This window comes from Sarcophilus harrisii, chromosome 2 (assembly GCF_902635505.1).
Source record: "Sarcophilus harrisii chromosome 2, mSarHar1.11, whole genome shotgun sequence".
Taxonomy (NCBI): Eukaryota; Metazoa; Chordata; class Mammalia; order Dasyuromorphia; family Dasyuridae; genus Sarcophilus; species Sarcophilus harrisii.
In genome coordinates, this window is record NC_045427.1 from 186,027,526 (window position 1) to 186,604,241 (window position 576,716).

Below are 576,716 nucleotides of genomic sequence, written 5' to 3' on the forward strand. Positions count from 1 at the left end.
CACTAACATTGTTTTAGACATTATATATGTTGCTTTTCTGGCAATACTTTACTTTGCTTCAGTTCATTTTAAAGGTTTTTTTGATTTGTTATTGTGATATTGAATTTTTGTTTAAGCAACAAAGATTATGGGAATATATTGCATTATATATAAATACATATATAAATTTTGAATTGATTTAGGGTCTGAAAAAGGGGCCCATTCAGTATATATTGAAGTGTTAAAGGGTCACCTGTCGGTGTCTTTAATTTTGTGGAAGAGCATTAGACCTGGAAACAAAATATAGACTGAAGTCACAGCTTTTAGCTGTGTTCCCTTAGATAAGTGTCTCTCTGAGCCTCAGTTTCCCTATATGTAAAGTGGGATTAATGAATTCAGTGCCCATCTGTTGCAAGGATTGTTGTTATCCTTAAAATGCTAAGAAAATGTGAGTATTTTTATTCTTATTATTTTTGCTATATCTTTACTGAGAAAGTACTGCAAAAAATGACAATCATCTCACCTGATAAGATTAAAGCAAATAGTAGATGGTTATTTCCCCACAAGCAAAATATTAGTTACATGCATATGGCTATGAATGTGAAAATTCTCATAGTGACAAACTCAGTGTGTGAATCTGGCTCCTGGTACCCAAGTTTCTCGTCTATCTCTGTAAAAAGTAAATAATAGCTGGGATATATTCCAGGTTTTAGCCTGACCTCACTGGAAGGGGCCAGAATGCTAAACTGAGCACATCAGAGGTCATGAGGGAAAAGGCTATTCCAAATGTTAACTGTGACAATGCCATTGACATTTTGAGACATGGAACTTTGGAGGTAAATAAAAAGGAAAGACAAGAATCTGTACTTTTTCATTTGATGAATATGGGTTGGCAACTTTTCCTTATGAATCTACATATTTCTTAAGCTAACATGGAAGCTCCCATTTTAGCTGATACAACACTAGACAATATAACATTTCTTATAAATGTACTTCTGTTTATATAAGTAAAGATTACCCTAAGCTAACATGGAAGCTCCTATTTTATCTGATACAATACTAAGCAATATAAGATTTCTTAAAAATGTACTTCTCTTTTTATAAAGATTGCCCTTGGGTTAAAGAAGTATTTTGTGGGTTAAGTTCTTAGGGCAAACAAGACCTTATAGGAAAAAAAAAAAGTCATGCTGCTGAAGAGCTAGGAACAGAAGGAGGAAGCAAAAGTAATGGGAAGAGAAAAATTAGTTCAGTCCCTTCAACTTGCCCAAGGTTATACTGGTACAAAGTGACAGAACCAAAAATGGAACCCTTATTCTCTGATTCCAAATCAAATGTTTGTCCCATGATACCATCCTGCCTTCTTAAAAGAGTTTTTCCTCTTGGGAGCTCCCTGGTTACCAAGAGTGGTACACAGAAATGACAACATTGTGTCCTAGGCAGGCTCTCTATATAGGGCCTGACCTCACCACAGGGATAAGCCCCTTTGAGATGTGATTTGTGGAGAATGGATGACCTTCCATAAAATATTTATTTTCTAAACAAAAAGGTACATGGCTTGCTGAGTTCTCACCACTAATTTGACTTTTGGGGGATTTTTTTCCCTCTTTCTTTTATTTATTTTTTTGCTGAGGCAATTGGGGTTAAGTGACTTGCCCAGGGTCACACAGCTAGGAAGTGTTAAGTGTCTGAGATCAGATTTGAACTCGGGTTCTCCTGACTTCAGGGCTGGTGCTCTATCCACCGCACAACCTAGCTGCCCCTTGGGGATGGTTTTTTGATATACTGTAATTAGTGAAAGGCATTCTGTGACCTAGGGAAACATAACTCATCTGCTGGTGAACATCTAAAAGAAGTTTTGTTTTTTTAATCAATCCATTATCCTCCACTGTCATTTTGGGAGAATAAAGAACTAAAAGCATAGGATCATCAGTCTTCCAGTAATCCAGCCTTGAAATTGGTGTTATCTTAGTTTCTCTCTGCTCCCTGCAGTCCAATCAGTTACCAACTCTCTGATCTCTTGTATTATGATAGGGATTCTTCTTTCACTCTTGTAGCCAAATATAGAAAAATTGCCAGTCTATATTTTGCAATGTATCATTTTGCTTTGCAAATTTTAAAGTATTATATAAATGCTAATTATTATTGTTATTATCTCTCTATTCGGTGTGCTTTTCATATAGTATATGCTTAATAGATTATGTTACCTACTATGGGAGGAGTAGAAGAATTCCAGTGGCTTGATAGTAGAGTATCTGGAGGGAAGGGATATGAAATAAAGCAGGAAAAGTAGGAAAATGATGGGTTATTTTTTAATTTCAAAACATATGCATAGATAATTTTCAACATTTACTCTTGCAAAACCTTGTGTTCCAAATTCTTTCCCCCCACTTTCTTCCACCCCTTCCCCTAGATGGCAAGTAATCCAACATATGTTAAACATGTACAATGCTTCTATACATATTTCCACAGTTATCATGCTGGAAGGTGTCAAATTATAAAAAGCTTTAAATGGCAAACAGAAAATTTATATTTTGATACTAGAGGGTCATCCTTGACTCCTTTTATCCCTGCCCCCTCATATTTAATCAGTTTTTACTGTTGTCACATCTCTCCTATACTGTCCCCCTTCTCTCCTCTGACACTGAATCCTAGTGTAACCCCCCATTTCCTCACCCCTGGATTATTAGAATAATTGGAAAATATTGGAATTGCTGCAGATTGGTCTTCCTTCTTTAAATTTTGCCCACTTTAAGGTACTTGTCAATGAACTGGTTAAGTGGTTTTCTTCAAACACAAGTCTATGTCACCCCTCACAATCCCAATTGACCCCTTATTCAACAAACTCCAATGGATCTCTATTACCATCAAGATCAGGACCAAAACCTTTGGTTTGATTTTTGAAATCCTTTACATCTTGACCTTACCATTCCAAGTTTTTTACACCTTATTCCCCTAAAATATTCTCTGGGAATCTGGTGACACTGGCCTCTTGTTTTTCCTGGTACAGGAAACCCTGTCACCTGAATCCAAATGTTTTTATGGTTTTCCCCCATGCCTGAAATTCTCTCTTTTTCATCATTGTCTCTTGGATTTCTAGCTTCTTTCAAATCCCAGTTAATATTCTACTTTTTATAAGAAGCTCTTCCCATCCCTCCTTATTCTTGGTGCTTTCTTTTAAAGTTATTTTCAATTAATATTTTTTCTATCGTGTTTGTACCCAATTCTTTGCATATTGTCTCACTCATTAAACTCAACTACTTGAGAGTTGGGACTGTTTTCACCTTTCTTTTAATCTTCATCATAGTGCCTGGCACAGGCTTAATGCTACTTGACTGACTGATCTTAGAAATCATATTGCTGAATAGAATTGGTTGCAGAATAGCTTCATACCTGAATTATAATCACCAATAAAGGTTCCCTACTCTTAGTCTTGTAACTTTTAGTAAAGTCCTACACTGAAAATCAGTTTCGTCATGTGTAACATGAAAGAAGTAGTGTATATGCTAGATGACCTTTGAGATCCTTTCCTGAAATAAAATTCTGTGATTTTAGTCTTATATCCTATCTCTTGAGATTTCCAATTCAGAGATTTTTGCTCTACTAAGGTCCGAGTTCAACTTGCTGCTCTACTGTTGATCAGTGGGAAGTCTTAGGTGGCAAAAGATTTATAACAGGGTACCAGATTTAGGGCTTGAGAGATCTCAAAGACAAAATTCACATATCCTAGGACCCTTCCCCTTACTATGTTTAAATGCAGGTTTTGTGTGTGTGTGTGTGTGTGTTATGGACTGGATTTGAAACCATTAAAATTAAATTTTCAGTTTGAGAATTTATACCTCAAAGCCTGGCAAATGCTACAAAACAGCTTTGGAATAGATTTATTTTGTTGATTATCTAAACTAACGAAGTTTAAACCTAAAAGTGAATCATGGATACTTTTCTCCAGTATGTCTTATTTGGGGCCAAACGTGTTCTCTCTCATTTTTTGCAACATTTATTTTGCCTTGTTTTGTGATTGTTCTTTCCATTGACATAGTATATTGATGTAGACATTGTACATGTTTTCTTGGTTCTGCTTACTTTGCTTTGCATGAGTTTGCATCTGTGCTTAGTTGCACGCCGTTTCCCCTATTAGACTGCAAACTAGAGAATCAGGATTGTCTTTTGCCTTTGTATCCACTCGTACTTAATATGGTTCTTTCTTATACTAGACACGAATGCTTATTGATTTACTGAGAACACTTTCCTTGGTCCTCTATATTTATTATTTTAGTCATTTCTTATACTAAAATAATAATCCATTACATTAATGGATCATAATTTGTTTAGCCATCCCCTAGTTGATGAGCATCTTTGTATCCAATTCTCTGCTATCACAAAAAGTGTTATTATAAACATGTTGTACCTTTTTTTTTTCTTTCTTATTTTTTTTAAATCAACAACCTCCTTGAGGAGTAGAATCCGAGTTAAAATAACTTACTATTTACTCTCAATTTACTACTTATCTGATCTTAACAGTCACTTAACTGAGGAGTTTGGCCCTCAGATTCCATTTAATTCTTGATCTATGATCTTCTGATATGGGGAAAGTTTTTTATGATCACCATTCCTGCTAAAGGGTTAAAAAAGGGATTCTCCAGCAGGGCCATCTACATGGCTGTAATGAGAACCCTGACATCATGTTTTCAACTTTCCCACACTTTTTCCTCCTAATTATTATCCGGGCTGGACAGCTGATCTATTTCAAACAGGAAGCTGTTTACAGATAACACTTGCAACTGATCTGCCTGGTTTGCTGAACTGTCTGAAAGCAGAAGGCACCAGTGCTCCCAATTTAAGACCGCCAGGCTTCTGTAAACAGCAGCGATGAGGTTCCCTGGTGCAGTGTCCCCGCAGGCAGGCGATGGTCAGGAGGCCCCCTTCTTCACCCAGCGAGCCTAAGGTAGGAAAGACTGAAACTTTATACTTTTTAAACCAAAAAGGAGCAAACCACCCAGCCAACATTTCAAACATAAATGAGGCACTGAGAATGATAATCCAAATTCAGATAATGGCAAGCAGGGGAGAAGTTATGGCTGGACATGGGGTAGAACCAATGAAAACAGGAGACAGAAATATTTTTCCATTATAGCATAAGAACTAAATATCTCAAAAAATTAAGGGATTTTTTTTTTTCCTGGGACTTTTAGTGAACTTGGAATAAGCAACCTGGTGGGTGAAACTTTCAGAGTATCCTTTGGGAAAAGAACAAGAGCAATTGTAACTCACATTTTAAAAAAATAATATTTTAAGGTTTTTTTTTTTTTAATTGCTTAGAAGGAGTGACTAATTCATTTAAAAATATTCCTACCAAAGTTAAGAAAGTATTGTTCAAAGAACAGAACTTTGTATCTAAGATATTAGAGTAGAAAGGGATCTTAGAAGTCATTTAATAATAATAATTTACATTTGTACAGTCCTCTCAGGTATGCAAGGCACTTGATATACAATACCTCATTTAAGCCTCAATCTTTATTAATCTTTTATGGACAAACAATATCCTGAAGGTTCAGAGATTAAGTTATTTGCCTTCATTTTACAGATTAGGAAACTGAGACTCAGAGAAGGAGAGTGATCTGCCTAAGGTCATGGAAAGTAATAGAATTATATCAAGTGGTTTTAGAACCTGATTGAAAATTTCTGATTATATTTGTGTACATATATACATACATGTATATGTGTATGTCCTAATATATGTGTACACACACATATAATATCCCAATGTAAATATATGTTCTAATTTGATTTGTTCATTAAGTGAAAGTCAAGTGAGACTGACAAAGTAACCCCTGGTAAATAATAATGCTTTTCAAAAATAGTTGAGAGAGAGAGGTAGCTAGATGATACAGTAGTAGAGCACAGGGCTTGAAGTAAGGAGGATCTGAATTCAAATCTACCCTCAAATACTTAATACTTAATAGCTGTGTTACCCTGGGTAAATTACTGAATCCCAATTCCCCTCCCCCCCCCCCCCCCCCCACCCCCTACACACACAAATTAGAGAGATCTGTATGATGTAATGAAGAGAACTTTGGATCAAGAGTCAAGAGACACTTAAGTGGTTTATAGTCTTGACTCTACCAGGGATTATTTGTATGTCACTGGGTGTATTATTAGACTACTCTGGGTTTAGTAATCCTCATTTGTGAAATGAAAGTTTTGGAACCTTTCTAGCACTAACATTCCTTCTAGTACTAATATTCTCTGACTCATCTATAGAAATGCAAATTGTGGTGGAAGGATGGGATACAGGGTACCAAGGAGGGGACTTTATCCTTCCCTGTGGGATTATTTTATATAATCTCTAAAACTGGAATGAGGGGAGGAAAAATCATCCTGTTCTAATTTCATGCTGAAGTTGAGCTATACTCAGATAAAATACAATCAGGGAAGGACTATGTCATTGAAACTGAAGTGAAGTATGATTCATAGAGGGGCTCCCGATTTGTAGGGCAAAAGCATAAACAAGACCATTGATATGTAATGATGAGTTATGGGTTGGTTGGGGAACCTGGGGAAGCAAAGTAGTTTTCTGGAATTAAATTGAGATTAAGGGAATAAAACTTCTCAAAGAGAGCACACCATAGACTTAAAATGAAAACTGAGAGAATAAATTGATAGTTGTTTAAAGCTTGGGAAAAATTGGAAAAGCATGGCTACTCCTTTTATCTTGGTCGATGTTTTCAGGGCTTTAAGATGAGGAAAAGGTACTTGCTCCCGAATTGGTTCTGAGATCTGTGATGCTTTGGCTTCTGAACAAAGGCATACAAATGCCATAGGAAGGAAAATTATGAGCTGAGAATTCACCATCTGAGTTCCCAAATCCACCTTCTGAAATGACCACTGACAAAATATTTATGGCATATATAAAAATGCCGAGTCCTGTGGTAGAAATTCAATAATAATATAGTGCCTCTTTTCTGGAACTAAAGGAGATCTTTTATTCAGGGTCTCATTCATTCTTACAACATCTCCTGGCCAAACTGTTCAGAAATTAGAATTTCTTTCTCTCAAAACTCCCTCAAGAAGTTTTTTATGTTTTTTTTTATTTTTTAAGACCTCCCCCAATTGAAAGGTAGGGATTAAACTTTGTTAACCCCTACTGAGAGAGATAATGTTTTCGGTCTTAGAAGTGTTGGAGTGTGTGTGTGTGTGTGTGTGTGTGTGTGTGTGTGTGTGTGTATGTGTGATAGAATTAATTTAGATTCTCTATAACACCAAATTCTTTTGTCTTAGCAAGTTGGTAGTAAAAACTGAGGTAATGAGTTCAGTTAGCTTTCTCCTTTACTTTACCTGGGTTCCCTCAGGCCACAGCCTTAATTAAACCATTCTATGCTGTCTTCTCCTAGGCAAAGCTTCTTAAACCCTGGGTTGAGACCACATATGGAATCACAGAACTGAATGAGATGGTCTTGATAAATTTGGCATCTGTAAAAAGTATCAAATACTCCAACAAGATTTAACTCTATGTAAAAATGAACATCTATCTCATTAGTATGCAAATTTGCTTTCATCTTTAATAAATGGTAAAATATGTATAGCAAAGAATTTTTAAAAATTTATTATTAATAAATGTTCCATCTGTTTACCTGTTTTATGTACCTATCTATATATCTGGGTCCAGTAAAAATTTCTCAGGCAAAAAAAGTGTCATGAGTGAAAAAAGTTTAAAAAGTTTTTCTACTACCCCAAGTATATAGGTATACAAATCACACATTTACTGTAATAAATCACAATTTTGCTATCATCACATTCAGTTATGAGATTGAAGTTGCAAACCACATTTTAAGAAGCTGGACTCTAAGGGACCTCTTTCTTTTCAGCAAAGGTGACAGTTTTCACTAAGCTTCTTCTTGTGAACAGGGAGAGAGTTTGGAAGTCTAGCTGCCTTACCATCTATGGTTACTTCATCTGCTAGAATTTTTAGTCCTAAAAGGAAGGGAATTTTCAAGTAAGATTTAGGAATGCCATAAAAAATTATGTTTAATTGCAGTCTGTGGTGAATAAATGAATGAAAAAGCAACTTACTAGTTGCTAAGCATTATACTAAGTTTTAAGAATACAAATTCAGAAGCAAAAATAGTCCCTGCGCTTAAGGAAATTACATTCTAATGATCAATAATACTGAGTGATTACTCAAAATAAAGGTCTTTGAACATAGATGGAAAAGGTATCTGCCTATATTTGTGACTTGGGGCTCACCAGGACTAAAAATACTAAAAAATAACATCTTAACTCATTTCTATAGCACTTCATGGTTTAGGAAGCACTTTCTTCATACCAGCTTTGTGAGATAGGTGGTACATGTTTTATTCTAGTTCTGAAACTTAACTGTATCTTTGGGCAAATTACTTTTTTTAAGTCTCAGTTTCCTCATTTGTAAAACAAGGGAAATAGTATTTGCATTACCTTTCTCACTGGGTTGATTTGAAGAATGTGCTTTGGAAATCTTAGATTACTATGTAAATGATGCTATAAATATAAGCAGTTATCTCTATTTTACTGTTGAGGAAAGTAAAGTTCAGAGAAATTAAATGATTTGATCACTGTGGTATGACTAGAAACTCAAACCTAGAGTTTCTAAGTTCAGTACTTTTTGTAATATATCATGTTCCAGTCCTTCTTGTCCTTAGTGCCCCTCTTCTACCTTTACCTATTCTCTAAAAAAAATTTCTAGTGACCTCAGGCCTGAAGTTCTGATGTAATTATTACTGAGTCATTTTTGCTATTTTAAGTTCCTTTATTAATATGCAATTCCATGGGGTATCTAGATGGTGCAATGGATAAAGCACTAACCCTGAGTTCAAATGTGGTCTAAGACACTTAATACTAGTTGTGTGACTCTGGGCAAGTTTTGATGTAATTGGGGGTTAAGTGACTTGCTCAGGGTCACATAACTAAAAGAATGAAATGTCTGAGGCTGGTTTTGAACTCAGGTCCTCCTTAATTTAGAGTTAGCCTCTATCCACTGTGTCATCTAGCTGCCCCCAGAGGGATATTATTTTAAACCAGAATATATTTAAAACTGTAAGGAACCATAAAAGTCATTAAGTTCAAATTCCTAGTTTTACACATGAGGAAACTGAGGCACAGATTAGTAATTTGCTCGAGGTTATACAAATAGTACAAATAAACAAAATACACAAAAATTGGAGAGGTGGGATTCAAACTCAGGTCTTCTGACCCCAAAATCAAGAGCTCTTTCCACTGTGCTACACTGACTCCAAATATTTTATTGAAGGCTATCTACTTAAAACCAAGAAACCCTAGATAAAGGAGAATAGAGTACATAGATTATTGGGCATCATGGAGGAGGAAGGGTCTCAGAATGCCGAAATAAAGATTTCAAGTCTTCACAGTTTCCCTAAGGCCTTGTGGGACAGTGAATAAGTCATATAAGTTTTCTGCTCTCTTCCTCCTCCTTCTCCTCTTCTTCCTCCTGTCCCTTCTTTTCCCCCTCCTCCAGCTAAAGATGTATTCTGTGTGACACTTTGGTGTGTTTTCTATTTCTAAGATATGTATAGAATATATCCTACCTCTCCTAGTTCTTTGGGAAAAAACTGAATTAATTGAAAATTATCATGAAAACCAAAATAATTGACATTAATTACTAGTTTGTGGGATGGTCAGTTTCAAAGATTTTAATTACTGCCTATCCTGTTCATAAGAAGTCATAAACTATTTCTTTAAAAAAATTATACTTTTACTAATGTCTTTTTTCCTTGAAATACAATCTTTTTTTTGGAAATTACCTACTACCCAGTATCTACCTTCCTCGAGGCTTTAACTTGCATCAAAGAAAAAGAATTAAACAAAGTCAACTGATCAAGTTATTCTCTTGGCAAGTCATAGGCAGCTGTAAAACAGGGACTTTACAGACCATCTTGATATAAAATCGAAGATTTAGAGCTTAAAAGGGACCTTAGAGATCATCTAGTTTCATCTTCTTATTTTAATTAATTTCCCTCCAATAATGAGCACTTATTTTCTTACCTGCCTCCCCTCCATTGGACAAAACCAAACCTTATTTGACAAGTGAACATAATAAGCAAAATTCCCACATTGACCATATCTCAAAATGTCTTGTCTCATTTTGTATCTTGAGTTTATTTATTCTCTTTCATGGGCTAGACAGCATGTTTCTGGAATCATCAGCCCATTTTATAGATGGAAAAGATGAGTTCCAGAGAGAACAAGTTAACTGTGTAGAGTCTCACATTAAGACCATGACAGAGCCAGGACAGGCTTCCCAATTTGTAGATTGGTCAGGATGTCTTCTACCATAACATGCTGTCTTTTGAAGTCTCTGCTAGAAAAAGAATTCTATATTCTTTCACTGTTTATATATGTAAAGTAGGAACACATGAATGTGTAGTTCTGTGAGTAATCTTCAGTTGTTTCTTCCTGTGTTTACCATACAGCTTAAAAGGAGTAAGTAACTTGAAGGGACATGTCACCTTTCCTCCAACACTAGTCTCTTTTCTCGATTTCCCTACTTTTGAGAACACCATCATCTTCCCAGGCAGATGAGTTTGAACAAAATCATCTTTCATTCTTTTTCAATTGTTTATATCAGTCTTCCAAGTCCTGTTGATACTATTTCCCTCTATTTCTTACATTTTTTTTATCTCCTTTCCATTCCCACTGCAGTCACCCTACTTCAAGTAAGAAGACCTACCTATTAGGATATACTCCTGAGTATACTCTCAGCCTTCTGTCTCTTCTCACTCTTCAATCTATTTTTCTTACTCTCAAGGTAGTCTTCCTAATGCACAGCTCCGATGATGTCATTCTTCATTTCAAAACTTATCATTATCTCCCCAATGCCTATTGAATGAAATTCATGTTGTATAGCTTGCTATGCAAGACCTGCAACAATCCCAATTCACTTCTCCAGCCTTCTCTCACACTCTTTTCATCACACATTTTATGTGAAGCCGATTGGTGCCTTACTCTCTTATACTTCCACCTATTTTATATTTATTTTACATGTATCAATTTATGTATATATTGTCTTCCTTATTTGAATGTAAGTTCCTTGAGACTTTGACTTGTTTTTGTATTTTTTTTTTTTTTTCATTCCTAGCACAGTGTCAGGAACATACTAAAAGTTTAATAAGCATTTGTTGATTACTTATGCTTCAAACAAAGAAGTCTTGTTCCACTGTCTTTGATTCATCCCTTGTGTCCTTGTCTTAAAATATTTGCCCACAAATGGGAGGGCCATTTTGCCCATCTCTACCTATTGAAATTTCACCTAACCTTCAAGGTCAAATACTACCTAGTTTTTCATTGTGCTCAATAAGTATTTATTGATGTTTAAAATTTTACATGTTATTTATTTTTGTTAATTAAAATTTTTTTTGAAGTACCTCTTCCCTTTTCTGGGATACAAATTCCTCCTCTGATAATTTCAGGAGTTGGACTCGATGGATTCTGATATAGCTGCTGGCTCTAGAGCTATGAGTCTGATCTTATGAGCTTTTCTCAGACTATCAGAGTGCTAGGCACATAATAGAATGTTGAAAAACTTGTGAGTTGATCTTCTGGTGCAGGATTGAGAAAATCACCATGAAATGTTCTGCATTTTTCATCAGCAGAATAGAGTTTGGCCTTGTTGAGCCATAATATGAAAATTACACCTTCATCCATCTGGTTTTATTTCCTGAGGTTTTCTTCATACTGACACTTGAGATTGCTTTGGCTAAATTTTATCTTATTAAACAAATCTAAATCTACTCTTTGACCTTACTTTAACAAAATGCTTTTAACCCCATTTTTTTTTCCAGCCTTGTATCCACTTTTAAAATGACTGATGTTTCTGATTTTTTAAAGCTTTTGATGTTAGAATAATTTGACTAAGCTTCTGATCATATCCATTTAGACATCTTGTTTATTTATCTGCAGCTCATGGATCTGTGCTTCTATCTACTGCTAATCTTCCCACTTTAATCAAGCGAGTTCCCTTGTATGTGAGAGGGAAGGACATCTGCATACCCCAAAGGCACCCCCTCCTCCTTAGCCCAAGCATTCCCTGCCAGGAGAAGAAATCTGGGCTTTGTGAACAGAGTGCACAAGCTCTTAGCAAAGAAAATCCTGGGTACATCTGCTTGTTATTCAAATATGGAGACTCCCAAATCTTCATTTAACCTTAGCTTACCCCCAGCTTCTTTATTCTAGGTTCTGAATATAGAGGTTCACAACACCAGTGGTGAAAAGTAGCTTTATTTTTCTTTGAGCATCCTTTTTTACTTCATTTTTGCAAAGTTAAGTCAAAAATCACTTCAAATTTAGATTCCTCTCTAAACTAAGTCTTTTGTAACACCATGGTTTTCACTTTTCCTTTGCTTTAACTTCTGAAGCACCTATTCATAGGGGCTCATTCAATATCTTTGTTTCTCTCATCCTCTCTTTCCTTCTCAGTCATCATTCCTTTAACCTTTGTCAACAGTTAATATTTAACTTTCAAGGTTGACAATATTAAAAGAGTAATCTTTGCTTGGTCCCTTAGGTATTTTTTCATTAGTAGGTAAATCTCTTTTTCAGACTCTGAGAAATGATGTCAAATTACCATACACTTTGGAAAATAGGACCTGTTTCATGGACAGAAGATACTCCTGACTAAATACTTATTTTCTGAGGCAGTGTGGTTTAATGGACCTGGAATCTGGAGACAAGGGTTCAAGTTGACCCTGCCCTTTTGTAGGCCTGCAATCATGGACTAGATCTTATTAGATCTCACTAAGTCTTAGTTTTCCTATCTTTAAAATGGAAACAATAAACTTTGCAATATCCAACTCAAGAGTTGTGAGCAAGGTGCATTATTGACCATGGGCAAATTACTCACTTTTTAAAGCCTCTGTTTCTTCATCTGTAAAATGGGGCAAATAATACTAGTATGTTACCGGATTGTGAGGATAAAGTATTTTGTACATCTTAAAGATAAATACATCACTGTAATAAATAACAAAATGTTACATTAAAAACAAACTATTACTGATTCCAAGGCCACGAGATTTTTGGTTGGATACATGTATTGAGGCATCTTTTCAGTCACAAGAGAATCTGAGTGGTATTGTTGGCAAGAGATTGAGTGGTGAGTGATTAAAACAGATATTTGGGAATCAGAAATTACATATTTTCCCAGTGACTGGAATTCTTTGAGCTAGACAGAAGGTCCCAAGACAGGAGGCCTGGGGACTCTGTCAAAACTCTGTGACCTTGTTTAGCAGAGAATAAAAGAGGGAGGGAGAAAGGAAAAGAATGAAAGGAAGAGGAGAGGGAGAGGAGGGAGATACAGATAAAAACAGACAGAGGCAGAGATTGAGAAAGAGAGGGAGAACAATGATAATTCCAATGTCTCTGCTGAAAGTCCCACACATCAGCCTGTGACTCTACAGATTGGGTCTGAAAGGAACATTGCCTGCCAGTAGATTGGTGAGGAAAAGGGTAAGCAAAACTACAACATTTTAACCCAGTTTTTAAGGGACTGAAGCTATTGGGAGCTATTGGTCAAGTTAGCTTTATAAGGAGTATTATCAGGCTAGCAAAGTATTTCAATGCATACTCTTAGTGCTATTTGCTAGAAAAATTACATTGATAACATAGGGGTATTTGCAACAGAGAATGTTTGGGAGTTTGCAGTTGTCAAGTTTATATTATGAGGGCAGTGTATTTTCTGTCACCTGAAGATTTCTTTGAGCTCTTAATTCACCTTGGAGAGATTTAGACAATATCCTTTCATGGGGTAGGAGGTTGACCTGTTCCACATTATAATTCCTTTCCACTCTAAGATTCTGTGATAAGTTGAATCTTCAGTTTTACTTCGTACAGAAACATTAAAGTGACTTGGATAACCTATAGTGGATACTTGCTGCATTTTTTTATGTTATTTTATTTTTTGTGTCCCTGAGTATTAGGAAGGGAGGAATACCAAAGAAAGGAAAGTGAGACACTGTCCTTTTTCTTTAGGAGCTTACTGTTTAATTAAAGAGACAAGAATGTCAACAAACAACTTGTATTGTGTTGTACAACAGTACAAAACATTTTCCTCACAATCACCTTGTAACTTTGGTAGTAAAAGTATCATTATTCCCTTTTTACAGATGAAAAAACTGATGGTTAGAGAAGTAAAGTGAATTGTCCATGATTATAGAACTAACAAATGTTAGAGATGGAATTTAAATCCCTTTTTCCTGCTAACTGTACCCCCCTCCCCTTCCTTATCCCCCTTTCACTCCCAAGTATAGTAGACTGATAGTACATCTGAACCACCCAGAGCTAAATTAAGTGATAAGGGGCAATAAGAACCATTATAGATAGTAACAGACATCCACTACCAATTATAATGACTTTCATCTGAAGAATTTCTGGCCAAAAGTATAAGCAGGGTAAAGAGTTGTTTAGTTTTTTTCTTTTTCTTTCTTTCTTTCTTTCTTTTTAAAGACTTCCCATAACTGTTTATCCATTTTTTTTTATTTAGGAGTCAATGACCAGCAAATTCTCATTATGAAGAGAGATCTGGTTTTCCTGGGTACTCTAATTAGCCTGGTCTTCCTGTCTTTGCTAAGATCTGGATCGCCTCAACATCTTGCAGAAGAGGCCTGCTCTTTCCAGATTCTTGTCCCAGGCCTTAAAGGTAACATAGCAGTCTCTCCCTTCTCTTTGATTCACCCTTTGTTGGGGCACTTGGCTTGGAGATTTCTTTTCAAGTGAGCCTCAAGCAACCACCAATCTCTGAAGCCAGACACCTGGTGTCTGCAGGGCTCTGGGAACTGGGCAGATAAGGTGAGCATACCCAGGTTCTGGGTTGGTCTCTGTGAGTAGGGCTATCGCTGAATGAATTGGCGGGAGAGGTCATCCCTGGCAAAGCTACAGCACTAGAATAAATCATACCTATTCATCCCTTTCTCCCTCAACAGTTTTATTCAAATGAAAACAGATTCTTTCATTTGATGCTTCTTCAGGGAATAGAAGCGACTCTGCATGCCAGAAAAAGCATAAGCACTCTAACAGATTCAACTCAGACAGAAATGTTCCAAGTATGTACCCTAATTTCAGAGTCTCTCATCCAAGGACAAGTCCAGCTAACCAGGGACAAATGTAACTTCAGGAGAGCAACTTCTCTTTCTTTTGTATTTGCATTCCCGATACCTGACACATAGTAAACATTTAATAAATGATTTTTTTCATTCATTTAACTAAATTTGAAGAGATTCATTACAAGAGAGTGGCTAGAAAATAAATGAATTTTTAGCCATACAACTCTTGGAGAACATCTACTAACCAACATTTATGAAATGTCCATCTTAGGGAGATTGAGTATGTTGTGGTATAAATAACCCAAGATTTGGGGTTTGAATCCTTACTGTTCCTAACTAGCTCTGCAGCCTTTAGAAAATCACTTTATCAGTTTTTTCATTTATAAAATGAAGGCATTAGACTAAAATTCAGGAGTTTTTAACTTGGGGTCTGTGAACTTGTTTTTTTAAAAATGTTTTGATAATGATTTCAGTATAATTAACTTTCTTTTTAACTCTCTCTGTGTATACACACACACACACACACACACACACACACACACACACACACGCTTAGGCAATTGGGGTTAAGTGACTTGCCCAGGAGCACATAGCTAGGAAGTGTTAAGTGTCTGAGGTCAAATTTGAACTCGGGTCCTCCTGACTTCAGGGTTAGTGTGCTGTCCACTACACCAATTAGCTACCCCAAATTAGGTAATCTTTAATGGGCTTTCCAGTTCTTAAATCTGTGAATACTACTAGTACTGTAGAGTTACATTTTCAAAGGAGATCTGCTTGTAGTCTTTTGTTTTAGGTCCAACACCATTTCTTTTTGATGTTGGGCTTGTGGATCAGTGCTAATCTTTAATTTTAAGCTACTAATGGAATCGATGACATGTCACCATAGTGTATAAATAGCATGTGCTCCTTTGGCTTTCCGGATTTTCCATTGCCCTTTCAACATAACCTCAGAGATTAACAGGGGGCTCTCATTTTCTGTCATTCATGGTTTCTTTAGTGAGACTAATATATAATGGAGATCATGAAATGACTTTCTGCAGGGTCGTGTGAACAAATCTCAAACTCTTAGCTCATCTTTTCCATTACTTTTCTTCCTTATCCTCCTTGACCTCTCTATAGCATTCAATGCTATTAACTTCTCTATGCTTGAAACTATCTCCCTGCCTGGAATTTTTGACATTACACAATCAAGGATGGGAGAAGAGAACCAGAGCACTTTGGTTCCTTTCTTTACTTTCCACTTTCATCTAGGAAACTAGAGTATTTCCTAATGCTCTTGGTGTTATGGTTACTCATTTCTTCCCCCTCATTTTTCTGTCTCTTGACATCCTATTCTAGGTCCTGTACAAATGCTTTTCACCCCTCCCTCCCCCACATAGCCTTCCATGGCCACCTCACAGCACTTATTTTTACTGCCTACATAGTACATAGGATCAGAGATTCATAGTTTTGGAACTGGAAGGGATCTTTAGAGGCCACTTTGCTTTTTAAAAACACTAAATAGCTTTTTATTTTTTAGTTTTAAATTAAATTAAATTATTATATGTTTAATATAATAATTTAATTAAATTTAAAACTATTTTAATATTTTTATTTACATGCAAAGATCATTTTCAGCAAAACTGTGTTCCGATTTTTTTTTTCTTCCCTTCTCACCTCTCCCATCTCCTAGACAGCAAGCAATTCAATATTGATTAAGCATGTGCAATTCTTCTAAATATAGTTCCATATCTGTCATGGTGTGCAAGAAAAATCAGATCAAAAAGGAAAAAACAAATAAACAACAACAAAAGGTGAAAATACTATGCTTTGATCTACATTCTGTCTCCATAGTTCTCTCTCTAGATGTGGATGGTTCTCTCTACAACAAGTTTACTAGAATTGCTAGTTTACTTTCCTAAAATGACACAGGTAGTAACTGGCAAAGTCAACATGTGAACTCAGGTCCTCTGACTTTATATTCAGGGCTTTTTTCTCTTAGCCATTCTGCTTTCCACTTATCACATGTCACCTTCTATTAGGGACAAGGCCCCTAATGACGTTAAATATTTTGTATATTTATCTAGTTTCTTAATACTAGATTAGAAATCTTTGAAGGCAAGAATTATGTTTTCTTTTTCTTTACATCTATATTAGCACCCAGAACCAGTATTTTAGGCATAGCAGGGCCTTAAATGTTTGAGTGAATTACATGAGGTAAGGATTCATCCATAATTTAGACTATTTCACATTGGCTCTATTATTCAATTTTCTCATGTTCAATAGTCCTATGAAACCACAGAGACTTTGCTCTCATTTATTGCAATTTACTCTACGCCAGATTTTTGATTCAGACAGTTCAGCAGTTCACCAACATTTGAAGAGTTGGGAAGATTATTAACTTTTGGTGTTGCTTTTTCACTTAAGAAAAACAGTGCCATGGTTTCTACTAACCCAGAAATGAAAGAGAAAAAGACTATCAATCTTTGTGATTCTCAGGTGAAAGGAAAAAAAAAAAAAGACAGACCTTTGGCAAAACTGGGATGTGGAATCTTGGGTCTCTTAAGAGAGTAAAAATTGATGGTTTAAGATTGTGCCCCGAGATAAACTCAGGTTCCCAAACATAAAGTAGCAAGCAGCCCATCATTAATTTACTGGATTAAGAATGGCCTTTAAAAGAGAACATCCCAGAGTCTTATCCTTATGTCCTCCCTCCTGTTACCCCAGGGGTTTCTTGGGCAGTCATTCTTCTGAAGCTCAAGGTTTTGCTTTAATACTTATATGGGGTTATCAGAAACATTTTATCCTTGCCAGTGAGAAGTTCTCAGAATTTGAGAATGAGCTGGAAAATAAACAAACTCCAAATCTGGGATCAGTTGCAGAAAAATAATAGATTAGGTCTTAGTAAGTGAATACCATAAATGATTGCTTTTTGAGAGCAAAGAATGGAAAAGTTTAATATTCAGCTACTTTCAGACCTCTGACCAGTAGAATATACAGTACAATGTTGCCTAGTCAAGCATTTTGCCAATCGGAAAGGTCCTTCAGATCTTCCTGAAAATGACTTCATTTGGTTAGGATAGATAGCATTTGGGGGATTCAGGAAAATGAATAATATGGCAAGGGAAGAAAATGCTTCCAGGATGTAAGCATCTGCAAGTGGACAATTTTATTGCTAGTTATGTCAGCTTGATGTGTCTTATAGAAGGGTCCCATCGCTTTTCTTTCTGACATGGCACAGGCACATATAAAAGAATTAGGAAACCTTTAAAGGTGTCATGTCAAGAGCTTGTTTCTGACTTTATGACACTGAACGGTCTTTTCCAAGCCATTTGGTGTATCCCGTGGCTGAAATTTTTGAAAGCTTGCAGTATAGCCCAATACATGAGACCCATCACAAAAAGAAATAATTTCTGACATTTCTATAGCACATAAGGTTTGTGAAAGTGCTTTCTATATATTACTTCTTTCAATTGTTACAACAAATATTGAAGATATTTCATTTTACTCATGAGGAAACTGAGACTCAGAGTTAAATGACTGGTTCAGGTTCACATGAGTAGTGGGAGTTAGAGGCAAGACAAGGAACTGATTTGTTTTTGTCTTTGTCTACCTATTGTGTAGAACAATGACTAACACATAGTAGATACTTGACAAATAAATTATTGAATTGGCCAATAAAAAGCATTTTGGAATGATTCAACTTTTCATGTAGACTATGTAGCTCTTTAGAGCTGTATAAATATTCAGAGGTCCTAAAATACCTACCTGTAATGTTCTTAGTTCAGTTTTCTGGTGGTCTCTGGGAGCAGCTTTCTTTTCAGTTCAGTAATCACCACAAGAGTAGCCAGGGGTTAAAGCCCAAATCCTCTTTATTATCTCTTTCAAAGTCTTGTCTCCTTTCCTGGGGCCCGGTTAGCTTTCTGATAGTCCAGATTCTTTATTATATCCTTCCTGGGGTTGGTCAGCTTTCTGGAGAGCCTTTCAGTCCGGCCTAGATCTCAGTGGAGAGGAGAGCCTGCACCAGTGTCCTGACTGAAGATGGAATGAATGTCTGTCCTTGGTTCTGAGAGCTTGAGCTCAGCCTGTCTTCTTTGTCCTCTGAAAGTTTCTCCTCTTAGGCTCTCAGTCCCTGCTTATATGCTCCACACTGAGTATAAACCAATCATTATATCACTAGGAAACTAGGAAACCATTATTTGTTGTAGGATTAAATCAATCATACTGAACCATGCTAAACTAGATAACCATTGTCTTTATCAATTCCACTGACTTACTTAATACCTTGTTTCAAGTTCAGAGTTTTGGCCCATACCACCTATCCTTCATCCAAATTACTTTCTGCATTGAATTGGCTCTATCTGCATCTAATTCTTATTCTTTACTTATACAGAATGACTTAACAGTATTGTTTCTCTAGGTAAACCTAACTGTCACAACCAATAGGGAAAAATCTCACAGTTAAATTCATTAATATATTTATAGGACCCTTTAAAATTTTCATATCTTAGTTGCCAGGAAGAACAGGTGGAGCCCAGGTGGAGTCAATATTAGTTAATTTCCCTGATAATCATTACCTCGATTACAAACCTGATCCTGTTCTCATTTCAACTCAGAGGCATGTACTGGTGAATGTAAAGGGGGCTACTGGGAAGCCAGTGGCAGATAAAATGGCACTACACTGGGAACATGAAATACTTTGATATTAAAATTGGATCAAGGGAAAGAAAACATGCTAAATGGTAGTAAAATTGTAAATTATGGTATTCCTAACTCCTTCCACATGAGCAAAGCCTCAATATCTAGCCTTTTCCCAACTCTTGACACAGAATAGCAGAGTTGCCTTTGTGCAATATTTATAATTAAGCTGCAGAGTAGAGAGGAATTACAGAGTCTCAAATTCCTTCATCTGGAGGATGAATCCTACAGCTTTCCATTAAATTGCCTTCTTTGGCTCACAAATAGTCAATGTGTTATTCTATACTTCATATGGGATTTTTTATTTCATCAGAGTGGGTACTGCCTTCACTTGATACAACTGAAAAACCTTTCACTCTTGGGTTAAAAATCTTCATGCATTATGATGGCTGATGAGATTCATCTCCCTGTGCATAACCTGGCCATGAGCTTCTCCAAACTTAATAAAGTTGGTCTTTGGAACAGCAGGCAATCAGGTGCTAGGCCTATTCCTAAAGCCTGTCTAACTTGGGAGGTTCCCAAAGTCAGAGCTTATGGCTTAGCTCTTAAGAGCGCAAGGTTAACTTTGTGCCACATTGAGTTACTGGAGTAGAGTTTTAATGCTACCACAAAAGCAATTTACATTTTTTGACGTTCAAGGCTCTTTGCAGTCTGGCTCCAATTTACTTTTTCCAGGTGGCTTTCATTATCTTGTATCTAATGTTAAATTCAGATATTCATTTGATCTCAAATGTATTTTGTAATTTGTGCTTCAATGTTTTTCTTCAAGCCAAGATAATCACCTTCTGCCCCAAATTTTTATTTCATAAAGTTCTACTTATCCTTATATAAACTGTACTACAAATGCTTCCTCCTCCTGGGAGGCTTCCCTGATCTTGATCTTTCTCTTTTCTGAGCTCATAGAACTGTTTTTCTCTTTTCTCTTTTGTGTAGTTATATTCTGATTTGCATTATATACTTTTATGTGACTCTGGGCAAATAGGTAAATTCTCTCAGTGTTCTAGTGATTCTCTAAGACTACAAATTGTAGAGAACATATTGATCTAAATTGGTAGGACTTTCATCATCTGGGAGTTTTCCTATACTAAAGAAATCACAGGAACAATTCCTATCCCCTATTTAATTGTAGCAGTGATGGTGGTGGTGATTAAGTTACACTACTTCTATTTGTCTCTTATCCTGTAGTTTATTTCCAGCTCATATGGGCTTTCTTGTTAGTCAAGTAGATTATCCCTTCCTTTTCTCCCTTTCAACTAGTTTCATTCATTAGTTCTTTAAATTTCCTTTTTACACATCTTTCCAGAGAAGAATCATTCTCTTTATTATTCATTCTCTCCCTCCAATCTAGATCTTCATTCTTTGGTTCTTGACATTACAATTATGTAATCTTTATTCACTATATATATCTCACAGAATCAAAACTGCTGAGATATTTATTTTGGGCTTTCCTCTTAGAAATTTTATGCTGTTGTTCGGAAGAGCTCTCATGGAGAATTCTCTTTTTCCATTGTGCCCTACTCCCAGAACAGTTATTTATTGAGTGTGTCAGAGAAAACACCGCTCCATTTCCCTGATTATGTAGCCCACCCTTGATCTGTTTACTTCTGGTTACCTTCTTTTTCCCATTTATCTAAAAAGTCTTCTCTCTATGTCCAAGCCCTCCTCTAAGTTCTAAGTTCCAGTTGTCTTCCCCAGGTAGATAGTGTGAGTATCTTTTAAAGCATCAAATCCTCTATACCCATCAAAAAGTCCCCATCTCTCTTCACAAAAAATCTTTTGTATACATAGCATTCATCAATGAATCCCGTTCCAGTACCAAAGCAAAGCTTCCTTACTTCCCTTCCCATTTTAAATTCTTTGCCCCTTCTTTTTACCCATTTCACTGCAGCCTCTTCTCTTCCTGAGATCACAGGAGTCTCCTTCCCTTTATTGCTAGCCCTTGAATGGCTCAGGCACATCACACATTCCTTTTTATTCCCTTGCTTCCATTCCCACCAATATTCCCATTTTATACTGTAGTCCTACAAAAACATTGATTTGCCTGTAGACAAGATGTTGCTAGGTTCTGTCCATAATGCCTCAGGCCCTCTCCATTCCTGTTACACAGGATTTCTAATCTTCACCTCTGTCTTGTGTACATTTAGAAAGAAGTCTCTTACTAGTCTCTCTGCTATCACTCTATTGTTTTTTCTGTCTTTGACTGATGCATCTGTTTACTTCTCCTTCATTCTGACATACAAGTGTTCAAAAAGCAGTCTCTTTAGGTCTGGTTTTCTTTCTAAAAACATTTCCAATACCTCTTTAATATTGAATGTCTATTTTTTTTTTCATTTTGGATGAAGCTAAATTTTGCAAGGTAGGTCACCCTGTGCTACATTTCTGAGCTCCATTGTTCTTTCAAACACATTATTTCATTATCTCCTCCATTTTCTTGTGAGTACAAAATAGTTTTGTATTATTCACATTTCCTTTCCTTTTTATTTAAAGGTCTTTCTTCTGGTAGCTAACAGAACTTGTTTTTGAGTTGAACTGAATGATTAAATTGAACCCTCTTGAAATTTGCAATCTTGTTTTTTTTTTTTTTTCTGGAGGAAATGTTTGAATTCTTCCAATTATATTTCATTTTCTATGTTCAAAAGTTCTGTCTAGTTATATTTTATTGTTTCTTGCATTGTGAGGTGTGGGTTTTGTCAATTTTTTTGGGAGCCCTAATATGCTTAGGTTGTTTCTATTCATCTTGTCTTTGAGATAACTAAATTTTTCTTGGGCAGTGAACATATTTTCTTTTAATGTTATTGTTTTTTGCTTTTTTAAATCTAGATTGTCTTTCACTTTTGTATATCTGCATTTCCAATCTATTGTCCTGTCTTTTGTTGCTTGGTGAAGCTGGCTATCATAGATTCAAGTTTTTCTATTTGGCCCATTTTTTGCTGTGTGAGACATAAATTCTTCTCTTTTAATTCTCATTTCTCTTATAAACTATTTAGGAAAGTATATTGTGGTTCCACATTGTCTTCAGATTCCAAAGAATCTTGTGTCATTAAATCTTGTATTGTTTTCCTTTTTTTTTTCCCCCAGTACTTATTCTTAGATGCTTGAACTTTATAAGATTTACTAGATCTGGAAGACAGATTTGCTTCTGTCATTAATATTTTCCCTGTTCATTTATCTATTTCTGTTTAAGACTTTTGGGTTTTCTTCTTCCTGAGATTTTTTATAATTTCAGTCTCTCCTCTTTCCCTGTTATTTTCTCTTATTACTCTTTTTTTTTTGACTCCCTGCCCTCTAATGGTGGTTTCCCTTAAAGGCTGACTCTCAAAGCATCTCAGTCTCCTCTTAAGCTGGGCTTGATTTTTTTTTATTTTTCTGCACCAATAACATATTTGGAATTTATTTATTTTTCAGGTCACATGTATATTGAGAACTTCATTTGCTTTGTATAAAACATTTCTGATAATTCCATATAAGAGATATTTCTGATACCTCAATTCAACCCTCGATGCAAAGACCTGAAATTAAGAACAAAGATCACCCAAGTGGACAAAGATCACCCAAGCATTCTCTTAGTGGGAGATGTGGGGAGAGTAAATGAAGATATGATTCTGGGCTATTCCCTTTTAAAGTCCATTTCTCAATGCAATAGCTGATGATGAGTTGCTTGCCACATTTTATTTAATAACCTAAGTTTATTTAAGGGCACAGTCTTAAGCCATCAATTTTTATTCTAAGTGGAAGACCCAGTATTCCACATTTCAGTTTTGTCAAAGGTCTCTGTCAGTTTTTTCCTTTCACCTAGGGATCACAAATATTGATAGTCTCTTTCTCATTCATTGCTGGGTTGCTAGAAACCACAGTACAACCAGTCTATCCACTGTTCTCTTTGGGTCTATCTTTCATGTGCCAAGTTTTAATCTTCATTACTTCCAACCTCAAGCTGAGCAAAGTGCTCCTTCGCTTTTTTATCTGGGGTACTATTGTGTTCTTTAAGAAAGAGCAGGGAGCCTTAGCCTGGGTTTGGCAAGAAACTCTACAGTTTTTTTTCAGAACCTTGACACTGAGGCTTTGACCTGCCTGGCAGGAAGTAAGAAAGATATAGTATCACCTTTTCAAAAGCTCTTTCTAGTTCAGGGCTAAATTCCCTTGGTGAGGGATCTCACCTTAATTTTTGGTGATCATCCAATAAATTTCCCATATCTTTTCTACAGCCAAGGCTGAAACTAGAAAGGGAGCATCTATTAAATAATCACCAAACAATTCTGGGTTTCCTAGACAAAACAACAACAAAAAATATGCTTTAGCCTTTCTTTATGCAAATGAATATCTGGAGTAAAGAATGTGCTGAGGCAGTCTTTGCATTGTGGGAAGATTCATTGCCTTTTCTGGCCTTTTCATTCACAACTGAGCTTCTGAACACTCCTATTTCCTATAAGGTGTGAAATGCTTTATATACCTGAAAAAGTCTCATCCTGTATCCCATATTTTCTAAATTTGCCCCTTATGACCTTCAGGTTTTGATGAAATCTAGGGCGGAGGCATCAAACACATCCACAGCACTCCTGAATGAGGCCTAAATAAGATTACGATATAATTGAGAAATATTTAATAAAGTAAATAAGAATACAAAAGAACACAGATAATGTTAATCTGTGATTTTTTAAAGTCAGTACATGATCTGTAGGAATCCTTATGTATGGGTTAGTGTTCTTATTTTTTGCTGGGGTGTAAAATTGAATATTTTCAAGGATGCCAAATCTTGAGGATGCCAAATAACATTAGGACTATCACCTTTCTTGTTCTGAACACAGTTTCTCTCTTAATGCAATTGGAGATTGCATTAACTTTTTTTTGTTGTTGGTTTGTCATATTCTTGGCTCATACTGAGTTTGTGGTTGGACACTCAGGTCTTTTGGATATAAACTTAACAATGCCTCTCCTATGCTGCACTTGTACAATTGGTTTTTTTGAACCCAAGTTCAAGTTAGTGATAATATGCCCTTTGCACCTTCTTAGGCACATATATCTATCCTTTTAGGAGTCCCTGTGTCAGAGGATTGTTGGATGCTAGCAATCAGTGATTGTAGGATTCTTACTATGCTTGCTAGAGTTATTCCTTAAATGTTTGTGAATTCCTTCCACAGGGGATGCCGGAGAAAAGGGAGAGAAAGGCTCACCTGGCCGGCCTGGGAGAGTTGGTCCTTCCGGAGAAAAAGGTAAAATCCAGATATTTAGACACCAAAAGGTCTAGTATCAGTACTAAAGGTAGTAGGAAGAGGATGAGGAGAGAGTGGGAGAAATCAAAGTGGGAAGGCAAAAGAAAGGGAATGGAAGATAGGTTCTCACAGACTTGGATAACTGGACCATATATTGTTGTTTATACAGTCAATACAGTAACATCTGATTCTTTGTGACCTCAGTTGGGATTTTCTTGGCAGAGACACTGAAGTGATTTACCATTTTCTTCTCTAGCTCATTTTCAGATGAGGAACTGAGGTAAATAGGGTTAAATTACTTGCCCAATGTCACACAGCTAGAAAGGGTCTAAGGCTGGATTTGAACTCAGGCTTTTCTGACTCCAGGTCCAGCATTCTATCCACTGTGCCACTTAGATGTCTAGAAGGGGATACAGGGAAGAGTCTGATCTATGTATGTCCCTCATTTTGCAGAGGAAGAAAATGAAGAGACAACACTGCCTTTGCTATGACTTAAATGTCTGGTGATAACAGAACTGAAACTCAGAGCCCCTAACTCCTCATCTAGGAGTATACCAAGCCGATACTTTCCTTCAAATTCTCCTTCAATATAAACTTCCTCTATGAAGTGGTAATATCTTGGAAGATAATTAAAACAAGTGCAGAAAACTAGGTGGTATGGTGGATAGAGTGCCAGCCCTAGAGTTAGGAGACTCTGAGTTCAAATATGGACTCAAACATTTACTAGGTATGTGATCCTGGGCAAATTTGCTTCCAGGCAAACCTATTTGCCTAAGTTTCCTCATCCATAAAATGTGTGGAGAAGGAAAGAGCTAACAACTTCATTATCTTTACCAAGAAAACTCCAAATGGGTTCATGAAGAGTCAGAAATAATTGAAATGATTGAATAACAATAAGAAAGACTATATTTCTAGCCTGAAACCTTCTTTGACTAAATTTATCTTACCTATTCCATTTTGCTTCTGTCTCCAGTCCATTTTCCATCTTATCAACTATTTTTCTTTTCTTTTTTTTTTTTTTACATTAAAATATTTATAATAGTATAGTTTTCTCATAGAAAAGAACTGGAGACAAAGTTGATTTTCATAAATAAAAGAATGATTAAACAATTTAAAAATTTTTTTTTAAATTTATTTTTATTTTATTTAATAGCCTTTTATTTACAGGTTATATGTATGGGTAATTTTACAGCATTAACAATTGCCAAACCTCTTGTTACAATTTTTCACCTCTTACCCCCCCACCCCCTCCCCCAGATGGCAGGATGACCAGTAGATGTTAAATATATTAAAATATAAATTAGATACACAATAAGTATACATGACCAAACTGTTATTTTGCTGTACAAAAAGAATCAGACTCTGAAATATTGTACAATTAGCTTGTGAAGGAAATAAAAAATGCAGGTGGGCATAAATATAGGGATTGGGAATTCAATGTAATGGTTTTTAGTCATCTCCCAGAGTTCTTTCTCTGGGCGTAGCTGGTTCAGTTCATTACTGCTCCACTGGAAATGATTTGGTTGATTTCTTTGCTGAGGATGGCCAGGGCCATCAGAACTGGTCATCATCTAGTATTGTTGTTGAAGTATATAATGATCTCCTGGTCCTGCTCATTTCACTCAGCATCAGTTCGTGTAAGTCTCTCCAGGCCTTTCTGAAATCATCCTGTTGGTCATTTCTTACAGAACAATAATATTCCATAATATTCATATACCACAATTTATTCAGCTATTCTCCAACTGATGGGCATCCACTCACTTATCAGTTTCTAGCCACTACAAAGAGGGTTGCCATAAACATTCGTGCACATACAGGTCCCTTTCCCTTCTTTATGATCTCTTTGGGATATAAGCCCAGTAGTAACACTGCTGGATCAAAGGGTGTGCACAGTTTGATAACTTTTTGAGAATAGTTCCAAACTGCTCTCCAGAATGATCAACTATTTTTCAATGGTTAATAATGACAATCAGTTAGTAATTTATTCAGGGTTTAGTATGTTATATGGTATCTCACTGATGCTTTGAAAATATAAAGTAATTTTTAAAAAAATACTTTCCCTTATATGGAAATGTAAGAAACGGCACTTTGCAAATGCTTTTATGTTTGTATAGCAGTGTTTATTCAATACTTCAAAGTTCTGTGATTTCATTGTTAAGGGTATTGCTAAGGGCAATCTCTAATTGCCCAGATCACAGTATTTTGAAACATTAATAATTTTTTATGGCCAAAAAATTCCTTGCCTAATGGTCAACCCTGCATAGGTAGGCTTTATAAAATCCATTGGGATTAGTGCAGATATCCACAGTAGGAAAGAGATTAAGATTTGACTGGCCCTGGTGCAGGTTCTATGGAAAGATGATTTTGTGGGAAGGGTAGCATTATGCATAGGTGGAATAGGATAATAATGTCACAGATATAAAGCTGGAAGGCATTTGAGAGGATATATAGATTTGTTTATTTTCCAGGTCACTTGTATAATGAGAACTTCTCATTTGCTCTGTATAAAACATTTCTGATAACTCCATATAAGAGAGATTTCTGGTACTTCAATTCAACCCTTGACGCAAAGACTTGAGCTTAAGAACAAAGATCACCCAAGTGGACAAAGATCATCCAAGCATTCTCTTAATGAGAGGCATGGGGAGAGTACATGAAGATATGACTCTGGGCTGTACTCTCTCTCTTTTTTTAAATAAAGCTTTTTATTTACAAGTTATATGCATGGGTAATTTTACAGCATTGACTGGGCTATTCCCTTTTAAAGGCCATTTCTCAATGCAATAGCTGATGATGGGTTGCTTGCCACATTTTATTTAATAACCTAAGTTTATTTAAGGGCACAGTCCTATGCCATCAATTTTTATTCTAAGTGGAAGACCTAGTATTCCACATATCAGTTTTGTCAAAGGTCTCTCTCAGTTTTTTCCTTTCACCTGGGGATCACAAATATTGATAGTCTCCCTTCATTTTGTAGGTAAAGAAAATGAAGGAGCTTAAGGAAATGGTCCAATATCAGACAGTTGCTTTGGTGATATTATCTGAAAGCTCCAAAAAGCCTCCATACTCACAGAATCTCAGATTTGGAAAGTACTTCAGAAGTTGTACATCTGAATAGGAATCTATTTTTTAGTATAAGATTTCTAGTAAGTGGTTATCCAGTTTCCACTTGAAGGTAACATGGTACAGTGGGAAGACCATTGGCTGTAGAGTCAGAAGAGACGGGCTCAGATCTTGCCTTTGATTCTTGAGACCTATGTGATTTTGCACAAGATGCAACTTCTTTGTGCTTCAGTTTTCTTAACTGTAAAATGGGAGAATTGAACTCAGTGGCCTTTGATATCCTTCTTGTTCTAGAGCTTGATCCTATGATCTTTAGTGAAGGGAAATCTATTATTTCTGGAGAAAGCCCAGTTAAACTTTGACTAGATCTGGGTATTAACAACAAAGTCCATATTTACCTTCTTAAAACTTTTAATAATTCATTCATGCATTCTTTTTTTCATTTTTTCTTTCATTCATTCATTCAGTAACCCTTTATGGAATAACAGTTATGTCTAGGATATTACTCTAGAAAATGGGAAGGTAAGAATTTTACCTAAAACATGGTTGTTACTCCCATGGATATTGCATTTATTAGGGAGATAAAATACAAATAGATAACTATAATATACTATGGTGATTGGTCAGAGTATTGATAATAATTAATAATGATGACAGTTAATATCTATATAATACTTACTATGTGTCAGATGGATAACCAATGGTACAGTGGACACAATCCTGGGTCTGGAGTCAGGAAGATTCCAGTTCTGAATTCAAATCTAGCCTCAAACCATTACTAGCTGCATGATGCTAGGCAAGCCACTGGATCCTAATTTGTCTCAATTTCCTTATTTGTAAAATGAGCTGGACAAGGAAATGGCAAACCGTTCCTCTATCTTTGCCAAAAAACCCAAATAGGGTCACAGAGAGTTGGACATGATGGAACTACAAAACCGTATCTGGCACTGTTGTTGAGCCCATTATACTTACTATTATTATTACAATTGATCCTTACAACAATCTGAAGAAATAGGTATTATTATTATTATCCTTATGTTAGAAAAGAGGAAACTGAGGCAAACAGAGGTTAAGTGACTTGCTCAGAGTCACACAGCTAGTAAATGTCTGGGGTTAGATTTGAATTCAGGTCTTTCTGACATCAAGCCTAGTATGCTACCTGCTATATCACTTAGCTATTCCAGAACCTCTACCTGCATTAAGAGAACTGACAAGGTGTTATGTGAGATCACCAGGGTGGGTCAGGAAAGAGCTCCTGGAGAAAGTACAAAGAGGGAAGGAGAGAGCATTTATACCAAAGAATAGGAAATGGGAGAAGACTTAGTGTTAGGAGGGAAGGGAGGTGGCAAAGTTATTGAATTTTGACTGTAGCATAGAGTATACAGGAGAAAATAATGAGACAAAACTGGGTAAAATAGGGTGACATCAGATTTTGGAAGGTCATGACTATTGGTTTTATACAGGCTTTATATTCAGGAGGCATTAGGGAAAGCCTAAAGATTTTTAGGTAAAGGAATAACAAAAGCAGAAAGACTAATCTAGTAGTAATATATAGGAGAAGAAAATAGAAAAAGTGAAATCAATAAGGAAGCTATTACAATAATCTAGGAAAGACTTAAAATACTGGCAGGATGAATGCCAAGGATGTGACAGATACATAGGAAACTTGCAGGGAGATTATTTGGAAAAAAGGAGAGGGAGAAGCTATAAATGATTGTGGTTTGAAGTGTGCATACTATTTATTACCTAAAATAGGGAAGTCAGCTTGTTTTGGGAAGAGGAACAGGGAAGATTGAGTTCAGGTTTGGTGGTGCATTTAAAGAACTGGGGACATAGCAAATGGAGAAATTCAACAGAAGGATAAGCACTAAGAAAATGCCATTGGATTACGAGGTTAATGGTGATGTTTGAGAGTAGTTTCTATTAAATGGGACTTGAGAGAGAAATCAGTTTTTAATGGGTGAAGGAGTAAATAGAAGATGAGGAAGCAAGAATAAAGTTAGAGACCATTTTCAAGGAGTTTGGCAGGGAAAGGAAGAAAAGAATGATAGTTCAAGTTTTTTTATTTGCTTATTTTTAGGTTAGGGGAAACCAAAACATCTTTGCGTCTGAAAATAAAGGAGCCAGTGGAAAAGGAAAGACTGAAGATTCAAGAGAAGTGGAAATACTTGATAGAGCAAGATCCTAGGGAAAGAAATTAGCCTAGAAAGAAGGTTCAGACTTGATGATGGAAGGCACATATCTTCAAAGATAAAAGAAAAGGGCAAGAAAGATGATAAAACATTGTGAGGTAGAAGATAGGGAAACAGCAAGTTTGATGGAATTTATAACCTATGAAAAGCCCTAGAAAGGTGACAGTAATAATAATAAAAGTTAATATTTATAGAAGCCCCTTTAAAGCTTACAAAATATAATATTGTCTTACTTGATCCTCATAGCAACTCTGTGCTGTAGTTTCTATTTTTATTGATATTTTACAAATGAAGAAACTGAGGTAGATAAAAGTTAAATCACTTGCTTATTGTTACACAGTTGGTGAGACTAAATTTGATTTCATGTCTTCATGACTGACGTTCCAGCACTACATCCATTAGGCCACCTAGCTAGAATGTGAAATTAAGAGACTGGAAGCAGGGAGAACAATTAGGAAGTCATTCTGATTATTTAAAGGCCTAAATTGGAGATGGAAGCAGCACAAGTGGAGAGGAAGGAGCAGATGTGAGCAAATTTGTGGAGGTGAAGTTGAAAATACTTGGCAATTGACTAGATGTGGAGGGTGGGGTTTCAAATCTGGGTAACTGAGGAAAGATGCTGGTTGCTATCTATCAATACAAGGAAATAGAGAGGAGGGGCAGATTTTGGGCAGGAAGATGAGGAGTACCATCTTGGACATATTGAGTTAGAGGTGCCGGCAGGATTTCCAGATGGAGATGTCTAGCAGGCAGCTGGAGATGCAGATAATACTTGTCTGATCTTCTTCACAGGTTTTTTTTAAAGATTAAAATAAGATAATAGAGACAGAGATGGAAAAACATTGAAAAGTTAAAAGTGTTATAGAGATACAAGGTGGTGTTATTCTATTTATTATAAAAAACCCTCACATTGGTGTGCTTTGCCTAATATACAGGTTGTTTCTCCATTTCCCCTGAAGAGCTATATCACAGGATAACTTTGGGAAGCTATTTTTCTTCTATTCCAGACGATTCTTGGATCATTTTCTTAATTTCATTTTGCTGAAAGTGGTTACAAAGCTGTGATCATAGAAGAACATAAAGTGAATCACAGACTATTAGAACTCACTAGAACCTTGGAGATTATCTAATGTAATCTCCTCATTTTATAAATGGGGAAACTAAAATCTAAGTATATTAAGTGACTTGCCTGAGTAGATAGCAGAGTCAAAATCTGAACCCATTTTCTTAGACACCAAATCCAAAATGCTTTCTATTAAATTATCCTGATTTGACCTTGATACTCTTGTTCTTTTTTTAAGTACTTATGTATTATTAGATATTCTATACATAGTACTTATATATTATTTTAAAATATTTTGGTTTTTTTGTTACATGTAAAAATTTTTAACATTAGCTATAAAAATTTTTTTGAGTTCCAAATTCACTCCTTCCTTCCCTGCCCTTTCTCTCTTCCATTTCCAGTTTTTCCAGCAGTTTTTGTCAAATACTGGATACTCTTGTTCTTGCTCTCTGAGTTATCTTAGCTGACAAGGAATAGCTTTGATAAATAAAATAACATTCTGTAAACAATAAGGAACTATTAAATGTTTCTGGGCAAAATAGTGACATGCATATTAGGAAGACAGCAACTGAGCTTTAAATACTTTTTATTTTGATCTGACACTCTCATTTAAGCTGCTTTGAACTCTATGCTCCAGGCACATTGTAATAGATGATAACTAGAGTAAAAAGGGGACAGGATGTCAGGGTTATCCTGATTGTGAAACAATAGAGTCAGGTTATTGGTTAAAGATTTTTTCCCCAAAAGTCTTTATTATCACAAATAATCACACCTGTCATTTTTTGGTGCTTTAAGATTTCTAGAGTATTCTTTGTATTATCCCTATTTCACAGATTATAAAATTGAGGCTCAGAGAAGTTGAGATATGCCTAAGGTCAGGTCCCATAGTCTATATGGATCAGAGCAAGAGAATAGATCTTTTGATCTCTGCACTTCTTTTTTCACATCTCTAGTTTTAAGAACATCTGATCAAAGATGACTAACTTACTGTCATATATGCCCCTTCTGGTTATATAGACTCTTAGCATACTATGAAGTAGAGTTAAAAATTCATATCCTGGCTATCTCAAAGTAATTTTGAGAGTCCAGTCAGATAATATATATATATATATATATATATATATATATATATATATATATATATATATATAAAAGTCCTTTGTAAATCAAATAATGCTATACAAATGCAGGGGTGATATTCCTTATTTCCTTATCCAACCTTGTTCAGAACTTTTGGGTAATTTAGTGAGAAGCCTAAATCCATTTCTGATTTGGTGACTGATCAAAATAGGAATGATCGGGACAAATTTTTATTAAGAAAAAAAAAGAAAACAAAAAAAAAAAAGAAAAAAAAGAACTTTATCCCTCTGCACTATATACAATATTGGTTCATTAAAACTTTTCTTGAGTCAGTCTGTAACAAGCATTTATTAAGCACTTTCTGTGTTCCAGGGATTGTGCTAAGTGTTAAGGATATAAAGAAACACTGGTACAAATAGTCATCCCCGTTTCCCTTGCTTTACTTAGCCATGGTGCTGACTGAATTTGCTACACACTACTTAGCCATTCTGCCTTGCCTTCTACAGCTGGCCATGGTGCTGAAAAAAAAATGGCCTAACAAAATCAGGTGCCCTGAATCTTAAGCCACTTTTTCTACCAGCATACATAAAGTTTCTTTATATCAGATTGCACTGTGACATTGTCCTAATTAGCCTATAGTTTCATCTTTCCTGTTAACCAAGATTTTCAATGATTTTCTCTCTTGCTTTTTGAATAAATGAATAGTCTACAGCAGGGCAGCCCCACAAGTACAAAAGAGGAGTCACTCTTTCCTTCCCCACCCCCTTCCAACACTCATTTCTAAAGTATCATCTGCAGCTGGAGACTAAGTCCTGTCTCCTGAGTGAAGGATGCAAGCTCATAGGAAATGACTGTGAATTACTGTGAGTGCTGCTTTTCCAGGTTTCTAAGCCTCAGTATTTTCAGCAAAACCCCTGCTGGGTCCTCCACTTCATTTATGAAAGGGTAGCCAGCTGCATCGCCTTATTTCCTTCTCATAGCAAAACACCTGAGAGAGAAGTTCAGAAAGAAAAAAAAATGCAAAACACAAAACAAAATGCTTCCTCATCTGCCTCCTCTCTTCTTTTTGTCTGTCAGTGTCTTTGCAAGGGAGAAAGATAGACAACATATCAGTTCTACTTCAGCAAAGCACCTGCTGAGTTCCAGGCCTTGCAGTTGAGCTAATTTAATTCTCTTCTTATTTTCTACAACACATCTCTAGGCAGATGGAAGTTTTTATATGGCATAAGTCCAGTCCTCCACTAAACCCACTCAGATAGAGGTGACCCTGGGTTCTTGAAGGCTATGCCAGCAATTCAAGCTCTAGAAAGTCCTGCCAAGTTGGAAAGGCTTCAAGTGTGGGCTTGTTGACAGTGAGCATCTATGGTCGGAGGGACTAGCCTACCTAAATAAGAGAGAATCATTACCAGACTGACTGCAAAATTATGAATTTTTTTTTGTCTGATGAACCCTCTTGAAGACTGCCTACCAAATTAGAAATGGATTATCTATGTCAGAGGAAGGAGTAATATTGAAATGAATTAAAATATCCTGTGGGATCATAAAGTAATATTACTTTCCTTATTTTCCCCGCATGAAAACAAACAAACCCTGGCTCTGAGAAAAGGTACACTTGGTTAAAAATTAAAACAAAAGAAATCAAATCTGATTTCCTTCATTCAGTCAATCTGCATTGATTAGGTGCTTACTCTGTGTCAGCATTATATAACTGGGATAGGGGGAAAGGAACAGAATTTTAGAGGCATTAATGGTTGTGCAATCCTTCTGAAATGGAGAGACAATAGAGCTAGCACCCAGTTCACAACAATTTGGGGAAGAGGAGGTTGGGGGCCAAATCTGTAGATAACTCTGGTAGAGAAATCTAAGTACTTATGTATATCCTAACTACGCTTTAACCCTTAAAGACCTGGAGGCACTGAGAGATTAATAGTCAAGTCCAAAGTGAGATTTAAACTTAGATCTTATGACTCTAGCTACTGTGCCATGATTGTCTCTCTAGTAAAGCAAGAATGATTATTCAGGATAGGAAATTACTCAATGGTAGTTTGGGGTAAAACATCTTCCTCCATTCTCACTTGCCTTTCCTCTACTACTCTGTGGGGATTCCTCTGACACATCACTCTGTTGTCCAGGAGTTTATCACGAGTTGATAACCCACCTCCAGTTTTTCCTGCATAATAAAGGGCCCTTGTCACAATTTGTGATACTTGGAGTGGGAACAAAATTACCTAGTTACATTTTTATATTTATTTCAATTGAGCAAACATTTTCTTTAGGCATTTTGGGCATTTCAAGTTTTATAAAAGAAGTGTCCAGTATAAGGTTGCATTGAATAAACCTTACAAAGCCCTAGTTTAGAGTGGAAAAGGAACTCTTATGGAACCAAGGAGGAAAAGGGAATCTTTGAAATTCTTATTTTGCAATAAGAGTGAAATCTGTAGTGGTAGTGAGGGTGATATTGTGTTAACTTGACATAAAGGAACATAAGGCACTTTGGGGAGGAAAAAGTTCTATATTCACTAGTACGAGTCTGAGTTTTCCCCACTGTCTCCTTTGTCCTCCATTTTTTTGAACTTCAGCCATTTTGCATCTTTGTCTTAATCTTTCTTTACTAAACTAGCTAAGGGCTTTTCTTTTGGGGGGGTTTCTTGGAAGTATTACTTTTCCTCAAAGCTCCAAGTGACCTCACTTTCAGAACTACATTAAGAGGCCTCTAAATCCTGGTGCTCTCTCTCAAGGATTTCTTAAGTCTTCTTTACTTCCCATCTCCCAATAATTAACCTCTCATCTTTCAAGTTTAGAGGCAAAAATAATTATAGTTTATGAAAGGTTTTCTCCCTTCTTTCCTCTCCTTTCCCTGAAGGTATGATTCCAGTACTTAAAATGATTTTAGGAGTGATCCATCTTTATTGTTTTATAGAGAAGGAAACTTTGGTCCTGACAGTAGAAACAACTTGCTTAAGGCCATGTAGTTAGTTAATGGCAGAGACAGTTAACATTTTTTTTTTCTAGGATAGAAGGCTTTTTAAGGATAGGCCCTTTATCAGACTCTAAGTGTTAGAGATGTCCTCTTCCATAGCTTATAGAACTACTATTGAAAGAGACCTTAAGAAGTAAGGTTCAATGCCTTCCACTTTATAGACAAACAAATTTAGATTCAGAGAAGTTAAGTAATTTATACAAGATCACACATATGACTCTAAAACCCGTACTCTTTCCACTACATTGAATTTTTATTCATACTAATTCTCTAACACAGGAACAATCTATATTATTTTGAAAATACGAAGTTCTGGGAAGCAGTTGTCATAGTTGCTATTTAAAAAATGAAAAGAAAAACTACTATATTCTTATTATTCAAGTTGTATAGGCCCAATTTTTATATCATTCATTTGGAAATTAAACACATAATACCATGAATTGTTAGTATGGACAGTATAGAGGAAGGCAGTTGAAGGAATACCAGAAATGGAATCAGAAGACCTAAATTCAAAGTCTGATTTATTACTTACTATCTATGACCTTGGGAAAGACCCTATCCCTCTCAGGGCCTTATTTTTCCCTTCTTTAAAATAAAGGTATGAGATTAAATGATCTAATGTCCTGTTAGCTCTAAATCTTATGACCATAGGCATTTAAAACATGTGAGTATTGCATCAAAGAATTAAAAATTTAGAGCCAGAAGGAATCTTAGAGGTTCTTCAGTTCAATCTTATCATTTTACAAATAAAGAACTGAAATTTAGAGAACTTAAGAGTATTCCCAAGATCACATAGCTCTTAAGTGTCAGAGATAGATTTGAATACAAGCCTTACTGATGCCATGTGCAGAACACCTGTCTCCCAGGGTTATTATGAGGATCAAATGATCAAATTGTCCTTTTTACAATGCCAGGAATATAGTAAGTATTATATAAATGATAGCTCTCATCATTATCATTTTGACCTTTCTTTTCTTTCATTTTTGCTATCTTTTACAAGGTTATATGTCCTGTGTGTTATAAATGTGTAAAGTCACTGAAAAAGGAGATACTAGATGCAGGGTGGGAGCCTTGAGTCACAGATTTCCCATTTGTTATATTTTGAATAATATCATCCTCTAGATATTCTGAACCAGGTCAGTATGAGTTTTAAACTTCTTAGCACTACTACTGGGCAGCATAGAAATGTGAGATGCTTTCTTGTATATACTACAGAGACTCTCAGGACCCCTAGTTTGTGATTTGAATAGATGGCCATCCTTGGACTGATCATATATTATTCCCTTCCTGGATAACTAATAAAATGATAAATTGTCCTGCTATAAATAAAAGGAAGGCATTCTCCAAGCTAAATTTGGGCTGCTTATACTACAAAGTCAATACTCAGTCCTCCAAATGTCACAGTTTGTACACAAAGGATTAAATACAAAACAGATACAGAAATGAGAAGTTAATTGCCAAAAGTCAAATTGCTTAGTAGTAGAACTAAGGCTTGAATCTGAATTTTCTCAGACTCTGAGACCTTCAAAGTTGTCTTTACCTATAATCTTAGTGTTTTAATTTGCATTTCATTTTTTTAAAATTATTTGGAGAAAATTATATTTTCATATAAGAGCATAGATTATTCCTTTGAGAATACTTTATATCTTTTAACCATTTTGAGAAAACGACTTATATTTATGTATTTGAATCAGGTCCTTAATAGTTTGGATAAGAGATGTTTATCAAATAAACGATGCAAATATTTTCCCCCTAAGTTAACTGTTTTCTTTTCATTTTAGCTGTGTTAGTTTTTGGGTATAAGCTATACAATTTTATATAATCAACATTGTCCATATATCACCTATAATCCTTTCTACTTCTTGTCTAACATAAATACTTCCTATTTATAAATAATATTATTTATAATTTCAGAAAGTATTGTCTCATTTCTTTAATTTACCTACGATATGAAATTTTATATCTAGATCATATATTCAAACTAAAGCTTATTTTAATGTATGGTATGAAATCTTGGTCTATACTCAATTTCTGTCAAACTGCTTTTCCAGAGGATCCTGGGAGGTTTTGTCAAACCCTGAGTCCTTACTTCAGTGGTTATGATGTTTGAGTTTATTAAGTACTATTATTTGTTTGCTTCCATATATTGTTTTTCTAATCTGCTCCACCATCAAATTTTATATATTTTTAGATAATACCAAATTGTTTCGATAATTATTGCTTTGTAGTATAGTTTGAGATTTGATACTGCTAGGAAAAAAGGGGTATTTTAAAAATAGCAACCTCTGTTATTTAATTTGATTCATCCACTTTGGTTTTTCCTTCTGTTGAGTTTCTGGAAAAATCTGAGACTTGATGAAAGCCCGGAGAAAGATTGTTTCATTTCAATGATGTCCAATCCTAACATAATTGTTTATATAACAACTACTACCAAAACACCAACCCTTCAATCAATCCTTAGGGAGCAAAACAAAGCTTACTTCTCTAAAAATAGATTCCTTTCTGTACCAAATGAAGTTTTCTCCCACTACTTTGGTATGGGATTGACAATTCTATCTATATTTCAGATTTGGGCAAATTATAACATATTTAGAAGGCATTTCTTCTCTTCTTCCAGCTAGGGGAATTGATACAAATATCACAATGGTGGCCTGCTTGTTTATGACAAATCCACAGATTCTAGAAACACTATTTTCTTCATATTCTCATGAAATCTAGTGGATACAGATTGCATTATTTTCAATTAAAGACAGGAAAACTATCATAAGGGAATCAAATGATTTGCTCAAAGGTCACACAATTAGTACTATGACATCAGAACAAGAATCTAACTGGCCTGTCTCTTGGTTCAGAGCATGAATATTATATCTGGAAGGACCCTTAGGGATAGCTCTGCTCAGGTTTTTAATTTTATGCTCAGAGGAAACTGAGGCCCAGAGACTAGAAGTGACTTGCTTATAATTACCTGGCTCCAAAATGGTAGAAGGGAAACCAGAACTTTGACTCTTACATTCCCCCACAAAACTATACTGAGTCTTTTGCCATCTAATTATCATATAATATGGGATTCCGAATGAGCAGAATTAAACCTATATAGAGAAGTTATGATTCAGTATAAGGAACCTTAGCTTTACAGTCAGAGGGTCCTGGTTAAAATTCTATCTTGGATTCTTATGGCTTGTGGGAGTGGGCAAATTATAGGAGTTCCCTGATCCTTGGTTTCTTCATCTGTAGAACAGGGATTAGAAGGTTTTTGAGGCCCTTTCCCACTTTTGATTTATAATCCCATTAGGGCAGATTACTGAAATGGATCTTCATATAAATACCATTGTTGATTTTAGAGTTGGAATTATAAGAGATAAGTGCCTTACAAAGAATCTTTATTTTAAATTTTTCAAGTGTAAGTGTATAAACTAGTAGACACACCCTTGAAGAGAAAAAGCAGTCTTTTATTTCCTGTTTCAAAATGCAATTCCCTCTCCTGGTCTTCATTAACTCGGGACTTCAGAGGTTACAACCTATCCAGAATGCCAAATTCCCCTTGAGTCCCCACCCCTAATTACTTCTCCCCTTGGCATTCAACTTATTTAGACATAGTTCAGTTCCTCTCCTGATTCCCATGGATTGGGTACTACAGAGGTTACAGCCTATCTGGAACACCTAATTCTTTTACTTGAGTTCCTACCCCTGATTATGTCTCATAGTGTGTTTCTTATTCTGATTTATGGCATCCCTCTTTAGGTTTCATTTCTTAGGTTTCAGTTTCATTTCTCTAATTAAACTTCATTACTCTGAAAACTAAACCCTCATACAATTTTCACAGAATGGGAATGGGGAAATCAATTAAGACCCAAACCTTCATTTTGCTTATAAAGATTAATCAATCTGAGGTCCTACAGTTGAGTTGCAGAGCTAGGACACAGGTGTCCTAGTCTCAGTCTAGTGATGAGAAGAAATAGGCACTAGCTGAGCGTTACTCCTCTGTAAGTAAACTCAGTCAGAATCATGAAGATGGCAGTGGCAAACAAAAATGCTAAAAGGCTAATTCAGGGTTAGGCTTACTTAAACTTAGTGTTCAAAGTGATAGAAATGATAGTCATTGGTTCTCCCCTGCTATGCCTTGGTTGGACCACTTCAAGAAGTATTATGTCCAATTCTGGAGGCTATTTATTAGGAAGGATAAAGACAAGTTGGAAAGTATCCATAAAAGATTAACTTTGATATTGATGGTGCTACAGGCCAAGCTAGGAAAGGACTGATTGAAGGAACTAGAGAGGCTTAGTATGAATAGGAAAAGATTTAAAGGGAATATGATATTTTATTTAAAAAAAAATAATAGTATTTTATTTTTTTCCAATTACCACATAAAGAGAATTTTTTTTTTTAATAGCCTTTTATATACAGGATATATACATGGGTAACTATAAAGAGAATTTTCAACTTTTTTTTTTTTTTTGGTGAGGCAATCAGGGTTAAGTGACTTGCTCAAAGTCATACAATTAGTAAGTGTCAAGTGTCTGATACCAGATTTGCTAGATTTGAGGTTCTGCTGACTCCAAGGCTGGTGCTCTTTCTACTCTGCCACCTAGCTGCCCTCATTCATTTTCTGAAAAAATTTGAGTTCCAAATTTTTCTCTCTCCCTCACTTTTCCTCTCCCCAACATGGTAAGAAATCTGATATAGGTTATACATATTCAATCTTAAAAATATATTTATACCTTAAGTCATGTTGTTAAAGAAGAAACAGAACAAAATAGTATGCTTCAATCTCCATTCAGATTCCATCATTTCTTTCTCTGGAAGTGGATTGTGTTTTTCCACATGAGTCTTTTGGAATTGTCTTGAATCATTGTATTTCTGAGAAAAGCAAAGCCTTTCACAGTTGATCATTGTATAATATTGTTGTATTGTGTTCTGGTTCTGCTGATTTCATTCAGTATCAGTTCAGTAAGTATGACAGCTTAAGATATTTTAAGGGGTATGTCAAAGAGGAATTATGGAGTCACAGTCAGACATGATTGAAGTGGCTGAATCTCATCATTAGAAGTGGAATTATTAGACCTGTTCTGTTTGGTTCTGGAGGGAAGAACAAGAATAATAAGTGGAAGCTGTAAATAGTCAAATTTAGGTTTAATATAAGGTCTGGAGTCGGCAAAACCTGAGTTCAAATACAGTCTCAGATGTTTACTAACTGTGTGACCTTAAACAAGTCACTTAATTCCTGTTTGCCTCAGTTTCTCTACATGTAAAGTGAGGATAATAATAGCACCTACCTCCCAGAGTTGTGGTGAGGATCAAATGAGGTAAGAATTGGAAATTGCTTAGCCCAGGGCCTGGCATGTGGAAAACACACTATATAAATTCGTGCTGTTATTGTTATAGTATTATTATTATTATTATACAAAAGATGATAGACAATGGGATCTCTTATGAGGTTTCCAGGGCAAGATATGCCTGAGAAGAGCAGCATCTGAATAGGGTCCAATTCACAGGAGCATAGGATTTAGAGCTTAGAAGAAAATGTAGGTACTATTTGTCATCATCTCATTTTACAGATTAGGAAACTAAGAATTGTTTTGGACTTTGAGATCACTGAAACTCATTCTCTGCAATAATTAATGCTAGCTTTAGTTTGTTGGCATTCCTGAGAAGCCCTTTCTGGACCCATTTTATCCCAGAGGACACTAGGTCACAAGCTAGTTATTTACATTTTAAGCTATTAAAAAATTATAGGCTATTTCATTTAAAAAAGAATTCCTTGAAAGAATTCCTTGAATTCTTTCTTGAAAGAATTCCTTGAAAGGAATTCCTAAGAACTAAAAAAAATCTCAGATGGGAGGTTAAGACTTCTCATGTTATCCCCAGAAATCACTTGATAGCTCTGAGTTCCAATGCTACTATTATGTAATTATGTAATCATAATGATATGTTTCCATGGTGCTACAAGTTTACACTTACTGGCTGTGTGACTAGGCATTTCATCCAAACCTCTGTTTACCTCAGCTTTCCCAACTGTAAAACAGAGATATTGGGGGCAGCTAGTTCTTGTAGTGGATAGAGCACCAGCCCTGAAGTCGGGAGGACCAGAGTTCAAATATGGCCTCAGATACTTAAAACTTACTAGCTATGTGAACTTGGACAAGTCACTCAATCCCAATTGCCTCAGCAAAACAACAACAACAACAACAACAACAACAACAACACACATACACACACAAAACAAACACCAAAAAAACCCAAACCTAGAGATATTACTATCTTCCTCACAAGGCTGTTGTGAGGATTGATGACATAATAATCATAAAATGTTTATTTAGTACAATGGCTGACAGGTGGTAGGTGCTAAGTCCCTATTACCTTCCTCTTCCCTTTGTAGTCTTACATTTTACTTTGTTTCATGCAATCCTTTCTGTTCCTTGTATAAAATACTCTCTTTCAAATTTGTTCATTTTCACTAACTGTTCCTCATGCCTAGAATACTTTCCCTCTCCATCTCTGTCTCCTGGCTTCAAGTTTTAGCTAAAATTGTATCTTCTGCAAGAAACCTTTTCCAGGTTCCCCTTGCTTTCTTTCTGAGATTCTTATTATATGCAGCTTGTTTGTACATAGTTGTTTGCATGCTGCCTCCTTGATTAAATTGTGAATTTCCAATGCTTAGCATAGTATCTAGCACCAGATAGTTAACACTTAAAGCCTTCTCCTCCTCCTCTTTCTTCTTCCCCTCTTCCTCATTTTCTCCTTCTTTCTCTCTTTCTCTCTCTCTCTCTCTCTCTCTCTCTCTCTCTCTCTCTCTCTCTCTCTTTTTTTTGGCTTTTTTCCTCTACCCCTTTTCTTTCTCTTTCTCCAATTTCTTTTTTTTCCTCTTTTTTCTTCCTCCTTCCCCCTTTTCTTCACTTCCCCTTCTTCCTCCTCCTTTTCCTTAGCAAACCATAAACTTAAAATTCAGATGTTCTGACCCCAAGACCAACCATTATTTTACCCCAACACTGAAACTCTATTCTCTTTTTATTTCAATGTAAAAAATAATCTCAAGTGCATATTGTTTTAAAAGGGGCTTTTGTAAACATTTTCTCAGTTGAAGTTCATAATAACTTGGTGAGGTCATCGGTATAGTCACTCTTATTACTGTTTTAAATGTGAAGAAACAGGCTCAGAGAATTAAGGTGACTTGCCTAGGAATATACAGTTAAAAAAGCATAGGACTGGGATGTGGAAGGTATACTGCAGACTTATTGTGTTTGAAACACTTGTTTTTTGCAGAAAAATTTGTCCCCGACTTGACAGATTCACCAGTGTGTGGATAGATGTGTTTTCAGACAGTTGTGGACAATCACATGCATCTGTTTTCTAATGGGATTAGACATAATCACAGATATCTGATGCTTAGCAAATAATTCTCTCTCCTAATAGCAACTGCCCACAGTAGGGAATGATTATTATTCCAGTTGATGATGTGCAAAATACATCCAAGATGAAACCAAGGAGCTTATTTCCACTGGGAAAGGCCAAATTGGGATTTGGGGTTGGATTCAGAAGCAGAGCCAACTGTTTCTGAAGAGTATGTTTTCTAGTTAGAGCTCTTCAAGAAGGCCACTTGAGACAAGGCAGCTCTCTACCTTAGTCTCTCAGAAGAAAATGGCTTCATTTCAGAGATCTCCACTTATTTTGTGACAACTCCTACTAGTAACTCCAATTTCTATAGTGCTTAAAGGTTTATTAACCTGTCTTCCTCCAACAGTGCTACCCAGATAGGGAGTACAAATATGTAGTAGTAATAATTAGTAATAATAATACCAAATGCTAACATTTATTTAGTACTTTAGGGTTTGCAAACCTCATTACATGTATTACCTCATTTGATCTTCTTAGCATCCCTGTGAGGAGGATGAGTTATTATTAGTTTCACACTGATGAGACTGAAATAGGTTATGTTATTTTCTCAGGGTCACACAGCCAGTAAGTGTCTGAGGAAAGATTTGAACTTGAGTCTTCTGGCTCCAAATCCAGCGTTCCATCTCATATACCAATTATTCTTTTCATTTTACTTTTTAGTAAAATTTAGTTTCCTAAATTAGGAAACTGAGAAACTCCTTTTAATTTCTTAACAATACCTTCCCTACTTATTTCACAGAGTTATGACAGTCAAATGGTAGAGATAATGTATGTAAAGGACAATGTAAATCAGTGTTTTGCCATTTCCTTCTCTAGTTGGTGGTAAGATGAGCAAACTGAGGCAAATAGGGTAAAATAACTTCCCTGGGGTCACATACCTAGTAAGGGTCTGAAACCAAATTTGAACTCTAGAAGACTCGAGTCATCACTCTATTCACTATGCCACCTGCTCTTATAAACCTGAAAGCACTGTATAAATATTGACTGTGATTATTATGGAATCATGTATAAAGCTACTCTAGCTTGCTCATTTCTCAAATAAGGAATCCAGAGCTCAGAGAAATTAACTGAGTCTTCCATAGCTATTATGTTTCAGGGGTAAGATTTGAATTGAGGTCTTCCTGCGTTTAGGCCCCGCACTCTATTCACTGTGTCACCTAGTTGCCCTTGTAAACTATATAGAACTGTGTAAATGTTAGCTATAATTATTATAGTATTATAGATTTAAAGCTGGAAGAGACCAGAGGTCGTCTAGTTTAGCTTGCTCATTTCTCAAATAAGAAATCTGAGGAGTAGAGAAATAAATTAAAAGATCCCGGGTTATTTTTTAATAAAGCTTTTCATTTTTAAAACACACGTTTTGATAGCTTTCAACATTTGCAACATTCACCCTTGCAAACTTGTGTTCCAAAATTTTTTTCTCTTTCTTTCCCCGCTTCCTCCCCTAGATGGCAAGTAATCCAACATATGTTAAACATGTGCAATTCTTCTGTACATATTTCTACAACTATCAAGCTGCACAAAATTAAAAAAGAAAAAAAATGAAAAAGAAAACAAAACACAAGCAAACAATGACAAAAAAATTGAAAATACTATGGTGTGATCCATACTTAGTCCTCATAGTCTTCTCTTGGTGCAGATAGCTCTCTCCAGCATAAGACCACTAGAACTGGCCTGAATCACATCGCTGTTGAAAAGAGCTAAGGTCAAGGTCCAGAGTTTTTACATTTCAGGAGTAAGATTTGAATCTAGATTTTACTGGCTCTAAGCCAGCATTCTATTCACTATGGTTTGCAGCCTCTCCTTAGTCTTTTGCAAGTGATGCTTTCCTACTACTAGCTGATCAGAGCAACATTATTACATCCTTATCCTTTCTGACTTTATGACTCCTGGAAATAATATTATCCCTCACGGGCCAGACTGAAGCTATGGAGGATATCTGTGATAGTAGAAAAGCTTGAGAGAGGCAGTGTAGTATAGTGACTGGGTTCAGAATCAAGATCTGAGTTCAAGTTCCACTTCTGGAATTTAGCAGCCAGTCACTAAACCTCCTGGGAAGCTCTATAAGACTAGAAATTGCAGAACAGATGCTAACACATACTGATAAAGGGAATTTCCTCATCAAGAACTCGTAGGTCTTGTTTTCTTTCTTTCTTTTTTTTTTTTTAATGGCCTTGGAAATAATTGGTTCAACCAGGCTTGCAGGAATTTTCTAGGGGGAAAAATTGCTCTTTGGGTAGAAATATTCATGTGGTTTTGAAGCCAAAGATTCTAAGGAAGAGGACTGAGAATGTACATTTTCTTTCTCTTATTTAACAGGTCCTCTTTCTCCTCCCAACTCCAAATGGGACAAAGCAACCAAAGGGAGCACATAATATGTCCTCATTGCATATTTCTACAAGGAGATTTGAAAATTCACTAGACACAATTACTTCCATCCTGGCCCTTTAAGTTTTAAAGCACTGTGGCTCCGACACCCTAGAGTGCAGTGAGCTAATCTAATATCACCATTCTCACATTCCATTACATTAATGAGAAGTGGAGAAAGCCTTACATTTGTCCTCTAGACACACACAAGGAGCTTGAGTAACTCACAGCAGGAATGTAATTCTTATTAATTTTAATGAAGATATCATACAGCCCTTTAAAGTGGAGATGGGGCAAAAAGAGGCACTTGGAAATCAGCTTCCTCAGCAATTTTTAATGAAGATTTATCATGTGCCCATTATAAACCCCAGAAATCCTGCCACTAAGTTCCCAATGACCTGTCAGCTTCCAGGTTCAGGGATGTCCCAGGTTTCCTGTACTATAAGAATATGGGGGTGGTTCCCCCTTTCATCTCTATTGCATTTCACAGGACAATGAGTCTAGAAAGTCAGTAAGGCACACTTTTAGAAAGCCCCTTTTAAGCCTAGTTCTTTATTCCTCAGGCAGTGCTGGCTGAAAACAGTCAGCTTCTTATTCTAATAAAGGCTGCAGAGCAGCAGGAAGGAGTTGGGTGCTCATTTGTTTGTCTCATTATTTCCAAAAAGCAATCCATCCTCAATCGGATTCTTACCTCTTCTTACCAGTCATTTGAACTTTACCCTGTGCAGTCAGAGATCTGCTCAATTTGCCAGCTAGAGGCCACAAGACCAGAATGAATGGATACACCATCAGTAGAGAATCCTAAGTACTACGCCTGCTTTTTTCCCTACTGAGAATCAAACCTGAGAAACTGAGGCCCCCACTGCTTGATCAATGCCTGGAGGAAGGAAGCTAAACTTGGCTTGGCTGAAAATACTGGACCTTCAGGACCAGTTTCTGAACTCAGCCTGATCGCATATCATGCCTTGTCAGACTAGATCTCTTAGTTTATGGAGGGAATTCATGAACTCAGGGTAAAGTGGATATGACAGATCTCCAAGTTATTGTCACCACCCATTGGATCCTACTTTGCTAAATATGTCAAAATTGCCAATGTCCCCATCCATAATAACATCCACTGGAAGTCTTTATTGTTAGCAGAGTTCGTCATCCCATTCACTGCTATATTTTAGCAATCTGAAGCATTCAGAGATTAAAATAAAGGGATTGTTACTCTGTTTTGGCAGAGGAGAATACTGAGAGAAGGTACATGACTTACTCATATGTGTCTGAAATGGGATTTGAACTTGTTTCTTCCAAAATTCAAGCCTAGCACTCCAAACTGACTGTTGGCTATGCATGGCCTATATCCAGCTGTCCATGGTCTTCATTATCCTTGTATCAAAATCTCCTTTTGAGATGGGTCAGGGAAAGAAAGCTATGACTGTAAAATATATCAGGAAGAGCTTTCCATTGGAAATCAGAAGAGACATGAATTCAAATTTCACTTCTGATACTAGCTCTGTATCTGTGGGTCAGTAATTTAACTTCTCTGAGAATCCTCTATAGTATTTAGTAATAACTAGAGTATGTGTTATTGTAAAGATAGTATATAAGAAAGAAAAGGAATTATGTGAAATAAAGTTAAAAGGCATATTGCAACTGGATTATAGAGAGCCTTAAATGCCAGACTAAGGAGCATGTATCTCCTAAACCTTTAATCATTATATAAATGTCAATAAGATTCAAAATGATCTGGAAAAGGAAATGGCAAATCACTCCATTATCACATATGATCTGACATTCAGTACTTCAGTCCTTTTTCAGAAAGATAGCTGAGGAAACTGATGTAACAAAAAGTCACAAGATTATAAGATCAAAGTTTTAAAGCTGGCAAACACTTCAGAATTATCTAGTCCAACCTCCTCATTTTATAGATGAGAAAACTGAGGTCCAGAGAGTGTCAAAGGTTACATAGGTGGAAAGTAACAGATTTGCACCCTGGTACTCTGATTCCTGTTTTAGCACTTAGATTACTTTGATTCTTCAACATTTTTTCATAGACCAATAATTTTGTCTTACAAGTAACTAGTTTATAGTGAAAGAATTTTGGTATTAAAAATGGACACCGTCTGTAACATGTTGAAATAATACCATGGATATTGTGGTTTCTAAAAAAGAATAAATCCATTTTCAATTTATGATGTATCTCTGATTCTAGACCAGTAAAGTAAGGCATAATATGCTTTGTGTTAAAGCCATTTTGGGGTGTTTCTGTACAAAAGCATACACAAAGTCTATGATAAATTCTTGGATTAGTCTATGATAAATTTATAGCATTTATTGTTTATGCCATCCCCTTGGTGATGAAACATGTTCTGCCTTTTTTGACATCTTTTGTATTGACTTGACTCGTTATTTACTTACTTATTTTTGGTCTTTTTTGGTCTGCTTGAGGCAGTGCTTTTTTGTTATTTAGTTGTTTTTCAATCATGTCTGACTCTTCATGATCTCTTCTGGAATTTTCTTGGCAAAGATAATGGTTTGCTTTCCTTTTCCAGATTATTTTATAGATGAGGAAATAGAAGTAAGTGACTTGCCCAAAGTCACACAGCTAGTAACCTGAGTCTAGCTTTAAACTCTGAGTATGAGAGAGGCAGTGCAGTGTAGGGTAAATTTGAATTGAAGTTAAGAATTTCCAGTACTCATTTGGTTACTAGTTTCTTGTGGGCTGTTGAGCTCATAAGTCCCTGATCTTTTCTAGGTCTTAAACTCCTCACCTAAAAATGAGAGGGATAGATTAGATCAGGGATTTTTAAATCTGGAGTTAAGACTAAACAAAGGATATGAACAGACAATTTTCAGATGAAGAAGTTGAAACCATTTCTAGTTATATGAAAAGGTGCTCTAAATCACTAATGATCAGAGAAATGCAAATTAAGACAACTCTGAGGTATCACTACATACTTTTCAGATTGGCTGAGATGACAGGAAAAGATAATGACAAATGATGGAGATAATGTAGAGAAATTGGGACACTAATACATTGTTGATGAATTTGTAAACTGATTTAACCATTCTGGAGAGCAATTTGGAACTATGCCCAAAGGGCTATCAAATTGCATACCCTTTGATTCAGCAATATCTCTTCTGGGCCTGTATCCCAAAGAGATTATAAAAAGGGAAAAGAACCCATATGTGCAAAAATGTTTGTGGCAGCCCTTTTTGTAGTGGCAAGAAACTGGAAACTGAGTGGATGCCCATCAGTTGGAGAATGGCTGAATAAGTTATGATATACGAATATTATGAAATATTATTGTTCTCTAAGAAATGATGAACAGGATCATTTTAGGGAGGTCTGGAGAGACTTACATGAACTGATGCTAAGTGAAGTGAGTAGAACCAGGAGATCATTGTATTGCTACAGCAAAATTATAAAATGATCATTTCTGATGGATGTATGGGCTTGTGGTGAAGAGAGTCATTTGGATCCAGAGAGAGGACTGTGGGGATTGAATGTGGATCACAACATAGTATTTTCACTCTTTTTGTTGTTGTTTGCTTACATTTTGTTTTCTTTCTCATTCGTTTTTCTTTTTAGTCTGATTTTTCTTGTACAGCATGAAATTGTGAAAATATATATAGAAGAATTACACATATTTAACATATATTGGATTACTTGCTGTCTAGGGGAGAGATAGGGAGAATGGAGAGAAAAAATTTGGAACACAAGGTTTTGCAAGGGTGAATGTTGAAAATTATCTATGTACATATTTTGAAAATAAAAAGCTTTAATTAAAAAAAGACCTAAAGATATATAGATGGATATTAAATGGATTTGGATGGGAGGATGATCAAATCTTTATTTTCACTTACCTTTAACTAAAATTTAGCATTTCCTTCAATTATTTAAAAGCAATATTTTGAGGTGACTGTCCATGACACAAAAATGTTAAAGACATTGAACTAAATGCCCAGATTCTTATACTGTAGGGTCTTGTAACTGAATGTGGGGATCATGAAATCATGGTTTATTATTAATAACTGTTTGATTTTCATAACTATTTTATATACCTATATTTTTGAGGTCATGCAAAAATTTCACAGGTGAAAAGGAGTCACGAGTGGGAAACATTTAAGAAACTGGTCACAAGAGGATCTTTAAGCTCTTTGTTAGTTCTAAATCCTATGCTCATTGCCTTCTCCAGCTTTTCTCTCCCCAGGCACCTTGTGAAAAACTCTCAATAAATATTTCTTGATTGATTGGCAAATAATCAAGGAGAAGAAATAAACACACAAATATGAGCAACTTCCCCAAATTAGTACTAGTGTTTATTTCATGGTGAAATCTCTGAGATGGGCTAACAGCCAAAAGCTTTCAACTCCTTTTCAGGTTATAACTTATTTACAACAGCAGGATGTGTCCTAGACTCTCACTGAATCCTTCAGCTGATGAAATGAATCATTAATTAATCTCTCAGCTAAGGTGGGAAAATTTATGTGGAAAAAAAGCCCAATTATATTCATCATCCCAGGTGTTTCTTCTGGAGTGAATCCCCTCCAGGGTCTAATTATCCCTCTGTCTACTTGTCTGTCTTTGCTCTCAGGCCCCTTCTTTCAAAGAGGAAGAGGGAGCTGAGAGCTGGGGAGCTGCTTTTCTCCACTAGATGCAGCTAGTTGTGAATCCCTCTCTGCAAGGGTCATTGCAGCTTCTCTTCCCCTCTCTAGGTCAAATTTCTGGAAATGGTTCAGCCTTTCTACAGGCCAAATCCTCCCTAAAGATTACATGCTTTGGGGAAAGGCTGAGTTTGCACTTTATCATCTTTTTCAGCTGGAATTTTCCTAGCAAGTAGCAAATTCTCCTTCCAAATAGAGAGTTCTTTATCAGGACTGAATTGTATGGAAGGTTATCAATTCCTTCACTGAGGAGGGGGTTGGACTATAAGATTTCTAAAATCCATCCTAACTCTAATGTTTTGTCATTCTACTCTAAATAAGTGAAAAGTAAAATCCTGAGGGTGTGTACATATATTCACATCAGTGGGACTGCCACCATAACATGACCCTTTTGAAAGCAGAGTACAGTTCAGTGTAGGTGGATCTTGGACACGATCCTGAGAGCTTTATCACTGAATGTTCCAGAGGGATTTCATTATGACAGATTCTCCTCCTACATGGATCTACTGCTAGGCCTCTGATGTGGCATGGGATTATAGACCAATAGTCACTTGTATTCGTGTTCCAACTGGACTTCTCACTAGCTGTGTGTCACCAAATCTCTTATTTTCTGTGAAAATGAGAGTGGTTGGACTAGATAATTGCTGGGGAGCTTTCCCAGTTCAATGAATTCTGTGATTACATAATATGATATAGTGATATTCTTGTGTATTAATCAAAATAATCCATTGTTAATTTTGTAGGGATTCCTCCAAACTTCCTTCTGGTGGAAGCCTTCTTAGCTGTAGTGAATCATAACCTGAATGATAGAGTAACTCATGATGTTAGGAAGGATGTCAGTATGTAGAATAGTAGGAGATTTAAAAAATGAAAGTAAAATTTAAACCTTAAAAGATAGGTTATTTTCCCTTCAAGTCCTCTCTTCAGGAATCCTCAGTGACTCCCTATTGCTAAAGAGATAAAAATACATGCTTATTAGTCTGGCATTTAAGGCTCTCTATAATCCAGTTGCAATATGCCTTTTTAACTTTATTTCACGTAATTCCTTTTCTTTCTTATATACTACCTTTCATCCAAGCTGAAATGCTAGCAATTCTCTCTTAGACAATTGTATTCACAAAGTTGTCTCCTGTGACTGGAATGCACTCCTCTTTTCTCTATCTACTAAAATCTTTCAAGGACCAGGTCAGTTGTCATATGCTCGCTGAAGTTTTCCCCAGTCCATCCTGGATAAACTGCTCTCCCCCTCGTCAAAAAATTTCAGAACATGTGTTATTTCATGCCATATTGTGTAGCATATTGCTTATTTGTGTATATTTTCTAAGCTTTCCCTGTTAAACTGTGAACTTTTAAAAAATTTTGTTGCTTTGCTTTTTAAATTTTTGTATCCCCTAGTCCCTAGTCCACAGGACTTCCTCACACATAGTACTAGATATAGTGTTTATTAGACTATAGACTTCAGAGAAGATGCTGATCTACATTAGTAACAGGGTTTCTTTACTTGGGAAAATACTAAATTTAAGAAATCACAAGTCTGGTCTTTATCCCTTTCCCTCCTAAGGAGAAATAATGCTTGTTGAATTCAATCTCAGTATTGTGGTTCTAGTTTTAGATTCTAGCTTTTCAGGATGGAGAGAACTTAAGAAAGTTTCAGACAAGAACCACAAAGATCATCAGAAGGCAGGGGATGGAAATGGGGGAGAGAAATCAACCCTTTCAGAAATGGCTAAAGGAATACATTATCTTTCAGTCCTTTGTCACAAGTGAGCCAGCCTTGCTGCATGGTTGTATTATATAAGCTACACCCCAGGTAGAATTAATTTCCATGCAGAAGGCTGGTCAAGCAGCCAGAGTCTTTGAGCAAAATACTATAATCAAGCCTTCTCTTCAACTCCCACTCTTACCCCTTTGCAGCTAACAAAATCATTTTCCTTTTAATCACGCTTTACGAAATAGGTGCCATCCTCTTAAGGGTTTGCTCCATAAAAGCTAATTTCTGTCATCTTTCACTGTGACACGGTGCTTCGCAGTGATGTCGGCCCCATTATTTCTTTACCCATGTAGCATTACTAATTCAGTCTGTGCACTTTGCTTTATTTTGGTAACCATCTCTCCCAACCCTCCTTTCCCCTTTTTTTTATCTTCTCCATTGTTGCCAGGATGTTTTTTTCTTAGAGGAACTAAATATAATGAGACACTGTGTCATAGCAAAAAGTAGATAAAAGTAGCCTCTTTATTAGAGCCTATTTAGACTGAGCCATGCTTTAGGTATGGCATACAGGAAGATGACTTTGATCAGGGGTTTTCACTGCTGTAGTGATTCAAAGTAGCAGCTAGTAGGAGCAAAAAAAGAGGTTTGGGGTTGCCAGTGGAGCCTAGATATAGATTATTCACTTATTTGTGTATTTCTGACAAAATATAAAACTTCTTGAGGGCAGGGACTGTTTCAATTTTGTCTTTGTTTCCTCTAAAGCATATAATTTGGGCTTAAATATTAATAATAACTAATTTGTAGCACTTGAAGGTTGGTTTATAAGTCACTTTGTATATATCATTTCACTTGATTCTCATAACCTGTGAGGGAGAGGTTCTAATTATCCCTACGTTACCAGAGGAAACTTAATTTTGTAAGCTTCTGAGGCAGGTTTTAAATTCTTCTTTGATTCCAATTCCAGAGTTCTATTTATGTCCACTACAATACTATATACACAAATGAAAAAGTATCCCTATGGGCGACATATTGATTTAGAAAGCCACAAGTTAACATTGTTTATGTTGTATTGTATTTTTATTTATTTTAATTAAAACTTTACCAGTTATATTTTATCTGGTATCATAGCACTCATTCTGCCATCTAGAAATCTCATATTACCTAGCTTATTAAATTGAACTGAACTGAATTAGGTTGTTCCTTGTTCACTGTTATGTGGCTGTGAGGGCAAGAGCTTTTGGAGCTGTGTTTTGCCTGTTTCTGACATGACTTTCTCTTTGGCTACTTTGTACAGTCCTTCTTTCATCTCCCCTATAGATGGCCCTATATCTGAGTTAATAGTCATAATTTAAAAGTCATACTTTTTTTTTTTTATTATTTTGAGAGTTTTAAACTAAAGAATAAAATGACATTTGGAAGTTAAAATTGTGTACCAAGAATTGTGCTAAGCACTGGAATATACAAATACTGGAGCAACGTGGTCTAACTCTTAAGGAGTTTACATTCTCATAGAGAACATCTGGGAAGATTCAACTATAGGGTGGATGGAAGCTTGTAAAGATTTTCCTCACATATTTCCCTGTGGTTGGGGAGGATCATAGTATTGATAACTAGAAGAGAATAGAGATCTAACCCCTTTATGTTTTAAAGATGTAGAAGGGCCCAGAGATTTGTCCAATGTCCCATAAGTGGTAAGTAGCAGATCTAGGATGTAAGTCTACTAACCTCTCATTTTAAGGGACTTGATGTCTTAACACCAAAGAGTTTGAAACTTTTGGTTGGTAGGAGCCTTAGTTCTTAATGTTCTTCCTACTCCAAGGCATTGTGATATCATGGTAAGAATGCTGGACTGGGAATTGGAGGATCTGAATTAAATGCTAACTAACACCAGTTATCTGTGTTACCTTAGTTAATTTATGTAAACTCTCTTTGTTTCATACATTTTCTTTCTGTAAAAATGGAGATAATCATATTTTCCTGACTTATCTTATAGGATTATTGTGAGAAAAGTGCTTGGTAAACCTTAAAATATTCTAGTAATATGATTTATTGCTGATGATTATGGTTACAGACTATAAAAGATACCTCATGGTAGCATGGAGGGAACTTGGATTATTGAAGACCTTGCCAGCATAGTTTAATTTCTGGCTAGAGCTTAAAAAGCAAGAATACTTCAAGCATGGGTCTATCCATTAGTGTGCATCTTTTGTCAAAGGACCAGCCAGTTATGGAGAACTAGTTATCACTAGCTTGATCATAGAATAAAATATTTTTCAGCCCCTATTAACTACTAAAGGTCATCTCAGAAATCATAGAAGAGCTGTGTTGGAGGGAGTACCCTTGCCAACTAAATGAGATATTCTTTAAATATTATTATTTATAAATATCAGTAATATAAATTATGTTAATATCCTGGTGGGGGTCATATTTTGAGGAACTCCAAATCCTTTCTTGTTTCACATGGACTACTATAGGATAGTGATAGAAAGTGAAGGATTATGAAGCCTCTTAATGAAGGTGAAAGAGGAAAGCGACAAATTCGGCTTGAAGCTTAACATTAAAAAAAAAACACTTAAGATCTTGCCAACTGGTTCTATCATTTCCTAGCAAATAGAGAATAAATGGAAGTTTATACTCTTGTATGCAAAGATCATTGCAGATGGTGATTGTAATCATGAAATTAAAAGATACTTGCTTCTTGGAAGGAAAGCTATGGCAAATCTGGACAGGATACTAAAAAGCAGAGCTATTACCATGCTGACAAAGTTATGTATAATTAGCTATGGTCTTTCCCGAAGCAATGTATGGTTATGAGAGTTGGAGTATAAAGAAAGCTGAACATTATAGAATTGATGTTTTCGAATTATGCTGGAGAAAACTTTTGAGAGTTTCTTGAATGGCACAAAGATCAAATCAGTCAATTTTTAAAGAAATTAATTCAGGATGTCCGGTGGAAGGTCAAATACTGAAACTAAAGCTTAAATATTTGGACTATATAATGAGAATATAGGACTCATTGGAAAAGGTCTTGATATTAGGACATATTGAAAGCAAAAAGAAAAGAGCATGAGAGGGATAGATAGTGTCATGGACATGAACTTGGATAGACTTTTAAAGATAGTGGAGGATAGAAGGCCTGGTGTACTATGGTTCATGGGGATCACAAGGAGTTGGACATGACTGAATAATTGAACAACAACAACCATGGAGAGATAATAGAGTTAGGCTAAGATTTCTGATAAATAAATGCAATCTTGTGGAGCTAGAGCACAATTGTATTTCTTTGATTTAGTATTGCTATTCTTCATATGAATATAAAATTGAGAGGCAGTGTGGTATAGTGGATGGAGATAGTTTCAGAATCAGAAAGACTTGATTTCAAGCTCTTTCTCTGACACACATTGCCCAAGGTTGTACAGTACTAGTCAAGTCATAACCTTTGAGAATTCTAGGCATCTCTTTTCAATTCTCTTAGTTGCAGAGAATGTACCACCCTCTATTATTAGAGGAGACTCTTTCCTGGGAGGTCTTTATATAAAAGAAATCATATATGTCCATACTCCCTATCCCTAAAATTTTCTGGACATATCTATTTTTACATAACTAACATTGTCCAATGTATTTCTTCCCCTACTTTGCATAAAAGAGTGAGCCTTTATAACAAATAATAGAGGACAAAAAAAAATTGTTCAGTAAAACTAATCAACATACTGAAAAAGCTTGATATTATATGTTATCTTCCACACCCATAGTCCCCCACTTCCACAAAGAAGTGGGGTTAACTGCCAAAATAGCTATTTGTTGGGCCCAAGATTGGTCATAATAATACTTTAACATTCAGTTTAGATTGTTTTGCTGTGATTCTTTCCACTTACATTGTTATATTCATCATATGTATTATTTTCTTGGTTCTATTTAATTTACAAAGTAAAATTATTTAATTCTGACTTTCACCTTTTTTTAGGCTGGCCAGCTGTCATGAATGTGCATGACTGCTTAGGCTTATGAATTTGTTCGAATTTATATGGATGTATGAGAATATGGACATATGCATCTGCATATATGTCTGATATGGAAGTGAAAGAACGGTTCATAGTTGCCAAAACACTTTCCTCAGAGCAGTTTAGTTTAAGTATCATTATCCCCTATTTACAAATTTGGAAATTGAGACCCAGTTATATTATATTGTCCACAGACATATACCTAGTATTATATAACATACAGACATATAGTTAAGTATCAGGGTAAGATTTAGACCCAGGTCTTCCAATTCTAAATCTAGCATTCCTGATTGTGCAAGAATAAAAGCAGATGTTAAGTAGCAAATGACTAGCTACTTTTTTTAGTCAGTGTTCTATGGAGAAAGAGAGGAAGAAGGAAGCAAGGATAGATAGCTATTTGGACAGGAAACTGAGTCGACAGAACTGGTATCTAATATTCCTTTCCTCTCCTGAAAACAAAAAGAGCCTTTAGACAATGAAGACCCCCAAAATCTGAAGAACAAAAGATTCTCATTTAGATAGATCTGTAAATTCATTAATATGTATAATCCCTACATTTGAATACAGATTACAACTCTCTGCATCTTCTCATCCTGTGCCTTATCTGTAAAGAGTCCACCCAACACACTCAAGAACTTTTTCTTTTCTTTTTAAAAATTTTTATTTTTCTCAGTTTCATGTAAAACACAACATTTTTGGTTACACATGTAAATTCATTTTTAACATATTTCCTTATGAATTATGTTGGGAAAGAAAAATTAGAACAAAAGGGGAAAACGAGAGAAAAAAACAACAACAAAAAAAAGAAAAGAACAATGAAATAGCATATGTTGGTTTACATTCTATCTCCATAGTTCTCTCTCTGGAGGTGGATGGCATTTTCCATTTAAAGTTTATCGGGATTGCCTTGGATCACTGAAAAGAAGCAAGTCTGTCATAGTTGATCATTATACAATCTTGCTGCTGCTATGTTTTCCTGGTTCCGCTTGTTTCACTTAGCAGCAATTCATATAAATCTTTCCAGGTGAAGACCTTTTTCTAAATACACTAATGTTAAGCTTTTTTCCTATATTTGTTTCTAAGTAAAGTCTTAATTTTTAGGCTATTCAGCATTAGACCATTAGCAGAGAAGTCTCTTTTGGTCCATCTTACATTAATTCCCAAACAGTCATCAGTAAAATATTTGTTTCCTGCTTCTAACAGAAAGGATGTGATAAGTCTTCCTTTGCAATTAGAAATGAGAATCACTTGATTGTGTCATGTGTCATAAAGTTATCACAAATGGAGGAAAAAAAACTCATTCATAGGAAAAGTTAAAAGTTTCTCTGATTTCTTGACCTGAGTAGTTTTGTAAGGATTCAGGAAAAAGAGATTTTTGGTTGGTATGGAGCAAATGGTATCTTTCTTCTTGTTATAAAATCACATGATAAATTATAGATTTCTTGGGTTTAGAACCAGAAAGATACCATTTGACCCTCTTGAGCTTTATAATGGACACAACCTTTGAAGCTGTTGGTTTCAAGGGGATTACTTCTTTCTGTGGATAGAATATGTGTAGTCCATGTGAGCTGTACAGAACTTCCAAAATATTAGAATGTAAATCATAAGTCTCTTAGATTTTTCCATTTATTCAGGAAATCTATAAAAACATAATATTTTAAATAATGCGTTCAAAACATCTTTCATTTTCTTTCATTTTCTTTCTTTTTTTTTTTTTGTACAGGAGACATGGGAGACAAAGGACAGAAAGGGAGTGTGGGTCGTCATGGAAAAATTGGTCCCATTGGTTCTAAAGGTATCTTTTGACTCAGTCTTATCCCATACCTATGTTAACTGGCAATTCATACTGCCATTTATCCTTAGGATGAGTCCAATAATTGCAATCTTTGCCAGAGAACTCTTTATGTTTTTTGTTTTTGGTCTTTTGTGAATGGCAGACCTTGTCTTGTTTTAATTACTCATCAAAATGTTTGAAAGCTCTCAGAAGGAGTTTCAAGAGATATCAGCGATAATTACTCACTTTAGGAAGTTTTCTCTCTCCAATTTATTAATTTTTAATGTTTTTTTTTTTAATTTTAAGTTCTAAATTCTCTCCCTCTCTCTAGCTACTCCCCAACCTATTGAGAAGGCAAGTAACATGACATCAATTATACATGTGCAATCATGTAAAATATATTTCCATATTAGCCATGTCACAAAAGAAAGCAATAAAAATAAAGTGAAAATTATACTTCAATTTCCACTGAGAATTCATCAGTTTCCCTTTTGGAGATAGGTAGTATTTTTCATCACTTTTGAAGCTTTAAAGTAAACTAAACTCTCTTCCTTCTCTTGAGCATCATCCATTAGCACAACAGTTGGAAGATTAGGTTAAGATAGCCAGGTGATTTGATGGATAAAGCAGCAGGCTGTGGAGTCAGGAAGACTTGAGTTGTGGTCCCAGATATTTACTAGCTGTGTGATCCTGAACAAATCACTTCTCTCTTCCTCAGTTTGCTCAATGGAAAAATGCAGATGATAATAGCACCTCCCTCCCAGGATTGTTATAAGAATCAAATGAGATGTTTGTAAAACATTTGGCACAGTGATTGGCACATAGTAGATGTTATATGTTAACTATTTTTATTATCTATGATCTTCCAAAAATTCACTATTGTTCTTGAGGACATTTCTAATTATTAATATCACATTCATTTCTCTTCTTCCTCCTTCTTCTCTACCCTCCTCTCCCCCTGCACTGTGTAATTTAATCTATATTGAGGAGTTCCTGCTGCAGACCCGATTCAGCCTGGAAACTTCTTATAATGTAGTTCTAGAGAGTTTGGGGGTGTGGAGGGGGTGAGTATAAGTGATTTACTCATTATGCTAAGCCATATTTATCTGTTTTCAGTCAACATTTTTTAAGTGGCACTGCATTGCACTAAACACTGGGCATGTAAAGAAAGACAAAAGACAGTCCCTGTTTTTATGGAACTCATAGTCTTTTAACTGAGACTTGAAGGAAGCCTGGAGGTAGAAATGAGGAGGGGAAGTTCCAGGTAAGAGGAACAGTAAATGAAAGCCACCCAATTAGCATATGGATTATCCTGGGATGAGGAAAATCTAGGGAGCTACTGTCATTAGGATCATAGAATTTGTATATGTAAGTAGTAAGAAGACTGGAAAGGTAAGAACAGATTGTGGAAAGCTTTAGAAACAAAACGAGAATTTTATGGCTGATTCTGAAGGCAATAGGGAGCCAGGTTTTTCTTATTATAAAGTTAATTCTCTGCCTACTATGCTAAGCTTCTTCAAATGTCATAATACTTAAAAAGTATATATAAAAAGAAAGTATAATTTAGATAATCAATGGATTGTGCTCATAAAGCAACCCATTTATTAATCTTTACCTCCTATTTTTAAGTATTTCTAAGATTATAAATTGATGTTTAGATACACCAAGCAGGACATGGTGATATTAATAAATATTCCATATTTTTATAGAACTTTACAATCCTCAAAATGCTTTCAAGTACTTTTTTTTTCTTATTTTTCTTCCACAAACAAGCTTGGGAGGAAAGCAAAGCAGGTATTGCTATCTCTTTTTACTGATGGGAAAACTGAAGTTCAAAGTCTGTAAGTGACCTAACCTCATATTGCTTTTATGTTCCTTCCAGCGTATCTTTAGTTTTATCATGATTTGTTATATTCTTGAGAAGCAGTTTGGCATTGGATACATTAAGCTTTGGGATCAGGAAAGCTTGACTTTTAATTTTAAATTTTATAGGTTTCACTCTGATAATTATTTTCTATTTATACTGTAAATATTTGGCTGTATACATATTTGTTTATATGTTGTCTTCTCTATCAGATTGTAAGCTCGTTGAAAACAGAGACTATCTTTAGCTTCTTTCTGTGTCCCCAGAAGCTTAGGATAGTGCCTAATACGTGATAGATATTTAATAAATATTGATGATTGATTTAAGTTTTGGTATGACATTTATCAGCTATAGGATCATAGGCTTAATTGACCTCCTTTCCTTAGGTAATTCATTAAGACTCAAAGTTATTAAGGAGATGACAACCTGTATTAATAGGTAGAGTTTCCATATCAGACATTCTCCACACTGATGAAACCACAATTCAAACTGTCTTCCCTGTTCCCTCTCCCATTGACATTACATTTTTGGTGACTGACAAAGAGATAACTATTAAAACGAATGGGATGAAAACATTAGATTTTTATCATGTTTCACATGATTTACTAAAGTATTATGGTCCTTAACAGATTCATAATTCCCTTTGTTCTTTTTTCATTATACTTCTAGTGTGTAGCTGGTTAGCTCTGAGGTTTAGAGTAGTTTTTCAGCATTATTTCAACCAATGAACTTTCAAGCTGTTGCTTTTAATTCTATTCAGTTCCGTTTAGTTTCCATCGATTTTCAACAAATGCATTTTACATTCCTGTTATGTGTAAGGCATTTTGTGGAACACAATAGAGATATGAGGAAGAATAAAATTGGATCCTAACCCTCAAGCAGTTTATACTTTACTTTAGTAGGAAAGATGAGATATTTACACAAATAATTATAATGTAAATTAATTTTTTAAGTCCATGAGAGGGGTATAAAGTATAATGAGAATTTTGAGGGGATTACTTTTGGCAGCAGGGCTCACAGAACCTCCCCTTTGACCAAGTAGTCTAGTCTTCTTATCCAACCATACCATAGTAAGTGACAAAAGGAAATGAGGAAACATAGGATATCTTTGGGACATACTAAATTATCTTAGTGAGAATAGGAACTAAACCTATGATTTCATTGGTACAGGAAACTTGCAAGGGAGGAAACTCCCTCTAATAACTTAAATTCCTAGAGAATTACCTATAATACTGAGAAGTTAATTAGATTACCCAGAATCATACAATCATTATGTGCCAGAGCCAATACTTGAACTCAGGTCTTCCTGGCTCTGAGACCGGATCTTTAGTTTTTAACTCCTTGCTATTTCTGCCAGTATGCTGGTTAGAAAATGGTGGGTAAGAATCCTGGATTAATAAGGACAAAAGCATGATTCTATTTCATGATTACCTCTGTTTTAGGCAGCCATTTTGCAAATATGATGGGAGGAACTCATAAAGAGTGGGAGTGCATTAGGGAGAACCCATCCCCACATCTGGGGAAGCAGTTTAAAGTGCTTTCTGTATTATTGGTGAATCAATAGTACCTTTTATGTTTTATTATAGTGAAAATATGGTTTATACTTTGGATAAATTCTTCACTCCCTTATTCATTCAACAGACATTTTCGAAGCACTCATTCTGCTAACATGAGAAGACAAAGGATATGATTCCTGCCTTTATTGAGCTCACAATCTAGAAGGGGAAAGCTCACAAACACAGATAATTCCAATGCATTTTAATACATACTTTGTGTGTTAGAGAGATATGCAAAAGAATACTGCAATATTACATGAAGTTAGAGAGTAATTGTTCTTACCAACCAAGAGTGTCAGACAAGTTCCTGAAGGAGGGGGTATTTGAGCTGGACTTTAAAGGATAGGGAAGAATGCAAAAAGGGGAAGAATAGGAGGGAGAACAATCCCAGCAGAGGACACAGTCAGAGCAAAGGCACTGAGATATGAAAATGGATCATGTTTTGTGGTGCAAAGAGCAATGCAGTTTTATTGAAACAGGGTGTTGGATAGGACAAACCTAGGAGTAGAGTATTGCCAGATCACTGTAGGGCTTGGAAAGACAGGAAAAGGAGAATGAACTTCACTCATCAACCAGTAGCAATTTACAAAAGATTTTTGAGCAATACAATGAAATGATTAAGTCTCTGTGAAAAAAAAAAAATATATATATATATGTATACAAACAATGATATAAGGGATGTATCAGAGAAGGATGAAACTGAGCTTCCATATCCACCTCCTGGATCTGAATGAGGCCAGACAGACCCTCATTTGGCTTCTCACAAAGCTCTTTTCAGACTAGAATTTGGCTCATTTTGATTTGCCTTGGATTCATCATTATCTTGGATCTTTGACAAAATGAAATTTTCAATCACTTTTTTATGAATTAACAAAAGACCACAAAGGAGAAAAGGGCTTCTATATCCCTTTTGTTCTTATGCTATATCTACGAAAGCTGCACTTTCTCCTTTGCCCATCTAGATTGAAGTTGCCTTTTTAGGATCCAAACTTGTGATTTTGTTGATGTAAGGAACTTCTAATGAGGAAACTTTAATGATTGATGAAATCTGTAACTTCTTTTTGGCAGTTTATTATCTTAGAGAGTTGCTTAGATCACTGAGGTTAGGTCACTTGCCCAGGATTATATATGTAGGCAGTGAGGTGGCTCAGTGGGGTTGGAGACAGAAAGACTGAGTTCAAATCTAAGTTCAGACACTTTCTAGTTGTATGACCCTAATAGAGTCTGTTTACCTTAATCCAGTGGAGGAGGAAATGCAAACCACTCCAGTATCTTTGCCAGTGGACAATACGGTGTCTTATGATCCATGGGGTCACAAAGAGTTGGACACAACTCAACAAGAATAGGGTTACACAGACTTTTTGTCTCTGTAAAAGGCATTATGCTGCCTTTTAATATTGGGGGAAATAAATGTTTTGGTGTTGTTCAACAATTTGATATAAACATTTAGAATCATTGAGTTTTAAATTTAGAAGTGTTTCATTAATGATTCAGATTTGGAAGATCATAGATTTAGATAGCTCAGAGGCCATCTAGTCCAACTTTCTTATTTATAGATAAGGAAATTGAGTCACTGAATGACTTACCCAAAAACACACTGGCAGTAAGTGGAGAGTCTGAATTTGAATTCAAGACATGTGACTCCAAGTTCAGTCTCTTTCCACTATACCTACAGTCACAGATACTTATTAGCTGTATGAGACTGAGTCCCTCTTTTGCCTGTATTCCACCCCCCCCCTTTTTTTTTGAGGGAGAGCAATTTAATCATTTTATTAACAGGACAAGTAGGTTATTAAAAAGGATGGTCATTTGGCCATCTCTTGGACTAAGGACAAACACTTCATCAAAAGTTTCTTGGGACTTATAAGGAAAGACAATGTGAAAAGAAAAATGGAAAAATTGACAAAATCAAACAGGCCAGTCTCCTCTGAAAGTAGATCTTATAGATAAAAGATGCAAGGGGAAAAAGTAGATGTCTCCCTTCCTTTAGGTCATCTGATATGGTCCTGTGATTCTGGTCTGTTCTTCTCCAGCTCAGGTCACTTGTAGAAGTTTCCTATCAAACTGATCTCAAAAACACTTAAAAAAATTTTTTTTTAATTTTTTACTTAGATAATAAACAGTTCAGATAATGAAAATTAGCTTAAACCTTATGGAATCTTTTATTAGATCTGAGAATTCACAACTTTACCTAACACCTGTATTCATCACCTATACCACTTTTATATCTACAAACAGAAATCAGAAGTCAATATTATAAGATGTATTCCAGTACAAAAACAAACTCATTTAAAGTGGCCTGTATTTTCTCAACTGCAAAACAAAGGCATGGGTCTCTTAAATTTTTTCTGCCTTGAAATCTATGATCATATAACCTGAAGAAGCCCAGAGAGTGGGGTAGCCTAAGCTGGGTTAGTAGCTTCATAATAATGAGGGAGTCTGTTCTGAACTCAGCAGGAGGGGATAAACTACTGTATGATAACTTTCACCAAAATATTCCAATGTTTTTGAAATTCATAGATTTCCTATAGAGCTGGTATTCTCCATACTCATTTGAAGAGAGTGATGAAAATTTGTATATTGGAAAAAGTTGCATTATTAATAAGAATATTATCTATTCAGTCCAAGAGGCAACTCTATGAAGTGGGCTCCTTGGTGTTAAGAAACTCCATCTTTTACATTCATGAAAGTAAATATATCAGTTCACATTGTTCCTGGATTTACTTTGTCAGGCTGGAGCTAAGCATTTTCCTGGAAGTCCTCTTGTTCTTTGTTTATAAGATTAGGGGATCACAGATTTAGAGTTGGAATCTAGTCTAATCCCTTCATTTTAGAGATGAAATTTAGCCAAGATAACAACACATTCCCACCAAGAATTCAATTTTTTTTAAAAGATCACGGTTCAATGTGTTTTATTTTAAGCTGCTGTCTTTGACTTTGTTTTTTTGTTTGTTTATTCCCTAGAGGAGTGAGAGTCACTTTGAATCATATCATGTATATGATGCATAATGTAATTTGGGTGATGCAATATATGGCACAAGGTGTAGGGTGTTAGGAAGTGCTGGTTCTAGTCCAGATCTGCCACTAACTAGGTGTGATCAAGTGATTGGGCCTCTGTTGTTTCTTTTTTAAATTTGAAATAACATCATGATCACCAACTAATAGCAGTGATCAATCAACCAATAAACTAATATTTACTAGGCACTGTGTTAGGTTCATAAATAATCTCTCTATACTCTCATTATAATGACATTTATAATCTTTAAAGCTCTACCAATTTTAACATCCCAATTCTAAATCCATCCTGATAGTGAATTGTTTAGAATAATTTCTCTAAGCATTAAATTTAATTGAAAATCAGGCTATTTCTGGATGTAGTCACATGTATGTGCTGTCATTAAAAAAAAATGAAAGCCAGTGTAGATTTTTAAGCTAAAAACAGGCTTTTATCTGTTTCACATTAAGATCTATGGAATATCTCAAGTGAAAGATGAGTATTATAAGTAAAAGATTAAAAAAAAAAGAATATGAGTATTTTTTTAGATGTTCAGTTGTATCTGACTCTTTATGACTCCATTTGGGGTTTTCTTGTTGGAAATTGAGGCATTTCCTTCTTCAGCTCATTGAGACTTTACTGAGGCAAACAGTTAAGTGAGTTTTCCAGGGTCATACAACTAGTAAGGGTCTGAGTTCAGATTTGAGTCTTCTTGACTCCAGGCCCTGCAATAGTTCCATTTCACCATCTGACTGCTGCCAAAGGGAGTATAATTATATGTAAAAGATTAAGAAGTCGAGGAGAGAGTTTTGGGCTAGAGTTTGGTATCCTAGCAGGTTCTATTCCCAGCTAGCTAAATGACTTTGGGACTTAGTAATACATTTACTCTGGTTCAGTTTCCTCCTCTGGAAGATGGTCCTTCTTACCTCTGACATTCTGAAATTCTGAAATTGTTGCTACTTGGTTTAAGGAACTAAGAAAATAGAGATGGGAGCAGGAGAGGGTACCAGTAAGGCTATCTGAACTTTCTCAGAAGAAAAGAAGGTGTGAAGAGTAGTAAAAGTCTGCAGAATTGTCTCCTTTTGGGGAAAAGGGATTGAACTAAATCACCTGGCAACCTGGGTTCTAGCTAACTATCCGTGTAACAATGTAGAAATCACTTAAACTTTCTTGACCTACTAATAGGTCTCTTCTAAGTTTTAAAAGTCTTAGGACCATAGATTCAGAGTGAGAAGGAACTCTAGATATTATTTGGATTAATCATTTTACAGAAAGGGAAGCTGAGGTTCAGAGAAGTATATGAGATGACCAGATTGTTTAAAGCACTGGGCTTGGAGTCAGGAAAACCTGAATTCAAATTGGTCTAACTCATTTGCTAGCTGTGTGACCCTGGGAGAATCACTTAGCCACTGCTGACCTCGGTTTTCTTAACTATAAAATGGAAGTGATAATAGCACCAGTCTTCCATGATTGTTATGAGGATTTAATGAGATAATAATTTAAAAGTACCCAGTGCCTGGAATATGGTAAGAGTTATATAAATGATAGCAATGATGATGATGATGAAGATGACGACAACGTGACCAAGATTATTCTGGTAATAAGAGAGGCAGAGCTAGAATTTGAAATAAAATCTATTGTTCTTTCTACTGTCTCACACTGCCTACCCATGTTACCATTTTTGAATTTACTTTCGATAAAGGAGGGAGTTCAGAATCACTCATGATGTTAAGGATTCAGGAGGTAATGTCTGTGAAGTGTTAGATGAAATGCACTTAATTTTACAGAACTAGTTTAAGGAATGATCATTCACTATTGCCTAAAATCCCAAAATGTGCATTACTTCAAATATACTGTTAATAAAGCCCAAAGCAAGAGCAATTTACAGAATGTAGCGACTCCCTGTTGTTATATGGCAGACAGAGATGGGGTCTTGGGAGAAACTCTGGGGCATTAAACATGAAAGATTCAATAACGATTCCAACCATGAAGTTTCTTAACTAATGAAACGTGTGACCCGTTTGTTATGCTGACAGAGCTCTTTCTTTTTCTTTCATAGGTGAAAAGGGAGAGATGGGAGATGTAGGACCACCAGGTCCTAATGGAGAACCAGGTAAAGTATTCAGGAACTGAGAACAATTCACTTAAAAAATGCCATCTTTGAAAAAAAAAAAAGCAGCTCCCTTATTTTTTAAAAGATTGAAAACAGGAAGCATACACTTTCCTGGTTACACAGGGAAGTACAGTAATTGATCCCATCAAATTATATTTAACATGATAGAGCATCAGTGGTCATTGTAAATGTTCTATCTTTCTTTGTAATTACTACCTTATTTTGATTATGACAAGTGAGAAGATGAATGAATGCCTTTCATTTGGATCAAGGACTTTAGAAGGATTTCATTAGGGCTATTTTAACAAGTATTTTTGAGTGAGTGCTCTCTTTTCCATAGAGGCTTTTTCTCATTTCCACCTGAGATTCCTTTCTTCACTTGCTATCTTCCTGAGAAATGAAAGTGAACCCTCCCTTCTCAGAATCTCCTACATCACTTTTTTTTTTAGGGGGGGGAATAGGGGTATTTCTCTTTTATCCCCATTATTTGCTGCTTTGTAAATGTTGTAGCTCTCAGTTCTTTTTAGTAGTATGTTAGCTGGGGGATGGAGGGAGGGTGAGGTACAGCAACTAGGCAATTTTTATTCTTTAATATATTCTACCATAGCATAATAACTGGCATAGTATTTAGATAAATACATAGATTGACAAAACATCTATTAATCAGTTGTCAAATGCTGTGTTAAGTAGTGGGAATAAAAATACAAGCAAGTAAAACAGTTCTTGCCTTCGAAAAGATTACATTCTGACTGGAAAAGGCATCATTTAAAAGGGTGCTGGAAATGAGAAGGTAAATGATGGAGCTTTAGAGGGCAAGGAGAAGACAGTGAAATATTAGCAAGAGGCCCAGAGGTAGAATAAAAGGTTCTAATGCAAAGGAGATGAAGATGATGGCATGGTGTCCTGTGGCTTGGTCCCCAACAAATTAATAAGAATTTCTTTCATTGAACATCTGGAGGCCTCTTTTCCTTTTCAGTGACCATTTTTAAAGGCTTGATTATGAGATATAATGATAAAATAATGAAATTCAGCCTTGAATGTATCTCAGGATTGTTGTTAAAGATTTCTAATTTTTTGGACCCTCCTTTTTGGGAATTGCCTTCAGATCCAGCTTCTCTCTCTCTCACATACACACACACTCTTTCTCCCTCTCTCTTTCTCTCACCCTCTTTCTTCCTCTTTTTTCCCCTCTGCCTCCTTTTATTCCCCCCCCTTCTCTTTTTTCCACTCTTCTCTTTCCCTCTTCTCCTCTCTTTCTCTCTTCTCCTCTCTTTCTCTCTTCTTTCTTTCTTCCCTCTATTTTTCTTCTCCCTCCTTCCCTCCCTCCCTCCTTCTCTCCCTCCTTCCCTCCTCCTCTCCCTGCTTCCTTCCTCCTTCTCTCCCTCTCTCTCTTCCTTCCTTCCTTCCTTCCTTCCTTTTTCTCTTTCTTTTCCTCTCTTTTTCTCCCTTTCTTTCTTTTCTCCTCTTTTTTCTCTCTGCCTTTCTCTTCTCTCCTCTCCTTTCTTCTTTTCTTTTCCCCCCTCCTCCTCTTCTCTGCTCTCCCAATCCATTGTGTAGTCATAGGATTTTTTTCTCCTGACTACTTTCCTATTCCCCCTTGATCCTTCAACCCATAATCCCTAGTTGTGATCTCTTCTTTTCAATTTTTCCTTGGTTACTCTGACTTTTCCAGAGGTATAGTGTATTTAACTGTGAGGCTGTGAGGCTAGATACAAAGTTGGGAATCTGGAGGGAATCTTAGTATAGCACCCTGAAGAAAGTAGACTAACTTTGTGACATGAAGATAATCCTATGCTGTTGATGGGTTGTAAGTAAAAACATAGGTTTTAAGAGTGAATTGTTAGTACTAACTGATAACTGATAAATTGAGTACTGTCTTTTTGTTACAATTTTGTAAAATATAGTTGCAAGGCACTATCTCATTGGATTTTGCCAACACTGCGAACATCCCTGTGAGGTAGGTAAATGGGAAGTGTTTTTACTCCCATTTTATACACGAGGAAACTGAAGCTTTAAGAAGGGACTTGTTCAAGATCTTTTTAGCAAGTGGAAGAACTAGCTTCAAGACCCATGTCAATGCTCTTTCAGCTAGGAGATGCTGCCAGACATTATTCTTCGTGTGCATAACATGCTGCATGTAACAATTTGTTGCATTTGCACTGGACTTAATGAAAGTACTTCATATCCACTGTCTCACTTGGATCTCACAATGCTATTGTAAAGTATGAAGCACAGGTGACATTAGCTCCATTTGGTATATGAAGAACCTGAATTATGAAAATCAGGAAGACAGTCATAGAGATGGAATAAAAAGCCAGGCTTTTTTTTTTTGGCATTGTCTTACTATCTTTTGTTTTCACTAAATAATTATCAAGTGCTTATTGTTTTGTGAGCCCTATGCATACCAGGCATTGGGGGGGAGGAAGGGAGAAGATCCAAAGTTTAAGTAAATATGATCCATGCTCTCATAAAGTTCAGATCCTACTAGAGGAATAAGATCCAAACACAGAAAACTATAGTTCACAAAATTCCATACGTGCATTAGAAAGATACAAATTAGTGTCATCTGAGGTCAGAAAGGGAAAGCTCCTTAAGAGGGAGAAAGCTTCCTGAAGGAGTTGGTATTTGCATTTGGTCTTAAATGATAGATAGAAATTTGACAGGCTAAGAATGAGATAAAGTGCTATGAATAGGGAGCAGAATGAGCAAAATCTTGAAATCTGGAAAGCATAAAGCATAATTATTTAGTTGTGTCTGACTCTTGGTGATACCCTTGGGGTTTTCTTGACAGAAATACTAAAGTGATTTGCCTTTTCATTCTCCAGCTCATTTTACAGATGAGGAAACAGAGGCAAACAGGATTAAGTGACTTGCCCTGGGTCATTCAGTTAGTAAGTGTCTGAGACCTCATGAAGATGAGTTTTTCTGATTCCATGCTCAATGCTCTGTTCTCTAGGGAATAGGGAGTCACTGAAGATTGTTGTGCAAGGAAATGATATCATCATATCCTTGGGCAAGAAAAATTATTCTGATAGTAAATTGAGGAAGGATTGGACCAGGATAAGAGCAGAAGGAAATTATTGAAATAACATGGGTGAATGATCAAGAGAGCTTGATTGCTGTGGAAATAAATGGGAGGCCATGGGTATCAGAAATGATTAGTAACAAAGATTAAATTAGTGATAGTTTGGATATAAAATGAAGGAGAGGGAAGAGTTAAATTTAACTTTAGTGTTCTGAAAGTTTAAGATGGTGAAAGATGGTACAACTGAAAAATAGTGAAACTGTGACAAGAGTAGGTTTTAGGGAAACATAATTAGTATATTTTTGGAGTTTAAAATGCCAGTGGAATACTAAGCAGGCAACATCTTGTGGTAATGGAGACATGGGCAGGTAACTCAGTAGAGAGGTAAAGGCTACAGATATAGATTTGGAAGTCATTAGCATAGATGAAGTAGTTGAAGCCATGGGAACCTATGAGGCTATTAAGGGAAAAATGAGTAGAAACAGAAGAAAGAGGGCCCTGGGACAGATCCTTGGGAGACATTCATTCATTCTAAGGTGCTAGAAAGAAGAGTGAGCAATAGAGATAGTGATGGAGTTGTTTGAGAGATAGGAGAAAAACCAGCAGAATGTATGAGTACCCTATAGGAGAGTGTAGATAATACTGTCAAATGCTACAGAGATGTCAAGGATGCTCAGAGAAGGGCATTGGATTTAATAGTTGGGAGATGAGAGAACTTGGAGCGAAATGTTTAGTAGAGTGGTATGAGCTGACACCATAGTGGTAGGAGCTGTGGAGAACAAGTAGAAGCATTGTGTACAGACATTTTTTTTCTTCAGAAATAAAGAAAAGAGAAATGAGATTTTAGGTAGGTGAATTTAGAATATTTCTATCTATCTATCTATCTATCTATTTATCTATCTAATTACTGATTTACACACACACACACACACACACACACACACACACACACACACATCTTCCTAGTCCAATACTACATTAAACTAACTTTATTATAATAGAATAACAACATCATATTCCAAGAGAGGATATGGAAAGAGGAAGACTATGGAGATTTACATTCCAAGAGCATCCAAGTGATATTTCTGAATATTCTTTGAAGATGCTTTGGCTTACATGCCACTTATTTTTCATATGCTGTCCAGATATTTATATTCTCCAGAATACTGACTTCTGGTTCCACGTAACAGTATGATTAGAACATTATTGCAGACAAATCTTCTTGGTCTACTCCCTCCCATATAGAGAGTTTAGAAAGCTTCTTCTTCCAGCCAGGAATTAAGTAGATAATCAATTTGACCCATTTCTCTTGCTATTGGCCAGGCTTATGATATATTGGAATGCTAAAATGCCAGTGGATCATACAGATCACTAACCAGACTTATGATAAATTGCACCACCAAAGTGTTAGTAGATCATTCACCAATTTCCAATTTTAAGATGTTTTTACTTGTGACTCTGTCTCAAATGTTTTGTTGATTGAGAGAGTTGACCTTAGATTGCTAAGAGATAGATTATCTTACCTAGAGTCAAATAGCCAAAGTATGTCAGAAGCAAGACCTCTGTACTTGTTTCCCTGACTCAAAGGGCAGTTCTCTATCCATGATCCTATACTTCTTTCACAACTATTTAAATGCAAATAAATCAATTGCATCAACATGTCCTACTGTTTCTTGAAGTTAAAAACAAAACAAAGCAAAACAAAAGCCTACATTGTTATAGTTGGGTTTTCCCCCCCACTCTGGTTAATTTTCCCTTTAATATAGCCATAGGTGAGAGGCAAGATGGATTAGTGTATAGAGAGCTGGTGTCAGAGTTAGGAAATCTTGGATTTCCATCCTGCCCCTGAAACATCCTGGCTATGTAATCTTTAATAAATTCATAACCTCTTAGTGTCCTTAGCAACACTCTTAAGACTATAGATTGCAGTGTAGGAGCCAATCTGCATTATTAGAAGAAATGTCTTCATTGACAGTTCCTTACACTGATGAAATCTCAATCTAGTTTAAAAAAAAAAAAAGTAGTTCTTGGTTCTTCTGGTTCTGCTTTTTCCACTCACAATATTTCATTCACAGGTCTTTGCAGGTTTCTTTTTTTTTTCTTTCCAGAATCATCAATCATAATTGCATTATGATATTCTATTATATTGCTCTGCCTCAGTTTATTCAGCCATGTACTCATTGATGGACATTTGATTGTTTCTTGTGTGTGTGTGTGTGTGTGTGTGTGTGTGTATGTGCGTGTATATAGTTGATTAAAAATTTAAAATAAATCAATAATGTGATACAAGGACCATGACAGTTAATGAGGGCAGGGACTGTCTTTCACTTCTTTTCATATTCTCAGCATTTAACATAGTGTCTTGACCAAATGAGGCCTAAAAAAATCCCTTCCAATTTGGACATCCTATGAATGGGCAGCTATCTTTAAATAAATCAAAGGCTTTGGTCACAGAGCTTGACTAGTTAATTTTTATTAACATTGTCTACTCCTTCTGGGAAAAAATAAAAACCTAGTAGGAAGGTGTAAGATTAAGTGCAAGGAAAACATTTCCTCCTTCCCATTCCAAATGTATAGAATAGGTTACCAAAGATTATTCTTTTCTCAGAGACAATTTTTTAAAAATGATGTAATTGATATCTTTTATTTTTATTTCATTTTCGTTTTTTACTATTACTATTAATAGTATAGTCCATAGTGGACTCCATAGTCCACTTGGAGAGACATTCCTTATAAAAAGATTAAAAAGAAAGAGGAAAAAAATTCAGTAAAACTACCCAACACATCAATTGAGGCTAACAGTAAATATGTTGTTCCATGCCTGTAGTCCACCATCTCCCTCAGAGACTTTAAAATGCATCTTGGTATAGTCCAGGGGCAGCTAGGTGATGTAGTGAATCAACCTGAATTCAAATCCAGCCTCAGATACTTCCCAGTTATATGACCCTGGGAAATTCCCTTAAACTTTTGCCTAAACTCTGTAAAAGAGGAATACTAGAATCTATTTCCTAGGGTTGTAGTAAAGATCAAATAATTCTAAAGTGCTTAGCATAGTTGCTGGCACATGGTAAGAGATACCTAAATGTTAGTTGTTCTTATTTTTATTATTATTATTATTGTTGGCTATATGAATCTGAGCAATTCAGTTAACCTTTTCAGTCCTCAGTTTCCTCTTTTATAAAATGAGGGGTCAGAGTTGATGACTTTTAAGTTTTCTCTTCCAGCTTTAACACTATAACTACTACATGAACACTAGACTAGGATTGAGGAGGTTTGCATTCTGTGATTTCTGGTACCGTCTTTAGCTTCTGAAGTTCTCTGTTTCCTCTTTTATAAAATGAGGGGTCAGAGTTAATGACTTTCAAGGTTTCTCTTCTAGCTTTAACACTATAATTGCTATGTGAACATTAGTCTAGGATTAAGGAGCCTTGCTTTCTGTGATTTCTGGTACCTTCTTTAGTTCTGAAGTCCTCAGTTTCCTCATCTGTAAAATAATGCTGTTAGATTTTATGGTGGTTCAGTTTCCATCCCGTTAAGTAGGGAATATTTGCCTTCTTAGCTTGTTGCCACGTTTAACCTCATGATGAATGAACCCTGGTCTTCACAGGCATACCTTGTGAATGTAGCCAGCTCCGAAAGGCCATCGGCGAGATGGATAACCAGGTGGCTCAACTGACAACTGAGTTAAAATTCATTAAAAATGGTATGTTCATGTTCATGTTTCCCCCCCTCCCTTCTGCATTTTTCCTCCCCCCAAAGATAAAATTGCTCTTAAGTAATGTTGCTATGTTATCCTCTTTGCTGTCTGTGTCTATTTTCTTTTTGTGGTGTGCATTAAGTTTGTTTATAGAAATGCGAGTGCTCACTTTTCAGCACTGCCCTCCCCCGCAGCTGTCGCTGGTGTGCGCGAGACAGATAATAAGATATATCTGCTGGTGAAGGAAGAGAAAAGATACGTGGACGCCCAGCTGTACTGCCACGGCAGAGGAGGGAACCTGGGCATGCCCAAGGACGAGGCTGCCAACGGCCTGCTCGCATCCTACGTCAGCCAAGCCGGCCTCACCCGAGTTTTCATTGGGATTAATGACCTGGAAAGAGAGGGCACTTTCGTGTATTCTGACCGATCCCCAATGCAGACCTTTAACAAATGGCGCAATGGAGAACCCAACAATGCTTATGATGAGGAGGACTGTGTGGAGATGGTAGCCTCTGGGGGCTGGAATGATGTGGCCTGTCATATCACCATGTATTTCATCTGTGAATTTGACAAGGAGAATGTGTGAGGTTGAGGCCCCCTATTTAATCTCAAGCAGGGTCTGGCTAAGTCACTACTTGTTTATAAAATAAAATTATTAATGCTACAGTCTCCAAGTATCCGATAACATCAGATAACACGTACAGCTGTAAATATGAGAAGTATTTCCAATATCAGTGTTTACTCTTCAGAAGGGAAGGGTTTTAGCCCATCAGGGCATCATTCATCTTAGCCTAAGAGAATGTTCTGGGTTTAGAAGGAAAAGAAAAATGTTTCTCAGGTTGTGATTTCTGAAGTAAAGTTTTAATATCTTTTTTACTTTAGTCAAAATGTTAATTGTGTGGATGTCGCTCAGAATTGTTCCCACTACAGAAAAAAAAAAAGCCCTTGGCGGTCTCTAAGCTGTAAAATGGAATTTTAAAATGTTACAATAGTTACTCACAGATATTGGCAGTGGGGGCTACAGTCGCCTAGTTTCCTTCTGGTTACTGTGGAGGGGGAGAAAGAACCCTTTCTTCCTTTTGCAGAAATTACTGTGGATGGTTTGAAAATATCACTTTTTATTTCTGTATGCCTGCTGGGCTTGAATTGCCCCAAAAGGAAACAACTTTGCTGTGCTTCAAACTTGGATTTCAGGAAGAAAAAAAAAAATTACTCCCAAAACAAATCCCTTTGAGTGAGTGTCTCTTTGTGCCTGTATGATCCGTGTTCTTGCCTTTATTGTCACACCACTCCATTGGCCCATTTTTCCTTCCTATCACATTCTCTAGTCACAAATCAACTAACAAAACCCTTCATTTCTCTAAGAAGAAAATGAAAAAAGGAGAGAGTTCTTTTCAAGGTTGGTATTTCAGGCAACTAATTTATTCACTTCACCAGAAGGCCTTGCTAAATTATGTGATCAGGTGGTTTACCTCTGACATGAGCACTCAAAGGACAAAGGATGTTATGATTTAAAGCTGGAAAGGGCCTTGGAGATCATCTTTCTGGTTCTATCCTTTCATTTTACAGCTTCCTAAAATGAGTCTCAGAGAGGTGAAGGTCATTTGTTCAAGGTCACACAAACGCTACAGCTAGGCCAAGATTTGGACGTGGTCCTTTGACTCAAGATTGATTCCATGTTCATTCCATTACATCAACCAATATCCCTTTACTGTTTACTACTTTTTACAGGCAACTATCATGATATAAAAACATTTCCCTCATCAACCACTGTACTAATTCCTAAATTAATCATACCTTTGAGGTAAGGTGTGAAAGGTGACTTTTAGAAAGCAAATAAGTTACCTGGGAGAAGTAACATATTTAGTGGGCTCCCCTAATGTATAATATCCCCATTCCCTCCACGCTGCCACGGGTTTGAAATACTTTATAGGTTAGCATCTTCACAGAATCACAGCTTATGAACTGCCCTCCCCTCCAAAGTGTTAATTTTTACAAAGCTAAAGGACAAAGCATCTCAAAGAAAAGGATATTTAGAGAGCATAGCCAAATTAAATAACAAGATTTTTTTTTCTTAATAGCATTTTATTTTTCCAAATACATTTAAAAATATTTTTCAACATTCATTTTTGTAAGACTTTTTGTTCCAAAATATTCTCCCTCCCTTATTTCCCTCTCCCCAAGACATCAAGGAATCTGATATAGGTTAAATATGTGCAATTCTTTTAAACATATTTCCATATTTGTCATATAGTACAAGAAAAATTAGGCCAAAAAGGGAAAAAAGAAACATGAGAAAGAAAAAGCAAGCAAACAAATAAAAAAGTGAAAATACTATGCTTCCTTCCATATTTAGTTTCCATAGTTCTCTCCCTGGATGTGAATGACATTTTCCCAAATGACAGGATTTTTCTTCTCCATGTTGGGGCATTTAAACAATAACCAGAGCACAAAAAAGTAACACAATTATCATATCATGAGCATTAAAGGATGCCTGTGTAGAAAACATGTGACTAGTGAATAAACATGAAGGACATAGATGGGGAGTGTATATGTGTGGGAACATGTGTGGCCAGAGCACATGCATGTAGGGATGGGGGTGACCAGGGTGAATACTTGACTGAGACAATTCACTCCTCACTTGGCAGAGCCTTCAGTGTTCCCTTGACTTGACATTTGCTGTGCTGCTTTGTTGGGGAGCCTATCTCTCTTCTCTGCTAGGTACTGCATAGTATCTTTCCGGTCTCGCATCCTCCCAGCTTTAAATCTATGAGCCTGTAATGCTCTGGGTGGCCACATAAATAAATTTAGAGAGGAGAACAAAAGGACTAGGGTTAGGCTTGGATCCTTTGTTCTAAATTTCTGACATTATTATGCATACCTGCTAGCAATGAAATCCCTTGTTGTTGCCTAGAACAAAATTGATGGTCTCTCTATATTCATTTAGGCACTGTCTTGAAATGGGATACTGAGTGTTTGGAACATGATTCAATGGAATAAATGTTGACTTTGAAATTATAGGGGCTCAGTGGATGGTATACAAGACCTGGAGTTTGGCTCATTTTTCTGAGTTCAAATTTGACCTCAGACCCTTACTAGCTGTGTGATCCTGTTAACCTATTTGCCTCATTTGCCTCCGTATCATCATCTGTAAAATGATCTGGAGAAGGAAATGGCAAACTCCTGAATCTTCACCAACAAAACCCTAAATGTGTCATGATAAAAATGACTGAAAAGCAGCAGCACCTTGGAATTGTAGAGCTTGGGTTCAAATTTCATCTGAGCTATTTTCTACCTATGTGACCTTGAGGAAATAATTTTTAATTCTTTGGGTCTTGCTTTCCTGATTGATAAAATGAAGAAGTTGGACTAGTGATCTTTAAGTTTCCTTTCAGTTCTGTTGTGATCTCAAGTACTTGCCCTTTGAGTGAATCTCTGAGATTCTATGAGTTTAGTCCACCTAGGCTTAAATTCTTTTAATATAGTTTTCCCTTCAGGAGAAAATTTAATTGCTTTGTGGGTGAGCCTGATAGCCTAGCCATGAAAGGCTGCTCTATATTTATTATCTGTCAAGTTGGAAAGGGGAGTGGTGGTCATATTTGCTCTTAATTAAGTTTCTACATTGGTAAAGCCAGCTCTGCTTAGTTTCAGAGAGCAGATAGCCTCAGCTTTTGGTACCTTGTTCAGCCTCTTTCCTAAATCCATACTCTATTGGTTTCCTTCATATAATGGAACTTTAATCTATTAAAGAGAAAGAGTGTGCTTTCTCTTCATAAAGCTTAATTATGAATAGAGGACCAAGTATTTTTCATGACCTACTATTTACCTGTCTTTCCCTCCTTCCTTTATTATGGGGGAAAGAGCAGGATGTTAAGTAGACATCAAATTCTATTCCAGAAAGAGGATTTATAGCTGACAGAATCCTTAGAGATGGTTTGCTTTGAACCACTCATTTTATAGATAGGAAGCTGAGGCCTAAGATCCAAAAAATGTAAGTGTCTTGCTAAAGTCAGACAGAAATGTCATAATCAGAATTCTGACTCACGTCTTCAGATAATGAATCTAGTACTCTTTCTAGTCTAAGTATTGAGGAAGGATAAATACACATTTATTAAACACCTATTATGTGTCACTTTTCCAATATTTTGCAGTCCCCATAATAGTTCTGTGAGGTAGGTGCTATTATTATTACCACTTTCAAGTTGAGGAAACTGAGTTAAGTGACTTAGACAAGGTCACATAGATTGTAAATACCTGAGGCTGGATTTGAACTCAGGTTTTCCTGACTCCAAATTAAGGGTTCTTTATGGTGCCTCTCAATATTGCCTCTCACCTCTTGGCTGGGCATGAATGCTATACAATAATCTTGAACCTGTTGGTAAAGATTTTTGTAATGAAGAGAATCTGGTTTCTAGGATGTGTTTGGGGCAGGAAATCCCATGGGAACCCTGTTTCTAGCTCCAATTAACTTTTAGTCTGTCAGATTTTTACTACAGGGAAAAAGAGCAAGGCTAGGGTCTGGGCAGCCCTGCAGCGAGGGATATTGGAGAGCTTAGTGGTTCTGGAGTCAGAGGACCTGGGTCCACATTCCTTCTCTGACAGTCTGTACCTATGTCCATCACCACATCACTTTACCTGTCTAGCCCTTGGTTTTCTTATCCATAAAATGTGGGGTTAGATTAGATGGTATGTGAAGTTCTTTCTAGGATTATGATTCAGATTGATCTGTCCTGGATTTAAAAATTTTTATATTTAGCTATTCAATTTTGACTCCTAGGGAAATGGCAATGAAGCTATGGGGTTTCAGTGCTATACAGTTTAAAAGGGAGCTAGGAATAGAATAGACCATCAAGCTTTAGAACTTGTTCAACTTTAGAACAGTATCCTGTTCTGAGGAAACTGAAGCAGACTGTGGTTAAATGACTCACATACAGCTATTGAGTCTAAGACCCGATCTGAACTTAGGTATTCCTCCAAGACCTGTCCTCTCTCCATTGCCTCATCTAAGGACCATTTTCTATCTTGCCATACAGTAGATTCAATGAGATGTAGCAAAGCTCCTTGGAAAGAATATTGGACTTGAAGTTGGAGGAACTGTATCCAGATTTTATCCCAACTACTTACCTCACTGCCTGTGTGATTTTGAGCAAGTCATTTTAGTTACTGAGCAAGTCATTTTAATTTTATTTAATATTTCCCCCCAGTTATGGTCAAAACAATTATTTTTTATTTGTTTTTAAGATTTTTGAATTCTAGGTTCTTTCTGTTATCTCCACTCACAATTAAGAAACCACATGTAAAGTTAGATTACACATTTCCATAAAAGTCAAGTTCAATAATTATTTATTAAGCACTTACCATGTGTCAGATACTAGCTGTATCTACTAGTTGTAGACTAGCTGTATGACCCTGAGCAAGTCACTTAACCCTGTTTTCCTCAGTTGCTTCATCTGTAGAATGAGTGGAGAAGGAAATAGCAAAGGACTCCAAAATCTTTGTCAGGAAAAACCCAAATGGGGTCAAGAAGATAAGATGTAACTGAATCACAACAAATGTGTCAGGCACTGCTAAGTGCTGAGGATACAAAGGTGAGAAAACAGTTCCTGCTCTCAGGAATCTTAGAGGTTAAATAAAATAAAGATGGTAAATGGTTTCCTTTCAAAATTCACAAATCCCCTGAAAGCTATCCATGGATGCTTGTAGATTTGTGGACACTGGATTAAATGAACAGATTAGACATATTTTTTGGAAGTTAAATAACAAAATCAGGCAAGATAATATATAAATAATGATATACAAATAAAATATTAAATAGGATCTGCAAAATGAGGAGTTTGTTAGGATGCCTTTATGGTCTGTTCTAACTCAAAATATATTCTCCTAAAATGTAAGATTTCTCTGTCCATATCATTGTTAGTATTGTGTTGCTTTCACTTCTTTGTTTTCTTCCACTTGCCTACCATAGAATCTGGCACACAGTAAGGTTTTAATATATGCTTATTTAATTAATGTAGAAATGACTTACATTATTACAAATTCTCAAAAAAGAAATCTTCATTTTACAGAATATTGTTTGAAACCAGCCACTCAATTCTTTATTCTGAGACACAGAAAAAGTCTCTCGATGCAGAAGCACGCTGTCACTGTGATCCGGTGACAGGGCTCCTGCCTGAGATCAACATTTTCTTTCCGCTTTTTACCTCTAACCCTCAGTTTCCTGATCTATAAAACAAGGAGATGATTGATTAGATGATTTTCAAGACCCTTTTAGCTTTAATCAATCAATCGACAAGATTTTATTAAGCTCCTACTGTGTGCCAGGCACCGGGGCATGGGAGTCCAAAAAGAGAAGGAAAAAATCCGCTTATGCAACGTGAAGCCCGAGATTTTTCTCCTGCACACAAAGGATTTTCTGGTTTACAAAGTGATTAGCACGAGGCTGCTTTAAATACTCAGCTTTTCTAATGCATTTAAAAGAGGATTCATTGACCCAAATTTGGTGTCCTCCCAATCTAAGAACAAAAGACATCTCTGGTGTAAAGAGAGGCACACCCCCAGCAGAATTCTGTTCTCTAATGGAGAGGGAAGTAAGTCTAGTGAGCATTTTGGAAAGCCAGGATTTATTAGGTACTTCACTGGGGCATGACCAAAAGGCTGGCATACAAATTCTTCCAGGGCCTCACAAGGAGACGCGTGGGCAATGATGGATCTGGGAGAGATAAATGCTGTCACGGAGCCGGCCTCTGGACATCTGCATTTCGATACTGCCATCTTGTGGACAAGTGTGGGATTTAGGGGAGAAATCCAAGTCCCGATCCTCGGCTTTTCAGAAATGTCCGCCGGGAGGACGCGAGGTCTGTGTCGAGGGAAGCTTCTCAGGTACGCTTCTCTTTGTGGTTCAGATGGGCAGTCCTTTAAAAGACGGGGATGTCCCACAGAGAGGGCAAGGAAGGAGACACTAAAAAACTGGCGAGACAGGAGACATAGATGTTCTAATGGAGTCACTCTCCTCTGATTCCATTGTCTCTGCTCCGGTGGTCTTTGTCCCTGCTACCACTGCCTGTGGAGGGCTGGAGAAGTCACTTAATTTCTCCTCAGATCTTTTAAGTAGGATCTGCAAAATGAGGAGTTTGTTCTAGGAAACCTTTATGGTCTGTTCCAATTCAAAATATATTCTATAATGTAAGACTTCCTTGCCTGGTTAAGCTCTCCTGCCCAGAGCAGATCTCTATTTTTTTATTTTCTAAACATATTTCCACATTTATCTGCTGCACAAGAAAAATCAGATCAAAAGGGAAAAAAATTAGAAAAAAACCTCAAGCAAACAGTAACAACAAAAAAGGTGAAAATAATATGTTGTGATCCATCCACATTCATTCTCCATAGTCCTCTCTCTGGTTGCAATGGCTCTCTCTGTCACAAGTCTGTTGGAATTGCCCTGAATTAACTCATCCTTGAATAGAGTCACTTCCATCACAGTTGATCAGATCTTTATTTATAAAACAAGGATATTAGATTAAATAGCCTCTAAGTCCCCTCCCTGCTGAAATCTGTGATCCTAAAGCTTCTTGTTAGTCTGGTTCCTTTCCAGCTTTTAACTAGCCATTGTGTACATTTGGTACTCATTTTGTCTTTGTCTCAGGATCTGCAATAGTCTCCTAACTGGTGCATACATTTTCATTTTGTACCCATTTTGTCTTTATCTCAGGATCTGTACTAGTCTCCTAACTGCCTTTCCACCTTCACACTATAACCAGTTGTATTTTTTCTATTTGGACATCTTGTCATGTGTCTCCTCTGCTTGAAAAGTTATTTAGTCATTTAGATCCTATTTGGAGTTTTCTTGGCAAACTTACTATAATAGCTTGTCATTTTCTTCCCTAGTTCATTTTACAAATGAATAACTGAGGCGAACAGGATTAAGTGATATGCCCAGGATCACACAGATAATAAATGTCTGAGGTCACATTTGAACTCAAGTCTTCCTGACTCCAGATCTGGGACTCTAACCACTATACCACCTAACTGCCAATAAATCTTTGGTGGTCCCCATTGTCTAATGATTAAAGTTCACACTTTGACCTGACATTTAGAGTCCTTAATAATCTGGTGTTGTCCTACCCTTTATTCTTTATTATTATTTTTTTTATTAAAGCTTTTTATTTTCAAAACATATGCATGGATAATTTTTCAATTAACCCTTGCAAAACCTCGTGTTCCAATTTTTCCTCCTCTTCCCCCCAAACCCCTCCCTAGATGACAAGTAATCCAATATATGTTAAACATAGTAGAAATATATATTAAATCCAAAATATACATACATATTTACATAATTATTTTGCTACACAAGAAAAATCGTATCAAAAAGGAAAAAATGAGAAAGAAAATAAAATGCAAGCAAACAACCACAAAAAGAGTGAAAATACTATGTTATGATCCATCCTCAGTTCCCACAGTCCTCTCTGGGTAAAGATGGCTCTCTTCATCACAAGATCATTGGAACTGGCCTCAATCCTCTCATTGTTGAAAAGAGACACATGCTGAATGGCTATTTGGCACAGTAGATAGAGCACCATCTCTGAAGTCAGGAGGACCTGAGTTCAAATCTGATGGCAGACAATTAACACTTCCTAGCTGTGTGACCCTGGGCAAGCCACTTAACCTGATGGTTTATGTAATTTTGTTGTTGCAGTATACAATGATCTCCTAGTTGTTTTTTTATAGAACAATAATATTCCATAACATTCATGTACCTTAACTTAATCAGCCATTCTCCAGTTGATGCCTCCCTTTTAGTCTTCTCATGCAATATAGGCTAACACTAAATTGGACTTCTCCCTTTCTCTTGAGTAAGGCTTTTGTTCTCCTGTCTTTATGCTTTGTTCCTTACATTCCCTTTATTATTAGAAATATTTTCCCTATATGTTTTTGTCTGTTGAATTCCTAATCATACTTTTAAGTCCAGTTTGACTGCTACTGCCTCCACGAAGCCTGCCTTGATTCTCATTGTCTCAATAGTACCTTCTACTTCCACTAGCTCTCCCCCAGTGCTTTGTTTTAAGCTCTCAAATATACTACCCATGTTTTATTCTATATTATAGTGCATATGTCATAAACACTATAATATAGTTCTAAATCATGGTAGACAGTGTTTGCAACACAGATTCTGTTCAGAAAGAACTTGGGACATCTATACTTGGCAAAAGTGTGTGTGTATATTGGAGTCATTTCTTCATAGGAAAATGAAATATTCTGGACACGTAATAAAAGACTTTCATCAAGATTCTCTGAATCTAATATCACAGTAGGACAGGGCTGCCAATGATCCAGCAGTGGAAGGGGGTTTGTTTCTAAAGAGCAAGGGGCAAGAGGAGGTAAGACCAACAGATAGATCCTGGATGATGAATTCAATTCAGTTAAGCTAGGTTGACATTTATTGAACACCAGCTTTATTCTTAGCACTATGCTAGTATTATGTGGGAGATAAAAAGATATCTAAGGCTACTTTTCTTCCCAAAGGAACTTGTTAGGAATGGCTAATAATCTCTAACTCCATCTATCCTTGTTTCCCTTGGTTTTGATTTTCCAAATTAAATTTTATTTTATTTTAATTTCTGAATTTTCCCTTTCCCATTTTTTCCCTTCCCTACCTATTAGAAAGGAAAGAAAAACAAAAACCATTATAATTATGTATAGTCAAGGATACCAAATTCCCACATTAATCATATTCACACATACAAATCCCAGGATGCTTCAAATTGAACTCTCAGTCCATTATCTTTCTATCTGGCAGCAGATGGCATGTTTATTATGAGTCCTTTGAAACTGTGGTTGGTCATTGTGTTGATCAGAGTTAAATCTTTCAAAGTTATTTGTCTTTACAATATTGTTATTATTGTATAAATCTTTCAAAGTTATTTGTCTTTACAATATTGTTATTATTGTATAACTTGTTCTCCTGGTTCTGTTCACTTTACTTTGCCTCAGTTCATACAATTCTTCTCAGGCTTTTTGGAAGCCACCCCCTTCATAATTTCTTACAGCACAAAAGTATTCCATCACATATATACACTTTAACTTACTCAGTCATTCCTCAATCAATGGGCACTCCCTCAGTTTCCAGTTACTCTTGTCTTCCTTTGAATAGCCTTGCCTCCCAGGTCTTCCACTTCTATTCTCATGACTTCTGTTTCCAGTCTACTTTGACTAAGTGAAAGAGTGAAAGATCCCTTTCTGTACTCTATTCCCACTTAGCTAAATTTTAACCAAATGCTGAAGCTCTTATTTACAACTCTGATGGAAAGAACACTAGATTTATAGTCATAAAATCCAAGTCCATCTCCTATCTCTGCCACTTCATATCTGATCTTGGGCAAGGATGTTTCTCTTTCTGATTTCAGTTTTCTTGCTTGTAAAATGAGGAATTTGTCCAATGGCATTCCTCAGGTCCCTTAAAGTTTTAAATTAAGCCATTGTATCCAGGGCCATCTCTAGCCATCCTGAATCTAGATGGCTTTGGAGGTGAAAGTGAGGCAGGTGACCTTGCACAGGTCACTTAAAACCAATTCACTTATATGTCGTGGAAGCATCTCTAAAGCTCTTTGAGAGCAAAGGACAAACAACAATAATAATGCCAATGATAACATAAGGGTTTTTTTTTTTTTTGACATACCTTGCTTTATGAATTATGTTGGGAGAGAAAAACCAGAGCAAAAGGGAAAACCCATGGGAGATAACAAAACAGAAAAAAGAAATCAACATAGCATGTGTTGATTTACATTCAATTTCCATAGTTCTTTTTCTGGGTGCAGATGGCATTTTCTATTCAAAGTCTATTGGGATTGCTTCATATTACTGAACTACTGAGAAAAACCAAGCCTTTTATAGCTTATCATCATACATTCTTGCTGTTATTGTGTACAATGTATTCCTGGTCCTACTTGTTTCACTCAGCATTAGTTCATGTAAATCTTTCCAGGCCTTTCTAAATGAGTTCACCATTTTTTATAGAACAATAATATTCCATTACCTTCATATACCACAACTTGTTCAGCTATTCCTCAATGATGAGCATCTACTCATTTTCCAATTTTTTGCTACCACAAAAAGAGCTACTACAAATATTTTTGCACATGTGGGTCCCTTTTCCTACTTTATAATATAAGGTTTTTAACAAATGAGGAACTCAATTTTATCAGTTTGCTATGGGGGTGATCAAATATGAGGGAGGGAAAGTGGGAACTGAATGACAAAAGACTTTTCAGGAGCCCTGAAATCAGTTTATTAATTTATAATGGAGAATAAGCCATTCTAATCCAATGGCGGAATTTATTAAAGATCTGCCAGGTGTTAGACTGGAAAGAATTTGCCTCTATTTTCAAGGAATTTATATTCTAGCTAGTTAAAAAAAGAGCCTAAATTACATTGGATACAGGGAACTTAGGTGGTGCAGTGGATAAAACACCAGACCTGAGTTCAAATTCTGCCTCAGACATTTGCTAGCTGTGTATCACTATTTGCCTCAGTTTACTAATCTGTAAAATGAGCTGAAGAGAAAAATGGCAAACCATTCCAGTATCTTTGCTAAGAAAACTTCAAATGGGGGTCACAAAGAATCAGACGTGACTGAATAACAGTAAGAAGAAATGGTAGAGTATGAAGAAACCATTAGAGGGTTGTGTTTTGGGCACAAAGTAGGCACTCTTCATGCTCCCTCACCAACTTTCTGCTACAATAAGTTCATAGATTTAAAGCCAGAAAAGATCTTGAATCCCTCCAGACAAAACCTTTCATTTTTATAGATAAGGGAACTGGTGATCTAGGGAAATTGAGTGACTTGCTTAGACCCTCATGGCTAACAATGTCTGAGGGAGGTTTTAAATTTTTGCTTTCCTGTCTTTAAGTCCAGAGCCCTGTTCCTCTGTCCTATGCTGTCCTAATCACTCTCCGAGTGCTTAGGAAATAGAAAGATCCTGATGAGTATTGAAAAGCAAAAGAAAGCTGACTGATTTTTCTGGTATAATTCATATAGGCTGAGGTTGAGTCTGCAGAATGAAGTCTGCCCCTCTGTAGAAAACCCAGAATACTTATGTTCACTAGATTACTATGTCTCTCTCCTTTGGATGGGGCGATAATCACTGATAAAATCTGGCTTTTCTTTTTGAAGACTGCATGCAGAGCCCAACTCTTCTGTTATGACAACATTATCTTAGATGAGTTACAGTTAATTAGATCATAGCTCATCTTAAACTAGTTACATTTTAGTCTCTGATGAGATTTGGGAGAAGGCTCAGTCTCTTGATGAGATTTGGGAAAGGCCCCAATGTAAGAGAGTGCAGCAGTTTGGTGTGGTGGAGAGAGTATTGAATTAAGAATCAAGAGTTCCCAGATTAAAACCCCAGCTCTGCTATTTACAGCCCATGTGACCTCCAACAAATCATGTCAACTCTCTGGCCATTAGCTTCCTCATCTGCAAAATGAAGGTGTTGGGCTAGAATGATTGTCCAAGTCCATTGAAGCTCTAAATTCTGTGATCCTTAGTAAGGAAGGTAGTGCAGCTGAGCAGGGGTAAGGAGACGGTAGCCACAGCCAATAGCCCCAAGGAGTGCACCTGTGCCTCCCCCTTGCTAGGGCTGCTTGCAGCCAGCACGTTATAAGCAGAGGAAAGTGGAGTTCCCACTGTGTATGTTTGGAAACAATCCCCCCACCACCTTGCCCGTGGAGAACCTTATAGGTGCTTGGAGGAAGAAACGAGAAAGAGACAGTTGTAACTTTGCTGCAGAAGAGCAGGGCAGACAGATGGTCAAGTGTTCATGTGCTAATCTCTTTCTATGTCTCTTGGTGTGGTTCCTCTGGGTAGTGAGTGTTTCCCTTGGTGGTAGTTGGTCATGAGACTTTGCCAAGCCATTCTGTGCTGAACCTTCCCAAGGTAGTTGTGGAGAACAACAGAGACCACAAAAAGATTCCTGTAATGTTGAAATACAAATTCAGTGGAAGCTATGTACTTTCTCAGCTGTTCCCTTTTGTGTCAAATGTCAAGGAAATCTGATACCTAGTTCTCTCAGCAACCCACTGATTTTCTATCTCTTAGATGGGTTACCCGTGCTGATAGCAACAACCTCAATCCCATTTTTGTTTTGATAGTATATAGTTAGAGGGAAACATATTTGTATCTCACACATGTGTTAAGTAACTTATAACATAAAGACATTATGATATCAGTATGCACAGTGGAGAGGCCTTCCTCTGACACATACTGACCATGTAACCCTGGGAAAATCACTTAAACTTTCATTACTCCCAGGCATTCCTCTATGAATATAAATTGAAGAGAAAGAGCTGATCTGCATTGGGGAATGAAGCTTCCCCACTGGGAATTCTCTATACCACTGAAATTACAGATCTATTTCCCTTATCATTTTATGTACAAGTTACTATGCTAGGCCATGGACATACAAAGCCAAAATGAAACAGTTCCTGTCTTCTAAGTTTATTGGTCTGGATTTTAGGGGTTCTGTCCATTAGTTTGGCTATTCATTAGTTGAAATAAGATGTAAAATAGCCAAGCATTTGTTAACTTAATTCAGTTCAACAAGCATTTATCAGGGTTGTGCTATAAGCAAGGCATTATACCAGGTCCTGTAGATGGAAGGACAAAGAAATAGTCCTTGTTCTCAAAGAGCTTATATTTTACTGGGCATCTGTAAAAAGAAGTCAACTCAGATTGGAGAGGGGAAGGGGATCCAAAAAGATATCTGGTAGCAAGTGGCAGATGAGATGAATTTTAAAAGAAGCCAAAGGTTTGAAGAGGTGGAAGTGAGGGGTATGTGTGTGTGTGTGTGTGTGTGTGTGTGTGTGTGTGTGTTACCTATTTGAATCTTTGCAAAAGAATTGATTCCCAAGTTTGGCAAAGAGCTAATAACCCATTTCCTGAGTGCATGAATGAGGGATAGGAACTAGACCTCTGATTTTCATTGCTGAGGAAATGAGATAATTCCCTCTACTAATTCAAACTGGCACCTTCTCTGCCACTTATAGTCACAGAGAGTTGCCTAGAGCATTGAGAAGTGAAATGACTTGCAGGATCAAATGACCAGTAAATATCAGAAGCAGGTGGTAATGTTCTATTTCCCTGTTTCCAAGGTAGGCTTTTTGCCCACTTTTTGGTAACCTTTCTCCTGTCTCCAAATAATGAAATCCCACATATTCTTAGGGGAACATTGTGAAATAAGTCTGGAAAGGTAGGTTGGACACCTTCCCTCCCGCACAAAGGGGTTTGTATATTATGCTAGAGACAATAAAAAGTCAGAGAATATTCTTCAGGAGGGAATGAAATTTACACCTATGCTTTGTGGAGATGATTTTGACAGTTGTGTATAGGATAGAATAGAGAAAGTAGAGAAAGGGACTCTAATTAGGAGGATATTATCCAGACAAGATATGATGAGTTCTGAAATTGGGTTGACAAAGCTTGATAATTAGCAACTGGATATTGGGGTGAGGGGCATTGAGGAAGGGAAGAAAGCCAACTTTGTGTCACAGGCATTTATTAACTCTAAACTTCTTTGGATCCTTCTCCCCTCTGTCAACTGTACCTTGATCTGTGTCCCGTCTAGTCTAGATTCTATGCTAGGAAACAGCTAGCTAATCTCTTCATTAAATACAAAGTAATGTGTAAATGATTGTTAAAGTGTTACAATGTGAATCCATTTGTGTGTGTGTAAGGACTTACTAGAGATTTTAACTCCAAGAACTGATTTTGATTGGAAGAGTTGGAAATTTACACACTATAGCAAATGATAGGAAGAGATAAATAATGGTTTGGGGTTTCTAGAAGTGCTATATAATTGAACACCATAGACCACAGTCTATTCCGCCTTTTAGTAGGGTTGGTTTGGGATATTCTAATAGACTTTGTATTAATTGTTTGTAAATTATAAATTGGTTTGAGACCTTTCAATAAACTTTGTATAAGTTGTTTGTGAATTATGTGAAAAGAGCAGTGAACTATGAGGTTTTAAAGTGTGTGTGTGTATTTGTGTGTATATATATGTCTCATTTTCCTTATCTGTAAAATGTTGGTGTTGAATTAAATGTCCTCAGAAGTTTCTTCCAACTTTATTTTTATTTTTTTTTTTTAAGCTTTAATTTTTTTTTTTAATTTAATAGCCTTTTATTTACAGGATATATACATGGGTAACTTTACAGCATTAACAATTGCCAAACCTCTTGTTCCAATTTTTCACCTCTTACCCCCCCCCCCCCCCCCCCTCCCCTAGATGGCAGGATGACCAGTAGATGTTAAATATATTAAAATATAACTTAGATACACAATAAGTATACATGACCAAAACATTATTTTGCTGTACAAAAAGAATCAGGCTCTGAATTATTGTACAATTAGCTTGTGAAGGAAATCAAAAATGCATGTGTGCATAAATATAGGGATTGGGAATTTAATGTAATGGTTTTTAGTCATCTCCCAGAGTTCTTTTTCTGGGCATAGCTAGTTCAGTTCATTACTGCTCCATTAGAAATGATTTGGTTGATCTCGTTGCTGAGGATGACCTGATCCATCAGAACTGGTCATCATCTAGTATTGTTGTTGAAGTATATAATGATCTCCTGGTCCTGCTCATTTCACTCAGCATCAGTTCGTGTAAGTCTCTCCAGGCCTTTCTGAAATCATCCTGTTGGTCATTTCTTACAGAACAGTAATATTCCATAATTTTCATATACCACAATTTATTCAGCCATTCTCCAACTGATGGACATCCATTCAGTTTCCAGTTTCTAGCCACTACAAAAAGGGCTGCCACAAACATTCGTGCACATACAGGTCCCTTTCCCTTCTTTATAATCTCTTTGGGATATAATCCCAGTAGTAACACTGCTGGATCAAAGGGTATGCACAGTTTGATAACTTTTTGAGCATAGTTCCAAACTACTCTCCAAAATGGTTGGATTCGTTCACAACTCCACCAACAATGAATCAATGTCCCAGTTTTCCCACATCCCCTCCAACAATCATCATTATTTTTTCCTGTCATCTTAGCCAATCTGACAGGTGTGTAGTGGTATCTTAGAGTTGTCTTAATTTGCATTTCTCTGATTAATAATGACTTGGAGCATCTTTTCATATGACTAGAAATAGTTTCAATTTCTTCATCTGAGAATTGTCTGTTCATATCCTTTGACCATTTTTCAATTGGAGAATGGCTTGATTTTTTATAAATTAGAGTTAATTCTCTATATATTTTGGAAATGAGGCCTTTATCAGAACCTTTGACTGTAAAAATATTTTCCCAGTTTATTGCTTCCCTTCTAATCTTGTCTGCATTAGTTTTGTTTGTACAAAAACTTTTCAGTTTGGTATAATCGAAATTTTCTATTTTGTGATCAGTAATGATCTCTAGTTCTGCTTTGGTCATAAAGACCTTCCCCTTCCACAGGTCTGAGAGGTAAACTATCCTATGCTCCTCTAATTTATTAATAATTTCATTCTTTATGCCTAGGTCATGAACCCATTTTGACCTTATCTTGGTGTACGGCGTTAAGTATGGATCAATGCCTAGTTTCTGCCATATTAGTTTCCAATTTTCCCAGCAATTTTTATCAAACAGTAAGTTCTTATCCCAAAAGCTGGGATCTTCCAACTTTAGAGATACACTCCTGTGGTGACATGGCCTTTAAAGTTCCTTTTAGTTTTAAATCTATAGTCTCTTATTGGGGGTCAAGGAGCTCTGAATCTGAATCCTAGTTTTGTCTGAATCCAAGATGTGGTCTTGGATTAAGTTACTTCTACTTTCCAGACTTAAATTATTCCATCTATAAAATGAAATAGTTGAATTATATAATTTCTGAGGGTCCTTCTAGTTCCAATATTTGGTTACTCTGTAAGTTACCTGAGGGTTATTTGGGCAACTAACTTGGTAGCTTTCAGGATGGCCCCATGCTTCTCTGGGAATGGTTGGCATTCAGTTGCCAATCTCCATCCTCACTCCAACCCCCTTGTGACATCACTCAGGACATCATTAACCATCAGAAAGCCTTGGCCTCTGCAGTCAGACTCCTATAAGTTCTGTCCCAGCTGGCACCCTGACATCATGGGAACTTGCCTGGCCCTTTGGGGAAAAGTTGATCAACCCTGAATTTATGATTCTTTACTCTTGTGCCAGGTTGGATTGCCGCCTGAGTCAGCCTCACATATCACTTTATTTTTTTAGTAACCGTTGCCAGCATACTAAGGCCACAACTGGAAAAGTAATTCAACTAAGCAATGAGTATTTTGCTGTTTGAAAGGTATGTGTGAACACCCTGGTTATCTTCTACTCAGATAACAATTCCTGTAGATGGCTCTGGGTTAAATTGAAAAAAAAAGATGTATATTTGTATATATGTGTGTGTATATGTATACACACATATATACATATATATATACATATTTAGACACAGGGAAATAGGTATGATATATGAAAAGTTTAAAAGATATAATTTTGGGGTAATTTATCATTTTATTAATTATGATAATGAATGAGTAAAAAGATGGTCATTTGGCTGTTTCTCCTAAAGATGGATCATGGAGGCTTATATATCCTTGGAAGAGTGGGTGTTCCCACTAGCAATCAACTTTGATTGGTTAACTACTAATGAGAGAATGAATATTATGAGAGGTGGATCAATTTTAATGAGGGTTGGAGTATATGACTGATTACATTTCTCTTAATTCCAAATCATCCCCAGCCTTGGGCAATCTAGACAAAGGATTTCTACCACTCCCACCCCAATAACACAAGCCAGAATTCACCCCACTAAATTCTTTGTAAAGTTTTTCTAGCTGTTTCAGGCAACAGCTCTACAATGGTCTAAGTGGAGTAAATTTTTGGGTAAGGTCAGAGATCTCATTGAAAGACTGGATTTTGAGGAATAGAAAAATAAAAAGGAAAAAAAAACTCTGTATCTTCCTAATAATTGGTTATTCAATAATCATTTCTCTTATGACACATGATACATGAGGTCATCCAACCATTGTTATCCCCAGCTTACAATTTACCTGTGCTTTCCCTTGGCTATGAATAATTTTAGTGATGGTCTCATTTCAGAGATAATTTGTTTCTGGAAAAACTTGGTAACTTTCCCACTAGAAATTCTATTTTTAGAATTTTGAAAGGGAATATAATGAATTTATTCATTTATTCATCATCTTCCATGAGGTTCTCTTATAGTGATTTTGAATTTTTAAAAACTAGAGTAGAAGCTCTTAAAAAATTGGAAAGGCTAGAAATGTGACCCAGTTGAAAGACTGTGTAAGGGATTATAGTAGTTTACCAAATCTAGAGAGCTTAATTTATTGTATAGCAGAAAGAAAAAGAAATGGTTCTGGAGCCAGAGGACCTGGGTTCAAATCTCATCTCTGATGTTTATGAATTATACTTATAAGCGGTATAATTTGGGATAATTCACTTAACCTACATTAGCATCAGCTTCTTTATTTGTAAAAGGAATACATCTAAAGTTCCTTCTAGATTTAGCTCTGTGATACCCATATAGGTCCATAAGGTAATAAATTTTTTTAGTTGCAGAAATTCATGAAGAAAATTTGCCAAATTAAGGGTTACTAAGAGGGTACGTTATTTGGGGGAGAAACCCATACTTTATATTGAATGCTTGAAATATTGAAGTACTTAATTTTTATTGAGCAACTATTATGTATGAAGCTCTATTCCATGTGTAAAAAGGGAATGAATAAAATTCAGTCCCTGCTCTGAAGTAGCTTAAAGTCTAGAGGAGATTACCTATACAATTGACTACTATTCAACCTAAAATAGAATATGGTACCTTCATAAAAAGATACAAAGACTGCTATAGAATTCAGAGGTAGGGAGAAATATTTTCTTGGTTGGGAGGTTTCATCGGAAGCGGGTGGTATTTTTTTTGGAGGGGGGGACCCTGAAGGACAGGGAGTTGAGGGGGAAGGGAAGAAACTAGCTGAAAAAAATATATACATCATGGCTTTATTATATATTTAAAAGGAATAGCAAGTTATACATAATAGATTTGCAGTTTCATTTGCAATCATCTTTTTTATTATACTATCTTATGGAAATGCTTGTTTTATTTCATAAATTAAAAACAAAATAAATAAATGTGAGAAAAAAGAATGAGATGGGAAGGATAGGGATGAATAAAGATGTGTAAGTAAGAAAGTGTCAAGGAAAGACAAATTATGTTTGGTTGCAGTGTTAGGAAAAATGCACAAAAAAGGATGAAAAGGTAGGTAGAAGCCAGATTGTATGGAGAGCCTTACATAAGTTGTCTAATTATAAAATAAAAAATTTTAACTTTTAGCTCAGTTTCTTTGTCTAACAATTAAATCTCATTAGAACAATCTCCAGAGGGTATTGATTACTAAAAAATGATAGTGGTAATTTATTGGGAAAAAAAGTACAGTTTTATACTTCAAAATAAAAGTCCACAGGAGCTACAGGAAAAAAGAAGAGAGCTCTGAACCTAGTGAAAAAACAGCAGGGATCATACTCATATCTCCATTCCTATGCCCCTCTGGGGCTACTTCTCAATCTCCTCTTAGACTGATAGGCTGGGGTCTCAGTGTGGGTGGCTGACTACTTGCCCATTCAGGTGCTAGGGATCATCCTGAGGGGTTATTATTTCTAATGTTATCATTCATGAGTCCCCACTCAGTGTGAGGATTCTCCATTCTATATCAATTAATCGGCCAGAGTAATTAGATTTACAAAAGGATATCTACTGAAATAGTAGAGTAAGAACAGAATATTCTCACTAAACATCTTCCCATATACAATGTCCCTAAAAAGAATAGGATCAACTTTGAAAGCACATGTGAAGGATTATTCAAAATTTGAGATTAATTAGTCATTTTCTCCCTTGTGAAGTTTTCCTTTAAGTGTTTTGTTTTTGTTTTTTTTTTTTTCTTCCTGAACTCCAAGAGTTTGATTTCTTTGGAGTCCCAAAGCTGCCTTAACTGCAAACACGGTTTTGGCATGTTGTTCAACTCTTAATGCTATTGCCATCAGTCATTGTTGCTCCAGGGACAATGCTACCTATACCAATGGAAGGGAATATCTTTGAACTCCTGTTCTCTGATGGAGGGAATGGAGAATCTCATCAGTGCCCCTCAGCTCAATCCTCTCCATCCTGCCAAGAGTAATTCTTTTACCACTAGGCTTCCTTGGTGCTAGAATCCCTTACTAATTCTTATGGATCTTTTTAGCAGTCTGTAATGTTCCTTGGGCATGGTACAGAATGTTAAATGCAAACAGGAACATCTGGAAGATCTCACCTGGTGAGACCAGGGACACCTGGTCCATCAGGATCCTGTGTAGGACATGGCTCCATAGATATGAATGCCTTTTTTTTCCCTCCTTCCTCACTTGCACTTCCTGGTCTCCCTGGCTTCCTTCAAGTTCCAGTAAAATCTTGCCTTCTCTAAAAACGCTTTCCCTATCTTCTTCAATATTAACTAGTATTTTCCCCCTGAGGTTATCATTATTTTATCTTGTACATAGCTTATTTATATTTGCACATTACCTACTCCATTAGACTGTGAACTCCTTAAGGGTAGGAATTGTTTCTATATCTTTTGTTTTTCCATCATTTAGCACAGTTTAGGCACTTAAATGCTTGTTGACTTGGCAATAATAAATGCCTTAAAATCTTCCAGTTTTTTTAAGCTTTGCTTAATAATAATTATTGGAGGCTTGCCAAATAAAATTATCTCTATTGTATTTTTCAAGGGCTTTTGTGTGATTTTGACATGCATATGAGAGATATTCTTTTAGATGAGAGCCTTTGAACTGACATTTTGTAGAGTTAAATAAAGTGCCTTTTTATAATCAACAAATCATCATAGTGGGATCTTGTATGCTCTATACTCTTCAGTCAATTGTGTATCTATAAAAATGTAGCCTGCTATAAAATAAAATTTGTGGAAGTTTGTTACTTTTCTTCTTATAACTTCATCAAAGATGTTTTTAATATGTATATAGATTTTTATGTGGACCATGTGGATTGGTAGTAATACAGGCTACTATGATTCTCACTGCCTAGGACTACAAGGTAAATTAACTTTTCATTCTTTCTCCAGATTCTCTGGATAGCTTAAGAAGAATGGAAGTTGTTTAGGCTCTATGCAAATAATTCCAGCCCCAACCCATGGTGTTCTCAATTGTAGGTGTGGCTCCCTATACCTTAATTCCATTTAGCCCCTAACAATCAGATTAGCTTTTTACACAGAAATATTTTCTTTAGAAGATATAATCATTACCTGCCATCTAGGGGAGGAGAGGTGGGGGAAAAGAGGGGGAGGGGAATTGGACTGCAAGCTTTTGCAAGGGTCAGTGTTGAAAAATTATCCATGCATTTGTTTTGAAAATAAAAAACTTTAATAAAAAAAGGGTGTAATCACAAATATTCACACTCTCTCACATTATATGGGATATATAGACTCTTCCTCCTCCTCTTTCCCTTTGCATCACTGCAATCTCTTGGGAAGAGAAGGGGATTAGGTTCATAGTTTAGCTCAGTTACCACTGATCAGCCCCAGTTCCAAGGTTAAGCCATGGCTCTCCCCACCCCTTGGACCCAGGGATCCTGGTTTCCTAAGGCTTCCATGCCCAGCTGGATGGCTACACCACCTCTCCTTTAGTTTTGGCTCCAAGGTCATATGGACAATGGAAAATCGCCACAGGTTGAAATGGGGGAGATCAAACACCATCAACTAGAAATAAACACCTTTATGCCCATTTCTTTGAGCCAGCTGAAAAAGGAAGAGTAGGGAAAGAACTTCTCCTAATTGGTCATTTAGATGGAGCAGTAGTTAGAAGCAAAACTTAAATTAAAATTCTACCTTAGACATCTACTTACTGTGTACCCATGAGCAAGTCACTTGAGTGGTTGCTACAGTCTCTTGAATTATGAAATTGGAATAATAAAAGTACTTGTCTATCGGGGTTGTTGTGAAGATCAAATGAGATATTTACAAAATGCTAAGTGTACAATGCCTAGCATATAGTAGATGCTATATAAATGCTAACTATTATTATTATTGTTATTCAGTTCATGGCTCTCGAGCTATAGGTGAGAGGTGATCTTTACCGGCTGGACACAGCAGATAAGAGTAATGAAGAGAAAAAAGAACAGCAGAAAAAAAAATTGTGGTGGAAAAAAAAGACAAATAGCAGAAAAGTAGAGAAAAAGAAAGCCACTGGCTTTGACCCAACAGTTTTAAGGATGTGGCAGCCAATCAAAGGAAGCTATTCCACCTTCATGGTAGGGGATGCAAAGGCCTCCATGTTAATCAAACTAGACATGCTCCAAAGGCTTTTCAAGGTGTCTCCATGGAGGAAAGCTGGATATGTCCAGACAAGTCCAGACTATAGATATTTTCTTAATAACCTTCCCCCCTATAATGATATCCTTGATTTTAAAAAATTCTTTATTTTCTCCTCTTTTTAAATATTTCAACAGGATGGGGACAGAGATCTATAATTTCATTGGTATCGGAAATGCTCTTTGGAACTCTTCAACTAGATAAGAACTTGGTAGGGTACTAAAAATTGAGTGACTAATTCAAGCTGACATAGCTAGTTTGTGTCAAAGTTAAAACTTGAACATGGTGGTCTTTGAGTCTCTAGCTACTGTGCCCCATTGCTCCATCACCTTCACAATGATATTACTTTGGGCCACAGATGAATTCTCTATACACATTTGGTCTAATTTACTGTTCCTTATTTTTTTAAAGAGTCATTTCAACTTCCTCCTGCAGTGATACAAATAGCAACAGGATAACTCCTAGATAGAAACTTAATGGATAAATCCTATGCTATTGCCTGAGGTACAGAGCGGTTAAGTGATTTGCCCTGGTGAAGCAACTAACCCATAAATTCAAGGTCCTCATGGCCTATGGGATGCTTCTCTAATGTCGACAATCTCCTCTTAAATCCAATGACCTTTTTGTTTTTCCAGTCCTCATCCTTCTTGATTTCTTTGTCCCATTTGATCTCCTCTCAAGTCTAAGCTCTTTCCCACTGAACAGCCCTTCAAAATACTTGAAGAATTGCTACCATGGGTACCCTAAATCTTTTCTTCTCCAGGTAAATACTTCCAGTTCCTTCAACCAAACCTCATATGGCAAGATTTCAGGGACTTTCATCATTCTGTTCATCGTCCCTTGGATGCTCTCCAGCTAAAATGTGGTACCTGGAACTAAATTCACAATATTCCCATATGTTGCTTAAGCAATGTAGAATACATTGGGAACAATGTATTCGCCGTCCTACTGGGGCTATGACTTTTCTTGTTCTAGAAACTATAATTTTCCCACTTTGACATAAAACAGGATATCATGGAGTGACTAAGGGATTCTGGGTGCCTGTAGAACAGTAGCTACAGATCAAAATCTATTGGATATCACTCTTCTAAGAAAGAGAATTGTTGCTATTTTCCTTTACAGTAAATGGAAAGAATTATTGGAAGAAATAATTCATTAAAAATTTTTTTTTTGATATATTCAGCACTGAGTAGATATTTTGAAGGTGAATGGGACACAAAAAAGTATCTTTAATGGTGTGCCATTTACATTATATCTCACCTGGACTGTTGTATTGGTTAGTCATCTTCCTCTAGCCTTTCCCTTTTTAAACCATCCTCTACCTAGCTTCCAAGATGATATTTCTAAAGTACCATTCTAATTGTGTCCTTCCCTTACACAGTAAGCTCCATTGACTCCCTACTATTCCAAGATCAAATACAAACTTTTCTGGAATTTAGAGCACACTACAATTGGCAACAGCTTATATTTCCATACCATACATATTCTCCTTCATGCATTCTATAGTCTAGCCAAACTATCTTCCTTGTCTTTCGCACAGTATATTCCCTTTACCATTTCTGGGTCTTTTTAAAGGCTCCCCCTATATTGGAATGTATACTCTCTTCATCTTTGATTCTTAGAATCCCCAGTTTCCTACAAAGTTTGACTCAGATGTCATTGCTCTCATCAGATCTGTCCTGGTTCCTAGAGCTGCTAGTTCTTCCCACTTTCCCCTTAAACTACCTTACATGTTCTTTGTATTTACTTTCAGGTTATATTCCCCAATCAAAGGTAAGATTCTTGAGGGTAGTTTTTTTTTTTTTTTTTTTTTTTTTTTTTTACCTTGTCTTTGTATCTGCAGTGTTTAGCATAGTGTTGACACATTGTCATCAGCATCTAATGAACACTTACTGATTATCAGACATAAGAATCATAGCATATTAGAGCTGCAAAAGATGCTGCAAGTCATTTATTTAGAAATGAATGTGAAGCCTTAATCTCTTCTCTAATATCCCTGACAAAAGGAGCCTAGCATTCACTTGAAGACTTCTGGGGACAAGAAAGTCACTATGGTTTTAGGCTGACCATTCTATTTATGGACAGTTCTAGTTGTTTGGAAGGTTTTCCTAATACAGGGAGCCAAATTTGCTTCCTTATTACTTACTTCTATTTGTTCTTATTTCGCAAGCTGAATCTCAACTGCTTCTAAGTAGCAGCCCACAAAATATTATGATTTTAGTTGGGGAGATATAAAAAACAAGAAGTAAATTACTAAACATCATTTTTCAATCACCCTTCCTTCTTCCTTTCACTCTAATTTGACCAAGCTAGATGTTATTAAGAGAAAAAGATTGATCAGTGAAGTTAGAATGCAAGTAAGTGGGAAAAGCTGCTCGGCAAAGGGAGATTTTTGAGCAGGGGTTTAGACAGGAGCTAAAAATCTGATGGAAAGATATTATCTGCCCAATTGTTCTAATACTTAATGACTTATTTATAATTGAGTAGTAGATGGCTGCTGCCACCTAGTGGATTAAAGAAAGCGAGTTACTTTCCATTCAGCATCTTCATTAGTTCTGCTTTCTTTGGATATTTGTAGTTAACACTTTTGTTTTATTTTTAATGTATGAAATAAAACAAGCATTTTCATAACATAGTAGAATAAAAAAGACGACAGTACATGAAACTGCAAACCTATTGTATTCAACTTCCTATTCCTTTTAAATATATCACAAAGTTAATATGTAAATTTCTTCCCTCCCCTTTTTTTCTTCCCTTCCCATGGTTACCATATACAGATTTGCATGTGTGAGATCATCCTATATATACTTATATTTATCAATTCGTTAGATGTAGATAGTCTTTCTTCATATATCCTTTGTAGTTAATATGGATATTTACAAGTCAAAATGACTTAGTTGTTCAAAGTTGTTCTGTATACAATGTTCTCTTGGTTCTGCTCATTTTGCTTTTCATTATTTCATTCAAGTTTCTATCCATGTTTTTCTAAGATCAACGAACTCATCATTTCTTATAACATAGACGTATTCCATCATGAAGATATGACACAAAATTTGTTCAGTCATTCCCCAATTGATGGGCATCCCCACAATTTCCAGTTCTTTCCCACTATAAAGAGAGCTACTATAAATATTTAAGAACATGTAGATTATTTTACTTTTTCTCCTAATGATCTTTGGAAATAGACTTTATAATGGTATTGTTGGATCAAAGGATATAGGCAGTTTTATAACTCTGGTCACAATTCCAGATTGCTCATCAAAAAGGTTTGACCAGTTCATAGTTTCACCAACAGTGAATTAGTTTTTCCACATCCCTTCCAACATTTGTTGCTTTCTCTTTCAATCATTTTAGCCAATCTGGTAAATGTAGACTTAGTTGATGCCAGATGCTTCTTGGTCCTGGATACCATGGGTTTATTTTTTTGATTTATTCAATCTCAGGTCATGGCTGCTTGGGCCCAGCTTAGGACCCTTGGTATGTCCAGATGCTAATAGCATGATATTGATATTAGATTGAGATATTTTCCTCTCTTTCTAGTAACTTGCTCATAGAAAGATGTTGTAATGCCCTTAAAGTTTTTGACTGATATTATTTACAGGCCATACAAGGCATTGTTGCCACAGTAGTCTTGGGAGGTAGATAGGTAGGGAGTATCAATATTATGGTCCTCACTTTTGAGAGAAAAAAACTGAGGTTTAGAGAATCTGATAATCCTGAGTTCAAACCTGGTTTTGAATCCTTACTAGCTATGTGACCTTGGGCAAACCATTTAACCCTGTTTGTCTCAGTTTCTCATCTATAAAATGAGCTGGAGAAGGAAATGGCAAACCACTTCAGTATCTATCTCTGCTAAGAAAACCCCAAATTGTATGAGAATGAGTTGGACACAACTGAAATGATTGAACAACAAAGGTAGAAGGGTAAGAGTTAGAACTGAAACATGAGTTCTCTTGATTCCAACTGCTTTAAGATACTACCAATTATATTAATAAGAAAACTGAGAAACGTCAGAATCTCTAAAGAACAAATGACTAATTATACAATTTTAAGTTTTCTGAATGGGTTGAATTTAGAGGAAACATTAGGAGATGGATAAGGGCTCCTTAGCTGCCTTATGAGGTATGTCCTGGTCTAAAGATCTTTAAAAGATCTTTTCATTTTATAGAAAACAAAGGCCCCAAAGTGAGAAGTGATTTTTCTTGGAGTAACAGATAGCAAGTAGCAGAGAGATGAACTTTCATTCTCTAGACTCCAAATCACTTTTTCTCCCACATCAAACTGATTCTCCATAAGAGGCTGCTATCCTGTGCCTGCAATGAGGTAACTGGTAAAATTCAGTATTATCATCAGTGGCTAAGTTCAGAGAAGTTTGCCACCACACAGATGGCTACAGGGTAGATTTTTTCCAGTCACAGCAACACATGAAGACTACTCAAGTATAGACAGGCTTTGATGGTACAGGCAGCACACTCAGTTTTGATTCTTTAATTAAGCAACACAGATGAACATAAATAATTGCAATAAATAATTACAAACAGTAATAATAGTAATAATATCTATTATATAGTGTTTTTAGGTTTATATAGGAGAGGGCATCAAATTTTATGGGAGCTGCAGTATTTTAGAATACAAGTTTTCACAAGGGGGCCACTTTGGAGTCATTTTCAGAGAAGTATTATACATACATACATATATATATATACATACATATATATATAGTCTTTTAATCCTTTGTGTGTCTAGCACAATAAAGGTGATTGAGAAATATTTTCTGAATAAACAGATTTTCTAAGCAGTAAATAAGTCTCAGGGTGCTAGCTTAAACAGAACTGTTCCTCTGGATTATCCAAACTTTTTTAGCCCCAGATTGGTCCTGGGTCAGATGAAGTTTGATCACAGTAATTCAAAAAAGCTTTTACTGTGTACCTACTATGCAAAGCACTGTGCTAAGAGGATGTAGTAGTATGAAAAATTGCTTTGGGTGCTTAGAGTAGGGAAATAATACTTTTAGGTGAAAGGAGCCATAGAGGTTTCATGGAGGAAATAGCATTTGAACTAAGCCTTGAAAGAGAGCTAGGAAGTTCTTTTTTTTTTTTCTAGTAAATTTATTTTTAATACTCATTGCTTTATGAATCATGTTGGAAGAGAAAAATCAGAGCAAAAGGGAAAAACCAGGGGAAAGATTAAAAAACAGAAAAAAGAAATCAACATAGCATATGTTGATTTACATTCAGTCTCCTTAGTTTTTTTTCTGGATGCAGATGGCATTTTCTGTCCAAAGTCTATTGGGATTGCTTCAAATTACTGAACCACTGAGAAGAACCAAGCCTTTCATAGTTGATCATTATATATTCTTGCTGTTACTTGCTGTTATTCTTGGTCCTGCTTATTTCACTCAGCATCAGTTCATGTAAATCTTTTTAGGCCTTTCTAAATCAGTTCACCATTTTTTATAGAACAATAATATTCCATTACCTTCATATACCACAACTTGTTCAGCCATTCCTCAATGATGGGCATCTACTCATTTTCCAATTTTTTGCTACTACAAAAGGGCTGTTATAAACATTTTGGTACATGTGGGTCCTTTTCCCTCTTGTGATTTCCTTGGGATACAAACCTAGAACTGGCACTGCTGGGTCAAAGGGTATGCACAGTTTGTTAGCTTTTTGGGCATAGTTCTAAATTGCTTTCCAGAATGATTGGATCATTTCACAACTCCACAACAATGCATTAGAATCCTAGTTTTTCCACATCCTCTCCAACATTTAGCATTATCTTTTCCTGTCTTAGCCAATCTGAGAGGTGTGAGAATGGTACCTTAGAGTTGTTTTAATTTGCATTTCTCTAATCAATATTGATTTAGAGCATTTTTTCATATAACCATAGATGACTTTACTTTTGTCATCTGAAAATTGTCTTCATATTCTTTGACCATTTGTCAAATCTGGAATGACTTGTATTCTTATAAATTTGACACAGTTCTTTATATATTTTTGAAATGAGATCTTTATCAGAAATACTGGCTGTAAAGGAGAGACAGGAATTTCAACAGATAAAGATGGAGGAGGAGAAGTCATTCTATGAAGATAGAAGTACATGAGAAAAAGGTACTGGGGCAGGAAATCATGGAATGTCTTTGGGAAAAGAGCCAATAATTCAGTTCATTTGGAAAGTAGGGTAAGTACTTGGGGAAGGGGGATAATAGTATATAATAAGGCTGAAAAGTATGTTAGAGCCAGATGGTAGTGGGATCTTGAATTCTAGGCTAAGGAGTTTGGATTTGACTCAGTGTTAGTGAATCCAGTGAAGGTTTTTGAGCCAGGAAATGATGCAATCAGAATTGTGCAAGAGCTCTGATTCTCGAGCCAGAAGATCTGAGTTTGAATATCAGATGCTCTGTCACTCCCTACTTGTGTAATTCCGAGAAAATTGTTTCCATTTCTGGGTCGGCATTTTTTAAAATCTTTTGAATGATGTTGTTGAACCAGGATAATATCTAAGATCTTTTTCTAAATAAGTGATCCCATGATCTGACAGCTGTGTAGAGGATGGATATTAGAGCAGAAAGAGAATGGAGGTGGATAGATAAATTAAGAGGCTCTTTCAATAGTCCAAATAAGAGGGCCTAGGCTAGGGTGGTGATATTGGGAATAGAAAGGAGCATATAGATGTGAATGACATCTCATCTTGTTGGACAGAAAAGGATAAGTATTTCTAGGATTGACAACGAAAGTGAAAGTAATCAAATTGATTTGGGACTAAAAGTCAGCCCTCTGATTTCTGCCCCCCCCCCTTTTCCAAGGCCACAGGCAAAAGGTTCTCAGATACCATCTATTAGCTCAGTAATAAGATTTAAAAGGATGGCATTAGAGAATTTTGAATGAACCCTGGGTGCATGATTCTGTTTACAAGCACTTAGATTATTGCTAAGAACTTAATGAAAATGTGATGAAATTGAATGAGGGGCATGCAGCCTGCAATAATATTAGTGAGGGGTAACTGCAGTACCACAGGAGAGAAGAAATTAAGAAAGGGAAAGAATCCAATACCTTAAGGTGAAAGGTGTTTGCAGAAAGTAATGAATTGGTTTGTTTACTAAGGGAAAGCAGTCCCTTCTGCCACCCTAGGCAGGAATAGAATTATGATGTGGGATAAAGAGCAGTGCATTCAAACCTCTTTCCTGGGTCTGATCTCTGTCCTGGTCCTATCACAGCCTCACAGCCTCTCTGAAATTATTGAGGATTCAACTGAGTGAGACAATTCATTGTCATCCGACTCAAAGATGTACTTGAAATCCTGAGCCTTTTTCAGAAATTCTTAGCTTTGCAGAATTTTGTGGAAATGGAATGGGTTATTTGAGGCCAGAGGTGTTAATTTTGTATTCTGGTTGGAGCTGGCTATCACCAGAAATCATCCCCCTGACTAACAAAAGCTCCTTGACCTCTTCTTTCCTTTTCTCTTCTCTGAGGCCTAAAATTTTTACCATTCGAGAAGTTTTCACAGAATTGTAGATTGTTGACACTGAGTCACTTAATCCAACACTCTTGTTTTACAGATGAGGCAAACAGGGCTGGAGAGAAGTAATTTGCCTGAGATCTTGCAAATAGAGATATTCAACACAAAATTTAGGACTTATACCCTAATCTTTTGATTCTAAATTCAATACTTTATTACATTATGATAGATTAAGACCCTGACTTCACTCTTTTTGAAATAATTTTTAAAATGGGATAGACTTTTAAATAAATAGCATTTATTTAATACTTAATTCAATAAGGATTAATTCAATAATCCTGTTGCCCAAAAGATTTCCAGAAGACAAAATCACAGAATCACATTCATGGAAAATACTTTGGTGATCATCCAGTGTAATCATAGTGTGTGTTAGAGCATTGGGTTTGAAATCCAGTTCTACTTAAGTGTTACATGTGTTGGGCAAATCTCTACCTCTCTATCTCTCTATTTTTTCTTCTGGAAAATGAAGGGGCTAGATCCTTATCTGAAATCCTAAGGGATCTTCTAACTTTAGATTCTATGAACTCTGCCATTTTAATTTGATTTATCTACCTGTCTTTCAACTATACCTCAATGCTACTTAAAGTTATTAAACTGAATTAATCTATACCTGTAGGGACATAAGGACAAGTGAGCTTCAAAGATTGAATTTAGGGACATGTATAGGTAAATTTAGAGACTGGGTTTCCCAAAGAAGGGTAAGACTGTGTAAGGTGTTATGACTGATATTTTTCAGCATGACACTCTTGGCCTCCTAGGGTGCTATTGTTAAATAGCTGGGGGTACAAAGTGGGCAAAAGACAGTGTGTTCGCAAGGACCTCATTGTCTAATGGAGGAAACCACCTGCAAATAATAATGAACAAACAGGATAGATTGGAAATAATTAACAGAGGGAAGGTAAAAGGTTTCTTCTAGAATGGCAGGCATTGAAGGAAGCCAGAGTAGAGATGAGGAAGGAATACATTTGAGCATGGGTCAAAGATAGTGAAAATATTCAGAGTTGGAGAATATTTCATCTGAGGAGCAGCAGAAACTTCAGTGTCACTGGATCACTGATTTCTTGTAGGTGACTAAGATCTTCAAACTAAAGGCTGGTTGACTACTTGTCAGTTATATTGTGTTGGAAGCTTAGTTTTGGAATCAATTGGACTAACTAACCACTCAGGTCTTTTCCAGATCTGAAATTGTGTGATTCTGTGATGCCTGTTTATATATAGAGAGAGTGGATTCTAGTTAATGCCAGCTTCTCGATCTCTCTGAGAAAAGCCTTATATATGGGAGTCCTAGAAGGATCAGATTTTTCATCTAAGAGTTGAAGTCTAATTTTATTTTCATTTTTCTTTGCTGTTATTATCTCTGGGAAGGTTTTTCCAAGTATCAAGAGAAAAGAAGTAACATATGAAAACTTTGTAAAATTATATATCTGTTTAGGTTGTACCACTTTTTATTTGGAAGCATGAAAAAATATTAATTTCTGACTGTGTGTATGTGCATCTATGTATATGTGAAATATGTCATAGTCTAAGGCTCTTTTGTACAATATAATATCACAGCCAGGACTGGGACGTCGTCCTTATGATTTAAGGAAATTTTGTTTTTTTTTTTGAAAGAAATCTTTATTAATTACTTACTTTTAACCAATTTGAGGCAGCTAATAAATTAGTAAATCTCCCTATGCATGATGATATTAGGGGTGATGGAGGATCGATCCTATCAGTACCCACCAGCTTTCCTCACCTGTGTATCATGGCCTCAAGTGCTCACCTTGTTTTGAAATTACAACCATCAAATAGGAGAATGGTCATACCACTAGTTTTAGAAGATCTTATTTTAGTCCAGTCTCTGCCCTTAGCTTTATGACCTCCGACTGCTCACATACATTTGCACTTCTCCTTTTTGGGGGTTATCGATCTCAATTTATTAAACAAACAAGTTAGACTAGGTAATTTTAAGGTCCTTTCAAGCTTTGACATTCTTTGAATCCATAAAGTCTCTTCTCCGAGAGAAGCAATGAAAAAGGATCACTCAATAAAAAGGGAAGGAAGCCTGAATTTTCCGTCAGTATATTGTTACGTTAAATGATTTATTTTCCATTCGTTCTGGAAGTGTCTTGCCTTGTCCTTCATAATTTGTTTTGGCCACAGTCATAGCCATATCAGAAAGTATAAGAGGTGACTAGTGACAAAATGGATAGAACTCTGGGACTAGAGTTAGGAAGAATTGAGTTCAAATCCAGCCTAAAATATTTACTAGCTATGTGACTTAATCTCAGTTTTCTATATTGTAAAATGGTGATAATAGCACTTACCTTTTAGGAATGTTGAGAGGATCAAATGAAGTGGTATTTGTAAAAAAGAAATTCCTTAACATAGTATCTGACACATGGTGTCATAAAGCTTATTTCCTTCCCTTCCCACTGAGTTCTATCTAATTACTGCTTGATTTGGCAGATTGGGTCCTGAGAGGGACTGACTATTGTTTCAGATCTGGGATAATGCCTGAAGGTTAGGGTTTCTAAAACATATGTAGAGCTCCTGAGCCCCACCTAGAATGCTTCCCAATATCAGCCATTTGAACACCGTTTTTTAAAAATGAGCCCAGAAGATGGTGACTTTCTAGAATTTTTGAAATTGCCATTGTCCTAAGATAACTATTCACATATACCTGCCAAAACAAGTAGGTGTATGTGCTAACATAAGTTAGCATGTGTTAAACATTTAATATGTATCAACTGTTGTGCTAAGTCCTGGGGAAATAATGGCATAAAACAGTTCCTGACCTCAAAGAGTTCATTGTCTAATGGGATGGATACCATGCAAACATCTATGTTCAAATAACGTATAAATTATAGATAGAACAAATTGGAGATGGTGTCAGAGGGAAAGCACCAAGATTAGGGAAAACCAAAAAAAGTTTCTTACAGAAGATAGGATTTCAACTGAGTTTTGAAAGAAACTAGGAAAGTCAGGAGGGGGAGATGAGGAAGGAGGCAGTTTCGAGGTATGGAGGACAGCCTGGTTATGGAGTTGGAGATGGAGAGTGGAGAGTTTTATGTGAGGAACAGCAGGGAGGTCAGTTTCACTGCCTTGGGTACTTGAAAGTTTCCAGACAAATTGAGCATGGGTGGGGAATTGTTCCTGAAAAGGGTAGGATTGATATGGGGAAGGAGAAGGGGAACAGGTGAATGAGGATATGTGTGTCCAGAATAAGAGATAACTTGTAAGAAAGGTTAGGACCAGAAAACCAAAATACTATTTGTATTAACATAGAGATGATCATTTTTCACGGATAATAAAATTGAGGCTCAGAATTTGAGAATACAGACTCTCCTATGAGACTGTTTCATTTTTAATTTTTATATCTTTAGCTCTTAACTCAGTACCTGACATAATAGGTGCTCAATAAATGCTTACTAAACTTAATTGAATTTACACATAATCCTTAAAGGGTACTTATAGCTATTATGAACTGCATTTTCTAAATTAAGAAAGTCCATTTCTTTAATTTCACAGATGATAAAACTGAGGCTCAGAGAGAGGTTAAGAGAACACAGACTCCTGTAAAAGACTGCTTCATTTTAATTTTTATATCCTCAGCACCTAACTCAGTGTTTGGTACATAATAGGTGCTCAATAAATGCTTGCTAAATTTAATTGAATGTATATATATTTCTTGAGGGTACTTACAACTGTTATGACCTGCATTTTTAAATTAAGCAAAGGGAGGCTAAATGACTTGCTCATGATAACAAAGCTAGTTAATTGCAAAGCCAGAATCCAAATGGAAGTTAATTCCAACTTTATCACTCCATTGTACTATATTAAGGAACATAATTTTCTGGTCAAGTACTTATGCCCTTCAAAATGTTTAAAAAATCCAAGGAAAAAAAAATAAAGATACAGTAAATATTTATCCTTTTGTAGAAGGCAGACCTGGGAGAACTTAGCCTCCTGTAGGTCATAATGTAATATTTCCAAACATTTTCTTATGTTAAAACTTAAGCTCACTTATTGTGCCAAATCTAAGCACACATTTTGTGCCAAACCACAATATTGCTTTTCCTGTTAATGTTTAAACCAAACTTTATATAAGGCTCATAGAATATTAAAACTAGACAGAACCTTAGCTATTCTCTAGTAAAAATCCTATCATTTTACTGATGAAAACATTGAGGTCTAGAGTGGAAAATCACTTACTCAAGGTCACATTTTTCTTTTTGTATTTTTCTTATTAAAAAAAAAAAGAAAATTAAGGCTCCCTACTTCAAAAAAGAAAATATAAATGAGTGGGCACTTCTGCCATTTCTTTGTAATCAGAGGAAGATTCACTGTGTATAACTTGGCCATTGTCTATCCAGGCTTCAGGCAATCTCCCTTTCACCTCTGTGATTTTCTGTATGGACTGAGATGTGGAGGGTGAGATCTTATCCACCCACTCACTGACTGGTATGGCAAGAGCAAGTAGTTCCTGCTATTTATTATGGCTTTTTGTTGATTTTGTAGGAAGAATGGCTGATTATCCTAAGGAAGGCAAAACTGATGAAATTCCAAACTTTATCCAGCTGACTGATTTGGCATCTGAGAATGTAGGAGGAAAGGTAAGTGGAATTTGCAGTCCTATTAGCACCATCAAGTATTGAATGTGCTCACCCTAAAGTCAGAAATGAGCTGATGCAAAGGCATAATTAGGGCCATAAGAATCAGGCTGCAAGAAATGCCTGCCTATTATTTTCCTTGAACAAACCTGTTATCTCTAAGGATGTCAAAAAAAGGCCCCCCCTCTTTCTAAAATAAGCGACAATACTGAGCACTCATGTCACATTTTTATAAGTTTTACAAACATTAAGTTTCTGTAAAGATAATGTTCTGCCTCCCCTTTTCCTTCCATCCCCAATTATGTTTATTTCCAACTCATATCAGTTGGCTGGGCATAGCCCAGCATAAATCAAATGTGTATCAGTCATAGAGGGAAAGATTATGTAGAATATACAAAAGAAAATAAAAGTTTTTGGATGCCTATTCTATGCATGGGTGCTACTAATATAGATTTAACAGGGCACATAGTTTTATTTATTAATTTGAATTTAATTAATTTATTTTTGTTTGTTTGTTTGTTTTTTGGCTGTGGACCTGTAATTACCCTGCTAAAGGAAGGGGAAACTTTTATCAACACAGATTAGCAATTGCTGTGCAAATTACAATCTTAGAGAGTTGTAAGTAGATGGCCAATGACTTGCTTAGGGTGTTACAGCTAATGGGTGTCAGAGATAGGATTCTAACTCTCATCTTCCTGGCTCTCACTATTCATTTACATCAAAGCTTCTTAAACTATGGGTTGTGATACCTTTTAGGTGTCAAATATATGGGTCATATGGACATGAGGGTTGCAAAATTATGATTTATTATTGAAGTAGGAGGGAAACTGTTCTCTTTATAAGGAAGCTGTGTTCCCTTTAAGATTATCACTCTGAAACTGTGTTCCTTTTATTGAAACTGTGTTCCCTTTAAGATTTATCACTCTGAAACTGTATTCCCTTTTGATCTGTGATCCCTTTTGGAGTCTCAGCCCCTCTTGGAGAAGGCATATCCCCCCGGATAAGTTAACTTTTGGGAATGCCAGGGCCTTTGATTCAATCAGAAATCCTGGTCAAAAAGCATCCCTTTGAAGTGAAGATCTGGGCTGGATACTGATAAGCATCTAAGCCTGGGAACCTGAGTCCTGAAGTCTCAAGATCCCTTTTAACGGGCAGTTTCTGGACTTACTTCTTGCAGCGGGCCAAAAAACTTGCTAGGATCCTGCCTGCTGAGAAGGCGATCTCTTCTCAGTGCCAGATAGAAGTCAGTCTCTTAGCAAACTGGTTTCTATCCAGCAATAAACTTTCATTTTTGCCATTAATAATTCAGGATAAGTGAATTCTTTCACTTTGAACTTGCAGGCTGACCAGAGGGAGATTTTAACAACTCTCTTATTGTCACTAACCTCATCACTATTTGGAATTGAGGGGATACAAACCTCATCATTTTCAGTAAATGTTTGATTTGTATATTTATTTTATATGCTTATAATGACTGAGTTGCTAAAAAAAATTTCTTGTGTAAAAAGGGGCTGTGAGTGGAAAAATTTTAAGGAATCCTGTATTATTACACCACCACTGCTTACTTTGGAATATAATCTTATATAATAAATCATTAATAATGGTTAGTATTTCTATTGTGGTTCAAGTGTTAGAAATTTTCTTCCAACAATGACCCTATGAGGTGTTATTAGCTTTTTCTTACAGATGAGGAAACTGAGACTTGAAAGGACACTAGGATCATGATCAGATAGCTAGTTCTTATGACTATAAGTTCATTGTATCTATACTGCACTCTAGCTAGATGTATTGTAACATTTTATCAGTATGTTGTGAAGCAAACTGGATTAGTCTTCATTCTCAAAATGAATGTACATTCCTACTTTTTCCAGCTTTGTTAATTAAATTCTCTAATCTCTGCTTAAATTTTTATCAGTTTTTCCCAGTTTAACTCAAAAGCCACCTCCTCCATGAAATGTTCTTTGATTGACTAGTAAGAAAATGGTCTTTATTGCCTTTAAATTCTCATAGTACCTTATCTGTACATTTGTCATGTACTCAAAATTTTTCATTTTGTATCATAGTTATTTGTGTGTTTTGTCTCCCCTTCTAGACTCCAAGCTCTCTGAAAGCAGGAACAAGTTCTCATTTACCACCTTTGTATCATCTTAAGTGCCTGGCACTTAACATTGACATTTAACATTGTTTACCTGAAAGCATGTACTTATATGCTTTTTAAATTTATGTGATCATAGGATTTAGAAGAGAAAGAGACTTGAGAGATTATTTAGTACAGGTGTTCTTAGCCTCTTTTGATTCATAGACCTCTTTGGCAGTCTGCTGAAGTTTATGGCTCCTTTCTCAAAAAAATTATAGATTTTTAAAATTCATACATTGTATATAGTAACAGCAATATTTATTTAAGAATAACTTTAAGTGAATAAGTTATTTTGTGTATTATAAATATCCAAATTAAATATAAACAACAGGAAGAAAGCTGCTATTTGCATCCGAGGAAGAACTGATGAATACATGTATAGAATAATTTTATTATATATATATATGTACATATATATGCCTATTTATGTCTAGTGATAGTCATCTCTAGGGCAGAGGAAGTGAGAGGAGAGAAAAAAAGAAGAAACAAATTTACTTGATAATTTTGTTGTATATTTGAAAGGAAGAGCAAATTGTGCATAGTAGATTTATAGTTTTGTGTACAGTCATCTTTTTATTGTACAATGTTATGGAATTTGTTTTATTCCATAAATTAAAAATAAAATAAAATAAATTTTATAATTTAAAGCAATGCTAAATTTTAGTTAGAGGTTAGTGAAAATAAAGATGTAATTTTTGTTCTTCCAAGTTCAGTGATCCCCTGAAATCCATCCAAGGAGCTTATGTGGGTTTTTGGACTTCTGGTTAAGAAACCCTGATATAGTTTAATTCACTTATTTTGCAGATGAGGAAATGAGGTCCATGGATGAGAAAGGCTTTCCCTGAAGTCATAAATCTTTTTAAAGTTTTAAAAATATGTTTTACTGAGACATTGATTTAACAATAATAATTCTATAATAGTTCATTGAATCTATGATTTCATTAATATGGGTAAACCCTCCAATAGGCAGACTGTAACTCATTGATACCTTCTCATTCTATATTACTCTTTCCCATATCCCTCATAAATGTCTCAGGAGTCTGCATAATGTCTTAGAGACCTTGCTTTGGGAAGGCTTGTTATCTTTTAACATAAGGCAACTACAAATCCAACAACATTTATTGAGTAACTGCTGTGTTTGAGGTATTGCATGGATGTGGCAAGAACAAAGGAGAATTTTGTCTTTGGGACAATTCCTTAATCAGTATTTGTTTCCAACACCCTTAACTGTCCAGTAGTATATCATCTCCACCCTGTTTCCTCAGGAACCCTTAAAAAAAGTCTCAGTGTTTGGGTTGACTTCAGATAAGCATTTCAAGATTCAAATAATTCTCCAAGTTCATCTATACTCTGAAGGTTATGAAATTTGTTTGGATAGTCTAGCAAACAAATAACCTTGTTAGGTCACTTTTCTCCATTTCTTTTAATATTATTATTTTTCATTTTTGCCCAGGGTCACAACAGCTAAGGAAGTGTTAAGTGTCTGAGATCAGATTTGAACTCAGGCCCTCCTGATTTCAGGGCTGGTGTTCTAACCACTGTACCACTTAACTTCCCTTTGCCTTTTCTTTTAATCTCCTGTCCCCTTTTCTTTTACAGTTTCTTCCGTTTCCTCCATTTCTTCAGCAGCAATGATATTGGGGGAAGAGCCCTGGGCTTGGTAGTGATGGTAAGCTGAGTGATCATCAGAATCTTGGCTCTGCTTCTTACTACATGAGCTGGGACAAATCATTTTACCCCTCTTATCTCACTCGGTTTTACCATCAGGAAAATGGGAATAATAATTTTACTACCTCCCCCATAGGCTCATTGTGAAGAAGCTCTTCATAAATCCTTAGAGCACAAGAGAGATGAGAGCTATTATCATCATTCCTTTCTTATGCTATATCAGTTCTTTGACTCTAATTTGGGGGGAAAATATGGAAGTTTTCCCTTCTTCTCATCAGGTTTCTCTGATTATTAGTAGTTCTAACAACTTGACCAAGAAATAAAAGAAAATGGAATTGGATTTAGGATTGAAAGGGATTGAGATGATTTGGTTCCACTCCTACTATTCCCCCATTTTACAGATGAAGAAGTTTTAGAGAGGTTAAAAATTTAACCCAAAATAACATGGACAAAGAAATAACATAGCCAGTATTTAACCAGAGATCCTTTCTGATTTTAATATTGCTGTTACTTTCAGCTTTATCATGCTTGATGGACTCTAGTAGAGAAAGACCCTAGGTATAAATTCCTCTAGCATCTCTGTTACCAAACCTTCAGTCTATGTAGGTAATAGATGCATTGAGTTTTATCAAGAGCAAAGGACAGAAATCTATCACCACAATTATCTCTAAAATGAGGTTAATTTCTATTCATATAAAAAGGTGCTCTAAATCACTATTGATCAGAGAAATGCAAATTAAGACAACTTTGAGGTACCACTACACACCTATGATTGACTAATATGACAGGAAAAGATAATGATAAATGTTGGAGGGGCTTGTGGGAAAACTGGGAAAACTAGGACACTAATACATTGTTGGTGAAGTTATGAACTGATCCAACCATTCTGGAGAGCAATTTGGAACTATGGCCAAAGGGGTATCAAACTGTGCATACCTTTGATCCAGCAGTGTCTCTATTGGGCCTGTATCCCAAAGAGATAGTAAAAAAAGGAAAATGACTCACATATTAAAAAATGTTTGTATAAGCAGCCCTTTTTATGCTGGCAAGGAACTGAAAACTGAGTTGGTTGTTTATCAGTTAGGGAATGGCTGAATAAGTTGTGGTATATTGAATGTTATAGAATATTATTGTTCTGCAAGAAATGAGCAGCAGGATGATTTTACAGAGACTTGGAGAGACTTACACGAACTGATTCTAAGTGAATTGAGTAGAATCAGGAGAACATTGTATACAGTAAATAACAAGATGATTATATGATGATCAACTGTGATGGACTTGGCTCTTTTCAACATTGAGGTGATTCAGGCCAATTCCAATAGACTTGTGGATGATGGAGAGATGGAGAGCTATCTGAATCCATAAAGAGGACTATGGGATCTGAATATGGATCACAACATAGTATTTTCACTTTTTTTTGTTTGCTTGATTTTTGTTTTCTTTCCCATTTTTTTCTCTTTTTGATCTGATTTTTCTTATGCAGCATGATAATTGTGGAAATATGTATTGAAGAATTGCACATATTTAACATATATTGAATTACTTGCTGTCTGGGGAGGGGAAAAGAAAGGAGAAAAATTTGGAACGCAAGGTTTTGCAAGGATGAATGTTAAAAGTTATCTTTGCATATATTTTGAAATAAAAAGCAATTATTTAAAAAATAGAATAGAATAGAAAAAATAGAAAAATAGAATAAAAGTGATCTCTAATTCTTTTAAGTTAAGTATCTAGGGTAGTGTAACTGGAGATTTGCCTTATGTTGCTGAAATTCAGAGAAGATAAAAAGAGAGGGGGGTAGCTAGGTAGTGTAGTGGTTAGAAAACCAGCCCTAAAAGTCAGGAGGATTAGAGTTCCAATATGGTTTCAGACACTTAACACTTCCTAGCTGTGTGACCCTGGGCAACTCATTTAACTCCAGCTGCCAATTGCATCAGGGGAAAAAAAAGAGGAAGGGGAGGTATAAATAATTCCTACAGGTATCTAGAATTGTGTAGTCTAATGTTCTCTTCTCTAAAATGCAATGTTCTCTGGGAGCAGATTTCTTGCTCTTCTGGAGGTAGCCTTCATTTCAGTTCAGAGTAATAATCAGCTCAAATGCAGCCAGCTGTTGTTAAAGTCCAGTCCTTTATTGTCTCTTCCAAAATAGCCCGCTTAGTTTTCTTAGAGGCCTATATCTCTTCTTGGTTCCTAGAGCTTTTGTTGCTAGTCCTTTAGCTCTTCCAGCTTCTGCCTCTAGTTCAACTCTGACTTCCAAGCCTCCAGCCAGCACAAAGTTGGAATATGGAATGAAATTGGCTCTGCCTCTGAGAGTGGGATTGTGGATTCTCTCTGGGCTTGTGGGAACTCCTGGACTGAATCCTGACTTGTGAATCTCCCAGAGTCTCTAGTGACTTGAACTGTCTTAAATGTGTGAACTCTAATGTGTGAACCAATGTGTGAACTCTCTCAAAGGTGTGAACTCCAAAAGTGTGAACCAAGTACATAATATTGTTTCTATCAACTCCAGTGACTTAGCACCTTGTAAGAATCATAACAGTGTAGATTCTGGAATCAAATCAGAAATGGGTTCATAAGGGTTCATCTAATCTAGTCATCTGAACAAGGATTCCCCCCCCCCCCCCCCATAGCTTCCCTGACAACTGACATCTACGCCTAAGCAGTAGTATTGCTACCCAATAGCATTTACTTAGTGAGAATTATTATTTAAAAGCGGGAGCTATCAGATGGATTGCTTCTTTCATGTTAGTAAACTACTCTTTCTGTCTACTTGCCCTGAGCACATATTATAGTTCTTGCTCTAAGTAAGAGAATTTTATCATGGTTTTGTCTCATTCTATTTTATTGTCCTGACCTCTACTTTTATCAGTAAAATAGCTGCTAAAAAATGTAGGTGATAGAGGGCTTCTTATTAAAGACAGTTTAGTTGGCTTATTCTCCTGTGCCATTCTGCCTTTGACAGCTGCACATGGAATTAGAAAGTCAGAAATGCACCAAGTGACAGGCATGAGGCACTTTCCAGTTGTAGAATTCTTTGCCTCCCGTGGTTCTCTTTGTTGAATATTCTAATCCTTAAATTATGGTACAAATTTATTTCTGTCTTCATAGTTGGAGTGAGGCATGTTCTACTTTCTTTTTCAAGAATATTTGCCATATTTTGTAATGTTTATATAATTTTACAGTTAATCAAACCCCCTTCTGCCCCTTAAGAAAGAAGTCTTGACATGCTGAACCACAGGCCCTTCTCTCTTGGGGGCAGAAAAGGGGGCTTCTGTTTGCAAACATCATTTTCCTCACTCTGAAATTAATTAAACTTATGTTTGTTTGCTAATTCTTCTGTCTCTAGCCTGTTTTGTTTGTTTAGCTCCAGGTGTTTATAGGTTAGAGGCCAGTTTCCAGTCCAGTTGACAGCTTAGATATGACATGCTATTACTCCCATCAAGTTCAAATTCCAAATTCCAGTGGGCAACCATCCTAGATTCTTGGCCTTTAGGACTTTGTTCCTGGTCAAGTTCCTGGTCAAGCCTGTATTTTTAAAAAATAGTATTTTATTTTTCCAAATACATGCAAAGATAGTTTTCAACATTCACTTTGTAAAACCTTGTGTTCCAAATTTTTCTCCCTTTCCTCCTCATAAATAAAAATAAACTTTTATTTATTGTTTGATAGAATTTGATAAAATTTGATAAAATTTAAGTTCCCTCCTTCTACCTCATGCGAAGTTAAAAAAAAAAAATCAAAAGAGGAAAAATCAAGAGAATAAGTAAAAAAAACCCCAAGCAAGCAAATAATAACAAAGTGAAAATACTATGCTTTGATCCATGATTCAGTCTCCATAGTTTTCTCTCTGAATGTGGATGGCATTTTCCATCATAAGTCTATTGAAGTTGCCTTGAATCACCTCATTGTTGAAAAGCGCCAAGTCCATCAAAGCAGATCATCACATAATCTTGTTACTGTATATAATGTTCTCTTGGTTCTCTGCTCACTTCATTAAGCACATCAGGTCATGTAAGTTTTTCCAACAAGCCTGGATTCTTAGATTCCTAGGTTTCCCTGTCTCATTGTAAATCTTTAAATACTTTACAAATGTAAGTTGTTATTATCCTGAGACACTTAATAAGCTAGTGTAGATTTGTAACTTTCAGAGACTGGAAGTCTCTGAAGAAGGTTCAACCTTTGATTCTGCATCCATTTCATTTTAGAATTTAGATTTCAGTGCCACAAAGGCAGAAAATCCACTTTCACAAACATATGTTGTGGGAAAAGGCATAAAGTACTTCACATTTTAGTAGGTAGTTTTGAAAACTCAAAAAGAATGTGGAAACTGAAATCAGACTGAGTCTCTAAACTGAAATACGCCTGATGCTCTTGAGTGAAAATTGGTTTTAAAGACTTGTCACCTGAAAATTCTTGTAAGCCATACTGATGTTTTGATGCCAGATTTGGGACTATGAGATTATGGACATTGTTAAAAGGGTTTCTAAACTAGCCCTATCTTAACTCAGAATTGGGGCTAAGTCCTCTTTAAAGTAGGGGTTGGGGACTTTACAAAGCTTCATTCATGTTACTTTTTGTCTAATAGTAGCAGCATTTCAGATATGATGAACAAATCTTGATACATACATGGATTTTTTTAGGTTCTTCCAATAGCTCTTAGAGGCCCTCGAGGAATTGGGAATTCTTGGTTCCAGATCTTTAAGATAAAAATTTATTTTATAAAACCTGTGATTCTATGGTCTTGTACAGCTAAAAAAGTAAGAAGAGAAAACAGATATACAGCATGATATAAGACTTACAGCTTAGGAACACTTAAGCCAGTTTAGGAAAAAGTTGTATATCAAGGAGAAATTCTGGATCATTAAGTGGTTTGTGGTGTGTTTTTGATGGAAGCCACATTCCCCATTGGGAAATTCTACAGCTCTTTCAATGATTCCAAGCTGCTCACTACCACAAAAGCCCATTTCTTTAACAATGATATTCTCCTGATGATACTTTGTGGCTGTGAAACTTGGCCACTATGATGTCAGAAGAATCACAAATGCAGGTGAGCTGGAGGGTGGTAGAGAAAGTGCATAGAAGGCAGTAACATTTTTCTAATGATAGTTTGAGCAAGTTAAATGGTCTCAAAGATGGCATCGAGGCTGTGATTCAACAAGGAAGTGGGCTATTCTGGTAGAAAAATGCAAGGAGAATAAACAGACATAAGCAGACTTACTATGGTATCTATGGCATATCAAAGGCATCAGAGGAAAACTTCCACAGCTTTCTATTGATCCTGTATAATTTATGGAATGACACAGATTAAGAATTGTATGTGATACGAAAGCAAGGAAAAAATGCAATTAGTGCTGGGGGAGGGATTATAGGCATAATAATTATGGAGAGAAGCACAGAGAAAAGGGGAGAGGTGGGATAGAATCCAGTCAGACAAACAATTGGAAAACCTCACTTGTTTACAAGAAAATAGTTGCCTCATTTCTTCTGATTGATCACTCCATCTATGAACCTAGTATTTATTAAAAAACTTAATCTGAGATTTTGATAATAGGCACTGAGAATAGAAAGATAGTAGTGAAACAATCCATGCCCTCATGGAGCTTACATAGGAGAGCATGGGTATGGTCATTGGGTAGGATACCTGTTGTCCTGGGGGAATCATCCTATATGCAATAGTAATAAGAACCTTCAGTTAGATACCATTATATATACACTATCTTATTTATTATCTTATTCAGAGACAGAGGTACAATGGTTAGAATGTTGAACCTAGAATTAGGAAGACATGAGTTCAAATACAGCTTCAGAAACGTAATAGCTATATAACCCTAGGCAAGTCACTTAATCTGCCTAACAACTGTAAAAATGGGAATAAGAACATTATCTAGTTCCCAGTGTTATAATGAGGATCAAATAAATGCAAAGTATTTAGTACAGTTGCCTAATACTATATAGTTTATATAAATGCTTGCTATTATTATTGCTATTCAATTTGACATAATTTTTTTATTATTAAAGCTTTTTATTTTCAAAACATATGCATGGATAATTTTTCAACATTGACCCTTAAAAACCTTTTGTTCCAAATTTTCCTCTCCTTTCTCTCACTGCCTCCCTTAGATGGCAAGTAATCCAATATATGTTAAACATGTTAAATCCAATATATGTATACATATTTATACAATAATCTTGCTGCACAAGAAAAATCAGATCAAAAATTGAAAAAAAAAGAAAACAAAATGCAAGTAAACAACAAAAAAAGTGAAAATGCTATATTGTAATGCACACTTAGTTCCTATATGACATATTTATAAAGTGCTTACCACAGTATCTAGCACACAGTAGGAACTAAATAAATGCTATCTATTATTATTATTATAAGGATCTCATAACAACCCTTTGAAGTTAGGTGCTTATAAATATTCACCATTTTATAGATGAGGAAACTGAGACAGAAAGATCCAGTAACTTGAGCATGGTCATACAATATCAAAAGATGAGATTTAATCCTAAATCTTCTTAACTCCAAGTCACAGATAGTTCTATGACATGTGAAAATAATACTGGGTATAGGATTAGATAATTTGGGTTCAAAATCCCTGATTTTCAGTTACTAACTCTGTGATCTTGGGCAAATCAATTCACCTGGGATTTTGTTTTCTCATCTATGAAATGAGGATAATCTATTGTGAAGGTCATTGGAGATAATGAGTCAGCAATCTGAGTTAAATGAGATAATGGAAATTTACTGGGCATCGAATTAGAGAATTTGGGTTCAAAATCCATGTTTTTCAGTTACTGTGTGATCTTTAGCAAATCAATTCATCTGGAATTTTGTTTTCTCACCTATGAAATGGGGATAATCTGTTATGAAGGTCAATGGAGATAGTCAGTAGTATGAATCAAATGAAGTCATTTAAACTTTAAAGCTTTGGATAGATGTCTTCAAAGTCATCTGAGGTTTGAGGACAAGTGAGATAAAATTACTATCTGTTCTCAACTTGTCTAAAATCATTAAAGCCTTAGTGATACATGACGTAAAACAACTTGTTGGCAAACAATTATTGATGCTTCATTGTTAGGACATGTAGGATAAACTAGAGGTGGGTTGGCAGCCTTTTGCAAGTGACTGGCAGTTTTCACTGTTCCTCTCCTGTAAATATTTGTGTGCCAATGACACATTTGCAGGTGGTAAAGATGTGGAGGCTCAGGTTGGCAATAGACTGAAGGCCATTCACCTATGACTTTTTTTTTTTCAATTCAACACTCATTTTATTAACATTTTCACTATATGCTACATGATGCATATTCTGCATGCAACAGGTTTCATGGACAACAGTTAGAAACAACATTTTCTTATGACCTATTGAAGAATAGACTTGAGAGAGACCCTGGGAATGAGTTGAGGCAGGGAGGCTATCCCTTTTAGGATGACAGAGGCATGGACAGGACAACTTGGGCCACTTGAGGACAGCTTTGAACCTCAAGCTTTTAGGAACATCCCAGGAGAAATCTAAGCCTTGGTTTCTAGGACCAGGAATGTGGGAAAGGACAAAACGAAGAATAGGGAAGTGGGTTGATATATCCCTATTACATGTACTGATACAGTCATGAGCTTCTGTCCATAGCCCCTAGTAGCTGTCAATTTATTTTTTAGCAGTCTGGAATGCAGTTTAAAATCATTTCACTTGAGAGTCAGCATGGTATAAATGGTTAGAGTGCTGGAACTAAGTTGGGTTCAAATCTGCCTCAAAATACTTACTAGCTGTGGAGAAAGTTATTTAATCTCCTTGGGCCCCAGTTTCCTTATTTGCAAACTTCTGGCTCTAAATTTATGACCACATAAGGAGGGAGAGTGTTGTAAGAAACCTAAGGTAAAGCCTTACTTTATCAATTAAGGCAAACTGAGGAAATGAGACAAAAGGAACTTTCTAACACACCAAGGCAGCAGGACTTGGTGGACCAGCCAGAATCAATCTGTGCTCTGTTTTTTATAGACAGCAGTAAGCAATTTCCATATAATGCAAAGAAAATCTTGTTCCACAAATGGGCAGATGGAATTAGTGCTGTTTCAATTATTGATTGGGCTATGTAATTTATAAAGAGATGGAATTAAGATTACCTAGCATGTGGGAGGTCTTGGGATGCAAGTGGAGGACTTGGCCTTTAGGTCATCTGAAAGTGAAAGAAATATTTTATTAATTGTAATACATAAAATGACCAATTAGGAAAGCAATGTGAAAAGATAAAAAGCTGTAAGATCCCAGAAATCAGACATCTAGAGGTAGAAGAGACCATAAAAGTAATGGAATCCAACCAAGAAACTGAGGGCCCAGCAAAGCCCTTGTCCAAGGTCACATTAATGGTAAATGGAAGAGGGAGGAACAAAGGAATCAAACAAGCATTTATTAAATTACTGTGTGCCTCAAGCTCTGTGCTAAGAAATTTACAAGTATTGTCTCTCTTGAGCCTCACAATAGTCTCAGGAGGAAACTGGATTTTAACCCAGCTGTTCTAACTCTAGGGCTGCTAGGTGATATCATAAAGTGCTGGGTTAGGAGTCAGGAAAACTTGAGTTCAAATCCAGTCTCAGATGCTTAGTGAATGTGTGACTTTAAACAAGTCATAATCCTTTTTTTTTGCCACAGTTTCCTCATCTGTAAAATGAGCTTGAGAAGTAAATAACATACAAATCATTGCTGTACCTTTGTCAAGAAAACCCCAAATGGTATCATGAAGAGTCAAACTGACTGAACAGCAACAACTCTAGAGAGAGCTAATATTATTGCTCAGTCATGTCTGACTCTTCATGACACCATGTGGAATTTTTTGATAAAAGATATAGGAATGGTTTGTTTGCTATTTCCTTCTCCAGATCATTTTATAGATGAGGAGCTAGGCAAACAGGATTAAGTGACTTGCTCAGGGTCACAGGTTAAGTTTCTCAGGCTTGCTTTTGAACTCGGGAAGATGAGTCTTCCTAGGCCCAGCATTTTTATCTACTATGGTACCACTTAACTGTATCTACTATACCACACTATTAAAACTCGGACATGATAATTGAGTAAAAATATATAGTGTGATTTATTTTGCATCATATTTGATGCATAATTACATTTTTTGATTGATACATGATTGATTGAAACATTGATACATATTTGATGAAATATGTAATAATACTGGTGAAAATTTTATGTTGGGTCTTTTAAATTAAAAGAAAAAAAAACCTTTTAAAGAAGGTATTATTATTTCTTGTAGAATATTCTGGGTGCCCTGGATTTAAATCTGGGTTGAAGATCTAACTACTAGCTGTACTGTGAATCTTGCTTCCTCACTTATTAAATGGGTATAAATAATATGTATCCCTCTTATCTCAAAGGGCTAAGAGGACATTTTAGTATATGGTAAAACCCCTGTAAAAAAAAAAAAGTAAGCTCACTTTCTCATGACTCAAATTTAGTGCCTGCTATTAGAAGTGTAATTGGGCCTGGCTAGCAGTGGGTTTGACCCAGGGACACATTTACCTCTTTTCTGCAAAGCCTTTGCTTCTTAAAAAGAAGAACTTTGCTTTTCCTCCACTGTGCTTTTCTTGTTCTTTTTGCAAAGGGTAAGAAATTATCGCCTCTGCATCCAGATGGTTAAAGGGAATTGTGAACAAAGGGTGGGAGAGGAGAGATTAGGATGTGTCTGTCTGCTGGCAAAGCAATCTCAACATTTAAAAAAGCACCATCTCTTAACTGCAGATTGTTTCTCTCCCCTAGGGCAATTTCACATCTTCTTTTTACTGCGGTTCCTAATGTTTCACTGGGGAGTGAAATAAAATGGTTTTTAATTTATGGTTATTTTATCTTTACTTCTTTTTTTATTTGTCTAGGTTTTATTTGCAACAGATGACTTTTTTGCTCCTGCGGAAAACCTTTTAAAGGTATAGTAAATTGACATCCTGCAATTTGGAGGGTTGGCATGGAAGTGATCTATGGAGACATGTTAATTAAAATCTACTAGAACATTGGTGATAGAAAGTATGTATGCCAATGAATGAGACTATCAGAATATTAAAAGAAGATATGAAAATTAGCATTTTTTCCTGCTAAAAGATGGAAATTTTCTTGACTTATTTACATGGATACTCTGATTTCTCAACACAATTTTTGTTGTGGATAAATCACTTGTTGGGGAAAAATATTAAAAGTCATACATTTTCCTGCCTTATCAATGGGCTACCGAAATTTTTTTTTACTTATATATTCACATTCATATTATATCTTATATTATGAAAGAATTCTTGATTTGAAAACTAATAATAATAAAATTGTCAAATGAAAATCAAGAATACAGAAAAGCTTTAAGAAATCTATATTTAATTTCTAAGGACAGTTATAGTGAATTAGAAAGAAACTGGGCTTGATAAGTGACCTGAGTTTCAAATTCAGTTCTGTTACTTACTTGTTGAGGGACCATGAGAATATTATTTAACCTTTCTGATCTATAGCTTCATAGTCTTTCAAAATGGGGATAATAATACTTACTCTAACTTCTTCTCAAGGTTATAAGGAACAACTAAAATGGCAGCTGGGGACTGACAATAAAGTAATTTGAAAATTCTGTGGAATGAATTATAAAGGAATTTTATTTCTATTAACAAGGACCAATAGGAGTTAAAACCTAGAGGCTATGCTTTTATAAGAGCTAGAATTTTCTTCTCTAAATATTTAAAAAATTTGGCAGACTTTAATCCATCTGAGACACTATAGTATAAAGTAGTAGATTTAATTTAATCCCTTCATTATATAAAGAGAACACTGTAACCTATAAGGATCAAAGGACATAGTCAAGATCACTCAGCTGCCTAGTGATAAAGTTGGAACAAAGACTCTGGTCTCCTGAGTCTCAAAAGTTATTGGTTCTTTCTTCAGGGCCATCTTACTTCCCCATCACTAGAAACTCATGAATACTAATTATCAAAATTGTTTTAAACATTTACTTTAGAAACATAGACCAAGCTATAAACCAAAAGAATATACAGAGTTTGGAAAATGGATGGATGGATGGGAGACCAGGAGGAGGAGAACTCCAGGTAATAAAATAATTTTTAGGTTAATTAAGATTCTTAGAAAATGGAAGGCTGTCATACATTTGAGAGAGAAATAGTAATGAAAAATGGCTTTTTAAAAGTCTATAGCTTTAAAAGTAAGGTCTTGGTGTATTTCAAGTAAATTTGAACCAGTCTCAATGGTCCATTTTGACTGCTATTTTCCACAGTTGTTATTGTTTGTTTACTTGACATTTGAGTTGAAATATGAGAAAGCTAATGTGAAAGTAGAGTGTATCACCTTTGAATAATACTTAGACCTGTGACTAGACACAATTTCAAATTGAATCTGATTTTATATTTTGTTATTCTGTTGAATTTTGGTGTATTTGTGCTTTAAATAAAGTCCTTCTATATCTTACTGTGGCACAAAGGTGACCATGTTCATAAACTATATGCCATTTATGCTTATTTTATTTATACAAATCTCTGGATTCATCATAATTCTCATCTATAGAACAATAATATTCCATTCACTCTTGTTCCACATCAGATTTTAAAGTGATTTTATTTAAAATGACTATTTACATTATGTTATAGAAATACACATTTACTTATAATCTAGTCCCTCTGTATTATATGAACTATTGAATATCTTCTTTTAAAATGCATTTGCACTGGATGATTCCAACTAATATGGACTACTTTAAAATGTGTTTTTACATGAGAGGAATAAGTTAAATATTACATTGTGATGTGTCCCCAAAGCACAACATGTGCTGGAGTAGTCAGGAAGAGAAACCCAAAGAGAGAGCTTTTCAAGGATGAGTAGGATTTAGACAGGTAGAAGGCAAAGACGGAGAAACACGACAGCCATCTATGTTCAGGGACAGACTCAACATCACAGAGAACCTCCGTAACAGGGAAAGGAGTCTTTGCAGAGGGGAGAATTCCTGGGCATTAGTCAGGCCATAGGAAGCTTTTATTGGAACTGGTTCTTTAATTACTGAGACCAATTCACAGGATCCTTTTGTTGATAAGTGATTTTTATGTGAAGAAGTGATAAAGGACAGAATCAGGTAAGATTTTTATGCACAATTCAGCAGTATTCATCCTATTAGTCTTTGGGTGCTGGGTATCTTTGCTTGTTGGCTGGCCCTCTTGGGAAAATGACCAACAGAATGAAAGGTGTGTGCCTTTCCATGTGTTTTATATTTGTTCTGTGCCAGAGTCTTAATACAGACTGTATGTGTGTGTGTTGGTGATGAGTGCAATGTGTTTCTGTTAGGGTCAAAGGAAGCTGTGCATTTGACTCATCTGGGATCTCTTCCCCACTATTTAAAAGATATTCTGGGTCAAAGTTAGGGACACGACACAGAGATTATAACAAGTACAATTACAATAAGCACACACATAGTATCAATCTGTCTTGTATATGTGTACTCTGTGCGTGTGTGTTATCTGTCTGTTGGTCTTGTATATGTATTTGGGAAAGGAGGGAGGAAAAAATCAGGACAGTTGAGCTGTGGGACTAGAAAGGCAGCAACTTTTGCTAATATTCTCAAACAGCACTGTAGTATGTCAGCATTTTTTTGATGTCATAAATATGGATAGATAAAAGCAGGTAGTACCCAGGAATCTGCATTAGTATTTCTTAATACTTTAATTAATTTTGGGGTTTTTGTAATCTCACTCATGTTGTTATTTCCTATATTGGTTCAAATTCCTTCTCATCTTGTGAGATCCCATTTTCTTTGATGGGTGCTTCATGGAGGGTCTACATGTCCACATAGACTCCTCTTCCTAGGCCTTCTTACCTTTTATATGGATATCACAAAATGTAACATTTGGGCTACCCATCTATTGCCTTTCTTTCTTGCTGTATGATTGTTACATATTCTTTTCCAATCATACATATTTTTGATACCCTCCTGTGCTATTTCTTGCCTAGAGATCATTGGAAATATGCTATAACTTTAGTAGGTTAAAAAAGAGGGGTTTTTGTATCAAGGAACAACTTGGGATTGTTGAAAGCACCATGTGATTTCTCAAAAGTGATCCAGGCTTTTTCTTCAATTCACTTTAGGGTGTTCAACTCATCCATGAGAAAATAAATTCATTGAGGATAAGGAATTTTTTTTTTTTTTTTTTTTTTTTGGTCTTTGTTTTCACTATCACCTAGCACAGTGCCTGGAATATATTCAATATTTAATTAACCAATCACTTGATAATGTTTATCAGATATAGATAAGCATTATGAAGTGCTTACTAGGAAATCTGTTAAATGTTGGAGTCATTAAAAAATAACACCCTAATATTCTGATGGAGAAAGACAATAAATACATGGAAGGGAGCTAGAAAGAATGGAGATGGAAGTGATATCCTGCTATCATGATGAATAGGCAATGGCATAAATGGCTGGTTCTGGGTAGTGCTGCTCATAATCAGTGGTCACACAAGTTTTACTTATACTCTGGAAGTGGAGCTTCCTGTGTTTGCAGGAGAAGAAAAGAACTAAGACCCTTTATTAAAATGGCAGGAGGTCTAACTTTTCTGGGTGGCTTATCCTATAGTTTGGAGTTTGTGTCCTCATTGAATTGTATGTATCTCTAGGAAGACTCAGATTTGGGGATTTTTTTTTTTTTTGACATAGACAAGATTTTAGGTACTGCAAAGGACTAAGCAGTGATGATTTTGTTCTAAAGTCAGCAGCATGAGGACCTGTGTCAGAAGTCCTGAAACCCTCATTAGTCAGTATTTTCAGGGCCCTGATCAATGTCAGGATAACGACTTCAAATCCTGTCTTTAACATTTTGTCTGTGTGACTCTGGGCAAATCACTTAATCTGTTGGTGCCCCTGCAGTTCTCTAGACAGTAAGTTGTAGAACCATTGTCAATCTGAAGTGGCAGAGGGAGTTTCCTAATAGTAATGAAATCATAGGTCTAGATTTTTAAAAAATGAATGAGAGGCTATTATACCAGATTATGGATAGTCACAAAATCTGGGGAAAATATTATAATAAATTTCTATAAAACTTACTATAGCTGTGTGAACCTTGAGCAAGTCATTTAACCCTGTCTGCCTCAATTTCCACTATAAAATGACCTGGAGAACATGGCAAACCACCCCCAGTATCCCTGCCTCGAAAATGGGATCATCAAGTATTAGACATGACTGAAACAGCTGGACAACACCAACAATAATAACAAAAATAGGAGCAGGAGAGAATTCTAGTCATTAAAACTTTTGGAACTAAATGCTTGCTTTCTTTTTGTATCAGAACAATATTCAACATGTCCAAAAACAAAATCATCCTCTTTCTTCATGGAATCTTTCCGTCTTCAAAACTTTTTTATTTCTATTGAGGAGGGGGGGAACTACCATTTTTCATAACCTTGCAATCATTCTTGCTTTCTGGTTTTCTTTCATCCCACTGATCCCATTAGTTGCCAAGCTCTGTTGATCCTACCACAACATCTCTTTCATCCATTTTCTTCTCTTGCTCAAAAATCCTTAATTGAGTCTTCATTGCTTTTGGGAGAGAGAGTGTGAACTTTCCAAACTAGCCTGAAATGCTCTTTATAGACTCATTTCAAACTTTTTTTTCAATTTTAATTCATCACCATTATTTTCTTTTATCACTTCATATCCTGTTGGAAAAGTCTTTATTCCTTGAACTAGACATTTCTTCTCCTGTCTCTGTGCATCCACTAAAATTGTATCTCATACCTACTAAGCACTCTTCAAATCTTCCTCTCTGAATCTTTATCTTCCTTGAAGGTGCCACCTCCTATATGAAGTCTCTCAGATTTCTGTCTGAAACTAGTATTCTCCCTCTACATATTCCCTTTTATTATATTTACCTGGGTACATGTTGTATCCCCTTGTAAAAACAGCTAGAGAGTAGAGGATGCATTGTTTTTGTCTTCTGGAACTTAACACAGTAGGCTTAATAAATATTTGATGATTTGGATGGAATTGAAAATCTTACATTTTTAGACAGGGTTAACGTGAGAAATTGATTAATTACACACATTTATTTTAAAGGTTTTGTTGTTTTGCTCCCCATGGTGGGGAGGTGGGAGGGAAAGAAAATAAATGCTTGTTAATTGAAATAATTATTGTTGGAGGAAAAAATTTGGAGAAAAAAAATCTTTTATTTCTTGTACTGGATGTAAATAACATGTTTTTGCTGTTTTTTTCCCCATAGGTCATGACTGGTGTATTATCCAACTAGGAATACAAGGGATTATTCGTGGCTTTGATGCAGACACTGCTTTCTTTACTGGAAACCATGCTCCCAGAATATCAATACAGGCAGCATGCTTACAAAATGGTATGCAATAGGAAATTTTGTCTCTTAGAAATGAAGATATGGAAAGGTCCATAGACTCTTTAGGCCAACTTTCTCATTTTACAAATGAGGAAAATGAGGTGAAATGACTGATTTATACAGGTCACAAAGTTAATTGCATATCTAGAACTATGATTTTTCTGGCGTTGGCTCAATTTCCTAGTTTTAACCCTTGAGGAAACTGAGGTGAAATGATTTGTTCTCATGCTGAAACATCCAGGTTTCCTTGCCCCTCTTTAGAACTTTTAGCTGAAGGATTTTCTACTTAACACAAATTTTGTATTCCTTGTATTCCTTAGGTTTCTTTTGATAATAAGACTTTTTTGGGGGGGACTAATCATGGAGTGAAGAATAGTGGTTGAGGAAGTAAGCTGGCTAAAGGTGATAGCAATTAAAGACAGGGAATGTATTATTAAGTGCTTTATTTAGGAAAGTTTTGAAGCTTGGAAATTGGTCCCAGTTGCTGGCTCATAAAATTTAGAATTAGAAAAGATTTTAGCTACCATCTAGCCCACCCTTTTTATATTATGAATAAAGAAACTGAAACCTGAAGAAATGAAATATCTCATCTAAGATTGTACAATGATTGTGACCACACTGGTATTTAAATTCAAAGTTTCTAACAACAAATCCCAGGGCTCTTTTTGTTCTGCTTTATAGTTTCTTGATATAAAGTATTCCAATTATGGAATTTGAAACAGGAACAGACTTATATGGGGACTCAGTGATAGTGTCTTGCAACCTTCCCTTTATTTTATATGTGGGGAAATCATTACCAGAGAGGTGAACTTGTCTTAAGACCACACCAATCATAAGTATATATTTGTATGTGTTGCCTCTACCTTCTGGTGGAGTCATAAGTTACATCTGTGATTTCACTATATCCATAAACTTCAGATATTTAGAGAAGGATGCTTCGAGACCATCTAGTCCAAACTTTTCAATGTATATTTGAAGAAACCAAGATCCAGTCAATTTAAGTGACTTCCATAAGTAATGTCACATGCCTTTAGGTAACAATATCTAATGTTATATTACTAGAAATACTTTTCTTCTCTTCCCTCCCACTCCTATTATATTTAAGAACAGGTATTTCCTTTATTGCACATATACTAAATGTGCATTTTGTGACAGTATCTTGGGGAAGAGGGCTAGATCCAGAAAAGTATAGTATATAATTTCTGCCCTCTATGCAGGGCCTTGTACTCTATTAGATATATGAGACATATGCATAAAATTAAGTGATGGCATCAGACACAACTGCGAGAATGTGATATGTTGAAGATTCAAACAAATGGTCTATGTAGAAAAATCCATCTATGAATGCTGACAGGTATTCTAGAAATATTGTATTGCGAAACTTTAGTTTCTGTAAGTCATCTGCCAATGTACAAAATCTTTGATTATCAAAACCTGAAGAATGCTGTCTGTGTGCAGATTTATTTTATCTGAGACACAGCTAAGAAATAATACTAAACATATTTGACAAGCAATGCTCTGCAAAATAACTTTTATTAATTCATTTTTTCATAAATGTACATCTTAACAATGAAGAAAGGCTATAGGATTTAGATCTAGGAGGAATCTTAGATATCAATTTATCTAATCTCCTTTTAAAGATGAGGAAGCTGAGTTTCATGGAGGGTGACAAGTCTTGCTCAGGGATCACCCAGGTAGTTAATGTCAGAGGCAGGAATCAAACCAAGACCAAATAGGACATTCCACCATACCATGGCTATCCCAAGTATTTAAACAGTGCATATTCCCTTATAATAGGGAGCATGGCACAGTAGAGAAAACCCCTCCACTGCATATGGAGTTAAAGGAATTGGATTTGAACTCTGGCTTAGCTGTTAACTAGCTGTGCAATGTGAGGTAGGGTAAGTTATGCCCCATCTCTGGGTGTCAGTTTCATCTGCGAAACTGAAATAGATGAAAATCTGAGGAATTCCCTTTTACATTAAAACTGTGATTCTGGAGTTGATCAGTTATTTGAGGTTGTATATTGAAAACTTTTTTTTTTTTAAATCACTGTCATTTGGTGATCAGATAAAGATCATTATTGCCTTTTGGGTTCTATTTCTTTCAGAGGAGATACCAGAGATACCAACAAGAGGGACAAAAATGGGATGTGCAGCTACTGCAGAAGAATTGGAAGCTATTGAGAAGGTATATTACCAAAGAACTGAAGAGGTTCTGGGATATTTTATAGATTCATCATTATTTCATTTAATCCTCTTGATACAATTTCATGATCCTCTTTATAAAATAAGATGAAAATATTACAAAGAGACATCAGATGCCCTGCTTTGGATTTTATAAGCAGGCTCACAGAAATAGCCACAAAAGATGTTATTACAAAATAAATGTATTAAGGAGACACTAAGCTTTAGTGGTATGTGGTCAGTGTAAAAGAATTAGGTCTTTGCCTATTTTCTTTTTTTAAATCTCCAGAGTGGTAATTATGGTAGAAAGAACTGGAATTTTGTCCCAGAATTTAGATGGTATAAAAATTTACCCTAGATGAATTTCTGGACCTTCCTGCTCCTCCCTTAATTGTTGGACTCTATCACAATGGTATCATATTATGTATTCCAATGTTATCAGTCTTCTGTGCCATGTTGACTTGGGATTTCCTCCTCTCATTCACCCTCTTTCTACAAGGCTTGTTATGAAGGCATATTTAATACTGCTTCCCCAGATGCAAATGTTGCCAATTAAAGCTTCGTTTTGTCCCATTTTAGAGGCAGCATGATGTAGTGAATAGGATGCTGGCCTTGAAGCTTGGAAGGCCTGAGTTCAAGTCCTGCCTCTGACACATGCTGACATGTATAACCTTGGGCAAGATTCATTGCTTCAGGAAATTTCTCTGACTCTTTAAGTTGAAGAGAAAATGCTGATCTACTTTGGTAGAGGAAATTTCTCACTGGGAACTCTCTGCAGTGATATCAGAAGTCCAGTAATTATACCCTCTCCCATTTATTAGTAATAAGCCCTTGGAATCTTGATTACTAATTTCTACTTAACTATTCCATTAGGTATCTGAATTTTAATTTTTATAACTAAATATTCCTTTTCCTTAAGTCCCAGAAGTTGGTAAGATGGAGAAACTTGTCTTTATCAAGAACTTGGTTTTTAACATATTGATTTTTCTCTCTAGTTGAAGTCAGAGAATTGGCATTGTCTGGTTCCTATGGAAGAAATCAAACCGGGATATTCAGGCAGCAATCATAATTATTTTTCTATATCTTCTCCTCAAAGATGGACTCATTTAAGGCTTAACATCTTTCCAGGTAACATTGGTACTCATTTCTGTTTCTATGATTTCTTTATGTTTGAAAGAAAAAAAGAGAATTCGCTTTTAAAAAATATCTTTTCTTTAGATTTTGAGACTTTCACCTCTTTTTAGGTCAATGTAATATTTATTAATTGGTTTGCAATAAATATATATTGGACCTACCTGACTTAACTGTAGCAGGTTCTTAATTGTTGCATTGAACTACTACCATGAACCAGGACTTCCAATTTAGTTTTTTCATCCTTCATGGCAATGTCTGTGTAATAACAACCAAACTGCACTTTGGGTCCAAAGTGAATGGAGTGTTTATCCTCTCCTTGAGTCCTCTTACAGGACTTTTTACAGTTCTCAATCTATGTATGCTTGGGCTGGATTCAGTCCTGAATGATTCTGGCCTTTAAAAAGAAGGAACAGTATCTTTTCCCCAACCTGTTTGCTCTTTATATGCTCTCCCTGAAGAGATGCTATAGGAGGGGAGCAAAAAAGTATTCACTACACAGTTCAAATTAGGCACAAATTAGACAACTATTTCTTTTGACCAAAAGAAATGATAAATACTCATATAAACTCCACTGATAAACATTACAAGAAAAATTTAAACAAGAAATAGTAATAATATAACTACTATTAATACTTTCTTAGGAGGTTGAGGCTCAATTATCACAATGTGAAAAAGTTTGTAGGATCATTGAACTGGCATTTCATATGTTATGTTATTATTACTTTTCATTCACTCTGTTACAGCCAAATTAGGGGTGGCAAACTAATTTGGTTGTAACACAGGGAGCAGCTAGGGGGAACAATAAGTTGGCAGAGTTTTGGGTCTGGAAGTAGGAACATTTGATCTTAAAATATAGCCTCAGTCTCTATTTAGCTGGATCTGGGCAAGTCCCTTAATCCCTGAGTGCCTCAGTTTCCTTATCTATAAAATGAGCTGGAGAGGGAAAGTGGCAAATCACTCTGCTATTTTTGCCTGGAGAATCCTAAACAAGGTCAAGAAATGGTGTGCATGATTGAAATGACTGAACAACAATAGTAACAATGGGAAGGACAAATTTGCCAATAGTTGCAAGAGAAGGCAATAAAATTAGCTACAAGAAAAGTTTCAGGGAACTTTCTGTGAGAAATTTGAGCAGGTAGTAATCTCATCTGGAGAGATCAGAGAAAACTTTCATGGAGGAAGTGGCATCTGATTTGGGCCAGAAGGGAAGAAGTAAAATGGTAGTAATTTGTAGGGAAAGTGTGAATAAAGTGTGAAGATGGAAAAGGACTGGGGACTGATTATAACAATAGCATAGTACTGAATCTGGTGAATGGAATGATATCCAAGAGTTATTTGGGGGTTCTTGATGATTTTGATTAAAAAATGAGAGTATATTAACTTGATAAAGTTACATGATAACATCTCTACATTTAAGAAAGGAATCTCTTCTCTAACATTAGGATCAGTCATATTGTTCAGTGATCCAGAACACTGATATTACTTTATTGTCTCTTTCTGATTTACTATTTACACCATATCTTCATGTGCTTTACACTTATACTGCTTAGTTTCATACATTGCAAATAGGAGGGCTTCCATAATTTTACTTGCAAATAATCAGGTTCAGTTTAATTAATTTTTTCTTTTTTCATATATTTAGTATCTAGTATCTAGAAAAGAATTGGACTTTGTGAGGGAATTTCATAATTTTTTTTAGGACCTAATATTTTAGTTGCTTTTAGTTTTTATGGATGTGTGGGTAGTCTCAGCAGTTATATATATTCCACCAGCTGTGCCTATCCTGTGCAATTCATGTCCATGTCCCCTCAACAATCTTCTATAAGGATGTATGAGTACAAGAAATTATATTCATGAATGGTCATCTTTTTTTTTTTTTTTTTTTTTTTTTGCTTCCTTGTAGGTTATTCTTTTGTTCTCTGCTGCACTTTTTTTAAACTTTATTTTTTTTTTCCCTCCATTCATTTCCCACCTCACACTTTTCCCAAGTAGGCTATAGTTAAGCACAGATATATATTATATACATGTATAGAAGGGAGCTTAAATTTTAAAGGAGGAGACAATACATATAAGGGAGTAGTGACCGAGGTGAGTTTCTTTTGGAAAGTCAGTGATAGAGTCAGAGGGAAGTAAATTCTAGACACATTCTTTCTCATAACAATGATAATTATTTTGTTGATTTTGTTATGGTTCCAGAGCAGGAAAGGGGTGATGGGGGAAGGTTATGCCTCTGACAATAGGCAAGAGCATGAGTGTGTGTGGGGTATTAAAGTATGAATAAATATAGTGGGGCATGCTTGGTTAGCACACTGTACAATTAGGTTAGCATAATCCCTATGGCAGAAATTCTAGAGCTGAAAGGGCTAAAAGTTCCGCTGGGATGATCTTCAGAGAGCACAGAAGATCATTGATAGGCAAAGAAGATGGTAACAGTAGGTATATAAAATTCAACTGGAATAAAATGTGGCTAAGGAATTTATCAACATATGATTACATGTATGGGTTCAAATCTCGGCTCTGCTACTAATTACCTGTATGGACATCAAATGTCATTATTTCACATTGTAGGGTTCTGGGCCTGAGGGTCCTGAGATCTTAAAAATCTGTGTAAAATTTGTTGGCCCTTACTTTGTACTGGAGAGGTTTGAATTTTTTTTTTTCTTTTTCCTTTATGGGTGTTTATAGTACCTTCCTGTAAAATTTGGTTTATTTAGTCATAGGCTATGTTATATACTACAACACATATATTTTATGCAGTTCTGCATTTCTAAACTTTTCTGCATTGTCTGCAGGCCTTTTACCTGTTTTCTATAGTTTCCACAAAACTACTCCCAAAATTCCCATTAAATTTCTTTTGTTTTTGTTTTGTAAGGCAATAGGGTTAAGTGATTTGCCCAGAATCACACAACTAGTAAGTTTCTGAGGCCATATTTGAATTCAGATCTGTCTTACTCCAAGGCTGGTACTCTATAGATTGTATCACTTGTCTGTCCATATTTAATTTCTTATGTCATAAAATTGAACCCATGATGGAGAAAATTGTGATATGGAAGGGATAATCGTAGTTAGTGTTCTTCTCTGGCCCTCAGTTTTTTCATCTAGGACTAGATCGTTTTTAAGCTGTCCTCTACTGCTAATTCGATGAACTGATTCACTATAAACTAGATTTGGCCATAGTTTTGCTACAAATTTCTAATAGTCTTGTGGATAGTAGTGTTTTATGTAATAAGAGAGTGAACTCTTGAGAATATCATATGTATTTTTTCAAATGATATCAATACTTTATGTAGAGGTAATTTATGTGGAAAACTGGATTAGGAGGAGGAGATTTAGAGTATACACCTAGCTTTGCTAGTAATAATGCCCTGTATATCCATGGGCAAGTGATTTTTTCCTTCTAGATTTATATTTACTCATCTGTAAAGTGAAGTTATTAATCTCTAAGATCTCTTTTAGCTTGCATAATCTATGAATAATCTATGGTCAAATCTATTAAATCAAGGGAATATTTCCCCCTCACACAATGAAAACTTGTAATTAATTTAGAAAGTTGCAAAATGGAAAAATTGGCATTGGTTAAGGAAGTTAAATTTGGAATTGCAAAAAATTCCAAGGATTTGCTTTTCTTTCTCTTCTTTTTTAGATGGTGGACTTGCACGTCTGCGGGTCTATGGTACTGGACAAAAAGATTGGTCTGCGGCTGATCCTAAGGAATTGATTGACCTTGTGTCAATGGTGCATGGAGGGGTTTGTGTGGGTTTTAGCAATGCCCATTTTGGTCATCCAAAAAATATTATAGGTAAATATTTCTGGAGGTATGTTTTTTTTTTAATTTAAAAAATGTAGAATCCAGAAAAAAATCACAGTGGCAAGTTTGGAGGTCCTAGAAGCTGGTTTTTCCCTCCTAGTTCTGCTCTTTCTTAACTTTGTTAAAATTAATTGCAAAATCTTTAATAAAATATACAATAAAATCTAGATTACATTTAAAACTAAGTTAATATATGACCTTTAAGGATCCTTATGTATGGTTTAGTTTCTCTTCATTCCCCCCAAAATCCTCTTTCTATTTGAACTTGATATCTTTGGACTAGATAATTAGAAAATCCTTTTCTCCTTTAAATCCTTTAATTTCATAACAATTAATATAAATATAGTTATTAGTGGCTCAGAGATTAACAGCTATTTGTAGTTCTGATCCCAGGGATCAGGGACACAGAACTGGCACAGTTTGATACTGCCTCCCACAAATCTAGAACTCAAACTAACAATTTTAGCATTGAAGGAAAGAATATGTACCATTCCTCCAATATACTTTTTATTTTTTATTTTTCATAATTACAACTTTAATTTTTTACAACCCTTGCACTCATTTCTGTTCTGACTTTTCCCCTCCCTCCCTTCACCCTCTTCCCCAGATGGCAAGCAGCCTTATACATGTTAAATATGTCACAGTATATCCTAGATATAATATATGTGTGTAGAACCGAACAGTTCTCTTGTTGCACAGGAAGAATTGGATTCAGAAGGTAAAAATAACCCGGGAAGAAAAACAAAACTGCAAACAGTTTACACTCATTTCTCAGTGTTCCTTCTCTGGGTGTAGTGTAGCTGCTTCTGTCTATCATTGATCACCTCCAATATACTTTTAAAGACAAATTCAACTTGTGGTGGGCAGAGATTCCAGGGAACTACCTCATAGATTGAAAACAAAGATCCCTTAGATATTACAAGACCATTTTGAAAGAGTTCTCTCACATCTTAGAAGGGGGGGTATATAGAGCATTATTCTATTGTAAGGGTATTGCTGCTAGAGAGAGGTCATCTGGTAGCTTTATATTTTAACTTAATGTTGAGAGTTAGCTGCAAATTCAATTATTTTTGGATGCTTAAGGAATGTAAGTGCTGTCAGTGCTTTCTGAATTTCAGTACCCTAGGGCAAAGGTACCAGTCAGCCTTCCTTAGTTGTATAAATCAAAATTCTGGCTATAACCACAGATGAGGTCCTGGTCCCACTTGGAATCAGTAAGACTGACTTTACTATAAATTGGCTTCTCATCCTGGCTGTTAATAACTTTAGCTGTGTGATATTGAGTAAGTTGCTTCAATTGTGTGTGTATGTGTGTGTGTGTGTGTGTGTGTGTGTGTGTGCTTGCTGTGCGGACCTTTAGGAAAGAACCAAAATAAGACATGTTTTGGGGTATATGTGTAAAAAGGGTATATGTAAGAAAGGAAATAATCCCATCTCTTAATGAGGTAATAATAGGGGGATGTGTTTACTGCATTGTATATCTGGGCTGCAGGTGGTCTTTCAACACCAATCAGTTGCTTTTTCTTCCCAAAACCTGCCTTTTTGGCAGCCTACTTGAGTCACCAATTTCTATAGCCACTCAATCAATAAATCAACCAAATAATAAAATTTTTCAGATGTTTCCTATGTGCCAGGGACTTTGGTTTGTACTGAAAATCCAAAAACATAATTGAGGTATTTTCTGTCTTCAAGGAAATTCCATTCTGTTAGTTGGAGGGCCCACAGAACTCATATGTAATTGCTCTACTCTGGCAATTTCTGTGGCCCCTGACATTGAATGGGATATTTCAAACTAGCGAAGACTCAGACTTTGGTGGATGCTTGTCCCTAGTTGAAATGGACTCTGATGACCACCATCTGAAGGTGGAGGGATGGACTAGAATGGAACCCTTTTGTATTTATAATCTTTCACATTAACTTTCCCATTCATTCAATAAATATTTATTAAACACCTTGGGTGCACAAATGTTATAGTAGGTAGTGAAGGAGTTATAAAGTTTAGAAGAGACAAGGCCTCTGAAATCATGGAACTAGCAGAGGTTATAACACCTAATACAGGTAACTTGAATATACAATATTATGTGAAAAGCTCTTTAGAGAGGTTCAAAGTCCCATGTGAGGTCTGAGAGAATAGGTGGTTATTGAACTAGGGAACTAACCAGATGATTTCATGATAGGAAGCAGATCAATAGTAATAGCACTCTTTCCTAATTTTTGGCATAGGTCTTTGAACTAAAAGATAGAATAATTTCCTTAGTCTTATGCTTAAGCCTGAATTTACAGGTTCATTAAATATAAATCAAATAATATGTGTCAGAATGTAGAGCTTATAATTGTAGAGTTTGTAATTTGTAAATTGTAGAACTTGTAATTGAATTACACTTTGTTGTTATCTTTGAAAGAATATCATATAACATATTGTTGCATATTATTTTTCAATAAGGTATAGGAAAGCCAAAGTGCATGGGTGATGGCTGGGAAACTTCAAGAAGATTGGACAGGCCACCAATTATAGAAGTAAGGAAATGAAATGTGATTCTGGCTTATAAATGTGCTTCAATTCAACAAAAATGTTAAGTACCTATAGTATGTGAGACCTTGGACTAGATTCTAGGAAGATAGAGAAACAAAGGGAATCATCTCCTACTCTTCAGAGCTTAATTTGGAAAGCTTAGGAGAGTATTTAACATTTGCACAAATATATAAATGCTTTATAAAAAGCAAATATAATATATTTTGAGAAAGCAGAAATCACTATTAACTAATCAGAAAAGATTTATTGTAAAAGGTAGGTGAACTAAACCTGAACTGAACTAAGCCTTGAAGGGAAATAAGATTCTGGAGAGGTAACAGTAATGAAGGAATGAAGTCCAGGAGTAGGGGCCAGCCTATGAAAAGACTGGAGAGTGTGAGATAGAATATCAAATTTAGGGGAATAGCAAGTAGGCCATTTTTGTTGGAGTTTAATCTGTGTGAAGAGAGGAGTAGTATACAAAAAATTGAAAAATTCTTAAGCTTTTTCTAAAAAAGTCAAATTCTTTAGTTCTGTCCAAAATTGTTATAAATGCTGTTTGTAGAAATTTTTAGGGATTGCAAAACACTTAGGGATTTTGAATAACATTTGGAAGAACTCTGAATTAGATATGTTGGTTACTATTGATAGTACAGTGGATAGTCTTGAGCTTGGAATCAGGAAGGCTCTACTCTTTGAGAGTTCAAATCTGGCCACATACTCTCACTAGCTATGTCCCATTGAGCAAGTTGCTCCTGTTTGCCTTAGTTTCCTCATCTTTAAAATGAGCTGGTGTATGGAATGGCAAACCACTTAAGCATATGCCAATGACTCTTATAGTTCATTATAGTGCAGAACAGTAGTGTTAAAAAGACAAAAAAGAATTTTTGTCCTCAGAAGCTTACTTTCCTACTCTATAGTTCTAGCTTCTTGATATGAACTTTTAAACAAAGTTAGCAATTTAATAGTAACAAAATTTACTTGCCAGATTTGGGGAGAAGCTCCTTCAAGTTGATATTACTTTAATATTTGCAGATACATAAATGATACACCTGAGAGTGTAGTATAGAGAGTAGGGCTTGGATTCATCTTTTCTGTGACACATGCTAACTCTGTGTGATGTCAGGCAAGTCACTGAACTCAGTGAGAAGAGATGATTCTAAGGCTACAAATTGTTATATTTTTGGGGGGGGTTAATTTGCATTGGTGAGGGAGTTTCCAAACTATGTGTTCCTTATGCCCATGAAATCAGATGTCTGGACAGACTGGGGAAATGATACATAGTATGAGCATTTACAACTGAAAAAAGGGGTAGGTGGTGTTGGTAGTGGCTAGAATTCTGCTTTTTTTTTTTTTTCCTTTAAAGAAATCAATGGATAAAGAAAGATTTTTAGAGTTGGATTGTGTTTCTTTATGGAAAGATATGAACAAGGATATTGAGCTGCTCTATGGAAAAGGTGGAACATTAGCCATTTTTATTTTTGGAGGCAATTCCCACATTGATGAGATCCCAGATACAATTGAAATACAGAATATCAGTGAATTTAATTTTTTTTTTTGGCTATTTCCAGGGAACAGTGATATCATTTTTTTGTGGCTCTGATATTCTTTCCACTAATAAAGATTACAATGCCTCTATATCTATGTTACAACTGAATTTGAAACCCTAAACATTCCACATTCCTTGGTGATCCATTCTATGTGATTGAGCTTGTTTAAGTTGGTCCTCAGATTGGACTTTATGCCAGTAAATCTTTTGGCTTCTAACTGAAGACTTTTCAGCTTGGGTAGGATCTGCTAGATATTATACTTTTCTGGGAAAGCTCTCAGTATCACTTCCTTACTGTTATGAGGTTCTAGAAGAGAATTGTCACAGAGATCCAAAAAACTTAGAAAAATAAATATATAATATGTAATACTAAAACAAATTTTCTATTTTTTGGGATACTTGCTCTTCCCTACACTCTTCTAGAATAGATTTTAATTGTTCCATATAGTTAGGATTATGATATAGAATATTTGCCTCCTCTATATGGGGATAAATCAGCTGGAGGATAGACACTTTAAGCGTATAAATTTAAATAGGAAAAAAATGATGTGAGAAGAGTTTTATATAGTACTCAGAAGGAATTCATAATTAATACTTAATGTATTCATGGCTCAGTCATGATTACGAATTGGAGGTTGGGGTGAGCAGGATATATCAAAGAAATATCCCTCTCTTCCAAGTAATTTCCAATCAAGTTCAAAGCAAAATTTCTCAGATATATTTTAGTTTTAAAATTGGATTTATCACTTTATGAAAAGATATGAATAAGAATGCTGAATGGTATAGAATTTCTATCTAAATTGTGGAAGCAATGCTCATATTGATCATATTATAGATACATTAAAATAAAGAAAATCACTGGAATGGAAATATTCTTTGATACTTTTAAGATTTCCATGATTTAAAACTAAGAGAACATCACAGGAAAATACTCAAGATTTGGAACTGAATCCTAATTTTTTCCTGCTTATTTTTATGATTAATTTCTTAAAGTTTCAAGTGTGTTTGTCTTTTCAAATTATAGACTGATGAAGAAGGAGTTCTCCTAGTACCTGGTGGTGAATGGGCAATTTTCAGACTGGCACATCCTGGTGTAATCACTCAAATAGAGATAGATACACATCATTTTAAAGGTAAACCAAGTTTTATTAGTATATGCAATGAAAGAATTGAGGAGAGTAGGGACAGCAAATGGTTAATAGTGGGAAATGAGTGAACCACATGGATTCCATCTTGCGACTTAATTCTGGAGCTAGCTCAGTTCCTTTTTCTATTCAGTTTTGGGTCTGATCCAATTCTGTCTGTGAAAAGCTTTATTTAATTATAGAAACCATGAGAAAACTATTGCATTGTTTAAATACGGCCCTCACTGGGAAGTTGGATCACCACTACCTGTTGCTTTAGAGGCTCTTAACCAGGGACTTATTTTATGTTGACCAGAAACTCAAATAGATACAAAAATTGATGCAAGGAGTATTCTCACAATTGTATTTCTCAAGTAACCCATATATCTTATCTGAAAACTGATCACATACTGATTAGTTATTGTTTTTATGTTCCTTTGTTTACAGACACTTGGAGATGGGGAATGGGACCCTTCCTTTTTTGAATTCAGGAAATTGTACCTATTTGCTTCTCCCCCTTGTAATGCTGGAGAAACTGAGGCAAGAAAGAGATTGGTTTTTAATATTTTGATTGTGGAGAGTTTAGACTAGCTAAGGTCAACTGGTTGCAAGAGATTCTTGTTTCAAAGTATTCAGCAGTGACCAATTAATTCAGGAGACTTTTATAGTTAGAGGAAACAAAGGCAGATAAGGGGTGGTGGTGAGGATACTGGGTGGGGGACAAGCCATAATTCCAGGAAAGGATCATAACTTAGTCCTGACAGGATGGGACTTTCAGATAAGAAGGTCAGAGGACAGGAGACAGTGAGGTGAGGGACAATACTCAAAGGAAGGGGAATTATCCCAGCAAGCATTTGAAATAAGGTACCTGGAGTTTTATGACTCAATGATACTTCAGGGCTTCTTTTCTAACTTAATTTTCCCATTCCTAAGGAAAAAAGGAGTGGTGCTATAATAATTTTATTCAGCATATTATTATATTCAGGGAAACTGAAGCATTACACTCTCAACTTGAAAAGTCCTCAATCTTTTCTCAAATTAGAAATCAGATTATCCATGTTATAGTGTGTTTTTTTTTTTTAATTGGTCTTAGTACCACCATTCTAGTTTCTCAGATTTCAACCCCAGCATTAACCCAATATCTCAGCATTATTATTTGGGCTTTCTGAGGTTGGAGGGCAAATTAAGAAATGGTGGGACTTCCTATTACTTTTCTTTGTGTCTCTGAAAGCTTACCAGCTCTGTTTTATAAGAAATTGGATTTCTTATAGGCAGTTATAATAGGCAATAATGAAAAAAGCATTGGTTTTAGTATAAGACTTGGACTTGGATCTATTATTTATTGCACAGGTACAGTAACTTTTCTGAGCCTTAATTTCATCTGTAAAGTGGGGGAATTGTATTGGATGATTTTGAAAGAGCCTTCCAGGTCTAAATCCTGTGATTTCATACTGCTACCTATGGACTTAGATTTGTATCCCAGTTTTCTTACTTTTTACAATGCATTTTATAATTTGTAATGCACAAGTTTCAGGTTGAAGAGGGACCACAGAGGCCAAACAGATTTATCAATATGAAAAATATAACCAGCCTCTGTTTGAAGTCTTCCAATGAGGGGGAACCTATGACTTCTCAAGATAGCTAATTTCATTTTTTGTATAACCCTAATTGTTAGGAAGTTTTTTTAAAAGTCAAAATCTACAACTCTGCACCTTCTATGTTGCTCAGATTATACCCTTGGGAGTAAGCAAGACAAGTCTAATTGTATTACTATTTTACAACCCTGAAGTACTTGAAGACAGTTATCATGGCTTTCTTGAGTCTCCTCTCTCCAGTATAAACATAATTACTTCCAAAAGGGTTGTCATAGGTCATGTTCTTCAGGCCTTTTACCATCCTGATTTTTTTCTGAACAACAATGAGCCCATAGATCCTTGTCATGATATAACGAAGAAATTGTTATATCTGGAATTGGAGACCCTTAGCTCAAATCCCAGCTTTGCCACTTACTACCTATATGATAGTGGGCAAATCAGATAACTTTTCTGGGCCTCTGTTTCTTCATCTGCAAAAATGAGAAGGCCTTATGAATTCCCATTATTCATCCTGGAGACAGTAGGGATACATTAAAGCTTATTAAGCAGAGGAGAGTGACTCTTAGATCCATACTTCAGGAAAATCATTTTGGCAACTAAGTAGAGGATAGTTTGGCATAAGAAGAGACTTGCGACTGCAGATCAATTTGGAGACTGTTGAAATTTTCCAATTAAGAGGTTATGAGCTCTTGAACTAAAGTGGTAGCTATGTTGAGTGGAAAAAATGAAACATTTACAAGAGATGTGATGAAGGAAGAAATTTGGCAATGATTTCGTCATGTGCATTGAAGAACTGAGGATAACACTGGTTGTGAGCCTGGGTAACTAAGGAAAATAGTGCCCTAGACAAAATTGGCAAGTTTAGTAGAGGAGAGGTTTTGTTTATTTGTTTTTATGTAAAGATAATGAGTTTTGACATGGCCATACTGAGTTTTGAGATGTCTCTGAAACAACCATTTTGAAATGAAAAATATTGGATTCTCTATACTGTATTCCTTTTTCCTTTTCTTTTTATATTTGGATTTATTGGGATAGTAGAAATATATGATCTAACATTTCTCTTCTCTCAACATCACTAGAATCCCACCATCATTACAACCCTTTTTATCCTTAGTTCTCCTTTCCACAAAGGCATTGGAGGGTAATTAAAGGATAGTGCTTCCTACAAAAATATTGGGGTCCTCTTTCCTAGGTTCTCTTTTACATGCACACTCCCACAAAAAGCCCTAAAAATGGAGAGAGATTCTGGACAAATGTAAAACATAGGAGAACACTGTAAAATCTTTGACTACAGGGTGCTTTGTTTATGCAGAATATTCATTATCACAACCCTATATATCTTATTTTATTGTCACATTGGAAAATATGATACCACCATGAAAATATTTTCCCAGCTTCATGATAATTCCAGATGTGCCAAATAGCAGCATGCGAGTGATTAAATTTGTAGGTTAGGAAGTTTATCAAACACATTCCACCTTCAAGGGTAGAATATTATTCATTTAGACTTAATGTGCCCGACAATTAGCATATGTCAGGCCATTCCTCATGCCTTAGAAAAACATATCCTAATTTATTCTTTGAGGCAATGTTAGCCTGAGCATATATTGGGCGACCCACTTTGACAATTATCTGTGTACTTTCTCTCATTCTTTAGCTCAAATTCAAACCTTGACAAGATAGATTGCCCCCTACCTTGCCGTGCAGCAAAAAGTTTTGTTTCTGACATCAGCAAGATATCTTTGCTTTTATGACTAAGTAGGATATGGCCTATATCTCCATTCTCTTCTACTAGGTAATTATCCAGATACCTGCAAACTTGATGGTTGTGTTCTAACGACTACAGAGGAAGAAGAAGGTATTTTGCAAAAATGGCATTTACCAAATGTCAAATGGAAACCACTGCTTTCTGTCACAAAGGTAAGTGACTACCCTAGATATCATTTGTTCATCAAATGGAGAGCATAAGTGAGTAGTTGGCCAAATTCTTGTTCTGGGAGAAATTATGACTTTACCAGATATCTCTGCTCTGGAATGAAGTTAAACATCAATCAATCAACAAGCAACATATTAAAGATCCAAGTATTATATCAGGGAAGAATTATATACAAAGAATAAAACAATTCCTAATTTTAAAAATCTTACTCTCTAATGAGAGACAGCAAAAGCTGTTATAAATCTACACAGAATAAATATAAGAAAAGAATGGAAGAAGTATTTACTAAGCATCTACCATGTGCCAAGCACTGTGTTAAGCAATTTACAGATATTATTTCATTTGATCCTCACAACAACCCTGGCAAAGCAGATGCTATTATTATTACAGTAGAGGAAACTGAGGCAAATAGAGGTTAAGTTATTTGCCCAAGGTCACGTTCTCATTGGTTCCTAGATTTAGGAGGCTCAAGTTTAAAGCTTTGCTCTACCACTGGGTATGTGACCTTGGACATGTGACCTTACTTATAAACTAGGGATTCTAATAAATTATCTCAGAGAACTAGTTCAAGGAAACTAATTAGTAAATCTTGGAGCATTATAGAAATGTTAGTTGTTATTATTATGGAACATCAGAGCATATATATATGTGTGTGTAGTACATTTGTATGTACATTATGTGTGGGCATGCATATACATATGTGCAACATAACACTTCTATTACACACATGTGCCTATATGTAGATTTCTATTATACATATACATGGGTGTATATATGTATATACATAATGTATACTTCTATTATACACATATGTATGTGTATACACATAAACACATCAAGCATCTGTCTCTAGATGAAGCAATTGGGCTTAAGTGACTTGCCCAGGATCCCAAAGGTAGTAAGTGTCTGAAGCTTATTTGAACTCAGGTCCTCTTGTCTCCAGGGCCAGTGCTCAAAATACTGCTCCACTTAGCTGCCCCTCCCCAAATAGATCTGCAGATCCTTTTAGGGTAAATGCCATATCTCCTAGTTTTTAAAATGCCCATCCAATCCTCTTTCTCCAAAGTTATATGACAGATATATGGCCATGGAGAAGTTGCCTATTTGAGCCTTTGTTTCCTTCTCTATAAAATGAGAAGTCAAGGCAATCTGGCATATAGTAGGTTTTTAAAAAATGTTTGTTGACTTCACTAGGTCATCTGTAAGGTACCTTTTCATGACATAATTGTCAGTCAGTTAACATTTCATTGAGCACTTATTATGTGCCAAACACTACTAAAAACTGGGGATATAAAAAGAGGCAAAAGACAATTCTTGCCCTCAAAAAGCTCACAACCTAAAAAATGCTGGACTTGGGAATAAAGCGAGGACTAGGTTTGGATCCATCTGTGTGGGACGGGTGCTAGATCCCTTATTCAAATTGACTACTCAGAGACATCTTCAGACACAAAGAGGAAAAATTTATTCAGTCCTTGCAAGGATAGGCCCAAACACTCCAGCTGAGCAGACATAGAGCCTCTCAGGTCCCATCTCCCAGTATTGTGCCTGGCCTAGCCAATCAGAAATAGTGAATTTGGGGAAATAGCAAATTTGGGTAAATAGCAAAAGACCCAAGTCTTTTCATTGGGTGGATTGAAAAGGAAGTAACCATTGACCAGTGGTCAGCAATGTAATCTACTTCCTGTGGGTCACATAACTTCTTAGAGTTTTAGACCTAGGGTCTGACCTTTCCTGCCCTACAGTCCTCTGGAAAATAGGGATCATGTAACTTCCTGAAACTTAGGCCTGACTTAATTCATCTCATAGACTTTTTAAGAAATCTTTACCTGCTCCCATTCACTTCCTCTTGCATGGTAGCCATGTGATCATGAGTAAATGTCTGAGTTTTGATTTCCTTATCTATTTCCTCTCCCCGAGTGTTATGTAGTTCAAATGAGACAATGTACTAAAAGGATATTCCATACCGAAAGTCCCTCTCCCCACTTTTAAACTTCACCTTTACTAGTTCCAGATTCTGGAAACAGTGACATATGAAAAGTTCAAGAAACATAGTTTCTGAATATTTAATAATGAATTTTTACTAATTATAGCTAGAGATAACTAATAAAATAATCATTTGGCTTTCTCTCATAAACCAAAAATGAATCATGAAGATCCACCAGCACTTATTATAAAGCCTTGTTCCACCAGCACTTATTATAAAGCCTTGGAAGAGTAGATGTTCCCAATAGACAGAATCAACTCCAATTGGTTAACAACAAGAGAATGAATGTTTTAATGAAAGGTTATAATGAAAGGGCCTATTCTAATAAGGGGTTGGTCATATGACTGATCAAATCAATTATGGACAAAAGCATCTCAAGCCAAACTAGTCCCACCTCAGGCAAACTATACATAAGGATCTATCTTCCACCCAGTTAGTGAACAATAAACCATGGCAAGTGGGGGGTGGGGGGTGGAGATAAAGAATTCTATCTAGATAAGATGGGCTACATGGGGTAAATTTTTGAACAAGGTTAGAAATGTCCTTGAGAGATTGGCCTTTGAATGAGGAGGTAGAAAAGGGAAAAATCTCTGGATAACCTCCCCTTCCCCTTGGATATTAATTGGTTATTAATAAAAGAAATAATTATTTCTCACAAAATCACTAGCTATGTTCTTACCAGGGTTTCTGTTGTCCTTGATTTTCTTCCTCAGCTGTCGTCTAACAAGAAGCATTTCTTTGATAGTATAAGTCTCCAGTTGCAGAACGTCATCACTCATGTGAAAATTACCATTGCTCCAGATGGGGGATTGAGCCGGCTTCGTTTGCGGGGTTTCCCCAGCTCTATCTGCCTTCTACGGCCCAGTGAAAGAGTGTTGTCCTCCAGACGATTCCCTGTGATTGTGCCTTTGAGAGCAATGAATTCTACCTTCAAAATCACTTGAAATTGGGATACTAGTTAAATGATAAGTGTCGCAGTAACATTCATGGAACATTTTGAACATCTAGACTTTTAGAAACATTTGTGCTTTTATCTCTTGGAGATCGAGATGATTCCTGGTGACATAATAAAACATTTTCCCTATTTCTAAGAGATTCATATATTCTGAATGGATGAGTAAACTTTGGCTGTTTTGGACTGAAGCTGTTTTCTTGCAACTAGAAATGTATTATAAGGCTTTGTGAGGGAGTTTTCTTTTACTACTTAAAAAGTTGGTGTTCAGTTGTATCCAACTCTTTGTGACTCCATACACCACAGCACAGCAGGATTGTCTATGGGGTTTTCTTGGCAATGATCCTCACTTCATATCTTGCGCTATATCCACTGATCCACTCAGTTGCCTAGAAGGCAAGGTAACCTAGGTCTTTTCCTTCAAGCAGCTTGGTGACAAAAATAGTTTGCAACAAAACCAGTGAAAATTTCACAGCTTGGTACACCTCAGAAGACAAAAATCCCAGCTTTGATGTTGAATAGCTGGTGTAGCTGTATAATTTTGGGCGCAAGGCATTCTTTGAGCCTCAATTTACTCATCTGTAAAGTGGGGGCAATAATTCTTATTAGTTGTGCTTCAGAGTTATAATTCATTCACTCTTTTACTCACCATATATTAAGAGCCTACACTATGTATCAGTAACTACAAAGACAAAAAAAAAATAATCTCTGCCATGGAGATGCTTATATTTTGATGGGGGAGCTTCCATTCAACTGATGATAGTGTTCCTAAAATTTTAACATGAATATAAAATTTGAGTAAGGTATCTTTTAAGTTTTGTGACATCTCAGGTGACTCAAGTAGAGTATTTAAACTACTACTGCTCAGGAACTATGAAGTATGGAATCAAGATGTCTGTTCTTGGTATTTATTTCCTCCCTTGGAACAGAACACAACCCTTTCACTTTATCTTGGGTGATTCTTGTATAAATTTTCCCATGCAGCCTCCACAAAGCATTTATCCAATGTGCTGGAAGAAATGCTTACAGGTAAAATTTAATAATTGGCACTCATGAACTGGTTGGAGATCTGGCTTCAGTAATATCCCTAACTGAAAATTACTTCCCATTAAGATGTTTCTACATTATGTTGACCTTCCAACATCACTCTCTAGCTACTTATCTGTTACCTCTATCTTTCAATATTCAAAGAGCTTTGTCCTGTTCTGATAAGCCATTTTCTAGATGTATTGCTCTGGTTACTCAAATGGGAAGGTTATAAATGACAACATCCTGAAATTTACTCAATCCCATTACAGCCTCTCCCTTGCCCTCTGCTGCATGCATGATTCAATTTTAGAACTCAGTTCTAAAGAATCTGTTCTTTGAATTTAGTGTATGAAAAACATTTGTTTAAAACAAATATCACGAATCACAAGTCATAGTCTGAGGTGCTAGATATATAAACAAACACACCCAAACATTTTCTGTTATAAGTTTGTATTCTATTTTAAACTGTAAAATTAGAATGACCATAGTCCATTCCAAAAGATAGGTTTTCTCTGGGCAGAGGTGAAAAGGACTTGAATTCTTGCTCTGGTACTATGTGTCAATAGGCAATCAAAACTTCTCAAAAGTTAATGTGAAAACTAAGCTTATTACAAGGGAAATGAACATGTATGTGGAAGTTCACAATCCTTCCTGAAGTTTGCATATTTATAACTCTGGGACAGAGGGAGGAAAACACAAATTTCCATTTAAAAGGGGCATGGCAGGGAAGGGAGAAAAGTGCTGTAAAGGTGGGAAAAGGACAAAATCTCGGAGGGGGGGGAAGTGTGTGTGGGGGTGGGGGATGGGGGAGGAGGTAGGAGAGGAGGTAGAGGATGGCAAAAGCTACATTCTTTTCCCTTGAGAAGTGCTAGACTATGAAGATTTAGGATGGTCTGTTTATAAGGATCCTAGCTATACTAGCAGTTTCTCAGCCTAGTGAAATTGACTGGCTCCTGTCTTGACTTCCAAAGACACAGAAAGAATCCAACTTGAAGTGCAAACACCACATTTTTTTTTTTTTTTTGGGGGGGGGGGACACTTTGTCACTTTGTCCTTGGCACATTCAAGGCTTCCTGCATACTCTGGGTCCAGTGTTTTTGGAAAATATGAAACCTCAGAAGGACAAGTTCAGGGGAACCCTCAATATATGCAAGAGGTTCTAAGAAAGTGATTTTTTCTTTCTGGGCTTCAGATGAAGATTAGATGAGCTTTTTGACCTCTTCCAAGTTTAAATCTTCATAAATTCATAAGGGGCTTTATCCGTTATTTAGTCTGGACACTTCATTCTACAGAAAAGGAAACAAGCCTAGAAAGAGCATATGACTTGTTCAAAGTCACTGAAACAAATGAATGGCAGAATCAGAAACAGACTTCAATAAGTGATTTTAGAAGATCAGACCATATTTCTGGCTCAGAAAAGTTACTACCCCCACACCTCTGGTTTGCTGGAACAGTAGTGATCCTGGCTGAAGTCTAAAAGAAAAGGAAGTTTAAAACATAAACTGCATCGACTTTGGTCATTGTGAAAACAGCTCAGGAGCTCTGCTCTCTTAATCAGGATTTATTGCAGCTCTTGACATTTTGCTGATTTCCCAGTAGCCCCTGATTTCCTTTTTTTTGCAGCATTGTTCTTCCAGGCAATACAAGAAAAGGGGCACTAGTCTGAGGGGGCAGAAAAACTCGGAATTCTTAATACTGATGTGAGGGCAATTTATTAAATTTCTCTCTGCCTCACATTCCTCTTTTGAAAAACAGAAAAATTGGATTAACTATCTGATTTTAAAAATTTCTTCCACAGGGAATATAGACTTGCCCTAAGTCTTAAGTATCAGATTTCCAAACAAGCCATCATTTAATTCCAAATTGAGTTTGACTCCCTGCTTTTGCCAGCATTGTCTGGTTCAGAGAATCACTGATGTAGAGAAATGGAAGGGACCTTAGAAATCAATCCTGATTTCTCTCTATGGTAGTAGTTGTGGTGGTGTAGGACTGTTCCTAATCCTATTGAATTTTTCTTGGCAAATATACTGGAATGTTTTGCCATATCTTTTTCCAGTTCATTTTGAGATGAAGAAACTGGAGCAAAAAGGGAGAAGTGACATGCTCAAGGTTACAGAGCTAATACTAAGTGACTGAGGTAAAATTTGAAGTAGAGTTGTTCGACTCCAGGCCAGATACTCTATCCACTGTGTCACTTAGCTGCCTCTCCTTTTATAGATTAAGGAACTGAGGTTTAGAGAGGATGACTGATCTGCTCAGTCAAGTTGGTATTAGGTGGAAGTCGAGATTTAAACAAAGGTTCAGGATTTCTAAGTTTATATGGTACTTTCCTGTCTCCCTCTAGTTGGAATCTTGGCTCCGTCACCATCCGGCGGCGTGATCAGGAGCAAGCCACATCTCCATTTCGGGCCTCAATCTCCCCACCTAGTGGAACTGTAGGGAACTGGATCAGAGGACCGGTGAAAACTCCTTTCGTGGGCTAACTCCAACCATCTGCGCCTTTCATCCTGCCCTCTTTTTTCCTCAACTCTCTCTGCCCCCTCGCAGGGTGCCTCTCCTTTCTCTTTTTCTACCCAGGCTGTCTCACCCGAGTGAGCGGTCACAATTGCCCCTGGCCCGCGTCAATGCCCAGCCCCCAGGGCGGGTACAGGTGAGAGTCTAGGTGGAGCGGCCTCCAATCCTAGCCTGACCGCCAGACCTGTCACCACCCGAGATCTCCGCTGGCGGCGGCATCCTGAGCAGCTGCTGCGGCCGGAGGTCGGATTTGCAGGCAAGAGAGAAATCCTCCCCAGCCCAGTCCTGGGGGCTCACCCCACGGCCGCAGGCATGAAGTGATGCTCCAGGGACCAGAGTCTCAGGCGCTGCTCCCACTCCCGCTCCAGCTACTAGATAGTTTAGTCTCCTGTTCTCTGACTCCCCGTCCATCTAGAGAGGGAAGGGAAGGAAAGGCAAGGAAAAATCGAAGCCCAAACCAAGCCCTCCAAACCGCTTCTTCCGGAGAGCTGCCTCCACTGCTGCCCCTCACTCAAAACCTCCCCCCTCCCTGCTCTTCTGCCCTCACAGGGGTTGGAACTTTGGAGGGCTGGGAAGTGCAAGGCAGGAGAAGGGGCCCCTCCCGAGGTACATGTCTCTTAGTTGATTGGATAGTTGGTCTCCCCTTTCTAAGCAACCATGGGCACCCAAGGACCCTACCGCTCTCACAGCCTGTTGGACGTCACTCCAGCCAGGACCATCCTGGTGTACCGTAATGGAGACCAATTCTACGTGGGTAAGAAGTTTGTGATCAATCGCAGGCGGGTCTCCAGCCTTGAATCCCTGATGACTCAGTTGAATGAGAAGGTGGCAGTGCCCTTCGGAGTGAGGCGGCTCTACACACCCTATAATGGACACCTGGTCCGGGAGCTGGAGGAGCTGCAACAAGGGGGCAGATTTGTAGCAGCTGGGAGAGAAAAGTTCAGGAAACTGGAGTAAGTCGGGTCTGGGGCGGGGGAGGGGTAGGAAAGTAGAGAAGAGAGTGAATGAATCAAAAATCGATCAACTAAGTTCTGGGAATCCAAGGAGAGAGTAGAATCATTACTGGCTTCACTTTTGTTCCTCAGTTAAGGGAACTGCTTAGGAAAAATATATTTAAGGACCTGGATTGACTCAAATATACTGATCAAAGATTAAGAGCTGGAAGAGGGCTTTATTTTTTAATTAAAAAAATTTTTTTTTGGTATTCTATAGTATTTTATTTTTCTAAATACACATATAGTTTTCAACATACATACATTTTTGTAAAACTTTTTGTATTCTAAATTTTTTCCTTCTCTGCCTTAACTTCCTCTTCTCCAAGTTAGCAAACATCTGGCAAAGGTTTTATATATATATATATATTTTTAAACATGACAAATATGGAAATATTGTCATGTTGTGCAAGAAAAATCAGACCAAATGGGAAAAAAAAATCCCACAAGAAAACAAACAAAAAGGTGAAAATGCTGTACTTCAGTACATATTCAGTCTCTATAGTTCTCTCTGGATGCTGACGACATTTTCCATCTTAAGTCTATTGGAATTGAAACGAACCATCACATTGTTGAGAAGGGCCAAGTCCATCACAGTTGATCAGCACATAATCTTATTACTGTATATAATATTCTCTTGGTTCTGCTCATGGAAGAGATTTTGGAAGACATCTAGTTCAATTCTTTCATTGAACACATCAGAAAAATGAGACTGGGGTAAAGAAAGTGACAATGTGAAAGAAACAGGGCTGAAATTTGACCCATTTAACAGATAAAGCAAATGAGGTGGAGAAAGGAGAAGTGACCTAGAAGTAGAAACTCAAGCAAGGATTTGAGCTCAGGTTTTACTCTCCTAAATCCAATGATCTTTTTCTTAATATCTTATACTAATTATTGCTTTTATTCAGTTCCCCAATAATAGTGAGAATTGTAGTCTCATTGGTCAACTTATTTTGTTATTGTTGTTCAGTTGTGGTCTCCCTTGGGATTTTCTTGATAAAGTTATTGGAGTTGTTTACGATTTCCTTCTCCAGTTTGTTTTAAAGATGAGGAAACTGAGGCAAACAGGGTTAAGCGACTTGCCTAGAGTCATGCAGCCAGTGAGTATCTGAGGTGGGATTTGAACTCTGGAAGATGAGTCTTTCTGATTCCAAGGCCTGGCATTCCATGGTAACACCTGTTAAATTTGAAATTAGTATTTTTATTGTTCCTTTGCATCTTTAAGTGGTAGGGATATCCTTGGTATTGAAGGGGATTTTTAACTTCAAATCTTTTCCTCTCTATTTTCTTTATGTCTCCTTTCTCATAATAATAGTTTTAACTTATATAATTTTTCACAAAGTTCTTTCCTCATCACAGTCCTTCAAAATATTGCTCAAAACTGATCCAGAACCTCTGCTCCTTATCCTGGCTCCCCTCTAATATCTGTTCAGCACATTGACAAACAGACTGCAGTATAATGGTGCCATGTTTTATCTCTTTCATTGGACTACAAAGCCAGGAATCATTTCACTTCCTTCTAAAGTGTTCTATAAATTCTGACCTTTTCTGGTCATCAAGAATCCTCAATTTCCTCATCTATAAAATATGAGGTTGGACTAGATAATCCCTAGGGTCCCTCCTAGTTCTATTTTCTAAGGTCTCTTACATATTTGACTTTGAATATTCTATATTCCATTTACCTTTAATATTTCATGGGTTTAACTAGTGAGCATTGTCTAAGGAAAGTGGATTGGACTTGAAACAAACCTAAGTTAGAGGCTTGGTTCTGCTATTTATAATTCAAGTGATCTTGGGGTAAATTACTTTTCCATTCTGGGCTTCCTTTTCCTTATCTGTAAATTGAATATAATTCTTGCTACTCTCCACTTCATAGGATTGGTGAGTGTGTATGTGTGTGTGTATATGATGTGTGTGTTTTTAGAAAAGTATAAAGAAGTTCAATATAAAAGTACATAAACATGTCATCTATCAGCAAGAATTAAGTTGACACTTAATATTTTTTTTTTTGCTATATTAATACAGTAGTTCCCACTAAATCTTGTGCTGTTCCAACTGATCAACTGATTTTTTACTACCTTACCTCTTACCTCCTGACAGTTTTTTCATAGTTCCTTTTTTTTTTTTTTTTTTTTTTTTTTTTTTTTTTTTTTTTTTTTGGTCCTCTGTTTGAGATGAAATGAGCATAGAGAATTTATTTTTTTATCCTTCAAAAAAAAGTTTTCCCAGTAAGGAGAAAATGGGATCTAAATGGTAATGCTTCCTGCTTAAACCTTCTTCCTTATCCTAATCATTTATTCAGTTGTAAGTGAAATTTTATTAAACATTTCTTTGAACCATTTAAATCAGTACAATTCATATATATTTATTGTGAGATTCATTATAGCATGGTGTGAAAGAATGAAGGATTTGAAGTCAGAGGACTTCAGTTCAAAACCTCATTCTACTACTTATTATCTGTATAAACCTGAAGAAATTACTTAATTACTTTTTGGGCCTCAATTTTCTTATATGTAAAAGGAGCAGAGTTGGATTTAGATGACCTCTAAGAACTCTTCCAGCACTAAATCTGGAATCCTAGGTGCAAAGCACTATGCTAGGTGCTGGGAGTCAAAAAGACAAAATGAAAAAGTTTCTGCCCTCAAGGAGTTTACATTCTACTGAGATAATACAACACACAATTTAATAAATATATACATGATAATCTGAGGAGGTGGGAGAGATCCTAAACCATTAGGGAATGGGGAAAAGCTCCTTATTGAGCCTTAAGGGAATCTACATTTGAAGAGAAAGTGATGAGGACTGCATTTCAGGCATTGGAGATGGTTTGCCCTGAAGTGGTATTGGAATGGAAAATTTAAGCTAGAGAAATTGCTAATGGGAAACAAAGATGCTATTAATAGTGCAACTAGACGGATGCCACAAATTTTTAACAAAGTAGCAATTTGAGATTTGAGTGGAGATATGTATTATTAATAGAAAGCTAAGAGTATTCTAACAAGCAAGTCAAATTGATGTGAATGGAGTTGTGTGTTGAAATGGAAAGCAAAAAGGGCTGAGTATAGCAAGCAAATCAAATTGATCTCTCTGTGCCTCAGTTTTCCTCATCTGTCAATATGTTGCACCAAATGATTTCAAAAGTGTCTTCTAGGTCTGACATTCTGTATTTCCATGGAAAAGGAAACAGAACTTTGTCTCTAGATTAGATGTCCTTAGAGCCAACTTCATATTTGCTGGAGTTTGAGCCCATGTCTCTTAATTACTCCTCCAGAGCTCTTAAACCATAGTTTGCTTCCATTCTTTATGAGCAAACAATCCTGACCTTGAGGAAGATCTCCAACATTCATAGTAATTTGTTTTTCAATGTTTTTTTTTCTTATGTTAATAATGTATGAAATTATATATATATATATGTATATATATATATATATATATATATATATATATATTTATTGTGAAGAAAGCCTGCTCTTTTGGCTTGACTTTCACTTGTATTAGTTAGGCACAATTAGTTGGAAATATATGTTTTGTAATTAGTAAGCAATTTAAATAACTTCTCACTTCTCAGAAAATTTCATCGCAATAGCAAGGTTAACAAGTGGACTTAGAAGTGATGCTGTGTAATAAGCTACATCTCAAAATAATTATCTGAAGAGATAAAATCTATAAAAATTATTCAATACCCAGCCATTGTTCAAATCCTCTCTAGACTAAGTTAATTATTGATGACTTCTTTGAAAATTATTGGTAAATAATGGTGAAAAAAAGCTTTTTCATCCTTCCAAAAAAATTTCTAGGTTCATGGTTATTATTGCTTTTTGTAGCAGTTTTATTTCCCAAGAATCCTAGACTTTTTTCTTTAAGCAAAAATGCTGTAATCTTAAAACCCAGATCAAAGTTTGAAATGATTTAAATACTGAAAAAAGCTACATACAATTGAATATATGTATGCATAGTGATAAACCCTTTATTCAGCACTTCCTTCATGCCCGGTACTGTACTAAAGAAGTGATGGGGTTATTTAGGCAATTTATCCTGCTCCCAAAGAATTTATAAAAGGAGGAAAGATAATACACAAAGGGGAACTAGAAAAGGATATTTGTGCACATACTTAGCTAATAGCTTGGTTTGATTATGTTTGAGAGACCTTCTTCTGGACTTGATATAGTGAAAACTCACTTCTTAGTGCCCAGCATCCAGAGGCAGGGTCCAAGGTTTTGTTGGGAGAAACAGGACAATGAGGAGACCTAAGGTAGGTGATATGCTTTGAAAATAATTGGAATATGGAAGGACTTGGTATAGTGGAAAGAAAAATGAGCTAAAAATCAGAACACTTGGGTTTGAGTTTAATTTTGTCCTTAATTTGCTGTTTAATTTGGGGAAAATGACAACTTTTCAGAATTTCCCTTTTCTCATCTACAGAATTTGAATGCTTTGTACTGGTTACTTCACAGGGTTGTTCTTAGTGAGTGAAATAGATGAAGCTTTCGCAAGCAGTCTGTGAGACTAGGCCTAAGATGCATGATCCCTATTCCCAGAGGCCTTTAGAGCCAGAATATCAGAACTTGGTCCCCAGGTTGCAGAAAGTCACATGACCTCTAGGCCTAGAGGTCTTTAAATTGTTAAGGCCCTAGGTCAGCGACAGGGAGTGACTGACAGGAAGCAGGCAACATTGATGATCATTGGTCAATGATGGTTATTTCCTTTTAGTCTATCCATTGAAAAGGCTTGGGTCTTTTACTATTTAATCAGCTACTCCTTCCTGCTGAGCAGGTTGAGGAGCACATTTTGGGAGCTGAGATCTCAGGTGTGCTAGGCCTCTCCCTGCAGAGACTAAATAAATGCTTTCTTTTTGTACCTAAAGATATCTCTGATTAGTTAATTTGGGGAAGGGGGGGGTCTAGCTCCCATCCCACACGTTAGGAAAACATATAAAACTTGCAATTATAAGCTAAACATTTCCTAAACATTAGAGACATGAGTTATTGATATTTAAAATGCTGTTTATTTCACTATTAAAACTATCATATCAAGCCAGACATGGTGGCAGTTATTTATAATCCTTAAAACTAGCGGAGGTTGAAACTGGTGGATTGCTTGAACTGGGGAATTCTGAACTTCAGTGGGATAAAGCTAGTGAAGTATCTGTCCCAAGGCCAGCACCAATATAGTGAGTTCTCTGGGAAAAGGGGATTAAAGTTTTTGTACCCATTGAGTCTAGGAGTGACTGTTGCATTTCCTACTCAGTCAAGATAAGGAGAATGGCCTCAATTCAAACAAACAAAAATCTAATTGTTTTCATGTTAGGAAGAATACTTAGTCTGTATTTCATGTTCCCTATGCTAAAACAATATTTCCTAATTATACTTATTTCTATTTGCAGTTATTTCCACATAGCTCCTCAAAAACCTACAAGGATGAAAAAGGTCAAGGAAGTAAGTGTCTTTCTGCTAACTAGTAAGTGTAGAATTGGGCTATCATTATGTAAAATTATATCATTAAAAAATTAAAAATCATATAAAATATCATTGACTTTTTCATAGGGAGTTATTTGCAAAAGTTTGAAGTTCAAGATCAGAATTAGCTTTGTAATCTTGTCATACTTTTAAAAGTTACTATGATGATAGGGGGTTAATAACTCCTGCCTTATCATGGCTACTAAAACTTCCTCTAGCAGGCACTGTATATCAGTATTTATAAAAATTTGGTTTTTAAAATTTAATGTTTAAGATGCAGAAGGATGGATGTTAGGAAAAGTTAAACTGATGAATAAGGTGCTGAATCATAGTCACATAAGATTTAGATCTAAAGAGGTCCTAAAGGTCATCCTAATCCTTTTTTTAACTCCCTCAGACAAGGGGTCACTTGACTGAGTATACTTCCAAGGGGGGAAAAAAATCACTTAAAGCTCAACTTTGGATCATGATTAAATTAAGTTCTTATCAATTTATAACGTATAATCAATTTTCAATGTATAATGAAGATTAGTTATTTTTTTCTTCAAGACAAAAGAAATGTTTAAAACACATAAGCCCACATTGACAAAGACGTACAATAAACTACAATACCTCATAACTCTTATATTCTTCTAAAATGCTGACATTTAAAACATGGAATATTTAGTAGGAGAGTTGAAAGATCTTTTACCTTTACTTTAGTTCTGCAGCATTCAAACAAGTCCTTTCCTCAAAGTTTATCCCTCTTGGTGTGCCAGTACTTGGGTGATCTTTCTATTAGTAGGCATCTTTTTCTTTGATAAGTGTTGTGGTAGTTACAGAGGGCTCTTCCTTCAGTGTAGCTGGCACTGCCCAGAAGAGCCAGGAATTTCCAGCCTCTCAGATTTGTTACCTCCTAGACTGGAAATATCTTCTCAGATTGTCCAAAGCATGTCTATCATGTTAAGAAACTGAGGCTAAATGACTTGCCCAGAATCACATAGCTAGTAAATGTCTGAGGCTGAATTTAGGTCTTCCTGACACTAGGTCAGGATACAAGGTACTAGGCAGTTTTTAAACTGCCACTAATCAGCCAATAAATCATTCATTAAACATTTGATGTATTTGAAGCTGTGTCCTAGGCCTTTAGGGATATTAAAGACCTTTAAAGGGAAATAGGTCCTACCTTCTCAGATGTTTGCATTTTAGCATCCAATGAATGTTTTCTAATTGTGTTCCATCAACCTTTTGCTAAAACCAAACAATTAACATTCTAGGGGTTTATTGAAAGGAGGAGTTCATTTGTACTTCAGGAAACCTAGTAGGAATGTAAGTCATTCAATTTCATTGGCTTTCTGTTTGGGCAAAAATGTATTAGTGGAAAAATTGAAGACAAAGCTCCAGAGACCTTAACTGAGCATAGAAATTCACTTACAATTAATTAGAAAGCCATTTTATACACTTAATGAAGCCCATAGACATGATTTGTAAAATACTGTAGTATAATGCATTGGCAATCACATTTCATTTAATTGGGGACTAGGGTGGGTGGGTAGAGGAAGACTTTAGGTAAACACCCTCGGGGGCCTTAGATTATTGCTGGCTTTTCACATTTGTTTTAATGAGAAAAGTCTCATTTGAACTCCAGAGGCTTCCTACAATTCAATATGTTCTAACTTATCATCTGTAAAGATTTGTTTAGACCTAGACCCCCAGTCTAGTCTCTTCAAAAACTTGCCCAGGAATCTATGAATTAAAATGGTTTCCCATGAGCCCCTGAATGAGACAGAGGTTCTAATAGATCTGAGCAGGGTTCACCACCATGGACCATCCCAAGAAACAACACAAAGCCTGGTAATGCAGGCTTTTTTTGACTATTTGTAGAGGATATTTATGCTTATGAATGTTGAAGAGATTCTATTTTAACAGTTCTCTGTTCTTTTTGGCATGGTGACTCCCTGGTGATACATTTACTCCTGATCTTGTGCAGTTTGTATATATGACTTTACAAATCCTCTATGGAAGATTTACCAGTGTTCCAGAGATCTTTCCTTTGGTTTCTTTAATATTTTGTGGATACCAGTGCAGTGATTCTTGGGGGATTATTATCCTTCATTTTTACTTTTGTGGCACTTTTACACATTGCTGTGAGTATATCTATAGGAAATCACAACTTCATGAAACTTAAGTGAATAGTAGATTTATTACAGGAGAAATGATATGTATGTGAAATCCAAAGCCAGGGCAAAGAGTTCACAATTCATAAAGAAGTTTGTGTTTTCATTATAGCAGGACAAAGGAAGGAGGAATGCAGGACAGAATGTGGCATGGGAGGGGGAAAAGTGCAGGTAAAGTAGAGAAATGGACAAAACACTTTCCAAAGGGGAGGAGCAAGGTGATGGCAAGAGACACATTCTTTTCTTGAATATGAAGATAGGAGGGTTCATTTATTTGCAAAGAACCCCAGCTGCACAAGCATTTTCCCAGGGTGATATAACCTGACTGGTATTTGTCTTGCCTCCCAAGGATACACAGGAGGTACAAACAACAAATTGTCAAAAGAGTGGGAGTAGAGAGGTGGAGGGGGGAGGACTTTTGTCCTTGGCATATTCAGGGCTTCCAATATTTTTGGGTCCAATATCTCTGGAAAATATGACTCCTCAAAAACACAAGTTAATTAATATCTGTTAATAATGAAAACATGGGGATACTTATATGAACTAATGTAACAGTAGGAGGGAATAGGAGGGAAAAAAAATAAATTTCTGCTACTTTTTGACCAGGAAGAGAGCTCACATCGAGTGGGGATAATCTGGAAATGTTTGAAATGTAAAAAAAAATCACACTAACAAAATGTAAAGTGTCATCATGTGATGTATTATGCTGTATAGCATTATCAAATGACGCAGTATGTCATATGATGCAGGAAGCCTATCACACAACATAGTGTCTATCACATGACGTGTCTCCCACATGATGTACTATAGCTGTCACATTTTGTGGTGATCCATCACCTGCTTGTGTGATCAGAAGCACGTTTGTGGGATCAGGAATGTGTATGTGGAAGATTTGGATCAGAAGTGTATGTGTGTGTGCTTGTAATTATGTGATCATTACTAGGTATTGTGGGATCGTTAGTCTGTGAATGCCAGATCAGACGTGCGTGGTGTACCTATGAGGTAGTATGCCAGTCACAGGACCTAGCATGTCAGACAGTATAACTAGCATCTGAGAGGTTGTGTGATTATATGGCATGACAGTTCAAAACATGGCACAGCACCAAGATAGCAGGATTGTCACATGATATAGTTCACCACATGTTACAAACAAAAAATCGCATAATACACTGTGGCAACATGTTACATAGCATGCTATACACCATGCTTGTCACATGACATGATCATTATATGATACAGCACACTATGAGCCATGTTTATTATAAGATATGGCATATTTATTACATGACTGGCAGTTCCATCAGTGACATGGTATGTTATATGGTACAATGCTTTATCTATCATGGTCATCAGAGTGCATAGCATATCTGTCAGATATGTCTCACATGATGCGACATGCCTGTCACATATGACCAGAAATGTGTTTGTGGGTTCAGAAGTGTGTTATGTGACAGATCAGAAATGCATGTGCATGATGTGGGATCAAGTGATACAAATGTGTGCATGTGATTGTGCCTTCAGAAGTCTGAGGGATGATTGAATAAGAAGAGTGTGTGATCAGAAGTGTGTACGAAATGTGAGAATATTGTAGACAGTAACACCAGTATTGTTTTTAAGAAGAACTCCTTTGAGTGAATAAATCATTTTGACTTAACTACAAAGGCTAAAATGAAGAAAGATGTTATTTGCATCTAGAGAAAGAACTGATAAATAGATGTATATAATATATAGATATAGATAGATATAGATATATAGAATGATTATATACACACCTATTTTTTCTAATGGGATGAGGAGGAGGGAAGAAAATAAGAAATTTACATAATTTGTTATATATTTGAAAGGAATAGCAAATTGTACATAACAGAATTGCAATTTCATGTGCAATCAAATGGTTGTTTTATTTAATAAATTAGATATGTGTGAATGTAAGGTCAAAAGTATGTGAAGTTCATCTTTCACAGCATGTGGCAGGTCATCATATATGATGTATGCCGTACAAAATCATGTCATGTGAGGCAGCATGTTTGTCACATGATGCAATGCCTGTCATATGACAGTAGTAAACCCCAAGAAGCAGAATGTTTGCTACTTGTTGCAACATGTCTGTCAATAATACAACATGTACACAGCGTGGTCACCATGTGACATGTCCTGTCTCATGACATGGCATACCCACCACACCACACACTATGCTCATATGAGCGGTTAACAAAGGGACATGTCAACCAATGTAACATGTCAATCTCATGAAGCTTCATGTTACATGTGTTACAAGATATGCTTGTCAATGTGGGATCCTCATCAATTATGAGCTGTGTCCATCACATGACATAGCATTGGGATGTGTTTGTCACATGAAAGGGCATTTATCACACGAGTCATTTCTATCACATGGTGCTGCAGGTCTCAACATGTCATGTCCATTACATGAAAAGGCATGCACATCTCATGAGGTAATGTGCTGTATAAAGCAGTCTTATCAATGATTCTTGTTGATCAAGGGATGTAAAATATTTGCCACATGGTGTGTTATGTTTGTCCCATGATGCAATGTGTGTCATACTACATACATGTTCATCATGTGGCTTGGTGATTTGCACATTCACTACATAATTGGCATGTTTATCACATGATATAGTTTATTAACACATGATGTAGCATGGGCATGTGGCTTTATGCCTTTTTAAATTGGTTTTTGACAGCTAGATTATTAATTCTTTGAAGCTTGTAGCCTTTTATAGTTTCCAGCCATATTCTGTAGCATTATTAGATGAATATTTACATTACAAAAAATCTCATCTTGCATCAAGAAATTTGGCATCATTGAAATCATTATTTCCTCAAATGTTATCTCATAACTTTCATCCTTTTATTAAATTTGATGCAACATTAAATAGAATATACCTAGATTGACAACGGAAACATACCACATAAAATGAGATTAACAGGCCCCCCCAAAACATATAACAAAAATATATTGGTATGAAATTAAATACAACTTAAAACCCAGTAGTTGACATAATGGTTTAATTGATCATTTTTACTGTAATCTTATTCCTCTTTTTTTGGGAAGGTGCTTGCCTTGGATTAAACGTTGTTTAGAGAAGCAGAGACACCTTTTGGGTTTTTTATAATTATAGGTTAGGAGGCAGAAAAATATTTCTCTTCCACATGAAAAATATTTTCACTCAGCAGAAAGGTGAGCAACAAGAGGTGCGAAAAGCTATCTACAGTATTAGATATAGTTTCTGTGTTGGATGATTCGATTTAAGCATTTTCTTTGTTAGGAAGGGAGTAGGAGGAGGTCTGGGAGTGGGGAGTATATTGGGAAATGATTGTGACATAAAAAACAAAGGACATATAACTGACAGTATAGAATATAAGATCATTGTGGGTCTTTAGTGAAGTGGAAAATCGGGCAAGGCCTTGAAATATGAGGCAATCCTTGCATATATATATGGTCAGCCTGGCTTTAGTCACAAAATGTGCTCTTAAAACGTTGAAAATCTAGGGTCAAAATTTTCCAGTTCTTCCCTTCTAGTTGATTGATGACATCAGAAGATTGGCTTTATACTCTGGACTTGCCAGGATAGCCACAAGGCCCCTATAAATCTCTCTTAGCAGCTTGTTCCTACTGATGGTTTCTCTACCTGGCTACCTTTTGACAAGCTGATTCAGCACTTGTGGACGTATTAAAAATGTTGATTCTAAGCTGTAAATTTCTTTCTCCATGCTCTCCTCACCCTTTGTGCAGTGGAAAGTGCTTTTATAATATGAGATGCAGGACTTAGGGGCATTATTATTATTATTATTTTTTTGACATGCATAGATACAATTAGCTGAATATCCAGCCTAGTCCAGAAACTTGAACCACTTTTGAACACTGCTGTAGAGAAGCAGTTTTCAATTTTGGGTTCCACAAATAACCATGGAGTTCATGGATAGATTTCAAAAGAGACTGTGAAATCGGATGAGAAAAAGTATTGCTTCTTTATTTTTACCAATCACCAGCTGAATTTAGCATTTCCTTTAATTATGAATGAAGGCAAAAAATTAATCTGAGAAGGGGTCTCTGGGTTTCAGGAGACCACTAAGGATGTTACAAAACACTACAGAGTTGAACAACTACTCTCCTAGAGAGTTCTCAGCTCTTTTGAGGGACAGATTTCATTCTGCTTATGTTATATTTAGATCTTGCTTTGATTTTTGGTTCCAGTACTTACTAAAAATTTGTCCCTCCTCCAAAACTTATCCTCCCTCCAAATCTCAAGTTGCCCCCAATTCTTATCTCAATGCCCACATTCCTCAAGGAAGTGTCTCTTAATCTAAACATGATTTCTTTGGAGGGAACTGTGTGGTCTAAACTTTTGCATCTCCTTCCTCACATCTTTCAATTAAAATGTACCATTCCCATGCTTCATTCCACATGGATTTGGTGCTAGAGGATCTGGATTCAAAGACTGACAAATAACTTCTTGGAAATTCAGTGTTCTTACCTGCAAAATAGATAGAGGTCCTAGGTTATGGATTTAGATCAAAAAAAGACTTTAGAATGGAATCCAAATTTTCCAACCTTCTCATTTTACAGTTTAGAAAAATGAGGCAAGGGCAACTAGGTGGTGCAGTGGATAGAGCACTAGCTCTGAAGTCAGGAAGACCTAAATTCAAATCTGGCCTCAGACACTTAACAGGTCATATCTGTGTGCCCCCTGGGCAAGTCACTTAACTCCAATTGCCTCAGCAAAAAAAAAAAAAAAAAAAAAGAAAAATGAGGCCAAAAAAATGAGGTGATTGTGCCCGAAGTCACACAGATAGGAATAAAGTAGGATTTAAATTTTGTTCTTACCCAAAATCCAGTGCTTTTGTGACTCTACTAACCTACTGCTTTATATCACCTATTTCTGTGGGTTATTGGAGAGAAGCACTTTGTAAACTTTAAAGTACAATATACAGTTAGTTATCCCTTGTAGTTTTGATATGTTGTGAATTGGCTTAAGAAACTAAATGGGAAGTTTTTGGTAGTTTTGTGGAAGTTGTAGATAACACGCAAAGGTAAGCAGACAACACAAAAAGTTCTTTTTTCATATAATATTTTAACTTAACAATGACCAACATATGTAGCCTGTGACCAAATAATTAACTCAAATTTTATAATAATGTATTGTCAGCACCTATAAAAGAAGAAAAAAAATAAGACTTCTGTAGTATGAGGGAAGGGCCAAAAATTTTTACATGATTTTCCAGTTCATGGGAGCATCACACCCTGTACCCCTGCAAGTGTGGAAGGAATAATTGTAAACATTAGCTATGCTTATTCTACTATGAAGGAGACATGAGTCACCATCTGAAAACAGTTAACCTCATTCTCTCTGTCTCTCTCTCTCTGTCTCTCTGTCTCTGTCTGTCTATCTCTTTCTCTGTCTCTGTCTCTCTCTGTCTCTGTCTGTCTGTCTCGGTCTCTCTCTCTCTCTCTCTCTCTCTCTCTCTCTCGCTTTGATTCTGCCTCCTCACTTCTGAATGGATACAAACCTGGTTCAAAAGCCCTTTCTGATCATTTCATCTCATATTCTCTTCCATTTACATTAGTAATGGGAGTAGGGATCATTGATAAAATTACTGGAATGCTCATAAGATTGGTAATCATTTGAGTTCTTGTTTTGTTCCTCCTCCAAGCCTGTTGTCAGAAAAGTTTAATTAAAGAAAGATTGAATTCATGTGAAGGGAGAAGAGGAGGGGAAAATGTTAGCAAAGAAGTAAGAAAGGTAGTTGAGTTGCCGGTATAATAAAGGAGTAAGTAGTTATGGTCAATAATCCTGAAGAGGGAGGGCAACAATCTCCCTCTCATCATATACCAAAAGATAGAATTTTCATCCCTAAGGTTGAAGTTACTTCTAATAAGTCAATATTCAAAGACAACACAAGTAAGGGATTCATGAATCCTATGGGTATTTTTCTCTGTTTTTCCTGAGTGTTTTGTCCTTCTGTGAAGTGTGTATGCCTTAAGGGGATACTCTAGTGTGCCACGTTGCCTGAAGGCTGAGATATAAGTAACACAAAGCAATTCGATCAGTGGTGAGGATTCTGTGTCAGGTCAGCTACAATTGAATCTCTGACAACACTTATTTTAAATATATATATATATATATATATATATATATATATATATATATATATAATATTTTAATTTCCCCCAGTTACATGTAAAACAATTTTTAAAATTTGTTTTTAAAACTTTGATTTCGAGGTTCTTTCCTTCCCCCCCCACTCCATTTCCCTTTAAGAAAGCACATGTGAAGTTATGCAAAACATATCCATGTCATATTGTGAAAGAAAACATAGATCCTTTCCCCCTCAAAAAAAAAAAAAAAACCCTCAAGAAAAAAAAAGTAAAAAAAAAAATAGTATGCTTCATTCTATATTCAGTTACAATTGACTTCTTTTTCTGCATATGGAGAGCATCTTCCATCCTGAGTCCTTGTATTTCTTTCTTTTTTTAAAATTATTATTATTATTTTTATTTAATAGTCTTTTATTTAAAGGTTATATGCATGGGTAACTTTACAGCATTAACAATTGTCAAACCTCTTGTTCCAATTTTTCATCTCTTACCCCCCACCCCCTCCCCCAGATGGCAGGATGACCAGTAGATGTTAAATATATTAAAATATAAATTAGATACACAATAAGTATACATGATCAAACCGTTATTTTGCTGTACAAAAAGAATCAGACTCTGAAATATTGTACAATTAGCTTGTGAAGGAAATAAAAAATGCAGGTGGGCATAAATATAGGGATTGGGAGTTCAATGTAATGGTTTTTAGTCATCACCCAGAGTTCTTTCTCTGGGCGTAGCTGGTTCAGTTCATTACTACTCCATTGGAAATGCTTTGGTTGATCTTGCTGAGGATGGCCAGGTCCATCAGAACTGGTCATCATATGGTATTGTTGTTGAAGTATATAATGATCTCCTGATCCTGCTCATTTCACTCAGCATCACTTCGTGTAAGTCTCTCCAGGCCTTTCTGAAATCATCTTGTTGGAGTCCTTGTATTTCTGAGAATAGCAGAGTTTCACAGCTGACCATCCCACAATATTGCTATTACTTTGTACACAATATATTTAAATCTGCTTGAGTTTATGGAGTTCTTTCCAAGTTTTTCTGAGAGCATTATCCTCATATTTTCCTATAGAACAATAATATTCCATCATAATCATATAATACTTACCTTCTCAATTTTTGCCCCTGTAAGAGTGTCATAGCTCTAGCTTCCAATAAACTTGAGCAAAATTGTTAGGGGGGAAAGCTTGTCTTTGGTGAGATTCCTTTTGTTCCAGTTTTTTCTGTATCATTTGGACTAGCTCTCTGGAGGATCTCAGTACCAGCCTGAGTCCTTAATCTTAGAAGAGGAGTGAAGAGGCAGGAACCCATGTGGATGGTCAAGCATGGAGTCCATTTATTTCAAGTTCTCTCAGGCTTAAATACCCTAGTACAATTACATTATTGCAGCACACTGCACTTATATTAACTATACTAGGCATGCAGTAACTATAGGATGCTGAGCATATAGGGACCACTATAAGCACCTTGCTATTATTATGTAGATGTATGTTTGCTGCAAATATTTCTGCTTCAAGTAGAACACAGGATGTCATGCCCCCTGATTTCTCAGGAAGGCTGAGAATGCCCCCAAGGAGAGATGAGAGAGCAGAACCAGATATTGTCTGCAGGTTCCCTCTGGGCTAAAGGGTTTCATACCTCACTCAGAGTTCCCTCACTGTCTGTGGCCTTTGATATTTTTCCTCTTTCCCCTTTCACTCCTCTCTCCCTTTTTTCCTTGCCTTCCTCCATGGGGCAGCTACATGCACAGTGGATAGAGCACTAAGCTTGGAATCAGGAAGACTTTATGAATTTCAGTATGTCCTCAGAACTTACTTAGGTATATGACTATGCAAGTTATTTAAACTCGTCTTTGTCAGATTCTTTGAGTTAGAGAAGGAAATGGCCAACTACTCAAGTATCTTTGCCAAGAAAATTCCAGATGGAATCCCAAAGAAGTAGACATGACTGAACAATGACAACAAAATATAATAACATTTTTTTAAGATGTCTTCTGGAGATCAAGCAGGTATAATAACAAAATCTCAGACTTGGGACCTATAGAGGAAAAGTTACTTCTCCAAGATCACAAAGCAGATTAGTAGCAAGGATAGAATTGTAACTCAAGTTTCAGGTCAAAATTCTGTGCTGTTTTCTGGGAGATGCAAAGTATTGAGAAAAAAATGAAGAAGCACACTTTTTCTTGTTTTTTGATTTTGTTTTTGTTTTGTTTGTTTGTTTCTTGTTATTTTGTTATGTTCAGGACTCCTGGTTAGGAAACTTCCTTTATCTATGCAGATCAGAAATTGTTCTGCAGTTTATAGTGTTAGAAAATTGCCCAAGTATTTGCCCAGGATAAGTGTCAGAAGCGGAAAGTGAACTAGGCCATCCTGACTATAAGATAACCTCTCTCTCCATTACTTTATCATACTGCCTCTCCACAGCATCATCTATTTTTGAAGCAGAAGGGGTCTTAGAGATTACATAGTCCAGGCAACACCACTACCTTCCTGATGAGGAAATGGAGGCACAAAAGATTAAATCTTAGCTCTATTGCGAGATCATTAGGTGGCACAATGGATAGGAGGAAGACTTCTCCCCGAGTTCAAATTTGGCTGCAGACACTTGCTAATTCGACCTGGGCAAATACTTTGTCTCAGTTTTCTCATCTGTAAAAAAGTTGGTTATGGAGCCAGAGGACCCAAGTATATGATCTTAGACAAATTATTTAAACTCTCTGAATCTCAGTTCCTTTACTGCTAATGTAGGGATATTTGCAATGGGCTACCTAACAGTGGTGTTCTTTTGATGCCTAGTAAGTGAGAACAAGGCTCAAACTTCTGTCTTCCTGATTCTAGGACTAGTACTCTATTCAAGTATCATGTAGGTGTCTCTTGTTTTTTCTATTATGGACAGTCTTTTTAATACTTGATATCACCAATAATACTTTATGTCATTTTGATAATATAGGTGCTTAATATAAGATAGATCATTCAAGTGTGATCACATTTTAATTGTAAATATAACCTTTTTTTTTTTAAATAGGTGATTAACTGAAGCACATCTTGAGATATTGTGTTACCAAGAATTGTGTGGCTTATAATATAGTGGAGGAACATTAGTCTGGAGGTCAGAAAACCTAAGTTCTTGTTCTAGCTTTTGTCCATGAATTAAAAAGGTGAAATTTGGGCAATTTACTTATTTAATTTTTTAGAAATTTATTTCTTCACCAAGATTTTGCAAAGGTAAATGTTAAAAGCTATCTTTGCATGTATTTGGAAGAATAAAATGCTATTTTATAATGCCTCAGTTTCCCTGAATTATTAACTATGCCCTGAATAAAATTATTATGGCCATCTCCCCCTTCATGGCCATTAGGACCGAGAGAATTAAAACCTCGAAGCTCTGGCCACTTTACATTCCATCTTATCATAAATCTCCAGTTGCCTTATCTCAAATCCTTGCTGAGATAATTTCTCCCTCTGTTTGAGTATTGCCCTCCTCTTCCTCTGTCTCCTGCCCTTGACCTTCTTATCTTGTCTGCTCACCCAGTGTCCTTGTCCCACCCTTTATCCTTATCCTGTCAGGACTAAGTTATGATCCTTTCCTAGATTTCTTCCCGCCTCCCTCCTTGTCTGCCTTTGTTTCCCCTACCTATAAAATCTCCTGAATTAATCACTAGCTGCTGAATGCTTTGAGACGAGTCCCATGCAGCTGGCTGGCCTTGGCTAGTGTAAATTCTCCACAATTAAAATATTAAAAACCAATCTCTGTCTTGCCTCAGTTTCTCCAGCAATACAATTTTAAAAAAGAAAAGGGTAATCCCTTTTCTAAATGTAATCTAAATTCTAAATCTAAATCTAAAACAATGACTTGTTTTATTTAGCAGTAGGGGGAAGAATTAGGAGCAATGGATGGAAATTGCAAAGAAGTAAAATAAGACAGAAGTATGATTGTATAATCTATATTCCCTTTTTGGGAAATGGGGAAGGAAGGGAAGGAATTCAAAATTTTGCAGAAATAATTGTTGAAAACTATTTTTACCTGTAATTGGAAAAAATAAAGTACTTTTGACTGAAAAAAATTTATGAAAGGAATTTATTTCTTCACTTGTAGAACTTCAGGGTAAAATTAAGTCTTTAAAGTCCCCTTCTTGCTCTAATAGTCTGCTTTCTCTAAGGTTCCTTCCAGCATCAACATTCTATGTTCTAAGGGTTCTTCCAGTTCCATTCTTTAAGTTTCTTTTTTTCTTCTAGTTCTGCAATTCTATCTTCTAAGACTTCTTTCAGCTCAAGGTTTTAGGCCAAGGCTCCTTTTACTTCAGATTTTCAAAGGTTTATTTATGTGTATTGTCTTTGATTTTTTTTTTTAAACAAAGATGTCTGGAGGGACAGAAAATCTTAAATCAAAAGTGGCACTCTCATTTAAAAAATTATATAAAGATTAAAGCACCTTCATATTTATAATTCCAGTCAGAGAGAAAATAATTTGATTTAAAATGAATTGGTTTACATGTTCTTCAAGGAATATAGCATCATAGACTTGGAAGACTTGGGTTCTATGCAGTTTTGCTGCCAAATGACAGGGTTGGTTTCTCTGAGTCTAAGTTATCTATAAAGTAGGATTCCTTGCAATTTTAAAATTCAGCAGTGTTATATTTGTTGAATAAAAATCCAGTAACATTTGGGAAGGATTGTAGTCATAGAAAAATTTTTGTTCCTGTCTCCTTCCATGACCTGGAACCTAGTTTACCAATCACAGTTTTAAGTTTGGGCTTCAATGACTTGTCAATAGTCAATTTGGTAATGAATGAAGGAAGTAATTATTGAACCCAGTTCTTCTGATTCCAAGATTTTTTTTTTTTTCATCATACCTTCAATAGAATGGAGCTTACCAGAAACTGGAATACTCATAAATAATTTGGTCAGTGCCTAGACAACTTTTAAGTTTCTTAAATCTATACTAGTTTCCCCCTAGTCTATATTATGCATATTGGCCTAAAGTACCCATGATATCACCTTTGCTTTGCTTAGGACTTTGGAACTCTCTCGTAAAGTTTCTCTCCATGTATTCCATTCAGAATGTGATCTCTGTATTTCCAGTCCTTCAGATTAGCTAGAATTTACTTTTTAATAACTTCCATAAGTGATTCCTAGTTTTGTCCTTTGAGTCAAGGCAGAACAAGTCTTAATTCCTCATGCAGATGACAAACCTTTAAATATATGAAGACAAAAATCATGTCTTCCTTAAATATAGGCTTTAAATTTATTCCTATTAAATGTCATTTTAATAGATTCATTTCATTATTCTAGGCTATGAAGACCTTTTTGAATTCTAATTCTATCATCCAATGTGTTAGTTCCTTTTTCCAGCCTCAAGGCATGAGCAGGTATGAGCAGGCATGAGCAGGTTTGATGTGCTAGGAAGCTAAGTGGGATCAAGGACAGTGAGGATTCTTGTAGCTTCCACGATGAAGATGTCCCTCCACAGAAACAATGACTCACTGATTCACTAATCACCATTCTTTGAGACTAGTTATTCAGGCAGTTCGAAAGTCACCTAACTACTCTTTTTTAGCCCATCAGGATATAGCAAAAGATAATTTTCCAAATGCTTTGCTGAAATCTAGGCATATTTGTCAATGCACCTCTCTGTACTAGTTTAACAATTCTGCCATAAAAGGAAATGATGTTAGCCTGGTATGATTTGTTATTAAGGAACCAATTCTGGTTCACCCTTATTTTAAGGACTGGAATGCTTTGTCCATTTGCAGTCTTACATCACACTACCCATTCTGTATGAATTTATTTTTTAACAATTTTTTTTACTAATGCTTTTTTATATCCCCTTCCTTTCTGTGATTTTGGTTGAGTTTCTCCTTTTAAATATAACAGCAGCAGTAGCAATAAAGAAAGAAAAAAAGTATTTCAGGAAAACTTTCTAATACATCATTGGAGAGAGACATGTATCAAATGTTTCCCTCTCACAGTTCTTCACCATTCCAATGATGGGAGCAATGTGCATTTTCTCATCTCTTCTTTGGGGAACAAGCATGGTCATTATAATTAAACAGCATTCAATTTTTGTTTTTAAATTTTTTGTTCTTTTTGTTAGGTGTACTATTTGTTTATTTTCTGCTTACTTTAGTTTATAGTTGCTTGTATGTTCCTATAAGACTGCATACTTCTCTGACGTCTTCATATTCATCATTTTAATGGTAATATTTGTGGTAATATCCAAAACATTTATATCTGGGAGACAGTTTATCTGAGTCTGATTGCTCGAACATTTATTTTCTTATTTGTTCTGTTTTTCCTTTTTGAGTATATTTCTTCTATCCCTTTCAATATGAAGATCATTTTTCTTTGTAGAGGAAATAGAAACAAAGTAGCATGTCAACAATACTAAATTTGTCTTTAGTTATTGGCTTTCCATCCACTTTAAAGCATTAGTATTTATATGCAGTATGAGAAAGGAATGCAAAAATATTCCTGAATCCAAGTCTTCTGTGTAGAGGCAATGGGATGATAACTTCCTAGTCATCATGATTCTGGAATCTAGACTTCTAGTAGAGAAAAGAAATTTTCATGGCAGTACCAACTTTGTACCAACAATTTTGCCTCATGAGAAGTTGTCTCATGAGAAGCTCCATATTCAAGAGTTCCTGAGTGTGAGAGTTTCAGATACTTGGATCTTCTAGAGATAGATTTTCTTACGCATCTTGTAGAGAAAGAAGATAGTCTATATCTCTTCTGCATTTCAGTCTTTGGATGTTTAGCGTTCTATTTGGAGTATAAAACCACTAATGATATAATTGAGTTAGAAATTGAAGATGGAAAAAGCTGTAGTCAAACAGTATCCAGAAGGAACTGGTGAAATAGTGCCAGGCAGAGACTCTGAAATCCAGGTCATTGGGAACTATGTTCAGGTCATTGGGAACTATGCAAGGACATCAGTAACTCTGTAATCTTGCAGCATCACACTGCTAAGTGTTTGAGATGGATTTGAACTCAGTTGTTCCTGAACCCCAGATCTGGCACATTGCTGTGCTACCTAACTGATTCATGGTTAGAGAACATGAATGGTCAGGACTCTTGTATAGAGGGGCAACGCATACTTTTTGCACTTCTAGGCTGCTCTTTTGGTGGACCTGTTTCCTGCTGGATTTGCCCGACATAGTTCTGGATGTGTATTCTGTGCTGTACCTATGGATGTAATTTTAAGCCTCTTTGGGCATGGCTGGTTCATTCCTTCCAAGAAATAGTCTTTTTTGTCATTTGTGGTTGTTCAGAAATTTTTAATTAGATCTGACTTTTCATGAAACTGTTGGGGTTTTTATTGTCAAAGATACTGGAATGATTTGCCATTTCCTTCTCCAGCTCATTTTACAGATAAGGAAACTGAGGCAAATAGGCTTAAATGGCTTGCCTGGGATCACATAGCTACTAAGTATCTGAAGCTAAATTCAGGAAGATGACTCTAGGTCCAGCACTCTATAAAAGGCCAGGGCAATAATCTATCATATCATTAGACTAGGAAGAAAATGTCTTACTGATTTTTCCTTTTATAAAAGAGGCTATTTTTCAAGTGCTGGCAATAATGTACATTTCCTTTCCAAAAGAAGAGAGACCTTATGCCAGAAACTAAACTCTCTGAAATGTAGAATAGCTAACTAGTGACCACAGGCTTTAGACTTTTTTTTTTTTTTAAATGTTGACTTTCTGCTCATTTAGAACAGGATTTTTGTTAGAGGCATCATTCTGATTTAGGGTTAAAAATTTCTTTTACCTCTCTGATTAATTACTTCCTGGAGATCAATTTACTACTCTCCTAACCAATTCTCTGATGACTTTTCCAAAAATCCCTACATAGCTATGTCTGACCAATTTCAATTTTTTTATTTTTTTTAAAAGAAGGCTTGTGGACCTACAATCAAAATGAATCATATCATTATGTTCTTTCAATCTAGGCACATTTTTATCTTTAATGTGTGTGTTTTTGGTCCCACATAAGCTGCTCTACCATAATAATGGCACTGACCTTACATGGTTTTTGTGAGGATAAAGTGAGAATATATAAAAAATGCTCTGAAGATTTAAAGTACATATATCTGGTAGTTATTATTATTATTATTATAGTTTATGTGGTAGATACTGAGAGTATCAATTAGAGTAGGGGGCAGTAGGATTGAGAGGGAGGGTACTAATACTTAGACATTTATGGGAGGACTTTTTACTATTGGCATGGAGGAATTGGGGGAGGGGAGGAGAAGTCATTAAGGGAGTGGAATGAATCAAAGGTAACTTACAGCATCATAGTATTTACAACTGAAAGGGACATTAAATGTTATTTAATCACAGTTTCTTTCCACTTCCATTATTTTCTAAATGAGAAAACTGAGACTCGGAGAAATTAAGCACAAGGTTTGTAGCAGAATCTGAAATTGTGCTTTTTGGTCCTGGTAGGTTGGCAGAAGTCAGTAGTAGAGGAGTAAGATGGTCATTATTTGTTAACAATGTTTCCCAGGTATGTGATGTAGTTTGGGAAAACTGTGGAGTTTGTTGTGTTCACTAAGGATACCCAATCTTTGTTTTTTAAGGGGAGAGATGAGGATAAATGGCAACTTGAGAGCACTGTCTGTCTCTGGGAAAGTACCACTATTACTGATTCGGCCCAGGTTAGTAATCACCTCTGGTTATTAGTGCAAGTGGCCTAAGTCCTATTGAATCACTCAGTCTCATGGAAGACCAATGATATAAGTCGTTTGCTTTGACAGGTGTGAAATGAAACCCTTATCCTCATCAGGAAGTTGTTGGCAAAGTGCATTGCCTTGATATTTCCCAATAGCTTGCTGTAAAGAAATAGGAGGGAAAACAGCACCCGAAGAATCTCATGTCTAATTACTGGAGGTATTAATTACACAGATAATTTTGAGGTTAATGACTCATTAGCACATCAAAAGAGCAATTAGTTTATTGTTTCCATATTTTTGTGCAATCAGGCAGAAAACTGCTTCTTAATGTTTTGGTGCCTTAATCAGATCATAAATAATATAGGCATCGCATTTCTTTTAGGCTAAGGCTGTGAAAATTTTAATGGCATTGATTTTCATTGCATGAGCACATTTTAAACATACTAATATCTCTGTTTGAGGTTAATGATACTGTTTGAAATTCCGGATTGAGTCATAGGTAGCAGAGAAAAAATATGAGATTTGGATTTAGAAAGCCTAGGTTAAAATAGAAACTCTACTAATTATTCCCTGTGTTATCTTATTTTAGTCACATTTCCTCTTGGACTTCAGTCTCTTCATTTTTAAAATAAGAAGTTTGGATTAGATGGTTTATGAGGTCCTTTCCAAATCCTAATGCTTGTTGTGATCCTAAATAATTTCTCCTCTTTGAGCTTCAGTTTCCTCATCTGTGAAATAAAGTATTTGGATTAGAAGACCTCTAAATCCTATGTGTGATCCTTATCTAAAGATGCTGCTATTATACAATTTATTGGGTATGCTCTTCAAATCATACACACACACACACACACACACACACACACACACTCTTACATATTATGTACATGTATAGATAAATATTTTCCTGGTAATAGTGATGGCTTTTTATTTTTCATTCATAGTTTCTCACCTAGGAGACTAATGGCTCCTGAAACATTAGAGGGCTCTCTAAGCAAAATTGTGTAATCTCAGAATACTTCAAAGATCTAGTCTTGCCTTTTAGAGGTGCTCTACCCCTACCCTTGGGCCCTTTCCCCTTATAGCACTTTCTGCTTTCTTCTCTCAGAATTTGCTCTCAGAAAAAATTCTAATGTCTCCAAATATCAACAATGAAAGAAATCTCATATGTTGCTTAGTCTTGCCTTCCTTATAAACAAAGACCTCTGAAAAGAGAACCATCATTTATTTATACTTTTGGAAAATTTAAGTTATTTAATTAATTTTTATTTGATTATTTAAACACAAATACAACTATATTAAAAGGGATATAAATTCAACAAAAGATTTTCATTATAGAATATATATTTTTGGTCAGGTGTGGTAATTCTGCCAGGCTAGATGAGGCTGGTAGATTAGGTTCAAGTCAAAGAAAAAATCCTTACCCTAAAGGAGCTTAAAAGACAAAATAGTCAATAACCATAGCAATCTAGTGTTTGACAAACCCAAAGATCCCAACTTCTGGGATAAGAATTCATTATTTGACAAAAACTGGGGGAAAACTGGAAGTTAGTATGGCAGAAATTAGGCATGGACCCACACTTAATACCATATACCAAGATAAGCTCAAAATGGGTCCATGATTTAGGTGCAAAAACTAGATGATAAATAAATTAGAGAAACTTAGGATAATTCAACTCTCAGACATGTGGAGGAGGAAGGAATTTGTGACCAAAGAAGAACTAGAGATCATTATTGATGATAAATAATAGAAAATTTTGATTACAGCGAATTAAAAAGCCTTTGTACAAAGAAAACTAATGTAAACAAGATTAGAAGGGAAGCAAGAAATTGGAAAAAAAAACATTTTTGCAGTTAAAAGTTTTGATAAAGGCCTCATTTCCAAAATATATAGAGAATAGACTCTAATTTATAAGCAATCAAGCCATTCTCCAATTGATAAGTGGTCAAAGGATATGAACAGACAATTTTCAGATGATGAAATTGAAACTATTTCCACTCATATGAAAGAGTGTTCCAAATCACTATTGATCATAGAAATGCAAATTAAGACAACTCTGAGATACCACTACACACCTGTCAGATTGGCTAAGATGACAGGAAAAATAATGATGAATGTTGGAGGGCATGTGAGAAAACTGGGACATTGATGCATTGTTGGTAGAGTTGTGAATGAATCCAACCATTGTGGAGAACAATCTAGAATTATCTCTAAAAAGTTATTAAACTGTGCATATCCTTTGATCCAGCAGTGCTACTACTGGGTTTATATCCAAAAGAAATATTAACAATGGGAAAGGAACTTGTATGTGCCAAAATGTTTGTGGCAGTCCCTTTTGTAGTGGCTAGAAACTGGAAAATGAATGGTTGGCCCCTCACTTGGCGAATGGTTGGGTAAATTGTGGTATATGAATGTTATGGAATATTATTTTTCTGTAAGAAATGATCAGCAGGATAAATACAGAGAGGCTTGGAGAGACTTTCATGAACTTGAACTCAGTGAAATGAGGGGAACCAGGAGATCATTATATACTTCAACAATGATACTGTATGAGGATGTATTCTCATGGAAGTGGATATCTTCAACAAAAAGATCTAACTCAGTTCCAATTAATCAATGATGGACAGAAGTAGCTATACCCAGAGAAGGAACACTGGGAAATGAATGTAAACTGTTTACATTTTTGTTTTTCTTCCCAGGTTATTTTTACCTTCTGAATCAAATTCTCCCTGTATAAGAGAACTGTTTGGTTCTCCACACATATATTGTATCTAGGATATACTATAACATATGTACCATGTATAAGACCTCTTGCCCTGGGGGAGAGGGTAGAAGGAGGGAAGGGAAACGTCACAATAAAAGTGAGTGCAAGGGATAATGTTGTAAAAAATTACCCATGCATATGTTCTGTCAATAAAAAAATCATAATATAAAATTACTAATTCTGTATTATTTGCTATCTTATTAACCATTCTTTATGCTTTTCTCCTTTCCTTTGCCCTTATCCCCCTCCCCAGTATTGAACTTGTGAGCACCACTTGCTTCTCACAGCCCTCCCTTTTTAGCATCCCTCCTCCCAGTTTAAAGTTCCTTCTCTTTTCTTACACCTTTTCCTCACAATTTCTGTATTCCCTTCCACTTAACTTACTTCTTCCCTTTTCATTTTTCACCTCCTAATTTTCAGTATAGTGGGAGAAGTTTCACCATAAATCGAATATATCTAATATTTTTCTCTTTAAGCGAATTCTGATGAGAGTACGATACACACTCTGTTCTTTCCTCTCCCTTCTTTCTCTCAGATATAATAGGTTTCCTTTGCCTCTTCATGATATGTGGTACTCCCACTTTACCCTTTTTCTGGAACAATTTCCTTTCCACCTGTAGTTTCTAGAACAAATTATACATGTGTCCTTTATATATCTTTATAACAGAATTGTAGTTCCTAAGATTTCTTTTTACTTTTTCTGCTTCTCTTGAGTCCTATATTTGGAGATCAAATGGTTTGTTTATTTCCAGTTTTTTCATCAGAAACAGATGAAATTCACCTATGTTATTGAATGTCCATCTTCTTACCTGGGAAAAATGCTCATTTTGGCTGGGTAAGTTATTCTGGGCTGCATGCCAACCTCCTTAGTTTTTTAGAATATCATATTCCAGGCCCTTCGATCCTGAGTAATCCTTATTGTAGCTCCTCTGTATTTGAATTGTTTATTTCTAGCTGCTTGTAGTAATTTTTCCTTGGTCTGATAGTTATGGAATTTAGCCACTATATTCCTTGGAGTTTTGATTTTAAGGTCCCTTTCAGGTGATCGATTTATTCTGTCATTTTCTATTTTACCCTCTATTTCTATAACATCTGGGCAGTCCTCTTTGATAATTTCCTGGAAAATAGTGTCCAGGCGTTTTTTTTTAATCATATTTTTCAGGACGTCCAATAATTCTCAGATTATCTCTTTTAGATCTGTTTTCCAGGTCTGTTGTTTTCCCAAGAAGGTATTTGACATTTTTTCCATTGTTTTAATTTTTTTTTTTTTTTTTTTTGGTTTTATTTGACTGATTCTTGGTTTCTCCTCGAGTCATTCAATTCCATTTGTTCAATTTTGATTTTAATGAAATATTTTCTTCAATCACTTTTTTATATCTTTTTATAATTGTCCAATTGAGTTTTTAAGTGAGTTGTTTGTTTTTTGTTCTATGGAATTTTTTTTTCCTTCTCGCCAATTTTATTTTTTAGGAAGCTATTTTCTTTTTCCAATTCACTGATTCTGTTTTCCTTGGAATAGTTTACTTTTTCCAATTCACTATTCTTGTTTTTCAAGGATTTGGTTTCTTTATACACTCTATCTTTAAATGAATGGGAAGACTTATCCAGACCCTCTTGCCAAGCTTCCTTTTCCTTTTCCCATTTTTCTTCTAGCTCTCTTGTGAGAGCCCTTTTAATTTCTTCTATGAGAGTCTTGTGTGTTAAGGACCAGATCGTATCACTCTTTGGGTATTCACCTGTAGACAGTCTGTGTTTAGTCTCCTTGGGCTTTAAAGTCTGCTCTCTGTCCATATAGAAGCTATCAATATTTAGAGTCCATTTTACTTTTTTGCTAATTTTGTCAAAGAAGAATCAAAGAAAACAAACTAACACCACCAAAAAAAACCCCCCAAAATAAATAAACTTTTAGTTAATTTGATTAGAAAAAAGAAAGAAGAAAATCAAATTGTTAGTCTCAAAAATGAAAAGGGAAAATTTTCCACCAATGAAGAGGAAATGAGAGAAATAATTAGGAGTTATTTTTTGCAACTATAAATTTGATCATCTAAATGAAATGGAGGAATATCTACAAAAATATAGATTGCCCAGGTTAACAGAATAGGAATTAATTATTTAAATAGCCCTTTTTAGAAAAAGAACTAGAACAAGCTATTAATTAACTCCCTAAGAAAAAAATCTCCAGGGCCAGATAGAATTACATGTGAATTCTACCAAACATTCAAAGAACAATTAATTCCAATACTATATAAATTATTTGAAAAATAGGGAAAGAAGGAGTTCTCCCAAATTCCTTTTATGACACAGATATGGTGGTGATTGCTAAACTAGGTAGGGTGAAAACAGAGAAAGAAAAATTATAGACCAATTTCCCTAATGAATATTGATGCAAAAATCTTAAATTAAATATTATCAATGAGATTCCAGAAAGTCATCACCAAGATAATACACTATGATCAAGTAGGATTTATACCATGAATGCAGGGTTGGTTCAATATTAGAAAAAAACTATTAATATAATCAATTGTATCAATAACCAAACTAATAAACATTATATGATTATCTCAATAGATGCACAAAAAGCTTTTGATAAAATCCAAGCCCATTATTAGTAAAAATACTAGAGAGTATAGGAATAAATGGGCTTTTCCTTGAAATGATGAGCATCTATTTAAAACCATCAGCAAGCATCATATGTAATGGGGACAAAATAGAACGATTACCAATAAGATCAAGAGTAAAGCAAGGATGCCCATTGTCACCATTACTATTCAATATTATATTATAAATGTTGGCTTTGGCAATAAAAGAAGAAAAAGAGATTAAAGAAAATAGAAGAAGTCATGAGGAAACCAAATTATCACTCTTTGCAGATGATATGACAGTATACTTAGAGAACCCTAGAGAATCAACTAAAAAACTACTAGAAACAATTCACAACTTTACCAAAGTTGCAGGATAGAAAACAAATCCACATAAATTATAAGCACTTTTTATATATTACCAACAAAATCCAGCAGCAAGAGATACAAAAAGAAATTCCATTCAAAATAACTGTCAATGGTATAAAATATTTGGGAATCTATCTGTCAACGGAAAGTCAGGAACTTTATGAACACAACTACAAAACACTTTCCACACAAATAAAGTCAGATCTAACCAATTGGAAAAATATCAAGTGCTCATGGATAGGCCAAGCAAATATAATAAAAATGGCAATGCTATCTGAATTTATCTACTTATTTAGTGTCATACCAATTAAATTCTCAAGAAATCATTTTACAGATTTAGAAAAAATAGTAACAAAATACATCTGGAAGAATAGAAGGTGAAGAATTTTCAAGGGTATTTGTTATGATCGTATATTTTAAGATCAGCACGAGACAGGAATTCAGGTTAGGGGAAAATCGTCAGTCTTTATTCTCAGTGAAGAAGGATCGGAGGTGGAAGAGAATCGGCGATAGCAATGTGTGCAGCTGAGTCAAGAAGCTAGCTCGACCAGCAGCCACACAACCAGCAACTCAGTCTCGAACTCAGCCCAATCTCTCCCCACTTGTCTTGCTCCCTCTCTCTCTGCCTCCACCCACCAAAATCGTCATTTCCTATACAACACATCAGGACTTGCAAGGAGAGTGGGCAGGGACCATTCTTAATCCAATCATGTATATTAATAGAGTATAGCCCAATTACTATCTAGCCTCATGTACTTGGGACCTCAGTGCATCAGCTCAAACCTCAGCCCATTACAGAAAACAAAATCTATTTAGACAAACTGTATACTACATCACACTAATTTATAAATAAATTATACGTATATGTATGCATATTTGCACATATATGTATACACATATTATGTATATACACATGCATCAAATAATTTCTTGGGAGGGAGCTACTAGTTTTTGCTGCTTTATGAAATAAGACCTGATTTGAGCCTTGAATCATCTGGGCATTCTAAAAGATAGGTAAGGAAGAAGAGAGTTTCCTGTGCAGGTGATGGACGGTAACAAAATATCATAGTGAGAGAATGGGGTATTTTCTTTGGAGAGCAGCAGAGAAGTTAAGAAAATAATTTCAGAAGATGAGTTGGAATCAGATTGTAAAAAAAATTAAATGCCCATCAGAAGAATTTATTTTATCTCAGTGGCAGTGGAGACTTGCTAAATTTTCTTGAGCTTTAGTGACATGATCAAGAGTGTCATGGTCTAAAGAGTATTTCTACCCTTTAGAAGTATTATGTTGGCAGCTATATGAGGAATGAATGGGAGAGGGGAGAGACTAGAGATACTAAAGGTCAGTAATTTGTTATTGAAGAGTTTTACCTTTCAGTTCTTTACCCTCTGTTGGTTGAGGGTGACAGTCTCCATCACCCCATATGATTATTTATATAGGGAAAGTGAGCTGGTTTTGGAATTAGAGGACTTGGGTTCAAACATCAGTTCTTTTCCTTTTACTACCAAGTGTGACCATGGACAAGTCATGTAACATATCTTGGCTTCAGTTTGTCATCTACAAAATAAGGTGTTAAGTAATATGGACTGCAAAATCCCTTTTGTTTTTTAATCTAAGATCCTATGATTTTCTTTCTTAGATCCCAGAAGTATGCTAGACCTAGCTTGAACTGGCTTGTAAAAAATGATTGTTAAATTTTCAATATGAACATTTTATCTTTCAGAAATTGACAAACACTATATATCAGGACTTGATTGTTTTGTTGTTTATCTAGAATTAATGAAGAGATGGAAAAATATTTATAATGCAAATAAAACTTAAAAGAATGTTGTATATACATTTTTCCTTGGAGAACTGGTTGTTAAACATTTAAGAGAATCTGTCTTCAAAAGAAGTTAAGCAATACAGGAAAGTAGATTACTGGATATAGACATAGGAGAAGACTTGTAAGAGAGATTTTTAGTCCCCACTTTTAAAAATTTTTAAAAATGTATTTTGATTCCTATCTTTTGTGTATTACTTAAATTTCTCTGTATTCTATAACAAATAATTTTTTTTTGGAGGAAAAAAAAAGCAAAGGAAGACAGGGAACAATCAGCAAAACTGATCAAAACTTTGTAAAGATATAACAATATACTCAATGTTCCACATATAAGAACTTCCCACCTCTGCAAACAAGTAAGGGGAGTATCTCAGTAAGGGGAGATAAACTCTTATTTTGTTTGGAACCTTTCTTGTTCTTTGTCATTCTGTAACATTCACTCTCAATTGTTTTATTTGTTTTGCTGTTCTTTTCATTAACACTTGTTGGTGATCCTTGTATATATTGTTTTCTTGCCCTGCTTTACTCATTCTGCATGTAGCATGTATTCATGTATTATAATTTACTTAGTCATTCCCTCTTGGAAAGATATCTACTTTACTTCCAGTTCTTTGCTATCACAAAAAGGGCTATTACAAGTATTTTAGTGTGCATATAGGGACTTCTTATCAATGATCTCCTTAGGATATGTATCTAGTATTGGAAGTTCTATTTCAAAGAACATTTTAGTGACTTAATTTGTATAATTTCAAATTGTCTTCCAAAATAACCATACTGATTCACAGGTTTTTCAACAATGCAGTAGTGTGCTTATTAATCCACAGCTTCCCTATCTTTTCTCATTAATAATTTGCTGGCTAATGAGATAAAAACCTCAGGATTTGGCCTTTGATTTACATTTATCTTATTATTACTGACTTGGTACATTCTTTCATCTGATTATTAATGGTTTACAGTTATTTCGTTGAGAACTGTTCATATACTGTGACTACTTATCTACTGGGGAATGAATTTATGATACATATATGTTCACCACACACACACATATGCATTTGTAGATGTATGAACACACAATATGGTATAAAACCCTTATCTGAGGATTTTTATGTAAAATTTTTTCCTGCGTTGGAATTCCTTCCTTTCTTTTTTTTCTTTGCTGAGGCAATTGGGGTTAAGTGACATGCCCAGGGTCACTCAGCTAGGACGTATTAAGTGTCTGAGGCCAGATTTGAACTCAGGTCCTTCTGTGCTCTACCCACTGCACCACCTAGCTGCCCCTAATTCCTTACTTTCTTAACAAATGAATTAATTTTGTTTTTGTAGAAGCTTTTCAATTTCATGTAATCAAAATTATTCCTTTCCTTTTATAATTTTAAAAATTTCATGTTTGGTTAAAATATATACATCTCTTACCCATAGTTGTGAAAACTATATAATCTACTTCTCTGATTTATTTAATGCTATGATCTTTTAATATTGAGGCTACATATCCATTTATAATTTATTGTGGAATGTGGTATGGAATGTTATCAATAGAGTCCTCTCTCTCCACCCCTACCATGGAACTTAATTATATTTTTGAGTTTATTAAACATTAGGATAGTCAATTTCATTATTTTTGATTTTCCCTTGTTTAGTCTATTCTACTTCTCTACTTCTTTGTTTTTTAACCAATACCAAATGGTTTGATGATTGATGCTTTATAAAGAAATACTATTTATCCCTTCATCTCTACTTTTTTTCATTATTTTCTCCTGATCATCTAGATTTTTGTTCCTCTAAAAGATTTGGTTATTTTTTATTAAGTTCTATAAAGTATGCTTTTGACAGCTCGGTATTGCATTAAAACTATAATGTTCATTAAACACTCCCTCCCCCCCCCTATATATATATATATATATATATATATATATATTTTTTTTTTTTTTTTTTTTGGCATGGCCCAGTCATGAATACTGAATATTCTTCCTGCTATTTATATTATTTATTTATTTAAATAAAATATCTAAGAAAAATATAAGGAAAAAATAATAAGAAATTTATACAAGTATTTTGTGTGCTTTGGTAGATTGATTTTAAAATATTTTATGCATTTTTTAGTTATTTTGAATCACATATCCCTTTATATTATTTTTGTTTCTTGGATTTTGTTATTATCATATAGAAAGGCTGTAGATTTTCAAGGGTTTATTTTGTAGCCTACAGTTTTGCTAAAGCTATTAATTATCTCAATATGTTTGCTGATTCCCTTGGATTTTCTAGATAAATTCTGTCATAATATATCAGTATAGGGCCAGTTTTATTTTATTTTTCTCATTTTATACCATTATTTTTTTCTATTACTCTTGTTAGCATTTCTAGAATTATACAAAATAATACTAGTGAGAATATATGTCTTTGCTTTATTTCTGTATTTATTGGGAAAGCTGCTAGTATATTTCCATTGTATATGATGCTTATGTCTATACTTTGAGTGGAGCTTTCTTTTTTTTTTTTTAATAGTTTAAATGAGTGTTGTGCTTTGTTAAAGGCCTTTTCTGTGTGTATTGAGATAATCATGTAGTTTTGAATGTTTTTGTCTTTAAAATGATTGTCTGTTGATTTGTTTCCTTAATGTTGAACTATCCTTGTATCTCTGGCATAAATCCAACTTAGTCATAATGAATGATTTTTTTGGATGATTTACTAAAGTCTGAGAGAATTTTATTTAATTTTTTGAATTGATATTTACTAATGATATTATATTTTCCTTCTTTGCTTTATCTTTATCTAGCTTATATATTTGCACTATCTTTGTCTAATAAATAGAATCTGGTAGAATGTTTTCTTTCTCAATTTATGGGAATAATTTGTGTAGTATAAGTACTAATTATTCTTTAAATAGAATTCTGTGAATTGATTCATCAGGAACATTTTTCTTTGGTAGTCCCTTACAGTTTTAGTTTCTTTTCTGATAGTTGATTATTTAAGATCTCTATTTGGCCTTCTGTTAGTTTGAGTATTTTACATTTGTTGGATATTCTTCTATTTCTTTTAGGTTCTCAGTTTTGTGCATACAACTATGCATGACAGATTCTGATCATTCTTTTTAAATTTTTTTGCCTAGTTTATTCATTATTTTGTTGATTAGATTTTTTTTGCCCTCTTTTAAGTCATATTGATTAAAGAGTTAGTTATCAATTTTGTTAGTCTTTTCAAAGACCCAGCTTTTAGTTTTGTTTATAGTTCTACAGTCTTTCAGCTTCCAGTTTATTTCTCCTCGAATTTGCAATTTCCTTTAGTGTTTATTTTGTATATATGAATTTTGGTTGGCTTTTGAATTTTAAAAAATAAATATTCAGTTCATCAGTCTTTATCTTTTGTATTTTCCCCCTCAGTATATCTGATTTCAACTCCTACTTTTTGGATTCACATGATGCATGGTAAATCTTGTTCTGCACTCATTTTTATTCTAAATATGTTTTGTTTTGTAGATTTGTTTCTTGTAAGCAAGAGATGGTGGGGTTTTATTTCCTTATTCTGTCAGTTTTTTGGGTCTCATTGATTATTTAATTCTTTTAAGTTATGAGTCAAGTTTATATTTTTCTTCTTTTCACTCTAATATTGCTATTCTCCTTTCTTCAATTTAGAATTTATTTTCATTCCTCTTTTTCTTTAAAGATTATTGTTTCTTCAGTTATTTTTGCTTATTTAATTTTAAGCCGAGTGAATTTTTTTTTTTCTGGTTCTTTCACCTTGAACCTGAGCTCAAGGCTTCTATATCCCAATCTCAAATCCCTTTCCATTTGTCACCCCTTTTCCTAGTTTTGGAGTTTTATTAACATATTTGCTTCATTTTCTTTTTCTATTTTATCTAGTCATATGATCTCTCCACTCTTTTTTCTCTCAAACTATTAATTAAAATTCTGCTTTTTCTCTTTCCCTTCAACTTCATTTTTTTTTTCATTTTCACCACCTTTTTCTGAAAATGATCTTATTCTCTTTCTTTTCTGTTTATTCTGAATTTTCGATCTTTTCATGGTCCTTATTAAGGTGTCTGTTTTTTCTTTAGTATTTATGTTCTTCATGAAATTAAAGATGCCAAGGTACATATTTTGGGTTCCCTCTAAACAATTTTTATGTTATTGCTTTATAGATTTTTCTATTTTCTGCCTTTTTTCCTATTGTGCCTTACTTTTGCAAGTATCAATACTTGTAGATGAGAAGTATTATCCTACTAGAGAAATTTTCCTGTGTCTCTAATATTTCTTCCATTTCTATCCCTTCTTCTTCTCCATGACCATTTTCTTTCTTTCTTTCTTTTTATTTTTTATTTTGTCATGAAATATCCATTGTGGATGGATGCACTCTCATATTTCTGAATGCTATTTCCCCTTGGGATGTCTGATTCTCCTTAGGTGGATGGTGTCCATAGAAGCATAATACTCTCTGAAATAGGGGTTACTTTGAGCACCAACTCCCTGAAGATTATATCTACTCTACCACACCTATATTTTATTATTAGACTCTCTATTCCTATCATGGGAATGCTTATCAGTGGGATTCCCTTCCTGTACTGAATTGAGATTTCCCCTATTCTTTTTTTCTTTTTCAACCCCTCTCTTTTTACCACTTCACTTATTCTTCTGAGGTGCCTCTTTTTTTTTTTTTTTTTTTTTTTTTTTTTGGAGAAACTACAGGAGTAATTTTTTCTTGCCTTATTATCATTAAATTGATAAGGGTTTAGGTAATAATATGCATTGTTTTCTACCTCTTTTTTTTTTAATCTTTTTATGCTTCCATTCTTCAGTTTTATTCCCACTAAAATAATTGTTCACCAGTTTTGCTATTATCATTTCTATGTCAGTTTGTTTTTTATCTTTATCTCTTAACATATATTTTTATTGGAATCTCTTAAAGGGGTAGTTATGTGGTACAACAGATAGAATGCTGGGCCAGTAATCAAGAAGACCTGAGTTTAAATTTGGCCTCAAATACTTACTAGCTATGTGTCCCTGGGCATGTCACTTAAACTGTTTGTTTGAGTTTCCTCATCTATAAAATAATGACACTTATTTCTCAGTTTTTTGGGAAGATCTAATGAGATAATCATTCGAAAGCAACTTAGTACAGTGTCTGATACATAGTAAGTTCTATTTATCATCATCATCATAAATAACATCAATTCTTCCTCTATTATTTTGTTGCTGTGTTTTTTTTTTTTTTTTAATCTCACAAGGATCTTTCTCATTCTGATTGGTAAGGTATTTATAGGTAGGGTATTTTCCTTGGTATGTATTTGCCTTACTTGGGTTTCTACTGTCTCAGATTTTTGCAAAGTGAATAATCTTCTCCTCTTTCTCTATCTGCCTGTCTGTCTCTCTCTGCTTCTCTTTTTATTGAACATTTATCATTTTGAAAATTGATAATTAGGCTCAGATTTGTAGGATATGTCAAGTTGAGTTACATTTTGAGATCCTTTGCTCTTCTAAATATAATATTCTACTTTTTTCTCTGGTTTCTAGTCATAGAATTGTCTTAACAATCTAGTGCTGTTTGCACTCCCTAGCATGCAGAAACTTACTGACCATGCTGTGGGGGAAAAACAATCACGTTTAAAACAAAAACCGGGGAATTGTTAAGGACCATGTCTGGGTGAAAGGGCAGGTCAATTCTCTGAGAGCCTCCACAGCTGTGCATTGTGAAGTTGAGGAAGTTGGGGGTAGCCTTTACTGACCGAGGTGTTGCTTGTGAACTGGAAATGAAATAAATTGGAGACAGAGGGAAGAGGAGAGAGGTCAGACAATGCAATAGCCTCTCAGTGGGGAAGTCAGAGAACAATTCCCTGTTTTTTGTTTTAAGCATGATTGTTTTTCCCCCACAGCATGGTCAGTAAGTATGTGCATGCTAGAGAGTGCAAATGGAACTATAGCAGGTCTTGAATCTTGTGAAATGTCATGGAGGCAAACTTTCAAATGGAGAAGAGGATTATAGTCAGAACAAACATCTAAGTCTCTCATCAGTCTCCTGGCACAGCCCTTTGATATGTTGGCCCATTTAATTACCCCGACTCTTATCAGGTCTCTTCTCTCTTTCCTTCCCCGTAGGTTACTGAAGGAACTCTGGGTGGATACTACTCATGAACAGCTCTCACTGGTTCTTATCCCTCTTTGGGCACCATGCATTCTTCTCTAGTTTTCTTTATTAGTTAGTTCTTTTGCCACAGTGGCTGTTCCAGCATGCTGCTTTCTTCCCTCCTATCTTTCTCTCCCCAAGCAGAACTTAAAAAGTCCATTTTCCTGTATGTGCTGTCCTCTGGAATAGGTAAGTAGTTGTATTCTGTTGCTTGTTGACACAGAATGGTGATGGGAGAGTATAAGTAAGGCTGAGACTATAATGGCAACAAAGAACTTGCTAAATGAATCCTCAAGCACAAGCACACTTTACAGTTGTGTGAAAGTGTATCAGGGAACTTATGGGGGAGAGGGTGCTTTATGAATCATTGGGGATTAGCCTTCTCTGCTGATAATATATCAGTTTATTACCTTGTTAGGGTTCTTGGAACCTCAGCCTGTGGGGACAGTTTAGTGAATATCACTAAAGAGAAAACTGACCCTCGGAAATATAATTTCAGTTGACTTTTTTTTTTTTATCATCAGTATTAGAATAGATGATTATGTAGGAGGATGTCCTTAGCTGTAGATTCTCTTCTGGGTGACAGATTCCTTATTCTTTTATGATTGCCTTGGGTCATTTTCTCTTTAGCTTCTAGTGTTTCTTATTAGTGTTCTAATAAGTATCTTTTATTAGAAACATTTCTGTCCTTATTCATGTACTCAGAGGAATGAGAAAATTTCCCCCTATGGTTGAATATCCTACATAACAACAAAACAACATTTTGTTGTTGTTGTACAGTGTGATCAAGACCTCTGGTTTTTAATCAGTGGAAAGAACTCCTTAATGGGGAAGAACTCTCCACAGATGTAGGTTATCAATACATCTAAGACTTATACTCTTAGCTGCTTAAGAAAGTCAGAAGTTAATTGAATTGATCAAGGTCATATAGGCTAGTATATATGAGAGCCAAGACAGGAACCAAAGCTTTGCAGAATCCCAGGCAAAGTGCTCTATCCATTATATCATGTTCATTATTCAAATAGATCTGCTATCTCAAGGATTAGGAAGTGATGTTCAACAATGCTGATCATGATATTCCTTATTCTGCATTACTTTGATATTCATAACTTCATTTTGGGTTCAGCTTCATATTTTTACTGCTTCTTCCAAATATATCCACAAATAGGCAAGCTTTATCATTTGTCCCTCCATATACAGGTTGTGATCTGGATGACATCTATTCTTCATCTATTAATCCTGTTCTATGTGGATAATCAGGTTAAACTCTTTGGAGTTGTTATAGATCTCTGGAAACCCAGGAATTAAAAAGGAATACATGTTCTCAATAGCATTAAATGTTAAATTCCAGGAAAGGTAACATTTTAAACTCAGTAGCTTAATTCCTATTCCAGATGATGTGTTGGGGTTTATCACCAAATAATGAGATTGATGTTTAGGCACCAAATGTTGAGGTTTGGGCATGTGAAGAATTCATAATGGCCATTCTCTTTGGCAAAAAATATGTTTTAATTTAGGAGAAGAGGTTACAGACAAAATGAAGAAAGAGGTACATTAGATACCAGGTATGGTAAATATGAAATAGAAATGAGAGAACAATTAGCAATGGAAGAGACAAATTCCCTAGTTGAACACAATTAACCAAGAGAATATCCATGAGGTTGGAGTATGCTCTTAGCTGGCAGGCTAAATCTGTAGAGGAGTTTAGCACTCTAAAACAGTTAGTTTAGTTATAAGGAGAAAAATACCACGAGAAAAGACATCATGTGACATGGGGGAAAAGTGAAGAGAAAGATGCTATGAGGGAATATGCTGTGATGGCTTTAACCCTAAAAGGGATTCAGCAAAAATGGCATGGGCCATAGACAGTTTTTTAGGGGAAATCTAACTTCAGGATTTTGACATAACTCGGATTTCTGACTGGGCATAGAAAGATGGGATTACCATCTTTCAATACAGAGAGTGGGACTATAAAGTTAAACTGATCTCCATCAGTCCCCTTCCCTGCTTGTTTTAGGAAGTAATTTTATCAGTACTTCAGACACTGTCTGCCAGCCCCACCTAGTAATCCAGGCGGAGCATGGATGAAGTTTGAGGACTGAGAATAGAATCCTGACTTCATTTTGCTAACTAGCAATCTGAATTTTGAAAAGCTTTGATATCTGGGCTTCAGTTTCCTTGTCTGAAAAATGAGCAGATTGGAACAGTTCTTTAAGATACCTTTCTGGGATACCTTTCTGCTTTAAATTTATGATACTACAATTTCCTCAGGCATATAAAATTTTTCTCTTTTTCTTGTGGAATTACTTTAGCTATTGAATTTTTGTAGATGTCATGAACTTTTGAGAAAAATGAACAATTGAAATATTCCTTGATTATGTGATTTCCTATCCTTTCAGATTAGACCAGTTGTGCACAGCGACTTGATTGTGCCTTCTAGGTGGCAAACATTCCATCCAAAGCCACGTCATATAAAGTAAGTATATGATTCTTTGTGATTGTGAGAAGTTGTAGTTCTCATTCGGTAAAACCTGACATATTTTTTCCTCATTTTTCTCAATAGACAAGGCTTCTTAAACTTTTTTCACTCATGATCTCGTTTTTGTCCCAGAAATTTTTAATGTGTCTCTGGGTATTTAGGTATGTAAAATAAGTATACAAACCAAACATTTACTGATAATAAATCATAATTTTGCAACCCCCATATTCAGTTATGAGATCCCACATGTAGTCATGAACCACAGTTGAAGCAGCTTTTTTCTATAATACCATCATAATAGTATATCCTTCCAATACAACATAAACCAGTGCCTAGCTAATTATAGATAATAAATGTTTGTTAAATAGTATTTGTATAGAGAAGAAAAGATGAGGATAACAGCAAATAGAACTGTGTTTCCAGTAGGTATTTAATAAATATTTGGGGGCTTTGTTGGTTCCTTTGAAATTCACATCTATTGGCTGCATATATTGATGTCCAAAAGAAAGTTTATAATGCTGGAGAAATTGAGGCAAGATAGAGATTAGAGAGTATTTAATAATTTATTAAATGGGACAGATTTACTGGTACCATATGGATCCATGGTTTGGTCCCAGGGTTGAATGAGACTATAGTCTCCAAGAATCCAGCAAACAATATGATTTCTCAATGACTTTTAGGCTTAGACTAGGGGCCTAGATTGAAGCAGGGGCGGAGTCAGGGTGCTGAGAGCAGGAACAGGACTCTGACAATGTGGTTATCACAGGGTAAGGGGAGGGATAGGAGATGGGATGACCTAATGGGGGTAGGAACCCTGGAGATGGGGAGAGGCATCTTGATAAGACAGTATATGACATTCCGGCAGCTTGGGATGGGGAGAAGCATTCTGATATTCTAAAACATAAGATCTTTTATCCTTATTAAATATTCTAATAAAGAGGGAGAGGAGGTTTTGCAGGACTGAGCTTTGAGTGATTATTATAAACTGAAGCAGAGAAACTGAGTCAGGACTGGGTCAGGATAATTAGGGAGACCGAGTCAGGACAATAAAAGAGAACTGTGGCATAACAGGTTTAAAATGTATATTTATTAATGTATACTTATGTGTAATTATTATATTATACATTAACTAATAAATTATTAATTAATATATTATAATCAATATATATTTCAGTATCAAGAAATGTCTTATTATGAATGATGGTTTTTTTTTTTGACAATATTGCCTCATTAAGGCAATAATATATGGTAGAAGGAATGGTGGTAGGAGCCTGAGTTTAAATTCTATATCTGTTACTTTATGTAGCATGTACTTTTGAGCTTGTCTTATTCCTACTAGTGAATCAGGTCCTTACAGCATGACCGCTATAACTCCTTTAAGGTTCTAGGGTAACCCTAAGGAATTCAAGATTATTTTTTTCTAGAAATATAACTCCCAAACTCCCAGCAGTGTATTTCTTACCATGATCATTAGTTGATATTAATTAGCTAGACAGATTTTTTTTTAGGATAGAATAATAATTGAGGTGTAAGAGTAATTGATACAAACATTTAAATATGTCTATGACAACTTTTCCCATAAGTACATAGAGTCCAAGGAAAGTGGTTTTCAGACTTGAATTGTGCATGTGGCAAAGGAGTAACTTAACAGTTTGTGGGAATCCCTCTGCTGTAGTCGTCAAAATGTTTACCTTAGGTATATGGTAGTGTTTTTTTTTTTTCCTGGGCTCTTTGTGGAATAAGGTTAGATTCTTGGTTCTCAGAACAAATTCACAGGAGTTCAAATACCATCTCTCTTCAGATATCTCCCAGTTTGTTTTATCCAACATTGTTATTTTTTCCTTAGTTTGAGCCCTATATCAACAAATGCCAACCCTATATCAGCAAATGCCAATTGAAAATATCCATCTGGATATTTCATAGGCCTCTAAAACTAAGTGGATCCCAAACAGAACTCATTATCTTTCCCCTAAATCTACAATTCTTATGAACTTTTCTTTTCCTGTCAAGGACAACACCATCTTTCTGGACATTTCAGGCCTTTGCATCATTCTTTGCTTGAATTAAGGTGGTATAGCCTTGTGAGTAGAAAGACTAAGACAGATATGAGAAGTAATTATAGAAAATGCATTCTTTTCTTGAAATACCAAGTTCAAAGTTTAGTGAAATCAGATTTTTGAAAAGATTTATATAAGACTGAAAATATTGATCTGTTCTGTGAACCAATCAATTGTATAGCAGAAAGATTTTATTGTCAAATATCACTAGTTAGTTATGCTAAATAAAAGAAATGTTTCCTTAATGTGTAAAAGATATGATATAGAACCCTTGAATGTGCAAAAACACCGTCATTCTAAAACAAATTGAAACTAGTCTAACTATTGTTAAGTGCTTATTATGTGCAAAGCACTCTGGTATGTTCTGGTGGTTCTAAAATAACAGCCAACAAACTCAAAATATAGTCCTTACCCTCAAGAGATTAATATCCTGCTGGAGAATACAGAAAATTTTCTTAATGAACTAAAAAAAGATCCTTTTCTTATTGAGAATAAACACTGAAACTTTTGAGACAAACTGTGGGGTTTTGTTCACAAGTTAACATGTTTATGATGCCTCATTTTTATGCATAAAATTTGAAGACATTGATAATTTAAAAATATCGCATGATTGGGGTTCTTTCCCTCATAACATATTCCCAACATATAAATTATGAACTGTTATATTGTGTGGGCCTTGCTTTATAAAAGTGCCCTGAAAATTCCACTAGATGGACCCAAATAGCCATAAAAATACAATTTCTTTCATTTTCAAGAGTTAACATCTTAAGTATACCACCCCAAACTGGTTACAATAAACTAAGACATTAAGAGGGATGCAGAATTATTGTTTCTACTTTATACACAGAAAACTTCACTAACAGAAATGGGTTGACTTAGGTCATGTGTTAAGGCAGGAGTATAGGCAAAAGTGGAACCTAATGGTGAGGTAATTGTCAAAATGACAACACTGGCTTGTTTTGGGTTGTAAATTGTCATAATTTAGCTTGTCTGAACTATGTCTACAAGACTGAAAAAAATGATTTGCATGCCCTCAGGCAATTAATTCATTTACCCTCTAGACCCCATTTTTTCCCCACCTGTCAAATGGGTAATTCCTATCCAAAGTTGTTAAAAAAGATAAAATAATAGTTTAAAAAAAATTTTTTTTTCTTATAAGATATCTCAATCAGTGGTGACACTGGTGTGGGTAAATTCCCTAGGTAGAAATTCTTCTGCTGATGCTGATCAACATCTCTTTTTTAACTTATAGTCTTAGAGAGCTATTTAAGGAAATGTACATCAAATTAATTTTGGTTAGCTGTTTTAAAGGTGGAATTTGAACACAGGTCTTTTAAATTCTAAGACTAGCTGTCTACACTGACTATACGACACTGGCTGTAGCATGATGCTATAAAAGGAATACAAAGTGAAGTGGAGAGAGAGCTAGTCTGAGTCAGAAAGACCTGTGTTCAGGTCTTGCTTATAATACATACTAATTATGTAACCTTACACAATTTTTCTCAATCCCTTAGTTTCCTAGAAAGCTATTGATGAAAATTTGTTAAAAAAGGTACAGACCTTTGTTAGTAGAAAAAGTTCTTCCTTAGGAGTTTTATACACTGCTGAAATCATAGGTGTGTTTTAAAAAATAAAGATACATAACATGATTATATATTTTGGGATATAAACTATTTTGGCTATTTAAATCTCCAGAAGTAGTCACTTGTCCTTTCCTTTAGACTGCATATGTCACAGTAGGTAGTTTGGCCTGGGCTTTTTCACTTTCTCATCAGTCATTTTCTTAAACAAATAGTTATTGAGGGACGACTATGCATCAGACACTATGCCAAGTTCTGGGGATACAAAGTAAAGCAAAAAACAATTCCTATTCTCAAGGAAGCTTATAATCTAATGGAGGAGACAGCATGAAAACAACTCTGAATACACAAGATTTACACAGGATAAATTGGAATAATCAATAGAGGGAAGGCAACTGAAGTTGTCTATATTAGGGATGGAAAAAGATATCTAAAGTTCTGCTTGCTGCCAGAATTTCTTTTTAAAAAATGTTTTTATTTTCAAAATATATGCATAGTTAGTTTTCGACATTCATCCTTGCAAAACCTTGCGTTTCAATTTTTTTCTCCTTCCCTTCCCCCCATGATCTCTCCTAGATGGCATGTGATAATCCAATATATGTTAAAGATATGCAATTTTCTCTATATATTTCCACAATTATCATGCTGCACAAGAAAAATTATATAACAAAGGAAAAAATTAAGAAAACAAAATGCAAGGAAATAATATCAAAAAAAAAAAAAAAAAAAAAAAAAAGAAAATATGTTGTGATCCACACTCAATCCCCATAGTCTTCTCTTCAGGTGCAGATGGCTCTCTCCATCACAAGACCATTGGAATTCTGCCAGAATTTCTTAAAATAGATACTGGTTCAAATTATAAAAGGACCTTGATAAACATTTAAAACATGATTTTTCATCCATCCATTCATTCATTCACTCATTCATTCTCATTTTAAAAATGAATAATGATCAAGACCAAAATGAAATGTCAGCTTAAATTGCTTCCAGCTTTGATCTACATTACTTGAAAATCACAGCTCAGAGGAAGCTTTCCCTCAACCTATATTTTTATTTTAATATAACTAGCATTTTAATATAATACATTTATAACAACTTTCATTTTGATTAACATTTAAATATAAAATTTTCTTTAAACATTCTAGCTTTTGTTTATGTAATTAGTTTTATCCTCAAAATATTTTGGTTAAATAAAGAATGTAAATATTGGATATTTGCCATTTTATAGATGTGAAATAGGGACCAGAATGTCAATTTTGTGACTGATTTTTCATGACCCTCTTTGGGGTTTTCTTGGCAAAGTTACTGAAGAGGTTTACCATTTTCTTTCCAGTTCATTTTACAGGTCTGGAAGTTGAGGCAAATAGGGTTAAGTGACATAGTAAGTGTTTAGTCCAGGGGTCCTCAAACTACAGCCTGCAGGCCAGATGCAGCAGCTGAGGATGATTATCCCCCTCACCCAAGGCTATGAAGTTTCTTTATTTAAGGCCCACAAAACAAAGGTTTTGTTTTTACTATAGTCGGGCCCTCCAAAAGTCTGAGGGACAGTGAACTGGGCTCCTATTTTAAAAGTTTGAGGACCCCTGGTAGGCCATATTTGAATTCAGGAAGATAAGTCTTTCTGACTACTGCCCAAGCACTGTATCTACTTTGCCACCCAGGTGCTGACAGAACCAAAATCTCCTGAATCTCTAACAGATACTTTTTTTATTTTTAAAGCATAGCTTGGTATTTAATAACTAAAGCCATTATTTCTTGGTGGCACTGAACCCTCATACAAGCTAGTTCTTGAAAGTTGAGTAAACTCAAAGAGAGACAGTGATGGATCATTCAAGGTAAGTAGTCATAACCAAATTCTCTTCTCCACTTTCCTGCGCCACTTTAGTCAAGAGCCAGGTCCTGGTGAGGGGTGTGAATGGATAGATATAGAGCAACCATGCTGATTTAACATCTTTAATTTGTAATCTGCCTCTTCTGTTTTGATAGCAACAGAACACTGACTTCTCTCACCTTCTGTTTTTCAATCAATAGTCATCTGTGACACAGAACAGCTAGAAGTGGCTGCCCTATTTCCATATGTGCTTGCTCATTTTGGGTCTCATATACCATTTTCCCCCCACCAAATTTGTTGGATAAGAAGTCTTCTGTTAGGATAAGAAACTTGAGGTAGTCCTAACCCTGTAAATCATTCAGAATCATCTTTTTGACATTGCACTAGGGCAAAATACAGTTTCCATAAAGTGAATTGACTTGTTCTTTCTGTAGCATTTGACAGTGTTGACTTTCTTTTCTTTCTTGGATATTCTCTCTTACTGTTTCTCTTCTCCATGGCATTGTGCTTGCTCTCTTTATTTTCCTGTTTCACTGACAGTGCCTCCTCCATTTTTTTTCAATTAAAATTTATTTTTTCCTATATTTTAGATATAGCAGTATATTATGGTTTTGCCCATGGTTCTTTTTTGTCTCTTCATTTGTCGTCTTTTACTTTCACTTATTTACTCCTGTAGCTTTGATACATTGATTATTACATCTTAGGATGATAGGATTTAGAAATGGAATAGGCCAACTAGTCCAACTTCATTTATTTTACAGGTGAGCAAACTGAGCCTCAGGTGAGATGACTAATTCCAACCCAAGTTATCACATTTAGTAAATGCCAAAGCTGAGATTCAAGGCCAGAACCTCTGACTTCAAAACCAATGCTTTTTTCTATACTATGCTACTTTCTGAAATCACCAGGTCTGTATTTTTAACTGCTAATTCTTTCCATTAGGTGACTCACTAGCACGTCAAGGTCATAATACTCAAAACTGAACTCATTACCTTTCTCCCTAAAGTCTGACCCTCCCCCTAATTTCTTTCTATTGATGGTACCACTATCCATCTTTATAGTCTTCCAGGCTCACAAGCCTCAGAGTCATTTCTCAGTTCTCACATCTAATCAATTGAAATGTCTTACTGATTCTGCCTAGGCAGTGTGTTTCAAATCCATTTTCTCTTTCCCACTCCTGATATATTTACCCTAGTTGAGACCCTCATTACTTTTTGCTTAGATTCTTAATCGCTTCTTAATTGGTCTTCTTGCTTCTAGGACAATCCCATTCCAATCCATCTTTCAAATTACTGCATGAGTAAACTTCCTAACAGTGCTCTCATTTTGTAATACGACTATGCAAAAAACTTAATGGTACCACAATGGGAATAAGATAAGATGCATAGTCACAATCCTAGCATTCAAAGCTTTCCACATTCTGTTCTCTAGCCTGGTTTACACATTTACCTTTTTCTCTTGAACTAGATGTTTCAAAGGCATCTCAAATTCAACATATCCCAAAGCAAAATTAATTATTTTTTCCCCCCAAATTTTTTTCTTTGTCTGAACTTCCCTATTTCTGTTTAGGGTACCATCATTCTCTTAGTCTATCTAGGATTTCAAGTTAAGTGTCATCTTGTCTTTCTCATTCACATTTGGCCCATATATCCAATCTACTGCCATATCTTGTCATTTCTACCTTCACATCATCTATGATATATGCATTCTTTCAACTTATATAGCTGCTGTTTTGGCTTAGGTCCTCATCTCTTGTTTGAACTATTACAATAGCATCCTAATTGGTCTCTGTATAAACTCTTTCCCCTCTCAGATTCATTCTTTATTCAGCTATCAAAATATTTTCTTTAAGTGTAGGTTTGCCCATGTCCCTCCCCATCTCCTTTCACTCAGTACATTTCTAGTCCTTTTTCTTACTTTTTGGATCAAATAGAAAGTGCCCTATTTGTCTTTTAAAAATCTGTATAATCTAGTACCTTCTTATTTTCGTGCTTTTCTTATTCTTATTCCTTATTTCTTATTCTACATGAGCTCTGTGAATGTTAAATATAGATTAATTGTTGTTTCTTATACATGATACTCAATATACTCAATACTCTAACCTCTTGTACTGGCTGTCCCCTAGTCCTAATGCAGTTGGCTATTTGATTTTTGTCTCTTTAAGTCTCAGCTCAAATTCCATTATCTGCAGGAATATGTGTTTTCATTTATAAATTCTATCTGTAATAGCAAAAGAAAGGCTAAAATACCAGAAAACAATTTGGAATTATGCCGACTAAACATATTCATATCTTTTGACCCAAAGATGTCATTACTGAAAAAGATCATCCAAAGGAGGTCATCAATAAAAAGAAAGTCACCATAAATGCTAAAATACTTGGTGAATCACTTTTTGTGTTAGCAAAGAATATAAAAATAGATGCCCATCAAGTCAGAAATAAATTGCAATATATGAATGTTATGGAAGCTTTCTGTATGGTAAGACTTGACACATGATGAACACAAAGATGCATGAAAAGACTTGAATAGATACAAAAGAAAGTAACCAGAGTCAGAAAAACAATGTACACAATGTCTATAACAATGTAAATGGAAAGAGAATCAATCACAAAACAATTGAAACTGAATGCTGGAAAATTGTAAAGTAGAAGATTGACTTCCAACAAGAGACATGAAAAGATTATTCTGCTGCTTTGCAGGGATTGGAGTCCATGAATATGGAACATTACATGAAACATCATTTTTTTTTCACTATATTGATCCACTTTACTGAATTTTTTTCCTGCTTCCTTTTTTTTCCCTTTAAAAAACAAATTTATTTATTATGAGATGATTCTCAGGGGAGCAGTTAAGGGACAGAAAAATTAGGGAAAATCTAGATTACAAAAGAACAAAAGATGTCAATAATATTTATTTTAAAATATTTTAAAAAGAAACAGGAACTGATGTCCTTTTGCTCATATATTAATTTTTATTGTCTCCACTTAGATGTAAAAACGTTTTTTTGGGTGAGCTTATACATATACATTAATTTTTTTTTTTACATATTTTCTTATGAATCACATTGGGAGAGAAAAATCAGAACAAAAGGGGAAAAGCATGAGAGGAAAAAAAAGTGGAAGAAAAAGAAAAACAAAAGTGAACATAGCATGTGTTGATTTATATTCAATTCTCTTTCTGGATGTGGGTGGTGTTTTTCTATTCGAAGTTTATTAGAATTACCTTGGATGATTGAATTGCTGAGAAGAACCAAGTCTTGTCCCAGTTGATCATCGCCCAGCTGTTGCTGGGTACAATGTTTTCCTGGTTTTGCTTGTTTTGCTCAGCATCATGTAAATTTTTCCATTTTTAAAAAATCAGTCAGTTCATCATTTTTTAATAGAACAATAATATTCTATTACTTTCATATACTATAACTTATCCAATCATTTCCTAATTGATGGGTATCTATTCATTCTTTGCTACCACAAAAAGAGCTTCTACAAACATTTTGCACATGTGGATTGGATATAAATCTGAGACACAGGGTTCAACTTTTGCAGTTAAGTTATTTGATATAGATATGGTTTTGACCAGGCTATTTTGGTTTCCTCCCCTTTAAAGTGAAGGGGTAAGACACTAAGATTCCTTCTATCTCTGGTGATTCTAGGGTGGAGAGTGGGGATAAGTAAGGAATAAGTAATTTGATTTAGTGGCAATAACTGTTTAAATGAAAGTTTTGGTATTTTTTTTTATTTCAAATCTGAATTTACCATAGTTATGCTATAGTTAGGATGGATGTTGGAGTTAGAATGAATTGCGTATTGAACTTAGCATAAGGAATACTTGGCCTCAAATTCTACTGAAGATATTTACTAACTGTGTGTGACCCTGGGAAGGTCACTAAACCTCTCAATAACTGACATGACTTTCTATGTCTTACCTATTAAGTCATAGATAGATTGGAATCTGTCATTGGAATCTATGTTGAAAGGAATTCCCACAAGAGATGTTTCCTGTTGTGACAAATTATAGACTCTTCTTATATATTAATATTGGACAGAGAAAAGAATTAATTTGTGATTGCCAGAAGCTATATTTTCAGGATCCCAAGTTAGAAAGTTTAGATTCAAATAAAGGATGAGTAGGTGCAAAAATGATAAATGGATATTAGAAAGCCCTGAGAAGCCAAATTATTGAAGCCAAATTTATGAACTCAGTAGGCATTTAAGAATTATGCAAATCTCCTTTTATGTCATTTGTTGGAAGAGGCAGAGTAGTACTTTGGACAGTATACTGAACCTAGAGGTCAGAAGATCTAGTTTGGAATCCTGGATTTGCCATTGACTATCTGTGTAATTCTTGAACAAATTACTTCATTTCCTTCGTACCTCAATTTCTTCAATAAAATGAAGGTATTGGATTACATGACCTCTAACATCTCTTCTTGCTTTAAATCTAGGATCTCTTAATGATACTGTGAGAAGGCAGAAATGGCATGTCTTTTTCAGGTGGTGTTGAGTACTGGGACATGATATAGCAGGTAGAGAGAACAGTGTTATTACTTCGAATTTGTACAAAAGTAAAACCTATCAATTCAAGTACCCAAGAAAAGGAAGGAATAATTAAACAGACCTGGAATAAGTAAATAGACCTATCAAGGTCAAGCAGAAACTGCTTTCAAAAATGTCAGGGAAGCCAATCAATTCCATTATTATTTTTTTAAGAATGGCACATTATTTCCTTAGGGAGTATGAGGGTATCTTGGTACCATAGTGATGTTAAGGAACTGCTTTTTCAAGGACTGAATTTTTCTTGCGCTCTTCAAATAGACAAAATTTACTTCTGACTTATTCATCATGCCAGATGAAAATGTCTTTGTGTGTATAGACATTTTATATTTTATGGAAAATTAGGTTAAAAGTTTAGATTTAAAAATCATAGTATTGAAAAAATCTCTTTGAGAGGTTCCATGGCAGAATATTACCAATTGGTACAACACAATAACTTCATATAGTTCTATAATTGGAGTATTTAATTTTTTCTTCTCAGAGCCACAATTTTCTCCTTTTCTTTAAAGTATGCCCTCTTGATACATGTGAATATTTTTGTCTTTTGACAGTGTTTTCACAAATGGGAATCTATTCATTCCACCTGCAAAATTAGTTATACCCAGATTCACTCTATATGATTGGGATAATGTCCTGGCCATGATTGGAGAAAAAGTTCAACCCACCTCAGGGGGTGTGCAAAGGTAAGGAAAGTACTAATCCTACAGGGCAACTCAAAGGTCAGAGGAATTGTCTTCATGTTCCAAGAAAGACTCTCTTACATAGATTAAAATATTTTCACCACCTAATTTTGGAGATTGGTCAATTAGTCAATAAACATTTATTGTCTACTATATTCCAGCATTGCCCTAAGTGCTGGGGTTACAAAGAAAGGTAAAAGACAATCCCTACTCTCAAGGAACTCATAGTCTAAAGAGAGAGAGATAACACACAAATAAACTATAATACAGGATAAATTGGGGTTTATCTCAAAGTGAGGACATTAGAACTAAAGAAAGGCATTTGGAAAAGCTTCCTATATAAAGTGAGATTTTTATTTGGAACTTTTTCAAAGTTCTTTCTTGTTATGTAGAATAAATACAAATATATTCTTGACTACTTCTCTATATATGTGTATACACACACACACACACACACATATATATAAATTATATCTATAAACTATTTTTCTTGAATTTCTTGAATCAGCTTTTCTTTCAAATCAGTCTCAAAAGCAGTTAGTGCTATTTATCTTTGGTTTTGTCTTGTAAGATCCTAAGGATAAAAAGGAAAAAGGCAAAATTGATTTACAATCAAGATTTTCATCAATTCAACATGTATATATTGAACTTTCATGAATAATTCCTAAGACACAAAGAAAAATGAAATGTAGTAGTGATCATACATCTAGATTTGAATTTGGGTTTTATCTCTTGTCTAGGGATTTCCTCCAAAAAATGAAATCACAGGTCTTGAATTTTTTGGAAAAAAGTTGTCTAGGTCAGCATCCCCACTTTAGAGGTAAGGAAACTAAGACACAGGGAAATAAAGTAATTTGTTCATAATCACTTAGCTAGTGTCAGTACCAGGATCTAAAGCTTGGTCTCCTGACCCTAAGGCTAGCACTCTTAGAAGAGAATGTCAAAGAACCTGAGAGTTTCCAAGGACAGTGATGCTGCTAGTAATAGACATTTGAAATCTGGGAGAAGGAACTTTAGGCATAGGTAAATGAGGAAATAAGTTAATTGAAAAAAACAGGAAAGGTATTAAGATTAAGAAACTAAACTTCCTGAATTGATATTTTTTCATGGTATTATGGTATCCTTTTTCTGATTATTATAACAATCTCTCCTGACTCCAATCTTGTTCCTCTCCATCCTTTACATAATTGTCACATTAATCTTCCTTTTTTTTTTTTTTTTTTTTTTTGATGGGACAATTGGGATTAAGTGACTTGTCTAGGGTAACACAGTTAGGAAGTATTAATCTTAGGAAATTTCCTAAGAAACAGTTTGGTTCATATCATTCTTCTTCCCCTCACACTAAAAAAAATCTTCAGTGGCTCCCCATTGCCTCCCAAATAAAATATAAGCTCCTTTTCTTGGCTTTCAAAGATTTCCATATTCTGACACCAGAATCACAGAATTATAGAATAATAAAATTTGATGGAAAGCACTTCAGCAGTTATTTACCTGGCAAATGGCCATCCAATGGTCTTGAGGGTGCTGCTGCTGCTCCCAGGTATTTTGTGCTTTCACCTGTCCAACTATCCAAGCAGTTTGTTGGTGCTTTGTCCATAAAAATTTCTCCACTTGATGATGGCCATAAGAACTAAACTGGAAGCAGGGCTAAGTTGGAAGTGACCTTGCTATTCCAGGGATTTTTAGTTTGGGATATTACTCAGACTCTTGAACTTTCTCTACCAGGGATTGAGAGAAGTTGGAATTAATGATGTTTTGCATATCTTAAGGCAATGTGTAAATGCTGGTAATAAGAATAATAATAAGAGTTATTATTTTGATCCATCCATAGTTATCTGATTCTCTTATTCAGGGAATCTTGCTATTTCAACTAGACTGACTTGCTTTCCCTCTAGTTACTTTGAAAAGAATTCTCAGGAGATTTTGGGTAGCAAACCATTATTATTAGTATTTTTAAGAAGGTTGATTTAAAGTGACTTGTCCAGTGTCACACAGCTAGTAAGTGTCAAGTGTCCAAAGCCAGATTTGAACTGGTGCTCTATCGATTGCCTTATCTAATTGTCCTACAATCTATTACTTTTTGAAGCATCCCATTACACTTTTGGACAGCTCTAGATGATGATTCATCTGAAAATGTTCAGTTCCTTAAATTAGGTCAACACCCTCATTTTAGAGGTAAGGAAACTAAGACATAAAGAAGCAAAGTAACTCATTCATAATTAGTTAGTTGGTGTCAGTGCAAAAACCCCAAAATTCCCATTTACAACCTTTGGGTCTTTGTAAAGACTATCCCCAAAGTCTGAAACCACAGGTATATATAGGATATATCATTACAACATGCATCCATGTTATCTTATTTTTAAACATTTGAAATATTTTTATTCACATATCTAAAAAAATAAAACAGCTAACATCAACCCCCCCCCACACAATTTACTTACTTAAAAATAAAACTTTATAAAAGGATATTGTTAAGCAAATTCTTCCCTTTCCCCTAAAATATAGAAAATTTTTTTTAGTTGTATCTTACTGTCTCAATTTTTTCAACTGCAAACTTAGCTAAACAATTAAAAATGAATAATTAAGATACTTTCAAAACTTTACAAAGGGCTTCTGTCAATCAAGACATTCCTCTTTCCCTAAAATACAGAACAACCTAATTAGCTCTTCAAATCCCCTCCTCCCAGCTATGTTCTGCACTCTAACCTTGCATTTTGACATATGAAGCATGAGTAGTAGAGTTTAAGGAATAGTGACATGCAGCTTTTTAAAATGTAAAATTTAATCTTTTTGCTTTTTTCGTACATACCAACCAGAGGTTCAGAGTCATTTAGCATGATCTGCATCCTGGAAAACAAAAGTGATCAGAGGAGTCAAAGGAGAACAATATGTTTTTATTTTTCCCTACCTGGGAAGGAGTAGACTTAAGTTCTCCTGGGAATGGAAAGACGAATAGAAAGCAATCCATATGATTATAACAGAAATGGTTTTACCAAAAAGATATTTTCATCACTTAACTGGAGAAGATAAGGCAGTACCATGGCGAGCATCTGAAAGAGAATTATAAAGGTGTTCTGGACTGCAGGGGATAGCCAAGTTACTTGAGTAGTGCCTCCTTTTGACTATTGCACCATTGTCTTTTGGAAGCAAAAGAAGGGAAAAGAATGGAAAACTGAGGAATGAAGTTGTCGTTTTTGAAGCAATTGATAGTCTACAGAGACTGGGAAAACCTTTCCCCAATCTGCATGGTTTCCCTGCAGTTTTCCTCCCAACTCAAGATTATAGGTAGTTCCATCATCTTGAGTGAGCTGCAATTTGGACATGTGTAAATAGTACATCCTATGTTATCCCTCTGTCTGGAATATAAAATTTTTTCTTCTCTATCTCCTGAAATCCTTAATTTCAGAGTTTACCTCAGGCATTATTTTCCTCGAGGAGTCCTTTCCTAATCTCTTCTCCAATTGTTAGTGCATCATCTTTTGTTAAATTGTATTTATTTACTTATATGTATCTGTAAAAGGTCCATGAGTTAGGGAATTTCTCCTATAATTTCATTTGTGCAGGAAACTTCCAGTGTGGATACTATCTTCATCAGTGCTGATAGGTAACATATCTATAACTTATAATTTTAGAGCGTTGTCTAAGGTTGTGAATTGTATTTAATTATATAACCATTATGTGCTAGAAGCAGGACTCATACTTTAGATGTTTATTGAATTAAATTGATGTGTTTCTTCTTTCTTCTTCTGCCATGTTACCTATTGAAATCTTATTCATTCTTTAAGATTTAGATCACATACTACTCTTTCCCTGATTATCCCCCAAATAGATGTGAGTCCTCATCCTTTGATTCCTAGCAATATTTTGTAGCGTTTATGGCACTTCATGTTCTATAATTACTTGTGTTTTCAGTTTTGTTTTCCTAAAAAAAGGGTATATTCCTTGACAAAGGTACATGTTACAAAGGTAATATTCATTTTTCTATTTCACTCAGCAGTGAGTACAAGTCGTTTTACAATGATTGTGTAAATAAATGAACAATATATTGGAAATATTTTTGAGTGAAATTGAAGATGTGATTTCACCAGATTTTATGAAAAGTACATCACTGGTTAGTAGAAATTAGTTGTCACAAATATTTTAAAAGTTGAACAACTTTTTGGAATTCTAATTTCAATTTAATTTTTCTCAATTATATAAACAAAATTTTAACATTTGAAAAAATTTGAGTTTCAAATTCTCCTTCCACTTCCTCTCCTTGAAAAGACAAGCAATTTGATAGAGATTAGAAATGTACAGTCATGCAAAATATTTCCATATTAGCCATGTTGCAAAAGAAAACACAGACCAACCCCCCACCTCCAAGAACAATAAAATAAAAAAAAAAGCATGCTTCAATATGCAATCAAACTCTATCACTTCTTTCTCTGGAGGTAGCTAGCATTTTCATCACAATTCCTCTAAAATTGTTTTGGATCATTGTATTTATATTGTATTGCTGAGAACAGCCAAGTCATTCACAATTGATCATTGTTTCAGTATTGCTATTATTGTGTACAATGTTCTTCTCGTTATTTTCACTTCATTTTGCCTTAGTTTCAGGTTCCTAGGTTTTTTGAATCCCCGCTCCTAATTTCTTATGAGCAATAGTATTCTATCACAGTCATATCCAATTATTCAGTCATTCCCCAAATATCCTCTCAATTTCCATTTCTTTGCCATCACAAAAAAAGAGCTGCTTTAAATATTTTTTTTTTTTTTTTGGTATGTGTAGGTCCTTTTCCTTTTTCTTTGAACTCTTAGGGGATACAGATTTGTAGTGTTATTGCTGAGTCATAGGGTATGCAGAGTCTTATAGCCTTTTGAGTATTCTTCCAAATTGATCTCCAGAATGATTAGGTGAGATCACAATCTACTGACAATGCATTAATGTTTCAATTTTCCCACATTCCCCTCAACATTTGTCATTTTCCTTTGCTGTCATATTAACCAGTCTGATAGGTGTGAGGTGGTACCTCAAAGTTATTTTAATTTGTTTTACTTTATCAAACAAGCATTAATAATATAAGATAATTTATATGAATTTTAGCTATTATTATTTAACATTTACTGAGTACTGATAGTGAGCTTAAAAAATGTTCTCAAAAGCCTTTTGTTCTTTGTAGGGGGTTTTAAAAATAATTAAAAATTGGGAGGTGGTAACATTGGGCAGAGGAGGGAATCCTTATTATACAATAACAGTCACTATAACATACAATTGCTTCCATTTCAAATCTGCTTGTATGAGAACATATAATTTTCTTTATATAAATTGTAGTTGCATTAAATACTAGAATATTAAAAGTATGTTACTCTGAATATCATAGCATGAGATCTGGCTTTTTTCTTCTTTCTTTGCTCATAGACTGTATACAATGGATGGATTTCTAGTGGATGGCTCGAGTGACTTGATTGACCACCATTATTATGTTGCATCAGGACTGGAGACCTTTAAACCTTTGCCCTATTGGGAAACACAAAAGGTTCCTGAGGACATCAAAATGTAAGCAAATTTTATTCTTCTGTTTTTCAGTGTCTTGGAAAAAGTTGTTTTCAGAATTATTTGAAATTCTTTAGACTGGAATAATATAATCTTTTCTGGTAAATAAATGGTCGTTTCAATTTCTTAAATTTTAAGGAAGAGGCATGGAGTGACTCTATTGGCAGGAGTTTGAGGGACTTTTTTTTTGTATTTTCAAAAGCGCGGTAGGAAGGGGTTGAATGTGTTGTCTTTAGTCTCCTTTATTGACTTGCTAAGTGTCTGTGAACATTAAGATCCAGAATCTAGAGATAAGTTTCCAGGATAAAATGAAATCAGATGCTCTCTTGATTTATTTTTTATTGTAGTATTAGATAAAAATCAAAACAGGAACTGACTTAGAATTCATGGTTCCCTATTTTAGGGAGGTAGGATAATTCAATGAAAAAGAACACTAATTTTGGAGTCTGAAGATCTTGGTTCAAAACTTGGCTTTGTTATTTGTTGTTTGGTTGATAAGTCACTTAATCTCTCTGGGTCCCAGTTCCTCATTTGTAAAATGAGGAGAGTGGACTAGATGAACTCTGAAGCCTTTCCCAGCATAAAATCTATGATGCTATGACCATTTTCACCTGCTCTTAGACTAATTCAGTGATTACCATGACAATGGAAAAAGCCCTTTACAGGTATTACCATTATTAATTAATGTTCATATTCCTTTAAATATTTTTTTTTGGGTTTGATAGTTATGATTTCATCAGTAGAAAACTTCTCTTCTGAAAATTTTCTCTACTTATTTAGTTCTAGAGACCCACTTAAAGGTCAAATTATTTGCCTATGGCCATACAACTAGAATGTGCTTGAAGAGGGGACTGGACCCATATTTTTTTGACCTCAAAAGGTTGGTCTCCAGCCACTATATTCCACAAAGTTTCTCTTTGTTTTGGCAGTTCTTAAATCTGAGAGGAAGAACTTGCAAGGTAGAAATGAGAAAAAACAATCCTTCCATTCAGCGTCAGCTATGGAACTTTTTTCTAACATTCTGGTTCATTTGACTTCATTGGAATTTCAATGTGATTATTTCTTGGGGTCTTGATATCTTTTATTCCCCTGCTATTTGAGAAATATTTAGGAAAATGCATTCAAAAGTAGTTTCTGAACCTTTAAAAAATTCTGTTTTTCTTATTGTCCAAAATATTTGTGGATTAAATATTTAGTATGCATCTATTAGTTAGGCATTTGGCTAGATGTCCTCTGAGGTCTCTTCCAATTCTGAGATTCTGTGATTTCCCATAGCTTTTGGATTATTTGTGTATAGTGTGGGAAGAATGAATTTGCATTCAAACTGAACATGTTTTATGAATAAGGAATATTGAACTTCAAATCTCTGCTCTGCTTTTCTGTTTTCATTATTTCCCTTTTAATGTAATACAAAGTGATAAAATCCAACGTGGTGAGTATAAAAGACATTTTTTTTTTTTTTGGATAAGTCATTCTGATCTTGGATTAGTGTTCATTGAGAACAATAAAAACATCTTTTTAAGTGTTAGCATTATACTAGCTTTATTAGTGCTTGTCTAAAGTCATAATTGAAAATTATATACCCTTTGACCTAGGGATATATTGTTAGATTTGCAAGGAGTCTCAATAGTATTAATTCCAATTGCCTTACTTGAAAGAGCAGAGAGCTAAAATTTCATAGAGGAAGTGACTTTCCTAAGGTCATACAATATTAAATAGGAGAACTAGGACTAGAACTTCACAAAGGCCTAGGAGCAATTTGGGGAAAAAAAAAACTGAGAAAAAAATCCATTTTTACCTCCAAAGATTATTTCTGTTCTTTGCTCCCACTTTTGGAGAGGGAAGGGATAGGGTAGGCAAAATAATTTCTCAAATATTCCTCCTTTTTTCTGTTATTTTGTGACTTTAAATATATTAAACACAATAATTTTATGACTAAAAATATATTTTATATTTTTTCATTTCTAAGCCAACAAGGTGAATTTAGATCTTCAAAAGGTGCTAAAAACACTGCATAGTACTCATATGGGTTTATGAAGTTCCTGTTTTGAGGTTATACGCCACTAGTACAGATTACACTCCATCTATATTTCAACTTGAGCCATTCTCTCCCTTATCCACATATAAAATCTTTGGCAGGTTCCACTTAGCACATGTGATGACTTCTCTTCTTTCTAACATTTTGAACGGAAGATTGCTGCACTGGAGGCATAGATTTAGAGCTGGAAGGAACTAAAAGGCCAAACCTCTCATTTTTGAGCGAGGACCCTGAAGACCAGGGAGGTTATTACTCATCCAATAATTCCCAAGTTGCCCTAGTGAGCATTTTAATAGGGAATCTCTTGACTCCAAAGCCAGCATTTCCCCCATTGTATCACACTATCTGTTATCCTTTGCTTTCCATACATGCTTGGTTTGCCTTTTTCGAGGCATAATAATGACAACAATAATAAAAGCTAACATTCATGTAGCATTTTAAAGTTTGTGAGGTGCTTTATAACTATTATTGCCTTATATCCTCACATCATCCTTTGGAGAGGTAAATGCTATTATTATCTTCATCTATAAAGTGTAGTTAGACTGTTGTCAATTAAGGGATCTGTCTAATTTCACGCAGCTAATAAGTATCTGAGTCAGAATTTGAATTAAAATCTTTCTGACTCCATTTCAGCCTTCTATCTACTGCATCTTCTCAGCTGCCTCCATGTTTCAGCCGTAGCAATAGCAGCAGCAGTAACAGCAACAACAAAAACCAAAAACCAGCACTACAATAGCCACAGATACCACATAAGTGTTTACCATATGACAGGATTTTGCTAAGCTTTGAGGCTAGCTAAATGTAGTTCCTGTCTTCAAGAGAGCTTAAAATTGATTGGAGGAGACAACTTACAAATAAGTATGTTTATACAAGATATGTTCAGAGTAGATGGAAGGTGATCTGAGAAAGAAGGTACTATCAGTGAAGTGTAGGGGTGGGTGGGAAAAGAAAGGAGGGAACTGAAAAAAGCTCTTTACAAAGCAGGGAGATTTGAGCTGAGTCTTACAGGAAATCAGAGAAATTAAGAAAGAAAGGAAGGAAGGAAATAAGCATTTATTAAGCACTTACCATGTGCCAGGTACTGTGGCACTTTCCAAAGATCTCATTTGAGATCTTCACAGCTTTGGGTTATTATTAATACTATTATGAGATCCCCATTTTTATTTTATCCTTATTATTATGATCCCCATTTTACTGTTGAGGAAACTGAAGCAGACAGATTCTAGTCTGTCTAGATTAGTAAATTGCTGAGAATACATTTGAATTTAGGTCTTCCCAAATCCCTGACCTAATCCCAAGTATGTAAGTTTTGCTTTTTTTGCTAATTTGCTAAAAGGAGGAAGAAGAAACATAAGCAGAGGAGACCAATTAAGAAGCTATTGGAACAATATAGGCTTTTATACCACTTTTAAAATATACCTTAACATTGGTAACATGTTACTTTATCCACTGTTCATCACTATCACTCCACTTACTTTGTAGTACAACCAAATAGTATTCAATGATTCTCAATTTAATTAATTAAATTAATTTTTTATTGATTCCTTTTTGATTTCATATTATATTGATTTCTAAATATATTCTCTTATCCCTTAAACTGCTTGATCCCTAGATCAACTAATTTTTTGTAATAAAGAATAGAAAAGAAAGAAGTAAAGCATCTCAGAAAAAGTAAGCAACATAACAGAATCTGGTAGTGTGTCTAGTATACCATATTTGTAATTCTTCATCCCTGCAAGGAAGGGGGGAGGGAGCTATAGCTTTCCATTTCTTTAAGGCCAAATTTGATAATTTATAATTAAATAGCATTAAGTTTTTTTTCTTAAAAACATATTTGGGATGAATGTTTTAAATGTCAAAAATTTCTGATTTGAACATCACCTTCCCCTGATAGATATAGAAATTTTATATCTTTATACTTGTTTAAGGTAATATTTGGGCAGAACTCCAGAATCCAGGTGAGAACTTTTCTTTTTGAGTTTCTGCAGGAACCCAAATGCCTGATTTGGATAATTCAGAATAGCATTAAGACACCACCAACTTTGGGATTTAATCTAAGTGAAAATTGCTTAAAGTCAAACAGTTCGTGAATATTGCATAGTTCACATAGTGATTACAGACCCACTCATCTTTGATATCCTTTTGAACATTCACATTCATCCTAGATGCAGTGGGAGCCCTGAAGTCTTTTATACAGAGCAATGACATGGTCAATTAAAAAAATTTGGGTTTTAGGATTATTGCTTTGGCTATAGTGCTTCTACTTTAATTTCTTTTTTGGATCCTGACTTTGTCATTCAGTATTCTAGTTGTCTCTTCAAGCTTTGTGCCATCTGCAAATTTGAAAGCATACCTTCATCTAAGTCATTGATAAAAATATTATATAGTATAGTGTGGTGGTCTTTTTTTCTAGAATATGATCGTTCTCTGGGAGCAGGTTTCTTGGGGAGGTTTTTGGAGGCAGCCTTTGTTTCAGTTCAGATCAATAATCACCTCAAACGCAGCCAGCTGATAAAAGGTCAAATCTTTTATTGTCTCTTCCAAAATAGCCCAATTAGTTTTCTTAGAGGCCTATTTCCCTCCTTGGTTCCAAGAGCTCTTGCAGCTTGTCTTTTAGCTCTTCCAGCTTCTGCCTTTAGCTCAACTCTGACTCCTGGCTTCTTAATCTCCAACTGACCCTTGCTGAGACTGAGAGCTTCTTGTATATGATCTCTTAAAGGTATGAACCCAAAGGTTGACTCCTTTTCTGAGAGAGTGTGATTGTGGGAGGTGTAAACTTGGATATCTCCCAACTTGTGAACTCCAAGGTGTGAGCCAATGTGTGAACTCTCAAAGGTGTAAACAAGCATTGTTTCTATCAATTCCATTGAGTTAACACCATGTTTCAAGTTCTGGCTCATAACAGTATAGGGCCAGGCTTAGATCCCTGGGATATCCCACTGGAGACTGCCTTCCAAGTTGTCATTGATCCATTAATAATTGAGTTTAACATTCTAGTTCAGAATCCATCTAATTCATCCTTATGTGGTCCATGTTTTTCCATCTTATCCATAATAATAGATGAAATTCTTTATCAAGTTCATCACTACAATCTGGGTAAATTATATCTGTATCATTTCCTTTATGTACTAATCAAATAATTAGTCAAAAAGGAGAAATATATCTATAATGATTTGTTTGGATGAAGCAATACAAGTTCTCTCAAATTGTTTAAATTTTTTTTTTTTACATGTTCATTACTTGTTTCTTTAGTAAACTGGTCAAAAAAAAAATCTTTCCAAGATTTTGATGTCAATCTTATTGCTTATAGTTTGCAGGACTCTTCCTTTTTAGAAAATTAAGACACATTGTGTGCCCTTTTCCATTCTTGTGCCATGTCTCTTATTTATTGGACTTATATTTTTACACCATCACTGTTTCCAGGTATTCTTCTTCCTCCCTCCCAATAGAATTGGCCTTAAGAAAAAAGCAAAATATAGTTAATAAAAATGACCCAAAAATGACTTTGATGATGTTTACAACATTCTGTACCTGTAGCCTCACTCTGTATGACAAGTGAGAATTATATTTTTGTCTTCTGTTCTTGGAACCAAAATTGTTTTATGCCACTTCTTACACACCTCATTGATAGCAGTATGTCACAGTTTATTAACATTCAACATGCATGAGAGCAATGAAGACAGGCTGCTAACTAAATAAGTCCATCCTCTAACATCAGTATTTCTTTAGCGTGGCTATGTAGTTCAGAATCTTGGAACACCACAATCTCAGAAGAATCACAATTGCAGGTGGTCCAAATGATAACAGAAATGCCACTTACATAGTCAACAATATAATTTTAGACCTGGCAGAATGCTTAGGGATCATCTAGTCCTGACTTGTTTCTTTACTTGTTTTACTTCATTTTATGGATAAGGAAATTGAAGGCTAGGGGGATGATAAACTTTAAGGTTACTTAACTAGTATGTAACAGAGTTAGGATAAGAATCCAGGACTGCTTTTCTATATCTCATGCTCCTTCTACTTTAAAAATTCTGCCTTCTTTAGTTGATTTGATTGCTTTGTCTAAAATTCTGAGCTTACAGTGGTTGACAATGCTCATACTGAATAAAGCTTTGATTTATTGTAGTTTCTAGACTTTGCTAAATGGTTTCATTGGATGGAGGTTTATGAGAATCTTTATGGAAATGAAAGTACTGGAAGTATGGGACACATGACAAGGAATTACAATTCCATTGTTTGTAAAAAAAGGCAACTGTCTTTTCTTCCTTTTGATAACTCAGTCATTCTAAGGTTTGGGTTACAGACTAGGTCAAATAGGAACTTATAATTAAATATGAGTAATGGTCAGTGTTCCTCTTGTAAAGTCATGCATGAGGTATGCCTAATGGTTTTACCTTGAGGCAGAAAAGCTTATCCAGTTGAGCTTAGATTTGCTTCCCCAATGTCATGCACTAACAGTTTTGTAACCCAAGAGCCTGTTTCCTCATCTCTCTCCTGAGAGCCTTACTTGAAAGTAACTGTCCTTTAAAAGCAATGTAATGAAGCGGTTTGATTTATGGAGTGAGGACAGAATCACAGATGAAACATCTGTAAGGAAATTTCACTGTAGTTAAGCAGATAGATTCTTAGAGAGTGTGCTTTTTAATTTAGAATACATTTTCTGCCCAGTTTGGCCACTCTTTCTTTCTATGATATAGGTTTTTGAGCAGAGAGCAAACTTCAATCTTCTTAATCTCATCTATCAAAGCAGAAGGAAATGAACTCAGAAAGCCCCCTTTCTGATTTTTATTTTGGGATTTTAACTGGTTAGGAAAACATAGAGAAAAACCTCTATCTGTGTTAATTTAAGAACTTTAGTACTGTTGAGTAGAGGAATAATCAGGTCAGGACAATAGTTACTTTCTCCCCGGGGAATCCAAAATTTAGAGGGCAGTGAATGTATTATCTTGGGGAATATTTTCTACCTCTGGAGGCTGCACCCTGAGTGAATTCATCTTGCTTTATTTTATTTTTTCTCTACCCAGACTTGTTCTAGGTACAAAAAGTCTAGCTATGGCCCTGCTAATGAGAATATAGTTGAAGTTACTATCACGATTTTTTTTCATCACTTGTTATCTGGACTATTGTAATATTTTTTGTTTTTTAAATTTGTAAAATTTTTAAAAATTAATTTTTATTTTTAAATTCTGATTTTTTTCTCCTATTTCTCACATCCATTGATAAATCAAGAAAAATAAAACTTGTTACAAATATGTATGCAAAATGAATTCCTGAGTTAATCAAGATAAAAAAATATGCTTCAATATGAGTATATCTCCTGTCTATCAGGAGATGTATGGTGTGTTTAATCATGAGCCCTTGGGAATAGTGATGGGTTATATTGTGTTGATTTCAGTTATTAAATCTTTCAAAGTGTTTTGTAATAACTTTTGACTAGTTTCTGCCTCCAGTGAGAAAGCTCTATGGTAAAGTGAATAGAGAGCTAGTCTTGGATATAGGAAGATGTTCATGTCCTACTTTCTATACACATTGGTTATATGCTTCTGAGGAATTCACTTAAACTCTTAAAGCCTCATGTTGCAGAGATGATGTCAATGTCTTGGTAGAAGGCATTTCCTCATTAGTTCCATGTACAAATGTGATCAAAGAACTTGGCTTTTATCCCTATTTCTTTCCTAACTCCATTTTCTTTCTTATCTAGTCATTTCTATGGAGCTATTTCTATAGTTTTCCTAAAACACAGAACTGATAATGCTGCTTCTCTACTAAAAAAAAAAAATATGGGATAAAATGTAGATTCCTTAGCTTGACATTTAAGGCCTTCTACAATTTGGCTCTAACCTGCTCTTCAATCTGTATTTCATTCCACCACTCTTTCACTACCCTATTGCAGTCAAAACTGATGGCTTATCTTCCATTCAGTGTCTTGAATTCATGATCCTGTGTTCCCTATGCCCATAGTACACTCCCTTCTCATCTTGAAATGTCAAGGTTGACCTCTTCATGGACCATCTTCTCCAAGAGGCTTTTCTTCTTGAAGTCTCAATTGAATGTGTTATTTCTTTTTGATTTTTCCTAGAGCACTTTGCCTGGCTCTTTTATTTTATTCCACTGTGCTTTTGCTGTTAATGTCTGAAAGTCATTTCTGAAGAAGTCATACTAGATTGCAAGTTCCTTGGGAGAAGAACTGGACTATTTGTAATGCCTTCATCCGCTAGCACAATGCCAAGTACATGATAGGGGAATAATACATTTTGGCTAAATTGAATTGAATTTCATGTGAGAATATGTTTAGTGATCAACAACTATACCATTGATTGATTTACTTTTAAATGAGGTCAGTTTTCAGCACAAAACTCTTAGCTTTGAAAATCCCAAAGTAAACCCTGAAGAGCCTCTTGAATTGCTCATAATCCCAGACTGGCCATATGGCTCCTCATCTCAGCTGACTTGTTGATCCACCTCAAGGAGAGAAGATTTTATTTTTTTAAATTTAATTGGGAGTAAAACTCACATCAAAATCTTGAATTTTACATATAGTACACAAGCTAGGCTACTTAGACCATGCATTTTGGTCAAATAACTTTAAATATACTGTACTAGGAAGGATATATGTTTGGAAGTCAGAAGACCTGGATTTGAATCCTGGCTTCTTGTTATCCTGTATGATCTAACAAATAATTTAATCTTCATGGGTTTTAATATCTCATCTCTAAAATAATGGGCTTGGACTAGCTAAATGACTTCTAAGCCTCCTTCTAGCTTGAAATGTATGATTCTATTGCTATATTAGTTTAAATATAAAGTATCCTTTCTTCCTAAATCTGGCATGTATAAAGCTATGTGGCCTTTTATTCAGTGCTCTCTTTCTCCTGTACAGCTAGGTCATATTAGTGTGAATAATGAAATTTTAAACTTTAAACTTTTTAACTTTAGTTAAAATTATGTAACATGGTAATTATTTTTATCCAAATGGAACTATATAATGATAATTCATACAACCTATTCAGAGAAATTATTATTTATACTAATTGGGACTAATTGTACATGCTTTTTCCTTTTCAAGAGTCCTCACATCAGGGTTGTAGCCTACATTTGGGACTGCCTCAATTTTTGCCAGTAGAATTTTGAAGAAATCAAATTTAACACACACTGAGATGCTGGAATATGATTTTAGTGGAATAATATCTTTACATAATGGAAGGGGGCCTGTCTTGAGAATCTTAACATTTCATGTATTTTGGAATGGCAAGACTTTTTTTTTTTTTTTTTTGAGAGGTAAGTCAGACAAATAGTGAATAGAAAAGTTGGCCTCAGAGGAAATTCTTGATTGATTTTGTGACCTTAAGCAAATGACAATATGTCATAATGCCTCTGGCATCTCTCAAGCAAGTGCTGATCTGTTTTGGCAAAGGGAATTTCCTTCCTGGGAGTTCCTTATATCAATAAAATCATAGATCTGGTTAAAGAAATCACATACTACTTTACAAAGTGTTTTCCTTACAGCAAATTTAGAAATTGACTTTAGAAATATATTTATCTCCATTTTGCAAATAAGGGAACTAAGATTTAGGGAGAGGAAGTGATTTAATTTTCAAGAATAAAGGTAACTACTGGATAGCTACATGTGATGACTGCATTTAGCACCCAGGGTATTTTAAAATCAGCCAGAGTCAGGATAAGCCAAAGTCCTTGATCTTTATTTCTTGTGGAGATGAAGGGGAATGGCAATACGAATCTGGCCAGCAGTCCTCTGGCTCTCACACTCCACCCACCAAATCCTCTACAACAGATCAAACTTGCACAGAGAGTGGGCGGGGCCATTCTTTCTCCAAGCATATGTTAATAGAATATTGTCCAATTGCTAATTAGCCTTAAGTGCTCCGACCTGACCTTAGTGCATCTGCTCAGCTTCAGCCCATTACAACTACAAGCAACCTACTAAGTGCCAACCACTGTCCTAAGTGGTGAGATACCACTGGTATATCTATGAAATATCAAGAAGAAGGGCTCCAGCACACTTTGGTGGTTTGAAGCCCTCTGCAAGATTTAGGGGAGAACAAGGATAAGAGTCAGCAATGGGTTGTGAGCAGCATTGTTGAAGGAAGTACTTGCATAGAGATGATTGGAGATATATCAAAGTGATAACAATGGAACCAGCACTTGACTCTATTGATGTGAAAGCCAGTCCTCTCCCACTCCCACCACCCTGCCTTTATGACTCTATCTTGTGATTCCTTTACAACTCCATACTAGAATCACTTCCTAGCTCTCTGCCTCACGCTGCCCAGAGAGGCCTAGCCTGAAGGCTCCTGACTTTAGCCTTTATCTCATGTAATTTAGAACAAATAGGCATTGACTCCCCATTTTCACCCTGTGATGGGTTTTCCTGTCTTTCAGGCTCTGCTGAGTTAAGCAGTTCCTGTAAAGTCTCTCTGTGGAATTGTGGGCTGCAGATTGCTTGGCCTTGATTGGTGTGTTTGAAATATAGTGGAAAGCATTAGTGGGTTTGCTGGTGACTTTTCCTATGGCTATTTTTTCTGTCAAGTTTCTTAATGGTCATTCTATCAAAGAAAGAAAAATATCTGTCATTTTTCCATCTGATTGTGGCAATGGATGGATGATTTTTGGTTGGTCAGCCTATTTGTAGCATAGTCAGAGTGTGTGGGTGATTGGCTTATATATTTATTTAGTTCAGTTGTGTTCAGAAAGGGCCTTCTCTGCAGTCGAAAATACATTTAGAAAATGTGAAACACCACTGTAGGCATAGTACCTAGGGTTGGTTTCTCCATGGGAGATCCTGTCCTCATGTTGGCCTATGTTATTTTATGTTATCTACTTTAGGCTAGGAAATATTTTTGCAATGAAATCTCTTTAAGGTAGCCTAGTGTTGTATGTCTCTTGATGGTTAGTCCTCTGGCAATTTGATTTCCAGCCAGGTGGCTGGGGCCCTTGCCAGCCTACCTGACAAGCTCAGATATGTCTTCTCATCCACTAATTACACTGATTGACTTAGTTGATTGCGGACTGTCTCTTTTCCTGTCATAGGATAATATGCAAATACTGTCCTTGCAGGATTAGCTAAGACTGTAGAATTAAGTCGAGCAGTCCTTTCTTTGTGTACTCTTGTCCCCTCCTTTCTCACTCATTTGCTGGAATCTGAGTTGCTTATAAACAGAAATGGTTTTTTACATTTTTTTATATTTATGTCACTTAGCACAATGTTTCACCCAGTAGATACGTGGTAAATGCTAATTGATTTCTAAAAAAAACTTATCTTGTTGTTTTTGGTTACTCTATTTTGAGGTCACATCTATTCTTGAATACTAGGATGGCAGAAGACCAGAATTGGAGTCTGAAGTCTTTAGATCAAATCATGGCTCTCATATTTATTATTTGTGTGATCTTGGGCAAGTTACTTAACTTTTTGGGGACTCAGTTTCCTTATTTGTAAAATAAAGGAGATGGATTTAATGAGTTTTAAGATTCTTTCCAGCTCCAAATTTATGACTATGACATATTTCTCCAAGTGATGATGTGGTATAGTGCTGACCCTTAAGTAAGATTTAAACAATATAAATTCTAATCTCAGTTTTGTTAATACCTACATAATCTTGGTTCACTTGGTTCACAGGGAGGTATGATCTCCTCCCTGAATTTCAGTGTAAAAAGGGTAAAAAACTATAAAAACCCTAAAAAATAAACTGCAAAAGCCTCACAACAAAACAAGTGAAAATAATATGTAGCCTGCCTATATGGCAAGGATTAGATAATATATATGCGTGTGCATGTCTGTACATGCACACAGACATATATGCACACACTTATGTGACATTCCATCACTCTTTGTACAGTTTTTCATGCTTGATGAGGGTATTCTGTCACTTCTCTCTCTTATTCATCATTTCTGGTTTCCTTCAAAATTCAGTCCATGTGCTACTTCTGCTGTGAGGTCTTTCCTGAGTTTTCTCTTTCTACCTCTTGAAATTACTTTGTATTTATATTTCTCTGAAATATTCCTTGTCCCTTTAGGACAGGGATTATTTAATTTTTGCCTTTTTATCCTGTTAGGCCAGCATGATGCACTGTGCATATAGGAGGTGCTTATTAAATATTTATCATATTGAATTGATCAGATAAACATAAAGTTTTGATGATAAAACAGCTGAATTTCAAGCACATGTTCTTTAGTAGAAAAGTGACTGTCAAGGATGGAAGGATCTGGGAGTACTCATCTTCCATTTATCTTGAAACATTTTGTACCATGTAAGTAATACTACTTTATATACTTGCTATATGTGTGTGTGCACTTATGTGTGTGTGTGTATATATATATAATACAAAAATTGTCTCTGAAAAATATTTTGTCAAATGCATATATGTAAATATATATGTGCATCTTTTACATATATACACACACCTATCTTTTAAATGTCTAGATAAACACAAATATGCACATATATCTCTAACAAGTTATACTTCAGAGACGATTACATTTGTGTATATATCTTATTAAAAGCTATATACACATATGCATCTAAAAGATATGTATATATATATAAAATATATATGATATGTAAAATATCATATACATGGCATGTCATATATCGTGTCTTATATTTTAAATCTCACATATAAAATGTGTATATAATATCTTAAAATATCAAGACAAGATAATATCTTAAGATATACATACAAATACATCTGACAAGCTATACTACAAAGAGACAATCACATTTTACTATGTTAGTTCATAGGGAAGATTATAAATGCTAGTCAATTGGGAATCAAATTTAACCTTAAGATAAGGTGAACAAAATTATTTCTGTAATATGAATATGCTTATTGCATCCTAAAAGGGTAGCACAGGGTTTAGTATAGTACAAATCTTTAGACTACTTTGCATGCTCTAGTATTAAGATTATATTGGTATAGACCATGTAAATGGCATTCATGTAGTTATTGCATATTTGTACATGCATCAAATCTCTATCTCCACTAATGGATTGTAAATATGAGCATAGGAGGAAGTCATATCTTAATTATTTTTATTATTTCTCTTGCTCTTAAAGTGTTTTGCCTATAGTAGGTACTTAGTAAATGATCATTGAGTGAAAGAATGAATAAAAAGTCAAGCTCTCTAGCTTTACAAAGTTGATATTTCAAAGGAGACAATACAGATATCCACACAAGTTGAGATGACTTTTTTTGGTGTTCAAACATTGTAATTAAGAGATTAAGATGATTTAACATTCAAGGAGGAAAAAAAGGACAAAAGAATTGCTCTTCTATCTGGGTATCACAGGACAGAAAGTGTTTTATGTGTAATATACAGGAGTTAATAAATGACTTAATTATCTAACCATTAAAATAAAGGGATTACATTGGATGGTTTCTGAGGTCCATTCTAGAACTAAAGAGATAATTATTCCATTTGGTACAGTGTAAATTTTTTTTTTTTTTTGGGAAGAGTTTATAGCTAAATTTTTAGAAATTATAGACTTAGGAATCATATATATACATATTATAGGATGATCATCTTTGCATCTCTTCTAGCTAAAGAATATATTTGTGGAACTTTGATAAGGGAAAATGAGAGAACTTTAGAATTGAAAGAGATCTTGAGATAGCCATGTTCTTGTCTTTAGGTCACATAATATTTAAATTATTCCAAGGTTTTTATTAAATAGGATTTGGATATGGGAAGGCTCCAGGAGATTTATTTAGTTCACTCATTTTATAAATGAAAAAGCCTTTGGTCATAAGAATCTATCTTTTTGGATAAATCTCCAAAAAGATGGTTCTGTAAACGACTTCAACAGCTTCCTCAGGCTCTATCAGTTTCTGTAAGTAATGACCATAATTTCCATCTTAAATCCTTTATGTCACAGGTAAGCCCCACCTTTTTGGTCTCACTGCCCTTAATAGTGCTTACTGCAAAGATTGAGAATAGTGGTCAAGCATTTTTGCTTTCTGTGTTGTTAAGTCCTTGGCTCTTGGTATTGATGGTCAAAAATACTAAGACACTGAAACACCAGCATCATTTAGTTTTAATTGTGACCATTGTGTTAGTGTTCCAGGGAGAAGTTTTGTGAATATTTTAATAAAATATATATTTAAGATATTTTGAACTTCTATCTGACACATAAACTTTGTTTTTTAGAAGGTATACTGAATTTAAAAAGATCATGCGAAGAAACAGAAAAGTAAGTATTATTTAAAAAAAAACATAATTCTTAGAAGCACTTATTTCTACCATCATTGTAATTATCTGTCTATCTTATCTATGTGGCTACTTCAGGAGAATTACTAAACATTTTGGTTAAACAGATGGACAATAGCCATCTTTTTGCTTTTAATCTAATTAGAAACTCTGAACAAGTTATTAACTTCATTCTAAGATTCAGTAGTCTGAATTCTACTCCATGTTCATCATTGTCCCTGAAAACAGGCTCCCATCACTAGAGTTTTCCTAGTTCCATCTAATATGACCTTGAGGAATAGTGCCTGTTTGGAAAGAAGTAGATTTTCATAGTCAAGGCTGTGCTATTATATCAGAGTGAGAAACAAATATATTGCAGTCACCTAAATCATACTTTAAGATTCCAAAGAGCCATGATTTCCATGCTTAGGTACTTCTGTCGATAAGATTGTAACCTTTTTTATGTTTTAACATGAACACATAGTTTTATGAATTGTTCTGGCCAAAATAATTCTTCAGTCAATAAACATCCCCCAAATTAGCGAGACTGATCCTTGTATAGCAGATATATAGTACATAGTCATACATACACTTTAGCTTTTCTAGCACATTAGGATCTTTCAGACCTTGGGCTTACTTAACCTTTGAATGTCCAGGGTCACTCTTGCACCAAGCAATGGAAGCAGAAGGGAACATTAATAAAATTTGAGTTACATTATAGATATTTTATGAAGAGGAATAATGTTTTGGAGATATCCAATATAGGTATGTGCATGGTTATGTTCTAAGATATCTAGTTCAGGTGCTGTATCTTCCATGAAGCTGACTAACAATGTTAGGCTAAACTTAAGCATTATGGGTATTTGAGCTCTGGGATAGTGGAAATCCAATAGTTTATTATACTTTGATATATGGCTTAACAAATCCAGTCTGTTAGGTCTCCATTATATTTAAAAATTTCATCATGGCTAGTATTTTTGGCATGTTCTTATCTGAATCTTCAGAGGAATATACCACTCTTTTTTTTATGGAAGATAAATTCACAGACAGACTTTCAGAGGTGGTGAAAGCCTCAGATTTCATCTTATTCAACCCATACTTGAACAGGAATCCTTTTGATAACATCTTTAATAGGTAGTCATCTGGCTGTGTGAAAGACCTCCAGTGATGGAAAATCCATATCTCCTGAGGAAGCTCATTCTACTTTTAACAGCTCTAGTCATTAGCAAATTTTTCTACATATTGAATATGAGAATTTGGGAAATAAGATAGTCATGATAGCTAACATTTATATGTTAGAATTATTGTATGTTACATGTTAAAGCTTTAAGGTTAGCTAGCTACTTTATTAATTTATGAGGAAACTGAGGCTGAGAAGATGTTATGTGACTTGCCAATAGTCATAATGATAGCAAATATCTAAAATAAGATTAAAAGTTAATTCTTTTCCCCACAAGTTCAAGGGATCCTATCAATCATCTAGTTTAATCCTTTAAATGAACTTAACAGATGAGGAAACTGAGAGGTAAGTTGGTTAAGGTAACAGGTAACAATGACTTACTTAAAGTTATACAGTTAGTAATTGGTAGTTATACAGTATCTTGATTTCAAATCCACTCTTCTTTTCATCAAACTATTATCTTTTATCCATAACTTTCAGCTTTATTCTCAGCAAGACTTTGAACTTTTGGAAAAACTTAGATACTAACTTAGGAGACTTTTGGGAAGATTGGATGCCATCATGACTCTCTTAGACTGTATTCTGCTCCCTGGATGGAGAGAAGAAAATGGATGGAGGGTTCCCACTGGCTATATCTATAGTTCAGGAAACATCTACTTTAGAAATTCTTAGCTCCCTCTTTGAAATTTTACAGAACAAACTTTACAGAAACTCCTTTTTGAACCTTTTGTTAGATTTAGATTCTCTGTTTCTTTAATCTGAGTCTTGGTTCAGGATTGGGAAGCAGTACAATATAGCAACTTGCTCTCATTATCACCCTTCTATTTTTAATTTTCTCTTTCCTGAAGAATTCATTTGCTTCCAAGATCCAAAGCAAATATATCAAACCCTACACTATGATCAAGATTGCTTCTGCCAATTTTCAAGTATCTTTGCAGAATATTTCACACATGATCTGATGAAAAATGTAAAAAATCCATATAGAGCAAGGGTTCTTAATCTTTTTTTTTTGAGAGGGAGGTTCAGACTTCATTGGTTGTCTGATAATATCTTTAGACTGTTTAGAATAATATTTGTAAATAATTGAAAGAAATTATAAATTTCAGTTAGAGATTTAGTGAAAATAAAGATGTATTTTTTTCCCTTCCAAGTTTATAGATCTTCCAAAATCTCGAGTAATCATAATGGGCTCCATGGATCACAGGTTAAAAATCTCTGCTCTAAGGAATGGAGATGTTTGTAATTCTAAGCCAATATGATCTCTGAATGGGCTTTTCTTTCTGGGAAGTCTTATATGTGCCCAAAACAGGTATCCAGCAACAGATATCATCTGAGGTTTTTATGGCTCTATATGTCCTGAAAACTCTCTGTGAAAACATAGACATTTTGGGATTTTAAATTGCAACAACATAAAAAAATGTTTTCAATTCCCATTCAAAGTCCCCAGATGAAAATGTTTGGTTAAAACCAACTTTGGCCTTTCTTTGCAAAAATCACAAATGTAACATTTGCTAAATCTAGATGGCTTTTCTATACATTTTTTGCTTTTAGCAAAATATAGATTTTATGGGAAGATATAGCCCAATGCGGTCCTATTATAGAATGAGTCTTACATCATCATCAAATATTCTTTTATGAATAAAACAATAAGATATCACTGAGGGCTAATGCGTGGATGTACTTGAACTGGATAAAATTTTGCCTGGAAGTGAATGATGATGCCTGTTCCTTATAACTAATTTTCCTGCTGTCATGGTAATTAAGTGAAGAGAATTGGAAGGAGATGATCAAGAATCAGATTTCTGAAGTATAAGATCATGGGAAAGAGCTTAAGATGTACAATTAATTAGAAGTAGAAGAATTTGATGAGAAAGAGAAAGAAGTGAGGAGTGAGTCATCTTATGGAGAAAATAAGATGTAAGATTTGTAAGAGCCAATATGTCATAATCCATAGATAATTGTCCTCTGAAGCAAGATAAGACCTGAATTCAAATGTTATTTCCTACACTTAATGGCTTGGCTAGTTACTTAACTTTTCAGTAACCAGGTCAATTCTCTAAGATTACATATTTTAGAATAGTTGCCTACCATGCATTTGTATAAAAACAAAATCAAACAAAAACCCTGAAGAGATAAACTCTTAAGTGCCTAAGATGTACTAAAGCATCGTGTGTGGGGGGATGCAAAGATAAATATAAAAATTTTTCTACCCTCAAGGAGTTTACAATCTATTAGGAGAAATAAGAAATGCATAGAGAAATAATTTTGGGAATGAGATTGTGCTTTATGGCTTATACTTGCACTGAAATACACACACACACACACACACACACACACACACACACACATACACACACACACACACACACACACATACACACATTTAGTTAACCCAGATGCTTTTATTAAGGTAATAGGTTGGATTTAAACTTTTAGTTAACCCAGATGCTTTTATTAAGGTAATAGGTTGGGTTTAAACTTTTTAATCTAAATTTTTTTTTTTTTTTACATTTTCATTGACTACCAGATTTGTTGAAATATACATTTATTGATTTTTTAAAAAATTTGCTATTTTAAAACTCAGTAAAAATATTTTGAATTAATTTTGTTTCTTTTTATTAACTTCATTATTCTTTTTTCTCCCCTCTCTTTTTTATTAAAGCTTTTTATTTACAAAACATATGCATTGGTAATTTTTCAACATTGACCCTTGCAAAACTTGTGTTCCAAATTTTCCCCTCCTTCCCCCCAGCCCCTCATCTAGAGGGCAAGTAATCCAAAACATGTTAAATATGTTAAAATATATGTTAAATCCAATATATGTATACATATTTATACAGTTATTTTGCTGCACAAGAAAAATCGGATCAAGAAAAAAAAACTGAGAAAGAAAACAAAATTGCACTGAAATCTCAGCATAGTCAGGTGAATAGTGTATTGCACCTTGACTTGGGAAAACTCAAATGTGTCCTAGATACTTCTTAGAGGATGAGTGACTGCTCAGGATCACCCACCTGTCTGTGTCAGTTTTCTCATCTGTAAAATTGGGGATAAAACTCCATTTACCTCATAGATTTTTGTGAGGATCAAATGAGATAATATTTGTAAAGGACTTAGCATAGTGTCTGGCACATAGCAAATGCTTAATATATACTTATTTTCTTCCTCTTTCCTTTCCCCCCCCGCATCTTAAACTTAATTGCCAGAGGATTATTTACTTTGATGTTTTCAAAGATATAGTCTCTCATGAGATCATACATGTAGAGAAGGAAGGGACCTCAGAAGTCATCTAGTCTACCCTCATTTTTTTTAAAGTGAGAATACTAAGCCCTACATAGTTTGCCTGAAGTCACACACTTCAAGATTTGTATGGGAAGATTTGAATTGTACTATATTCTAATGATGTTGTCAGTGTGGCTTCTCCACTTCAGATCTACCATTTCAGATTATAACTTCATGCCTTGGTAGAGAATATTCATAAGTTGTGGCAAAACATCATAATATTAGATCAATCATGGAATCATATATAAATCTAACATTTAAGACTATGTGCTGATGGGTGGGTGGAGTTTGTTAAAGAAAGTTTGTTACTGTAATCATAGACTCGGAACACCAGAGGAAGCTGGGTGATAATAGCCTTTGAGTAATGAAGTAGTTGACATCAGGCAATCCTTTTAGGCTAAAGATAACAAAGTCATCCTTAAAGTAGGATTTAATAGATGAAATTGATTTTGAGAATGAATTTGAATGAAGCAGTTAGACTTTAAGAAGAATAAGAAAGCCTCACTGTTGCTAAGTGGTTTGTTTTCTTTTAAAGAACCAGTACCATTTTTTGTGACTGCACTAGGATAGATGGGAGTTTGGTAGAAGAAGTAATGAGGTGGGTTAGCAGCCATTTAGCTTTTTTTCCTAGCTTACCTCCACATCAAACTTAATGACATAGCGGTGTGCCAGATAATAGCAGGTTGTTTTTCTGATCATGAATGAGTGGAAGTAAGGGGAAGAGGCGAGATTCAACTAGGGCTGGGCACTGATGGAACTTGGTCTGAGGCTAGAACATTGTAGCTTAGACTTGGTAATCTTATCCCTTGGTAGGGATGTTGAAATTGAAGCATTCCTATTGGCAGAGAAACAAGTAGCTGCTGCCATAGTGCTCTTATGAAGTATGCTTTAGGAGTTAGACTAATCCCTGGACCCTTGTCTAATATTTTCCAGAAAAACTAAAGCTATTTGCTATGAGGCTCCGCTTTTTCCCTCTTCCCCATCTCAAATCTCTCAGATGTCTTCTGCCACTATCTCCTCCTTTTCTCTGGCTCACATGATAAGATGGCTTTACTTTTTACCAAGGCAGAAACTCCTTGAAAAGGTCATTTACACTAGAGGCCTCCACTTTGTCTCCTCTTCTTAACTTCTTATAATACAGCTTCTGACCTTATCATTCCACTAAAACTTTTCTCTCCAATGAGTTCATAGCACTAATGAAAAAAAATTGAATTTCATTCTTTTTTGTATCTCTGTAGCTTTTGATACTGTTAATCATTCTTTCCTTGATTCTCTCTTTTTTAGGTGGGGCATTATTCTCTTCTGGTTCTCCTACCTCTCTGATTGCTCTTCCTCAGTCTCCTTTGAATGGATCCTCATCGTAAGTTCTTCTCCCTGCAGATATTACACAAGGTTCTGTCTTGAACCCTCTTATTTTCTCCCTCTGTACTTCTTCAGTTGATGATATCATTAGCTCCCATGGATTTAATGAACATCTATTCTGAAGATTCTCAAATCTACTTACCCGACCCTGTTGACCTCCAGTTTTGCAGTTCCAATTGCCTTTCAGATGTCTTGAACTGGATGTGTTCAGTAAGCTCAGCATATTAAAAATGGAACTCATTACCTTTCCTCCTAAATCCTTCCCTCACTTACCTTTTCTTTTACTGAAAAGATAACACCATCTTCCCAGTCCCGCGAAGCTTACAAACTAGGAATTCTCACTATTTCATATCCCTCCTATATTCAATATGTTACCAAAGCCAATCAATTTCACTTTTGTATCATCTCTCAAATTTGCTACTTTTTCTCCTGACAAAACCACTTCTCTAGTAGAGATCCTATCATCTCATGTCTAAATTATTTCAACATCTTGCTGGTTCTTCCTGACTTAAATCTCTCTTTACTCTAATCCATCTTCCTTTCAACCAAAACAAAATGAATTTCTTAAAAAAAACAAATCTAATTCAACAAACTCCAGTGCCTTCCTGTTGTGTCTCAGATGCAGTATCAGATGCAAAATTCTCTTTATTTTTCAATACCTGTTAGCCCCTCCCCCTGCCTTTCCTGTCGTCTTATACCCTACTCCCTATCAAACACACTTTGATCCAGTATTACTGTCATATCCTGGCTGTTCTATGAACAAGGCCCTCTATTACGAGCTCCAGGAATTTTTTCAGGCTCTGCCTCATGTCTTCAATGCTTTCCCTCTTCAAAGCCACCTACTGGATTCCTTGGCTTTCCTTATATTTTACACATAATACATTTATAAGTATATGTGAAAAAAACAACTAACTTTAATAAAGGACACTACAATGTATAAAAAATTCAGGGTAAAATAAATGCTTTGGAATTGACATTTTTAGGCTAAGAATTCCTAGGCTGAAGCATTACTTTACAATAGGAGTTCCTTGTTATATTCCAGCAGCATAAAGATGAATGCCTAAGTTCAAATATTAGCAAAGCTTCCATTTTAGTAAATGTTCAGATCTTGCATTGGAATCTCACAAATCCCTTTGGAATCAACAGATTCACTTGGGAGAAAAGTGAAATGCCATTTGCCTGCAGCTCATGTCATTTTATACATGAGGATGGATTGACTCCATGATAGGTTGTTACTATTCTTCAATTAGACAAATGATCTAATTCAACCCAAATTATCTTGGGAAACTGATTTTCATGTGCCCAAGAAAGATAATCCATTACAATAGCATTAAACTATAACAAGATTGATTGAAATAGGTTCAGGATCGAAATTAATAATATGTCTTAGAATGCTACAGCAAGCAAAACACAGAATTCCTTGGATTTCTTTTCTGCATATGGTAGGTTTTAAATAGAGAATGGAAGGTTATGAAGTTAAAAGACTACACCATAAGAACAAATTTTCTGCCTTTATAAGTAAAATTTATATTTATTTTCATGGGCAATGATAAAGATACAAACAGGGTAATGAGAAACAGAATGGAATAGTGGAAAAAGAGCCAGATTTGGAATCAGAGAATCAGAGATCAAATTATTTAACTTCTCTGGACTTCAGTTTCCACATATATAAATTAAGGGGGTTGGATTAGAGAGTATTTAAGGTCTCTTCCAGCTTTAACATTATGTAATTTAAGGTAGAGGTGTCAAACTCATGAGGCAACTACATAGTGCTTCCTGAATCAGATTAAAATGCAATCAGTAAATGTTTTAACAAAGTAGATAAAAACATAGCACAACATAATGTTAATTTGTAACTGTAATTTTCTAAGTCAATATGTAGTCAACAGAGATGTTTCTATTTGAGTATGATGCTACTGTTATAAGGTTCCTTTCAGCCCTCACACACTATGTTCTAAGGTCTCTTCTGACATTGATATTCTATGTTCTATAATTTCAACCTTAAAGAATTTGTAAACAGAAGTATAGTGACAAATGAGGGACAGCATGGTACAGTGAATAAAAAGAGATAACCTTGGAGTCTGAGAGACATATTTAGGTCCTACCTCTAACACATACTACTTATATGGTTATGGGAAAGTAACTGAATTCAGGCAATGTTCTAATATAAAATGCAGATGAGTTTCTAGTCTGTATAATTGGAGAGAATTATCACACTTAGAGTTCTCAATATAAAAAAAATCATAGTTCTCCTCAACATATTCTAAAGCATCAACTTTGAGTTTGAGTCACTAATATAAAATTTCACTTTATCAGCAATAAAATTTTCCTGTTTCCTGCTCGATTGTCACTTACTAAGCACTATAAAAAATTTGGTACTTGTGTCCTGCTTAACTCAAGTCTGAACAGAATCTCTGGGGGTGAGAAGACAGGTCAACTTTTCATGTGTCTTTTCTGAAACAAAATAAGGACAAAAGGGATGTTAGCCACATTTTTATTTAAATAGGAAATGAAGGTTATATGTTTTAGAATTTAAAGTCGAATGATATCTACCTGGATTCCCAGTTTCTTTATCTGAACTAAATAAATATTATTTAAGGAATAGTAAGGAAATAAAATCAGTAAATTATGTCCCCAAAAGGAATAGGGGAAAAGGCATTCTTTCCCTTCTGAAATTTTGTATTGCTTCTTTGCTTCCACTATACTTGGCCTCTTATTTTTTAATTTGGGTATGTGAAACATGGTTTCACACTTTATACAAGGTAAGCTCTATATAACCTTTTAGATGATGTCATTTTCATCTTTATATCATAGAGCACAGTATAATGCTTTGATGTAAGGCTTAGTAATCATTTGGGGGAAATGATTTGATTTGAATTGTGATATTTTAGACCTTGAGAGATTATGGTATATTAAAGAACCATTGTTTTTTTTTTTCCTCTGAAATATAGGCTATGAAAGTTAAGGATTCCAAAGGTGAATATATTTTTTGGTCTGTGGATTTCTCCTTCTAAGAGTGTTAGAACTTTTCTTTCTTTATTTTGTTTATTCCAAGTATCAACTTCATAGTACATATCAGTTATGATACCTGGGAGCATATATATAGAGTGCTTCTAGGATGATGAATTAACCATGATTCTAGATAATTGTGTGCTCTCTCTGTATACACACACACATGCACATGTATAAATACATATATGCATATGTGCATGTATATATGTGAATATATGTACATATATATGTATGTGTGTATATACATATATACACACGTATATAAAAGCAATAAGCAAAAACTCAGTTGGATTAAATCATTACATAGAATTAGAGACATGTGTCAGGAAATGATTCAATTGATGGAGATACTGTTTAGTGCTGTCTTTTTACAGATGTGAAAACTGAAGACCAAAGACATTAACTGAATTGCCCAATAAAACTAAGAATAAACTTCAGGTTTCTTTGTTCCCAGTCTGGTGCCCTTTCTGCTGTGACATACTGCCTTTCCTGACTATTCTCTCTGTAAAGATAGTGTCTCAAGAGTTTGCTATTTCAGAATAAAATTCTTAAATTGGTAATTGTAATTATCCACAAACCATTTAAAATGTTTATTATAAACCAATCAATTTCTACTCTTAAAATTTTGAATAGAATGAGTCCTCAAACTAAATTTCTATGGAATATGTCCAACTAAGGTTAATATCAAGTCACAATTATTCATTGGGCATGGCTATCATCAGTTATTCACTGAACATTGTCAGGGGCTATATACTCTGTTGGAACTTGGTCTGAGATTAAGGCATTCTAGCATGAGGTGGGTGGGAGTGCTGGAACTGAAACATTTATGATAGCAGGGAACTTAAGTAGCTAAGGCCAAACTGCTGTTATGAAGTAGGATAGAGGAGTTGCAGTATTAACGGAAAGGATGTTGAAAGAATTTCTTGTGTCTGTATGGGGAAAAGCACATTTTAAAGAAAACTTTGAAGTAGAGAACTCAGATTTGGTTCCAGGATGTTTCTGTGCTATGTATCTTGATTCATTTATGCATACTCTGGCTAAGCTAGATTTAAAATTATCTGAATTCCCCAGTGATTGCTTGCTTGGAGACCAAGAAAATTAATAGGAAATTTGAATCCTGTTCTTAAAGATATCCCTGGAGCTTTTTAGTCTACAAGAGTATATAAAATTCATTTACCTTTGGGGAAAGCAAATTGTAATTATAATTAATATCTTCAAAGAAGACTTGCAATTGATCCATGTTCATCAAATCTTTCTATCTTGTTATTTACAACTAAATGAATTGAGTTTTTAAATTTGATTGGAAAATATAGGGATATTATTCCTTGCTAGTTGTTCAAATATATGTGAAGTTGTTTGTGATGTCAAATTTGAACCTACAGGCATTTCACACTGAAAAGAGTGGGAAATAAAATATTATTACCAGCATCTGTGAACATTGAATTCCTGATTACAAATGTCTTAATATAAAATTTGGAAGCTGCACCAAATTTAACACTTTTGTGTCTGATTTCTACTCTTATACCAAGGTTGAGGTAATTGATGTTTTTTCCTGACAGAAGCTTCAGTAACTTTATATATGAGAATGGATCAATGCCCAATAGTCTGCTTGGTAATTAGACAAATTATCTAATTTATTTCAAGTTATCTTGAAAAAGCATGTTAGCACTGTTTTGATCAAAGAAGTTTCAGCATCACAGCTAACAATTGTAGCAATACAGAAAAAAACCCAGCTGTTTCAGCACTGAATCTGTGGACAGCACTAAGCTGTTTGGGTGGTAGCTAGAAAGGGAGGCTGTTATTAGAGTTGGTTGGTTAAGCTGACCCACTTTGGGGCATTTTGGAAGTCTGAATTTTTTTTTTTTTTGGTAGAGCAATAAGACCTAGTTAAGTGTCTAAAGTAGGAGTAGGAAACCTTTTATCTGCCAAGGATCATTTGGATGTTTATAACAACATTTAGGGACCATATAAGATTATCTATTTATAGAACTTGAGCAGTGGACCTAACTTTCAGTTTATCATTGCCTGCAGTTGCCTTAGCAAATGATTTCACTGGCCTTATACAAGCCATATGCCGTATATTTTCCATCCTCATTCTGAAGTATAGGAAGAACTACCCTGCATTGTCTGGAGTTTTTTTTCTTCTAAAAAAACTACGTCTTTTCAGCAACTTCTAATCTTTGCTCCTGATTCATCCTTTCTCCCACCTCTCTTTCCATGAAAAATGCCTCTGATATTTCCTTCTCATTACAGACTTTATATTTTAAGATTTTTGTGTTTTTCACTCCAAAGTTACCTTTTTAAAATAATAGCTTTTTATTAATCTCAAAATATATGAAAAATAGTTTTTAACATTCACCCTTGCAAAACTTTGTGTTTCATATTTTTCTCCCTCTCCATCTCCCTTCTCCCCTAAACAACAAGTAATCCAAGTTAAACATGTACAATTCTTCTAAATATATTTCCACATTTATTATTCTGCACAAGAAAAATCAGATCAAAAAAGAAAAAAAAGACAAAATAAGCAAGCAAGCAAAGAACAACAACAAAGGTGAAAATACTATGTTATGATCAACATTCACTATCCATAGCCTTCTCTTTGTATGCATATCTTCTTCACATAAGTCTATTGGAATTGGCTTGAATCATCTCATTATTGAAAAGAGCTAAGTCCATCACAATTGATCATTACATAATTTTGTTGCTGTGTATAATTTTTTTTAGTTCTATTCACTTTACTTAGCATCAGTTCATGTAAGTCTCTCCAGGTTTTTCCAAAATCATCCTGATGATCATTTCTTAAAGAACAATAATATTCCATTACATTGATATGTCATAATTTATTCAGCCATTCCACAACTGATAGGCATCTACTCACTTTCTAGTTTCTTGCCACTATTAAAAAGGGCTGCTAAAGCATTTTTGCAATGCAGGTCTTTTTCCCTTTTTTATGATCATTTTGGAATACAGACTCAGTAGATACACTGGTGGGTCAAAGGGTATGCACAGTTTGAGAGCCCTTTGGCTATAGTTCCAAATTGCTTTCCAGAATGATTGGATCAGTTCACAGCTCTACTAACAATGTATTAGGGTCCTAGTTTTCCTACAGCTCTTCCAGCATTTATCATTATCTTTTCCTGTCATCTTAGCCATTCTGAATGGTGTGAAGTAGTACCTCAGAGTTCTTAATTTGCATTTCTCTAATCAGTAGTTATTTAGAGCATTTTTCATTTGACTAGAAATGGCTTTAATTTCTTCATCTGAAGATTGTCTGTTCATCCTTTGACCATTTATCAGTAGGAGAATGGCTTATATTATTATAAATTTGAGTCAATTCCTCTATATATTTTAGAAATGAGGCCTTTATCAGAACCCTTGAATATAAATTCCCCCCTCCCTCCCCAGTTTTCTGCTTTCCTTATAATCTTGGTTTCATTGGTTTTGTTTGCACAAAGCTTTTTTAAATTTAATATAATCAGAATTGTACATTTTGTATTTCATGATGTTCTCTGGTTCTTTTTTGGCCATAAATCATTCCTTCTCCACAGATTTGAGAAGCAAACTATCTCTTGTTCGCCTAATTTGCTTATAGTAACACTCTTTATGTCTAAATGAACCCATTATTTGATCCTATCTTGGTATAGGATGTTGTGTTGTTCAATGTCTATTTTTTGCTATACTGTTCAAGGCCTGGCACTATATTGACCATACTATCTTGCTGCCCTGTAGAAAAGCATACCTAGACAAAAATTCCAGAAGAAAAACCTAAAGGAATTTTGGTGGATTGTAAGACCAATATGAGTCAATAATGTCCTATGGCAGCCAAAAAAGTCTATGCTATTTTAGACTACATTGTCAGACAGGCAGCAAACCTTTATAAGTATCTATTATGTATCAGGCTCTGTGTTAAGTGCTGGCAATAAAAATATAATCAAAATCAAATACTGTTCCTGACCTCGAGGACTTTACATTCTAATGGGGTAAGACAAAACATAAAGGGGAGCTGAGCATTAGGGGTAAGAGAAGAGAAAGTTTACATGGGAGTATAATTTGGGGGAGAGTAGTCTAAAGAATCAGAAACAGAGCTGGATAGAAATGAATTATGGCCAGCCTGAGCCTTTCTTCAAAATGATGGCTCCCAGAAAGAACTCACCAATGAGAGAAAGGGGGTGTCATTGTGGAATATGTTCCAAAGTAAAAATTTCCAAGGAGCAGACAGAAGTTTTGGGGTGAGAGAGCAGTTATGAGTCATAGTAGTATACAGTGGGGAAAATATTGGACTGGGAGTCAGGAAACCTGGTTTGAAAACCCAGCTCTGACAGTAAAAGGAAGACTCATTTTTCTGAGTTCAAATCTGGCCTTCAACACTTATTTGCTATGTGACCCTTAGCAACCCTGTTTGCCTCAGTTTCTTCATCTCTGTAAAATGAGCTAGAGAAGGAAATGATGAATCATTCTAGTTTCTGCTACAGTGCCTTTGGGTATCCATTGGGCCTCTATGTTCACCTGCTAAAGTCACCTATTAATATAGTAAATGATGTACACCTAAACTTTCTCCCAGATATCTTTTCTTCTGTGTTACAGTAATCATTAGAAAAGAGAAGACTCAAGGAATGATGTGATAGTTATTTTAAAATATTTGAATATCTGTCACTTGGAAGAGGGATTAGAATGGAGGTATTGTAGTTACCCCCATTTAGGTGAATTCATTTTGGTTCTGGTCAACCTCTCTTAGACCTGGTCAGTTAGGGTGACCTTATTTCATTGTTGATTCTGCTAAGACTAGACTCAGTCACTGATAGTTTGCTGTTGCCACAATTTTCACATATTTGTTGAAATATGCAGATGGAATGTTTAAAGTTGGTCAACAGGTCTATCTATACTCTGCAATTTTGAACACCAATACACCAGTAAAAACTCACATTTCTATACTACTTTAAAGTTTACAAAGCACCACTCATTGTGTCAGAAAGGAAATGATTCAGTGATTATCTTGACAAGTTTCCCCCAATATCTGGATTTCTCCTTTCTTTTGATCCCTTTTGCTTTATCTTCTGATATAATCATTTTTTAATTTTATTTTATCTTGTCTTGTCTTGGGGGTTTGAAGGATAGACTCAGGGGCAGGGAACCTGTACTGTTGCTGTGTCAGCTGTATTATATAATAAGCTCAAGTCTAAATAGCAGAGTTAATTGGAAATGCAAATGAGATTGGTAACCCTGTAAATATGTTGTTACCTCACTTTATGTTTTTCCATAGCCTACCAACTGCTAAGAAGTGAACTAGGGGAGTAGTATGTGAATTTATATATTATATTTTCACCCTCAATCAATCAACAGGTATCTATTAAACATCTGCTATAGTATGTGTCAGCCACTGTATAGGCACTGGGGACATAGATGCAAAAATGAAGCAGTCCTTGCTGCTAAGGAGCTTATATTTTTCTATTGAGGCTCTCAATATATCCCTTGACAGATGTCTTCTATATTATGGATATAGTTGTTACTTCCTAATTGACTTGCTGATGAGGACAGGAATCAATCTTTTGGCATTAGGCAAGCCTATAATGATTAAGTAGCTCCCTTAAACAACCTGAGATACCTTGTCTGATTACAGCACCTGTCTGTTAATGGAACCTGTCTTGGTGCCCCATTTACCATTTGAATAGTTTGAAAACCTACTGGTCAATAAATAAAAACAGCAGAAAAAACAAGCTTGTAGACTATAAGAAATCACTCAGAAGCAAAGTTGAAGAGTTCTTGGGAGACTGTGAAAATCAAATTAAAGAATTCCAGAGTTGTGAAGACTTCAACGATCATTTAGTCCATCCCTTACTATCAGGTTCATTAGAAAACTGATTGGGAGGGAAAAAATATTGCATGATTACTTTGAGAATGGTTTGTGTTTGCTGGAATGAGTTGGATGATAGACATAGGGTGAGAGGAGATCTGTCCTCAGTTCTTGACTGTGACACTAGCTAAGGGACATTGGGCAAGTAACTTTACCCACTGTAAGCCTGTTTTGTTTATCATTTTACTGTTTATTTCTGTACTAGATTTGGGGCTCTTGGACAAGTCACTTTTCTTTTAAGTGTCCTCAGACAACTGCCTAATAAAATTTGCAGAGCAGATGCTGATTTATATTAATTGAGAGAATTCCTCATTGGGGCTCTTAGAACTGATGAAATCACAGATTTAGTAAAAAACAAAAGCATATTGATCCCAATACAATGTAATTTATTGCTTGGAGGTAGGGAAGGTTTTTGTTTCATCTTTGTATACACTATTCTTTGCTCTTAATTGGATTGTTAGATTGTTTCATTTTATTAGATTCAATTCCCCATTGTTCTTGTCTGTTGAAATTCTTTTGGATTTTACATTATTAGGTGGGTAGATGTACTTAGGTGGGTAGATGTACTTCTTAGTCTTGTACTATCACAAGTTTGTTAGGAAATTCTGAATCATCTATATTTTATGTCTTCTCCTGTGGGACCATCATTACTACCTCCCACCACAATCTTGAATTCATTCCCTTGGAACCACTCTGGATTCTTGTTGGCTAGCTTTTACTTTAGTTTGCCTAGACTCAGATCTTTGCTGAGCATATAGGACTTATTTTTTTCCAGTTCTACTTTATGGATATCTTTCTTCATTAGAATATAAATTATTTTATTTTATTTTTGTAACTTTTTATTTTTTAATTTTATGGGAGAGTTCATTCCATTCACATTTGCAGTTATGATTGCTATCTCTGTATTTTCTTCCATTCTGTTTTTTCTCCTGTATAGATTTTTGTTCTCTTTTCATCTTGTCCTTCCTTAGTAGTGTTTTGTTTCTAACTCACCTCACTCTCTACCTGCCCTACCTTTGATTACACCTCCTCCCTTCTCTTACCCCTCCTTCCTTCTCTTATCCTTTTCTCCTAGTGTTTCTGTTCTCCTTTTTATCCAGCATCTTCCTTTTCTTTCATCTTTCTGCTTTTCTACTCCTTCTGTCCTCCTTTTTATCCAGCATCTCCCTTTTCTTTCATCTTTCTGCTTTTCTACTCCTATTTTTATAGAGTAAGATAAATTTCTCTACCCAAATGAATGATTGTTATTTCCTCTCTGAGCCAAAATTGATGGATTAAGCTTCAGACAATGCTCATCTCCCTCCCTTCCCCCCTTCTATTGTAATAGGTCTTTTGTGCCTCTTCAAGTAATCTAATTTATTCCATAATATATCCCCTTTCTTCTACCAGTAGAAGTCTTTTTTTTTCCTACCCCTTAATGTCTTTTTTTTTTTTTTTGATATCAACACATCAGAATTCATTCACAACCACACCCTCTGTCCATGTATGCTTTCTCTAACTGTCCCAATAACAGAAACAATTCTCAAAAGTTACAGATATCATTTTGCCATCTAGGGATGTAAACAGCTTAACCTTTAAATAGTATATATTATTGTCCACGTTTACCTTTCTATGCTTGAGGTCCTGTTTTTGAAAATCAAATTTTCTTATTAGTTCTGTTTTTTCAGTAGAAATGAGTGAAGGTTTCTTACTTCATTGAAGATCCATCTCCTCCCTTAAAAGATGATGCTGATGAGAAGAATTATTTCCTCAATCTCACTGGGTAATTGATTCTTGGTTGTAACCCCATGTTCTTTGCCTTCCAGAATATGGTATTCTATGTCCTCTGATCCTTTAGCACAGAAGCTGCCAGATCTTGGGTAATCCTGACTGTGGCTCCTCAATACTTGAATTGTTTTTGTCTGGAAGCATGCAGTATTTTTTCTTTGAGATTATGGTTCTGGAGTTTTGCAACAATGTTTCATGTTCATTGTGGGATCTATATATGGATCGATGGATTCTTTCAATGACTATTTCCCCCTCTGTTTCTAGTATATCAGGGCAGTTTTCCTTGATATATGGTCTCTTTCAGAATGCTATCCAAGTTCTTTTTTTTGGTCATGACCTTCAGGTAGACAAAATAATTTTTAAATTGTCTTTCCTGGATCTATTTTCTAGGTCAGCTGTTTTTCCAATGAGTTATTTTATTTTTTCTTCCATTTCTTCATTTTTTAGTTTGTTTGACTGATTCTTGATGTCTCATAGAGTCATTAGCTTCCATTTTCCAAGTTTTAGTTTTAATATGTGATTTTTTTCAGTTAGCTTTTGTATTTCTTTTTCCATTTGAATAATTCTTCTTTTCAAGGTGTTGCTTTCTTCAGTGGAATTTTTTTTTTTTTGCATTTGGCCTATTGTGTTTTTTAAGGAATTAATTTCTTAGTCAATTTTTGTCCTTCCTTTTTCAAGTTGTTGATTCTCTCTTGCATATCTCTTGTTTCTTTTCTCATTTTTCCCCTATATCTCTTATTTGCTTCTTGAAATCTTTTATGAGCATTTCCAAGAAACCTTTTTGACATTTTGTCTTCATCTGAGTTGTTGTTTTAGTCTTCCCTGTTACCATAGTAGCTTTCTCTGGTTAAGGTTCTTTTCTGTTTCTTGCTCATTTTTCTTTTTTTCTCCTTTTTATTTCCTATTTTGTGTTTTTAATAGTTGAACTTTGCTCCCTGGATAAAGGGGCACTGTTCTAAACTTCCCATGCAGCTCTGAGTCTTGGCTTTGAGCACAGGGACTCCTTGTGTTTGATGTCTTGCTCACAGCATGGGATAGCCCTTTTTATTCTTTTCAGGAAACAGCGTGGTTTTTCAGAATTTGCTTTCTGAGGTGGGTGTGGAGACTATCTCACTGGTCTTATCATTATTGAGCCAGAATTGAGGGTGTTAGTTGCTAATCAGCTGTGATTAAGACCCTCTCATTGGCTTTTCCAGAGTCTGTCTGACCCCTTTCATCCTAGTGAGACTGAACTTTATTGAAATCCTTTAATCTACTTTGAGCTGGAAAATGATTTCATTCTTTCAGATTCTGTTCAAAGGCTTGGTTTCATGTGGTGTTTGAGGGAAACTGGGAGAGCTTGAGAAGCTTCCTGGCTTCAATCCGACAACTTGGCTCCTCTCCTGGAACTCCTAGGCAACTTTTAAGGATACATATTGCAAAGAAGGCTCATATCCTCATTTGAGGATATGAACTCTCACATTCTGAGAGTTCACTATACCTCCTCAATTTTTAGCCAATAGCCTGTTTAATTTAAATGAGACTTTTATCATATTCTTTCTTCTACTTTGGTGTTAATGTTGACTTTTATTCTAACAATCCAAGATCTGACAGCTGATCTAGAATGAGTTTCAAATCTACAACCTGTCAGTCTATCTTTCAGATTCAGTTTCATTTTGTGTGTGTGCCATTGTTTGGTGCTTGTCATGAACCTGAGTATTTGGGTTATCAGTTCTAAATGCAAGCCAAGAATTTGGGGCAAAAATTATAAGGCCTTTATTTCCTTCCATGGACAGAATTCAGAGAATACAAAGAATTTACAGTAGCTCAGATACCACCAAGTATTCACATTCTCTCTGGTAAGTCTTCCTTTCTATGTTAGGGAAATATTGACTTCCAACCAAAAGTATCATTACCCTAACAGGGATCCTCAAACTACGGCCCACGGGCCAGATGTGGCAGCTGAGGATGATTATCCCCCTCACCCAGGGCTATGAAGTTTCTTTATTTAAAAGCCCACAAAACAAAGTTTTTATTTTTATTATAGTCCGGCCCTCCAACAGTCTGAGGACAGTGAACTGGCCCCCTATTTAAAAAGTTTGAGGACCCCTGCAAGGATTTGGAATCTTCCAGAAGAAAAATGAAATTAGAGTAATGGATGTAAGACCTTTCACATTTAAGATAAGTCCTTTCTCTGATGAATCTTTAAAGACTTCTGGCTTTATGCTATCACCATTGCTTTTTGGACTTTCATGGAATGAAATAAACTAAAGATTGCTATAAAGATGCTTCCTGTCCAACATAGCATTGATATTTTGTGTTGTGTTATTGACACTGGCAACTCATTTTATAGATGAGGGACTGAGGCAAACAAGGTTAAATGACTTGCCCAGGATCATAGAGCTAGTACTTACTAGACTAGATTTGAACTCAGGAAGAATAGTCTTTCTGACTCCAGTCCTAGCATTATTATCTACTATGCTACTTAATTGCTTACTCCCTAAGAATAGAGAGCTTACAGTAATAGCGGAAAGTTAAATTTCAAGTGTTTGGTGTATATCATGTTTCAGTCCCTGACTGCTCTTCTAACTCTGGGATCACATATACTATTCTCTTCTCTCCATGAGACACTTTCCATAAATACTCCCTTCTCTCCCTAGAAGATAATATTCCTGGATCATCTTTTCTTCAAGACTCTGGCATTCTCCACAAATAGCTCCTCCCTTTTTTATGGAGAAAGCTTCATTTCTGGATCCATTTTCCCCACTGTGTTACAAGAATTGTCTAGGAAATGCCCCAACCCCTTCTTTCTAAAAGGTGGTGTCATGTGGCTCCCAACCTATTCTGGATCCACAATGTAGAGAGGCTGTGCCATTGTCTATTATTGACATCTCTTATTAAATAAAATGTATTCCTTTTAAAAAATTCAGATTCTTGAAAGTATATACACTTGCATGTACCTCTGCCTCTCTCCTCTCTCTGGTAGCCATTTGTGGTTCCTAGGAGGGAGGCCGTGTTTTAACAATCCTGACTTTTCTTTATTAATTATAATTTCTTTCCAATTAAAATTTGATACCCCCATGTCTCTTTATTATTGGAAAAACAGAAAAATGAAGCCTTTATAGTAAATATGCAGAGTCAAGCAAAATAAATTCTCTCATTAGCCAACTACAAATGTTTGTCTCATTTTATACTGAGTCCATTATCTCTCTGCTTAATAGTATTCTTATGGGCTCATGTCATGCTTCTGAACTCATGCTGGCTTTAACCTTTCCTTGCTTCCATCCTCTATACTTATTTAAAAAATTCAATTTGGTGGGTAGGTTTTTTGTGAATTCACTTGGACAACTCCTCTTTATATTTCTTTTGAAAAGGAAATCAAATGTTTGCTGGTATAGGACCTTTTGAGGTTCTTTGGCCACCTGTGGTGACTCTAAGAAATGGCAATCATTAGAGTCAATGTCTTTCCTTTGACAACATTTCTTACTTTTCAGCCAACAGTTAGTTTTATTTGGTGTGTTGGAGAGTTTTGTCATATTTATTCTTTCTTATACTTTGATGTTAACATTGATTTTTATTCTAACTAGTCAATGATCTGACAGCTGATGAGTCTCATATCTCCAACCTGTCTTTGTCTATCTTTTAAATTCATTTTAATTTTGTGAGTATGTCATTGCTTGTCATGTAAATTTGATTATGGTTCTATAAAAAAATTCTTGATAAATATGAAGTTTATGAACTCCTAATTTCTTTATCTCAAATGGCTTTTTTCTGTACTCATCTAATACTGAAGTGGCCCATTATCAAGGCACCAGGTTGACTTGGTTTGGAGGATCTTGTCATGTTCTTCATAAAATTTCTTTGCATTGTTTACCTTATTCAGCAGGAAATTGGTACATAAAAAGTAATTATCTTGTAGGTGATTTTTTTTGTGTATATATATATATATATATATATATATATATATAAATATGAAGTTTATGAACTCTATATATACACACACACACACATACATACACACACGCACACACACACACACACATATATATCTATATTTATAGCATGAAATGCCATATATAGGATTATCATGTGTCATTAAGAGATATTTCTTGTTCCTTTGGGCATGTGAAAAAACCAAGTCTACCAACATCTTTATTCACTTTGCATGTGATAGATAATCTGTGAGCCTTCTTTCCATCTAGGAGCAAATTCTTAAGAGTATCAATATTGATTTAATTCGATTCTTCCAGGAGAAAAACCAGTGTAAGGAGTTCACATTTAGAGTATTAAAAGAATTAAATTTATATTCATAGATTATTAGACTGCAGAATACACAATCAACCAACAGTATTATGTACTTATACTATATTAAGCTACTGGGTATGCTGAGAACAAATTTTCTGTCCTCAAGGCTCTTGAATTCTAATAGGGGAAACTATATATATGTGTGTTGTTTGTGTGTGTGTGTCTATATGTATATCTATATATGTGTGTGTCTCTATATGTATGTCTACATATCTATATGCACATATAATATGTTTATGCATAATGTATATGCATAATGAATATATGCCCAGGCAATGGAAGGCTGAGAATAGGGATAAAGACAGGTTTCATGTGGAAGGTGATGCTTGAACTGAGTCTTTTCTTTTCTTTTTTTTTTTTTTTTTGAGAGGTAATTGAGGTTAAGTAACTTGCCCAGAACCACATAGTTAATAAATGTTAAGTGTCTCAGGCTAAATTTGAACTTAGGTCATCCTGACTCTAGGGCCAGTGTCCTATACACTATGCCATTTAGCTGCCCCTTGAATTGAGTCTTGAAACCAGGGATTCTCAGAAGCAGAGGTAAGGAAAGAGTATATTCCAAGCATGGGGGACAATCAGTACAATGGCATGGAAATGAAAGATGGAGAGCCATGCATGTGCAACAGCAAGATCATACATAGCACCTTTTATTGCCTTTTGCACTAATTGGTCACAAGACTGCAAAAGTGCAAAGGATTAAAGGCCATTTAAAATTTTTGTTTGTGTTATGTTGCCAAGGTCAAAAACTTAATCATTTAAGGAGTGATCAGTCTCTCAGTTCTTAGCTATACTAATCCTTGGAGAGCAGGTACAATAAGAAAAGGGATTAAAAAGGAATGGGAGGATGGAAGAAGGAAAAGACAAAAACGGAGGGAGAAAAATGGACAAGGCCTTGAGACAAAGAAGATGGGAAAGAGGAGAGATAAATTAAATTTTAGAGCTAAAGGTGAGAAAGAATTAGAAAGATAAAGGAAAAGAAGAGGAAAATGAGATGGAAGAAGGGAGGAAGGAAGGGAAAGGAGAGGAAGAATGGAAATGAGAGTAATTATGAGAGTGGGGAGAGAACAAGAGAAAAAGATTTGAAAGAGATTTCTGAGGCACTTCATATATCCATAGTAAGTTATGCACTGGATAAAATATCTGAAGCAGCAGTAGCATAACTGATCTTCATTTGTGTCTGGACTTATTTACTCCCCAAAGACTATGCACTGCACACAAAGATAAATTAGGCTGTCATGGTTTCCCCTTCTTAATGAGAGTCAATGTCCTTTCAATTTTATTTTATAGGCAAGGAGTTAAATATTTGATGTCTTTAGACTTTGTTTTTGAAATACAGAATAGAAAAAAATTTGCATGACCACAGACAAAATTTGGCAAGGTTCAGATTAATTATACATAGCCAAACTGCTGTCTCTCTTCTCAACACCCACCCCCAACCCAACAAACACAAACTCCTACCTACATCCCATTTCCTGTTTGTTAAAAAAAAGGATCTGTTAAAATCTTGTTTCCTGGATGTGTGAAAATTTCCCAAATGTTACAGTAAAAATCTGAGCATAGATAGATTTGTTTGGACTTGGTTTTATGAGGGTGAAGGGCTGTTTTCACACATTACTTTTGCAAGGGAAAAAAAGCTAGGTGGTTTTTCGTAGTGTATGTATCTATTAATACTACAAGGTAGGAGATTGTTAGATGTTTAAGTGACAAGGACAGTTTGAGAGAGAAATATACAAACATATATACATATACAAACAATATTTGGTATTTCTAAAAATATCTTTGTTGGTGCTCTAATAAAAAGAAAAAATAAGAAAAAAATGAACATATGGGTTTGAATATTTTATAATAATTTTCATCTTCTGTAGGAATTAAGAAGAAAAATGAGGCATTTTATGGCTCATAACGATTAATTATGTAATATTAAGTGAAATGTAAGATTGAACTAACCTTCATAGTCTCATCACTGACTATTCTTTTGGTTCTGGTCACTGATGAAAGAAATTTTGGAGAGACTTCTAATAATGAAGTGGGGAGGACAAGTGCCTGTCAGAAATTGTTACATTATGGAATCCTTATCCTTTCACATATAGGTTTGTCCTCATCCTAAGGTGAAAGCATACAATGAACTTGTAGATATGACTTTTTATGTTTTGTTATATGTATTCCAACTGAAAAAAAGTAGCCACAAACTGCTCCATTCTACTTCAAGCACCCACAGGGACGATCTACTCTTGATCTTGAAGTCAGCCACAAAGTGTTCTATTTCCATTATCAAACATTCTGAAATTCATTTATATGATCACAATCTTTTAGCATTTTCTCTTTATCGCATTCTCCCTAAATCAATTATTCCTTTTTATTGTACCTGCAACTCAATTTTTCTGGAGTCTTCTAGGTCACTGCTCTTACACTAGCTTTATTTTCTTACCTTATCCCTCCTGATTCTTTCATTAATCAATTCAGTATTACACCTGATCTGGAATCCCCTCTCCACTTGTCTACTCATGCTTTGCCAATTCTCAACCCAGGATTCCTCCTCCAACCAGTATTTTCTGATCCTACTTGTGAGCTCCTGAATGATGCTGGAGGAAGTTATGCCATATTGATTATTCACTTCAGATTTTTGCTATCCAGTCTCAAATGGATCCTTACTGAAGCAAAGTAACCTTTTTACTCCTTCCTAAATGATTTCCTGTGATAATTCCCACAGTGGTCATTCTATACCTTCTCTTTTCACTTAAATCTTTTGCTCTATCCCATATTGTACCTCAACAGAAGACCTTGGCTCATATTTTCTAAGTAGAAAGGTCATTCACTATGAACTCTTCTTAACTACTCTATTAATTTTTCCCCCCATATCGTCTGTTCTCTCTTACTTTGATCAAAGAGAAGGCCCTTTTCCTTTCATGATCTTCTAGGTGTATACTTGATCTCATTTCATCTACTCACCTCTAGCAGATTGTCTGCTCTCTCCTAGTCATCCCCTTCTATCTAGGCTTTGATTTCTCCCTATATACTGGCTCACTTCATGCTGCCTACAAATATCTAGATTTGCCCAACCTTAAGAGACCCTCCTTGATCCTATCATCCTTTCAAGCTTATCCCTCCTCCCTTTTATAGGCAAACTCCTGGAAAAAGCCGTGTTTATTTATTGATTCAACATTTCTCACTCACTTCTCAATCCTTTGGACTCTGTCTTCTGATTTATTTATTTATTCAACTAAAATTGCTTTCTTCGAAGTAACTAATGGTTTCTTAATAGTCTAATTGACTTATTCTTAATCCTTATGCTTCCCAACTTGTCTGCAACACTTACCATTGTGAATTATCCTTTCCTTCTGGATACTTTCTCCTTTAAATTTTCATTACATTTTTCTCTTGTTCCTCATTCCACTTGTTTGATAACTTCTTTTAAGTTTCCTGTAATGGATCATCTTCCAAATACTATTGCTCATTGTGGGTGTAATCCTGGAACTTTGTCTTTTTTTCTCTCTTCACTGTCTTTGGTGACTTCATCAATTTGTACGGACTTAATTATCATCTGTCTACAGAAAGCTCCCAGACCTTTATAGTCTCTCTTCTCATTTATAGTCTTGTAATAGCAAAAGCTTATTAGACATTTAGATTGGATGTCTCCTTGACTTTTCAAATATGATATAGCCAACTTTTGTTGTTCAGTTGGCTTTCATTTGGGCTTTTCTTGATAAAGATACAGGAGTGATTTGCCATTTTATTTTCCAGGTAATTTTTACAGATGATGAAACTGAGGCAAACAGGTTAAATGATTTGCCCCAGGTCACACAGCTGGTAAGTGTCAGGGGCTGAATTTGAACTCAGAAAGATAAGTCTTTCTGGTTCCAGACTTAGCACTCCATCCACTGAACCACTTGGCTGCCTAAAATGTCAAATGGACATATTAGCTTCCAAATTCATATCCTTTTTGAAATTTTCAGTTTCTGTACAAAGTACCACCATACTTCTAGTCACATAGGTTCACAATTTTCTGTCATCCTCAACTCTTTACATTTACTTTCTTCACATACCTAATTAGTTTCCAAGTCTTACTAATTCTACCTCATTACATCTCTCACAATTAATAATCCCTTTCTCTTCCTTGAAATGGCCACTACTTGAATTTAAGTTTTCTTATATCTTGATTATACTGTTATAAGAGCCTTGTAATTGTTTGCCCACAGTCTGTCTTCTTTTTAGTCTATCCTCTACATAGCTGCTTTAATAATATTCATAAAACATTGGTCTGACTTAGTTCCTGCTTAATAAGCTTCAGTGGCTCCTTATTACCTCTAAGATCAAATATAAACTCTTTTATTTGGTGTTTAAAAACCTTTACAATCTGAATCCAGCCTACCTTTTCAGTCATATTACATATCGTGCCTTTTTCTACTGGCCTTCTTGCTATTTCTTAATTTAAGGTATTCTATTGCTTGTTTTTATCTTTTTGGATAATTTGTTCACCATGTACTTTCTTTTAAATTTCCTAGTTTCCTTCAGATTTCATTTCTGCTTGTATCTGCTACTACCCTTAATCTGCTTTCCCTTCTATCAACCTCCTTCCTTATCCCATTCTCTTTCCCCCTCTTAATTCCTTGCATATGCGTATCTATTCTCTTATTTCCTCTTTGAGCCAATTCTGATGAGAGTAAGGTTTAAGTATTACCAAACTCCCATCTTCCCCACCAATGTAAAAGCTCTTCCTTTTGAACTTTTTTGTGAGATAATTTCCCCTATTCTACCTCTCCCTTCCCCCTTTTCTAAGTGCTTCTTCCTTTTGACTTTATTTTTTTTGAAATCATCACATCTTAGTCAATTCACATCCATGCCCTCTGTCTAAGTATTTATCTTCTAACAGCCTGAAAATTGAAGAAGTTCTTAGGAGTTACAAGCATCATCTTCTCATAAAGAATATAAACAGTTTAACCTTCTTGATCTGGAAATTCTGGAATTCAGATATAATATTCTTGGGAGTTTCATTTTGAGAGCTCTACTAGGAAGTAATTGATGGATTCTTTAAATTTCTATTTTATCCTCTAAGATATCAGGGCAATTTTTCTTGATACTTTCTTGATACATGATGTTTAGACTCTTCTTTTTGATCATGGTTTTCAAGTAGTCTTCTTAATTCTTAAGTTATCTCTCTTCATTCTATTTTCCAAGTCAGTTGTTTTTCCAATGAAATATTTAGCATGTTCTATTTTTCCATTCTTTTTTATTTTGTTTTGTTACTTCTTGGTGTCTCTTGGGGTCATTTGCTTCCATTTGCCCAATTCTAATTTTTAAGGAATCATTTTCTTCAGTGACTTTTTATACCTTTTGGCCATTTCTATTTCCATTTGGCCAATTCTATTTTTTTTAGGGAGTTGTTCTCCTCCCCCACAGTGAATTTTTACACTCCCCCCCCCCCCCCACTTGACCAATTAAACTTAAGTTCATTTCTTTAGTGGATTTTTGTACCTCTTTTACTATTTGGTCAATTCTTTTTTTTTTTTTTTTCAAGGTGTTATTTTATTCAGCATTTTTGTATCTTTTTACTAAGCTATTGACTCTTTTTTCATAATTTTCTTTTAGCACTCACTTATTTTCCCAGTCTTCCCTTTACATCTCTTATTTCATTTTGAAAATCCTTTTTGAGTTTTTCCAGGAGGTTTTTTTTTTGGGGGTGGGGGTGTGGGGGGGATTGTATCCAAGTTACATTATTTTTGACGCTTTGCATATAGCTGTTTTTTATTTTATTGTCTTCTGAATTTGGGTCTTGATCTTTGCTATCACACATAGTAACAATCTATGGTCAAGCTTTTATTATTGTTGTTTTCTCATTTTTTTTTTTTTTTTTTTACAGCTCATTTCTTGACTGTACGTTAAAGTTTAATTTTATATTTAAAAATTGGGGGGGGGGGTGGTCTGTTTGAAGAAGGACTGTCCCAAGTTTCAGGTTTTTAATGCTGCTGTTTTCAGAGCTAGTTCTGAAAGTCTAAGTTTTTTTAGTTCTTCTAAGATAGTATGATTTTAGAAGAGGTGGAAGGAACACTGTCCCAAGTTTCAAGTTTTTAATGCTGCTGTTTTCAGAGCTAGTTCTGAAAGTCTGTAAGTTTTTAGTTCTTCTAAGAAAGTATGATTTAAGAAGAGGTGTGGTCTGTAAGTGACCATAAACACTCCTCTCTGAAATTGTGACCAGGGCCGCCTTTCCCCTATGGCTACAAGGTCTAATTCTCCTCTTTGCCCTTGGGACTTTTACTCAGATAAAATTTTTTTTCTAAAAGATTTATAAGATTGAAAATCTTTCAAAAATGAGATTTCATGATTACATTTTTGTCTTTTTACAGTTAAAGAAATAAATTTCAGAGAGGGGAAAGACCTGCTCATAGTCTTATAAGTGGAAAACTTCAGACAAGGCAGGATTTGAACTCAGGTCATTATGATTTCAAATATAACTCTCTACCCTCTATGCCAGAGGTATCAAATATAAAAAAAATAATAAAAATAGTCTTTGTTGCTGATGCAGTCACCTCCAAGGTCTGCTGCTGGTTTGTTGGAGCCTATGCTATATTGTATTCTAGTGTGACCATCACTCTGGAGAGACAACTTTTCTTTTGACTTGGAAATTGTCTTACAATGGAAAATAGTTTCACCCCAACCTTTTGTTGGTTCTGCCACTCCAGAATTTGATTTGAAGTATTACTTTAAAGTTGTTTAGAAGGGAATTTGGGAGAATTCACATAAATTCCTGTCTTTACTCTTCATCTTGGCTCTCCTTCCTCCAAATCTCAGTTGAAATACTTCTTTGCTTGTGGGGACTCTCCTGATGGCTTCAGCTACTAACAGTGCCTCTATCAATTAATTGATATTCATTGTTACCTATTTTGTATATTCTTATATTTATATATATTAATATGCATAAATACATGTCTAATATGTATGTTAGACACATACATTTTGTATCATTTGAATGTAAGCTATTTGAGAGTAAGATTTATTTTATTTGTTTTTAACTCCTTATCAGTTACCACATATATGGCATATAGGAAGTGTATAATAATTAGGGGTCCTCACTAGGGCCCATGGGCCAGATGCTAAGTATGTTTATCCCCCTCACCCAGGGCTATGAAGTTTCTTTATTTAAAGACCCACAAAGCAAAGTTTTTGTTTTTACTATAGTCCGGCCCTCCAACAGTCTGAGGGACAGTGAACTGGCCCCCTATTTAAAAAGTTTGAACGACCCCTGTAATACTTGTAGACATAAATGTGGGATTCATCACATGTATGGACAGATGTACACACATACTTTTGTACACATGTGTAATACCTATAAATAGATTTTGTGTATATGTGTACATGTATATGAGAAATGTGCGTATATATGCATAAGTATATATACATATGTATGTGTATGTTATCTGCCTGTCCATTTGTCATACATTAGATAGATAGGTAGATACATAGGTAGATTAGATAAATCTGCATTTAAACTCTGCTTCCGACATTAATTGTGACCTGGACCCAAGTAAGTCACTTGTCTCAGCTTCAGTTTCTTTATTTATAAAATGGAGAATAATAGACCTGGATTTAATAAGATAATAGATGTAAAAAGTTTTGCAGACCTTAAAGCACTACATACAGTCTAGTTGTGATTGTTGTCATTTTTATCATCATTATCTAGGTGTATATATTCATAATTTCATAACAGACAGAATACCAAATTTGGATTTAGGAAGATCTGAGTTCATGTCCTCTCTCTAAATCACTCAGCCTTTCAGCGATCCAGACAACTCTTTTAAGAATGAAACATTGTGGAGCAGTTACTGATTAGCATGGACAGAGGTCATTTTGTTACTGGACTTCCCTGGTTTGACCACAGATCTAAGAAACAAATGTATACCTTATATTTAGGTACACACAAAATTATCATGTCATGTATCTAAATGTATTAGTACGGAGCACAATAAAAATAATCAACAAATATTTGTTAAGTATGTCAAGTAGGTACCAAGCTTTGAAATTGTGTTGAGAATACAAAGATAGATACAGAATAATCTTTGTCCTCAAAGATATTATATTAAATGGGACAGTTTTAGATACCCTTTATAGAGTATAATATGGTAAAATATTATATTAGCTCTATTAATGTTATCTGATTAGTAGTATATTTTATTATGTACTATACATTAATATATTTAGCAAAGTTATGCTTTTAAAATAAATATCTAGAAGAATATTAATATCTATTAATATCTCTAATTTTTAAAAATTCTTTGTTTTATTTCTGTACCATAGATCCTTGTTGTACTCGGGTGTTTGGACAGAAGTTACTTTTGATGAGTTATTTCTAAACAGTTTTGTTATTTTGATTTGAAGAGAGGCTTAGAAAAATGAGAGAAGTCTTTCACTTACCTTGTTTATTCTTATAGAGAAATCTTCTTATCCAAGATATGTTAAGATCGTGTATTTTAAGATCAAGAGGAGTCAGGAATTCAGGTTAGGGGAAAATTGTCAGTCTTTATTCTCAGTGAAGAAGGATCGGAGGTGGAAGAGAACCCAATTAGAATGTGCAGCTGACAAGAAGCTAGCCGACCAGCAACCACAAAACCAGCAGCCAGAGTTCGAACCCAGTCCAACCTCTCCCAGCTTGTCTTCCTCCCTCTCTCTCTGCCTCCACCCAAAAAATCGTCATTTCCTATACAAACATCAGGACTTGCACAGAGAGTGGGAGGGACCATTTTTATCCAATCATGTATATTAATAATATAGCCCATACTATCAGCCTCATGTCTTGGGACCCCAGTGCATCAGCTCAAACCTCAGCCCATTACATTTCCGTTTTTTTTTTTAGAACACCGGTGGTCATGCCATCCCGACCTCAGGGAGGCCGAGCCCCCAAGGGAGGGATCACAGCCTCCCCTAACTTCAGGGAAGGAGGTGAAAGCACGAAAGGGGGGGATCACAGCCCCTGACTTCTCAGAAAAGGGGTGAAAGACAAAAAGGAGAGACCGCCTACCGACATCTCAGGAAGGGAGATGAAAAGACCAAAGGGAAATGGGGTTGCTAGGGGTTTTGGGCTGAAGGGTCTTATTATGCAAAACCCATCACATGGGAGGTATTAACAACACATGCAATAACGAGAGGTTAAGGGATGACCCTCCCTCAGTCATGCAGGCTCATGGGTGTAACAAACATGAATTGTACACACAAGTAGCGGAATAGCAAACAATATAAATCAACATGGTGTTGGAAAAGATCACCAGAAGTCCGAAGGGGGTAAAAAACAGTCACACATACATTCTTCAGCAGCCAAGAGATAGTCCAAAAACCAATCTATTGTCCACCCAAAATTTCCAATGATCCCCTGAGTTTTTGAAGTCCTGAAAAGTCTTTTTATGTGTTAGGGAACCAATGATTCCAGCAGATTTTGAAGTGTTGTAACAGTTTATCATTTCGAGAATCCAAGATTCCTGAGAGTTTTCAAGTCCTATGTCCAGAGAATCCAATGATTCCTGAGGGTTTTAAGTCCATGTCCAGAGAATCCAATATTCCAGAGTTTTCGTCCATGGCCAGAGAATCCAATGATTCCTGAGGGTTTTGAGTCCCATGGCCGAGAATGGAATGATTCCTGAGGGTTTTGAAGTCCACAATCTTGATGTCCATGAGTCAAACGCCATAACTGCCACGCTCTTCAAGGGAGCACAATCAGCAACAGCACCACCCGATATTTCTGTTTCCTTTTTTAAAGGTTGTCCGTCTTCTGCGATGGACAAGGGAAAGGCTGTTCACCATCTGATTCCTTCTCCACCTGTAGAGAACAAGCAAACCCTCTCCCCCAAAGCAGTTAGCCTATCTGGTCCTTTCCATTCACCACTTTCTGGGTCTCTCCACTCAGGGATTATCTAAAGATAGGGAGCTGGCACTGAACAGACCTTGGTGGGTTATAAACCTGTCAGCCGGCCAGTGCATCTTTTGTCAAAAATCGAAGTTAATAGTAAAAGAGTAGATTTAAAGTTTCTAGGGTTACCGGGTCCCCTTTTTTTTTTTTGAGAGTTCTTAATATCTCTGTTTCTCCTCTCCACTATTGCCTGTCCTTGAGGATTAAAAAGGTATGCCTATGGTTTAAAATTATACTGTGCACAAAAGTGTAAAATGTTTCATAAGAAATTGTCTGTTTTATTGCTTGCACACCCATAATGGCAAATGCTTGTAGAAATTAGGACCATGGGCTGTCTCTTTTGGCTGGCAAAAAAAAGTGAATCCCGAAAAGGTGTCACCACAACATGGATGAAAACAGACGACCAAAAAGATTTATAGGGTCACATCCATTTGCCAGATTTCATTGGGTCTCAAACCACGAGGGTTCTTCCCTTGGAGGGTGTAGGAGCGGAAAGGAAGGCAAGCCGACAGGCTTACTATGCTCCTAGCTTCCCTTTTTTATTCCAAATTGTAAACAAAGCCCCAGCAGCCTGATGATATTTAAATGAGATGCCTGAGCTTCTTGGAACAAAGGGTATTGACCAACATAGTTAGAAGGTATTGCCTTTTGAATTCAACAAATATGGGACCGAAGTCCACTATGAGAATGGAATTTTATAGATCTTACCTGGATGTTTTCACTTGCTTTGAAGTTTCAAAGAGCTGATATATATTAGAGGCTGCAAATTTTATTTGGGCGGGCCTTTTTGTACCAACCTACCGAATAGGCCGAATCAGATATTATATTTATGTCTCCTGGATAATGAAGAGCTAGAATGATCCAAGCAACTTCTCTGAGTGGACGAAAAGGAGTTCTTAACTCTTTTATGTTAGACATGAGAGTACAAGCACAAATATTATGTTTGGATGACCGTGAAGATTGTTGGTCCTTGAAGAGGAACTTTAGAAACTTTTTCTTCAAGAGTCCATCGCCAATTATGTAATAGTTATTATCTTTAATGGAGACCCATGTAAAAAATTTGGGGCCATGGCTAAAAAATTTGCCACCTGGGATGGTCTCAAACACACATTAATTTGTGTATTGGATAAAAGGTTATATCTTATCAGGTCTTGTCCCAGATAATTGTACTGCTCGCTTAGTGGCCTTTAATAAAAATTCAGCCACAAGCACTGGGTAGGGTGTGGTTTTGATCTGGTTTGGCGGGAGGTTCACCCACTTATCACACTGTGTCCTTGATGAAGGACTGCTGTGGGTGCTCTTGTGGGCAAAAAACTGATATCTCCAAGGGTTTTGAGGACTTTTCAACCAATTGATAAAGCCAGTTCAACTTCCCAAAGCCTCTTGAGCTTTTTGTAAGCTGGCGTGGGAATTTAAGCACGTCTCCCCTTAAAATGGCATAAAACGGTTGTAACTGTAGGTAGTCAAGCTTAACACTGGTCCATCCATTGGATATTCCTATCAATTTTGAAAATCATTCAATGTGTTTAGCTTTCTGTTTTAAGGAGAGTTTTTGAAGGTAAGCACCTTAGGTATTATATCCAAATATTGAAAAGGAGCATGTCTTTGAATTTTTCTGGTGCTATGTATAATTTGTAATTTTAGTGTTTCTATGGTCTTTGTAGACATGCCTCAACATTTGTTCCTCAGGGCACATCCCAAAATGTCATCCATGTAATGTAATACATAACTTTTGGGAATGCTTTTTTACTGGAGCAAGAGCAGCAGCAACAACATTTGAACATAGTAGGGGCTGTTTTTCATTCCCTGTAAAACTGTCCATTCATATCTTTTTATAAGGCTCAGCTGGCTGGGCACAGAAAAGGCAAACTTTTCATATCCTCCTTATCCAGAGGGATAGAAAAAACAATCCTTAATATCTATGACCCAAAGAGGCCATTCTTAGGAACTGAGTGGGATGGAAGTCCAGGCTGAAGAGTTTAAGTTTCCATCTGTTCATTCACTTTTCTTAAATCCGTTAAATTTCCATTTTCCAGATTTTTTTTCACAACAAACACTGGGGAATTCCAAGGGCTTTAGAGAAGGGTTTTGGTCCTTGGTCAAGCTGTTCCTTACTATATCTAATAAGGCCTGAATTTTATTCTTTTAAAGGGCCATGCCCATCCACACTGGTGTATCAGTTTTCCATTGATAGAACAGGTAAAGTGTTCAGGCCTTCAAACAGCCCTGCTTAAAACCGAAGTACTATTTTTAACCCTAACTGTAAAACGTTTCTTCCCCACAGATTGATGGGGATTTTTTTCAACTATAAAAGGAGTAAAAACTCCGGCCTTCAAAAGTCCATCTCATAGGGGCACTAACTTCAGCTGCTATTGATCCTCCACGCCAGACATGTGTCTGCTTTTTAATCTTTTAGTGACTGGGAGTTGGAATCAAGACCGTCTGATCTGCACAGTGTCCCAACCTTCCAATGGAAGGCCATTTATATAGATTGTAATAGGTCGGTCAGTTGTTCGCCGTCCAGTAAATTGCTGGATTTTGTGATCTGGAATCAGAATCGGGGACATCACCAGGCTGTTATTAGATTTGAGAGCCCTGATGCTACTATTTTCCTGGGTGATAAGTCACATTGTCTGCCTGTATTGGTGACTGAATTATCTAAATTCCCCGTTTCCCACATCAGTATTGGATGGACATGTTTTGTACTATTCAGGAGGTAAAATGGTCAAGTACGGGTGCCTGGAGGCAAGGATCCATAGGCTGGAGAGGAACAGATTTCAACCTCCAGGGGGGTATCTCAGTTGTCTCAGCTGCAACAACTCATTCTCCCTAATTGTAATCCCTTTTTCCATCAGGTTGTTCCATTATTGTGTAATCCCTTTCTGCCATCATATGGCCCTGGCTGATTGGTCATATTGGGGTATTGGCCCCAGGCACCCTCTGCACCATTCGCCATCACCCCGTTTTTTTGCCTGGGGCCCTGGGGGTTGGGCCCTCATCCGTTTCCAACCTGTTCATTCTGGGCCCTGGAAGTCTGTTGCATTTTGGACATGGGATACTGGGTCTTGTTCCCCCCGTTTCACCTGCCTCTATACCAACATTGAGCTTAGATGCCCCATTTACCACATGAAAGCATTGCTGTTTCTTCAAAGTCCCTTGCTGAAGGGACCCACCCATGTTGGGATCTTTGGGAAGTCTGCCATAGTCTGGCTAAAAGGCATTTGTGCCCACTGTGGCACAGGTTATGAACCCCTCTAAAGGAGCATCCTTCAGTCCTAGTATAATCCTGCACACCTCATTAGCATTTTCCTTGCAAGTTGCCTTTATTAAAACATCTGTTGTTGGATTTTCCCCATTAGTTCTTGTGATAGAGTTCAAAGTCCCAAAAGTCAAAAACTACTTGGCCTTTCAATTTTTTGGAATCACCTTTATATTTTTTTGAAGAACCCAACTTTATAAATTAGGCAATTTGCCATATGTTATGAAACAATTGTACTTCCTTTGGACCTACCCTTGTGGGCTGGGATCGACATGAACGATTTGACATTTTTTTGGGCTTTATTAAAGCCCCACCCCAGGCCCCATGTATTTTTCCATTCAGGATTCTTGGGCAATAATTTCCTCTGGGTCGCTGAAAGAAATTTCAAAGCACTTAAAAAGCTGATGTGGCCCTTAATTTCAGGCCTTTTAAATCAATGATTTTAAAGGGGAAAAGGTTTTTTTCTTCAATTTTGGACCTGACATTAGGACGGGAAATTAAGGAAACTAATGTTGACCCCTGTCCACACCTTTCTTTGGCCTTCATTAAGCCCTTTTTAACCCCCTGGTTTGGTCCCCCATGCCCCCAGCTCCTCCTCCTCCACCCCGGGGTGGGGGGGGGAGAGAGTCAACATTGCCCTTGGGCCAAAAAGGTCCTGAGGGGAAATAACCCCTTGCTATTAACTCCACCCGGGGGTTTGGTCAAATTCTTCATTGTTCCTCCCAAATTTAATGGTAATTTGAGGAGGGAGGAAGGGAAATGGTTTTCTTTCTTCTAGGGATTTTAGTGAATGAATACATTGTATAAATAAAAGCCTTGGAAAAAAACCATTTCCCTTGAAAGTTGAAACCCGCCAACTTCCCATTTCTCCCCCTTGCCCTCTACACCAAAATGCATTTAATATACCCACAAATCCCAAATTCTTTCCCAATTATAATAACCCATGTACACACTTAATCATTCTTTCCATAGCACCACCTTGGGTGTTTGGGGGGAGAAATTTCTTTACTAATTTGGTCCTTTTTAGAAAAAAAAATTCTGGGTTTATTTTTAAGGAAAATAATTTTTTTGTCTTTAAAAAAATACCACCCGCCTGGCAGGGAGATTCTTCAGTTTGGTTCCCCAACTTTTGGGCGCCGTTAAGACGTGATTTTAAATAACAGGACAAATTCATTGGGAAAATGTTCCTTTACTAGGTTGAAGAAGGATCGGAGGTGGAAGAGAATGGGCAATAGCAATGTGTGCAGCTGAGTCAAGAAGCTAGCTCGACCAGCAGCCACACAACCAGCAGCTCGGAGTCTCGAACCCAGGCCCAATCTCTCCCAGCTTGTCTTCCTCCCTCCCTCTCTGCCTCTACCCACCAAAATCGTCATTTCCTATACAACACATCAGGACTTGCACAGAGAGTGGGCAGGGACCATTCTTTATCCAATCATGTATATTAATAGAGTATAGCCCAATTACTATCTAGCCTCATGTACTTGGGACCTCAGTGCATCAGCTCAAACCTCAGCCCATTACAAAGATAGATATTAGATACTAGAGAAACTCATGACTTGACTAGAGGTAGAGTACCTTCTAGTAATTAGATAACTCTTGTATTATCTTTGGAAGAGAAGGGATGACAAAATTATTATTATTGTCATTTTACAGATGAGAAATACAAGGCCCTCAGAGACCGAGCCAGTGGAGGAGGTGAGATTTCTTCAGAGGTGAATGACAATCCCACCCCAACCCCCAACTTCTGTGGCTTACTCACACAAATCTTGTACTCCAAATCAGACCAGTAAGAAAGATTGTTAGACTTATTAAACATGACACTTAATGTCATTTTGTTTACAATGTATACTTTAACCAGGAATTAAAAGAAGTAGTAGATCGTTCCTTATATGAAGAAATTCTAAAAAATAGTGAGAGCTCAGTGTACCATGCAAAAACAGAGAAGAAGCCAAGTTATACAGATCCATTAACTCTAGGTGGTGCAGGTAAGAAGAAATCTTATATTTGCTTTATGTAGTCAAATATGCTTGAATTTGTTGTTGTTTTTTATTAGAGAAAAATTTTAAAAGTGTTGATACAACTTGTAGTAGTGTATTTCTAATATTATTTGGGGAAAAGTTCCAATATCCAGAATCAGACCATCATGGGTAACAGAAAGTCACATGATAAGCACTGAAAAATGTGGTCAGGCCTTCTAAATAGGAGACTGAAAAGGGTGATGAAGCCTTCAACAGCCCAAAGGAGAATAAAAAGTAATACATAAAAGAAAATAAAAATATCTGGTAGAGGGCTGGAACAATGCAGAGGGCTGGAATTCTGAAAAGGTGTACTTGAATCCAGAACAACAGAGTACTTAAGGTTAAGTACCTACTCAACGAGACATAATGGTTCTATAAATATATACTTAGATGATATGGTGATGTGGTGGCTCTCCTCATGATTGGTACCTGCTGAATGTGTTGCCATGAGGTAATTGTAGGGAAGGACTTGGAGGGCTGAGGGAGAGAGTCAGAGTCTCTCTGCTGCATCATGCTCAGCAGGGAAGACTCCAGAGTCCATGATCCATCTTTGACAAGCCACGTGGCCGCTTGCCTGTCTCCTTCACTTTTCCTCCTAAAGAGTAAGGACTTTGACTGATCCTGACTCTGACTGATCCTGAAAAGCTAGTTAGATGATGCTAAAAGGTTGGGAACTCCCTTCTTTTCTTATATCCAGAATCCCCTCCCTTTCTCAGCATGAAAATCATCCTCTTGACTCTTATGTAAAATACCACATGAAACTTGAAATAGTTTTTCAGTAGCATTTAAGTTTTCTATGGGCCATTAATAATGTGCAAAAAGAGGTGTTTGTTAGAGCTATATGTGGCTGAAATTGAAATTAATATTTTCATAATTTAGATTTATAACAAGTGATGTACAATTATTATTTATAATAACAGCTAGGATTTATATAGAGTTTTAAAATTTTGCAAAGCAATTTACTTATATTATCCAAGTTAATTCTCACAACAACATTGGAAATGGGTACTATTATTATCCCCATTTTACAGGTGAGGAAACTAATGCTGATCAGAGAATAAGTGACTTACCTAGAATCATCTGGTTTGTAAATGCCTGAGGCAGAATTTAGGTTTTCTCTTTTTGACTTTAAATCAAGTACTCTATTATACTATTCAGTAACCAAAAAAAAAAAAAAAAAAAAAAAAAAAAAAAAAGGGGGTTACCTAAATATATATATTTAATGAAATATATATACACAAATACACACATATACAGCACACACACACACATTTGTAGGGTGTTAGATCTTTTGAGCTTTAAAGCTGTACATGTCCTGTGAATTCTTGCATATGTATGTGCACACACACACACTGATCCAAGAGGAAAAATCAATTAATGAAAATGAATTTCATTGTTTGATTAAAAAAAAACAACTATAAAGCTAAATTTATCTGCCTTTTAAATTAAGAATAGAAATATAAGTGACATTTTTGATGAGGTATTGTCATTATGACTATTTTTAGCTTCTTCATAGTGAAAAAACTATTTCAGAGAGGTTAAGAGCCTTGTTCAGTCTCATAGCTAGGAAAATATCAGAGGGAGAATTTGAACTCAGGTTGTTATAAGTTCAATTATAACCTCTATTCTCTATGACAGAGGTATCAAACACTCCCAAATGTAGTCTGACTCAGAAGAAAATATAATTGGGGAATATTTAATAAATTAAATAAAAATATAATAGAATACGGATAATATCAATATGTGTTTTTCTTAGTCGATATGCACCTGCAGGGACCTTACATAGGTCTTAATGGCCCTTATTTCTATTTGATTTCACTGTCTAATTGAAAACAATTCCTTAAATACAAAGAGTATAACTAAAATTCTTTGATTTCATATTATAACATATCAAGAGAGAAGCAGTATGATGGAGAAGGAAAAATAAAATATCGTATTTGGTTTCAGAATATCTAGGTTTTGATCCTTGCTCTGCTGCTCACAAGCCATGTAAATTCTTTCAGTTTTTTAAAAAAATTCTATTTGACCTTGAATGTTGTTCAGTTATATCTAACTCTTCATGATCCCATTTGGGGTTTTCTTGGCAGAGATACTAGAGTGGTTGTCCATTTCCTTCTCCAGTTCAGCTTATTAATGAAGAAACTGAGGCAAACTGGTTTAAGTGACTTGTCCAGGGTCATTCAACTTATAAGTGTCTGAGATCAGATTTGAATTTAGGGAGATGAGTTTTCCTGACTCCAGGCTCAGGCTGTGCACTACAATGCCACCTAACTGCCTACAGAAGATATTGGGTTAAGTGATCTCAAAGATCTCTCTCCTCACTAAATCCTATGACTTATGATCCATAAGGTAGTGGGGGGTGGGAATTGGAAAAAGCAGACAACAAGAAAAACCATTTCTTAAGCTATGAACACTATAGGAGCCAGCTATGACTATGGCTCAAAAAAAAATTGTGATAATCTGTGATATCCTGGAAGCAGGAAGACCCGAGTGAAAATTTTGATTTGAATTCTTACTAGGTGTGTCACTTTGAGCAGGTTAACGTTATTCTTTTAATCTTAGTTTCCTCATCTGTAAAATGGCAATAATAATAATAATAATAATAATGGCATAATATAATAACAATGGTACTTAATCTCCCAGGGTTGTGATGAGCCCTTTGCAAACCTTAAGATGCTTTAGAGGTGCTAGTTGTTATTATTGCACCAGCTATTATAGTAGGTACTAGGGATACAAAAACAAAAAGAAATCTATTACTGTCCCCAATAAGCTTACATTCTACAGGGGAGAAACAACATGTACACAGATAAGTAAATTAGAACATTACTTTGAGGGGTTGTTAAATTTTTGGGAAAACAGGGAAGTCCAAGAAAGTAGAGGTGGAGAGGAAAAAATCTCAAGAAGTGAATAGTCTCTGTAAAGACAAAAAAAAGGGAGATGGAATGTTAAGTGTAGAGAAGAGAAAGTATACTGATTTGCCTGGAATGTAGAGTTTTTGAGAAGACATCATGGAAAATCAAAATGACAAGAAATGTTGGAGTCAAATTATGTAGGGCTCTAAACATCCCATAGAGAAATTTATCATTTCTTCTTGAGTTAATATGGTACTGCTGAAGTTTCTTGGATAAGTGATTGACTTGGTCAAATCTGTATTTAAGAATTATCAGTTTTATAGGTACATGGAAGATAGATTTCAGAGGGAACAGATCTGAGGCAGGAAGACCAAGCAGGAGTTTGTAGCAATAATGTGAATAAATGTGAATAAGTGAAAGATGATGAAGACCTGACCCATGGTGATGACCATACAATTACAGAGTGAAGATAATTACAGTTGAATGGTCCTCAGAGACCATCTAGTACTTTTGACTCATTTTTCTGATGAAGTGATTTGTCAGAGGTAGCACAGGTTTTAGGATTTAGAGCATAAACTGGGCTTTAGACCCACAAATGCAAAAGGAGATTTTGCATTTGATTGACTGTCAAGTGAGGAAAATGAAGAGTCAAGTAAGTTGTCACCTTTGGTGAATGAAAAGAGGAGAGAGCTCTTAACAGAAAGAGGCAAATTAAGAGGAAGTGGCAAATTTAGGGAGAAAGAGTAATTAAAGAGAGATAGAGAGAAAAGAGGGAGAGATAGGGGAAAAGAGAGTAAGAGAAGGAATTTTATGGTTGTTTAGTCATGTCCAATTTTTTGTGATCTCAGGGATTTTTTTTTTTTTTTTGGCAAAGATACTAAAGTGGTTTGATATTTTCTTCTCCAGATCATTTTTCGGATGAGGAAATTGAGACAGAAGGAGTTATGATTTGCCCATGGTCACATAGCCAATAAGTGACTGAGGCTAGATTTGAATTTACAAAGATGAGTCTTTTTTACTCAGAAACAAAAGAACTAGTGAAGAGAAGAGTGGCTTAGCAGATTCTGAAATTATAGGAAACTATGTTTTTTACACTCAGCTGTTTACTTCAGTAGTGATGCTGTTCAGAGTATTGACATTGCCCTCAGACATGTTAATTAGCTGATTAACTACTGCTTCTGTTTCATCAATTATTGTTGTTTTAAATCTTTTACCCTGCGGGGGCTCAGTTCTGGGTAGCATCTCTGAATTAGGTCATTGTTAAAGAAATGACCTTATTAAAGCAACCATATGATACCTCTGATTTTTGGACACATCCCTCAAATGAGAACTCTCCAAAAGGAAAAAATTATAGGGAGACACTGGTTGATGGGGCATAACTTTGACAACAAAGTTTTGTTTTATTACTCTATAATGGGAATTACTGAGCTTTCTGGAAGCTCGGTGTTTGCTAAACAGAACAGGATTAGGCAAGATGAGAAGCTGCCTGTACAACGCAGCAGGAAGGACCAGAGAAGAACTCTTTTCCTAATTGTTCAACGCTGTACCTATTTTTGATGTTAGGGAATCCATATTTCCCAGCATGTAGGAGTTTATTTGTGTTTGTTTATTTGAGTTTATTTGAGTTTATTTGTGTTTGTTTATTTGTTTGCTTGCTTATTCTGAGTTCAACAAACTCTCAGAAAAGGACATTTCCATATAAAAAGTAGAATAGAAAATGAGTATGAACCCTTATGCTATATAGCTTGCTTTAAAAAAGCATACAATAAATTCAGCATGTTATTTTCAAAGCTGTCCTGCTTGTCTGTGTTCCTCTTTGAACTACATTCTTTTCCCTTCTGTGCACCCTAATTTACTTCAATGATCCATTTTTTTTTTAGTCTTTTTTTTTGGCAGCACTATTGATAGCTTCCTTTTCCCCAAGCCTTCCTCTCCCAGTAAATATAATAAGTATGGTCAAACAGAACAAATTCACACATCTGCCATGTCTAAAAATGTATATCTCATTCTGGACTTTGGGTCCATTACTGCTCTGTGAGTGTGAGCATGTTTCATCATTAGTCCTATGGGGTTGTGCTTGGTCACTGGAGTCGTCTATTTTTAAGTAGAACTTTATAGAATTGAAGATTTCAAGCTGCAAGGATGTCATAGGCCATCCAGTTTATTTCCTTCATTCGCTGGAAATGAAAGTCCAGAGTGATTAATTTGTCCATTGTCACACAGGTAAAATAAGTGGGCAAAGCTGGGATTCAAACTTAAGTCCTCTGCCTCTAAACCCTGTCACTCTTTCCATTGTACCAAGTATTTTAAAAAGTCTTACAGATTCATAGGGACAGGAATATTCCACCACCTTACTTTTCTTAACTTTTCCTGGGGGTGTGCAGATATCTTATTCTACCTCTGCTAGTAGCAAAAACAAGGTCCCTGTGGGGCAGCTCAGGACCAAGACTTGAGGTCTCAGTGCTTAACAATTACATATTATTGATAAACCTGTTCATTAACCAAGGTAACCCCTTCTTAAACCTCTTTGAGTTTCTGCACATACCTGGAACTAATAAAATGGCATTTCTTTTGAAATAATCTATAAATGAGATTTTGATCTATTGTAATGGTTTTATTGTTCAATTATTTTGAATTACTGAGATTATACTATAATTTAGATTATCTGTTTCATAGGAAAAGGAAGGCACATCTTGCTATTCTGAATTGTGACTAATTAGCAATAGTTATAGGGCTGGAAGGGATTTCACAGACCAGCTTAAATAGGTCAGGTGACTTGTTTCAGGTCACACAGGTAATAATTCTTTGAAGTGGGATTTGAACCCCAGGGTAAGTGTTTTTTCCTATTGTACTACAATATAAAGGAGTAAAATGGTAACTTCATATGTCATGAAAATTTAAATTTGAGCAAAGTGCTTTCCTCATAACAGTCTTGTGAAGTAGGTACTGAAAGTATGACCATATTTTGCAAATGAAGAATGTTAAGATTAGAATAATTAAGTGATTTGTTGAAGATCCCATGTGTCATGATTCCAGGGCCAGCTTGCTTTACATTAATATCAATCTGCCTCTTAAGACAAATGTAAATTTAGCTCACTGACTTAATGTAGTTTCCTAAATGTATTTTTTTTTAACCCCAGAAGGTGATGTGTTTCAAGCACGCAGCCCTAGAAAAGAATTTCAAGGAGCACTGTATGTGAAAGATGATCAGAATGTGCAAATAGAATTGCCTATTGATCAGGTAACAAATGTGGAAACAGCTGGGTGGGGAGATGGAGAGGAAATGTCTTATTGCATATTTCTTTCTTCTTTTTCTTCTAACATTCATTTGGTAAAATTTTGAGATACAAATTCTCTCCCTCTAGTCCTTTCCATACCCATTATACATGGGAAGTCATTGTCTTTGTTGTTTTGAATCTTCCTGACTCTATCTGGTGTTTAGTTGTCAAAGATACTGGATTTGATACTTCCTTCTCCAGTTCATTTTACAGATGAGAAAACTGAGGCAAACAGGATTATATGATATGCCCAGGGTCACCCAGCTAGTAAGTGTCTGAGTCTGGATATGAACTCAGATCTTCCTGACTGTAGGTCTGGCACTCTTTCTTCTGTGCACCTAGCTACCCAAAAGTTATTTCCATATTAGCCATTTACTAAAACAAACAAAAAAGCAAGAAAAATAAAGATAGTGATAAAATATGCTTCAATCTATAATGAGTCCATTATTTCTCTCCCTGAAGATGGTGGATAACATTTTTTATCATGAGGCCTTGGGACTTGCTATGGATCATTGTATTTATCAGAGTAGCTAAGTCTTTCACAGTTGATTATTATGATATTACTATGTCTCTGTACAATGTTCTTGTTTCATTTCTTTAATTTTGTATCGGTTAGCATATGTCTTTCCAGTTCCAGTCAGAAACTGTACATACCCACCATTGGAAGAGCTACTTCCCTGACCATCCTTTCCAATTCTAGATGCACCTTTATTTGGTGCTCTGGTCAAGGTGGAGGAGTTGGAATACGCTTTGCTCTCCCTATTGTTACTTCCAGATTTTCCTTCTTCCTCCATCCTCCATCAGTGTTTTCTCCTCCTTTGAGGTTCATATCTACCATCCAATCAAAACCCTGGTAGCTATTGTCTTCAGGTTTATACATATATACATACACACATATATACATACATACATGTATACACACATACATATTATATGCATGTATATATACCCATATGTACATATATCCATCTATCCATTTATCTATCTATCTATACCTATACTTCTAACTATTGTCATTCTCTTTCCTCAATGAGTTCAGTACATGGCTCACCATTTTCCTTTCCTGTCTTCATTATGAGAGACTTCAACATAAATATTGACACTTCCTCATGGTCCTTAATCACCTATATTATTGCTACAGCTTGCCTTAGGTCTCTTTCAAGTCTTATCTTGCATGTACTTGTAAAACTGAATCCTTATGTAATCCTTATCCCAGAAACTTTAACAGTGCCATATTAGCTCTAGAAAAAATGACAAAGTTCTATTTTTTGGCATATAGAACCCTACATAATCTGACTCCAACCTTTATTGTCATTTTGATTTCCCATAACTCCTCCTTAAAAACTTCTATTCCAGTCAAATTGGCATACTTTCTCTTAAAACAAAACATAGATGTGACTTGAATCTAGAGATTTTCTAAATATGATTAATTGGGTCTCTTTTCACAAAGGTAATCAATATAGTATATAGATATGTTATATGATAGCTTTTAATTTTCTCTACCACAGAAACTACATAAAATGCAACTGACTTATAGGAGGGCATGGCTAAATATGGGAAAAATAAAACACCCAAATTGTCCATGACATTCATTATATTGCCCCAGAAGGTAAAAACTTTCTGGGATTATTGATCAGATATTTTCAAATTCTCGTTGTTTAAGCAACCCAGAGAACTTATCATGGAAGGTTGGCAAAATATAGATTATTTGTCCAAAGAGGCCATGTCATAAGTTATTAAACTGCAGAATCTCTCTGCTAAAATGTTCTTTTAAGGAAATACACCTCTGGGAGGTGGATGCCTGACACAAATTTAGAAGCAATAAGATTGAGGATTATACCCAAGATAATTCGAAAAATAGAAAATTTAGGATTTTACCCAAAATAATCCCCAAGAATAGAAATGCCCATTTCTTGAGACTGCTTAATTACTTAGTCTCAGAAAAGGAAACAGAAAGGTTGGTAAAGGAATCTTAGGACTGAGAAGTCTAGAGACTTCATTCTCAAGCCTTTCATACTTTTATTGTAGCTTATCTTAACTCCTGGGCAGGAAGAGAGGGTTGGTGACAAGAAAGGTTCCCCCTCCTCTTTGTTTCATTCCTGTCTTGAAACCCAAGTAAGAGAGAGATTTAAAAATCGTTCAAAAAGGGTTGAACAGTTTTAACAGCTCACTGTTATAAATCACAGTGGGAAGCAGTTCCTCCAACAATAGTCCAACTTCCCTGACCATCACCAATTATCACGAGGCAGCCTCAATCTCAGGAGACACCAGTCAAGATTAACCATGTCATACCATGAAGGAGTTGGTGTCCTTATTGATACCAAAATAATCTTTCCAAAGCACAAATACCACCATGCTCCAAACCGTGGTTTCTGAATCCATGTGTGACTGTGTTGCTAGTCTAGTTCAATAAGTCATACCCATAAGCTGTAATCTCATCAAATTGTTTGAGCTATTGACCAAACTTTTTATTTTTATTTTTAACACTTTTGAGTTTTTTTGAGGGTCGTTTTTAAAAATATTACAAACATTTTCATATTACTCCTACTTCATGAAGTCTCTTGTAAACAATTTAACAGTCAATTAAAAATATATTGATTGCATCCAAAAATTGTTGTAATATTTCATATCTGTAGACATTTCCCTCCTACTTTTTCAAAATATTTTCCCCATTTACTTGCTATTTTATTTCCCCAGTTATATTCCCCTTGCTTTAAAAAAAATAAACAACTTCAAAACTTTTTAAGAAAAGTTTTGAGTTCCAAATTCTATCCCTTTCTCCCTGTCTTCTTCTCTTTCTCCCTCCCTTAGACAGTAAGCAATCAGATATAGGTTGTATTATGTATAATCATGTAAAACATTTCCTTATTAGTCATTTTGTATACGAAGATTGGAATAAAAGAAAAAAAATGAAAGAAAGTGTAAAATGGCAGGCTTCCATTTTTATTGAAACAGTATTAATTCTTTTTCTGGAAGTAGATAGTATGCTGCCTCATTAGACTTTTGGGATTGAATTAGATCATTATTTTGCAGAGAATAGCTAAGTAAGTCACAGTTCTTCATTGTATAATATTGCTGTTACTGTATGCAGTGTTCTTTTGGTTCTGCTTATTTCACTTTGCATTAGTTCATAGAAGTCTTTCCAGGTTTTTCCAAAATCATCCTGCTTTGTTATTTCTTAGAATATAATAATATTCCATCATATTCACATATAATACCTTGTTTTGGTATTTCCCAATTGATGGCCATCCCTTCATGACTAATTCTTTGCTACTACAAAAAGAGCTGTTATAAGTATTTTTACACAAATAGGTCTTTTTCCCTGTGTGTGTGTGTGTGTGTGAGATATTTTTAGGATATAGACCTGACACAGTGGTATTTCTAGATCAAAGGGTATATACATTTTTACAGCCCTTTGGTCTTGGGTGAACAAGCTTAATAGAGGATCTTTTGATTGACCATTGCAATCCCCAAGTAGAATGTAAGGACTATTTGTTTATTATTTGTATTCCCAGAGGTAGGTAGTACAATTATCCATACACAGTAGATACTAAATAATTGCTTTCTATATCTCATGAACTGACTTTTCTTTTAGAGCCTCAGGCCATTGGATCCTATCATTTCTGTAAACTCACTGAAATTTGTTTTCCTGAAGTCTTGAAGTCTATATTATATCTGGAGATATGTTGATCATGAATTTTAAGCTGTCAAGTTCTTTTTATTTCTAGTATACCACCCATTTCCTCCTTACTAGATCATTAGGCCTAGAGTAGCCTTCCTCTGATTGCTTCCCTACTTTATGAAAGGCAAAATAATCAGAAAGACAAGCCAGGAATTTGTTATTTGAAGTTAAGACAATCAGGTAACATAAAATTTTATAACATTGTTCTACCATTTAGAAAGACAATGGGCATGGAAGGGAGAGGGCATTTTTTTTTAGCTTTGCTTGTTTTGATTTTTTATTATGAATATACTATAAAAGGAATAGTCAAATAGGGGAGAAAAAACATGGAACTTGTAGTTAAAGGATCCAAGTTTGAATCCTGGTTATGCTATGAATTACCTATGTAACCTTGAACAGATAGAACCTTGATTTCCATTTGTACATTTGTACAAATGTACATTTGTTCATGATAGGGTGGGACTAAGTCCAATGTCTCTTATAGCTCTGGAGACTACAGCATTTTTTCAAGTGTAGCTCTGTGACTCTTCTTCTTAATGCAATATTATAGATTTTTAATATTCAAAGAATACATTTATGAAGCCAGTAGTAGAGTTTTTTTTAGATACAAAAGAATTCAGATAGCAAATATTTATTGAATGCCTCCTATATGCAAGCATTGTAAGAAAGAAACTTAAGAAGGCAGAATCTCTCTAAATCCAATATGCCAGTGTAAGCTGACATTACATTATAAATATGTATAACATACCAAAACCCAGAGGACTGCAGTACTCAGTAGGGAGCATACGTAAGTTAGAGTACACTTATACTTTTCCATCACAGCATAAATCAGAATGATTTAACACCGTTTTAGAAGTGTACAAAAATAAGAGCCAAAGCTAAGGTTTTTCTAAACAAAAAAGAACAGATTGTATTTCCTTAGCTAGGCTCAGTTGCATCCTTTAATCTCATGTTTAATCTGAGATGGCAAATAGCTCTATTTTGAAGCATTAAACCTCTAGCCATTAATTTTGCTTCTCCTTTACCCCCTCCCCAACTCCCTTCAACTTCAGGGCCTTAATAGTTTTCCTCCTGACACCTTCAAGTCATTTCCAGAAATTCTTGTAGCCTTATAGAGAAAAGGGGAGCAGATCCCATTGGTATTTGTTTACTTACCCTCATGGGGGCAGAGGGTGTCAGAAACTCTGCCTTTACAGATTGCTCATCAGTAGCTGGAGGAATTCGTTGCCCTGACATTCCAGGATGCCTATTAATCATAAATTCTGACCTTGCACTTCTGAGTCTGAAAATTACTCAATTTTTCTGGTTCTAGTATAAAATTGCTTTCCCCCATCGACTCACAATATGGGAGGTCTTCATATATCTATATGATAACCACACATACATACATATATATTTATGTATATATAATATCTCACATTTACAAATGTATATATGAAAAGACTGAAATAGTTAATATATATAATTTCTTATGGCAGTAATATTATATATACAATATATTTGTCTTTCATAGATGCATACATATATATGGAAGAAAGGAAAGACTGAAATATTTCATGTATACATCATTTATAAGGTGGTAGTGATATGTATTTACATATATATATGTATGTGTGTATATATAACATTTTATCTTCTTTCCATTTCCCTCAAGCTTCAGTCCCTTAGCTTTCTCTCAACAGATCTCTTACAACTGATAGTTGAATTCTACAATACCTTTTGTTTTCCTCAGTTTTTAGAAGATTCACTCTAATGTTTAAGAGTTTCCCAGTATTCCATTCATACTCTTGACCCAGAATGAATGAATAACTTTATTAGAGAATTTATTAATTTTACTCTGTGTAACAAGCACTGTATTAATCAATGGTGATATAAATAGAAAAATAGACAGTTTTTGCTGTCAGGGAGCTCACAGTGTAATGGGGGTTAACTATATATATATGATTTCAGCTATAAGCCAGATAGAAAAGTCCTATGGTCCTTAGGGTGAAGTGGTAAAGCAGATAGGAATGTCTCTTTAAATGTCAGTTAAATCCCACTGCTAGGCATAAGGAAGTCAAAGAAAAATGCCCCATCTACAACAAAATATATTTTTTTCTAGTTATCAAGAAGCAGGAACAAAATGATGCCTTTTGTTTGGGAAATGACTAAATGAATAATAATACACGAATTGGGGTTATGATAAAATATTGCTATCCTAAGAAAGGATGGTTGTATAAAAAGTACAGAGAAGTATGAGAAGAAATGCAAACTGATGCGAAGTCAATGAATTAAGCATAACTAAGAAAACAATGTCCATGACTGCACTAATATCAATGGAGGAAGCAAAAACCTTTAAAACTGAGTGCTGTGTAATCATACTCACCAAACTTTGCACTGAAAAGAGACCTACTTTTTATTTGTTATTACAAGGAATGGCTCTTTAGGTAGGGAAGGAGAAAAGAATTTGTTTTGAAATAAAGGTTATATTAAAAAAAAAGCTATGAACAAATTAAAAAAATCCTAAAATATAATTCTCTGAAATTCTATAAATCCCTTCTCACTCAAACCTCCTAAATAAATCAGGGGTGCCTTTTAGAATCCCATAACTTTTAGACTCATAATATATATGCACACACACACATTTTTCTTTTGGTTGAGGCATTTGGGGTTAAGTGACTTGCCCAGGGTCACACAGCTAGGTAGTATTAAGTGTCTGAGGTCAGATTTGAACTCGGATCCTTCTGACTTCAGGGCTGGTGTTCTATCCACTGTGTCACCTAGCTGCCCCTAGGCTCATAATATATTAAGGAAGAAGGCACCATGATGGAGAGGAGCTGAGCAATCTTGGTGGCTCATCTAACAAATAATAAATGCAGTAGTAAGACTTCAGAGGTACTAACATCCTTTTGTCCCTGTTCAGTGGATAAAGTTCAGACTTTGTTTTCCAAGAAAATATAAAGAAAGTAAAATGGAGAAGTTGTTAGGGATTGGAACCATAGGCTCTAAAATCAGGATGGAATGACTTTTTTTTGTTGCTATATGATGGAAATATTTTTTTCCACAGTCATCTCCTTTGATTTTGATTATACTTGGCCTTTAATTCCATCTGTTTCTGAGACAGTTTATTTTTAGCTTTTCATCTGTCTTTGATCTTGATATGGGATTCCTTACCTTCTTTGCTTCCCCTTCAAGTTGTAATTATTACCATTTGATGTATAGAATGTCATAGACTTATATAGGCAGATTATGTTATCAGTCACTATTTCTGGTGTTATTCTTTCCAAGCATGACATTTAGTTTTAGTTTAAAAATATTATTTTGAGGGGCAACTAGATGGTGCAGTGGATAGAGGAAGTGGTCCTGGAAAATCAGGAGGACTTGAATTCAAATATGTCCTCAGACACTTAACCCTCACTAGCTGTGTGACCCTAGGCAAGTCACTTAATCCCAAATACCCCCCCCCCCCCAATACTATCCTATAGAAGAAGAATAGGATACTTAGAATTAGAAGAATTAGGTTCAAATTGTGACCCTGTCTTTCATTAGCTGTATGATACTGGGCAAGTCACTTAACCTTCTGAGGTCTCATTTTCCTTCCTTATCAGCAAATTGAGGGAAATCAGATTGATAGTCCTTAAGGCTATGATCTTATTATATATGCTTAATTTCCTCTAATATTATTAAACTTCCACTAAAACTGGACTTTAATATCTTCTGGCTACATAGGATCATAAATGTAGAACTTAAAAAGACCATGGGAATCATCTAGTCCAACTTTTCATTTTACTGATTAGGAAACTATGGCACAAGCAGATAGATATAACCCTGGGTTGAAGACTATACAAGAGGAACATAAGTGCTAGTAGGTCCTACTAAGATCGAAAAATCTTGTGTCAGCTTAGTAATGGTACCTTATGTCTACAAACAAGTTCAGGGAGTCTCATAATCAACAGGTTAGCTTCAGAGCAGTGAATGTCATACAGGTTAAATAACTTGCTAGTGATCCCCCAACTAATGAGTATTAGAAGAGGGATTTAGAAACGGGTGTCTTCTGACAGCAGGTTCAAGACTTGTTCCAAATCACATTCTGCTTCCCCTAGTCAAAGGAGTGAAATCTAGAAAGTTTTCTATAAATTGAGGTCAACTCCTTTTTCTTGGGGGGGGGGGAGGGGGGAGACCCACCTGGATGGGGGCGGACCATTAAGTCACATGCTCAATATCACATAGGCATTAAATAACAGATTTCCCTTCTCACAGAAGTTATGTATTGGTCTGCCTTTCAAACTGAAGGTCTCTAGAGCAGTTGTGCTGAGCTCACTGATGGATACCTGTGAATCCTGGATAGGAGACAAGAGCCATGCCAGGAAACTGAATCACCTTAATTTGAATTGTCATAGGGAGATTCTGAAGATTACTTGGCCAGATAAAGTATAGAATACTGAGGTTTTTCTCCAACTAAACTGTCAAGCATTCAAACTCTACCACAGAGAGCACTACCCCAGTATGCTAGCCATGTTGGTTAAATCTCAAATGTATATTTCCCTAAAAGATTATTTTATATACCACTCACAAGAGGCAAATACTCACATGGAAATCAGAAGTAATATAGGACATTCTCAAGGGGTCTCTGAAGAACTTTGGAACTGATTGCATGACATGGGAGATACTAGCATTGGACTATCCAACATGATGTGCCCTCATCAGAGAGGGTGCTGTGCTCTATGAACAAAGTAGAATTGAAGAAGCTCAAAAAGAATGAAAGATATGCAGATTTAGAGAATCCACTCTAAATATTCACATGGACTATTTGTGTGTGACCTGTGATAGAGCATTCCATATTGGTCTGCTCAGTCACAGTTGGATACATTATTCTTGATTATAACCTTGATTCTAACATAGTGATGTAATTTTGATCTTCTTTGAAAATGAAGGTCTACAACCAATCAATGTACTACAAGTATATTTTTATTTGGTTCCATATGAATCACCAGATGTCCAGAATGTATAAGTTATGGATGTGTTGTTCCTTTTATTTTTAAATGTAAAATTAATTACTTTTTAGAAAACATTTAGGTTGTTCAGTAGGTAGCAGTAGCTCTGTCTAATGGATACACCAGGCTTATTCCAATAGAGAAAGTGAGCTCTACTTCTCCAATTAAGAGGTTATATTGTGCTGCACCAGAAAAGTGTATCATCATTCTCCCATCATCCAACACCTGACAGAGATATGAATGATGGGAAGAAATTAATGAGGAGAGAATTGAACAACTCATATGAAGACGAATTCATTCAGCTAAGTTCCATCACTAAGATGGAACTCAACAAATGCCATCTACAGGAGGAGGAAAAGGAAGCTACTTAGTTGGGTTCCTAAGCAAAAACCAAGTGAAATAACTAAGTTATAACTTGCTGACCAAAGTGAGTGACCTGGTCAGAAGTGATATAGAATAATAAATTCGTAAACCTCTAGAGTTGTGAGGTATCTTAGAAGCCATTTGGTTCCATTTGTTCATTTTGTAGAGAAGGGACCTGGGGCTAGAGGAGGGATGTAGCTTGGCTATTTAATAGTCATGTGACCTTAGGTAAATCTTATATTTGAATCTGGATCATTTGATTCCTAGGTTTGTATATTTTCCTTCAGCATACTGTTTATTTTTTAAATTAAATTTTAATAAAAAATTGGGGAAAAAACAAATTTCATGTAATAAATAGGCATAGTGAATTAATCATGTTAAAAAATAGGTCTCATTCTGCACCTTGAATCCATCACTGTTCTGTCAGAAGGTAAATAGCAATCTTCATCATTAATCATCTGGAATCATGGAAGGTCACCACAATGATGAGAGTTCTTACGGCCTTTCTATATCATACCCTTTGAATTACTGAGACTCTGTACTGCTATTCTGCTTGCTCTGTGTGGTATCTGGCTTGGCAACTGTGTCTGGAGCTTGTTCTTCTTTACTGTTCTCTGCCTATCCCATTTCATTTTACTATCTTCTAAATTACATCAATCTTCATGCAGATACTTTCTTTTTAGTCCCCCTTAGATAAACTCCAACCTATCATCTTTATCATTTTATCATTGGACCATGATTCAAGGAAAATGAAGTAGTTCTCTTAAGACATCATTTTTTTAGTCATTTATTTACATTCTAAACTACCTTCACCAAGCCTTTGACATGCTCCTCCTTTTTAAGCTTTTCTCAGACCTTCATGTCAGATAGAATCAGATGGAGAATGAACTCTGGATGCTAAATCCAAGGACCTAAATTCAAATCCTGGCACTATCGCTTTCTATGTGATTTTGGTCAAGCTACTTAATCTCCCTAGTTTTGTTTTCAGTTTCTATTAAATTAAAAGGGGGAGGGATCAGATGATCTTTAGGGTCTCTTTTAGTTCTACATCCTATAATTCTAATGTGTAGTAGAGGTGGTAACTTCAGTTGAAAAGTTCTATATTCTATAATCCTAATGTATAGTAGAGGGGTTTACTTCAATTTTAAAAAACCCTTAAAAAACTCTTAAGTATATTATTTCTTTATACCTAAGGCATTATGTAAAAAGTCATACTAGATCATCAATTCTATTGCATTTTTTTTGGAAATTTAAACAGATACACACACACACAGACATATATATGTATTTACCTTATGACAATTTTTTTTCCCTGTAGAGACCAGCTGAAGAGATTAAAGATGAAGATATTTTTGACATAACCAGTAATCATGATAACAAAGTAAGTTTGTTATTTTTCTTTGTTTTTTTCCTTTTTTTTTTTGAATTACCCATGTATATGTTTTGCAATACTTTTTCTTAACATCCTATGGAAATATCTTATCAATGATTAGTTATCAGATGTACTTATCTCCTATAGCAGGAGGATAAAGGTGGGAAAAAATAGAAATCAAATTAGAAATTTGAGAATTAAAGTTAGCAGAGGACTAGAAATGAAATATCTAATTTCCACATGTATTTTTGCCTTTGGCAATTATCTAGGGCATAAATCCTTTAGTATGTAAAATATCTATGCAGAAGTAATCTTTAGTGACATAGGGAATCTATATTAACTCCTATAGCAATAACTCACACTTATTATATAGCCTTTTAAAGTTAACAAAACACCTTACTTACATTATTTCATTTGATTTTCACAAAGACCCATGAGGGAGGTGCTGTTATTTTTCCCTTTTTATAAATGGGAAAACAGGCCAGAGAGGTTAAGTGATTTGACTAGGTTTATATCATTAGTAAGTATATGAGGCAGGATGCAAACCCCAGGTCTTTCTGATCCACTGTGCAATGTTCCTCTCTGTATAATCTCACATTTTATTTCTTAAAGTCTTTGACATTATCTACTAAACCATTGCTATAATCATTTTCAGCCACTTACATAACAGTAAAAACTTTTGGATGAATCTTCCCTATTTTTCTACAAACTTATTTAATCCAATCACTTGCCAAGTTCTGTCAATTTTATCTCCCTAAGATCTCTAGAATTTTTTCCTTTTCATTATCATTCCAATGCAGGTCCTCATTGCTTCTCTGTTGGTCTCATTATCTCTTTGAATCAGTTTGGTTGTCTAAAGTATTTTCCCATCTCCAAAGTGTCCTTTACATTCTTTGGATTAATTCTGTTGTTGCATAGGTCATATTGTACTGCTCAAAACCCGACAGTCCTTCAGTGGTTCCCTTTTTAATAAAAGCCAGGCTCTTAAGCCCAGAAATATGGCTTTTCACAAACTAGCATCAACCTATTTTTCCTGTATTTTATGGTTGTTCAAAGCCATTTCTTGTACATGAAATTCCTTCTCCTTTCATCTTTGGAGAAATCCTCTAAGACGCAGATCCAATGTAAGCTATATACAGTGGTCTTTTCTCAACTTCTTTAAGCACTAATGAGCCATCCCTATCTTAGAATACTTAGGTTCATTAATTTTCCTTCCTTAGACATTTAAAAAAAATTATTTCATAGTGCATTTGTATGTGTCCACATTTTCACCTTTCCCACCGGACTGTAAACTTAACGTGAAGGACTGTATCACCTTTTCTTTATATTTCCTCTCCTTCCTTTGCATTTTGTTTAGTCAAGATAGGTGAAATATCACAGCAGGCTTAGAAGTCTAGCACACAGATGTGATATGGTAGGCTGAGGTATCAGTTTGGGTGTCAGAAAACTTGGGTGATCCATACATTAATTTGGCTACTTTTACTACCTTTGTGACTTTGGACAAATTGTTTTATTGCTCTGAGATAGTTTGCCTCTTTTTAAAATGAGGGGGTTTAGCAAGATTGAACATTTCTAATATTTCTTCCAGCTCTAAATTCTACATTTGCTTAGTTTTCTGGTTATAGAAGGCTGTGTAAATGAAGTTGACTTCTGAGACTGAATTGGGTATGCTCTGTAGGTGGCAGCAGAAGCAAGTGTAAAGACTTCTAATTTACCGTATACTTTAGGGTTTGTTCGATATGTCTTCATCTTTTAAAGTTGTGCTACCAATTCAGCATTTTAGTCTTATCATTGTGGCACTAACAGAATTCCTGTGAGATTTCATGAAATGATGAGAGCAAATTATTTCCTTGAAAGAAGGAACCTGCTCTTGGTGAAACATAGTTTTATTTAAATAGACATAGTTAATATGGCTAAAAAATGGATTTTTTTCTTCTTTGTGGAATATTATTTTTTCTTATTTTATTTCTAAAGTTCTCAAGCTTGATTTTTTATTTTTGAATATAAGAGCAAAAAAGTAAACCAACTAACCATGATAGGACAGCAATGATATCTCTGACATTCCAATAGAATGAAATATCTACCTAATATTCTATTAGAAAAATATCATCCATGTCATTGTTCCTAACCAGACCCTGTGAAGCTTCATGAGGATTTCCCCCCACAAATTCTCTGTAGGGAATCAACCTAATATTGGAGGCCTTTCTCTCATTGCTTTAGTATTTCAGGGGATTCAGAATGGCACTTGACTGGTCCAAGTTTCTCATTGTCATTACACAGCTGCTTCATTTCCTTTACTGATGATACACACCTTTAACAAAGTCTTTTAATCCACTTCTCTAATCCAAATCATTTTTGCATGATGCAATCTAGTTATTTCCTCCATGTATCCATGCATTTTCCTTTGAGTTATTTGTAATTTTAGTTCCTCTCATGTGATGGTGGCCCATGTTTTATAGCCTTAGTGTGATTATTAGTGTAAAGATGTATATTTTTGTGAACAAGCAGCTTGTGATCATTGAAAGCACTGGACAGTTTCCCAAAGCAATCTATCTCGTTCTTCTCCTCCTGCTTTGTTCTGGGCTCAGCACATTGTCCATCTGCTGTGCCTGTCTTAAGTTATGTTGATGGACTAACTCAATAAGCTGCCCATTCAGTTGTATGTTATAGATGGGGAGAAAGTATGTGCCAGACACTGTGCTAAGCACATGAAGTACAATTATAGTGCAATTATAGGCATGCAAGTCAAGGCAAATCCTCAAAAAGCTTACATTCAAATGGGGGAAAAGACATAAAAGTGAGCTAGAAAGGAGAAGGGGTAAATAGATTTGGCTATATAGTATGAGGATAGACAAGAAGGGGCATGCAGGCTGCTTATCAGAGTCTGGAGTCCTGCGAGTAGCTAATATACAGAGTTCAAGGTTCTGGTGGAAGATAGATGATATACTGTGGAGATGGCTGGAAAGTCATAGTCTGAGCATTATAGATGTTCCCAGGATTATTCTAAGCAATTGATTCTTCATTCTTACTACTGGGTTGCAGAGCAACTAGATGACACAGTAGATAAAGCATTGAGCTTGAAATCAAGAAGACCTGAATTCTTGCCTCAGACACTTGCCCACTGTGTGATCTTGGGCAAGTCACTAAACCCTGTTTGTCTCAGTTTCTTTTTTTGTAAAATGAGCTGAAGAAGAAAATGGCAAACCACTCCAGTATCTCTGCCAAGAAAGCCCCAAATAGGTCATGAGGAGGAGATGACTGAACAACTGTAACTACTGGGTTGCTAGTATGCTGGAAGAAATAATGAAACTGAAGTTATTTTGTTCATGCAGATTTATAATATGTAACTCAACAGCTTCTTGGCACCTGTTCTACTTTTATCAACTTATTTTATTATTCTAAACAACTTTTCCATTTTTTTGTTTCTCTGTCCATGAATTTCCAAGTATGACATGCAATCCTTACACTTTAATAGTGAATGGTTTAGTTTCCTGTTTCATTGAGAAAATTGAGATCATCTATCAGATTACTTTAATTTCCTTCAGTTACCACTTAAAACTTTTTTTTTGTTCAGCACCTACAAAAAGAGTAGGTTTACTTTACTTTATCTTTACTTATAGTTACAGAAGAGAGAAGTATCCAAACTTCTTATGAAGATTAATCACTTTCGCAATTAAGTGATCACATTTCTTGATTCCATTTCTGCCTTCTACCTCCAGGATTTTGTTCCAAATTCATTTTTCTCATGTATCTTCAAATCTTCCTTCTCCATAGATTCTTTCTCCTTTCCATAGTCCTTCTGATCTGTCTAACCTCTTCAACTACTATTATCTCATCTCTTACATCATCACTTAGTTGTTCATTATCAAATGTCTTTAAAAAAACATTTGCTCTCACTGTCTTGATTTCCTTATTGTTATCATCAGTCTAATGCAATTTTGGTTTCTAGACCCATCATTCCACTAAGTATTGCTCTTCTAAAGTTGGCTAATGACCAAATCATTAAAGCAATGGCCTCTTCCCTTGGCACTTTCCTCCCCCTCTCCCTGGCAACCCTCCCGTCCTCAAGGTCCATGGGTACTCAAACATTAGACAATGATAGATTTCTCTTCCTTTGGGATGCTCTTTCTTCTTTTCTTACTATATTTCTGTGGTTCTCTGATCTCTTCCCTGTCTTTATCTTTTTTTTTTTTTTTCCTATAAGTTAATCTTCTTTCTGACCTCTTTTGGGGAATTTCCTCCAATGCTCTGTCCCAAGGCTTCTTTTATTTTCTCTTTAAATTCTTTCACTGCTATGTACATGACTTCCAAATTGGTATTTTCACCTTGAGCTCTTTAAAGGTTCAGATCAATGTAGTGCTGTGAGAAGAGCACATCTGAGAACCTGAGGAAATTGGTTCAGATCTTGGCTATGCTATTTAATTTATATGTGACCTGGAATAATCACTTAAATCCTCTGGATTTTAGTTTCTTTATATCTTAAATTATGGAGTTGCTCTAGATCAACTCTTAAGAAATCTATGTTTATGATGAAGAGAATAATAATAATAGCAATTAACATTTATATAGCACTTACTATGTGCCAGGCACTGTGCTAAGTGCTTTATAATTATTATTTCATTTGATTCTCCCAACAACTTTGGGAGGCAGGTGCTATTATTACCCCCATTTCAAAAAAAGAAACAAAGGAAGAAAACAGAGGGGGTGACTTCCTTAGAGTCACACAGCTACTAGAATCTGAGGTCAAATTTGAATCAGGTCTTCCTGATTTCAGGCCCAGCACACTTATCTACTATATCACTAAGTTGCCCTTTATTTCCAACTGCCTGTACTTGGATATCTCAAATATATCTAAAACTTAGGTCTAAAACAAAGCTTGTATTCTTCCCCTTTGAATCTTTATTGTTTTTGACTGTACTATTTTTGTCAATGGTTCTTGATATACTCTGCTTCTTGTATTTGAAATCTTGGAGTTTTCTTTGAGACTTACATTTCTCCTTACCGTTCATATCTAATCAGTTGTCGGGTTCATGTTGTTCCCATGCTTGAAGCACTTCTAATATCTGTCACCTCCTTTCTGTTGTCTACACTGCTACCACTGGTACAAGGCCTCCTCATATCTGTAGTCTCTTCCTGTAGTCTCTCCTAACTTTATCTTTAATATTACAGTTTCATTTTGCTTCTGCAGAGTTCTGGTTCTACTCTTCTACTCAAAGATCTTTAGTGGCTCCTCATTTTAAAATAAATGCAGCTCAAATTCTTGTGCCTGAAATTTGAGATCACCACAATAGGGCATGATCTTACCTTTTACCCTTTGGTAAAATATAACATTACATTGCATGCACTGTATACTCTAGCCAAATTGGATTCTTGGTTCCAGACAAACCCTATGCTACTCAAGGTTCCTGACTTTACTCATGTTGTGCTTGAAGCCTCAAATATTCCCTTGCCTCCCTTCTTTGCCTCTTGGATAGCTACCTGTACTTTAAAGTCAGCTCAAGGGATAACTCCTCCATAAATTCATAAATTCTGAGCCATATCTTTTAGTAATATTAACTTTCACAAAACGTTTCTTTGGCAATATTTTGTATCATAGTGACCCAATGTTTGTATCTTAATCTCATGTAATAATGATGATAATGTCTGCAAGTTCCATGAGAGTAGTCACAGTTCACTCAGTGTCTTGTATAATTTTCTGAAAACAGTGACAATTTAATAAATTTTATCTAACCAAATTAATGAAAGCAGGAGCCTTTGTCTTTTTTAAAAATATTTAAAATAATATTTAAAAGTATTTCCCACAATACCTACTATGTACAAGATACCTTATATAAATCTTTGTGAGATTCATTTTTATGTGAATCTGAGTCATTCTTGATGGGGATATTAGTAGGCAGGCTTTCACAAGTAATATATTATAATTGAGCTCAACTTTACTGGTATGAAATTTATTGAAAGATAGAATACAAAATCTAATGGAATTTATTGTTTGTTGATTATGGGAAAACATTTAATTCAATAGAGCAAAACACCTCTTCCCAGATATCTTTCATTATGCATCATAATCATTTAAATTTACCTGAAAGATGTAACATCAGAAATTTAATGACTTTCTAAGTTAATAAATTTGGGTAACAGATGATACAGTGGATAAAAGGCCTGAGTTAAAATTCAGCCTCAGACACTTAATAGTTATGTGAGTCTGCACAAGTCACAACCCTATTTGCCTCAGTTTTTCATCTATAAATGAGCTAGAGGAGGAAATGGCAAACCATTCCAGTTTTTGCCAAGAAAACCCCAAATGGGATCACAAAGAATAGCAGAACAGTAACAGCAGCTTCTCAAAAATATCAGAAGAGGTATATATCCATACTCAGCAAAAGTATTTGCCATTGGATAGAGAAGATCCAGAATGGTAATCCTAGTTGAAGAGGATTGTCCTAATAATCAATAGGGTAAGAGGCAATATAGAGTAATAGCAAGAAGTATAATCTAGCTCCCCATTGTCAGTGTAGGTCCTCCAGATATTTTTGTTTGCAGATGACATTGTGCTATTGACAACAAACCCTAGAGCATTGTAGAGTCTCCTTGGAGAGATTTATTATACCTACAAAGAGTTTTGCCTGACTGTCTATCCAGGAAAGACCAAGTGGATGATGAACATATATTATCCAGATAATGGCATGAAATCAGATGGAAAGCCTAGAGAGCTTACTCAACAATCAATCTCTCTCTCTCTCTCTCTCTCTTCATCCATACATGGATCTGTCTATCTATCTGGGACGGACAATACAAAGAAGTGATGAGTTGGGCCCTGAATAAATACCAGAAGGTTAGCTGGTGAGCAGATCACTTTAAGGAAATTACATTCCAGAACCAAAGGCCTATTTTTTCAAACCAATATTTTATCAGCGGTGTTATATGACTTCAAGCCTTGAAAATTAACTGGTATAAAAGGTGAAGGAAAGATTATATGGTCAGTAGAGGATGCATATATAATCAATGAGGAACTTCAAAGAAGAGTAAGAGTAAGAGATGACATCAGAAAAATGTTTGACTGTGCATACCCTTTGACCCAGTAGTGTTACTACTGGGATTATATCCCAAAGAGATTATAAAGAAGGGAAAGGGATCTGTATGTGCACGAATGTTTGTGGCAGCCCTTTTTGTAGTGGCTAGAAACTGGAAACTGAATGGATGCCCATCAGTTGGAGAATGGCTGAATAAATTGTGATGTATGAATATTATGGAATATTATTGTTCTGTAAGAAATGACCAACAGGATAATTTCAGAAAGGCCTGGAGAGACTTACATGAACTGATGCTGAGTGAAATGAGCAGGACCAGGAGATCATTGTATACTTCAACAACAATACTATATGATGACCAGTTCTGATGGACCTAGCCATCCTCAGCAATGAGATCAACCAAATCATTTCCAATGGAGCAGTAATGAACTGAACCAGCTACGCCCAGAGAAAGAACTCTGGGTGATGACTAAGAATCATTACATTGAATTCCCAATCCCCATATTTTTGCCCACCTGCATTTTTGATTTCCTTCACAAGCTAATTGTACAATATTTCAGAGTCTGATTCTTCTTATACAACAAAATAACAGTTTGTTCATGTATACTTATTGTGTATCTAGTTCATATTTTAATATGTTTAACATCTACTGGTCATCCTGCCATCTGGGGGAGGGGGTGGGGGGTAAGAGGTGAAAAATTGGAACAAGAGGTTTGGCAATTGTTAATGCTGTAAAGTTACCCATGCATATAACCTGTAAATAAAAGGCTATTAAATAAAAAAAAAGAAAAATGTTTGAGAAGAGAAGAGGAGCTGCATTTCTTGTTAAAGAAATAACTAGTAGACAGCTGGAGTGTCCCACTGGTGTCCTCCCAATGTTAGGAGTGAGGGAGGATATTCTCCTATATAATTGGTGGACCACCTGTTATGAACTATGAGAAGGAAGAGACAGGTATAGACTGAATAAGACTTCCTATGCCTATTACTGGAGTAAGTGACCAAACTGATGAGATCATAGATTTACTTCTTTGAGGAAGAGGTATGTGGCACTATGTGTCTGCAACTATAAAGAAAAGAAAGGAATTGGTATCATCCTACAAGAAGCTTGTATTTCACTGAGTACTTATATATTTATTGAATTGATTTATGTGATTTTGAGTAAGTTGCTTAATTTACCCAACTTACTTGTACATTGAATATATAATGATAACTACCATGTTTTTTATTAACTTCATTTATCATGGTTATAATGAGTCAACCAGATGTTTCAGTTCAGTCATATTTGGACAATATTTCAAGTTCTGTAGAACAAAGGAGCTTTTGAAATGGGAGTCTAGGTTTGATCAGAAAAAGCAGGATTTAACAGCAAAATTTTTTTGGACTACTTCGTATGTGTCTGTGACACAGATATGCAAGTGAAATACAATGATTTTTTAAAAGGATTTTTGGAGAAGCATAGTTCTTAGTGTTCATATGATATTTTTTCACTTTGAGAATGCCTTCAGTATCTAATTACCTAGTCCTCTCAACTTCTGATGGTGTTCTGGTCTTGAAGAATACTTTTTTTCATCTTCTGAATTGAATGTTATCAGTATTCATTAACTGACTTGAATAACCCAACTGTGAGGTAATAAAAATGAAAACTTTTTTTTTCTTTTTACTTATTTCTAATTGCATTTAACACACACAATTTTAATTTAATGGAATGCTTGAAAACAAATTGGAGGAAGGAAAAGAGATGAGATTTGTTAATCTTTAATTCTTTGTATTCACATTTGCTTGACTCTGTAGAATGTAAGAAAAGGTAGATATTTGTGAAATTGAAATAACAAACATACAGCACATTTTTATTTAGAGTGAGGCAGACAGATTGGATGAATGCCTCTGGGAAGAAACTGACTTATAAAGAAGCTGGTCAAGAGTTCTCTCTTCCTAAGTTTTCATTAACTTATTTATCATGCAGGACAAATCATTGAATAATCAGACTTCGACAATGAGAAAAATCTTATACAGTGGAATTTGAACCCCTGATTACAGTAGGACTATAAATTTAAAATAGGAAAGCATCCTCTTGGTCATCTAGTTCAACTCTTTATTTTACATTTGGGGAAGATGAGGTCTAGAGAAATTATGATTTACCCAAGGTGAGGAGTGACACTAAGGATAATCACTTTGACAGCAATTTACAGTACTGATCAGAGAGGGAAGAGGCTTTTGGTAGGCCATTGTGATAGTACTGACAGGGAGGTATTGAATGAAGGTGGAAACTGTGTCAGTATTGAGGAAGTTTGATATGAGAGATGATATAGAGGTAGAAATGACAAGATATGACAAGATTGTATATGTGGGATAAATAAAATGGTTACAAGTTTACAAACCTGGAAGAATTGATTGAAATAGGGGAACTAAGTTTGGAGCTCTAAAGGTCTTGGGTTTGGACTTATTTGACACTACAAATTCTATATACTCTCATGAATCTGAATGGCTGAAACATACATACTCCTCGTTTTTTTGGCTTTGTGTTTTTTGTTCAAGCTATTGTCTTTTCCTGAGGCATTGTGATGTAATGGAAAAAGTACCCTGGAATTGGAGTAAGTCCAAATCATGACACAGTCCTGGAAAATCACTCTTTAGGTCTTAGTTTCCTCATTTGTAAAATGAGGGACTTGCATTAGAGGACTTTTAAGATTCTTTCCTTCTCTAAATCTAAGATATCATGATGACTTCCAAGTCTAGATATTATGATACTGGCCCTTCCTTGAAGCCTCACTAATCTTTGCTTATTCAAGAGAGTGAGGACGGATGGATAGTTCAAATGGTCTATTAAATTCCTGAGTGTTAGGAGAAAGCAGCCCATCCATGCAGTTCAGGCTTTACCTTTGCTATAAAATCTTCCTTGTATTTCTTCCATCCTTCCTCTGAGTTCACTTGATTTTTACTTTTCTACATTCTACTTTTTCTTGTAAGTCACTATTGACATATCTGTTCCCTTCATTAGATTGTAAACTCCTTGAGGTTAGAAATTGTGTTGATTTTCATCTTTTGTACTCTCCATAGAACCTGGTACAGGGTGATGCCCAGAGTATGTACTTTGTAAACATTTACTGAATGAACTTGAATTTGTGGTTTTGAAGTACCCTTTTATTCCCATTTCCAAAAATGATTCATGTGTATATGTGTGTACAAACATACATATATACATACATAAATACACATATACAGATATATGCTTAAACTGCATTTTGTCTTGGGAATTTTGCATACCTCTGGAGGGATGTGAAGACATTTGCAGCCAGGTCACTTCTATACTGTTAAAATTCTCATTGATTTTAGAATTGAGAATCACTCTAGGGATGGAAGTACTAGAAATAAATTTTCACATGAAAGAATCCTCAAAATAATATATGTTAAAGTAGCAATTAGTAGTGGAAGAGGAAGAGAAGGGTATTTGCCATGATGAATGAAGAATGAATAAAATATTCTAAGTCAGATGGCAATAGCTAGGAGCTCTGGAGTCAGGAGGAAACCTGAGCCTTGGACAGTTACTAGCTATATGATCCTGGGTAAGTCACTTAATTATGTTTGTGTCAGTTTTCTCATCTGTAAAGTGAGCTGTAGAAAGGAATGGCAAACCATTGTAGTGTCTTTACAATGAAAACCCCAAATTGTGTCTTGAAGACTGAAAAGAACTAAAGTACAATAACAAGGGAGTCAGACAGTAGCAAGGGCAGGATCAACCAGGACCATGAAAAAAATAGTCAATGACTTACTCCTCACAGAAGTGGGAAATAAAAGCTTTTGCTTTGTTTTCCCCAATATACCTTTGCAAGATAGTTGATTTGCTACTTCTTTTTTTTTTCTGTGAAAGAAAACAGAAGAAGAAAAAGTATATGAAAATATTGAAAGGTTTGTATCAGCACATTTTGTAGATTTGTTTTTTTCCATACTGAAGAGAGGGATTTGGGTTTCTACACTGTATGTAGTAGAATAGTCCTATGGTACAATGTCTACAAAAGCACTTTGTGATATAATTTTAAGTCATTGTTTTTATTACTATTATTTTTCTCATTGTTCTTGTGATCATAACTATTTTTATTAGTATGCAATGTCATATTGCAGATAGATAAGACTCAGAATCAGGAAAATCTTGGTTCAAGTCCCATTTTTTTCCCACAAACAGATGACCAGATTGTGACCCTGGTCAGATCACTTATCTGCATACTTCCCTGGGTAATTCCTCTAAGATAAAGGTATAGAATTGTTGAAAGCCTGCTTGTAGAAAGAATTTCTTTATGGACAGTTTCCTATACAATAAAATCACATGTCCAGAAAAGCATGATAATGATGGTTGTGATGATAGTAATAATAACTAACATTAATATATTAATATATATTATAAAGGTTATGATACCATTCAGGGAAGATAATGACTCTAGGGAAGTAGCTATGTTCTGTAATAAAGGAGGGAGGAAAAACATTATCATCATGATTATTTCATTGTTGTTTCTATTGTTGCTGTTGTTAATCTTTGGGTGACTGACAATAGCTAGGGACACATGATGTGTGAAATCCTCCATACCTTCATCCTAAATCTAGCATCTGTTTTCTCCTGAGTTAGCAACTGAACTTGAAGGAAATGAAATGTGCTAAAGTATTTCAAATGGGTGGGCCAATTCACTCTGAAGGGAAATGAAAAGCAGAAAAGTGGAAAGCTTTCTGTATAGTGCATTAAACAGCCATCACCATAAGTTATGCCCAAGCTCAGCATCTCATGGAGTAATAGTCCCAGTGATGGGATCCCCATCGTTGTGGTATCCATGTTTAGGATAGTCATAAAACCTCAACTCCAGAACTTTCCATCATGCTAAGGGCATACAAATGGATTAAGCTTTGGGAAATAGATTGCCATATAGCTCATGGGGGTTTATGGTACCCTTGGGGGAAAGATGATGGCTGCAGCTAGGTAGCTATGTTCTCTAACAGTAGATTAAAAACAACAACTGAGCAGACTTCCATTTATATAATACTGCTTTGAGTGGTTCTGCAGGAAACCTTGAAACTGATGAAACATAAAGAATGGCTTATTTAATAGTCAAGTGATGATAATTGTCTTCTCCCTATACTTCACCCTTTCCTTCCCCAGATCTAGTCAATAGTACTATTTCAGAAAGTTATAATCATACTCATTTATGATTTCTTTGGTTGGTTTAGTTTGGTTTATGACATTTGGGGTTTATTGTCACAGAACTAAAGCATAGTATTATTTCCTGACTCCATTTTTACTATATAGATGTTTAGTAAGTGGGAGGTAGTACAAAGAGAACTGAACCATGATCCAAGAAAAGACCATAGGTCTAGTTTTACTTCTTCCAGAAGCTTACTCAGTGTCCTTGGGAAAATAATTATAAACTCTCTATGCCTCAGTTTCCTCCTCTATGAAATTAAGATACTATTGACCACATTTACCTTAGGGTTATATAGAGTTATTGTGAGAGTGTGATCCTTAATGTGAAGGTGATATGCTATGTTCCAAACTATGAGTTCCTTCAATACAGACAGGGTATGTTTTGTATTGCCTTTTTTTGTATCCCTAAAACTTAGCACAGTGTGTGACACAAAATAGCTCTTAATAAATTCTTGTTGAGTAACTGAAGTAATTTTAGATAAAATGGATTCATTGTGTAAGTATAGTATAGTAACTAGTTAGCTATTAATCAGAAATTTTGATGAAGTTGTCTTTTTTCATTTGAAAAAGATATAGGAGAGCTTATCTTGATGTACTAAATTGTAAGTTGTTCTGGAGGACTACATTTCATTTCTCCCCCTCCTCTGAGCCCACTCTTGGATATTATATGCAGTAGCCTCACAATAAAGAAATATTTGTTGATCTGATGATTTGCTGGTCATGAATCTTTCATTACCTTTCTGTGTGTAGCATCTTAAGTTATTATAACTCTTTGACATATGGAAACCAAAATGACTTCCAGAAATAGAATAAACACCTTGAATCAATATGAAACATACTGTGAAAAAATTCTTATATTTGATATATCTCAAAATGGAGCTTATATACAACTGAATTGTCTTGAAAATTGCTAAGCAGAATTTGAAATTCATGTAAACAAAACAATAACAACAAAAACCCCAAACTAAAAAACTCAACCTATCATCACTAACAATGGGAAACCACCCTACTCCTAAAAAAAGTAACACAAAACAATTCACAAGATCTTCAAAACAAATTGTGCTCTTATTGGAATCTTTCACAACTCCAACAACAATGCATTAGTGTCACTGGTTTCCCACATCCCCTCCAACATTTATCATTATCTTTTCTTGTCATTTTAGCTAATCTGAGGGGTGTGAGGTGCTACTTCGTCTTTCTGAGTTACTGGCTTCACATGTTTCAGATGTTCTGCTTTGGCCCATGGGCAGGTTTATGACTTTCTTATTGCATAGAAAATTATAGCTTGACTACTTGGTAGCACATATTGATTGTTGTGAATAAGTCTGATCTAGAGAATTATTAAGTGTAGTTCTATTTTGTAACTGATGAGAGTAAAGGGAAGAAAATATTAGTAATAATAATTACATATTTCTATGGCACTTTCTGGCCATGAAGGACTTTTGTATATGTTATCCTTACATGCTTTTTATAAGAATTGTACAGCATTATCAGCAGCTACAATAAAAGACTACAGGTCCTAGAATATTATATATCAACAATCAAAAAAAGTAGGCTTGTAACCAAAAATATTATATCCAGTAAAATTAAGTATAATGTTGAATGAAAAAAAAAAAAGGACATTTTATGAACTCAAGAGTTTCAGGATTTTATCTCAAACAAACCTGAACTCAATAGAAAATTTAACATATAAGAGCCAACATTAAAGACTAATTTCAAGGTACTCAATAAGGATAAATTGTTTGTTTTATAGTGGAAATGTAAACTATATGTCTAAGACTGGCATCAGTAATTAGGTAGTCCAAAAGAAAGACTGGGATAGAACTGAGTACGATCTGACTTCTAAAGAGCAAAATTGGGACAGAACTGAATATGATCTGACTCTAAAAAGCAAAACTATTTAGGAAAAGATAAAATTGGTAATTGTGCTATACAAATAAGGTGCAGAGGAAAGATATCTGTCTATCTATCTACCTACTATCTGTCTATGTGTATGTAAAAACACACACACACACACACACACCATGAAGGGTATAGTACCCTTCAAAATCTGTAAAGAAATAAGGAAGGAGGGAATAGGATAAGGTGGGTATGCAGAAGGATATTTAGATTAAGGGAATGGGATAAACTGTGTAGATTAATTGAAATGAATTTAAGAGGGAGGGTAAGAGTGGGGGAAAATAGATGAGGAAGAAATCCATGGGTGGGAGAAATTAAGTAATAGCAAGTTAAGGAGTAGAACTAAAGTAGAAGAGTTAGGAGGAATAAGAAATAAGAGATATGCATAAACACAATAACAATGATCTAGAGTAGAATTTATTAGGATAAATGTAGAGCCTAGTAATCTTAGACAAATTTTAATATTGTTTTAGATGTGTGTCTATGTATGTGTACATGCATATATATGTGTATGTATATAGATATGTGTATGTAAATGTGTTTATATATATATATGTTTATATATATTTATACCTATGTGTACATAAGTATATCTGTGCTTAATTGTAGCCTGCTTGGGGATTTTGGAGGGATGAAAGGGGAAAAAAGAATAAAGGAAAAAGTATACAGCAGAGAGCAAAAGAATAACCTATAAAGAAGTAAAGATGAACAGTCACGAATCTAATGTCTTCTTATTATTATATGTGCTTTTTAAAAATGGAAATTTGTTACATATTTTGAATCCTCCCTGATATTCTGCTGGACATATAACTATTATTTTTTTCTCTTTTTTTTGGTTATTTTTGTATTTAAGTTTTAAACAAATAAAAAAAAAGGAGAAATGCTTTGTATGAAGCTAAGACTTGAAAGGATTAGTCCCAAAGTTTAAATATTGTACTTAAATGTAGACTGTCATCTTCAACAGCTAGAACATTTGCTAACAAAAGAACACTAGGAATATTTTGGGATATTCAATTGTTTCTATTATAGTTAATGTTCTCATATATAAATTATTTCTGACTTCCAAGTGTTGAGAGACATTGCAAAAAATACCACCAGGTTATGTATTAAAAAATGAAACGAATTATATAAAGTTCTTGCCAGAGTTAAGAAAACAATTATAATCCTGATTAATCATGTGCATACTATTAGGTAATAAAGTCTCATAATTTAAGATTTTAGCATTTGAATTGAACAGGAAAGTATGAAGCATTGCATTACCTTTTAGATTTACTTTTTTGCAAATTTAATGATGATATTAAAGATAATTAAAATGACATCAAAACACATTAAATAAATAGGCCGAGGAATAAAACTATGGCAAAAACATCACATTCTCTGCATCAGACACTAAACATTTATTGTGTAACTTATATGTGTATAGTAATGGTGTAAATATGTTAGTGAATGATTGGGCAGGCACAATTCGTGGAACTAAGGTTGGAATTTTTTGGATCATAGATTTAGAATTAACAGAGACCTTCATAGGTCTTCTAGGTCACCTACTCCCCTTAATTTTATTAGGACACTAAGGCCCTGAGAAATTTCAGTATTAATCCATGGTTCTACAGGTAGGAAGTAGCATGGTTGGGATTAGAACTTAGATCTGTAGAGGGCCACAGATAGTGGGGGAACTTTGGGTGAGGTATAAGACCATTCAGCCCAGAGGGAACCTGCTGACAGTGTCTGGTTTGGCTCTCCATCTCCCCTAAGGGCTCTCGGGCTTCTGAGAAGTCAGGAGGCAGTGACAACATGTGTTGTAATTGAAGTAGAGTGATACCAAGTCATCTACATACAATAGCAAGTTGTTTATATGTTGTTTATAATCCTGACACAACATAGGTCCTCTTGATTCCCTAGTCCCTTTCCATTGCATTTTGGGGTTGGAAATAAAAGTTTGACCCTTGCTTTTGAGGATTCATAAGAGATTACTTAAAAAATTTTTTTTTTCCAGTAACAGAAATTTATTAGCTGTATAATCTTTTTTTTCTTCCCCCCTGATTTTAATAACATTTTATTTTTACCAAATACATACAAAAATCGTTCTTAACATTCACATTTGCAAAACCTTGTGTTCAGATAGTTCTCAACATTCCTATTTGCAAAACCCTTGTATTCCAAATTTTTCTCCTTCTTTCCCTTCACCCTCTCCCACAGAGAGCAAGCAATCAAATATAGGTTAAACATGTGTACTTCTAAATACATTTCTATATTCATCATGCTGTGCAAGAAAAATCAGATCAAAAGATGAAAGGAAAAAAAAAAGAGAAAAAACTAAGTAAACAAACAATAATGACAAAAACAAATAAGGTGAAAAACTATGATTTGATCCATACTTGCTCTCCATATTTCTCTCTGAGGTTTCAGATGGTTCTTTCCATCACAGGTCTATTGGAATTGCCTTGAGTTGATTACAGTTGATCATCACATAATCTTCTTGTTGCTGTGTACAATGTTCTATTAGTTTTGTTCACTTCACTTAGTATCAATTCATGTAAGTCTTTCCAGGTTTTTCTGTAACCAGTCTGCTCAGTATTTCTTAATGGAAGAATAATGATATTATTCAATTACATTCATATGTCATAATTTATTCAGCCATTCCTCAACTGATGGGCATTCATTCAGTTTCCAGTTCTTTGCCACTACAAAAAGAGTTGCTACGAACATTTTTGTACATGTGGGTGCTTTTCTTTTAAAAGACCACTTTGAAGCAATGATGCTTATTTTATTCCCTGTGGTAGTTAGTGAGTGCTATTACTTGAGTCCAGTTACATTGTGTCTATGTGTATAGTTGTGTCTCTCTTGTTATGACAGTACCTACTCTCTGATCTTTGTTCAGATTTTGGCCTTGAATGCTTTAAGGATGAAGCATTGAGATACATTCTTGACTGTAGGTTCCAGGTTATTTGTTCTAGGACTAATGGAAGATATACCTGAAGTGGTGAATTTTGTATATCTTCTCCTTTGCATTGTGATACTAAGATGAGTTGGCAAATTCCTGATTTAGATTTATTTTATTGATCCCGAGAAATTCTTGATTAAGTAATTCTGGGTAGCTAACCTGGAATGCACAGTGGCAGTTTTGTGAAAAAGAAATGAATAGACAAAAAGAAGGGTAAATTGGTTCCTTAGCTGTTCAGGTGTACTTTATAAGAACCCAACATTCCTCAAGTGACTCTCTCCTTTTTATTAGGGAAAATCTTCCAGGGAAGAGTCTTTGGCTCTGATCTTTCTTCACATCTTTTTTAGGGTTCATATTTGCTCTTATGACTTCATATTAACCTTTGTAGTATCTTACTTTCCAAATTATGTTTCTAGTCCTGATAGTTCACCAGAACTGCCAAGAGGATTGGGTGACTGGGGTGCTAATCTTGACATCCAAAATTAGAGGATATGCACAACATTTACTTTCCTTCAGCAGAATTGAAATAGCTTAATACCTCATTAGAAAGAATAACTAAACTTTCAAGGGATCTCAAGATTCTTGATTCCTCCTCACCAGTAGTTTCATTTCAGCCTGAATTTATATCTCCCCATCAGAGGAGTAGACCTCCTGTATTCTAGAGTCTCTTCTTTCCTGTACCCTCCCAAATTAGAATTTGTTTTAAAAGATTGATTTGAAGGTACTTTTATAATAGGTTGTCCCTGATATGTTTTGGGAATATTGCCCAGGACATGAAAAATGCTTGTTATATCTTTGCCTTTTACCTTCTCTGCAGTGCCATAGAAGTAATCCCTCCAGGAAACCTTCCATGACCTGTTTCCCCTTCTTTCCTTATCCCAGTGTGCATATACACAATACACACACACTTCACTCTCCATACAAGTGAAGATGGAGATTTAAAGCAAGGATTTTAGTATATGGAATATTGGATGATCCTGAGATTTTGGTTACCAACTCCCTTAGTATTATGGTGTTTGTTTTTTTTTAATCACCAGTAATATATTTTCCTCAAATAAAAGGAATCTGGGCCATGAGTTAATGCTGGGAATTTCTCCATGTATATACCTAGACTAAGGTTCTTTTCTGATATTTCATAATGTCTTGCATATTACTCAGGGTTTTTTAAATACCAATGGAGGCTAAACTTGGATAACTCCTAACTAAAAGGAAAGATTTTGTGGATGGGTTTTTGTTATGTGGTGATCACCTTTGCATAGTGCCTGGCTTATAGTACATCTTTAATAAATGTTTCTTGACTTGACATATTAAAGTCAGAGAGCCTTATAACCAGATTTTCTATGGAAAAATTGAATTTTTGACCACAGTTATTTTCCAGGACCCTCTTTTAATTGTAAAAGGGTTGTAATAAGCATCTATGGAAGGAGTTCTCATACGATGAAATCAGTGACATGTTTTTGAAGTATTAAAATATATGCTCTGTTATCTTTTTAAATTAAAAATGTTTTTTATTATGAACTTAAAAATGAATGGAAAGAACTAATTTGAACATATACACAGAATATACTTTGGTATTACAAATACACAAAAAATACATTTTAGCATACAAAATACATCATAACTAATCTAATCTATTGTCTCTCTGGATTGATTTCCATTTATCATACTATACATTGAAAACCTTTTATTTTTCTTTCCACTGTGCTTACAATATGCTATTCTAGTTCTTCTTTATTTGTTTTGTACTATTGTATGTATTTCCTAATGTCTAATCTCCCTTATATTTTTTATTTCAGTGAATTGATTTGTTTTGACATTCAAGCAGTTGGGGGGCACATTGCATAGAATGCTGAACCTGGGATCAAGAAGATCTTAGTTCAAATCCCATTCCAGATAATTATTAGCTAGGTGATCCTAAACAAGTAATTGAACTTCTCTGAGACTCATTTTCTCATCTGTAAAATGGGGATAATAACACCACTTACCTTCAGGGTTGTTGCAATGACAAAATGAGATATTTGCAAAGTGCTTTGCAATCCTTAAAACATTAGACAAATGCTAGTGATTGTTCTCTAATGATGAATATATGGGTTACACCTGTTTTCCCATTATTATAAATAAGGTAGTTCTTTGGTTCTTTTTCTGAGAGAAACATATCAGTTTTTGATTTTCCTAAAAGTTGAAATTTGTCCTAGTCAATAAAAGTTTGGTTGAAGATTTTGTATTTCATTCTAAGGGAAATAAGGAGTGCTGGATTTTTTTTTTCTGGTTAGTTGGGTGATATTAGTCAGATGTGTTTTTGATTTTGTAGCTGTGTCTAGGATAGAAAAGGAAGAGAATGGAGGCAAAGGGAAGCCATTTAGATATTTCTTATGAGAGATGATGAAAGTCTTAACTAAAGTAGAGACTTTGTGAAGATAGGAGGTAGGTACAGGAAACAGTTCAAAGGTAGAATTGATGAGACTTGGTAATTGAGGGGTTAAAGGTTTGTGGGAAAATTAAGAATGATTCCAAGTTGTGAAACTAGGTGACTAGAAGGATTGTGTTGCCATTAATAAAAAGAGGAAACTTTGGAGGAGGAATGGAGGAGGAGGGAAGAATCTGTTGAATTGAAAGACATGTTGAATTGAAATGCCTAGAGGAGATGCCCAATGGTAATACAAGACTGCAGCTCAGGAGAGAAGTTAAGGCTTCTATTCTAGGTATGTTAGCCATCTGTATAGAGATGGTAATTGAAGTCATGGGAGTTGATGTGGTTACCATAGGAGAGAAAGGTATATAATGAGAAGAGAAGAAGGTCCAGAATAGACCTTGTGAGCTATCCATACTCAGTAGACAGGGAAGAGCATAATGATATAGTTAAGGAGATTAAGAAATGTTTACCAGTAAGAGCAAAATCAAGAGAAAGCAAATATCCAGAAGGAGGAGATAGCCAACAGTGTCAAAAGTCACAGGGAATTCAAAAAGGATGATGCCTAGAAAAAGGTGATTAATGATCTTAGTACATCACTCTCCACAGACTAGTCAGTCAATAAAGAAATGATGAAGGAATGAATAAATGAATATTTTCCAGGGATTGCTGCTACTGATGGAAAAATTGGTTACAGCAGGTTAGTGAAATTAAAATATATACAAAAACCTATAATAATAATTTATTCTTTTTGGATGCTTTATCCAGATTAGTCAGTCAGTAGAGGGTTTCCATTTAATTAGCATTGCCAAAACTGCCAATAAAACCAGAGTTCTTTGTGATGGAGTATTGTCTCTGGCTTGGGATTTTTGTGATAAAAATGATAGTGACATTGATCCTTCTATTGATTTTAAAAATTCATTGCCTGAAAAATATCATTACTATTTTTTCTTTTTATTATCTTGATACTATTCTGGCACCATGGCTAAGTATTTTATGACTTCCTTTTGAAGCAAGGTCAGTATTGATCAAGGTAGGAGACTAAAAAAGCTAAGTGTAAGTCATTAATAATGCTAAGTGGGATCTTGGTGAATTAAGAATTAAGTAATGAAACTTTTAGAGATTATAAGTCACCAGAAAAATAAGGAATTAAATCCATTATCCAAACTTAGGATGTTATATAAATTATTCATAAAATTTTTTCCTTTAAGATGGTACACAATATAGAAATCATCTACAAATTATTTAAACTATTTAAATGATGTTACATTATTGAACTGCCCTGAAGGAAAGACCTAGTAGCATATGGAAGTGTTTCATTATAGCAAATTTTGTGTGGCATGTAAATTGTTCCTAACAGTCAGTACAACAACAACCACCATCACCAAACAAAAATAATAACCTGGATTTTATAGTGTAGTTCCCTCACAACAACTTTCCGCCTAATTATGAGGCAGATTGTGACGTATCATTCTAATCTAACAGCAGAAGAAATGTGCTCCTGCTAAATGATTTGCCCAAGGTTACCCAGGGCTAGTCAACATTGAAATTTGAACCTAATTTTTGTTTAACCATTGAAACTCCTTTTCAGGTAAAAGAAACAGGGAATTTAAAAGTTCATTAGGTAATCTAGGTTTTCCTTGTTCTATCACTTACTAAACCATGTGATTCTGAGTAATTTGCCTAATATTTCTTAGTCTGTTTACTATGCTGTAAAATGTTGTTAATAATTTATGTTCTATATGAGATAATGTTTATAAAACTGTTATACATTTCAAAGTATTATGCACATAAAAAGTATTAGAATTAATCTTATATCAGAGGGCAAGTGCATCTGACTTAGAGTATTCCCTTCTCTTCCTACCTACCTACCTACCTATAATTTTTACATTTCTTTGAGAACAACTGCAGATAGATATAACACCCTGCCTGGACAGAGAAAGGAAGGAAGGAAGGAAAGAAAGAAGGAAGGAGCTTTGTTGTTCAACTAGTTGACCAGTTGGGTCCCGTAAATTGTTTGTCATTAATTTTCAAAGAAGACTGTGACATTAGGAAGATGCTGCCATAACATGCAAGTGAATTGGATTTAAGTGAAGGAAGGCTATGCAAAGTCACCTGTCTTATTTTCCCCTCTAGAGCCATCTGGGTCAAGTGGCCAGATATAGATCAGGATGACTGAAGACGACCCTGATACAGTGGGAGACTTTGGCCTTTTTGAGCTAAGGTCTTTCCCAGATCTCAGTTTAATTGAGACAATACCCATTCTGTGACTAAGGCTAAATAAGAATTGAGGCAAAGAATTTACTTAGTTTTTTTTTTTTTAAATCAATTTGAGAAAAGATGACCCTTGGAGTATCTTAAATTCAGTTCATTTGCAAGCATGGCATTACCTTCTTGTTTGCATGATTCTTTTCAAGAACAAGTGGCAAACAACAATAAGAACAACAATCTCTAACCTTAGGAAGCTAGATGAAATAAGCAGAGGCATGGATGTAATTGTCATAGGTCAAAGACTCCCAATTGATTCTTTATAGAAATATTTGTTGAAAATTCCTGGTTATTGTTGTTGTTCAGAAATTTCAATTATATGGAGCCTTCAGGATCCCATATGGAGTTTTCTTGGCAAAGATACTGAAGTAGTTTGTCCTTCACTTCTCCAGCTCATTTTATAGATTAGAAGAACCAGAATTAAGTGACTTGCTGAGAGTCACACAGCCAGTAAATTTATTTGAATTCAGGAAGGTGAGTGTTCCTGATTTCATACCTGGCACCCCATTCACTGCATCACCTTGTTTGCTATCTTTGTAACTAGATCAACAAATTTCTATTATTCTGGATCATCTATCTGGACTATCTTCAAGGAATCATAGGACCACAGTAGTGTTTTTTCTGTATGGAAAATGAATATACCCATATTAAGAATTCCTATTGTATTATTGGGGTGGGGTGTATATATGTACATTAAACTATTTCTAGAATGTTGTGATCAATTTTTTATTTTTAAATAGCTAGAATAGGAACATGAGAATGGAAAGAGTTTATTTTAATTTGCCTCAATGTCTACTTTTTGACTTATAGGAAATATAGTTAACTAGATTTTAGTCTAGTTAAGCCTATCCTGTTTTCTTTGAGGGTAGATGAATTCCCAATTCTAATTCCACTAAATAACAATATTCTCACATTTCAGGCAGATTTTTATCCAAATACAATTGTTTTCACTGAATAACCCAAATTGTAGCTCATCAGATTTGAAACTGAAAATGCCTTGATCATCCATATCCACTTGATATAAACTTCATGTTCTTCTCTGATCCATTCCTTGGTTTCAGTGGATTGGTCATGACATTTTTAATGCACGGTAAAATAAACCCTGACTTGTGAAAAAGTCTAAGCCAAAATTTAAGCCTAAATTAAGCAGAGATCTGGTTAGAAATACTACACAGCTTAAAATATTTTGCATCATTTGGATCTTTTAAGGGGCAGCTTATGGGACAGACCTGGATTCAAGCTCTGCCTTTGACACATTACTTGTATCTTATTCTCCTTTCACTGCCTTAGGCAACATTCCCAGACTATGTGTTAGAGATCAACATTGATGGAAGAACCTTCTACCCTGGAAATTCCTTATACCTATGAAATCATGAATGCCATTTATATATCTGTACCTATATACAAACACACAGATACACATATACACACACATGCAGCTAAGTGGCATGGTAGATAGAGTGCCCAGCCTAGAATCAGGAAGACTCATTTCCCTGAGTTTAAATCTGACCTTAGACACTTAATAACTTAATAGTTGTATGACCTTGGGCAAGTCATTTAATCCTATTTGCCTCAGTTTTCTTATCTGCAAATAAACTGGAGAAGAAAATAGATAAATTATACCAGTATCTTTGCTAAGACAACCTCAAATGGGGTCATGAAAAGTTGCCCATGACTAAAACGATTGAAAAACAGCAATATATATGAGAGTGTATGTGTGTATATGTATGTATGTGTATAGATAGATAGATAGATAATTATTGTTGAAGTCTAAAAGACCTGAATTTAAGTCCTGCCTCTGAATATATTGACTATATGATACACCCTGGTTAAGGACTTAAACACTCAGTATTCCAGGTAACTTTCTAATATTAATATTAATAACAAAATCACTGTCATTTATACAGCACCTTAATGTATACTATACAAATATTATCTCATTTTTATCTCCACAATAACCCTGGGAGGTAGGTGCTATTATTATCCTCATTTTATTGATGGGGAAAATGAGGCACACAGAGGTTAACTGATTTGCTCAGAGTCACATAGGTAGTAGATGTTTGAGATAGGATTCAAACTCAGGTCTTCTTTGCACCAGGTTAGCTATTTGTAACTGTTGTGCCCTTTAGCTGCTTCTCTAAGACTAAGGTGCAAAGACAGTCCTGTATTAGTAGACGGAGTTTCTTTACCAGGGAGACTGCATAGCAAGAATAACAGATCTGGCCCAATTTAATGGATGTGTGCATATGTGTGCACACTTGTACATGCATACTCATATATACACAGAGAACCATTTGTGTTTCAGGGACCAAACAACTTGAGTTTCAGGTTTCTGATATATCAGTGGAACCTAAAATATAATTTTTAGTAAGAGATGAAAAGAAATAAATCCTTCAAATTTGCTACTTGTGTGGCTTACGAAAAGTTTGGATAGGCATACTGGAACTCACTCTGGGAGGGTATTTTAGGTGAATTGATTACTTGGTTTCTCTAAATTGACAGTCACATTTTGATGGAAAAAAAAATCCTTCCCTTGAGTAGTTTTGAGGAAAAGAAAATCAGAAACATGAGGCAAAAAGAGGCTTGAAGGTACACAGGCACTCAGAATTGACAAATTAGATTTTTCAGGAGCCCTTTTTCTTCATTCCACATATCTTCTGTGAACTTGGCAGTCTTCCCCCTAGAGAAAGCCAAGATGAGAAATAGCAGCACTGTGGTAAGTAGGGACTGAGGGTCTCACTTGGCTCTTCAGAATGCACCAAGATTCTATAACATGGAGTCATATAATATCCTGCCCCAGCTAGGGCATTCATTTTCCCATTTTTGATCATTACGGTTTGTCTACATTGATATTTGAAGGGGAAAAAACTCCAGGCTTGTGCAAAAAAGTAGTCCTATGAAGGAGATCACATTGTTGGCCTATTAAGCTGGGATGAAAAATAGACTGTCCTTTTCAAACTGCAGTAGTAGCTGCAGGAAATGTGAGCTGCCTGTTTATAGTCATTCAAGATACACCTAAAATCTGATGAACATATTGTAGACATAGGCCAAATATGGATCTTTCCCCCTAAATTAGGAATAGTTTTTTATTCTGGAGGCTATTGGTATGAAGACGCTTTTAAATTATGCTTTGGTTTCATTTCCTTTCTGTTATTAGCCCAAATGTAGTGCTCATTCATCCAAGAGGAAGACCTTGTCACAGAGATCCCTCCATTCATCACTTCTGTCTGACTAGTCATAACCTGTGTACTTGGATCTAATAAATAAATTTGTGTTAGAATAACAGTTGGCATCCAAGCCTTTTGCATCTCATAACAGAGCAGGCTAGATTACTCAAATCATATAGTTTACTTCTCCTATTAAACAAACCAAAACAAACCAAACTAAAAACATATATTTCTTTTGGTAAATATCTATTCTTTCCATCAAGCTGCCTCATATACACATGTATATACATATATGTATACACATATATATATATATATGTGTTGTTTATATGTATGCATGTATTACAATTTGTCTACATTGTTATTTGAAGGAGACAAAAATTCTAGGTCTGTGCAAAAAAGTAGTCCTATAAAGTAGAGCACATTGTTGACATGTATATATATCTATATATGTATGTATGTATATATATATACACACACATATGCCTGTTAAAATTTAAAACTATACCAAGGCTTTTGGGATACCCTGTGCACATATGCATATACACATGCATGTGTGTATGTATGTATACAGATATATTCTATATAGAAACACACATAAATATATATAAAACATAAAAATGAAAATAAAGAAAATATGTACATCTATACAAATGATGCACACACATACTATATATATATATATATATATATATATGTGTGTGTGTGTGTGTGTGTGTGTGTGTATAAAGTTTCCTTATGTGTCCATAACCAAGGAAATCTTTTGGACATATAATACACAAGAATAATTATCAAGGGTAATGATAATAACTCACAATCTCCCATTACTTTTATAGAATATTCTGGCAATTTATACTAATTTTCTATAATTAGATATACATATATATATATATATATATATATATATATATATATATAATTTTTTTACAGTTGTATTTTACTTTAAGAAATCCTATAGCTCACAGTCACAGTCATAACTAGGACAGGGAGATGGGGCATTGCTTCAGGGTGATGTATTTAGAGGGTACTGAGAACATTTTCATAGAATGGAAGCATGCTAAGCAGCAGAGTTTAGCACCTATTTAATAAAACTTATTAACTAAAAAGGAAGTAACCAGGTGATCAGCTACTGTGAACTTCTCCCTCATCTTGCTCTGGTTTCTTTACTTTTTCCTTAGTCATTCTCTTGTGTCCTGGAGTCTCTTTCTCCCTCCCCTAGTTTGAGACAAGTTTTGTGTTGCTTGCCCCTGAGCTATGTGCACTTAATTTCTGGTACTTACTTCTCGGGTAGAAAAATTCCTCAATTAAGATTTTGCCATATAGATCAAGTTTGAGAATTCTAAAATAGATACTTTTAGTGGAAGAGACAGGCAAAGGTCATTTTTCATATAGCATAACAATTTGTGCAATGGCTTTGGTACAGTAGATTTCCTGATGCATTTAAATGTTTTTATTATAGATCATTAGCTTTGAGAGGACTTTGAAATGATAGAATCTACCCTATCATATTACAGAGGGAGAAAGTGAACTTCAGAAAGGATTTTACTTGCCTAAGTTCATATGGCTTCTCATTTGCAAAGATTTTGACCTTAGAATTCAATCTTATGTTTTTAAAAATTATGCTCTAAAATATAAATTCTTTGTTTTCTTGATTTTAGTAGCAAACAGTTCTTAGAGGAAAGGTAGAGCCATTGTTTTTCCATTAATACCATTTTATCTCAGAGGATAAATTAATCTGACCTGATTTATCCTTAACAAGGCCATGTTAATATTCATTCTCAAATCTGTGAGTTTTCAAAGACTTTCAATTATATTTATTTTTGATACTATGCTTTAGAATTTTTTTCCTGGTTACAAAACTCAAAGTGAAATGTCTTTAATTTCCAGGCATTGTGGGAGTCTTTTTTTGCCTTTCTTGAAAGAGAGATGTTATATATGACTCTCTTTCAACCTTCAGTCACATCACATTAGTTTTTTTTTACTGATTTCAGTTTTTTCAGAATCCTTGGATATAAATGAGACCTTGCAAATTTAGACAGATTCCTTTTGTTTAAGTCATCTATAACTTCAAGGATAGTTCTTTTTTGGGGAGAAGGAGGGGTTGCTTCCTACTTTCCTTTCTTAGGTTTTACCTGTTCTAGTAGTTGAATCCTTTCTCTGGTCTCAGGGGAAGGGCCATTCTTTTTCCTCCCTAGAGCTAACTCATCTATCTCAATCCTGGATCCCATTTGTTTCTGATTCTTAAGAGAGCTGGTTCTCTCATTTATCTCATTTCTGGTCAGCATCTTCAATCTCTTCTTTTTAGCTGGTTTCTTTCATCTGATTTTCAGCATATATGGCTTCCTCAATCCACAAAAACTAACTCAAACTTGTCATTCACTCTTGTTTCTTCCCTTTTTTTTTTTTTAAAACCTTCTCCTTTTCTTCCTACCATAGATATTAGGTGATCATCTACTGTGTGCTAGATTCTGTGCAGGACATTTAGGCTGCCAGACTTTGCCAATGAGTAGTACTCTAACTGCATTTTCTACCTATTCACTCATTTAACTCTTTGTTAGGTCTTATATCTACCATTCTCCTGAAACTTATCTTTCTGTATGATTGTCAGTTACTCAGTCAATAAGCATTTATTATTATACCAAGAATGTAAAGATAAGCAAAGAATAGTTCCTGTTTTCAAGGGAGTCACATTATAATAGGCAAGACAATATGAAAAAATAATTATATACATACAAGATATATACAGAGAAAATAGAGCATAAAATCATGGCCGGAGTGATGGGGACCAGAAAAGGCCTCACACAGAGGACAAGATTTGGTCTGAGTCTTGAAGGAACCAAGGGAAATAAAGAGGTAGCAAGGAGATGAACAAGAAGAACATTCCAGGTATGGAGGATGAGTATGAAAAAGCAATGGGATGGGAGATAGATTGTTGAGTGTAAGGAATAAGAAGCAAGCTAATATGGCTATGAGAGAAGTATGAGACAAGTAGAATATAAAGAAACTGGGAACATAGCAAGGGACCAGATCATTTAAAATTTTAAGTGACAGAGGAGCTGGATATAATAGGAAGCCACTGTTTTTTGAGTAAGTGGGTAACATAGTCAGACCTGAACTTTTGGAAAATTACTTTGTTGAGTGGAGAGAAACTTGAGCTAGGGAGACCAATTAGACAACTATTACAGTCATTCAGGTAAGAAGTAATAGGGACCTGAAATTGGTACCTCTGTCAGAGGTAGTAAAGGATAGAGGAGATATATCTGAGGGAAGTAAAGATAGAAATGAGAAGATTTGGCAAAGGATTGGATATGTGACTTGTTATCAAATCCACTGGCTTCTCCTTTATCCTCATTCTTCTTGAATCCTTTGCCACCTTTTATTATTATTGACCATCCTTGCTCCTGTTTCTTGAAGCTTTCTTTTCTTTTAGCATGATTCTATATTGTATTGGTTCTCAAACTATTTCTCTGATGGTTTTTCTTTATATGATCTCTTTTAACTTTTCATCTCTCTAGCTTTGGCTAATTTCCCTAGCTTGTTCTTCAATCTTTTAATTTTTTATTTCTTAGACAACTCTTCTAGTCTCAAAACTTTGCATAACTCTTCTATGTTGATGACCCCTGGATATTTTATCTTTAATTCTATACAGTACTAGTCCTGTGTTTCATATCATTTTGTTGTTAGGTACAGAAATATATGAAAGATCTATTACTTTGAAATCACAGGAAAACTCCCCAGTGTGAGAGCCCCTTCTATGGATTGTTGAACAGAACATTTTATGTGAACAGATTTACCTCTCAGGGATTTAGTCCTAGGATTTAAGACACAAAGGAGTTAAATGTTAGAAGGGGGATTAGAATTTTGCTTAAATATAGTATTTCCCAATCTGAACTCATCATCTTTACTGTTTGCCACAAAATGAATTTCCCTTATCAGTTTCCCTGACTTGTCAGTAATATCATCATTCACAGGTTGCTTAAACCTAAAATCTTAGTTGCATTTTGGATTTATCCTTTTCCTTCTTACACTATCTCTAGATACCATGTTTTGCTTAAGTCTTTCTGTGTATCATTACAATCTCTACCAGATTACTCTCTATATTCTTTAGCAGAACTTCTAAATGTAGAGGAGGCCTTTGGACACTGTAAATAAAACATTTTGATAGATTTTATCCAGAAAATTTTTGAGGGTAAATAGGAGCCGGGGGATAAAGATTTTATAATTTTTTTGTTTCTTATATTTCCAGAGTCTAACACATTGCATTCTCAACAACTTAAACATTATAGGCATTTAATAAATATATACTGAATTGAATTCAATATTTAATGAAACACACTGGACTAAAATACAAACTCATTCTTTTGGGGGTAATATTAACTGAAAAGTAATGTACCAGTTTTTTAAAAGAATTTCTTTTTAAAGAGAATTTGATCTTAATATAAAATCTTAGAAATCTATTGACACCAAATATTCACATACTGTATAGACAAGAGTTTCTTGGCATTTTTTTTTTTTTTTTGGTCATAGATCCCTTTGACAATCTGCTATAGACTCTGGATCCCTTCTCAAAATTTTAGCTATTAAATGCATAAAATAAAATGTGTAGTATTACAATGGAAATTACTAACATTCAAATGCATTTACCAAAATGTTAAAGCTTCCAGTTCATGGACCTCTCAAAATCTATTCATGGACCTCATAGATGAACTCTGGGTTAAGAATCCCTACTTTATAGTGAAACCTGAGTGATTTATTTGCCTTTCCATGGTACTGACAGATGGATTACAGGCCAGAAGTTTTAAGAATCCCCCAAGTCAAAAGGATAAAGAGAGCTCAACTAAATAGGAGATAAAGAAACTTGAATCTGTGCTTATTTTATTTGCATCGTGTCATATTTTACATTGAATTTTATGTCCAATATTGGTTTTTGGGTTACATGCCTTTATGTACTTTATCAAATGTAACATCTCTCAACATCTTGTGATATAAATTGAGATGTCATTAGATGACCTCTGATATTTTTTCCAGTTCCAAATTTATGATCTTATGATCCGGTGTTACCATAGGGGAGAAGTAGACATATATATGTGATGACCACACTAGCACTCCAGACACCCCAGAATCAGTGGGAATCAGGATAAGCAAAAGTTCTTAGTCTTTATTCTTGGTCTTTAGATGCAGGATTGAACAGTATGGAAGCAGAATCTCCGCCACTGCCTTCTTCCTCGTCTACCGCCAAAGTGACTCTGGCTAGTCTTATTCTACCCCCTAGTCCCTCCTACAATCCTCTGTATACACCAATCATTGAGCCAGCACAGGATAGTGGGAAGGACCATTTTCCAAGCATATGCCCATAGAATATTGTCCAATCAGTAATTAGCCCTAAGTGCTTGAACTGACCTCAGTGCATCAGCTCGAGTTTCAGCCCTCTACACATATAGACCTTTCTCTTTATTATTTCACTTTCTTTATGCTGTTTTTTATTCTCCAATTCCTCCTTGAAACTGATTATAGGTCAGATATTTCATGACAATATAGTCTTTTGGGAACACATTGGGTAACCAGGATAATAATGAAGGGCTTCAAAATCATGCATTATGTATATCATTTAAAGGAAGTGGAGATGTTTACCTTGGATAGGGAAGACAAGAGGGGGATGGTGGTATGGATAGGAGCTTGTCTTCAAGTATTTGAAAGGTTGTTGTTATGTTTCAGAGAATTTTGACTCATTCTGCTTGGCTCCAGAGGGGAGAACCCCTAGCAATCAGTGGTAGTTGTAAAGAATAAAATTTCAGCTTGATATAAACAAGGATTTACTAATAATTAGAGCTCTCTCCAAATATGGAAAAGGGCTTCTTTCAGAGGGATAACTTTCCTCTCATTTGAGGTTTTATATAGTGGTTGACTTGCTACCTGTCTATAATCCTTCAGTGAGTATTCTTTTTTGAGTATTTGTTGGAATAGACAACCTCCTAATTCTCTTCCATCTCTGAATTTCTGTGATGCTGATTCTTTGATTCTGTAATCTCCTTTTCTACACTGGCCAAGTCTTTTTAATTTTCCCTCAACCTATCACTTCAACTGTACTTTCCCTGATTCCCTAATGGGAACTCTACCCTAATCAACACAGTGTTTATTTTCACTCTTGGTACGGTGCTTATGGCCCTTTTATCTGAAATGCATTTCTTTCTTTTTTCTTCTTATTCCAGTCTTGTCCTCAAGGTTCAATTTAAGTCACAAAAGCTTTCTGGACTATTTGAACTGGTGCTGATCATACAGTTTATTACTTGATTATATACTGTTTGTTCAATCATGTGTTATTACCTATGCTGTAAACCTCTTGTGGTCAGGAAAAACATTCCATTTTGTTAAATCTAGTGCTCTATAAGACATGTAAACATAAAATGTTTTCCTTATTCTGCTTGTTTTGCTCAACATCAGTTCATGTGAATCTTTTCACGCCTTTCTGAAATCAGCTGTTCATCATTTTTAATAGAACAACAATATTCCATTACTTCATTCAGCTATTCCCTAATTGATGGACATCTACTCATTTTCCAATTCTTTGCCACCACAAAAAGAACTGCTACAAATATTTTTGCACATGTTGGTCCTTTCCCCTCATTTATGATTTCTTTGCGATACCGACCCAGTGGAGACACTGCTGGATCAAAGTTGCATGCACAGTTTTATACCCTTTTGAGCATAGTTCCGAATTGCTCTCCAAAATAATTGGATCATTTCACAACTTCTCCAACAATGCGTTAGTGTCTCTGCTTCCCCACATCCCCTCCAACATTTTTCATTATCTTTTCCTGTCATGTTAGTTAATCTGAGAGGTGTAAAGTGGTACCTCAGAGTTGTTTTGATTTGAATTTCTCTAATCAATAGTGATTTAGAGCATTTTTTCATATGACTATAAATGTCTTTAATTCCTTCATCTCAAAATTATCTGTTGATATCCTTTGATGTTTATCAACTGGAGAATGATTTATATTCTTATAACTTTGACTCAATTCTTCATATATTTTAGAAATGAGACCTTTATCAGAAACATTGGCTGTAAACATTTTTTCCTAGCTTTCTGCTTTCCTTCTAATCTTGGCTATGTTGGTTTTGTATATGCAAAAATTTTTAAATATAATCAAAGTTGTTTATTTTTAAATGTAGGTAAAACCCCCATTTTATAGAAGATAAAACTGAGCCTTAGTGAGATTAAAAGACTTGTTCAAAGTCACATTAGTTAATAGGTGGCAAAACTAGGCCTTGAATACAGGTCTTTTTGTAACTCTACCTTTAATGTTCCCTTTATTTTTTTTCAAGGCTTTCTTTCAAAGTCCAAGAAACTATACTTTTTTCTCGTGTTTCACAAAGAAGCAGTATTTTCCTTAATCCTTCCTTTGTGCCTAATTTATTTAAGCAGTCATTTCCCATTTCTCTCTAGGTCTCATATATTATCTCATTTCCTATTTTTTCATTTCTCGTTTCTAATATTTTAAAAAATTTTTACTCAGGATGAAACGCTGTCTATAAAAGGAGACTCAGCAATGGAAACAGATACTTTTTTTTTCAGAAATATTTTTCTTATTGTTCCTGTTACTGATTTCCCAAGAGAATATAATCATTCATTACCATCAATTAATATTGACTGAGCCCTTGTCATTTCTACAGCAAATAATCTGGCTATTTAAAGTAAGGACTTGGCTTGTAAAAAGATCTAAGTTCATCTACCTTAAAGAAAAATAAAGGGGCAGACTCACAATCATCAGAATGTATGAAACATAAGTAAAAATCTTCTTATACCAAAGTTATCTTAGGAAACAACTCTTGCAATATTTTAAAATATGTCTACTAAAGTAAATGGCTATAATGAAATATTTTTATAAGAAGTCCTTTAATGACAATAGCAATTAGTGATATGTTTCTTGGGCCCTTTTTGATAAGATGATCACATTGTACTGTTTAGAAATATGAACAAAAAGGCTCAAACTCAATAATTAATAGTCAATAAGTATTAAGTATCTACTGTATGCCAGACATGGTGCTAAATCTTAGGGATATTACAGGGTATAATGAATGAAACAAGCCCTACTCATAAAGATATCTTACATTTTAATGGGAGAGACAAGTGCATATAAAATACATAGCATTAATAGAAAACTAAACTAATAACTACAGCTGTACACAAACACATACATTTGAAGTAAGTAAATAAAAGGTAGTACAGGAAGAAGGTCATTAGCAGCAGATCAACAAATAATTAACTTACAATTTCCCATTGTAGAAAAGTAAAAGACTAATTGGGATCCACAATCCTAGAATAATTTCATTTAGGTTATTAGTTTCCATTTGGAAGGTGGTCATGGTACATACAGCTGTGGTATAGTAGTGTTTGGAAAGGCACAAAACACAAGATTTGGAGTCTGGTGATTTGACTGGTGGTGGTCAACCATTTATTTATTTAATATATTACTTTGGATGCATCATATCACCTCTCAAAGAATTAATTTTTTTATGTGAAAAATGCACATTAATTACTTATACTCTGAATTTACAATGTGCTTTGCAAGGATAAAATGAATAAATTATATAAAATTTTTTAGAAATATAAATTGAGACGATTAATCTTCTATGCCAAAACATTTACCAGAGTGATAAAAAATACCTTTTCATATCTCATCTTCAACTTCTTTCTCATGAAAATAAGAAATAGAAAGCAATAAGGAATTAGGGATACCTGGGAATTTCATGGGAATTCAAGGTTAGACTTTTAAGTATGATAACCCATAAAGAAAAAGCCATAACTAACATATTTTGCATCTTGGGAAAATAATACAAAATATTCTTACTGTAGTCCATTATTGATATACGTGCTGCCCAAGTGATACTTATATTCTTAAAGTACATATCTGATCATATCAGCTCCCTACCTGATAAACATTATTGATTCCCTGTTACCTCCAGAATAACAAAACTCCTCTTTGTTATTTAAAAGTTTGTCACAACTTTGTCCCATTTTATCTTTCTAGCTGTAATAATATTATTAAAAATAATGATAAAAGCTAGCATTTAGGTAACATTTAAACATTCATAAAGCATATGACAATTGTTAATTCATATGATCCTTATAACACCTCTGGGAGATAGATCCTCTTACATTTTACAGATGAGGAAACTGAAGCTGGAAGAGGTTAAATGACTTGCAAATTTTGAACTTTGTTTTTTGAACTTTGAACTTAGGTCTTCCTCCTGGTAGGTAAGAGGCACAGTGGGTAGAGTGCTAGGCCTGAAGTCAGAAAGACTCATCTTCTTGAATTCAAATCTAGCTTCAGACATTTACTACCTGTGTGATTCTGGCCAAGTCATTTAACCCCACTTGCCTCAATTTTCTCATCTGTAAAATGAGCTGGAGAAGGACATAGCAACCCACTGTAGTGTCTTTGCCAAGGAAACCCCAAATGAGGTCATGAAGAATTGGATGTAACTAAAATGAGTGAACAACAGCAAAAATTTCCGACTCTAAGCTCAGTGCTCTGCCTACTGCACCATCTTTATGCATTTTTATGTAAGCTGTCTTTATGCATTATTACATATTACTCCCCTCTAAGTACTCCGTGATCTAGCCAAACTGCTCTTTTGCAGCTCTTCACCTACAATACACCATCTGTCATCTCTGTGTTTGTGCATATTTTCTATCTTTCATCCCTAGAGCCCATTCTCTCATATTCTCCATTTCTTGGAATTCCTGGTTTACTTCAAGACTTAACACATGCATCATTTCTCTGTCTCTCTCTCTGTCTCTCTCTGTCTGTGTCTCTTTCTGTCTTCTCAGTATACATACACATTGGAGCAGCTAGGTGGTGTAGTGGATAGAGCTTTAAGTTTGGAGTTAGGAAGAGCTCAATTCAAATTTAGCCTCAAACAACAACTAGCTATATGGCCCTGGGCAAGTCATTTAACCCTCGTCTGTCTCCATTTGTTTAACTATAAAATAAGATTAATAGTAGCACCTACCTCATGTAGTATAATGCTATATAAATGTTAGCTATTACAATAGTATATATATTTACATATACATTTATATGTATTTGTATCTATATCCAGATATACATTCACATATACAAACATATACATACTTATACACAATGGACACAGAGAACACATTTACGTGTGTGCCTGTCTTTTGTATCTCCATTAAGCTTGAGGACTTGAGGGGAGGGAACTATTTTGCTTTCGTCTTTGAATCTTTAGATATATGTGTATATATAGCTTTGTACCTGGTACATAGTAAATATTTAATGAATAAAATTTAGCTAGATAAGGTAACTGAGGCCCTGAAAGTAACTTGTCTAAGGTCACAGAGATAGTTAAACTGCAGATCCATTCTCACTCTAAATCTGTGGCCTTATATCTCAAGATACCTTTTTATTAGTTTGGATCCCCTATACTTTATTGATCACGGACAAAATGTCAGTTCTGTGCAGGAATTGCTGCCGCTGGCCCCTGAAAAAGCCATAAAGCATTATTTTGTCATCTGATGCCCATCTTTGCAGTTCACTGCTTTTGTGGAATGTTTTAAATTCTTTTATGACATAGGAAGTGACTGGTTTATAACTAATAGCCTTCCAAGTATTTAATTTTAAGTGGTTGGAATTCAGAGCTTACAAATTGCTCTGAAAAACTTTCAAAGGGCATCCTGTGCCAATTGGGATGATTTGGTTATGTGAAAATATAGCTGCAGCTCATTTATCTGGCCTTTTTGGGCAACAAAGCGCTACACATAAGCAGATAGCCACCTCTTGCTCTTCCCAGTCCTATATGGTTTGTTTTCATGGAACTTTTTTGTGAGGAAACTCTTAAAGTTTTATCATGCACGTCCCTTGCCTTCTGAAGCCACAAGAATGAGTTGCAATTCAGGTCTTCTAGAATCCCTCTGTTCAAATCCTATACATTTTATGTGAAATTATTGCTGATTCTTTTAGCTTTTTCTGTTCAAAAATTTACTATATATATATATATATATATATATATATATATACACTTAATGTTTGATTGGCAGATGACTTTTCTTTTCCAATGTATAGTGATGGAAAACAATGGCAAACCATTTTAATATCTTTGCTAAGAAAACCCCAAATGGGGGTTGAAAATGACTAAGTGATTAAATAGCAGGAACAACAAAAATTTATATATTGCATTAGAGTTGTGAGGAAAAGCCTGTGAAGTTCAAAGTGTCAAGCAAGTGAGCTGTTTGTTAGAACTACATCATAAGAATGAAGGACTGGGAGCAAATAAAGGAAGTATACTTTAATATATGATTTTTCTTCTTTTTTAAAATAGTGTTTTATTTTTTCCAAATATATGCAAAGATAGCTTTCAACATTCACTTTTACAAAATCTAATATGTGTTTTTTCCTCTTTTTAAAATAGTATTTTATTTTTTCCAATTACATGCAGATAGTTTCCAACATTCACTTTTACAGAAACCTTGTGTTTCGAATTTTCCTCCCTTTCCTCTCTCCTTTCCCCTCTTCAAGAGAGCAAGCAATTTGATATAAGTTAAACATGTGCAGTTCTAAATTTATTTCCATATTCATTATATTGCACACACACAAAAAATCAGATCAAAAAGGAAAAAAAAAACATGAGAAAGGAAAAAAAAACCCAACAACCAAGCAACAATAACAACAAAAAGTGAAAAAAATTATACTTTGATCTACATTCAGTCTCGATAATTCTCTCTTTGGATGTGGATGGCAATTTCTATCACAAGACTATTGGAATTTCCTTGAATCACCTTATTGATGAAAAGAGCCATGTCTAATAGTTGATCATCACGTAATCTTGTAGTTACTGTGTATAATGTTTTCTTGGTTCTGCTCAATTTACTTAGAGCATCAGTTCATGCAAGTTTTTCCAGGGTTTTTTGAAATCAGCTTGCTCATCATTTATTATAGAACAATAATATTCCATTACATTCATATACCATAAGTTACTTAGCCGTTCCTTAACTGAGGGGCATCTACTATCTCTATTTACTTCTCATTACAAAAAGAGTAGCTATAAATATTTTTGAACATGTGAGCCCTTTTTTATGAACTCTTTGGGATATAAATCCAGTAGTGAAACTGCTAGATCAAAGGGTATGCACAGTTTGATAGCTCTTTGGGGATAGTTCCAAAATTGCATTTTTTAAAATAATATCTATTTTGGTTGTTCAAAGGAGTTGTTTTTTGTTTCTAGCCTATTTCTTATAGTTGAGATTGCTAGGTAAGTAGCCTTCTGCCCTATAAGTAGTACAGTGAATAGAACATAGGGACTGGAGTCAGGAGGACCTGAGTTCAAATTGAGCAATCATAGTCACTAACTCTGTGACCTGGTCAAGTCATTTAACCTATTCAGTTTCTTCATTTTAAAAAGAGCTGGAGAAGACATGGCAAACTATTCCAGTATCTTTGCCAAGAAATCCCCAAATAGGGTCACAAAGAGCCTAATACTACTGAAACAACTGAACAATAACAACCACCAACAACAGAGTTCCTTGAAGGCAGGAACTTTAATCTTATTTACTTTGTATATTTGCCAAAACTTAGGATAGGTATTTAGGACATATGCTAAGCTACCTATATAATGGGCACTTAATAATTTGCTGTAGATATATAATGATGCCAAAGATCTCCATTTTCTTGGTCATGCATTGCAACTTAAATGAATGTGTTAAAATTTTCAGAAGTACATGTATACACACTAAATATTTAATCATTTCTAAAAACAATAGTGGTTGCAGCTTTTCCAGACTTTTGTTCTTTGCTATATAGTTTTTATAGGATGATTTTATATAATTTGATTTAAAAACAAATTATAAATTTCAACTTCTAGAACAATGCCAAATGAGTGAGTTTTAGCTAATAGCATCTTGGGTTCATGTTGCCTTATCTCATATCTCTGGAGATGTTTGTAGTTTGGACTGAGCCTTTGGGGAGCTAGAAGCTAATATGAGTAACCCCTAACTTTTGGTTTTGCTCTGGGACTTTGAACAAGACATTGCCTGGGGATGGAATGGGACAGGGAAGATGATATTTGTAGGGTGTTCTAGGTAATCTTGAATACTCAGTCAGAATTGAATTCATAGATCCAGTTGTTCCATTGGGTCTCAGACATGGTTTTAATTTTGGAACTGTACAAGTTTCTTGACTTTTTTTTTTTTTTTAAAAGTTCACAAGTCCAGGGATCAGTAGGGACCAGATTTGATGTCCTGGGGCAACGCTGGCCTGGAATATGGTACTCAAGTGTTTCATTATATAGGAAACATGGTTAGATGGAAAAGAAAGTATTGACTTAGAGTCAGGAGACTTGGATTCAAATCCCATCTCTGCAATTAACTATGTGAATATAGACATATCATGCAAACTCTAGGAGTCTCAGTTTCCTGCTCTATAATCTGGATTTGATAATAAAATTGGTAACCCCTACCATTTCCCAGGATCCTATTAAACCGAATATTTTAATCCTGGAAATTTAAATTTCTAAGACTTAAAAGATGAAATTAATTATTAACCTTGTTGATTTCTATTGCAGGGAAGCAAAAAAGAATGGCGTTTAAAGATGTTTGGCTTATTTTTCAGATCAAAAGTCAGAGGTATGTTATATAGATGGCAAAGAATTGGAGAGTATTTATTTCCATAGTAATTTAATGAAATATAAATGTGAATTAGAATGCTGTTTGAGACATGATAATATAATGATGATATAGTGATGATGTGATTAACTACAAGTGATTTGGTTATTATTCAGTTCAGATTTCATCTCCTAAAACACAGTTACCTATAATCATTCATTCTTTCTTTGCATTCAACAACTATTAGTTAAATGTCTAAGGTACTATCCTAGGTGATAGGGGACATAGATATATAATTAAATCTAGTTGTGATTCTGCCCTCAAGTACTTTATAGAAACTGAAGTTTAAAAGATCATAAAATGTCTCAGATGGAAGGAATCTTTGAGGTCATTTAGCTAATTCTCATTTTATAGATGAGGAAATTGAGCTTGATTAAGTGATATATTCAAGCCCACACAGATAATAGGAAGTGCTCATAAATATGTCTAAACCCAAATGCTTCGGTATTTCCAAATGAGGACATATATTCTGATAAATAATGGAATATTTAATATTCCAGTTATTAATCTCCCATGTAAATGTCATCAGTTAGTCCTCCTCCTTTTGCTCCTCATCATTTTTACTTGTTCTTAGCACATTGTAAATGCTTAATACATGCTTGTTGATTGACTAATTGAAAAGGTAGCACGTAAGATGGGACTCTTAAGGATAGGAAGGATTTTTAACAGGTAGAGACATTGATAGGGTGAATCTCTTCTAGTCATGAGAGACAGCATGGGTAGAAAGGTAAAAATGGTGACATGAGATTGAGGAAAAGCAAACAGTTTTATTTGAATGTTTAAAAGGGAATGCTAAAATGTTTGTGGCAGTCCTTTTTGTAGTGGCAAGAAACTGGAAACCGAATGGATGCCCATCAGTTGGAGAATGGCTGAATAAGTTATGGGATATGAATTTTATGGAATATTATTCTATGAGAATCAGGATGATTTCAGAGAGACCTGGAACAACTTATATGAACTGATGCTAAGTGAAGTGAGCAGAACCAGAAGATCATTGTATATGGCAACAGCAATATTATATGAAGATCAATTCTGATGAACATTGTTCTTTTCAACAATGGGATGATTCAGGCCAGGTGTCTTGTGATGATGAGAGACATTTACACCCAGAGAAGACTGTGGGAACTGAGTTTGGATTACAACATAGCATTTTCACCTTTTTTGTTGTTTGCTTGCATTTTGTTTTGTTTCCTATTTTTTCTCTTTGTGATCTGAGTTTTCTTGTGCAGCATTATATAAATATGTGTATAATATATATATATATATATATATGTATATATATATATATATATGCTGGTTTTAACATATATATTTTTGACATATTTAATATATAATGGATTACTTACCATCTAGGGGAAGAGAGTGGGGGGAAGAGGGGAAAATTTGGAACACAAGATTTTGCAAGGGTCAATGTTGAAAAATTATCCATAAATATGTTTAGAAAATAAAAAGCTTTAATAAAAAAAATAAAAAAAGGGAATGCTAAAAGACTGAAAAGAACATTGTAGTCATACGGTGGAAAGTCTTAAATGCCAGGATAAGGAGTTTGTATTTTATTTGTAAGCAGTAGAAAGTCATTGAAGATTTTTGAATAGGGGGATGAAATGGTCAAACCTATACATTCTATATGTCTGTCTGACTGTCTCTCTCCCCTCTCTTCTTTCCCTTTCCCTCTTCCTCCCTCCCTTCCATTTTCTCTCCCTCCCTCCCTCTGTCCCTCTGTCCTTCAGTCCTCTCTCTGTTTCTTTCTGTCTCTGTATTCTCTCTCTCTCTTCCCCCTGCTTTGTCTGTCTGTCTCTGTTTCTCTGTCTCTGTCTGCCACTCTTTTTCTTTCTAATGCATGTAGCAAAGAGAACAGATGGCTGAACACCTCTGACACATATTGGTTGTGTGACCGGGACAAGTCTTCTAATTTCTCAGTGCTTTAGGCAACTTTTTATTTTTATTTTTAGAATGGAGTTGCCCACTTTATATTTTTAAATTTTTACATTAAATTTTCATTTTTTCTCAGTTATATGTAAATAAATACTATTAGCACTTTAAAATAAAATTCAAGTTCCATAGTTTTTCCTTTCTTCTAACCTTTCCCCATTCTTGAGAGGGTTAGCAATTTAATATGGATTATATGTATGTGCAGTGATGCAAAATATTTCTGTATTAACCATGTTGCAAAAGAAAGCAGATTTAAAAAATCCACAAGAATAATAAATTTTTAAAAAGTATGTTTCATTCTGTACTAAATCAGTTCTTTTTCTGGTAGTAAGACATTTTTCATCATGCATCTTTTAGAACTATGTTAGATAGTTATATTACTGGAGTTGACTATGATACAATATTGCTGTTACTGTAAATAATGGTCTCCTGGGTCTGTTTATTTCACTTTACATCAGTTCACATAAGTCTTCTCAGGTTTTTCTGAGAGCCTCCTAGCCATCATTTCTTATAACACAATAGTATTCCATCACAAATGTGTATCACAACTTGTTCAGCCATTCCTCATTTGATGAGAATTTCCTCAATATCTAATTTTATGCCACAACAAAAAGAGCTGCTATGAATATTTTTTAGTGTATACAGACTTGGTTAGTGATATTGATGGGTCAAAAGGTACATATAGTTTTATAGCCCTTTGGGTATAATTCCAAACTGCTGTCCAGAATCTAGGCAACTTTTTATAAGTTAAGAGAATATATTGACAGATTTGTCGAGAAATTTTTTCAAGAGAAGCTCCCTCCATGAAAGAAATAATAAGTCTGGTGTCTCTTTCTCTCTCTGTCTCTATTTTTTTGTCTGTCTCTGTCTCATATCTATATATATCTATATATATCTATATATCTATATATAATGTACAAGGGATCTCCTCTGACATACTAAATTTCTTAAGGTTGGGAACTTTCATTTTTTTTTGTCTTTGTATTCTCAGTATCTAATAGAATGCCTGGCATATCATAGGTATTTAATAAATGCTCTTTGATTAATTGACTTTTCCCTTAATTTACTGTCTTTGTTGCAAGTTAATAACTCTTGACTGATTGATTTGGTGACTGCCTGAGTATGGGTGATGAGGAAGAGGGAAGAACCAAATATGACTTCAAAGTTTCCAACTTGGATGATGGAGAATTGAATTGCCATCAAGAGAAACAGGACATTAGGAGGAGGGAGGGGCAGGTTTTGGTATGTAGAGTCGTATGTGCCAACAGAACATTTAGGGAGAGATGTGTCCAGCTGTCAGTTGGACTAGAGGTCTAGGGAAGAGAGTGAGGCTGTGTGTAAGAGTATGTGTGTGATTTGTATAGAAGCGATCACTGATGCCACAGCCTTGTGCACAGTCATTAAATGACTGAACGTAAAGAAAAGTAAACACCATCTAATCAAACTTTTCATTTTACAGATGAATTAGAGGTTTAAAGGAAGGAAATAGCTTCTCCAAGAACACACATCTATTTATTAATATCTGTTTTTTTTAATTAGTTACTTTTTATTTTTAACTTTGTGCATCTGTATATTCTGTAGTTAAAGTATCTTTATCTAGATAAAAATAGCAGATCTATATTGATCAATAGATTAGCTCTTTATCAGTATCTTTTGCATTTTGGTTATGATATTGTCCTAAGATTGCAATTTGTCTTTTTATATTGAGGTCATTAAGATGCTAGCCTGTAGTAGACTGATTGTTGACTGCTTGGGGCCTATAGCACATTGTATGAATTGAGGCACCACAGCAATGAAAAAGGGCCAGATAGACTTTCCTTATTTCTGTGAATAACTATTTGTTGACTGTCTTTTATGTGAAGGCTGAGGGTTAGAAAAAAGGATTACCTTAAAGGAATAATAGGTAAATAGAAGTGAAAAGGATGTTCTAAGCATAGGGGATATTTGTAATAGTGGCACAGACCAGAGAACAACAGGGTATGTTTGAAAGCCTAGGGAAGTCATCCAGTTTGACTAAATCCTTGGAAATTATATGATCAAATCAAATTCCAGGAGTTTAAGGAATGCTTCCAATGTATCCTCTTCCATTCCTTATTGCCCCTGTAATACACTGAAACATGTTCAGCATCTTAAAAGAAGCCAGGAAACTTTCCTAAAGAAGGAAGAAGTGAAAACTGAATCTGGGGAATGACATTAGGGTTCACAGCATTTCTCACATACCCTTTTTTGGGTAAAAAAAAAATCATTTCTAAATGTTGACAAGCCTAATCATGTGTATTTTAGACTCCAGTCTCTAACTTCCTTCTTACTTTCAATTCTTGACACCTCCTAAGATCTTCCTGCATTCTTCAGTCTCCAGTCTATGCCTGGGGTGACTGGGGATTCTGACTGTTCATTAACACCCCACTTGGAAGACCTGTAACTGATTTTCCACTTGTCATTACTGTGTAGCCAGGAACCCTTTCATCCTTCTATCCTGAGAGCTCCTAATAAGAATATTGGAGAATTAAAAATGAAGCCACTTTGATGACAAGGGAAGTTTATCAAATAATTTCCTAACCAGTATAATGACCTTGAAGTGCAGTGATCCAGGAAGCTTATCACCCTATGTGAGCGGAATCACATTTCAGCTCCACAGCACCATCTAGTGATGTAGAGAATAAGCATATTGGTACCAAACAAATTGTAGCAGGGGATTAATGGAATATTAGGGCAAGAAGGAACTTTAGAGGTCACCTGATCCAACCAGCAGCATCACTTTACACCTGGGGAAACTGGGGCTCAGACAATGACTTATTTAATGTCACACAGCTAACTATTGGCAGCTGGAAGATCAAAACCATGTTGTTTGAATCTCTATTCAGAGTTTATTCTACTGAACCACTCTGTCCTAATCTGATAGAATACTTTTTGGATACTTCAGAAGACCTTTGATTTCCATTTTAGATCAAAGCAACTCTGTGCTTTTAGGAGAGAATTCTGGGTGTGCTTTCTCATTTTGTTCTTTCATTAAAATGAACTAAATCCATGCCTTAAAGAATGGTTTTCCAAACCAATCAGATAAGTTAATCTGGTTTCATCATATTAATAAATTATCCTTATAAAGCACATTATAGAATATTTTATATATAAGGTAGATGAGTACAGTTGATAAAGTTTTTATTTTATAGATGAGTCTCGCAAAAGTTAAGTGTTGTCCAAGATTGCTCTAGGATATGCCAGAACTAAAACTATAGTCCAGCTCTTCCCACTCTATATTCATAGCTTTTTCTACAATGCTGGACAGAATATATATGATCATATATCTGGAAAGGTCCTCAAGGACCATCTAACTCATTTCCCAATTTTCAGATGAGGAAACTGAGCTCTTGCAATTTAAGCAACTTCAAGTTTCACTAAAGTAGCAAGGAGCAGAGGTTAAATTTGAACCCAGGTCCTCTTATTTCAGAACACGTGTTCTTTTTACTGCTTCCCATAAGAGGAATACTATGAATTCCAACCTTTAGGATTCATCTCTGCTACAGATCACAGGTGAATAAGTGAGAGTCTTGTGACAGGGTTTTCTGCTTATATTGACCTGCCTATTCTTTATTCTAGGGTTGGAATCTAGGTCTCTGTTTTGCAGGCTGTCAGTGAACTAACTTTTTTTTTTTGTGAGAAAAAAAGCACCTATCGGTATACTAAACTGATTTAGATCTCTAAATTTTTGAGATTATATATACACATATATGTTTTATACATGTATTATATATGTACAGGTATACATTTAAAAGCAAAACCACTATATATTTATAGAATTCCATTGTTAAATGTCTCATTCTTTATAGGGCTGGAAAAGTTTTAAGAGAAATTATTACTTTCTATTATATTAGTAACCAATTATTAAATTGTGATTAAGGGTTTTTTCTATTTCCTCATTCAGGACCCAGCTCCTATAACTCAATCTATGAATGATGTTGTTGATAGAGGAGATTGCCCAAATTGGGAACAGGTTCTTCAATCTTGAGCAGGACCCCACCCAACTAAGAGACCATATTTTTGTTTAAAGTATAAACAGAATCTAATCTAGGTGAAAATGTTTATCCTTTCTCCTTATATACCCTTCCATTGGAGTTATAGTAACCCAGCTCATAAAGGAGACTATCAACTAATGTGGTCTTAGTAAAGATAGATTCCTTTGTCCAAATTGCTGGAGGCAGTCAAGTCTCATGATCAAACTACTTTTCAATAGGAAATGCTGAAGGGTTTCAGCCCACCTCCTCATTTGAAAGTCTGCCCCCTTATTAATTATTCATCAATCAGGCTTGATTTTCACCTGAGGAGCACCTCCCCTTTTCTCCCCCCCCCCTTCTCTAAAAGTAAATTAAGGCATTCAGTATCTCCATTATTAGGTATCTTTGGTTACTAAGAGAGACCATGGACCATCAATTTATTGATAATCAGCTAGCATCATTAATAAATGATGGAAGGGTGAGGAAAAAAAAAACCCAAGACCCACCGAGGTTACAACTCCTCCTCTTTCCTTAAAAACTCATGGATGTGATCTTCTCCTTTAAATTGAACTCTGCATTGTTTTCCACTCTGATTTTTCCTGATCTTTGCAGTGATCTGATTGCCTTTTGAATAAGAAAACCTCACAGTCGCACATTCAAATAGTACAATTTCAGCCTTCTGGATCTCTGAAGAGCATTTCAGTTATAAAAAACATGTGAATTAATGACTTTTTTCTATTGAAGAGTATAACTATATTGACCATATGACCTCTTAAATGCTATAATGATCATGAGAAACAACCACAATAACATTTACATACTACATTACCATTATAAAGTATTTTATCTTTACCTAAGTTACCTAAAGTGATCAGTTCCAATTTATGATTTTCTTTTTACAATAATTCTATGAGTTAGTATGATGTTATAATAGGAAAGGCAGTGTGATATAGGAATCAGAGGTTTTGGTTCAATCCCATCTCTGATGCATACTTAACCTTAGACGGCAACTTCCCTTTTCTAGGCTTGAATTTCCTTAACTATACAATGATGGGTTTAGATTAAATGATCTCTGAGATTCTTTCATTTCACAGACAAGGGAGCCAAATTTCAGAGAGGTTATGTAACATACTTAAGAACACACAGTTATATGAGATACATGGAGGGAGTTAGGTTTATATAGTCAAACATAATAGGTGCCTTCCAATTCACAGGCCAGAATTTTTCCACTGTACTACTTGGTTTTAAATCCAGATTTAAATTTCATTTAAAAATTTAAGATACCAAATACAGTGTTCTTTCCAGTATATTCATTCAAAGGACTTTAAAAATCCTTGATTTTTTTTTTTTTTTTTTTTTGGACCAGTCACAGGAATAGTCTCAAAAAATGCCTTCTGATGCTGCTTCAGGTGTAATTTGTTAGGGAAAATAAGGCTCTTTTTAAGGTTACATCCTTCATTGTAGTGAGTTGTTCTGCTGAATAGGAGGGATGTTTTTCTCTTCTTATTTAGTATTATATATATTGGGAATGGGGAGCGTAGAGAGAGAGAAGAGGAAAGAAAATAGAACCAATTTGTTCCCAGACAGAAAACAAGTCCATAGTTTTCATTATATTTTTCAACTCATTTCTCGTTTTTCCATTGTGATGGTGGCGATAGCAACTAGGGAAATTAGAATCCTAGATAGAGCTGTAAGTAGGGTGGAGAGACATCTAAGCTTTTCCTAAGGGTGACAAATTTAGAGGATGCTGACTTCACTTGTAGCCCTTCAGTAGAATAGAAACAGCAGAGATTAGCACTAAGTAAGCAAGAATAATTGATTAAACTAGAAAATCCTGAAACTCTGGTCTGTGGCAAACTCTTGTGTACTTGCTCTAGGTGCAACAGTTTCTAGTTATTGCTTTTCTAGTTATGGCTTTTGATAAAAGAACTTTGAGATGAAAAAACTTAGGCAATGGGAAATAAAGTTAGGTACTCAAGGTTCTATCTATAGTAAGAAAGCCAGAATTCAAATCCAGGTTTTCTGGCTCTGAATCTGGGGATTTTGCCACTATTCCATGAATGGCACCCATAGGGCAAAGGTAAGATTAGACAGACAGGGTTACATGATGCCCCATGGCCCTTGCATTTCTATCCTTTTCACCAAACTGTTTTCTCTTTCTGCACAGGTGTAAATAACTCTTTCCATTCTGTTTCTGTTCCTTGTGGAGTCATAAGCTGGAGTACCAGATAGCACTATGAGCTCTCAGAGGAGCCTTAATACCAACATAGTATCCTTTTTCTACCTTCATGTCTTGTTATTCTTCCCATTTATTTTTCTTTTTGTTCTGATTTCAGCCAGACTGAGAACCCAGGGAGTGGTGAAAGCAAAGATGTGTTTTCAACAGCTTTTACAATTTCAAATCCATTTGGTGTTCTGAGGCCTGGATGGGAGACTGTCACTCAGGGAGCCAGTTGTAAACTCTTCAGGCCCAAAAGGCAGTGAGAAGCCTGTTGTAACCAGCGAAGCATCCACATAATGAGGCTGACTTCCTTTTTGATTCTAGTTCAAAAAGCACATCATGGCTTTGTTATTCTTTCCTAAATGCTGTCTATTTTGACAGTCTCCTCTGGCATACAGAAGCAGCCTACTCCAAGCAAAATTAATTATAATGTTCTCAAGTTCTCTTTTTCCTTCTGTCTTTCTGTGAAGTTACAGTGACGGGCCCAGCACACGTTGTGCCCATTTCCCTTGATGTCCCTTGACAGCTTTTATCAAGGTTGCCTGAGGCATAATTGTGATGCAGATGGATTTTGTGTCTAGTCACAGAATCACAGGATCTTATAGCTTGTAAAGCGCCTCAGAGGCCATTTCATTTAACCACACCTAGAGTACAAATGCTTTCTGTAATATCTGTGACTAGTCATTATCCAAGATCCATTCTGCCTGTGAGCTTGTGACTTCATGAATCTGCCCATTTTGTCTTTTCTAAATGTTAGAAGGCCTTTGTGATTTCTCTTAAAACTATACTATGACTTTTGGGACACACACACACACACACACACACACACACACACATTTAAACACTCAGTCCAATGTGGTCCAAATGTGTGTGTGTGCAAAGTGGAAATAGCTTTTCTATTTCCTAGCTGTGTGACCTTGAGCAAATTGACTTTACTTCTCATTGGCCTCATCCATAAAATAAGGGATTTCTAAGTTTCCTTCTAGCCCTAAATCTTATCATGCTATAAATGCAGGGAGGCAGATTTTTAACCCTACATAAATAGCAACTTTTAAACATTTAACTTGTCCAACAATGGAATGAATTACAGCTCAAAGAATGAATTTCTAGTCACTAAAAATGTTTGTACAGAATAGAGAGTATAAAGAAAGAGAAGCTGGTTTTCACCTACCTGGAGCATTGTAGGTCCTCTTTCCTTCTGAAATTCCCTTTTGTTGTCAAGGGCGCCATGATTCAGTTTGCTGTTTCCTTTTGTTTGTTGAATCTTATCCCACTCTCTGTGTCCACATTTTGTGCTTTTCTTGGCAGAGATACTGGAGTGATTTGCTAGTTCCTTCTCTAACTCATTTTACAGATGAGGAAACAAAGTGATTTGACCAGAATCATACAGCTAGTAAGTGTCTGAGGGTCAAATTTGAACTCATGAGGATGAGTCTTCCTGATGGTAAGCCTAGTACTTTATCCACTGTGCTATCTGGCTACCCTCACCAACTAGCTAGGTTTGAAAAGTCATTGTCATCTTCAACTCCTCTCTGTCCCATGCCATATATCTAATCACTCACCAAATCATTTTTTCTCTCTACATCTCTTGCATCCATTCTCTTCTTCCTCTCCCCTCCCTCCCCATCCTCAGCTAAGTTAAGCTCCTCCTCTTCTCCTATTTGGAATATTGCAATAATTTTCTAATTGTTCTTCCTGCCTCATATCATCCTATTCCAAGGGGCATCATTTACATAGTGACTGAAGTGATTATCTTAAATCACAGATCTTGACCACGTCACATTCCTTCTAAAAGAACTGAAACAAGCAGGGTGAAGTATCTAGGCCAAGATCATACAGCTAGTTAAGTGTTTAAGGCCATATTTGAACTCATGTCTTCCTGGCTCTAGGCCTGGAACTCTCTCCATTGTGCAACTTGGTGGCCTTAATAAGTTCTATAATCATTTTTAAAAGTCTTTTTTTGTTTTGTTTTGGTTTTTTTTTTGAGGCAGCATGTTACAGTGGAAAGAGCACTGACTCTGGAATCAGAGGACCTGGGTTCAACTTCCACTTTTATATATTACCTGGGTGACTTTGGACAAGTCATTTCACTCCTTTCAGCCTGTTTCCTACAAAATGAGGGGATTGGACTGGAACCTCTTCCTTGCTGAAGGTGAAGGATCCTGTTAATTTACTGAGAGACAGTATTATCTCTAATCTGAATAGATTTGGCTTTAGCACATCTAGATTTCAATTGCAGCTCTTCACTTTTGGACCTATAGGACTTTGCATGCAATAGGCAGCTGGTGATTCAGTGGATAGAGCACTAGGCTGGCATTTAGGAAGACCTGAATTAAAATCCAGCTTTAGACACTTATTATCTGTGCTACCCTGAGCAAGTCATTTAACCTTTGTCTGCCTCAGTTTCCTCAGCTGTAAAATGGGAATCACAATAATACCTACTTTCAAGGATTGTTGCTGGCAGGATCAAATGGCATAATAATTTCTCATGGTGCCTGGCACATAAAAGCCTTTATGTAAATGCTTATTCTCTTCCCTTAGGGCAACTCATCTAACCCTCAGTTTCCTTATCTGTAAAATGATGCTTGTATAGGTAATCTCTAAACTCCCTTTCAGTTCTAATTCTTATGATTCTATCACCAATCTTTTATTATTGATCCAACCCCCTTTTTATTGATATTTTTTGATTTCATAAAACAACTTTTTTATATTTCTAACCTACTGACAAACTATTGCTAGGTAATTGTTACCAAATACAAAAGATAAAAGCTATCCCATGCGGTGTTTCTAAAATTTCCAAACTAATTCCAAACTAAACCAAAAGATAGATTCTGTTGCCTCAAGTTTCTACATGATGTCTTAATTCATAAAGAGCAGCTGTTGTGTATTGTGGCAGTCAGAGATATAAGCAAAAATGAAAATTCATATCTTAAGCCTGGTGTTGAATGTTCTCCTTCTAACATTTGCAAATTATAGTGTATTTTAAAATGTCCAATTCGTATAATCCAGGGTGGGCAGCAAGTAGAAGCTTTCCTGACCTCATTCAGCTGTTGCTGTTCAGGCAGGTTCTTGGCGGCCCCCTGACAGAATCTTATTCTAATCAAAATCTGGCTGTCTTGAAACTCTTGGTTCCCATTCCCTTCTCCTTGCTCCAATTTAAAAATTCCCCCAGCTGCTCCTGTTAGTGGCTTAATCTTTCCAATCAACTCTTCTAACCACTTCTTGAATTTCTTCCTTCAGTGACTGTGAGCTCCTCCAGCTGCTCTTGCCCATCTTGTTCTTTTTGTATGCCAGAAAGTCTAGCCTTCAAAAGAGTTTGAGTCTCTTTATTTTGCTTTCGAGTGTAGTTTAAACGCAAATACTTATTAGCTAAAATATTTCTAAGTGCACAGACTGTGTCAAGGAGAATTTTGTCATGCATACAACTTGGAAATATGCAGCTCCAAGAGAGCAACTGTTTTCCTATTTCAACATGGATGTATATGTGGAGATACAAACATATATATCCTTCAATACTTTAAGGATGAATAAATTTATTAGTGTGATGAAAAGGGTGTAGATTGTAGTATGGTGCTGCTTTTAAGGCTTTATGAAAAATAATTTATAATAAATTCCCAATTAATTTCTAATTATTTTGTTAACTTGTTGATTTAGGATTATCTACATTTGCAGAGGCATTACTGACTTTTAAAATTCAGTTACAAGTTATTTGTTTCCTCAAGTATGTGCATGACATCTTAATTCATAACTAGCATCTATTGTGTATCATGGCAGTAGAGACATAAGCAAAAATGAAAAACCTTTACTAACTTTTTAATGATAGTAACAACAGATCTATAGGACTTGAATGGCTGAAATATCCTGGCCCACAGGACCAAGGATGGTAAAAATTGAAATAGATATCAATAGATGAAAATAAGTGTCGGATAAAATCTAATATGATAAACTGAATAGGGTTGAATATAAAGTCCAACATTGGGGTTGAAAAATTAACCTCATAAGAACAAAATGGGGGAAGTATGGCTAGAATGAGGGGAAAAAAGATTTGGGAGATTTATTGGATTGTAAATTCAATATGAGTCAATAGCAACAACATGTTCTGAGACATGATCAGATAACGGGTTGGACTAAACGGCTACAGATTCTTTCTACCCCTGGGGGGAATCTATGATTCTGATGGAATTGGACTAAGTCCTGCCCTCAAAGATCTTAAGTCTGTTGAGAGATGAGTGCACAGATAACTATCTATGCATAATCAATGAATATGAAAATAACCAAAGAGACTCTTGAGAGTTCAGAGAAGGAAAAACTTTCCAATTCCTCCTTATCCAGAAATAATTCTTTCCTTCTATGAGCTCCTCTAGTATTTTGTTCCTGCCATATTCTTTGGGGATAGCAATTGGATTAAAGTTATTTCTGGACCCATTTTATCTTTCCCTGATAGGTTATAAGGTTTTTGAGGACAGGAATCTTGTTTCACTCATCTTTTCATTCTTAGCACAGTAACATACAGTAGTATTTGGTGAACTGAGTTAACCCTGTAAGTGCACAACATATCATATTTGTTTAATTACATACATTCATTCAACAACATTTCTTGAGTACTCAGGGTACTGCAGTTGTAAAAATATGTACAACACAAACTTAGCTTTCAAGGAGTTTACAAACTAAGAAGAAAGAAAGATCCATATGCATATAACTGATACATAAGTATAGTGGGAGACAATAATAAAAGTTAACATTGATCTGACACTTGGTTGCAAAATATTTTATGTACATGATCTGACTGATAACCTTGTAAGATAAGATCTACTGGTATTATTATCCTTGGTTTACAGATAAATATCTGTAGCAGAGAAAATAAGCAATTTTTTATAAGTATCTGAGGCAGGATTTGGACCCATGTTCCTTCTAACTCAAAGACTAGCAGTTTTACAGTTGGAGTACCCAAGGAAGGGAGAAAGAAATTGGGAATGAGATTAGGCTGGAAAGGGAAGGAAACATGTAAATTGTTCTTGTTTCTTGCTCAGTTTCATATGGAGAAACCCTCTCCTGGGCTTTAGTTATGGAAGCTACAGAAAAGTTTATATTCTAACCATAGCCCAGAGCCCATTATTATGTACATATTTGGCTCTCAATTCACATAAAAAATGAATATATATCCTTTAGCAGGCTCCCTGCTCCCAGCACCAAAATGCTGCCACTTTCTGAATTTAATACTATTATATTCATTATTTATACACATATATAACATCTATTTTTATTTATTTATTTTTATCATATCTCTGGGACTAATAGAAACTATTATATATTTGGCCAAAGTGTCATTTCTTTGGGTTTTTCCTCTTCCCATCTTTCCTAACCCAAAGTGAATTGATTTGTAAGATAATGTACAAGGTCTCCAAAATCCCATTCCATCCACAAGAGATAAAAAATATGATAGCTTTCTATTTTCATTTATCTTTCTATGTTTTGGGGGGACTTGCCTCTCTTTTGCCTCTTGATGTTTGATTTTTTTTAATGGGCCACAATTTATAGATGAATTCACTTTGGGAAATTCTATATTTATTTAATTCTACAAACAATTAATATGCCTCTATAAAATACTGATTGGCCCTATATGTACATATGTATAACTATGACCATTCCTTCCCATAGCATTTGCCTTATCTCAGTTTTGTTTCATGTCACTCTATAGTATGTAGACTATAAGTTCAAACTTTTGTCTCACTTTGGGATCTATAAGAAGTGCAACAGAAGCAACATTGGCTTCTGTTTAGCATGGTGCCTGACACGTATTAGGTGCTCTATAAATGCTTACCCCTTCCTCCTTCTGCTAACCTTCTTGGGAATGTCATTACTTGTACTTCAGTAACTCCTTGATCATATATGGACACTCCTTTCACTAATCTTATTTGACCTCCTGACCACTACTTTCCAGTCTTGCGTGATTTTAGTTTGTTTTTCTGTCAGTCTTCCAAGGAGATCTAGTAAAAACACTGGATACTTATTTCTTGGATTCTCAGAATATTTAGCCCCCTTTTCTTTTTCTCTGATTACTCAGTGAGAGGGAGCACAATGAGAATGCATAGAACTGTGGATAATTTTATTTTTATCTCTTCAATGGATTATTGTGACAAAAAAAATCATCATCTGCTGGCTACAGTGCTGGTCTTCAGACTACAGATGAATTCTAAAAACCTTGGATTTTCCAGGCTCTGCCAACATTTATAATTTGTTGTTCTCTTTCTGGCCATTTCCATATCATGCCTCTTATACTCTGGACTTTTTCCTCATCTGCCTCCCATAAGAACTAAGCCTTTGCCAAAAGAATCCTGGGCTCTGATAGGTTAACTTTTGTGTTATCTTTTTTGGAAACATTACCAGGCCACTTTCTGGGCATTTCCAAACTATGCACATATCCCACCTCTGGCTCTTTACTTTTTCTTTTTTGTGTGTGTAGTGTTTTCCTTATTAAAAGGAAAATTCCATGAGGGCAACAATTGTCTTGCTTTCTCATATTTGTTTTACTAGCAAATTGGAACAGAGTCTGACACATTGAAACTACTTAGTAAGTATCAAATACTTTCATTTATTCTTTCATTTATTAATTCATTCAAGAGCCCAGAGTCATTTTGTTGCTACAATGATGCATTAAAAGGAAGGTTTCCTTTCCTTAAAATCCTTATTTAATGCTAGCTGATTGCATCATACTCATAGGTATTGGGAAGGATTCAGCTGACCTTCCATTAGGTATGATGGTTTGTGACCAGTGCCTATACTGTTTTGAATTCTCCAAAATGGTGAACCTCAACAAAATTTGAAATTTATATGAAATAATCCTGAAAATATACTGAAGAATGAAGCATACTTAAAATATTGAACTTCCCTAAAAAAGCAGAAGTGCTCTCTGGGTCCAAGGAACATGGTGTTGTAGAGCAGTGGTTCTCAAAGTATGGTCTAGAGAATTCTGGGGATCTCTGAAACCCTTTTAGAGGGTCTACAAATTCAAAAAAATTTCCAATATGGTAAATGTCTATGAATATAACCCAGATAAAAATGCTTTGGAGAGATCCTCAATAATTTTTAATAGGATAAAGATATTGAAAACAAAAGTTTGAGAACCACTAGTGTAGAGTAATCATTCCAAGTTGAATCAAATATTTATTATTGGAAGAGAATTAGGTATAGGGGCTCAAAAGAGCCATCGAATCAGATGTAAAGGCACCGTTGTTAAAGTTCAGGAGCAAAGCAGATAGTGACATTTCCTCCCTGCCCCTACCAATGGTTTTTATTGATATCTTCCTTCCATTCTCTTCTATTTCTTTTTCATTTTTCTCCTTCCTTTTCCTTCCTCAACTTTCATTGCCTTGTCTTTTGTCCCTTCTCTTTTCTTCCCTTCCCTTTTCCCTTTCTTTTCCTTTCCCATTCCTTTTCATAATTGTCCTTAATATCTTCCCATTCATCCTCCTGGAGAGTTATCCCACATAATATTTTATCTTTTTTTATTGTTACAACAACTCTTAGGTGGTGGTGTCTTCATTTTACAGATGAGGAAATAGGCTTAGGATGAATAACTTGCCCAGAGTCACATTAAGTGTCTCAGATTGGATTTGATTTCAGGGACCTCCCGAGTCATTGTGTCCATTGTCCCACTTAGCTGCAACACATTCACACACACTCTCTCTCGGAAGTTGTTTATATACACTCATATATTTATCTTTGTAGATATTTCAAATATATTAAAATTATAATATAACATTACATTATAATTTATATAATATATGCAATATGTGACATTATATATTATATATTATAAATATTATTTAAATTGAATTTATATATTTTTATGAGATATTGCCTTCCCCTATAAACATTTCTCTGATAACCTCTCTAATTACTAGTTCTCTTTCATCCCCTCTCTCTCCCTGGAATCTCTTCTTTGCTTCATCAGGCTCTATATTACATTTATTTGTGTATATATTTTATTCTCTAGTAGTGTAAGCTCCTTCTAGGCAGTGACTATTACTCTTATCTCTGAATGCCTAGATTTTTTACAAAGCTCTTTACAAAGCAGGGCTTTTCTTTGTTGAAATGATATTTACTCTGCTTTGACTCTAGGTTCACAAGTCTCATATAGGCTGTATTATATATCATAATCCATAAAGTTTAGCCAATATTTTAATTTTCTTCTCCTGGTAATATATTGTACCATGTATTAGTCCCCCTGGCTCTTGGGCTCCTGGAAAATCTATATATTTTCTCCATCCTATGTTTAGGTCCTCAATCTCAGATATATAGCTCACTATTATTTATGGATTCTGGATTTATCTATATATCTATTTTGAACTGAAGCTGTGATTTTAGTCAACCAACATTTTTTAAGAGCTTATTATGTGGTAAGGTGGCTAGGTGGCACAGTGGATAGAGTGCTAGACCAAAAGTCAGAAAGACTCATCTTCTTGAGGTTTAACACACTTAGTAGCTATATGAACCTGGATAAGTCATCTAATCCTCAGTTTCTTCATCTGGAAAATGAACTGGCAAATACTTTAGCACATTTGACCAAGAAAATCCAAAATGAAGTCATACAAAGTTGGACACAACTAAGATGACTGAACAACAACTGTTTGCCAGCAGTGTGCCTCATTGATATAAGGAATTCTTAATAATGAGACTGTTCTGGAACTTCAAATTGACAATTCCTCTGTAGTATGAATATTAGAGAATTTCTGGGATACTTAAATTAATTGCTCCCCCCCGCCAAGGCAATTGGGGTTAAGTGACTCGTTCAGGGTCACACAGTTAGGAAGTGTTAAGTGTCTGAGGTCAGATTTGAACTCAAGTCCTCCTGCTTTCAGAGTTGGTGCTCTATCCACTGCACTACCTAGTTGCCCCTCCAGGTCTTCTTAAATCTAAGACCAACTTGCCCTATGCTGTCCTAGAGTATCTTTACAATTACAAAATGCTTTATGTAAATTATCTCATTTGATTCTCATAGCATACAAGGTGAGTATGATAAAGAAATTCCTTTACAGAGAAAGAAATTAAATTCCAGAGAATTTATGTCTAATGTCATACAGGCAGTGATTGATAAGAGCTTGCATCTGAACTCCAGTCTTTGGATACCAGGTCCAGGCTTCTTTCTATCTCCTACATTTGAATCTTGAAAAATAGCTTTTCCTTGATGTTCTTGATTCTGGCAAATCAAGTTTCTGTTTTAGGTATATGGAAATTTTATTGGATCTGTTGGGTTCTTTCAAAGTGATCAACAGTTCTGAATTTATACAAGTGGGCTCCTATTTCTATTCCTGGATTTCCTCCACTCTGGCATCTGCTTTCTTCACTTTACTGAAAACATTCTAACCACATCATGACTCATGGGAAAAGAGAGAGCTGCTTTCTTGTGGCACCTTCCTCATTAAGCAATTCTAACAGATTTTGTATATGAGTTTGTTATGTTTTATATGTGTGTGTGTGAGATATATATTAAAAGTTACCTCTTCTTCATTCTAGCTGCCAAACTTCTATAAATCTCCATTCTGCAGATTGGCTGTTACCACTTGCCCTGGTGGTAATTCAAAGGGCAAGTTGGAGATGGTCAAAGGAATGCTGGGCTTGAGGTTGAGAAATATGGGCTTGAAGCTGTTCTTTTTTACTTAACTTCTCTCTGCTTCTCTTTTCTCATTTGTAAAATGTGTAGCTGGGTTAGATGGCCTCTCAAGTACCTTCCAGTTCTAAATCTACAACTCTAGCTATTTGACAAGAGGAAGGGTACCCAATGTCTTTGAAACTGTCTTTTCTTTAAAATGGGGATGTTAAAATGTATGTAGTATTTCCTTAGAGGGTTGTTTTGAAGAGCAAATAAGAGTACCTGGGAATATAGCAATCGATTGATGAATATATGAAGAACATTTGATAAACCAAATACCTACAAAAATTATACTACTATAAACTACATAATATATTCCTATTTATATGAAAGGTAGTTGGTACAGTAGATAGGCTACAGGGCCTAGAGTCAGGAAAACTCATATTATTGAGTTCAAATCTGCCCTTAAAATGCATACTATATGCGTGATCCTGGGGAAAACTGCCTCACTTTTCTCATATATAAAATAAACTGGAGAAGGAAAGGCAAACCATTCCAGTATCTTTGTCAAGAAAATCCTAAATGAGTCCACAGACAATCATACATGACTGAACAACAAAAATTCTTATTTCCTTCATCACTCACCATATTGTTCTCTGCCCCTTTTTTGATTACACATATTTTTACTTTGGGAGTTGTGAAAGTTTCTAATTTTCTTCAACTATTTTTGTCTTAGCAATTTTACTCATGTTTTAGTAAGTACAGTACTGCTTTATTTTTCTCTTTGGGCCTGAGAAGGATAGTGTTAGAAGTAGAGCTTTTGAATTAAGAATCATGAGAACTGAGTTTGGATTTTAGCTCAGCATTTGAAGAGCTGTGTGAACCAAGGTAAGTTACTATCTCAACATGCTTTCTTGTATGTTTTGACTTAATAATTATTAAAGTCCTTCTTACCCCAAAATTTCTATAATTCTATCATGGGTTGTCCCAGGGTGAGGTATCTCCTTCACATATTTATTGTGTTTAATGCACATTTATTGAATGGCTGAGCCCTCTGAGATTCTTTGATTTCTATGCTCTGTTATCAGAGAATTGTGTAGTTATCAGTCAGAGCTCTGCTTTTTAGTGTTTGATGAATAGCTTCCTGTAGCAACCCATTATTCAGACCTTTTTGTAGAAAGAAAAAAAGAATCTATGTATATATGTATATGTATATATATGTATATGCATTCTGCACCCATGGTTTCAGAGATAATGGACTTCAAACACTTGCCTCCTATATACTATGTGTTGGATTTTCCCTCTCTTTGGGAAAAGAAATTATTTGCCATTTTGAGAAAGCCCATTCTGTGACTTTTTGTTGGGAGAAGAGGGCTCATTGTGTTGCAGTGGAGAAACCATGAGTCTTGGATCAGAAAATCCCACCATGTCTCTGTGTTCCTCATGTCTTATGAGATTCTTAATAAGTAATGTTTCTGGGCATTAGTTTCTTGTGCTGTAATGTAAGGGGCTCAGAGTAAATGTTCTCTAAGGCCTCTTCCAGATCTGGCATTATGTGAATTTTGTGACTATAATATTTGTTAAATGACTACTAACACAAATCATAATAATTACCATGCTGCATTTATATATCCCCAAGTTACCAGAATTTCATTTATATGTCCAAATTATATATGTATATCTTCTCCAACTTGTGATTTCATCATTTCAGGGAACATTTTGGGGGAAGGCTCCTCTGCCAATATATGTTGGCAATTGCTCAGTAACTTGTGGTCTTAACAAGTTGTACTGAAGCACTGAGTCATTAAATGATTTACTCAAGGTCATAGAGCTAGTATGTCAGAAGCAGTACTTGAACCCAGATCATCTTGATTTCAAAGTTGGCTATTCACTATGGCATTTGCATCAATTCGTCAATAATATTTAAATACTGCATATTTATTATTATTATTATTATTGGATATTGTGATACTGTTTGGGTTACAAAGACAAAAGTAAAATAGTCTCTATCCTCAAATTTTCATTTTATAACAAATATCTTTATATACACATATATATGTGCATATATACACATTAATATACACAATAATATTACGTATTTCACATATATGATCTAGGGGGAATCATAAAACAGTTCACATAAAAGAGTAGTATATGAGCTGACGTAAAGAAAAATAGGAATTCTAAGAATCAGGTGAGAAAGAAGTGCATTCTATGAATGGTGGGGGAGGCAGTATGTACAAAGGACAGAGATGGGAGCTGGAATGTGATGTGTCCCAAGACTTTGGACTCACTCTCCCAAAGTCAGACTATAGACTATAGTTGCTATAAGACCCTGAGTGTCCCAGAGTACTCCTGAGTGATCTTTTTTTTTTTTTTTTCTAACATTATCATTTTAAACGCTCCCCTTTCCCTCTTCCACCCTCTGAAGAGTGGAAGAATGTGGTTTTTTTCCCATTATCAGATAATGCTTTAATTTAAAAACAATTTTTTGAGGGAAGGAAAGGGAGAGGAATAGCTCATTTCATCCTTTTGCCCTAATAATTAAAGAATTCATAACAATTATGGGATTCTAAAAACAAGTGAGTGGTACTTAGTAAGCACTTTATAAATCCTTGTTGACTATTGCTGACATAGTTCCTTCCCAAAGTGTTATGCATTTTTAAAAAAAATGTGACTTAATTTGAACCTTTTGGTTTTTACATTACATTTCCCATCACTTCCAAGCTGAAATCTCTCTGAGAAAGAAAAATAGTTAAAGAAAAAGCTCAACAATGACAAAAATTTTGACAGTATATACAATATTCCATCCTAATGATGTTAGTAGGAGTTATCTTGAGCTATCTTTTTAGTCTCTTCTCTAGGACCTTCTTTTTTTCTATCATTCAGAATACACTTCCTTTTTTAGTGACCTTTTATTGATGGTGATATAGTCATTGTCTATAGTGTCTCCTGGGTTCTTCTTAGCTTACATGACATCAATTCATACAATCCTTTTCATATTTCTCTAAATGCCCGATATTTATTATTTCTTATTGCATTGTTACAAAGTATAGGTGTGTTTTTGTATATACTTTTGGATAAGTACTCTTTTTTAAACATTGATAATGTGGGCTTTGTTTTATTTTCTCTATCCCAAATTAGGATCCAAGTCTGACACTTCCCTCGTAGTAAAACAAAGACTATCCAAACAATCACATGACCAAATACTATGCCAAGAATCACAACTAATAAAGAGATCAAGACACCCAGGACAACAGAAAAAAAAACAGAAAAAGCCACATCAATGCAAAGAAGAGCTGCTTCACCAGGAACATTGGCCATGGAACAAAAAACGATCACAAAACAACTGAAGAGAAAACTTGACATTTGACCTCACAGTGCACCAGCTAAAGAGGTATGACATCAGCATTTTTTTCTCTTAGAATTATTGTTTATAATAATGGTTTACTGTGGTTTTTATGAAAGTGGAAATTGACTTGGTTTGAATCTTGGTTTGACCATTCATTGTCAGCAAAACACAGCTGTCCAAGAAGGAGAATGGAATGACAGTATCTTTCTCCCTAGAGGTCTTAAAGCAAAGGATGACCCCCTTGTCGGGGACTGCTAGAGAGGTGATTCTTTTCTATGAATGGGTTAGACTAGATAAATACTGAGATCCTTTGCATCGTTAGAATTTAGAGATTTCTCCAAGCAAGCCTGACCCTTGGTTTCCTCATCACCAAAATGGATATTAAAAAAAACTAATTCTGCTTTATTCTTCAGGGAAAAAAACAAAAACAAAAACCAACTTTACAACCTTTAAAATGTGATTCATATGTAACATTGATTCTGTGGTCTTTCTGTGTCTCCCATTGTCCAGAGAGTATGTGTCTTATATTTCACCTTTTCTCAAAGTTTTATGATACCCTTAAAGGGTTTAGAATACTCTCTTATCTTTGCTATTGGATTAAGGTCTCATTGATTATGGTCCCCCAATTTTTGGAGTCTGAGTTCCATTTAACAGTCAGATTATTTATTTTAAAGACATAATCAGAAGATATAAACAAATATTTCTACCAAATCCTCAGGGGAATAATTTTATAATTCTTTAGGTCCTGGGCATTAGGCAGGAATTAGGTTCACAGATGAATTCAATTTTTACATAGCATTAGCTGCCACCAAATTCAAGTCCAAAGCCTTGCCTGCAATTGGTTCTGGCGTCCTGACTTTTCAGGGCTTCCCTGATGGACTTGCTACAACTAGCCTATAATCTTGGCTCCAAGATCCCTACACCTTGAACTCCTAGAACAAAGATTCCCCTTCCTTTACCTATAACTGTTTAAAAGGACAAACAAAGCAAAACCCAAACTCAAGGCTGTTTCTCTGGCACAGTCTAAGGGAAGGGGAAATTGACTGTCAACCTTTCTAACTTACTTTATTATATCCCCTCTGTGAAGGCATGAATCCTTCACTCCTGGATCTTGCCAGAAAAGAGAACATATCCTAGTCAGTTGGATTTAAAGATAGAGACAGTTCTGAATATATAGCCAATGAAAGAGGCTGCTCCTTATTATGTGCAAAGGCAGTGAAGAAAATCCATACCTGCACCTGTCTTTTAGAAATAGATCCCTAATGTCTCCCTTATCATTATCTTTATCTCTCCATCTCAGATGACCTGGGCATGGGCCAAACAAATGCTTATTATTCATAAATTTGAGCTATCTTCAATTGAACTGCATCTGATGTATGTTAGAATGTTTCTGGAAATGCTTGAGGAAGTGTTCTCTATCTCTCTCCTGAGACAAAAATTGATTTCCCTCAGATGAATCAAAGGACCTGGTTTCAAATTTTGGCTCTACCACTTACTAGGTGTATGACTATGGGGAAGCCAGTTAACATCTCTAGAACTCAGTTTCCTTATCTGTAAAATGAAGGGGTTGACTTTGCTTACTTTTGAGGTTCCTTCTAGTTTCAAAGCAATGATATGGTTTTGTTGTGTAGTCAATCAATTATGTTCAATTCTTTGTGACCCTATAGGAGTTAGTAATGATGCTGCAATAGTTTGCCATTTCCCTCTCCAGTAGATTAAGGCAAACCTAGAAATTAAGTGACTTGTGTAGAATCATAGCTAGGGAGTGTATGAGGCTGGATTGGAACTCAGGTCTTCCTGATTCTAGCACTCAATCCATTGAATCACCTTGCTGCTGCCTTCAAAGCAAACGAAGGTTAAGTGATTTATTCAAATGAACATAGCTAGTGTGTGTTTGAGGTCAGATTTCAATATAGATCTTCCTCACTCTGGGCCTACTTGCTCTATCCATTGAACTACCTTGCTGCCTCTGATCCTATTATATTGGAAAATGATTCCTGGTACTTCATACTTTATTATAGATCTCAATTACCTTATACTATCAGTGAAGGTGCTTCAGGGAAAGATGATGCATATTCATGTAACCCAAAACTGCCTAGGGTTTGGGTATGGAGAAAGAAAGGAAAAACATCCAGATTTTTTTCCTAGTTTTATGATAGCTGTTGTTCTTTTATTGACAACTTCTGTCATTCTTTTAAGAGAATCCTAATGGAGAATGAAGTATGAAATTTCCTCTCTTGACCTTTAATCTATATCCCAAACCTTGTTTTGTTCAGCTAATTCAGGAAGTTCTAGCTGGGAACAAAGATGCTTAACTTTTTTTTTTTTTTGTATATTTATTCTTGGAAAAATATTCTATGAATAAGATTTTTCCTTCAGTTTTTTTACTATTTGGGTTATATCACCAATGTCTTAAATTGAATCTTGTTTATAATGGTCAAATAATAAGAACTCACACTTTTCTAGCATTTTATGGCTTGTTTAAGGCCCATATTTTCTTCATGGAAATGTGATTAGTTGGGACAAGTTTAATTATTTCAATTTTACATATTAAGAGACTTGGGGTTAGGCTAATTAGGTGACTTGCCTAGGCAAAAAAAAATTTATATCAGACAGGATTTTGACACAATTCTCTCTTGTTTTTCTCTTGTTCTCTTTCTAGAATGCCATACAATCTCTCAGCACATGGTACGAATGAAATACCTTTTTTTTTTTCAGAATAGATATCTCTTAAAGAGTCAGCATCCAAAAAAAAAGTTTTTATTATATGTCAAAAATTTAGTCAATAAATATATTTCAAGAACTTTGCCTCTGTTGGGGGTTACAAATTATTATTATTATTATTTAATTAAGGAATAAGATTTAGAGGTCATAATAACCAAGCTCTTCTTGGTTGCAAGTATAGTATTCTTTTTACTATGCTGCCTCTCCATTAGCAAGTAGAGTTATTTTCCATTAAAACTAGTATCTGTATAACTTTACTATGGCTAGCTACTTTCCTCATTTGGGCTCAGTCACATACATAGAAATCATCGGAGGTAAAATTTCAATACACATCTATAGAACTCAGAAGTTATCTCTGTACCTACTATGCCATAATGCTTCTTCTTGAATGTACCTTATTCAATTTGAATTAAATACTCCAGTACCTTAATTAAGTGAAAGAAGTACTGTGGTGCAGCAAACAGTGTCCTGGAGGTCCTGGATTCAAATTGTCTCTCTGATGCTTTCTCCTTATGTGATTTTAGGCCACGAAGTCACTTCATATCTCTAGGGCTTGGTTATGATTTCTAGAATAGATGACCTTGAAAGTTTCTTCCAGTTGTGATTCTATGATCCTGTAGGTATAGAAGATTTAATCATGCCTTTACTTCCCATACTCACAATACAACACAAGATTGGAGAACAGAGAATATAAGATATCTAAGCAGGGTGGTTACCTTTAGAGGTAGTGGACTTCCCATAACTATAGGTATCACAAGGTGTTTTTTTTAAAAGCAGTCTCATAAAGGGAATTCCTGTTTAGTTAAAGCTATTTCATCTAGAGAGAGGGAGTCAAATGGTCTTAAGTTTGAATGCTTACTTAATCATACTTATTATTTGTATGATTTGTGGAAAGGTGAATAGAGCATTGTGTATAGAGTTGGAATGACTTGAGTTCAAATGTGACCTGGGTCACTTACTAGCTTTGTGACCCTGGCAAGTCACTTAACCTCTGCTTCAGTTTCCCCATTTGTAAAATGGGGATAATAATAGCATCTACCTCCCAGCGTTGTTGTGAGGATCAAATGAGTGATATTTATATAGCACTTAGCATGGTGCCTGGCATATAATAAAAATGCTACATAAATGGGAGTTGTTTATTACTATCATTATTAGTATTCTCTCTGGGCCTCAGTTTACTCATTTGTAAAATGAGGCAGTTGGATCACTTAACTTCTGAAACCCTTTCCAGGTTTCATATCTTTGATATGATCAATACTTAATGGTGATGTGTCATTAGAGTCAAAATTCTTCTTCAAAAGAATAGTAGAAAAGAAGGGTGTATATTTCCTTATAAGACCTTCAAGAAACTTTTGGCATCTGCTTGCTTTTATTTGTATTTTTCAGGTGGTCTTGGGAGTGAGAAACCAGTGCTTTTCAACAACAACAATAACAGCAGCAGCAGCAGCAGCAACAACAACAACAATAATTATTTTAAAATCTACTTGACGTCAATTTTTCTCCTATCAAAGTTGCTTCCATCTCACATTCAGTCATCTTAATAGCAAGAAAATCATGCCTGAGAGGAAACCTGAGCCCCAAAGCAATAGTTTTAGTTTACAAGGAAGGTTTCAGATTTTTCATGTCCCAAATCATTCTAATTCTCTTTCTTGGTAATATTTCTTTTTACCAAATGTTTAAAAGAATGAATTGTTGGTCATTATAATTAAACTCCATAAAACTCTTCCAGAAAACTACCAATGTATATTGAACTTGTATTGAATTCTACGCTTCATTCTTTTTCTGGGAGGCATATTATAGGTGAGGTATCACATCATGTCACGTTGGACTTACAGCACTCTCACAAAGGGGCTTTCCAAGTCTGACTTTAGAAACTTACTACATATGAGGGTATTTTGTACAATGAATTGCAAGAAGTCCAGTTTCACTTAATTGTAGGGTATGTTTAAAGGGAAAGGAGTAAATTAAAAGAAAACTAGAAATATAGGAAAGAACCAAATTATGGAGGGCTTTAAAAGTCAAATGGGGATTTTTATAGTTGATCCTCTATAATAAGGAACCCCTTGAGTTGATTGAAATGGGGATTATGGAAGGAGACTCTGTCAGATTTGAATTTTAGGACGGTCAGTTTGACAGCTGACGGGAGGATGGATTAGAGTAGGGAGAGACTTGAGACAGCCGGAATAACCAACATGCTATTGCAATAATTATTTCAGTAATAATTTACATACATGGTTATGAGAGAGAAGGGATCATATGAGAGATATGGAAGGTGGAAATGATAGGACTTGAAAACCGACTGGATATGGAAGTTGAGAGAGTGTGACAAGGATAAACATCTAGGGGTTAAGTAGTCTGAGTGACTGGGATGAGTAATAGGGAAGTTATGAATAGGAGAGGGTTTGGGAATAAAGGTAACAAAGTCAGTTTTGGATACATCACATTTAACGTTATATTACATTACATTCAATATGAGATGCTTAGTAGGCAGTTGGATATGTAGGAGTGGAGGTCAGAAGAAAGATTAGGACTGCAAAAATAGATCTGAGAATCATCTGTATAGAGATGATAGTTGAATTCATGGGAGCTGATCCTGTCACTTAGGTGAATTTGTTTGGTATAGACCAAGATACAGGACAGAGCCTTGGAGATTCTGTCATTATTAATGGACCTTATGTAGATTAAATCAAGCATAGGAAACTGAGAAGGGATGGGAGACAGAAAACCAGGTGAAACTGTCATGAAAATCTAAAGAAATGAATATTAAAGAGAAGAGGGTGACCAACAGTGTCAGATGATGTAGCAAAGCCAAGAAAAATGACATCTGAGAAAAGGCCATTAGAGTCAACAATTAAAAGTTTCTTTTTTTTAAAAACTTTCTTAATAATTTTGGAGATAGCCATTCTGTATGAATGATGAGTTCAAAAATGAGCCTTCAAAGAGCTAAGAAGAGAGTGAGAGAAAAGGAAATGGAGGCACTAATTGTAGGTGGTCTTTCAAGGAGTTTAGTTGCAAACAGGAGAAAAGTCTTAAGATAAAAGATCACTAGCTAGTGGGGATGGGTGTGTCAAATAAGGATATTTTGAGAATGTGGGAGACCTGGTAGTGTTTGTAGGTAGTAAGGAATTGCCCATAGACAAGAAGTCCTGCTTGTTTCCAGTCCTTTAACCCAGTGCCTGGCATATATTAAGTATTTCATATATGCTTGTTGACTTAATATATGCTTGTTGATAATATCTTCTGGAAAGGACAAAAGTACATTTGTTGTGTGGGTATTTTTTTGGTTGGGTAGAAAATATGCCTGGTGATAATATTCTTAATAAAAATAAATTTCCATCCAAAGTCAAATAAGGAATCCCCCTATCTCATTTTAATGGAAAATCATTTGCAAAAGACAGGGGATCAAACTAGACCAGAGGTGTCAAACTTATTAGAAAACTTATTTGCTGCCTGAACAGGATTAAAATGTAATTGGGAAATGTTTAACATAGTGAAGAAAAATGATACAACATAGATAATGTTGATTTATGTTGTTCTAAAAAATTATGTGGCCTGCAGATATAGATCCCTTTCTATTTGACATCACTGGACTAGATGACCTTTAATTCTCTTTCCATTTCTAACATTTTATGACTCATTTTCCTTTGCTTTAATTCTTTAAGTTGCTTCTACTCAAGGTTTGCTAATACCTTAATCCAGTGTAGAAACTCTAAGAAACAGACTCGTGTCTTCCCCATATTAAAAAAAAAATTCTCATTTGGCCTATCTATTGATAATAATTATCACTTCATATCCCATTTCCTTTTCTTAGCAAAACTTGTCAGCAATTTGCCTTTTGTATTTGGTACATCCTTGTCCTTTTTATCCTGTCCCATGAGAAGCTCCTATATGAGCTTCTTATAGGTGAGCTTTTGCCTTAGCTTGCCTAGAATTAGACCTTCATGTCACTTCCTGTCCACTTTATAACCATGACTCTGTGGGCATACCCTCTGCCATCTTTTCATAGTTTCCTTTTACAATTTGTCTTTTCTTGTTGGAATTTAAGATTGCAAGGGGTATGGTTCTTTTTTCTATTTGTATTCCCTGTGCCAAGTATGGTATCTGGCATATAGCAAACACTTACTCATTGCTTCATCACTCATTAATTCACTCATCTACATTAATTGCCTATTCTTCCTCTCCTTTCTTCCTCTTTTTGATGCTCTTAAAGAGGTCCTCAAACTACTGCAGCGGGCCAGATGCAGCAGCTGAGGATGTTTATCCCCCTCACCCAGGGCTATGAAGTTTCTTTACTTAAAAGTCCACAAAACAAAGTTTTTGTTTTTACTATAATCTGGCCCTCCAACAGTCTGAGGGACGATGAACTTGTTCCCTATTTAAAAAGTTTGAGGACCCCTGCTCTACAATCTATTTGATTTCACCATTTATCTGAAATTGCTTTCTATAAAGTTACTAATGTCCTCTTAATTGTTAAATATAGGAGCCTTTTCTCAATCCTCCTGCTTCTTGACTTCTCTGCAGCTGATCACCTTCTCCTGGAACTGCTCTGCCTGCCTTTTCCTCCTACTTAATTGACTGTCTCAGTCTTCTTTGATAGACCTTCATCCATCTAATGCCTACTAATTGTGGATGACTTCTGGGCCCTTATCAGTTTTATCTCTATGATTTTACTTTGTGAACCTATTAACTTCCATCTATCTCTATGCTGTTGATTTCCTGATCTATTTATCTAACCCTAATCTTTCTTCAGGGCAGCGAGGTGATACAGTGGATAGAGTTCTGAGTCCAGAGTTGGGAAAACCTGATCTCAAACTTAGCCCTAGATGCTTAATAGCTCTGTGACTCTGGGCAATTCATTTATCCATGTTTACCTCAGTTTCTTCATCTATAAAAAGGACAGGATAAGAAAATGGCAAATCACTAGTATTTTTGCCAAGAAAACCCCAAATTGGGTCACGAAGAATTGAACATAACAAAAAGACTGAACAATAACCTCTCTTCAGTTGTAGTTCCACATCAGCAATTGCTTCTTAGATATCTCTTCCTGGAAATATTGTAGTCATCTCAAAGCTAGCATATCCAAAACAGAATTGATAATCCAGATGAAAAGTATCCTTATACTTTCCCCCAAACTTCCCTTCTTCCTGATCTCCCTATTATTGACAAGGGCACCACATCTTCCATCCTAGGTACCATTCAGAGTTGTAACTTCGGTGTCCTCTTCGTATCTTAATTCCATATAGTATTCAGTTCATTGCCAATCCTTGCTTTTATATCAGCCACATATCTTACATATAACTCCTCTCCACTCACACAGAGAGTATTCTAGTTCAGTCATTTTCACTATTCATCTGGACTGTTGCAGTAGCTTTCTAATTGGTCTCCTCACCTATATCTTTTTCCACTTCAATTCATCCTCCATACTATTGTCCAAGTGATTTTCCTAAAGTATAAGTCTGAACATATGGTATCCCTACTCAATGAATTCCAATATCTCCCTTTTATCTCAAGGGTCAAATATCAGGTCACGTTTGTCAGAGTTCTGGCCCATAACATGTTTGAAATTTAAAATTCCTTAAAACTGACTCCCTTCTTTCCTTTACAATTTTCTTATACTCTATACCCCTCCACACACTCTATAATCCAGCTTCACTGTTGTACTTTTGAGTTCCTCAAACATAACATTTCTTCTGACTCCATGTCTTTTTCACTGGTTGTTTTCCATGAGAGGAAGGTTCTCTCTCCTCAACTTCACCTTAATTTCCTTGATTTGATACTCAACTCAAATTCCAGCTTCTTTAGGAGCTTTTTCTAGGTCCTTTTGGCTGCTAGGGTTGCCCTTTTCTTTTAGGCTGCTTTCTACTTACTCTATATATAGCTTATATTTATAGCTATTTATCTGCAAATTGTCTTCCAAATTAGGATTCTTTTGGATATGGGCTGTTTTTGCCTTTTAAAAATCTCCAGTGTTTATAAAGCACAGTGCATAGCACACAGCAAACACTTAATAAATGCTTGTGATTGACTAATAGAGATTACAACCGACATGTGTTAGAAACTCAAGGGGTTTGTGGTCTTAAGCATTTTAGGAGTGTTTTTCCAATTTAAAATATAGCAGTAAGTCTGTATGCAATGAGTTTGGAACAGGATGGGTTTTGATTTTCTACCTGAGGCATGCCAAATTTCAACTGCCCATTAATTTGATCTAAGATGGTCATTACATCAACTTAGTCCTATATATCTGCAAAAATTATCAAGGGATTTTTCTTCTTCATACTAAGAAAAAGGATCCATTCTCAATTTCCATCAATATACTTAGGTTTTATTTTCAAAAGGAGCTGCTATTATGGTATTCTCAAAGATAGTGGATGCTAGTGTGAGTGTTGCATATTTATTCTTGATAGCGGCACTTCTCAGTGATGTAGGTATATTAACAAACTGAGTGCAAGTTGGGATTCAAGCCAATATGCATTTATTAAGTGCTCACTATGTGCTAGACATTGTGCTAAGTCCTGGAGGTACAAATTACTAATGAAAAGAAAGTTCTTGCCTTCTTGTGCCTTAAATTCTAATGTGAACAATATATAAAAGAGAGAAAAAAATCTGTCTTGGGGGAGAGGTCAAGTATCCACATGCCGGTGAGGTCTAGGGATTCACATGCAGAGCTAGGAGAGGAATGAAGGATGGCTGTCCTGAGCCCTTCCTCAAAGTGAAGTTGGTCAATAATAAGATCATGAATCCTTGGACTATATATTCTGGAGCTGAAATTAGGAAGATTCAGTAAATCTAATCATTTGTGACAGTGGTTTTCTTTAATATTCTTTTAACATTGAAAAGCACCTTGATATCTGTGAAAAATTTCACTACTACTCAGAATTACAACCTCAGAAAGCAGAAAATGCTAGCTTTAAAAGAATCAAATTACAAAAATTCTGTCTTTCCACATGGAATAGTTGTTTTTGTGAGTTTTCTTTCTTCTTTAGACTGCTTAGGACACTCTGATGTATGTATTTTATTTTTATTTTTTGGATCAGCTATTAAGAGACAAAGAGATAGGAACTGGACCCAGCTCAGATTAAGAGGAAATTGTATGTTGGTACCCTTTCAGGATTTAAGGGAGCCTTACAAAGTCTGTTGCTACCAGGAATAGGAATATAGAAATCTGAAGCCAGAAGCCACTTCTTTCTTGCTTAATATGCCAACCATGGAAACCTAATGGGACTTGATATACTGAGCCACTAGGAGAGGAATTTTCACATTTAATAAGTTGGACATCATTTCATTGATAATATATAATTATACTTTTGATAGGTAATGTTCTGTGCTATGTATTGACATCTAATCTATAATCTATCACAGATAATTATCATATAATACTATGCATCATGTCCTTGCAGGTGTATTATATGATTGGTCTGCAGTATACTCCTTATATGCACACCTAGTACAATTTGTAAGGACTGTAAAATTTTTAAGGATGATGTAATAGAGGACCTTCTGAAAGAAAAAAAGATACCTTTTTTTTTCACAAAAATGCAAGTCTCAAGGTTGAAGTTGATGGCGATTTCTTAGACTTCAGCTGTCCTCAGAAATAATATGATTACTTCAGAAAAGTGACAGACAGATGACAGGCAAGATATAAGTCTTGTAGTGGATATGAAAGATAATCCTAAAATATGGGGACTATCAGGAATGGAATCAACTAAGAATGTATCTGCCAATAGACTAGACTACCAGCCTTGCTGATTGGTATTAAGTTTCCATAGTTGAAGAAAGTGCCAGAGCCTTTCTGGAGAATGTATTAAGTCTCTGGTTCTATATAAACACAGTTTGTTTGTGGAGAACAGTTACCATTTAGATTTTGCATTGATGTAGATGGCTAAAAGCTGTTGATAGTTTATCTTGGTTTCTCTACTATTCTGGTGAGAATCTGGAGGGATAAAAATTTTGGATTATACGGAGAAGCAAGGTGGAGTGGGTGAGGAGTGAGAAAGGAGTGCTAAGAATATTTCTATTGTTTATAGTTCAATTTCTGTTTCAAATTAAAAACAAACAAACCTGATTCTGATAGTGTTTGCATGGGCTTCTATTAGTACAGTAGTTCACTGGATAGATTTAACTTTGACTTTGGTAGTTCCTAATTTCTTTAGCAGGGCTCATTTCAAGTAAGGCAAGTAAGGCATATTTATCAGAAAATGTGAAACCTCTTCCTCTTGCTTCTAACTCTTTCCTTATCATGCCCCTCCCCATGGATCCAAGTCTTTGAGGGACTAATGTTGGCTGACATGTGGGCAATACAAAAACTAGATATGGTGGTTAAAAAGTAACCCTTATTATAACATTCTGATGTGCAATTTCAGCAATTTTGCCTAATCAGCAGGCATACTGTGAAAAGATAATTGCATTTGCAAGGGAACTACAATCCCAAGAGATGAATTAGTTGATTAAATTAGTTAGAATAAAGTGATATCATTCACATGCAAAAGCCAAATGACATTCTGCTTCTTCAGTGTAGTTTGTTGATGGGGCTCCTTGGTGCAGTAGAAAATCTGATGGAATTAGAATCAAAGGGTTTGAATTTGAATCCAAGTTCTACAATTTACTAAGGCAGTACTGTTGGGGAAAAGTTAGTTTCATCTTTCTTGACATTAGTTTCTTCCTATATTAAGTGAGAGTTTGCTTAGATGACCTTAAAGGCCCCTTTAAGTTCCTAATCTGCTGTCCTATGATCTTTAAACTGAATAAGATAGCACCTCCAAAATAGTCCAATGTACTTGGAAGTATAATAAAGGAATATTGGAACTCCCAATTGGTTCTATTGTTTTTTAAAAATGAAAGAATTATCATCTTGTTTGCTACCTGAAGTTGAGATAATAATGTAAAACTGTTAATTTTGTAAAATTAAAAAAAAAGAAATTAATAAAAAAAACAAAATGAAGGCAGCATGGTGTAGAATAGTAATTGTGATGGATTCAGACTTGGGAAGTCTACATTTAAATCCTGCCTTTAATATTTAGTGACTAAGTGACATTGGGCAATCCACTTAATTTCACTGAACTTCATTCTCTTCATCTATAAAATGGGGATAATAAATATAATATTTTACCTACAGGATTAAATTATGGAGAAAATTCCTTCATAAACATTAAAATGTTTTATAAAGATGTTACTGTTATGAAAGCATTTATGTGTTATATGAATATTATAAGCTTATTGAATCTAAAAATTATGTCGTGCAAACTTTTTATTCATTCAATATATACAGTGCAATTCTCTGAATGCAGAAGGTACTTAATAAATGCTTGTTGAATTGATTTGAATATAATTAGTGTTGGGTTGGGATTTTAAAAGTCATCTAGCCTGAAATATGAACCTGTCTATAGCATCTCTGTCTCATGATCATCCAGCAATTGTTTGATAATTCCCAATAATAGGAAATACATTATCTACTAAAGGAAACCATTCAACAGGTGTATCTCTCTGAGGGTTTAGAAGTTACTTTTTAAATTGATCCAAATTCTGTCTCCCTATAACTTCTGTTCATTGGTTTTAGTTTGGTCCTCTGCCCTTTGCCATCAAATGAGTTTATTTTCTCTTCCACATTATTGTCCTTTGAATATTTGAAAAGAGCCTTAAAGATAATATTGTAGATACAGAAGTGGAAGGCTGATGTTAGAGGTAATCTAGGGAAACCATTTCAGTTACAAGTGAGGAAAGTGTGATCTAAACATCCTTGAGATTTGTCCAAGACTACAAGATATTCAAAAGAGGAGTCAAGTTTCAAATTCAGGTGCTGTGACGGCAAGTTCGATACTTTGAATTGTACCTCAGGGTTTCCCAATGAAGATTTTCCTCAATCGTGTTCTGTAGGATAAGCAAGCCCAATTCTTTGCCTGTAGATATTTGAAATCAAACTTGTTAGCAATTTTTAAAATCCTGAATTTCAAAATCACATTCATTGTGAAATGTTAAAAGTTCACAGAATAACAAATTTGGAGTTAAAAAGGGACTCAGTAGGTATCCAATCCAAAACCACTCTATCTCTTCGTTAAAAACATTTAATAAATGATCAGTTATCTTTTTCCTGAAGAACTCTTTAGAGAAGGAGTCATTAGTAGCTGAGGCAGCTCATTTCATTTTGGCAAAGCCCTAATCGTTAGGAAACATTTTGTGATATCAAGCCCATGTTGACCTCTCTGCAGTTTTGTGACTCATTGGTTTTGGTTCTGCCCTCTACGGATCACAAGTGGATTCTTGGCCTAGTATTTACACCAGTAAGCTGGAGGTTTCTGTATGAACAGGAAATGAATTGCTTTCTTCTTCTGATTTCCCAACTCATGAGTAGGGGATTGTGTTGCTCCAAACCCTCAGAGGATGCTTATCCTTTAATAATTATTAGTAATTACCTTATGATAATTTGTCTCTCCTTACTAAAAGGAAAAAAATGAAGGCTGATTTACTTCTTTTTTCTGTGATTAGTTCACTTGGGAGAGGATTAATGCAGAATACTCACCATCTGTTTTCCTTACATTTAGGTTTTTTTTTTTTTTTTGCCATGTGTATTTACTAGCTTCTAGCCTATAGATGAGACAACTTAATCTGTTACCTGGAATAGTAACCTTTTCAGGGTTAAGAGGCACCAGAGAGGCTGCTGATGGAGTCTTAAGATATAAAGGGGAGATGAAGAAAGAAAACAAAGGAAAGGAAAGAAAAAGAAGAGAGAAAGAGAAAGAAACAAAGATGTTGGGAGGAAGAAGAGAGATACATGCTGTTAATGGGATCATATTTTTGGGATCATTTAATCCAAATCCTTCATTTTAAAGAAAAAAAATTACTGAGATCTAGAGAGAGGAACTCATTTGTCCAGGGCCTCACAGGTTAATAAATAGCAAAGCCTGAAAGGGAACTTGGGTTTTCTGACTCCAAATTCACTGTATTTACTGCTCTAACTTTCAGAGACAGAGTGTTCACCTTGAAGGGTGAGACAGCTGTTATTTGGAGGATGTACCAGGATATAGTTACCTGTCATTTCCACAGGCTTATTTAAGAAGCATTGGGCTGTCCCCTTGACACTAGTGTTAGAAGTGTGATGGGAAAAAACTATCCCCAGAATAGGTGGAGCGATAGTTAAAAGTTACATTATTTTAGAGAGGAAAATGGTTAGCAAATACAGAGATAGAGGATTCAGTCTGTAGGAAAGATACAAATAATTTGAGACAAGAAGCAAGTTGTGTCAGGATCAGGAGCTTAGAACACTGGATCTGTGAGAGACTGTCAGTGTGTTAAAGCTTGAGTTGCACAGAAACTCACTTGAAAAAAGCATTTTGCAGAGCAATGGGCCTTGAATTGATTTGGGTCTTGTTATTCTCCCTCCCTGAGGCTCCCTCACCTGTTTTGGAAAAGTATGATGATGAAGTGTTATCTGTTCCCATATTGGCCAACTCACCTTCATGGCAAATTCTCAGTTTAGGGGAATAATGTCGGTCTCTTCAAGAGGGAATCATATGCATTGGGAGCCAAGGACAAACTAAATACACAGAAGAAAGTCAACTTTAGGTCTTTACAAAGAGCCTCGTTGAAAACTACACTCTGTTTAAGGGTATCTTCTTAAGGAGTTCCTCAAAGGGAGAAAAAGATTTCTAGTAATTAGGAGCTAATTTACTTCTGCTACATGTGCTCTTTAAGCTCCAGTCCACTTTCCCCTGGGCACTGCACCTACCATTGGCAGAGTGTCTAACTGGTTAAGCAGGATGTTTGTGATAGTTGTTCTAATCTTACTACGTTAGTAAATACTTGCTTCTAAAAGTCCATTGTCTGTTTAGCTAATTGATATTAACTGCTAATCTATGGGAAGAAACACATGGTGAAGGCTTATGAAAAATAACATTAGAAATAACTCCCTTCAATTCATCAGGGATATCTTATAGTAGTTTGAGAGAAATACCCATTTTCTGGAGACCCAGCCTGCCATTTTTTTTAGTGGGAATTGGGTAAGTTAAAGGGGGGTATTTTATGATTGTTTTCCTTAAATATTGAAGAACTCTAACATGTAAGTTAGCACCAGAACATTCTTTCTGTCTTAGTGTCTTTCTGTCCATGTTTGTCTATATGTGTAGAGATATATAACATGCATATACACTTGGCAATGATTGCTAACAACTATGAAACCAGAAGATACAAGTAAGTTGAAGCTAAATGGAAAGAAATCTTAGAGTGGTAAATTAAGGGATTGGTGCATTAGGTTTCTTTTATACCACAAAGCAATAAGAAATAGCATTTTTGTGGTAGATGTGGACATTCAATCTTGTAGCACAGATCATGAGCACAAGCAAAAAAGCTTGCACAATTTCTGTATTATAAGGGAGCTCAGAGATCCAGACATAACTGAGGATTTTTTCTATATCAATAACAAGTAGTTATTCTGCTTTTGTTTGAAATTCTTGAGTGAAGCCTCTTCCTCTTTAGATCAATCAGCCTAATCCACTTCAGAATACCTTCTTCTTTAAGTATCTGAAGAATTATAACGTGGAAGAAGGATCTGGTCCCAGGCATCAGAACTAAAATTAATAGGTGAAAGCAAATTTAGGCTTGATATCAAGAAACACTTCCTCACAATTAGAGTTTTGCAAAACTGAAATGGAATGTCTCAGAAGGCAGTAGGTTAATTCTCACTGAAGACTTCAGGAAAAGGCTACAGACCACTTGGTAGGTATGTTGAAATGGAGGTTTTTTTTTGTTTTTGTTTTTGTTTTTTTTTGGGAGGGGCAGGTAAATGTTGCAGCAAATAGTTACTGAGATTCCTTCCAAACATGAAATTCCTCTGAATCTTATTCCAGAATCCCTCTTTCATATATTTCTTTAGACATTTGAAAAGAGCTATGATGATCTCATTAAGTCTTCCTTATGATAAATTTCTCAGATTCTTTCAACCAATTTTGTGTGATATAGTCTTGCTACCTTTTATCACTTTGGTTTCTTTCCTCTGATAACTCCAGATTATTAATGTTCCTCCTAGCACATAAGATTAAACATATTTCTCCAGATGTAGTCTGATGTGGGCTAAGTAAGATGGGACTATCATTTTCCTTATCCTGAACAAAGATGGAAAATAGGTTTTTACCTTTGTAGGATTATTCTTTCCTTCCATTCATTTCTTTCTGCAGCAAGTATTCAGGAAAAACAATATTTTGAATGTAGCAGTCAGCAGAGATAGTCTTTTCTCTCTTTTATTTCTTTTCGTTTTTTTTTTTTCCTTTAAAGCATTGCAGAGAACAGCAGATGGATGCAAGTAAAATTTATTTGTTGTGGTGACATGAAAAGACTAACTCCCAGATTGTTGTGGACCTTAGGCACAAAGCACTTTTGTGCTGAGCAGGGGCAGCTGGGAAGAAGAAACAATATGAGACATGGAGGAGAGTTTGAGTTCTGTAACTGCCTTGTGAGAGAAGAGATTGCCAGTTCTGGGATCTTCAGAATGGATTAAAAACAGGAGTGGCCACAGCTAATGGGACCAAGGGTGGAAGAGGTGGAGGTTTTGGCAGAAGTAATAGTACCTGAGGGAATAAACAGCTGTTAGGTGGTGAGGAAAAATCTAGTCTTGCCTTGGGAGCAATTATTGTAGTACATTTAGGCTCCTGGAGTGTCTACCATTGTCAAGCTCAGACTTGATTCATTCTGGAAGATAGGAGATAAGAACCAGGACTCACCTGGAGACCATTAAATCCTTCAGTTTCAGTTAGAGATGTAGAAGAGTGAGATATACAAACTGTTCTCTTTTGTCTTTGTGATGAGGAGTTTGGTTACTAGTGTTCTCTTGTCCTACATGTGTTTTGAAGTAAATTTGCCTCGTCCATTTGTCTTGAGTAAACACTCTGTGTTTAAGAGCTGATGACAAGCTTGAGTTTTCTGGCAAGAAGGAAACTGAATTTACCCCTAGGGGAGAACTGAAGCCAAGTCAGCTGCTGATTATCCCAGAGAGATTTGAGGTGGGCATGTGAGACAAGGAAGGTATGAATTATTGAGAGCTCTTAAGCTGGAGCTTGTGTCTCTGCTTTCCCAGAGCTCTGGTTCTGGGTGACAGGTTTCCTTGCTTTTGAATCAATAGATTCATTTTCCAGATATAAAATTGCTTTAGCAAATGTGAAGGAATGCATTCCGCACCCACTATATAACTGCCTCAAGTCTGGCCAGTTTCTAATTATTACAGAACAGCTTCAAAGGTTTGATGAAATTTCATATAATTGGACTAGAGAAGGAATGATTTTGAAAGTGATTAATTTAGGCTCCAATTTCTTTACTAACCACTAGATTAATGCTGTGGAATCAGAAAGGGCTTGTATGAATGAAGGCACAATAATATAATGGAAAACACACTATTAGGCAGTCAAGAGTATATGGAAACTAATCTTTTAAATAAGAGGCTCTGGGTTCAAGTTCCAGCTTTGCAGTTTACTAATATGAAGCCTGTGTGACAGTTTCTTTATCTATAAAATAAAAGGATTTCAGTAGACAATTTCTCTAGTCCTAATTACCAATAGCCTATAACTTGATCAAACTATACTAAAAGAGAAAAATGGCTTGCTACCAAAAAAGTTGGTCCTTATTATAAACACAGAAAAAACTGTGGACAAAGAATATATATTTTCTAGGTTATGATATGCAATTGGACAATAGCCATAGAGTTTGGAAAGACTCTACAAATAGATAGTGATCTGGGCATGAAATTGAAGAATAGGAAGAATGCAACTTGCATTGCATTTGGGTAATCATATTTGGTTATCGTTCTTGTTTTACTGAGCCCATGATTTCATTAGTGAAATCCATTAGGAGATTCCAGTGATGAACCAAAGCAGATTGGTACTTCTAATCAAATTTATAATCTTAAAAGACAATGACAAGTTAAGTCACTTGCTCAGGGCTGCTTAGCCAGAATGTGGACTTTTAATAATTGCTATAAAATAATAACATAATTACTAACATTTACAAAGCTCTTACTCTGTGCTAGGGACTGTGCTGAGCACTTTACAATTATTATCTCTCTAGCCTTGCAAGAACTTTCTCTTTCTCTCTTACATCTTTATCTCCATCTCCATCTCTATATCTCTATACCTATATCTATAACTGTTTTTATTGATATTGATCTTGATCTCTATTTCTATTTTTATCAATATCTATGCCCAATCTCTCAATGGGTATTTTTTGATATTTTTTGGATATATGTACATATATATATATATATATATATATATATATATATATATATATGTGTGTGTGTGTGTGTGTGTGTGTGTGTGTATTTATATATAATCTTCTATTTACTTAGCCGTTATCTACCTACATATTTATCTATCTGTCAGTTTATCTAGTATAAGGAAGATAATCTGAGAGAGGAAATTGCTCACAGGGAGGACTTGAGAAGGCCTTGTATAGAAGGTAGGATTTGAACCCAGCTTTGACAGAAACCAGAAACTTAGAAGCTCTGAAGGTAGAAGGTGTATTCTAGGCACTGGGAGACAGACCACAAATATTATACTTTCTGAGTTTTTTTTGGTCCCTTAAAGGGCAATGGAAAATTGTATTATGGGCATGGGAAAGCTATAGTATTCAATCCAAGAAGTTTGACCTCTGGAAAGTCACATAATTTTTCTGGACCTCAATTTCCTCATCTGTAAAATAAAAGTATCAAACTCTGGAATCTATTTAATCTCTTTTAGCTCTAAATGTGTGATCATCTTATTATCAATCTTATTTGTTTGAACATTTATAATTTGCAAGGCAGGAGACTAGGTCCCTGGAGGCAAATGAAGAAGTATAATAAAGGGATTGTAGATGACAATAACATCAGCTAGTATTAATATAGTGTTTGCTATGTATTTCTACTAAGCACTTTATAAATATCTCATTTGATTACCATAACAACCCTATGTGGTATTACTATTTCCATTTTATAGATGAGGAAACTGAGGCAAACAGAAATTGTGACTTATCCACCATCACACAATTAGTTAAGTATAAGATTTGATCTCATATCTTCCTGTTATATTGTGAGTTCCTTGTAGGTAGTAACTGTGTTTTGCCTCTTTTTTACATCCCTGTCTGAGGATACAGGCATATAGATGCTTAATAAATATTTATTGATTGACTGGTTGAGGATAGGCCCATCAGTCTTATCTACTGCACCACTTAACTGTCTCAATTCACAGGATAAAGGATTCAGAGCCCTAAGGGACCTATGAATAACTTATTTCAACCCTTTAATTTTATAGATTAAGAAACTGAGGATTTAGAAGTAACTGATTTGTTTAGGGGGTCATACAAGTAGTATCAAAAACAGGATTTAATCCTCTGACCTGACTTCAAACCCATTCTTCCTTTGATTGTACCATGCTCGCCTACTAAAAACATTAGGATCTATTTACAAGGAGCTATGACTTACCTTTGTTTTCCTAGATGAATATAACAAACTATAAATGCCAAATAAATGTATAGAATTCTCTTTTTAGATGATCACATTCCCACAATGCTTTGTATTTAGAGGCTAATACATAGGACCTGAAGATTTAGAGCTAGAGGGTTTGTCAAGTTCTCCAGGCCAAGTCTTTGTTGAATAGATGAACTGACTTGCCTAAGGTCATACAATATTAGGCAGCAAAATTGGAAATTTAATCCAAGTCTTTTGGCTCCAAATCCAGGACTACTTGCTTATCCCAGGAGACAACATACATGTCTGCCTGCTGACAATAAAAACATTAACAATCAATCAGAAATCCAGTCTGAGGTCAGATTTTTGAGAGACCTTGAATGCTGGGCCAAGGAATTCACATTTTATCTTATAGGAAAGAAAGGGGCAAAAGTAACATATTTTTTATTATTTTAAAATTTGTATTTATTATTATTATTTGCGCAGACAGGAAACATTTTGAAAGCTGTATTTTAAGAAGATAAATGGGGCAGAGGTATTCAGTCCAGAATGAAATGAATTCTGAAAACTAAGCTTTTCCTTTAGGGCAAATACAGTTTTCCATTTCAGTCTCATTTGTTTTACCCAGTTTTCCACATCACATTGCTAATTCTGACACAGAATCTACCATCTGATGACCTGGGCTTTGGATTAAGAGGAAGGGCGTATAAATATAAGAAACCAACTGCGGGGGAGGAAGCAGGGGGAAACTGGCCTTTGGCTGGTAGGCTGATATCTCTTGAGGAATTTCTCATGAAGCTGCTTGCAATATAGATCTTCACCAAGATTGAAGCACATGAGATAGCAAATCCCTCTGTTGCTGCCTAACCCTTTTCTACCTTCGTGCTGTAATTGCAGATGGCTCAAGAGAGACAGGGTAAGAATATTTGGCTTCTAGAAAAAAAATAATTTATCAGAACAGCTCCCAGTGATTTCCGAAATGGAATTTGGAATTATGACTCTCCCTGGCTTATTAAAGTATTGAAAGCCTTGATATTGAGTTGCTGTAGAAAGTTTCATATCATATTTCCCAGTAATGCTGGAGTTGTGGAGTGGGAAGCAAAAGGCTAGAAAGATTTCTGTGTGAAATGGTAAAGTAGATTTATGTATACCCATATGTTAAGAAATCTTTCAAAATGAATACATTTAAATGTCCTCTCTTTTTAGGAATATCAGAATTAAAAAAGACAAAGGTAGGAGATTAAATAAACATGTTTGTGGGGCTCCAGATGCTGTCTGGAGAGTAATAATAATAGCTGACAGATATAGTGCTTTATGATTTGCAAGCCTCTTCACACGTAATATCTCATTGGACCCTTACAATGATCCTTTGGGGGAGATGCTCTTATTATTCCTGGAGACTAAATCAGATTTGTGATTTTATTCCTGATAAAGAAATTATGTGTTACAATGCATGTGTTGTCTGCTTTGCCACTTAAAAAATCTTAGAGAGTTTTCTGGATGGGGGTAAGAAGTAAGTGACTTGCTTAAGATCACAAACACAGCCAATGTATTTCATAGGTCATATTTGAATGTACATCTTTCTGATTCTCCAAGGTCAGCTCTCTAGCTAATATGCCATATTGATTCTCTAGCCAGTCAACTGACTAGCATTTATTAAAGTCCTACTATGTCCAAGCATTGTGCTATGTTGGAGATGCAAGGTAGGACAAAAACAAAATAAAATAACAGCAAAAATTTCTACTTCTTATTAGAGATGTCTTAAAATAAAGGCTGGATGATGATTTCTCTGGTATATTATAGAAGGAGTTCCCATTTAGATCTGGATTGAATTTTCTGGCCTCTTAGGTCCATCCCAAACCTGACATGTTGTAGTTAACCAATGCAATAGGAATAACATTGGGTTTAGAATCAGAAGACCCAGATTTAAATTTAGATTCTGCTTTACTAACTCTGTGAATGTGGACAAATCATCTCTCCTTTCTGTCTTTGTTTCCTCATCTATGAAATGAGGATAATATTTACACACTTATAGAGTTGCTGAGAGGAAATCATTCTGTAAACTTTAGAGTGTTATGTTAATGAATTATCTACTGTGAATAAATTAATCTATAAGCCTGGCTTTACCACTTCAAAAGATTTCCAGGTTTATTAATTTCTAGCTAAAGTCCAAATAGTGTGCTTTTGAATCAGGACATTCACAGCTATGTGCTTCATTGCTAGTGTTTAAAAGCTGTGATTATTTTAGGCAGAACATTGAACTTCTAAAACCATTTGTGATTTTCCCCACTCTGGCAAAAGGTGCTGCATTAGTTGTCCTGGAAACGAAATTTGTAGTAGCAAGATCTCACCTGTATTTATTTGGGTACATGAGTTCAGGGCCCTATGGGCCGCGGACATGTTCGATTTTATCTAACAAATAACCCAAGAACACTAATTCTGGCCAATGGACAATCACCAGGTGGCAATAGCCTTCAGCTACTTATCACTTGAGCTGTACTTGAACTAGTGACCTGGAGGTGATTGGCTCCTTGGTCCATTCATTCCCATGCAGGGATTTCTGACAGTATCTGCTTGGGCATCATTACTCACAATGTGCAAGGCTGGGGGTGAGGCAGAGGACTAGCATGGGGCGCTGCCACAGAAAAGCTATAATCAGGCTGGCTTCATTGGTCCTGGGTTTCCAGGATGACAATTATCGAAGAAAAGAATAAGGATTATTTTGTAGGGATTTCTTGAAAGGCTCTATTATTCTTTGGGGAATGGAGGGAGGTCAGAGAACCACATCTATATAAGAACTGCAGAGTAATAGTCTAGAAATACTAAAGTGAATCCATATTTGAAACTGTGCTTTGTTCCGTATCTGTCTATGTGACTTTGAACAAGCCATAAGCATCCTTCAGTCCTCAGGTCCTCCTTCTACAAAATAAGGGATGGTGGGCAACTAATTGATATGTAAAGTTCCTTTGGACTCTAAATCTTATGATCTCAAGTTTTCTTACCGATTTTCATAGCTAAAAGCATTCTTGCCCTCCTCAAGTATATGTAGAGGTAGCCAGGAGGCACAGTGGGCAAAGTGCTGAGACTAGAGTCATTCAGCGAGACCTGTATTCAAATCCAGTTCAAATACTTACTAGTTCTTTGATTTGGGGCAAATTACTTCATCACTGACTGCCTCAGTTTCCTCATCTGTAAAATGAGAATAATAATACCACCAAACTACCAAGGTTGTGGAAATGACAATAGAGACAATAATTGTAAAGGACTTAGCACAGTTCTGGCACATAGGAAGCACTATATAAATCTTAGTCATTGTTGTTATTATTTCATAGGATTGTTGTGTGGGTATGTATCAAGTGTTTTGCAAACCTTAAATTATTCTATAAATGGTTGCTGTTGTGTTTTGAGCATTTAAAAATCTGTTCTTTGTTACTATCACTCTCTATTTTCATTATACTTATCCAAGTTCCTGTCTTCTCTAGTAAAGTGTATGACTGTAAGGGCATTAAGCCCTTAATATGCATCAAGTACTATACTTGGTATTGGGGATGTAAGTGCAAAAGCTAGATAGTAGCTGTCTACAGTCTACATTTTAGTAAAGGAGGCAGTCTATCTGTCAATGAGCCTGCTATGTTCCAGACACTATTAGATTCTGGGGAATAACTTTTTTTTTTTTTTTTTTTTTTAAGGCAGTAATGCCTTAAGGAGGAAAAGGACTTCAAAGAGATAATAATCTATCAGATGTAAGAAAATGAATGCATATAGGAAGAAGAGTGTTTTAGTTTTTCAGAGATATGATGAATGGCTATGGGGAATTTGTTGAGACTAACAGACATCCCTGAAGTCTTCTTCAATGATATTCTTTGCTGTAAGCAAATATCCTACAAGAAAATCTAATTTAGCTACAAAGATAAATTAAGAGGTGGTTATTTCCTCTATGGGGTCACAAAGAGTTGGGCATCACTGAGATGACTGAACAACTATCTGCTCTACAAAAGGAGCCTTTATTCTCCAAATATTCACAAGAGAATTCCTAGATGCTCTAAAACACAATTCAATTAACACATACTTTTTCTTTTTTTTTTTTAAATAACTTTTTATTTTCAAAATACATGCAAAGATAGTTTTCAGCATTCACCCTAGCAAAACCTTGTGTTCCAAATTTTTCTCCATGCCTTCCCTTCTCTCCTCCCCTAGACAGCAAATAATCTAATATAGGTTAAACATGTAAAATATACTTTTTCAAGGACATTCATATATGTAAAATAAAATGAATCTCATTTGAATTTATGAAAAGGATTTTAAACAAGGAAAACATTTTAAGCACAAATTTTAAGAATTCAGTTTTCAAAGCACTGAATATTTTGCTTACAAATATTTCCTTTCATTCTCTCATTTTCCCAACCAAAATATAAAGTTATTAAGTTTAGACTCTGCTAATGTGTTCATATCTTTATTTTAATTTAATTTAAAATTTAAAGTATTTAAAATAAATAATATTTAAAATAAATAAAATAAAATAAAGAATTAAAAAGTATCTTGAATTTAAAGCTATAGTGTTTGTTTTACTAGCCAAACATGAAATACATAGAAGAAATCCATTAACGGAACCTGTTAATTTAATGATTAATAGTGAGTGGTAGCTTGTTCATTCATTCATCCATCCATTCATCCATCCATCCATCCATTCACCCCTTCATTCATTCATTCCCTAAATCATTTGTTCAATTAACATTTGATTTATTAAGAAATTTATTTAGTCTTTACTATATTTGAGGTCATGCACTAAGAAGGGATAGAAAGACAAAAACTGTCTCTGCCTTCAAGTAGCTCATATTCTAATGTAAATATTTATCTGCCTACCACAGTAAATGAATAGTGGGCTTGGAGTCTGGAAGATCTGGTTTCCAAATTTGCCTTACTTTATGGTGCTGAGCAAGTCACTTAACCTCTGTGTGTCTCAGACAACCTCCTGGGATCTGTTTTTTAGATTATATTAGGTTATCTAGGTGACATAGTACAGAGAGAGTAGATTGAGACCAGGAGTTAGGAAGATTCATCTTCCTGAGTTCAAATTTGGCCTCAGATATTTATTAGCTGTGTGACCCTAGACAGGTCACTTTAGCCTGTCTGCCTCAGTTTCCTCACCTGTAAAAGGAATTGGAGAAAAAAAATGGCAAACTACTCCTGTGTTTCTGTTCAGAAAATGCCAAATGGAGTCACACAATTTGACACAACTGAAACACTTCATCACTATCACCAAAATCAACAGTAACAATATACATAGCCTTCAGGCAGAAGGCACCCCAACCAGCCATTTGAAAGTGTGAAAGATTGATGGCTGCTGGCTACCCATAAAAGACAACCCTGCAAGGGGGAGGAAGGAATTTCTCTTCTTATCAGTCATGTCATCAGTGCTATCCTACTGGTCAGAGAAGTTACATCCAGCAGGAATAATCAGAGATCTATACTTCCTATAAACTTGCACACCTGGAGAAACCAGATTTAAGGAGAATGACTCCTTATAATCAAGCTAGTCTATGGAGAAGAGAAGGCTTTAGAAACTCATTGTAAGGATTTTAAGGAAGGGAAAGGACTTTGGCCCCACAGTAGCCTTAGGCACACGTGTAGTATGTTACCTATGTCCCTACCATTTTATGATACCATATTGAACCCATCCTTACAAATGTCATGCTGTGTATATTTGTGAGGCGGTATGACCCAGGTAAATTTTCAAACTACTGTTTTTGCTTTGCTAACTACTAAATATTAACTTATTTAAAGGGAAGTAAAATTAAAGGGAAATTAACATTTCCTCACCAAAAAGAAGAGAATTGGTGTTATAATACATGATAAATATATTAATATTTAGAGGAATACCTGTAAAATAAATAGATCTCACTTGATAAAACAATAGAAAAAAGGTTTACAACAGATATACCTTTCTGGATTTGTTGAATGTAACTAAAAGTGGTTCCTCTATAGAAATAGCTTATGAAATGGCTAAGATCCAAGGGTAAAATAAAAAAAGCATCCCATGGCATCATTCACATGAATTCGATGAACAATATGCTGACATACCTGTATTATTCTATTAGATGAAGTATGTGAATTTGTTTATAGAATGGTTTATCATAGCAAATCAAGATGAAGTCATTTTTAACCGAAATTTAAGAAAGATTATCCTTAAAGAGATGGATATATTGATGAATGAAGACTATACATTGAAATGGAGGCAATGATGCAACATTTCTTTGCAGGCTGCACAAATATAGCTTCTACTAGATACCTAAGAAGACATAATCTTAGAATTTAGCCTAGAATTACATATGTGAAGCTCTTCAGCTCTTTGATAAACTAACATCCTAGATAAATTCCTGTGCTGTAGAAACACATCTTAGACTATCCTTGTGATTTCAGTACATAAACTTTTTGGAACCAGACCATAACCACAGACCAAAATACTCCCCACAGCAAAATAAATATAACATTGATGGCAAAAATTTAAAAAATCACGTTTAATACTCATATACTCCTAAATATATAGAATGAAAATCATTCAAAATATGAGGTCTAGCAAAAGAAATTAAAATGGGAGGGAACAGGATCAGTTATATAGCTCTATTATCCTGTCTGCTACTAGAAGTGTCTTGAAGATATTTTCAGTTAGCCTACAATTCAATACTCTTATTTAATTCCAAAAAGCAGCTTTTGCACTAGTTCTCAGAATACTAAATAGAAATGGTAAACACAAATAAATAATAGGATGATAAGAACATGTCCTTGTAATAACTTTATCATGAAAAAGATGAAAATGAGATAAAAATAATAGTAATAATAATCTCATTTGCTGTACATAGAGCACATCAAGCTATGTGACTTCACCAAAAAACCCATTAAGCAATTCCTTTGAAAAAGATGAGAACATAAATAATAATAATAATGATTGTAACCATTTATTATTATCATCCACATGAACTCATCCAACAACATGATGACAAAGATGCGCAGAATAGGTGACTTATAGATTTACAGAAATGGAAAGGTTTATGACAACAATCAGGATCAGGTCATAGCTACCTGAAATTACAGAAGGATTATCTTTAAGGATCCTGGATTTATGGATCAGTGCAGATAGTAGATGGTAGAAAATGGCAATGCATTAGTATATATTAAAAAAAATTAATACTTATTGAATACCCAGCAAGTTATGACCCGATAGCTAGAATAATACATGAGAAACTTGCTCTTTTTCATAAATTAAGAGGTGACAAACCATTGTACTACAAGTAGAAACTCCCAAATGTCCTTGAGAATTCAACAAATAAACTATATTGGAATTAGAAAATTATCACAGTCAAAATTGTTGCTCATAATCACTTGTATCTAACATTGATCCATAAAAACAGTATATGCCAAATACATACAATCTTCAAGCTACACAGAATCTAAAGCTTTAAAATATCAAGATCCAGAGGAAGAAATTAAAACTAGGTGGGAAGAAGATGAAATACACACATCATCTATATCATTCTGTTTGCTACTGGATATGTTCAGTGAACCCACAGAAGAAGAAGTTACATCTTAATACTTACATCTCAGTACTTAATTCAATTACAAAAGGTAGTTATTTTATTCACTTGAATAATATCTGTGAAATGTTTATTAAAAAGAATAATACAAAAAAAAGAATAATACTAATACTATGCCAGGATTTCTCTGCCTGAACTCTCAGAAAGCTGAGATCAAAATTAATAATATAATAATATTAATAACGTCATACTTCCCCACCCATATATACACATACATAAGTTTAAGCTTTGCAAAATACCTTACATACATTCCCAGTTATTATTTTCATAACAATCTTTTGAGGTAAGTGCTAGAGTTGTATCCCTATTTTATAGAAGAGGAAACAGGTTAAATGACTTGCCCAAGGTCATCTAGCTAATAAGTAATAAGTGTCTGAGGTGGAATTCATATATAGGTGGTTTTGACTCTAGGTCCAAGACTCTCCCCAAGAGGTCATAGGTGTCAAACAGGAAGCCTGTAGGCAACCCTGTTGCTCCAATATTCGTGAGTGTAGAGCAACCAGATTAAAATGTAATTGGGAAATATTTGACAAAATAAAAATACAATGGGATGAAAATATTATTGTGTAATTATTTAAATCATTATGCAGTCTACAGGAATTCTTATCTAATATTTAGTGGTTCTCTTTATGAGTTGTATTTGACAACATTGCACCAGGCCATATTGGCTAATTTTAAAAACTTGTCTCTGATAATCTACAAAATGGAATTTCTCAGAGAAATAATAACAAAGTCATTTACAGAGCATTTAAGCAATCCAAAGAGCTTACCTAACCAAAAGCTTATGTGATTGTGTTAGAATTTTCCACATTTTACAGATGAAATGGAATATCAGACAAATGAGATACAATGAATTAATAAACAAGTGAAGAAGTGAGACTTAAACTTAAGGCTTTGGAATTTAAGACCAGTTCTCTTATCAGTATCCTAACAAGTCTCTTATTGATGAGATCATCTTTATATGAATTATATATAGCTGATTATGATCTTTATATGAATTATATATAGCTGATTATATGGGAAGTCTCTCAAATGATATTACTCTTTAATTCAAAATACAGAATGTGTCAAAAGTCTTGGTGTATCCAGATTTTTGGAATATCCCACTTTATTTCAAAACTGTAGCTAAGCCATATACATTTAGAGGCTCAAGCAGGCTAATTGTTCCATTTATGACAATGTTTGACAGACTTCTCACCTTGAAAGATTCATTATAATTGTGAGGGAGTATGACCATCCAAGTATAACTAGTTGTCTAGTTTTAAGGTAGGTCAAATTTCTTGCACAGAGGAATGACACACGTTTCTTTTCAATTATACTTCATTTCATCCAATTTCTGACAAAATTATTGTTCATTGGTGTGTGGTAGTGTAAGCCAAGAGAGATGGAAAAGAAAAATTTTCCATGCAGCAGTCATTAACTGAGATAGAATTCATGCCAATCTTTATGTTGGCCAAATGTAGGCAACAATGAGCTTTTTCAGTTGTTATTTCAGCTGTCCAAATTGTTCATTTTTATTATTATTATGATTATTTCAAAAAACCTTTTTTATTTATTTGAAAGATTTTAGTCCAAGCCTAAAAGCCCTGATGGACTTGGAGATCGGTTGTCTCAGAAGCTATTCGAGCCCTCTGTGTTTTTCAGTAATCATAGCCATCTAGTGTGATAAAATATAATTGTGGTGCCGAATGAGCTATTTTCTTGCTTTTAAGGAATAGATAAAACCATCAGATCAGCTCTGTCAGTCCTGAGGAGTTAGTTTTGTTCAAGGGTTGAAGAGGTTGCTGATAGCCTTGGTAGTTCTATCTTTAAAAAATTTGAGATGATACTCAGGGAGTGTGTATCAATGTCTGTATCTATATACTGAAGCACAGGGAAGAGATAGTGGTAAATATATTATTCTATCCAAGAAGTTGTGACTTAATTTGAGTCCAAAAATTGTGTAGTGAGTAAGACAAAGGAAAAAACTCTTATACACTTTACCTTTTGATTCTTACTCAGATCTCAACACAACTCAAATGCTACACCCCTCCATGAAGCCTGGAAGCAGGAATTGTTTCAGTGTGTGTATGTGTGTGTATGTGTGTGTGCGTGTGTGTGTGTGTGCGCGCAGGGGACCTTGGTGTCTTTTATGTAATAGATACTGCCTTATTTATTCTGGGTCTTCTCACCTCCTCCCTTCTCCCACCTTTTTCCTTTTACAATGCATAACCTTTTGATTTATATCCTTGCAATCTGCCGATCATGTACTATTATATATTATATTTACTTGTGTTTAGATTTAATTTCTCTATTACAGTGGTCTCCAAAGTGGGTGGTTGTAGCTTGACTACAAGGCGAGAGGGTTGGTCTGACTACAAAGGGTATGTGTGATCAGCTAAATAAATGATGGGAACAAGGGTCAAGTCCCACCTTCCCCACAATAGGGCTTTTCTCAGTATACTACACAAACTTCCTGCCTCCATTATCAGAGCCTTCCTGAGTCAGACATCAGCTCCATAGAGCAGCAATAACTGAAATATTCTCTGGGCAGCCATTGCATCAGCGAGCAGGCGCTATTGAGAAAATCCCTCATCCACAACATATTTATCTCTTCCCTTCAAGTCAACTCAAGTCTGTGGCTGACATCCCCGGGGAGGGGGGGGAGTGAGGTTTGAGTATGGGGGGCAGTTACCAGTGAATAAGAGCCCTGCCATTCCTCCTTTTAATCAGACAACAAGCATTAATTAGCTGTTCATTATATGCTAGGCAGTGTGCTCACTAAAAGAAGTGCAGTTCTTTGGATACAAAGAAAAGCAAAAACAGATTTTGATTTCAAGTGTCTCATTTTCTAATGAGGGAGGACAGCACAGAAGCAGGTATAAAATGAGTAAGTAGAAAGTAATCTAGCAGCTGGTGCAATGGTAGATTGTCAGAAAGACTCATCTTTTGGTGATCAAATATGGCCTCAGATACTTACTCTAGCAATGTGATCCTGGGCAAGTTATTTTAACCCTGTTTGGCTCATTTTACAAATTTACAAACATTTTTTGGAGAAGAAAATGGCAAACCAGTCCAGTATCTTTGGGAAGAAAATGCTAAATGGGATCACACAGAGTTAGACATGGACTGAAAAGCGATCACAATCTAGGAGGGAAGGCACAAGAGGTGGAGGCATGGGGAAGGGAGAAATTGAAAAAGCCTGAAGAAAGGGGCGTTGAGTTGAGTCTTGGAGGAAGCTAGGGAAGCCAATAAACAGGGATAAGGAGGGAGAGTCCTGGGATTAGTCACTTAAAAGCCACTGAAAAGTTAATTGTGGAGTATCATCTGCAAAGAATAGTAAAATGACAGAGATTGCTAGTTTGTAAAATCTGTGGAGGTGATTAAATTGAAAGACTGAAGATAGGAAGGACTATAGTGAAGGACTGTTGAAGCAGGGAGTCATATCAGGAAGCTATTGCAGTAATCCAGGTAGAATACCATAGAATATGTGTGAATATTCAAAAAGGAGCATATATAAGAGATTTTGTGAAGATAGAAAAAGAACTGCCAACAGTTTAGCTATTTGGAGTGAGCGTGAGAGAAGTCAGGAATGGGTGAATAGGAGTATGTTTATTGAGTATGCAATGCTTATTAGTATGCAATGAATAGTGTGAACCTCTTTTGACTTGTCCTGTGTACTTCATTTCCTCTTTAATACAGTCTGTGATCTATCTGTTCTTGAAGCCAGTGGGACTGTGATATAAGGCTCCCTAAGTGGTAATTAGGATGAAGGTACCCCACCCACCTAACAAATGATCAGGAAAACAGATGTAAAAAAACTCTTCCAACTATGGGTCCAATTAGGAAATGTCTAACTGGACTAACTGCGAAGCCAACCATTTAGGTCCCACACTCTGGCTCAAAGCTTCTTAAACTATATTTCACAACTCCATATGGGGTCTCACAACTGAATATAGTGGTCAAATAAAAATTGGCAAGAATAAAAGGTATCAAATATTCTGCCAAGGTTTAATTCTTATGTAAAAATGAACTGGGACATCCATATCATTAGTATGTAAATTTTATTTTTAATAAATGGTAAAATTATATGTATACCAAAGAATTGTTTTAAATAAATTTCTTTGTGATTTTTATCAGTAAATATTTGATTTGTATACCTATTTTATTTACCTATATACCTGGGGTCATGTAAAAATTTCTTGAGCAGATAGGGATCATGAATAGAAAAAGTTGAGATGCTTTGCTCTAACCAACTCATTTTTTAATTAAAGCTTTTTATTTACAAAACATATGCATGAGTAATTTTTCAACACTGACCCTTGCAAAGCCTTCTGTTCCAAATTATCCCTTCCTTTTCTCCACCCCCCTACCCTAGATGGCAGGTAGTCCAATACCTGTTAAATGTGCTCAAATATATGTCTAACCAACTAATCTTGATAGGATTTGACTTCTCAACCATAATTGTTGTTGTTCATTCTTCATTTTCAAAGGGGACCAATGACATCATGACTGATGTCTTGACTTTTAAATGAATTGGATTTAAGTGAGACAGAATTGTAATCATCAACCTCACTCTCTCTTCTAAATTCATCAAAGTTCAGTGACAAGACAACAGTCAAAAGACCAGATATCCCATAGTAAAGCCTCAAAAAACCCTTGAAGTCTCTTTCCAGTTGAGAGTTCTTACCTCTGACCTGAGAGCCACATGTAAGCTCTCCTTTCTTGTTATATACTCTCCTGGTTATTGCCTTCTTCCCCTCTCCACCTAGACTGTTTGCCTCTAGATCTTATTGCCCCTATTGCTGATTGCTGGTTGCAGTAACTGTCAAAGTTCAGCCAGTAACTATGCTCTTGAATGACCTAGGAGTTGTCCCTTCCTTTTAGTACTGCAGGAACAGGTACAGACTAGTAGTGAGCAGTTCTAATAAATGTGAAGATCTCTTCAGGACACTCAGCAGATGCCCTACTGTTCTGATGAACATGGTTCTGTGATTCAGGAAGTAAGGGCTGTAGGTTTCAATCCTGTGTCCTAGTAAATAGAGACTCCTGTTCCTTTAGAATTACCCTATTATCCAAGGAATCGAACTGTATGTGAAACAATGGTAGTGTCCTTGGAATTTGGGGAAGTTTGGGAATTTGGGAAGAAAGAAGAGATTTAGAGAAAAGGTACCAAGTTCTGTTTTGGGCATGTTGGATTTGAAATGCCTTTGCAGAGTATAGATCTTGTTAGAGAAAGCCAAAGAACTATTGATGATGCAAAACCATGGATCAGGCGAGGTTAGGGATGGATATATAAATTTAGAAATCATCTTTTTGGAGGTAACATTTGAATTCATTGGAAATAATGAGATCACTACATGAGATAGTATAGACACAGAAAAAGAGAGGGGCTATTATAGAATTTTAGGGTATATCTATGATTATTGAATGTTATTTTGATGAAGATCCAGAAAAAAAATTAATGAATTTGACAATTATAAGACAGTTACATGAATAAATAGAGGAGAGAGTAACTAAGAGAAGGTGACAACATTAGATGCTATATAAAGGTTAAGAAAAATAAGTGTTTATAAAAGGTCATTAGACTTGGCAAATAGATCACTGCTAAATTTGGAGAGCAATTTTGGTCAAATGGTAAGATTGGACATCAGATTACAAAAGATTTAGAATTGAGTGGGAGGAGAAGAATGGAAACAGTATAAACAACAGAGAATATAAACCAGAGAAATATAGCACAAGAACTAGAAGGATTGGTAGGTTTCATTTTGAGTGGGACAGTCATGGATGGCTGTGATCCTCATCATAGTTTAACACATAACCTTTCCCACTAAATCCATTTCACCTCTAGACATCTCTATTACTTTGAATGCACCCATCCTGATTCTTCTATTCATCCAGGTTCACAACCTTTGTATCATCTCCAAATACTCTTTGAGTCATTCTATATAACCAATCAGTGGGCAAATAGTGTTATTTTATACCACTGTGAAATCTCTGCCCCCTTCTCTTTGCTTATAGAGCCATCACCCCCGTTCATACCTTTATCATCCCTCACTTGAACTATTATCCTTCCTGTCTCAAGTTCTTTTTCTTTCTATTCCAGCCAAACCAGCCAAAGTGATTTTTCTTATGTAAAGGTCTGATCATGTCTCTTCCTTACTTCATATATTCTAGTGATTCATTGTTCACTGTTGGACCAAATATTATTTCCTCTTTAGTTCATTTTATAACTTCTATTTTTTTGTGTGAAAGCTTTGTAATATATTTCTATATATCTAATACAATAATATATAATACAATTTATAAATAGGTAAATATTAATAGATTAGGAATACATTCTCACAATGTTTTATTCTTTGTTGATGGAAGTATACTTCCTAAAAAGTTTGAAGATCTCTATCCTAAATATGACACCCAATTGATTGAAAAAAGCTGAGCCTGGAATATGTACCTGTAGAGATGGAGAATAGACTTTTTTTTTGGACTTGGAGAGGTTGCTGAGAAAGATAGAGGATTTTTCATGGAGATGCAAGTGTGGAATTTTGAACTGCAGATGTATCTTCCTAGAGCTACAGATATATGAAGAAGCTGTTTTGGAAAGCATATCCCTGGACTTCCAGTGCCTGCAACTTCAGAGATACATAAGAATGGACATTCCTTAATGAGGTAATTGTCTCCTTGGAAGGTATAATCATACCCCTTTACTGAAGAATCATTTATTTTTTAAAATTCTTTTAACTTTTCTAGTATGTATAACTTTCCTAATTTCTATTTAAAATTTACTTTGATAAAGAGATTAACCAGCTGTCCCTGGTGCTCTTTTGTGTATTTTGTGTTTGGTAAGAAGGAGTTAAGATGGGAATGCTAAATTAAGTGTTACCCTCTCCTTGAGAACTATAAGAGAAAGTGATTTTTTATTCTGAACCCATTTTTATGTCCCTAGTCTTTACAAATATTTTCTGTGTATGGTGATGTTTGATAAGTAGATAGACACAATGCAGCTCAATATCACCTTGTGGAGTTAGGAAAATGAAGAAAAGATTACTTTGGCTAACGTGGTCAAGGTTATTGTTTGCTTCTTCCTTGATGGCAATGCTGGCTCAGCCTTCCTCTTACTTTCTGTAAAGGAAAGCTCCCTTAAGACAAGGTGGGCAGAACCCAGATCCGGTATCTATCCATATCACACACAGACCAGCCAAATCTCATATTGGGCACTGACCACATGTTTCCTACAAATGAAAGGCCTTAGTTTTTAAGAACGGTGTGGGACAGTATTTTAACTTGGCAATTTTTAAATATAGGGAGCTCTGAGAGAGGAAGTTACATCTACCAATTTCAATTGCTCCACAACTTATACCATGAGAGAATTCTCTAGGAACTTGCAGGTTGGGGCAGCTAAGTGGCACAGAACGGGGAGAACCAGGCCTGGAGTCAGAAAGAGCTGAGTTCAAATCCAGATTTAGAATCTTAGTTGTATAAACAAATCACTTAACTATGTTTGCCTCATATGAAAGTGATCTGGAGAAGGAAATGGCAAACCACTTTAGTATCTTTGCCAAGAAAGCCCCAAATGATCCTACTAATGGCTAAGAATGAAATCGGCACTATCGGTTTCTGACATTAAAAACAATTGTGGCTCTAGGTGGCTGGTTCACTGTGTTCAGCAGCAATAATACATCAAAGGTCTACACATCATGTTTTGTGTGGGGGCTCAATTAGTTTTGCTTTGTTCTAGAGGCATAAATGGTATCTCCAATTCTGGTTATCTGCCTTCCAAATATGTTCTATTATTTACAAGAGGCACCAGATAAAATAGTTTAAATGGATCAATGCAAATTCACCAACACTATTGGAAAATAAGTGCAAAAACATATTCCTTATTGATGGTATGTTACTTGTCCTTTGCATATAGAGGATAGCAATCTGACTGAATGACCCTGGTAATGAATAACCTTTTTCCTTAGACTTCACATAGAACTATATTCTGTATTTCTCTGATGCACTTATCATAAAATATTATTAGTTATAGTTGCTTATAGTCTTATATTTTTTACTGTATCATTTATATTTTTATTATTTAAATTTTAAAAAATAATTTAATCATCATTTAGAACTGAGAATAACAGTGTTTTACATAGGGTAGTTGCTTACTAAAATTTTGTTGATTAAATGAAAGAATGAATAGTTGACCTTGGTAAGGTGACTTTACCTCTATAAGTCTCAATTTCTTCATATAAATGGGTAGGACAAGATCACCTTTAAAGTCCCTTTAAGCACTGAGACTTGATGATTTCATATGATTGAATGACTTATGATCAATATGACATACATATAAGCCTACTCCTTAACAAATAATATGGTGACTTTTGTGAGTGGTTGTGAGGGTACTGCTATACATTCATGGCCCTTGGGATCTCTGTGTTTCTGCTGTTTCAAGTCAGGCTAGGGAAATATTTTGTAATAAGTACTGGACAAAAAATGGTTTTAAATCTAGATATCTCATCCAAGTCCAATATGGCTCCATCCCAATAGCTCTAAATGATAAAATAATCTCATTGCTCTGCTCCAGGATTCAATATTGTATGAAAGAAAATTGCTTTCTTATTCATGAAACCTCATTCTATTTTCTATCCTCTGACTCCTCTTACTGGGATTTTGCTAAGTTGTTTCAACAAGCTGAGCTCACTGCCTGTCAGTTAGTGAATGCCTAGAAAACATGTTTCACAGTCTTGTTATAAATGCATTTAATTTATTTTTCTAGTTACTGTAAAAACTCAGAATGTACTTGGAACTCAGAGAATGTTGGAATTTAGCAAAAGTAGAGGCCTTAGGACTTAATAACTATGAAAGTCAAATGTGAGAAAGACACACTACTAAAAGTAGCTATAAATGAATGCTCAGGGGACTGGATAGCTTAGGTGAGGGGTAGGTATTCTGAGTGATTGCCTCTGATCATTGGCTCTCCGTCTGGTAGGACCTGACAGCTGTTCAATAGCTCATGTGAGATCATTTTGTTACAGGACTGCTCCTACTAGGCAATAGAGCACAGAAAACCTCTTTGAACCTGGAAATCTGGCGATAATGATAATCCTACAATTTGTATAGCATTTTATAGTTTTTGAAGACCTTTCCCATATATCATCTCATTTGATCCTTACAATAATGTCAGGAGGTAAATAGGGCAGGTATTTTTAGCCTTACTGAACAGTGGTAGAAACTAAAGCTGAGAGATTTTAAGGGGCTTACTCAAGGTTACATAGCTTCTAAGTTAGCTGTTCTTAACCTTTTTTTATGTCACAGACACCTTTGATAGTCTGGTTCTATATGGGCCCTTCCTCAGAATAATGGTTTTAAATAACTATATAGGATTACAAAGGAAACCAATTATACAAAACTATAGGTATCAAAGATTTTATAAAAAAAGTTAATAAATCTACTTGGGGTAAACACCAAAGAAAGAGATCAAAAAAAAAAAAAAAAAAGAGGAAAAAAGATCCATATGTACAAAATATTTATAGTAATTCTTTTTGTAGTAACAAAGAATTGGAAACCAAGGGTAGGCTCTTCAGTTGAGGAATGGCTGAACAAATTATGCTATATGGCTATTAGGATATTTTTATGCTATAAGAAATAAAGAAGGGTTCCAGAAAAATCTCAGAAAATTTATATGAACTGATACAAATTGAGGTGAGCAGAACCAGGAAAAAATATAAACAGTCAGAACAAATTTTTATTGTAAAAAGTCAACTTTGAAAGATTTAGGAGGTTTGATCAACACAATGACACACAATAATTACAAAGGACTCATGTTGAACCATGAATCCAGTCCACCTCCAGACTGATGAATATTGAAACATATTTTTCTTTCTTTTTTTCCCCTCTCTACTCCCAATCTCACCTCAGAATATGGGTAAAACAGAAATTTCTTTTTTTTTTTAATGACTTTATGTGTTTATAAGAGGTTTTGTTTTTCTTGTCTTCTTATTAGGTGGGAGAAGGGGAGGGAGAGAATTTGAATCTAAAAAAAAACAGTATAAAAACTTTCTGTTCTTTAAAAAAGTAAAATAAAATAAAAGGCTTATAGACCACAAGTGCTATGAGTCAAGCCTAATTCCAGCACTGTGTTAGTTTAGGTAAGATGCTAGATGAAATGAGATACTCTTATTGAACAGTTGACAAAAGGAAGTTTCTTTTGCCCTAATGTATCAAGGACATACAACAAGGATATAGTGATACTTAGCTTCTTTACATGTGCTTTACCTTCATTTCCATATGGCCAACAGGGCAGGGTATGGTAATTCTTTTGGTTTTCTGAGAAGCACCAAATTCATAGAGCACTAAATCCATAAGAGTAAAGTGGTTTTTTTTTTTTGTGTGTGTGTGTGAGCAGGAATCCATGTCAAAGGAGGCAAGGGTCTATAAGGTTCTAGGGGCATTTAGGAAAAATAGAATCTTGTTGCAGGGGAGTAATGTATGAAGGGACTGGAGAGGTAGGAAGGGGAAAGTTTGCTTCCCTGATTGTGCTCAAGTAAGGAAATACATACATTTACACACAAATATAGGTACGTACATGTGTGTGTATATATATGCTGTATATACATTATATATTTAATAAATATTGATGGACTTGACTCGATCAAGTAACTGCTGCTCTGTTAATCTTGTCCTATGATAAATTTGGAAATCATTTTTCTCTTGAGTTCTACAAATTTAGGGTTTTTTCAAAAGCAATAAATTCTCATGAAAAGCTTTGGCTTCGGACTTCCCAAGGATCACTCAAGAACAAGAATTATTGTAGATCTCATAAATCAAACACTCTAATCTATTGGTGATTTACTAACCATTTATAGACTCTAGAAAGTGCAGTGATAAACAGTCAATTCTTTTTTTTTTATAATTTTTTATTGACAATACATGTGCCTGGGTAATTTTTTACAACGTTATCCCTTGCACTCACTTCTGTTCTGACTTTTCCCTTCCCTCCCTCCATCCCTTCCCCTAGATAGCAGGCAGTCTTATACATGTTAAATATGTTATAGTATATCCTAGATACAATATATGTGTGCAGAACCGAACAGTTCTCTTGTTGTACAGGAAGAATTGGATTCAGAAGGTAAAAATAACCTGGGAAGAAAAACAAAAATGCAAACAGTTCACACTAATTTCCCAGTGTTCCTTCTCTGGGTGTAGCTGATTCTGTCCGTCATTGACTAATTGGAACTGAGTTAGATCTTCTCTTTGTCGAAGAAATCCACTTCCATCAGAATACATCCTCATACAGTATCGTTGTTGAAGTGTATAATGATCTCCTGGTTCTGCTCATTTCACTTAGCACCAGTTCATGTAAGTCTCTCCAGGCCTCTCTGAAATCATCCTGCTGGTCATTTTTTACAGAACAATAATATTCCATAGCATTCATATACCACAATTTACCCAACCATTCTCCATTTGATGGGCATCCATTCATTTTCCAGTTTCTAGCTACCACAAAAAGGGCTGCCACAAGCATTTTGGCACATACAGGTCCCTTTCCCTTCTTTTGGGATATAAACTCAGTCGTAACACTGCTGGATCAAAGGGTATGCACAGTTTGATAACTTTTTGGGCATAATTCCAGATTGCTCTCCACAATAGTTGGATTCATTCACAACTCCACCAACAAAGCATCAGTGTCCCAGTTTTCCCACATCCCCTCCAACATTCATCATTATTTTTTCTTGTCATCTTAGCCAATCTGACAGGTGTGTAGTGGTATCTCAGAGTTGTCTTAATTTGCATTTCTCTGATCCATAGTGATTTGAAACTCTTTCATATGAGTGGAAATAGTTTCTATTTCATCATCTGAAAATTGTAACAGTCAATTCTTAAAATGAGTTTGCTTACCTTGTTTCAAAAAATAAATGAAATCTAGGTTTTCCTAAGGAGACAAAAACTTTAAAAGTTATCTTAAAGACAATAACAGAGGGTAAGGGGAATTGGCATATGATGAACAAAATGAGGATATGACCTTTTCTATGGTCCCCATGACCTCTCAAACCTTTCCAGAATAAAAATTATGTACCAAAGATAAAACAACTCCGACTGTCTCCTTAGTCTAGGACATCTGAATCCAAAAGAAAGTAAATAATTAAGAAATGAGAACTGATACCTACCTTGATCTCATTTAACACTCCTTTCCCTCACTTAGCACTGCCCACAATACTATTAGCATTGAGACAGCACTAGCCAACACAAGGATTCAACCCAGCTTTGTAGCAAAACCTAACTCTATCCTCTCCTCTCCAGCTTCTCAGAGATTGCAAAAATTAACCCTATAGCATCAGTATCACAGTTCTCTGAATTGCTAGTGACAGGACAGAGAACTAAGGAGCAGTATAGGACAATATACCAGGAAAGGATACTGTATATGGGGAACTTGTACTTCATTAAGTCTGAAGGAAAAAGCTCCAGCATCTAGCTGAACTCAGTTCCTTCCCACCAAATGTCCCTTGGGATAGAGATCCAGACTGGTGAACCACATGCCCAGTGCAGGAGTTGGCTTATTAAGATTTACCCTTTAAAGAAACAATCATCAGAGAGAAAGGAATCAGAAAATGAACATTAAAGGAAAGTAAGAAGAAAGGACTGAAACTCCTTGAAAGTTCCAGGGAGACATTGAACCTAACCTTGAACACTAACAGATTAGTGGGGAAATATTAAAAGTAGAGAGAGATATGATCCACAGAACTAATAAAGGAATCCAGGGATATGTGACTAAATACTGTAAAACAAAGGAAAACAATTCAACATTTGATGAGATAGAGGATCCTATGGAATGCAAGAACATGGAACCCCAACACACCATTGAATAGTTTAAAAGAGAAATAAAAATTATTAGAGCAAAACTTATGGTCTGCACAGCAAAAATAATGGTCAGAATAGAAAAACTTGAATCTGTGATAGTCTTTTCCAGAGAAAGAAAAAAAGATATCGATATATTGGGAATGCAAATGCACAGAAGAAAGACAATTTAGAAGAAGAGAAGAAAAATTAAACCAGGAAAAGAAAATATGCTTGTTCTCCAAGCAAATATACTGATCTAGAAGACAGGATACAAAGAGACAACCTAAGAATCTTCCAGAAAAACAAGACAAAAAATTTGAACACCGTAATTCAAAAAATAATACAAAAGAGATGCACAGAATTTCTGAACATGGAAAATGAAATAACTATTGGAAGAAATGATAGATTGCTTTCAGGGAAAACAAACAAACAAAAAACAAGTTTACAAATTTTAAGAAATATAATGGTTAAATTTGACAGTTCAATTCAGAAGCAACCAGTTCTGGAAGTGATGAGGAGAAAGATCTTCAAATACAAGGGGAAAAGTTTAAATAACCCAAGACTATTCTGCACTGCCAGAAAATGGACAAATGAATGGAATAATTTGTTACAAGGAACAATGGAAGCTCAGGATGCATCTCAGCATTTTCTATCTTGCAAGTCTGAGTTCAAACATAAATGAAGAAAAAGTTAGATGTTTCATAATAAAGAACCCTTTGAAATATTCTTAGAAAGCAAATCAGAATCGAAGAGATTATTTGTTTCTCTAATATCTTAGGCAACAGAAATGCAAGAAGAATGAATGAATGTAGTAACCAAGGACAGCAATAGCAACAGTCATAATAGAGAGATTAGTGAGAGACTTCTTTCTAAATGTACACAAGAAGACCGAAATGAAGTGAAAGTCCTGTTGGGGTAACAGCGGAGTTGACCTGGTGAATTAAAGACAGAATCTGGAAACACCTTGCCTATAGGTAGATAATTTTTAAAAATGGAACTACATTATTAATTAGGAGACTATGTAAAAGGTTGGGAAAAGAGGGGCATAAAGAGAAGTATCTTTGAGGGTCAGCAAAAAGGAGAAGATAAACCCCTGTAATCTCAGGAAGAGATGAACATGAAGGAGAGAGGGTGATGACAGAAGTGAGGAGAGGATTGGAAAGAGAGAGGAAAGAAGGAGCCATTGTTTTGGTGGTGGGAAGGGGTTCCACTGATGAATGCTTCTATGGGTAAAGAAAGACCTTCTATGAAGGAATATGAGGACCTTTTGTTGGGTGTAGTTTGGGGTATTTAGTGCTTGAAAAGACCATTCATCCAACCTAGAGAAGGAAGGAATTGGAACTTTTAAGGGCAAGTGTGAGGCTATTGACTTTGAGGCAAATGGGGAAAGGAAGAGAAGCAGGAGGAGCATATAGACTACTGGTGGGCAGCATAATTGGGATTGTATAGTGTTGATGATGGGATCTTACCATGGGGCATTGTCTTTGTTGTCATATTTATTCTGAAAATGAGGCACAAGGGAAATTTTAAGATAAATTCTACAAGATAATGGGAAAAATGGCCTAGATGGGAGAGGCCACAATGGATACCTCAGATGTTTTGATTACATGGAAAATATTGAGAATAGAGAGAGACTAAATAATTATAGAAGTCATGACCCAGAGAATCAAATTCTAAAGACAGAGACAGAAACAGAGAGCTAGAGAGACAGAAACAGAGACACACACAAATCTCTGGAAAAGGATTCAAAAATGAAAAATTTAAAACATACATACAGGACTAGTTGAAAGGATGGAGAAGAGGGGGACTCTACTTGACTGAGGATGCAAAATGGAAGATTTAAATAATCTGACAGAAGCAGGAAAGAAAAAAAAAACTGAAAAGTAAAAGGCTAACTGGAAAGAACTAAAAACCAGGAGGGGTAATATAGAAATAATTGGCTCAGAAAAAGCAGAAATAGGATTACCAAAAAAAGATTTAAGTTAAAACTACTGAAAGAACATGGTACTGTATTGACAGCAAAAGAAAGAAAAATCATAACTTGAAAAACCTGATATTAGAAACAAATGAAGGCAAATTTGAAGCTAATTCATAATTTTTAAAAATGGATTGAATATTCCAATAAAATGAAACAGTCAGACTTAATAAGAAAACAAAATCCTACAATCTATTGCTTATGAAAAGCCCATTAAAAACAAAAACATACACAAAATAAAAATGAGAGGATATAATAAATGTAATATGACTCAAGTGAATGCAAAAAAGGAGAAATTGCAAGCATGTTGATGAAACAAAAAAAATTCAAAAATAAAAAATAAAGTATAGTTTTCTGAAAAGAACCATAGATCACAAACCAATATCAATTATAAACTTATATGCTCCAAATGCTTTAGCATTCACGAAGAAAGCATTAATTGAAGTACAAGAAGATGTAAACAATCATATAAAAGTGACAAAAACTTTTACCCCTCTCTCAGTTTTCTATTAAGTGTAACATAAAAAATTTTTTAAAGGGAAAATATAAAACCGAAAAAATTTCTGGAGAAACTGGAATAAAAGACTTATGGAATCTTATAAATGGAATTGAAAAAGAATACATATTTCTCAGCACTATATGGAACTTTTACAAAAGTTGTCTATGTATGAGGATACAGAGATACTATAAACAAAGATAAAAGGGCAGAAATAGTTAATACAGTTTTTACTGATTATAGATCAAAAATAGTCCTTGGTTCAGAGAACACAGACAAAAGATGCAGACCAAAATGGAAACTTAACAATTAAATCCTAAATAATCAGTGGGACAGAGAATAAATCATGGAAGCAATGAATAAATATGTGAAAGAGAATGATAATGATGACACAATATCCTAAAATATCTAGTGTGCAACTAAATTAACTCATCATGAAAATCATTCCTAAAATATACATTAACAGAAAAAAGAAAAAAAAGAGGATTAAGGAATTGAATGTACATTTAAAAAATTATAACCCTAACAAACAAGTATATATAAAACAAACACAGAAGAAAGAGTATTAAATTTTAAAGCAGAACTAGACATATTGGAAACAAAAAACCCAGAAATTATAAATAAAACTAAAAACTGGTTCTTTGAAAAGATTAATACAATTTATAAACCTTAAATTAATTTAATTAAAAAGAAGGCAGAAAATAAAATCAACAGCATAGAAAACAAGCAAGGTAAAATAAAAACAATCATAACATACACAGTTATGTGGTTAAATAATATAACTGAGAACACAAAAGAAAGAGAATATCTTCAAACATATAAAGTATTCAAACTATCAGAAGAGTCCAACTTCTGCATAAATGTGAGTTATTTTTCTATTTGGGAGCTTACAGCTATTGGGATTAAACTTAAAACTTTTCATCTAAAATAAATTCCCTAAAATTACAGAAGGAACTGAATGGACCTTAGAGCTATTATACTGTTGTTAGACTTAAATTAAGATAATAATTATAACTCGGTGTTGCAATAAAATAAATTTGGCTATTTCTTTTACATATTCGTTACTGAATGGGTGTGGTCTCACTCAAACTGAGACCAGTTGAAGACCTTAGCTTAAAAAGGCCAAGTTCTCCCTTTTCATCCAGGGCCATCTCCAATCATCTTGCTATATATATTTGCAACTGGATCCAGATGACTTCGGAGGGGAAAATGAGGCAAGTGACTTTGCATAGCCCTCCCTCACTTAAATCCAATTCATTTGCCTATCATAGCATCACTTCCCTGAGATCATGGTCCTTTTTGAGAATGAAGGACAAACAACAGCAACAAAATGATTGGTTATGAGATCCTTTAAGTGATTATAGTCCTTAATTTTTCTCTTTTTCCTCCTTGCCCAAACTTTTCCTTCCCCCAGAATACTTCATCACAACATCTCTATAAGTTTTTTTAAAATTAATTTTATTGTTACTTTTATTTTTCATATCATAATAATTTCTGTATATTTCTCATATTATTAGTTATCTGGAGCAATTTTCCATATTATTGTTTATACTTTGCAATGATATTTATAAAATTATTCATATTCTTTGATTTTTTATCTATTGAAAAAATAGACTTTTTGAGAGCATGCAATTTGTCCTATATTTTCAAAGTGTACAGAGATTAATAAGAAGTACTGAGCTTGGTATTGGTCTATGGCTGGGAAAATCTTTATCACTCACTGGCTAAATGAGATGTCTGGTTAGATGAAAGCCATACAGAATCTGGGTAAGATGTCAATAAAGAAGTCGTGACATAGGTTTGATTTCCCCAGAGGCAAAGATCATTCCTGGTCCTGTGAAATGCTTAGAAGTAAGAATTCTCATCAGTGGATATATAACCAGACTTAACCCAACCCACAAGCATTTATTAAAACTTGTGATGTTTAGGGCCCTGTATTAGATAGATGTTAAAAGATGAGGTATGTACTCAAATATCCACAGTACAAAGTAGAATATGAAATGAAAAAGAAAGGACCAAAGTTCTATGAGTATTTTGAAAGATAGAGGTTGCTTTCAATTGAAAGGATCAGAGAAGGCTTCAAGGAGGAAAGAAGGGATTCTTGTACATAGATTTTGGCATATAGAGTCCATTTCATCCATGTGAGATAATACAAGCAAAGATAAATAGTAATAATAAAATAAAAATGAGCATATAAAAATAAGAGATGGATAATGTTTTAGTTAGGATAGGGTTATATAAAAAGAAGCTAGAAAAAAATTGGGACTAGATTTTGTCTGCTTCTCACAGCAGCCTTATTTAGTAGGTTTTAAGGAATGCTAGCTTTTTGAGCAGGGGGTAGGTAGGTGGCAGAGTGGATAGAATACTGGCCTTGGAGTCAGGATGACAAGAGTTCAAATTTGGTCTCAGACACTTGTTATCTGTATGACCCTGGGAAAATTACTTAACCTTGTTTGCTTCAATTTCCTCATCTGTAAAAATGAGCTAGAGAAAGAAATGGCAAACCACTTTAGTATCTTTGTTAAGAAAATCTCAAATGGGATGATGAAGAGTCGACCCATGGCTGAATGATTAAACAATAAATTCTTTGAATGTGAGAATGACATGGAGAGATCTATTTGTTATCCTTTGGTATTTGGGTACATGCCTCAACTAGCATTTGGTATATGGCCCTGTATAGAGGGTACTATAGTTATTAGTTAAATTATACTTTCAGTCAGTCAGGAGACTCAGAATCACTGATTGGGAAGATTATAGAAATAGTATTATGAAGGAATGGGCTGAAAAGAAGTTATGATAATTAGGAAACTACTTATAGAAAAAAATCACAAGATTATAGCATCTAAGTTGTAAGGGACTTTAGAAGTCATGTAACTTGAACCCTTGCTTTTGCAGATTGGGAAACTGGAGTCATAAAAAGAAGTAAGGGTAGTAGGGTAGTAAAGAGCAGAACTAGGAGTCAGATTGATATTTTCTGGCTTCAAACTCTGTGGCCATTTCACTGTACTGATGTGATGAGAATCTGAACCATGTACTTGTTATTTACTCATTAGAATATAAGCTTCTTGAGGATAGACACAGTTTTCATTTTTTCTTTGTTTCCTCAGTGTTTACCACAGTGCATAGTCCAAGTAAATGTTTAATAAAAGCTTTATGATCGATTATGGGAGTTACAATTGGATAGTGACTCTCTTTACTAAGTGACTTATTTAATTTTTCTTTGTTAGAGTAATTTTATACATGATTATTTATTTTAATGACCTTTATGGTGTGTTTCTAGAAATCATCTCAACAAAAATCTATTCTCTGTCTCTGTCTCTTTCTATCTCCATCTCTGTCTCTGTCTCTCTCTCCTTCCTCTTACCCTTTCCAACCACACACACACACACACACACACACACACACACACAATCTATATACTTTATGTTACAAGGCATTTAAATTTAAGGACTTGCCAGAGATGTATTTTTATTTTATTTTATAAAATTTAATTTTTTTCAATGAACAAAAATCTACTTTCCCCCTTCCCATTGGGAAGAAAAGAAGAAAAAAAGATGCTTGTAGCAAATATACATTGTCAAGGACACCAAATTCCACCATGGCTATATCCAAGAAATATATATCTTATTCTGCACTACAAGTCCATCATTTCTCTGTGAGAATGTGGGCAGCACACTTCATTAAGAGTATGTCATCTCTTTGCTCTTTACCATGTCTCCTCATCTCCATAGATGATAAGTTCCTGTGGGCAAAAACTGAGTTCTCTATAACTTTGTATCCCTAGTACCCAACAAGGAATCTACTACATGGTAAGTATTCATTATGTAATTATTTATGCTTTAGGTAAATTCAATTGAATTATCATTTTTAAAGCTTTGCCATAATGGTCTTTATATATGAAAATGAAAAATATTAGTCTTCATTAAAGCATTCATAGTAAAGCACACACATGTATCTAATATTGTTCTTATATTCTGTGACTTCAGTTATGACAGATTTTAAACTAATATCTAGTCAAATGTAAATCAAGTGCTAATTAGATGATTTCTTGTCAAGAGATGTAGTGATAAAGTATCACTTTCATTAGCACAGTTTGCTCATCTTTAAATATACAATACTTAAATGTACTATACAATATATATGAAGATAATTCCAGATGTTTTATTTTATAGGTGTGCTTGGGGGAAAGGTTTATTTTATATTTGTTCAATATAAATTTATATTCACAACTCCATGAAGAGACCTAGGAAAACCTGGGTTCAATTTTTGCTGTTAATACACCAATCAGTCAACATTTATTAACTGTTTACTGTGTGTCCAGCAGTGTTCTAAGTATCCTGGTAATACAAAAAGGGGCAAAAGACAGTCTCTCTTAAGAACTTACATTTTAATGGTTCATGCTAGCTATATGGCCCTGGATAAATAGCTAAATTCTGTAGAAAAGCCAATCCTCATTGGTAGAATAAATTCCTTGATTCCTTATTCTGAGAATCTGGGCTCTAATGAGTAAATTTTAACCTTATCTTACCCAAACTGAAATTTCTACATTACTTCTTGGGCATTTCCAAACCATGTCTCTGTGGATATACTTCCCATATGGGCTTTTGCCCATTTATTATCTTTTCCCATTAGATTTGAGGCCCATGTATTTTTCTTGTTTGTTATTTGTATAACCAGTCCCTGATCTCCTCAGAAGAGACCACTTAGCACTAAAAAAACCAAAGGAATTCATTTATCTGGGCGTTCTTTACACCAATAACATCATTGATATGATCAATTCATTGCCTATCTCTACACTTAAATATGTACATATCTCCTCTGAGATACTATAAGCTCTTTGAGGTCAGGGACTGTTTCATTTTTTTCTTATATCTCCAGAACTTATATCTGTTATAGCAGCTAAGTATCACATTTAATAGTATAGGAACGAGTGATTAGAAATTTGAACCTGAGTTCAAATGTGGTCTCAAAAACTTATTTGCTGTGCGACTCTGAGTGAGTAACTCACCCACTATCTGCCTTGATTTCCTCAACTGGACATCACAATTACTAGACTGGACAAATGGACATCGCAGTAACATTTACCAACTTTATTCTTTTTTTCTGTTCTTCTAGTTACACTGGTCTTTGTACCATTCCTCACAGGTCACACTTTACTTTTACCTCTCTGTCTTTGCATGGATTGTCTCCTGTGCCTAAAAACGAACACCCTCCTCACTTTTGTCTCTTGGAATCCCTAGCTTGCTTCACAAATCAGTTCAAATGTTATCTTTCTGGAGCCTTTCCTAATCCTCATCAAGCTGCCTAGGGCTTATCCACAAATTAAACTTTTTTGTATTTATAGTCTTTGGACTGAGTACAGTGCCTGGTACATGGTAAATGATAATAGTTAACATTTATATAGTGCTTACTATATGCCAGGCACTGTGATTATTATGAATCTTTTATCCTCACAATGACCCTAGAAGATTGGTGCTATTATGATCTCTAGTTTATAGATGAAGAAATGGAAGTAAACAAAGGTTAAGTGATTTGCCCAACATTACTCAGTGAAGAAGTTTCTGAGGTTTGAATTAAACTCGTGTTCTTTAACTCTAAATCTGGTACTATATTCACCATGCTACCTAGCTGTTTAATAAATTTTTGTTGATTATTTGATTGACAAATATAAAATATTGCTTATATAGTGGCTGTATTCCTTCTCACTGACCTCACATGGCCAATCTTGTCTTTTCTTTCTTTCACAATTTGTTAAGTATTTACTAAATGTAACTGTGTTAAGGAACTGTGTTAAGCACTGCAGACAGAAATATAAAAAAGGAAGACCTTGCTCTCAGGGAATTTGTCTTTGATTTTTAAAAAAAATTATTTAAAACAAATACAAAACACAAAAAGGAAAAAAGTTGCTATGTGTACAGCACAACATGAAAGGTTTCAAAGTAAGAAACAATAAATTTCCCTTTCAATAAAGCCTATATAATAAATACTGTACATTATTTCAGAGTTGTCTATCTTTATTTCCTTGTAGGTTTTCTTTTGTTTTCTGGTGTGCACTTTTTACTTTATTCTTTTTCCCCTTTCCCCTCCCATTTCCCCCAAGAAAGCTACAATTAAGCAAAATATATGTATATAAATACATAATACATATATACATTCATACATACAGACACAAATATATACATACATGCATATGTAGATATAGATATCCATAATCATGCATATATATACATACATACATTTATATCCATCTATACAAGGCCATATTATGCTTGTTTGTCCTGTTTCTCTGAAACGCCTTTCTTCCTAAGTCCAAGTCTTTCCATATCCACTAACTCATTTCTTACAACCACAGCACTATTTCAACTTTTTATTGTCTAGTTATTTTAAATAGTTTAAAATAATATTAATAAGGCTAATATAGGATAGTTTCCTTATTTTGCTTTTGATTAAATCTATTTTAGCTTTAACTTTGTCTGTGATCAATGATTACTACCCATGATTTTTTCCTAATAAATTTTACTCCTAATCATTATTATTATATTTGTTTATATTTCTTATTTCCTATCTCTACTGACTCCTCTGGTTTAGTTCTATATGCTACCTTGTTTTGATATTATTTAACATCCCTTCTCCAAAGATTCCTCTTATTCTTTACTTCAGACTTTCCCTTCTTCTTTATCCCATTTCTGTTAATCTACACAGCCTTCTATAACCTTGCCCTATCTTATTCCTGCCCCCTGTTATTTATTTACAAATTTATATGACTTTTATAATCTTTATCATATTATATTATGATAATAAATTATAACAAATAGATAATGAAAATAATAAACTATAATGAGTATAATAAAATAGAAATTATAATTTAGAAGAATTTTTAGAAAACTTCTAGATACATATGTATTCCCTTTTTAACCCATTTCTGATGAGAATAGAGTTCCAGAAGTACCAGCCCTCCTCCCTCATCTAAAACCTCTGTTAGTTTTTTCTCACTCATATAATACAATTACTCTTTTTACCTTTTCCAACACTATTTTGCTTTTTAGAATCACATAATACTTTGTTTTTACCACAATCTTTCTTTCAAACTACTCAGTTACTAATGAAAATCTTAGAGATGTAGTTTACATTTCCCTTTACATTTAAAACATAAACATAAAACATTTGGCCCTATTGAATCCCTTGTAAACAATCTTTGGTCTTTATCTTGTATTTCTTTTCGGATCTTACGTGCCAAATTTTCTATTAAGTTCAGGTCTTTTTGCCACAAAATCCTGAAAATCTGGCAATTCTTTATATGTCCATTTTTTCATTCAAAATTTTGTTTAACTTTGTTGGATATGATATTTTTAGCTGCAAGCCCACTTCTTTTTGTTCTTTGATACATAGTGTTCTTTTAATGTAGCCACTGCTACATCTTGTATGATTCTAATTGTGGCTCTGTTGTATTTGAATTTTTTTTCCTTGTTGCTCAGAATATTTTTTCCTTGATCTGGGGTTTTGAAATTTGACTAAAATGGAACTAGTTGATAATGGAGGCATATTTTGGACTGAGAAGTCACAAGAATTCCTAGTGGAGCACTGGGGAAATTGATTGACATGTTCTTTTCAAACATGATAGTGTTATTTTGATTGATGCTCTCCAAGAATGGAGGGAGCAAGGCAGGAGGTGGATAGCAGGATCAGAGAAAGGTGGAATGGCATGAAGTTGCCTTCCCTTATATTCAGCTGAAGTATCCTCTCCCTGCTGGCTTAAACCAACACATCCTGCTAGGTTTAAAGTTATCCATGAATCATCCTAATTTCAATTATTTTCAGAATAAAACAATACAAATAACCCCCCCCAAAAAAAACCCAAAAAGTGGGCACATTACCTACAAGCCCAATCAATACACCTCTAACAGTCTCTCATAGGGTCATTAAGAAGAAAGTTTTTTGTGTTTTAAGCTCTTTGTAAATATCTTTGATACTAGATAATAATAATCGTACATGACAACAAAACTAATTCAGATCTCCTGTTCCATATTCTCAGTGATAGTGATGGTTTCTAATTTTTTTTTAGGGTGATTATATTAAAGTTAGTAGTGACAGTAAATTAATTGAGAGTCTGAAAGGAACATATTGACTAATGTTGAAAGAAATTATTAAATAGTGGGAGAAAGTGCAGTAACACTGGACTAATAGAGATATCAATTGTAATAAGTAGTTTTTTTCCCCCTGTCATATGCTGGTTCATTTTTTTTTCACCTAATGGGATGAGAATAAGGAGGCCTGACACTGGGGTCCCTGGTTTTCATATGATGAAAAGTTGAAGCGCATAACGATTCTTCTCATGGTTTATCCATGGGCAGGGATTGTGGTGAAGGGATCTTTTTGTGCATAGACATCTTAACATGAAACTCAAATAAAAAGTCTTTTTGATGAGAGAACATATCACAGAATTTTAGAATTAGAATGGACCTCAGAGATCATTTGCTCTAATTTATACCTGACACATGAACCTAGATCAGTGCCCAGAATATATTCCCTACTCATATTGTCCTCTTTAGAACCTTGACTTCCACCAAAGTTTTAACTCAAGTGTCATGTTCTACAGAAAGCTTAGGAACTAGTGGCCTTCTCCCACAAATCACTTTACATATATTTTGTGCTTAATTTTCTACAAACATAATGTTATTTCCTCATGGAATGTAAAGTCTTTGAGGTTAAGGACTATTTAATATTTGTCTTTATGTCTCTAGACATCCATTATAGTGCCTGAAAATAGTAGGTATTTAATAAATACTTATTGAATTAAATTGAGTTGAACCCAGTAGAATATAAAATGTAGGGGACTATATTTATTTTTGTCTTTTTATCCCCAAACTTATTAGAGATCTGCTGAGTGATTAATAAATCTTCTCTGAATTTAATTGAGTCTGGTAGAATGTAGAATATAGCTTTCTTGAGATTTGGACTTGTTTTCTTTCTATTTTTTACTTCCTTCCTTTCCCTTTCAGTCCTCCCTCCCTTTCCTCCCTCCCTTATTCCCTCTCTTCCTCCCTCCCTCTCTACCTTCCTCCCTCCTTACCTTCCTTCCTTCTCTCTCTCTCTCTCTCTCTCTTTCTCTCTCTTCTTTCTTTTTTCTTTCTCTCTCTCCCTTTCTCTCTCTCTCTCTCTCTCTCTCTCTCTCTCTCTCTCTCTCTCTCTTTCTTTTCCTCCAACACCAAGCACAGTATTTGACATATGATGGATAATAAATATTTGTTGGATTTAATTGAATACAAAGCTCCCTTCATTGTGTCTGACAAGTGATCCAAGCCTATGCTCAAATAATTCTGATGAGGCACTCATTTCCTACTGATGTGTTGTTCACTTATTTCAGACTTTTCACAATCTCTTTTGGAATTTTTTTGGCAGAGATTCTGGAGTGGTTTTCCATTTTCTTCTCCAACTCATTTTTACAGATGAGAAATTGAGGCAAATAGGATTTGTGTGACTTGCCAGGGTCATGCAACTGTTAAGTGTCTGATCCTGGATTTCAACTTTGGAAGATGAATCTTTCTGCATCCAGGCCTGGTGCTCTATCCATTGTATCAGCTAATGGCCTAGCTCCCCTTTGAGGTAGCCTATTACATTTTTTTGGATAATGCTATTGGTAAACTTATTCCTAAAATGGGGAGTAAACTGCTTTTCATTGATTTCCTGTACTATTCCTAGTTCTACCAATGTGATCAAGCAGAGTAAGTCTGACCCCCTATTATATTTTAGAACCATTAAAATACTTAAAGATATCAAGGTCTTTGAAGTTTTGGATTTAGTCAATGTTTTGTGCATTATGAGCATTGTTTGTGAAAAGTTTGAAGGCAGTAGAAATAATTCATCATCATTAAACCTCTACTTAGCAACTCAGGATACTTCTGGAAGTCTACACAATTTCTTGTGTTTCTTGACCATTATAAAAATTGATGATAGCACGGTTAGAAAAAACTTCAGGAGCAACTCCATAGCATCTTAGATTATACAACTAGAAGAAAATATTGGAAATCATTTAGTCTCCCCTTAGAGAAGGGGAGAGATAGAACAAGTATGTATTGAGTACTTACTATGTGCCAGACACTGAACTAAGTATTTTATTAATATTATCTTTTTTGTAGTTGCAATTTTTATCCCAATTCCTTATGAAGAAATTGGGGCAGACAAAAGAGAAGTGACTTTCCTAGGGTTACAGAGTGAGGCTGGATTTGAGTTCACTTCTTCCTGACTGCAGTTTCAACATTCTATCCATAGAGTCATGTAGCTGCCTACTGAGCCATCTAGTTGCCTACATAACATAAAGAGTTTATTGATGTACTCAAGGTTATAACAAATACTAAAGAGTTGGATTTTGAACTTGGGACTCCAAATTCCAACTCTAACAGTCTCTCCTCAGTCATAAGCACAAATAATGAATCAAAATAAACTTAGCTCAATGATAACTATTTGACACAATATAAAATTCTTCAAAGAATTGTAGCAACTAAACTGGAATTAAAATTGAGCAAGTTAAATTGAAACCTCATACACACACACTCACTCACTCACTCATTGTTTTTTCAATGTGCTTCAGTTTCAATGAAATGCACATGTGTCTTACAAAAAGGATTTTGCCCTTGGGATCTTGTTATTTTTGAAGCATATATAGAACTAATTTTCCCCCTCAATTATAGATAATGTACTGAATATGGATAATATTTCTTTATTAAATTGTTGTTAATGAGTAATGATCACAAACTTATCTAGAAATGGATTTAAGGTTATAGTGGATAAAATATGAATAAAGAAAATATTAATAGAAAGGAAAGAGACCTTGGATTTCTTTTTGTTCAAGAGTCCCATAAACCAACTTTTTTGGGGTAGAGAAGATACAACAGGAAATTCAATGTTATCTGAAGAGGACCTTAGGATAAAACAGAGTTCTATTTTTAGGAGATAAGATAGATTATTTCTACCACTTAAAAAATAGATATTCATTATTAGCATGGGATTTGGAGCAAAAAAGGTTTTGATTAATATCCTGGCTTTGCTACTTACTTTCTTTATTTCTCTGGGTCTCAGTTTCTTTACCTGTAAAAAAGTTGGAGCTGATATTCTCTAAGATTCCAATCGAGTTCTAAGATTTATAAAATCTATGAGTAGTTAAATTGAATGTTTCTAACTATGCTTAATAGACAAAAAAGGGTGTAGCTAAAGTCATACTTGTAAATAGAGACTCATTTCTACTTTTTCTACCTGTTTTGTATGTAAAAGGAGTGAAAATAGTAAGGAATTTTTGGACCTGTTGAACCTCAGGGGTTATTTATAATTGACTCAGAGAGAGGAAGGAAGAATGGAGTCTCTCCCATGTTTATATAACATATGTGGAGAAAAAGATTTTGTAGGCAGACTGAAGAGAAGGATAATACTATGTGGAAAGATCGTAATTTTTGTGAATGATTTGACCATGTAGAGGAGAAATGAGGCAAAGGTGATTTTAGGATCTAGTCTGACTCGTACTTCTGTCTCCATCATACATTTCAATTATTTGTTACTTATTCTTTAAGGTAGTGTTAAAAAAACCCTTATACACCTGATGAGGAAGTGTTCCTTAGAGACTTCTGTAGAACTGCAAAATGATTGTCCCAGAATACAAGGCTTTAAATTGGACACTGATTTTATTGCCATCTTAGAAAACTGCTTCCATCTCTATGGTCTTCAACCTTCTTTATTTCTGTTGAAGGTACCATCATTCTTACAATTCATGTTTGCAACCTTGAAATTATTCTTGATTCAAAAACATACACAAACTGTTATCCCTTCTTTTACAACATTTTTCACATAGGTTGCCCTTCCCCTCACTCATTCAGCTTTCATCCTGGGGCAGGTCCTCATCATTTCTTGAGTGACTTATTGAAATCACCAATTGGCCTTTGAGACTCAGGTCCCTCTCTGGCCCGTCCTTCATACAGCTAACAAATTGGTATTCCTAAAGGACATTTAACCATGGCACTTCCCTGCTTAAGAGCTTCCTTTTGTAGACTTGCTTTTGCTTCCAATACAACATATATACTACTCCATTTAGCATTTAAAGTCCTTCATACTTAGAATCCTGACTTATTTTATCCTGTTTCTATTTGTAAACTCTATATTCTAGTCAAATTGGCCAAGCTGTTGTTCCCCTAAACTCAACATTCCATTTTCTGTTGTCATCCTTTTGTATAGGTAGTTCTCCATGTCCAGAATGCCTTCTTGTCTTTCTGTCTTTAGTGACTGACACATAGTAGGAGCTTAATATATTTTTGCTGAATGGTGCTATGAAGGAGAATAACTTAATCATGGTCAGAAAGAGTCAGGGAAGCTTGAAGAAAGTGGAGTCAACAAGTCTGTGGAAATGAGATCTATACTAGGGTTTCCCATCTGGAGTCAGGGATCTTAAGTGAGAATTCTGACACTTCTATTAGTTACATATGTGACTGTAAGCAAATCATTTATTTCCTCAGGGTTTTGGTGTATTTCTGAGTAAAATAAAAAAGATTGGATTAGATGACCTATAGTCAAAAGGGGTCATGAAGAGTCAGATATGACTGGAACAACTGAACAATTAAAGCAAAGTACCTTTTCACTGTAAATCTACAAAATAATGATTCTCAGTTTTATGAATAGAAGAGGGATGTAACACTGATATTATATTAGGACAATTACCTTAAACCATGTGGATTCTTCCTTTTCTGGTGGAAGTAAATTGAATATTCTGGGGCATACCATGTTCCATTCTCTCTCAGTCAGAAGTTGAGGCCAGATGGCTACCTGACCTTTCAGTTCTTTGACCTTTGCATATATACAAAAAATATATCCTTTGAACAACTATCTTTCTATTAATTTATGAATATTTATATTTTTCCCAGTTTTCCTTTCCCTCTCCCCAAGAACCACGAACAAATTAACTTTGACATTGTTTCTTGAAAACTCTGGGGACTGCTAGGTGGCTCAGTGCATAGAGTACCAGCCCTGAAGTCAGGAGGACCTGAGTTCAAATCTGGTATTTAATACTTCTTAGCTGTGTGACTCTGGGCAAGTCAACCCCAGTTGCCTCAGCAAACAAACAAACAAACAAACAAAATAGCAACAACAACAAAAAACTATGTTTGTCTATAGCTCCATAGCTCCATTTACTGTACATGTAACTTTACAGGTTCAACCATATAAATAGTCAGACAAGTTCAGAGGTTTCCTCCTTGATCTCCCTGTTCTATGTATGTTCTCTCCCTCATCAGAAGATGATCTCCCTTTGAATTTTGTATCCCTAGCTTTTGGCACAGTGGTTGACATATAGTATGCATTTGATAAATGCTCATTCATTCATTCATTCACTTATTCTTGGCTTCCCTAATGTGGAAGAAGGATTGGCCCAGTAGGGAACCACATATAATCAAGAGTAACCTGAGCTAATCCTTACCATGGCATCATGAGTCATGGTGACTAGATGAATCTATGGGATCTGCAAAAAGAGGAGGGTTGCTTGAAGTCTTCAGAGAAGGGCAGAAATTTCATGATGCTTAAGGTACCTGGTTACCAGTTTGTTTTGTTTTGTTGGTTTAAATAAAAAAAGTCCAAATCCATGATATATTATCATCATTAAGCAATAATAACAACAAACATTTCTTAAATGATTTCCCTGTAACAGGTGGAGCAAGGAGAGAAAGAAGAGACACACAAAGATTTATAAAGTATGTATAAAGTACACAATATCTCAGTTGGTTGTACCTGTCTTATATTAATTGTTTGGTTGTATCTGACTTACCATGACCACATTTGGATTTTTTTTTTTAGGCAAAGATACTGGAATGATGTGCTATTTCCTTCTCCACTTCATTTTACAGGTTAGGAAACTGAGGCAAATAGGGTTAAGTGACCTTTCTAGGGTCACACAGCTAGTAATAATCTGAGTTTGCATTAGAACTCAGGTCCTCCTGACTAACAGGGCTGATACTTTATTCACTGTGCCACATAGCTGTCCCTGTAAATGTACTATAAAAAGAATGAAAGCTCCTTGAGTGCCGGGGCTGTCTTCATTTTGTGTTCATATTCCTAGCAACTATCACAGAATCTGGCATGCAGTAGGTCTTTAATAAATGTTTGTAATATGTATATATGCTTTAATAAATGCTGATGTCTGATGTCTTCCTAGCTAGAGGAGTAAGGATTTTTTGGAAATAAGAACCAAATACTGTTATTGCTATGGGGGAACATAGCTGGGGGCAAAATGTGCCAGAAAGACAGGTTCTCAAAGTGAATTTATTCTTTCACTTTTAAGACTGGTTTGATATGAGTTAGATTTTGGAGATAAGTAAGATAGAGATCAGAGGATTATAGGTTTAAAATAAGAAAAGAATTTAGAAGCCATTTAGTCCAATCCCCTCATTTTTTAGATGAATAAATTGAAAGTCTGGTAAAATGAGTGATTTGTCTAGGTTCACTTGGTAGTAAATAGCAAAGTTGTGATTTAAACTTCCCTCTCCAACCTAAATCCAGTATTTTTTCTCTGCACTATGCTGCTAGGTAGGACATTCATGAATATCAATGTTAAGATTAAGAGCCTTTGTTTAATCCCTAGAATAAGACATTAGGATATTAGAGAAAGATTGGGAAACTATTCTCAAAGCCTGATAATTGAAAACATGGGAGACAATAAAGGCATCAACATTAAAAAAATTAAGTGTAATTGGGTATTCAGATTTTTCCTGTGTGTAATGAAATGTTCTGGAACCTGGTGGCCTGGATTTATGGTAATCATAGTCTGGGATAGGATTGTTTCTGACTATTATTCTCCTCTGCAACTGTACTGAACTGGACAGAACTAGATAAATAAACTATTCTAACAGCTAAATCCAATGTTCTTTCCTCATTTCTCATTCTACTGAACATTTCTTCAATTTTTGATATTTTAAGCACTTCCTTTCCTTTGGGTACTCTCTTCCTCTTTTGACTCTTGTTTGGTCTCTTCTTAAAAGTATAGATTGTCACAAACCCTTCTGATTTCCCATCAGTATTTTTTTTTTTTTTTTGGGAGGGTACTCTGTTACTCGTTTGGCTCTTGTTTGGTCTCTTCCTAAAAATATAGATTGTCATAAACCCTTCTGATTTCCCATCAGTATTTTTTTTTTTTTTGGAGGGGACACAATTGGTATTTAAATGACTTGCCCCGGATCACATAGTTAGTAAATGTCTGCAGCTGGAGTTGAATTCAAATCCTCCACACTTCAGAGTAGGTACTCTACCCACTGTACATCCCTATCAACATTTGAAAAGCCACTCTATTAAGTAAGGGCTATGTACATTTAATTGAAATTACCCTTGAGAATAATTGGAAGGAAGAATATAAGTTGTATACAACCCATACTAGCACATTAATTTTTTTTTCACATAAAAGCTGTTCATAGTACTAATCCTGATTAAAACTATGATGGACATTTGTAAGCATGAATGTCACAGTTATAAGTTGATGGGTCATATCATCTTAGCAACAGCAAAACAGGGAGACTCTTTAAAACATCAACATACTGCTCAGATAGGTAGTAACAATGTCAGAATCCAATAATAAAGCAGGAACATAGCACAATGGAAAGAATAAAAGAATACTATATTTGGGATTAAGAGATTTAGGGTGAATTTCCCATTTAATGTTTGTGTGAGCTTGGTCAAGTCATTTAACTTGAATCTGAGTTTCCTCACCTTTAAAATTAGGAGTGTATTTTTTTGTGTATTTTTTATAAGGTTTTAAATTTTTCTCTTTTTTTTTTTAAACTGGAGTTAGTGAAGGAAATGGGAGGGAGAAGGGGACTAGCAAGTGATTCTTCTCCCCTTTCCCCCCCAAAAGAGACAACTAAACATATCAATGAAATATAAGTCCCAAAGCTGATGCAATCTGATTATGAGTTTTGTAGTGATGATCTGTTCCTATGGGAGTGGGGGAAGGAAGAGAGAAACATGATGATGAGCTGTTGAAGTTTAATCTAAATGCAATTGGTAGGAAATGAAGAAATCCCAAAACAAAGGTCATTCTTTTTCTTTTAAAACATTTAATAAAAAGATTTTTTAAAAGTATCCTAAATTGAATCAGGCTTGAGTTCAATATTATCATACTCATTTTACAGATGAATGAACTGAGATTGAGAAAGGTTAAATGGCTTGCCTGGGACTACACAACCAGTAAATGTTGAAGCCAAGATTTGAATGAAAGTTTCTAGACCCCACTCAGGGATCTATTCCTTATATTATGTTTTTTTTTTTTTTTTAACAAGGATAGTGAAAGGACAGAAAAAATTATTTGAGCCCCCTAGAGATATGGGGGTAAATATAAGATTTTTCATGAAAAGAAAAAAAAAGATGAAGTGTCCCTTTATTGAAGAAAAAGGAATTACCATTTGTAAGGTACCAAAACAAAAGTCATTCTCTTTCTTTTCAAGGTTAGAACCATTTAATTAGTATTACTTTTATTTCATTTCATTTCATCTTATTTTATTTTATGTATCCTAAGTGGATCAGGCTTGCAGTCTGCAATAGAGATAGCCTCAGTGTGAATGAATGATCAAAGTCACAGCTCTTGATATCATTGTAATATTGTATCTTTGTTATCTGCCTCTACAGCGAAATATGCAAAACTCTGACATTTTGTATTGGGGATAAGAACTCTTTTCAGATTTCTCTCTGCTGGGCTCCCCAGCTATTTGCCATTGTCCATCAGCCCTTATCTGTAGGCTGCATTCTTGGATCTTCAACTCACAAAAGTTGAGGTTCTTGTTAATCTTAATAGAATTTTAAGTTCTTTGATTATGTCCATCACATTTCATTTGAAATTTGGGGATAAAGCTGAGATTATTTCAGTGAAGTTTTCAGCACAATGATTTCAAACTGTTTTCATCAGTCACTGATCAAACTCTTTACAACTTCCTTCCTTTCTTAAGGAGAAAGAAAGATGAATGGAAATTCCCAAGACCAGCATTATCTGGGGTTCTGTTCTGCCCACCAGGCCCATATGGAAAGACCAGGTATAAAAAACTTCCTTATTCCCAAAGGGTTCCTCTGGGGAATGTGTGTGTTAAGCTGAAACATTCTTTACCTCCAATCAGGAGATAGCATTTTCCTAATTAAATTAGTGAGGAGGAAAAATAAATAAACCAATATTCAATTACCTAGAGAGAGAAGCAGTGCTGGGAGAAATTAAAAGGAAAATCAGAGGTACATTTGTTCTTATTTTTACCTTCTCTTCAACAAACTGCCCATTAATCTCCAGAACAAATGCACTAAAGTGGAACCTATAGAAGGGTCTTGCTCAATGATGCCTGTGCTTTCCCTTTAATACAGTTCAAACATGGACTATTTTTTGAATGATAATGTGTCAACTAGTGATTAGGGAGAGATAGATCATCATACAATTATAATAAGAAATCTTTTCCAGACAGAAACAAAACAAAAAACAAAATAAAGGTAAATGATAAACAACCAGCATTAATTATAGAGGTAGTTTGGCTTGAGAGACAATAATAATAATAAAATAATAATTTATAAGAATGAATAGCATTTTTGTAGTCCATTAAAAATTATAAAATCATTTAAATATATCTTATTTAAAGGTTTTAAAATTTTATTTTATTAAAAAATTTATGATTTTTATTTTTGTCACTTTCTTTTTATAGTTTTGCAACATTCACTTTTAATTTTTTATGTATGTTTTTTCCTTTCATTTACATGGTATTCATTGTGTATGTTGTTTTCCTGATTCTGCTTAGTTTCCTCTATATCAATTTGTCTAGATTTTTTCCACATTTCTCTATATTATTCACATTTATAATTTCTTAATATTTCAACAGTAACTTTCCATTATACTCATGTATCATAGATTTTTTTAAAGGTATTCCCAATTGACGGACATCTGCTTTATTTCTAATTTTTGCTATCACAATTAATGCTGATATATATATATATAAACACACATATTTCTTATCAATGTCTTCCTTGTTGTCCAAGCCTAGTAATGGAATCTTTGGGTCAAAGGGTATTGAAATGTTAGTCACTTTATTTGAATAATTCCAAATTGCTTTTCCAAATAATTGCATTGATTCATAACTCTATCAACAATGCATCAATATGCTACAACCCCTCTAGCGCTAAGTATTCTCATCTTTTATTATCTTTACCAATTTTCAGGATGTGAGGTATAACTTCAGATTTGTTTTAATTGAATTTCTCTTAATTTTGGTAATTTGAATTCTTTCATATGCTTTCTAATAGTTTATAGTTCTTTTGAGAACTCTATCCTTTGATCTCTTTCTTTTCTCTCTCTTTCTCTCTCTCTCTCTCTCTCTCTCTCTTTCTGTTTCTCTCCCTCCTTCTCTCCTTTATTCCCTCCCTGCCCTTCCTTATCACTCACTTATTTATCTGTGGTAACAAATCTTTCATATGAAATTTCTTTCTCCCATTTGGTTATTTCCCTTCTTATCCTAGATACATTAATTTGATATGTGTAGAAGCTTTTTAGTTTCATATAATCAAGATATATATTTTATCTTCTGTCCTTTGTTTGGTTAAGAATAACTTTCCTACTGAATGATGAGAGAAGAATATGATGTATTTCTCTTCTAATTTTTAATAGTCTTTTTAATATTTTATAGCACCTTTAATATTAAGGCCATTTATCTATTCAGAATGCATTGTAGAGTATGATGTAAAGAGTTTGTTTAGGCCTTATTTCTGCCAAACTGCCTTTCAGTTTTCCCAGAAGTTTTTAAAATCAAACAAGAGTTCTTTTTTTAAGTATTTTGATTTTTATTTCTGTAGAACACTGTGTTACTGAGTTTCATTGTTTCTGATTTTCCCTTGTCTAGTCTATTCCATTGGTATCCTTCTCTAGTTTTAGTCAGTAGCAGATGGCTTTTTTGACTGCTGCTTTATAATGTAGTTTGAAGTCTGCAAATGTTATTCTTTCTTTGTCCCTAGCAATTTCCCATCACTTTCTTTAATAATTTAGATTTTTTATTTTTCCAAATTACTTTTGTATTATTTTCTCAAGCTCTATAAAGTATTCCTTTGATATTTTGACTGGTATAGTAGTAAAAGTATTAGCTTTGGTGGGATTATAATTTTTATTATATTGGCCTGGCAAAAATCATGAGCATTGAATATTCCTCTAGCTATTTAAGTTGTTCTTTGTTTCCTTAAGGTTAATTTTATAATTGAATCCATACAAATCTTTTGTGTGCTTTGATCCCCCAAACTTTATGCATTTTGCAAGTTTTTGGAATGTTTGCCTTTCCATTATTGTCTTTTGGATTTTGTTATTGTTACATAAAAATGCAGTTGATTTTTGTTGGTTTATTTTAGACTCTTCACATTTGCTGAAACTATTGTCTCAATTAAAATCTTTATTGATTACTTAGGATTTTCTCAGTAATCTATTGTGTCATTGGCAAATAGGAACAGTTTTAGCTACTCTTTAGTTATCTTTATGCATTCAATTTCTTTTTCTTGTCTTTTTGCTTTTGCTAGCATTTTTAGTACTATATCAATTAACAATGGGGAGAATAGGATATTTTGCTTCTGTATTTATTGAAAAAGATCCTATAAAAAGGTCCTATCTTTACTGCATACTTGCTTTTGATAAATAATTTTTATGATATTGAAAAAGATTCCTCTCTCTATATATAATTTTTAAGATTTTTAGTATGCATGGATATTGTTCTTCCATTCCCTAACCCTCAATGTTTTCCTAATATCTATTGAGATAGTCATGTGATTGGATGTTTTCACTTGGAAAATGATTAATTATATTGATTGTTTGTCTAATATTGAAACATCTTTATAATTTTTGGCATATGTCCAATTTAGTTATGATGAAGATTTCTTGGATAAATTACTGTTTGACAGGATTTTCTTTAAAATTTTTGAACTGATATTCCTTAATGATATTGGCCTATAATATCTTTCTGTACTTCATCCTTTCTTGGTTTAGATATTGTGACTATATTTCATAAAAAGAATCTGATAGGGAGCTATCTTTTACAATACTGAAAATAATTCATATAGTACAGGTGTGATAAAATTCTGTTGTGAATGACATCATGACAAGAAAGTTTTTTGATTAATAATTCCTTTATAGGTAATGATATTTCCTTTTCTAAACCTGAGCTATTCTGATTGGTCTCCTTATGGTTTGATTATTTTATATTTTTGAAGGTATTCTTTGAGTATATTCTCAATTTTGTTAGCATATAGCTGTATGAAATAATAAATTTTCTTTATTTTTTCTGATTTTGTGATTTCATTTTGCTCACTTATTACTTTATTTAATTTTTGTATTCTTTTAAAAATTAAAAATTAGATTGACTAAAAGTTTATGAGTCTTTTTGAAGAATTACTTTTTACTTTTATTTGTCAATTGTATGAATTTTTCATTTCCAGCTCATTTCTTTTCTAGAGTTCAATATCTCCTAATTTTTTGCTTATTATAGGTTTGTTTATTTGTTGGCATTATAATTTTTTCCCCAGGATCATTATTTCTATAATTTGTTCTCTGACCCACTCATTATTTAGGATTTTATCATTACATTTCCTGTGCCTTTCATTTATAGTGATTGAACTGATTGCAGTTGTTTTGCATTATAGCATATAAAGGATATATTTGTTCTTTCTGTCTTTTTATATTTGTTTGCTATATCTCTGTGTCCTAATATAGGGTCGTTTTTAAATAATAGTTCAATATGATACTGAGAAATAAACATATTCTTTAGTAATTCCATTTAGAAAATGCATAAATCTATTTTCTCTATCATTCTATTAGTTTTATACTATTCACTAAAAATATTTCTGTTAGACTTATCTAAAACTGAGAAGGGATATTGAAAGCCAGAGAGTTCAGGTCAAAGAAAAAAAAGTAGTACAAGCAGTTAGAATAATCAAGTATTGAGGGGTCATAGTTAAGATCATAATTTAGCAGATATTCCTCTAAAGGAGTGGAAAGATTGTAAAATGATATTCTAGAAGTCGAAGGATATAGACTTACAGCCAAGAATATATTAAGCAAAAAATAATATAATTCTAAGGGGGGAAATGGATTTGTAGTAAAACAGAGAACTTCCAAGTATTCCTGATGAAAATACCAGATCTATATAGAAACTTTGAAGTTCAGGAGTTTAAGAGAAACATAAAAAAGGTAAACAAGCACAATGATAAAAAACTAAATAATGATATGGGGAAATTTATATATATATATATATATATTTATATTTATCTTCTCTGAATCCTATCATGATAGAGGGTCATTGATGGATTAGACATAGAGAAAGCCTAGGAGTATTTTGTTATTTCTTGATAATCTTTTTAAAAAATAATCTTTTTTTTCCTGATTACTTACTAAAACATGTTTTTAATGTTTTTTTTTTCAAGTTTTGAGTTGTAAATTCTATTCCTTTCTCCTTCCTACCCCCATGATGATAAGTAATTTGATAAAGATTATACAGTTACATATATATGTATATATATTTCCATATTAGTTGATTCAAGAACACTTGAAAAGAAATAAAAAAAGGAAAGTGAAAAATATGATGTTTTAGTCTGTATTCAGACTATCAGTACTTTCTCTGGAGGTGGATAATATGCCTTGTCATGCATCTTTTGGGATTATTTTGAGTCATTGTATTGTTGAGAACAGCTAAATTATTCACAGTTCTTTATCATAAAAATTATTGTTACAGTGTACAAGGTTCTTTTGGTTTTGCATCATTTCATGTAAGTCTTTCCAGGTTTTTCTGAAATTATCTTCTTGGATAATCTTAAGAGAAGAATGGAAAAAAGGGAGAAAAGAATATACTGGCTGGGGAAGGAAATGGGGAAGGAAAAGGAAGCTTAGGAAAAATTATCTTATATTAGTAGTATATGCAACAAAAAAGCAGTATATAGATATTTAATTAAACAAGGAAGGGATTAAAGAAAGTAGCTAACACTTGAACTTCACATTCATCTAATGTGCATAGAAGGGAAGAAAACACACATACATATACATATAATTATACCCAGAAATAAATTTTGATTAGTAGGAAAATAGGAAGGAAAGAAGAGAAGAAAAAAGAGGGTATTAGTGGTAATATAGGTTTGGGGACTATTATTATTATAGCTAAGCAAAACAAACTCTAATGAGGTACAAATATATTTATAGCTCTTTTGAGCTGGCAAAGAAGAGAAATCTGAGGAGATGCTTAACTAATTGGGAAATGACTGAAAAAGTTGGGTGTATAAATATTATGAATGCTTTTTGCTATAGAAAATGGTGAAGATGGTGGTTGCAGAGAAATTTGGGAAGACTTGTATGAACTTATACAGAAAGAGGTCAATGCAAACAGGATAACAATTTATATGATCTTAACAATGTGGTAAAGACAAAGAACTATGAAATGATTGAGAACTCCAATTGGCAGAATGTTCTCCCATGAGTTTGGAGGACTAATGATGAAACATACTACCCACTTCTCGATAGAGAGGTGAAAAACTCACAATGCAAAATGAGATTTTTTTTCTGGATATGGTCAATGCAGAAATTTGTTTTACTTGGCTGTGTATGTTTGTGATAGGAGTTTTGTTTTCTTTCATTGTTTGTTGGGTTTAGGGGTTGAGAAGGTAGATTTTTACAAATTGAAAAATGTTTTAATTAAAAAACAAAGAGCAAGTTTAAAAATAATAACTAACTTTAATACTTATAAAATGCATCTACATATTTTATCTCATTTAATCCTGGTGTAGACATCATAGATATTATGGTGTTGATATTATAACTATTATTACCCCCATTTTACAAAAATTAGGAATCAGGGAAATTTAGGGATTTGCCTACCATCACACAGATAGTGTTAGAGAAAAACTAGCTGCTAGAAGTCAAAAATCTTAATTTCCTACATATAAGAAATTATAAAATAGGGAAGATTTAGTATCTTCCCCTAAATGTATGAAGCTATTTTTTAGACCTTCTTTCACTATATTAAAGAAATTGGTCTGGAAAGGAAAGTCCAAAAAGAAAAGGAAAAATTCAATAGATGACAATTTATAACTTCATAGTGAGATGTAGTTACACATTCCACATGTAGTATGTCTTTACCCATAGTTGCATAGTCACACTAATGAGAGCTGTCACATCAGCTGCCAGCCTCTACCCATATGCATCGGAGATTTATGTGCTTGGGCCCATTGCCATGGGCATTTATGACTTATCCTTGTATCCCTGTTGCAGGGAAGTTGCCCTTTTATATGCCATGGCAGCTTTAAAGTTATTCCATGTATGTTTTGGCAGTAGATGTTTTTCCCAGAAACTGAGTTTTAGAAGGGACCCAATTGGTGATCTAATTCAATCTTTTCTTGACAGAACCACTCAATCACTTAGCTGACAAATGGTCTTCCAGTCCCTATTAAAAAAATCCCAGTATTGAAGAATTAATCCCCTTCTTTAGCAGCCCATTTCAGATTTCTCTGATATTTGGAACTGCAGAATTATGTATCTGGCGAGGAACACTGTCCTTACAGTGTTTTATAGCTATCCTTTTTTCAAAACTCCCCCAACTTCTGAAATCTGTCATTTCCATTGTTGCATGAATATTGAATATGTTTCTTTCTGGGCCAACATCACAGTCCCTGGGTTCAGGGGAGCCAAAACTAACCTTTTGTACTCTTTGGAGAGTAGAATTCTTTTATTTGTACTTTTGGGGGGAGGTATATGTGGATTGTAAATCCATGATTTGGGTTGTCTTCAATCTCAACTGGCAGTCATGTCTGAGGATGTTATTGAAGCCTAGCAATAGAAGGAGAAAGTAAGCAATATATTATTAAAATAATAGGTTTATTTATTGGGTAATCAAGTTTTAGAGCAATAGTTATCCAATTTTCTAAGATTCTGAGAAAGATCTTTATTTAGCTTTTTCTTCTTTGTCTTCATCAAACTCAGTTGTATTATGGAGCTGAGGATGGAGGAAATGAAGCAAATTCACATTTAACAAAACTTTCATTAAAGATCCTCTGAAGATGTCTGTTATTGCATAGGATCATCTGAAAACTGTCAAACAAAGATTTTCACAATTGTGGTTTCAATCATTGAGAATTCATTATGTGTCTATTCTACACCGGGCACATTAGTAGATGATAAGCATACAAAAATATGAATGACTCTATTCAGTAAGGGGAGTCATATTTACATATATAAGTACAGTTAGCTTTGCTATAATGCAACATGTGCATTCCTAAAAATCACTGTGCTACACAAAATTGTGCAAGAAAACATTCAGAGCTTATCAGAAAAATGGGGTTAGCACACAACACTTAAAAATTTCATTGAGGGAGGGGAAAAAGGGAGGGAGACAATTTGGATCTCAAAAAATTTTAAAAACAAATGTTTAAATGTTTTTACATGTAATTGTGAAAAATTAAAATATTTAATCAGTGACATTGAAAAATAGGAACTTAATAAAAATAGCATGGTGTTATGCATATTAAATAATTAGGAAATACATAAATTCTACAATAAATAGTGGCAGCATTCCTAATAAATAGGGAGCATGTGGGGCTGCTAGAGCTGCACTTAGTTCATAAAGGACTGGGGTATCCTTGGTGGGCTGCAACTCAGGGATTCATTCAACTTGGAATGGTGAATGAATTTTTTTTGTTTTTTTATACTGTATAAAGAAAAATCTACAAATGTGAAAGGAAGGAAAACACAGCTTTGCAGGATACCACATAGTAAACTGAGGTAACTAATAAATGTCTGAGATGTGTATTTGTGTGTGTGTGTGTGTGTGTGTGTGTGTGTCCACGCCAAACTAATTTTTGGAGTATATTTTCTACTCAACTTCTGGTGGTTGCAGTTTTCTGAGACCTTCCTATTTCTTACTGATAGACCTGCATATAAACAATGAAAATGTTGTTATGCTCAAATTATTCCTCAAGATATCAATCACATTGAAACAGATTCAAAACAAGTGTTATAGCAGAAATGACTATAGGTACAAAATAAATTCAAGGCATTTGTGTGTCTGTATGTGTTTTTGTCGGGGGAGGGCATGATTACTAGAAGCTATGAGAAATCAGGAAAGGCCTCAGGTTGGAGGTGATTTTACTTTCGATTGAATCAGTTTGTATTCTCTCTTTAAAAAAAAATCCATTTCCCCTGAACAGGCTGTTCCTGAGAAGAGTGTTCTCTGTAAATAAGTTTCCACCTTCTCATACTGCAGGCATGAAAACTCCAAGTAAAAATCAATAAGCAAGACTGATCAGGAGAAATGAATCATGAGATGAAAACAGAAAATCCAGTATTAGGCCACAGAAAAGAAAGCATGGCTATTTAATAATAAATAAATAAGTAAATAAAAAAACTGATCTTTTAAAATAGTGCTTTACATATATTATTCCATTTGATCCTTATAACAACCTTAACAAATCAGTTATATAAGTATTATCATGGCCATTTTGTAGATGGGGAAACTGGGGCTCAAAGATGTTAAGAAACTTGACTATATTCATTCACCAGATAAATATAAGAGGTGGAATTTGAATATAGGTGCCCTCTGACTCCAGGTACATCATTTTCCCCTATATATCTCACTGACCCTATTTGATTCAATGGCCTAAATAAAACAAAATGATAGACCTTGGGGTTTCAAATGAAACACATTTAATTATTGGAAGGACAAATGAAAGATGTAAAATTTTCTATTTTACAGGGATCCTAGAGAGCATTACATTTTCAGAAGATTTCACTGTATCCCTTTCTAAACTGCTCTCTATATTTAATGTTTGATTGTCATGCATAATTGCCACCATCATTGTTAACTCTAATGATCTACCTCTCTGGGTCTTTCCACAGCTCCTCTTTCTGCACTATACAGGACCAATTATGTTTTCAGAAACATAAATGAGTTTGCATTCTTTTCACGTGGAAATTGTGGGTATTTACAAATGAAACTAATGCTTTAAGAGGTCACCACCTCCCTGGCAAACCATATAACCTATGACTTCTTTTTCCAGTGTTAAGAACACTGTGGGAATTCAGTGGGTATTGTAGGATAGAGATTTTTGTAAGCCTTAAAGAAAACTGAGCTTTCCTCTTCATTTGATTCTTCTAAAGAAAAGCTCACAGTGTAGGTAGGCTATAGCGCTCTCTAAATATAATTCTTGTATTTTTTTCCCTGACATGAACCATTTTATTTTAACGAACTATTTAGATTGATATTACACAAGTAAAGACATTGCTTGAAAGCATTAAGGTGAACCTTGGTGGTGTTAATTTTTTAAAATGCTTTGCCTTTTAAAGTGTCCTTTCCTGGTCAATCAATAGGTCGACCTTTGCTAGAAGGTTTGCATATATATATTTCTGTGGGGTCTTTGGAGAGTATTCATCATGTTATCTGAGCTCTTCTTTGAAATTCAATGTTGTAATTTAATTTCACGGAATCTGTCTTATCGAGGTCCTAAAGGTTTAATGGAAAAGCAGTTGTAGTCCCCTGATTTTATGTGCAGTTTTTGACAGCAGGCAAGACAAAAAATTATTTTCAAAGAGCCTTTTATTAATTCCATAGGATCTGTGGTAGAAAAGTGATAGGAAGTAGAAGTGAATTATGTGTCAATTATTAGGATAGGTCTCTTCATTTTCATATGTTGATCTTTTCTCAAACTTTCTATGGATGATTTTTGGATTTTCTCAATGTCTATGTTGCTTAAGTAGAGGCAGTAGAGATTTTTTTTTTGTTCCTCCTTTTCTTTCTTATGCAGCCGTTTTTTCAGCCTGGTGTAGTGAATTAATGAGGGTCTGGCCTCTAGTTCGAATGAATGCATGTGCACTCAGATGTAAAGTCACTTGGTTGCAATTGCAAATTGCCACACCCTGGCATGCCAGGAAATAAAGATGCTGAATGTATTATTTCTAAGAAAGATAAATTGATTCCCTGGAAGTTAATCACATACAAATGGAGCATGACATTAAATGCAATGCTCTGCATTTGTGCAAAGGAGCTGGAATTTTCCCAGAGTTAAAGGTTGCTTAGTACAAGTTAGCTTTCTAGCTTGACTTTGTAAGCATAGTGTCTTTTAACAGTTTAAAGCGTGACACCCCAAGAGCTCATTTTTAGGTAACTCCTGGCATTGAAATGCGCATTGTCATTCAGATTATACAAATAGCTGAAATTTATTTGAGAATTGATCATCATGACATCCTTGCAAAATAGGTGTTCTCATTTTCTCCATTTTAAAGATGAAGAAATTCAAACTGTGAGAGGTAGAGAACCAGAATTACATAATTAATGAAATTTAAGCAAAATTACACAGTTAATAAATATCTGAGGTAGTATTTGAGTACAGGTTCTCCAGACTCCAATCCCAGCACTCTACTCACCACCCAATGATATAAAATAACTTGATCCATGAAATAATTTAACATAAAAAACATTTTGTAATGTTTTTCATTCCTTCTTTAAGTAGTTGATAAAAAGAGCTTTTATGTAATGAATCTTATGTAATGAATTCATTTGTATAAACTACAGGATGATAGCTCATAGTTTTTGCTCTTTAGAGGGAAATTGAGTTGTCTGCCTACTAGTTGATGTTGCGCTCTATAAGCCATTCTACATTTGATTTTCCCAGATGAAATGATATAATATATTTGCATTAGTTTCTTTTTCCCTCTATCCTCCTTCTTGTTTCCTTCTTAGGAAAGTGTGTGTGGATATTTTATCTTTTACTTTGCTATGCCAGATTCATTTCAAGAAACTTATTAAATGGGATTTGTAGTACTACAGCATTGTTCTAGGCTCTGGGGCTGCAATTATTTTTTAAAGAAGGAAGAACCTATCTTTGCCCTGACAGAACAAATATTCTACTCCAAGTTGGGGTAGTAAGATTGTGCTCAGAAAAGCATAATGTAAAATAATGGGGGGGGGGGAGCAAGACCCAGAAAAAATGTTTTAAGTCTGTTTGAAGAGAGAGAGCACTAATAGTTGTCTGTGTGTGTGTTGGGGGAGGTGAATGGTAAGAGCTTTAAGCAAGAGATAGAAGGCTAAGCCCTGAAGGAAAACGAGACATGAGAAGTAGAAATCAAAGGATATATGCCAGTCATGAGATTTGCTTGTAGCAAATGCAAAGAGGCAGGAAATAGCTCGTTGAATTTAAGATATCCAGTTAGAAAACGCAAAATATGTGAAATGAATGAAACAAATAAAAGTTGGATAAAAAATAATTTCTTAAGCACTTACCATGTGCCAGGCATTGTGTCAAGTGTTGGGGATCCAAATACAAAACTCAGTCTAGTCCCTGACCTCAAAGAACTTACATTCCTTTAGAGGGAGGCAGCATATGTAGGACAGTGGTGGTCAGGGAGGAATAATTTTGGTTGATAGTAAATGGAGTGACATGAAAGGATATTAACATATCCTTTTGTCCTAGATAGAGTTAACCACATGAGAATAGTGGAATGCCACAGTAGATTTTTCAGAGCTAGAAGTGTTAAGTACTCTAGGAGATGGTCCTTGGTCTGGTCATTGATTCAAGGTGGCCAGGCAATAATGGGAAGAGAGATCACATGAAATGCTACAGCTAATGGGAGAGATGGAGACCTTAAATACCAACCTGAACCATGATAAAGGCCTCATTTCTCAAATTGAAAACTGAGTCAAGTTTATAATTTATAATAATATGAGTCATTCCTCAATTGATAAATGGAGAAGAAGCAATTTTCAGATGAAATCAAAGCTATACAGTCATATGAAAAAATATTCCAAATTACTATAGGTTAGAGAAATTAGAACAACTCTGTGGTACCACCTTATACCCATCAGTATGGCTCATATGGCAAAAAAGAAAATTATAAATGTTGGAAGGCATGTGGGAAAACTGTGACACTACTGCATTGTTGGTGGAATTGTGAACTAATGCAACCATTCTGGAGAGCAATTTGGAACTATGCCAACAGGTCAATAAAATTGTGCATACCCTTTGATCCAGTAATAGCACTACTACACCTGTACCAAAAAGTAAAAATAAATGGGAAAAAATCTAATTGTACAAAAATATTTATAGCAGTTATTTTTGTGGAAATTGGAAATTGAGGGGATGCCCATAAATTGGAGAATGGTGGAACAAGTTGTCATATATGATTATAATAGAATATTATTGTGTTATAAAAAATTAAAAAGAAGATGATTTTAGAAAAAAACTGGAAATACTTATACAAACTGATACAAAATGAAGTGAGAAGGACATTGGACATAGTTATGCAGTATTGTATGATGTGCTATTGTGAATGACTGTCAGCAGTAAAGCTATCCAAGACAATATGAAAGAACCCATGATGTAAAATACTACCTACCACCTTCAGAGATGGAAGCATACTATTTTTCCTTTTCCTTCCTTCCTTCCTCCCTTCCTTTGTCCCTCCCTCCCTTTCTTCCTTTGTCCCTCCCTCCTTCCTTTCCTCCTCCTCCTCCTCCTCCTCCTCCTCCTCCTCCTCCTCCTCCTCCTCCTCCTCGTCTTCTTTCTCCTCCCTCTTTTAAATTATTTGGGTGGAAAGCAAAAAAGCTTACTTAGTGGGTCTAAATTTTTTTTAGGTGACCAGTTTGAGCAGAAGGAAGTCTGACAGAGGAAAACAGGACATTTCATCAAAGGTACAAGTATGCATGTTAAACTGAAAGCGTTCCCTGCTTTTTTTTCCTCCAAATACTAGAGTGCTACTTTATTGCCACCCTAAGGCAGCCATAGGAAATCATTTTCATATTTATATGGTGTCATGTCCAATTAAAAACATACTTATCAAAACAGCCTGGTGGGGGAGAAGGAGGGAGAAGGAAGTATATCTACATCAGTGCTTAGAGATGTGCATAGAAGAACTGGTGACATGTTGGAATTGATTGATTTTTCTTCTCCAGGCCATCTGTAATATCATTAAGACTCCCTCCTAATTTTAGTTCATGTGGTAGGGACTAGAAGTAAAATTGTTCTATTTTTCCCCTTGTGGCCTGAGTGCTGGATTTGGAATCAGAAGGCTTGGGTTGCAGGTGCTGGCACTTTCTCTTTTTGGCTGAGTAACCTGGAATAATTCCCTAGATAGCCAAACCTCCATCTTGTCATTTATTAAATAAGTATGGTAATAACTGTCCTGTTCATCTTATAGGTTTTTTTTTGAGAGGATCAAATGAGATAATGTATGAGAAACTCTTCAGAAATTATAGGATGCCATATAAATGTGAGCTGTCATTATTCATAATTACATTAAGGCTTTAGAAGGTCTGTGAATGTTGAGGGGTGAACCTGGGCGGATGGTGCTTTCCAGGCATAGAGGTGGGGGTGGGGACGTTGGGGGCAGATGGGATAGCATGTGTGAGGAACAGAAAGTTGGCCAATTTGGCTGAATGAGAGTTTGTGAAGGGTGAAAGGCGGGTTGGACCCTCATTGTGAAGGTCCTGAAATCCCAAGCAGACTTTTTTGAATTTTATCTCCGAGATAATAGAAGGCCACTTTTTGAGCAGGGGAGTGATGTGGACACATGTGTGATGTACAGGAACATCATTTTGGCAGCTGTGTGGAGAATAGATTGGAGAGAGGAGAGACTTTTTGCAGTGAGATCAATTAGTAAGCTATTAGAAAAATTGAGGCAAGACTAGGCTTGAAAAATTGTAGTGGCCTTGTGAATAAAAAGGATATGAGATGAGACATGTTGAGGAAATCAAAAAGATATCTCGGCTACCTATTAGTTATGGGGAGTAAGGAAAAGTGAAGTATCAAGGATGACCCAGGGGGGCAAGTTTCTGGAGATATGAATACTAGAAAGAATCTTAGGAGTCATCTAATTCAACCTCCTCTTTTTACACATGGGATAACTGAGTCCTAGGGAGATTAAGTGCCCTATCCTAATCAAACAGCAGTCAGGATTTGAACACATATCCTATGACTCTTAATCTAGCACGTTTATCCTGTATCCTGTGACTTCCTTATGCCTAGCACAGTGTTTTGTATGTAGTAGTCACTTAATTGGGACTATGAAGGTAGCATTGTAGAGAGAGTGCCAGGTGTGCACTCAGGAAGACTTGAGTTTAAAGCTGGATCTAGGCTCTCACCAGTGGTGAGACCGTGGGCAAGTCATCTAACCCTGTTTGCCTTAATTTTGTCATTTGTAAAATGAGCTGGAAAATCCCAAAAGAAGTTATGCAAAGTCAGACATATCTCAAAAAACAACTCAACTACAAGTCACTAAGCAAAGTTTCTGAGATTGGGAGGATGGTTCCTAATGGCAGTGGCTATTTTGTTTACATCTATATAACCTCTGTGACTAGGATAGGGCCTGTTTATTGGAGTTTAATAAATGCTTTAAAAGTTGAGTTAAATTCCAATGAAACACTCATAGTCTGAGCCTTGTGAATCTACCTGCTGCTAAGAGGCATGATAGGCAATAAACACCCCTGAGAGGAAGAGGGGCCAGATACTGGAATCCTAAGATTCTGGATGGGTCCAACCAATCCCAAAAATGAAATTTCCCTAAAACGTATCTGAACCCATCATATTATAAGGAAGACTGACTCAATAGTCACATTAGTAATAATACTTCATTGCTACTGGATTTTGTTAATGAGGCTACTACTTCCTCCAACTTAGAAAGCATCCCCTTAGTGACTTTTTTTTTTAAGACTTAACATGATTAAGTGTTTTAGAACCTGCTTTAGCTCTTGGCATAGCCTTTGATAAGGCAGATCTACCTTCAGGCTATGAGGAAACATCAGAAGGCATCTTACTAGGTATATAACAACAGCACCCCAAAAAGAATCCATCTCTAGCAAGAGAGGTTAACATGAAGATCACATTTTCTAATGCATTACATTATCTTTGATTACATCATCTCCTTATTTTTTCTCCAAAATCACTGATTAACACAGCCAGTTGCTTTGGAACACTTAGTTATAACTAATGTCTCCATGGGCAAACTACCTTATCTTTTGTGTTTATCTATAAAAAGATGGTGTTGGGCCAGACCGTATCTAAATTTCCTATGATTCTATGAGTGTCATAAACAAAGTTAATGAAAGCACAAATGGCTTCTATTTCTATCAGCCTCAGACTCCTAAGGAGAAATGATATTGAATATACTCTCATTTCTAACAAAAATATTAAGAAAGAAAGATACATAAGGAACATTTTCTCTCTTTTAGTATCTATAGGATTTCAAAGCTCAAAGGGTCCTTCAAGTTCCTCTAATGCAACTCTTTTTTTTCTTTTTCATTCTAAGTTCTGTTCTCACCTTTAGGGAGGTGATTGGTATAATGAAGGGAGTACTAGGCTTTCAGTCAGAGGAACAGGACCATAGAATCATGGCTTTAGAGCCAAGAAACCATAGAGATCCAATCTCTTCATTACATATTAGGAAACTGGGGCCCAGGCAGGTTAGATGACTTGCCCAAGATGACATAGGTAGTAAGTACCAGAATGGAGATTCAAACCCAGGTCCTTTGATACCAAATTCGGAGTGTGTTAGAAAGTTGGTTGTAAATTTTCAGTGGGAGATAAATGAAAACCACAGGAGGTAGAGTTTCTGGGTAATTAATAGTAATCAATTTATTAACTAGGCCAAGCTGGCAATCAATAAACTGATGGCTAATGGTTTCTTCTCAGTAACCAAAGAGACCAAGGGAGACCTTGAAATACATTAAAACTCTTCTGAAAGGAAACTCCCAACAGTTGGAAATCAGTTCTGATTGGTGGACATTTAATGAGGAAGTGGGCTCCTTTGCCTGAGAATATGGGTAGGCAGTGAGAAGTAGCTTGAAGGCTTTTGGGTAGAGGAAGTCATGTTCATCTTCTCTAGCCTCTAGCCAGTTTTCTCCTACATGAGTTGAGTTGTCCTAACTCTACTGGAGGGGATCAAGGAGAGGGGATTTCTCCTCCAGACAAAGGCTCGCCTAGACTAAATTCTACTTATTCTCTAAAGAGAAATTAGATCTTTCCCTTGGGTGGGATTCCCTTCAAGTAAGGAGCATGTGTCTTAAAGGCTGGGGGCAAATTTTATCACTTAATCATGCTCTTTAAAGCTGAGTGATCTTTTCAAAAGTTGAATTTTAACAGAAATAAAAAGAAAAGGATAGACCACAAATTAATAGTTATTTTTTAATATTATAGTGTACTAATAATTATATTCAATTGTGAGTATATCTCAGAAACTAGAAAACATTATAAATCAGGCTTTGATTTATTATTTTGTTGATAGTCAAACTGTGGAGAAAACATTAATAATTTAGATTAAATTTGAAAGTATGCCATGTGATTTCTTGAGAGCCAGTTGTTAGGTATTTCCAACACAAATTTGCTTCAAAATCTACAATGTTTTTTAAAAAACACAACAAAAAACAAAACCAAGATGGATTTGGATCCTGGCTCTAAAACTTACTGTGTGACCCTGGGTAAATAAATGAACTTTTCTGAAACTTAATATCCTCATCTGTTAAATCATGTTATTATACTATACCATTTCTGAGATTTTGCCCAACTCTGAATGCTATGATACTTTATGAGTATCCCATAATAGCTTAACAAAGTGGTAAAATAGATAACTTTTATTTTCTCTGCCTTTTCCATTATTCTTTTGGTGGTGTGTCCCCCTGCCCCCAAAATAAAAAACAAAAATCCAGTTTTCCTACTTGCCATAGGGATGGCTTGGACAGGAACTTAAACTTCTTCACTTGAATTTGTCTTTCAGCTCACCAGCCCAGGGTTCACTGCTGCTTCTCTTGGCAATCTCAGGCCTTTTCTGCTTCTATTTTAAGGGACCCGAGCAAGTGCTGATGAACATTGTTAGACAAACTCCTCTTGGCTCCCAAGCTGAAGTCACAGATCTGGTAAAAACTAAGTAAAGCAGAACAGACATACAGATAAACAAACAAACAATCTAAGAAGTTGATGAAAGAGTATCTTTAGGATCTTGGTGCTTATTATAATGATAAATGATTAAAAACATGGGATATTATAGTGAAATAGTATTAGACAAATCAAAAATAATAATTATAATGTAATCAGATTTTCAGAAATGAATTAGTTCCACTCGTAACTTTATAATTAGGTAATATGCCAATAGTTTACTTAATGTGAATCTTTGTGAAGTTCTTTAGGTGGGAAGAAAACTTGTTAAATTAAAAATACTTGTTAATTAGAAAAATTAATTAGCAAAATGGAACTTGCTAATTAGAAATACTTGTTAAATTAGAAATGACTGAATGATCATGCCAATTGATGAGAGAATGAAAGGTACTTGATGCAAAGGCATTAAAAATTAAATGACCAATAATTTTTAGGACAAAGCAGTTAGCTACTTTAATATAAAATAAAATATGACTTGTTTAGGTTCTGTTGTGTTAATTCCATGTTCAGAAAACAAAAGGAAGATTAAATGTGGATCTTGCCTTTAAGAAGATTCCAGTTTTGATGAAATGAAAAAAAAATAAAAACAACAAAAAACATAATCCCTAAATGATAAACTTTGTGCCTTTGAACAAGCTATTCCCCATGTTTAGAATTCCCTCTCATTTGATGTTGCCCTCTTGGAAAACTTACCTTTGCTGAACCTCCAACTTAGTTCTCTCCACAAATGATCACATAAGTATTTAACTGTTAAAATATATCCTGCAATAGAATGTAAGCTCTTTGAGGACGTGTTATTTTTTATTAAAAAAATCTTTATTTCTATTATCATGCTTAGCAGAATGCCCATGCCTTATTAGAAACCTAATACATTTATGTTTAATTAAGTTGAAAAGTAGTATCTTGCAAAAGAAGACCAAGAATATAGTTTTCTCAATTTCCAGATTTGTATGACTACAACTCTTTTGTGAAGCTGAATTGATCCCCTTAAGCAGACAGTGCTGTCTCCCTCCTTAATTACTCTTAGAGCACTTTGTCATTGATGATGTCTTTCTGCATTTTGCTTCAACTTGAGGATGTTGCTACATCCTTTTTAGCATCTTGTGGTAGGAGAAGTGATGCTGCCCTTCTAACAAGAAGGTTTGTCAGGCCCCAGGTTTGTGGTCCTTGTTGACATCCTTCTCCTTGAAGACTTCCTGATGTTGACCAGGTTGGATACTTCTTGTAAAGATTATCTTTAAATTCATCCTCATTATCACCATTGCCACCACCACCATAATCTGATCAAAATTGAGAACTTCAACAAAACTTGTGAAGTAAATCAACTCCTTCTTCAGACTCTAATTCAGGGGCCCTATTTTTGTCCAGTCCCTAAGAAATAGCATAGCAAGTCACTTAATTTCTTGAGATTCTAGGCAATTCATTAAGGCAATAATTTCCAAAAGTGCCTACCTACCTTGGCAAAGGTAAACTTTCTTATTGGGGGCTTCCCTATACCAATGAAATCACGGACATAGTCCCAATTGCTAAAGGATGTCCTGTTTTTTTTTAATTCAATTTGACAATAGAGATGGATCCTTTGCTAGGTTTTGGGGATTAATGTTGTTGAGTTATAATCATGTTTAACTCCTTGAGAACCCATTTTGGGATTTTCTTGGCAAAGATACTGGAGTGATTGGTCACTTAAATCTCCAGCTTATTTCATAGATGAAGAAACTAAAGCAAACAAGCTTAAGTGACTTGCCCAGGATTTAAATAGCTAGTAAGTATCTAAGACCAGATTTTAATTCAGGAAGATAGGTCTTCCTGATTCTAAGCCCAGTGTTCTATAAACTGTACCACCTAGTAGAAAGATAAAAATCAAATAGACTTTGTCCTCAAGGTGGCCCAGTGGACAGAGTACCGGGTCTGGAGGGAAGAACAGTCATCTTATCAAGTTCAATTTCAGCCTCAGACACTTACTAGCTATGTGACCCTAGGCAAGTCACTTAACCCTATATACCTCAGTTTCCTCATTTGTAAAATGAACTAGAGAAAGAAATGGCAAGTCACTCTAGTATCTTTGTCAAGAAATCCCTATATGGCTTCACAAAGAGTCAGACATGATGGAAATGACTGAATAACAATAATAAAGATTATGTTTACCTAGAAGAGAATAATTTGTACACAGGCAAGCATATAACAAGGTGGGGAGTATAGAGTACAAAGAGAAGGTATGACAAAGTGTTGTATCAATACTTGAGGGTAGGGAAAAATATTATCAGGTACAGAGATTAGGGTGGCTTCACAAAGCGGCAACCCTTGAAGAAAGAAATAAAAAAGAATCGAAATATAAAGGGGAAATGAGTCAATATGTGCCAGTATGGATAGTGGCCTGAAGGAATACACAAGGAAAGAGACTGAATATCTAAAATAAAGATGGAAAGGTGGGCTAGGGACAGATTGCAAAAGATCTTTAATGCTAGAATGAGTTTGTATTTTATCCTAACTCTAGACCCTCAATCTCAGTTTTGCGATCTTAATTTTTTTTAATAGTTCTTATCTCAATATTATTTATTTTCCCATGACAGCTTTTTCTTTTTTTGCCTGTGATATTTACTTGCTTTTATTTTCAGGAATGATTTTTAACTAGTTTGGTTGATGCTTTTATCTAAAGTGTAACTCTCTTTCTCTGTCTCCCTTTTTGGCTTTGTCTGTCTGCTTCCTTTCCTCTCTCCTGAAGAAATTGGTTGTTTGAATCCTTTGCCAAATCACTATTTGGACATTAAGTCACTTAACACCTGAATCTTGATTTTCTATAAAATGGGAATAAAAATAGCACCTACCACACATTTCACATGAAATAACATTTGTAAAATATTTTTCTAGCCTTGAAATGTCTTGTAAATGTGAGCTATTACTATGGTTCAAATTGTGTCTTAGGAAGATTGTTTTGACAGCATAATACAGAATGGATTAAACAAGAGAAAGAAAGAAGTTGACCTAGAATTGATCTAAGCTGGTAGCCTAAGTGAATAGAAAGAAGACCTAAGTGAGAGAATTTTAAGAGATCTTTTAGGAGACTAGTATGATAGCCTGAATACATGTTTTCTCCAGGGAGGTCTTCCTTGATATTAATGTGTTAATATTTGATTTCTTTCCCCATGGAGATTTCCAAACATTTTAGGTTTCAGAGGTAAAAGTATAAAAATCTGACTAGAGTTTTTCCTTTATTTACCTTTGCTGGGCATAGCTATGCTGGATTATAAGAATTTTATTGAGTTCACATTAAACCAGGAAATAATGCTATTGGTATTACAGAATATTCTCATTTTAGGGTGTGGGGGTCAGGAAGAAATAGCAGATTCAGGTATGGATTCCTAGCTTAATCCACATTACATAATCAAATGTCACTCTGCCTTCATGTATTGCTATATGGTGGGCAAATGTAAATACAGTGAGTCTATAACTATAATTATGGTAAAACACTCAGTAATTTTCCATTCCCAATTCTATTAAAAAGAGGCTGTTTTTACAGATGATTCCTAGGAGCATCACAAATGTTTTCAGGGTAGAAATAGATATTTAGTGATCTCCTCATTCAAAGAGGAAAAACCAAAAACCTGTTACCTGGAAAAAACTCCATTTCCTCATCTATAAAATTAAAGGGTTGAATTCTAGTGCTCAGGGTCTATTAAGATTACTATTAATAATTCATATGTCTGATGTAGCAGCCTGGAAGATATCAGGACTGGTTGAGTTTTTAAAAGAAACTTGTGATTCCCATTTATATGGAGGCGAGTGATAGATAAAGAGTCTGGATCAGACTTGTGCTTTAGGAAAATCACTTTGGCAGTTGTGTGGTAGATAGATTGGGGTGGGAAGATTTAAATAGGGAGAGCAGATAGATGGTCTAGTCCAAATGTGAGAGGGTGAGGACTACCTTGGTGGTTATATGAGTGGTGAAAAGGGAACATAAGGGAGACTTGTGGAGACAGGACCAAGATATATCACCTGAATGGATTTCTGGCATGAGTGAGTGCAGAATAGATGATGACACCGAGGTTGAGAATCTGGGAAAATCAAATGATAGTTCCTTAGTTAGTAATAGGAAAGTATGTTAAAGATAGAAGTTTGTGGAGAAATATAATGAGCTCTCTTTTAGACATCTTGAGTTTGAGATGCCTTGGAAAATCCAATTTGATATGCCCAATAGGCAATTTGTTTATGAGGTAAGAGTATTGGAGACTTGAGTTGGTTACATAGTTCTGGGAGTCATTTGCATGTATTGATAATTGAACCCATGGCAACTAATGAGATCATCAAGAAGGAGAATATAGAGAGAAAAGGGAATAGGGCACTAGAATATGAGCTTTTGGGTACATTGGCAATCACTGAATGTGATATGCATGATGAATAAGCAAAGAAATTAGAGAAAGCGTGGTCATATAAGTAGGGGAAGAACTAGGAGAGACAACTATCATGAAATCAGGGAAAAATTAAGGAAGGCTGGTAGCTTGTCTTGGTAAATGTAGGTTTATAGAAATTATTTTGGGACAAGTGAATTTTAGAGGACCCTAAGAATTTCAGAAAACATGTTTTTGGTTTTTTTGCACTATGAAAATGGGAAGGATTTATTATTTATTTAGTATAACTATATGGATTGATTGACTCTGAGATGAGCACATGATCAAAAGAAATAGAGGAAAAAGTATACAAGTGTGTTCCAGGGATAGGGTCCTCCATGGAGGCACCCAAAGTGGATTAAATTTTCTTTAAAGGCATCTAAGTGGCAGAGAGAATGGAATGTTAAAGTGAGAAAGACATAATTTTGGATGCTATTTCAGACATGTACTAGCAGTATTAACTCACGTTAAAAGCTGTGTATCTAAAGTGCCCTCTCTCAGTCTCAATTTCATTATCTGTAAAATAAGATAATAGTACCTCTTTCACAGATCTTCATAATAATCAAATGAGATAATATGTATATATGTGTATGAATGTGCATGTGTATTAATATCTGAATGAAATATATCTATATATTTATATTCATATATACATACACATATATAAAGCTTTATAAACTTTTAAAGTACTATATAAATGTTAGTTATTATTATTGCTTTACTATTATTATTGTTGTTTTATTATTGCTAGAGTCTTTTACTTTTTTCCCATTGTAGAAAACCTTTATCTCCTTCTAAGAACATTTTACATGATTAAAGCTCAAAGGGGCCTTAGAGATCCTCTAGTTTATGCTTCTCTTTTTATGGATGAGAAAAATGGGCCCCAGAAAAGGAAAGCAACTTTCCTAAAGTCATACAGATACTGTCCACAGTGTGTAACTCAACATCATCTGTAGTCTTTTCAATATATCATACCATATTTCTTGTATCTATAAAATGTAAATCCCCTTAACGACCAGGACCGTTTTATTTTTTTCCATTTCTCTTTCTTATGCTGATGACAATGCCTTGTGAGTATAAATGCTAGCTGAATATCTATTGAATCAATATTGAGTTCTTCCAAGTTAGCTTCAGAGGTCTTTACCAGTATTTGATGCTTTCCCTATTCAGCAAGACCTTTTCATCTGCTCTATTTGTTTATCTGTTATTGACTCTAGGCTTTTTCTCATAGTTCTATGGAATGCATTCTTTATCAAAAAACACATTGAGGATATTAGATATATCAAATATATCGTGGAATTCTATTAAAAAACCCTTTTTTCTTTATTGTGACGTAATAAACGTTTTAGTGTGCAAAAATGAACAAAAGTCTTATAAGAAATGAAGCTGTGAATTTCTATTATGTAATTTCTTAAGAAGTGTTTTAAATTTAATAGAAGAGTAACAAAGCTACTCTGAATTTCTTTCTTTACTTTTTTCCTTTAAGCATTAAAAAAGATATTTTCATGATGCTTTCTCCCCTTGTAATTCTCTTTTCTCTGTTCTAGGAAGTATGCCATGAGTATTTAATGAAAGGACACTGGATTGGCTTTTGAGAAACCTGGCATGGACTGGTAAAGTCCTGGGCAATTTGATTTTCCCATTTGGACAGTAGTTTCTCCCTATTATCAAATAAAGCATTAGGACTACATTATATCTTAAATTTCTTCTACAGTTTATGATTTTATGACAATTAAGTGATAATCTCCTACTTCCAAGGCTGACTAGGTTACAAATGGCATAAATCAGGGAAATTGGAAACTCCCTCTTTTCTTCTTCCTGGCAGTGGACTTACAATATTGCATAGGATCAGATCTACAGCTAGAACTGTGGGAAAAGTTGGCTTTGACCCATCAATATTCCAGCAAGGTTTTCAGTATTATATGTTTTCTACTGTACTGATAGGGAAAAATAATGTTGGAGGTCTGAATTGCTATAAAAATGAATCAGAATTATTGGGAACTGGGTTCATTGTAAGCATTATAAAATGTTTTCACATAAATCACTAGTGCTTTTATCTGTTTTCATTTAAGAGCTTTTGCATGTGAACCTTTGGGAGGGTTACCTGATTTAGATAGTTAAATTTCTGGACATCTGGAATCATACAGTATTTTTAAAACTTAAAATTGCTTCACAGATTATGATGTGTGTGTGTGTGTGTGTGTGTGTGTGTGTGTGTGTGTATTAATTGTTTTGATTGTAATGGAAAGAACATTAGTCTTTTGGTCTTCAGTTTATCAGGTATATCCTGTCTCCTTTCACTTTTTGAAATTTAGAAGTGTTTGTTTTTCTTTTTTTGACAACCAATATTTCTATAAATGAAGTCAGAAAAAGTAAACCTTATTACATACTGCTTTTTTAATTTTACAAAGTGTAGTCAATTCAGCACCTCAGTTCCAAAGTTGTTTCACTTGTCTATGTTACTATCTAAATTAGTTTATTCTTTTTTTTAAATGCTTGATTGGTGCTCTTTCCTTTCCTCTTTTATTTTGGCATTGGTATCTCTACCTCCTTTTTATCCTACCCAACATTTCCCCATTAAACAAAACAAAGCAAAACAAAAAAACTCAGCTACTTTCTTGTGACTGATTAACATAGTCAAGCAAAACAAATTCTCATATTGGCTATGTCCACAAATATATCTTATTCTCTGTCTCTAGTCCATCAGTTCTGTCAAGATATGGAAAGCTTCCTCATTGAATTTTTGGAGTCATGGTTGGTCATTTCATTGTTCAGAATCCTTAAATCTTTCAATTTTTTTCCTTTATGATGTGGTTATTATTCTCCTGGTTCTGCTCAGTTTGCTCTGCATCTTTCAAGTTTCACCAGGTTTCTCTGAAAGTACTCATTTCATCATTCCTGATAGATCAATAATATTCCTTTGTATTCCAGTGCCTTTATTTGTGCAGTCATTTCTCAGTTAATTTTATCTTCTAAACTATTTTTTCTCCTTCCAGTTCTTTCTTCTAGAACTCTTATTTCACATATAATTCTATTTTTGTTTGCTGCTTTATTTCTGTAATCATTGTTACCCATAAATTCCTTTCTTTGTGACTCTGCTTGCAATGGTTCTGGAATTATGCACTTCTAGAATTACCTCTTGGCCATCTCTTGATCTCTCTTTCTTGACTGTGTTTTTATATCCTTTTGTTTGCTCATAACTCAGCCCCAATTTCAGTTCCTGATTTTTGTTTTTGTGCCAAGGTTTGGCTTTGTTTCTCTTGTACTCTTATACAGGGTGGTTAGGTTTCACTGGTTTTGAGTTTGACTTTCTAAGTTCCTGCCTCTGTCTTCCATCCCCCCCCCCCCCAACCATCTGGTTTCAGAACATTGGCAGGTTTTGGTATCTTTAATTAGAGCTTTTCAGGTGTCTGTCCTTAGTTGGAAACATATTTTTGGCTTCCAACACCATGGGTCCTCCTCATCCTGGGTACTTCTATCTTCTAGTATCTTTCTCCAGTCTTTGTGGTCAAGGTGCAGTTGTGGGGACATAATTTCCAGTCCTCCCTGATCTGGCTAAAATTGCAGGGTTTGAGCCTGTTTACCGAAATTATGTTGGCTATCCTGCCTTTTCCAGCAAATGAAAATGAAAGAAACCTCTTTTTTTTGGACCATCATAGGCTGGATGATAGAGACTATTAATATTTCTCTTTGGATTTCTTGATAATTAGTCAACCTGATGCCTTCTTTAGGTCATTGTTTCAGCAGATATGACAGACATAGCCTCCTCTATGCAATTTTTTTGCCACCATCTTTAACCAGAAGTCATTTTTCTCCTTTTTTTGGGTGTCATTCAAACATCTATCTTTTCTTTTCCTTCTATATACTCTCTTGGTGATCTTTTCAGTATGGCATAATGGAAACAATGTTGGATTTGGAATTTTAGATTCAAATCTTTGGCTGTCACCTGTTTAGGTGTTTTAATTTTTGGTAGGTTACTTAACCTTTGTGATACTCTTACTCTTTATCTATAAAATGAGATCGTTGGACTGGGGATTTCTAAGGTCTTGTTTTAGATCCTAGGGTCCTTTGATCTGGGATCCTACATGTTTAATTGAGATCTCTATGAGGATGACTCTTAAATCTTTATATTTAGCTCTAATATCTGTCCTGAATTCCATTCCTCTATTTCTAATGATCTGCTGGACTCTTTTCTCTATTAGCATATCAAACTCAATGTATTCATCTTCATTTTCAACATTTTCTTTAAACAATATCTTTCTTGAAATTTTCCTATTTATGTTAAAGATATCATCATCTTCTCATTCATCCTCGTTTATCAACTTGGAATTTTCTGAAGTTATGAATTACACTCCTCTTCTTGGTATTTAAGGACCTATACAACCTTCTTTAAATATACCTTTCCAGTCTCATTTTATAGTATGCCCTTTTTTATACTCCAGGTTCCAATTTGTAATACCATCTCCCACATTTGCAAATTCATATAAACTATCCTTTTTGCTCAGCATATGAATCTTTTTAGAATAATTTAGAATAGTTTCTTACTTCAGTCTCTCATTGCAATTCTTGCATCCAGGGCTTTCTACAGTTCTCCTGATCTATGTCTTGCCACTGGATCCAGATGTATCTGGAGGGAAAGTGAGGCAGGTGACCTTGCACATCTTCCCTCACTTAAATACCATTCACTTGCATGTAATGGCATCACTTCCCTGATGTCATGGTGCTCTTAGAGATTAAAGGACAAGCAATAACAATCTCTGATTCCCCTGATTGCTTGTGTTTTCTCCATCCTCAGTTTATTTCCTGTTTATCTTAAACTTTAAAGTTTATCCTACACTTTTCTGCATGCATACTCATCAGGGTAGGTTCCCAACCCTAAAACTGAGCAAACAGCCCAGGAAGGGAGCAAGTAGGTGACACAGTGGATAGAGTCCAGAACCTCAAGTCAGGAAGACCTGAATTCAAATCTGGCCTCAGATACTTACTAGCTGTGTGACCCTGGACAAGTCACTTAATCCTGTGTGCCTCAGTTTCTTCATTTGTAAAAATGAACTGGAGAAGGAAATGGCAAACTACTCTACTCTTCACCCCCAAACCCCAAAAGTAGTCATGAGGAGTCAGACATGACTGAATAATAACAACAAATATGGGGACTAGTTACAATCTAAAATTAGGAAACAAATTGATTGAGTTCAAATGAGATTATTCACAGAAATCCCAAACCTAGTGACTAGGAACTTTACTTCAAAGACAGATTTGAGCTTGAAGATATTGACTACTTAGCTTTTCTTTGTTTTAAAGAATTTGGCACTTCTTTTTTTTTAAATAGCTTTTTATTTAGAAGTTATATCCATGGGTAATTTTATAGCATTGACAATTGCCAAACCTTTTGTTCCAATTTTTCCCCTCCTTCCCCACACTCCCTCCCCCAGATGGCAGGGTGAGCAATACATGTTACATATATTAAAGTATAAATTAAATACAAAATAAGTATATATGTCAAAACAGTTATTTTGCTGTGCAAAAAGAATCAGACTCTGAAATATTCTACAATTAGCCTGTGAAGTAAATAAAAAATGCAGGTGGACAAAAATAGAGGGATTGGGAATTCTATGTAGTGGTTCATAGTCATCTCCCAGAGTTCTTTCGCTGAGTGTAGCTGGTTCAATTCATTCCTGCTCCATTGGAACTGATTTGGTTCATCTCATTGCTGAAGATGGCCAGGTCCATCAGAATTGTTCATTATATAGTATTGTTGTTGAAGTATATAATGATCTCCTGGCCCTGCTTGTTTCACTCAGCATCAGTTCATGTAAGTCTCTCCAGGCCTTTCTGAAATCATCCTGTTGGTCATTTCTTACCAAACAATAAGATTCCATAATATTCATATACCACAATTTATTCAGCCATTCTCTAATTGATGGGCATCCACTCAGTTTCCAGTTTCTGTTGGCACTTCTTATTGTGTTCCTAGCAGGTAGCACTGTCTCACTAGTAGTCATTAAATTGATATTAATTATATTCTAATTTAATTGGTTGAATTTAATTTTTAATTTGAATGTTTCTGAGTGACCAATACATGGAATTACGCTTAATAAATATTTTAAAATATCAAAAATTTCTTTACTTTCAATGATTAAGAATACATTATTAGAGATACAGTATAGGAGAGTGGCAAGAATGCAAGAACTGGAATCAGGATTTTTGGATTTTAGACTTAACTGGGCATTTGTTAAGCATAGGACCTTGAGCAAATAAATCACTTAATTTCTATATGTTGAAAACTGTAATTTTGCTACCTACTTCATAAAGTTCCTGGCAAGAAGGTACCCAATAAAACTTAAAAATATCCTTTATGAATGCTTTTTTTTTAACCTAAAGAGGTATACTTTCAACAAGCTTCTGTTAGCATTTAATGAATACCTTTGGTCATATATTCAACCAGGAGAAGTGCAAATTGCCACTAGCTCCTGATAGTGACTGAAGAGTGATTTACAGTAATGATTTTTTCCAGTGTGGCCTAAACTTCCCCTTTTGCCCCCTGAAAAATTACATTGTCAAATAGTACACAAATAGTATTTGTCAAGTTTGTTCCCTTGCTAGTATTTTCACCTTTATGTCAACAAACACCCCAGTTCACAGGAGAAGTTAAGAAGCAAATAAATTGATAGTTTGTTCAATAACATCACATTACTTGTCCCTTCCTCAATATCAGATTGCTGAACATCTTTTATCCTCTCCCACTTCCTAAACATAGTATTTCAGTTAGATGGGACCTCAAGAGGCCCTGTATTTCTAGCTATACGTAAAGATATTTTTATAACATAGCTAATATGTTGTCATTTAGCTTTTGCTTGAAGACCTCTAGCTCATTCTCAAGGTGGTTCATTCTACTTTTGTAAAGATCTAATTGTTAGTTAATCTAACCTCTCCCCTCCACCCCATATCAAACTGTAATCTGCCTTTTTACTATGTCTATACTTTTCATTCAGTTTTGCTTAATTCCAAGCAATCTTTTAAGACTGATGGTAAAATATATTGAGTAGTGTTGTCTTCAAGTTTTAATCTCTTGGTAGTCAAACTTTGAACTTGGTGAGGATAGTCTTCTGGAAATAGTTGTCATTCAGCCATTTTTAATCTGTCCTACTCTTTGTGATCCCATTTGGGGTTTTCTTGACAAAGATACTGAAATAGTTTGGCATTTCTTTCTCCAACCTATTTGGAAGGAAGCTGGAGCAAACAGGATTAAAGTGACTTGTTCAGGATCACATAGCTAATAAATGTCTGAGACCAGATTTGTACTCAGGAAGATGAATCTTCCTCACTCTAGGTCTATCCAATGAACCACTTCTGGGAAGAGTTTATTCCTATTTTTGCCTTAGTAGTTTGGAAACATATGTCAAAGTTTGTAGTCTTTTAGCATTACCTTTGACAATCCAAGGTCATCCATGCAATACCGAAACACAGAAGAATGGTCAGAAAATCTAAGAATCTCAGTGAGGTTCTTTATCTCATCTCCAATGAGATCATTCCCAATTATTATTTGAAGACCTCAAATGAGGTAGAACACACTGTGTCCTACAAGGAGACCATTCTACTTTTGGACAGCTTTTATTGTTAAGAAGATTTCCTGATAATGCTTCTATTTCTGCCTTTGTTGTGTGAAGGAAAGCCAGTCTAATTCTTCTTCCATATGACTGCCTGTTGTCTTTAGAGACAGCTATCATATTCCACCCAATTCTTTCTTATTTAGCTTAAATATCTGCAGTTCCTTTAAGTGATTCTCAAATTGCATTATTTCTGGGTCTTTCACCAACCTGGTACTCTTCAGCTTATCAACAAACTGTTCTTCTGAATTAATGACAGAAAAAAATCTCCATGTCTGCACACACAAAAATAAATATCTCTATTTCATCCAATTGCTTAAATAGATTATAGTATTGATGCCTATTTTTGGGGAAAGACAAGTAATTTCCTCTCATGGCTGTTTAACAACAACAACAACAGCAGCAACAATGATGATAATAGTAATAAATTAGCAATAATAATAATAACTAGATTTATATTGACTTTAAAATTTGCAAAACCATTTACAAATAGTCTCACTTATCAGCAGAGCATGTATCCAACATTTGAGGGATGAAATAGGAATTTTACAGTTTTTATATAGAAGATTGTTTAGTTTAATATAATAAAAGTCCTGGAAAGATCATGTTTGGCAGAAGTTGTTGGGCACACAAAATCAGCCAATAATGTAGCACTTTTTAAAAGAATACTAATGATTGAAACAATGAAGAACTTACGAATCATGCCTTTAATTTTGCTGTTGAGTTAGGAATTATCATCGGTCAGAGTTTGTGCATGTATAATTTTCAGTGTTTTTCTTTTCCTAAGCAGCTATATTAGTGTCAGAGGCCATCTCCAATCATCCTGAGCTATCATGTCACTGGACTAGATGTCTCCGGAGGAGAAAGTAAGACTGGTGATTTTACACAGTCCTTCCTCATTTAAATCCAATTCACTTGCATGTCACAGCATCACCTCCTGATGTTCTGTTCCTCTTTGAGAATAAAGGACAACCAACAATCAAAGATCTGTGGATAGTGGGAGCTGTCCCACTGAGATCTAACTGACTAGTTCCAGTTGGACAATGTAGCTCCTTCCTTCTTTTTTGGGGTTTATGAGCTAGATTTCTTTCTTAAGGATCAAGCCTTGAACCCAAATCACTCTGGCTCTCATTAATTAATCAATAGTAGGTCCCAGCCTAAGCCTCCCTTGGTTATTGTTTTGATCCTGATGCTCAAAGTGAGCTTAAATAGCAATTTTTTCCACTAAATGAAAATTCCATTCTTTGTCTCATTTCTTACCTAGCCTTAATAATTGAATGGGCATTGTCTCAGTTGATTGAGATATGAGAAAGACTTTTAACTTAAAATAAACAAGGACCCCCACTAGATCTGGGCCATCTCTAGTCAACCTAATCTTTATCTTGCTCTTGAACCCAGATGGCTCTAAAGGAGAAAGCGAGACTGATGACTTTGCACAGCCTGGTCTCATTTGAATCCAATTCACTCACAAGTCATGACATCACCTTCCTCAAGATCCTCTTGAAGAAGGAAGGACACACAACATCAACTACAGCAGCTTCAGCAGTATCTAAAGTAAATGACCAGAATATATGAGTCAGAATGCACAGGACATCAAGCAGATCAAATATGGAGCCTTAATATTGTTCTGAATTTATGAACTTATTCATAATTCATCTTGGTGTCTGCAGTAATCCAAAAGCAGTGTTTTGTACAGGGTAATAGTTCACATTTAATACTTTGCAGTTCACAGACTTTTTTTTCACAGATATCCTGTGATGTAAACAATACAGATATTATCATATCTGTTTTATAGATGAGAACACTGAGATTTTAATAGGGTTTAATGCTTTGGTTGTGATTATCCAGCTAAGAAGGGACAATTGAAGTTTTCTGACTCAAATCTGCTATTTTTTCATTGTAACAAACAATTATTGCAATAATAATTTGCATTTATATAGCATTACCTCATTTGAGGCACAAATCAGTTCCATGATATAGATAATTGGGTCTCCAACAAATGTCCTCTGACAAATCTGGTACTCATTTACTATCCCACAGATAAGTCCTATGTGAGAGTCCTCTTTGCATGTTAGGCTTATGCTTCCATCAGAATAAAATGGTTCTTTAAAACATACTTTCTAGTGGTTTGTCTCATTTAATTTTGCTTGTCTCGAGGGATGGAGTTTCCATTACTTACTCTCAAAGGCTGCATTCATGATGCTAATTAAGATCCAGTAAAAAGCAGGAAACAGGCTGGTACATCCTTATTCAGCAGTCTACCCAGGATTTCAGGTTTAATATATGCCAGAAGCATGAATTCTTAAAGAATGTAACACTTTAGTTAGCTTTCATACTGTAGTAATCAGGTAAATAATTTCTCCCTTAGAGTTGCTTTCATACTCATTTGAATATTTAGATTCCATGCTAAAAATGATGTAGTTAAGTACAGAAATAGAGAAAATGCTGGATCTAGAGTCTGGAAAATCTCACTAGCCCTGTGACTTAATCTCTTTCTGCCTCAGTTTCCTTCTCTGGAAAATCATTATAATAGTAGCACCTACCTCCTAGTGAAGATCCCATCAGGTAATATTTGTAAAGTAACTGGCCAGCCTTAAAGCACAATATAAATCCTAGCTATTCAAAATGATGATGGCAAAATATCTGGTTTATCAGGGAGCATGTGTGTGATAGCAACTGCATAGCTGAGCATGATTTTAGTACATTGATTTTCTACAAGTTTCTCACAGTGAAGCTGCAGGAATTCATTCTCAGTATATTTGGGTAGAAATTTCAGAGAGGCACATTTTGTCTTAACGTCAGTCTAAACATTTATTAAGCACTGTGCTAAGCACTGGGAATACAAAGAAAGGTAAAATATAGTCCGTAGTCTCCCAGAGCATAATCCTATTAAGAGAGACAATATATAAATAGCTATGTACATAGAAGATGTAATCAGTATAAATAGAAGGTGTTCTGAAATGGAATGATATTAGTAGCTGAGGACACTGGAAAAGTTCTCTTGCAAAAAGTGGGTTTTGGGCTCACTCTTGAAGAAGGCCAAGGAAACTAAGATGTGGGTGTGAAGTATGGGGCACTGATGGCTAGTGCAGAGGCAGAGAGGGGGAGATGAAGTCTCATGTTTAAGGCTCTGCCAGCAGGTCAGTGTAGAAGCATCACAAAGAACATGGAGAGTGATCAGGTGTAAAAAGGCTGGAAATGTAGTAAGGGGCCCTAGAGTCAAGAGATCCTGAGTTAAAATCCAGAGGCTTGATGCTTACTAGCTGTGTAACTTTGAGCAAGTCACTTAACCCTGATTGCCTCACCAAAAAAAAAAAAAAGCCAAATAGAGCAGTTTGTACTTAGAGCTCATTGAACAAGGGAAGAGACAAAAACAGACCTATGCTTGAGAAATCATTTTGGCAACTGAATGGAAGATGGATTGTAGTGAGAAGAGACGAGTCAGGGAGACTAGCTAGAAGGCTATTTTCAGTATTGTAGTTAAAGAGAAAAAGCTCTCTCTCTCTCTCTCTCTCTCTCTCTCTCTCTCTCTCTCTCTCCCTTACCCTTCTTCCCCCTTTCTCTGTCTGTCTCTCTTTCCCTCCCTCTCTCTCCTCTGTATCTGTTTCTCTCTGTCTTTTTCTCTCTCCCTCCCTTTTCTTCTTCCTCCTCTCCCTCCTCCCTTTTCTTCCTTCTCTCCCCCCTCCTTCTCTCTCTCTCTGTCTCTCCCTCCCCTCCCCCTCTCCCTCCTCCCTCTTTTTCCTTCCCTCCTTCCTCCTTCTTTTCTCTCTCCCTCCCTCTCCCTTCCTCCTTTCTCTCTGTCTCTCTCTCCCTCCCTCCCTCCTCTCTCTTCCTTCCTCCTTCTCCCTCCTTCTCTCTCTCTCTCTGTCTCTCTCTCTTTCTTTGTCTGTCTCCTTCCCTTCCTCCCTCTCTCTTCTTTTCTTCTCTCTTCTCTTCTCTTTTCTTCTCTCCTCTCCTTTTGTCTTTTCTTTCTCTTCTTTTGTCTTATCTTGTCTTCTCTCTGTCTCTGTCTCTCCCTCCTTCCCTCCACTTCTCCTCTCCCTCTCCCCTCTTTCTCTCCCTTCCTTCCTCCCTCCTTCTCTCTGTCTTTCTATCTCTTTGTCTCTCTCTTTCTCTCTGCTGTCTGTCTCTTTCTCTCCCTCCCTCCCCCCTTCTCTCTCTCTTTCTCTTTGTCTCTGTCTCTGTCTCTGTGGATGCATGTGAGAGAAGTTGAAAGATACCAACAGGCAGACACACACACAGAAGGACTTCCTTTGGTCATCTGATGAATCTTCAGAATAAGTTTTAAAATTGTATAAAATATAACACTTAAGCTTATAAGAGAAGTTATAAGAGGTTATAAGAGAAACAAATTATGTTGAATCAAGGATCAATTAAAAATAAACCTTATGGGTCTAGATTAACTCTATCCCCCACCCATGCCCCATAAGTAGAATGTTTATAAGCAGAATGGCCTCTCTTATTAGTGAGTTCCCTGTTATTAGAGCTCTTAAAGAAGAAGCTGTTCAGGTTTTATATTTTTTAAGAAGATATGCCTGCTTCAAGTATAGGTTGTACCTCCTAAGTATCCATGTTAGTAAAGGATACTGGACTAGGAGCCAGGAAATCTTGATTTTTTACCAACTTGCTATGTGACTTTGTACAAATCAGTTTTGTGTTGTTGTTGTGGAAAGAGTAGAAAGATTTTGGAGTCAAAAGAACTGAGTTCAAAATTTGGAAACTTTGCTGTATCAGCATCATCATCATCATCATCAAGATCATCATTTTAAAAAACAACAGTGACAGCTTACATTTATATGGAAGTTTAAGGTTTACAAAGCACTTTCCATTTCTTTTCCCATTTGATGCTCACAATAACTTAGTAGGGTAGGTGGTTTTATTATGATTATTCCTATTTTAAAGATGAAGAAGCTGAAACTAAGCAATGTGAAGCGACTTGCCAGCCTAGTGTCAGATAGCTTGCAAGTGTGTGAAGAAGAATTCAAACTCACACCCTTCTGATTAAAAATCCAGGTCTCTATCCATTTTGCCACTTAGCTACCTCTACCTTCATGTGCTTGGACATGTCACTTCCTTATTAAAAATCTCATTTATAAAAAACAGGGGGAATGGATTTAGATGTGACCTAATTCAAGAATATCAAACTCAATGGAAATGGATTACTATGGACCATATATTGACTTTGAAAACCACAAATTGACATTATTTATGTTGTACTATATTTTTATTTATTTTATTAAACATGTCACTATTATATTTTAGTTTATTTAGGCCATACTTGAGAATTTTGTGAGCTGCTTCTGTATGCAGACCTCAAATTTGACATGTCTGATTTTATTCTTTTGATAAAATTATTAGGTTGGTAGATGTAGGGGGATGTTGTATTTATGGTTTATATAAATTTTAGCCAAATATATGGCAAAATGTTTCATCCCATCATTGCACCAGGAATTTTAAATCTGGGTGTTCTGATTCCAAACCCATTCATCTTTTCTGGCATATCATACTTCATCCATGATGACTATACAAAAAGAAAGTAATTTCTTCTGGGTGTTATTAAATTAAAAGGGTAAGTACCTGGTGAATGAATATTTTCTGAAAATCAACTGAACTTAGAGAATGGGCCATATAACAGTATAATTCAGTTGAGTCAGAACTGGTTCAATGGGTGGAATCAGAAAGTAATCATTAATTAATAGTTTAATGCCAACTTTGGAGAGAGATTTCACTGGAGTACCACAGAGAACTGGGCTTTGCCTTCTGTTACTTGATATTTTTATCACCAAGTTAAATAGAGACACAGAGCATTAATAGATTTTAAATGACATAAAGCTATATGGTATAATCTCCTTGTTGGATGATGGAGTCAGATAATAATAAAATATCAATGTGCTAGAATATTGAGCCTAACTTAATAACGTGAATAAGGATCAATATAAAGTCTTACATTTAGGTTTAAAAACCAATTTCCCAAATACAAAATGGGGAGAATGCCAAATGGAAATATATCTAAAAAAATCTTAGGACTTTCGTGGATTGCAAGCTCAATAAAAGTCAATATCAGTGGTATCATTATTAATGTCTTACATGGCAGCCAAAATAACCATTGCCTTCTTAGGCAATTAAGATAGACATAGTATATAGGACTGAACTGTCTTTTCTACCTTATCCAGGAATATTGTTCAGTTTGTGGTTCTTAATTTAGGAAAGCCACTGATAAGCTAGAGAATGACCAGAGAAGTGAGCTTCATGATGGTCAAAGTCTATGGTAAATGAAGAAATTAATTTGTTGAAGAAATTGAGCATATTTAGCCTTGAGAAAAGAAAACTTAGTTGGGGAAGAATGTGACAGCTATCTTTGAGTATTGATGGGCTGTCTTGTGGAATAGGTAATAGATTTGTTCTCCTTGCCTCCAGAGAGGAGGATTAGGAGGAACTTATAAGAGTAATAGAAACGCAGTTCGTTTTGATGTCAGACAAAGCTACCTAACAATTACAACTATCTGCAAGTGGAATAATCAATCTTAGGGAGTATATGCTTCCTCAGGAATTTTCAGGATAAACATGTTGGCTTGATAAACAGCTTAAATAAGAAGTCCTCTGAGATTCCTTCTAGCTCTATGTGGTTGCATAATTCTGTGATCCCTTAAGCACTGAATACTGGGATCCTATGCAAATAAAACTAGTACATAGCACTGAATTGCCTATATAATTCCAGGCATAGTAGGATTCTTAAATATTCACACACATACATACATATAAACATACATAAACACACACACACACACTCTTCTTTGTTTTAATTATTCCAGCATTTTTGCAAGGAAGGTATTAATCATATAGTTAAAAGGTTCCCATCAAGTGGAAATTCAAACGATAACTCCATCTAACTTAAAGAGTAAATAATAGATCATAGAATTTTAAGTCAGAGCAGAATCTTAGGAATCTTCTAGTCAAACCACTTTTTAGACAAATAAGGTAACTGAGGCTTATAGTTTATTTATGACAAATCTAGGCTTTTACCCAAAGTCTTCTGATCCAAAATCCATAAGATGCAATCTTTGAATGACAATTCTAGTCCTGTTTTTGTTACTAGTATGGTATGATATTTTGGGCAAGCTACCCTTTTTGGACTTCAAATTCCTTGTTTGCTAAATTGACATGGGAGATGAGGGATATCAACAATTCTTCACAACTTTCCAAAACAATTTTTCAGCTTCCAGTCTTTCCAAAGCAACATGTTCTATTGTGAAATCACTCAAATTAAGTTTTTTACCTTATATCAACTAGGAAACTTTCTACCTATAATTTCCACCCATTGATACTAGATTTATGTCCTGGATCAAAGTAGGATACATGTCTTACATGTAAGGTAGTAGGTAGTAGTGGACATAGCCCTAAAATTGAAGGTGTTGGGTTTGAGTACCAACTATACCACATACATGTGTGACTTTCAACCTTAGTTCTTCAGCTATAAAACAAGAAAGTTGCACTAGATGACTTAGGTTCAGTTCTAAATCTATAAGCCTATTTGAAGGCAAGAATGTTCTCCAGGCTAAACATTTTCATTTTAAAAATTAGGGTTTTTTAAAAATTAAATTTGTTTTTTCAATTAATTAGTGTGCTTCCACTCCCCTTACCATTTCAGTCATCTGCCTTTGTACTTCAGCTTTTAAAAATTAGAAAATCAGTCATTAGATTTGGATTTTGAAGATTTACTTTCAGTTCTGGTTCTATTACTTAGAGGCTAAGTGATCTTAACTGAGTCACTAAAGCTCTCAAATTTTCACTTTCATCCTTTATAAAATGAAGAGGTTTAGACTGGATGATCCCTGAGGTCTCTTCTACCTCTAAATTCTTTTTGTCCTATAATGGTTAAAACTGATTTATATTCAACTAAAAATAGTCCAAGAGGCAGCTATAAAAACAAAAATAGAAAAAAAATCTGTGGTTATTATTCATGGGAAAAGGAAGAAAGAAACCACAGATGGTTCTCCAAAGCAAACTCATAAAGATCTCAAAATTCCAACTAAGGGAATGGAATAGAATTGAAGGATGAAAATATATCAGGCACTTTAGAAACATTTACCATTTAGAGGAATTTTGATAGACTATAATTTTTTTTAAAAAATGAAGTCTTACTGAAATGATTCATATGGGTATGACAATAATCTTGGGTTTTTCATAGTCGTAGAGGTATATAGGGTGCTTAGGAGAACTAGCATCTCTGGAGTAAGCACTTTTCAGCTCATTCACCTTTCTTGTCCACCTGATTCATCCAATTCTCACCTGTGGCTCCAAAAAGCTGTAGCATGTGCAGTCACTATACCCCAGTAAACTATCCAGACAGATGGATTAAATCAGGTTGAGGATAACCAACAAGCCTCAAATTGTTCAGTGAGTTAGACAGATATCTACCCCAACATATGAAGACTTCCCTGGGGAGAATGAGTAGATGAAAATAATTTGTTTCAGTGGCCATGAAGGTGGCTGATGTAGGCATTGTAGAGAGCTTGGAGCTTTGTAGGATATCATTCACTACATCCCAGGCCCTTGCCAGTCACATTGTCTTTTGTCCTGCCACTGGACAGTAGTGACTGGCAGAGAGAGTGAGGGGACAACTTTGTACAACTCTGCTTTGGTTAAATTCACTTCACCAATGTAATGTTATTGGTCCCCTTCAAAAAGGAAGGGCAAACAACAAGAGGTAGGTCACCCCAGGTACTAGTGCCTTCCTCTCTGAGGCAACCTCCTATTTACATTATATACATCTTGTTGTGCGTAGTTATTTATATATTGTCTCTACTCTAAGTATGGGAGCTCCTTGGAGTCAGGAACAGAAATGGGTGACAGATTATCCTAACTGGGATACAGCATACAGGATAAAAAGCTTTGCTTTTTATCTCTGTACTTGCCAGTGCCTGACAAAATCATTAATGAATTCTTATTGACTGACAGACCTATTCCACTGTTTTATATTAAAACTGTAATAAGTCCAAGGAAACTGTCCTTACTTAGAAGCAAAGAGCTGGAAGTATTGAGGATAGATGATGATTATTGTTAATGGCCAATACATTTTGGACCCCAATAACATGTTACATTACGTACTAAATGAAGGTTTAGACTTAGTTGTTAAACACATTGCATTAGTCCCAATTATGGCTAAGATTAAAAACACAAACTTTTAGAGATCCTTCATCATTTGACCCCAATCTTCTCTTTCATATTTCATCTTCTAATTCTCCTTCTTTTCATGTCACTTATATAAGGTCCAGACAAACTGGACCAGCCAATTGAGTCTCCTGAATGAATTGATTTGTTTGTGCCCTTACAGTCCTTGGTTGTACTGCTGCTTCTGTTTGCTTTTCTCTACTCTTCCTTCCCTCTCTCTCTGTCTCTCTCTGACTCTCTATCTGTCTCTGTCTCTGTCTTTCTCTATCTCTCTCTCCCTTACCCTTATACACACACTCTCTCTCTCTCTCTCTCTCTCTCTCTCTCTCTCTCTCTCTTTCTTTTTCTCTCTCTCTCTCTCCCATTCTCTCTCTCTCTCCCTTTCTTTCTCTCTCCCTCTCCCTTTTTCTCTCTCTATCTCCCTTTCTCTCTTCTCTCTCTCTCTTTCTCTCTCTTCCCCTTTCCCTTTTTCTCTCTCTCCTTCCTTCCTTCCTTCCTTCCTTCCTTCCTTCCTTCCTTCCTTCCTTCCTTCCTTCCTTCCTTCCTTCCTTCCTTCCTTCCTTCCTTCCTTCCCTTCCTTCCTTCCTTCCTTCCTTCCTTCCTTCCGTTTCTCCCCCACCCTAATCTTTCTGTTCAAATCATCTCCCTTTTTTCAAGGTGTGACTTGTCCTGGAAGTGATCCCTGACCCTACTGCCTTCCAGTCAAACATATAGCTTTCCCTTCTCTATATTCTTACAGAATAAAACTAAAGAGGCCATCAATTTTAACCCACACATGAAAGGAATTCCCTCAGTAATATGCCATTAACAAACCATTCCTCTCTTATTGCACTGCCATTTTTTATCTTGTAACATACTCTATTACCCATGGGATATTGGGTGTCTGTTGGTGAGATACATAACTTTCCTGAGTATCACTTAATTCATTTGTAAAATGGGGGTAAGAATTAGCCCCTAGCTCATAAAGTGTTGTGAGGAAAGTGCTTTGTAATCTGCATAAATGCTGCAGAAATGGGAACATTAGCAGTTTTATTTTAGCTGATTGAAAGTTGTTTTGACCAAACCATTGGAGCTCCCTTTTTCATCAGAACTTGGCTTCTGGGGTTGTAGGAGTAGCAATCAACCTTCTTTTCTTTGTTGTGGGTTAAGGTGCTCATTTATTATGAAGAATTTCTACTGACTGTTCTTTTCTTGTGTTAAACTATAGTGTGAATGGAGAAAAGAGAGAGGGAAGTTGTATTAGATTTATTCTATGTATCTTTCTTAAGAATCTACTCCATATCTGTCTCTGCCTTCTCTAATACCTCATTATGAAATGAAAAGTTTGGAATAGGAACTGGCTGATGACGGATATACAAACACCAGTCCAAGTCAAGTACAAAGAATGTTGTCACAGGGTCCTGTTAAAGTCAGCTCAGATGCTGTTTATCATATGGGGTCTGTCCTAATTTCCCAATGTATAGTGGCCTTTGTTGTTGTTTAGTAATTTTTAAATCATGTCCAATTCTTCTCGACCTCATTTGGGACTTTTTTTTAACAAAGACACAGGAGTGTTTTGCTATTTCCTTCTTTAACTCATTTTATAGATGAGTAAATTGAGGCAAACAAGATTAAAGGGTCTTGCCTAAGGTCACAGAGGTAGTGTCTGAGGGTAGATTTATACTTGTTATGCCACAATTCTCTTTTATTGTCCTGACTCAGCTTCCCTAATTATCCTGACCCACTACTGCCTCAGTTTCTCTAAGTGTTCTGCCTCAGTTATAATTGTCCAGCAAAACCTCCCCTCCCTCTTTATCAGAATATTTGATAAGGATAAAAGATCTTATCGGAATGTCAGAGACTGTCTTATCAAGATGCCTCTCCCCATCTTTGGTGGCTCATGCCACTCTGTCAGAGTCCCGTTCCCGCTCTCAGCACCCTGACTCAGCCCTTGCCTCAGTCTACCCCCTGAGTCTGAGCCATGTATATATATGCCATTGAGAATGCACATTGTTTGCTGGATTCTTGGAGGTAATAGTCTCATTCAGCCCTGGAACCAAACCATGGATCCATTTGGTCCCAGTAAATCTCTCCCATTAAAAAAATTATAAATACTCTCTAATCTCTATCTTGCCTCAGGTTCTCTGGCATTACAAACTCAGGAAAATGAGTCTTCCTGCCTATAGACCTGACACACTATCCTTTGTGCTTCCTAGTGCCCTATTCCTTATATTTATTTAGCATGCATTTTATAATTAAGTATAAATATGTTATTTTATCCGTGAAATGTAAATTTCTTAAAAGCACACTACTTAATTTATTTTTCTCTTTTTGTCACTAGTACTTTGGATGATGTTTAGCATACAGCAGGTGCATTAAAATATAAACTGATTAATTGATTGAATTAAGCTGAATTTTCTTGAACAATATAGTGATCTTTCTATTAAGGCTTAGAGAGGTTGTGAAATCTGTCAGGAAAAGGTTAAAATTATATTTTCTGAGAGTATGGGGCACTGCATAATGTACTATAGACATGTTACTATACTAGGCTCAGAAAGTGTACAATTCACTTCAAGTAAATAAACGTTCATTTAGTTGCTGTTACATGTAAAGCTCTGTTCTAGACTCTGGGAATTCATGATAGAAAATGTCATTGAGAAGTTTGCATTTTTCTGGTATTATTCAACTAGAACACAAGTAAGTAAATATGTAATATATGCAAAGAAAGTACCTTCAAAAGGGAGAAAGTGATGCTAACTGAGGATATTTTAAAAAAATTGTAGGAAGTAGTTCTTTAAAGTAAGTTCTGGTTTCTGTGTAGAAATGGGAAGGAAGTGGAGGAAGGATAGAAGTGTATTACAGGTATGGGAAACAACTTGTACAAAGGCAAAGAAGTGGGAGACACATTGTTCTGGATGGATGGATAACAACTACCAGGTCAGTGTGACCAGGATGGCATGTGTGTGAAGGTAGTTAATATGAAATTAGTGGGGAAAATAGATGGGGTCAGGTTGTGGAAGATCTAAGAAATTAGGCTGAAGATTTTAGCAATATAGAGCCACTGAAAATTTTTGAGTAGAGTGTGACATTGTCAAATCAATGTTTTGGGAATGAATGTCAGTTTGTCAGATTCATATAGGATGATTGGGATTAAATGCAAAAAGCATATAAAGGAAGACATTCTCTGTATCTAGAGAAAGAACTGATTAATAAAAATACATATAGAATTTTATTTTACTTATTTGTGTCCAATAACAGCCTACTCTAGGGTCAAGTAGAAGGAAGGAAAAAAGGGAAAAAAGAAAATTGCATATAACTTCATTATATTTTTAAAAGGAAGAGTAAATTGTACATGATAGATTTGCAGTTTCATATACAATCACCTTTTTCTCCCTATTCTACTGTGTTTTAAAAATGCATGTTTTATTTCTTAAGTTCAGAATAAAATAAATAAAAAAAGCCTTTCTCATTTGGGACAAAACAAAGACACATAAATATATGTAGGATAAATATAAAGAGAATAAATACAAATTACAATGGAAGTTAAATGGAAGGTATTTGAGAAGGAAGATACTAACATTTGGGGAAGGGGATAAGAAGGTGGTACTTGAGCTATGACTTAAAGAATTAGTGGGATTCACCGAGATGGCTATGAAGAAGGAATGTATTCCAAGCATAGGAGAAAATCAGTATAAAGACATGGAGACTGGAGGAATGCCCAAGTCAGTTTGTCTAGATCATGAAAAGATGTTGGATTAGAAATGTTCAGTGAGCATGAAAATATAGCCTGGGGTCTGATTTTTAGAGAGTTTTAAAAGTGAAATAGAGGTGATTACCTAAGATTCTAGAGTAAATAGGTAATCAAAGGAGTTTACAGACAGAGGAGATTGACATGGCAAAAACTATGTTTAAGGAAAAGAATTTTGGTAATTGTATGGAAGAAAGATTGAAGTGGGGAGTGACCAGAAGACTGAAGCGGGGCAAAGATCCATTAGGAAGTCATAGAAATAATCCAGGCAAGAAGTAATAAGGACCTGAATTAAGATGGTCGCTGTATAGCTAGGGAGAAGGGTATAGATGTTGAGGTAGAAACAGTAAAATTTGTTATGTGGTTTGAGTGAGAGTGAGGAGTTGAGGACGATCTTGATTGTGATTTTGAAATACCTACAATATGGGAGTTTACAAGAGAAGTAGATTTCAGGGAAAAGATAATGGGTTCCATTTTGGTTAGTGACCTTGAGATGTCTCTGGCATCTCTAGTTTAGAATGTTAAAAAGGAAACTGATATGAGATTAAACATGATACAATAAAAAGTGTATCAGAGAATGGGTTTAAATCCCACTTCTAATCTTTAGCAAGGCAAGGTCAACAAGCATTTAAATATTTACTATGTTCCAGGCATTGTATTAAATTCTGAGAATGCAAATACAGTCACTCAGTCAATAAATATTTATTAAAACAAAAAGAAATCCTGCCTTCAAGAAATTTACATTGTAATGGAGGAAGAAGACAGGGGAAGTAGTTTAGGGAAAGATCACTACCAAGAGTGTAGAAAAAAATTTGTTGGTGTGGACCCCATTTCAAAATTGATGCTCCCAGAGGAACTTACCAATGGGAAAAGGCTTTAATTTTCTCATCTGTAAAATGAGGGGATAGGACCAGATAGTTTCTGAATTTCCTTCCAGTTCTAGATCATAAGGCTTATGATCTTATATAAAAAGTAATTTTTGGGGAGGAAGAATGATTGCTTACAACAATATCTATTTGTGTGTGATCAGGAATAGCCACAGAAAGGGGTGGCATTTGAGACTAAACCTTTTTTCCCTATCAAATCAGATTTAATTGATACTGAACCATTGCCAATTGCATCAAATAAAAATTTCTTGATTTTGTTTTATAATGTTTTCATGCCATAGTTAGATGGTGAGCTTTGTAAGGACTCCAGAGGAAGGAAAAGCTGATTTACAAGGATGAATCTAATTGACTTTGAGAGCTGGGAGAAGCTGCCTTGCTTCGCTGGAGAAGCAATACACATTTTCATTTTTTAAAAGACTGAGCCTTCCATCTATGGACACGACAGCTCGTAATAATTCCACCAGAGCTGTTGCTGCTTATCAGGTAGCTAATATGCATTTTAAAAGTTGTCTAAATATGTATTTGTATGATAGATGATCCCTGACAGGTAAATAATTCCTATGATGAAAGCCCCTAAAGACACCACATAAATTTACTGTTTATTCTTTACTTTTCTGGATCCAGCAGTGGGCTCATCATGATTACTTTTCGTGAGAAAAATTGCCTTCCTAACACCTTGTCAGAGTTAAACTACTGGAGATGATGTGCTGGTTTGTAAAAATACCTTCACAGGATAAACAAGGCTTGTCCTCCCTGCTTCTCCCTTGCTGATTGGATCTTTTTATAAACAAAGAACATACATCCAAATATCGTCCCTGTCAAAACCAAATTGTCCAATATGGAAATGTGTGCTTTGCAACAGTGGCACATGAGCATTGGCCAATAAATAAGGAGAGGATTTGACAATCGCTGAAAGGAAATTAAATTAAATTGTCTGTTGTTAGGACAGCAATGGAGACAGTAATCAGGATGGTGAGAGCCATATTTTACTATAAATGGATTGCCCCCTCCTGCTTTGTTCTCATATGAATGTTCCAAAGTCATCTTCTACTGCAGTCAATGCAAAGGTTGGAAAATGGGCATTATTTAATATAATGCCCACATAGATATAAATTTCTATATAGATTATATTGATTGATCAGTCAGCAAGCATTTATTAATTGTCTAATATGTACCAGGTACTGTTATAGGTGCTAAATACAAAGATGAAAATTGCCCTCAAGGAGTTAATGAAAACATATACTTTAAAGACTTTAAAGTCTTATCATCAGTTTGTACACTGCACTCTTGTGACTTCTAGGCTTTTCTATACATTCTGCAAGTGAACCCTCCTTTATATATTGTCTTTTCCAATTTGAGTAAGAGCTCATGGAGAGCACAGACTTATTTTTTTCCTGTTAGCACAGTGTTTAACATATAGTAAAATTTTAATGAATGATCATTCATTCATCCCTTCTATCAGGGAAAACAACATGTATGTATAAAAATATATACAAAATATACTCATTAATCAAATGGATCTTTGATAGTTATATCTAGATCTATATCTGATGTGAGTGTAGAGAAGGGCCCATATATAGTTTGAAGGGAGGCAGAATAAACATCTCTAGCCTCTTCTACCCCATCCTTCCAAAGGAAATTTTTACGTCTTCCAGGAGAGGAAGCAGAAATTTGGGGCAGGAAGCCACTCTTTTCTCTTGAGAGGGGCACTGGTCTAAAAAGTTTTCTGAATACTCCATTAAATATTGTTAGTCTAGGTCAGGAGATGTGCTCTTGGGATTCAGTCTAACTTTTATGTTTTTGTCATTATTAGGGACAAGGGAAACCACAAAATTTATATCCAAGGCTTGAGTCTTTTCCCATCACATACCAGTTTTACAATGAACACACATATTCACAAAGAACTCAAATTATTCAAATCATAGCAAAACAGAAATTTTAAAAAGATACATAGGAAAATATATACTAGGTATTACAGAATACAGGGAGTTCTCCCTTTGGAAGTAAGATGATTCAGCTCGCTCAGCTAAGAGAGATTGTCCTTTATTTCTCCAAAGGCAAACTCCCCAAAGTCTACTTTGTCATGATAAGGATATGATGGAGATTTCTGGTTCCTCTTAGGACTTCTCAATGTCATCTCCTTCAGCAATCCGAAGTGGCGTTGCCTTTTCCAGCTTTTCTAGAAGTGCCCAAAGAGCCTCCATCCTTGGTGAAACTTGAGGATTTCCAAAGGTAATTGCCACATTAGGAATTCCAAAGGGGACTCAAAATTTAGGGAGTTCTAAAGGGACTGATTGAGAATAAAAATTTACAAAGTATTTCTTGACATCAATCCTCCATGCTTCTTGTCATATCATCCTGTTCCACCTATTTCTGCCCTTTCAGGCCAAGAAGAAAAAAAAATCACATTTCTTTTCCATATGACAGCTGAACTTTCAGATACTTATTTGAAGACAGCTATCATGCCCACCCCTTCCTCTAGCTCCAATCTTCTTTTCTCCATTTATCATCCTCATCTGGAAAATCTGTCTAATTTTTTTGGCTTTCTCTTTGTATCAGAGGAATCTGAATTATTATAGTCTTAAAAGATAAAACACATTGGCAATATACAGCATTATACATATATTACATGCATTCCTGAGTTTTCTTACAATTCTTTTGTGTCTTATGGCTTATAGCTTTCATAAAACTCTTCCAAAATTCCTATTTCTTTTTTTATGTTGACCCACAATATGTAAAACAGTGATAGGGAAAGTAAGGATATGGAAGGGACAACTATTTTGCTTCTGTGAACTCCCTTTGCATTTTTCTTGCTGTTTGACAAGGTTATAAAACTGGGAAATAGCAAAGGATTTGATGAGGTCTTTTATGTTATTAAATTATTTTATGTTAGGAAAAGGTAGAAAGATGTGGAGTGGGTAGTTAAATAGGTTTCAAACTAGTTGAATGGTTAGACTTGAAGGGTAATTACAAGTGATTCAATGCCATTTTGATAAGATTCTTTTCCCTAGAAATCTGTGCTTTATCAGTAAAACAAATTAGATAAATGTATAAACCAATCCACTGAGATTTATTAAGTACTTCTAACGTATATATTAAGTGCTTCCATATAGTAGGTGTTATTATTAATTCATTTTAAAGCTGAGGATATTGAAGCAGAGGCTGTGACTCATATAACTAGTAAGGGTCTAGATCTTGTCTGCAGGCCCAATACTCTTTCTATTTACCACTCAGCTGTTTCTGTATAAGTACAAAGTGGGAAAGACATGGTTTGACAGGCATTTGTCTGAAAAAGAATTATCTGGAAGTTTTAGTAGACTGCAAGGTTAATATGAGTTAACAGAATAATATAGCAGCCAAAAAAGCTTCCAGAAATAAAGAGATAAAAGTGGAAACTTGCTCTGCTCTTCTTAGAACACATCTGGACTATTGAGACCAGGACACCTTATTTTGAGAATATTGATAAATTAGAGATGGGGAAGGGCAATCAGGATGTTGAAACACCTTGAATTCATGTCATTTGAGGATTGAATGAAGGAAACAGGAATGTTTTCTTTGGAGAAGAGAAGATTGAAGGTGAGAAGAAGTGGTGAACATGGTAGCTATCTTTCAGTAAATATGTGACGGATTCTCATGTGGAAGAAAAATCTGATTTTTTTCTACTTGGCCTTAAAAGGCAGAACATAATGGGTAGACGTGACAAAGAAAAACATTGAGGCTTGATGTTAAGAAAAATTTTGTAATGATTAGAGCGGTCCAAAAAAGGAATGGGTTGTGTTGAGAAGTAAGTGATTAACTTCTACTGAAGGTCTTCAGTCAAGGATTGTATTTGGTTAGGCTGTCAAAGAGATTTTTTTTAATGCTTGATTTGGTTGCACTAGTTTATTACTAAGGTCCTGTTCAATCTTAAAATTCTGTGATTATGTAATAGGCAATTTATAATCCCTTTGTAAATTAATAGTTTCTTCCCTTAATGGCAGGTGAGATGCTTGAATTGGGGAAAAATTCACTATGGTTCAAGGATTCACTCATTTGCCATTTCCTTCCTGATGCCTTTCTTAAATTTTTAATATTGAAAAAAAATCTTCCTACTTTCTCTTGGCATTGTGGGCCTTTTTATGCATTTACTAGTCTCTCGGTTTTTTTTAATTTTCATTTTTGTACATATTTTATCTTCCTTACTAGTTTATAAGCACATTGAACATCTTATTTCATCTTTATATTTCCTTTATCCTGTTATCTATCCCCTCCTTTCTTCACACCCATCTTCAGCATTTGTCACAGGAAAGCTGTTTAAGCGTGGTTGTTCACAGCAAGAAATCTTTCTTGGGAAAGCCAATGCAATGTCTATAAAATGATGACTTGGTGATTGAACTTTTTTTTACAGGCAGCCTTCAGAGGTTGATAAGAATTTAAAAATGAATGATAATTAAGTAAATATTTATTGAATATATATTATATGTCAGATATTGTACTAAGTGCTGAGATACTAAGACAAGAGTAAAAGAGTCCCTGTCTTTAAGGAACTTATATTTTATTAAGGGATATATAAACATATACAGAGTGTAGATATGAGTAAGGTTGAGGATTAGGTGTATTAGCAACTGACTACTGAAGAAAACCAGAGAGAGGCAGAAGTGAAGAGGAATTACAAAGGTCCTTAGGTGGAAAATGAAATGTTATACATGGAGAGCAAGTTCAGCAGAAATGTGTGGAGAGGAGTAAATCCATGATTAATCAATCAAGCCTGACTATTTTGTTTGAGAAGGGAAGAGGGGAAGGCAAGGGAAAAGAGATTGTATGGAAAGCAGTGTAGAAAAAGAGTCCCTGGAATTAGGGAAAAGCAAATTCCAAAATCTACAATGCAAAGTGAAGGATTTTTCCTCTCCTTTAAATAATTTCTAATTAAATTATGGGATCATAGATTTAGAATTGGAAGAAAATTCAAATATTGTGTCATCCAACCATCTTAGTCTACGGATGAGGAAACTAAGTCCCAGAGAAGTCAAGTAATGGCCAACATCACAGGGGTAGTGAATGTCAGAGGCACTCTGACACTAGGACAAAGCTAGTGTTCTTTCCCCTGAATACTCAAATGCTTCAAAGAACTGAGATTTTATTGGTTGTATACATCCTTCTTGGTTGCAAATTGCATTTAATAGACAGATTTTAAGAGTTGTGATGGTTTAAAACTAATCCCCTGGTGACCACCTCAGTGATAAGACTCTCCTTACCTATCTGTCCTTAATCTCAGATTGATAACAGTCTTTCTAGCTTGGTAGGACCTTCCAGAGCTTGTGCTTTGCTGGTATGGCATTTAGGAACGCAGGGTAAACTCCATAACATAAACAAGCATCATTAAGTAGATCTTAATATGTGTATTTAAATTTATACAAAGCATTAAGCAGTGTGTAAAGGCTAACACTTTGGAAGCCTTAGCATAAGGTCCTTCCTTGTTATTATCTTGGTTGCTGACCTCAAGGAAGTCACTTCCCTGTTCTGTGCCTCAGTTTCCCCCTCTATAAATGGATGCAATCTCTCAGGTCCCTTCCAGCTCTCACATACTATTAGCTATCAGTTGCCTTCTAATGACTCCAACAGTCCATGTCTTATATTTTCTGTTATGTTCACACATGATTCTTTTGCTGGAGTTACCATCAGTGCTGGAGTGAGCAGTTCCAACATCCTCACCCTCATCAGGGCATCACTGAGCCCATATTATTTGGGGGACAATCAGGAACTGAAGAAGGCACATTTCCAACACTCCTTCCTTCCTTTGGCACAGGCCAGATTTCCTTAATAAAACTGCTTCTACACTCAGGACTTACTCATTCTTTTTCTTGGTAGACATTAGCTTTCTGACTTGAATTATGAACTGTATGATAGCTAGCTTAAAAGGAACTTGTGAGTGAGTCTGGTTTATACATTTCTTTGCCTGGTTCACAGTGCCCTTTTCTTTGTTCATGTGCTATACTCTTTTATACACTCTCTATAAGCTCTCATAAAGAAAGTGTTTTGAAATTTCAAGGGACCAGCATCTTATTAGGGATTAGTCTGGAGGGGACATTTTATTAGTGGCTGCCTTAGGTCTTGCTCCAAGAAACCTCTTCTCTTTTTCAGTCTTGAGTTGGGGCTGATCAATTTTTATTCACCTGAATAGAATTTCTTTTTCTCCCATGTTATACTTTTGCACTTTGTCACTTCTTTTGAAAAAAAAATGCTATTGATGACTCTTCTTTGCTATTGGTCCTAGGTCCTTATTACAAGCTTCTATAGATACTTTTACTAGCTGAGTGACATCTCAGTTCTTTAATACTAGGTGAATTTTTTTTTTTAGCATCTCCAGAGCCTTCCTTCAATTTTGCTCCCAGATATATTCAGTCTTTTAAAAGAATTTCCCTCAGGAGTGCTGTATATCCTGATACATTACATTTTCACAGAGAGGTCAACATGTCTAGAAACCTATCCTATTTCCAGGTAAGGGCATGCTGAAAATTGCATTAATCTTACTTTTATCACATTTCAATCTATCCTGGCATGTATGACCAAATTATAGTATCTTGTTTCTTTAAGACCTATCTCATCAAGTTCTTTATTTAGCTGAAAAGGCACACTGTTAAAGCTGTCAGGCCCCAAATTGTCCCTATTTTTCCTTAAAGTATTTCATGAAGGCTGTGTATTTCATCTTCTATTTTTCTTTTTCTTCTTTCCAATAAAGAAAATTATTTAGATAAAGGAAGAATAAAACTTATTGTCGGCTGTCCTTGAAGGGACATAATTCATAATAAAAAACCTAAATTGAACAAGATAGAAAAGAGTAAGAAAGCATTATGCATATTTAAGCTTCAGTTTTTTTCATGGTATCAAAAAAAGATAATAAGCCTAACCTGATGTTATATTGATCAGTATTGTATTGAGCCAGTGAGTAGTCACTTCACTTCCAACCCTAGGGAGAGAGAGTGCTAGGCTTAAAAGAAAGAACAAGAAAATGAGAAAAATAAAGAGAGATAAGTAGACACAGAGATTATAAATACAGAAACACAGAGAGAAAGCCAGGAAGGGAAAGATTCCCTGAATGAAGATCAGAGAGTTCCTTTCTGACACCAGTCAGCAGAAAAAGACAAAGACATTGAGACCCAAGAGAAGGTTTGACTTTCACAGTATCACACCCATGAAAAGAAGATCTGGAGGAGATTTGTTGATTTTTAATCCACCATTTTTTCCTCTGCACTACTACGGAAATTTTTCTCCTTGGAAAATAGCACTTATATAGAATTTAAGGGATAGAAGAACCTGAATAGGGTTCTGGACCCAGAAAACAGGTTTTGTGTATTTCATACTTTCCCCCAATTTTATTAATCTTCTTAAAATTATGCTGCTTGAGTCTTTCTATCTAAATATGAAGACATATTTAAGAAATAATAAATAATTGATTTACTTAATACTTTGTAGTTTAAAAACTACTTTTATATAAAGAATTTTTTTGATCTTCATAAAAACTTTGTGAAATAGGATGAAATGTGATAATATAAGAAGTCTTTTAAACAGCAGAGCAACAATAAGTATTTGCTACTATTATTATGGGAGTAGTAGTACAATCACTACTATCCCCATTTTAATAGATGATCCAATTGGGGCTCAGAGATTTGAAATGTTTTTGCAAGAGTCATAGGGCTAGTAAGTGATAGTGTTGAGATGCAAACTCTGGATAGAGTTACCCATGATTATAACTTGAGAAATGAAAAGATTTGCCAAGGCATTCTGGAGTTAGAGTCAGATGACCTGGGTTCAAATCTCCACTACGCCACCTATGTCACCTTGGGTTAATTAGTTATTATCTCTTGACTGCAGTCATTTTTCTTGTTTGCTAAATGAGGAGTTTGGACTAGATGGTCACAAAGTTTTTTTTTTTTTCCAGCTCCATAGTTCTATGAAGAAGAGTCATCTTCTATCTTTACTGCATCTTTACTTTAAGGTGAGGATGGTGCTTGGAAGAAACCAATTTGCTAATGTATTCATGCAGTGATATCTAGTTCTTAAATTGCACATTGGAAGAGAATTAAATCACATGTTTAGGAAGATGATATTCAACTTAAAATATCATACTGGTTACTGTTTGGCTTAAAAATTAGGACATCTATTATTACTTTTTTTGAAAAACAATTTCTAAAAAGCATTCATCTCTCTTCCCCACTGTTCATTCCTCCCTCTCCACATTGAACAATTTTAAAAATGAAAAAAAAGCTCTTATAACAATATGAACTATCCTGCAAAACAAATTCCCACACTGACCATGTCCAAGAATATATCTCACTTTGCATTTTAAGTCCATCATATCTTTGGCAGGAGGTGATAGATGTGTTTTATCTGTGGTCTTCTGGATCCATTGTTTATCATTTCATTGATCAGAATTTTAGTCTTTCAAAATGGATTTGCTCCATAATATTTTCATTGTGCTGATTGTTCTCTTAATGCTTTTCACTTCATTCTTTATCAGATTAGAGAGGGATTCCAAATTTCCTCTTCTTCTTTTTTTTTTAATTTTAATTGCAGTTTCAAATGATCTCCCTCTCACCTTCCAGTGTCTATCATTGTTGGGGCTACTTTGAAAGTATAAGGAAATAGTTACATTGGTGTCTTTTCAAAGGTCAATTGGCATCAGTCAGAAGTTTGGGTATTTGGATTTTTCAATAAGAAACATGCAGCCACTGCACCAGTGTCTTCTTCTTTTCTATCTTATATTGCTTCCTTTATATGAGAAGTAAAGTGGTGTAGTAGAAATAGTACAGAGATGTATATAGCCATCAGTTAGCTTAAAACCCTACTTCTGAGATTTACCAGTATGTGACCAGAGATAGGCAGGTCATTTACTTTTTCAGTCTTCTCTTCTGTAAAATGGGAATAATACTAATATTCACATGTTGAAAGAATAAAATGAAATAAAGTGCTTTGGAATCCACCACAGGGATGTATTATTATTTTTTCAGGTGTGAATTCCTGCATAATAACTGAGGGGTATGACTGACAGCTAATCATGCATCCTGGTGATCACCTAAGAAATTTATTAATAGTGATTAACAAAGCAGATAGAAGCACTCACAGTTGGACCAAATAGTTTCTTTGGCTAGAGATCAGGAATTTCTATTTTATTTATCTTCTGAATTTCTTTAATTCTAAGTGTAGCAGTAGAGACTTTGGAATTATTCTCTGAACACACACTTAGGCTAACAGGTCAGATCTCGAGAGCAAAGCTGCTTCTCTCATTGATTATTAGTTGATACCAATTAGTCAGTTAGATTTAATTAGCTTTTAGAATCAGGTTGTTTACAGAGAAGCTGAAATGGATGCCAGAAATGGATGCACAAAACTTCTGAAATTTCATAATTACTTCTATGTCAAAAATGCCCTGCTATAAAGCATTGCTCTCATTAAGTTTAGTTTGGGATGTAACACAACTGACACATAATCTTTTCCTTGGCTCTGGCAAACTGACATGGACTCCTGTTGCTAAACCTCTGGAGATTCTTCTGACCTCTTGAAATTCAGAAGGTCATAATCTAATCTATTTTATCTCTGATACTTATTTGCTCAAACTAAAGAAAGTATAGACCCAATAGAAAAAGTAGAAATAAAAAAACAACCAGGAGACTTATGACGCCATGGTGGTCAAGCTGCAGAAATAAGGCAAACAGTGTGGGCTCTTGTATTACTTCTCTCCATTCATAGCTTATATGAATTCTTGTCTCCCTTTTCACCAGGAAAGTGAGATTCAATTAAGTTCAATAAATGTTTCTTAGCTTCTAATATGTGGGCAGCTAAGTGGTGCAGTAGATTTGAGTACTGAGTTTAGAATCAGAAAGATTTATCTTCATATGTTCAAATCTAACTTCAGACACTTTAAAAGCTCTGTGATTCTGGCTAGCCATATAATCCTGTTTGCCTCAGTTTCCTCATCTATAAAATGATCTGGAAAAGGAAACGGCAAAGGACTCCAGTATGTACATAAAACACATTTATAAAATTTATACAACTTCACTCCTGCAAGGTAATTATGCAGTAAAAGCTGTGGGGACAAGGGAAAGCTTCATTGAGGAGGCAGTAGTTGAGTTGAGTCTTGAAGGGGATTAGGGATATTTAAGAGGCTGACATAAAGAGGCAATGCATTCCTGGAATTGATAACGATCACAAGAAGGTATGCAGACAGAAATGTCTTTCATAGCAACAGTAAGAAGGCCAATTAAGAGAGACTGTAGATGTAAAAACAATATTCTAAATAGAACTTCTGAAGACCCTATACTAATTCTATAATCAGAGTCTGTAAGGAAAAACATTGGGCCTTTCACTTACTGCACAATGATTTTTCTTCTATACACAATTCTAACAAGCTTGGTTCCTGGATAGTGTAGTAAGAGTACTGAATCGAGTCAGGAATCCAGGGAATGAGGGCCAGTAATGTTTGTGCAGATGACTTTGTGTGACTTTGGGCAACTTCATTTTTCTGGCCTCAGTTCCCTCTTCTGAAAACAAATGTCAGAGGGGAGGAGCTACAGCTAGACAATAATGCCTGTGAAAAAGATTAGGGATTTTGCTGAATTGCAAGATTGAGATGAGTCAATAATGGTATGGATACATGAACCTATGACTTTGTTTATAATTTTTGTTTAGATTTTTAGGTGAGGAAATTCTCTTTTTCAACACAGATTGAGGTTCCCCCCAACTGATAGTCAATAAAGTGGCCTAGCACAATAGTGTCAAACTCAAATAGAAATAGGGCTGCTTTAGGCTTCATAGGCCCCATATTGATTTTAGCACACTATTAACATTATGCAGATTTTATTGTACTTTTATTAATTTTGTTAAACATTTCCCAATTATTTTAATTTTATTTCGGTCAGACTGGGGCCTTGACACCTTTGATTAGGGCATTTAGGGGTTGTGACATATGGAGTGTCACACAGCTACTATATATCAGAAGTGAGACTTGAATCCAGGTCTTATTGGCTTAATTTCTATAAAATTAATCTGCCTCCCTCTGGGGATCCAAAAAAAAAATCAGAACGAAAACAAAAATCAAGCCTTCCCCCCACAAATATCAAATGCTATCTTAAGATTCATGTCCAGAATGAGGGAAGTGATAGATTTATTGTATCCTCCCTTAGTCTGACCAAATCTGGAAAATAGTGTTTAGTTCTGGACATCATCTATTTGGGGAGTGTCCAGAGGAAGGTTATCAGGGTGGCAAAGGCCTCAAGTCTATGGAACTTGAGGACCTTTTAAAGAAACTAGGGATATTTTATCTGAAGAAGTGATTGATAAGAAGTAGAGATTAGGACTAGGAACAAATTGTAAAAAATTATAGGAGGACTGTTTTAGCTTTAATGTCAAGAAAAAACACCTTATAAGTGATAGTGACATTTTATTTATTTATTTATTTATTGATAGTGACATTAAAAATTGGAATGGCACACTTTGGGAATTGGTAATAGGTAGTTGCTCACATGAGGTCTTCAACCTTTATTAGAGGTCTTCAAAGAAAGATTGGATGACAACTTATGGAATACATTGTGGGGTTTGTATGTTTTTTTCCTTCAGATATTGGTGGGCTCCTCTGCCTGTCCATTCCTTCCACTTTTGTAATTCTGTGATAACATCAAATGTAATAGTAATCGTAAAGCACTTAGCACAGAGCTTGGCTGTGCTATATAAACGTAAACTATTATTACTATTGATATGATTGTTAAGCTGAATTTAATTTTTAGCTTTAAATCCTATTTTTTCTCAATATATATACTTTTACTTTCCTCAAAGGAAATGCATAAATTGAAAAAAAAATCCAGGAGCAATCGCACTATGTACCAAATATGATTTCTATACTTAAGAGAGTTAATACGAGGAGAGATGAATTGATCATTCTCAGAGAGAGGATTTTCCTTTTGATAAAAGAGTATTTGTGTTACATTTAGTATTATCTAGAATCAATTTTCAGGTCAGAGGTCATTAAGGATGAATTAGATAGTCCATAATCTAGCATAGTGTCACAGTAAGAATAATTAATGTTTCTTGAATTGTACAGAATTTAATTTATTTTAATTAGCTTTAGAAAAAAATGAAACAAAAAAGGGAACATGTGTGAATCTCAGGTCATTAACCAGAAATTCAAAATAGAGTATGAGTTAAATTAATTCCTTCATTGATTACCAAATATTTTTGTTGTTTGTTGGTTGTTTCAATCTTGTCTGACTTTTTGTGACCCCATTTGGGGTTTTCTTGGCAAACATAGTGAAGTGGTTTTTGACATTTCCTTCTCTAGCTCGTGTTATAGATGAGGAACTAAGGCAGACAGAGTTAAGTGACCTGTCCAGAGTCATACAGCTAGTAAGTGTTTAAGGTCAGACTGGAACTCGGGATGATGAATCTTCCTTACTCTAATCCAGCACTCTATCCACTGTGCCACTTAGACATTAAAAGACTTACACATTTTAATTGATTTCTTTGCTCCTGAGGGAATTAAGATATAAATATGATGAATAGTTTCACATGATAAGTGAATTAGAAATGTAATCTATATTAGAAAAAAAACAAATTATGTGTGGTCAAGCAAGAAAGTTGTGACTCACCCATGGAAATTAAAGGAAATTTCATAGAAGAGAAGGAATTTGAGTTGGATTTTAAAGGGTGGATAAGAATTTGACAGATGAAGGGAGATAGGGGGGAGCATCTAAAGCAAAGGCACAGCCACAGGAGAGGGAGGTACATACTTCAGGTGATAAATAGTGGTCTAGTTTTGGCTGAAATATAGTAGAAGAGAAAAGAAGAAATATGAGGCATGGCCAGAAAAAAATAATTCAACTAGATTATGAAGGGCAGAGGCATACTTTTATTTGTGTCATCCCATATTGTCTGGTACTTCTAGATGAGCTTTGACCTTAAAGCAGTAGATGCTACATCTATAGGATTACTTTCATGGAGTGATCTGCTGAAAGTAAAATATTGACATGGTAAAGGGTAGAAGCAGCAGTGGAGAGACTTTGGCATGACTTTGTTCAGATTCATGGTGGGACACTGAATTTTGCTAATATCACACTTTTTTCCTTAGTGTTGGTCCTCAATGTGTCAATCCTTTTTAAACAATTATGGCATTGGGTAACTTTCTTTGTCTAAATATGACTTATAAAGTGCTTAAAGAATGATAATGATAATAATAATATTGTTATTATTTGTCCTTCATTCTCAAAGAGGGCCATGACATCAGGGAGGTAATGCCATGACTTGAAAGTCAATTGGATTTAAGTTAGAGAAGGTTATACAAAGTCACCAGTCTCACTCTCTCCTACTTTTATATAGTGCTTTTTCACTTACAAAATGCTTTCAACACTTTAATATATTGATGAATCCTTGAGCTCATTATAATTGAATAAAGACCCATTCAAGTTGTTTTCTTCTTATGTGACTTTTGTTTATATCATAAGATCAAGGAATTTGAATTAGAAGGGAACTTTATAGTTAATATATACCCAATTCTTCATTTTGCAGATAGGAAACAGAGACCCAGAAAGATGAAGTAATTTACTTAAGGTTATATGTTATGTAGTTCTATATAAGGGATTTACCCAGTGCATTTGGGATCTTCCTTTCTCTAAATCCTTTAGTCCTTTATGAGATAAGCTTAGCATTTAAGTTGTACAAATTATTCCTTACTGTTATTATATGACCAGTCCACCTGCCTTTCCAATTATACATTCCTTAAATTATATCTTTTAACTATTTTGGGTACAAAAGTCATCATTGGTAACATTCTTTGACCATCTTTTGTTGTCTTTAATGCTATCTGGGTCACACATAGTTTTCATTATTTTGATACAACTGAACTCCATGATTCATAGCTATGTAGAATTACCAGAAGAGAACTGGTGCTAAAAAATAGTTTTCAATGGGGTCAGGAAACAGGCACTACAATATTTCATTCCTCAAGGGTATCTCTAAAGTATAGATAGTATATTGGGCAGATTAAGATATTGAGGCTGAAAAGAGCTGAATAAATTGTCTAATTCTTTTTCCATTATGGCACTCTACTTCCTGAGAGTAGTGAAGTGTTTACCTGAAAAACCTTTTTCCACTTAGGCCCCACTTGTGACCAATTGGGTGCTACGTGGGACTGGCCAGATCAGCTTGGGGGAGCATTCTGGACAGAGAGAACAGACTTTTCTTATTTTTCTGTGCAAAGCTAATTAGTCCATTTGGGGACTGACCCTGTGACCTTGGCCTCATTAATATTATACCACACTCACTCAGAAGGCTTACATTTTCCCGTAGTAACACCTGTTAGTGCTGGTGTGGATTGTTATTTGGGTAATAGATTAATTATGCTTTTCTTTCAGGTTTTCAGTTTTGAAACTAGCCTGGGCCTTTCCCTCAGACGGGAATAGAATTTTGTGACAGAAGTTGCCATTTGGCTCTGATTCAATTTCTAACTTGATAACCAGATAGAGATTAATGTAAGGAATATGAGGATGCAGAGAACTGGAAACACGCATCTGTGTGGATCAGCATCAATCCTGGTAGGGGGTAGGGGGCTAATTTTGTTCATATGTTTAGACTCATAAAAAAAGTCAGTGATGGGAGGTCCTTAAAACATAAGACTAACAACAAGTTATTGTAAATGGCAGTTAGGGGCCGCAGTGTATAGAGTGCTGGACTTAGAGTCAGGAAGATCTGAGTTGGAATTTTAACTCTGATATTTATTAGCTGTGTGATCCTGAATAGGTCACTTACCCTTTCTTGATCTTGGTAAAATCAATCAATAAAATAGCCCTTATTAAGTGCCTATTATCTGTCAGGCACTGTGCTAAGGTCTGGGTATATCTAAAGGGGTAAAAGACCTGCCCTCAAAGAACTTATAATGGAAGGAAAAAGACAAGATGCAAATATTTACAGACATGCTATACATAGGATGAATAGGAAATAATTAACAGAGGGAATGGCACTGGGACTAACATGAGTTGAGGAAAGCTTCCTGTAGAAGATGGATTGGATCTTATAGGAAATCAGGGAAATTAGGAGGCAAAGTTGAGGAGAGAGAGTTCTAAGTATGGAGAAAGCCAGAGGAAATTGTTGGGGCTAAGAGATGGAATGTCTTATTCATCGAATATCAGAGAGTTTTTGGAATCTAAGAGGATGTGACAGAGTAAACTATAAGAAGACTGGAAAGGGTTTCTCTCTGTGTGTCTCTGTCTTTCTTTCTGTCTCTCTCTCTGTCTCTGTCTTTGTCTCTCTCTCCCTGTCTCCCTCTGTGTTTCTGTCTCTCTGTCTCTGTCTCTTTCTCTGTGTCTCTGTCCCTGTCTCTCTCTGTCTGTCTTTCTCTCTGTTTTTCTCTATCTCTCTGTCTCTGTATCTGTTTGTCTCTGTTTCTCTCCCCCTTGGGAGAAAGGGACAGGGTTGTGGAGAGTTTTGAATGCCAAGCAAACGTTTTTGTATTTAATGCTGGAGGTGATTGCCTAAGAATTAAGTTCACCCTGTCTGAATGATGAGGAATCCTCATTCATGAAAGCCCAGATCATAGATTTAGTATATATGCAATGGCATAAAATGACATATTCAAATGAAGAGTAGAGCAAGGATGGTGACAAGCTGCTGATTTCATAAATCACATATCATAGGATTTAAAGCTAGAAAGGACTTTAAAGATGTTCTGGTACAACTTCTGATTTACAGATAAGGACATTGTTTCATGTTCTCTGAGAACAGAAAAAGAAAGAATTAAGTTCCTCTGGCAGCAGCTAGAAATTATGGTAGACCATTAGGTAGGTTTTTCTCTTGGATATAGTTTTGATCTGTAGTTGACAGGCATTCGTTTCAGTCCAGAAGTCTGATTTTGTTGGTTTAAAGAACTCTTCAGTAGAAACTTCTTTCACTGATTTTCAGATCACTAATTTATAGTCTCAGAGAATTATCTGGATGTCAGACAATTGAGAGGTCAAGAGATTTGCCCATGCTCACATAACTCATATATATCAAAGACAAGATATGAATAATAATAATCATAATAATGGCAAACACTTATATGTCATTTCTAGGTTTGCCAAGTGGTTTTTAAGCATTATCTCAATTGATCCTTACAATTATCATTTTATCATTCATCATTTTGCAGAATAGAAAACTGAAACAAACATAGATTAAGTCACTCTGAGTAAGTCACTTTTATTCAGAGTAATGCAGTAAAAGTATGAGGCCAGTTAAACTCAGATTTTCCTGACTCCAAGTCTAGCCCAGTGATCTATCCCCAATTCCACCTATGTCTTTTCTGACTTTAAGATAGTTTCTCAGAATGATTTAAGCACAATATTTGCGTTTCTTGTTGATAATAGTAAAAATAACATCATTACCTGAAAGCGATTACAGAGCATTGTTTGTGTCTAAGTCTTTATATTACTCTTCACCATTTTTTTTTGGTTGTTGAGAAATATTCCTTCAGAAATAATGGGAGTTCTAAACATGGAGGAATTTCATTCGGATTTAAAAAAGAAACAGACAACACAGCATTAGTAAGGAATGAAGCACCTTGCAAAATTTATTGCTGTTATTTGGCTGATTCAGCAAAGAGTCTAAGCCCCGAATGGCCTACACAGCAAATTGCCTTTTCAATCTTAGGACTCTTTCAAACATGACAGAGGAGATTTGGTGTAGTGTAAGGATAGACTGTTCTTCCCTTGTACAGGAGCTGTGAATAAAGATCTCTTAAGGAGGATAAGCCCATTCCATACCTTCTACTGGATCTAAATGAATGTAATTATTAGACTTGCTAGTTTGTATTTCCAACACATGACTGGGACATCTCAGTGTAGTGATAAACTTGGGCCTATTTCTTTTCAGGTGAAAAGATCCATCTGTATTTAAGATCTCCCTCCATTTATTCTTGCTATGTCACAAAATCATAGATTTATATGTAGAAGAACTTTCAGAATACTTCTTGTCCAACCCTTTCATCAACCATATTCATTCATCCAATGAGTCTTTCCTAAGTTAATCTTTTGTTGAATACACAGAGCTTCATTTGGTGTTTTGTAAGATACTAAAGAAATGGAAAATATATTTCTTCTCATCAAGGAGCTTACAATCCACTTTGGGGAAAAATAGATTAATAGAAAGCCAGAGACAGCCAAGTACTAAAGACCTTGTTTATAGAATTCACTTTAAAAAGATCTGGGGGTTATAATTTGCCAACAGTTTAAATATGAATCTACAGTCCTGCAGCAGCTTAGAAACCCAAATTAGGGTGGAACAACAAAGGATTTACCTGAAGAAATTGTATAAGTGTGGGAAATGTACACTCTCTAGAAGTGGCGTGTGTGTGTGTGTGTGTGTGTGTGTGTGTGTGTGTGTATTTTGTCAGAGCATGGGGGAAGGGAGTTGTGGCCAGGCAAGCCAGTGATAGGATAGTAAAAGTGGAAGAATGGGTCTCATGGGGGGAATAGATAAATTATATTATTATGTGAGGCTAGCAGGATCAAAACTCTGACCCAGCTAGTTCTTTCAATGGAGCAAGTACAATCCCATGATAGATTGGGAAGACTCCCTTCTGCCAATCATAGTACTCACTAGTAGTAGTACTATTACTATCACCACCACAACCACCACCATTTCTACTACTAATAGTGATATTAGTACACTTATTGCCACTGTGAGTAATTACTACTACTACTACTACTACTACTACCACCAGTAATTACTACTACAACTAGTGCCAATTAAAGTACAACTAGTAGTACTATTATTATCACTACCACAACCACCACCATTACTACTACTAATAGTGAAATTGGTACTATTATTGCCACTATGAGTAATTACTACTTCTACTACTACTACTACTACTGCTACCAGTACTGCTACTACTACTAACGGTAATTATTATTACAACTACTATCAATAATAGTACTACTATCATCACTACCACCACCATTATTCTTACTACTACTAACACGACTATTACTATTAATACTACACAATTGACATTCACATTTTCAAGTCTGTAAAATACTTTATACATATTATCTCATTTGACCTTCACAACAATCTCCATTTACAGTTGAGGAAGGTGAGGCAAACTGACGTTAAGTTACTTGCTCATGATCACACAGTTAGTGAAGGTCTGAGGCAGGATTCAAACTCAGACCCAGCCATGTGATCCCACAAAGCCATTTTTCCTCTCTTTGATTCTGTTTCCTCACCAGTGAAATTTATGGGTTGGTCTAGACGATTTCTAAATTCCCTCAGTTGTAACTTTTTATGATTTTCCCTGATGAGGAGGTAGAGGAGCTAGATAAATATGCTTGAGGGTGGGAGGTGGGGAAGGCATGGATTTGGATGGCATCTGTGAATGTGGGTGACAGGGTTGGCATATTTGATCTGAGTTTTTGCTTCTTGAGCTGAATCAGTTTTATAGTAAATATTCAATAAAATATCACAAGTCATTCTCCTATCTATTTCCTATTTACTGATCTGGTACAATAAAGATCTCTTTGTCTCTTTTAAGAAATTGTTCGGCCATTGGCCATTAAGGATGCTTAACACTCCTGGGATTTCTAATGAGAATATAGACAACTTTTCTTACTTGACCTCCCTACTCTTCATGGTTGTAAACATGTTATGTTATTTGAATTTGAAACAACAAACTTTTTGAAGTCTGTTTTGAAAAAAGTATGGCAGAGTACTTTTGTGATAGCAATGAACCAGAAACAAAGTGGGTATTCATTGATTTGGGGAGATAACTGAACAAATTAAGACTTGGATTGTTATGGAATATTATTGTGCGATAAAAATAACAAAAATGAGGTATTCAGAGGACCACTGGAAAACTTGTATGAAGTGATGTGAAATGAAATAAGCAGAACCAAGAAAAGAATGCAAGTGAGTACAAAGATGAAAATGGAATGGACAGTCAGACAAGGCACAACTTTAGGATTATAATGACCAGTGTTGGTTGTGGAGAAGAGATAAGGAAATGTATCTCTCTTTTTTGTTAGAGAGATGGGGGGACTGTGGGTATGGATGGAACATTGGATACTCTGACAGATAAATTGCTCTGTTGGATGGTTTTATTTAAAAGATTTTCTTTGCTAAAAAGTAGACTCAGCATAAGGGGTACGGGAGGGACATATCCAGAAATGGCTATCAAATAAAGGTAGCAATAAAAATTAAAGTATGGCACAAAGTCCAGTCAAGGAGCATGTATTGCTTGATTTCCCAGAACAGTGCCAGTACTATTCATTTTCAGTTTGATCCTCATCTGGATGAGAGTCCATTTATATGGCTGTCTGCCAAGATCCAGGAAATGACTCACTCTGACATTCTAGTCAGAAGCATATAGCAGCCAGGAAATCAGTAGTAAATTTGGAGTATGAAATAGATCCCATTTATAATTAAAATGCTGAATTATTTCACTAATGAAATTCCTTCCAGAAAAGAGAAATCCGATTATCTAATTTATTTGTTCCATTTTCCTCTTATCTTGTCCTTAGCTCCCTTTTGGGGAATGTTATACTTTTTCTGTTTTCTCTAAGGTAGGCATTCAGACCAGTTTTTCCTTTCCTTCCTCATATTCTTCTTGACATTATTTATATAAGATGCATATATTCACATATTGACTTGGAAGGAATCCTTAATTGTAGTTCCTCTCCAGGTTCTTTGTCAATTAGGTTAGAAAACAGTAAAGAGAAAGTGAAAAAAGATTCTTGCCTCCTTTTCCATACATCATAGCTAATGACCCTAGCACCCATTACATCGTTCTACTCAGCGACAAATGACATTGAAAATTTGCTCAGCATTCAGTCCATGCTCAGTGAAGCACCCTCAGCTTCTAAGCATTCCATGATTTTCTAAGGTCAATCCACTGGGCACTTTGAAGAGCTATTGCCTACTGCTGGTGGGTACAGGGCTCTCTGCTAACATCTTTGAAAGCAAGCACCCGAGTGCTTTTGATTAAATATGGAAAAGCTAGCTCTAAGCTTTGGCGTGGAATTTGAAAGGATTTCTCCAAGACTTAAGACTCCAAAGACATCTATTCCAGAGCTTTAATCTTTAGTGCAGGTTGAAATTAATGCAAGCCTTAGGAAAAAAGGAGAGAGAAGAGGAGAGAGAAGAGGAGAGACAGAAAGAAAGAGAGAGAGAGAGAGAGAGAGAGAGAGAGAGAGAGAGAGAGAGAGAGAGAGAGAGAGAGAGAGAGGAGAGAGAGAGAGAGAGAGAGAGAGAGAGAAAGAAAGAGAGAGAGAGACAGAGAGGAAGAGACAGAGAGAGAGAGACAGAGAGACAGAGAAAGAGAGAGACAGAGACAGAGAGGGAGAGAGGGAAAGGAGGAGGAGAGAGAAAAAGAGAGACAGACATAGAGACAGAGACAAAGTGGGGGAGAAGGAGAGAGAGAGAGGGAAAGAAGAGAAGGGAAGAGGTGGGAGAAGGGGCTGGGAATGGGAAGAGAGAATGAGAGACAGAGACAAAGTGGGGGAGAGGGAGGAAGGGAGGGAGAGACACACAGAGAGAAATGCATGGAAATTTAAAGAAATCAGTATAACTTCTAAGACAGAATCACAGAAACACATCCTGGGAATGAAGCAATGTGGTTGAAGTAGAAAATACATTGGACTTGGAGTTAGGGAACTCTTTGGATCCTTGTTTGTCCACTGATTTTCCTCTTCTATAATATGAAGAATTTTAATGAAATGCCATAGATGCCTATTAAGCTTCCTTCTAGCTCTGGATCCTAAGATCTTTGAGGTCCCTGTCAGCTTCCACATTTTTGATTTTAATATTTCCTTTTTATGCATGCAAATTATCAAATGAATTTAGCTAGCAAAGAAGCTTAGATTGTGACTTGCCTCCTCCATTAAAGCTACCCAATGTTCTCTTTTGCATCCTTAGAGCATTTAGATTGGATCATAGAATCCTAAAGCTAGAAAGGATTTCAGAGATTGTTTGGCCCTTATCCAGTAGTATTCTGATAAATGTTTAACAATAGACTCTTAAGAAAAAAGATATACTTTTAAGTTTGTTCTGAATTATTAACATTTACTTCATCACTTAATTGTCTAGACAATCAACAGAATTAAATCAAGTCCTGATTTGTCATGTCTCTTGCACTAAACATTTCAGTGTACTCCTGTACACTCCTGTACTTACAATCTGTCTTTTATTAATATTATTTCATGTCCTTATACCTAATGTCTGTAATTAGACTGTAAACTCCATAAAGGCATTGAACTTGAAATCATGAAGTTTTAGAGCAGGAAGGTTTTCTAGTCCAATTCTCTTATCTTACAAATGAGGGAACTGAGGCCCTGAAAGGTCCAGAAAAGTTAAATAAAATCATAGGATCATATAGAACATATAATATATATCTTTATATATATATATATATATATATATATATATATAAAATCATATACATCATATCATAGAGTTCATAGAGATCATATAATCTGATGCCCACATTTTACAGATGAGGAAACAGAGAGGGAAATGGCTTGTCCACATGGCTATTTAGTGACAGTGCCATGAATATGATCCAGATTTCTTGATTATCAGCTCTTTGTTTGCTCCTCTGCATTATACTGTCCTACAAGGTCTGAAACAGAATGTTATGCACTGGGTAGATATCTAATAAACACTTGTTATAGAAATGAATAGATTCTTCAGAATGACCTTTCAGTGCTATATATAAAGTCAAGTCAACCAGAATTTACTAAGTGTTTCTTATGTGCCAGCTACCATGTCTACTCACTGAGAATAAAAACACAAGCAAAAAGAAAGCTAATCACTGCTTTCAAGGAGTTTCTATTCTAATGGGACAAAATAACACAAAAAAGGAAATTGAAAAATAATTATTCTTTTCTGTGCCTTTGCATATATTCTCCATACTAGATTTATCTAATGCATTGTAAGAATTTCTCTAGTTCCTTTACTATGTTCTTGTTACTAGGACTATAGTGGCATTATTCATAGATATTATTTCTAAGTCTTTCAACAAACAAGCTAAAATTCATAAAGCATTTAAGGGTTAACAAGCAATTTATATAAATCATATCACTTGAATATCACAACAACTCAATAGAGTCAGCGATATTATTATCTCTGTTTTACAGTTGAGAAAACTGAGGCAAGGAATTGTTAAATGACTTACTCAGGCCCATATAACTAGTATGCCTGAGACAGGATTTGAATTCAGGTCTTCCTGACTCCAAGTTCAGTATTCTATCATGCCTGACCATTTTTTTTTTGGGGGGGAGGGATGTCACAAATGTCCTTGATGATTTATTAATGTTATTTTCTGCATGTAACATCATAAGGAAGATGTTACAGCCTTTGAGAAACCCATAATTAGGATTTCTCTAAGACTGTTATTTTAGCATTTTTAATTGGAAAACATTGATTTCAAAATGATAAGTTTGCATTGGGATCATTGCTTGGGGTCATTGAAAGCATTGCCCCATTTTCCAGTTCACCATTTATTTATATGCCTGTTCAAGGTATATATCTAGAATGACCAACTGAGCTTCAACTAAATTTGAGAGTTCCACTATGGAAAATCCAGATTAGGAAAACCTTAACTAAATAGAATACTTAGAGCATTGATATTGTGATGATGTATTTGTCGCCCACAAGAAACTTATACTTTATTGAGGGAAAACAATATAATATATATATTATATATACATATGTACACAGAAAATTAAATATAATATATATTGAATGAGATATAAAATAATTTCCAGGAAGAAGGCAATAGCAATTGGGAGATAGACTTTCTCTAAGAGCTAGAGCTTGAGCACTTTCAAGGAAGTTAGTTATTTTATGATAGCAGAAATGGAGAATAAATTTCAGGTATAGTGGATAGTTTGTATAAAGGAATGGTAATAAGAGATGGGATATAGAATAAGAGGAAAGAGCAAATCGGTCAGTTTGGTAGGAAATATGCTACGGAAATAATGTGTAATCAAAACCTTAGAAAATAATTGCTCTAGAAAATATGCAAATTTTCTAGTATTTTTAGAAGAGAACAGAAGAAAATCTAGTGATAATGAACTTTTCTTATCATTTATAATTTCTTCTCATAATTTTTTTCTTTATTCAATTTCCAACTCAGTTTTGGAAGAAGGATCCTGTTATGACTTCAATTTGTTTTTTCAGATTTTACTTTGGGGGTGAGAGGGAATGGCATTTAGATTAAATGCCATAGATATTTTATTTCCTGTCCTATTTTTCTTTCACTATAAATAATTGAAAGGTTTATCCAGTGAGTTAAATTCTCCCACATGTAGGCTCTGCTCTGTGGGAGAGAGTAGAGCAATGGTTTTGTTTTACATACTTTCAATTCAGTAAAAAAAAAAGTGAAGTCATCAGTCAGTTTAGTCTGTCAGATTGACTGATTTTTGGGTGACTGAATAACTTGTGGTTTGACTAAACTAAATGATTAATTAGTGGGTAAAAATAGTAGTTTATGTAGACACAGCCATAGACATATTTGCTTTACAAAACCTGACATGCCTGAACTTATGTACACTTCAAAACTGGGGGGAATTCAATTTATTATTTTTTTTAAAATAAGACCAACTTCCGTAAGAAGAACATAATCACAAACAAATTCTTAGTGCTAGAGCCCGAGATTTTTTTCTCTTATTGTATATTTTTGCTTATATCTATAATTTAGTTGTAAAATTTTTCTAATTGAGATGGTAAATAATTAGTCCACCTGTCTTGCCCTTTATAGTGTCTAGCATTCAACTTGGAATTCATATCATAAATAAATATTTCACAAAATTTTCTAATTTTAGAATAGTAGGTACCTTATAGATTATCTTGTCCCATCTATTTATTATAAAGGTGATTCAGCCTTCTCATTGTCTCTCCTTCTACACTGCTTCATAAAATGTCAGAGATTTGTCTAGGACTGGTAATGAAAAATGAGGAGAGTGATACAGCTATGACCTGGGGCTGTCAAGATCAGAATTAGAGGGAACATAAAGAGCATCATGGCGGTGGGCATGCTTTTGAGTACTCTCCTTTTGCTCGACAGTGGGTTAGTTGTGGCTAGTAGAATTTGGAGATACTTGATAGAAAAGGATAACTCTTTTTCAATGTAAAGTTGAGCTGAGAATCTGAATCTATTTAAACTCACAGCTCATTACTCATACTCCAGATTTTCTCCAGAAATTCTTTCTTTCCTTCGATCTAAATAATGGTCTTACTGGATTTATAAATCAATAATAAATAAAAAATTACATTAACTATAAATTAATTTAAATTTTATTTATTACAATTTATTTATTATTTTTTATTTTACAATTATTTATTATTACAATTAAATTTAAATTACAGTTAATGTAAATCAATACAGAGGACACTCAAACCGTACAATTCTTAGAACCCCTATTTTAAGGAATTATCAATATTGTGGGAGATGGAGGACTGGGTACAACTAAGGAGTTGAGGCTTAGGTCAAGTCCATAGCTGCTTGGTAGGTGTTTTATTATGCTTTTTTCCCCCTAGTTATGTGCTATTCATTTATTCAGTCATTTTTTCCAGTTATATCAGTTCTTTGTTAACCCATTTCTTGACAGAAATACTGGAGTGATTTACCATTTCCTACTCCAGCTCACTTTGCAGATGAAGAAACTGAGGCAATAATTTGCCTAGTGTTACATAGCTAGGAAGTGTCTGAGGCTTATTTGAACTCAAGTCTTCCTGACTTTAGGCCTGACACTGTATCCCCTACATTACCTAGTTGCCCCATTATGAAATGGCAAACCCATGGCATGACGTATTCAAGCATATATATTTTTTGATTCTATGGAGAGAAGATGTGGTATATGATTACAATGGAATACTGTTGTGCTATTAGAAATGATGAGCAGGATGCTTTTAGAAAAAAACATGGAAAGACTTACATAAGCTGATGCAAAGTGAAGTGAGTAGAAGCAGGAGATTTTACACCATAATAGTAATAATGCATGTTGATCAACTGTGAATGGCTAGCTATTTCCACAAAAAAAGATCCAAGATAATTCTGAAAGACCAATGATGAAAAATTATATCCACCTCCAGAGAAAAAACAGATGGAATCTGAATGTAGATAGAAGCATATTGTTTTTTTTTTAAACTTTCTTTTTTTTTGCGTGTATTTTCTTTCACAACATGACCAGTATGGAAATGTTTTGCATGACAGCAAATGTATAACCTTTAGCAAATTGCTTGTCTTCTCAATGATGAGGGAGAGATGGGACAGCAGGAAAGAATTTTGAACTCAAAATTGTAAAAATCTCAGGTTAAAATAATTTTTACATATAATTGAGAAAATATAAAATGTGAAAAAGACACAAACCTCAAAGAGCTCACATTATAATGATGAATGTAATAACATTAAGTGAATAAATCATTTTGATATTATAAATAGCCAAATTAAGTAAAAAGGACACACAAAGTAAGACATCTGCATCTGTTAAGTAGAAGTATGTATAGAATAATTGACATACATGCACACACATTTGTGTCTACTGATAGCTGTATAGGGTGTAGGAGAAGAGGAAAAAAGAAAAAAAAGAAATTTACATGATAACTTTATTTTATATTTAAAAGGAATAGTGAATTATACATAATAGATTTACAAGTGCAATCATTTTTTAAACTATATTATATTATGGAAATGCTTGTCGTATTCCATAAATTAAAAATAAAATAAAAATAAATCAGGCCCAATATACAATATGTAAAGAAAGCTAGCAGTTAGATTGGGTAAGTTTAGCAATGTCTTCCCACCTATGCTCCTAGAACATCCATATTTCAATGGACCATAGACATGGAGACAGGAGATAGAATGTTGTATATGGGGAATGGCAAATAGGCCATTGTAGAAAGATCATGGAATGCATATAGAGGAGTAATACATTAGAAGCCAAAAAAGGTAGGGTCCAAAAGTCTTTAAATGTCAAATGGAGAACTGATATTTAATCCTGGCAGTATTGAGTAGTGGAATAACATGGTCAATTTTATGTTTTAGGAAAATCGCTTTGGCAATTGAGTGGAGAATGAATTGGGTTCAGGAAAAACTTAAGATAGGGAGGCCAATTGAGAATTCTATTGCAATAATCTATGAAAAAGGTAGTGAAGGGTTATACTTGAGGAGGAGGGAGGTGTTTGATTGGAGAGAAGGGCACATACAGGAGAGACATTGCAAAGGGAGAAATAAGACTTGTTTACAGGTTAAATTAGTAAGGAAAATAAGGTTCAGACACTCTGAACAACTCAAGCAAAGCCAAGATCTCTGTGCACTTCTGTGGTAAAATATTCCTAGGGACAAGCACCAGGACGAGAAAGCACTTCTTGATGCTTACTTACTTCAGTGCTTTTTCAATTTATCTAAATGAAGCCATTTAAAAAGGGGACAATTATTGAAGAAGGAACCACATTAACCATATGCAAGAAATTTGTAAAGATGAACCATAAAGGAAAGTCAAGGAAAATAACATCTTTTCTGACAAGAAGAAAAACATTATCTTCTAGCATTTACATTGTGACAGTCATTTTTCTAATCAACACATACAGCAACACTTAGAGAAAGTGTGGAAATCATTATTTATTCATACTTGATCTTAGCAGAACTCATGGGAATGGCTATTCTCTGTTTCAGATAGAATATTGCAAGATGTGAAAATATTGCAGGATTGAATCTGGCTTTTGACTCATACTACTTGTATGACTCTTAAAATCTCAGTTTCCTACTCTGTAATACAGTTATATTTCATAGCCCTCTGAGTGTAACTTCTACTTTATGATATTGTCCCTGTTCTGTTAATCATGGGCAAGTTGCTTTGGGAAGTTTGGAAATCAGGCTATAGACCTGAAGCAAATGTTTACTTGTGGGGAGGGAGGGTATAGGAATACAATGGAATATCGTGTTTACAAAATAGACATTTCCCACCCCCTCTCTCTGGACGATTGAAAAAATAAAATGCTTTGTTGGTTAACCCCGAAGACCACTGGGTGTCACTATTTCCCTACCAACTGATGTCCAGGCCTTCCACTTGTTCAAAGAAAATGGCTCTTGCAGGCAGTCCAGGTGCTGAGATTTCAAGTATGTTTTCTCATATGTAACTTGTTTTCTATCAGGAAAGGAAAAAAGAAAAAAGGGCAGGGGGAAGGCAATGCCTAACTTATTCATTGCAGGATATGCTTCCTGACTGAAACTTAGATCCCTAGTTGGTGTACATTTATTTTTTTCCTTGAACAACACTGACATTGCCAAGACAGGCTTTTTGTATTTTGTAAATCCAGTCAGGATTTTTACTTTGCAGTTCATCTGGGGAACAGGGACACTTGTTTGAACATTACTTGTGAGTGAAGTCAGTAGACTGTGTGATTTAATAAAATGTCTCTAATTTAATACATTATCTCGGAAGTATAGAGCAAAATCTTAATTTTGTCAGGCTCGGTACATCTGTTTCTCAGCTCCAGCTGCCTGTACCTAGAGGAGCAGGGTTAAGAGCAAGACGAGCCCAGTGAATGAGAAAATCCTGTGTGATCCTTTGTTATCTGTGTTTCTTCACTCTATTCTGGCTTTGCTGTGTTCCCATCCCTATCCCTTGCTTTGCTGACAGACACCTGTGAAGGAACTGAGGAGGTTTAGCCTGCAGAAGAGAAAATTTACAAGGGGATATGATCATTTTCTTCAAATATTTGAAGGTCTGTCATGTGGAAGATGGATTAGGGTTGTTCTGTTAGGCCCCAGAGGCCAGAATTAGACGTAATATCTGAAGCTACAGAGAGGCAAATGTAAACTGAATGTCAGGAATAAAAATTCTTAACAATTAGAGATATTGAAAGGTAGAACCAGCTGCATCACAAGCTAATAGATTTCCTATCAGTGGAGCTCTTCAAGCAAAGGCAGGATGATCCCTTTTAAAAAAATTCTTTTTTTTTTTTTTCAAGACAATTGAGATTGTGATTTGTTCAGGATCATACAGCTAGTTAGTGTCAAGCATCTCAGGTCAGATCAGATCCTCATGACTCCAGGGCCAGTGCTGCACTATGCCACATAGCTTTCTATTGATCACTTATTGGATACAATTTAAAAGGAATTTTTCTGCTCTCAATCTCCTTTCTGCTCTGAGATTCTGTGATTGTTTTTTTTGCATCTCAAATTAGAAATAAATATTCTTACTTTACTACTTGTTGAATTATTTTATATGTGTTTTTCTCTTGGTAGGTGACCCTTTCTGCTGTTTACCCTTTGTGTCTCTGGTTTCCATCTCTGTTTTAAGAACAGAATATCTTCCTTCTACCTTGACCAGGAGGGATTAAAGTATTAATGGTTGTTAATGACTTTGAATTGTGGACTGTGACATTATCATTGCTATTCATATAATTCCCAGCTGTGACCCTCATACCTAAATCTTCACTTCATCACTTCAAATGACCACTGAAATGTTAAAGTATGCTGTACAGGAGAGAAATTTTGGCCAATGGGCACTTTTAGTAAATGTAAATTCTAGCTTAGAAGTAGTTAGGTAGTACAGTAAATAGAGTGCTGGATCTGGAATTAGGAAGATTTGATTCACATTCTACTAGTTGTATGACTCTGGGAAAATCAGTTAACCTCTTTCTGCCTCAGTTTCTTCAATTGTAAAGTAAGATAATAATAGAATATGACACACTCAGAGAGTAGTAAGATGAGAATATGTTTTTAAAGCACTCAACACTTTGTTTGGAATATAATATATGATTAATAAATGCTTATTCCTTCTCCTCCTTTCTCCCCAGCTTCTCCCCAACAATCTCGTTGACTTGTATAATTTTGATAGAGGTGGAAAGAACACAAAATGAAAACATAATATATGAATTCAAATAATGGCCCCAATACTTACTAGTTATGTTATAATTAATCATGTTTCTTTATCTCCTTAAGTATCTGTATTTCTCTCCCAAAAGGCAATATCATTCCTTTTAGGTAAGGAGGGCCTACTGATTGATTATCTCATACTTACTCAGACAATGATGTGCTCTACCCATAATTCTTGGAAATGTCAAGTTCTCAGTGGTATCCAGAAGGCTGCTATTCCTATCTCCAAGCTTCACTCTTTGTGTGGGTGACACAATGCATGTCTTATTGGTTTAGGGGTGTGCACTGTGGGAATACCCATCCAATTAAGCTCTTGACTCAAACCTTCCTCTACTAGGAAAACTATATTCTTCCATTTTCTGTTATATTTCAAAGGCCCCAATTACATGAACTTCTTCTAACTGATATCATCACATAGCATGGCTGACTGTAGATTGTTTCTTTCTTTATTATTTCTGACATTCTGCCTGTGTGACTCTGGATAAATTTCTCAAGGTCTCAGTGATCTAGACAATACTCTAAAACTAATTTTCAAAAAGGGTGTTGATATGTATTGGTCAAGGGAGTTTTCTCACCTTGGAGTTTCATAGAGTGATGAAAGCACAAGCTCAGTCCTTTTTTCCTACTTATTATTATAGGGTAAAAAGGAATATGCCCAAGAAGTATTTAAAACCACTGCAGTTCTAAGTGCCCCTGGCTCTTCTCAAACCTGGACAATGTTCTGCTGGTCTAGAAGGGTGTCCCAGAATTTTTCAGTTGCAGTTTATTGAGGTGACTAGGATCAGCCTCCATGATATTCACTCCCACAAGTAACAGACAGACAGTTCCCTGTGAAGTTCAGAAGTGATGGAAGTCATGAAGGAGAGGAAGAGGGGAATAACCATTTATTAACCACTTACTATATGCCAGGCACTGTGCCAAGGGCTTTACAAATATAGTCTCCTTTGATCTTTACAACAAGCCAGTTAATAAGTGCTGTTATTATCCCATTTTAAAGTAGGGGAAACTGAGGCAGATAGCAATTAAATAACTTGTCCAGATCATACTACTACTATGGCTGGAATTGAACTCAGGTTTTTGGATTCCAACCCTGGTGCTCTAAGCACTGTGCAGCCTAACTGTTTAGGCACAGGGTAGGGACACTTTAGTTTCTTTTTTTTTGCAAGCAACAATCTAGATTTATCTCCTGCTGTTGGCTCCTTCTCTCATCTGGTTGCTCTGCTGTGGCTGTGACTTTAGTCCTTTCTGCCTTACCCTGACCGTCTGAGTCAGTTCCTACTCATCTGAGCAGACTTGGCTCTCTCCCTCTCTCGTTATGGAAACATGGCTGCAGGGCCAGAAACAGGTTTACTCTGGGCTGATTGCATTCCCTTTTCCTCTCCTCCTCTCTTAGTGTTTGCACATAACAGCCACACCTACACATTTTCCAGCCCCAGAATGATACTTGGCTGATTCTTCTCATTTCATCTCTGCTGTAAAGGTGGGGTGACCCAAAATGAGGTGACAGCTAGTCAGATGGGGATGTAGATATAACCCCTGTCATATCCAAAATGGGGATAATAACACTTGCATTACTTGCTTCCGAGGGTTATTGTGAGGAAAGCATTTACTCAGCCCTAAATGCAGGATGTAAATGTGATTTATTCTCACATGATCTCTTTGCACTTCTATTGTAAAATGAGGCCATCCATGCACAGGGATAAGTTACATTCTCAGTTGATCCAAACATTTTAAATTTTAAAGTAAAAGAGATGCCAGACTTCATTCTAGCTCTAAATCCAATGACCCTATGAAGAGAGAGGGTGATTTTTGCTCTTATGTTTACTGATGATTCACTCTCTTGCTGGGATGGCATTTTCTGCCAACAGAATTCTCAAATTTGGTTCAGGAGATGACAACATCCCAACTTCTACAAAACAATAAAACTTCCCCCTCTCAAAATTTCCAATGTTGCTGTTAGAGGGCAGACATATATTAAAAAGTAGACAGAGAAGGGAATTTGAAAACTCACCCAGACTGATTTTTCTACTTGCCTACTCTGCTTTCAGTGACCCCATTCCACCCACTTTTTAATTGGAGAGGGTAAAGAGAAAGAGATGGAAAAAGCTGTCAGCCCACTCAAGAATTATTTGTGTCCCCTCAAAAGTGGAGCAGTAAAGTTAGAGTTGATCTTTTTGACTTCTGCTTTTCTTTGGTTCTAAATTTCAGCTCTTCCTCCATTATCTCACTGTTCCTCTCTTCATCCCAAACTTCAATGAAGAATTTAGGTCCATGATATTGAGAAAGAGCCCAACAGCAGTTAGGAAGTATAATGGGCAAAGCACTGGTCCTGGAATCAGGAACACTTGAATTTAAATCTGGCTCTAGAAATTTATTTGCTGTGTGACCCTCTGAATTCTGTTTCTTCAACTAAAAAGTAGGTATAATAATAGTACCTACCTTGCATGATTTTGCTGAAGATCAAATGGTATAAAATTTGTAAAGTGCTTAGCACATCCCTGAGTTAAAATCTGACCTCATAATTAGCCACAACTCACATCTTCAGCAAGTCACTTAAATGTATTTGCCTCAGTTTCCTTATCTATAAAATTAACTGGAGGAGTAAATGGTTCTTTGCCATGAAAACCCCAACAGAAATGATTAAGTAACAACTAGAACAGAGCCTGGCACATGGAGGACACTTAATAAATTCTTGCTTTCTCCCCCTCCCCTCTTAAACCAGATTTTCAGATGTTGAATAATCAAATAGATTTTCAGAACTGGTTCAATAATTTTAGGGGAAAATGAGAAGGGTATTTTAATAGTTGTGTACCTCATTCTTGCAAGATATACTCTCAAGTTTTACTTGTAGAAATTACTTCCTAAAACTGAATTAAACCTTTGAAAATGTGAAAAAAGAAACCCAAGGAAAATAGTTAGCTATATTTAGTATTCTTCAATCAAAATTCTACGTGGGAATGTATAGATGTATAAAAGCAAATTTTTTTTTCTATTCCATTTTTCTCTTTCCTTTTCTCCATTTCCCAGGAAGTACCTCTCTGGCAATTTGACACATCCTTGAAGAGGTGAAGAAGCTGAGTTTTTCTGGTTAGTTATTTCACTATCAACCTAATGCACTTTCCGGACCAATTTTCCCAGGGGACAAGCATGTGGATAGAGACAATGTGGCTGGTTCCCACTTCACCTCCTCTTTAGTGCTTCTTGGCAGCACTGAGCTATCTGTTAGTGTGTCTACATTGCTGGCTCCTAACTCCAAATGCTGGAGAAAAAATAAAGGAGATCCTCTTCTATTGCTTTGTCACTTAGTATTTCTTTTTCCTTTCCCACATCAAGTTGGAAGGAGCAAAGGGTAAGCTTCAGAGAGCTTCAAGAAAATGGGAAGGCTGTTCAATCTCACTGATTGTTGTTTAGTTGTGTACAACTCTTCATGGCTCCTTTTGTGGTTTTCTTGGCAAAGATACTGGAATGATTTTGCCATTTCCTTCTCCAACTCATTTTATGGATAAAAAAACTGAGGAAAACTGGATTAAGTAATTTGCCCCAGGATCGTACAGCTAGTATATGTCTGAGGCTAGATTTTGCCCCATAGATAGAGAAGGTTACATGAAAAAGCAACTCGATACAATAAAAACTTGGCCATTACAAGATCTTTACTCAATTTTACACACCCACACATACACACACAAAACATATATATTTATGTGCATATATAAATATATATGTATATATATTTACACACACATATATATAACATATATATAATCATGATTGAAATACAAGCTAGAATGTGTTACTATGAATATAAAATCATGTTATTTAGAGCTGGAAATGATGTTAATGATCTAAACTAACCCTCTTATTTTAGAGATGTGGAAATTGAGACTGCCTTGCCCAAGGTTATACAAATAGTTAGTGGTTAGATTTGCATAATGTAACTTTTTCTCTTATTAGTAGTTTTAATTTTAATCTAATTAAGTCTGAGGTTAAGGGAAGGATGGATTTTGTTTCTGTTCCAGGCTAGAACAGCTGGGGAAGCCAGCTAAGCCAAGTGTCCAAGAAGGTGGTATAGAGGATAGAGGCACCATATCTATGGATGTGGGGCACAGAGCTAATTGAGAGTAAAGAAACCTTCATTGAAAAGGGTCTAGACTTCAAAGTAAAATACTATAATCCTTCAAATCTGGGATATTTTTAAAGAGAGTCAGATAAAATAGTTAAACAACTCATGAGCTCTATTTATACTTCCCTTGAGTTAAGAAACCTGGATAAAGACTTCCTTAAATTTGTGTTGATATGGACAAGATTTCATGGGATGAGAAAGTATGAGTTGATTTTAATCTATCCCATTGTATCTACATTAATAATAAAATATGTAATATAATATTAATATACTAATAAAATACTAATACTAATAAATACTAATAAAATAAGGCATTTATGTAATGCTTTAAAATTTGTAAAGTACTTTGTAAATATCATCTCATTTGAGAACCGAAGGAAATAGGTGCTGTTATCATCCCAATTTTCTTTTTCTTTTTTTCACAAATTTTTGTAATAGCTCCCCCCTTTTTTTCTGAAGCAATCGGGGTTAAGTGACTTGTCCAGGGTCACATAGCTAGGAAGTGTTAAGTGTCTGAGTCCTGATTTAAACTCAGGCCCTCCTGACTTCAGAGCTGATGCTCTATTCACTGCTTTGACCCATCTTCCCAATTTTATACATAAAATTGAAACACGTGGAGATTAATTAATTTTCCTAGTGTCTGAAGCCACAAAGAACTCAAGTCTTCCCAACTCTAGGACCATTGTTTTCTCAGTAGTGCTACCTTATTGCTTCCTTGAGATTTTTCAAAGGACCAAAGTATCTAAGTTTTAGGCAAAATTTATAGGCAGGACTAAGGTCAGCCCCACACATTTCTTACTTCATTCCTTTAAGGATCTATGTTTTTGTGAATGTAGGTACTAAATCTACTCAAGATCAATTTCTCTACAACATCATAGCAGCTGGTCATTTTGAGTTGCTGTGGCTAAAAGTTATTATGGCTGACCTTCTGGTGATGAGCTTCTTTGAAGTTAGCTAAACTGATCCATGATGATAATTTAGTTCAATTTAATTCAATTAACATTCATGAAGCACCAGCAATATACAAACATCCCTGTGCGATCTATTTTAGGCCTGTATGCTAAACCTTTTGAGCTTTAGGACAGCAAAACTGTTCTTCCTCGCCACCTTTGAGAATTCAGGGTTATTTTTCTGCCATGATGAAGCACATGTATTGATATGAAAATGAAAAATCCCTAAAGGGCAGAAATCCCAAGCATTTGCTTTAAATGTTTCAGCCTAGTTTCATAGAGAGAGTTTGTATATATCCTTATTCATTAAAAGGGGAAAGGTGGACATTTGTAAGCTGCATCAATGAAGGTTTATATTGTAGGTATTGATTGTCTGAGAGTTTCCATGAATATTGATTTAGGAAATGCCAGTAGTGTTTATTCTGCTGAATATTCATCATCAGAGTCTTTGGAAACATGTCACCGGATGTTGAAGTGTGATTGTACAATAACAGCATGGACTTGAGAACTAGCAGGGTTGAGCTGGTTCAGTACTAACTTGAATTTCTCAGTTTGAATTATTTGTTGGAGACCATTAGAAATTCATTAAGTTCTCCTTTCTGGGATTTTTTTTCATGTTTTCCTGATTCTGTTTTCTTACTAAATTATCAAAAAGGAAGGAAATTTTTCACTATATTATTTTAGATCTACTTTGCAACCCTAAAAGATTTGAATACATTTTTGTTAGACATTAGATATAGGGGGAAAGGTAGTAGAAAATATATTCAAGTATAAACAATATTACTGATAGTTTTTCCTGCTATCCCTCAGATTCTGAAATATTAAATTCATTTTAATCTCTGCAAATGCCAGAGTTAAAAGGTGGGTGTAGGGGGAGCTGAAATGTTAGAAAACAAAATGTCAGAGCATGGGATATCAGCAATAGAAAGAACCTTACCAAAAAATGTGATATTTCTTTCAAATCAAAACTGCCTACAAGCAAATAATGAAGGCTTTTTTTTCTTTTTTTAGGTTTGAAGGCTATATATTTAACCTAATATTGAACATTTTATCTACTTTTTAAGTCAATTCAATTTTCTGACCCTTAGACCAAAGTCTAAGATGGCTTAAGTCTCCATTAAGTAGCTTTCCAACGATTTATATGATGGTGGAAATAGGTGGCTTCCTTCCTAAAAGACAGGTAAGTAAAGTTTCTTTTCCTTTTATCCCAACCTATATCCCACTGTTGGTTTATCTTCTTGATGCAGAGATATAATCATATGATTTCATGTGATAGAGTCATCAACTCCTTTTAGCTAGGGAAATAAAAGTCAAGTATTCAAGGCCCTTGAGATCTGTTCTGGGATCCTTATTCACAGGTGTTCCGAATTGTCTAGCTCATACTCTTTCTATGCCTGAAATATCCTGACTCCTTACTCCCACCTATTTGTTGAGATATACTCTTAAAAACCTGTCTGTCTTCCCTAGAACTTTCCTTAATCTTCCCAAAGAGCAAGTAAATTTACTCTTTAAGTATATTTTCTCTAAAACCTATTTTATAGCTCTTGTATATGTTTATCACAGTCACATGTTTTATAGCTATCTGTTTACTTCTTACCATCCATGTTATATTATAAAAATAATAATGGCAACATTTATATAATATTTTAAGTTTTGTCAAGCACTTTACATATATTATCTCACTTTGTTCTCACAACAACTTAGGGAAGTGAATGCTATTATTATTCCTATTTTACAGCTGAGGAAACTGAGTCAGACAAAGTTAAGTAGCTTGCTCAGAATCACACAGCTACTAAATATTCCAGGTTGTTTTTCATGCCTCCAGGGTCCACAGCTCTACCAATTGTGCTACTCCTTAAGAATTGTACTTGCTAAGACATCTCTACCTTTGTATTTTCCTTATCATCTAGCATGTAGAATCTTGCATGTAGAAGGTGCTTAATAAATATTTATTGAATTGTTGTTGAAATGAATTGTTTTAGAATGTGAGGCTGGCTTTTAGTGTCAGATTTAAAACTAGAAGGGAATTTAGAAGTCATCTAATCTAACACTCTCATTTTATAGAAGAGGAGAATAGATATCATCAAATTCCCACACAGAGTACTGAACAACCTAAATTTTCACAATTATCATATTTTTTCTTACTAAAAACGGACACCCAATTTGAGTTAACACCTGGATCCCAGGTTCTCTCATTTGGTTTTTAAAAGTATTCTTGTAATTTAATTCTAGCTCTCTAATCAGAAATTTGGCACAATATGATATTGGAAAGATAGCTTTTTATGTGATTGACTTAACTCAATCACACAATTGAATTCAACTCTTTGGACCCATTTCTGGATTATTTGGAGCATTAAGAAGATTCTACTCCATGTTTGATTATATTTCTGTGGAATATCATTGCATTCATTCCAACTGTGCTGTAGTTTAAAAAATAATTTTCTGAGGGTTAATGTTTACATTTACAAATGTATACAGCTTAACTAACAGTTTAAATGTAAATTTTAATACATGCTATGAATTGCTACTTCATTTGCATATCATATCAATTCTCCACGGATCTGGGTGGTATAGAGTATAGTAATTAGAGATAGAATTAAAAGGAACTGCACATTTTTTTAAAGCTTGCATTCCAGAATACAAAATGTTATTTGCTTAAATACTGCCTTTTCCATAATATCATATTGTGCCAAATATATGATTTGAAACTTAGAATTAAATTCCAAGAACACTTTAAAAATATAAAACCTGAGATTCAGTGTTAAGTTAAATTCAGGGCCAATTTATTTTTTAGGGAAATATGGAAGTCATGGAAGGGTGCAGTTATTGGTTGCTAATGTGTTATTCAGATGCCACTGTTTGTTACTATATGTTTCCTCGATGCTCTTATTGCTTTATTATTTGTGTTGACTATTCCTCATGCCTTGGCCCAGTATCAGAATTGTGAGTTTGTCAGCCAAATAGCTGTGCAGCAAAAAGCCTTCACTGAAAATGAGTTAGAGAACATAGCAACAGTGATTATATTCAAAGGCCAGGAGCTTCAGAGTTCAAAATCAGGGTTTAAGCCTGAGGTTTACCAAGCGTGCCTCTGAAATAAGGTACCTCGTCTATAAGATGGAGCCATCCATCTTCAAATAATTCCATTCAGCCACCCTTTCTGACACTACATCAGAATCATTGACATAATCTTAAAAACTTCTCTGTGACATTATGGCCTTCATACTATGCATATGTGCAAGAGCCGACTAATTGAAAAAATTCAATTTAGTGAGCAACCTGTTATCTAGGGAAGTTTATTTTTTTATTTTATTTCAACAATTTATTTCATTTTTTTACTAGTGAAATTTAAATTAACAGTCCAGTCAAAATAAAATGGTAATGGAGATGCTTCATAGCACTGTGTGAGGCCATAGCTCTGTAGTCTTTGAGCACATCTTTTGTCAATCGGAGTTCATATATTCCTCTTCCTCTTCCTATGGCATCACACCCAAAGGGGGCACCCGTTGCCCCTCATTTTTAATGGTTCTCCTAGAGGTATTGGTACACTAGCTTGTTTGTGTCCTGTGCTAATCCACACCCTGCCACAAGCGAGTGACTCTGCAAACACCAAATGTTCTGCATAGATGGGACATTTCTTTGCTCTGGGGAAAAGTTACTATACACAGAGGCATTGGGTAATTTTTTCCTTAGTCTTTCAATTTAATATTTCTAGCACTTAGCAGAGTGCCTGGGACATGGTAAATGCCACATAAACATTAGCTATTTATTATTATTATTATTATTTTCTATAAATTCAAGTGGGTATGTCCTGTGTACATTTCATCAAGGGAGCTAGATAAAGGAACCTTCTTGGATTATAGCAGATTTGAAGGAGAACATAGGCAAGAGTTACATAGACATGGATGAGTTGGGATCTGTGTCATTGAAAGGAAAACTATATTACATTACTATATTATATTAATGATATAGATCCACTTAAGTGGTAGTGTCTGTAGGTGTGTGTGCTCTAAACAGGTTGATTAATAGGGAGTAACATTAGTGAATTAAACACTGGATGTCAGAGTAGATTTGAATTATTTCCCTTCTCCCTTAGCGAATTATACCGGGCGACTCTCTTAAAGTTTCTTAAACTCTTGTTTCTACATCTTAAAGCTTGGAACTCACAGAATGTTAATATTACAAGTAAACTTAGAGATCATTTATCCTATTATTTTAGTAGTAGATAGGTGCCACTGTGTATAGTGCACCAGGTCTGAAGTTACCACCTGAGTTCAAATCCAACCTCAGATACTACTAGCTTTGTGACCTCTGGTAAATTATTTAACTTTAGTTTGTCTCATTTTCTTCTGTAAATTGAGAATGATAATGGCATCTGCCTCCCAGGACTGTTGTAAGAAATAATGAGATAATAGTTGTAAAGCCCTTAGTACCTAGCACATAGGAGGTGCCATATAAATATTAGCAATTATTCTAGTCTGTTTTTTTTTTCATCTCACCATCTTTTTATACAAGAAAACATCATTTTTATAAGGAGTATATAATTTTGACAGTAATTTTATTTCTCAGTGTTTACCATAAAGAAGCCAAATTCCTGTGAATTCCTTCATGCTCTAGTGCTTTGTGATCATAAACTTAGACAACATTTAGACATTAGCTTAATTTTTAGGGATCATTTTTTGGTGAATTCATTCTTTCATGGCAAAAATGAAGGAGTGAGTTATACTCTATTAAAGAGCAGAACAAAGAAAAACTATGGCTTCCCTCATTACTTATCTCTTACTATATCTGCATTTTGGTCTCCTAGGCCCCCGACAATGAGACCCTGGAATAGAGAAGGAAAGAGATACCCCAGTAGTGTGAAAAGGCAGAGAAACTAGAGGGAGGTTAAATGGGTCTGGAGGGAATGGGAAAGGACAAGAGTAGCTAAAAAGGCCTTTTGAGGAAGATTAAAGAGGCCGGGGAGCCAAAGATAAGGGGGTGGCTCAGGGAGCTACTGCAGAAAGTAAAAGGGCAGAGGGCAAAAAGAATAATACAAAGGAAAAGAATTGAGGACAAATGCATGGAATAATGAATGCTAAAGGATGCCTACTGACAAATGGAGAGATTCTAAGCCCAGAAAAAAGGTGTTGGAGTAATGTTAAAATATATTTATCTAGTTGTATAATTGCCCTAGACTAATTGGGTTTGTTGATATTCATTTCAAGATTCAATAATTCGAAGGATTTTTATTCGGTGTTATCTATATCAATACATTATGTTAAATGTTTTGGGCTATACCAAAACAACAACAACAACAACAACAACAACAAAAAAAAAAGCCAAAAAGAGACTTCTGACCTCGGGCAGCTTACAGTCTTTGTGTTAGACTTGTAAAAAATAACCATGATATTATCATATTAAATATGATCAAATACGAAATCAAATATGAAAAAAATTGAATTTGGTAGAAGACTTGGTTTTGAATTCTGATTGTGCTGTTTTACCAATGTATGACAAAAGGCAAGTCTTTTTACCCCTATTATGAACCTTTATCTGTTAAATGAGGGAGTTAAAGTAGGTTATCTTTAAGGGTCTTTCTGGCTCTAACTCCTAGAATTCCATAGAATTTAAAAAGCAGAAATAAAGAATATGAGAAACTCAAGGTGTTATTTATTTTAGGCTGCAGGGATTAAAGAAATCTGTTACTTTCCCCCTAGTAATCAATGCCACACTTTGCATATAGTAGACAGTAAAATATTGTATTTGCAATTTACGATCTACAAACAGTGATAATCAAATGGGCCTTTTGGTCCCCCAGGAATTCCTGGGCAGCTAGTTGGTTCAGTAGATAGAGTTCTTGAGTCAAGAAGACCTGCATTCAATCACAAAGGATCTCTTTGAGATGGTGATTAGTGGATTTTTTCTATTGCTACTTTTTTCTCATGTTCTCTCTCTCCAAGACAATTTTCTTGGATTATTTCCTTCATTGTTGTATCCAGATTCTCTTTTTGGTCACAACTTTCTGGCAGTCCAATTATTCTTTTATTTTCTCTTTTTGATCTGTTCTCCAGATCTATCATTTGTCTTATAAGATGTTTCACATTCTGTTCTATTTTCTCATTCTTTATAATCTGTTTTGTTATTTCTTGGTTTCTCATAGTTTCACTGGCTTCCCCTTGCCTAATTCTAATTTTCAAAGAATTATTTTCATCTTTGAGATTCTATATCTCCTTTTCTAGTTGGTTAACTTTTTTTCATAATCTTGTTTTTCTTGGATAGTTTTTACTTTATTTATTTATTTTTTTTCGTTTTTCCTCAATGTCTCTCATTTGATTTTTAAATTCTTTGAGTTCTTCTATAAATTCTCTCTTGGTAGGGAGCCATTTCATGTTACTCTTTGGGGTAGAAACTTTTTTTACTCAAGTGTCCTCCTCTGAAGATGAACCTTGGTCTTCTTGTTCCCATAACATGTTTCAGTGGTGGGGTTATTTCTTTTTTATGGTTCATTTTTTAAAAAATAAGAGATATTAGTGTAAGCACCTCTAATTGTAGGGTGGGGAGCTGGTGCCTCTAGCTTCCCTTCAGCTCCCCTCTCTGACCGGGAACCTCAAATCAAGAACTCCACCCTCCTGCAAGTGTCCACAGCCAGCAGTGCTCCTGCCCACTGCCTCTCACAGGTGTGTGGTTCCTCAGCAGCACAGCTGGGCTGGCAGTCATCAAGGGTTCACTCAGTCTTCCATCTTTAGACCTGGATTGGACAAACAGTCCAGAAGGTGAAAGTCTCTGTGGTTCCTGCTGAGGCTCCAGCCACACTCAGCTATCTCAAGGTCCCCACTTGATGTTTCTGCAGAACTGTCCCAGAAGTGCTTGTACTTCAGACAGGTTAATCCCCAGCCAGGGGGTCTTTCTCCTGGAGGACTCCCGTTCTGCCCCAACTCTTGATTTTTCACCAGTCTTTGTTCACCTTGACTTTCCCATTGTGTGTGTGTGTGTGTGTGTGTGTGTGTGTGTGTGAGCATGTGGTCCCTTCACTCTCCTGCTGTTGCCATCTGGAGCCCTTTTTCACTTAGTAAGCTTTTCCTCAACAAGGACCAGAATTTAGGTTTTATGACTTCAAGTCCAGGATTCTTTTCTCCAAACCAAATTGCTTTTTCTCAGAATTTTTGGAAGAAAAGTTCTTGTATGATAATACTATCCATGTAATTCATTGTCCAGAAAGGCAATATTATATGGTGGAGAGAGAGCTGACTTCAAAGTCTGGAACACTTGGATTTAAGTCTTACTTCTGACACATGTATTGGCTGTGTGATCTCAGCAAGTCTCTCAGTCTTTCCATATTCAAGGGGGATCTCTAATATTCTAAGTTCCAAAGTCATTAGAATTTCAGTGGAAGAGTAGTTGTTGATTTACATAAGTACAGGGAATTTCCTCAGTCCCTTAACCAATGAAACCACAAGACTTTTAAAAAAACCCCAGAGAAATATTATTCAATTTGTGGATTCATATTTTTCTCTTTTATTAGTTAGTCCTACCTATATACCTGCTGCTGCCAAGACCACACATTTTTTCCTCAGAGAAAACCAAGCAATAGAAAGATTTCAATGATGACACCTTTCCAAAAAAGTGGCATAAAAGATCATGGCAAAGACATAGATATCTGGAAAAACAAATTATTCTTTAGTGAGGTTATAGTGAAGTTAAAATGATCACCAGTTTGAGTCTTATATACCTGAAATACTGAGGAAAAAATCCAATAAAAGCCTCTAACATTCTTATTAGATGTAATCTTGATGGAAGTTTGCTGGGATATATGGGAAAGGATTGTACAGAATGGGGAGATATTGATGGATTGCTATTTGTGTTGGTGGATGGAATGCCTATGGGGATTATTAAATCACAGATCTTGCAAATAGACTTTAAGGAGCCATAATTTTGTTACCAGTTTTCTCTTCATTGTCACAGATCATAGGCCCCAAATGATTTTCTAAATGGTGGCTGAAAGTTACTTTAGCTTAGAAATTCATCATTTTATGGTAGCCTAGTAATGAGTCTTGCTAGTCTATTCCTTTCCTGTACACATATACGGTCTATTCCTAAGCCTGTACATGAAGGTGTCTAGCTTGAGGGCACTTGGTCACTTCTATTCCTCTTTTTTTCCCTTCCATCATCGGTCATGGAAAGAGGACATTAATGGAGAAAAATAAGTCAAGTCTGCCAAGGATAAAGTTCAGTGGCAGCTGTGAGGAGTAAAGGAAGAAATCAAATGGTAGCCTAAGGGAGGCATATGAAAGGAAGAAGGGGCAACTCATGATGCACTTAATGATTGATAGTTAGAGTAATTCACATATTGATTATATGTATACACTTGAATCTTAGATAAAAAACAACAACAATCTAGAACTATTTAATGAAACCATCTTCTTTCTCATTAGCTGATGCTAGAAATGAAATGAGGTATGAAGACTAGAGCTATCAACTTGATTTACTTTTTTTTTTTAACCTTAGTTACAGTTCTAATTGCTGCTTTTCCTGCCTGTGCACATAGAACACTGTTGGATGTTGTTTTGGAGTATATATACTTGACTTGTACAGTCTTGATCATTTCTGATTCCTCCAACTTGCTAGATAGAGACAGAGCTAAATTCTTCCCAGGTCTTACCTAGTTCTTACCTGGGACATTGTTTAGTTTGCAATCTTTTCTTTTGCCCCTGGCCTCCCCCTGCCACAATTTTCTTTGAAGTTTTAATCTGTATTGCTTTCTTAAAATTAGGCATCTCCTTCTTCTCAGTCTGGTTTCTTGCAGATTAGGTATATTTTTATTTAAAAAAACAAACAAACTCCCAAGCAGGAGTCAAATCTCTCTTATACCTCATTGACCAAAGGATTAGAAATCACTCTCAAACTCTCAAAGGAAAGCTCCTTTCTCTGACTGTACAAATGGCAGATTCCAGGCACATACTTCAGGAAGAGGGGAGAACAAAAGAGCCAGAGATCTGAAATATAAAGCAGTTAATTGACAATTGTTATATTTTGGCATGACTGGTAAGAAGGGTTAAAAATGGCTAAAATAAGGTTTAGGGTAGTTGGTGGCCCATAGTATTGCATTAAGGCAGATAATAAAAACAATCATCTTTATCTTTCTTGTTTATTGATCTGTCTGTCTATATGCTTATCTATGTTCTCTAATATGAGGAAGGGTCATGAGTCATGAGAATGGACTAAAAGTCCAATCACTGAAATACCTCCTATTATAAACTTTAATAATGCTTTCTAATGAAATATCCAGTGTTGGCATGGAAATGATTAGTTATGCCTATTCTAACATTCTCAATTATTATAGCTTTTTAAAAAAATCCCTTTAAAAAGATTAACTTGATTTAATACACAAATAATTCAGAACTTAAGTGCTCTTTAGGATATATGAAACTGATCAAATGAAAGGCCTGCAATCACAGAAAGAAAGCTAGAAAAATATAGTTTTCTTAGTATGTAGCCTGATTCTGATTATAAAAGACAAGGTTATATGTTTTATCTTGCAGAGACAATTCCAGACTTTTGTCATATTTTCAAGCTGAGCCAACTTATTGACATTTTGTCTGAACAGCTTTAGACAAAATATCCCTATATAATGATTTCCTCCTGCTAGGCAGGCCATGCTGCTCAGCAAAACTGGGGGAGGATTCAGCTTGGTAGATGAACTGCTTCAGGATAAATATGGGTAAAGGCTCACAGCAGGAACCTCACATTTCTTCCTCTTGTTTAAATGTTTACTAGTATAACCTGAGGTTTCATCTTCTCTATGTTGTTACCTTGAAGATCTGGGAATTCAAAGTAGGGAAGGATCATAGGGTCCTGGATCTGGAGCTAAAAGTGACCTCAGAGATATCTTGCCCAACCGCATTCATTTTTAATAGATGAGCAAAATTTGACTTTCAGAGCAATTAAATGATTTGCTGAAGATCATTTAGGTAATCAAAATAGGGGTATATGTCTTGATCCAGATAATCTGACTCTGAAGCCAGTGCTCTTTTTGTTGCATACTAGTCTTAATTAAAATGATAATCTAGTTTAATTTCCTCATTTAGAGATGAAGAAATCAAGGACTCTTAGAGAAGCTATGATTGACCCAAACACAGCACTATAATAGTGTCAGTTCGATGTGAATCCAGGTGTTTTGGTCATAAATCCCAAATGTTTCCATCATGCTACATTGTGTTATGATTATTTCTTAAGATATTGTGAATTCTGGACATTTCTGAATAATGAAGGTAAAACTATTTTTTTTTTTGATGAATCAGAGTTGACTAGATGGTGAGATTTAATGTCAAGACCAGAGGAGAGTCATGTAGAGAGCCATTCTATGAATCCCATACAAGTAGTGAGGAACCAAAACCTATGGAGATGAATGCCTCAACTATTCCTCTGAACCAAAAGCAGGGTTCCAAATATCAGGATACGCTTTACTTCTAGAAAAAAGTTACCTCCTCCATGTTTCTCACTTTTTTATATTTCTGATCTCAGAATCATAAAATTGGATGTTGGAAATTGGAATTGGAAGACATGTCAGAGGCCATCTGATTCAAATATTACCTTAAGAATCCTCTTTACAGCATTGTTTATCTAATGTAATTTAATATCTAGTTAAAGACCTTTAGTGTATGGGAATGAGGAAAGTGGACAGGGATAGCCATCATTCCTGAGGCAGCTACCCACATTGGGCAGCTCTATTAGGAAGTTTTTTCTTATCTTCTTCTCTACAACTTTCTGCTATTGTTCTTGGTTTTTCACTTTAGCACCAAACAGAACAGTTCTTATCCCTTTTCCCTACAACAGGCCTTCAAAAACTACTCTCGTATATATATCCTAAGTGTACTCTTCCCCTAGCTAAAAAGCTATAGTTCCATTAGCTCATCCTTAAGTGACATGATTTTTAAGCACTCTCATCATTCTAGTTGCACTCTTCTGCATGTGTTTGTACTTAGCTATGCCTTCCCTAAAATGTAGTGCCCAGTACTGAACTCAGTACATTGTCATTGTTTGTATATTTGTAAGGAAAACTGAGGTCCCCTTTTAGGAAGAAAATCAAGCTAGATGTTGACATTTACAGCATTGTTCTATATTTGGGCAGTAGCCAGAGAGCTTTTACAAGAAGCATTCTCAAATTTGTGCATGAATCCTCACATCAGGAGGTGTACTCTGATATTGGTATTATTGAAAAAAATTTGGAAAGATATAAAAAAAATTAGAATGTGATAGTGAGGGGGAGTTGCAATCTATATGGATGGAGGGATTGCAACCATAAGAATACTGAAGAATATGTATATGCTAGTGAGATTATCAGATGAATTTGGATTAAACTAAACTAGTAAAGTAAACTAGTAAACTAAACCATCCAACTTATAATCTCTTTCAAAAAATCTATTTGAAGAATTATAGACAATCCTATGGGGGTAATAGAATGACACAGGATCAGGAAGACTCATGTTCATCTTTATCCAGCCTCAATATTTATTAGCTGTGTGACTTTGGGCAAGATATTTTAAGTGACTTTAAGTCAGTTTCCTCATCTATAAAATCAACTAGAGAAAGAAATGACAAACTACCCTTTGCCAAAACTAGAACAAAACAACCAAAACCCCAAGAATGTCCAAATGGGATCATGAAGAATTGGACATAACTGAAAAGACTGAATAAAGAAGTTCTACTCATTCCTCATTGTAGTCTGCCTATGACTAATTCCTTGAAATTTTGGTAGGAGAATGTAAGCTCTGAAAGGCTCAATCATTTTGGAAAGGCTTTAAGCAGTGTCTTGGGAATTGATCAGGTCAGGTCTGTTTTCTGAAGCCCAGGCTAAGTATAAAGAAAAGAGAACAGTTAGTTCATTAGTTATTACAATGTTCAAGATGATAATTTCTTAATTAGAGAACAATAAAAGCAAAAAGGATGAACATTTTCAAATTCTTCTTAATTGTTTTGGAGAGATATTCTAGCTTATTCTGACTACTTTTTCCATTCATGCATCTTAACAAACAGAAACTAACAGCTAAGACCATTTTCTTCTTCAATTTGTTCTCTTCGAAATATCATAGGTCTTTGCTTCTAAGACTGTATAAAATGTTAAAAATCCATTATCATTCTGCTGGTAGAAAGACAAATCCCTGTTATGCACATCCTACTGTTGCAGCCATTATAAATAAGACATTTTTGAGGTCATTTGGTAGAGTGGAATTGGGAAGAGTGTTTACAGAAAGCCAGATCAGCTGCTGTGCTTCTGAACCCCATACTCTCCTCCTTTACTTAAGAGTTGTACAGTCTAAGAAAATGATTATCAGCACTAGAATGGCTGTGTGGTAATTAATTCTTTGGTAATGGAAACTAATGAAACAAAGAAAAATACTGAATGGGTCTTAATCCTTTATGGCTACCTTCTAGTTTTATAGAGATAGTCACAGGGTGATGGAAAAGGGGAAAGAGGGTGAGAGAAATCACAGAATTTAGATTATATATATGTTTTTTCGTTTTGACTATTAGCATTCTAACTGTCAGATCCTTGTCCAATGATCAATAAGTGGATTGACTTACTCTGGGAAGAATTAGATCATATTGATCTTAATTTTTATACTTTACAAGAAAACAAAAACAAAGAAGGAAGTTCTTTATGGAAAAATAGCTTAAATCTTCTTTGAGAGATAAATAATGGAATTGACAGATTAGGTGGTTTTCTAATTCAATTAAAAGCATTCAATGTAATTTCATAGGATATTTAATCATTAGATTGTATGATCTCTATGCTGATGATTCTCAAAACTGCTTATTCTAATTTCACATCTTCAGTTGAATTTCAGATATTTTAAACTGTATGTCTAGTAGACATGGAAAACTCAACATGTCCAAATCAAAACTCATTTTCTCTTTCTTAAACTTGCCCCCTTCCACGTTTTTTTTAGTTCTAGAAAAGGTATCCTTATCTGTTATGATTCTTACAAGGTACTAAGACAGTGGAATTGATAGAGACAAAATTATCTAATTTAGCATGGTTCAGTATGATTGATCTGATTCTACAAGGAGATGTTATGGGCCAGAACTTGAAACAAGGTACTAAGTGGAATTGATAGAGACAATGGTTGTTTAACCTGGTGCTTAACAGTTTTCTAGATGTACTTAGTACTTATTAGAGTTCACACCTTTAAGAGAGCATATATAAGCTAGGAGCCTCAACCAGAATGCACTTCTGGAGATTAACAAGCTAGGATTCAGTTGAAGAGATTCGCAAGCCAGAGAGGCAGTCGGGCAGAACTGAGGAAGACAGAGAAGTGGTGGCAGGCTGTCCTGTGGAGAACACTGAAACCAAGATCCAGAAGGCCTCCAGAAAACTAGCCCAGCCCCAAGTGAAGGGGATAAGATTTTGGAAGAGACAATAAAGGATTTAGACTTTAACTCCTGGCTGCATTCGGGGTGATTACTTTGAACTGAAACTAAGGCTGCCTCCAGAAGCCCCCCAAGAAACCTGCCCCCAGAGAACATTATATTTTAGAGAAGAACATTGCACCTATCCTGCTAGGCATCCAGGCTCACAATATAAATGTCATTCTTGACTCCCAAGTATTTCTCCTCCTGTCACATCCAAGTTTTTGCCAAGATCTGTCATTTTTGCCTTTGCACCATCTCTCAAATGTGCCTTCTTGTCTCCTCTGACACTGCTACAATTCTAACGTAGACCCTCATTCTGCCTGCCTGAAGTCCTCTCTTTCACATTTAAAGACTGTTATAACCTGGCTCCCACCTACTTTTTCAGTTTTCTTACATTTTGCTCATCCAACCTACTGTGAGGTGCAAAGTAGGCCAGTGAAACAACCCCCTTATTATTTCTATCACACAATGTTCTATCTTCTGCTTTTGTGCACTTTCATTGGCTCTCCTATCCTATCTCCATTTTCTGGCATCCTTAGTTTTCTTCAAGTCACAACTAAAATCCTGCTTTCTGGAAAACAAAATAATAAAAAACCTTTCTTTATCATCTTAATTCTAGTGTTTGTCTTCTGAACTTGTCTTTAATTTCCCTTTTTATTTCATGTTTGAACATAGTTATTTGTACTTTGTCTTCCCCATTAAAATGTGAGCTTCTTGAAAATTGGAGCTTTTCTTTTGGCCTTTCTTTTTTATCTTAGCACTGTATCTGGCATATTGCAGATGCTTAAATGCTTTCTGAAAGAAGAAAACATATGATACTTAACTACCAAATATATGCTAGGCATTGTGCTAAAGACTTTGTAGATATTATCTCAATTGATCCTCACAATAACTCTGAAAAGTAGGTGCTATTATTATCTCCATTCTGTAATTGAGGAAACTGAGGCAATTAGAAACTTAATGTCTTGACCAAGGACTACAACTAGTGTCCGAGACTGAATTTGAACTTAGGTCTTCCAGACCCCAGGCTCTATGAACACTGACTTTAACTGACAAATATATTGGAAATCACGAATCAGAAATAAGGAATGAGGGAGCTTAAAAATTTGTAGACTTGTCTCTCCTACCTTTTCTTCTGATTCTCTGCTTCCTTCCACAACTTCCATTTGCATGAAAGCAGCCAGGGCCAGACTTGTTTATTCCTTCTTTCCTGTCTGGGCCAAGTCCTATTCTGCTAATTTCTTTCTTAACCATGTCCCATTCTTTCCTTCCTCCCTTCTCCCCTTGTTTTTTGGCTTTCTTTTATGTGCTGTCTTCCCCAATTAGAATTTAAGCTTCTTGAACTCAGGATTGGTTTTTCTTTTTGTTTGAATTTGTATTTTAATGCTTAGCACAGTACATGGTACATATTAAGACTCACTATATTAAGTCTGATTGATTAAACAATCCACTGAGTATACAACAGCCACATATTTCTACTTCATGAATACTTTTCTTGAGAATAGAATTAATGGGTATTGGTCAAATACCAAATAACATCACAAAAATGATTACATTTTAATAGACAGGAAATTACCTGTTATTAATCTGAGTCATTATTACTGAGTCAGCTGTGGATGAGATCATTGATTTGTTAGAAGAAATATAAAAATTAAGACAGAGCTAGAAGAATAAAGATAAGGAAAAAGATATTGAATGCATTTGAAATAGTCCAATTTTGACTGGTGCATATGTTATATTTATAAGGAAAAGTGGTTAGTGGACAGAAGAAAGGACACAGATATAGACTACAAAAATTTCATACGGAACTTTTACCAACATAAATCTATTACCTTATAACAAGGACATTTTCCCCCCACCAAACCCCTAAAACTTTTTTTAGTTGACAAATACTTGACTTACTTACCAAGTGTATTGAGAAGGCAGCTAAAAGTAACATAGCCTAAAAATAAAAGCTAACATGTAAACTTTTTGGAAAAGGATAATGGAAGATTGTAAAAAATACAATTTTCTAAAGCAAAGAGAATCAATGGATGATAAAACCATTATAAAATGAAACAAAACAAATCTTAGTCATCCCAAAGGAATTTAAGACTGAAAATAGAATTCAGCAAATAGAAGGAAAATGTAAGTGATCACCAAGGTTTTAAAGTATGTTTTTTAAATAACAGTAATACAGCTATTTGACATGTGCTTATAAAAGTGGAAGGAATAATATGAAAGAGAAAAAATTTTAGGAAAGCATTTGAATTTATCAAGAAGATTTGCTTTAAAGAATTATTATAGTTCACAATTGTATCTAAAAGACAAGAAGATGTCAGAACTGGGAAAATAGTTGCACCTTATTCATGACAAAAAAGAAAACTTAGACTTTAATAATTGCTTTGCTTCATCTCATTTTTGTGAGATGTTTTGACCACAGGATGGGATACCCACTTGCTTCAAGAGACTGACAGATTGGGTGAAGCAGATAATGTTTAGCGTATCTTTTCTAGTTTCTTCTTCCCAGGAGGTGAGTAGTAGGGTCCTTCAAAAAGGCTGCTCATCTACCCAAGATGCTGCCAAATCCCAATGTTGCTTCACTCCAGTGATATGATAATCCTATATTTTGACTATAGCTCCTAGTGCATCTATACCTTCTGCTTCATCATCTGCCTGTCACCAGGGGACTTTGAGGTAGGTAAAAATTATTAAATACTATGGGTGATGTCTTTTGCCTGCAGCATAAATGGGATTTAAGTGAAATAGAAAGGTACAGAGTCATAGTCCTCACTCTTTCTTTTTGTTTGAATTTGTATTTTTAGTACTTAGCACAGTGCATGGTACATACTAAGATTTGAAAATTGACTGATTAAATGATCCACTAAGTATACAAAGCCACATATCTACCTCATGAATACTTTGCTTGAGAATAGAATTAATAGGTATATTGGTCAGATACCAAATAACACCACAAAAATGGTTACATTTTAATAAATAGGAAATTACCTGTTATTAATTTGAATCATTATTATTGAGTCAGCTATAGATGATGAGTTCACTGATTTGTTAGAAAAAATATCAAAATTAATACAGAGCTAGAAGAATAAAGATAAGGAAAAAGATTTTGAATGCATTTGAAAAAGCCCAGTTTCAAAGTCCAGTGGCAATAAAAGTCAAAATGACTGGTGATGGTCCAGGATGCAATGGATGTCCTCGGCATCTTCAATGTCAAATTAAGCTTTAATTTTTTACAATGCGTGCTTCAATGACCTTTGTGGATATTGGGACAGATTGTTTTCTGCCCATTTTTCTGGAGGAAGTCTTCATAAGCTTGAAGTAGATACCTCCCCAGACCCCTCAATGATCCTCAACCTGGTTTATCCCATCTGAAAAAAATATTGTAATAGCTTGTGGTCACTGTGCATGCTGCGGCTTCTTGGAGCCATAGACGAGAATTAAGTGAATTAGGAATGTGGAAAGCAGCTCTAAAAAGGATTTGGTAGCACTCATATCAGAGGTATTAATCTTTCCTGAAGACACCCTTCATCCCAGAGGATGAGATTTTTTCCCCCTTTTACATCTCCTTTTTATTTATTTATTTAAAGCTTTTTAAAATATATATATATGGATAATTTTCAACATTCTCCCTTACGAAATCTTGTGTTTTAAGTTTTTTCCTCCCTTACCCCCACTCCCTCCTCCAGATGGCAAGTAATCCAATATGTTAAACATGTGCGATACTTCTATACAAATTTCCACAAGTATCATTCTGCACAAGAAAAATCAGATCAAAAAGGAAAAAAAATGAGAAAGAAAACAATATACAAGCAAACAACAAAAGGTGAAAATACTGTGTTGTGATCATGGCTCTCTTCAAGGATGAGATTTTTAATTGGGACTTGAAGGAAGCCAGAGAATTCTGGGCAGTTAGAGGGGTTGGATGAAGAGACACAAAGTGCCAGCCTAGGAGACAGCCAGAGAAAATGTTGGCAACCTACAGATGGAATGTTTTGTTTATGGAACAGTAAAGAGACCTGTGTGACTAGATCTAAAGGGTCTATGGGAAGGAGGGAGGAAGGTGTAAGAAAGCTGAAAAGGAACTAGATTATAAAGGGCTTTAAATACCAAATGAAAGATTTTATATTTGATCCTAGGGAGCTACTGGAATTGATTAAATAGAGGGAGGCATAATCAGAACCATTCTTTAGGAAAATTACTTTGATGGTTGAACAGAAGAAGGCCTGGAGTAGGGAAAGACCAGGCAGGTAGATCCGCCAGGAGGTTATTGCAATAGTTCAAACATGAGATGATAAGGGCCTTTACAATCACACAATTGACTGAAAGATGTACAAAATGCAAGATCCCATTATGCCTTTGTGTTTGTGATTATAATAAAGTATTTTATTTATTCCAACAAAATACTGTCAAACAAGCTCTCCTTCAGCAATGTCTCTTCTATTCATCATCAAAATCATTTAAAATTCCTTAGAAGACATGAGAGTAGTGTTGTTAGCCTTCTTTAATTACTATCTGTCAAGTTATTTGTTATTTTTATTTTTCTGTAGTGCAGATCAGTGGTTTCTAGATATAGGGAGCTCTCTGTAATGGAAATTCCCTTCAGCCTAGGCAAATTGGCAACTCCCCTGTAACCCTGTGACTTGAGGGAATTGTCTGGGCCAGAAAAAGACCAACTGATTTGCTTGAGCTTAGATGGCCAATATGAGCTAAAAATAGGACTTGAACCTAGATCTTCCTACCTGAAATGTCTCTCAAGAAACTGACTCATATTTATTCTCTTAAATTTTTTTTAATGAAATAGGTCCTTTATAATATTTTAAGTAAAAAATGTGACAAAAGTCATTGTATAGTTGAGTATTCAAAGAAGTTCATGATCACAAAGACTAACTAGGCAGGATTTTGAAATGTTTTTAGGAAAGCTGTCTCCAAAGTAAATTGTATAAATTAGTCCCTCATTTTGAAGAAAAAACAAATCTTTCCCAATGGAGCCTTTATTAAATCTAAAGTGACTAGGATCTTGCCTGGTCATGGCATGTTCTTTGTCTAAATATTTCTCCCTTACAGATGCATAAGCTAAAAAATGGGAGAATTCTCAAAGCAAATCTTTATCTTGCCTGAGTTGTTGAGATCTAAACAACAGAACACATTGAAGTTCAAAGATGAATATACTTCAATATAAACCTAATGTAACACAACAGCTACTCACTAGCCAAAAAATACCTCTCCTGCTTACTTAGTCACAAAAATAGATTTCTCCTGGAGTTGCTATGATCTCCATATGATCTGAAAGCTCTTTATATAAGCACATCATGGCCAATAAACACTCCTATGTATCTTGGAAGATTTTGAAAGAGACAAATGAAAAAAATAAAATGTTATGGAGCAGTTTGTACATTTTATTTCAAGCTGTCTTCAATCTAGTGGCAGACTGCTGATTTGAAAGAAATGCCATATTCTATGTTTTCATTTCATCCAAGAATTTCAGTTTCATTGCAGGGGATCATAAAGGCTACATAATATATGGGCATTTTTCTTGGTGATATATGCAAAAAACTCCAGAGTATTGATCATTTACTGTCAGAATAATCTTCCTTGTCAATAAATCTGATCAATCATTCCTACACTCAAAGATCTTCAGTAGCTCCCTATTGTCTACTTAATAAAGCTCAGAATCTATTGTCTGGCACTGAAAGTCTTCAGCAGTCTAGTACTTCTTTGACAAGTTTTGTTTTATTGGTAAAAATGAAATTATGTATATAAAACTCTTTGCAGACCTTGAAGCACCAAAATAAATGTTATTAATATTATTAGTATGCCTCTCTTCATACTTCTGATCCAGCCAATCTAAGTTATTTTTCTGGTCCTGTTCCTAACCTGTATTTTGTCCCTAATTCTGTATTCTTAGATCTCTTTCTAATCTTTCATCTTAGATTATATAAGCTTTTAAAGGCAGCATGCAAATTTCATCTAAACTTTCCATTTTTCCCAGTGCATAATACAGTATATTCTTGATCACTGTTTGTTGAATGAATGAATGTATGAATAAATGAACTGATGTATGTTAAATCACCAACATCAGATATAGAGTTGAAACTTTGGGAAATTGCCAGAGGTTAAAAGAAAATGAATTTGTGTTTTTTCTTTGTGAATTATAGATTGTGTTTATTTGACTGACTGTAGTGGCAAAATACATTACAAGATTTGAATCGAATCCATCTTAACCACTAGATTTGAGTTACTGTCAACAATTTGCCTGTTAAATGTGATTATAATCACCTAAACTATGTTTGTTTTTTCATGTGAAGAGGAAAACTGTATTATACTGTACAATAGGGGGCTAAACATGAAGCTCAGCAATAGAATGTTTGTACTCATAAAGGTATTTCTTTGGAGGGTTTGAATGTCTGTCTGTTCCTCTTTCATCATACCACTGTAATTTTGGTTTTCCCAAGTCTTTATTTATTGTAGTGTGATACTTTCTGACCAGAAAGAGTGATATAATTTGTTGAAAGCTTTACATAATCTCCAAAAATGATGATGGTGATGATGATGAAAACTAACATTGATTTAGTGTTTACTGTGTGCCAGCTACTGTATTAAGTATTTTACAATTGTTAGCTAATTGGATGCTTACAGCAACTTTGAGAGGCAGGTACTATTATCATTACCATTTTACAGATGAAGAAACTGAGGCAAATAAGTTAAATAATTTGTCCAGGGTCACATTGATATGTTTGTAAGAATTTGAGGCTGTATTTTTTCTGAATATTGTTTTATTTTTCCAAATACACATAAATATGGTTTTCAACATCCTTTTTGTAAAAGTTTGTGTTCAAAATTTTTCTCCTTCCTTCCCTTGTCTTCCCCCTCCCAAAGACAGCAAGCAATCTGATACAGGTTAAGTATGTGCAATCCTTTTAAGAGTATTTTCATATTTGTTATGCTGTGCAAGAAAAATTAGACAAAAGGGTAAAATACATGAGAAACAAACAAACAAACAAAAATGTTGAAAATACTATTTTTCCGTTCATATTCAGTCTCCATAGTTCTTTCTCTGGATGCAGGTGGCATTTTCCATCCCAAGTCTATTGGAGTTATCTTGAATCACCACATTGTTGAGAAGAGCGAAATCCATCACAGCTGATTATCATATAATCTGTTACCAATGTCCTCTTGGTTTTACTTACTTTACTCAGCATCAGTTCATGTACATCTTTCCAGGCTTTTTGAAATCAGCCTACTCATCATTTTTTAAAAAATAGAATAATAATATTACATTACATTCATATACCACAACTCATCCAGCCATTCTCCAACCAAAGGATTCTCACCCAACCTCTAATTCCCTGTTGAGACTGTATTTGAACTGGAATCTTCTTGACTCGAGATTGGACGCCCTATCTATTTTATCATCTAGTTACCTTTTAATGCAAGTAAACTTTTTCCCTCTTTAAAATATTTTATTAATGACTATTGTTTTTACTTTTATAGTCATTTTTAAGAAAATAAAACAAAATAAATAACTTTCACTGAAACCTCCCTGTGAAAAAGAGAAACAATTAAGCAAAAACATGGGGAATAGTGATTTCAGTTGATATTGTATATATCATTCTATTCTGCTAGTTCCCTCCTCTTTATTATACAGATGTTTCATTATGTTCTCTGACACCTTCCTTGGTATTTCATTTTCTTAGAATTTGGCTTCCTTTTTCTGATATTTTCATGAACGTTATTATAACCATTGTTCTTTAGGTTCTTTGTATCTCATCACATTAGTTCTACACACATCTTCCCATATTTCTTTGGATTTCTCATATTACTGCTCGTAATATTCCATTCTATGAATAATCTCTTCTTTAAGGAAAAATGACCAGTTTTTTTCTCTACTTCATTATTTATTTCTCATAGTAGGAAGGACCAAGATCTTAAAAGGGGACATAGAAACTCAGTTTGAGAAATTTTTTTTAACTTAATGGCACAAAGAATCTCCTAATAGTAACATTGCCATAATTGCACATATTTGCTTGGCTTTGTGTGGTTTATGAAGTATTTTGCAATGAAGTAGTTTGCATATATCACAAGATTCTATGAAGGGCAGGTTGTGCAAAATTCTTATTCTTATTTTATTGATGAGAAAACTGAAACTCAGAATATGAGTAAATTTCTTGCTCAGAATCATAATGGCATATTTAGAACTTGAGATCATATGATTTCAGAGCTTTAAATGACTAGTTTTTGGCTTACAACTTGATTAAGTGTGAAACTGAGGCCTCAAGAAGTAATTTGACTTAATAAGATCACAAAATCAAGAGTTTTAGAGCTGAAAGGAACCTATTATCTAGCATTCTCCTTTTATAAATAAAGAAGCATAGGTCCAAGGAACCTTAGTAACTTAACTCATGTTCTCTGGTTCTGGAGTCAGTAATTTTTTCACTATACCATTATTTCTTCTATACTTGATATACTTCTATACTTAAGCTGTGACTAGAACTCAGGCCTTTTAATAATCTTAATAAGATCACAAAATCAAGAGTTTTAGAGCTGAAAGGAACCTATTATCTAGCATTCTCCTTTTATAAATAAAGAAGCATAGGTCCAAGGAACCTTAGTAACTTAACTCATGTTCTCTGGTTCTGGAGTCAGTAATTTTTTCACTATACCATTATTTCTTCTATACTTGATATACTTCTATACTTAAGCTGTGACTAGAACTCAGGCCTTTTAACTCAAGTTCAATACTCTTTACCATGCTTAAACTAATTCCTTGGCTCTTTATTGTAGGGTTCCATGATTTTACTATGTTTGGAACCTATTTTGCTGTGCGTGATAATGAGGGTATTTGGTCAATCTGCTAACTAGAAAAAGGTGTAGTGTCTATTTAAAAATTATTCTTCTCTTCCTTGTCTCTAGCACCTAGTTCTTTTGAGGCAGCTTCACTGAAGCTGCCTTTGAGAGGTGTGATGAATAATGAGTAATCTGGATCAAGAGATCTTTGACTATAGTCACAGCAAGTACTTGCTTCCCTACCCCTGCAGAGGTAAGCAGATGCATTAGTTATTGGAAAATTACAGAGCAGGAGCAATTATTGACCAGCTTTCCATGTAATGCTCAATCTAATGACTGCTCACAGGGAACATTACAACTTTACCCTCTGACTCCACATTTTCAAACTGGGCAGGAAACATTTGCTTTATATTTGCTGTTATGTTTAATGATTTGTGAAATCAACAGCTCCACGAATTGGTCCTTCTGCCAGGAAATTTCCATGAAGGTACACTACCTTCCCTTTCAGAATTTCTTTGTATGAGCCTTCTCATTCCCTACACCCCCTTCTTATCCCAGTTGGGCTTGGGGTTCATTTCTTAAAACTTTCACAGAAAATAGGCTACAAACATGCTGGAGAATAATTCTGAATTCTGAAACCCAAAGATAACCAATTTGTGAGTGAGAATTAACGCAGGACCAGTCACAGCCCTATTTCAACCCTCTGATTGCTTCAGCAAAGGTAAGCATTTTAGATTACAATAGATTTAGAGAAGATTCTCCCTTTTTTATGTGTGTCATGACCCTCTTGACAGTGTGGTAGAGCTTACAATTAATTCCCATTAATATATTTAAAAAGTTAGTGACTAACAAGTAAAGCTGATAAGACTGTTTGCACAGGGAAAAAATTGAGAAAGGGTGAGAGAGAGAGAGAGAGAAAGAGAGAGAGAGAGAGAGAGAGAGAGAGAGAGAGAGAGAGAGAGAGAGAGAGAGAGAGAGAGAGAGAGAGCCAGAGCTAGAGCCAGAGAGAGAAGAAAAAGAAGAGAGGGAGAGAAAAAGAAGGAGGGAAGAAGAGTGGGAAGGAAAGGGAGAAGGAGGGAGAAAGACAGAGCCAAGAGAGAGATAGAGCCAGAGAGAGAGAGACACACACAGAGAGATAAAGAGAAACAGTTTTTAAATGCATAAAATAAAATACACAAAATTAAAAAGGAAGCCAATTATTACAATTATAGTAAATGGTTTGGACATGTTTCTCTTGCTCTGTGGATTGGGAAGAAATACAGGATAAGAGCTCTGGCTTTAGAGAGAGAGAGGAGCTTTATTATAAAAGGTTCTCATGTTTTGAATAGTTACAAAAAAGAGTTTACAAAATAGCTGCTACATACAGAGCCTTGTGCTAGATTCCAGGGAAAATGGGAAATTTGGACCCTGACCTTCTAAGAGGTCATATATAGACTAGTGGGTAGAGTATGTAAATATTGTTTCCGTTTAATCATTTTCAGTTGTATTGGACTCTTTATAATCCCATTTGGGGATTTCTTGACAGAGATACTGGAATGGGCTGTCATTTCCTTCTTTAGCTCATTTTACAGATGAATACCTAAGGCAAATAGGGTTAAATGACTTGCTCAGGCTCAGACAACTTAGAAGGGTCTGAGGCCACATTTGAACTTAGAAAAAGGGGTCTTCTTGACTCTATCCACTGTCACCTAGTTGCCTTAATATATAAACATCAGTCTTTATAATATGCAATATTTCACTGTAATATGTAAAAGAGTCCTGCAGGACAAGATTAGAAGGGAAGCAATAAACAGGGAAAACATTTTTAATTCCAAAGGATCTGATAAAGGCCTCATTTCCAAAATATAGAGAATTGACTCAATTTTATAATAATTCAAGCCATTCTCCAATTGATAAATAGTCAAAGGATGTGAACAGACAATTTTCAGATGAAGAAATTGAAACTATTTGTAGTGACATGAAAAAGTGCTCCAAATCTCTATTGATCAGAGAAATGCAAATTAAGACAACTTTGAGGTACTACTACATACCTCTCAGATTGGCTAAGGTGACAGGAAAAGATAATGACGAATGTTGGAGGGGATGCGGGAAAACTGGGACACTGATACATTGTTAGTGGAACTGTGAATGGATCCAGCCATTCTGGAGAGTGATTTGAAACTATGCTCAAAGAGTTATCAAACTGTGCATACCTTTTGACCCAGCAATATCTCCATTGGGCCTGTCTCCTAAAGAGATAATAAAGGAGGGAAAAGGACCCATATGTGCAAAAATGTCTGTGGCAGTTCTCTGTAGTGACAAGAAACTGGAAACTGAGTGGATGCCCATCAGTTGGAGAATGATGAATAAATTGTGGTATATGAATGCTATGGAATATTCTTGTTCTATAAGAAATGACCAACAGGATGATTTCAGAGAAGCCTGGAGAGACTTACATGAACTGATGCTAAATGAAATGAGCAGAACCAGGAGAGCATTATACACGGCAACAAGACTCTACGAAGATCAATTCTGATGGACGTGGCTCTCTTCAACATTGAGATGATTCAAATCAGTTCCACTTGTTCAGTGACAAAGAATGCCATCTACACCCAGAGAGAGAACCATGGCAACAGAGTGTGGAACACAACATAGCATTCTCATTCTCTCTGTTGTTATTTGCTTACATTTTGTTTTCTTTCTCAGTTTTTCTTTTTCTTCCTTCTTGATCTGATTTTTCTTATGCAACAAGATGACTGTATAAATATGTATACATATGTATTTCAACATATTTACCATGTATTGAACTACCTGCCAGCTAGGGGAGGGGGTGGGGGGGAAGGAGGGGAAAATTTGGAACAAAACCATGCAAAAGTCAATGTTGGAAAAATTGCCCATGCATATGCTTTATAAATAAAAATCTTTAATAAAAAATAATACCAAAAAAGGGTCCTGCAGGTAATGGATATCACATATAATATATTTACCATGAGATGTGAAAACCATGTACAATAATAAAACTGTGGTTTTGAGTTTAGTTTTATAAATCCCCTCTGAATATCAGTTAGTAGCTCCAAGGTACCTGGCCAATTATAGCAATATTAAGATTAAGAGACCTCAGTTCCAAGTTTTCCAATTTTTTCTTCATCAGCATTCTTTTCCTTAAGGGTTTGGGTATTTTGTCTGGTTGTATGTGAATTATTCAGAAAGACCAGAATCTCTCCTATGAGGGCCAGCTGATGCACAGAAGTCACACCCTGGAAAACCATATGGTTAGATGGGCTAAACCAGATGGAGGGCAACCAGCTGACTTCAAACCTATCTGTGAGTAGGGGGTGTCTACCTTAAGCATATGAAGACTTGTACAGGTGGAATGGATGATGGAAACAGTTTGTTTCACTAGCCAGAAAAGTGACTGAAGCAGTTGCTGTGAAGTCCTTAGAGCTTGGTAAGATAACAAAGATGCCGAAGTCATCCACTCCATCCCAGGACACCTGTCTTCTTGACTTTTGTCTTGCCACTGGATTGATGACTCAGGAAGAAAGAATGAGGCTGACAACTTTCTGCAATTCTGCCTAACTAAAATCCAATTCATGTACAAGTCAAATCCTTTCAAAAAGAACAAGATGCCTTTGCCTGGCAGATAATGGTGATTCATATATTCCTTCTGTCTCTCTCCATCTGTCTGTGTCTCTTGTTCTTTCTTCTTTTACCAGGCAAATGGGTTAAATGGGTTAAATGACTTGCCCTGGGTCATGCCGCTAGTAGATGTCAAGTGTCTGAGGCCAAATTTGAGCTCATTTCCTCCTGACTCCATGGATGGTGTTCTATCCTCTGTGCACCAAGCGCTTTCTTTATATCTTATTTTTGTCTCTGTCTCTCTTTTGTTTGATCCAGGGCTTCATCCTCAACCTTAACTTCAGCAAAAGCAGAAAAAATGATCTCTTCTCTTTCTAAGATGGCAATGAAAGGGAACAAAGAATGCTCTCTCTCTCTCTCTCTCTCTCTCTCTCTCTCTCTCTCTCTCTCTCTTTCTCTCTCTCTCTCTCTGTCTCTGAATGTCCCTGTAGCTGTCTCTCTCTGTCTTTCTCTCCCTTTCTCAAATTTTCCTTGTGCAAATAGTCTTATCAGCTTTACTTGGTAATCACTAGTTTTTAATATATTAATGGGAATCAATTAATAAACAAAGAAATAGTAAAAAAAAATGGAAAAAGTATTTTTTTGAGACCTACTGCCTGAAAGGGAAAAGAATAGGCTTCTTCCTTTATACTGCTTTCCTTTTTCAGGAGGGAAAATTTCAATAAAGGAAATAGTTTGGATAAGCTATCCCTGCTTTGTAGACTGGAAAAGGGAATGAAGCTGTTGTGATTTGAGTTTTGTGTGGCACACTGACTTTTTCAATAGTCTGATTTTTTTTGTCTTAATTGTATTAATAGATAGATACAATTGTATTCTTTCTATCTATCTATCTATCTATCTATCTATCTATCTAGACTGGCTTCTCACTCCTCCTTCTCAGTTGACATTCTCAGAGGGGGTCTGCTCTGTTGCTCCAAGTGCCAAGCTAAGATGAATCTCAGCATCCTGTCTCCTTCCTAGGTTTCTCTCCTGAGACCAAATTCAATATCATGTTCCCTATGTATCTTTGGTAGGATTCATTTGGTCATTAATAAGCTTTCTTATGTCTCAACAGAGTTATGAGACATTCCTGAGAGACTGGAACACAGAGGAAGGGACTATACACAGCATATACATCTGAGAGTTATAAAACAAAATGCTAAGTGAAGCTGGAGAGGAAGGGTCATTAGGGACTAGAGGAATCAGGGAAGGCTCTTTGAGATAGATTTTAAAGGACAGGTAGGAATTTAACAGGCAAAGAATAAGAGAGATAATAGCAGCGTCATAGAGAGGAACAGGAGTAGAGTCCACTTTGACTGGTGTTAAGACTTCAAAGAGAGGAATAATGTAAGATAAAACTCTGAAAGGAATAAAGTGATATGATTGTGGTCTAATGCCTTTGTAGTATGTGGCTGGTCCTTTCTTTTTTAGACAATGCAGAAGATACTCCAGAATAGAGGTAGTTAGGTGGTACAATGGATGGGGTGCTGGACCTAGCATCAAGAAGACCTGAATCCAAATCTAGCCTCAGAAACGTTTAAACAGTTTGATCCTGGATAATTAATTTAGCCTTTGCCTAAGTTTTTTTTTAATCCCTAAAATGAGAATAATAACAATTATACCTATTTCCCCAGTTGATGTCAGGATTTAATGAGATAATATTCATGAAGTATTTTCCAACTTTAAAGTGCTATATAAATGATAGTTATTATTATTATTTTTATACTGTATATCCAAGAGGTCCAGGAGATTCATATGAATAACAGTGACCTTGGGGATTTTTGGAGGACTAATAAGGAAGGTTACCAATACCTCAAAGGTCCTAGATCAGTTGGTCTGTTTCCTGTTGTGTTTTTTCCCCTAAGTACACTTCCCACCCAAACACACACACACACACACACACACACACACACACACACACACACACGATCACTGAATCTTAGAGGCAAAGATACTTCATAAATTATTTTGTTCAATCCATACCTAAAGAGGACATACTATATACATACAGTATATAGAAAATCTGCCACAGGGTTGTGAGAAAGGTTTTATTATCTTAACAAGGTATGCTTCCATTATGATATGGGAATAACTCTCTGATTGAATCAAAGCAAATTAATCATAATTCTGGTGGATTTACAAGGATAAGCCAGGGAGGAATCTCAGTAGTTCAAATGTTGGCTATAATATACAATGGAACTATATGAGGGATTGCCTGTCAACCTTCCATTCTGCTCCCAACACACACATTGGTTATGTATCTTTGAAGAGTAGCTACAGAATTAGTAGGAAACACTGCTTCCAGTACAGAATAGAACTACATGTTTCAGACAGACAGGATATGGAGAGACATTCTTACCTGCATTTGGGGAAGTTATAAAGTTATATGTTGCATAACAACTGACAGCAAAAAAGAGAGTTCGACTACAGAGAAGAGTAGAACTTGGGACTCTTCCCAGAGATACTGTGTAAGGCCCCCATGAAAAGAGAAAAGTCTTCTGGCTTTGAGAACTAGGAGTTAATGAGCTGCCTTTGCCATATATGACATTCATATGAAACCCTCACTGTCAATGTATTCTAAGTTTGATCGCACTCTTACCATGAGTGATGTGTGTATTTATGGGACAATGTACCTCAGGTTTATGGGGGAAAGTTTTCTAACTTCTGTTCTTTCAAAATCCTTTGGAAAAAATATCTTTGTTAAGAGATAATCAAGCCTTCTGGCTAATTGTTAAAGGGAACCTCACCTATGGGGCTTGTATTCTATATATTAGACATGTGTTAGATCATAATATCTACTGGTAACTTAGCCCATGAGTATGAGAGAAAGTTATGGACGCAGCCTAGAGGAAATTCTATGTATGTATATATGTATGGATGTATATATCTCTCTTTCTCCCTTTATCTATTTATAAACATAAATAACAACAATAACCACCACCATTACTACTACTAGCGAGTATTTATGTAGTCCTTGCTATGGGCCAGGAATTTATAGATATTACCTCATTTGGTCCTCACAATAAGTCAGGGAAATAGGTGCAATTATTATCCCCATTTTATAGATGAGGAAACTGAGGCAAAAAAGTTAACTTATTTCCTCAGGACACAGCTAAGCTAGTATTTGAGGTCATATTTGAATTTTGATCCTAGTTAGGCTCAGCACTCAGTTTATTGAACCAATTAGCTGACACACAAGACATTTTGTTTTGTACTAATGCAAGGTAGGGAAAGTAAATTTTCTAGTTGACTGAAATCCTAGCCAAACTGACATTTTTTTTTTGAGTTCTTTTGTCTGCTTACTATGGGTTTGTTTTTGCTTCCTTTCTTAATATCAGAAGTTATTTTCTGTCTATTGTCCATGTTCCTACCCTATAGCTCTTATCAGCTTGTGATCTCCTGTGTCTTAAACAATTAGACATCCAACTTCTTGTTATTTTGTATAAAACAACAGCAATAACAAGTGAATTACATGTATATAATGCTTTACAAATTACAAAATCTCTTAGATACATTATTTGATTTTTACTACTATATGGTGATAAAGATGATAAAAAACAAAAAAAAGTAAAAAAAAATTCAGATTTCTATTTTCTATTTTATGGATGAGAAAACTGAAGCTCAAAAAATTTAAGTGAGTGATTTGCTCAAGACCACATGGCTATTAAGTGGCAGAACCAGAACTCAGACTGGCAATTTTTGACTTAAAATCCAGTGATCTTTTTTTTTTCTGTTATAAATTCTCCATTCTTTTGACTTTCATGACACTGCCCTTTTTTGGTTTCACTCCTATGTTTCTAACTGTTATTTTTAAATTTTCTTTCTTCCTATCCTAAAGATGTGGCCCCAGGGTCTCTTCTCTTCCTTTTCCTTTTACCATTTCTCTTGATGACTTCATTAACTCCCATGAGGCTAATGATTATGTCTGCTGAGAAAATCTGTATATTCAGTCCTAATCTCTCTCCTACACTCAAGTTCTTTTTTGTCAACAGAGTTGGATAACTCTACCTATATGTTCCTTAGGCTTCTCAAACTCAACCTATCCAAAATACAGTTCCTTTTGTTTCTCTCCCAAATAAAGCTCTATTCCAAATTTCCCCCATTTCCATTAAGGATGCTTCCATTTTTTCAGTCACTTTTATATTCAATCTTGGAGTCACTGATGACTTTTCACTTTCCAGATATTGTTGATTCTTCCGTTACAAATTCTTTTGCTTCTGTCCCATTCTATTTACTCAGTCTAACTCAAGCTCTCTTCATCTTGATTATTTTAATAACCTCCTACCTGGTCTTCCTGTATCAATTTTTTTTACATCTTTAAAACATCCTTACTTAAAAGTACTTTAAAAAGTACCAAATAGATATTCCAAAGATACTAATTGAAACCTATCCCCTTGTCCCCTCTGAACAATACACACTCAAAATCTTCAGTGCTTTTCTATTGCTTATAAAATAAAATCCAAGTTCTTCTGTTATACATTTAAATCCATCTTTAATCTATCTCTTGTCATTTTCTAATCTTATTTTTTATCACTCCTCTTCCTGTGTTCTCTTTTCCAGTAAAATTGACTTACCAGCTGTACCCTGTATGTACCATATTATCTTCTATCTTTGTGTCATTTCATTAGTGGTCCTCCACACCAATAATGCACTCACTTCTCAACCACTAGCTAGCTATTTGACTTTTGGCAAGTCATTCTCTGGATCTCAATTTCCTTATTTTCCAGTATCATAGAATCATTGAGCTAGAATGGAACTTAAACATGAAGTTTTCCATCCTCTTTTTACTGAGATCTGCTGAAACTGAATGAGTCTGACCAAGGGCACAGAACTAGTTATTATCTTTTTGTCTGATAAGTTGACATTTTCTGCCAGTTTGTTGTCTCAGTAGTATATCCATTATCTTAATTCTCTTCACTCCCTCTGCCCCATACATAGGGTTTAAGGTACAGGCTAAAGTCCTTAGCCATACTAAATAGATGCTTTAATTATTCTTTAATTGAAATTCTTTAGATAAGGTTCTTTTGTATGAAAGAAATACTTTCCTTAGTTTATACACACATACAGCTAAACCTAGTTTCAAAACAATGACTTTTCTTTGGCTTAATAAATACCAGTGACTAAAATCAAATAGAAATGTAAAAAGGAATGATATTATTGTGCACTCAGCTTTTCAAGGGGCCCCTACCACATTGCATTTTTACAGTCTTCAATTATTTGCACCTGCAAATAATTATTAGTAAAGTGACCATGTGGGGGCACATCTGGAACCCATAAAGCAAAAGGCAAAAGATTATTTGTTCTTGCAAGTGACTCAACTGAAAAGATAATTTTATGCTCACAGATATTTATATGTGAAAAAAGTGCACTACTCCATACAGAGGAAGTGTCCTAAAGTCAGTCAGTCACTAAGCACTGATTAAGCTCCTACTATTTGCCAGGTATTGTGCTAAACCTTCAAATTGTTCTTCAAAGAGAAAACAAAACCAATTCCCAACACCCACAATTATTGCTTTCCAAGTCTTAATTCATAGGTCTTGGAAATCAAATTAAATTGTTAGTAATGAGTGTGGGGGTAGGAAGCCCAGCTGAGGCAGTCCACCATGGATAAATCCTGGTAGCTTTGCTTCATAATTGGGTAAGAGGGAGAGAGTAGATTGGGGAGCCAGTATTGTGAGCCCCGACCTTCTTTTGGCATTATTCACCCTGAAAGGGTGGGTGGAATAGTACGGAAGCAATGGCCAGTTAAGGCTCAGAGCAGCAGCATCGGCCTAATAATCTCATGTTCCTTTCTGTGATGACGCTATTTAGACCTTGCTCGGCTTCCCATGGGAAAGATGGTTAGGCGTTCATGTGGAGTGTCTGTATTCCTTGGTAACTGGTTGAGCTGTGGGCTACTCCAGAGCCCAGAGAAGGTTTATTTAAGAGAGTATCTAATCAGGCTTTTATTGACTGAGACCAGTTCCTTATCTTTAGTGAAGTGGTTGGTGTCTGGTGACAGCTTCTGATCTAGGAATTTTTCAGGCCCAAACTGTTGACTTTTAAGATAAAAAGTAACTCTGTATAAGAAGAAAAATCCCTGCTTGAATTTCTTAGATATCAGAAATGCTTCCTTTCACATTTATGGATTCAAAAAACATTAAGTAGCAACAGTTTCTAGAGCACTGTGCTAGGGATTGGTGGGGATGTAAAGTTTAGATAAAATTATATAGATTAGTATACTACCAATCAACCCTTTAGTTTTATCAAATTAAATGTGAGTCTCTGTTTCCCCATTTTGAAGTCATTGACAGAACCTTTATCATCAAAGGCAAGGAGACAAAGAGGACTGAACATATTCCGAGAATAGGATAGTATCTAATTTGGCTTGATCTTAGCACACGTGGAGGAAGATAATTGATGTATTACTAGAAAGTTAGGATGGTGCCATATTTTGTAGGGCCTTGAGTTTAAAGAAGTTTAAAATTTTGTTGTCAGGTAATAGGGAACCACTAAAATTTTTGAGTAGAGAAGAGGCCAGATCTATATAAAAGAAAGATTATTTTAATACTGGTCTTAATGATGAATTGGATGGAAAATAAAGGGAGTGGGAACACTTCTTAAAAGAATATCCTAGGTGATAGTGGGATATATCCTTCTGTAGTAGTTGTGTTGATTATAAAAAAGGGAGGAAGAGAATTGAATTAATTTGTACGGGGTATGAGACAGAGTTATTATTTAAAGGTATCCTCAAGGTTTTGAACATAATTGTATGGCTAAATGGTGCTGCCCAACAGAGAGATATTGAAATCATAAGTACAAAGAGGAAGAACATAAATTCTGCTTTGGATATTATGAGTTTGAAGTATCCATCCATGTAAAGATATCACATAGGGAAGTGTATATGTAAGGCTAGCTAGATCCTGGAAGAAATATCAGGACTGAGAATCATCTCATAAATTGGAGAGTTATTTGTAAAACAGTAGATGAAACTGTAGAAAAGAGTGAGATTCCTAACAGATGAACAGTGTTTTTGTCTGTGTGGATTTCTCTATTTCTATTCTTGAAGAACAGAAACTGAGTGGGGGGAATAATTTAAACTATAATTTTTAGGGAAATCATAAAAATGAAAATGAATGAAAATCACAACATCTATAAACTTACTAGCGCAAACTTAGTTTCAAATTCTTTAGTTTTTTGAATACAGTCAACTTTATAAAAAGCTTATGTAACTAATGTTTCCAAAGAAGTTTTTTTCATACTATATATGACAGGTCAGAATTCTTAGGGGTCATTATCTCCTGTGTTAGCAAGATTTAAAGGCTAATTTGGGGCTAGTTGAAGGATAGGGACATGCTGTGAAGTCTATGGTACATGAAAATTAAAAAATGGTACTTGAGGGAACTAATTATCAATTCAGTTAAACATTAAATGCCTACTTATGTATTGTGTTGAACATTGGGATTAAAATGAAAGAATTTTAAAAAGAACCCCTCTTTGAGGAGTTTACATTCTAATGGGGGCAAATCAGTAGGTCACATAACATACTGAATATCAGATTCTATGAACAAAGGATTTGAGAGATATGGTTTGGGTATATGATGAGGAAGAAGGAAGAGACAAAAACAACTCCATAGTCTTGAGCAGCGTGGGTAAACCTAGAGAATGCTGGTATCATCAAATGAAATAGGAAGTTGAGAGAAAAGGGCAGTGTTTGGAGAGAAGATGACGAATTCAGTTTTGGTTAAGTTGAGTTGCTGTTTAGAAGATGTTTAGAAGAAAAAAATATGGAAATGTTCAAAGAGAGATTTTTGGAGAATGAATAGATAGATTTGGGAGTGAGTCATTTTTTTAGGAATGATAATTGAATGATAGAAATGGATGAAATTATTTAGAGAAGGAATTTATGGAGGAGGAAAGAAAGCTGATGACACAGGTTCAGACTTGGTGGTAAGTCTGTGAACCTGGGGAAGGTGAAACAGTCAAAAAAGACAAAGTAAAAAGACAAAGTGCAGGTATGAGGAGGAGCAGAAAAGAATAATATCACAAAAATTAAGGGGAAAGAGAATCTGTAGAATTAGAGAGTATTCAACATTCAGATCCTACAGAAAAAGCCAAGGAACATGAGTGGAGAAAAAAATAATTGGATTTGGTTTTTAGGTAGTCAGTGTTGGCCATAGGGTACCATTTGAGTCATGGAATAGAAGCTTGATCCCATCTCTCTGTCCAATTTCTCTGCAGCTTCTTCTCTAAGTACCTTGCCTCCTACTTCAATGACTTTGCATGATATTATACCAATGAATCTAAGAGACTCATTCCATTTCACAATTTATGTAGTATTTTTGACATGACCTTAATATCATCAATTGGGGTCTAAAAGGAGAATAAGAAATGTTCCTTGACCTCAGAGAGCTTACAGACTTTTAGGGAAATAAGGTTCATATGCACACACACACACACACACACACACACACACACACGTTAAAACCTGCATTACCAGTCAAGTCCTTCTGTCCATCCAAATCCTTGGACAATTAGTGATAACCAATAAACATAAATTATGTACTACTACATGTTAAGAACTGTATTAGGGTTACAAAAAAAGGAAACAGATGCTTCCTACTTATATTCTGTCAAAGATGATAATATTCACACTCACAAATATGTAATTATCATGGCAGTGGTGGAGAGATAAAAGGGCGATGAAATGCTTACTTCCCTCCCTTAACCCTGCTCTTGTCATCCAAGTTGGTAAAAGATATGGGACCAGTTGTAAAAAGAGATTTGGGAGTTACAAATTTCCATTTTTCCAGCTGGCCAAGAGTATGACCTTGGTGTGCTTAAAATTGGAATTGCATTCAGTCAGTTGCTTTTTGAAAAAGTTCTTTTATATGTCTGATGTCCTTCTTGGACCCTTTTTATTGAATTTTAATTTGTATCATGCCCAACTATGAATATATGTTCCCTTACATTCTGCCATTCTTTTCCTTTCTACACTTCCTCATATGGAGTTTGACATACTACAGAACATCCAACTTGATGACCAACAAATAGTTGATAATATGACACCACAGCTCAGAAGCAAGGAAAGTTGGATAAATAGATCTGGAAATCATCTTCTTAAGAATTGAACGCATGAAAATTGATGAAATCTTCATATGAGGTTGCAGATTAGAAGTTCTTTACCTTTTTTTGTTTCATGGATCCCATTAGCAATCTGTTGAATCCTAGGTATTCCTCAGAATAATATTTTGTTTTAAAGAATCATAAGTGAAAAAATGCTAAATTTCAATAACGGGTTAGTGAAAGTTAAGATGTATTTTTTCCCATCCAAGTTTCCAGATCCTTTAAATAGGGAATCATGGATCTTAGCTTAAGAACCTCAACTCTAGAACTATTAAATTATGTAATATGTTCTTGTTTCTGCAACCTTTGGTCTTTGATATAACATGCAAGGCATTTTAATGCAGCAATTTAAAATTAGAATTGTGGGCCAAAGATAGAAGGGCAAAGCTAGTTATTGAAAATAATAATCCCACTCATGGTATTGATAAAATTTATTTCTTTGTCTGGATGTATACATACATCATTTTAAAGATGATTTCAAAAGCAATTGCTGACTCAGTCTACATTCTAACAGTTACTAAAGGCCTATTACAGATCATCTTGATTTTGTGTAATTTAACTTTACAGCTCATTTGTCCAAGATTTAAAACAAACAGAGGTCCTGTTGGGGATTAGTGTGATTCTATATGAATTATTTAATTACTCTGAGGAGAGGAAAAACACTTTTTTTTCAATATGAAAGAGATGCTCTTCTTTACAAGTGGGAATTCCACCAGCATAGTCATCAACAACTTTAAAAGAAAGTTCTGCTCTCATCTTCTGCCATACATAGGGATATTACTGCCTAATAATTATTACAATCAAGCCTGATATTTTATATTCCATAGTTCCTGAGTACCTTCTTTGCTTTTCTACTTATGTGCTTTTACTCGTCCTTTGTTTCTAAAAGTCCCTTTCCTTATGAGATCTTTGCTTGTTGAAACCTTATTGGACTTCAAGGCCTCCCTAAAATGTCACCATTTCCTTAAAGTCATCTCTGATTTCCTCATTCTAAAGTGACTTCTCTCTCTTCTGAAATGTGATTGTATTTTTTGTTCAAAACTTTTTTATGTGCTTTACCTATTCTATTCCATGTTGTAATTATTTGTATAAATGTCAGATTTCTGCTTCTTGGATTATATCTCGAGAGGCTCATTCATCTTGATATTTCCTTTAGCATCTAGCTAGATGTTTTGTTTGATAAATGTTTTTGTCAATCTGGAAAGAACTTTGGACTTCTCAGAATGTTTTTTTTTTTAAATAATGATAGAAGAAAATAATAGATTAATGAAAATAAAGATGTATTTTCCCCCACTCACATTCATAGACTCCTGAACTAAAGAAATGTGGATCTTAGCTTAAGGATCCCTACTCACACACACATTATATGTGTGTATGTATGTGTCTGTATCACATAATATATCCCATAATTCTTCCTCACATACTTTGTTCTCTAGTCCAATTTGACTAGTGATTTCTCCCCAAATAAATCTGGTGTTTCCTCAGTTCCATGCCTTATGCTATCATCTCCTATTTTGGCAATGCTCACTCCTCTCATTCTACTGATCCTATCGATTCATTTTCTACTTTTCTTTAAGAACCCAGGTCAAATACAACTTAGTTTATATTTACTTTACATTTTTAGTAACTAAAAAGTAGGTGGTGCAAATATTATTACCCTCACTTGATACATAAAAAAAGCTGATGCTCAAAAGTACTTGGTTTTCACAAAATCACATCACTAGGGTCAGAACCATGAATCAAGCCCAGGTCTTTAAGTTTAAAGTTATGTTTTTCCCCTCCCTCCTCTATGAAGTAGTCTTTCTTGTCATTACTGGCTACCTTATCTCAGTTCATATCACTTTATATTCTCTCACTGAATCCCTTCTGTATATGTATGTAATGAGCATCATTTCCATATTTTCCTGTTTAACCTCCCCCCCTTCCCCTCCCCTCTTTCTGACTTCTGTACTCACCTGAACTCCTACCTAAAGGAATTTCTACTTTAACAAACCCAGAATGGCAATAATCCAGCTTCTTCTTAAAGACCACAAATGAAGAGATTTCAACTTCTTTCAGAAACATTTATTAGGTATTACCTGTGTACTATGTTCTGGGGAACAAAAAATTCACAGTTTATTGGTGGAGACAATATGCAAAATGTTTTTGTCCACAAGGTACATGCAGAATAAATTGAAGATAATCATAGAGGAAAGGATTAAAGGGAGAACAGAAAAGGATTCTTGTAGAAGATGAAGGAAAGTCAGGACAAACAGGAGTCTATGAGGAGAGAAAGAGGAGCATTCTAGGAATGGGAGAAGTCAGTAAAAATGCATGGAATTGAGAGATAAAGTGTCATGTAGAAGAACCATCAAGGAGTCCAGTGTCATTGGATTGTAAAGTACATGGAGGGGAGTAAGGTGGAAGAAGGCTGGAAAGATAGGAAAAGGGTTAATTATGAAAGACTTTATAAAACCAAATAGATGAGTTTTTTTTTTAATTAGATCCTGGTAAATAGGGAGCCAATGGAGTTGAGTGGGGTGGGGCAGAAGTAATATGGTAAGATGCACTTAGGAGGATCACTTTGATGGGGAATAATGACAAGTATGAGCTTAGAGGCAGGAATACTAATAGTCTAGCATGAGCTGGAAGATCCATGCACCAAGATAATCCATTCCATTTTAGAACACTTCTAATTATTAGGAAGTTTTTCCTGACACTAACTATAAATCTGTCAAGATGGAACTTTTAGTCAACACTCCTTGTTCTGTGCTTTGGGGTAAAAAGAACAGGTCTAATCTCTTTTGTACGTAATGGTCTTTCAGAGACTTGAAGATACTTATCAGCTGTCACCTCTGTCCTTGTCTCCCTCTTCTTCCCTCTCTTTCCTCCTTTTTTTCTTCTGTAGGTTTGTGTTGTCTAGTTCTCAAAAAGCTTGGAGCTATAATCCTTCATCATCTTGGTTGCCCTGCATCACCTTGAATGATCTCTGCACTTTGGGGAATTTAGGTGAGGACACAGGCAAGAGTGAACAGAATGGGAAAGCATAGATAGGTTAAATCTGCTTTACTGGAGGGATCCCCTAAATAGATGGAATCACAGAGCTATATTCTACAAAGAATAGAGAGTTGCTCTGAGACATAGGAAGACCTGGGTTCATATCTCACCACTAACACATATTGTCTCTGTGATTCTCAAAAAGCCATTTGATTTGTCTATGTTTTGAACAACTTATTTTGATTTTCAATCCACATTGATAGGACTTTCCTTATCCATTGATAATGGATGTGCCACTGAAATAATAATTCCAAACAAAACATAATTTTGAGTTTGGCATCTGTTATTCATCTTTATCAAATCACTTCACATTTCTAAGCTTCAACTTCCCCATTTATTTAGTGAAAGAGAAGTTTTCTAAGGTTCTTTGAAGTCATCATATTTGGTGTTCTGTAATTCTAAGATTAAAGTTCAGTGTGAATAGGATGGTAGAGAGATATATAGATTAGGATGGAGGAATTCAAAAGGAAAAGTTAGAACAAAATCCTGAGAATCTTGCCATAATCATTAAACCAAATCTGGTAAGTACTGCCTATGGAAGTATAAGCAAGTATACTCTCTGGGCCTCTCAGTACTCAATATGATGTAGTACTGATAGCATTGGCTTTAAAGTTGGAAACTATGGATTCAATTTCTAGCTTAGGTCAGTAATTTTTCTTTTTTAGACCTTAATTTCCTCATTGATGAAATATTGGGTTTAGACTTAAAGTTCCCTTTCATATTTACTTTTTATTAACATTAAAAAAAAACTAAAGAAGCAAAAAAAATTACTACTACTGTAGTACTACTGTGAACCCTGTCGCCTTGAGTACAAATGGGGAAATAGTATCAGAGAATTCCAGTGCTGAAAGGAAACTGAGTTCAATCTAAGAGTTTCAATTCATGTCTGAAAATACCATCTAATGTAATATACATGGACAAATATTTATCCAGTATCAGGAAAATGGGGTTCAAATGCAGCCTCAGAATACATACTAGTTTCTGAGCAAGTCACTTAATTTCTATTCGCCAAATTCACTAGAGAAAGAAATAGCAAACCTCTCATATCTTTGCCAAGAAAAGTCCATAAGGGGTCACAACGTGTCAGATATGAGTAAACAATAACAACAAAACCTACTATCTCTCCTCTACTGAGACTTCTCCAGATTTCTCTTTCACCCAGTTCTTTTATTTCATGTATTCAAAACTACTTACTACCCTCTTTTAGATACTTTCCATTTTTATAAATGTCACAATGTCCTGAGTGACTCAATTGGGGTACAGACATTGAAAGCTATGAATCAAGGAAAAAAGTAACTTAAATCTTCCAGCATCTGGGGCTCCTCCCTTGATCCTGCCAGTGACTGACAACTGTTGGCATTCTTTAATTGTATAACCTATCCCAAAAGCCCTATTTGGTTTACTATTGAGATTGTACAAGAAAAATAAATGTGAACTTACCTGTTACATGTAGATGATAGCACTAGAGAACATTAAAAGCAAGTAGAATAATGGTACAGATTGACTTCAATGGGCTTTCACTCCATTTACTGTGAAGTGTTTTTCTCCAAGGAAGCGAAGCTACATTATGATAAGTAGCACTTCAGATGTACCTGGGAAGTATAAAGGGTGGTACTCAAAAACAATTAGCCTGTCTTCTTTCTCTTTCCATTGGCCAATTGCTCAGCAGCTACAGGAGAAAGTACATTCTGAATTGTCTTTCATCAGTGGTAGACTTAACAATGTAGTTATAGATTAAGTGCAACATTGATTATTCAAAGCTAAGGAGAGAATAATAATGCTTCCTTTGGTCTTGTATGCTTGTATAAAAACTGAAGGGACTTTGGAAAATGATTAAAGTTGTTTCTCTTCTGCAAAAAGGATCATTAGTATAAAACAACTTACCTCTTGGAGATGAAGTAGTTTATAAAATGGATAGATTCAGTATTTCTAGATATTAGTAATTTCTTCTTCAATTTAGAGATGTTGTGATTGAATTTGGGCTGATGTTCTAGTTAAAAACAATTAGTAAATGATTTCATTGTGCTTTTATTTCACCTTGGCTAATAGTTTAAAATAATACCTTTGGAGCTAGGAAATAATACCTTTGGAACTAGAAAGAGCCTTAGAGATTATTTAATCCATTGCCTCATATGGATGCCTGTTATAGATCAGAACTCTGTAATTAAAACAAGGATTCTTACAAGGTGTTAAGTCAGTGGAATTGATGAGACAATGGTTGTCTAGTTTAGCATGGTGATTAATAGTTCTCTAGTTCAGTACATGTACTTGGTGCTTAATATGGTTCTACAAGATTCACACCTACGATAATGTAATTAAAATAGAGCATATAACAGCCAGGACTCAGAGACAGAGTCATTCCATCTTCCACCTTTGTGGTGGCTGGAGGCTGAAGCCCTCAGACTCAGAGAGATTCATTCATCCCATCTCACACCACCTTGGTAGCAGGGCTTTAGCTTCTCCACTGAAACCAAGACTCCAGAAGGCTCAGAAAGCTAGATCAGGCCCCAGGCAAGGAAACTAAACTGTGAAGGAGATAATAAAGAATTTGGACACCTGGGTATTCTTGTAGTGATTAACCAACTGAAACAAAGGCTGCTCCCAAGACCTCCAGAAAACCAACAAGAACATTAGAGATGAGGAAACTAAGGGCCAGTGAAGTGAAGTCTTTAGCTCAAGATTACAGGACTTGACTAAAATGGCCTAGATGGAAAAACCCAGAATAGCTGGGATTGGTACTTAGGCTCTTGGATGCTAGATTCAGTATTCTTTTTGCTTTATCAGCTTATGGTAAGGGCATTTACTTTGAACAGAATCATTTCGAATAGCATTATATCATACCTGGACTTAGAGTCAGGAGACCTTACTTGAGAACCTAGCTTTATCATTCCCTTGTTGTATGATCTTGGAAAAATAATGTCCTTTCTATGAAACTTTTCTATAAGTTAGACAGTTGGACTAGATGAACTCTAAGTTATTTTCTAGCTATGATATTTTTGTGATTTTTGTGAGATTTGCTTTATTCACTCAGGATATGACTTCATATGAGGGAGGGTGTCATATTTTTACTGGTTCACTGGGAGTCAGGAATCTACAATCTTTTCAAAGAAATGATTATTTATGCTAAGATGATAGACATAATCACCCAATTTTCAAGTTTGCTTCAGGTTCTAAATATCTTTTTAAAAGTTAAGTATGTCTTCTGAATAATGTGGCAAAACCTCAAATATTCTGAGAATTCTTTAGCTAAATGCAATAATATCCTTGGAAATGAATACATTATTCTATTATAATAATGTTATATTTTCTTTTCAGGTATAACATGGCTTGGTGGATAGAGTCCTACACTTGCAATTAGGAAAACAGGTTCATTGTCCCACACTCAAATCAATTCTCCAGGCAGTTCCTATGACTAAGTTCCTAACTTGTTATACCACATGCTGGTTCACTGAAAACTGGCACCTTGCCTTGATCTTGACACTTTTCTATGAAGAATCATACCGTTGGTACTTGAGATGGCTGTCTCTTGCCAAATTTTTAACTACATTAAATCATAGAACCATTTTTGACTCATCTCTTTTTTTTTATGTAATCAGACATAGTATTATGTGTTGTTGATTCTTCCTTTGAAATTCCTTTTGAATTGATATGATCTCCATTTCCATCATCACTACTGTGGCCTATCTATAATTGTTATCATCACTGTGACTCTGCCTGTCTAAAATAACAGAAAAAGGAAAAATGATAAATGTTGGAGGGGTTGTGGGAAAACAAGCACATTGATATACAATTGACAGATATGAATGTGTTCAACCATTCCAGAAAGCAATTTAGAATCATGCACAGAAAATTATTAAACAATGTGTTCCCCTTAATTCAGCTATAACACTGCCAGAGCTAAAAGAGATGAAAAGGACCTTTATATCCATACATTTATAACAATGTGTTTTTACAGTAGAAAAAAATTGAAAACTAATACCTATGAACTGAGGAATATTTGAATGTGATAGAATACTATTGTGTCATAAGAAATGAAGAAATAAATAATATTAAAAAGACATATAAAGAGTCATATGAAGTGATACTGAATGCAGTAAATCTAACCCATTCTTTTTTTTTAATTAAAGCTTCTTATTTTTCTAAACATATGCAAAGATAATTTTTCAACATTGATCCTTACAAATCCAAATTTTCCCTTCCTTGTCCCCACCCCCTTCTCTAAATGCAAGTAATACAATATTTATTAAACAGGTTAAAATGTATGTTAAATCCAATATATGTATACATATTTATACAATAATCTTGCTGCACAACAAAAATCAGATTGAAAAGGAAAAAAAATGAGAAAGAAAACAAAATGCAAGCAAATAACAACAAAAAGAGTGAAACTATGTTGTGATCCACACAAACTTTCCACAGTCCTCTCTCTGGGTGTAGATGGCTCTCTTCATCACAAGATCATTGTAACTGGCCTCAGTCATCTCATTATTGAAAAGAATCATGTTCATTAGAATTGATAATCTTATAATCTTCTTGTCATAAACAATGATCTCCTCGTTCTGCTCATTTCACTTAGCATCAGTTCATCTAAGTCTCTCCAGGCCTTTCTAAAATCATCCTCCTGATCATTTTTAATAGAACAATAATATTCCATAACATTCATATACCATAACTTATTCAGCCATTCTCCAATTGATGTGCATCTATTCAGTTTCCAGTTTCCTGTGCTACAAAAAAGGCTGCCACAAACATTTTGCACATGTGGGTCCCTTTTCCTCCTTTAAGATCTCTTTGGAATATAGGCCCAATAGAAACACTGCTGGGTCAAAAGGTTTGCACAGTTTAATAACTTTTTGAACATAGTTCAGTGGCATAGTTTAAAGATCAATAGATCCATTCACAGTTCCACCAACAATGTGTCAATATCCCAGTTTTCCTACATCCCTTCCTACATTTATCATTATCTTAATCTGTCATTTTAGCCAATCTGACAGGTGTGTAATGGTATCTCAAAGTTGTCTTAATTTGCATTTCTCTGATCAATAGTGCTTTATTGTACTATTACTAGAAATGGCTTTAATTTCTTCATCTGAAAATTATCTGTTCATGTGCTTTGACCATTTATCAATTGAAGAATGGCTTGATTTCTTACAAATTTGAGTCAATTCTCTGTATTTTAGAAATGAGGCCTTTATCAGAATCTGAATATAAACATATTTTCCCAATTTATTGCTTCCCTTCTGATCTTGTCTGCATTAGTTTTGTTTGTACAAAACCTTTTTAACTTAATATAATCACATTTATCAAATATAATTAAAATTATCTATTTGGTGTTCAATAAGTTCTAGTTCTTCTTTGGTCACAAATTCCTTCCTTTTCCACAGATCCGAAAGGTAAACTATCCTATAATCTTCTTATTTGTTTATAATATCATTCTTTTTTTTTTAAAATAGCCATTTATTTACAGGTTATATGTATGGGTAACTTTACAGCATTGACAATTGACAAACTTCTTCCAATTTTTCCCTTCCTTCCTCCCAACCTCTCCCCCAGATGGCAGGATGACCAGTAGATGTTAAATATATTAAAATATAAATTAGATACACAATAAGTATACATGACCAAACTGTTATTTTGCTGTACAAAAAGAATCAGACTCTGAAATATTGTACAATTAGCCTGTGAAGGAAATCAAAAATTCAGGTGGGCAAAAATATAGGGATTGGGAATTCAATGTAATGGTTTTTAGTCATCTCTCAGAGTTCTTTCATTGGGTGTAGCTGGTTCAGTTCATTACTGCTCCATTGGAAATGATTTGGTTCATCTCATTGCTGAAGATGGCCAGGTCCATCAGAATTGATCATCATATAGTATTGTTGTTGAAGTATATAATGATCTCCTGGCCCTGCTCGTTTCACTCAGCATCAGTTCATGTAAGTCTTTCCAGACCTTTCTGAAATCATTCTGCTGGTCATTTCTTATAGAACAATAATATTTCATAATATTCATATACCACAATTTATTCAGCCATTCTCCAATTGATGGACATCCACTCAGTTTCCAGTTTCTGGCCACTACAAAGAGGGCTGCCACAAACATTCATGCACATACAGGTCCCTTTCCCTTCTTTATAATCTCTTTGGGATATAAGCCCAGTAGTAACACTGCTGGATCAAAGGGTATGCACAGTTTGATAACTTTCTGAGCATAGTTCCAAATTGCTCTCCAGAATGGTTGGATCCATTCACAGTTCCATCAACAATGTATCAGTGTCCCTGTTTTCCCACATCCCCTCCAACGTTCCTTATTATCTTTCCCTGTCATTCTAGCCAATCTAACAGATGTGTAGTGGTATCTCAGAGTTATCTTAATTTGCATTTCTCTGATTAATAATGACTTGGAGCATCTTTTCATATGGCTAGAAATAGTTTCAATTTCTTCATCTGAGAATTGTCTGTTCATATCCTTTGACCATTTATCAATTGGAAAATGGCTTGATTTCTTATAAATTAGAGTCAATTCTCTATATATTTTGGAAATGAGGCCTTTATCAGAACCTCTGACTGTAAAAATATTTTCCCAGTTTATTACTTCCCTTCTAATCTTGTCTGCATTAGTTTTGTTTGTACAAAAACTTTTATAATATCATTCTTTATATCTAAATCATGACTCCATTTCTACCTTATCTTGGTATATGATGTTACATGTGGGTCAAAGCCTAGTTTCTGCCATACTAGTTTCCAATTTTCCCAGCAGGTTTTGTCAAATAGTAAGTTTTTATCCCAAAAGTTGGGGTCTTTGGATTACTCAAACACTAGATTATAAGGCTCATTAACTATTCTGTCCCAAGGACCTACTCTATTCCATTGATCAACTACTCTATTTCTTAGCCAGTACCAAATGGTTTTGATGACCACTACTTTATAATATAGTTTTCAGGTCTCACACAGGTAGGCCACTTCATTTGCATTTTTTCATTAATTCTCTTGAAATTCTTGACCTTTTGTTCAAAGTTCTTTGAACTTTTTTATTTTTTTTTAAATCTGTAAAATATTTTTTTGGGAGTTTGATTGGTATCTTTGCATTGAATAAGTAGATTAATTTAGGGAGTATTGTCATTTTTATTTTATTTGCTCAGCCTACCCATTTTTTCCAACTGATTAGATCTGGCTTTATTTGTATTTTGTAGCTGTGTTCATATAGTTCCTGGCTTTCCTTTGGCAGATAGATTCCCAAATATTTTATATTATTGACAGTTATTTTGAATGGAATTTCTCTTTGTATCTCTTGCTGCTGGACTTTCTTGGTAATATATAAAAATGCTGATGATTTATGGGGATTTATTTTGTATCCTGAAACTTTGCTAAAGTTGTAAATTGTTTCTGGTATTTTGTTAGTTGATTCTCTAGGATTCTCTAAGTATACCATAATATTATCTGCAAAGAATCATAATTTGATTTCCTTATTACCTACTCTAATTCTTTTAATCTCTTTTTCTTCTCTTATTTCCAAAGCTAATATTTCTAATACAATATTGAATAGTAATGGTGATAGTGGGCAATCTTGTTTCACCCCTAATCTTGTTGGGAATGGTTATTGTTTGTCTTTATTACATATGATGCTTACTGATGGTTTTAAATAGATGCTACTGATCATTTTAAGGAAACATCTATTTTTTCCTATATTTTCTAATGGTTTTAATAGTAATATGTATTGGATTTTATCAAATATTTTTTCTGCATCTGTTGAGATAATCATATAATTTTTGTTGGTTTGGTTATTGATATAGTTAATTATGCTAATAGTTTTCCTAATATTGAACCAGCTCTGCATTCCTGGTTTAAATCCTATTTGGTCATAGTATATTATCCTGGGGATGACTTTCTCAGATTTCTTTGTTAATATTTTATTTAAGATTTTTGCATCACTATTCATTAGGGAAATTGCTCCATAATTTTCTTTTTTTGTTTTCACCCTAACTGGATTAGGTATCAGCACCATATCTGTATCACAAAAGGAATTTGAAAGAAGTCCTTCTTTCCCTATTTTTTCAAATAGTTTATGTAGCATTGGAATTAATTGTTCTTTAAATGTTTCTTTAAGTGTTCGGTAGAATTCACATGTAAATCCATCTGGCCCTGGATATTTTTCTTAAGGAGTTGATTAATAGCTTGTTCTATTTCTTTTTCTAAAGTGGAAGTATTTAAATAATTTATTTCCTCTTCTGTTAACCAGGGCAGTCTATGTTTTTTTTAGATATTGCTCCATTTCACTTAGATTATTAAATTTATTGACGTATAGTTAGGCAAAATAATTGCTAATTATTGCTTTAATTTTCTTTTCATTGGTGGAAAATTCTCTTTTAATTTTTAGACTAAAATTTGATTTTCTTCTTTCCTTTTTCTAATCAAATTAATTCTAACAAATTAACAAATTTCTAATCAAATTATCTATTTTGTTGGTTTTTTCATAAAACCAACTCTTAGTAATATTTATTAATTCATTAATTCAATAGTTTTATTATTTTTAATTTTTTAATTTCTCCTTTTATTTTCAGAATTTCAAATTTCTTATTTAATTGAGGGCTTTTAATTTGTTCTTTTTCTAGATTTTTTAGTTGCAAGCCCAATTCATTGATCATTTTTTTCTCTATTTTATGCAAGCAAGCACATATGTTGTCTCATTATTATCATTCTTTTGGATGAAATTATTGATTGTGGCTATGATTTGTTGTTTCACCCATTTATTCTTTAGGATTAGATTATTTAATTTTAAATTTCTTTTTGGTCTATTTTCTGTTGGCCTTTTATGGAATGTAATTTTTATTGCATTGTGATCTGAAAAAAAATGTATTTACTATTGATGTCTTTCTGCATTTGATTTTGAAGTTTTTATGCCCTAATACATGGTCAGTTTTTGTATAGCTTCCATGAACTGCCAAGGAAAAAAGCAAACTCCTTTCTGTCTCCATTCAATTTTCTCCAAAGATCTTTTCTAAAGATACCTAACTTTTCTAAAATTCTGTTTATCTCCTTAACTTCTTTCTTATTTATTTTGTGGTTTTATTTATCTAGTTCTGAGAGAGCAGGTTGAGATCCCCCACTAGTATAGTTTTGCTAATTCTTCTTGAAGCTCTCTTAACTTCTTCTCTTGGAATTTGGATGCTATATCACTTGGTATATATATGTTTAGTATTGATATTGCTTCATTATCTATGCTACCCTTTAGCAAGATATACTTTTCTTCCTTATCTCTTTTAAGTAGATCTATTTTTGCTCTTGCTTGATCTGAGATCAGGATCACTACCAAATCTAACCAATTTTTAAAAACACTTTTCAAATTTTATAAAGAATCAAAGAATCATGGAATTGGAATGGACCTTGGAGGCAATTTGTGTTGTTGTTCAGTCATGTCTGACTCTTTGTGATTCCATTTGAGATTTTCTTGGAACGGATGCTGGAGTGATTGGCCATTTTCTTCTTCAGCACATTTTACAGATCAGGAAATTGAAGCAAACACGATTGCTGGACATTGTGACTTGTCCAGAGTCTTCCAGTTAGCAAAAGTTTGAGGCTAGATTTGAACTTCGTTCTTTCTGACTCCAGATCTGATACTCTATCCACTTTGCCACCTAGCTGCCTTACATAATTCCTACTACTGGTCATCCAGTCTTTGCTCATGAATCACATCAATGATGGGGAAAATGTTGCTTCTTGAAGTAATTGAAGTTACCTCTTTGGTAACTCAAATTATAGGATAAAGAATGATAGCAACAGAGTTGGAAAGGACCTTAGAGCTTATCTGAACTCTTCACTTACTTTTTAGTTTTAATTTTTGTATTTATTTTTGAAATTTATTTTATTTTAAATTTTAATTATTTGTATTTACTTTTAAGACTGTGTCTTCTTATCTCAAAGATGCTAGAAATATGAGTAAAGTTCATTGCTCAGTCCCCTGCTTATCAGCATGGAAGCACTGGTCTATACAGTTCCAATTTAGGCCAATTTTCTCCATCTCAGGCCATCTGTTGATATCCAATTCCCCCTTTCTCTCTTGTAAGATCTCACCATATTAATTAAGAATGTAGTGTGGATAAAGACCCAATTGACATAGGATTTGTTGCAGCTTAGATTTTCCAAGTACAAGAAACCTAGGAACCTATCCTCCATAGCAGATACTATTATGAGCATGTGCCAATACCATGATGACTCCTTCATGTAACCATTGCAGAAATTAAGAAATTTATGTCTAGAGATGTTAAGGGACTTCCCAAGATCTAAATCTATTTCTCTGAGATCTCTTCTCATTGCTCCTAGTCCTGACCTCTGGGGTCAAACACAAGTCCAATTCCTCTTTCAGGTTTTAGTTATTCAAAGATTTGAAAATAGCTGTTATGTCTCTCCTGTTTTCCTTACATCCCTTCCACCCTTTGTTTTCTCTTTCTCCATTTGAAATCCCCACTTCCTTTACTATTCTGGATTGGTTTCTCTCTGGTTTGTCAAAGGCCTTTCTAAGATGTGACTCTGAAAATTGATCACATCATCCTGAAATCTTCACTGAATAACTCAGTATTCCCTCATCTTTATGTCATCTGTCTTCTTGCAGGGTTAACTTTTTTTCTTTTAATCACCTAATTTATTGCTTCATTATACACTGCCTAGTAATTTTTTCATGTGTCTACATCTTATCTCTTTAGTTAGACTGTGAATTCCCTGGAGACAAGGCTGGGTATTATATTTATTTGTTGTCCTCAGGGCCTAAGCACTCAGTAAAAGTTTTTTTTCATTAATAATTTTTCATTAATTAATACATTTATTAATGTACCTGTAAAAGGTACATCTGCTAAAGGATTACTTAGGAATCATGTGCTGAATTTTTCATACTCATTTATCTTTGTTCTACTTGTTACATAAGCAGGTAGAGATTTTCTTTATTTCTACTGGAATTCTCAGTGGGCTAAGTAGGTGCTCAGTAAATATTTTTTGTTTAAATAGCTAGGTCTGGGGTGTCCTTCCAGATTCAGAAAACCAGCTATCAAAGTGGTGGAGGTGGATAGAGATGATGAGGAGCTGTGGAAGTGGAAGTGAGTTGTCAAGGAAACAGCTAAATGTTTGAGTGTGTGGCTCACCTAAGTCACCAGCTTCTGGAATCTATGAGTGAAGTGATTCACTAGTGCAGTTATTTGGGGAAAAGGAGATTCAATATCTATTTCTTTGTTATCTCCATGTTTTGGGTCTAAGTGGGGAGAATCTGTGTGTAATTCTTATTTCTAGAATTTATTTTTTATTTTCTCATTTATTTTCAAAATCTGATGGGAGTTCTTTTATTTTCTGCTAGAAGCAAGAGGGAATTTTTAGTGCTTCAAAAGAAATTTCCTGAGGGGACAAACTGTTTAGCTTCTTTTTGTTTTTATAACCTTTCTTTCCTCCTGTGGATACTCTTCAAGCTCAGTATTAGTCTAGGGAGCTTTATCAGCAATCTGACCCTAAGACATCTATGGAAATGCCTTTCAATAAATTAAAATAGAGAGCATTGAAAAAAGGAGAAAACATATTTGCCATTGCTGGAGAAATTTTTCATAATTATATATGATCATTGTTTGCTCTTAATTCTCGAAGAGGATCATGACTTCAGGATGGTGATAGAATGGTATGCAAGTGAATTGAATTTAAGTAAGGCAGGGCTGTGTAAAGACACCAGCTTCACTTTCTCTGTTTGGTGACAAGTATAAATCAGGATAACTAGAGAAGATCTTGGATGTAGTAGGAGATCTTGGCCTTTTTAAGCTTTTTAAGCCTTTTTGAGACCTTTTTAAGGTCTGTTTGTCTGAGGCAGTACCAGTTCAGTGATTAATACTATTTGAGAAATGAGGCAAAGAGTGGCAAAAAAAAAAATCTGGAGGGAAAGACCCTTAGGGTTTCTGATCAAAATGCAAATAATTACTATTTACTTTCACTGAGATCCAATTGGGTCCAAACAGTGACCAAATGGGTCTTGACCGATTTTTGGCCAATCAATGAGAGCCAAAGTGATTTGGGTTTAAAGTTTGTTCCTTAAGAAAATAATCTAGCCAGCAACCCCCAAAATATCTTGCAAAGTTTCAGTGATCAAAATTTATATTTCTTTGGGCAGAGGCTGTCTGCCTCAATTTTCTCAATTTTGAATTAGGGACAGTAATAGTACTTATAACAGGATTGTTGAGAGGATCAAATGAAATATTTGCAAAGTTCCTGACCTATAGGTACTTAGCAAATGCTTATTTTCTTCCATTCCTCTGTAACAGATTAAACTTTTGCCTGTCTTTATTTTGAGCCTCAATGTTTTACTCCTTTTTCTTATTATACAAGTTAAAGACTGATTGAACTTTAGTTGATATCAGAAAGTCTTCATCTTGTGTATTATAATGTGTTTTCACATTTCTATGATAGATTGTAGTCTCTAATTATAGACAACAACATTCTGGAAGTAAACAAAAAAAGCCTCTTGAATAAAGTGGTAGCAAGTTGGCCTTTTGCACATGGGTTTGAAGAATAAGTGAGCATTGATAGATTATTCATTATCCTAGTATATAATTAAAATATAAGATTGTTTGTATTTGTATCAAGCTCTTCAAAAATGAAAAAAAACTGTCATGTTAATGACAATATCAGCAGATTGTGAGCATGATAGGTAGAAATATCTTAAAATTGTTATTTTTTTCAGAAGGAAATGGTCCATAAATATGACTCAAAATGAAACTCTCTCCCCCATGCATTTTTTTGGGGGCTGGCTATGTCAACATTTCATTTAATAAACATTTAGTGGGTACCTCCTATGTGCCAGGTATTGACTGTCAGTCAAGTACTGTGATACAAAGACAAAAATAGATACTGTATTCTAGAAACTCATCTTTTCCTAGTCAATAAGCATTTATTTAGTTTTTAAAATAATATTTTATTTCCCCTACTTATATAAAATTTTTTTAACATTTTAAAAATATCTGAATTCCAAACTCTATGCCTCCCTTCCTATCCTTCCCATGGTAAATAATCTGATATAGGTTATATATGTGCAATCATATAAAACATTTCTGTATTATTTGTTTGTACAAGAAAAGTTGAACAAAAAGGAAAGGAGAAAAGAAGAAAGGAAGGAGGAAGAAGAGAAGGAAATATGAAAGGAAGAGAAATAAAGTGAAAATATGAGTTCTTTTCTGGAGGTTGATAGTACATTTCATCATGAGTTCTTTGGGATTGTCTTGGATCTTTGAAGTGCTGAGAACAGCTGTCATTCGTAGTTCTTTATCATATGTTATTGTTGTTACTGTGTACAATGTTCTACTGGTTCCATTTACTTCATTTTTCATCAACAAGAAGTATTAAATATCCACTATATTCCAGGCACAAATTCAGAGGTTAGAGAAGATAAAGTGACAATTTGTGCTCACAAAGCTCTTGTATCATATTGAGTCATATTACCTATATAGGTTATCTCATCTGTGCCTAAAATACTGCTGTGGGGCTATATACAGCATGTATGATTAATCCCATTTTACAGATAAGGAAACAGACTCGAAGAGCTTAAGTGACTTACCCATATCCATGAAAGTGTCAGAATTTCAAGCTAATCTTCCAAATGCTATGTCTATTCTAGCTATTCTCTAGATACAGGGGTCTTCACATTTTTTAAATAGGGGGCCAGTTAACTGTCCCTCAGACTGTTAGAGGGCCGGACTATAGTAAAAACAAAAACTTTGTTTTGTGGGCTTTTAAATAAAGAAACTTCATAGCCCTGGGTGAGGGGGAAAAGTGTCCTTAGCTGCTGCATCTGGTCCGATGTTTCTCACCATTCCATACTACACTGGGTGACATTTTACCAATGAAATATAATAATATAAACCAATTAAAAACATGTACATAAATATGGGATTTGGGAGAATGTTTTCCTTTTGCAGTTTGCTTGGGTTAGACTCTAAGCTCTTTCATTCTCCTGTTTTATTTATATCATTGGCAGGGGGTACTGAGCTCAATGGGTAGCCAGACTTCTACTATATCATTGACAGCCATGAAAAAAGGAAGAACATTTGTTAGTGTATTTTATTAAAGAAATAAAGAAATAAAATTTGAAAACCAGTATGTGTTGGTTGCTAGGTAAATTAGAAATTGGCATTGTCATAAAAGATGATGACATGTTCTTGGAGTAAATACTACACTTTTTAGACAAGGCACAATCTTTGGTTTTATTTGTTTTTTTTCCATAGATAGATAATAGTAAAATCCACATGTCTGGGCAAGCTAGTGGTTTTTTAAAGAACTTTACACAACTTGGCATGTTCCCCTTGCTCATGGCATGAGACTTCTGTGGCAAAAGATTTTTCTAGTACCTCTCAAATGTTGTTTGCCTGTCATGTTCTCAGTTAGAATGTGAGCTCCTTGAGAGCTTGGGATATTTTTATTTTTCTTCTTATCCAGATTACTTAGCATAGTGTCAGGAATAGAAAGAAGCATTTAACTCATGCTTAATTGTTGCTTACTTTTGGACATAACTACTCTTGAAGGCCATCTTTCAAGGAACAGATGAGTGGAAATATGCATTGGAAGAAGGAAAGCCCACGAAATATCATGGATCTATTGAAATACTGAAATATGCCTGCTTAACTTTTTGGTGATAGAGGAATGGTCCTTTCCTTGACCTCAGACAATCTAGCTAAAGGTAGAAGACTAACACAGGTGAAACAATTAAAGTCAGCAAAGGGTAGTGTGAATGAGAGCTAAGTTTTGTGGCACAGCTGCCACAGGTGTTCGAGGAAACAGATCCATAAGGGCTGGTGTACTTAAGGAAGCCTTTATTATGAAGGGGGATTTGAAGTGGGCCTTGAAGAATGAGCAGTCTGGTGGTATAATGGATAGAGTATTGCTCTTGGGTTTGATTACAGTCTCTGGTTCTTCCTAAAGGTACAGCTTTATAAATCATTTGAATTTCATTCAGCTTCAGTTCTCCAACAAGATGGAGATAATGCTAACTAATACCTATCTTTCTGCATTGGAAATGAAATAATATATGCAAAATGCTTTTCAAATCTTAAGGTGCTATATAAATTTCAGGTATCATGTTAAATGGGGGTAATTTAAGCAAGGGGAACATGATGAATGAATAGTCAGAGGTATGAATGGTGGCAGTAGGAATGGAGAAGAAGGAATCATGATATCAGATTTTGAATGGAAAAATTAAACAAGATCTACTAAATATAGGTATGTTTTTCTCTTAAATTTTAAGGACTTAAGATATTCCTTATATTATCTTAATCAAACTTTGCCAAGTCTTGGTACATTTTTTAAAAAATTCATTCCCTGCTAATCACCTTAATGGTGTTTATCCTCTGCACTTGGTTAATCAAGCCCTATTAGAAGCAAGTGGTGACCTAGTGGATAGAGTCTGGGGTCAGGAAGACCTGAGTTTCAAATTTGGCTTCAGGCAAGTCACTTAACCTCTGGTTCCTCAATTTTGTTGTCACATATACAATGTTCTTTTGATTCTCTCATTTCACTCAGCATCAGTTCGTGTAAGTCTTTCTAGGCCTTTCTGAAACCAGCTTGCTCATCATTTCTTATAGAACAATAATATTCTATTATATTCGTATATCATAACATATTCAGTCATTCCCCAACTGATAGCTATCCACTAGGTTTTCAGTTCCTTGCCAATACTAAAAGGACTGTTACAAACATTTTTCATATGTAGATCCTTTTTCATTTTTAATGATCTCTTTGGGATAAAGATTCAGTAGATATAGATACTACACAGTATCAAAGGGTATGTCCAGTTTTATAAGCCATTTCTCAATTGATAAATGCTCAAAGATATGAACAATTTTAAGATGAAGAAATTAAAGCCATTTCTAGTCATATGAAAAAATGTTCTAAATCACTATTGATTAAAGAAATGCAAATTAAGGCATTCATACCTCTCAGATTGACATATTTCTATATATTGTGGAAATAAGAGCTTTATTAGAAACACTGGGTGTTAAAATTTCCCTCTTAGCTTTCTGCTTCCCTTTAACTCTTTCTTGGCTGTACTGTCAACAAACATTTATTAAGTTCTTACTATGTATCAAGTATTGTGCTAAGCACAGGGGTTTCAAAGAAATGTCAAAAATGGTATATACCCTCCAAGAGTTTATATCCTCATGGAGGAAATAGCATTCAAATAATTATGTACAAATAAGAGATATACAGATGAGAGAAATGATTATTAACAGCCTCTTATTTGGAGATATTCAGAATTCCCCCTTTTTCTAAAGTCCTCATTTATTTTTGTTTAATTTTAATTTTTTTTCTGGTTATACATGTCACATTCATTTTTGAAAGTACATTTCCTTATGAATCATGTTCCCTTATGAATTATAACTTATTCAGTCATTCCCCAACTATTGGGGTATCCACTCAATTTCTAGTTCCTTGCCACTACATTAAGAACTGCTACAAACATTTTTTTTGCACATGTAGTTCCTTTTCCCTCTTTTATGATTTCCTTGGAATACAGACCCAATAGTGGCACCGCTGGATCAAAAGGTGTGCACAATTTTATAGTCATTTGGAGACAGTTCCAAATTGCTCTCCAGAATGGTTAGATCATTTCTCAACTCTGCCAATAATGTATTGGTGTCCTAATTTTCCCTCATCCTCATTTCAAAAGCTCAGTCTCTGAAGGGCTGAACTTTCTCCTCAATCATCAGACCCTATCCCACCTTATAAGGTCTTATCTAAGGTGAATTCCTGTCCATTGTGTTCCATTCAAGCAAATTTGTCTAGATTGTTCAAGGTTGATGGTGTAAAGTGGTTGTCGAGATAGATTTTTTTTTTTTTTTTGGTCCATGAATGGCATAATATTATCCTTTCAGTACCTCACTAGAGTGACTCCATTTCTCATTATACTATTCATTCTTTCATTAATTGTTAACCAATCAGAGTTGATTTTCACCCTCTGGAACACACACTTTTCCAACCAAGGGCATATACTCTGAGCCTACCACTATTAGGGATCTTTGGTTTTTTGAAAGTACTACTAATCTCTTTTATTAATAAAATGCTAGCATTATTAATAAAATGATGTATTACCCATAAATTTTCTATCTTTAAACATCTCTATAAGGTATTTTTTGATGGAAGGAATTAGCTGGGGAATAGGAGTGAGGGTTAATTTACATAAATAATGATCTATGTGAGTGGACATAGCAATACGTATGTGACTATACAGCTTTTTGGCCTCATTACTTTTTTTTTAATTGCAAAATATTTACTGGAAGGCTAAGCTGGGCTACAATCAAGAAAGAACTTGCTGAATACTTGACATTTTAGAGAGGTTGTAGACTGCATAACTAAATAGATGTAGTCAGTCACTGGAAGAGCAAAGAGATTTAGAACTGCATTTGTCAAAGGTTCTGCCAGGGCTGAAAAAGTCTGGGAACTGAAACAACACAAACTAGATGGTAAGTTGATAGCCCCCACCCCAAATGACCAGTGTTTTAAAAGGAAAAAATACTCCTAAAATATTTGTGGACAAGCTGAGCAAAGTATTTGAAAAGCAAATCAAATAACATTTGGGAGTATTTGGAGGCACTGAAATGTTGAACTTCCTATGGATACAAAAACATATGAAAGAACAAGATTCTGTTTTGTCACATACATGAATGAAGAACCAGTGAAGAGATTCTTAGAAATTAGATACCATTAAATTGGCTCTGGCAAGTGTGAAATCAAAGTTACCCAGCCTGGAGAGGTATTTAAGCAGCAATAGCACAACATAAAGGAGGTGGAGAGTGCTGTAGCTGGCTGATAAGTGTTATGAGATGTCCTGATTGAGTTTAGGGCCAAAATTGGAATGAAGAATTAAATATTATGATTAGCACTTGCATAATACTTGGCACATAGAACTGGTGCTTAATAAATGCTTGTTGACTTGAATGGATCAGTGATGTGGAAATTGCAAATACGTTTACACACCTTGGAAATACTCTCTGCTCTTAGGGCTTTTTCTCTAGTAGGAAACTAAAAGTCTTTTCAGAAGTTCCATTTCTGCTATCTCTATATAAACCTTAAATATAAAATGTACTTTTTGGAATTATTTCCTCCCTTTTCTTTTCCTTTTCTCCCATATTTTCCAACTTTTCTACCTTCACTACATCTCTTGGACACTTCCTCTTTTTCCCATTCACATAGTCACTATTCTATTGCTGAGTATTATCAGCTTTCTCTCTGACCATTACAAAACCCTTCAAAGTGATCTTCCTGCCTCATCTTCTCCCAATTCAATTCATCCTCCACACAATTGCCAAGATGATTTTCTTAAAGTGTAGGTCTGAGTATGACAGTCTCTTCCTCAATAATTCCCAACGGCTCCCTATTACATCTAGAATCAGATATAATCTCCCTTATTTGACATTTAAAGCCCTTTAAAAACTGTGTTTCTTCCTATTTTTCTGGTGTTCTCACACTTTCCACTTTCCATACATTATGTATTCTAGCTATATGGACCTACTTTCTGTTCTTTATACCTTATCTTCCATTCTCCATCTCTGTAACTTTTCCTTTACTATTTCCAATACTTTCTCTCCTAATTTCTGTCTCAGTTTCCATGGCATCCTTCAAGATTCAGCTCAAATTCTATTTTCTGCATGAGGACTTTCTAGGTCTCTCCTTAACTTCACTACTAGTAGTACCTTTGAGATTATCTTCCATTAAAATGATGAACAAGCTGATTATAAAAAGGCCTGGAAAGATTTACCAATGTTGAGTGAAATAAGCAGAACCAGGAATACATTGTGCACAATAACAAAAAGAAAGTGCAATGATCAACTATGAAAGGCTTGGTTCTTCTCAGTGGCCTAGGGATTCAAAGCAATCCCAGTAGACTTTGGACAGATCTAAGGAGACTGAATGTAAATCAACACAGGCTATGTTCGCTTTTTTCTATTTTTTCTTTTTTATCTCTCCCATAGTTTTCTCCTTTTGTTCTGATTTTTCTCTCCCAACATGATTCATAAAGTAATGTGTATTAAAAATAAATAAACTAAAAAAAATTACAAATCAGAATTGTCTTACCCTCATATGTAAATTGTTTTACTCCTGTCTAATAAAAGCAGATCCATGTTAGAAAAAGAGATTGCTTTCCATTTATACTATATAAATATCTCTTATGTATATTATTATTTGTATATTGTCCTTTCCATTAGAACACGAGGACTTTGAGAGAAGGAAGGTGTTTTTACTTTTCTTTGCACCTAATCCTTATGTCAATGCTTGGCTCACAGTAAGTGTTTAATACATACTTATCAATTGTCTGAATGGTGATAGAGGACTTAGAGTTACAAAATGCCATTCTTTGGAAGAATCATAATTGCAGATGCCTCAAAGGGCAATGACAATAGACATGGTGGGTATAAAGAAGCTGATGAAACATAATTGATGTTGAATTGCTTATAAAAAGTGGAAGAGGGGCAGTTAGGTAGCACGGTGGATAGAACACCAGCTCTGAAGTCAGGAGGACCAGAGTTCAAATCCAATCTCAGATACTTAACACTTCCTAGCTATGTGATCCTGGGCAAGTCACTTAACCCCAATTGTCTCAGAAAAAAAAAGTGGAACAAAAGATGGCATCTCTTACTTATTGCTCAAAGAATTTATTTGTAGTGGATAAAGGGTTAGACTTCAAGTCAGGTAAGAACTGGGTTCAAATTTTGCCTCCCAAACTTACTAGCTATGTTACTCTATGGGCCTCAGTTTCTTTATTTGTATAACAAGAGTATTGGACTTGATTTTTAAACCCTTGAGGTCTAAATCAAAGATCCTATGATGTTAGGAAGAAAGTGTGCAATTAAAAAAAGAAGGGTGTTCATACAGCAAGAGTGGACAGTTCAAATGTGAAACAGATTTTATATAATTTAAATGTGAGGAGAAAGCCAAAAAGGCTTTCAGCACATGAGGTGGATTCACTGGCAGTCTAGAACTATATGATTAAAAGTTACACAAGGTAGGCAGCTGTGATTGGGTGGCAATTTGTGTCACTGGTAGAAATATTTGTTTATTGGTATATAATTTCATTTATGTTAATAGTTGAAAGGAATTCTTATGTTTAGGTTTTTGTTTCAGGATTTTTCATTTATGTCCACATGTCAACACTTATTTTGTAAATTGAATCGATCACAAAATTTTACAGCCTCTTTTGGGAAGATAAAGACAGTTTTAAGGTGATTTTGATAAGATTTCACTATGTGGGGATCCTGTTGCCTGAACTTCACAGCAAATATCATCTGTCAGACAAAGATTATTTGTCATTTGTGTCAGTAGTTGGTGCAGAACTATGTTTAGATGTTTGGCATATGACACATTTTCTAGGTGTGGAGAAAAAAAGGAAAACCCTGAGTTCCCTACCTGAGAACTTGTGAACTCATTTCTCAGTCTATCAGCTAAAATCAGTCTACTCTCATTATTAGTGATTAATTTTTGTGTTTCCTATCACCTGATTCACAGTATCCTTACTTCACACTTTTAAGCTAAGGCAATGATTAGAACAGAGACAGTGTTGTAGGTCAGACCACCTCAGAGCACTGGCAGACTCAATCATTTGGAAGTTTCCACCACTCCTACTGGCTCCATGTGTCTCCACATTCAGTTTCTTAACCACTGCATTCATTTGCAAATTTTTATTTAAAAAATTACAGAAGAGACAACGCTAAAGTTCCCTTTTCTATTTTCTTTCACTCTTGCCACAATGCTGTCTTTCATAAAATTTGCCTAATGTTCTTCATGAACCATTGAATTATATTCTCTTTTTTTAAAATTTCCACAGAATCCTTTTCCAAAAGACTCAAAACCCTTTGCAGATGCATTCTTTCTCCCCCCCCAAATTCAGAAGTAATAGAAGGTAAATGAAATTATTGACTCCATATTATGGATTGAAAAGCTGGGATTGAATCATTTACCCAATGAAAAAGATATTAAAGATAGCTCTTTTTTAGTTTGTGTTTTGTTTTTAGAGTCTTCTAATAATTATTTAGCAGAAAACAAGTTCTGAGATGAGAGATTTCTTTTTTCTTTTTTTCCCCTTTTCATTATAACCTAGTAGCAGGGCAAGGGAGCTTTCTCTGTAGATAATAATTCCTTCAGATGCTTTTATGTGATGATGACTGTGTTGATTTCCTTATGCCCCAGGAAAGTATAGCAGTTAACAATCTATAATCACTCAAAGGATTTTGGTCTGTTCTACACAGGGAAGACCAAATAAATGAAGAATATCTGTTCCTTAGGTCAACATGCTTTTGGAGAGATACCCTATTGAATTTGTCCAAAAGTATGTATATCTGGAAAAGACAGTATAGAGGAACAATGAGCTTGGTCTAGAGATGAAAAAGAGGAAGATAATATTCAGAATTATGTTCAGGAAATTGCTAAGATCTTTTACTGATCCTAGACTTGCCATGAAAGCAAAGGTTTATCTTTTCAATCCAGATATTTTACCTGGATTGCTATGTGGCAGCAGAATATAGATCACCAATGAATGAACAATGGCTTCAATGAAATAAAGGCAAGTATCACATAGAGGTCAGTGGATAGATACATCATGGGTATAAACAGGTTGCAAAATATAACCAACAATGACCTCCAAAAAAGGAGAGAGCATCAAAAAAATTTAGTGATGGAAGCCTATTCAAAGCTATTCATGGCAATTATCCATGGACAAAAAAGAGTTTCTTCTGGTTCATCTGAAGTTTGAAAAGAGACAGGGAGAGGCTTCCAGTGTGTTGGGTGATCCCCTTTAAAAAAGTGTCATGGAGAATGGGCAATAACAGATAAGGTGTGATCTCCATTATTGGAGACAACTGTAGAATTGGTTGCAGATTCCTTTGAGGACCCCTTTCATATAACTATAGTATTGTACCTAGAATAGAGTCACTTAATAAATGCTTGTTGAATTGAACTGAAATTTGTCTAATAGTTAAAGTAGATGCTATCCCATTTCTAAGAAAATTGAGACTTGGAGAAGTTGCCAGATGATATCATCTAAGGCTATGAGTTAAATAGGAGTAGACTTAGAACTAAAAATTAATCCTAGTATTTTTTTCTATTTCACTGCACTATGATTAATTTTTATTCTTTCTTTTTTTGAAACCCATACATTATGTCAATACTATTTATGACTTTATCTAAAAGGTTTATTCATTTTTAGATCTGTAAGGGAACTTTGAAGTCATCAAATCCAGCTCTGCTATTTTTAGGAGAAGCTAAGGCATAATAAAGATAAGGGATTTGCCCAAAATCATGTGACTGTTTATTCATTTAGATGATTTATATATATAAAACATTGTGAGAGATGTGAAGCTGAGTGACACATGGTTTAATGAATTTACCATGGTGAAACAGCAAATTCATTCATTTTTGGACTCTTATTCTTTATTTTAGCTTAAGGCTGACCAGAGCTCAATCCTTTTTTCCATACTATATAGTTCAGATTTCATCTGCTGTATTTTGGGTCAGGGAATGCCTCATATTATTTGAGTTGGGTGAACTTTTATATATAGTTGCTCAGAAGATTCACCATCTATTAGGGGTATGTATTCTGTATGAGGACTCATGTTTGGTGCATTTAGTCTATATCATTGGACAGACAATTTTCGCCATCCTTTGTGATATTCTCCACAGTCGGTCATATTGTCCCTTTGTAGGTAAGAAGCTTCATTGGTATTGTGAGAAATAGGAGTAAAATGGATTTGAATCTTAGAGAATAGAAAAGCAAAAGAAGGAACATTATCTCAGAAAAAAGTCTTAAGTTGATTATATGATATAATGTAAAGAGTTCTGAATTTGGAGTCAGAGGTCCTAGGTTTAAATCTTAGCTTTGGTTTAAAGAAAAAAGCCACTTCAAGTATGAACTTTTTTGAGTATAGTGGATATTGGGTCTCTTTTGAAATCAAGAAAATACCTATGTACAAGTTTATCTTGTACCAACTGTGACTACATGTCAATCACCTTACTCTCACGGTGTGAGATAATTGCAGATGATATACTGATTCACATTGATGGAAGGAATCTCCATGCTGGGAGTTATACTCATGGGTGAAATTTCAGGTCCAACCTAAACTGACAATTGATAAGATCCTTTTCCACTCTAGATCACAAAATATCTCTGAAACAATGACACTGAATTATATAATCTCCAGGGTCCCTTCCAATACGAACTCTGTGGGTTCTGTGTATACTTTACCATGTATTTATTCAGGTCTGGTTGGAGAGGCTGAGTCAAATATTTGCTGAACTCCCAAGAGGCTAAAGGGATGACACGTTCTTCTGTCTCCTACCTCTGAAGCCCAGCATACCATACCTGAGGTGATTCAGTGGAATCTACCAGCTTGGCATAGGAAAAAACTCAGAAATTAATAACATGGATATAAAAGCTGACTGAATTTGTTCTTTGGTCTCTGATTCAGGGCAAAGTTAAGATAGACATAAAATATTTCAGTAAATTACATGCCAACATTTAGTAAAAGATTATCTGGCAATAGCTAGTCTCTTCATACTAAAAGATGAAGTGTAGTATAGGGGGGAAAATGTAGACATTAGAGTCATAATTCTTGGATTTTAGTCATTTCACTTACCCAAGGCTCAGTTTCTCAATCTGTAATGTGAGGAATTGAACAACCTGCCTCACAGAATTACAGAGTCTTAGAGTTTAGAGGAAACTCACCTTTAGTCCGATATGTACCTCTCCACTATAATATGATAATATAATATATTATATATATATGTAATAATATATTATATATACAATATAATAATATAATAATCCCTACTATAATATATCTGGTAAGGTAGGAGAGAAAAATTAATTTGGCATAAAAGAAAGTGTGTTAGTCTTGGTTTGTTTGATACTAGTCTCTGACAATATTTAGCCTCTATCCTGTCCAATGTGACATCTATATATTTGACATATTGATAGGCCTAAATGACAGGGCTGGTCACATTACTTCTGCCTAATAAACTTATATGGCTTCTTATTGCTTTTGTATAAAATATAAAGAGGGGAAACTGGGTGACACAGTGGATAGAGCACTGGACTTGAAATCAGGAAGACTCATCTTGAGTTTGAATGTGTTCTCTGACAATGAGCTGTGTGATCCTGTCCAAGTCACTTAATCCTGTTTACTTCAGTTTCCTCATCAATAAAATGAACTGGAGAAGAAAATGGCAAAGATTTCAGTATCTTTGCCAAGAAAAGCCCAAATGGGGTCACAAAGTCAGATAGGACTAAAATGACTAAAAAACAACAATAAAATACAAATGCCTCTGGTTAGCACTTAAATCCCTTTATAACCTGATTCCAGCTTACATCCCCCAGTTTATTATTTCACATGAATTTTCTTCACAAATTCTCCCTTCCAGACAAACTGGACCACTTGATTTCCCCACTATATAACATACCATGTCCCACTTCCCTGCCTCTACATACTAGGCATAGAATGCTTTTCTTTCTTACCTCAGCTTCTTGGAATCCCTAGCTTCCCTGGGACCACTACAAGTTCTACTCTCTAAAAGGGCCTTTCCTTATTCTTCTTGTTGTTAGTGCCTCTTATAACCCTTTTTGTGTATATACATACATATAGTTAAATATGACTACTCTATTATCAATATTTATAAAATATCTATTCTTGTATATATACACATATACACTTATATTTCTCATAACCACCCAATATGGAAATCTGAGAGTTGCTAAAGTTTAATTTTTGTCTGTATGCCCAAAACTTGGTACTTAGGAGCTTACACATTTGCTGAAATAGATGGAATTTCATGACCCTGAACAAGCTACTTAAAACTTCCTGATCCTCAGTCTCCATTTTTTGTAAAATGAGAATAATAATTCCATAAACACCTGTCTCAGAACTGTTGTAAAACTCAATGGAGACCACAAAAAAGTGCTTTACAAACCTTAAAACCCTGCCTAAAATCACTTGTTAATTAAATGACTTTGTAACTGAAGAGGGCTAAGTGGAAGTCATTGTTCCTTCAGGGCTGCAGTTACTTGGGGACACAGAAATAAACTTCTTCCCAAGGTCTTCTGTGGGCTCTCTCAATAGAGTCAAACTTATTACAGAGAGCAAGCCATTTGCCTAAGTTGGTGGAGTCTGCATATCTCTCCCTAGACTGCCACATTCCCTGTAAATAACATCGACAACAAAATGCTTATGTCCAGAAAGTCTTAAAGAGGGAGTTGGAATGGATGATAAAAGGAGCACTTTGGATTTATGAGAACAGTTGATTTAAAAGCTTTTTACTGCATTTGAGGTCCTAATTATGTTTGCCAATAAATTTTCCAGCCAAGAATAATTTTTTCATTCGAATTTTCATTTTATTACAAGTGTCATAAATGGCAAAACACTTTTTAAAAGTGTGCCTCTTCAGATAATTCCAACTGATGTAAAAGAAAACCACTCCCATGAGATTGTAGTTTACTCTGATAACAAAGGGTAATATTATTTTGGCTGCCATTAGTCTAATGTTCAGTTCAAGTGATCATCCTACTACATTCTAGGTCTTTGGGGTCCCTGTCCCCAAGGAGTTTTCATTCTACTAGCGGGCAGCAATTTGTACATAAGTAAGTGAACACAAAGTCTATGTGAAATACATGATTCATGTGAAATATATGAATTTTCTTTTGTGGGAATGGGGAGTACAAATAATGGGGGCTAGGGAAGGAGAAAAGGCCTCTTTTAAGCGATGACTCTTGAGTTAATGATTCTAAGAGGCAGAGAAATTGAGGAAGAAGAGTATTTTAGGCATAAGGTACAGCCAATGCAAAAGAAAGGAGGTGGGACATAGCTTGTGGTGCACAGGAAACAGTAAAGCAGAATGTTTAGAGGAAATGTAGTGTATAGGAAGAGGAGGTATGCAAAATCATTCTGGGAATTGGGAAGGAAGGAAATAAGTATGTATTAGGTGCTGATTCTGTGCCAGGCACTGTGCTAAGCACTTTATGCATATTATTCTATTCCATCTTCATGACAATCTAGTGAGGTAGAGGCTATTAATATTCCCATTTTACAGTTGAAGAATTTAAGGCAGTTGGAGGTGAAGTGACTTGCCCAGCTTGTGTCTGAAACAAGTCTTGGAATTCAGGTCTTCTGACTCAGGGCTAGCCCTTCTATCTACTGTTCCACGGAGCTGCCTAGCTTTGAGACAGCAAGAGCTAGACTTCAAAGGGTTAGAAATGCCAAACAATGGAATTTGTATTTTTCACTAAAATCAAAGATTTATGGAGATTTATGAAAGAAAAGTGACGTAGTACTGTTTTTTAGAAATATTAATAATTGTGTGGTTTTTGGATTGGGGGAACTAGAGGCAAGAAGACCAATTAGAAAAGTTTTACAGTAGGTCAGTAGAGAGGGTATAAAGCCTAAATTAGGATGATAGTGATGATATATAGAAACAAGGTAAGAAATGAAAACTATGTTGTGGAGAGAACTGACAAGATTGAGTAAGTTATTAGATATGAAGACTGAGGAAAAATGAAAAGTCAAGAATGATTCTGAGAGTAGGAATTTAAATGAGTGAAAGGACAGGGTTATCCTGGAGAGAAATTGGGGAGTTAGGAAGTGGGAGAGATAGGTTTAGAGAAAATGGAATTCTATTTTGGCATATTGATTTTGAGATGTCTCTGGGCCATCTGAATTAAGGTCATGAAAGAACTTGTTAGTTAGATTTTAGGAGAGAAGTAAGGATACAAATATGAAGATTCTGGAATTATCTGCAAAGAATTAAATATTAAGTATATGGGAGCTGGTTAGATCATAATGGCAGAAAGAGAGTATATGGAGAAAAGATAAACAAAACTCACGACAGAGCCATGGGATACATCTACATATGCTACTGTGACTCCTCCAGTGGAGGAGACACATTTGGATGTGTAGAAGGAGAATTGGGAAGGGACAGTTTCACTAAAATACAGAGAGAAGATCTAGGAGATGTTGGGGTGAGGTGGGGAATGATCGATGGTGTCAAATGCTTCAGAAGTCAAGAAGGATGAGTATTGAGAAAATGGCATTGGGTATGATCAATGGGATTACAAAATCCAAACTTGGAATTAGAACTCCCCCCTCCCCCCTTTTCCCATTTTCATATTTTAAGGGTATACAAAGAATAGCGCTAATAACAATTTCTTGTGAATTCTCTTCAGTCTAGATTTCTGCTGTGCTCTACTTGAGAAAGGTTAACTTTATGTAATTGAACCTATTAAATAGTTATTTGCATTATACTAGACATAAAGACGGATGAGAAAATTTGCAAAGGAAACAACATATCTAAACTACTCAAAGCAAACCTCTTCATCTTTATTAGTTTGGACTATAAAAGCCTCATTTTTAGAAAGCTACAAAATAAGTAGATTTTTTTTCCTGAACACTTATTGAATAGATATTTAAATATATAGTTGAATAGCATTTCAATACCTGGGCACATCATATTTACATTTATACATAAAAGAATTTAATGATGAATAATTTAGTATTATACTGTATATATCAGCATATCTCTAGCACAGATTATTCCATTTAAGGTGAGGGCCATTTATCCTAGAGAATAGGAACTTGGTAGGAGAGATTGAGAAGGGCAGAAATGATAGCTATATTCAAGTATTTGAAGGAATACTATGTTAAAATGGTTTTTACTTCTGTTTAGCTCCTGAGGTCAGAACTTGGAACAGTGAGTAGGAGGTACAAGGAGACAAATTTGAACTTGATGTCTGAAAAATTTCTTAACAATTAGATTCCTAAAGTTGAATTCTCTACATCTGTAGGTAGAATTTCCTGTCGCTGGAAATATTAAAGCAAAAAGTAGGTGACCACTTGATGGTGATAGTATAATCAGAATTTTTGCTCAGGTAGGAGTTGAACTAGATAATTGTTCTGTCTCTTTCCAATCTCAAGTGTGAAGCATGAGTTCATACTTTAAAGGCTTTCCAGTCATTTTCTTTTGGTTATGGAAGTCTATTTTTTAGTAAGACATAAAAGATAGTATAAAGGCAGAGCAACAGTGAAGGTTTGAACAAAAGTAGTTTTCTGAGAGCTATTAAATTAGAAATGTTAGTGTCCCCTAATACCCATCCCCCAAACATTCCAGTTAGTCAAGGTTCTTCTACTCTGCATTTCCCAGAATGAGACCTCAATGAATAGGGTTAGCCCATTTAATTTGTGTTATACCATGGGCACATATATCTAGGACAAGCAATGCAGGATCAACAATGAACTCAGTCCAGAATTGAATATTAAAAAGAAAATGGGCTCAATTGCTTTAGGAAATTGACCAGTGCTTTCAATAATCTGAAGCTGCTCCCTGACATAAAAATCTTCCTTCATCACAAATGATCATTGATGCAGTCTAGCTGTGAGTCATGGAACACAACACTACAATATCAGAAAAATAAATTTTGGGTGACCCAAAGAGTGAACAAAACAAACATTGTGAGTGAAAGTAGGTTGCAGTAATCAACAAAATGATGCACAAGTGATCATCATCATCATCAAATCATCATCAAGGATATGTATGATTGGGGGGAAATGGGCTAGTCACATATCAAGCCTGAAGGATAACAGATAACCCAAGCAGTCCCTTATTAGCCACAAAATAAATAGGCTGGTTGAAAGTTTAAAGTGAATTGGATGCTTGATGGAAGGACAAGAACCAGATAGAACACAAAGTTTTTAAGTAGAGTGTAAGCTTTTCAAAAGTAAGGACTATTTTGTTTTGTCTTAAATTACTCAGCAAAAGCATTATACCTTGCATACAGTAGGTGCTAAATTTATAATGGGAAGTATGCAATTGAGTTGTTGATTATTGTTGGTGGAAATAGCAGCCATCCTAATAGATTCACTGAAGAAGTATTGTGATATGAAGAGAACCCATTGTAATAAGATGGACTTCTCCATCCTTTATAATAGATGTAGGGTGTGATAAGTGACTCATATTTTTCCTAGTTCCTCTTCTGACTAATGAGCTCCATACATAAAATGGCAGAGAAGTATTAAAGTTCCCCTGTGGATGAGAAAGTGTATAACTGATTGCCCTGGAAATAAATTATTTTGGGGTCTTTAATCCATAGTTCTCTAGCCTATGTAAATTCAGTGTAATATATAATAAATGTGAATTAAACATTTGTTTTATGCAGAACACTGCTAGGTATAAGGAATATGCAAAATTTAGATTAGCTGTATTCCCTGACAATAGGGATAACTATAACCCTATAACATAATACATCAATTTAAAAGTTGGAAAAAATTTTATATGAAGCCTGAAGAAAGACCTCTACCAAGGTAATAGAACTATTGTAAGAAAAGTACATTGTAAACTTTAAGAATCTTTTTAAAAATGTGGGTTGTTATTCCTTTGATCTTCTGAGAATTTTGGTGCTTCTGATGCCAAGTTATTGTTCCTTTCATCCTCAAAATTCAGATTGCTAATGGAACAAGTTAGGAAGTAGGACTGGGTAGTCAGTAAATACATACCTACTACACACCAAGTATTATATTAAGCACTGGGAATATAAAGAAGGACAAAAGATTGTCCTACTCCCAAGAAGCTCACAGTCTATTGAAGAAGACAATATGCAAATAGTTAAATATGAGTAAGATGTATTCAGGATAACTTAGAAATAATCAGTACTGGAAAAGGCTCTAGAATTAAGTAGGATTAGGAAAGGCTTCTTATAGAAGATAAGATTCAGTTAAAACTTAAACTTCTTTTTCCAATTCACAAATCCTACTTTCCTGGGAGTTCTTTACCTTTTCCAATTCACATTTCAGGAAGTTGTTACTCTCTTGCATAGTTTCTCTTTCCTTTCTCCATTTTTCTTCTAGCTTTCATTTAAGATTTTTTTATAGTTTCTTCTAGGAGAGCCTTGTGTGTTGGGGATCCAGTTACATCCCCCTTTGCTGTTTTGTCTGGAGACTGTCTGCTTTTAGATTCCTTGGGGTTGAAAACCTGCTCTCTTTCTATATAGAAGCTATTGATAAAATCTTTTGATTTTTTTTACTCATTTTTTTAAAAGCCTGTAGGGTCTGCCTTCAGGGTGAGGAGGTTACCAGCTTCCTCTGCAGAACAGGGATATGTATATGGACAGTACCTATCCTGCCAATGGGCTGCAAAGAGCAGCTGAGCTTGGGGGTGCTCTGGGAAAAGCCCCACACTGGAAGTGACTCAGGCCCAGCTGCAGAACTAGTGTGCAAGGAGCCCCGCTGTGAGGATTAGCAACTGCCTTGGGGCTAGAGGCTGAGCAGCAAAAGTGTCACTGCCTCCCCCTCAAAATCCCACTTTGGGTATTAGCAGTTGCCCTACCCCTCATGGCACCAGAAGTGTCTCTGCCTGGGGAGCACAGTTGTGCTGCAGAAATTCTATTGCCCCAGGCCAAGCCCTCCACTGTGCAGATTAGATGCTGCCTGGGCTGTGACCCCCTGCCGTGCAGATTTGTGACTTCCCCAGTGAAAGTCCTGTGCTGCAGAATGCCACTGCACAGCTGTGCTGTGGTCTGTGCTGAGTCACTCAGTTCCAGTTTTAGGTGGGTACAGCCAGATCCTGTTAGGCTCTGGTGTTTTTTAGAGTGCCCTTTACCTTTGGCTTCAGTTTCTCTGTTGGTCTACTGCTTTGCAACCAAAGCAGAACAGCCCAATCTATGGTAGAGTCCTTTCTGGAAATTTTCCAACCATGGAGATCACCCCCGCCCCCAGTCGCTCCAGACTCTAGCCTCTGGTTCTATCCCAGTTTGCACTGGTCTGCTCCCGCCTGCTCAGGACAAATCTTTTCTGATGATCTTCCAGATTATCTTCGGCTGGTAAATTGTTGTACTTCCAATCTTCGTGAATTTTACCAGTCAAGCACTATTTTTGAGGCTGATTTTAATAATTAGTAATGAGTGTATGAGAGAAACTCAGAAAGTCGTGTGTGCCTTCTCTGCCATCTTGGCTCTGCCCCCGTGTATTAAAATTAATGTAAATATATAACCAGAAAAAAACACGTTTAAAAAAAAAGTGCTTGCATTCTAATAGGGGAAGATGAAACAAAAAGATGAGATGGGGGAGTTGGGAGTGCAGGTTGGAGAGAAATGAGATATGGCTCACATGGGTTCCCTCATTACACAGAAGTTCTAAAAGAAGGCATGTAAATCAGGAGAGTTCAATGGGATCAAAACCTCAGAAGATACAATCTGTGAATTCCAGAGCTGGTGTTCCAGAACGAAGAGGATTTCTTAGTAGACAACATTAGGAAGTGCATCAACCTTAGATGGAAGGAACCTTATATTCCATCTAATTCAGTCCTTTAAGTTTAGTAAAGCATTTCTTTTACCATAGCCCAGTGAAGTTGTTAGGAATCTGTATCCTTATCACCATATTACAGATGGGGAAACTAGGGCCCAGAAAGTGACTTGCAGCTAATGTCAGGGCTTAGGTTTAATAAACTCAGGTTTTATAATTTACAATTCCTAGTCCTTTTTTGATCTCCAATACGTTATGGCTGCCTTTCTAATAGCATTTCATATATTTGAACACAATTTTTAGCTTTTCTTTTCCAGAATAAAGACATACTATTTATTCCTTTATCATAATTGTAATAGAAAGAATACTGAATTTGAAGTGAGAGGGATAGAATCTCAACTCTTCCACTTAGCTAACTTTGTGACCAGGAAAAAAGGCATTTACTTTTTCTGGTCCTTAGTTAATTTATCCCGTAAAATGAAGGTGGGAGACTTAGATGATCTAAGGTTTCCTCCAGTTCTAAATCTTTGATTCCAGCGATCTACAGATTCTTTTCTCTTTAAAAATTATTCACAAGTTCTTCACACTTCTTCCCTTTTTAACAACCAAACTCTGTTTTTATTGACTACTTTTGGAACAGTGAAATAGATTTCTATTGTGAACAGTATTCTTTCTTCTGGAATATTTTCATGTTCAAGGTGATATTCAGGTATCAATCTGATTAATCCTAGATGATGTTTAATCTGGATTTTTAGTTTTGCAAAGCACTTGACTTATTTGAATCCCAGAACAACCCTGTAAGAAAACATCATTTTCATTTTATGGAAAAGGGAAATGAAGATCTATTTGGAGTCAAGATGTGTACTCAGGTTTTCTGGGCTTCAAATCCAGAATTCTTCCCACTATGTTTTACTGCTTCTCTAGTGTCTGATATTCTTAGATAGAAAAATATGGATTTGGACCTAGGTTCAGATTTTGCCAAGGTGATCTTTCTAAAACACAGGTCTGTCCATTGAGTAAGCCATAAAATCTCATTTTTTTCCTTTAAAACCCTTCACAACTTGTCCCCTCCCAGTTCTTAAAAAAAATTTACTCCCCTTCATGTTCTCTATGGTCCAATAACACTGAGCCTCTTGCTGTTCCTCAAACACAAAATTCCTTCTTTAAATTGTGGACCTTTTGACTGACTTTTCCATGCCTGAATTATACTCTCTCTTCACTTCTAACTTTTGGCATTCTTTAAGACTCAGTTTCAGTCCTAGTTTTTGAGATTAGTCCCAGTCCCTTCCACTGCTAGTTCCTTCCTTATGAGATGACCTTCCATCATGTATGTATGTATTTTGTATGTACAGTTGTTAGCTATTATCTCCATTATTAGAACTCTTCACTCTTAGAATGTGAGCTTCTTAAAAATAAGCATTATGTTTTTGCCCCTTTTTTCATTCATAATGCTTAGCATAGCATCAGGCATGAATTAAGCACTTAATAAAGCATTGACTGATGAAAGTTAACTGAAACTTTACTAATTGATGCTTGCTCCTCTTATTCATGGGTCTCAGTTTCTTTATGTGTAAAATGAGAGTTGGAATAATGGATTTCTGTTGTTCCTTCAACTCCAGCTCTGTGGTCTGATGATCCAATAATGCCTGGAGATATGAGTATGTGCTTTCCCTAACTCTGAAAGCAAACATAATGTACTCTTATGTACCCACATGCAGGGTAGTACTCTGAGTGGTTACTCAGCAGGGCTCTTAGCATCCCATTATCTCTCATCTCTAATGGAAGCATCTTTTCAGGCGAGGGAAGGCCAAGGCTGAAATTCATGATGTTCTCCTTCAGGATGGTTGAGAGACGGTGTGTTCCTTGTTCTACGTGCTTTAAGGACACAGGCTAGCAGAATGAAAGCAAAGAGATGAGCAAACTTAACATGAATTAAATCAATGCTTGTTTCCCAGATGCCTGGGGTTGGGAGTTGGAGCAGGGGGATACTTTGTTCCCAAGTGCCTGGAGAGGGGGGTTGGTGCAGGGGGATACTTTTGTTCTCTTGCTCTGAGTGAACATGACCATATCTGGGGTTCTCCTGGGAATGGAAATTCACTCAGAAGTTATTGTATCCAAATGAAAAGGGACAAATTGACTCCCTGATATCCCTAACTTGGTTAATTTAGCCTCTATGTTCTAAGGCTACAAAGACAAAATCAAGTTACTCTCAATTTTTCTATTTACATAGTCCTCTGATACTCTAACCCTTAGATAAAATCATCTCTGTAATGAAGTGTGAAAGGACTCGTGTTTCCCATAATATTATGAGGATTTACCATTTTGGGGTTAAATTATATACTGTTACTACTCCCTTGAGGCAGGGAGACCTGTTAAGGAGGTCATTGAAATGAGCAACATAGGGATCTTGGGAGTAGAGAGTGAGTAACAGGATGTTCAGGAGGAGGAGCTGTGCAATTAACAGGATGTGATGATTGATTGAATGTGAGGGAAAAAGAAGAAAGAGTCAAAGAGAGCACCAATTATCTTGATAGGCTTTCTCCACTGATTTAATTAAGGGCATAATTACCAAATCTCCCTTTTACTTTGTGTTGTATAAACACAGTAGCAATAGGAGCTGGAAAGCCTTTCATTTATTATCATCCTACTTGTGTCTTTCTTTATTGTGCACTACCAGCAGACTGACTCTCTTATCTGAATGCTTCAATATCTTACAATGGTTTTAGTCTTTATCTCTGAACTATCTCTAAGGAACAGAGTTGCTTTTAGAAATTGTTAAAGGATGCTTAGTAAAATTTTGGTCATTAAATTTATTCCCTAGAGCAGAGGTTCTTAAACTTTTCCCACTCCTGACCCCTTTTTGTCAGAGAAATTTTTAGTTTTCACAGGCTTTATAGATGTATAAAATAGGTAAACAATCCCAAACATTTATTGATAATAAATCATAATTTCTTGAATCCCCATATGTAATTATGTGATCCCATGTGGGGTTGTGAACTATAGTTTAAGAAGTTTTGTGCTAGGGTAGTCTTACAAATTTAGAGCCCTCTTATGAAGCATTCAGTGTGTTTTAGCATTTTTAACAGCATCTGAATTAATATTCAAGCTAGAAACAAGGAAGAAGCTTAGGGGAAGGCTCTTTTGGTCATTTAGGAAAAGGAAAGTCTTAAAGTCCACTTTGTTTCATACTTAAACAGTTTTGTTTTTGTTATGTATATCACTATAAATAACACCACACAATAATGTGTTATCAGACTATATTCTACATATAGATATTTTATAGAACATACTATCTATATGCAGAATATAAATATTAGATTATAATAGAAACAACTTGATGCAGTGAATAGAGAGCTAGCCCTCTATTCTGGGAAGACTGCTGACACTTTCTGGCTGTATTTATCTTGGACAAGTCATGTAAGTCATTCAACCTCTCCCTCTAGTCTTTTCTCTGCAGTTGCCAAGCTGCATTAACAAAATAGAGAGCTCCTTATCAAAGGAACCAAAAAGTAATATAAAAATCAAATTCTTTCTTACTATTTTTCACCTCTGTTAGAATTAAATTTCCTCTGATCAACTGTGATGGATTTGACTCCTCTCAGCAATGTGATTTAAGATGATTCCAATATACTTGGGATGGAAAATGCCATCCTCATTCCGCGAGAGAACTATGAAGATTTTAAGTGGATTGAAGCATAGTATTTTCATCTTTGCTTTTATTTTCTTGTTGTTTTTTCCCCTTTTGGTTTTTGGTCTTGATTTTTCTTGTATAACATGACAAATATGGAAATACATTTAAAAGGATTAGACCTATTAACCTATATCAGATTGCTTGATATCTTGGGGAGAGGGAAAGTAAGGGAGGGAGAGAGAAATTTGGAACACAAAATCTTACAAAATGAATTTTATTTGTGTGTATCTGGAAAAATAAAATACTGTTGAAGAAAAAAAAGAATTAAATTTTCTCTACACAATTTTGTTTGTCCTTTCCAGTCTGAATATTTCTTCTTGATGAAGATGTACATAAAAGAAGTTGGTCAGGTTTTTTTTTTTTCTGTTGTCTGTAAATGTTGTCATTTTTCTTCATTAGTTATCGTGTTTTGACTAACTGAAAAAAAAGATTTACATTTTGCCTTTTGCATTGTTTATGAAAAATTCATATTATTCTGAGCCTTTCTGGTACTTTTCTTATAGATTAGAGCTTTACTTAGCATCAAGTAATTTGGAGTTCAAACTGTCAGTAGAAATTATCTGGTCAACATTTTATAGATGTGAGCTTATTGACATATTTAGAAATTATGTGACTTATTTAACGTCACTTGGTTACATTGTTTTTATCTTCTGTTCAAATAATTTTATTGACATTTTACCCTTCCCCCTTTTTTTGAATTAAGTGAGAATCTATCCACAGTATTATTCCCTCACTTATCTAATTTGTAGCTTATCTTTCATATTTTCACAAGGTGGATCATATCCTTAGTCACTAAATTTTCTATTAGGTAAGTTTCTTAAGGCAATACATCCTGTTCTCCTTCTGTTTAATATAGGGGTCTAATTCTTGTATATTGATATTGTTTGTCTCAGATATTCATAACTTTATTTCTTGTATGGATGGTTAAAGCAGATTTTTTCCCAATGTTTACAAATATCTTCCAAGAAGCTCTTCAATATACAGGTTTAATGCAACCAGCACAATATCATTTCTAATACAGATTTAACTGAATTCTTTATCTGTGCCTTATAATAGGCATAGTTTACATTTTACATAAAATCTGAATGATTATGAATATGCTAACATGCCTCTGAATTAGACTTCTGTGTACATGAACTCTTATATACATTTCCTAGAATATTTTGTTGATGTAATTGAGGGAAAAACTTAGAATTTGTGCTAAGGAATGAACTTGTGTTTAGTTCATAAACCATTTAAGTCACCTTTTCACCAATAGTTAGAGAAAAATATATTAAAATTGTATGTAATCAGAGTCCTTCATTTTGATCAGTTAACTAGAAAATTAGCATGTTAAAATAGCAGTATACTCTTTACTCTCTACCTGGAAAATTAGGCTAATTAAATTCAAATGCTCCAATGGATCTGTGACTACCTTTTTGTGGATATTTCTTCCCATGAGGACTCTCAGACTCTCCATGGGGGCCGATCATTTGCAAATTTTATCTATTTCTCTTATAAATTCATCACATAGGGTCCACCTAATGTATTGGGTGCCATTTTTTTCCCCACTGCAATGTACTATTGGAACTTTCAAGATGTCTACCTAGTTATCATGTGAGCAGATCATCTTTTTCAGTCATATATTTCTCTGATGATGTTTTTTATGCTAGGTTTCTTCAAGGTTCCTTGTTTGTTATTCATCATGTGCTTCTCTACTATCCTCTGATAATCATTTTTAATTTTTTGGAGACTGTTATATTACATGTTTTGTAATACTAGTAGGATACTAGCATTCAAAAGATGGGCATCTATTTGTGAGAGAAGTTTGAGTTAAGTAAAAGAGCCTTGCAGCATCCTCAAGCAATGAAGTTTGTTTTCATTCTGTTTAACATAGGCTTAACTCCTTGTACATTTATATTGTTTGTCTCAGATATTCATTTTTCCCCATATTTATGATTATCACTCAAACTTTTAAAAGAAGTTATCAATGTTTTCCAGGAGACATTTCAGTGTCCTGAAATTGGATGCAACCAGAATAATGTCTGAGACAATCAGAAATTTTTGGAAGATCTTATTCAAAGGGAAGCCCTTTCCAACTTGGGCTGGGCAATGGATTTCTTTCATCATGGTGCAAATGCCTTTGATAGGCATATACTCTCCTTGTTTTATATCTCAATAAATATTGAATGGTTTTGATATGTAGATAGCAAGAGAACTTTTAAGTCTTCACAGTGGAAGAGAGACTTTAAGGTATCATTTTTGCCAAAATGAATAAAATGCTTTAAAAAATTTATCATTGACTAATAATAATGATGATGACTAGAGGATTGATTTTTTAATATGCTTTTTAGTCAAGTGTGTGATAGTAAAATTGTAGTCTAATGGGATAAAACATGAAATCCTGCCTGCTCATTACTAATATTTTTATTGTAGGGGCTATCAATATGTATGTAGGTACATTTAAAAAAAGATTTTTAAAGTTGGCAAATAGATTGAGAGTAGATGTTCTCTCAGTTTATTTTTTTAAAAATTTATTCATACAAACTGAGACTTCTATATCTTTCATATATTTCTCTCTTTATTATATCTTGTGAATCAATCCCTTAGGTACCTCAAATCATACTTCCTTATTAAACTCAGATCTCCATGTACATTTGTTTTAATCTAGTTCCTTTTTTCTTTATTTTCTTTTATGCCATTTCAATCTCTTTTATGAGTGCATCTAAGATTTTGATGGTAAGAGTTCAAATGGGGTGGCTCTACTGTCATTTACAATGGAAAATTTTTTAATTAAAAAAATCTTTGCAGATCTTTTCTATTTGTTTTCTGTTTTTTATCCTTTAATTTTTATTCTTAAAAATCTTTGGGATGACTTTGCTTGGTTGATTCACTAACCAGTTTTTAAAATTGGTTTCACCTTTATTTTTGAGGTAAAATCTCTTCATAATTATTTTTTGGAATTGCCATTTTTTTGGTAAAATATTATAAATGAGTTTATATTCTGAATTGGTACCATTTGACACTCTTTCCTCTCTAATGGGTGAGAAATTCAAGTGTTCTCATTCTCAGATGCTTTTTTTGACTCTTTTGGCTTGCTTGTTATTTTAATTCACATATATTATAAAAATATTATAGTCTTTTTGTGCTTTCTTTCATCTACTATCCATTTTATTTATCAATAAATTATTTGAATACATCAACATTGAATTGTTTCAATAGCATCTGACATCTCTGCCATATTTTCATTACTTTTATAAGCTTCCTATTAATTTTGATTTATGCTCCAAGAAGCTAATGCTCTAACTGTGCATGGATTTTGGAATGATTCTTACATCAGTAATGAATTATTTTCTGTCTTTTAAAATATAATCAATTTAATTTGGGGTAGTGGAAGTGTTATTCAATGGTCATTGCATTGTCAAGTACCTACTGATTTTTTTCTTATGGAAGTATTCATGAAACTAGAGTATGGTATACATATCTTTGAACTTTCCCAATTCTTTTTTCCTGATGTATTTGTCTTATGTATTTTTTACTTAGTCCCACTTTTGAATTAATGTAAATGTAAAAATTAGTGTTTATTTAAATTGGAGTGCTTTATCCAATACTTCATAGAATTTCACTATTTTACCGAATTCTGTAGCATAGATGAACAAGTTTCAATTATATCCAAGGTATTCTCTTTGGAAGTATTTATTACCAGAAAGCCAAATATCCCACAAAATTATGTAAATTTTTGCTTTTTAGACATAGGATAGAACCAGTTCTGCCAACCTAGTCATTTTTCCATTGAACTATTATTTCCTATTTTATTCATTAATTTATTTATTTGATTTGTCAAGATTATATTCGATTAGTCAAGATTATAATGATTCAATTTTTGTAGCAATAAATCTACCTAAAATTTTAAAAAAATATTTTGTTTTCCCCAATTACATGTTAAAACATTTTTTGACATTAAGAATTTTGAGTTTCAAATTCTCTCCTTTCTTCTTCCTTCCCTCTCCCTGAAATAGTAAGCAATCTGATATGTGTTATACATGTGCAGTTATGTAGAACATTTCCATATTAATCATTTTGTACAAGAAAACTTAAACAAAAGAAAGAAAACAAGGAAAAATAGTATGTTTTAGTCCATATTCAAACAATACTAGTGAATGGTTGCACAAGTTGTGATATGATTTTGATGGATAAGTCTATTTTTAAAGTGATTTATTAGAAATATTATATAACAACATAAGTAAACATGCTTTGTAATTATTTGGCTAAATAAAATAATGCTACATGCATGTTACATAGGAATATTCATAATTCTATTAGCTGATTTTTAGAGAAACAAAATAATGTTTTCAGAAAATAGATCTTTTTCAAAACTCCTAACTCAAAGATTTAAAATAATTTATTAATATTTAACTGCAAATAAAATCATTGGGAGTCTATCTGCCAAGGCATTCCTAGGAACTAAATGAAAATAATCACAAATCACTTTGAAAACAAAGAGCTAAACAATTAGAATATTCATTGCTTATGGGTATACTGAGACTACATACTGAAAATGATATTTCTACCTAAATTCACCAATTCAGTGCCACAGTAATCAAACTATCAAAGTAATAGAGTATTAAAAAATGAATCTGACAGATCTATGGATAATGAAAAATTTTATGACCAATTAATAAATGGAGAGGATCATGGAAGTGAAATAGATAATTTTGATTACATGTAATTAAAAAGCTTTTGCACAAACAAAACCAATATATTCAAAATTAGAAGGAAAGCAGGAAACAGGAAAATTTATGGCAAGTTATTCTGATAAAGTCCCCATTTCTCAAATATATAGAAAACTGAGTCAAATTTATATAAATTAGTCATTCCCCAATTGATAAACAGTCAAAGGGTATGAACAAGCAGTTTTTATAGGAAATCACAGCAATTGATAATATATAAAATTCTCTAAATGACTAATGGTTAGAGAAGCACAAGTTAAAGCATTTCTGAAATACCATCTCACACCTATCAGATTGGCTAACATGATAGAAACTGAATTACAAATGCTGGAGGGTTATCCACTAAGGCACTATTAGTGGAGTTATGAACTGGTTCAACCGTATATTTTGCATGACTTCACAAATATAATAGACATCCTTTTTGGTCTTTTCATTGGCTGGGAGAGGACTTGGAGGGTGGAAGAGAGAGAATTTGAAACTCAAAATAGAAAAAAATTAATGTTAAAAATAAAATACTTTATTCTCTTTCCCCCATATCTATAGCTGTCCACCAAGTAAATCCTTTTTCTAAATAAAAGTCTCCCAACATAACAAATATATTTATAAGTGGCAGACTTTATTTTATTTTTATTTCTTTGTCTTAAGAAAAAGTACTACTATAGCTATTTTTGTACATATTGACACTTTTCTTCTGATATATGCCTAACTTTCTTCAGATATATGTCTAATTGTAGTATCATTAGGTCAAAAGCTACTTACAATTTAATAACCTTTTTGTTATGTTTCCAAATTGTTTCCTAATCTACTTGTTGATTATTGGACAAGAATCTTACATTTACTACAGAGCACCTTCAGTCAATTTAAATTACAACAAAGAGAAAAACATCTGGTGATTAGTTGAGAGAATCAGTCACACTTCTTTGAGCTTGTGTATACAAAACAAAGTCATTTTGGTATTTGGTTTATCACCCTGGAGAAGAGGTAGGTTTTCAGAGAGGATAACTCCTTTTGGTCTAGAAATATGAGTTCTTTTGTCTCAAGAAAGAACACATCCTAGTAGCCAAAGCAGCCTAGCAATTAATTGATTGAACTATTGAGCACATGTTCCACTTGTGCATGATCCACAGAGATCAGGGTAAAGACTATGAAAGGTGAAAGGACTTCTTGAATGAGGAGTTGTGTTAAACTTTGTCACAAGTGTAGTTGATACTTATATCTCATTACTATTATACTCTGAGCCTAGTATTCCCAGGAACTCTTGTATATTTGTGGGAGAATGTAATCCAGAATTGGGACAGCATGGGGAAATGTGTACCAAGATTACTAACTTATTAAAAACACAAATTGGGATTTGTGAACTTGTGAGTATAAGAAAAAATTACCTATAGGGTTAACTTTGAGGTACCTATAATCTTGAAGTAGCAGTTGCCCCATTGGACACTCAACTCATGCAAGGTTTTTTCCTTTTGAGGGGGAAAGGATAGCTCAGAAATGGTGTTATATTTGGGAGTCACATTGGACTAAGACATATTTTTCTTTGTCTCATGGATTTTTGTAGCCAATTATTTATAACAAAGTGTTGGCTTATAGTAATAGAAAAATGGAATAGCTCTGTTTGAAGTCTTTCCAATGCAGTGGAACTAGAGGGGTAGAACATGTTAGAGATACTCCTCTTGTGTAGTCATTGAGAACCAAAGGACATTATTATCTCATAATAAGAGGCATTGAAGGACTACTTGGAGGAATTGAGTCCTGGCTAATAGTTATTTTAATTTTGATTCAGGTGGGCTATTGTCTTGTGCATTTGGCAGATATATGAACTGATTCAATTCAACTGTCATGGTACTGTATAGAGAGAGATCAAATGATATATTTTTTTTGTTGAGCAATTTGCATTCCAATCTCAGCCTTCCATATCTAGAATATATATCTTCTCATCTTTATATACATGCTATATTTATAGGAACTGTTTTATTATTGTCTTAGTGCCTTGTGCATAGTAGGTGTTCATTACATGCTTGTAATATTGTATTGAATCGAATCAGAAACCACAATCAAGAGGGGAGGGCAATTGATATGTGGAACACAAAGAATGCCTGTTGCTAATTACCATCAGAGAGTCAACAGCATCTTTTTGCCTAAAGCTGCCTGGAGGCAGTGAATACAAACTGGGCTTGATATTTCAAAACTGACCTTCATCAGTAGAACTTACATATCATCAAAAGAGGGAGCATGAGAACCAAGGGAGAAGGCAAGGAAACTTTGGCTATTAACACTTTTCCTGTGTCTGTGTTCCTCTGTGCTATGGTGTCTCTGGGAAAAGTCTACGTAGTAAATTGCACTATATACACTGTTTAGTCAATGATGATTTGGTGTCTCTTACAGTTGTATCCTTGACAATTTCTGAGGACTTCTTTATCCTTTCCAGTGTGTTTCAACTAGACTTGGGACTCAGCAGGTAGAAGTTGGGGGTTGCTGAAAAGAATTCTTTGCTATTGTTGCTTTTTTTTTAATCTCGTAACCAAGGTCCACATAATCCAGACATGGGACTATAGACATGGATTTTCTTGTAATTTACAATAGTTGCAGATCTAGTCGATTAACTTATTCCTCTGTGGCCTCAGTCACTATCCCTGAAACTTAAAGGACCAAGGTAACCCTGCTGCAATACTATATATGTAGTTTCTCCATTTTTGAATATAAGCTTCTTGAGTGTAGAAACTCTTTGCTTTTGTAATTGTAGCCACAAAGCTTCATAGTAAGCATAATAAATGCTTACTATGACACATGGTAAGTATTAAATAAACAACTTTTTTATTTATTCATTTGTTTTTTTAATATCTTTAAAGTACAAGTCTGACCATGGCCTGCCGTTTCCTGTGAAGCTTCATTGCTTCCACACAGATATAAGGATAAACTTCAAACCCCTCTCTTTTAACAAGTTTATCACCATTTTCCATCATTTTTCCAGGTTGAAAAAAATTTTTTTTATACACTCTATGCTTCAGTTTGCCTGTACTACTTTCTGTTCCTTATATATGTTTTTTTCATTTCTAGTCTCTATTTTCTTTGCGTAACATGCTCCTCCATTCCTGGAATAATTTCTATTCTTACCTCTTTGAAGGCTATACTCTCCCATAGGATTATTTGTGGGAAGAATGACTAGGCATAAAAATGTATGTGATACATGCATACACTCTGGAGTACCATGGATATATCAATGTATTCCTCTCTTGCTGGATCTACATTTAAACTGAGGACATTTCTCTGCTTCTTCCTCATTGAGTGCCATGTGTCATGTGTTTCTGAGTCTCTACAGGACTTATTTGCTTTCCAATAGACATATTAATCACCATGCTGGTGGTATGGTCTAGAGTGGTAATGCCCACTGTAACTACTTTGGGATTCATCTTTTTAGCTCTACCAGCCAACCATTTTGACTCTAGTGTGGAGTATTTAAAAGCGTTTTCCTGATAAAGGTGGAAATACTGCTTTTTTAGATATAGATCACATAGCTTAATAAAAAGCCAGACATAGAACCCTTGAGTTAAAATTGAGTTCTTTCTCTTTCATTATGTGAGTTGCAATCATAGGACCTTGTACTAGACAATTTTCTGGTATAGGATTAGAAATTTTCAAGCTTTAATCTGGTTTCCTATGAAGTCTCATAGTATCATAACATTATAGATTTGGATTTGTAAGTTACCATTGATCCCAAATTTGTGATTTTACAAATGAAAAAATGAAAACATATAGGCATTAAGTGCTTTGCCCTGGGTTACAGAGTAAGAATATGAAGTAGGGTTTGAATGCGAGTTTTCCTTACTCCATGTTTAGCAAAGTCTTCTCTTCCATGCTACTTCTTAATTTGATCTAGAGCTAAAGATAAATGGAAATGGTAAGGAAGTAAAGTCAGATATGTTTCACTCATTTGGAACATATCCTGACCTGCATAAAATATATTTATCCATATTTTGATGCTGTATTTGGGCCAGGAGGATAATCTCACTGTCTTCTTATACAAGTCAATTAATAAATACACATTAAGTGCTACTGTGTACTAGATACTATGCTAAGTAGTGAAGATGCAAAAAAAGTTTAAAGGAGAGTCTTTGCCATCAAGGAGTTTGCAATCTAATGGGAGTTCTTTAGAGGATGCGAGTTTTCTCTACATTTGTGATCTTTAAGCAGAAACTGAATAAATATTGCTTGGATATATTATAGGTATTTGTTTGGGGCTGTGGGTTGAAATAACTTCTGAAATCCTTTTCAATTTATAGATTTGATATTTTGTGATTTGGAAATCAAGGAAGTAATGATCATCCATAATAAAAGATTATAGCTACCAGTGTCGAATTTTATCTAGAGATCAAAAAGGAGAAAAGATAATTGGATTTAATTATTTGTGTGCCATATATAAATTTTGAGCCATAAAAATATGAGGAAAGAATGGATAATGACAAAAGCAAGCATGAGTATAAATTTAAAAAACTGAGACCTAGAATGAAGTGCTTTGAACAAAGATAAATATATGACATTATTGACAGATCATGAATCCTGGGTCTGTTTCTTTTCCACTGAGCTATAAAGTATATCTGTGAAAAAAATCAGTCCAACATTTGTTAAACATATACTTTGTGCCAGGCACTGTATTATGCAGCAGGGATGCAAAAAAAAGAGGTAAAAGATATTTGATGCTCTCTAATAAAGGGACTATGCAAACAAATATAAATAAATAAACCATAAATGGGATAAATAGGAAATGATCAAGAGAGAGAAGGCACTAGACATAAGAAGAGTTAGGGAAAACATTTCAAAACACAGGATTTCTATTGGGACTTAAAGAAAGCTAGGAAAGTTTATAGATATAGTATAGTTAAAGAGGAAGAAAATTCCAGGCATATTGGACAGTCAGAAAAAATGCTCAGAGCTGACAGATGGTGTATCATGTTCAAAGAATAGCAAGGAGGCTATTGCCACTGGATTGAATATTATAATGGGAAATAAAGTCTAAAAAACTGGAAAGTTAGAAAGGGGCTAAGTTATAGAAGGCTTTGAATATTAAGCAGAGATTTTGTATTTGATCTTGTAAGTAATGGAATTGATGTACTGAGTAGAAGGGGATGACATGTGTGATCAAACCTGGATTTTAGGGAAATCACTTTAATAACTGAATGGAGAATGTATTGGCAGAGGAAGAGGTATAAGGCAGATAAAGTCACCAGCAAGTTATTGCAATAACTGCCACTATTGCCAATTGTCCTGCCACGGGCTCTGATGACTCTTGAGGAGAGAGACAGATGATTTTGTACAGCTCTGCCTCATTTAAATTCAATTCCATACAATTTTATTGGTTCTCTTCAAGAACAAAGGACAAACAACACTGCCACAATCAAGGGATGAGATGATGAGGGCCTGCACTAGAATGGTAGCACTGTTAGAGAAAAAGTTGTAGTTCAGAGATGTTACAAAGGTCAAATTGACTGACTTTAGCAATAGATTGGCTATGGCTATGAGAGATAAAAATGAGTCCTGGAAGATTACTAGATTGCCAGCTTAAGAGAGCTAGAGACTGGTATTTAATAATAGGGATGATGAGGGATGGTGGTCAGGAGGAAAGATAACTTCTCTTTTGAATGTATTTAGTTTAAGATATTTACTGGGCACCAATTCTAGATGTGTGAAAGGTATTTGGAGATGTGAAATTGGAGATCCACAGAGAGGTTGGGGAAGGATAGTTAAATTTGAAAATCATAAGCACAAAAACTGGTCATTAAATCAATGGACCTGATGAGGTTACCAAGTGAAATATAAAGAAGGAAGAAGAAATCGAGGATGAATAAAAGAGGACACAAGACAGAATTTTGACATTCTAGATTGAGTAGTAGGTCAAATTTGTCAGAACTTTGGTTATTTTCAGTATTTTTATTTTTCATTTTGATCTTTCACATGTTATTAAGGACAGCATATTCTATATGGGCATTTTTAGAAAGATTTTGCATAAGGGAAATGATTCTTAATTGGAATGGCAGCTTGAAATGAGGGTTAAAAAAAATCTGAATTTTTAATTTTCCAGGAAAATTTAAGGCCATTTGTTTGTAATGTTTACTTCTAAATTTGAGCATTTGGAAAACAAAATTTCTGAATATTGAGATTTGAAAATCACCTCTTTAAAAGAACAAAGTTTTTTAAAATGACATTTCAAAAGGCTATTTACACCCTAATGCTATTATACATTGTAATTATCTAATTGCATATCATAATTGCACATTCTAATTGCATGATCACACATGTTATGCTAATTATATAATTAGACTTAATTACAGCAATTGTGCAAATACCCAGTATCAGACTGAACTAATTTTTAAAAAATTCAACAAAAAGGTTATTAAATTTCTAAGAAAATCTAACAGGAACATTGAAGCTGTAGATCATGAGATCATAGGCTTTCAAATTAGAAGGAAATTTGGAAATCATCAGTCTAAACTTTTATTTTTAATTTGGGCAATTAGAAGTTCAGAAGAGTATGACTTACTCAAGCTTATACTGATAGTAAATGGTACAATTAGGTTTATAATATAGTCTGATATTCCTGAGCTACAGATCTGATCATGGCAACCCTCTGCCATGATTTTCCAAAGACTTTGGGTTAAAATACAAACTTTTTTTTTGACTTTTAAAACCCATTACAATCTGGATCCAGTCTAGCTTTTTTTTTCTATATCACCAAAATTATCTCAAGTATCTCTCCCTCCCCAAACATTATCACCTACAACAGATAGTATTTTTAGAGAGAGAAAAAAAAGATGAATTTATCAATACTTTGTAAAAGCGAAAAATGTGCAGTATATAAAACCAGCCTACTTCTTACCTCCATGAAGGGATAGATTAGAGATATCTTATTATAATTATTCATTTAGGTCTTGATCTTTATAATTTACTTTTAAAAATTGTTGTGTGTGGTACTTCTTTCAATTTACATTGGTGTGGTTTCTGTGTAAATTGTTTTTTTGAGGAAAATTTTTTATAGCCACTTTCTCAGATAAAGGTCTAATTTTCCAAATGTACAAAGAACTTTGTAAAATTTATAAGGATGTGAGTCATATTAATGCATTGTTAGTGGAGTTGTGATCCAAACATTCTGGAGAGAAATTTGGAACTATGCCCAAAGAACTATCAAACTTTGATCCAGCAGTGTCTCTACTGGCCCTGTATCTCAAAAAATCATAAAAAAGGAAAAGGACCCACATGTACAAAAATGTTTGTAGCAGCCCTTTTTGTAGCAGCAAGGAACTAGAAACTGAATGAATGCTCATCAGTTGGAGAATGAATGTTATGGTATATGAATGTTGTGGAATATTATTGTTCTATATGAAATGATCAGCAGGCTGATTTCAAAAAGGCCTGGAGAGACTTAGCTGAACTGATGCTAAGTGAAGTGAATAGAACCAAGAGAACATTGTACAAAGCAACAACAAGATTATGTGATGATTGATTCTTATGTATATGGCTTTTTTCAACAATGAGGTGATTCAGGGCAATTCCAATAGACTTTGATAGAACCATTTGCTCCCAGAAAGAGCACTTAGGGACTGAATATGGATCACAACAGAGTATTTTCATAGAGTATTTTGTTCTTGCTTGTTTGCTTTTTGTTTTCTTTCTCATTTTTCCCCTTTTTTATCTGATCATAATGCAACATGATAAATGTGGAAATATGTATACAAGAATTGAACATGTTTAACATATGGGAGTGGGTGGAAGAAAGGGAGTGAGAAAAAATTTAGAACGCAAGGTTTTGCAAGGGTGAGTGTTAAACTCTCTATGTACACATATTGAAAATAAAAAGTATTAAAACAAAGAATGTGAGTCATTCTCCAAGTGATAAATGGTCAAATGAAAAAATGCTCTAAATCATTGATAAAAGAAATGTAAATTAAAACAACTTTGAAGTATCATCTTAAACCTATCAGATTGCCTAAAATGATAGATGTCCTTCAATTGAGGAATGGTTAAATAAGTTATGGTTTATGATTATGATGGAATACTAGTGTGTTGCAAGAAATGATGAACTGGTTGATTTTAGAAAAACATGGAAAGATTTGATCCTATGAAGAAAGATTCTACCCACCTCCAGAGAAAGAACTCACAAATATATAGAAAATGGTCTAACATATATGTATACACACATATTTGTGTTTAATTTAATGCCTATTCTGAGGTGGAGGGGAAGGGAGAAAAAAATAAAAAAAAGTACTCCACAGAGAACCAAAAAAAGCTAGTTAGTTTTGAAACAATGTATAGTATTTATTATTTACTGTTTTTTTTAAAGTAAACAGTCTAAAATGGAAATTTAAGGTTTATATTGAATTTTCTCTTTATGTCCTGCTGTATACATGGAAATGCTTTTTTTTCCTTTTGTATTTAAATTTAAAATGAATAAAAATTAAAAAATATTTTTTCTTATAATTGATAGATTGTAGGATTTTGTTTTCTTACCCAATTTGCCACTTTTTCATTCTGTTGGATTGTTTAATCCATTCATCTTTAAAGTTGTAAGAGATTTATATTTATTTTCCTTTCTGTCTCTCATTTTTTCTAAGTTGTTGCCCTCTCCTTTTGCTGATATTATCTTCATACACTTTCCCATTGGCTCTCTCTAATCCCTTTCTTTCATTTGTTTCCCCTTTCCCTTGGGGTTTTACTTATTAGTTCCTCTTTCTCTCCTGTTATTATCTGGTTAAAAAATTCCTCTGCCATTTTTTTCTTTTTAGTAGATTTCTTTTTGTTCCCTTTATTACTCCTCTTCATCAGTTTTTAAAATGTTATTTTTCTGTCCCTTTTCTAAAAGAATTTTTCTTTCTCCATTATCTATTCTCTCTTACAATCTCCTCTGTACCCTCAATATCTGATTCATGACCTCTATAATTGTCTGGTCTTTGTCTTTCTCTTTATTTCTTATGTAATCAAAGCTTCCAAGATATCCATTCTAGACTCTCTCCTCTAGGCATTTTCTGCCACTCCTATCAGGAGTTTATGTTATGAATTCCTTTTTTCCATTGTGCCTCACTCTCAGAAAAATGCCAATTATTTCAGGTGTTAGAGAGGACCTATCTTATGGTGGGGCCCCTTCCTCAACATGTACCTAATTATGTAACGTACTCTCCCTTACCTATATTTTCACATTTGACTCAATATCTCCCTTAGCCCATATCTTCTTTTCTTCCTAGTTCAGAGTTGTCCTTAAAGGTTCCAACTCCTACCCTTCCAGTGTAGTAGGGAGTAGACTTTTCAAGCACCAAATGATTTTAGAAAGGCCTGGAGAGACTTACATGAACTTATGCTAAGTGAAATGAATAGAATCAAGAGAACCAAGAGAACAACAACAACAAGATTATCTGATGATCAATTGTGTTAGATTTGACTTTTTATAACAGTGAGGTGATTCAGGCCAATTCCAATAGACTTGTAATGGAAAGAAATATCTCCCTCCAAAGACAGGACTCTGGAGAATGAATGTGGATCACAATATAGTATTTTCACATTTTTTGTTGTTATTATTTGCCTCTTGTTTTTTTCTTTCTCATTCCCCCTTTTTGGATCTGATTTTTCTTGTACAGTATGATAAATGTAGAAATATGTTTAGAAGAATTGTACATACTTAACTTACATTGGATTAGACTTATCTAGAGGAGGGAAGGGAAAGAGAGGGAGAAAAATTTAGAAACAAGCTTTTGCAGGGGTGAATGTTGAAAACTACTTTTGCATGTATTTTGAAAAACAAAAAGCTATCATTATTTTAAAAAATTTAACCACTATTTTTATGAGTTGTCAGCTTTATTTACTTATTTTCTTGGAGATGATTTGTGATTTTTTTTTTCAATTTGTATTTCTCTATGTTCAGAAGTTCTAGGCAATTCTCTTCTCTTATTTTATTCATTATGTTGTTAAGATTTTTTGTCCTGTTGAGCTCTTCTAGAAGACCTATGATTCTTAGTTTGTCTCTATATAGCATGTCTTTTGAGGTCATTATGTTTTGCTTGCATAACAAACACATTTTCTTTTAATGCTATTTATTTTTTTGCTTTTCTTTTCATTGCCATTCTTATGTATATTTGCATTTTCTCAATTTTATTTCTTTGGTGAGGCTTGGCATTGTATTTTCAAGTTTTTCTATTCTGCTCATGATTTTTGCTATGAAGGTTACAAATTCTGCTCTCATAATTCGTATTTCTCACTTGAATCAGGAACATTGTATTTTGGTTCCATGTTCTTATTGTGTTCCATAGGATCTTCTGTTCCATCAAGTAGTGAATCATATTCCTTTGTTTTGCAGCATTTAATCATAGATGCCTGAACTTATTTTTTTTTTAATATTAGATTTGGAGAACTTAATTCCTTTTGTTGTTATTTTTCTTAATACTTAACATAAAAAATCTGTGTTTTTTCTTCTTGAAATCTTTAGTAATTTGACTCCCCCCTTCTTATTTTTTTCCTGTTGTCCACCATCTGACTCCCTTCTATTTGATCATGATTTCCTTAGAGTCTGCATCTGAAAGGATTTCAACTCTTTCATTTTAGTCAATTCATGGTTCATTAGCTTAGTTCTCTATCCCAGTCAGAACCATCCCCATATGTATCCTGTGTTCTTTCCCTTAGGTTTAGAGGATTGGGCTTTACAATGCTCCCCTCTCTCCTTTCTCATCCTGTGTTTTGTCCTGGTATTTTTTTCCTGACCTGTCTTTTCTTCTGGTTTGGCACCAGCAATTAAGCAATTTGCAGTGCTGATTCTGTGGGGTTTTGGTCCCGTGACAGGATTTTGCTGTTGAAAGTCTGTGCCCATGCTGATTCTTTGCCAGCATCAGGACAAATTTTCTACCACTTTGAGCCAGGGTCCCCAAAACACTAGATAGAGACAAGGAGGGAGGGAAGTCTGGTGTGTGCGTGTGTGTGTGTGTGTGTGTGTGTGTGTGTGTGTGTGTTAGGTTTTGATGTAATCCTGTTTTGAGTTTTTGAGTCAGCTAATGTATTCTCATTTTTGGTAGTGTGGGAGGTGGGAGAAGAGATTTTGGTGAGCTCAAGTTCAATATATTTTGAAAAACATTTGTTTTGTGTAGCTTGAGTTTATGAGTGATGTGTTGACAACTATCAAAACTATTCTTAAATTTTTATGGATTTAAATTATGTCTGGGTGATCATGAGTACTAAATCTTTTTATGATGACAGTCTAATTCCAATACAATTTATTTATTGAATTACAAAGGATATTTTGAGAGATTCTATATATGTACTTTAGGGATTTGTCATCTGATAGTTTATGAAAACAAAACAAGGTTCTCATGTTTAATTCTCATCAAGAGATAGTATCTTTTTAAAAAAATATTTACAGTAATTTTTTGTGTTTTTAAAAATATTTATATTTTCCCCCAGTAATTTATTTTATTCTTTCTCTCTTTTTACCCTGTCCTTTCTTAAGTGTTTTGCTACTGACCACTACCTTCCTGAATATGTCCTCTCTTTTATTACCCTTATCTCTTCCTGCATTCTATTGCTCTCCTATTTTCCTGCCTATATTGAATGTATATGTTATTTCCTCTTTGAGACAATTTTGATGAGAGTAAGGTTCACTCCCCCTTGCCTTCTCCTCTTCCTTTCCATTGTAAAAGCTTTTTCTTGCCTCTTTTTTATGGCAGATAATTTATACCATTCCATTTTTCCTTCTCCTTTTCTCCTAGTACATTCTTCTCTCACTCCTTAATTTCATCATTTTAAAAGATATTTTCCCTTCATATTCAACTTACACCCATGTCATAATAATGAGAATGTTCTATTAAGTTACAAATGTCATCCTCCCATGTAGGAATATAAACAGATAAACCTTACTAAGTCCCTTCTTATATCACTTTACTGATTATTTCCTTATTCTTGACTTGTCTTGTATGTAAAAATCAAATTTTCTGTTCAGCTCTAGTCTTTTCATGATGAATGCTTGAAAATCCTCTATTACATTGAATGTTCATTTTTTCCCCTGAAGAATGATACTCATTTTTACTGGATAGGTGATTCTTGGCTGTAACACTAGCTCTACTGCTCTCTGAAATATCATATTCCAAGGCCTTTGATCCTTTGATAGAGAAGCTGCTAAATCTTGTGTTATCCTGATTGTGGCTACATTATACTTGAATTGTTTCTTTTTGGATGCTTGCAGGATTTTTTTATTGACCTGGAAGTTCTGGAATTTGGTTATAATATTCCTGGGAGTTTTCATTTTGGGATCTCTTTCAGGAGATGGTAAGTGAATTCTTTCAATTTCTATTTTACCCTTTGCTTCTAGAATATTAATACAGTTTTCTTTGATAATTTTTTGAAAGATAATTTCCAATTTTTTTTTTGATCATGATTTTGAGGTGGACCAATAATTTTTAAATGATCTCTCCTGGATATATTTTCCAGGTCAATTGTTTTCCAGTGAGATATTTCACATTTCCCTTTCCCTCCTATTTTTAATTTTCATTTTTCATTTCGTTGTATTGAATATTTCTCATAAAGTCATTTGTTTTCATTTGCTCAAATCTAATTTTTCAGGAATTATTTTCCTCAGTGAGCGTTTGTCCTTTCTCATTTGACCAATTTTATTTTTAAAGCATTCTCCTCATTAGCTTTTTGTATTTCTTTTTGCACCACTTTCAATTGTGTTTCTAATTTTTTCTATATCTCTTACTTGCTTTTCAAAATTCATTTTAAGCTTTTCCTTAACCTGAGAAAAAATTTTATTTTTCTTGGAGGCTTTGGATGTAGGATCTTTGACTTTGTTATATACTTCTAAGTGTTTGTTTTGATCTTCATTGTCACCAGAGTAACTTTTTGTAGTGAGAAACTTTTTTTGTTGTCTACTCATTTCCCTAAATTTTTACTCAGCTTTTGACTCTTTGTTAAAGTAGGTCTCTGTTTTGAGAGTGGAAGATGCACTGTCCCAAACTATTTTCAAAGATCATTCTAGTGACCTGACCATAAGCCCTCTTTTCTGCCCTGGAACTGTTAGAAGGGTTCCTGCCCCACTGTAGCTAAAGATCTTGTGTATTAAAGCAACAGGGTTCTGCTTAGCTGGTGCTGGGACTGGGAGTTGAAGCTACCCTGAGATTGCATGCTGGATTCCCATCTTGTTGCCACAGACCTTTTCTGCTGATCTTCTGAGGTTTCTTTGGTGTCTGCATTGAGAGATCTAGTGACTGCCAGTACTGATGCTGATTCAAGGTTCCCAGACCCATTCCTTCTTACTGCCCTGGGACCAAGTCAGCACTGACACAGCCTGCACTGGGACTGCACGTTGGACTCCCACCCTTGTGTCACAGACGTTTTCTGCTGACCTTCTATGTTGCCTTCAACTGGAAAATGTTATACTACATCTTTTTGGGTTTTCTATTTCTTTAGAGTCATTATGTAAGGGAATTTGGAGGAGAGATTAAATGAATTCCTACCTTTGCTCTGTCATCTTTGTTCTGCCTGAACAATAGATTGTGTCTTGATAATTATTTAGTAGGTGCTAAATTTTTGCTACCTTAATTAGGTATGTCCCAAATTTCTTGTCACTTCATTTGCAAATTCATTCTGAATTGTTTTCATGAACTTATTTTTCTACAAACTTATCTGAATGATTTAGGTTTGCTGATTTATTGTTTCATTCATATGTAGGTTTTCATGGAATTTCTATTGATTTCATTCTTTGATTTTAACCATTTCACAGGTACTATTTCTGAAAAATATAGTGACATATACTTATTTTCCACAAAGTAATATCTGTTTATTCTAAAAGTATTTCTATCTCCTTATAAATTCCATGCTTTATTAACAAGTTATAGGTTTTCTTTAGGACTCAATCTATTTGCAATCATTTTATCTCATTGAAGATATATGTTAAGCTTAGTATGAGGTACACGTTTATTATCCTACATATGCTTTACTGTTATATTTTGATTTTAGTATGCAAATCAGTATCTTGACATTTGATAAACTGATATTAAATGTCTCTTGCTTGAAGTAGGTGCAGCTATTTATAAACACTGATTTCCCAATTGCTTCATTTTGACTTCCAAATTCATTCTTTTTTTATTATAGTTTTTATTGACAAAACATATGCATGGGTAATTTTTTAACACTGACCCCTGCAAAAACTTCTGTTCCAACTTTTTCCCACCTTGCCTCCAACCCTTCCCTAAATGGCAGGTAGTCCCATACACATTAAATACATTAAGGTATATGTTAAATACAATATATGTTTACATATTTAGACAGTTATCTTGCTGCACACACACCCAAAATTGGATTTAGAAAGAAGGTAAAAATAACCTGAGGAAAAAAAAAACCAAAAATACAAGCAAACAATGAGTGAAAATGCTATGTTGTGGTCCACACTCAGTTCCAAGTGTTCTTTAGCTGGGTGTAGCTTGTTCTGTTCATTACTGATCAATTGAACCTGATTTGGATGCTCTCATTGTTGCAGATAGCCACTTCCATCATAATTAATCCTCATATAGTATTGCTGTCGAAGTATATAATGATTTTCTGGTTCTGCTCATTTCATTTAGCATCAGTTCATGTAAGTCTCTCCAAGCTTTTATGTATTCATCTTGCTAGTCATTTCTTACAGAACAATAATATTATATAACATTCATATACCACAATTAACTCAACCATTCTCCAACTGATGGGCATTCATTCAATTTTCAGTTTCCAGCCAGTACAAAAAGGGCTGCCACAAACATTTTTGCACATACAAGTCCCCTTCCCTTATTTAAGATCTCTTTGGGATATAAGCCCAGTAGTAACACTGCTGGATCAAAGGGTATGCACAGTTTGATAACTTTTTGAGTGTAGTTCCAAATAGCCTTCCAGAAAGGTTGGATCTGTTCACAACTCCACCAACAATGCATTAGTGTCCCAGTTTTCCCATATCCCCTCCAACATTCGTCATTATCTTTTCCTGTAACCTTAGACAATCTGAGAGGTGTGTAGTAGTATCTCAGGGTGGTCTTAATTTGCATTTCTCTGATCAATAATGATTTCGAGCACCTTTTTATATGAGTAGATATAGTTTCAATTTCTTCATCAGAAAATTTTCTGTTCTTATCCTTGGACCATTTATCAATTGGGGAATGGTTTGATTTCTTACAAATTAGAGTAAATTCTCTCTATATTTTGGAAATGAGGCCTGTATCAGAACCTTTAACTGTAAACATGTTTTCCCAGTTTATTTCTTCCCTTCTAATCTTGTCTGCATTAATTTTGTTTGTACAAAAGGTTTTTAACTTGACATAATCAAAATTTTCTATTTTGTGATCAATAATGATCTCTAGTTCTTCTTTGGTCACAAATTCCTTCCTCCTGCACAAGTCTGAGAGGTAAAGTACCCTATGTTCTTCTAATTTGTTTATAATCTCATTCTTTATGCCTAGATCATGAACCCATTTTGATCTGTATGGTGTTAAGTGTGGGTCCATACCTAGTTTCTGCCATACTAATTTCCAATTTTTCTAGCAGTTTTTGTCAAATAGTGAATTCTTATCCCCAAAGTTGGGGTCTTTGGGTTTGTCAAAAACTAGATTGCTATAGTTATTGACTATTTTGTCCTGTGAACCTAACTTATTCCACTGAACAATTAGTTTATTTCTTAGCCAATACCAAATGGTTTTGGTGATGGCTGCTATATAATATAGTTTTAGATCAGGTACAGCTAGGTCACCTTCATTTGATTTTTTTTCACTAGAAACCTTGAAATTCTTGACCTTTTGTTCTTCCAGATGAATTTTGTTGTTGTTTTTTCTAGATCATTAAAATAGTTTCTTGCGAATCTGATTTGTATAGCACTAAATAAATAGATTAGTTTAGGTAGTATTGTCATCTTTATTATATTCACTCAACCTATCCAAGAGCACTTAATATTTTTCCAATTGTTTAGATCTGACTTTATTTGTGTGGAAAGTGTTTTGTCATTTTGCTCATATAGTTCCTGACTTTTCCTTTGCAGATATATTCCCAAATATTTTATACTATTGACAATTATTTTAAATGTAATTTCTCTTTTAAATGTAATCTCTCTTTGAATATAATTTTAAATGTAATTTAAATGTATCTCTTGCTGTTGGATTTTGTTAGTAATATATAAAAATGCTGATGATTTATGTGGATTTATTTTGTATCTTTCAACTTAGCTAAAGTTGTGGATTATTTCTAATAGTTTTTTTTAGTAGAATCTCTGAGGTTCTCTAAGTATACCATCATATCTTCTTCAAAGAATGATAATTTGGTTTCCTCATTACCTACTCTAATTCATTTAATCTCTTTTTCATCTCTTATTGCCGAGGCTAGCATTTCTAATACAACATTGAATAATAATGGTAATAGTGAGCAACCTTGTTTCACTCCTGATTTTATTGGGAATGGTTCCAGTTCATCACCATTACACATGATGCTTACTGATGGTTTTAAATAGATGCTACTGATTATTTTAAGGAAAAGTCTATTAATTCTTATATTCTGTAGTGTTTTTAATAGGAATGGGTGTTGGATTTTATCAAATGCTTTTTCTGAATCTATTGAGATGATCATATGGTTTTTGTTAATTTTGTTATTGACATAATCAATTATGTTGATAGTTTTCCTAATATTCAACTCAGCCCTGCATTCCTGGTATAAATCCTACTTGTCATGGTGTATTATCCTGGGGATGATTTTTTTGTAATCTTTTTGTTAATATTTTATTTAAGATTTTTACATCAATGTTCATTAGGGAGATTGGTCTATAATTTTCTTTTTCTGTTTTCATCCTACCTGGTTTAAGTATCAGTACCATGTCTGTGTCATAAAAGGAATCTGGTAGGACTCCTTCAATCCCTATTTTTTCAAATAGTTTATATAGCATTGGAGTTAATTGTTCTTTAAATGTTTGATAGAATTCACATGTAAATTCATTTGGTCCTGGGGATTTTTTCTTAGGGAGTTGATTAATAACTTGTTCTATTTCTTTTTCTTAAATGGGACTATTTAACCAATTGACTTCTTCATCTATTTCATTTAACTTATCAAATTTATTGGCATAAATTGGGCAAAGTAACTCCTAATTATTGCTCTAATTTCCTCTTTATTAGTGGAAAATTCTCTCTTTTCATTTTTAAGACTAACAATTTGATTTTCTTTTTTCCTTCTAATCAAATTTACCAAGGGTATATCTATTTTGTTGTTTTTTTTTTTTTCATAGAACCAACTCTTAGTTTCATTTATTAGTTCAATAGTTTTTTTACTTTTAATTTTATTAATTTCTCCTTTTATTTTTAGAATTTCAAGTTTAGTGTTTGATTGGGGGTTTTTAATTTGCTCTTTTTCTAGTTTTTTTAGTTGTAAGCCTAATTCATTGATTTTCTCTTTCTCTCTTTTATGCAAGTAGGCCTCTAGAAATATAAAATTTCCCCTTACCACTTTGGCTGCATCCCACACATTTTAGTAAATAGTCTCATTATTGTTATTCTCTTGGGTGAAATTATTCATTGTGTCTATGATTTACTGTTTCACCTGTTCATTCTTTAGGATGAAATTAATTAGTTTCCAATTACTTTCTGTTCTATTTTCCCCTAGCTTTTTATTGAATATAATTTGTATTGCATCATGATCTGGAAAGGATGTATTTACTATTTCTGGCTTTCTGCATTTGAATTGGAGGTCTTTATGTTCTAATATATGGTCAATTTTTGGATAGGTTCCATGAACTGCTGAGAAGAAAGTGTACTACTTTGTGTCTTCATTTAGTTTTCTTCAAAGATCTATCATACCTAACTTTTCTAATGTTCTATTTACCTCTTTAACTTTTTTCTTATTTATTTTGTGATTTGATTTATCTAGTTCTGAGAGTGCACTCTCAGAAGGTTGAGATCTCCCACTATTATAGTTTTGCTGTCTATTTCTTCTTACAGATCTCTTAACTTTTCCTTTAGGAATTTAGATGCTATACCACTTGGTGCATATATGTTTATTATTGATATTCTTCATTATCTATGTTATCCTTTAGCAAGATATAGTGCCCTTCCATATCTCTTTTAATTAGATCAATTTTTGCTTTTGCTGGATCTGAGATCAGGATGGCTACCCCTGCTCTTTTGACTTCACCTGAAGCATAGTAGATTCTGCTCCAGCCTTTTACCTTTACTGTGTATGTATCATTCTGCTTCAAATGTGTTTCCCGTAGACAACATATTATAGGATTCTGGCTTTTAATGTAGTCTGCTATCTGCCTCCACTTTATGGGGAATTTACCTCATTCACATTTATGGTTAAAAATGTGAATTCTGTATTTCCTGCCATATTGTTATCCCCAGATTATGCTTTTCTCTTTCCTTTCCCCCTGACACCCTCCCCAGTATTAAATTTATGAGCATCACTTGCCTCATGCAGCCCTCCCTGTTTAGAATCCCTTCCTCCCCCTTAGAGTCCCTCCTTTTTTCTTAATCCTTTCCCTTACAATTTCTGTATTTCCTTCTATTTATCCTACCCCTTTCCTTTTCACTTTTCCCCTCCCACTTTTCAATGAAGTGGGAGAAGTTTCTATGTAAACCAAATATGTCTAATATTTTCTCTTTGAGCTAATTCTGATGAGATGTTCATCTCCTTCCCTTCTTTCTCTCAGATATAATAGGTTTCCTTTGCCTCTATGAGATGTAGTATCTCCACTTTTCCCCTTTTCTGGTACAATTTCCTTTCTACCTCTAGATCCTTTTTTATATTATAACAGTAAAACCAAATTATTCATGTACTCTTTATGTATACCCATAATAGAAATACAGTTCTCAAGAGTTCTTTTTACCTTTTTTGCTTTCCTTGAGTACTATATTTGGAGGTCAAACTTTGTGTTTAGCTCTGGTTTTTTCATCATAAATAAATGGAATTCACCTATTTCACTAAATGTCCATCTTCTTCCCTGGAAGAAAATGCTCAGTTTGGCTGGGTAAGTTATTCTTCGCTGTATACCAAGTTCCTTTGCCTTTCAGAATATTAGAATCTAGGCCCTTTTATCCTTTAATGTAGATGCTGCTAGATCCTGAGTAATCCTTATTGTGGCTCCTTGGTATTTGAATTGTTTTCTCTGTCTGCTTGTAGTATTTTTTCCTTGGTCTGATGCTTCTGGAATTTAGCCACAATATTTCTTGGAGTTTTAATTTTGGGATCTCTTCCAGTAGGTCATTGATGAATTATTTCAATGTCTATTTTACCTTCTGATTCTATGACATCTGGGCAGTTCTCTTTGATGATTTTCTGAAAAATAGTTTTTAGGGTCTTTTTTTTTTTTTCATCATTACTTTCAGGGAGTCCAATAATCCTTAGATTATCTCTCTTAGATCTATTTTCCAGGTCTGTTGTTTTCCCCAATTGGTAATTAACATTTTTCCTATTTTTTCATTTTTTTGGTTTTGCTTAACTGATTCTTGGTGTCTCCTTGAGTCATTCATTTTCATTTGTTTAATTCTGATTTTTAATGAATTATTTTCTTCATTTTCTTTTTAAAATTTCTTTTTGTATTTGTCCAATTCAGTTTTTAAATGAGTTGTTTTGTTCTATGGAATTTTTTCCCATTTTGCCAATTTTATTTTTTAAAGCATTATTTTCCTTTTCCAATTCACAAATTCTGTTTTTCAGGCTGTTGTTTTCTTTTTCCACTCTATCTTTTAATGACTTATATGCCTTATCCAGATTCTCTTGTAAAATTTCCCTTTCCTTTCCCCATTTTTCTTCTAGCTATCTTTTGAGATCCTTTTTATTTTATTCTATGATAGCCTTGTGTGGTAGGGACTAGATCATATCCACCTTTGGGTTTTCATCTAGAGAAAAATTGTTTTTGGTCTCCTTAGGGTTTGAAATCTGCTCTCTCTCAGTATAGAAACTATCTATATTTAGAGCCTGTTTTAACTTTTTACTTATTTTTTACAAAAAAAAAAAAAATCAAAACAAACAAACTGCTGCAGTTTGCTTATGGGCCAGTGAGGTATTTCCAAGCTGTCTCTATAGATAACAGGAAGAGGCAATGAAATGACAGTGGGACAGCAGCGACTGTGCTGGGATCAGAAATTGTGCACTAAGATTGTGCCGAGTTCCTCCTGGTCCTGGATGGATGTGGCCAGGTCCTGTGAAACTCCTGTGCTTTGGGGTATACTCTTTACCCCCTGTGTTTATAGCTTCTCTGATGATCTACTGGCTTGCTGCCAAGGCAGAGTAGCTGATACTGTGCTAGAGTTCTCCTGGCAGATTTTTAGCCAGTGAAGACCACCCTCCCACTCCCCTCCAGCTGGCTGAGTGTGACCTGTTGTTCTCCATGCTCTCACTGCCTATCTGCCTGAGTTTATGCCTGGCCTAGCCCCATTCCACCCTTGTGTGTGAGCAAAAATAGATCTTTTGTGGTGATTTTGAGATTATCTTCTGTTGGTAATGTGTTATGCTCCCAGTATTCCTGGGTTCTGACAGTCAAGCACTAATTCAAAGGCTGAGTTTTGTAAAATAGTTTGAGGTTAGAGGAGAGCTCAGATAGACTAGTGTGTCCTCTCCACCATCTTGGCTCCACCCTCCAAATTCACTCTTAAATCCTTTAGTCTCTATAATTTATTGACTCACATTAAAGATTTTATTTTTATTGAATCCAAAGGATATTTAGGTTTCATTGGAGAATGAAGCAGTTATTTAATATACTTTTATGGTGAGCCATATGTTGATAAAAAAAAAAAAAAACATGTATATCAAGTGACTAATATAATGTTTTGTTACAACTTTTTCTTTGATTCAAAAGCTATACTTAATTTTATTTAGTTGAGTTAATAATAAATTAAAGACTTGGCAGAATCATAGAAGGCTTAAATTTTCTCTCCAGAAGATGATCCATTTTATATCATTTATTTTGAAATTAGCATATTGGTGGCATGTTTAAATAAAGATCTCTTTTCAGGTGGATATAATATACTCTGATATTCTTACTTTTCTTGGACCTATTTTTCATATTTGTAGTCTATGATATGTCATGAGTGTGGAACTGAGTCAAAGACTTTACAGTAATTAATAAAGGCAGTATAAATGTAGTATAAATGTTATACTGCACTCAGATTGCTTTTGCAAAAGTCACCAAAGTGATAATGAATTGTTAAGAAATCTCCTTGGACATTTTAGCACATGTTTCTTGATCCTCAGTCAATATGTTGTTTTCTCATAAGCGTTTATAGATATTTTGAGTGAAAAAAGCTGTCAATGCTTTATATAGAGTATATATATATAATTGATGAATTTATTTATGTTTTTATATTTTGGTATTAGATAATATGATGTTTGAATAGAAGATATAGCACTACACTGATCACCCTATACTGATCTATAGAGTATATATCTCTGTAAGTAGGAATTGGAGATATTGTTAATTTAAACAACAACAACAACCCAGTATAAAACCTTATTTATGAAGCAGTACTGGTGCCAAATACAAATTTTCATCTCCTTAGTGTATTTCATACTCATTTGGAATTTGCTCACTTCACTCATCAGTGCTATCTGAAATAGAGCCTTTCCATTAAGTGAGTTTCTGACTTTCTCCATTTTTTGCTTTTATTTATTTATTTATTTATTTTTTACCTTCTCATAGTACCATACCAAGAAAGCATGCTACTTGTACTACTCTCTTTCTATCAAGTTGGTCATAATGACTATTCTGAATAGGACCATCTTGCAGTCCTGTGCTATTTCATCTATTTCTTAAATTCATCAGAATATCCCAATTATTGAATCGACCCAATCAATAATTTATTCCCAGAGTCCACTTGGCTGGGTAAACATAGCTAGTTTTAGCCTGCCAAATGCTCATAGCTACTGCAATAATCTTTCAGAACACAGAAAACTCAGTGTCCTAGTGCACATCACTTGGCTGGCGTTATTTAATTTCCCATTATCATTGCTTATCTTCCCTTCCAATTTCTGTTACCTTTCCTTGCTTTACTCAGGACACAAAAGACAGTTGGGCTTCAAATATTACTATTATTTCTACCATTTCTATTCTTTTTCCACTTCCTCTTAAATGATAAAGTGAGATAGTATTGGTAAAGGGCTTAGCACAGTGCCTGGTATATAATGGGTGCTATATAATGACATATCCTAGTACTACTTCTACTACTACTACTACTACTACTACTACTACTACTACTACTACTACTACTACTACTACTACTATGATTGTTATTATTATTCATGATTTATTTCCATCATGTCAGCTATCCACCTTGGAAGATTTTTATATTTATATTTTAGGGACTTTTCATGTTTTAACTGCTAGTAGAAATGATTGTGAATTTGCTGGTTATAATTACTTTTCATTTGAAGGCATTCAGAATTATGAATCTTAGGAGACTAGAAATATTGGCTTCTTTATGTTTAGATTACTTTGAATTTATCTTTTTCCTTGGGGAAAAAAAGCTCTCCATCTAACTTGGCTACTTTATCTTGTTCATTATTTTTGAAATAAAAAGTCAAAAATGTGTGAAAAGCAATATATTGTATTTTGTTCAGACCACAGGATATGATTCCTCTGTTAGCAAATGATTTGTGAAGGAGAGCAGGTCTACCTTAAGTGTTCTTTTCTTTCCCAGCTGCTTGCTACCCAGCATGGGGATGGAAACGTCATTTTAAAAAAATGTAATTTTAATTGCATGTTCTTCTGGAGATTCACCAAAATGGCTGGTTTAATTTCCCAGGGGGATGTGTTTCAGCCCTTCATCGAATATGGAGAATGTCTCCTGGCTGACAGAAAGGGTAGATTTATTTTCTTTCCTTTTGGTGAGCAGTAGTAACCTTGCACTAGCTGTTACTGGCTAGAAAATGAGCAGGCTGAATTCCTACTCTGCCTTTTTCTCTTCTCATTAAGTTGCCCAGAATATCTAACATGGACTGTCTCATCCTCTCATTTGTCCTAAGTAGATGACACATTCTCAGAGCTATCAACATGGAAATGGAATCAGGTCTCTCCCGTACCTATCAGACAGCCCAGGACCTTTGCTTTCAGGCTTGCTTTTCAATATCTATGAGCATGTGACTGTGTCAATCCTACTCTTTATTGCAGCTTGAGATAGTGAGAGCCTACTGCCTGTAACCTTATTTTCTTATGTACAACACAGATGGAGTAGAAGTAGACAGACTCAGCTTCTTTCCCCTTCCCCCATCCCTGCTGGAGAGGTACATCACAAGGTCATACGCTGCCTTGTGATAGACAGTGTACTTACTGGAAATAGGATGTCAGAATGTATTTCATTTTCTCCCTCCATGTGTATACTGTAGTTCCCTGTGCATAAGGTAATTTCACATTGGGGGCCCTACCATAATTCTAATTTTGATTAACAAAATGTACCAGGCCCAGAACTGTCACATGCCTCAGGGATTTCCTGGCCCCAATGATTTTACATATACAAGATGTCACATTCGTTTTTCCTTCAGTAATTCAGAATGATTAAACCTACCTTCTAAGAAAAAGCTGAATCTAGCTGCAGGAGAGCCTCATTCAGTTGGAACCCAGATTAATATCACTTTCAATTAACAAGAATTTTTTGCATAATTGAAGGATAATGAAATAATTGTGAATATTCATTTTTAAGGTGATTTAAAGAATGTTCTAGTTAGAAGGGACCAGAGGGATTATTTTATAAAACCTTTCATTTAACAGATGAAGAATTGGAGGCCCAAAGAATGATTTATTCAGGGTCACAGAGCAGCTACAAGTGGTTTTGCTCCTTATTTATTTTCTGTCTTATTTAAATCATGTGAAAAGAAGAAAGAGGTACAAATGTTTAAAAGCTTTCATTAAGGATGTTAAAAAATGTCCTCAACTTCAAGATATGTTTTTGATTCAATACAAACTCATCCTACTTTCTTGTATCTTCTATATTTCTATCCATAGACTTGGGCAAAAAAAGCATGAAGACACTTTCATATCTCTAATCACCCAAGAAAGATTAAATTTTGTTCATTCAATTATCTTAATGCTTAAGAATTATCCTCATATTGCAATGAAACTTCCGAGTAATACTTTGGTAGAGTCTATGTCAGGTTGGCTAGTCTGGGAGAGAGCATAGGATCATAAAAGATCCTAAGAGTCACCTAGTCCAACCATCTGACTTTACAAATGAAGCAACTGAGATTCAGAGGGGTGAATTTACTTGTAAGGTCAGGTAGGATGTATGAAGGTTGGCATTCAAACCCATGTTTCCTGTGTTTTTTCCCCCCCCCCCCCAAGACAAGTTTTGCCCCAGGGATTTGAATATCCTTCCAATAATTCATGCACGTCTAAATTCAAAGGGACTCATCACCACGATGATTACATTTACCAAATCATAACTGTGATTTGATTTGGAACAAGTGTCAGTGCCAAAAAAAGCATAGTTCCTTTAAGCATTGAAACATATCTTGTCTTAATTAAGATGAGTAACTAGACCAGTACAACAAAGGTTGAATCAAAAAATCCTATCTGTTTATGCTAACTAGAAAGTTCAGCAAATCTACAAACACTATTTCCAACCCTAATTCTATAGGAATTTCCTCTATAAACATAGGTGAAATCTACTAAAGGGTTAGCAACAAATTTCTAAGGAGTTGCTCAAGATATAGATGTTAAGTGATTTGCCCAAGCTACTTCATGTCAGAAATATGAGATCTGGATTGATAGCTTATCCAATATTCTGGACTAGATGCTACCTCCACATTCTCAGATAATCTTTTAAATTATTTATTCTATTTATTTATTTATTTAATTGATTAATAATCAAAGAGTAACTTGAGTAGTAATAAGCATAAACTCTAGTTCATGGGGTAAGATGCTCATCAACAGATGTGGATAACCATCTGGCTAGTTCCATTATTCAATGGACCCTCTCTGCAATAAGGTAATCCTTATACTTCCCCCTGATTCATTCTATTATTCCCTCTCTCTAATGACTGTTAAAAGTCATCTTTTCTTTTAAAAACTCCACCAAATGTCTCTCCCCCTTTTCTCTGTTGACATCTTTGCCACATTCTTTACCTCCTCAAATGAAGGACATTAGCTGGGATCTTTTTCCCATTTCCTCCTAACACATTTACCACTTGACATCATCTTCTGTTGTTTTTCCTTCAGTCTGTGATGATGTAGTATTCTTCCTATCAAGGACAAATCTATTTATATCTTGTATTATTCTGTAGGAGACTGGCTTTATTCCCCCTTCCCCCATCTCTCTCTCTTTTTCTGTTTAATCTGTCTTTGTTTCTCCCTCTCCCCTTCCCTCTCTCTATTTCTGTCTGTTTCTCTCTGTGTGTCTGTTTCTCTTTTTTCTCTCTCTGTCTGTCTTTCTTTTTTCTCTCTTCCTCTCTTCCTCACTCTCTCTTCTTTTTCTTCTCCCTAAAGAAAGTATGGCAGAGTGCTGGAGTTAGTCTGTAGGACCTGGCTTCATAATACACCCTCAAATATTTTATAATTGTGATATTCGACAACTTGACTGACTTTTCTGAGTTGATTGAAAAATGAGGTCTATGATCCTATGATTTCCCCTATTCTACTAATTCCTTTTCTGCTGCCTTTAAGCATGTACAGATCAAAATAAATCCTTGTTAGATCCAACCATCTTTGAAAAATACCACCTTATCACCTTACATTCAGAAGCAGCTGGGTGGCATGTATATAAAATATTGGTCTTTAAAGTAGGAAGACCTGAGTTCAAAAAAGCCTCCTATATTTATTATCATTAAAAACCTGAGGAATTTAATGAAGACCTAGCAACCTCTACTAATTCTTTTATCTGTAAAATGGGGATAATAATAGTACCTCCCTCCTGAGGTTATTCTGAAGATAAAACGAAATAATATTTGTAAACTTTTGTATACCTTTAATCACTTTAAACATTACTACTATTATTTCTAAAATAAACTACTTGAAAATCCTATGCTTTTCCCCCTTTCTTTTTAGCTTCACAACTAATTAGTTATTATATATTGTCCTTTTTTTTCTCATGCCATCTCTTGCACATTGCCCCCTTCCACTTTCTACTCTTACATCTCTCATCTTTTTTTGTCTGTATTGTTGAAATAACATCTGGTTTGGTTCTGCTTTATTATGTATCAACAATCCTCCAGTTCACTATTAAAGTAATTTTATGAGTGGATTCACCAAGAAAACAGAAGCTCTCCATCGGTCGGCACTGCACCATCCATATATGGAAATTTATTATATATTTAAAAGGAATAGCAATTGTACATAATCAATTTGCAATTTCATATGCAATTATCTTTATTATACTATGTTATAAAAGTGCTTGTTTTATTTCATAAAATTAAAAATAAAAATTTTTAAATGAAAAAGTTCTCTGTTCTAAGAGCAAAGTATAATTGTAGTAGATCAAAAGAAATGTGAGATGCAAAAATTTAAAAACATCCCACTCCAAGTATTCATATGAACTCTTTGTGCCTGATTTGTAGGTAGACCTTTCTGAGCTCATATTGGTTTGATCAATCATGGTCAGACACACTGTATTTTGACCCCAACAAAGTAATATCATTTTGATCTTCTTTGATCAAGGAGGCCAAGAACAAACCAAAGTAATCTAAAAATGCAGGTCTGAACATTTCACCTTACCTCTTCCCATTTCAGAAATCCTGCCTTGCTTACCTCTATGATCAAATAGAAAAGTCCTCTAATATTTCATTATTTTCACTACCCTATCCCTTTTAACCTCTTACATATGTCTTGTTCTTGAATGCAAACCATATCCCAACTTCCCATCCCATCCTCAGACTTTTGCATAGGCTATATCTAATTTCTGAAATATACTTTTTTCACGAATGCCTTTTGGAAGCCCTGATTTCTTTAAAAATTCAGCTCAAACATCATCTCCTACTTGAAACTTTTCCTGATTCTGGCCTTCTAGTTCCAGCTATAAATTCAATCCCCCCCCCAAATTCCTTATTTTATAATACTATTTTATGGTTTATGGTTATATACATGTACATGTATACAGGAGAAAGGAGAACCAGAGGGCAGGGAAGTGAAGGACTGGGGAAAATGTTAATTCTCAAGAATGGGGAGCATTCACTACTTGTCTCCCTTCTTTGAATAGCTGCTGAAATTCTTTGTTGTGGTTGGATTATAGCCTCTTTGAATTTTCTGCTTCTCTTCTGCAGAATTGCTTGGATTCTTTATGATCTAGTTAATTCCTTTCCCTGCTTGCAGTTTTCCTGGTAGTGAGCATGTAGTCTATACAGAACTCAGATTTCTCTGGTTTTTGCTATAAAGCAGCCACAAGGATAAGATCTCTCTGAATTTAGTCATAATGGCGAGTGATAGAATAGCACACCTGGGTCACCACCTAAATAGCTTTAAAAACAATTCAATTAGGTTTATTTTTAAGACTTACTGGTTTTTATCATTGCCTTTATTTTTCTTCATAGAACTGCTAGAGGCTTGCTTTTTTATGTAATCATCACATGACCTATCAATTCCTATTAGTGATATATTTCTGGTGGCTGAAAGAGTAAGAAGTAAAAGAATTCCCTTCTTTATACTCAAGCACTCAACATACCTACACACACACACATGAACACACACACATGCATTTAGCCTTATTTCACTTCATTCAGCATCCTTCTTATATTAGACAGTATGTTAAATTCTAAGTCTACTGAGACAAAAATGAATCCATTCTCATCTTTAAGGCAATATCACTTTATTGGAAGTCAGAAGAGGGAGGCTAGTAAAAGTAAAGGCAAAATAGATCATTTCCCAAAAATATTGGTGTAGTTTTAAAATATGAAAACTTAAAACTTTACTACAGATTTTGGGATATCCTATATAAGTTTGTAATGTTAATAACAGTATTTGTATTAACAGTATATGTAAATAATAGTAATAATAATATTAATTTTAAATAATAGTAATGTATTTGTTAATAATATAGTAATTTGTTTTGTTGGGGGCATTTACAACAGGGGGAATTAATCAAGTAAGCCAGTATTTATCACACACTAATATATATGACAATGCGCTATGTGAAGGCAATAAAAAAAATACAAAAATGAAAGCATCTCTGCCCTCAAGGAGCTTACTTTTTAATAAGGGAAACAACATATGCACATGTAAGTTGTTAGAGGAGGACGTGATCCTGGTATCCTGTTAGTTTAGATTCAATGTTGGAAGGAAATGACATATTCAGATCATTGAATATTACAGCTTAGGAAACTTCTGTTAACTATTCAATGATATCAAATGATACAGTAAAACTTAGCTTCAGTTTTAGAAGACTCAATTTCTCTTACTTCTTTATGAAAATGTATTTAGTTGTTGGAGTAGGATATACTGTGTTCCATATTAGATATTATATATGTAGGACACCAGGAAAATATGTCAAGGGAGGTCAATTAAGTCATGGAATTGTTATGCTGCCTTTTAGGGAAAATGAATCCCTGTTGGCAGTGTGGAAAAGAGGAACCTAATCCACATTGTAAGAGAAAGGGAGAGATATAAGTACACACTTACAGATATTAATTTTTATCACACATATAAATAATCATTGTAAGCTCTTGAAAACAGGGGCTTCTTTCTGTTTCTTTTTTGTACCCCCAGTGCTCAGTAATAAAGGGCACTTAATAAATGTTGATAATATATATATATATATATATGTATATATATATATATATTATTATCTGTAGATTTCTAAAGACAAAATACATCTTCTCCACACAAATGCATTTATAGTTCTCATATATTTGCACAAACATATGAATACATATAAGCATACATTGGTACACATGCACAAGTGTGTTTGTGCACATGTAGGTATACAATGCAATACATTTACATCCTTAATACATGTGAGGATATGTATATACACAAATTCACACATATGCATGCATGTGTATATATGGGATTTGGTGCATGTATATATATATATATATATATATATATACTTATTGTTCAATCATTTAAGTCATGTCCAACTCTTCCTGACCTCATTTGTTATTTTATTGATAAGGATACTGGAGTGATTTGCCATTTCCTTCTCTAGGTCATTTTACAGATGAGAAAACTGAGGCAAACAAGGTTAAGTAACTTGTCCAGGGTTAAGTGTTTGAGCTGGTAAGTGTTTGAGGTCAAATTTAATCTCAAATTTTTAAAATTCCAGATTCAGCTTTATTCTCTGCACCACCCAGCTGCTCTATTTCCACACACACACACACACACGTAATATGCACATGTATCTACATATACAGAGAGAAAGAGAGAGACAAAGAGAGAAAACACTTATAGCAAAGGCACCAAGACTCAAGAAAGGTCTCTTGTAGGGGCTACCATTCTAACTGAGTCTTAAACCTGTGTAATTTTATTACTCTTTAATGGGGAAATGTCCCTAAATAGTTGTATGCTTAAAAATGGAATTAAGAAAGCATAGACTTTGTCACCTATATGAATATCAGTTTCCTTATAGGTAAAATGTTGTTGTTATGAGTAAAGTGCTCTGCAGTTTGGAAAGTATTGTTATATAGATGTGAGTTGGTTTTGGTTTTAATTTTTATTAATTAAAAAAAATTATATTTTCTACTTCTATTTTAAATTAGGTAATGTTAAAAACCCAAAATTGCTTAAATTTTTCCTTCATCTTCCCAAAGCCAGAAATACTTTTACTCTTAAAAATTTTTTGACAAAAAACAGTCTTATACTGGGTTTTTCTAAAGCATGTCTGTCCCTGACTTAACACATATTCGAAGGTGGAGTATGTAAACAGGAATAGGAGCAGTTGAGCAGAAGCTTAACTACTGCCCAAGCAATCTGTGCAGAGCCTGAGGCCATCCCAAGGATATAGGAAAGGCATTAGCTTGGAGCAGTCAATTAAAGTGCCATTCTTTTCTCCACAATTTTGCTTTAGGGCCTGGGATTAAAATTTTTGCCTTCTTAAATCTCATTCCTAACACTAAAATCTACCTTCCTTGCTTCACTGTATTGTGCAGTTTATTTCTGGACTTGCAATGATTCTGCCAGAAAAATTCAAGCTTTTTGCCAAGCTAAAAAAGTTCAGGCTCAGGTTATGTGTTCTCATGTCTGTTGCTTGAAGACCAGCTTATTGAAGTCCAAAAATTCTCATCACAAAAAGTTTGACATTAAGTGACAAGTTATTTTTTTGTTACCACAACTCATGAAAACTATTTGTTAGAGTTCTGAAGGAGATCATTGGTAAGTATTGAAAAAAAAATGTTACCACAGTTTTCTCATCTTTAAAATGGGGGTAATAATAGTACTTCCCTCACCAGGTGTTTGTGAGGCTTAAATGAGATGTTTGTTATCAGTCAGCATAAATATGTATATATTTGTAAAATTATTTTATGCATGCTTTTATTTATCAGTTCTTTCTCTGGATACAGATAATGCCTTCCTTTTTAGTTAATTTCAGTATTTATAATAGTCAAAATGACTTATTGGCTGCTCAAAGTTGCTATCATATACAACACCCTCTTGGTAGTTATCTTTAGGGTAGAGGGCAAAGGGAGTGGAAAAAAAAAGAAAAGAAATGACAACTTTATATATTTAAAAGGAATAGCAAGTTGAACATAATGGATTTGTAGTTTTATGTGCAATCATCTTTTAGAAATTATACTGTTATGCAAATACTTATTTTATTCAATAAGTTAGAAAAACAAATGATATAAAGTGTGTCAAAAACTTTGACAACCTTAAAGTGTTTTATAAAAGTGAGTTCCTATTTATTATTATTATTTAAAATTCTATAAAGCAATATTTCTATAGTTCAATGGCTCAGAGAATCATCAGTATGGGTACTTTCCTCACTGATACAAACTATACCTCATCCATATCCAAAAGAACTCATCCTTCCCTTTCTTTAACCTCCCTCCACCCGCATTTCCCTATTATTGTAAAAGGACCACTGTCCTCCCAGTCACCCAGGCTTGTGACTTTATTGCTAATTTTGACTCCTCATACTCACTCATCAGTACATCTGAAACACTACCAAATCTTGTCATTTCTACTTTTACAACATCTTTTGATCATATCCCCTTTTCTCCTCTCACAGACACCGTCTTTGAACAGTCACTCCCTCATTATCTCTCACCTAGATTGTTGCAATACTCTTCTGGTTGTCTTCTCTACCTCAAATTTCTTTCCTTTCTTTTCATCTTCTGTATTCCAATGACTGTAACAGAGAATGAGGCTGATAAGTTTGTGCAGCAATGCCTCACTTAAATCCAATTCACCCATGTCGTGACATTACCCTCAGGATATCTTTGGTCCTCTTTGAGAATGATGGCTCATTATCATTGCATTTTAAAGCCCATTTTTTAGAGCTGCATTTCAAGAAATCATAAATAAAAACTGCAAAGGACAGAAAAGTAAATTGTCCCTGATACTGAAATAATACTATATAGATATAGTTTTAAAATTTTTCTTCTTTTTTTTAAATTTTAGCCCCAAACCCCAAAATATCTTACAAAATATAAGTGATCATGGGAGGAATAAGCTTATACTTAGACAATGATAGTAGTGAGGTACACATGTGAGAAATATGTGCAATAAAGATTTAACTTACAGTACCTGATCTGGAAGACCTTTTCTCTGTGTAGAGACTTCATTAAAAAGCTTTTGTTGAAGTTGTTGTCTTCCAGAGCAGGTATTGTGAGTAGTTCTGAAAAATGGGCTTTAAAAATTCCATTGTGGAATTGGAACTCCTTGACTATTCTTGAAAACCAAATCACTCTGGCTTTTATTAAATGGCTAATAATAATCTCCAACTCAAGCTGCTGTAGCTCATTATTTAGATTTTGATGATCTAAAATAAGTATAAATAGTTCTAGTCAAGAACTCTGAAATGATGGATATTTTTGTGATGGTAAATTGGGCCATCTTTGGCTCAATTCTTAGCCCATAGCCATTGAATGAATGTTGACTGCAAACAAACTGAGAATTGATAAGGACTTTAATTTAGAAAGGTCAAGGTCACCCACTGCATTCTAGGCTCTTTTCAATTGTTCAGGCTTTTTGTCTTGACACTGGATTCTGATGACCATAGAAGAGAGAGTAAGCCTGATGACTTTGTGCAATTTTGCCTCACTGACATCCAACTGATAGTAAGCAAGTCAAGTCATAATCCTCATGATGTCATTGGTCTTTCAGAACAAAGGATGAACTGTTAACAATATCCATCTTCTACTTAGCTGCCAAAATATTTTTACGAAGTATAGAATTGAGTGCCCTCCCTGCTTAAATATCTCTAATGGTTCCCTATTGTCCTGAAAATTAAATATAAGATCTTCTCTTTATTATTTAAAATTCTTCATAACCTGGCCTTTACAACCACCTTTCCAGTTTGACCATACTTTATATCCCTCAATGTACCCTATTACAATTCAGGTATACTCTGTCAATCAATAAACATTTATTAAGTGCTTGCTTACTTTGTGCCGAACACAGTGCTAAGTGCTGAGAGTACAAATATAAACAGGAACAGTTCCAGTTTTCAAGAAGCTTATAATCTAATGGCAAAAGATGATAACATATAAAAGAATGAGTTGATGGTAGGACAGTAGAAATTACCTTTTGAGGGGAGGGGCAAGGTGGAGAAAAAAGGTAAGAGGAGAATCAGTAGTAGAGCCTAGAGAAGAATGAAAGACTGAACTTGGTTGGCTTGGACGTTTTCCTTAAAACAGAGGTGCCAGAAAGAACTGACCAATCAAAGGAAGAGGCTATAGGATCAACGAGATCTTCCACTGATCTGCTTTTTGATTTTCTTTGCATCCCCAGTACTTAGCATAATGCTTGGTACAAGTTAAGTATTTAATACATATTATGTTTTTTATTTATTTGCTTTAAATATTTAATAAATAAAATAAATATTGACACCCTTTT

At 35.1% G+C, this 576,716-nt stretch overlaps 3 protein-coding genes and 1 long non-coding RNA gene across 16 annotated transcripts; 3 read left to right on the top strand and 1 right to left on the bottom strand.

Moving 5' to 3' along the window:
• The first annotated feature begins 4,717 nt into the window (after nt 1-4,717).
• On the top strand, nt 4,718-73,696 carry COLEC11 (collectin subfamily member 11). 5 transcript variants are annotated; one of them, XM_023494651.2, is made up of 7 exons: nt 4,721-4,921; nt 14,501-14,656; nt 24,875-24,946; nt 57,175-57,246; nt 65,700-65,753; nt 72,386-72,481; nt 72,652-73,696. In XM_023494651.2, the coding sequence occupies exons 2-7, from the start codon at nt 14,527-14,529 to the stop codon at nt 73,059-73,061; spliced, it is 834 nt and encodes a 277-aa protein (XP_023350419.1). In that variant the 5' UTR covers nt 4,721-4,921; nt 14,501-14,526; the 3' UTR covers nt 73,062-73,696. The 5 variants fall into 5 exon arrangements, with proteins under 5 accessions (XP_023350420.1, XP_023350421.1, XP_023350419.1 ...); XM_003757894.4 differs by having other exon boundaries at nt 4,722-4,921; nt 72,670-73,696; XM_031951175.1 differs by lacking the exon at nt 4,721-4,921 and adding an exon at nt 13,324-13,467.
• Nucleotides 73,697-77,841: 4,145 nt separating this feature from the next.
• Nucleotides 77,842-89,517, bottom strand: LOC116421483. 2 transcript variants are annotated; one of them, XR_004231854.1, is made up of 4 exons: nt 89,380-89,517; nt 85,202-85,440; nt 82,558-82,681; nt 77,842-79,589 (listed from the first exon to the last, which is right to left on the bottom strand). It is a non-coding gene; the product is annotated as an uncharacterized LOC116421483 (long non-coding RNA). The 2 variants fall into 2 exon arrangements; XR_004231855.1 differs by lacking the exon at nt 82,558-82,681 and having other exon boundaries at nt 77,843-79,589; nt 89,380-89,465.
• ALLC (allantoicase) lies at nt 89,516-145,051 on the top strand. 5 transcript variants are annotated; one of them, XM_031951177.1, is made up of 13 exons: nt 89,516-89,776; nt 100,854-100,957; nt 106,869-106,963; nt 120,637-120,687; nt 121,752-121,839; nt 126,006-126,131; nt 128,239-128,318; nt 129,310-129,442; nt 133,092-133,247; nt 135,700-135,773; nt 138,342-138,450; nt 141,832-141,956; nt 144,670-145,051. In XM_031951177.1, exons 3-13 carry the CDS (start codon nt 106,874-106,876, stop codon nt 144,898-144,900), a joined length of 1,263 nt encoding a protein of 420 aa, XP_031807037.1. In that variant the 5' UTR covers nt 89,516-89,776; nt 100,854-100,957; nt 106,869-106,873; the 3' UTR covers nt 144,901-145,051. The 5 variants fall into 5 exon arrangements, with proteins under 5 accessions (XP_031807037.1, XP_031807039.1, XP_031807036.1 ...); XM_031951179.1 differs by lacking the exon at nt 100,854-100,957 and adding an exon at nt 99,591-99,600 and having other exon boundaries at nt 89,516-89,767; XM_031951176.1 differs by lacking the exon at nt 100,854-100,957.
• A 3,550-nt stretch (nt 145,052-148,601) lies between these two features.
• Nucleotides 148,602-335,018, top strand: DCDC2C (doublecortin domain containing 2C). Of its 4 annotated transcripts, XM_031951181.1 has the most exons (14): nt 148,604-149,404; nt 154,827-154,878; nt 171,758-171,835; nt 187,897-187,973; nt 198,546-198,677; nt 204,079-204,216; nt 218,418-218,460; nt 253,999-254,040; nt 254,204-254,330; nt 260,356-260,456; nt 270,830-270,892; nt 309,360-309,420; nt 330,341-330,593; nt 334,659-335,018. In XM_031951181.1, the coding sequence occupies exons 1-13, from the start codon at nt 149,109-149,111 to the stop codon at nt 330,547-330,549; spliced, it is 1,419 nt and encodes a 472-aa protein (XP_031807041.1). In that variant the 5' UTR covers nt 148,604-149,108; the 3' UTR covers nt 330,550-330,593; nt 334,659-335,018. The 4 variants fall into 4 exon arrangements, with proteins under 4 accessions (XP_031807043.1, XP_031807042.1, XP_031807041.1 ...); XM_031951182.1 differs by lacking the exon at nt 198,546-198,677 and having other exon boundaries at nt 148,603-149,404; XM_003757892.2 differs by lacking the exon at nt 171,758-171,835.
• The last annotated feature ends 241,698 nt before the right edge of the window (nt 335,019-576,716 follow it).

Bases quoted from the DNA above. Each gene is read 5' to 3' on its own strand.
- COLEC11 (XM_023494651.2), top strand. From the start codon at position 14,527: ATGAAGAGAGATCTGGTTTTCCTGGGTACTCTAATTAGCCTGGTCTTC. The intron at 24,947-57,174 runs GTAAAATCCAGA...TTTTTTGTACAG, and splicing joins TGGTCCTTCCGGAGAAAAAG to GAGACATGGGAGACAAAGGA. The intron at 65,754-72,385 runs GTAAAGTATTCA...TGGTCTTCACAG, and splicing joins AGGTCCTAATGGAGAACCAG to GCATACCTTGTGAATGTAGC.
- ALLC (XM_031951179.1), top strand. From the start codon at position 89,630: ATGATTCTTTACTCTTGTGCCAGGTTGGATTGCCGCCTGAGTCAGCCT. The intron at 106,964-120,636 runs GTAAGTGGAATT...TTATTTGTCTAG, and splicing joins CTGAGAATGTAGGAGGAAAG to GTTTTATTTGCAACAGATGA. The intron at 128,319-129,309 runs GTATATTACCAA...TTTTCTCTCTAG, and splicing joins AATTGGAAGCTATTGAGAAG to TTGAAGTCAGAGAATTGGCA.
- DCDC2C (XM_031951181.1), top strand. From the start codon at position 149,109: ATGGGCACCCAAGGACCCTACCGCTCTCACAGCCTGTTGGACGTCACT. The intron at 204,217-218,417 runs GTAAGCAAATTT...TTTGTTTTTTAG, and splicing joins GTTCCTGAGGACATCAAAAT to AAGGTATACTGAATTTAAAA. The intron at 270,893-309,359 runs GTAAGTTTGTTA...TTTCTATTGCAG, and splicing joins CCAGTAATCATGATAACAAA to GGAAGCAAAAAAGAATGGCG.